Below are 495,986 nucleotides of genomic sequence, written 5' to 3'. Positions count from 1 at the left end.
AAATTACGCCGATAACTTTTGTAATAATAAACAGTTCACTTACTTTTTCCACCTATCTCGTTTACATTTGACTACCGCTTATCGCTGAGACATTGTAAACTCGGTTTAGTCTTCGCGATCAAGTGCAGTGTAAGTATCTCATACTGCCTTAGCCAACACGTTCTTAACTTCCAGTTAATGTGAATGGAAAAATTTCTACTTTTAGAAAGGCGGCGCCGATATTTTTTTCATTCAGGTAAAGTTTGCATTTATTCAGCAATTTGAAAGCACAGATCAGAAATCTGAGGTCACTTTTATGCAGATTGTGGTTCTCTAACTCGCAATACAGACTACTCTGATAACACTGTCTCAGGCGTCATTAATAAGAAATAGTGTGTTAATAATTCTAAATTCACAGGCTAGCGATTGTTATACAATCTAGCCAACATTCAGCACGCGAGAACTTTGGCTATAGTGGGGGATCTGCATTGAGTATTTCCTGATAAGAAACAGTTTGTAAAAACAGTATAATTGACGAAAACAACTTACACCTTAATAGCAACAATACATGTATTACAACCGAAACAATTGACACAACTGTGAGTTCAAAATAGTGTAGCCGCACTGGCTGCTATCATTATTCATGAAGGCAGTGTGATAGCTGCTCTCACACCGTACAGTCCGGTACCTGGTACTCTCAAAAGTAGAGCAGTGTCGCAAGATATACGTCCAGACGCCAATGTCCTGTATCACCATCACTGGCGTGCACAGCCTAATGGAAGTTTCAAATAGCCGCACACAGGAACTTTGGTGACTTAGGATCCCATGCAACATCCTTGCCCATACGTGGCGGGAGGGGTTCGTCATAAGCGCGTGTCCATACGCTCGTTCTACATCTCAGTTGTTGAGCCGGCCGCCGTTGTGAAACTAGCTGGCATCCTCGACGAGTTTCTTCCACGTGCTGACGTCCTCGGCGAGCTCGCTCCGCTTGTTGCAGTTAGTACTGAACGCCTTCCTATCGCGATTGGCTGAGTCTTTAAAGCGCAATGCGGATCTTCCAGGCGATATCTCTTGCACCTGCTGTCTCACTAAGTAATGTGGGTCGGGGAAGACGGGGGAGGTCCACACAGTGTCCTAGCGACCGCAGGCGACGTGCCTTGAGAGTGGCCGTTTTATTCGTTGGCTTTGCCATATTCCGAACCATTTCGTTTATCATATGGTCCCTCCACACTACACACTGAATATTTCGTAGGTGCTGCAGACGAAAGGCGTGGAGCTAGCGTTCTTTTTTTGCATATAGTTTCCAGGTCCCAACATCTATACTTGATAGTCTTTTGGTGGTCACTTAAGAAGTTTGTTGCCCACTCTTATGCGGGGCTTCCAGAAACTACTCGCAACTTTACCAGTTCTCGCTCCTGTTTCGTCGTCCTTCTCACAGTAGCGGCCAAGGTAGTAAAAATTTCAGACTGCATTCAACAAGTAGCCATGCAATATCGTGGTATACATATTCATCTACATTGATGCTCCGCAATTCACCTTGCTGTGTGGTGTGGAGGGTACCCTATACCACTAACAGTCCTTCCCTATCCTGTTCCAATCGCAAGCAGAACGAGGAAAAAGTGTGGCTATATGACTCAAAATAAGCTCTAATTTCTCGTATCTAATTTTGGTGGTCCTTAGGCGCAATGTGTGTTCGAAGCAGCAGAATCTTTCTTCAGTCAGCTTCAGATTTTCTCAGTAGTGTACCTCGAAAAGGATGTCACCTTCCCTCCAAGTATTCCCATTGGAGTTTCCGAAGCATCTCCGTAACACTTGCGTGTTGATATAATCTTCCAGCCACAAATCCAGCAGCCCGCCTCCGAATTTCTTAAGTGTCTTCCTTCAATCAAAAAATGGTTCAAATGGCTCTAAGCACTATGGGACTTAACATCTGAGGTCATCATCCCTTAGACTTAGAACTACTTCGATCTAAATAACCTAAAGACATCACACACATCCATGCCCGAGGCAGGATTCGAACCTGCGACAGTAGCAGCAGCGCGGTTCCGGACTGAAGCGCCTAGAACCGCTCGGCCACAGCGGCTGGCCTGCCTTCAATCCGACCTAGCACGGATTCCAAACACTCGAGTGGCAGTAAAGTACAGATCGCGCCAGCGTCCTATATGCGGTCTCCTTTGCAGATGAACGATACTTTCTTAAAATTCTCCCAACAAACCGAAGTCGACCAGTCGCCTTCACTCCCACGATACTTCCAAGTTAGTTCCATTTCATATCGCTTTGCAACGTTACGCTCGTATATTTGAACGTCGTGAATGTGTCTAGCAAGACACTACTAATGCTGTATCCGAACATTACGGGTTTGTTTTTTCCACTCATCCGCATTAACTTAAATTTTTCTACATTTAGAACTAGCTACCATTCATCACACCAACTAGAAATTTTGTCTGGGCCATCCTGTGTGCTCAGTCACTGAACTTCGACACCTTACCGTACACCACAGTATCATCAGCGAACACAGCAGATTGCTGCCCACACTGTCATATTTATGTATGTAGAGAATAATAGTGCTCCTTTCACACCTGCCTGGGGCACTTTTGTCTCTAATGAACAACATACTAGGTTCTATAACTCAAGTTGCCTTCGAGCCACTCATATGTGTGAAGCTATTCTTTCTTTAACAGCCTGCAAAGGAGCTCCGTGTCAAACGCTTTCTCGAGATGTAAAAACATGGAATGTCTTGAGCATAACAATGTTCTTCCCATTCATAGATGTGAATGGGAGTTGGCACGCAGCAGGAAATTTGTCCGTAAGCCTTTGAAAGTTGTTGAGTATGTGCTAGGAATGCTGGATCGTCAGCTAACAAAAATTTGCTTAAGTCTTCACGATAGCACTTGGATCAGAGTAGCAAGGTAATACGAAGTTTCCCGTCAACTTTCTTATATACACTCCTGGAAATGGAAAAAAGAACACATTGACACCGGTGTGTCAGACCCACCATACTTGCTCCGGACACTGCGAGAGGGCTGTACAAGCAATGATCACACGCACGGCACAGCGGACACACCAGGAACCGCGGTGTTGGCCGTCGAATGGCGCTAGCTGCGCAGCATTTGTGCACCGCCGCCGTCAGTGTCAGCCGGTTTGCCGTGGCATACGGAGCTCCATCGCAGTCTTTAACACTGGTAGCATGCCGCGACAGCGTGGACGTGAACCGTATGTGCAGTTGACGGACTTTGAGCGAGGGCGTATAGTGGGCATGCGGGAGGCCGGGTGGACGTACCGCCGAATTGCTCAACACGTGGGGCGTGAGGTCTCCACAGTACATCGATGTTGTCGCCAGTGGTCGGCGGAAGGTGCACGTGCCCGTCGACCTGGGACCGGACCGCAGCGACGCACGGATGCACGCCAAGACCGTAGGAGCCTACGCAGTGCCGTAGGGGACCGCACCGCCACTTCCCAGCAAATTAGGGACACTGTTGCTCCTGGGGTATCGGCGAGGACCATTCGCAACCGTCTCCATGAAGCTGGGCTACGGTCCCGCACACCGTTAGGCCGTCTTCCGCTCACGCCCCAACATCGTGCAGCCCGCCTCCAGTGGTGTCGCGACAGGCGTGAATGGAGGGACGAATGGAGACGTGTCGTCTTCAGCGATGAGAGTCGCTTCTGCCTTGGTGCCAATGATGGTCGTATGCGTGTTTGGCGCCGTGCAGGTGAGCGCCACAATCAGGACCGCATACGACCGAGGCACACAGGGCCAACACCCGGCATCGTGGTGTGGGGAGCGAACTCCTACACTGGCCGTACACCACTGGTGATCGTCGAGGGGACACTGAATAGTGCACGGTACCTCCAAACCGTCATCGAACCCATCGTTCTACCATTCCTAGACCGGCAAGGGAACTTGCTGTTCCAACAGGACAATGCACGTCCGCATGTATCCCGTGCCACCCAACGTGCTCTAGAAGGTGTAAGTCAACTACCCTGGCCAGCAAGATCTCCGGATCTGTCCCCCATTGAGCATGTTTGGGACTGGATGAAGCGTTGTCTCACGCGGTCTGCACGTCCAGCACGAACGCTGGTCCAACTGAGGCGCCAGGTGGAAATGGCATGGCAAGCCGTTCCACAGGACTACATCCAGCATCTCTACGATCGTCTCCATGGGAGAATAGCAGCCTGCATTGCTGCGAAAGGTGGATATACACTGTACTAGTGCCGACATTGTGCATGCTCTGTTGCCTGTGTCTATGTGCCTGTGGTTCTGTCAGTGTGATCATGTGATGTATCTGACCCCAGGAATGTGTCAATAAAGTTTCCCCTTCCTGGGACAATGAATTCACGGTGTTCTTATTTCAATTTCGAGGAGTGTACATTGTTTGTTCTTTTTCAAAGTCTTTTATTTGCTAACTATGCCTATTAGTAGTTAGTGACTTCAGTAGTTAGAATCTTTTGTTTAGTTGGCAGTATTGGCGTTCGCTGTATTGCAGTAGTTAGAATAACGAAGATTTTTGTGAGGTAAGTGATACATGAAAGGTATAGGTTAATGTTAGTCAGGGCCATTCTTTTGTAGGGATTATTGAAAGTCAGATTGCGTTGCGCTAAAAAATATTGTGTGTCAGTTTAGTGTTGATCAGAATAAGTAAAGAGAGTAATGTCTGAGTACGTTCAGTTTTGCTCTGCTGTTTGAAAAGCAAATAATGTAAGGGGTTTACCAGCACAGTAATTCATACATTTTTCTAAGGGGACGTTGCAGTAGTAAGTATAATTTGTAGAGAACCTTCTGGTTAAAATTTGATACTGTTGTGTTCAGAGTCATTTCGATTAAACAGGACGAATTGGGTTATCTTGACAACTGTCCTAACACTGTCATGTTATAACCTATGTAAATTCGTGTATTTCTTTGACAATAATTCTGAATTTTAAAAAATGTACAGCTAAACACCGTTGTGCTCTGTCATGGAATACGGGTCCACTCCTTACTCCAGTCATTTATTCTTTAGATGCACTCACAGGTTGTTCTTGCTCATGTCTAACGATAGAGAAAATGAGTGGAGTGTCAGAACCTTGTTCCATCAACACTGTTGTTCCTTTCTATTTCTCCATCAGTAAATCTAAAGGCACTCTGGGATGTGACTGAATGTTGTCATCAGCTCAACCTGAACGTCCACGCTGGCACGAAATAAAAAGTCAACTATTGCTCTCTACACGATGACAGTGTGTGTGCATACTCTGTATCTAAACACACACTTCAGTTACAGGGCACCACTAGAACATATATGTGGCAACACAGCTTAAAAACGTAAATGTAGTTAACACTTAATACAGAAAATGAATGTACTTAAATTTCGTAGTAGTTGGTCGCATGGCATTGGAGTCCTATACACAATGAAACTGACCGGAAGGATGCGTAATGGACATACCTAACAAAAGTGAGAGCGTTCAGTAGGCACAAAAATTTTTCAGATACTTTGGAACACAAGATATATACGAAACATTTCTGTGCAGCTTTGCAATCTTGTTTTGCCGCAGTGCTAAAAAAAAGTGCATTGTGTGTATTGTACATACGCCCTTTTGAGAAAATATCACTTTGACAATCACAGGAATTTTAAAAATTGTAATGAAATAAACAAACTTCCAGAAAAACATTTTCATTATTAGATCCATCATCATAATCATCATTTAAGACTGATCATGCCTTTCAGCGTTCAGTCTGGAGCATAGTCCCCCTTATAAAATTCCTCCATGATCCCCTATTCAGTGCTAACATTGGTGCGTCTTCTGATGTTAAGCCTATTGCTTCAAAATCATTCTTAACCGAATCCAGGTACCTCCTCCTTGGTCTACCTCGACTCCTCCTACTCTCTACTGCTAAACCCATGAGTCTCTTGGGTAACCTTGCTTCTCCCATGAGTGTAACATGACCCCACCATCTAAGCCTGTTCGCCCTGACTGCTACATCTATAGAGTTCATTCCCAGTTTTTCTTTGATTTCCTCATTGTGGACACCCTCCTGCCATTTCTCCCATCTACTAGTACCTGCAATCATCCTAGCTACTTTCATATCCGTAACCTCAACCTTATTGATAAGGTAACCTGAATCCACTCAGATTTCGCTCCCATACAACAAAGTTGGTCGAAAGATTGAACGTTGCACATATAACTTAGTCTTGGTACTGACTTCGTTCTTGTAGAAGAGAGTAGATCGTAGCTTAGCGCTCACTTCATTGGCTTTGCTACACCTCGCTTCCAGTTCTTTAACTATGTTGCCATCCTGTGAGAATATTCATCCTAAGTACTTGAAACTGTCCACCTGTCCACCTGTTCTAACTTCGTTCCTCCTATTTGGCACTCAATCCGCTTATATCTCTTTCCCACTGCCATTACTTTCGTTTTCGAGATGCTAATCTTCATACCATAGTCCTTACATTTCTGATCTAGCTCTGAAATATTACTTTGCAAACTTTCAATCGAATCTGCCATCACAGCTAAGTCATTCGCACATGCGAGACTGCTTATTTCATATAATATAGAATTAGGAAGTGAGCAAAATTGACAAGAATCTTCCTAAAAACATACGAAGTAACAACGGACAGCTTGTCTTCTTCTGTGTATGTTGTGGGCTACTTGAGAGGTGTCTCACAAAACTCACTGTATACTAGAAAAATGTGTTGTGCAAGTTTTTGGAGATCATTCCCTTTATTATTACTGGAGTATTGTCAGTGATGTATGCTTTCTCACGAGGTAGCCTCGGATGGACCTTTTAGCGACTGATAGCCATGATCGTCATTGGAGACGGAGCTGGCTCGTAGGCAGACATTGTCTCCTAGGAATGCGATACTCTATTGTCTCGGTCGATAATGGTTTCGGACACGGGTTTCCATCTATAGTGTATTTTTCTCCATGAAACCACTAAAATATCCAGTGTTTGTCGGTATGCAGGAGAAAAATAAACAGATAGAAACCTATTTCCGAAATAATCAACCAGGCAACAGAGCATCGCATCTGTAGAAGACAAGGCCTTTCTATGCAGCCGCTAGCACCATCTTCTCCACTGGCGATCGTCGCTATCAGTCGTGATCACCGAACAAGAAGCAACACTGCCAGACGTTCAGACTGCTGTCAGTCACCGTACAAATTCACGTTTGCCGCCAAAGGGGAAGCGTATTGGCAGGAGCCGGCGCCTGTAACTTCGATGCTCTGCAGCGTCGTTGGATGACCTTTCCGGACGCGGATTCATTTCATCAAGGCACCCTCCACAACGACTCGAAGTTCGTCGCACCATTTGTGGAACGCTCTGTTGTTATCTTTTATTATTAGATCACCAGTCTTCTGACTGAGGCGGCCCGCCAAGAACTCCTCTCTTGTGCCAACCTCTTCATCTCAGAGAAGCAGTTGCAACCTATGTTCTCAGTTATTTACTGTGAGCTGTGTAGCTGATTATACAATAATTCTCGGACTAGTCAGCTCGTGCAGTCTTCATAATTGTGTGGATGATATTTTCACGAAAGTCAGCTGGCATGTCTCCAGACTTACACATTCTACACACAAATGTGAATAGTCGTTTTGTTGCCACTTCTCTCAATGATTTTAGAAATTTTGATGGAATATTATGTATCCCTTATTTGATATTAGGTCCTCCAACGCTCTCTATGATCCTAATACTGGATCTCTTATCTCTCCTAAATCGACTCCTGTTTTTGTGTATCTTGAAGTTTTCCCGGCGTATTGATTGGTCCATCATATTTCGGGCTTGCAGCCGGATCACGTTGAAATCTTGGCACGATATTTCGGCTAACAAACATGCAGCCATCTTCAGGTGAGTACGAGACTGAAGATTACTGGTGCGCGTCGTTCTATATATACCGAAAATTGGCGCGGCGGCGCCTGCGCAGTGGAGACGGCTAATACCGCGCCCCCTATCTAATTTGGCGCGCTCTGCAGCAGAAGCGGGCCGCGCAAGCGTAGTGGTGTACCTACATTTGCGCTATCTGTCGTAAAGCGCCTTCGCGCAGCTGAGGCGCGGTAGCCGAAAGTAAAATCAATTTTCGTCAGCCGTCGCACTAGATGCAGACCCATGTCTCTGTGAAGCGATTAAAGAAATTACAGGATCCCATGCTTTATCCATCTGAAAGCCGCCGTCTCGATTAATAAGATCTTTTGCCAATCGTATCTCCACGGACTCCTTGATAATGGATTCCCAAAAAGATCTAGTTGTCGCTAAAATTTTTGTTCCACAATAATCCATGGAGTGTCCCGTCGAAATACAGTGTTCTGCTATGGCTGATTTGTTGGGCTGTAGTAGACGTGTGTGGCGCTCATGCTCCACGCATCTTTCCCGTACTGTGCGAGTAGTTTGGCCAATGTAGGATTTGCCACATTGACAAGGGATCTTATAAATACCCGCCTTCCTCAGACCCAGATCGTCCTTCACAGAGCCAAGCAAAGCCGATATTTTCGTAGGTGGCCACCCTGCACAAACCATGGGTTTGCTGCGTACTCTGGTGCACCGGGCACATGTGGTATCTGATAAGGACAGCCTTCCTAAAGAATTAGAACATTTGCAATCCGTCTTCAGGGAGAATGGATATTCCACACGCCAAATCCGCACAGCTGTAACAAAGAAGAAATGTAAAGAGAAACAAGAAGGAGAAGACAAAGAGGTGGTCAGGTCCAGGGCGTTTCTTCCGTATGTGGGTAACCTCTCCTCTAAAATAGGAAGGATTTTAAAGAAGCATTGTGTTAAAGTGATTTTCCGGCCACCTACGAAAATATCGGCTTTGCTTGGCTCTGTGAAGGACGATCTGGGTCTGAGGAAGGCGGGTATTTATAAGATCCCTTGTCAATGTGGCAAATCCTACATTGGCCAAACTACTCGCACAGTACGGGAAAGATGCGTGGAGCATGAGCGCCACACACGTCTACTACAGCCCAACAAATCAGCCATAGCAGAACACTGTATTTCGACGGGACACTCCATGGATTATTGTGGAACAAAAATTTTAGCGACAACTAGATCTTTTTGGGAATCCATTATCAAGGAGTCCGTGGAGATACGATTGGCAAAAGATCTTATTAATCGAGACGGCGGCTTTCAGATGGATAAAGCATGGGATCCTGTAATTTCTTTAATCGCTTCACAGAGACATGGGTCTGCATCTAGTGCGACGGCTGACGAAAATTGATTTTACTTTCGGCTACCGCGCCTCAGCTGCGCGAAGGCGCTTTACGACAGATAGCGCAAATGTAGGTACACCACTACGCTTGCGCGGCCCGCTTCTGCTGCAGAGCGCGCCAAATTAGATAGGGGGCGCGGTATTAGCCGTCTCCACTGCGCAGGCGCCGCCGCGCCAATTTTCGGTATATATAGAACGACGCGCACCAGTAATCTTCAGTCTCGTACTCACCTGAAGATGGCTGCATGTTTGTTAGCCGAAATATCGTGCCAAGATTTCAACGTGATCCGGCTGCAAGCCCGAAATATGATGGACTCCTGTTTTTCTTCGGTCACATCTAACAAATCTTCCCCCTTCTTAGAAGCCTTCAATGTACTCTTTCCACCTATCCGCTCTCACCTCTCCACTTAACAGCGGACTTCCCGCTGCACTCTCAATGTTACCGCCCTCGCTTTCTGAGTCACCGAATGTTGTATTGACTTTACTGTATCTTAGGTCTGTCCTTCCGACAATCATTTCTTTTTCGATGTCTCCACATTTTTCCTGCAGCCATTTCGTCTTAGCGTCCCTGCACTTCCTATTTATTTCATTCCTCAGCGACTTGTACTTCTGTATTCATGAATTTCCCTGAACATTTTTGTACTTCGTTCTTTCATCGATCAACTGAATTATTTCTTCTGTTATCCATGGTTTCTTCGCATTCAGCTTCCTTGTACCAATGTTTCTCTTTCCAAATTCTGCGATTGCCCTCTTTAGAGATGTTCATTCCTCTTCAACTGTACTGCCTAGTGAGCTATTCCATACTGCTATATCTATAGTATTAGAGAACTTCAAGCGTGTCTTGTCATCCCTTAGTACAGGGTAATTGTAACGAAAGCTGTAGTCTCAAAACGCTGTAGAAATAACACCACTGGTCAGAATGACGTCAAAGTGGAACGGAATATTATCGGAGAAGGGGAAAAACACACGGAGGAAGAAGAAATTTTCTGTGAAAATTGATCAATAGATGGTGCTCTTGAAACGCACTGCTAAACCCGCAGGACAGAACAGGTGGTTGGAATTGTGGAAAGGGGCCAAAATGAGCGGTTGTCAGTTACACTTGAACACACACAACTCTTCATCACTACTATATTGTGATCTGAGTCCATATCTGCTCCTGGATACGTCTTACAATACAGTATCTGATTTCGGAATCTCTGTCTGACCATGATGTAATCTAATTGAAATCTTCCCGTATCACCCGGCCTTTTACAAGTATACCTCCTCCTGTTGTGATTCTTCCACAGAGTATTCGCTATTACTAGCTGAAACTTGTTACAGAAATCTATTAGTCTTTCTCCTCTCCCATTCCTTGTCCCAAGCCCACATTCTCCTGTAACCTTTTCTTCTGCTCCTTCCCCTACAACCACATGACTATTAGTTTCCTCTCCTTTTATGTACTATATTACCCCCTTCAGTATTCTTCATATACTTTTCGATCTCATCATCTTCAGCTCGCGCTGTCGACATGTACACCTGAACTATCGTTGTCGGTGTTGATCTGCTGTCGATTCTGACAAGAACAACTCTAACACTGAACTGTTCACTGTAACACTCTTTCTGCCCTACCTTTCCATTCGTAACGGATTCTACACCCGTTATACCATTTTCGGCTTCTGTTGATACCCTATACTCATCTATCCAGAAATCCTTGTCTTCTTTTCATTTAGCTTCACTGACCCCTACTATATCTAGACTCAACTTTTGCATTTCCCTTTTCAGGTTTTCTAGTTTCCTTACCACATTCAAGCTTCTGACATTGCACGCCCCGACTCATAGAACGTTATCCTTTCGTTGGCCATTCAATATTTTTGTCTTGGTCACCTCTCCGCTGGCAGTCCCCTCCCGGAGATCCGAATGGGGGACTATTCCGGAATCTTTCCCCAATGGAGAGATCATCACGACACTTTTTCCAGTACAGGCCACATGTCCTGTGGATGCACTTCGCGTGTCTTTAATGCAGTGGTTTCCGTTGCCTGCTGCATCCTCATGCCCTTGATCATTGCTGATTCTTCCGCTTCTAGGGGTGGGGGAATCGGAACACCAAGACTTGTGTAACGTATACGAAAGTTAGTAGGGGTGTTTCTACATCTGGAAGACGATATCTCTTCAAATTTAGCGCCATTCACATACGTTTTTCTACTTCTGAAAGATGTCAATACAAAATTCATTCCATTTGCATAAGAGTGGTGCTAGTCCCGCCACAATGTGGATGCAAATCAGGTTTGCTTTAAATACAAGCTGTAACGGTCGTGCGCGTTAGTTGCCTTCGAAATTCCACGTGGTGAGATGATGTTAGTAAGGAAGGTCTTTAAGGCGACAAATACACCATTATTAACATTTCACTGAGTTTGGACGAGGTCGCGTAATACGGCTACGAGAAGTTGGACGTTCCTTATGCGATATTACAGAAAGACTTGGCAAGAATGTAGCCACTGTACATGGCTACTGGCTGCGGTGGTTACGACGATGTACGGTCGCAAGACGACCGGGCCCCCAACGACTACATAGCACTATTGAGAGGGAAGACAGCCGTCTTCAGCGTATGGCTCTGGCGCAACGAACTACATCTACAGCAGCAATTTGAGCTGCATCTGACACCGCAGTAAAACAACGATTACAAATCGGTTATTTCAAGAAAGAGCTCCGAGCCAAACGTCCTGTAGCATGCGTACCACTGACCCCAAGTCACCGCCTTTTGCGACTTCAGTTCTGTCAATCGAGATCTGACTGGAGGGCAGCATGAAGGTCGGTTGTGTTTCCTGATGATGAAAACTGCTTCTGCCTCGGTGCCAGTGATGGCTGTGTAGTGGTTACTAGGAGGTCACTTCAGGGCCTCCGTGGTACACACACTGGACCAACAACTGGAGATACGGTATGGGATGCGATTTCGTATAACAGCAGGAGCATTCTTGTAACTATCCCACGCACGCTGAATGCAAATTTCAACTTCAGTCTGGTGACTGGACCTGTTGTTCTGCCTTTCATGAACAGCATTCCATGGGCGTGTTTTTTTTCCAACAGGATAACGCTCGTCCACATACCGCTGTTGCAACCCAACATACTCCAGTGTCGGCCTGTTGCCTCGGCCTGCTCAATCACCAGACCTGTCTCCAATAGAGCTCATCGGACGACAACTCTAGCGCCATCCACAAATAGCATTAACTGTCCTTGTATTGCCCGACCAAGCGCAACAGGCATTGAACTTAATCCAACAAACGAACATGAGGCACCTGCACAGCAAAATGCATGCACGTTTACACGCTTGCATTTGACATTCTGGCGGTTACGCCGGTTATTAAAGTACCAGCATTTCACGTTTGCAGTGGCTTTCTCGCTCTTGAATTAAACTGTGACCTTGCAGTGTTAATCACTGAAATGTCACCTAAACAAACGTATTCCCCAAGTTTCACTACTGTACATTAATTATTTTTTTGGTTTTGGGATATTTTTCCGTCAGTTTATTTTATTGAGCAAGAAATTTTTTGTAGAAAATATTAGCCATTTGCCTGTGGCTTGAATAACATATGGTGATAAATTTCTTGCAATCGGAATACTCCCTATTGTGAAATCTTTCTCTTTAATTTCGTTACAATTTCCGAGAACTTTATACATGAGACGCATATCGGTAAGTTCTCCTATCGTGTTGTGCCGTATCAAGTCTCCATGAAGTCCTATGTTTTAAAAAACATTTACGGGTCGGCACTGAGCGTAAACAACTCTGATGCTTAAAACTTCCTGGAGGATTAAAACCGTGGGCCGGACCGAGACTCGAACTCGGGAACTTTGCAGGCAAGTGCTCTACCATCTGAGCTACCCAAGCACGACGCACGCTCCGTCCTCACAGCTTTACTTCTGCCAGTATCTCGTCTCCTACCTTCCAAACTTTGCAGAAGCTCTCCTGCGAACCTTGCAGAACTAGCACTCCTGAAGGAAAGGATATTGCGGGGACATGGCTTAGCCACAGCCTGGGGGATGTTTCCAGAATGAGATTTTCACTCTGCAGCGGAGTGTGCGCTAATATGAAACTTCCTGGCAATTAAAACTGTGGGCCGGACCGACACTCGAACTCGAGACCTTTGCCTTTCGCGGGCAAGTGCTCTACCATCTGAGCTACCCAAGCACGACTCACGCCCCGTCCTCACAGCTTTACTTCTTTACAGTTCTGCAAGGTTCGCAGGAGAGCTTCTGTAAAGTTCGGAAGGTAGGAGGCGAGATACTGGCAGAAGTAAAGCTGTAAGGACGGGGCGTGAGTCGTGCTTGGGTAGCTCAGATGGTAGCCGGCACGGTGACTCAGCGTGTCCGGTCAGAGGGTTAGCTGCCCTCTGTAATAAAAAAAAAACTGAGTTAATGGATCAACGACGAACTGAAACGGGTGTCTTGCGACGTCCGCACCGAACAGATGAAACGAACAAAAATGAGATTAAAAAAAAAAAAAAAATGGTAGAGCTCTTGCCCGCGAAAGCAAAGGTACCGATTTCGAGTCTCGGTCCGGCCCACAGTTTTAATTGCCAGGAAGTTTCATATGAGCGCACTCTCCGCTGCAGAGTGACAATCTCATTCTGCAACTCTGATGCTTGACAGATAGGTGCACAGAATATAGCAATGCCATTGACTGGTGTTGTGTACACGCGATCCTTGTCGCAACCCCACAAAAATAAGTGAAATTGCATGCTATCAGAAGAACGCAGGGGCCATGCGATGGGACGATGACGCCAGCGGTCTCTGAGAAAATTTCATTCAGCACTTCCCGCACGTTCGAATTCCAACGTAGGGGTGCATCATCATGCTGGAAGGTGATGGACGGCTGCAGCGGTGTAATTTGTGGCAGCAGGAATTGTTCGAGTATGTCCGGGTAAATATTTCCAGTTATTGTTTTCCCTACGAAGAAAACTGGCCCTATCACCATTGGGCCACACGAAACATTCGGGTTATCCTGGATGTGGTCAGGTGTGTTTCGTCAGCTTCCAGAACCTTCAGATCTTAATGTTGTGGCGGTTAATGCGTCTAGAAAGCGGGGGTTGCCTCAGGCCTTCTTTCAGGTAGTCGTTGTCAGTATCTGTGGAGGCGAGAATGGAACACACGAATATGCAGAGGACGATCGTTTGGCTGCGATGCGTGGGACCACTTGACCGGTGAACGCAAGAAGCTAACACTTTACGGGCAGTTTATTCTTGCTTCCTACAATTCGCGCATGTCGAACTGACTTCTGGAGGTTGTGCTGAAACGCAGGCAGCTTTAACTCTGTCAATATGTGCTTGAGACTCTGGGGTGCATCCACTTCGAGGAAGTGGATGCACATTTAAGTGCCTGGCAGAGGGTTCATCGAACCACCTTCACAATTCTCTATTATTCCAATCTCGTATAGCGGGCGGAAAGAATGAACACCTATATCTTTCCGTACGAGCTCTGATTTCCCTTATTTTATCGTTCCGCCCTATGTAGGTCAGTGTCAACAAAATATTTTCGCATTTGGAGGAGAAAGTTGGTTATTGGAATTTCGTGAGAAGATTCCGTCGCAACGAAAAACGCCTTTCTTTTAATAATCTCCAGCCCAAATCCTGTATCATTTCTGTGACACTCTCTCCCATATTTTTGACATGGCTTGTCTCTTTAAAGTTTCTGAACGGCCTCATTCATGATGGTTGTTCCCGGTGGTGCCCTTCCATACCGCCGCCGTTAATTTCGCAGTTCCATCGTCACCGATTTGGATGCTGCGTACCAGATGGACACCTTTCACATTCTCCTCGTCACCATTTTGACGGATTCCAAGTCAAATCTGCAATAAAGGACAAAGGAAACTTATTTGAGAGTCTCTTTACAATAAACCACGAGTCTCTACACCGATAGAATCCGAGGAAGATAAGCAACTCTGTTAGCTCAAAATTACAGACAGTAAAGACATGTGATACCTTTTTTAGTGACCCTCTCCACCTGCATTTAACTTGGAATAGCACAGAATATGGACTGAGAGTAAATCTCAGAAAAATGAAAGTAACGAGAAGTGGCAGAAATGAGAACAGCGAGACACTTAACACCAGAATCGAGGACGAGAAAGTAGACGAAGAAATTTTGCTACCTAGGTGGCAAACAGCAGACTAACGCTGGCGAAAAGAGCATTCCTGGCGAAGAGAAGGCTACTAGTATCAGACACAAGCCTTAACGTGAGGAAGAAATTTCGGAGAATGTAAGTTTCGAGCGCAACATTGTATCGTAGTGAAACGTAGACTTTGGGAAAACCGGAACAGAAGAGAATTGAAGTATTTGAGATGTGCTGCCACAGAACAATGTTGAATATTACGTCGACTGACAAGGAAAGGAATATACGGAAAACACTGACAAAAAAGAAGGGACAGGATGATAGGATGTGTTACATCAGGGAATAACTGCTGTGGTTCTTGAGGGAGGGGTAGTGGGTAAAAATGTAGAGGAAGAGAGACTGGAATACATTCAGGAAATAATTGAGGACGTAGGTTGCATTTACTACTCTGAGTTGGAGAGCTTGATACGGAGAAGAATTCGTGGTGGGTCACATCAGACCAGGCAGAATACTAAGGACATATATATATATATATATATATATATATATATATATATATATATATATATATATATATATATATATATATATATATATATATTTGTTGTGAACGAGCCTTAATTATTTTTTTTTGTTTGGTTGGTATGACATCTGTCAAAGGTATGTAGTATACATCAAGTCATGGAACAAATAACATCATACGTTTTCATCGTGTTAACAATGTCGAATTTTGTACCAGAAAGTGATGATTTGCGGAAAGCATTAATTTTTTGTTCTTATTTAAAAAAAAGTGCTGCAGAGTCGCATCGAATGCTTGTCGAGGCATATGGTGATCATGCTCTATCAGAAGAAACATGAAAAAGATGGTTTCAACGGTTCAGAAATAATGATTTTATGTAAGAAATGAAGAACGTGGAAGACCACCAAAAAAGTTCGAACACGCCGAATTGCAAGCAATATTGGATGAAGATGATACTTTGAGTCAGAAGCAAATGGCAGCAATGCTAAATGTTGCACAACAAACAATTTCTGACCGTTTCAAAGCTATGGGAAAGATCCAAAAGTGTGGGAAATTGGTGCCACATGAAGTGAATGAAAGACGGATGGAAAACCGAAAAACCATTTGTCAAATATTGCTTCAAAGACATGAAAGAAAATCAATTTTGCATCGAATTGTTACTGGCGATGAAAAATGGATTTATTTTAAGAATCCTAAACGGAAAAAATCATGGGTTAATCCGGGACAACCATCAACATCGACTGCAAAACCAGATCGATTCGGCAAGAAGACGATGTCTGTGTTTGGTGGGATCAGAAAGGTGTGGTGTATCATGAGCTTCTGAAACCCGGTGAAACTGTGAATGCTAATCGCTACAGACAACAAATGATCAATTTGAAATACGCATTGACAGAAAAAAAGACCAGAAGACATGGCAAAGTAATTTTTTTACACGACAATGCATCTGCACACAAAGCAAAACTGGTTCAGGATACAATCAAAACACTTGGCTGGGAGCTGCTACCCCACCCGCCGTATTCGCCAGACTTAGCCCCTTCCGACTACCATTTGTTTTCATCAATGGGACACGCATTGGCTGAGGAACACTTCGATTCCTACGAAGAAGTCGAAAATTGGGTGTCTGATTGGTTTGCTTCTAAAGACGAACATTTCTATTGGCGTGGTGTCCACAAATTGCCAGAAAGGTGGTCAAAATATATAGAAAGCGATGGTCAGTACTTTGAAGAAAATGTTTTACTTTTCAATTCAAAATTAGTGTTACATATTCACAAAAAACCGCTCATTTCATACCGGTACACCTGGTCAGTACATAAAATAGCCAATGTGTTCATGGATCACGCATCTTTCCCTGCACCCATGTTTGCCATAATCTTTGAAAAGATCAAGATCGTGCGGCGCAAAGTGATACTTGGGTACCATTGGCGGTGCCAGATGCTGTGGTGGGTGGATCAAGTGAAGCAACGTCCGATGGCGGCGGCCGTGCATAATTTCCACTCGTGATGGTCCGTCTCGTGGGTGGAAGCGATAGAAAGAGTTGCAGCGCCTGTTCATATGTGTGGGTGGTGTGAACCTTGGCCATCGGTTGCTTAAAAGTACATATGAAGCGTTCTGCTTCTCTGTTAGACTTGGAGTGAAACGGAGTACTTGTTGGATGACGAATGCCATTTCGTTCACAAAACTCTTCAAAATCACGTGAAGTGAACTGTGGTCCGTTGTCTGACACAAGTACTTCTGGAGAAACTTTTATGCAAAATATGGTGCTACATGATGTATTGTGAACTATAGGAACGGTAAACGGGAACTTGCCAAAAGTATCGACCACTATGAGCCAACGACTGTTCCAAAATGGGCCTGCAACGTCTATGCACGCTCGTTGCCATAGTGATTGAATCTTAGACCAAGCTTAGAGCGTCTGAGGCGGAACGGCTTCGTTTACAGCGCATGCGCGACACTGTGATGTCATCTGTTCAATGTGGGCGTTCATGCCCTGCCAAGTACAGTGCCGTCGTGCTAACTGTTTAGTGCGAACAGTGCCCCAATGTCCTCGGTGGAGCAACTGCAACACATCCTTTTGCAACACTTTGGAAATAAGCTCACACGATTGTCAGTAGTAGGGAGTTGGCGACGTCAGCACAATTTTGATACCAAATTGATATGCAAATTAATTAAATTGATCAGTTAATAACCCACCCCCACCACGTCCACCCCCGCCACTGGATGACGTCACGTGCTTTCTCAGCTGCGAGTGTGCCCCCTCCCCCTCCCCATTCCCCAACCTCCTCCCCCCAACCTATCCTATCGGCGGGAATTTCGAATTCCCCAACCCTGCAATTGGCGGAAAATTAAAATCGGCGTCCCCTATCTGGGATTTGAAGTCTGATCCTCCTGGGTGGAAAGCGTAAGTGTACACCCCTAACACAATTAAACCACCAGAGGTGCTTCTAAATGACAGGAAATTAAAAATGGTGGTGCCCTTTCCGGACTCGAACCCTAATTATAGTGGGTGCAAAGCCCACGTGCACCCCTAACACTTGGGAACTGTCCAAATGAGGGAATGTTAACTTAGTGTACTTTATTTATTTTGGTTGGGAAACTGACGCTGATATCGATATTAATTGCATTAATCACAAAGATTGGTCCTAATTACCCAACTATATATATAGCACTACAGAAGGACGGGATAAAAGCGCAATACAGCTCAAAAACCACACAACTGGTGTTATCCGACTGGGAGAAAATTTCGCAGTACCACTCGAAACTAGTGACAGACACACTCAAACTTGACCCTACACGTACAAGCTGGCAGGAAAAAGGCAGTGGTGAAAGGTACAACCTTTATTCTTTTTGGTGGGAAATATGTTCAACTGACAAGATGATGGTGTTGGACAGAGAGGAGTTTAAAAAGTGTATTACCTGTAACCATACAGTACCTATCACTGTTTTACGTCACTGTTCGTGACAGATGCCTACTCAGAACCCATCCTGCAGCCCCGGTAATCGAAGCCAACACACGCTACCACAACTGATGTAAAAAAATGCGTCACAGTTCCGATTACACTTCAAAATTGTCGTGAAAAAACCAGCACTCATAATGAACAGGTCATAATGCAGCACATGTACTGGTGAAAAATATATTCCTTACAATGGGACAGTAACAGTGTTGCATTCCATACGACTAATAGGTTGGAAACCCAACGATCTAACATTATAGCGTATTTTAAGTGCAGAACGTTGTAGCCTTAGAAGTGCATGTGTTTATGTTCTCTCTTACCTTCTTGGTAATGACCCCAGACACTAGAACAACACTTTAGAATTGCTAGCGCAGTTGAGTTACGTAAAACACAGTACACTCCGTCCATCAGGAGCTCCATCATGCATAAAAACCACCTGTTTCTTGTTCTTATCCGTGTGTTATATCATCACAACAGTTTCATATCTGCAGTACGCCGATAAGGGCTGCTAACCTCCTCGACATTCGCGCATCTGGAGTAATCTTGCGCTCTGGATTGGTGCGGGACAGTAGTTACAATCTCGGTTTGCACTGTTCCTACACGAAACGTGGAATGTAGCGCTCTACTTCTGGTCAGCTGCAGGGAGCGTTGGTCAAAGACAATGCGAGGAGATCTTCCGGTCTCTAACTTTATCCTAATAATGATAAAATACCCTGTAACTCCCATCCACATAGAGAAAGATCGATACTGTACAGTCATCTACTTACATTCGCGTTGGTACTCTCAAAGTAGTGGAGGGGCTATTTAGCGATGATACAGAAATTCGTAAGCATTCTGCCGCGTCATTGGTTGATGTTGAAATTACGATCAAATTGCTAAAATTGATCGCACTATCGACTATGATGCATACATCGACGGTGTCTTTTTTCCATCCCAACAATCCAGGTACGCTGTTGATTACCACATAATGCGATTACACCGTGGGATGTATAGTTTTCTGGGAAAGTCAATGGACAAAACATGTTAACGTCAGTTTAGAATCTGACACAGACGTCGAAGTAGTGGCGGAAAAAAAAAATGTATGGCAGTGTACTAAGCGTGTTATAGCAGAAAAAGCTGTGTACCATACAACCCAAACAACGAAACAGGGTCCCTTTCCTGTGACTGACAACATATTGGAGAAGGTTCTCGTACAGTACAAGCGATGAAACTTTACACTGGTCTTTGCAAGCGACGTCGCTCACTAACCACCTACTCCAATGAATAAATACCTGTATATTTAATAGGAACGCCACATATACTGGATGCTGGCACATAGACGGTATTCGTTTTCGGTTTATCGGAGGAGAGATGAGGTAAAAATCTATCGGATGAAATTAATGGAGCATTTATAGTTCATAATTTTTTTCTGCTGGGTGGGTGACAGATGTGAATGGATCCTGAGGGACACTGATCTGCTTCGATGTTGAGTCTTCCTAATTTTTCCCAGCAAGAGATGCCACAGTAACTGTTCGTACTGTCGTCATTTTGCAGGAGCAGGCTTCATTTGACACTGGCCTTACACATCGTATATGGGTGGTGGAGCTAGGACAACATGTTCCAACTTCCACCAAGTGGTCAAAACACACCCCTATAGTATTAACTCAGCTCATTCTGAAACTTCCTGGCAGATTAAAAGTGTGTGCCCGACCGAGACTCGAACTCGGGACCTTTGCCTTTCGCGGGCAAGTGCTCTACCAACTGAGCTACCGAAGAACGACTCACGCCCGGTACTCACAGCTTTACTTCTGCCAGTACCTCGTCTCCTACCTTCCAAACTTTACAGAAGCTCTCCTGCGAACCTTGCAGAACTAGCACTCCTGAAAGAAAGGATACAGCGGAGACAAGGCTTAGCCACAGCCTGTGGGATGTTTCCAGAATGAGATTTTCACTCTGCAGCGGAGTGTGCGCTGATATGAAACTTCCTGGCAGATTAAAACTGTGTGCCCGACCGAGACTCGAACTCGGGACCTTTGCCTTTCGCGGGCAAGTGCTCTACCAACTGAGCTACCGAAGCACGACTCACGCCCGGTACTCACAGCCTTACTTCTGCCAGTACCTCGTCTCCTACCTTCCAAACTTTACAGAAGCTCTCCTGCGAACCTTGCAGAACTAGCACTCCTGAAAGAAAGGATACAGCTCATTCTGTTTCTACACGGGTTGCAGAATGTAGTGGATATTGCTCTCTCCAACTTCTGGGTAAAATTCCTAAAATTGATTTCGCTATCAACTGCAGTGTATATATACAGTGGTATATCAATGGCGTCTTTCCAGTCCCGACTGTCCACTGGGTACACTGTTGATTACCACATAATGATTGACTGACACCACTCCGTTGAGATGGAGGGAACCTTGATGGAACACTGAATATCTGCTGCTTGTTGCTGTGGAACATGAGACTAAATGTAAAGATCATCACCTTAATACAGTTGTTTGGAAGTGTTCATTGCTACAGACCCGTCCTACTACCGTATGCTGCAATACCCTACACACGGTCATTATTTTTTTTTTCACCAATAAGATAACAGCACCTCTTTTTATTTGTGCTATCTCACGCGTGTTGTGAACAGCACCTTCCAGCGATGGTCAACACCGGAACAGTAATCACATTCATGACTGCAAAACGATGGAACAATGCTTTTCAGAACGGAGCACCGGGAGATCTGCCACCTTTTCCATGGGAAGATGAGATTAACTGTACCTTTGAATAGTTATTGGAAGCGCACTACAATACTGAAAACTCCTCCAGTTTCCAGATGTTGCGATGTCTTTCACATTTTTGTCAATGAGAAACATCGCATCTGTGATTTATTTCTACCAGCCTGTGGTATGGTTGCTGTATAGTTTATGAAATGCGATGTTCAGTTTTCTGTGAGAGTCAGAGGATCGAAATGTGTTAATGTCGGTTTAGCAGCAGTTGACAGTCTCTAAGACATGGTAGAAAAAACAAAGTGCATGGCGGTGTACACTGATTGGTATTAAACAGCTTATGAAGGAGTAATACAGGAAACCCTCTCATGTGATTGATAGTGTATTGGAGATGGTCATCCTACAGTACAAGTGATGAAACTTTACACCTGTCTGTGGAAGCGACTTCAGTCACGAACCACCTCCTCCAATGAACCAATACCTGTATATTTAATAGGATCGCCACATATGTTTGGGTCATAGACATGAATGCACCTCGAGAGACACAGATCTGCTTCGGACTACCTGTGTGTAGTTTGGAGATGTGTCGCAAAATCTTCGTCCTTCCTCCATGCCATGTATGATGTGCAGTCTTCCTGACTTTCCCAACAAAAAACACCACCACAACTGCTTGTACTATCTCTTCTAGTACCTCATGTTGTAGGGGGAAGCTCCCTTTGGCGCTAGCCTTACACACTGTAAACAGCTGGCGGAGCTATGACACCATGCTCCCATTTCTACCGAGTGGTCAAAACGCGCTCCTGGCGCATTAACTCAGCTCGTCCTGTTTCCCCACAGGATGCAGAAGGTCTTAGATATAGCGCTCTCCGACTTCCACCCAGGTCAGACTTAAATTGGGACGATTACATGGAATAAGATGCAGGAAGTGCGGGGCAGAGACTTAGGAGCACTTACGAGATGCAGAGGGACTGTCTGAAAACAGCGCTGGAGTTCTTGATCTATGGAATCCTGAGCAGAAAGTTTCGGAAAAAGAAAAAGGTAACTCGTTTCGAGATACGAGAGTGGCACGACTAAGATTCGCCAGTGACTGTAATCATTCAGATACGCAAATATGTGGTTGAATGGACAGACTTGATTCCAAATTTCATACAGCATTTCTGACAGCATTTCAGCCTGAAAGCGTGACACTATCAGCGACCGCGTGTGTCTGTAGACTCAAGACCGCTTTTTATGCAGGGTGATGGTTTCTTCTTCTTCTTCCGTATCCGGATGCACCAATTATATCTTCCCTTCCCAGTAATTAGCAACGTAGTTTGCTTTGTCATTGACTTTCAAAATATCATCTTTAGTGCATGTTATAGACATATCTGGGCAAATCAGTAGGTGGTCCAAGTCCTGTATTGCTCCGCATTCACACCTATCGCTATCACTGTAACCCCATTTAAATAGGTTTGATTTGCACCCAGTTACTCCAGTGCGCAGCCGGTTTAATGACCTCCAAGTTGTAAAAGGTAGTTAAAATCCTGCAGATCCCTCCTCAAGTAGTTCCATTGTGGAGTGTGGTGATATAGGTAATGTAGGGGTTATTATCGTGTTTTTTAACAGTGCGGTCCTTACGCAAAATGTATGTTGTAGGTTGTAGAATCCCTCTGTCGTCAGCTTCAGATGTCATTTCTCAATAGCGTTCCTTGAAAAGAACATCGTGTTCCCTCCATGGATTCTCAGTTCTCTTACTTGGCGAGTATAATCCGACTGCTGAAAAAAAAAAGCTACTCATCATACAAAGTGATTCTCATGATCAATTTAATTAATTAGCCTATCAAATTGATATCAATGATGTGCCGCCTGGCGGGTGGAAGAGTGGCTAGGGCACCAAGGAATGATTCTTGACAAGCCTTTCTTTTTTTTCTTCGTTGTGGCAATATCTTTTAGCGAAATTTCAATCTTCCACCTACATAGGGAGAAATAGGCTCTCACGATTTGTTTCGTAAATGGTACTATTAATGGTGCTATTAATACCCAAGATGAAAACTCATAGCTGTGGTTGCCCCACCTATAAGTTTTTCTACTATAACACACAATGGTTTGGGTCAAGGCTGTTATCTGTCGCACCTACATGGGATGAAAGCTGAGCAATCTCTGTAATGCAAAGAATATCTAAATGACATCGTAGACATCAACAATGCGATAATGGGCTGTTCGCGATGTGGAAGGCAACGGCACTAACTTATCAAGGGATTGGTAACAGCTTGAATTCCCCGAACTACGTCTGTTGCAGAATTAGCTCGCACTGCGGACTTCGTCAGTATTTCCCGGTTTCTGAAAGGCAAGGATATATTAATGTAACGTAGACACAAACGTAGAGGGCTGTCCATTACAGAGGGACTCCCATACTAAAGAACTGTCTGAGAAATTCTTGCCTAGTAATTAGAATCCAGGGTGAGATGTCTTATGAATAGCGTTGAACAATCAGTAGTTCCAGAGACATATACCAGTGAAGAACACTCTGGATCTCTTCAGATGTGGAGCTACTTGTCGGGTTGGTGTCCATGTTACATCATCATGTGTTCAAGATAACCAGAAGTGGCACACACGACGGATTGCCTACAGCGCCTGTGAACGTTTATTTCTCAATGTTATTGTGATTTTCCAAGCAACAAAATGAAATAACAGCTTTCAGTTTTACCAAGTTTTTTATGAGGTTTCAATTGTTTTAATGTAATTTAAAATGCTGTTTTGTGTATGTGGTTCTGAATAACAGTTTGTAACTAATTTCCTCGGCTAAATGATGATCGCCAAAGGCCAACAACTGAAATTAAAAAGAAAAGAAACCACTCGCCTCTGGTTTCTTAGATCAAAATTTTCCTTTTCCGTCGTTTGAGATACGCCAAGATACGTTGTATCTTCTCCTCGCGATTCCTACGGAAGCGACACATAGGGGCTTTTCGTATATTCCCAGATTTCTCACTAAAAGCTGGTCTCGAAACTTTTTATGTAGACTTTATCGGAACACTATGCGTCTGTCATCAGACGTTTTCCCGTTGAGTTTTCCAGCATCTCTGTGACAGTATCCCATGGTTCAAACAAATCTGAGATCATACTTGCTGATCTACTTTGTATACGTTCAGTATCCCCTGTTAGCACTATTGGAGAAATATTCTAGTATAGGTGGCACAAGTGTTTTGTAAACATTCTCCTTTGGAGACCTATCGCATTTCCCTAGTATTCTACAAATGAAATGGAATGTGCCACCTGCTTTAATCACGACTGACTATGTGATCGTTTCATTTCATATCCCTACAAACCGTTACATGCAGACTTTTCTATGAGTTGACTGATTTCAGTTGTGACCCGTTGATTTTAGTGGGTTTTTTTATGTACACAATTTTACATTTCTGAACATTTGAAGCAAGTTGCCAATTTTTGTATCTCTTTGAAATCTTATCAAGATCCGATTGAATATTTGTGTAACTTTTTTCAGATAGTACTTGATTACAGATATCTGCAAGGTCATTAATATGCAACATGAACAGCAAGCGCCCAAACTCACCTCCCTGAGACACACTTGAAGTTATCTCTGTTAGGCTGGTGCATAAGTGCGTAGTTATTTTTCCATAAGTTTAATAAACACAACTGATACCCATAACAGAGACTTTAGTCATAAATAATATATTCTCCTCCACTGCTTAAAATACTCTGCCAACGCTGGAGAAACTTTTCGATTACGCTACTCTGGAAATCACATGGTTTTGAGGCGATGAACTCGTCAAGCCATGCCCGGAGTACATTTCCATCCGTAAAGGAGGTTCATTGAAAGTTGTTCGATAGAGAGCAGAAAAGGTGAAAATCAGAGGGGGCAAGATCGGATGAGTAAGAAGGTGGGTGCAGAATGACTACCAACCCAGCTCCTGTGTAGTGTTTTTTGTCGGACTAGCAGAATGCGGGCAGGCGTTATCGTGGAGAAGCACCACTTCACACAGACTTCCTGGTCGTTGTTATTGTAATGCGTCTGCAATGCATCTCAGCTGTGAATGTCAGCAATGATGGTTAGACCTCGGAGAAGCAATTCAAAGTACACCCAACCGCCGCTGTTGCATCAGATGCTTAACATTATCTTTTGTGGATGAGCACAGGTCTTTGTACGGGGAGCTGCTGCTTTGTTTGAGCCCAGCCATTCCTTTCTTTTCCTTATCTACGAGGGCAGTTCAATAAGTAATGCAACACATTTTTTTTCTGAAACAGGGGTTGTTTTATTCAGCATTGAAATACACCAGGTTATTCCCCAATCTTTTAGCTACACAACACTGTTTTTCAACGTAATCTCCATTCAATGCTACGGCCTTACGCCACCTTGAAATGAGGGCCTGTATGCCTGCACGGTACCATTCCACTGGTCGATGTCGGAGCCAACGTCGTACTGAATCAATAACTTCTTCGTCATCCGCGTAGTGCCTCCCACGGATTGCGTCCTTCATTGGGCCAAACATATGGAAATCCGACAGTGCGAGATCGGGGCTGTAGGGTGCATGAGGAAGAACAGTCCACTGAAGTTTTGTGAGCTCCTCTCGGGTGCGAAGACTTGTGTGAGGTCTAGCGTTGTCATGAAGAAGGAGAAGTTCGTTCAGATTTTTGTGCCTACGAACACGCTGAAGTCGTTTCTTCAATTTCTGAAGAGTAGCACAATACACTTCAGAGTTGATCGTTTGACCATGGGGAAGGACATCGAACAGAATAACCCCTTCAGCGTCCCAGAAGACTGTAACCGTGACTTTACCGGCTGAGGGTATGGCTTTAAACTTTTTCTTGGTAGGGGAGTGGGTGTGGCGCCACTCCATTGATTGCCGTTTTGTTTCAGGTTCGAAGTGATGAACCCATGTTTCATCGCCTGTAGCAATCTTTGACAAGAAATTGTCACTCTCAGCCACATGACGAGCAAGCAATTCCGCACAGATGGTTCTCCTTTGCTCTTTATGGTGTTCGGTTAGACAACGAGGGACCCAGCGGGAACAAACCTTTGAATATCCCAACTGGTGAACAATTGTGACAGCACTACCAACAGAGATGTCAAGTTGAGCACTGAGTTGTTTGATGGTGATCCGTCGATCATCTCGAACGAGTGTGTTCGCACGCTCCACCATTGCAGGAGTCACAGCTGTGCACGGCCGGCCCGCACGCGGGAAATCAGACAGTCTTGCTTGACCTTGCGGCGATGATGACACACGCTTTGCCCAACGACTCCCCGTGCTTTTGTCCACTGCCAGATCACCGTAGACATTCTGCAAGCGCCTATGAATATCTGAGATGCCCTAGTTTTCCGCCAAAAGAAACTCGATCACTGCCCGTTGTTTGCAACGCACATCCGTTACAGACGCCATTTTAACAGCTCCGTACAGCGCTGCCACCTGTCGGAAGTCAATGAAACTATACGAGACGAAGCGGGAATGTTTGAAAATATTCCACAAGAAATTTCCGGTTTTTTCAACCAAAATTGGCCGAGAAAAAAAATGTGTTGCATTACTTATTGAACTGCCCTCGTAGTATAAAGACACCATTTCCCGCCGCTAGTAACAATACAGGATAGGAAAAGTCAGAGTTGTCCACAAGCCAATTGATGAGGAGCAAGCAAAGATGCACACTGATTTTTGTGATTTTGGTTTAGAGCATGAGGTATCCATACACCCGGTTTTTTAACCTCCTCCATTGTATGCAAGTGTCACATGATGGTGAAAAGATTACAGCGCATCGCATTTCCTAGTTCTCGAGTACTGTTGTAAGGTTCAATATTTGTGGTTTACTTATTCTAGAATTGAAGACAACTGTGTAAATTGAAATGACATGTTTAATCTCGCAATATTAGCTCAAAATAACAAGCTTTTACGCAGTTTTCAATGTGACAAAAAAAAATAATAAATATAACAGTTGTCAGGATAATACAACTCGTCAACATCAAAAAGTGAAATAATCCTAAACACAACAATATTAAGTATTAACTCTCAGAAGGTTAAAGTATCCTAAACATGACTATTGAAGTTTAACTAGAAGTTTCTTTACAAAATTGTTCCTACACTTACGCTATGATGTCCGTCAGTACTGCGACAATGGTCCAATTCCGGTTCAAAGTTCGGTACTATTTAAGATGACAATCAAGTCTACGGTGGACGGTTAGTTATGTGACAAATAGAGCAAAAGATTACCCAAGGTCGTTCGAGTTTACAGTGGACGCAAGCTGGTGAACCAACAAGTTTACGCCTCTGCACACGGTATTTACCTTAAGCTGCGATGAGGTGTCATCTGCTAGGCCGCTCTCTTCCGCTGGAATTCCTATAAAACTAATTACACCTTTGCTGAATTTTCCAGCAGAAACTTTCCCTATGTTTCTCGTTATGCGAGAGCAACTACTCATCCCTAGTCTTAGAATGTGGCGATAAACACGCGCATGGTTGGAGCAATTCAAATGGCTCTGAGCACTATAGGACTTAACATCTGAGGTCATCAGTCCCCTAGAACTTAGTTAGGTTTAAGTAAACCTAACTAACCTAAGGACATCCCACACTTCCATGCCTGAGGCAGGATTCGAACCTGCGACCGTAGCAGTCGCGCGGTTCCGGACTGAAGCGCCTATACCCGCTCGGCCACCGCGGCCGGTGTTGGAGCAGTGTTCATATTATAATGATCTCTCAGTTCTCGCAAGAACAATTAACTAATTCGCTGGTTCGTTCCTTCACAGTTGGAACTAAACGATGCTACAGCTAATTTCTAGCTGGTTATCAACCGTTGTGAATGCAGGGTTCACACAAATTACTCCTCTACGTCGCACAGAGCGTTAAGCGCTCCATTCTGCACCTGACGCCAGTTCAGAGAAGAGTCCACGAAAATTTCCGTCTTGTCTTACTCATAGCTGAACTGTCTCCCCATCTGGGTTCTTTAGTTCTTCACGTCACGGCTTTTTTCGACCAATAGGAGCGTTCCTCCTATTTTGTAGAAACTCTCTCTACCATTTGCATGGTCCCTACCATTAAACTGCGTCGAAACTCTGGCTCTTTTCTCCTTCCTAGTGCGTTTCCGCCAATCGGACGTTTTGTGCCCGTTCCAGACGCCTAAATGCGTACATTGACTTCTCACGTGTGTACCACTCGCTGGACACATGCGTCACTGGTCTTGTTTCGCATCCATTTGGAATTCCGAAATGCAGTTTTCTAAAAGCTTTCTTTCCTGTCCTCCCTCAGATGGGCCATATATTCGCTCTCCCTACCTGAGCCACCTGGTCCGTCGTTGAATTTCCGCCTGGGACACCCCTTTAAGTGATTTCTGTGGTACGCCCTGTAGTGCGGCCTTGTCTCTGCATCGCACCTATGAATTCCAAACTAAAACGTCTCTCTCTGTTTGTTTCACATTCCGCTCAAACATGCATTATAGGAATGGTGTGTTAATTACTGTCGTTTGACTGTCATCCCTTTTTGCGTTACATACTGCTAGGCAAATTTTCTCCTTACCGCTGAATTAAGTTAGGTGCCATATTCACCCTCCCATTGCGTTGTATAAAGCTCTCATGTAAGGTGTGAATCTGACCTTCATTTATTCTGCTACCTTACACAGTGACTTGGATCATTGTGGATTAATATGTTTAAACGATCTACATCAAAACCCGAACGCCTTCCTGAACATGGAGAGTCATTACTGTTGATACGAGGAAACCATTTTCTTACCGTCTTTGTCCAATGGCATATGTGGCGCAAATATTTCTGGTTGCCTCCGCTGTTGTTACCAGTCTACTGAATAGAAAAAGAAGAATATGTCGAAAATGTTCCAGTTTCTCTATTCTGCACTCCATTTTCTAGCGTCCACAGCTCCACTCAGTATCTCCACATGACAAAATGACAATCTGTAAAGTCAAATAGCAACCGTGAACAACAAATAAAAATTACAACAGATAAACAAACTCACAGCAATTAGAGTACGAACATGCATAACAAAAGCTCTACAAGCTTATGTACCAAGCACCTGCGATGGCCATGACCATGCAAGATAACAAGCTGCATCCTCCCTACCAAAAAATCTTCAATCCAGTTATAGATATAGCTTGATATGCCGTACTATCGTGCTTTTGATGACAGTCGTGGATGGGGTACTGAGTCAAATGCTAAATCTGCCTGACTGCTTTGATCCACAGCTTTCAGGATGTCGTGTGAGAAAGGGGTGAGTTTGATTTCACATGTTAGATCTGTTCGAAATCCATATTGGGTGGCATGGTGGAGATTATTCCGTTCTAGATACCTCATTAAATTTGAGCTCAGAATATGTTCTAAGATTCTACAACAAATGAATATGAAGGATATTGCACAGTAGCTCTGTGGGTCACTTCTGCTACTCTTCTTGTAGACAGGTGTGATCCATGCTTTCTTCTAAGTACTGGGTACGATTTTTTGTCCGATGGATCTACGGCAGATTATAGTTGGTTGATGGGCTAATTCAGTCGCAAATTCGGTATAGCATCTGATAGGGATTCCACCGGACCCTGAAGCCTTATTCAAATATGGCAATTTCAGCTGTTTCTCCGCACCACTGACGCTACTGTTATATCACCTATTTTTGATTTGTACAAGAATCTTGAGGCAATTTTCTTGGATTTTTTTAATGTAGAGGAATATTGGTAAAAAGATTTCAGCATTTCCGTTTTTGGTTTGTAACCCTCAATTTCAGTTCTTGTCTCATTCACGAGTGTCTGGACGCTACTTCACGATTAACGGTCTGTGGCTCAAATTTCAAGTCTTTTATTTTTTTTTATTTCATTCACAGCATATAATTTTCGACCTGTGACTAACTCATATACAAACTAAGGAAGATCGGAATTCAGTCATAAACTTGTTTTCCATTTGAAGCATAATGCATTTCGAGCCCTAAAGTTGCCTGGACATACGAACTTACATCACGCTTAGACATACACTGACGGAAATAAAATCACAACACCAAGAAATAATTAATGTAGAGTAATGAAATTTCTAGAATATGTTTTTCTAGGTAGCATATTTATGTGATTAACATTGAAAGATCACAGATTAATGTAATCGCGAGACAAGCCATTGCAAAATGTGAAATGGTGGCACGTTAATAGCCGGTGTAACCGCCAGAATGTTGAATGCAAGCACGCAAACGTGCATACATTGTGTTGTATATGTGCTGAATGTCACTTTGTGGGATGGAGTTCCATGTCTGTCGTACCTGGTCAGTCAATATAGGGACGGTTAATGCTGGTGTTGCATGAAGCTGGCGTTGTCGGCCATTGATCTACATCTACATCTACATTTATACTCCGCAAGCCACCCAACGGTGTGTGGCGGAGGGCACTTTACGTGCCACTGTCATTACCTCCCTTTCCTGTTCCAGTCGCGTATGTACGCGGGAAGAACGACTACCGGAAAGCCTCCATGCGCGCTCGAGTCTCTCTAATTTCACATTCGTGATCTCCTCGGGAGGTCTACGTAGGGGGAAGCAATATATTCGATACCTGATCCAGAAACGCATCCTCTCGAAACCTGGACAGCAAGCTACACCGCGATGCAGAGCGCCTCTCTTGCAGAGTCTGCCACTTGAGTTTACTAAACATCTCCGTAACGCTATCACGCTTACCAAATAACACTGTGACAAAACGCGCCGCTCTTCTTTGTATCTTCTCTATCTCCTCTGTCAACCCCACCTGGTACGGATCCCACAATGATAAGCAATACTCAAGTATAGGTCGAACGAGTGTTTTGTAAGCCACCTCCTTTGTTGATGGACTACATTTTCTAAGGACTCTCCCAATGAATCTCAACCTGGCACCCGCCTTACCAACAATTAATTTTATATGATCATTCCACTTCAAATCGTTCCGTACGCAAACTCCCAGATATATTACGGAAGTAACTGCTACCAGTGTTTGTTCCGCTATTATATAATCATACAATAAAGGATCCTTCTTTCTATGTATTCGCAATACACTACATTTGTCTATGCAGGTCGATGTACTACTGTGCTCCATTGGAGACAGAGCTGGTGATCGACCATATCAAGGCAACGTGTCAACAAATGTAGAGCCTGTTGGGTTTCAACAGTGGTATGAAGACGAACGTTATCCACTTTAAAACGCCCCTGAAGTGCTGTTCATGAATTGCACGTAACAGATCAAATCACCAGACCGACGTACAATTTTGCAATTAGGGTGCACGGGATAACAAGAGAACTCCTGATGTCATACAAAATCACACCTTAGACCTAACTCCCAGTGTTGGTCCAGTGTGTCCAGCACACACACAGGTTTATGCACGCCCTCAATAGGCTCACTTCTAACCAACACATGGCTGTTTCTGGCACCGAGGAAGACCTTGCTTTCATCAGAAAACACGACAGAGCTCTATTCAGCCCTGCAACGAACTCTCGCTTGACACCACTGGAGTCGCAAATGGCGGTGATTTGGGGTTCTGTGGAATGCACGCTACACAGGGCGTCTGGATCGGAGCTGTCCTTGAAGTCACTGATTTTTAACAATTCGTTGTGTCACTGTGATGCCAACTGCTGCTCAAATTGCTGCGCAGATTCAGTGCGGTGCGACAGAGCCATACGCCGAGCGTGATGGTTCGTTTATGTCGTACTACTCCTTCTTGGTGCTGTGCTGTTTTCCCGTCAGTCTATTATTCAGTTATTATTCTAACATGTTAGCAGTTTGTCATACTTGCAGTACAGATACTGCCACGCGGTATTAGCCGAGCGGTCTCAGGCGCTGCAGGCATGGACTGTGCGGCTGGTCCCGGCGGAGGTTCCAGTCCTCCCTCGGGCATGGGTGTGTGTGTTTGTCCTTAGGATAATTTAGGTTAAGTAGTGTGTAATCTTAGGGACTGATGACCTTAGCAGTTAAGTCCCTAAGGTTTCACACACATTAGTACAGATATTGCTGCTGTAAAAACTCAGATTTGAGTATTTATTTGTACTTTCCTTCACGAGTGAACAGTTTCAACACAACACCTGCATCGCGTGTTGAGACAGCCGAAGGTCCCTCAGAGATTATGCGGAAATCCGGACTCGGGAGACAGTTGCACGTCTGGCATTGGACTCTAAGGTCACCCGACATGCATACGTATTAGCACACTTGAACTCACAATAACACGTTCTCGGAACTGTCGTTACGGGATATACAGTTTGCTTTTTTACTGAAACATAAAGAACTTGCAAGTGTAAGAAAAACACGCAAAGTAGTTCAAAGTTTCTTTCCGTGCAAATGGCAAAGAAAACATGTAACTAATTACAGAAGAACAAACTTGACATAATGTCTGTGTGAAAGTACATGTAATAACATAGTTATGGAGGTAAAGTAGTTCTCCATTCGAATCTTCAGCTGGGAACTATGCGGTACTTTTGCTTTCCACAGGTTGGGACGTGGACATGCGGTGGCAGGAAGAACGGACCGCTGATCAGGTGACTATAGGGCTATCAAAACCAAATCAAATGGGGCTAATGCATGAGTATATAACATAATGAATAAGAAAATAGGGATGTGGGTGAACTACCATAATCAACATACTGAACTGGTTACCACAGCAAAAACAGACGCAAAGTACAATCCACTGTAGTATGACTTTAAAATATGACTATTAGCTCCGCAGATGATCAACAGATTGAAAAAATGTGTCATTAAGTAATAAGTCATTAAATATGTAATGGAAGACCAATATGTGGTACTGATGGAATGCAATTCTGGTGTAGCAAGAAAAGGCAGAATATTATAACAAGAGGGATGGGAGAAAATGATGACATGGGCAGACACCTGGTAGAATTTGGTACAGATCACACTTTAATATTTGCTGACACTTGCCTTAAGACGGTCGTATACATTTGCGGGATGATATGTGGACTCCGATAATAATTTGCTAGTTATGAAATGTAGATTAAAACTGAAGAAATTGTGAGAAGATAGAGACAAGGGTGAATCGAAACAGAGGTTTTTGAGTGTTTTAAAGGGAGAAATACGCAGCGACTGACTGAAAGAGGCGAAAGAAATACCACAGAAAATCAACGAATGACTTCGAGCGATACGAGAGTGAAGGGAGTAGAGAAACGAATGGGAAACAAGACAATCCGTGGATAATACATGAGATATTACATTTTACTGACTAAAGAGGCAAGACGCGGTAAAAATGCTTATATAACACGTGAGATATTAAATTTAAATCATGAAAGAGAAAATATAAAAACACGGCATCTGAAGTAAGTATAAGGAAAATCAGATCTCTAAAGCATCAGATATCAGATATAAGGAAGGCGTAAAATTACAAAGCACGGGTGGCTAGAGGATAAATGCAATGCTGTAGAACCACGTATCACTACAGGAAATTTTATATATTACTTCTGGAGAAGAGGGAAACAGTTAAATGAACCTCAAGAGCTCAGACACCAAACTAAGCAAAGAAGGGAACGCATGTAACGCGCTACGTCAACTACTACTGATCATTTAAAGTTTTGTAAAACATTAATGAAGTATACATTTTTCTTCTCCATCTGTTAACGTTGCTTACCTCGGATTATAACGACTTCGTGTGTACAGAACACGTCTGACGTATCCCGTCGTGCTGTTGAACCAGAGAAAGTTTATTTATGGAGTATTCTGTCAGACCAGAGAACAACGAGACAACGGTGCTTCGTACCAGAGATCCTACAGCAGACGTTTCAGGCAGGAAGCTGCGCACACTGCCGACTGTCAACTGTCATTCATTGCTTCGGGTAGTCAGTACGAGCTCCTATAGATTAATATTTTTAAAGTGCATTGCCTAGGTTCAAGTCAGTTTTCGATTTACCGTTCAACTGCTCTCCTTCAGTAACACTTCAAAGCAAAATTAAATTGCTGCTGTTAGGGCTATTTCTGCGTCATAACCTTACGTATTTTCCACGCAATAATGTGACTACACATAGCAGTCATGATGAGGACATCACTTCTCCATTACTTCGATAACTCGTGGTAATACAAATGCCATAATGTAACTAGCGATGTTTTGAAGATATTGGGGATAAGCCTGAGCAATTTTGCTCTGTTTATACAGTGAATCCACTTTATTTAAAGGTATTGCTTGTGAAACAATAGAGGCACTACAGTTGCCACCAACCTGAAGTCGAAACAGTTTACAGTTGCGTCATTTCAAGCTTTAACGCTAACATCAACTTTATTTCAATCAGGAATCATTCACTTATTTGTTGATTGCACTGCTCGATAGTTAAAGTTTTCCACCAGGGACATTCTGAATGCTAACATATCTAAGTTGAAAAGAATAATAAGCTAACACGCATCAAATTAACTAGCTTGGTGAAAGACGTAACCATATAACACAGTTCGACTCCCTATCCATCCACCCATCTTCAGGAGCAAATAGTAACCCAAAATTTCTTGTTGTCACAGCAGGTATTGCTAAATAATATTTGTGGCTGTTTTATCTGTCTATATGTCTCCCTCATATGTATTCATTTTATATGTGATTGAAGCGTGCTAGTGTTCTGTATCTGCGATCTTAGTCTTCCTTAGAGACAGACGCTATGACATACTAGCTGAGGGTAGAAACAGTCTAATTAGTGGTTCGATTAAATGGAAGGGTGTATGGCGCTTAACCCCAGCAGGTGGTTTTGGTGAAAATTTAGCTACATAAGTGTTACGTATAGTAAGGTACCTTCAAACTTCACAAGCTAAGGTGGGGGAAGGTATGTACTGCGTATTAACTTGCAGGACAAGCTGAAAATCATTATAGCACACCTAGTCGAATGAAAGTCCTTGCAACTATTCATCAACTGTCTTAACCGAACTGCAGTAATGAAGAGGAATCAGTCAAAGTAAAGAAGAAGAAGAAGAAGTTTGTACCGTTTTAGGTTAAAAGGTGGAAGGAATATATCAGAGGGCATTGCAAAGTATAGTATTATGCAGTGGCAGAAGAAATGGACGAAGATGAGATGAGAACTGAGTTGCAGTAATGCGAGAAGAATTTCTCAGGACACTGGAATATCTAAGTCGAAATAATGCACCTGGGATAGAAGACATTCACTTAGATTTACTAACGTACTTTGAAGACTGCACCTTTTCTTAATTTCAGTGCCTGTATCGTGGTAAACAGAAAAATAATAAAGGCAATGGGTGGTCGAAATGTCATCGTATCAGCGAGTATAGCGACTTCTGACGTAACTGTGTATGGTAAGCCAAGCAGATGTTTTCCTTTTCTCAACTACCTATTAACTAATAGAATATACGTGCCAAAGGGCGATCTTAACGTCTGAGGTAACAGACTCCCGTTCGGAAGTCCATTTTATGTCTCTCTGGGGAACTGAGGAAAAGCTATGTAGGAGAGAGCAAGCTTGCACGATGTAAACGATTTCGTGACGGACACCCTCGCACCGCTGCACCGATACACTGTTGCACAAGCCCGTTGTGAACATCCGGGTGGAAAAAACCCGCAGCAGTTCCTCCTTTCACACGGTTTTTTTCGGCGATTGCACCTAAGCCTTGCTTTATATCCATGACATAAGTCACGCAGGCGACGTATGTCCGACGTAACCAGTGGTGTCTTGTGGGGGCAGGACTGTTAATGGCTACCGTAGGCCGCAAACCAAATACCGAAGTCTTAAAAATAAGGTCGCCGTCATGGGGCGTCGATACGCCGTCTATCGACAGGTGGGGAACTCGACGCGTCACGTGTGACGTTCCACTGTCTGGTCGCGGAGCTAAGCAAGGAACGAGAACACATATACTGGTCTCGATGCCGAAATTTCAATTTTCGGTATCTCGTCACGCTTTTTGTGTCATCGGTTTTTCTACTGGTTTAATACTTCCCTTCACTTTTCCTATCTTCTGCTAATCTTTTCATCTCTACGGTACTGTTTCACCCAATATCCACCACAATTCGCTAAGCATTTCTTAGTCATCCTCTGTCCCTCCTATTATTCCCTGTAATTACCAAACGAACTATACCTCGATACCGTAGCATAATTCTCATTTATCCAACGCTTCATCTAATGCCTTGCATCAACTTCTGTTATGGTCATCAGTCGGAAGACTGCTTTGCTACAGTCCTCTACGCTACGTTCTGTCTCTCCACCTCTACAGAGCTATCGCAACTTAACGCCGTTTCTATCAGCTTACTGTAGGCAAGCCTTGGTCTCCCTGCATCTACATCTACATCTGTATAATTACTCTGCAAATCACAGTTAAGTGCCTGGCAGAGGGTTTGTCGAGCCACCTTCAAGCTATTTCCCTGCCGGTCCACTCTCGAATGGTGCGTGGGAAAAACGAGCACTTAAATCTTTCTGCGCGATCTCTGCTTTCTCTTATCTTATTATGATGATCGTTTCTCTCTACGTAGGTGGAGGCCCAACAAAATATTTTCGTAGCCAGAGGAGAAAGCTGGTGATTGAAATTTCACGAGAAGATCCTGCAGGATCGTTTGATTCTAATGACGGCCACACCAATTCACCTATAATGCCCATGGCACTGCCTCCCCTACTTCGCAGTAATAGAAATCCAGTTGACCTTCTCTGAATCTTTTCGATATCCTCTGTCCGTCCCATCTGATGGGGGTCCCACACCGCACAACAGTACTCCAGCAGAGGGTGGACGAGTGTCATGTAAGCAGTATCTTTAGTTGACTTCTTACAGTTTTTAAGTGTTCTGCCATTAAAACGCAGTTTTTGGTTTGCTTCCCCCACAACTTTATTTATATATTCGTAATTGTAATCCCTAATTATTTAGCTGAATTCACAGCCTTTAGATTTTTGTGATACATCGTGTAAGGAAATTTTGCGGATATCTTTTGGTATTCATGTGGATTTCATTACTTAGAGTCAATTATCACTCTTCCCACCATTCAGATATCTTGTCTAAATCATTTTGCAATTTGTTTTGATCATTTGATCACTTTACAATACGGTAAATGACAGAATCATCTGCAAACAATCTAAGACGACTGCTCAGATTGTCTCCTATTTTGTTTTTATGGATCAGGAACAGCAGAGGGCCTACAACGCTTCCTTGGGAACGCCAGATATTACATCTGTTTTACTCGATGACTTGCCATCAGTTACTACGAACTGTTACCTTTCTGAAGGAAATCACGAATACGATACTCCATAGTCACGCAATTTTATTAGAAGTCGCTTGTTATGAATAGTGTGAAAAGTCTTCTAGAAATCCACAAATATGGTATCAATTTGACATCCCCTGTCGATAGCGCTCATTGTTTCGTGATCATAAAGAGCTAGTTGTGTTTCAGATGAACTGAATCCATGTTGTCACGTCACGGACTGCGCGGTCCTTCCCGCCGGATGTTCGAGTCCTCCATCGGGCATGGGTGTGTGTGTTGCTCTTAGCATAAGCCAGTTTAAGTTAGATTAATTCTAGGGACCGATGACCTAAGCAGTTTGGTCCCTTAGAAATTCACACACCTTTCAACATTTGAATCTGTACTGTCTGTTTGTCAGTAAATCGTTTTCTTCGAGGTAATTCAATACTGCATAAATATGCAGTACAGGTTCGAAATCGACGTCAGTGATATGCGACCGTAATTCAGCGGGTTACTTCTGTTTCATTTCTTGGGTATTGATGTGATTTGTTCAGCTTTCCGGTTTTTAGGTACGGATATTTCGACGAGGAGCGGTTGTATAGGACTGTTAAGTATGAAGCTATTGTATCAGTATACTCCGAAAGAAACGTGACTAGTGTATGGCCCGGACCGAAGACATTAAGACATTAAGTGATTTGAGCTGCTTTGCTACACCGAGGATATCAACTTATAAGTTACTCATATTGACAGTTGTATATTTACTTCGTCTTCTTTAGTGAAGGAATTTTGGAAAATCGTGTTTAGTGACTCTGTTTTAGTGGCACCGTCACCAGTGACATCACCATGCTTATTGCGCAGTAAAGGTATAGACTGCGTCTTTCTGCTGGCCTTCTTTCACATGACAAGAATCTCTTTGGGAATTCTGCCAGATTTCGAGAAACAGTTTCGTTGTAAAGACTATTAAAAGCATCTCGCATTAAAGGTCGTGCAAAATTTCGAGCTTCTTTAAAACTTAGCCAATCTTTTTGCGTTCTTTTAAATTTGATATGCTTTCTTCATTGCTGTTGCAACAGTTTTATGACCGTTGGGTCTACCATGGTAGATCAGTAACATGTCTTATTCATTTATTCGTATATATATCCCTCATTTCCGTCGATACTATGTCTTTGAAATCAAACCACATCTGGTCTAAGATTACATAGTCAGATTGGAATTTATTTCTCCTCTCTCCCCCCCCCCCCTCCACCCGTCCCTTCTTGATACCTCTAGTTGTGTCCTTTCAGAATTCCTTCTTTTGTTTAAGTCTTGGCATACATTATTTGTTACACAATCCGATTCAGTTACACGTCTATTGATCAGCATTAATACGTGGCACTACATTTGAAATGCTTCTTTTCCCTTCTTGAATATGATCAATATTAAGTTGCATGTTCCTACATTTCTGCGGAAACTAAACCAATCTTCCTCGTGGTTTTTCCTGTTGTCTGTAAATACTTCCTGCAACTGTTTTGCAAATATTGAGTATCAAACTGACACTTCGACTTCTGCGGTCAGCTATTGGAATCAACAGCGTCGTGATGAGAGGTTGTAAGATAAGCGCCAACAAAAGTGAACAAGAGTGATGGGATATAATCGAATTAAATCAAGCGATGCTGCGGGGCCGAGGTTAGGAAATGAGACACTAAAAGTAGTAGATGAGTTTTGCTGTTTGGGCAGAAAAGTAAGTGATGATGGTACGTTGAGAGGATATGAAATGCATAGCAAGGAAATCTTTTCTGAAAAAGGTAAATTTGTTAACATAGAATATAAATTTAAATGTTAGGAACTCTTCAAATGGTTCAAATGACTCTGAGCATTATGGGACTTAACATATTAGGTCATCAGTCCCCTAGAACTTAGAACTACTTAAACCTAACTAACCTAAGGACATCACACACATCCATGCCCGAGGCAGGATTCGAACCTGCGACCGTAGCAGTCCCGTTAGGAACTCTGTTCTGAGGGTATGTTCTGCAGTGCAGCATTGTACAAAAGTGAAAAGTGGGTGACCAGACAAGAAGACAATAGAAGCTTTTGAAATTTGGTGCTCAAGCAAAATGCTGAAAATTTAGTGAATAGATCGTGTAAGAGAAGATACTGAATCCAATGGGGAGAAAAGAAATTTATGGATGAGACAGGAACTGGAAGTGAGGACAGCAAAGCAAGAGTAGAAACGCTTAACTTGTTTTCAAATAATGCTTTACAAAGGGAATTCCAGAAGAGTTGCACCAACTTAATCTTCGTACCACTGAAAAGATGAGTGAAATAAGTATCTGTGGTGTTGAGAAACAGCTGTAATTGAACAAAGCTCCAGAGTCCGAGTGAATCCCTGTCAGATTCTTTTCTGAATTTGCAGCTGATTTAGCCCCTCTGTTAACTACATCGTAGATCCCTCGAATAATAAATTGTGCCCAGTAATTGGAAGAAAGCATAGGTCACGCCGATTTAGAAGAAGGGTAATAGAAGTGATCCACAAAACAACCTATCAACATCTTTGACGTCGATTAGCTGCAGAATCTTAGAGTATATTACTAGCTCAAACATAATGAGTTATCTCGAACAGAAGAACCTCCTAAATGCCAGCCAGCTTGGATTCGGGAAACATCGATCACGTGAAACTCCACTCGCACTTTTCTCACACAGGGTACTGAAAGCTTCGGATCAAGGCAGTCAGGTAGATGCAATGTTTCTTGATTTCCGAAAAGTATTTGGTTCAGTACCACATCTACACTTTTTAACAAAAGTACGATTGTATGGGGTATCAAGCGAAATTTGTGACTGGAATGAGGATTATTTCGGTTGCCAGGAGCAGCAGTTACGTTGGATGGAGGGTCATCAACACATCTAGAAATAACTTCGAGTATGCCCCAGAGAAGTGTGTGGGACCCTTGTTGTTCACGTTGTGTATTGATGACCTATTAATAGTAAGCTCAGATTTTGTAAGGATGATGCAAGGTATATATAATGGAGGACTGTCTGGAAGGAGCTGCAAAAAAATTTTAGTCAGTTCTTGATAAGATTTTAAAGTTGTGCAAAGATTGGCAACTTGCTATAAGTCTTCAAACTGTAATATTGTGCACTTCACTAAAAAAGAAAAAACGCAGCATCCTATAACATCAACGAGGCACAAATGGAATCTGTTTACTCATACATTTACCTGGGTGTAACACTTTGTATGAATATGGAAATGGAATGAGCTCATCGGCTCAGTCGTGGTGTAGCAGGTGGTAGACTTCGGATTATTGCTAGCGTAATGGGGAATTGCAGTCAGTTTAAAAGGGAGATCGCTTACAGATCATTCATGGGACCCACCCAAGAATACTGCTGAAGTGTGTGGGACCCGTACCAAATAGAACTTACAAGGGATGTGAAACATATACAGAGAAGGTCAGCACGAATGGTCAAAGGTTTGTATGACCCGTAGAGGGAGACCAAGAGATGAATACACTAAACAGATTCAGAAGGATGTAGGTCGCAGTAGGTACTGGGAGATGAAAAACCTTGCACAGGATAGAGTAGCATGGACAGCTGCATCAAACCAGTGTCTGAACTGAGGACCACAACAACAACATGACCCGTGGGAGAGCGTCATGGAGATGTTGAAGAAACTGAAGTGGCAGACTCTTGAAGATAGTCGAAAACTATCCTGGTAGCTTCCAAAGTTTCAAGAACCGGCTTTAAAAGCAATACACTACAAACTCGGACATATCGTTCCCGTAGAGATGGTGAGGACAAGATTAGACTCAACTGAGGTGACTAAAGTCATGGGCTATCGATATGCACATACACAGATGGTGCTGGGAGTAGTATAGCGTACACAAGGTATAAAAGGGCAATGCATTGTCGGAGGTATCATTCAAATGCGTCAAGTGCTCCAGATGCAAAGAGGAAACACACAAACGTTAGCGTAAAAACACACAAAGAGGAAACACAGGAATAGTTAGAAAAACTTGGCGTGTACAAAAACCTACAGTAGGGGCTGTCCTTTTAGGAAAACAGCAGGTGTGGAGCTGCCATTTATTCTAAGGTGATTCATGTGGCAAGGTTTCTTATGTGAAACATCCTCGCAGATTAAAACTGTGTGCCGGACCGAGACTCGAACTCGGGACCTTTGCCTTTCGCGGGCAAGTGCTCTACCAACTGAGCTACCCAAGCACGACTCACGCCCCGTCCTCACAACTTTACTTCTGCCAGTACCTCGTCTCCTGCCTTCCAAACTTTACAGAAGCTCTCCTGCGAACTCTGCAGAACTAGCACTCCTGAAAGAAAGGATATTGCGGAGACGTGGCTTAGCCACAGACTGGGGGATGTTTCCAGAATATTTTCACTCTGCAGCGGAGTGTGCGCTGATATGAAACACAGTCTTAATCTGCCAGGAAATTCCATATCAGCGCACACTCCGCTGCAGAGTGAAAATCTCATTCTGGAAACATCCCCCAGTCTGTGGCTAAGCCACGTCTCCGCAATATCCTTTCTTTCAGGAGAGCTAGTACTGCAAGGTTCGCAGGAGAGCTTCTGTAAAGTTTGGAAGGTAGGAGACGAGGTACTGGCAGAAGTAAAGTTGTGAGGATGGGGCGTGAGTCGTGCTTGGGTAGCTCAGTTGGTAGAGCACTTGCCCGCGAAAGGCAAAGGTCCTGAGTTCGAGTCTCGGTCCGGCACACAGTCTTAATCTGCCAGCAAGTTTCATATCAGCGCACACTCCGCTGCAGAGTGAAAATCTCATTCAAGGTTTCTGAGGTGATTGTGGCCGCACGACGGGAATTAACAACTATGGACGCGGAATGGTATTTGAAGTTACACGCTTGGGACATTTCATTGCGGAAATCGTTAGGAAATTCAATACTCCGAGATCCACAGTGTGAAGAGAGTGCCGAGAATACGAAATTTCAGGCATTACCTCTCACCACGGACAAAGCAGTGGCCGATAACTTCACTTAACGACCGAAAGCAGCGGCATTTGCGCAGAGAAGCAACACTGCGTGAAATAACCGCAGAAATCAGTGTGGAACGTACGACGAACGTATCCCTTAGGACAGTGTGGCGAAATCTGGCGTTAATGGGCTATGGCAGCAGACGAGCGATTCTAGTGCCTTTGCTAACAGCACGACATCGCCTGCAGCGCCTCTCATGGGCTCGTGACCGTATTGACCGCACTCTGTACGACTGGAAAACCGGAGCCTGTCAGATGAGCCCCGATTTAAGCTGGTAAGAGGTGATGATAGGATTCGAGTGTGACGCACAAGCTATGGACAAGGCACTGCACAAGCTGGTGGTAGTTCCAAAATGGTGTGGGCTGTGATTACATGGAATGGACCATGTCCTCTGGTCCAGTTGAACCGATCATTGACTGAAAATGGCTATGTTCGGCTGCATTAATGGACTTGATGGACTTGATGTTGTCAACAATGATGTACACTACTGGCGATTAAAATTGCTACACCAAGAAGAAATGCAGATGATAAACGGGTATTCATCGGACAAATATATTATACTAGAACTGACATGTGGTTGCATTTTCACGCAATTTGGGCGCACATATCCTGAGAAGTCAGTACCCAGAACAACCACATCTGGCCGTAATAACGGCCTTGATACGCCTCGGTTCAAATGGTTCAAATGGCTCTGAGCACTATGGGAAGTAACATCTGAGGTCATCAGTCCCCGAGGCAGGATTCGAACCTGCGACCGTAGCAGTCTCGCGGTTCCGGACTGAAGCGCCTAGAACCATTCGGCCACCCAGGATACGCCGGGACATTGAGTCAAACAGAGCTTGGATGGCGTGCACAGGTACAGCTACCCATGTAGCTTCAACACAGTACCACAGTTCGTCGAAAGTAGTAACTGACGTATTGTGACGAGCCAGTTTCTCGGCCACCACTGATCAGACGTTTTCAATTGGTGTGAGATCTGGAGAATGTGCTGGCCAGGGCAGCAGTCGACCATTTTCTGTATCCAGAAAGGCCCGTACAGGACCTCCAACACGCGGTCATGCATTATCCTACTGAAATGGTTTCGCAGGGATAGAATGAATGGTAGAGCCACGGGTCGTAACACATCTGAAATGTAACGTGCACTGTTCAAAGTGCCGTCAATGCGAACAAGAGGTGACCGAGACGTGTAACCAATAGCACCCCATACCATCACGCCGGGTGATACGCCAGTATGGCGATGACGAATACACGCTTCCAATGTGCGTTCACCGCGATGTCGCCACACACGGATGCGACCATCATGATGCTGTAAACAGAACCTAGATTCATCCGAAGAAATGGCGTTTTGCCATTCGTGCACCCAGGTTCGTCGTTGAGTACACCATCGCAGGCGCTCCTGTTTGTGATGCAGCGTCAAGGGTAACCGCACGCATGGTCTCTGAGCTGATAGTCCATGCTGCTGCAAACGTCGTCGAACTGTTCGTGCAGATGATTGTTGTTTTTGCAAACGTCCCCATCTGTTGTCTCAGGGACCGAGACGTGGCTGCACGATCCGTTATAGCCATGCGGATGAGATGCTTGTCATCTCGACTGCTAATGATACGAGGCCGTTGGGATCCAGCACGGCGTTCCGTATTACCCTCCTGAACCCACCGATTCCATATTCTGCTAACAGTCATTTGATCTCAACCAACGCGAGCAGCAATGTCGCGATACGATAAACCGCAATCGCGATAGGCTACAATCCGAACTTTATCAAAGTCGGAAACGAGATGGTACGCATTTCTTCTCCTTACACGAAGCATCACAACAACGTTTCACCAGGCAACGCCGGTTAACTGCTCATTGTGTACGAGAAATCGATTGGAAACTTTCCTCATTTCAGCACGTTGTAGGTGTCGCCACCGGCACCAACCTTGTGTGAATACTCTGAAAAGCTAATCATTTACTTATCACAGCATCTTCTTCCTGTCGGTTAAATTTCGCGTCTGTAGCACGTCATCTTGGTGGTGTAGCAATTTTAACGGCCAGTAGTGCAATTCATATAGACGATAATGTGCCACGTCACCGGACAACAGTTATTCGCGAATGGATTGAAGAATATTCTGGACATCTCGAGCGAATGACTTGACCGCACAGATCGCTCGACATGAATCCCATGGGACATTTACGAGATTAATTCAGAGGTCAGTTCGTGCACAAAATCCTGCACCGACAATACTTGAGCAATTATGGACAGCTATTAACGCAGCATGGTTCAGTATGTCTCCAGGGGATTTGCTGGGTCAATGCCACGTCGAGTTGCTGCATTCATCCGGGAAAAAGGAGCTCCAGTATAATATTAAGAGGTATTCCGTTACTTTTGTCACCTCGGTGTAATTACAGTAAGCACAGAGAAATTTAAACCATCACTCTTCACTCGCTCCATGCGTGAATGGAACGAAAAATCCCTAATATCTGGTAGAGTGGGACGTGCCGTCTGCTGTACGCTTCACACCTGTTTGCAGAGTATAGATGTAGATGCAGTAAGCGTATGGCAGAACGTGGCCAAAAGAAGGGATTGTTCGACAGGATACATTTTGAAGAATCAAGGGATTGTGAGCAGCCGGCTGCTATGACCTAGCGGTTCTAGGCGCTTCAGTCCGGAACCGCGCTGCTGCTACGGTCGCAGGTTCGAGTCCTGCCTCGGGCATGGATGTGTGTGATGTTCTTAGGTTAGTTAGGTTTAAGTAGTTCTAGTTGATGACCTCATATGTTAAGTCCCATAGTGCTTAGGTCCATTTGAACCATTTGATTGTGAGCAAACTATTGGAGGGTAGTGGAGAGGAGAGACCAAGGGTTGAATGCAGTAACCAGGTTCAAACGGATTTAGATTACACTAATTACTCGAAGGTGAGGAGACTTCCACACTCCTCCAAACACCGTACGGTGTCTTGCGGAGCATGTATGTAGACTAGGGTGAAGAATCGTATCAGTCCAGTATTCGGACCGAGGAGCGCAATAACAACAACTCAAATATTCTTTTTATTATTCTTCATTTCACAGTTTATCAGTCCATTCTTCGATAGCATCAAATTTCAAATGATCTCACTTTCTTCGTCTCCAGATTCCCAATGGCCCACGTTCCAGTTCTACGCAGACTTACTTTTACAGAAATCTTTCCGCATTTCCAAAGAAGTATCTGATAGCAGCATAGTTCTTATGTTGAAGAAGCCTCCTTTACCAGTGCCAATCTCTTTCTCATTTTTTCCTCGCTTCGGTCATCGTCCTCAATCTTGCTTCCAAGATGGGAGAATTACTTTATAGATTTCATTACCTGTTTTCCTCAATCTGAATGTTAAGTAAGTCCTAATTCTCTTTTATGCTATTGATAGGCTTCACCTGTACGCCTTATTCTCTGCCAAGTATGGCATCTTATCATGTAAGTTTGTAATAAATAATTTAGTAAGAAGTATAATTTAGTCATAAGTAGAAGCCACAATCAGAGCGGGAATATTTTAAACTGGCATATAGACTGTTCTTACTTCTCAAGAAATTTCATAGAATACTCAGCACTAACTGCGTCGCTATCGTTGGCCAGATACTCGGGCTTGCCCCACTCTCGCAGCAGCCTTAAAACGGCTATCATTACTCAGAATTTACAGGTACGAAGACAGATATCTGTGCATAGTCTTAAGAAATAATACTTAAAGTTTAATGCAATTACTTTCTCTTCCTAAAACATACCGAACAAGGATGAGGAAATGGATTCGTATTAGACAGGACTGATGATCATATCCCCGTTGGGCCATACATCTTTAGGTTTCTCTAAATTCGTTTATATTGTTCCTTTGAAGAAAAAAGAAGATGTATATTTTCATTCACGTTGCAATAAGAGTCTGTGATATATTATTAAACAGTAATTTATTTGTCATTACTGGTTGTTCAAATCTGTGCACGAAGACTTCAACATCAAATTTCATATTGTGAATTTTATTTGCAGAATCAATACCTGGGATGTACTGCCGACTGGACAGGAACACACAAAACATATGAATGAGACGAGATAAGAGTATACTGAATGTTTCGTAATAGCAGTATGGAAACATCGTTAATTTTAATTGCAGAAAAGTTGACCAATAGCTTTTAGTGTTCATTTTGTGAAGTTTCTGTCGTTATTATCTATATTTCGAAGACTAGTTTTAAGTAGATCTCCACGCTGGTCTGTCTTGTGCAAGGCTTTTCACCTTTGCATAGCTAACGCAACTTGAATTCATCCAAACTTGGTTATTGAGGTCAAGTCTTGGTCTTTAAATTTACCTCCCTCCTCATCCACCCAACCCCTTCCTCCCACCCACCATATATACACACTTTGCTCCATCAACTATTTAACTACTTCTTGATGCCTCGTGATATCTCCCATCAACTAATCAGGCTCTGAGCACTATGGGACTCAACTGCTGAGGTCATTAGTCCCCTAGAACTTAGAACTAGTTAAACCTAACTAACCTAAGGACATCACAAACATCCATGCCCGAGGCAGGATTCGAACCTGCGACCGTAGCGGTCTTGCGGTTCCAGACTGCAGCGCCTTTAACCGCACGGCCACTTCGGCCGGCAACTAATCAGTTCTTTCATTCAAGTTGTGCGATATATTTCCCTCCACAATTTCCGGAGAAATGTAGGAACACGCAAGGCAACACTGGCCCTAAGACGTATTTTAGAAGATAGATTAAGGAAAGATAAAGCTAGGTTTGTAGCTTTTGTAGATTCGTAGAAAGCTTTCGATAATATCGACTGCAATACATTCTTTGACATTCTAAAGCTAGCAGCAGTAAAATACAACGAGCGGAAGGTATACACGACATGGATAGAAACAATACGGCAGTTATAAGAATAGAGGAGTATGAAAGGGGCGGTTGAGAAGAGAGTGAGAATGGGTTGTAGCCTATTCCCGAACTTATTCAATCTTACATTGAGCAGGAGTAAAGGAAACAAAAGACAAGTTTGGAGAAGTAATTAAAATTCATGGAGAAGAAGTAAAAATGTATAGGTTGGCCACTGTAATTTCTTCAGCGACAGCAAAGGACTGGGAAAAAAATCTGAACGAAATAGTATACTGAATGAAGAATAAGAAATTAACAATAGCAAAAGCAAAACAAAGGTAATGGAATGTAGCAGAATTAAATCTGGCGATGCTGAGGGTATTATATCACGAAACGAGACACTAAAAGTAATAGATGAGTTTTGTTATTTGGTCAGAAAAATACCCGAAGATGGCCGAATCAGAGACGATTTAAAATATAGACTCGCAATGGCAAGAAAGGAGTTTCTGAAGAAGAGAAATTTGTTAACATATATAGATTGAATTGTTAGAAACTCTTTTCTCAAGCTATTTGTCTGGAATATAACCTTGAATAGTAGTTCAACGTGGACGATAAACCGTTCAGACATGAAGAGAACAGAAACTTTTGAAATGTGGCGTTACAGAAAAGTGCTGGCGATTAGAAGGGTAGATCATGTAATTGCTGAGAAGGTACTGAAGACGACTGAGGAGACAAGAATTTTTTTGACATCGCTTGACTAAAAGAAGTGCTCGTTTGAGAGGACGCATTCTGAGACAGCAAGGGATCACTAATTTAGTATTGGGGGGAAGTGGGGGGACCGGGAGGGGGGGAGTCAAAATTGTAGTGGGAGACAAGAAGATGAATACGGTGAACAGGTTCAAAAGAATGTGGGTTGCCGTAGTTACTAGGAGATGAAGATGCTTGCACAGGATAGAGTTGGCTGGATAGCTGCAGCAAAACAGTCTTCAGACTGAAGACAACAACAACAACAACCTCCTCCTCATTAGTTATTCGATCCACCCATCTGATCTGGAACATAGTATAGACGTTTAGAAGTGTTGCACCGAAGAGGTTGTCGCGTAGCGCAGTTCGAAACAAAGCAATCTAACACTACGAGCGCCATAGGTGAACTACAAGAATATCGGACTCCATCATTTATAAAAGACGAGTTTTGTTGTGAACGGCAGAAAAAGTTTATACAAGGGCTTGACGCGTGTTTCAGTGCCGAAGTAAATTTCAATACCCGCAGTAAATAAACAGAATGGGTGTGTTTATGAAACATAAATGTTTGCCGTATATTTTTCTATAACCATATGAACGAATTTCTCGTTTCAGTATTGTGGACGTTTCAGCAGCAGATGGTATTTTATTTGAGGAACAATGAGCAGCAAATTCTTAATTCAACTTCGCCATCTTAGCATAACAAGCAGGGAAGATGTACAAGAAAGGGAACCTGCTCTCAATATGATAGCTACGACATCGGAAGAGGCAGGAAAAGATACCTGTATGTGTTAACACCAGAACAAAACGACAGCACGAGGTTACCATAACTCTCATATCCGTGTGTACCTGACTAAGTGAGTGATTAAGTTCAAAGCACAGAGACAGTTGATTCCTGTGTTAGATCATTACCTTTCAGGATTTATTAATTATCACTTGAGCTTGTTCTGCAATTATTTTCTGAGCCAGTGTTTCGTATTAAATGATAGGACGAGCTAGTCTTGTATTGAGCATGAAACATTCAGACGCACAGCATTAAATTTTGTCCGCAACATACACTGTAGAACGAATTTGCCTTGAAGCTTGTGAGAGCAAAATACAGGGGTATTTAATGTGTGACAAGTCTCTTAGGTCAGATTTGGAAAGATTTTTGTTGTGGGAAAGAAGGGGTAGTGACTGCTATATTTTACTTTTGGCACTGCATTTAGTCGTACTTCAAGTCTCTGTTTCATGCTGCGCCTGCATTTCTGAATGGATTTCTTAGTACACCAGTGTCACTGTTAATGTTCATCGAATTTTGAGCTACGTCATGAAGCAAATTAGCGATTTATGTGTTTGTCAGTTTTGTCAGTGTTTTTGTTCATTTTTTCTTTCTTATAAATATCAGGTGACGAAATTCAGAAATTCATTATGTTCGTTTCTTACACACTTCCTTCCTCCCTCCTCCCTCCCCCCCCCTCTCTCTCTCTCTCTTAAAAACAAAAAAAAAGCACTCAACCTGTCACAGTTGCTTTCATCGATGACTCATCCTTTATCCTAATACATCGACACTTCATCCTATCAATACATTCTTCAGTGCCGCGCGGGATAGCCGTGCGGCTAAGGAGCCTTGTCACGGCTCGCGCGGCTGCTTCCGTCGGAGGTTCGAGTCCTCCCTCGGGCATGGGTGTGTGTGTTATCCTTAATGTAAGTTAGTTTAAGTTAGATTAAGTAGTGTGAAAGCTTAGGGGCCGATGACCTCAGTAATTTGGTCCCATAGAATTTATCACAACTTTCCCACTTTCCATTCTTCAGTGAAATGTTTTAACCACACAGTGAAATACTCTTATGGATAAAATTATTTGATTTCCATTTCCCTGGATCACATTATTTATCCTCGTTTATTCGTATGGACACTAAAATATTAATCGCGCTTTCTACACATCTTACATACTACTATATACTTGTAGTAACTATTGCATCCACATAACAACACATTTTAATATAAATAATTTAGTACTCTCTCAGGTTTTCTCGGCGCTACTGATTACTAGTGTGTTTCCAGGTGTTCCGCCTAGTTGCTGTTTACATTTTATGCACAATGCTTTCGACGTCAGCACAGCCATCTTCTTCAGGTGCTACGAATTTTGCTGTGAACAGTACTCACTGCCTGGACCTCAACTAGACTGGTTGGAACACGCAGCAGTGTACTATTAATTTATAATAAATACAATATTTATAATAACCATAATGTTTGGAAATCAGCATAAAACGAGAGAAATTTCTCAGCCCTCTCATCTATCTGAAACACCTCATACCAGCATGATAATTAGAATCTTACGAGGGGCGTTGAATAGGTAATGCAATACATATTTTGCTCCGCCATTTTCGGTTAGAAAATGCGGAATTTATTGTGGAAAGTCATGGAAAGTTTCCGCTTCAGCCCCTATAATGTCTTGAATTTCCTATAAGTGGCAGCCCTGTACGTAGCCTTCAACATGGTTTCTGTAATGGAAGTGCATTCCAAGCAGAGAACTATCATTGAGTTTATTTTGGCGGGAAACCAGAGCATCGCAAATATTCGTAGGTGAATGTATAATGTCTACGGAAACCTGGCAGTGAACAGAAGCACCCTGAGTCGTTGGACGAGGCACCTGTCACCATGGCAGCAAGGTCGCGCAAAGCTGTCCTTCCTCATCCACCCTGCAGCCCGGATCTCGCACTTTCGAACTTCCATTTGTGTGACCCGACGAAAGATGCACTCCGCGGGAAGCAGCACTTGGACGACGGGGAAGTTTACTGACGCAGTAAGACGTTGGCTCCGATATCGACCAGTAGAGTGGTACCATGCGGGCGTACGGAACCTTCCAGTAAGGTGGAGTAAGATCGTCTCATTGAACGGAGATGATGTTGAAAAACAGAGTTTTGTAGCAAAAAGAATGGGAAATATTATGGTGCATGGAATGCTAAACAAAAGAAACCTGTTTTCAGAAGAAAAGTGTTGCATTACTTATTGGACGTCCATCATATCTTTGTGCACTTTGTACTTTGAGAAGTACTTGTTCTTCCTTTCACGAATTTCTCTCTGTACAGTGGGTTGCACTCACGGTAAAAATATTATCCTCTAACGGAACTTATCTGACAGCAAATATTTTAGTTGAATTTTCTCATGTTGAGAAATTAGAAGGAGCGATCTGATTTACTTGGCAAAAAAAATTGAAGAGGCAAGATCGCATAAATTCGTCCTTATTTTTGACAATCGGTCTCCACAGATGCAGTTGTCACCTTCTCATCTTCAAAAAACTATTTTGTAAAAACTCACAATGAACAGGTTTTGTAAGAAATTTTTTTTGCAGGTCAGAAGATGACAGTTACATCTGTTGAAACTGGTTGTCAAAAATAAAGACGAAAGCTTTTTACCAAACATTTTAGTAGCTGATTTAGTTCTACGTGATCATGTGCGCCTTCTAAGCGTTTTAAGGCTACCACTGCACGATAATTTAAATGCAACGTGTTCCACAATCCAAGTACAAGGTTGCCTTGCTACCCTTCTCTAATGAACACATATTCGACGGGGTTTGAAAGCTGACCTTCCTCCCCAAAACACTGAGCGTAACATAGGTACATTGGTTGAGAGGATTTGTACATAGAGTTTTTAACTGTGTACTAACTCTGGGGATTGATCGATGAAAGTATACGGAACAAAACAGGGCTAATGAACTTACGTCAGGAACTGCATGGTTCCATTCAGTCATACATTGTTACAGAGACTGCAATCTAATACGCGCTGTACCATGCAGCCGCAGTTACGGTATGTGTAGAAAATGGTTCCCATGGGCCTCAACGTATGCGCGTACGTACCTCAGGATGTTCTGTCTCACACATTCACATCAGCCAGATTGCATCAGAACAGTGTCAAAGGCAGCATGAATAAGCCGCTCCAAATCTGCAGTGCAAACACGATACTTTTAAGATGACGCGATAACCAGAAATCGCACCGGTTGAGATCCGGTGAACGGGCAGACGAGCCGGCCGACGTGGCCGTGCGGTTCTAGGCGCTGCAGTCTGGAACCGCGAGACCGCTCCGGTTGCAGGTTCGAATCCTGCCTCGGGCATGAATGTGTGTGATGTCCTTAGGTTAGTTAGGTTTAACTAGTTCTAAGTTCTAGGGGACTAATGACCTCAGAAGTTGAGTCCCATGGTGCTCAGAGCCCAACGGCCAGACGATGTAACTGGACCCCTTCGTCCGATCCATCGAACAGAGAAGACACGAGTGAGACGCGACCGGGCGTTAACGGCGAAGTGGGCTGGAGCACCATCATGTAGCAGCCACGTAACCTTTCGAATCATCAATGGCACTTCCTCCAGCAGGGGGGGGGGGGGGGGGCAAAGTCCCCTCAAGAATCGGTTCCAGCCTGTTAGGCGACGTGGAAGAAAGACTGGTTCGAAAATACCCTCCAATAATCCCGGTCCACACACTCCGGCTGCAGAAATGCTGGTGATTCGCTGCCACAATACCATGGGGATTCTGCATACCACCCCACAGATGCAGATATGAAAGTTGAAGTCTCGTAAAGGTGGCCTCATCTCTCCTTGTCAAACTTAAAAAGAAGGAATCGGTAGTTCATTATGTGTACAACGTAATTTCAGAATACAATTAGACCGTCTATCAAGTGTCATATTTCTTAAAAAACCGAGAATCGTGTTCTTTTATTTTTCGAAATATGGAAGACAAGTAAGTGTTCATTTCAGAGATGGAGTTTTACACTTGCCTAAGCCAAATTTCAAGGAAGGCACATCTCGAACTTCATCTCTCTATGCTTTTCCAATTCATTATAGTGCATATAATGTGCAATGGAAGGTTCTTCTATTGTCATTAAAATGATATGTTTAGAAAAACATCGTATACTCTGAATAAATGTTTATTAGCCTAATAAAAGTTACCACTAATTTTAAATCTCTTGTGATTTCTCTAAGTTCAAGTGGACAACTCTTTTGGTAATTTTATTGAAAAATATTTCTCGTTAAAGATGTTTAAACTTCGATTTTCACACGTAACTTGAATTGTTTGTGATAAATCTAAGACTGCTTTCAATTTTTTCACAATAAAAGTATAATTTTCATCGAAGTCTTCCAAACTAAAACTAGTTTCATACAGTTTCCTCTTCGTATCAACGTGCTAAAGTGAAGTATCTAAGTGACCCATTGGTGGACCAGAATGTTGCAGAACCCGTTTTTTACTCGAAACGTAAAATATATTTTTTCTTGTAATTTAAGTAGTTCTGTTGACTGATACTATAATGTTAATAGGTAATGAAATACACTAAGCTTAAATAAACAGTATTCTAGAATATGAAATTTCTGTTTGATTTTTGTTCAGCATCGTCGCAACTTTTGTATTCATACATGTATCGACACGTTTTAAAGTAGTCACTAATCGCTTACGATTAGTCGATTATGAAATAAGCTTGTATATCATGTATACCCCGAGCATCCTCCTATCCCATCTCCCCGTACATGTAGCGACAAACAAATGAATACTATTTTCGAAAAAGAGTTTCACGAACTGAGCAAGTCAGGAAGGCGTTGATGCACCTCTGACCCTTATGCAAGCACTTATTCGGCTAGGCATTGAATGATAGAGTTGTGGGATGTCTTCCTGAGGGGTCGTCAAAATCCCGAACTGTTTGACGGGCCCCATCGTTAATGCTCCAAACGTCTTCAGTTGTGGAGAGATCTGTCGACCTTGCTGGCCAAGGTGGGATTTGGCAAGCAAGAAGACAAGCAGTAGAAACACTCGCCTCGTGCGGACTGGCATTGTCTTCCTGAAATGTAAGTTCACGACGGCCTGCCATGAAGAGCAACAGAACGGGGCGTGGAATGTCATCAACGTACCGCTGTGCTATAAGGGTGCCGCTGATGACAACGGAAGGGGTCCTGCTATGGAATGGAATGGCACTCCGGAACGTGACTCGTGGTTGTCGGACCGTACAGCAGGCGATAGTCAGGTTGGTATCCCACCACTGTTCGGTGCGTTGGTTGGTTGCTTGGTTGGTTGGTTGGTTGGTTGGTTGGTTGGGGGAGGAGACCAGACAGCGAGGTCATCGGTCTCATCGTATTAGGGAAGGATGAGGAAGGAAGTCGGCCGTGACCTTTCAGATGTACCATCAGGCATTTGCCTGGAGCGATTTAGGGAAATCACGGAAAACCTAAATCAAGATTGCCGGACGCGGGATTGAACCGTCGTTCGGGGCGTCTCCAGATATGTCTTCGTTGGTGTTCTCTACTCCAGTCAATGAGAACTAAGGCGAAGGGCAAGACGTTGCCTGCCTGCACGTGATGAGAGTTTCTATTGCTTGTCTCCGTGCTTACCAAACTCCAACGTGTCCAGCAAGGTCGCCGGATCTCTCCCCAGTAGAGATTTCGAGCGTTATTGGCAGGGCATTCCAACGAGTACGGGATTTTGACGATCTAACGCGTCAGTTGGACAGTAGTTGATATGAAATCCCTCAGGAAACCCAGAAATTCTGTCAGTCAATGCCGACCTGAATAGCTGCTTGCATAAGGGCCAGAGGTGGACCAATGCTGAATTTGTAAAGCTCTTTCTCGTGTATAAATCATCAAACTTTTTCTAAAATTGTAGTCATTTGTCTGACTGTACATGTACATCGCATCTACCGGTTTCCGTCCAATTTGGATAATTCCTTCGTAGTGAGTCTTTTTTGTCTTAAAATGTATTTCCGGTAAATACTAATCCTGGGTATTTTACAACACTTCTGCAACAAAATAAAACTCTTTTTCTTTGTACATGCTAAAGTTCACATTTATACCTTACTAACTACGGCTGTAATAATTTTTAAATAAATTTTATATTTTCGGCAACACCCACTCATATACGACGGAAGCTGAGAAACACGGTCTAAAAATGTTATCAACAGTGATGGCGTCAATCAGTATAAACTATGTTCAAATTGTACGAGGTGGCTTGCCTGTTGTGTCAATACCATCACCAACCGTCTCGTATTTGTTGTTCAAAAATGGCTCTTAGTACTATGGGACTTAACATCTGAGGTCATCAGTCCCCTAGAACTTAGAACTACTTAAACCTAACTAACCTAAGCACATCACACACATCCATGCCCCACGCAGGATTCGAACCTGCGACCGTAGCGGTCGCGTGGTTCCAGACTGAAGCGCCTAGAACCGCTCTGCCACAGCGGCCGGCTATTTGTTGTTGGCAGAATGTATGGCCTTCCTAGGGAGGGAGGGGAGGCGGAGCATGACCCCACTCCCACTCTGGTCCGCGTTAGAGAGAAGAAACCCTCATACACGACACAACACAGTGCCACGCACTTCTCGGGGTATAGGTGGACACGGTGTCGATAATTGAAGTTGCAGTTTCGAAACAGAACCACTGCTCAGAATAACGTCAGAATTGAACAGCATATTGCTGACGAGGGATGAAACGTCATAGAACAGAAAAAAATTCGAAAACCTTACAAATTGATGGCGGTGTAGATGTCTTAACGTAAACATAGTCGATTGGCGACTCCATGTTGTCCTGTGCACCACGACCAGATAACAGGTTTACTTGAAAAAAAGAGACAGCATTGGTCGTATATTTTTTACTATTGCAAAATCGATTTTCTGTCACTGAGTGACCATCTTCAGTGCTAGAAGTTAAAAATTTTTTTCCACATTACGATCAGAGAGTACAACATAGAAAATCACAATTACATCTGCATATGAACATAACACTTGTTAGAAACAAACCTATATTGTATAACTTAAATTGGGATGCACTGTTGTCACTAAGCTTACGGCGATCACATAGACTGAGGTCGCTGTTTACCTGCACTTGTTCAGCGGACCTCGGTGTGACGGGGCTTGACACGCCCTCTATGTGACATGTGTCACGTGAAGACATAGTATTATTGATTTTGCGAATTATTAACACTAAATAACTCTTGTTCGCAAAACCAATAATACTATGTCTTCACGTGACACATGTCACATAGAGGGCGTGTCAAGCCCCGTCACACCGAGGTCTGCTGAACAAGTGCAGGTAAACAGCGACCTCAGTCTATGTGATCGCCGTAAGCTTAGTGACAACAGTGCATCCCAATTTAAGTTATACAATATAGGTTTGTTTCTAACAAGTGTTATGTTCATATGCAGATGTAATTGTGATTTTCTATGTTGTACTCTCTGATCGTAATGTGGAAAAAAATTTTTAACTTCTAGCACTGAAGATGGTCACTCAGTGACAGAAAATCGATTTTGCAATAGTAAAAAATATACGACCAATGCTGTCTCTTTTTTTCAAGTAAACATAGTCGGCTACAAATAATACATGAATCACAATACGACTGCTATGGTTTGAGTTTCATATTACATTATCCATACTGTTCAATGTGCACAAGTTAGGCAGTCAACAGTTACGGCACTGTTTATTAGGTAAGTCCGCCCCGATAGCTGAGTGGTCAGCGCGGCGGTCTCTCACGCCAAGGGGCCTGGGTTCGATTCACGGCTGGGTCGGAGATTTTCTCCGCTCAGGGACTGGTGTTGTCCTCATTATCATTTCATCAGCAGTAGAAGGCAATGGGAAACCACCACTGGAATCGCTTCCCTAGACGCTCATGCGGTGACCTCTCTGACGAGGCTTCATGACAAGACCTGCCGTAAGGCAGAACACGAAGATTTTTTTAAATAGGTAAGCCCATGTAACATGGCTGGATCATACCACATCAGCCAAAAACCACATAAAAATCAAAATGACATCGACTTCGACTTGTCCCGGGGCCAAAAACCACATAAAAACAAATGACATCGGTTTATAATTGTCGCGAGACTGGCACAAGAGATGTTCAATAAGCTGTCCACCTTTTCCTGCCGCAAATTCATATCGAGAAACAGCATGTTTCACGGCGAATCGGAGTATCTCGAGTGTCACATTCAGAATGCGTTGCGCAATTCGTGCCTTCAATCAACTACGTTCATAATTGAAGTATTGAACATAACATCTATCAGATAACGCCACATAAATCACACGGTTTAAGATCTGGTGGTCTGGACGGCCAGGCTGTGGGGAAATGAGAGTTGATAATTCTAGCATTTCCGAAAGGATTGTCCAGCATCCACTTCGCTGGCTGTGTAGTGTGAGAAGAGTGCCACCCTGCATAAAAACGATCCTACCCACACATCCGTGCTGTTGAAGGGTTGGAATTGCGTCGGTGTGCAGAAGACTCTCATGGTGTTTACCAATGTTGGTAAAGAACATGCGGGACTCATCTCCTCGAAAATATACGGTCCTACGGTACCCGATGCCGTCAACCCGCACCACACAGTCACCTTCCCAGAATGAAGTGGTACCGATCGATGTGCGTGCGGTTTTTCCGCTGCCCATATTCTGCAGTTCTGTGTATTGACATATCCTTGGAGATGGAAATTGCCTTCGCCTGTACACAGAATGTTCCACGCGCATTCATTGTCCACATCTACGAGAGCAAGAAATTCCAGACCGAACGTTTGCCTTCCTGGAGGTCAGCAAGAAACAACTCATAAATGTGGGTGATTTTGTATGGATAGAAGTGCACCATGTTTCGTAGGATTTTATGAACCATGGTAGGAGCCATGTCCAAATCTCGGGCAATTCCGCGTGCACAGCCTGTTTGCACACCCCTGCTCGACGCCTCCTGCAATGCCGTGGCCACATATTCGACAGACGTCCGATCAACTGCCTTCCTCCCTCTGCCACACTGCACTCCAAAAAACATGTCTTTTCGAATTTTGTAATCATTTTCGGCAGACCCTTGGCAAACATTGGACCAATGCCTTTTTTCACGCCGCTTAGTGTCCGGAACTTCTGCAGGGCTTCTGGCGCACAGTCACCTTTCCTGTAAAAGAGCTTTACGAGCAGCGCGCTATTCTTCATGGAGAAGGAAGGAGTATATACAGGATCTATACAAGGGCGATGTACTTGAGGGCAATATTATGTAAATGGAAGATGTGATTTGACAGAGCACTGAAAGACCTAAGTCGAAACAAGGGAGTAGACAACATTCCATTAGAACTACCGATAACCATGGGAGAGCCAGCCATAACAAAACTCTTCCATTAGGTGAGTAAGATGTATGAGACAAAGCGAAATACCCTCAGACTTCAAGAAGAATACAATAATTCCAATCCCAAAGAAAGCAGGATTTGACAGGTGTGAAAATTACCGAACTATCAGTTGAATAAGTCACGGTTGCAAGATACTAACACGAATTCTTTACAGACGAATCAAAATACTGGTAGAAGCCGAGCTTGGGGAACATCAGTTTGGAAATTTTGGAACACGAGAGGCAATTTTGACCCAACGACTTATCTTAGAAGATACGTTAAGGAAAGGCAACTTCGAGAAAACTTTTGACGATGTTGACTGGGATACTTTCTTTCAAATTCAGAATGTGGCAGGGGTAAAATACAGGAAGCGAAAGGCTATTTACAATGTGCACAGAAACCAAATGGCAGTATAAGAGTCGAGGGGCATGAAAGGGAAGCAGTGGTTGAGAAGGGAGTGAGACAGAGTTTTAATCCCCGATGTTATGGAATCTGTATATTGAGCTTTACACTGGTTCGACAGCTACCTCAAAAACAGAAGTCAACAAGTCATTTGTGGGTCGGAAAAGTCATCATGGAAAAACGTGCGCTCTGGAGTTCCCCAAGGCTCCGTCCTTGGTCCATTACTCTTCTCACTGTACATTAATGATATTTCTTCAGTGATTCACTCCTGCAACTACCATCTATATGCCGACGACATCCAACTGTACATAAGTGCAAGCCCCAAGAACATTGCTGACGCAGTAGCGAGTATGAACGCAGGTCTTTGCTCTGTTTCTCGATGGGCACAGAACCTAGGTCTGAAACTAAACCCCAAGAAATCCCAGGTCATAATTATATCTCATCCAAAGTTAATCAGTCGGTACTTTCACGAAACAGTCCCTCAAATACACCTCAATGGTACCCAACTACCATACCAAAAAACAGTAAAAGACCTTGGAATAATCTTGGATGAACACCTAAACTGGGAAGAACAAACAGTTACAGCTTGCCGGAAATCGCTATCCTCCCTACATGCAATTCAGAAATTTAGAAAAATATATCCAGCCCATGTTAAACAAAAATTAGTCCAAACACTAGTCTTGCCTAATCATTACTACTGTGATGTAGTTCAACAAGGCACAAATAGTGAAAATTCGAGACGCCTCGAGCTAGTGATGAACGCTTGCGTTAGATACGTATGCAATATACGGTTGTATGATCATATCAGTCCTTCATACTCCCAGCTAGGTTGGATACGCCCACATAAGGCACGCGATCTCCACACGATGTGCTTACTTCATCGATTTCTTAGCCACTGGTGCCCCCAATACTTATCTTCTCACATTAAACACCTATCATCATTCCACAACCGCAATACCAGATCGGATACGTCTAGCATCTTGGCTGTACCTTTACATAACACAAAATCTTTCTCCATGTCATTCTCCATCTCAGCCATACGACTATGGAACGCGCTCCCCTGTGATCTGCGTCTTATCCGGAACCACTCAACATTCAAGAGTGAACTCAAGACTTACATATTAGGGACGGTATAGCCACCATTGTTGGGCCCCTCTCATCTCTTTCTTTCTCCTCTCCATCATAACTTCGAATTTTACCATTCTATTTCTCTTCCTCTAACCTGTCTACCTCTTCTATATCTCTTTCACCCCATTCTATCGTCTTATGTCTCTGCTTGATGAGAATAACTCACAAGCTGCAAGAATATAACGAGAAAATTCCCAACTAGCAATAGGACTGACATTCATAAAATAAAAATATGTTTACTTTCATATACATAGTCATTATTATTATTATTATTACTATTATTATTATTCTTGATTGTTATAATTAATTTTTGATTGTTATAATTATCATTGTACTACGTTTATAATCTCTATTTTTTTTCTTAACATTAATACTGTATAACATGTAATATGTCCTTAATGTTCTGTAGAAACCGAAATTTGTTGAATCTGAGTATGCCTGGTTAGGTGTAAGAGAGGGCCTGAAGGCCCTAATCTTGCCAGGTAAAATAAATGCATAAATAAATAAATAAATAAAGGAAACAAAAGAAAAAATTGGAGGGGGAATTAAAATCCAAGCAGAAGAACTATAAACTTTGAGGTTCGCCGACGGCATTGCAATTCTGTCAGAGACAGCAAAGGACCTGCAAGAGCAGTTGACAGGAATGCACAGTGTCTTGAAAGGAGGATATATGATGAACATCAACAAAAGCAAAACGAGGATAATGGAATGTAGTCGAATTAAGTCGGGTGATGCTGAGGGAATTAGATTAGGAAATGAGACGCTTAAAGTAGTAAATCAGTTTTGCTATCTGGGAAGCAAATTAACGGATGATGGTCGAAGTAGAGAGAATATACAATGTAGACTGGCAATGGCAAGGAAAGCGTTTCTCAAGAAGAGAAATTTGTTAATATCGAGTATAGATTTAAGTGTCAGGAAGTCGTTTCTGAAAGTATTTGTATGGAGTGTAGCCATGTATGGAAGTCAAACATGGATGATAAATAGTTTGGACAAGAAGAGAATAGAAGATTTCGAAATGTGATGCTACAGAAGAATGCTGAAGATTAGATGGGTAGATCACATAACTAATGAGGAGGTATTGAGTAGAATTGAGGAGAAGAAGAGTTTGTGGCACAACTTGACAAGAAGAAGGGCCCGGTTGGTAGGACATATTCTGAGGCATCAAGGGATCACAAATTTAGCATTGGAGGGCAGTGTGGAGGGTAAAAATTGGACAAATATATTATACTAGAACTGACATGTGATTACATTTTCACGCAATTTGGGTGCATAGATCCTGAGAAATCAGTACCCAGAACAACCACCTCTGGCAGTAATGACGGCCTTGATACGCCTGGGCTTTGAGTCAAACAGAGCTTGGATGGCGTGTACAGGTACAGCTGCCCATGCAGCTTCAACACGATAACACAGTTCATCAAGAGTAGTGACTGGCGTATTGTGACGAGCCAGTTGCTCGGCCACCACTGATCAGACGTTTTCAATTAGTGAGAGATCTGCAGAATGTGCTGGCCAGGGCAGCAGTCGACCATTTTCTGTATCCAGAAAGGCCCGTACAGGACCTCCAACACGCGGTCATGCATTATCCTACTGAAATGGTTTCGCAGAGATAGAATGAAGGGTAGAGCCACGGGTCGTAACACATCTGAAATGTAACGTCCACTGTTCAAAGTGCCGTCAATGCGAACAAGAGGTGACCGAGACGTGTAACCAATGGCATCCCATACCATCACGCCGGGTGATACGACAGTATGGCGATGACGAATACACGCTTCCAATGTGCGTTCACCGCGATGTCGCCAAACACAGAACCTAGATTCATCCCAAAAAATGACGTTTTGCCATTCGTGCTCCCAGGTTCGTCGTTGAGTACACCATCGCAGGCGCTCCTGTTTGTGATGCAGCGTCAAGGGTAACCGCACGCATGGTCTCTGAGCTGATAGTCCATGCTGCTGCAAACGTCGTCGAACTGTTCGTGCAGATGATTGTTGTTTTGCAAACGTCCCCATCTGTTGTCTCAGGGACCGAGACGTGGCTGCACGATCCGTTATAGCCATGCGGATGAGATGCTTGTCATCTCGACTGCTAGTGATACGAGGCCGTTGTGATCCAGCACGGCGTTCCGTATTACCCTCGTAAACCCACCGATTCCATATTCTGCTAACAGTCATTTGATCTCAACCAACGCGAGCAGCAATGTCGCGATACGATAAACCGCAATCGCGATAGGCTGCAATCCGACCTTTATCAAAGTCGGAAACGTGATGGTACGCATTTCTCCTCCTTACACGAGGCATCACAACAACGTTTCACCAGGCAACGCCGTTCAACTGCTGTTTGTGTATGAGAAATCGGTTGGAAACGTTCCTCATGTCAGCACGTTGTAGGTGTCGCCACCGGCGCCAACCTTGTGTGAATGCTCTGAAAAGCTAATCATTTGCATATCACAGCGTCTTCTTGCTGTCGGTTAAATTTCGTGTCTGTAGCACGTCATCTTCTTGGTGTAGCAATTTTAATGGCCAGTAGTGTATTTGTATGGAGTGTAGCTATGTATGGAAGTGAAACATGGACGATAAAAAGTTTGGACAAGAAGAGGATAGAAACTTTCGAAATGTGGTGCTACAGAAGAATGCAAAAGTTTAGGTGGGTAGATCACGTTACTAATGAGGAGATACTGAGTATAATTGGTGAAAAGAGGAATTTGTTGCTCAACTCGACTAGAAGAAGGTTTAAATGGCTTTGAGCACTATGGGATTTAACAGCTGTGGTCATCAGTCCCCTAGAACTTAGAACTACTTAAACCTAACTAACCTAAGGACATCACACACATTCATGCCCGAGGCAGGATTCGAACCTGCGACCGTAGCAGTCGCGCGTCTAGAAGAAGGGATCGGTTGGCAGGACACGTTCTGAGGCATCAAGGGATCACCAATTTAGGATTGGAGGGAACCGTGGAGGGTAAAAATTGTAGAGGGAGACCAAGAGAGGAATACACTAAGCAGATTCAGAAGGATGTAGGTTATAGTAGTTACTCAGAGATGAAGTGGCTTGCACAGGATTACGTAGCATGGAGAACTGCATCAAGCCAGTCTGGACTGTGAGCCACAAAAATAACATTACGTTTCCCCTGTTCAAATTTCACGTCATTCTGAGCAGTGGTTGTCTTTCTACAGCGTCCTGGAACTTTAGTTATGGACTCCCTGTAGATGTGGGGCAGGTGGCCTTTCTTGTGATAGACGGAGCGTCACCCGCAGACAGGCGCTGCATCACCGCCGAGTCAACTCGAGGCTGCCGGCCGTGGGGCAAGGCCGGAGAGAGGAGCGCCGCCCACGCCGCCCACCGGCCAGCTGGCTCTGGGCCGCCTGCCCGCGTGGGCCCCGCCACCGCCAGTGGCCAGGTGGGGGCGGCGCGCGGCTACACAAACGGCCCTCGGCCAGGCGGCGCTCAGTCTCCGTGCGACGCGGGACGCTCTCACTTGCTGCTCTCCTCACCGGACCGCGAGGTGAGTCCAGCGCAGCCCAGCTCTGCAGTCTCCCACCGCTCTGAGAGTTCCCGGCAGTGCACGGCCGATCTGACGCCGTTCTGCGGGCACCCGCCTGCTTAGCCCAGGTCGCTAATTTAACGCCTGTGCCGCTCATCTCACGCCATCGGTATCGAGATAGAATCCTGAGGGTGGAACAAAACTTTCACAGCCAATATTTGCCCAGAAAGGTGAGCGCAGGTGGTGATAACATTCTTTGACCCGTTAAGGAGGGTCGTACGAAAAAAAGGTAGTGTAACTTTCACAGTGCACGAGACGACAAAACTACAGGGTGTCCAGAAAAGCACTCCCTGATTTCAAAATTATGTTGTTGTTGCTTGTTGTAGTCTTCAGTCCTGAGACTGGTTTGATGCAGCTCTCCATGCTACCCTGTCCTGTGCAAGCCTCTTCATCTCCCAGTACTTACTGCAACCCACATCCTTCTGAATCTGCTTAGTGTATTCATCTCTTGGTCTCCCTCTACGATTTTTACCCTCCACGCTGCCCTCCAATGCTAAATTGGTGATCCCTTGATGCCTCAGAACATGTCCTACTAACCGGTCCCTTCTTTTTGTCAAGTTGTGCCACATACTCCTCTTCTCCCCAATTCTATTCAATACTTCATCATTAGTTATATGATCTACCCATCTAATCTTCAGCATTCTTCTGTAGTACCACATTTCGAAAGCTTCTATTCTTTTCTTGTCCAAACTAGTTATCGTCCATGTTTCACTTCCATACATGGCTACGCTCCATACAAATACATTCAGAAACGACTTCCTGACACTTAAATCTATACTCGATATTAACAAATTTCTCTTCTTCACAAACGCTTTCCTTGCCATTGCCAGTCTACATTTTATATCTTCTGTACTTCGACCATCATCAGTTATTTTGCTTTACTAATTTAACTGTCTCATTTCCTAATTCGCCGAAGTGGCGTCAAATCGAAAGACCTGCACTAGGCGAACGGTCTACCCGACGGGAGGCCTTAGCCACACGGCATTTCACTTTTTCATTTCCTAATCTAATTCCCTCAGCATCACCCGACGTAATTCGACTACATTCCATTATCCTCGTTTTGCTTTTGCTGATGTTCATCTTATATCCTCCTTTCAAGACACTGTCCATTCCGTTCAACTGCTCTTCCAAGTCCTTTACTGTCTCTGATAGAATTACAATGTCATCGGCGAACCTCAAAGTTTTTATTTCTTCTCCATGGATTTTAATACCTACTCCGAATTTTTCTTTTGTTTCCTTTACTGCTTGCTCTATATACAGATTGAATAACATCGGGGAGACGCTACAACCCTGTCTCACTCCCTTCCCAACCACTGCTTCCCTTTCATGCCCCTCGACTCTTATAACTGTCATCTGGTTTCTGTTCAAAATTAAATATCTCGAAAATAAAGATCGATAGAGGAATGCAGTAAACGGTATGTTTATTGTGAAAGCTGTAAGAAGTTTATACAGCAGTTTGAAATAATAGTTACAAAAGCTGCTAACAGATGGCGCTGTAATCGCCATACCTAATGCGTGGTATAAATAGTCATCCAAAGCCCAGAGCGATCAGTTCCACTACTGAAACGTGAAAGGAGGTTGGCGTGCCGAAGGAAGAGATTAAAACCACGTACTCCATTGAACAACGCGTTTTTCTGGTGCTAGAGTACCACAGGTTAAAAGAGAGTCCTACGGCAACAAGGCGAAGTTTTCAAGCACGATTTAATGTTCCAAAAGCACCCGATGCGAAAACCATTCGTACGCTCATCGCAAAATTTCAACGAACAGGCAGCGTAACTGATGATCTAGTGGGGCATGTTGGCCGCAAGCAAACCGCAGTTTCTGGAATCATTCAGCGAAATCCAATGTCATCCGTCCTTAGAATTGCATCTGAGACTGGTTTGAAGCATTCCAGCACGCAGAAAATACTGAGAAAGAGCCTACACATGTTTCCATTCAAAATTCAAACGCACCAGGCCATACCCGTACGAGCTGTGCAACAAAGGGTTGCCGTTGCTAATCAGATGCTCACAATGATTGATAGTGAAGGATTTGATGTTGGCTGCATCTGGTTTACAGATGAAGCACACTTCCACCTGAATGGATACGTGAACAAGCAGAACTGGGAATTTTGGGGTTCCGAAAAGCCATATTGGTGTGAAGCGAAACCCCTGCATTCTCCTAAAGTTACTGTGTGGGTTGCGGTATGCAGCAGAGGCATTATTGGCCATTTTTTCATTCGAGAAACGGTCGCTGGTGCACGTTACGTTGCAATTTTGGAACAATTTGTGGCCACACAGCAAGCGTTAGAGGATCGACCAGGTACTGAATGATTTATGCAAGATGGAGCCCGACCACATCTGACCGAACAAGTGTTTCGCTTTCTTGAGGAATACTTCTGGAATCGAGTCATTGCTTTGGAATATTCCAAATTAACTGGTGCAGGCATGGATTGGCCTCCATGTTCGCCGGATTTGACTCCGTGTGACTTCTTTTGTGGGGCACAGTGAAAGACATGGTCTACCCGAAGCATCCCGCCACGCTGGACGAGCTTGAATCGGCGATGTCTGTGGCATGTGAATCCATTTCGGTTGAGACACTACGAAATGTGATGGCGAATTTCATTCTTCGTTTGCGCCACCTCTGTAGTGCCAATGGTGAACATTTTGAAAACGTTGTGATGTGATTGTTTGCAAAGATTGTTTTCATACGATTATTTCACTTATGTATGCTGATATGAGCTGTATAGCGTACAGCGCCATCTGTTAACAGCTTTAGTAACTATCATTTCAAACTGCTGTATAAACTTCTTACAGCTTTCACAATAAACATACCGTTCACTGCATTCCTCTATCGATCTTTGTTTTCGAGATATTTAATTTTGAAATCAGGGAGCCCTTTTCTGGACACCCAGTATATTTCACACATGTTGTCATGACAACATTGGTCGTATGGTGAGGTGACAAAAGTAATGAGATACCTCCTAATATCGTGTTGGAGTTCCTTTTGCCTGGCATACTGCAGTAATTCAACGTGGCATAGATTCTACAAGTCACTGGAAGCCTCAGCAGAAATACTGAGTCGTCCAGAATTGAGAAAGTTTTGCGGTGGTGCAGGATTTCGTGCACTAACTGACCTGTCGTTTATGTCCCATTTATGATCGATGGGTTTCATATCGGGTGACCTGATGGGCCAAATATTTCGTTCAAATTGTCCAGAATGTTCTTCAAACTAATAGCGAACGATTGTGATCCATTGACATGGGGCATTGTCATCCACAAAAGTTACGTCGTTGTTCTCTGCAAACGGTCTCCAAGTAGCCGAACATAATCATTTCCAGCCAATGATCGGTTCAAATGGACCACAGGACTCTGTCCATTCCACGTAAGCACAGCCTTGTTGACAACTTGGTTCTGCGCCACACTCGAACCTACGATAGCTCTCGCCATCTAGGTCGGGACTCATCTGCCCAGGCAACGGCTTTCCAGTCGTCTAGTGTGACCGATATGGTCACGTGCCCAGGAAAGGCACTGCAGGCGATGTCGAGCTGTTAGCAAAGGCACTCCCTTCGATCGTCTGCTACCATAGTCCATTAACACTAGTTTTCGCCACACTGATCTATCGATACGATCGGCGTACGTCACACATCGATTTCTGCGGTTATTTCACGCAGTGTTTCTTGTCTACTAGCACTAACAACTCTGCGCAAACGCCACTGCTCTCTATTGTCAAGTGAAGGCCGTCGGCCATTGCGTTGCCCCTGCTGAGAGGTAATCCCCGAAATGGATATTCTCGGCACACTCTTGACACCGGGGATCAAGGAATACGATCTCCGATTTCCGAAATGGAATTCCCATGCGTCTAAGTCCTCCTACCGTTCCGCGTTGAAAGACTGTTAATTATTGTCACGTGGCCATAATCACGTTGGAAAACTTTTCACTTGGATCGCCAATGCACTGCCCTTTGATACTACCGCCATCTGTATATGCGCATATCGTGATCCCGTGACTCATGTCATCTCAGTGTAATCTGGATTTTTTTCATTTTTTATCGAATAATATCATAAGGAAGGTGCTGGATGCTTTAAGAACACATACTATTAAATAAGGAACATTTTCTCAAAAGTTACTTTACTTATCACTTTTAAAATGTGGTAGATTATTTTTAGTTTTTAATTAAACAAATCAGAGTACCAGTTTTTTTTAAATATCTCTCTTAGAACTCTCGCAACAGTTTTTAAAATTTATGTGTGTGATGATAGTAAATTTTACTCCACAAAAATGTCTAAAAATTTGACGGTAATGCGCTTTGAATCATTTTATACGACTGGATATTGTGTTATAATATGTATGTAGAACTCTGGCAACATTTTTTTTTAATTTGTGTGTGTGATAATAGCAATTTTTATTCCACAAAAATTTCTAAAAATTTGACGGTAATGCGCTTTGAATCATTTTGTACGACTGGATGTTGTGTTATAATGGCTACAGAATCCGTAGCACATTTCATCTGTTCATCTGCAATGATTCAGCAGAAAATGTTTCTTATACACTGAAAAATCAAGGTTGCAGGAAAAACAGAAAAATTTATTAGCATTATTGCCAGAAACAAGTACCTTAATGTAGGCTATAACCATAACATCTGATCTATTTGGTCTCCATGTAGCTCCTTCTTTCTAGTCTGGTCCTTCTGGTGCGCCCTTTTGGCAATGTCCTTCACTGACATTTCATAAGTAACAGTACACTTATCATCAGTTTTCTTCAGTGACAGTGAAGCAATCTGCATCGAAGCCTAGTCTCATAAAGGTCGTGGCTCTTCCTCTGTTACCACCATTGAACACCTGACGAGCATCATATGACGAAATTTTAACATTAGCTGATGAGAAAAATGTTATCTTTGGGCGTCTCTTAAATGAGATTATTAAAACTTTCGTTCAGGATATGTGTTCCATCATGTGTGCATTTCTTTAATAAATCGTAATGGTTTCACAGCCTTCTGTATTCTACAGACGTCTTCTCTGTTGTCAGTAAGCCGGCCGCGGTGGTCTCGCGGTTCTAGGCGCGCAGTCCGGAACCGTGCGACTGCTACGGTCGCAGGTTCGAATCCTGCCTCGGGCATGGATGTGTGTGATGTCCTTAGGTTAGTTAGGTTTAAGTAGTTCTAAGTTCTAGGGGACTAATGACCACAGCAGTTGAGTCCCATAGTGCTCAGAGCCATTTGAACCATTTTTTTGTTGTCAGTAAATAATAAAATATCGCAAACAAGGACAGGGTCGTGTAGAAGAATGGACGTGGCACTGAGCTTTTATTGAAGCGAAATGGCTTTTACAACATTTGTAGCACTAATTAAACTCTGAAAATTCGAAAGAGCATTTCTACCATTCTATAGAACTAACTGGTGGCAAATAAAATTTCAATAGTTTTGACTAACTTTATATACGTATCCCCTTAAGACACGTCATATTCCTCTTCAAACTTCTACTAGACGTTTCGATCCTCCTGCTGGTTCAGATTGGCTCTGAGCACTATGGGACTTAACATCTGAGGTCATCAGTCCCCTAGACTTAGAACTACTTAAACCTAACTAACCTAAGGACATCACACACATCCATGCCCGGGGCAGGATCGAACCTGCGACCGTAGCAGCAGCGCGGTTCCGAACTGAAGCGCCTAGGACCGCTCGGCCACAACTGCCGACCCTCCTGCTGGGATTTTCTTCAGGATTTCACTGGTCTCCGTGGGTGGCTGGACGCTAACTAAAGACTTTTTTTGTATTTTATTGTTTCTTCATACCCCCCCCCCCCCCCCAATTCAGCCTATATGGGCGGGGCTGAGCTGTCAGGGGTACAAACATTCCGTTCTTCAGACAAGGGCTTTTTATAAATAAACAAAGATAAAACAAATATTATTATAAGCTGAGAAGTTTACAGATGGTTTTAAAAACGTTGTTAACGTTTACATAATACATCAAGACTCTCCATTTTCTATGTAGTCAATGTGAAAATAGAAGGAATAAAACATAACAAAAATATATACCTATAAAATCATCGCAGAAATGGTGACGTTCTTCTAAAAAAACAGCGTTGCACATTCACTTAAAAGCTGATTGAAGAAAAGGATTTGAGGGGGTGGCGGCGAGGGGAGGGGGGAGGGATGTTTCCTTAGGCGATGAAGGGTGTGGGTGTTGTGTCGATTCCCTAAGGTCTCGACACAATGAGTGGCTAGGTGCACGCGAAACTAACGCAGACGGGCGTAAATTCTGAAACAGGAGACTGGATGAAAAACTATAAAGAAAAGAAGAGAGATTGTCATCTACTTAACTTTTAATGATGTTCTTCTTGTTGAAATACATCTCTGGCATAGTAGTAAGCAATTAGCAATGATACACATGGCGCCTTGCTAGGTAGTAGCGATGGACTAGCTGAAGGCTATTTAATCTGTCTCTCGGCAATTGAGAGGAAGACGTGATACGTCTTGTCGCAAGCTATGTCGTCCGTACAACTGGGGCGAGGTCAAGTCCGTGTCTTGTGACCTGCCCTGTGGTGGCGCTACGTTTGCGAATACACAGTGGCGACACGCGGGTCCGACATGTACTACAGGACCGCGGCCGATTTAAGTTACCACCTAGCAAGTGTGGTGTCTAGCGGTGACACCACATTCCTCCCCCGCAAATCGGCGAACGGTCGTGAGATAAGGCTTCCGCCCGCCGTGGGGAGGACCCCATGTTGACGTATGCGATGAGGTGGGGAGCCTAACAACAGGCGAGGCTGTGCCACCCGCACCCGGCCATTCGGTCCGAGGGGAGCTAGGAAACGCCTGCAAACCTAGTCCAGGGTGCACGTCAACATGAGGTGTTTGCGCACGGAATGATATAAGAGGAGCCGCGGGGTCGACCTCCATGTGGTCGGAGCACCCGACGGGCGAAGACGACATCTGGTCCGGAGCGGGCAAGAGGTCCATGGCGGAGGACGGCTGGTCACGGGAAGCAAGCGGCGGCGCGTGACCCAGGGAGGCGCGAGGCGGCTGCAGCGAAGCGTCCGCTGCTGGCGGCGCCGGCGGCGGCTGCGGCGGCGCGACGCCATGAGGCAAAATGGAAGGCATCGTCGGTAACACCTGGGGATGAGGCGAGCCAGTAGATGGGTCCCCAGGGCGCTGACCTGACGGCTCCGACGCTGAAAGCAGACGGGGAGCGGCAGAACCCAGGCGACGACAGAGGCGCAGCTGATTGAGATGCCGACGCACCTCACCAGAGGCCCCCAAAACCAAATACATCGCGCGGCCGAGGCAGCGAAGAATGCGCCCTGCGAGCCAACGCTGTGAACCGCGATAGTTGCGATAATAGACAACGTCGCCAGGAGCAAAAGCAGGTCTCTGCCGCTGCACAGGAACCTGATGTGGCGGATGCAGCAAAGACATCAAAGTTCGATGAGGACGACCATGGAGCAATTCAGCCGGCGAGCGACTATCGCGGGGCTGAGAGCGATATGAGGACAAAAAGAGCAACAAAGCGTCCTCCCGAGAATGCGACTCTTTCAATTTCAACATCTGGGACTTGAAAGTCCGGACCAATCGTTCAGCGGCACCGTTTGACTGAGGCGAAAACGGCGCGGATGTCAGATGTTGAATACCATTGGCCTTGCAGAACGACTGAAATTCTGCGGACATGAATTGTGGGCCATTGTCGGAAACAATAGTCTGCGGAAGACCTTCAATGCAAAAGATAGCAGACAAGGCTTGGATGGTGGCAGAAGACGTCGTGGAAGACATCCGGACAACAAAAGGAAAATTACTGAAAGCATCGACCACAACCAACCATCGAGCATTCCAGAATGGACCAGCAAAATCGATGTGCAAGCGTTGCCAAGGGGAAGTGGCTTTCGGCCATGCAAAGAATTTCCGCGGCGGTGCGGATTGTTGTTCGGCACACGCCACGCAAGAGGAGCACATAGTCGTAATCGCAGCATCGATTCCGAACCAAGTACAGTGCTGCCGAGCAAGTTGTTTCGTTCGCACTATACCCCAATGTCCTTGGTGAAGAAGCTTTAAGACAGAGGACTGTAACGAACGTGGGACTACGACTCGAGACTGATCAGTATCGGAACGCAACAACAAAACACCACGTCGGACAAAAAGTCTCTCCTTGTGAGCAAAAAAAACGGCGAACCAAAGGATCCTCGATCCGTGACTTTGACAAGGGCCATTGCGTAGCAACAAAACGCAAAACAGTAGCAAGGACAGGGTCAGCAGCTGTGGCTGTAGCTACACGACGAAAATCAATCGGAAACGATGCGACCACGTCATCGGCTTCCGAATCAATGAACATGCAAGCAAGTTCGGAAGAATCGAATGCTTTATCCTCAGCAACAGGCAAACGGGACAACGCATCAGCGTTGCCGTGCTTAGCAGTGGACCGATACAAGATATCGTAGCGGTACTGCGAGAGAAAAAGAGACCAGCGAATGAATTTCTGCGCTGTACGTGGAGGTACAGGTTTGTTCGGATGAAAAAGCGATGTCAAAGGTTTGTGGTCCGTGATGATTGTAAAGTGACGACCATACAAGAAGTCATGGAACTTGGTAACACCAAACACTAGAGCTAAAGCTTCTTTCTCTATTTGTGAATAATTTCTTTGCGCAGATGAGAGCAATTTTGACGCAAAGGCAATAGGGCGATCATGCGAGCCATCCTTGTGCGCAAGCACAGCACCGATCCCGAAATCCGATGCATCTACCATCAACAAAAGGGGTTTTCGGGGATCGAATGGCGTAAGGCAAGTATTTGAAAGTAACGCCGATTTCAACTGGCGAAAGGCGCGTTCGCATTCCGTCGTCCAGACGAACGGAACACCTTTACGGCGTAAGCGATGAAGCGGAGCTGAAATGGAAGAAGCATTGCGCACAAATCGGTGATAATAATTTACCTTACCCAGCACACTCTGTAGCTGTTTTAAGTTCTGCGGTGACGGCAAGTCCTGAATGGCACGAAGGTGCTCTGGACTCGGATGTATTCCTTGGGCATTTATGACACGCCCCAGGTACGGTAAGTCACGAGCAAAAAACACACATTTGTCCTTCCTCAAGCGAAGACCATTCTGACGCAATACCCGAAATAATGTTCGGAGATTTTGCAAATGTTCTGCTTCTGTCTTTCCTGAGATCACAATATCGTCCAGATAGTTCGCAGCAGTAGGGACCGACGCACAAACAGTTTGTAAATATTGCTGAAACAAAGCAGGGGCGGATGCACACCCGAATGGCAGTCTTTTGAAGCGATACAAGCCAAGATGCGTGTTTACCACTAAGACGCGCTGGGAGTCTTCGTCCACAGGGATTTGCAAGTACGCATCTGCTAGGTCCAATTTTGAAAAATACGTTCCCGGGCACAGTTTGTCAAAAAGATCTTCCGGGCGGGGCAAAGGAAAAGTAGCAGTCACAAGTTGTGGATTCACAGTTGCCTTGAAGTCCACGCAAAGTCTCAATTTTCCGGAAGGTTTTGGCAAAATTACTAAGGGTGAGGCCCAGAGAGAAGCCTGCACACGTTCAATGACACCTTGAGATTCTAATTCGGCTAATGTTCTTGCGACCTCATCACGCAATGCGTGGGGAACATTGCGCGCTCTGAAAAATTTCGGTTGCGCGTTGTCTTTCAATTCCAAATGTGCTGCATAGTTCTTAGCGCAACCAAGGCCCGGTGCAAAAATGTCTGCAAATTCTTCACAAAGACTAGAAACACTGGCGGAAGGCACAGTCTGATTCACTGATAGGACCTGATTTACTATAGACAAATTAAACAATTGAAACAAATCTAAACCAAACAAGTTCACTGCACTAGAGGAACGAAGAACATAAAATGACACAAGTTTTGTCTGTCCCTTGTATGTTGCAAGAAGGCTGCACTGTCCTAACACAGGTATATGCTGTCCCGAGTAACTAGTTAACGTAACATTTGCGGCACGCAATGGCGGGGCGCCCAGTTGTTTGTACGTGTCGTGATTGAGCAATGAAACAGCAGCTCCGGTATCGAGCTGGAATGGGATCACTTTTCCTGCAAAGTCTAAGTCCACAAAAAGTTTATTGTCTTGTTGACGACAAGAGCGACTGTCTCGTGCAATTTGAACTGATACAGGTCCAGAAGCACTTGCAACTTCACGGGATTTCCGGCGACGTCGACGCACACTTTGGGTGGGACGAACACAGTCACTGTTAGCTCAAGTGTCACTGGACGGGTGGGAATGAACGACATGAATGTCCATGGGCGAAGGTCCACGAGCCTGATTGTCCTGGGTTCGATTCCGGCGCGAAGCAAAAGGCCTGGAATTATTGCGAGTGTCTGATCTAAGCTTTTTCTGGCAAACACTTTGGACATGTCCTTTCTTTTGACAGTAAAAGCAAATAGCTTGGCGTGACGGGCAATTTTCACGCGAATGTCTAGTTGCACACCGCGGGCAAGATTTCACTGCATTTGCTTGCTGACGCGGCGCACGTGGTTGCAAGCTAGGCGGCCGCAGCGAAGTCGGGCGCGAGGGCCGCTTAGCGTCCCGCGCAGCGGGCCCGGCGGGCCGATTAACGTGACACACTGCCGGCGAAGGTTCAAATGATGCCTGAGCAAAGTCAAGCGTGTCTTGCCTGTCCAATATGTCTATCACTTGTTGCAGGGAGGGATTAACGAGTTTCAAAATCTGTTCCCTTATGCGAACATCAGAAACGTTCTGTGCAATTGCCTCACGCACCATAGTATCTGAATATGGGAGGCCACATTCACAGGCAAACGCACAGTCTCTAGTAAGTCCTTGCAAAGTTGCAACCCACTCCCTATTAGTCTGACCGGCGGTACGTTTTGTACGAAAAAACGTATACCGTTTTGCAACAACATTAACTGTTTCTTTGAAATAGGCATCTAAAGCCGACAAAATTTCTTCGTAGGACAGAGTTGCTACGTCGCGTCGGGGAAACAATTTCACTATCACACGGTAGGTAGACACACCGACACAAGAAAGCAAAAACGGCTGCCGCTCTTTACCTTGAATTCCATAAGCAGTGAGGTGGAAGTTGAACTGATCGGCCCACTCAGTCCAGCTTTCGGTTGTGGCCTCAAAGGGCCTAAATGGCGGTGCGACAGCGTTGTGTGGCTGCGGTAGCGATGAAGCGGCGGGTGCCGCATCGGTTTGCAGCGCACGTTGACCCTGGACGAGCTGTCCAAGGGCTTCCAATAACGCCTGCGTCTGCTGATTCTGCAAGCGAAAAAATTCGGACAGTACATCTGGAGAATGCGGCGAAGCCATGACACAAGCAAATTAGAGCAAGTATAACACAAAGACTGCAACGTGGGCGCGGCACCACTCCTCGGCGCCAAAATATTGTTGTGTCGATTCCCTAAGGTCTCGACACAATGAGTGGCTAGGTGCACGCGAAACTAACGCAGACGGGCGTAAATTCTGAAACAGGAGACTGGATGAAAAACTATAAAGAAAAGAAGAGAGATTGTCATCTACTTAACTTTTAATGATGTTCTTCTTGTTGAAATACATCTCTGGCATAGTAGTAAGCAATTAGCAATGATACACATGGCGCCTTGCTAGGTAGTAGCGATGGACTAGCTGAAGGCTATTTAATCTGTCTCTCGGCAATTGAGAGGAAGACGTGATACGTCTTGTCGCAAGCTATGTCGTCCGTACAACTGGGGCGAGGTCAAGTCCGTGTCTTGTGACCTGCCCTGTGGTGGCGCTACGTTTGCGAATACACAGTGGCGACACGCGGGTCCGACATGTACTACAGGACCGCGGCCGATTTAAGTTACCACCTAGCAAGTGTGGTGTCTAGCGGTGACACCACAGTGGGTAGAAAAATGTAATGGTGCTTTCGGTAGGAAATTGTGAAGGTAGCTGTTGGGATGGACAGAAGGCGAAGTGGAGTCTTGGGGTTGAGCAGGGTGTGGTATGGAGAAGGGATAGAGAGAGATGGAGACAGGTGCGGAAGAATTATAATTGGTAGGTCACGGAAAGACAGCGCACCTCTTACTTACAAAAGGCTCTTTTCCCGCACTTTTTCGGAGAGGTGGAGTTACTGGGTAAAACTCTCCCGGCTGTTATTGGTGGACCATCTTTATCTGCTAAATACTGAAACCAGGAACTGCCAGGGGGAGTCCAAAATGTTGTTGTTGTGTCAGCTCCATTCTTTCCTGGTAGCTGTTCATTTTCCTCGCTCGCCGTGGCTGGGTGTTTACTTCCGCGATAGCGGGCAGCTACGAAGGCGGAAGCTTTTAGCAGTCACCTCTATTGAAATCTTTCTCATTCTTCGGTATTTCTACTGATTCGCGCCTTTCCTTCTACAAGAATCACTTTCTCTGACTAGCACGCGCCCTTACTTATAATTCATAATCCGGTCACGTCCTCCTTGGGGCTCCGCTACCGCTGATTTTGCCGTTTGTGATAAAAGTATGCCACGTTCGTGATCATTAACGCGTTCTCTGACTGCGCTTCCAGTTGCGCCACAACCACACGTCACTTCAATTCTCCCGTAGTGTGGGGGAGGTCAGGCACATCCTTAGTAGGCTGAAAGAAGTCTTGTATCTTGTGTTGTCTAAGAAACGCAGTCCTTAAACCATTGTTCCCTAGGGATATACCTATGCGGTCGGTAAGTCGGTTAGACGAGTCACAAACGTTAACCTTACGAACTGTGCAGGAGACTGTTCAAATGTGTGTGAAATCTTATTTGACTTACCTGCTAAGGTCATCAGTCCCTAAGCTTACACACTACTTAACCTAAATTATCCTAAGGACAAACACACACACCCATGCCCGAGGGAGGACTCGAACCTCCCCCGGCGCCTGAGACCGCTCGGTGCAAGCGACTAGGCGTTATTCTTGTCTGCATTGTTAATCAGCTTTATTATTACAACTTTGTTTACACGGCTTGTGCGTAGGTCATCATAGCCGTTAGCAATCAATGTTTCACTAAAGAAATCAGGCTATGATCGGAAACTCTTAACTAGCACCTATGCGAACGCACTCGAAGGCAAAATGTTCAGAACAGCTTGCTTCTGAGTGGCGTTGAGGCCTCCTATAAACTATGGGTCCTAGAGTACTGTCAGGCCTTCTGTAGATCAACAAAGGGACGCTAACCTCAGTCTCCACTTCCACGGAGAGTATGAAAGTCTTTAATACCTCCTTTAAAACATGCAGTATGCGGCTCCGCACGGTATAACTTGTTGTCCGTTCCTCCGCATTATGGCCACACTAGATACATTCACAGCAACACCAATTCTTCAAGATTTGGTCACAGTCTCATTGTCCCGTTCGATTGAGGTTGAATCACGATCATTCAAGACGGACAAGGTAAAACAGTAGGAGTTTCATCATTGGGTTTTGGGTTAGGTTGAAGTTCTGGTGTTGATGTCCAATCCATCGAACTTTCCACTTGTCGAGACGTCTACAACTTAAGTGACAGCCGCGTGGGGTAGACGCGCGGTATTAGGACGCCTTGCCACCCCGTCGGAGTTTCGAGTCCTCCCTCCCACATGGGGGTGTATGTTGTTCTTAGCGGAAGTTAGTTTAAGGTAGATTAAGTAGTGCGTAATCTTAGGGACCGATGATCTCAGCCGTTTGGTCCCGTAACATCTTACCACAAATTTACAATTTCACAAAGCCCTTTCCGACTAAACGACGGAATCTACTCTTCGGCAACTCCCAGCCGCCAATATACGACTACTTCATTACCGCATTACGGAGAAATTCAGCAGCTATAATTAACGTATATCACCATGACGGACTGTCTTCAGAATTGATTTACCATTATTTAACTGATACAGTGTGTTTCGACCACAGCTGCCGTCGTCAGCAGTATGTTAAAAGTTATTCCTTTCTTATGCAACTTATATTTAACAGACAATATTTTGAGACACATCTGAGACAAAAATAGTAGCATTTAGAAGATAAGTCAATTAATCAAAAAGGCCCGGGTGGAATCCCTATTCCGTTTTTCAGAGAGTACTCTTCCGCACTGCCCTTTACTTAATTTGCATTTATCACGAATCTCTCGCTCGCTTCAGAGTTCCAAGCGGCTGGAAGAAAAAAAAAAACATAGGTGTCTCCTGTATATACTTAGGGTGGACGAGCAAAATTACAAGCCAATATTCCTAACTTCGATTTGCTGCAGAATTATTTAACGTATACTAAGTTCGAACATAATAAATCTCCCTTAGACAGAGAATCATGTCTCCAGAAATCAGCATGGATTTAGAAAGTATCGCTCGTGCGAAACTCACATTGCCCTTGTCTCGCATGATTTTCTCCAACCGTGGATGAAGGACAGCAGACAGAGTCCATGTTCCTAGATTTCCGGAAAGCGTTTGACACATCGCCCCACTGCAGACCGTTAACGAAGATCCCAGCATACGGAATAGATTCTCAGATATGTAAGTGGCTCGCAGGCTTCTTAAGTAGTGCTGATAGAACTGAGTACGTTGTCCAGAACGGCGAATGCTCATCAGAGATACCGTCTGTAGCGCCCCAGCGAAGTCTGACAGAACCGATCTTTTCCTCTATATACATAAATTGTCTGACGGACACAGTGAGCATAAATCTGCGGCCTTTTGCTGATGACGTTGGGATTATGGCAAGATGTCGTCACCGAGTGACTACAGCAAGATGCAAGGTATTTAGCCGAAATTTGGTGTCATGAATAGCAGTTTGTTTCTAAACGAATAAAAATGTAAGTTGATGCAGACGATCTGGCAAAACGATTCTGGAATGTTCGAATACAGCATCAGTGTTGATCTGCTTGACAGTCACGTCGATTATACATCTAGGCGTAACGATGCAAAGTGATATGAACTGGAACGAGCACGTAAGCGCGGTATCAGGGGAGATAAATGGTCGACTTCGGTTCAGTGTTTCCTTTTGCGATTTTGGTTTTACCCTAGTTTCTTTCAGAATCACCCTCCCCCTAAAAAGTCGTAAAATCCCTAGATTTAGGGCGTATAACTACAAGGGGCGACCAAAAAGTTTCCGATCGACGGCGGTAAAGTCCAGAGTCGGTAAGCTAATCAGGCAAATTCGCCTAGAGCACTGAGGCAATCATCCGTCCAACGCACCACGTTCAATATAACTGTTTGGTAAAACATAGTGTCCTAACAGCCTACTACACATTCTCGTCGTACAGGAATCGTCGATCTTTCAAGGTCTTTGTTAAGGGATCGAAGGTATGATATTAGCATGGGAAGAGATCAGGACTATAGGGGAGTGCTCGAATGCTTCCCATTCGAGCTTCCCTGATCGATTTGCGTCATGTATCGAATCGCGACCAGAATGGAACTTGGCGCACCATTTCACTACGGGGATTTTCGATGGACATGCTGCACCATATACCTTCTTCGTTCTCCAGTGGATTTCTATCGGCGTTTGTCTTTCGGCAGTCAAGAAAAGAATAAAAGCACATTGAGCCTGCTTAGACGTATTCGGTAATAACGTCGCCATAATGTTTCGGCACTTACCGTACGCGCGGCGGAAGGACACGAATATCACATCAGACTCTTGCATACATATGTTTTTTATACATACACTATGTGATCAAAAGTATCCGGACACCTGACTGAAAATGACTAACAAGTTCGTGGCGCCCTCCATCGGTAATGCTGGAATTCAATACGGTGTTGGCCCACATGTAGCCTTGATGACAGCTTCCACTCTCGCAGGCATTCGCTCAATCAGGTGCTGGAAGGTTTCTTGGGGAATGGCAGCCCATTATTTACGGAGTGCTGCACTGAGGAGAGGTATCGATGTCGGTCGGTGAGGCCTCACGCGAAGTCGGCGTCCCGAAACATCCCAAAGGTGTTTATAGGATTAAGGTCAGGTCTCTGTCCAGGCCAGACCATTACAAGGATGTTATTGTCGTGTAACCATTCCGCCACAGGCCGTGCATTATGAACAGGTGCTCGATCGTGTTGAAAGATGCAGCGATGCCATCCCCGAATTGCTCTTCAACACTGGAGAGCAAGAAGGTGCTTAAAACATCAACGTAGGCCTGTGCTGTGGTAGTGCCACGCAAAACAACAAGGGGTGCAAGCCCCCTCCATGAAAAACACGAGTACACCATAACACCACAGCCTCCAAATTTTACTGTTAGCACTACACACGCTGGCAGATGACGTTCACTGGGCATTCGCCATAGCCACACCCTGCCATCGGATCGCCACATTGTGTACCGTGATTCGTCACTCCACACAACGTTTTTCCACTGTTCAGTCGTCCAATGTTACGCTCTTTACACCAAGCGAGGCGTCGTGTGGCATTTACCGGCGTCATGTGTGGCTTATGAGCAGCCGCTCGACCATGAAATCCAAGTTATCTCACGTCCCGCCTAACTGTCACAGTACTTGCAGTGGATCCTGTTGCAGTTTGGAATTTCTGTCTGTTGGTCAGGATAGATGTCTGTCTATTACACATTACGACCCTCTTCAACTGTCGGTGGTCTCTGTCAGTGAACATACGAGGTCGGCCCGTACGCTTTTGTGCTGGTACATGTTTCTTCACGTTTCCACTTCACTATCACATCGGAAAGAGCGGACCTAGGGATGTCGAGGAGTGTGGAAATCTCGCGTACAGACGTATGACACAAGTGACACCCAATCACCCGACCGCGTTCGAAGTCATTGAGTTCCGCAGAGCGCCCCATTCTGCTCTCTCACGATGTGTAATGACCACTGAAGTCGCTGATATGGAGTTCCTGGCAGTAAGTGGCAGTTTTGATCACATAGTGTACGCATCGGAGGCATTGCAGATACGTTATGGCAACGCCCTCGAACGGAAATTTTGTGGTCGCCCCTCATATAATAAAGAAAAACGTACTATTTCACGTATTTATAACATAAATTACCTATAGTAGATTTACAGGACGAGAAGCTGAAACAGTGCATCATTTTACACCTTTTAGCTACATTTATCATGTTCGCCCACTGCTTGAATATTACTCAGCAGTGTGGGATCCGGACCAGATAGGGATGATAGAAGAGAGAAGATCCAACGGAGAGCAGCGCGCTTCGTTACAGGATCATTTAGTAATCGCGAAAGCGTTACGGAGATGATAGATAAACTCCAGTGGAAGACTCTGCAGGAGAGACGCTCAGTAGCTCAGTACGGGCTTTTGTTGAAGTTTCCAGAACATACCTTTACCGAGGAGTGAAGCAGTATATTGCTCCCTCCTACGTATATCTCGCGAAGAGACCATGAGGATAAAATCAGAGAGAGCCCACACAGAGGCATACCGACAATCCTTCTTTCCACGAACAATACGAGACTGGAATAGAAGGGAGAACCGATAGAGGTACTCAAGGTACCCTCCGCCACACACCGTCAGGTGGCTTGCGGAGTATGGATGTAGATGCAGACTGTTGAGTTTCAAAAGTGAGCAATTGTTTGCTACTATTCCACAGTTTTTTCGTTGTTCCGTGTATTTCTTTTGTCTCATACTACATTTTTTAGAACGCCGAATAATCCTTGTGTTTCAGCATTTCAAGATGGAACTGCTAGTAAAAATGAAATGATCACTTCGAAGTTCTCGTAAATAAAATAGCCATGATGATCTTTTAACCATAGTACCTTATTCTAATAAATTTCAGCTGCATTTTTTTAAGTTCTTCATAACCTTCAACACGAAAATTCTTGGCTTTGATATTGATGTCTCCATTCATTCTTGCCCGCATCTCGTGGTCGTGCGGTAGCGTTCTCGCTTCCCACGCCCGGGTTCCCGGGTTCGATTCCCGGCGGGGTCAGGGATTTTCTCTGCCTCGTGATGGCTGGGTGTTGTGTGCTGTCCTTAGGTTAGTTAGGTTTAAGTAGTTCTAAGTTCTAGGGGACTTATGACCACAGCAGTTGAGTCCCATAGTGCTCAGAGCCATTTGAACCATTTGAACCATTCATTCTATTCTTTGTACGTTGCATTTTGTAGAAAATTAAATTGGATAAACACATATTTCACAGACTGTTTCTCCAGAGTTCATGCTACTTCGGGATCTATGTATCTCGAAATCGAACAGTTTCTCATCCAAGTCAAACACCTGATCTGCAGTAATATTTCCACATAAAATTCCCAGCAACGTGCATAAAAAGTTTTGTGTGGTGCTGAGCCACATCTATAGAGTAGTTTTTTGAAAGAATGCACAGCAGTTTGACAGTAAATTACTATGTTTCTCCTCTATACAATCCAAATTTCAGCTTTTACGCCGTTATCGTAGAATCCTTAAAGTTCTTAGACCATTAACACGCCATTAAACTTGTTCATTTCTTCTTCAGGACTTTTGTCTTTAAATCCTCCAGTATCGCATGTGCTTCCAATTCAACATACATTTGATCGTTTAGGTGAACTTCTGTCTTAGTGAAAGTTTCATGAGGCTATTTAAACCGGATCTAGGGCTCTGGAACTCTTGATTGACGAAATTGCACAGGAAGAAGTTTGGAACATATTGTGAGCTATCTCAGGTAATGTGTACAGTTTTGGTGATTTTGACTGAAAGAAGGTTTTAAAATCCTTGGTTGCAGAGAAGATGTAACTCATGAAGTATAATAACCCATCATTAAACGGTTTATTAAGACTGTTCGAGATAAAATCATTAGTATTAGAGAGGGCCTCAAAAACTACTTTCGTGAAAAATAATTTCAGAGCATAATATTGCTCTAGTATTCTGTCGATACAAGCTTTAAGTGACAACCATTCCATATTAGATGTAGCCGGCCGCTGTGGCCGAGCGGTTCTAGGCGATTCAGTCCGGAACCGCGCTGCAGATACGGTCGCAGGTTCGAATCCTGCCTCGGGCATGGATGTGTGTGATGTCCTTAGGTTTTTTAGGTTTAAGTAGTTCTACGTCTATGGGACTGGTGACCTCAGATGTTAAGTTCTATACTGTTTAGAGCCATTTGAACCATTTATTAGGTGCACAAAGTAATTTATGTTCAGCAATCTTCAGAAAACCTTGAAACTGTCTTAAAGATTCTTTTTCGTTTCGGTCTCATATGAAACTATGTAGGTATCTTATCCCACAAATCTTCTACATTTTTATGTCGTTTACAGGAGGGATTTGATGTCGGTCGGCAACAAGGTACGAATGGTTCAAATGGCTCTGAGCACTATGGGACTTAACATCTATGGTCATCAGTCCCCTAGAACTTAGAACTACTTAAACCTAACTAACCTAAGGACATCACATACACCCATGCCCGAGGCAGGATTCGAACCTGCGACCGTAGCGGTTGCGCAGTTCCAGACTGTAGCGCCTAGAAACGTCATCACGAGGTAGAGAAAATCCCTGACCCCGCTGGGAATCGAACCCGGGAACCCGGGCGCGGGAAACAAGGTACGGAATTTCTTTTTTTTAGTAAGGCCTGCATAGGTATGTGCTTTCCCATTTTAATGTTTGTTGTATCCGATGTGTATATGAAGACATGAAAATTGTTATTTCAGGTTCCGCAAATTCACCTTTTATTACTTGGAAGATGCCTTTTATCGCCCAATTTTTATATCGATCACATAAAAAAATCTACATTCCGCTTTTTTATCACTTTATTAAAGAATGCTGTAATGACTGCCAACCATTTTATCACAGACAGATCTGTTGCTTCGTTTATTACAATATTTAAAAAAGTCGTTCGTCACGTTACCAATAACTTCTTGTTTATATGTCGATTCTGTGACAGCATAAAATGTTCGTTGCTTTCCTAGATGCACATCTAAACATATCGATTCCGGAAACTAGTCCCGTATCAGTGCCACAAAATCATTGACAGGTTACATCAGACTGGCCAAAAGCAGTAATCACACCAATCTTTAAACATGGAAACAGAAAAGATTGTAACAACTACAGAGGTATCTCTTTAATCAGCGTTGTGGGTAAAATCTTCTCAGGTATTGTTGAAAGGAAAGTGCGAATATTAGTTGAGGACCAATTGGGTGAAAATCAGTGCGGGTTTAGGCCTCTTAGAGGTTGTCAGGACCAAATCTTTAGCTTGCGGCAAATAATGGAGAAGTGTTATGAGTGGAACAGGGAATTGTATCTATGCTTTATAGATCTAGAAAAGGCATATGACCGGGTTCCTAGGAGGAATTTATTGTCTGTTCTACGAGATTATGGAATAGGAGGCAATCTTTTGCAAGCAATTAAAGGTCTTTACATGGATAGTCAGGCAGCAGTTAGAGTTGACGGTAAATTGAGTTCATGGTTCAGAGTAATTTCAGAGGTAAGACAAGGCTGCAACCTACCTCCACTGTTGTTCATATTATTTATGGGTCATATGTTGAAAACAATAGACTGGCTGGGTGAGATTAAGATATGTGAACACAAAATAAGCAGTCTTGCATATGCGGATGACTTAGTTGTGATGGCAGATTCGATTGAAAGTTTGCAAAGTAATATTTCAGAGCTAGATCAGAAATGTAAGGACTATGGTATGAAGATTAGCATCTCAAAAACGAAAGTAATGTGAGTGGGAAAGAAATATAAACGGATTGAGTGCCAAATAGGAGGAACAAAGTTAGAACAGGTGGACGGTTTCAAGTACTTAGGATGCATATTCTCACAGGATGGCAACATAGTGAAAGAACTGGAAGCGAGGTGTAGCAAAGCTAATGCAGTGAGCGCTCAGCTACGATCTACTCTCTTCTGCAAGAAGGAAGTCAGTACCAAGACTAAGCTATCTGTGCACCGTTCAATCTTTCGACCAACTTTGTTGTATGGGAGCGAAAGCTAGGTGGATTCAGGTTACCTTATCAATAAGGTTGAGGTTACGGATATGAAAGTAGCTAGGATGATTGCAGGTACTAGTAGATGGGAACAATGGCAGGAGGATGTCCACAATGAGGAAATCAAAGAAAAACTGGGAATGAACTCTATAGATGTAGCAGTCAGGGCGAACAGGCATAGATGGTGGGGTCATGTTACACGCATGGGAGAAGCAAGGTTACCCAAGAGACTCATGGGTTCAGCAGTAGAGGGTAGGAGGAGTCGGGGCAGACCAAGGAGAAGGTACCTGGATTCGGTTAAGAATGATTTTGAAGTAACAGGTTTAACATGAGAAGAGGCACCAATGTTAGCAGTCAGGGCGAACAGGCATAGATGATGGGGTCATGTTACACGCATGGGAGAAGCAAGGTTACCCAAGAGACTCATGGGTTCAGCAGTAGAGGGTAGGAGGAGTCGGGGCAGACCAAGGAGAAGGTACCTGGATTCGGTTAAGAATGATTTTGAAGTAACAGGTTTAACATGAGAAGAGGCACCAATGTTAGCACTGAATAGGGGATCATGGAGGAATTTTATAAGGGGGCTATGCTCCAGACTGAACGCTGAAAGGCATAATCAGTCTTAAATGATGATGATGATGATGAATAAAATGGGCACGTATTGTTTTGCAAGAAAGCTGTGCATTTTACCTCTGTATCTAACACCTTAGCCGTATGAGACTGATTTTTGTTTTAAAAAGTTGACACGTTTCGACATTTTGCTATAAAACAGCCATCCGTTTAGAGTGTTGGACTTTTTTTTTGTCTCAGTAATTCAGACAGCCAAAACACAATATCACAATCACAGATTTTACGGTAAGCCTTTTCTCATCTTTGACATCTTTTCAGCCAAGTGTTAAAATCAGGATGCTCCAAACAAGAAATTTTAGATTTTTGCATTTTTTTTAGTTAGTGTTGATCCTGATGATGCTAAATCTTGATACGAAGAACGTGCTTGCTTCCAATTTCAGTTATAGTAGCACTCAAACGAATAATTAACAGACTGTTTTGTCGCTATAGTTCCGCGATGCAGAACGATAAACAAACCAGTTGTATAATACCCGCACGAGAAGATGGCCGGCTTCCCTATGAAACTGATTCATGTCAGAGTACCTCAAGTCGTCTACTTTTTTGTTCCATGGCAGTCAACGTCGACGACCTAACAGTTGTGGCACAACTAACTGCACGGTATTCCAACAGCCTTCTTTCCCTTTCCCTTCCCACAGATAAGCGCCACATTTGAAGATGAGAGTCTGTATGTCGAATTCGAGGTCTAGTGGCTAGCGTTGCTGCCGGTCAATCACGGGGTTCCGGTTTCGATTCTCGGCCGGGATGGGGATTTTCTCCACCCGCTGCTGGGTGTTTGAGTTTTCACCATTTTATAAATGATTCCGGGAAGTGGCGAGACTGGGCAATGAAAAGATTGTAAATTTGCGCGATCGCTGGTAACAGCGCAGTTGAGCGCACCACAAACGTAACAACAGTATCACAGTCTGTATAATCCGCATTCGTGAATTCATGTCACTTATGTAAGTTATTTTTCCACATAACAGCTTCGCATACCAGCCGACGGTTACGAGGCACGCATGGCTGTAAGTTGTCACCCAGGAAGACAAACACGAAAACATTTCCCCTCCCGCATCCCGACATCACTCAACGGTTTATCTGCTTTTCCTCTACACTTCACTCTCCCCTGAGTAATCGGTCAATAGCAGGTATAATGCGACTAAGCTCTGATGTCTTCCTTAGCAACGGTAATAGCACAACTAATATAGTAAGCTTAAATAAGACGGAACACATTCAAATGAATTTAGAGAACCCCTTTTAATAAACCGTTGGGGGCCATAGAGTAAAGTAATATAATGAGTGGTTGACTCACGTGAAGCCGTCGCACAACTGTTATTCAGGCAATATTGAGGATATCCAGCGCAGCTGTCAATCGTATGATAATTGCCACAACATGTTTCGGAACAACTTAACCCCATTTTCAAGTGCTAAAAACAAGGAAACCGGATAAAACAATCCTCCTTATACCGACAGATATATAAGGATTACAGACGTCCTGAGCTATAAACTGCACTACTGACCAAAGAAATTGCTACACCACGAAGATGACGTGCTACAGGCACGAAATTTAACGGACAGGAAGAAGATGCTGTGATATGCCAATGAGTAGCTATTCAGAGCATTCACACAAGGTTGGCGCCGGTGGCGACACCTACAACGTGCTGACATGAGGAAAGTTTCCAACCGATTTCTCATACACAAACAGCAGTTGACCGGCGTTGCCTGGTGAAACGTTGTTGTGATGCCTCGTGTAAGGAGGAGAAATGCGTACCATCACGTTTCAGACTTTGATAAAGGTCGGATTGTAGCCTATCGCGATTGCGGTTTATCGTATCGCGACAGTGCTGCTCGCGTTGGTCGACATCCAATGACTGTTAGCACAATATGGAATCGGTGGGTTCACGAGGGTAATACGGAACGCCGTGCTGGATCCCAACGGCCTCGTATCACTAGCAGTCGAGATGACAGGTATCTTATCCGCATGGCTGTAACGGATCGTGCAGCCACCTCTCGATCCCTGAATCAACAGATGGGGACGTTTGCAAGACAACAACCATCTGGACTAACACTTCGACGACGTTTCCAGCAGCACGGACTATCAACTCGGAGACCATGGCTGCGGTTAGCCTTGACGCGGCATCACAGACAGGAGCGCCTGCGATGGTGTTCTCAACGACGAACCTGGGTGCACGAATGGCAAAACGTCATTTTTTCGGATGTATCCAGGTTCTGTTTACAGCATCATGATGGTCAAATCCGTGTTTGGCGACATCGCGGTGAACGCACATTGGAAGCGTGTATTCGTCATCGCCAAAATGGCGTATCACTCGGCGTGGTGGTATGGGGTGCCATTGGTTGCACGTCTCGGTCACCTCTTGTTCGCATTGACGGCACTTCGCATTGACGGCACTTTGAACAGTGGACGTTACATTTCAGATGTGTTACGACCCGTGGCTCTACCCTCCATTCGAACCTTGCGAAACCCTACATTTCGGCAGGATAATACACGACCGCATGTTGCAGGTCCTGTACGGGCCTTTCTGGATACAGCAAATGTTCGACTGCTGTCCTGGCCAGCACATTCTCCAGATCTCTCACCAATTGAAAACGTATGGTCAATGGTCGCCGAGCAACTATCTCGTCACAATACGCCAGTCACCACTCTTGATGAACTGTGGTATCGTGTTGAAGCTGCATGGGCAGCTGTACCTGTACACGCTATCCAAGCTCTGTTTGACTCAATGCCCAGGCGTATCAAGGCCGTTAATACGGCGAGAGGTGGTTGTTCTGGGTACTGATACCTCAGGATCTATGCACCCAAATTGCGTGAAAATGTAATCACATGTCAGTTCTAGTATAATATATTTGTACAATGAATACCCGTTTATCATCTGCAATTCTTCTTGGTGTAGCAATTTCAATGGCCAGTAGTGGACCTTAGAAATTTTTTTATGCCATTAGGCTTTGACACAGTTTAAAAACGTGTGAAGCTTGTTTTTAAGTTGTGAAGAGGCCTAATGGCTTAAAAAAATTTTAGAGTTAGTTTATGACACACGACGTCTGTAATCCTTATATATCTGTCGGTATAAAGAGGACTGTTTTATCCGGTTTCCTTGTTGTCAGCACTTGAAAATGGGGTAAATTGTTCCGAAACACGTTGTGGCAGTAAACACGCGATGACGACTGGGCTGAATATGTTCAGTATTACAAAGAGTGGTGCATATTATAAATTGTAGGGTTACCATCTGAATTTCTATTTTACCCTAAATGTCTCTAAATCCCTGTCAAAATAAAACAGCCCTAAACCACACCTAATGTAAGACGTTTAGCCCTAAAAAAAGCCGAAATCCCTAAAAGTGGAAACACTGCTTCGGTCTGTTGGGAGGATTCTAGGAAAGTGTAGCTCATCTTTAAAGGAAGCGGCTTATACAGGGTGACCGGAAATTCCCGTTACAAACTTCTAGGAATTCTAGAGGGGATCGAATACATAATATTTTAAACAGGAACCGATTTTCAGAAACGTATCGTATCCGTTCTACAGACGGTTTCAGTTCAGAAGGTTAACTTATTCACTTCTGCTTTGGGAAAAGAATTAGGCGTGACGCAGTATAATTATTACGTAACAATTCGAAAGGAAACGTAAAGAAACATCCATTTATCACTTAAACACATGTGTATGCATTAATACTTAAACATTACGTTTTTACAATGTATCGAAACTAAAAAGAACCCAGTATACTGTACGTGCAGAACAGTACTGGTACATTACAGTAACGGCTAGCTATAGGGACCACCAGCATTGTTACCGACATTGTGCCTAAGAAGCATGTTCTGGTGCGCGCTCTCCATCCCACCTGGCGCCTCATCGGTTTCCAGTGCAGCGGCCAGAGCTCGTGCCAGCAGATCTTCCTCTGTCTCCACAGGAGTCTCGTCAACTAAACTTTGCAAGGCAGACGTGGACAGCAGATCCTGTCTACCCTATTGCACACCACGACAAGACGTGTACTTCTTAGATATCTGAATTGAAACCGTCAAAGAACGGATATGATACGTTTCCGGACATCGGTTCCTATTCAAAAATTCTGTATTCAGTCGCCTCTACAAGTCCTAGAAATTTGTAACGAGAATTTCCGCATACCCTATAGAACACTAGTGCGACCCATTCTTCAGTAATACTCGAATATTTCGAATTCCCATCAGGTCGGATTAAAGGAAGACTTCGCAGCAGTTCAGAGGAGTGCTTCTAGGTTTTGAAACGTCCCCTTAGAACATTTATACACAAGACTGTGCTTAAACTGACGCACAATATTTTTAGCGCAACGCAATCTGACTTTCAATAATCCCTACAAAAGAATGGCCCTGACTAACATTACATTTCACAAATCACTTACCTCACAAAAATCTTCGCTACTCAAGCTACTGCAATACAGCGAGCGCCACTACTGCCAGCTAAATAAAAGATTCAAAGTACTGAAGGCACTAACTACTGATAGGCATAGTTAGCAAATGAAAGATTTTGATAGAGAACAAACAATGTATTTACCTCAACATTCATAATATACACTCCTGGAAGGCCGGCCGCGGTGGTCTAGCGGTTCTAGGCGCGCAGTCCGGAACCGTGAGACTGCTACGGTCGCAGGTTCGAATCCTGCCTCGGGCATGGATGTGTGTGATGTCCTTAGGTTAGTTAGGTTTAAGTAGTTCTAAGTTCTAGGGGACTGATGACCACAGATGTTAAGTCCCATAGTGCTCATAGCCATTTGAACCATTTGAACCACTCCTGGAAATTGAAATAAGAACACCGTGAATTCATTGTCCCAGGAAGGGGAAACTTTATTGACACATTCCTGGGGTCAGATACATCACATGATCATACTGACATAACCACAGGCACATAGACACAGGCAACAGAGCATGCACAATGTCGGCACTAGTACAGTGTATATCCACCTTTCGCAGCAATGCAGGCTGCTATTCTCCCATGGAGACGATCGTAGAGATGCTGGATGTAGTCCTGTGGAACGGCTTGCCATGCCATTTCCACCTGGCGCCCCAGTTGGATCAGCGTTCGTGCTGGACGTGCAGACCGCGTGAAATGACGCTTGATTCAGTCCCAAACATGCTCAATGGGGGACAGATCCGGAGATCTTGCTGGCCAGGGTAGTTGACTTACACCTTCTAGAGCACGTTGGGTGGCACAGGATACATGCGGACGTGCATTGTCCTGTTGGAACAGCAAGTTCCCTTGCCGGTCTAAGAATGGTAGAACGATGGGTTCGATGACGGTTTGGATGTACCGTGCACTATTCAGTGTCCCCTCGACGATCACCAGTGGTGTACGGCCAGTGTAGGAGATCGCTCCCCACACCATGATGCCGGGTGTTGGCCCTGTGTGCCCCGGTCGTATGCAGTCCTGATTGTGGCGCTCACCTGCACGGCGCCAAACACGCATACGACCATCATTGGCACCAAGGCAGAAGCGACTCTCATCGCTGAAGACGACACGTCTCCATTCGTCCCTCCATTCACGCCTGTCGCGACACCACTGGAGGCGGGCTGCACGATGTTGGGGCGTGAGCGGAAGACGGCCTAACGGTGTGCGGGACCGTAGCCCAGCTTCATGGAGACGGTTGCGAATGGTCCTCGCCGATACCCCAGGAGCAACAGTGTCCCTAATTTGCTGGGAAGTGGCGGTGCGGTCCCCTACGGCACTGCGTAGGATCCTACGGTCTTGGCGTGCATCCGTGCGTCGCTGCGGTCCGGTCCCAGGTCGACGGGCACGTGCACCTTCCGCCGACCACTGGCGACAACATCGATGTACTGTGGAGACCTCACGCCCCACGTGTTGAGCAATTCGGCGGTACGTCCACCCGGCCTCCCACATGCCCACTATACGCCCTCGCTCAAAGTCCGTCAACTGCACATACGGTTCACGTCCACGCTGTCGCGGCATGCTACCAGTGTTAAAGACTGCGATGGAGCTCCGTATGCCACGGCAAACTGGCTGACACTGACGGCGGCGGTGCACAAATGCTGCGCAGCTAGCGCCATTCGACGGACAACACCGCGGTTCCTGGTGTGTCCGCTGTGCCGTGCGTGTGATCATTGCTTGTACAGCCCTCTCGCAGTGTCCGGAGCAATTATGGTGGGTCTGACACACCGGTGTCAATGTGTTCTTTTTTCCATTTCCAGGAGTGTATATATAGCAGTTCATGACAAATTTCAAAACTCCGCCATCTCTCTCACCACATCCACCACTGCTGGCGGCTCACCTCCAACTGCCAACGCTACGCGCTGTTCACAGCCAGCTGCCTAACACTACAATGGCGAGTATTACAACAATGCAAAGCAGCCACAGACTGCACACAGCACAGCCAGTGATTTTCATACAGAGGTGGCGTTACCAAAAAAAACCTAAACAGCCTACTTACAGTTTGTTACCGGTAGCTTCGACCAGTTACCTAGCATTCTAGAAATCTTCATAAACTCAAATGGCAATCCCTGCAGGGAAGAAGTATTTTTCGCGAAGGACTACTGAAAAAGTTAAGAGGACCGGCATTTGCGACTCATTGCAGAACGATGTTGCTGGTACCAACATATATTTAACGTGAAGGACCACGAAAGCAGTATAAGAGAAATTAGGGCACGTACGGAGCCATACAAAAAGTCGTTTTTCCCTCGTCCGATTTGCGAGTTGAACAGCAAAAGGAATGTCTAGTGACAGCCCTCCCCCATTCACCGTATAGTGGCTTTCTCAGTATGTACGTTGAAATAGATGTAGGTTAAAGGAGTAGTTAGTGGTTGGTAGATCCAGCAGCTTAATAGGAAAGCGTTTTCTCATTATTAAAAAATGATTCTACACGCAGATGCCGTTGCAGTGGTGCTCTGTCCCGCTGAAATTAAATTTGCTGCGCGTTATCGTCATTGTGGCAAAAAGTCAGATCTCCAACCACCTCAGGTACGTTATTCTTTATAACCGTATTTTCTGCCAACGAGAACGGGACTTAAATTTTTTTCCGAGACTCTGCAAAACACATGAAGCTCTTCCAGGCACTTAAATGTGATTTGCAGAGTATCCATGTAGATGTAGATATATACGTCTCTCTCGTGCTCGAATACTATATGTGACAGCTGTACTAATCATATTTTAAGTTGTGGCGGTTCACTTCTCCACTTAAATGGAACGTAGTCTCATCATTGAACCTAAAAGGCGAAAGGAATTTACATAATTGTATTTGTTATGCGATTACAAAACTTTGTGCTCGATATCTTATTCGCAATCGACTGTACTATTTATTAGAATTGTTTGCAAATTTCAAGTCGTTAAAAGCACTGGAAACGCAGTTGTTGTCAACATTAATAAAATGTCGATTTTTTTTATCTTTCACCTCCACGCCCACAATGAATTAACAAATTGCTACACGTTGCTGTTTATCACAATCAAGGCGGTCTTGCTGCAACTGAATTTTACACGTTTTGAAACAGAAACGTCGCAGCAAAACACGCCAGACGCAAGAAGAATGGCTGAGTCCCAGCTGGCACGGCGAGCAGACTTATGCGGACTGCGTGCAGAAAATTGTTGAATGCATACTACGTTCTGAATGCAAACTCGGGGATGATCTTTGGATTCCCCATAAAAAAGCAACCACTGTTGCACTTTCGAAGAACATCACACCTACATTCTTCCTGCTGAAACGCCTTTTGTTATTATGTTATCGCATGTTCCACTCGACGTACGTTGCGCAATGAACTGTCATTAGAAATGGAAAAACTTACTTTTATTTACAAAATATGAAGTGCAGTTATCATAAATAAAACTAAAAGTCGTTACACCTGTGCTCTGCAATGCGTACGTCCATAGTTTGTTAAGCACTTCGTTTAACTACTCCAGGCGATGAGTTTTTCCGTTTCGGTTGTTCTCGTGCAGCAGCTTTCTTCTTTAACAAGAGTATTACCAGGCTGTGTCCACTTTCGTATTCTAATAAAATGAATTAAACCTGTTTACAGTGTGAAAACGTGCATAAATTTATTCACATATTTTAAAAGCACATTACCCAGATTGCAAAGTTAAATCTCTTATAAAGTTATTGTAGTATTAATTTAACAACAACATTATTAAATGTGATTAACTTTTTATACCTGGGATTCACAGTCATGTAGAACTTAATAAAAGACATCATCCTTAAGCCAGTGACTGTAACACTTTCTTTATTTCACGAGTACAATTTCGGCCTTAGGCCATTATCAAGTGAAGATGTTATGGCAATTATGGATCATTTTAGGTTGACACGGCCTAATAGCCATAACATCTTCACTTGATAATGGCCTAAGGCCGAAACTGCAATCATGAAATAAAGAAAGTGTTACAGTCACTGGCGTAAATATGATGTCTTTTATAAAACTTATTACATGTAATATTTGTTGTTATCGTGTTTGTCACCGATCAGTTTGATGAGCCCACAGACTATAGATTTATTCGGTTATTTATTTGGTTATTTTTACAAGTCACATCTTTCAGACTCGCCCCCTGTGATAAGGGTGACCAACAGCAATTTTCTCCAGGTAGTTTGGTTGAAGCCGCTGCAGACTTTCTACAGTTTCGGTTACATGTCGCCTCTTCTCTACACCCACAAACAGCTTGCTAGGGTCGCCGTATGCCCGCTGTATGTTTTCATCGATATATGTACGAAGACTGGATAGAATTTCTCCGTACATTCAGAAATTATGTTTACGTGTAATCCCCTTCCCTCATCTACACCCACATTGCTAGGGATGATCCGTAGAATTTCTTACTAAGATAATGACTCGTATGTGCATCAAGTTTGGTTGGAATTGCTCCTTGGGTTCTGGATTAACTTTCGATGTACCTTTTAATTTAACAGTAAAGATGGCAGCACATGTAACTGCCAGATTGACAAGCACGAGTGATGAAACGTTCTGAACCGCCTATACCGTAACTTTGCGCAAGCAGTCGTACTGTTCATGATGCTTGAGGCTCGATCAGTTGTAAATTACTCTAGCTTGCGCAAGTATACCAATAAGTCCATGAACGAGCATATCTGACAATGTATACAGTTGTACATGCAAACGTCAAACTTCGTAGAGACACTATTCGAACGATGACAAACATACTACTTGCAAATTGTAGGAAAAGTTTATTCAATAATATAAAAGTTAATCTTGCTTCAGCAGCGTTAAATCGAAAACTTATCACGGTAAGGCAAACAGAGACTTTGTATACGTTGTAGTTTTAATAAAATAAAACGCAATCGATCCTGTTACGCTCGCCGGAGTGGCCGAGCGGTTCTAGGCGCTACAGTCTGGAACCGCGCGACCGCTACGGTCGCAGGTTCGAATCCTGCCTCGGCCATGGATGTATGTGATGTCCTTAAGTTAGTTAGGTTTAAGTAGTTCTAAGTTCTAGGGGACTGATGACCTCAGAAGATAAGTCGCATAGTGCTCAGAGCCATTTGATCCTGTTACAGACAGATACATCATTATTCTCTCAGAAACTGCTATCGGAGGGAACAGTTTGAAGGTATTCATTTATCTCGGAAAGGGAAATATGAAGTACATAAGTGACATCCCGTACTACAAGTGTTTATAGAAGCACTGTTAAGTGGGGCGTTCCCCAAGGGTCGGTGCTGGGGCCACTGCTGTTTCTTATTTATATAAATGATATGCCTTCTGGTATTACAGGTGATTCAAAAATATTTCTGTTTGCTGATGACACCAGCTTGGTAGTGAAGGATCTTGTGTGTAATATTGAAACAGTAACAAATAATGTAGTTCATGAAATAAGATCGTGGCTTGTGGAAAATAATTTGATGCTAAATCACAGTAAGACTCAGTTTTTACAGTCTCTAACTCACAATTCAACAAGAACCGATATTTTGATCAGACAGAATGGGCATATTATAAGCGAGACGGAACAGTTCAAGCTCCTAGGCGTTCGGATAGATAGTAAGCTGTTGTGGAAAGCCCATGTTCAGGATCTTGTTCAGAAACTAAACGCTGCTTTATTTACCACTAGAACAGTATCTGAAATAAGTGACAGTTCAACACGAAAAGTAGTCTCCTTGTAATTCTTCTGATTCAGAAAGGGTATTTTTGGCTCAAAAACGGGCTGCTCGAGCTATATGTGGTGTAAGTTCGAGAACCTCTTGTCGACCCCTATTCAATAGTCTGGGAATTCTGACATTGCCCTCACAGTATATATTTTCTTTAATGTGGTTTGTTGTTAGCAATATTAGCTTATTCCCAAGAGTTAGCAGCTTTCACTCAGTTAATACTAGGTAGAAATCAGATCTGCATGTGGAATGCACTTCCTTGACTCTTGTGCAGAAAGGAGTGCACTATTGTGCTGCATCCATTTTCAGTAAGCTACCACGAGAACTCAAAAATCTTAGCAGTAGCCCAAACGCTTTTAAGTCCAAACTGAAGAGTTTCCTCATGGCTCACTCCTTCTATTCTGTCGAGGAGCTCCTGTAAGAGTTGAAAAATTAAGCAAACTCCAGTGTTACATTGTTGATTTTCTTTATTTAAACTTACGAATTGTCGCCTGAATACGTTTCTTATGTTTCATTTTATCTGTTCCTACTATCGTGTTATAATTTCATTGTATTGACTCGTTCCATGACCATGGAGACTTCTCCTTAATTTGGTCCCAAGGAACAATAAATAAATAAATAAATAATAAAAATAAAAGTATTTATGTCTTCAAAGTCCCTTCAGCTTCCGAGATCGCAGTATTGCTGTCGGTCTTTCGTGTGGTGTGTTGTTATACCTTGTCTCGTGATTATAGCCTATTTTTTAATCAGTGGTGTTCGAGTGGAAGGCGCTTCAAATGTATTGATGAGGCCGGCCGAAGTTGAGTCCCATAGTGCTCAGAGCCATTTGAACCATTTTGTATTGATGAGCCAAAACATTACGACCACTCTAAGACAGAAAAAACGACGCACCACGGAGGAATTATCGCAATGGAAAGGAAATCGGAAGATTTGATGTACACGTACAGACAGACACATGACTGCAATTTCAGAGAAACTGGATAACTTATTCAAGAGAGAGATCATCACAAATTGAGCAGTCAGTAGCGCGTTTGTCCATCTCTGGCCTTATGCAAGCAGTTGTTCGGCTTAACACTGATTAATAGAGTTGTTGGATACCCTCCTGAGGGAGAGCGTGGCAAATTCTGTCCACCTGGTGCGTTAGATCGTCACTATCACTAGCTAGTTGCAGGGCCTTGCCCATAGTGCTCCAAACGTTCTCAGTTGGGGAGAGGTGTGGCGACCTTGCTGGAACTGATAGGATTTGGCAAGCATGATGAAAAGCAGTAGAAACTCTCGCCGTGTCCGGGCGGGATCTATCTTGGTGGTATGTAAGCCCAGGATGGCTTGCCATGAAGGGCAACAAAACTGGGAATAGAATATTTGACGTTCCACTGTGCTGTAGGGGCGCCGCAGATGAAAACCAAAGGGGCCCTGCTATAAAGAAACGGTGCCCCAAATTATCACCCCTGATTCTCGGGCCATGTGGTGGGCGATAGTCAGGGGCTGGTATCCCACTCCTGCCCAGGATGCCTCCAGACACAGCTTCGTTCTGGAATCTCATTGACTGGAGTAGAATTCTCTGCTCTTATGAATTCCACTTCGAACTGAGCCCGATGACCAGCGATGACGAGTCTGGAGACGCCCCAGACATTGATGGTATATCAACCCTACTGATGCCCGCCATACGGCCCTAAAACCAGGAGTGATTGTCTGCGATGCCATGTCATTCCGTAACAGGACCCCTTTGGTTGTCGTCCGCGGTACTTTCACAGCACAGCGCTGCACCGACGATATTCTACGCCCCGTTTTGTTGCCCTTCGTGACAAACCATCCTGGTCTTACATTTCAGCAAGATAATGCCCGCCCGCACACGGCCAGGGTTTCTAACGCTTTTCTTCGCCTTTGTCAAAAGCTACCTTGGCCAGGAATGTCTCCGAACCTCTCCCCAACTGTGAATGTCTGGAGCATTATGGACAGGATCCTTCAGCCATCTCGGGATTTCGACGCTATGAAGCGCCAACTGGACAGAATTTGGCACGATACCCCTCAGGAGGACATGCAACAACTCTATGAAGCAATGCCAAGCCGAAGAACTGCTTGCATTGGGACCGCGGGTGGACCAACGTGTTACTGACTTGCTCACTTTGTGAAGCTCTTTCTCTTGGATAAATGGCAATTTTTTTCTGAAATTGTGATAATTTGGTGGGGAATTATCATAATCCTTCCTGGAAACTAAAGCTCTGCCTCCCTCCTTCTTGTTTTTCTAGTTATAATTTTGGAACGTTTTGTACTGCATTTGATCGAGAAATTCCTTACTGGTTACAGTATACCACTCTTTGAACAGTCTGAATTCCGTACCAAAGTACTCCACTATCCATCACACCCTCCAGTTGGTTTGTACAGCGAAGAGTCAAGGAGACAGCAGCGAGTGTGAATTCTTTGACATAGAAAAGGCTTTTGGAGGGATCTGGCGCCGGCCGCTGTGGCCGAGCGGTTCTAGGCGCTTCAGTCCGGAACCGCACTGCTACTACGGTCGCAGGTTCGAATCCTGCCTTGGGCATGGATGTGTGTGATGACCTTAGGTTAGTTAGGTTTAAGTAATTCTAAGTCTAGGAGACTGATGACCTCAGATGTTAAGTCCCATAGTGCTTAGAGTCATTTGAACTATTTTTGAGGGATCTGGCATGGTGGCTGTGTATGTGAATTCGACTCCATAAGTTGACCAGCACATAAACACCAGATGGAGATTCGTGGACAGGACCATCGAGACTAGGTTAATTGGTAATATAATGGCGTAGGCTTCGGCGGCCAGAGTCAGTCGACATAAAAGTTTTATGGGTATGGTACAGCATCATAATGTATAAAACTACTGCTGCTGGAGAAAAACCAACGTTTCGACCACGGTTGCAGTGGACTTATTCTAGGTCTACTGGTGCGTTCTAGCTATGCAGTGTCCCTTATATTTTGTTGCTACTTTTCACTGCGTATGCCATTACGTCATAATTTAAGAAGATAGTTCGTTTCATTAGCCCCGAACTGCATTATGCGAATGGTTTTGAAAGCACAATAGGGGATTAGGTTTGATTAAATTTATGACAGGTTAACGATGCTTCGATTTACACTCACATTATTATAAGGATGATATGATGGGGGTTCCTGACAACTGTTGTTAGGGATTGTGTTTGTGATAAGTAATGGGGAGAATATTATATGGAAAAGAGGTATCTGCGTGGGAAGGAACTGATACATAAGATGTAAGATGTAGATTAGGAGATTAGTAGGCAAGAAAAGGTTGGGATGGGTAAAGGGACGAGGACATGCCAGGGATGAATACCTGGTATGGGAGGGCAGAGTAATAGCTTACCAATCATATCAATCTGTCTTCAACTCACAGAGGAGGATAATGTGAGAATGTGTGTGTTCTTCTTTATTAACCAGCCTTTACGTAAAGTTTCTTCTTTCCTTTTTTTTATTCACATCACAACGCAAATTCGGTCAAAACCAGTAGATCATTGTCGTCTGAGCTCTACATATTCGAAAGACAAACTATTGTTCGAGCACTTTTGGAATTGCACAGAATAGTCGCATATGTACACTTTTTGTGCTTGCAGTTACGTGTGTGTATACACTTTAAAGTTAAATTTCGTGGAAATTGGAGTATGTACTGCACTCGCTCAGCAATGCGATTTATCGGGTTTCCACGGTTCTGGGACCTACTTTGACAGTGCATAGTTCATCGGCAGTTAACATCAGCCGGCTGTCAGCCGCCTCTTCAAAAAAAGGTGCGGTCGTCGTGGAAACAGGCTTTCGGGCTTTCTTGCCCGAGAGGGAAAAGACGCCGCCGAGTGAAGTGTCGCGCTGCTCTTCCGCCAGAGGCGCTGGCGTCGTCTCACGGCGGGTTGTGTTGTGCGGGGTCCAGGCTTGGCGTTAGTCGTCGGCAAACAGCCGGTGAGAACGGAAGCTTGGTATACACGTCGGCTCGCAGAAGGGCGCGCGCGCCCGCGATCACCGATACGCGAGGCATCTCCGTGCTCGAACGAAGGACTCGCCGCTCTGTTTCTGGAGTCGTAAGAGGCACAGACGCGACACCGAGGTAAGCGGCGGATGTAGGATGGCGGCTGCCACAGAACTGATAGAACCTTATGATAAAAAAGAAAGCAATACAACTTTCAGTAAATCATCTGAAAAAAATACTAATGACAAAGCCATGTCAATATGAAGGTGAGATTATCTGCCACATAAAACAGCCGTTTCCGACTTTCAGTCGTCGTTGCCAGGTTTTTGGGAGCTCAATTTTTGTCGTTAAAATGATCGCGCTTCATTGTGTTGATCACCACGCTAGTAAGTCCTTAATAAACTATCTAAAGTGCAATGTATCTATATCGTTGAGTAGAGTAAAAGGTGATTATGTTGATACAAAATGTACTTGTTAATAACCAAACCATGTGAAATATCAGATGTTTTCCAGACTTTCTTTCTTAGGAGTATTATATTTCACGTTCAAATTGAAGACACGAGTGATGTTCACATTAAATTAGCACATGACACGACAACGCGACATGAAAATAAAACTGATTTTGCTCTCATAGCGTTTCAATGGAACATTTGATAGATGTTGACATCATTCAACTCAACTGCATGCATCGAATGGATTGTCACCAAATAAGTTTGTAGTGTCTATATTTCTATCAAATATTATGTTCAAATTTGTGGTAAAATCCGATATTCTTACTTGTTTTTGACAATAGATGGTTTGAATTATTTGTCGCCTAAAAATCACAAAAACTGTGGTCAAATACACCATAAGCAAATCTCTGGCGTTGTGAGAGAGGTGCTTTCTTTCTACCGGTCTCATTCATGTTTGATAATTTAGACAGGCTACTTCTTCGAACACACCTTCTGTCGGCGCGTTTTAAGATTTTCTCTGCTCTTTCTTACCTGCTGCTATTGAAATGGCAGCCTTTGAAACCTACACGTTTTTATGTGATTCACGGGCATACTCGTAATCTCGTTTTAGTTAAATTGTCCTAATCATCACTACACAAAACACAAGTTGTGGCTCAGTTCGCTGTGAAAATGACCTTGAAATTTAGTGAGGGGACTTCGGTGACAGGATTTTTTTTTTAAAGCATAACAATAACGTCCTTCGCAATAGTCGAACATGATCGACTCCACAGACTCATGCTATGCCATTCTTTTGGAAACATACTTCTTCTCAGTAGCCTTCGAGGGAAGATGTATACACATCTTAAGACTACTAGTAAACGCTGCTCTGAAACCGGTTTCTGGAATTTGCTATGCAAATTTTTGCGAAATTTTAGACATCTCTCTTCACGTGTCAAAATTTATACATTCTGCATCCAATGACAAAATATTGTGGCTATTCGCGCTACTCAGTTTCGTAAGCGCTCAATGGAGTAAAAAAATTCGTGTATAATATGCTATTCCTCTGTTTCAAATAACTATTTGTCTCTCTTGATGCACCAATTGTTTAGTACAATATTTGCAGAATATCTGATGGTTGGCTCTCGTTTCTTCTCTTGTCACCATGAGTAACTTCGTCTGTTATAGTAATGACGCAGCAGCAAAAAACATAGTTTTGCCTGATTTGCACATATAAATGTCTCTCATTGTGGTGATTTGCAGATGGAATTCGTAGTTTACTTGGTATATCTTTTCAGTGGTGTATATGGAATAACCTTCTCTACAGAAGGATACAATAAGAAATTATGAAAAGTTGATCATGTTGCAGAAACCTCTTCAGAAGCCTAACAATTCTAACACGTCTACAGTACAATTCCCCAACGGTATTTGTAGTGAACATTAAGAATGAAATTCACAACCACAACAAATACTAGAAGTATAAAGAATTTTTATCCAGATTGTTATTACTACTAGTCATTTTTTTATTATAAGTGTACTATACCGCCAACTGAAGTGGCTGCCTCTACACGATAATAAATTGCTTGACTGGTTCCAGATTTGTGGATGCTCTCCCTCATGATGGAAATTACGGAACATAACGCGTCAATGAAAGGAAGAAGCAGTCATGAAAATTGCAGACACGTGGCAGAACTTACGTATCATAAACAAGTCGGGTTTTCACTTGATAAGGAACGAAACGTTTTGAGAATCATTACGTCGAATGACACGCAGTTTGACAAATCAGTTGCAATTATGTCTTAATAATTAATATGTTGTTCCATCCATTTTCCACCCCCATTGTCTATGTAACACTCCTACACTGGAAGGCGCGAAGTGTACGCTGCAACATTCTACAATCTTCTCGTTCCAACAGCAGCTCATATATTATCAAATGACAACCAGTCCCCTAAGTGGAACTGACAGCTAGAGACAAAAACATGCCTAAAGACGACTCATAAAGGATCACTAGCTCACCGTTAGCCAGGGAATTCCGCTTCCCGTGACAGATGGGTCACTGCAGCGACCTGTTAAGTCAGTAGCCTTACCCACATACCAAGCCCACAAGTATTTTATACTGTAATTTGTTCTGTTTAAAAAATATTCCATCCAGTGTTACGCAGTCAAAAGAAAAGTTTTAGAAGCCGTAAGGAATGGGTTCAGAACAAATTAGTGCAAAGCTAGCGTCGGATCGAGCAGCTCATTTCTCCAGGCGGAGACATCATCCACAAATTTGGATTTAAATTGAAGAAAGGAAAAAAAATGTACCTACTTCTCAAAAGCAAGAAATAGGACACAAAGATATATCTGACATTTCAAAGAGGTACGAAGGCTATTCGGAAACCAAATCCGATCGGTCGCCAAATGGAAACCACAGTGAAAATCAAAAATGTTTTCTTTGCAACAGTTTGCTGCACCTTCCATCTACTTCTATACATTCTCGCCGCTCCGTCGTAGACTCTTGTCGTAGCTTTGTACCAACTTTTCAATATCTTCGTCTTAGAAGGCTGACGCCCGTGTTTTCCACCACTTCTCTACGCCGGTCTGCAGTTCGTCGTATGTGCCAAATTGTTGTCTTCGTAGCTAGCGGTTCGTGTGAGCAGAGGTGAACATCAGAGGGAGCCAAGCCCAGGCCATATGGTGGGTGATCAACCACTTTCCACCGGAAATGCTGCAGGGGTGTTCTCATTTCCCCTGCAGTGTGCGTCCGAGAATATTGTCTGGAAGAAAGAAACGCATGACGTATACGTTATTGGGGGTTGCATGAAATCAGGTAAAACCTTGCAGGGGCACCCATATTTGGCAGGAGGCACTATTTTCTAGGCATCTTTACGTACTCACAGTGTGCTCAGAACTGAAAAGAGCAACGTGACGCCTTCGACAGGAACACTAGAGACACTGCCTAACACATCTGTGCAAAGCTTCATCGGATTTTCACTGTCTTTTCCATTTCGCGACCTATCGGACCTCACTTTCCGAATAGCTGTCGCATTTAAATTCATAGAGTCAGCTTCCTCCTAACGTAATACTAGCAGTGTAAAACTATCGTACTATTGTGACGGTCATCTATATCTGGCTCGAAACAACCTCCGACTGATCGTTGGACTGTTAACGTCACGCTTTCCGTGATAATTAAGCAATTCGCACACTGTGTTGCGTGGTATTGACATGGGACGTGTCAACCCCTGCGAACTTCCGACACTACCTACTAGGTCATGATGTTAGAGCACATGTGTACCACTTTCAGAAAGTAAAGGCGCATGAACACCAGATTTCGTATCTTGTATGGAGTTTGTGCAGTGATTTGCGCATAAAAATTCTAACGTTGCTGCAGTGCGCACACAAACGTATTACTGACAGATAGACCTGCTCTAAATGTGTCCGTCATTTTAACAGTTTGAATATTTGGCTGTGAGAATCCAGATACACATGCTGTACATTTAGTTGCTTTCTGTGCGGTTTTGCAGCCTCAAAGAACCATAAAAGAGGTAACACCGTCTCTTCATGCACCTAGGCTCCTTTATTCTTAAGTTAATCTATTATTCAGTCATGAATAGATCAAATGGTTCAAATGGCTCTGAGCACTATGGGATTTCTGAGGTCATCAGTCCCCTAGTACTTGGAACTACTTAAACCTAACTAACCTACGGACATCACACACATCCACGCCCGAGGCAGGATTCGAACCTGCGACCGTAGCAGCAGCGCGGTTCCGGACTGAAGCGCCTAGAACCGCTCGGCCACTTCGGCCGGCCATGAATAATCATTTTTGACGTTTTCAAGTATCACATGCGAATACATGTGTCACCTTCATACGTCATGTTTCTAACACGTTTGCTCTGCTATTGAAAGGTTACATGCATGTCCCACAGGTACCACTTGAAAACCGCCACAATGGGAAAAACCAGCTAGTCGTGATTAAAGAATAAAATACTGAAGTATAAAGCAGCATATGTTGAAGAAGAAATTGTGTTATTCTTCACACGGAGTTACACGGGAACAAAATTTTGGGTCAACGTTTTGGCTGCAGTAGGTTGTTAATCGTCTTATAGGACCTGTGCATCTGCCAGATGCTAGGTCGAAGAGCACCTTTTGCTTGGCTTGCGGTTCCGCCTGATCCAACGCCCACGTCCGTCTTGGAGGGTGGCGGAGGTGGACCATTTACGCGTTTCACGAAATGAATTTCGCCTTACTCGACAAGAGATAGACACCTTAATTTTATCCATTGTCTGCAGTGTTTCTTCTGTCGCTGTATTACTTTTGTAATAAAAAAGAACAACCGCTTCAGCCACTAATTATGATTTTATTAAAATGAACGATGCATTTCGAGCCCTGGGGGCTCATCTTCAAGTGCTTTGACAGGCTACATCAACTTTACCTTTCGTTTAGTTCTGGGCCTGGTAAGATCACATTGTTGTGTTACAAAAAGCCACATTATGAAATATAAGTCTATAAAACTACGATAAGTCGAAAAGTAACTTACTGTTCGTAGTAGTAGGTGTATGGTTCTCGAGAATGTTTACGTACACATACACACTTTCTATTAAACAGCACATTTGCAGTAACATTTTGACACAGCATATTTTCGAACACAATTCAAAACAAGTCAAAGAGTTTCGACCGTGAAGATGTTGCATTTTTACATATACACAGATATTATTTACAAGGTGTTAAATTATTATTTACATAGATATCTTTAGTAATACAAATATTTTTGAGTACAGTAAATGTGCCTATATCTTATGAAATGGTTACATTATGAACTACTTGTATTTTTCCTACAGAATTGTTATTTTTCCCTACAGAAAAAGTATTTCATAATGTAACCATTCCATAAGATATAGGCACATTTACCACATTTACAAATATTTGTATTATTAAAGATATCTATGTAAATAATAATGTAGCAACTTGTAAATAATAATGTATTTGTAAAAATGCAGTGTCAAAATGTTTTTGAAAATGTGCTGTTGAATAGAAAGTGTGTATTTTTACATAAACATTTCCCAGAATCATACACCTACTACTAAAACCAGTAAGTTACTTTTCGACTTATCATAATTTTATAAACTTACATTTCATAAAGTGGCATTTTGTAATACAACAATGTGATCTTGCCAGGCCCCGAAGTAAACGAAATGTAAAGTTAATGTAGACTAACAAAGCACCTGAAGATGAGCCCCAGGGCTCGAAATGTATCGGCATTGTAATATTATCACGATTAGTGGCTGAGAGCGGTTGTTCTTTATTATTACGAGAGTTAGGTATTGTAGCGAATGTACCAATTATGTAATGAGGCTGGGAGCAGATGTTCACCTATTGCCCAAGGTATACGAGTATGTATGTAACAAAATGTAACTTCTGTAGTACTGTTACGATAACCTTACCGACGTCTCATGGACATGGTTGAAAGAAGGCGACCGTTCAAAAGAAATATTCTGTGTATGTACCTCTTACTTCCCACTGTTCGACTCTGAGGACCGGAACCATCACATACTTCGTGGCCTTTCTGTGTGTATGGAAAATTAATCGATATCAAGTTAATACTGAAAGAAATCGATAAGTTATGTAACATTTTTCACTCCACGCAAACGAGTGTTTATTCAGCTATCGCCATTTCTCAGTGGATCACAAACGAGAAGTCGGATGGAAATAAACCAATTGTAGCGCCATCAAATTATAAAGATTGCATGGATACGCTTCGTCTAAACAAAGCATGTAGGTTGTAAAACTCCACAAAATGTTGCAGTAGTGGACCAAACGATAAAGTTTCACAACTTGGCAAGCACTCTACTTCATCTGGGCTTAGATGGCATTGCTACAGTACTTGGCATGTACTGTGGCCTCCTAACTGGTCAATAATGTTGCTTGTCTTTTACACGATTTATATGGCCGGTATTTTCGTTTGAAATTTTAACTGCATGGATGTACTGTCTTTTAGTTTTAATGTCATCGAAAGACCTAGGTGTGTACTGGTTACAGTACATTTATTCATAACTATATGTTATTTTAGATCTCATTTTATTTTTTGTGTTCACTTACGTTTTACATACTTTGAGCGGTTTTTCAGAAAGCTTTTCTCATATTTCACGTATATTTATTGTTGACTCATCTTTTATGGTGCGCTGCATCCTCGCGGGTTACTTAGTGTCCCCGTGTGTGGTTGTTTCATGGCAGTACATGATATATGGATGCATTCCCATGTGAATGTTGTTCATCATGAACAGGTTCTTGTAAGTGTTTTTCGTGTGTTCTACGTATGTTATGATCTCTGGTGGGTCTTATATTTGGTCCTCTGACACGCCTTGGACATTCATTTTATGTATTTGATATAAGTATGCTCTTCAACTGTGCAAAACTCAGCATTTTATATTTTTACACGACACATAGGTCATGTTCCTTCCGTTTGCTTGTTTATGAGGTATGTCTCCTTCATACATTTATCACCTTCTATAGTTATTTTGTCTTTCAGTGAGTTATTTCAGGGTTTTGCAGATAATGTATATCCTACTGGATAATAAAAATCATGGAATAATTATTTAAGTTAAGAACTAATGTAATTGTACAATGGATTGAGTAGAAATTCGTTATGGTACACTTTAGTTAAATGAAAACGGATATATATGTTCGTTTTATCAGATGTTTAGTGTAAATTCACTTGTATTGTCCTTGATTCTCATTCTGTTTTTAATGTGTCTTTATGTTGCATGACTGATAACTTGATAACGTTATCGTTACTGTATTATGCATACAAGCCTGAAGATGGCGCACTGAAGCGCCGAAACTGGTAGCTACAAAATAAATAAAATCATAAGGACGGATGTAGGCATTTCATTTTCTCACAATATTTCTTATGTCCAAACAGGGTGCTTTCCCGTAAACCACATTCTTATCTTCTTCTTTTCTGAAATCGTCAAATGGTACTCTCCACGAATCCTACGTAATAAATGTATTTCCCTTTGTAGGCCATCTTCGCTCTCCGCCATCATTGTGGCGTTGCCGGATATTCAAACGGAAATGTCTGTTAATTTTAATTCACAGTTAAAAATTTCCTTCAGTTTTTCGAGTTGCATCATCTAACTGTTGAGAATTGTGGATCAAATGCTGCACATTTGTCTAATTTCTTTGTTTTTGGTCATATGCTGTGTTAGAGTATCATTTATATCTAAAATTACCGTCATGTATTTGCACAGTCTGTTTAAAACTTTTGTTCTGTATTTTGATATCCTCTTTTGCTCATAATTCTCCACAGTTTCTGTCAACATCATCAAATGCTGTAATAAAACAAGTACTAGATACTTTTCCCTATTATACTCTGTTTGTGGATTATTTGTTTAATTATAAATACTCCTGCCCCTCCCCCCTCAACCGATATGGCATTTGTTCTTTGCCTAATAAACTCTCAGATATAATTTTTAACCTCTTGTTTACTATTCTCACACATGTCTGAATGAAGCCGGTTACAGAGTAAAATTCTTTTCTGCCATTCTAATGCTGTTGGTGTAGTGTTTGTTCTGCATCGACAATAATATCAAAACGGTTCAAATGGCTCTGAGCACCATGGGGCTTAACATCTGAGGTCATCAGTCCCCTAGAACTTAGAACTACTTAAACCTAACTAACCTAAGGTCATCACACACATCCATGCCCGAGGCAGGATTCGAACCTGCGACCGTAGCAGCAGTGCGATTCCGGACTGAAGCGACTAGAACCGCTCGGCCACAGCGGCCGGCGAGAAGAATATCATTCATGTTGCTGCTTTACAGTTCATTGAATAGTTAGTTCAAATGGTTCAAATGGCTCTGAGCATTATGGGACTTAACTTCTGAGGTCATCAGTCCCTTAGAACTTAGAACTACTTGAACATAACTAACCTAAGGACATCACACACATCCATGCCCGAGGCAGGATTCCAACCTGCGACCGGTGCGGTCTCGCAGCTCCATACTGAAGCGCCTAGAACCGCTCGGCCACACTGGCCGGCTGAATAGTTAGTCCTATCTTGATTATTGTTGTAGCCTTCTTGTGTAATTTTACTCTCTTACGTCTGAATCGCCTTCTTCTTGTTCTTCTCCTTCTTCCTGTAGATACATGATAATGTTATTGACGCTGATAAGTTGTCTCCACCACCTGTTCGTTGTATTGATACATGTCATGGTCGTGGGTAGTTCAACGTCTGAATTACATCTTTTTGTGTGTCAGTTGACGCGATTCCTTTTTCTAGTCTTCTGCTTGTGTTGAGAATTTTGCATAGTGTTCTTGTGCCCATGAAATCCTCTTCCAGTTGTGGTCCGTAACTTTGATAATACGAGGGTCAGTCAAAAAGTAATGCCTCCTATTTTTTTTTCTACGTTTAATTGTCAGGAAATTTAAATGCAATTACATAGATTGAAAACCACAACATTGAGGATCATTTTGTCATTTTTCAATGTAATCTCCGCCCATCTCTACAGTTTTGGTCCATCTTTGAACAAGGGCATGTATCCCAGCACGGTAAAAATCACAGCTCTGCTTCCTAAGCCATTGACGCACGGATGTTTTGACGGCCTCCTCATCTTCAAAATGAATCCCACGATGAGCTTCTTTTAGTGGCCCGAACAGATGGAAGTCTGATGGTGCCAGGTCAGGGCTGTATGGGGGATGAGGCAAAACTTCCCATCCAATTTTGACAATCTCGTCAGAGGTGTGACGACTGGTGTGTGGTCTTGCATTGTCATGCAAAAGAAGAACATCTGCCATTGATTTTGTTGGGCGAACTCGCTGAAGACGTGCTTTAAGTTTTTTGAGGGTTGTGACGTATTGAACAGAATTTATTGTGCATCCCTGCTCCAAAAAATCAACCAGAATCACACCCTCTGTATCCCAGAAAACTGTTGCCATAACTTTCCCTGCCGATCGCACAGTTTTGAATTTTTTCTTCCTCGGCAAGCTTGTGTGACGCCACTCCATTGACTGCCTCTTTGATTCGGGTTCAAAAAAATGCACCCATGTTTCGTCCCCGGTCACAATTTTTTTCAGAAACTCATCTCCCTCCAAACGGAAGCGCTGCAAGTGTTGGGAGGCTATTGTTTTCCTTGCCTCTTTATTCTGATCGGTTAACATTCTTGGAACCCACCGTGCACAAACTTTTGAGTACCCCAATTGTTTAATAATCGTGATCACACTGCCTTTACTAAGAGAAATAATGCGACACACTTCATCTGCAGTCACCCGACGGTCACCACGAATGATGTCATCAACTTGCTGAATGTTGTGTGGAGTCACTGCACTCACCGGCCTGCCGCTCCGCTTTTCGTCAGTCAACGGTGTTTGCCCTTCAGCTTCCTTACAACGACGAACCCATCGTCTAACAGTGCTGACATCCACTGTCACAACACCATACACCTTCTTCAGTCTTTCATGAATGCGTATGGGCATTTCACCTTCTGCATTCAAGAATTCAATCACACAACGCTGTCTCAAACGAACATCGATGTCGGCCATCTTACAAACTTCTGCTGTGCTGCCACCTGTTGACACAGAAAGTTACTACTGCAGTGGATTGCAGAAGAAGGTTTGAGGAATGGCGCCAAATTCAAATTTTTCACTTAACTTAATTTCTTTAAGTAGAAAAAAAAAGGGAGGCATTACTTTTTGACCGACCCTCGTACATCTTCATATACACAACATTTTGTTGCAACTGAATTCGACCCTTTCATCCTGATTAGTTTCAGGCTTCCAACAGATGCGCCAAGAGACTTCATGTGTCTGTAGGTTAGTGGCCGTTAATCGATATTGTGAGTATCTGTCTCTCTATTCTTAGTACACTTACCGAATGTGTACCACGTGTCAGCCATATCGATGCTGCGTACTCTAGCGCTGATCTTTTAAACACTCCTTAAGCATATGGACTAGTGTTTCGAAGGGTGCCCCGTTTATTCTGCCTTTGGTTAGCCGAAGTAACACGAGTATTGTATTCCATTCGCTGACTGCGTTGTCTTTGTGCCATGCCCGTGGCACTATGCCCTTCATCGTTGTTCCTGGGTATTCACGCTGCTGGCAGCCCAGAGATTGACCTGTATGCTTTCCAGTACCTGTGATCTACTTGACCTTGTGATCTTATCGACGTGTAAAAATACCAGTTGACCTTCAAATACTTGCATGAGTCGTTTGAGCCGGCCGCGGTGGTCTAGCGGTTCTGGCGCTGCAGTCCGGAACCGCGGGACTGCTACGGTCGCAGGTTCGAATCCTGCCTCGGGCATGGGTGTGTGTGATGTCCTTAGGTTAGTTAGGTTTAAGTAGTTCTAAGTTCTAGGGGACTTATGACCTAAGATGTTGAGTCCCATAGTGCTCAGAGCCATTTGAACCATGAGTCGTTTGTTCAAAAATGGTTCAAATGGCTCTGAGCACTATGGGACTTAACTGCTGAGGTCATCAGTCTCCTAAAACTTAGAACTACTTAAACCTAACTAACCTAACGACATCACACACATCCATGCCCGAGGCAGGATTCGAACCTGCGACCGTAGCGGTGGCGCGGTTCCAGACTGTAGCGCCTAGAACCGCTCGGCCACCCCGGCCCGCACTCGTTTCTTCGTTCGATCAGTAAACCTACCGGGATGGTACCAAACAGGTACAAGTGGAAGGTGCAAAGTTTAGGGAAACCGACCGGGTAGCAGGATATGAGTTTCTCGGTACTACCAGCGGCAGCAACTGTGGTTTCACCCACCTGTTGGTGGTCGCAATTGGTGCACTTCCAACAAGCACCCAGCATCGGAAGACTGGGCTACAACAGCTTCGCACAGTGCCTAACTGTTAAGTCCGGCGCGCATCGTGACGTCATCAGTGGCGGCGGCCGCTCCCCAGGTGGTCCCTCAGCCAGAGTTGCTGACCTGCGGGCTGGTGCTCGTGGCCATCACGTGCGACCGGCCGCTAGCGAGGAAAGTCTGGCGTGCGCCGCGCTGTGGCACACTTTAGCAATCGCAGCCGTCTGTCTGTTTCTCCCTCTCTCTCCGTGCTTCCGTATTTGTGTCTCAGTTCCATTCCACCCGACCAGCTCGAAGCAACTGATCAGTGGCAGATATACAGTTCACTGCACTCTGCTGCATAAGTGGTGATAGTGAAAACGTTTCACCTGATGGGTAGACAAGAGGGTGATAACCGTGGAACGAAAAACAGGAAGATTAGCATTTAAAGCCACATCTATATCAACACTCCACAAGCCACCTGTCAATGGGGAAGGATACTTCTGGTATCACTTCCTAATTCCCCCATCCCCTTTCCTGTCCCATTTCCGAATCGGGACTAGGGGGAATGATAGTCGGTAAACCTCTGTATTAGTTCCAGTTCCTACATCTACATCTACGTCTACATCCATACTCCTCAAGCCACCCGACGGTGTGTGGCGGAGGGTACCTTGAGTACCTCTATCGATTCTCCCTTCTATTCCAGTCTCGTATTGTTCGTGGAAAGAAGGATTGTCGGTATGCCTCTGTGTGGGTTCTAATGTCTCTGATTTTATCCTTATGGTCTCTTCGCGAGATATACGTAGGAAGGAGCAATATACTGCTTGACTCCTCCGTGGAGGTATGTTCTCGAAACTTCAACTGATGTGTCGGCAGCTGGGCCAACACCTTGTAGATAGGGGTGGCTTAAAGGGCACGCGAGACTAACGCAGACGGGCGTGAAGTACTGGAACAGGATACGTAATTAATGCTATGAAGAAAAGAACGGAGCATCTCATATACTTATCTTTAATGTCTTCTTGTACAACTCTATGGTGAACACAAGTGAGACTCTAATTACAATCACTGTAAGGCTAATGGCGCCTTGCTAGTTCGTAGCCATTAACTTAGCTGAAGGCTATTCTGTCTCTCGGCTAATGAGAGAGAAAGGCTTCGTACGTCTAGTCGCTAGCTCTGTCGTCCGTACAACTGGGATGAGTTCGAGTCAGTCTCTCGAGACCTGCCTTGTGGTGGCGCTAGGTTTGCGATCACACAGTGGCGACACGCGGGTCCGACATGTACTACAGGACCGCGGCCGATTTAAGCTACCACCTAGCACGTGTGGTGTCTGGCTGTGACACCACATCAACAAAAGCCCGTACCGACCTACTGAGCGTCTCTCCTGCAGTCTTCCACTGGAGTTTACCTATCATCTTCGTAACGCTTTCGCGATTACTAAATGATCCTGTAACGAAGCGCGCTGCTCTCCGTTGGATCTTCTCTATCTCTTCTATCAACCCTATCTGGCACGGATCCCACACTGCTGAGCAGTATTCAAGCAGTGGGCGAACAAGCGTACTGTAACCTACTTCCTTTGTTTTCGGATTGCATTTCCTTAGGATTTTTCCAATGAATCTCAGTCTGGCATCTGCTTTACCGACGATCAACTTTATATGATCATTTCATTTTAAATCACTCCTAATGCCTACTCCCAGATAATTTATGGAATTAACTGCTCCCAGTTGCTGACCTGCTATATTGTAGCTAAATGATAAGGGATCTTTCTTTCTGTGTATTCGCAGCACATTACACTTGTCTACATTGAGATTCAATTGCCATTCCCTGCACCATGCTTCAATTCGCTGCAGATCCTCGTGCATTTCAGTACAATTTTCCATTGTTACAACCTCTCGATATACCACAGCATCATCCGCAAAAAGCCTCAGTGAACTTCCGATGTCATCGACAAGGTCATTTATGTATATTGTGAATAGCAACGGTCCTACGACACTCCCCTGCGGCACACCTGAAATCACTCTTACTTCGGAAGACTTCTCTCCATTGAGAATTACATGCTGCGTTCTGTTATCTAGGAACTCTTCAATCCAATCACACAATTGGTCTGATAGTCCATATGCTCTTACTTTGTTCATTAAACGACTGTGGGGAACTGTATCGAACGCCTTGCGGAAGTCAACAAACGCGGCATCTACCTGTGAACCCGTCTCGTGGACGAATAGCGCGAGCTGGGTTTCACACGATCGTCTTTTTCGAAACCTATGCTGATTCCTACAGAGTAGATTTCTAGTCTCCAGAAAGTCATTATACTCGAACATAATACGTGTTCCAAAATTCTACAACTGATAGACGTTAGAGATATAGGTCTGTAGTTCTGCACATCTCTTCGACGTCCCTTCTTGGAAACGGGGATGACCTGTGCCCTTTTCCAATCCTTTGGAACGCTACGCTCTTCTAGAGACCTACGGTACACCGCTGCAAGAAGGGGGGGCAAGTTGCTTCACGTACTCTGTGTAAAATCGAACTGGTATCACATCAGGTCTTGCGGCCTTTCCTCTTTTGAGCGATTTTAATTGTTTCTCTATCCCTCTGTCGTCTATTTCGATATCTACCATTTTGCAATCTGTGCGACAATCTAGAGAATGAACTACAGTGCAGGCTTCCTCTGTGAAACAGCTTTGGAAAAAGATTTTTAGTGTTTTGGCCTTTAGTCTGTCATCCTCTGTTTCAGTACCATTTTGGTCACAGAGTGTCTGGACATTTTGTTTTGATCCACCTACCGATTAGAGATAAGACCAAAATTTCTTAGGATTTTCTGCCAAGTCAGTACATAGAACTCGGATTTTCTCGTTGTGGTCATTTCTCGAGACTTATGTGAGAGGGAGCAGTATGTTGTCCGACTCTTCCCCTAACGTATTCCCTCGGAATCTCAGCGGCAAACAACTGCGACTCTCTTGTAGCGTCTGTCACCGGAATTTGTTGAGCATCTCCGTAAAGTGCTCGCGCCGACTAAACGACCCCCTTCCATGATACTTGCTTTTCGCAAAGCCTCGGCAGGCATCCTCAATTTGAAAACGGCGCCTGTGGAAATTTAATGAAAGACACCTACGACCGTTTGCATGAGCAAACATCACTACACAACATTTCTGCTTATTGGTTAACTTTAAGTTGAAAGTTTGAATAACTTACTTGGAATGGTAACGGAAATGTGGCGCTGCTGTAAGAAACCAAGTTACGAATTTTATATAACAACAAAATTTATTTAATAAAAATCATGAAGAATCCTCCTTGATCACTCACTTTACTTAACAGTACAAATACACTCCTGGAAATGGAAAAAAGAACCCATTGACACCGGTGTGTCAGACCCACCATACTTGCTCCGGACACTGCGAGAGGGCTGTACAAGCAATGATCACACGCACGGCACAGCGGACACACCAGGAACCGCGGTGTTGGCCGTCGAATGGCGCTAGCTGCGCAGCATTTGTGCACCGCCGCCGTCAGTGTCAGCCAGTTTGCCGTGGCATACGGAGCTCCATCGCAGTCTTTAACACTGGTAGCATGCCGCGACAGCGTGGACGTGAACCGTATGTGCAGTTGACGGACTTTGAGCGAGGGCGTATAGTGGGCATGCGGGAGGCCGGGTGGACGTACCGCCGAATTGCTCAACACGTGGGGCGTGAGGTCTCCACAGTACATCGATGTTGTCGCCAGTGGTCGGCGGAAGGTGCACGTGCCCGTCGACCTGGGACCGGACCGCAGCGACGCACGGATGCACGCCAAGACCGTAGGATCCTACGCAGTGCTGTAGGGGACCGCACCGCCACTTCCCAGCAAATTAGGGACACTGTTGCTCCTGGGGTATCGGCGAGGACCATTCGCAACCGTCTCCATGAAGCTGGGCTACGGTCCCGCACACCGTTAGGCCGTCTTCCGCTCACGCCCCAACATCGTGCAGCCCGCCTCCAGTGGTGTCGCGACAGGCGTGAATGGAGGGACGAATGGAGACGTGTCGTCTTCAGCGATGAGAGTCGCTTCTGCCTTGGTGCCAATGATGGTCGTATGCGTGTTTGGCGCCGTGCAGGTGAGCGCCACAATCAGGACTGCATACGACCGAGGGACACAGGGCCAACACCCGGCATCATGGTGTGGGGAGCGATCTCCTACACTGGCCGTACACCACTGGTGATCGTCGAGGGGACACTGAATAGTGCACGGTACATCCAAACCGTCATCGAACCCATCGTTCTACCATTCCTAGACCGGCAAGGGAACTTGCTGTTCCAACAGGACAATGCACGTCCGCATGTATCCCGTGCCACCCAACGTGCTCTAGAAGGTGTAAGTCAACTACCCTGGCCAGCAAGATCTCCGGATCTGTCCCCCATTGAGCATGTTTGGGACTGGATGAAGCGTCGTCTCACGCGGGCTGCACGTCCAGCACGAACGCTGGTCCAACTGAGGCGCCAGGTGGAAATGGCATGGCAAGCCGTTCCACAGGACTACATCCAGCATCTCTACGATCGTCTCCATGGGAGAACAGCAGCCTGCATTGCTGCGAAAGGTGGATATACACTGTACTAGTGCCGACATTGTGCATGCTCTGTTGCCTGTGTCTATGTGCCTGTGGTTCTGTCAGTGTGATCATGTGATGTATCTGACCCCAGGAATGTGTCAATAAAGTTTCCCCTTCCTGGGACAATGAATTCACGGTGTTCTTATTTCAATTTCCAGGAGTGTATATACTGGCCCATCATCAGTAATACAAAATAAAAACAGCAATTTTATCCAACATGACTCTCTCTCCTAACTAAGATGACTGTAGGAGCCACCACGCAGAGCGTCTATAGGCCTACTCACCAGAGTCTCAGCAGGCAATGCCTAACCGTCTCCCCTCGTCCGGGGTCCACACGCAGTGGCCGGAAGGGCTCAGAGAGTCTGCACAGCCGCTATTTGGCAACCTAACGGGATCTGCGAACGCTCGGGGAACTTATGTCTTTCTGGTCCAGTGCAGTCGAACTCTAGTTAATACAATGGTTGGCTAAACTGCAGCTCCACATTCACAGAACCCACAGCAGACAGCCCACGCATACGTCAGCAGACGACCCGCATTCACACTTGCAGACTATACTAAGAGTGATAATGTAACATAATTCCGATTAATAAATCTCGTATTGCTCTTCCCTGAGTGTCAGAAGGGCACCCAGCTGTGTTCTGAGTATAACACCATTGTGTCAAGCCATGTAGCGGATCACATGGAGCCGTTACACCATTCTTCGTTAGATCGTGTCGTATCTGGTAAGGATCCCATACTGAAGAGCAATACTCAGGAATCTGTCGAATAACTGATTTGTATACCACTTCTTTTGCAGATGAAGTACATTTCCTTAAGATTCTTTCTGCGTATCTCAGTGTACCATGTGCTTTTCCTACTATTTGTTTTAGTTAGTCTACATCTACGTCTACATCGTTGTTCTTGTCTTGGTCTTCATTCCACAGACTGGTTTGATGCAGCTCTCCCTGCTAGTCTATCCTGTGCAAGCTTCTTCATCTCCGAGTAACTACTGCAACCTACATCCTTCTGAATCCGCTTAGCGTATTCATCTCTTGGTCTCCCTCTACGATTTTTACCCTCCACTCTGTACCTCCAATACCAAATTGGTGATCCCACGATGCCTCAGAGCGTGTCCTCCCAACCGAACCCTTCTTTTAGTCAGGTTGTGCCAAAAATTCCTCTTCTCCCCAATTCTATTCACTTCCTCTGACCATTCAGTGAAACTGCACGAGAAAAACGTTATCATTACAAAATATCTCAATTGACTTTCAAGTATAATATCTTAAATGATTTCAGTAGATTTAGTAACAGCAGCAACATAAGCAGTGCGTCACGCTGTTCGTAACATAGGTTCAGAACGAGAAGTTATGCAGATACAGTTCAGCCCCGCAACAGGCGGGATAACCCGACGGACAGGGTAGGCGGTATAAACTCGCTATCGACGGGTTTGCTGGTGGGTGGATGGGGCAGGTCCCGTACAAGGTGAGCTGCAGCACACTAAGAACCAATCTTAGAAAACTAGTAACAGTGCACTGCTTTGCAAAGGGCGGCGCTATTTCATTATATTTCCATTTAACTGCCAAACAAATAAACCAACAAAAAAATCATGTGCTCAATCAACGAATATGGTGATAAGCAATAAAGTACTTGACAACTGGGTAGCCCTTTGATTACAGGAATGAAAAACCAATAAGACTTACGTGCTTCCTCCCCCCCCCCCAAATTAATTGCCATACTGTTACTTGTACTAATTATGTAGCAAGAACAGTCATTACACATTACTTTTAAATGGAAGAAAATTCAAACTCGCTGACTTCTGACATGTTCTACCGTAAAACACTAGGCAGTCGGGCAGCTCTTACTAATGTTAACTCCACTATTTCAAATAGCTAAGCAACCGAATCTCAGATGTCAAACTTTCTTTACCAGGCTGCCCATAACAACTACAGTGGAATAGTACATTCTTATTTTAGCAGAATTTACCATAGAAAATCACAGGGCGGGTCAACTAGCAACTCCATCAAAATGTTTAACAAATACCTAAGTAAAATACGTACAGTTAAAAGGAGCTCTCATTAAATTAGATTAACCCCACTGAAATGTCTTGCAAATGCTTAATTAAAATGATTACAGTGAAAGGCACTCTGATAAATTTAGACATTACTGTATTTAAAAGGAAGAACAACACACAGTTCAACCCTCAACATGGTCCACGGAAAGCCACTTCAAATATGACCAATTTAAACAGGCAGTTCTGATTAATGTACCTCCTCTATCACTGTAACACAAACAATGCAACATCCACACATTTCGCAAACAGTTGTGACTAACGTCTCTAAAAAAAAAAAAAAAAAAAAAAAAAAAAAAAAAAAAAAAAAAAAAAGTCGTGTGACGAGGGCCTACCGCTCGCCTGGTGCAAGTCTTTCGATTTGACGCCACTTCGGCGACTTGCGCGTCGGTGGGGATGAAATGATGATGATTAGGACAACATAACACCCAGTCCCTGAGCGGAGAAAATCTCCGACCCAGGGAATCTCTCCCGGGAATCGAACCCGGGCCCTTAGGATTGACAGTCTGTCATGCTGACCACTCAGCTGCCGGAGGCGGAGCTGCTTCCATTAAGATAAATATCAGTTCTTTCGGAGCGAATCCCGATAAACACAGTAGACCTTCCAGGAAGGAGAAACAACTTGTAGCACTACGGTTCTACCAAAACAAGGCGCAGAAACCACAGAAAGAGATCCACCAAAATATTTGATGTTGACACTCTAAATCTCCTCACGCTCGGCACAGGCAAATTTCCAGAGTTCCATCGCCACCACAGCCAACCTCTTCGAGGGATGGGGTCTGTGCTCTGCAAAAGCCATTTACTATCAGCTCCCGATAGCGGAGGTGAACCGGCCTCGCGCCACGAAAGTGCTCCTTCCAATTCGGCCCTCCAATTCTTACAGCCTTCATGTCGGTCAAAGCTCCTTGAGTGGAGAACCACCAAAGATCGTGATCCGCTACCGCGATCTAGCGATCGATTGATCGATGAGAACCAGCACGGCTTAGGAATAATAGGGTGCATTGGAATCCTGAGTAAAACCAACCTGCTTTCAGAAAAAAAAAAATGTGTTGCATTGCTTATTGAATACCCCTCGTAGATTTAACTCTCCTCCATTTCACACTATCTGTCTGGACATTTCGCAGGGACGTAATTCATTTATTGGAGGAAGGAAGGCAAAGTCGTTCTGGGTGTCTCGCATTTTTCCTGCTGGGCCACAAACGAGCTGGAACCAGTTAAACTCGACCTTCAGTACGTCCTTCATATCGGCCAGCACCGGGGTTCCATCTCCGCCGCTACGTCCCGCAGCGTGTGTGTTTGCTTCGCTTCTCCACGGAAGCGTGCAACAGGCAGCCTTCTGGCCGTCCCGGTGACGTCACAAACCAAGCGGCCTCCAGGGTCGGATGAGTGTATTACGCAATGAGCTGGTCACAATCTACCATGTGTTAGCGTCGGAGTAGGTAACGCGTACGTTAGGCGCTTAGGTACGAGCAGCCAAAGACCGACCGCAGCAATGGAAAACATTATACAATGAAGCGCCAAAGAAACTGGTATAGACATGCGTATTCAAATACAGAGATATGTAAACAGGCAGAATACGGCGCTGCGGTCGGCAACGCCTATGTGAAACAACAAGTGTCTTGCGCAGTTGTCAGATCGGTTATTGCTGCTACAATGTCAGGTTATAAAGATTTAAGCGAGTTTGAACGTGGTATTATAGTCGTCACACGACCGATGGGACACAGCATCTCCGAGGTAGCGATGTTCAAATGCGTGTGAAATCGTATGGGACTTAACTGCTAAGGTCATCAGTCCCAAAGCTTACACACTACTTAACCTAAATTATCCTAAGGACAAACACACACACCCTGCCCGAGGAAGGACTCGAACCTCCACCGGGACGAGCCGCACAGTCTATGACTGCAGCGCCTGAGACCGCTCGGCTAATCCCGCGCGGCAGGTAGCGATGACGTGGGAATTTTTCCGTACGAGCATTTCACTAGTGTTCCGTGAATATCAGGAATCCGATAAAACATCAAATTTCCAACAGCGCTGCGATCGGAAAAAGATCCTACAAGAACAGTACCAACGACGACTGAAGAGAATCGTTCAACGTGACAGAGGAGCAACCCTTCCGCAAATTGCTGCAGATTTCAATGCTGGGCCATCCACAAGTGTCAGCGTGCGAACCATTCAACGAAACATCATCGATATGGGCTTTCGGAGCCGAAGGCCCACTCGTGTACTCTTGATGACGGCACAACACACAGCTTTACGCCTCGCTTGAGCCCGTCAACACGGCATTAGATCGTTGATGACTGGTAACATGGTTCCTGGTCGGAGGAGTCTCGTTTCAAATTTTATCGAGCGGATGGACATGCACCGGTATGGAGATAACCTCATGAATCCATGGACCCTGCATGTCAGCAGGGAACTGCTCAAGCTGGTGGAGGCTCTGTAGTGGGCGTGTGCAGTTGGAGTGATATGGGAGCCCTGATGCGTCTAGATACGACTCTGACAGGTGACACGTACGTAAGCATCCTGTCTGATCATCTGCATCCATTCGTGGCCATTGTGCATTCCGACGGATTTGGGCAATTCCAGAAGGACAATGCGACGCCCTACACGCCCAGAATTGCTACATAGTGGCTCCAGGAACACTCTTCTGACTTTAAGCACTTCCGCTGGCCACCCAACTCTTCGGACTTGAACATTATTGAGCGTATCTGGAATGCCTTGCAACGTGCTGTTCAGAAGAGATCACACCCTTGTACTCTTACGGATTTATGGACAGTCCTACAGGGTTCATGGTATCTATTCCTTCCAACACTACTTCAGATATTAGTCGAATCCATGGCACGTCTTGCTGCGGCACTTCTGCGAGGTCGCGTTGGCCCTACACGATGTTAGGCAGGTGAACCAGTTTCTTTGGCTCTTCATTGTAACCGGGTACCCCTACCTAAAGTAGAATTGACAACTAGACATAATGAGCAGCGAAACCGCCACTATAAAAGAAGGCGGGGAGTATAGTGAAGTCAATAGAGAAGCTGTGACAGCAGACTGCGTCTTTCAGAAGCGCTCCTTGACTCTCGACGCGGAGTAGTCATTGGGCGTCAACTGAGTAACAAATCCATCAGGGACATTTCAACCCTACCAAAACTGCCGAAGTCCAGTGTTGGTGAGATGATTACGAAGGAAGAATCACGGCTAAACGAAGACAGATAGACCTTACGTACTGACGGTCAGGAACCATCAAGCATTACGGAGGGTGGTCGTGAAAAGTCGGATGAAATAAGCAGATGAAATAAGTCTTGATTTCCAAAGCGCTACCAGTGGTCCAGCAAGTGACTGTTCATGAGGAGTTGAAAAGCACGGACTGCAACGGTCGAGCTCCTCCTCATAAGCCACATATTTCTCTGGTCGGTATTGGCGACGCTTCAGGTTCTGTAAAGAGCCACGCCACTGGACAGTAGATGACAGGAAATGAGTGATTCGGTGTGATGCATCAACCCGCACCCTGTGGCAATCCGGTAGAACGACTTGGGTTTCACAAATGCCAGGAGAACATTACCTGTCAGCTTGTGTATCGCCAATAGTAAAGTGCGGAGAAGATGGTGTTATGGTATGGGAGTTGTTTTTCGTGGTTATGTGAAGAAGGATATCAAAACATTATACTGCATTGTATACTGGAACAGTTCAGAAGCGATGATTGTTTGTATTGGAATGACAATGCACCCTGTTGAAGCAGAACACGTGAGGTAGTGGTTGTTGTTGTTGTGGTCTTCAGTCCTGAGACTGGTTTGATGCAGCTCTCCATGCTACTCTATCCTGTGCAAGCTTCTTCATCTCCCAGTACCTACTGCAACCTACATCCTTCTGAATCTGCTTAGTGTATTGATCTCTTGGTCTCCCTCTACGATTTTTACCCTCCACGCTGCCCTCCGTTGCTAAATTTGTGATCCCTTGATGCCTCAAATCGTGTCCTACCAACCGATCCCTTCTTCTAGTCAAGTTGTGCCACAAACTTCTCTTCTCCCCAATCCTATTCAATACCTCCTCATTAGTTACGTGATCTACCCACCTTATCTTCAGCATTCTTCTGTAGCACCACATTTCGAAAGCTTCTATTCTCTTCTTGTCCAAACTGGTTATCGTCCATGTTTCACTTCCACACATGGCTACACTCCATACAAATACTTTCAGAAACGACTTCCTGACACTTAAATCTATACTCGATGTTAACAAATTTCTCTTCTTCAGAAACGATTTCCTTGCCATTGCCAGTCTGCATTTTATATCCTCTCTACTTCGACCATCATCAGTTATTTTACTCCCTAAATAGCAAAACTCCTTTACTACTTTAAGTGTCTCATTTCCGAATCTAATCTCCTCAGCATCACCCGATTTAATTTGACTACATTCCATTATCCTCGTTTTGCTTTTGTTGATGTTCATCTTATATCCTCCTTTCAAGACACTGTCCATTCCGTTCAACTGCTCTTCCAAGTCCTTTGCTGTCTCTGACAGAATTACAATGTCATCGGCGAACCTCAAAGTTTTTACTTCTTCTCCATGAATTTTAATACCTACTCCGAATTTTTCTTTTGTTTCCTTTACTGCTTGCTCAATATACAGATTGAATAACATCGGGGAGAGGCTACAACCCTGTCTCACTCCTTTCCCAACCACTGCTTCCCTTTCATGCCCCTCGACTCCTATAACTGCCACCTGGTTTCTGTACAAATTGTAAATAGCCTTTCGCTCCTTGTATTTTACCCCTGCCACCTTCAGAATTTGAAAGAGAGTATTCCAGTTAACGTTGTCAAAAGCTTTCTCTAAGGTAGTGGTATGTGAACAATAATATTTCAGAAATGGACTAGTCTGCTCGGAGTCCGGACTTGAACCTAATGCAACACCTCTGGGATGACACCAACGTGAAATTCGCTCCACACCCAGCGTCCATCTCTAGTTTCGGCTCTTAAGCAAGAGGGGCTGCCATTCCTCCACAGACATAAACATACCTCAATGAAAGAGTCACCAGCAAGCGTGAAGCCGTCGTAAATGGGAAGGATAGACACAGTAATAGGTGTCCGGCTACATTTGGTCAGACAGCGTATACTACAGGGAATGGAAAATCAAATACGTCTATTGCGCAGGAGAGCTTCTGTGAAGTTTGGAAAGTAGGAGACAAGGTACTGGCTGAAGTAAAGTTGTGACGACGAGGCGTGAGACGTGCTTGGGTAGCTCAGATGTTAGAGCACTTGCCCGCGAAAGGAAAAGGTCCCGAATTCGAGTCTCGGTCCGGCACACAGTTTTAATCTACCAGGAAGTTTCATATCAGCGCACACTCCGCTGCAGAGTGAAAATCTTACTCTGGAAACATCCCCAGGCTGTGGCTAAGCCATGTCTCCGCAATACCCTTTCTTCCGGGAGTGCTAGCTCTGCAAGGTTCGCAGGAGAGCTTCTGTGAAGTTTGGAAAGTAAGAGACGGGGTACTGGCGGAAGTAAAGCTGGAGGACGGGGCGTGCGTCGTGCTTGGGTAGCTCAGATGATAGAGTACTTATCCGCGTAAGGCAAAGGTCCCGAGTTCGAGTCCCGGTCCGGCACACAGTTTTAATCTGCCAGGAAGTTTCATATCAGCGCACACTCCGCTGCAGAGTGAAAATCTCATTCAGGATTTTGGTTGCTTTTTGGTTGCACTAGCCTTACCTATCAGCCTGCCTGCACGCGTCTCTAGGCCACAATAAAACATTCATAGATCACTTATGTTTCCATACACGATTTCCGATCACTCGATCGGTTCTCCTCGAAGGTAATGGGGTAGCACTACCAGGGGAACAGATTTGGTGGATGACTGTGGCTTACCCCTCAAAAAGCTAGAAGCTCCTGAGAGAAAATAATTTGATCAGAAGTATCCGGACAGCTTCTTGTGGGCACTAATATGGGGTGAGTCCACTCTTCGCGTCTATCGCGGCTTGAAGTCCGCTGGGGACACCTGCAAAGAGGTTTCTGAATGTCTGTGGACGAATGGTGGCCCATTCTTGCTCAGGAGCCGGAAGCAGAGATGCTAGTGAAGTCGATCGCTGGTGCCTGGAGCGGAATCGACTTTCTAACTCATCCCAAAAGTGTTCCATTGGGTTGGCTCTGAGCACTATGGGACTTAACATCTATGGTCATCAGTCCCCTAGAACTTAGAACTACTTAAACCTAACTAACCTAAGGACATCACACAACACCCAGTCATCACGAGGCTGAGAAAATCCCTGACCCCGCCGGGAATCGAACCCGGGAACCCGGGCGTGGGAAGCGAGAACGCTACCGCACGACCACGAGCTGCGGACTGTTCCATTGGGTTCAGGTCTGGACTCTGGACAGGTCAGTTTATTCCAGCAATGTTATTGTCAACAAACCACTGCCTCACAAATGCTGATTTATGAAAGAGTGATTGTCATTCAGATATAATGACCATCTCTGCAATGTTCGTCTACTTTGCGCAGCACACAATGCTGAAAAAGTGTTCGTATCCTTCCACATTAAGCTTTATTACGCACAATAAATGGGCCACAACCTGTTTTAGCAATTGCAACCTACGTCCTCTATTATTTCCTGGACGTATTCCAATCTCTGTCTTCCTCTACCGTTCTTAACCTCCACAGCTCCGCCTAGTACCATGGAAGTTACTTCCTGATATCGTAACAGATATCGCATCGTCCTCTCCCTTCTTCTTTTCAGTGTTTTCCATATATTCCTTTCCTCTCCGATTCTGCGCAGAACCTCCTCATTCTTTACCTTATTATTCCATCTAATTTCGAACGTTCGTCAGTAGCATCACAGCTCAAATGCTTCGATTCCCTCCATTTCCGGTTTTCCCACAGTCCATCTTTCAGTACCATATGATGCTGTGCTCCATACGTACATTTTCAGTTCTTCCTCAATTTAAGGCTCATGATCGATTCTAGTAGACTTCTCTAGGACAGGAATACCCTTTTCGCCAATGCTAGTCTGCTTTTTATGTCCCTCCTTGCTACTTCACGACCATCAAACATGATGTTAAGTTTCTCAGTCTCCTCATTTCTGCTACTTCTCATTAGTTTCGTATTTCTTCCATTTACTCTCAATCCATATTCCGGACTAACTAGACTGTTAGTTACATTCAGCAGATCCTATTACTTTTCTTCGTTTTCACTGAGTGTAGCATTGTCATTAGCGTATCTCAACATTGATGCTCTATCACATTGAATTTTAATTCCACTTTCTTTCATTTCCATAATTGCTTCTTCGATGTATAGACTGAACACTAGGTGAAAAAGACTGAATCCCTGTCTCACACTTTTTTTAATCTGATCACTTTGTTGTTGGTCTTCCTTTCTTAGTATTCTCTCTTAGCTCTTGTAGATACTGCATATTACCAGTCTCTTCCTATAGCTTACTCCTGTTTTCCTCAACTTTTCGAACATCTTGCACCATTTTACACTGTCGAGTGCCTTTTCCAGGTCGGCAAATCCTACGAAGGTGTCTTGATTGTTCTCCAGTCTTGCTTCTGTTATCAACGGTAACGTCTGGAGTGCCTCGCTGGAGGTCTTCCCTTTCCAAAAGCCAAGCTAATCGTCAACTAACACATACTAAGTTGAAATTTCCTGCCAGATTAAAACTGTGTGCCGGACCGAGACTCGAACTCGGGACCTTTGCCTTTCGCGGGCAAGTGCTCTATCAACTGAGCTACCGAAGCACGACTGCCCCGTGCTCATAGCTTTACTTCTGCCAGTACCTCGTCTCCTACTGGCGAGGTAGTGGCAGAAGTAAAGCTCTGAGGACGAGGCATGAGTAGTGCTTGGATAGCTCAGTGGTAGATCACTTTCCCACGAAAGGCAAAAGTCCCGAGTTCGAGTCTCGGTCCGGCACACAGTTTTAATCTGTCAGTAAGTTTCATATCAGCGCACACTCCGCTGCATAGTGAAAATCTCATTCTGGAAACATGTTAAGTTTCTTTTTCATTCTTCCGTATATTAGTCTTGTCAGCAACTTGGAAGTACGAGTTGTTAAGCGGCTCCGGAAAGGCTCAAAATCATGAAAAGTTCAATTTTTACTTTTTTGCGTTGTCTGAATCTGCAGACTATTACCTTTTAATAGATATATAATTTATTCAATTCAGAAGACTACAACTATTTTAAAATTTTTTTTGAAATGTGTTCTACATGGGCGTGACCCACTGTGGCGCTGTTAAACTGCTGTCAAATGGTGTTATTATTAACGTCCGTGTTCATCAGGTACATTTTAGTGATGTGAGATAAAGTATGTGTTGTGGCTAACCTGTGATGGTTCAATATATATCGCTGGTGTGATTGTCGATTGTTTCATGTTTATTTACTCTGTCGTTATCTCGAAAATATTCGTAATTAATTCTGTTTCTTGAGTCTCTGTTTTGTTGAAGTATAATAATGAGTAAAATTAAAGTTATTAGAAATCCTCTGAAGGCTTTTAAGAAAAGGAGAAATGTTGGAAAGCCAAAGGTATGTGTTATTACTGTAAACAATAAAGACGATGAAAATCCCCAACGTAGCTTGTGTCCCAAACAAGAAGACAGTTGGTGTAAATATAACAAAGGATTGCTAACTGGTGAAGTGTACACTCATAAGCATAGTCTGCCTCATGCAATAATGGAGGTGATAAAACCTATTTTCAGAGACTTAGCAGCACCTGAACTGTTGAAAAAGTATATTCACGGAAAAACTCAAAACCCCAATGAAAGTGTAAATAGTGTTATATGGTCGAGAATCCCCAAGACTGTATTTGTTGGAATAGAAACACTTCACGTTGGTGTGTATGATGCTGTTGCGACTTTCAATGATGGCAACATTGTAAGGTGCAAGGTATTTAGAAATATGGGAATGAAGATAGGTTCTAACATGGTACGACCGATGCTTGCTTTAGACAAGGAACGCCTTCGGGCTGCAGACAGGGCTGTAAAGAGTCTAGAAATACAAGCAAGAGTAAACAGGAGGAGGAACAAGTGGAAGCTGGAGGAGGAGTTTGCAGAGGATGAAGATAATCCATCCTATGGACCTGGAATGCACTAAAAAGTTAATCCAATCTTTGTCGATCGATTCCCAAAACTTTTATTTTCTCATACTAATTACATGTTTTCTAAGGATCTTCCAAACATATTTGTTTCAAACTTTCAGTAAATGTTACACAGTACCTTCTGCATAATTTAAAACAGCCTTTTTCCAAAAAACTGTATATTTTTGAATATATAAATAAGAAATTGCAAAAAAATGTGAATTTTCATTACAATTGAAAAAAATCATCTTTAATAACTGAACTAAAATTTTGTAAAATCCCTGTGTTAAGTTGTAGCCCATATTCCAATAAATAATCTGTAAAAAGTTCAACTTCCTACCTCAAATACTTTGTGAGGAAAGATGTAATTTATAAGCGTTATTTTAACATTGCAAGTATAGGGCGTTCCGGAGCCCCTTAAGCTGTTGGCGCGGAAATTCTCGCACTTGTCAGCTCTTGCACGTAAAACACCACGTCGTCCGTACGTCAGTTTTGGCACTACACCTGTATTGACGAATTCGCCTCTCGTAACATCTAGTGTCCAATTCCGCATCACATTGGGGTCTATATCTACATGTCTACATCTACATGATTACTCTGCAATTCACGTTTAAGTGCTTGGCAGAGGGTTCATCGAACCACAATCATACTATCTCTCTACCATTCCACTCCCGAACAGCGCGCGGGAAAAACGAAGACCTAAACCTTTCTGTTCGAGCTCTGACTTCTCTTATTTTATTTTGATGATCATTCCTACCTATGTAGGTTGGGCTCAACAAAATATTTTCGCATTCGGAAGAGAAAGTTGGTGACTGAAATTTCGTAAATAGATCTCGCCGCGACGAAGAACGTCTTTGCTTTAATGACTTCCATCCCAACTCGCGTATCATATCTGCCACACTCTCTCCCCTATTACGTGATAATACAAATCGAGTTGCCCTTTTTTGCACCCTTTCGATGTCCTCCGTCAATCCCACCTGGTAAGGATCCCAGACCGCGCAGCAATATTCTAACAGAGGACGAACGAGTGTAGTGTAAACTGTCTCTTTAGTGGACTTGTTGCATCTTCTAAGTGTCCTGCCAATGAAACGCAACCTTTGGCTCGCCTTCCCCACAATATTATCTATGTGGTCTTTCCAACTGAAGTTGTTCGTAATTTTAACACCCAGGTACTTAGATGAATTGACAGCCTTGAGAATTGTACTATTTATCGAGTAATCGAATTCCAACGGATTTCTTTTGGAACTCATGTGGATCACCTCACACTTTTCGTTATTTAGCGTCAACTGCCACCTGCCACACCACACAGCAATCTTTTTTAAATCGCTTTGCAACTGATACTGGTCTTCGGATGACCTTACTAGACGGTAAATTACAGCATCATCTGCGAACAACCTAAGAGAACTGCTCAGATTGTCACCCAGGTCATTTATATAGATCAGGAACAGCAGAGGTCCCAGGACGCTTCCCTGGGAACACTTAATCAATTTTACTCGATGATTTTCCGTCTGTTACTACGAACTGCGACCTTCCTGACAGGAAATCACGAATCCAGTCGCACAACTGAGACGATATCCCATAGGCCCGCAGCTTGATTAGAAGTCGCTTGTGAGGAACGGTGTCAAAAGCTTTCCGGAAATCTAGAAATACGGAATCAACTTGAGATCCCCTGTCGATAGCGCCCATTACTTCGTGCGAATAAAGAGCTAGGTGCATTGCACAAGATCGATGTTTTCTGAAACCATGCTGATTACGTATCAATAGGTCGTTCCCTTCGAGGTGATTCATAATGTTTGAATACAGTATATGCTCCAAAACCCTACTGCAAACCGACGTCAATGATATAGGTCTGTAGTTCGATGGATTACCCCTACTACCCTTCTTAAACACTGGTGCGACCTGCGCAATTTTCCAATCTGTAGGTACAGATCTATCGGTTAGCGAGCGGTTGTATATGATTGCTAAGTAGGGAGCTATTGTATCAGCGTAATCTGAAGGTATACAATCTGGACCTGAAGACTTGCACGTATCAAGCGATTTGAGTTGCTTCGCAACCCCTAAGGTATCTACTTCTAAGAAACTCATGCTAACTGCTGTTCGTGTTTCAAATTCTGTAATATTCCGTTCGTCTTCCCTGGTGAAGGAATTTCGGAAAACTGCGTTCAATAACTCCGCTTTAGCGGCACAGCAGTCGTCGGCAACAGTACCATCGGCACTGCGCAGCGAAGGTATTGATTGCGTCTTGCCGCTTGTGTAGTTTACATACGACCAGAATTTCTTCGGATTTTCTACCAAATTTCGAGACAATGTTTCGTTGTGGAACCTATTAAAGGCATCTCGTATTGAAGTCCGTGCCAAATTTCGCGCGTCTGTAAATTTTAGCCAATCTTCGGGATTTCGCGTTCTTCTGAACTTCGCATGCTTTCATGCTTTTTCCGTTGCCTCTGCAACAGCGTTCGGACCTGTTTTGTGTACCATGGGGGATCAGTTCCATCTCTTACCAGTTTATGAGGTATGAATCTCAATTGCTGTTGCTACAATATCTTTGAATTTGAGCCACATCTCGTCTACATTTGCATAGTCAGTTTGGAAGGAATGGAGAGTGTCTCTTAGGAAGGCTTCTAGTGACACTTTATCCGCTTTTTTAAATAAAATTATTTTGCGTTTGTTTCTGGCGGATTTGGAAGAAACGGTATTGAGCCTAGCTACAACGACCTTGTGATCACTAATCTCTGTATCAGTAATGATGCTCTCTATTAGCTCTGGATTGTTTGTGGCAAAGAGGTCAAGTGTGTTTTCGCAACCATTTACAATTCGCGTGGGTTCGTGGACTAACTGCTCTAAATAACTTTCGGAGAAAGCATTTAGGACAATCTCGGAAGATGTTTTCTGCCTACCACCGGTTCTGAACAAGTATTTTTGCCAACATATCGAGGGAAGGATGAAGTCCCCATCAACTATAACCGTATGAGTTATAGGGGTCTCTGGAGACTTTTAATCGTGTACTGTGTGGGAGCATTCCGACACCTTCGCCCAGCCCCACTGCCTGCCTCCTCCCGCGGCCCTCGGCTCCAGTGCACCGGCGCGCGCCTTCGCGCCATTAGCGTCCTCTGCTAGAACCGGCCGCAGCGTCCTGTTCAGCGACCTCCTGTCCCGTCCCGTGCAGAACACTTCTTGCACAGGCCGTGTCATACCGTCTGGGGAGACACTCGCAGCCGGCGGCCGACATTGTGTGCGCCTGTCAAACACCGCTGCCTCGTTACACGCTTGCAGCCACTTCCCAGAACGTCGCCCGGGCCCAACAGCCGTATTCCGCCTCGTCATGCGAAAGGTCGTTGTTTGCCGGTACGAGTACATATTTCACTTCTCTCGCGTCAGCGCGTTGCAAGATGTGAAACAAGAGGGCTGCGGTAATTTGCACAGAGTCTTCGTTGCAAGACACGAATCCATAGCCGAGGTCGCCAACGCACGCCTGTGCTCGACTCGGAGGTAAGCCGGTTCCAATCCAGTAATGATAATAACAATGAGCGTTTGGCATTGGTGGCCGGGAGACCCCTCGCGGGGCGAGGTTCGGCCGCCGCTCCACAAGTTCTTTAACGCCACTACGGCGACTTGAATGAGGATGAAATGATGGTCAAAGATACACAACATCCAGTCATCTCAAGGCAGAGAAAAATATCCCTGCCCCCGCCGGTAATCGAACCCGCGAAGCGAGAATGCTACCGCAAGACAACGAGCCGCGGACTCCAATCCAGTAGTTGGCCGTCAATGGCAGGAGAGGCGGTGACGTCAACTTCCGCTCCAGCAGTATTTGCACAAATGTTTTAAATTAAATTTCAAGTCTCCCGCAGTATCTCAAGAAGTGAGGAAACGTTGAAACGTCCCCTTGGAAAAATGTATGAATTACTTTGCTGGTCCCTTACATTATTTGATTTTCAAACAGCTGAACAGAACTGAACGTACTCAGACATTTCTCTCTTTACTTATTCTGATCAACACTAAACTGACACACAATATTTTTAGCGCAACACAATCTGACTTTCAAAAATCTTACAAAAGAATGGCCCTGACAAAAAATAACCTATACCTTTCATGAATCACTTACCTCACAACAATCTTCGTTACTAGAACTACTGCAATACAGCGAGCGCCAATACTGCCAGCTAAATAAAAGATTCTAACTACTGAAGGCCCTAACTACTGATAGGCATAGTCAGCAAATGAAAGATTTTGATAGAGAACAAACGATGTATTTACCTTAATAGTGTTCAAAAGTCAAAATATATATATATATATATATCAGTTCATGACAACCAGTCTTACAAATTTACTGTCTCTGATGGACACACAACCAGATCGTCCGCTCTCAAAACTCTGCCATCTCACTCCCCCCATCCACCACTGCTGGCGGCTCACCTCCAACTGCGCAACGCTACGCGCTGTTAACAGCCAACTGCCCAACACTACAATAGCGACTATTTCAACAATGCCCACCAGCCACAGACTGCACACAGCACAGCCAGTGATTTTCATACAGAGCGCTAAGTGACGTTACCAACATAAAAACCTAAACAGCCTACTTACAACGTGTGCTACTGTTTATGGTGCTCCGTCCGCCAGATGGGGACGAATAAGCTCGACACCCCCTTGGTGCTATTAGGGAGGAGCAGGGTGTGCGCCGGCACCGGGCATCACCCTCTCCCTCCCTTTCATCGATAACAATGGAAACCCTACACTTAGCGAGCAATCTTCACAGTCCTCCCTACGACAGTTACATACTTGACACTCCATAACAGGTCGGAGACAGACTTTCACTAGGACATTGCCGAGAACGACGATCCAAGATCCTCGCATCCGCTCTCTTAACATCATTTCCTGACAAGGGAAATTGCCCATCGCACCCCTCTTCGATTTAGTAGTAAGATGGCTCAGTGGGAAACCCGTCAAAAATTGAACACAGATCAAGCAAGAAAACAGGAAGGAGGTGTACTGGACTGTGAAAAAACAAGCAAAATAGAAACGCTGAACGGCCCGAGAACAAGATATGCAACATCGAGCGCGGTGCAAGACCTCGGCGTCATGGTTGTGTTCGACTGCAAAACGGGAGATCCGTGTTCAAATCTCCTTGGTGCCTCCTTTCTTTTCACAAAATTATGAACGTTGCATCCGGTCGCTGACGTGACTCTTCTACCTACAGGGTGTTTCAAAAATGACCGGTATATTTGAAACGGCAATAAAAACTAAACGAGCAGCGATAGGAATACACAGTTTGTTGCAATATGCTTGGGACAACAGTACATTTTCAGGCGGACAAACTTTCGAAATTACAGTAGTTACAATTTTCAACAACAGATGGCGCTGCAAGTGATGTGAAAGATATAGAAGACAACGCAGTCTGTGGGTGCGCCATTCTGTACGTCGTCTTTCTGCTGTAAGCGTGTGCTGTTCACAACGTGCAAGTGTGCTGTAGACAACATGGTTTAATCCTTAGAACAGAGGATTTTTCTGGTGTTGGAATTCCACCGCCTAGAACACAGTGTTGTTGCAACAAGACGAAGTTTTCAACGGAGGTTTAATGTAACCAAAGGACCGAAAAGCGATACAATAAAGGATCTGTTTGAAAAATTTCAACGGACTGGGAACGTGACGGATGAACGTGCTGGAAAGGTAGGGCGACCGCGTACGGCAACCACAGAGGGCAACGCGCAGCTAGTGCAGCAGGTGATCCAACAGCGACCTCGGGTTTCCGTTCGCCGTGTTGCAGCTGCGGTCCAAATGACACCAACGTCCACGTATCGTCTCATGCGCCAGAGTTTACACCTCTATCCATACAAAATTCAAACGCGGCAACCCCTCAGCGCCGCTACCATTGCTGCACGAGAGACATTCGCCAACGATATAGTGCACAGGATTGATGACGGCGATATGCATGTGGGCAGCATTTGGTTTACTGACGAAGCTTATTTTTACCTGGACGGCGTCGTCAATAAACAGAACTGGCGCATATGGGGAACCGAAAAGCCCCATGTTGCAGTCCCATCGTCCCTGCATCCTCAAAAAGTACTGGTCTGGGCCACCATTTCTTCCAAAGGAATCATTGGCCCATTTTTCAGATCCGAAACGATTACTGCATCACGCTATCTGGACATTCTTCGTGAATTTGTGGCGGTACAAACTGCCTTACACGACACTGCGAACACCTCGTGGTTTATGCAAGATGGTGCCCGGCCACATCGCAAGGCCGACGTCTTTAATTTCCTGAATGAATATTTCGATGATCGTGTGATTGCTTTGGGCTATCCGAAACATACAGGAGGCGGCGTGGATTGGCCTCCCTATTCGCCAGACATGAACCCCTGTGACTTCTTTCTGTGGGGACACTTGAAAGACCAGGTGTACCGCCAGAATCCAGAAACAATTGAACAGCTGAAGCAGTACATCTCATCTGCATGTGAAGCCATTCCGCCAGACACGTTGTCAAAGGTTTCGGGTAATTTCATTCAGAGACTACGCCATATTATTGCTACGCATGGTGGATATGTGGAAAATATCGTACTATAGAGTTTCCCAGACCGCAGCGCCATGTGTTGTTGAAAATTGTAACTACTGTAATTTCGAAAGTTTGTCCGCCTGAAAATGTACTGTTGTCCCAAGCATATTGCAACAAACGGTGTATTTCTATCGCTGCTCGTTTAGTTTTTATTGCCGTTTCAAATATACCGGTCATTTTTGAAACACCCTGTATGTAGTCTTGGCAACTGTCATACTGTACACTGGTTATAGAATGAAGGTGGCGTCCGGTCATTGACGCGCCTCTTCTTTTGTAGTCTTGGCAACGAGTCATGTGGTAAGAAATACACTGAAGCGCAAAAAAGAAACTGATATAGGCATGGTATTCAAACATAGAGATACGTAAACAGGCAGAATACTGCGCTGCGGTCAGCAACGCCTATATAAGACAAGTGCCTGGTGCAGTTCTTAGATCGCTACTGCTCCAACATGGCAGGTTATCAAGATTTAAGTGAGTTTGAACGTGGTGTTATTGTCGGTGCACGAGCGGTGAGACGCAGCATCTCCGAGGTAGCGATGAAGTGGGGATTTTCCCGTACGACCATTTCACGAGTGTACTGGGAATATCAGGAATCCGGTAAAACATCAAATCTCACTCATCGCTGCCGCCCGAAGAAGATCCTTAAAGAACGGGACCAACGACGATTGAAGAGAATCGTTCAACGTGACAGAAGTGCAACTCTTCCGCAAATTGCAGCAGATTTCAATGTTGGGCCATCATCAAGTGTCAGCGTGCGAACCATCATCGATAAGGCCTTCAGAGCCGAAGGCCCACCCGTGTACCCTTGATGACTGCACGGCACGAAGCTTTACGCCTTTCCTGGGCCCTTCAGGACCGACTTTGGACTTTGGGCATTTGATCTGCAAATTGTTCTATAGCATTAGCAGAATGATTACGAATGTACAAGAGAATCCAATATTTTTAAAATGTGTTCGAGTAAAACTAGGCCTACGATCAAAAGTGGGCTGAAGGAAACAGTAAGAACTGCATTTGTATTAATATAATGTAGATTAGCGGCTTAGTTACAACAGTAATAAGAGTCTCCTGTCTAAGTCCATGGATACTGAACAAAAGGTCGTAGGTTCGGTCCTTGCGTAGGGCATAATTATTTTTTTTTGTTTGTACATTACATTGTGTGGAACGAAGTACAATTTATTACTGTGAGCATCGTAAATATAAGTTTAAACCATACTGTACAGTCAATAACGTCAAACTTTTTACCCGTCACGATAACTTTGTACGGTGACACTCACAATTTTTCGTTTTATGTGCTAACAGTGGCAGTTTTAACTCTAAGATTTCTGTATTGTAATTAAATTACCATTAAACCGTCCTATTAGCTCTTCTGACTTTCTTTGCTGTTATAATTGATTGGAAACTAAGTAACATAAATGTAAAAAAGAGACACAGACAAAAGACCAGAAATGAATAAAAGTAACCGAATGGTTAACTCGAGTTCCTGCAACGTTTCCCATTGTGACCAATATTCTCCTTTTTGTTGAATCTACCCCTTCCGCAGGAATTCTGTTCAGTTCTCCTCCCTTTTCGCCTCGAAACGAAGAGCGAAAAGCGCAGCACTGAGGCATTATTCTACTTAAACTTCGAAGATACACAACACTTCCTATGCTTCACACTTAACGCTTGGGTCCACAACGGCTGCTAATGTCACGTGACGCGGTTTCAGCCGATCTTGAATTGCGGACGGCGGCAAACGCAGGAGAAAAGGATGGCCGTACTTTCCGTATACAGAGCTTTAATGAGGGTGGGACGCGTGTGACAGCCCCAGGAACTGTGACGGTGCCACTGTTCTTTGGGCATTTCTGTGCCGCTGTCGCGCTGACGAAGTAAATGTGTGATTCTTCTATCTTAAACCACTGCGAATATGTACTTCCACATAAGGGACAGATGTAGCTGATTCCAGTCACTGATAGTGCTCTGGAAGTACATCGCGTCTTTTTGTCTGTCTACATTAAATTTATTAATGTCATGAGTCAGCTGACAGTCTTTTCATCAAACGCTGATCGTCTACAATTCTTTTTACAGTTTACAAAAATTTCCTAACTGGCTGATCTCCCTGCATTCGGCTGTGCCTTAGAGCGCTAAAAAGCAGTATCCGGCAGGTCATTTATGCGTATCATGACATTAATGATCCAGTGACACATCCTTGAGGCATAACAGGCACCACTTATGCATCTGACCGGCCATTACGGTGGCCCATTGAGAACGACACAATGGGTTGTCAGGTACGTAGTCTTCAAACCAATCATAGCGTTGTTCCGATGTTCCTTAAGCATTTGTTTTGTTTTTGCACCTGTCGACGGTGCGGAACACTTTATTTATTTATCTATTTATTTATTTACACGTCTAGTTCCGGAGGACCAAATTGACGAGCAATTCTCCAAGGTCACGGAACGTGTCAGTACATGAAATTACAACATAAAAGTAATGACAGATAAAATAACATGCTTATGAACCCAAGAAAAGTCAGTCCATAAGTTTAAGTAAACGCAATCAACAATATAACATAAGAATCAGCTTAATTTTTCAAGGGAATCCTGAACGGAATAAAAGGATTGACCAATCAGGAAACTCTTCTGCTTCGATTTGAAAGCGCGTGGATTACTGCTGACATTTTTGAATTCTTGTGGGAGCTTATTGAAAAAGGATGCAGCAGTATACTGAGCACCTGTCCGCACAAGAGTTAAGGAAGTGCGATCCAAATGCATATTGCATTTCTGTCGACTATTAACTGAGTGAAACTACTAATTCTTGGGAATAAGCTGATAGCTGATACTGTTAACAAGAAACGACAGTAAAGAATATATATATATATATATATATATATATATATATATATATATAGAGGACAAATGTAAGGATGTAGAGGCTTATCTCACTAGGGGTAAGATAGATACTGCCTACAGGAAAATTAAAGAGACCTTTGGAGATAAGAGAACCACTTGTATGAACATCAAGAGCTCAGATGGAAACCCAGTTCTAAGCAAAGAAGGGAAAGCAGAAAGGTGGAAGGAGTATATAGAGGGTCTATACAAGGGCGATGTACTTGAGGACAATATTATGGAAATGGAAGAGGATGTAGATGAAGATGAAATGGGAGATACGATACTGCGTGAAGAGTTTGACAGAGCACTGAAAGACCTGAGTCGAAACAAGGCCCCCGGAGTAGACATCATTCCATCGGAACTACTGACGGCCTTGGGAGAGCAGTCCTGACAAAACTCTACCATCTGGTGAGCAAGATGTATGAAACAGGCGAAATACCCACAGACTTCAAGAAGAATATAATAACTCCAATCCCAAAGAAAGTAGGTGTTGACAGATGTGAGAATTACCGAACTATCAGTTTAATAAGCCGCAGCTGCAAAATACTAACACGAATTCTTTACAGACGAATGGAAAAACTAGTAGAAGCCGACCTCGGGGAAGATCAGTTTGGATTCCGTAGAAATACTGGAACACGTGAGGCAATACTGACCTTACGACTTATCTTAGAAGAAAGATTAAGGAAAGGCAAACCTACGTTTCTAGCATTTGTAGACTTAGAGAAAGCTTTTGACAATGTTGACTGGAATACTCTCTTTCGAATTCTGAAGGTGGCAGGGGTAAAATAAAGGGAGCGAAAGGCTAGTTACAATTTGTACAGAAACCAGATGGCAGTTATAAGAGTCGAAGGACATGAAAGGGAAGCAGTGGTTGGGAAGGGAGTAAGACAGGGTTGTAGCCTCTCCCCGATGTTATTCAATCTGTATATTGAGCAAGCAGTAAAGGAAACAAAAGAAAAATTCGGAGTAGGTATTAAAATCCATGGAGAAGAAATAAAAACTTTGAGGTTCGCCGATGACATTGTAATTCTGTCAGAGACAGCAAAGGACTTGGAAGAGCAGTTGAACGGAATGGATGGTGTCTTAAAGGGAGGATATAAGATGAACATCAACAAAAGCAAAACGAGGATAATGGAATGTAGTCGAATTAAGTCGGGTGATGTTGAGGGTATTAGATTAGGAAATGAGACACTTAAAGTAGTAAAGGAGTTTTGCTATTTAGGGAGCAAAATAACTGATGATGGTCGAAGTAGAGAGGATATAAAATGTAGACTGGCAATGGCAAGGAAAGCGTTTCTGAAGAAGAGAAATTTGTTAACTTCGAGTATAGATTTAAGTGTCAGGAAGTCATTTGTGAAAGTATTTGTATGGAGTGTAGCCATGTATGGAAGTGAAACATGGACGGTAAATAGTTTGGACAAGAAGAGAATAGAAGCTTTCGAAATGTGGTGCTACAGAAGAATGCTGAAGATTAGATGGGTAGATCACATAACTGAGCAGGAGGTACTGAATAGGATTGGGGAGAAGAGTTTGTGGCACAACTTGACCAGAAGAAGGGATCGGTTGGTAGGACATGTTCTGAGGCATCAAGGGATCACCAATTTAGTATTGGAGGGCAGCGTGGAGGGTAAAAATCGTAGGGGAAGACCAAGAGATGAATACACTAAGCAGATTCAGAAGGATGTAGGTTGCAGTAGGTACTGGGAGATGAAGAAGCTTGCACAGGATAGAGCATGGAGAGCTGCATCAAACCAGTCTCAGGACTGAAGACCACAACAACAACAACAACAACATATATATATTCAAAATACCCAGACTGATGAACAGGGGTCGACAAGAGGTTCGCGAAGTTACACCACTCTGAGCCAAAAAAATCCTTTTAGAATGGGAAGAGCTACCTCACAATATAATACCATCCGACATAAGCGAATGAAAATAAGCAAGGTAGGCTAATTTTCGTGTCGAACTATCACTTACTTCAGATACCGTTCGAATAGTAAAAATGGCAGCATTAAATCTTTGATCAAGATCCTGAATGTTGGCTTTCCACTACAGTTTACTGTCTATCTGAACACCTAGAATTCTGAACTGTTCAGTTTCGCTAAACATATGCCCATTCTCTTATCTAAGGCTTTCCGAAAGTCAAGGAAAACATCGTCTGCGTAGGTCCAGCTCTCCACAGCCTGTACACTGGGTGATGGTGATTGAACTCCAAACCCTGGTTGTCCAACACCCAGATCGCTGCACCTGCTGCAAGCAGGCCTCCTAACAGATTTCTTTGTAACTACGACGATCCTCATCATCCAGAAAAGAATATCACAACTCCGGTTTTCAGATGATATATTCTGGATCTTCCTGCGCCCACGCATGATACCTCGTCACTCACTATAAGTGCTCAACTTCCGACGTAGGTGTGAGAAAGAGCCGATTTCATGCAACTCCGCTCCTATCGCTTATAGGGTGTAACTTCATATATATTTTTTGTCGGTAACAGGTCAAGAAGAGTCATACTCCTGCAGTATTTCTTGTCTGATACGGTAGCATACTTAAACCGCGAATAGTGTCTAATTTTGACGATCCTGTTTGTCATGATTATCTTTCGGACGCAGTTTTGGAGGAAAATTTTTCTAGTTAGAGATGTTGTTGAATAGCAGGACACATCGCTTCAACGAAGGAGAGAATAGAAGATTAGGGCTGAAAGCACCATCGAAGACGAGTCATTAGGGAAGCAGCACGAGCTCGGATTGGGGAAAACCGCCGTGTCCCTTTCAAATAACAATCCCACCAATCACCTTCACCGGTTGGTGGAAATCAAAGAAAATGTGTACCTAGATTGTGGGACGGGATATAAATTGCAGTCTTCTGGAATGTGTATCCAGTACGTCAACCATGGCCACCCGGCTCGACCCTTGAGAAGGAAGCCACTTGCTTGACACTTTATTAGTATCTTAACTGCACGCGAAGACAATCACAGAGCGATGTGTCATAGCAGTCAAGGCGCTGGACAAGCGTTACAAAGGATAGCAACTGGAACCTGTCAGAGCATCCAGTTTTAAGCTTACCGTAATGTCACAAAAAAAAAAAAAAAAAAAAAACCTGAAATAGATGTCAAGGATGTGTAAGTCTGCAGGCTTTCGGGAGCACTGTGACTGAAGGTTCACGTCTTCTAGGTTGTTAGGTCACGTCATGCACCTCTTCAGTTTCTTCTTTACACTTAACGTTCTGGCCTCTCATGCGGTATATACTTCAGGATATTCTGGTGCCCCGATTAGCCGAAACTGGGGAAGGAATGTGACGCACTTTAAAAAGCTAGAAGATTTTATCTCCGATGCCAGAATAGTCCTTTTGAGACAATCGTGGTCAACTTTCTAGACTGTTGTTGTTGTGGTCTTCAGTCCTGAGACTGGTTTGATGCAGCTCTCCATGCTACTCTATCCTGTGCAAGCTTCTTCATCTCCCAGTACCTACTACAACCTACATCCTTCTGAATCTGCTTAGTGTATTGATCTCTTGGTCTCCCTCTACGATTTTTACCCTCCACGCTGCCCTCCAATGCTAAATTTGTGATCCCTTGATGCCTCAAAACATGTCCTATCAACCGATCCCTTCTTCTAGTCAAGTTGTGCCACAAACTTCTCTTCTCCCCAATCCTATTCAATACCTCCTCATTAGTTACGTGATCTACCCACCTTATCTTCAGCATTCTTCTGTGGCACCACATTTCGAAAGCTTCTATTCTCTTCTTGTCCAAACTGGTTATCGTCCATGTTTCACTTCCATACATGGCTACACTCCATACAAATACTTTCAGGAACGACTTCCTGACACTTAAATCTATACTCGATGTTAACAAATTTCTCTTCTTCAGAAACGATTTAAAGCTGCATGTCCTCGGGAAAAATCACGGCTGTAGTTTCCCCTTGCTTGCAGCCGTTCGCAGTACCAGCACAGCAAGGCCGTTTTGGTTAATGTTACAAGGCCAGATCAGTCAATCATCCAGACTGTTGCCCCTGCAACTACTGAAAAGGCTGCTGCCCCTCTTCAGGAACCACATGTTTGTCTGGCCTCTCAACAGATAACCCTCCGTTGTGGTTGCACCTGCGGTACGGCCATCTGTATCGCTGAGGCACGCAAGCCTCCCCACCAACGGCAAGGTCCATGGTTCATGGGGGAAGCACCCTTTCTAGACTACCCTTGCCAAAACCGCCTCCTTCCGTAGATAAGACGTAAGCACCTCTCACTGCCTGAGGACCTGCATTAAATTTTGGTTCTTTTTTTACCTGCGAGTGACTGGTGGAACGGCGTGCACTCAGCTTCGAGAAATTTGAGTTAGAAGTAGCGGTTCCAAAGTGTGGAAGAATGACAATGCCTATGAGAACTGTGTGCTGACACCATGACCCTTTATCATCCATCCAAATGACTCTGATGGTAACAAATGACCGTTCGGAAGTATGTCGCTATCTGCAAATGACTGCAGAGTAATTTTTTTTCATATCCTTCTCCAATTCCAGTTCGCGGTCCGCCTCCGCAGCTAAGAGTCAGCGCAAAGGACCCGTATTCGATTCTGGGTACTGTCAGGAATCTTTCCTTTGTGGCCGGCCGCGGTGGCCGTGCGGTTCTGGCGCTGCAGTCCGGAACCGCGGGACTGCTACGGTCGCAGGTTCGAATCCTTCCTCGGGCATGGGTGTGTGTGATGTCCTTAGGTTAGTTAGGTTTAAGTAGTTCTAAGTTCTAGGGGACTTATGACCTAAGATGTTGAGTCCCATAGTGCTAAGAGCCATTTGAACCATTTTTTTTTTTCCTTTGTGTAGGACTGGTAAGCAGTGCATTCACCCTCGTGATGCAAGTTGAGCTAATTGACAGAAAGAGGCCCCAAGTCACAAAATCTGACAACGGCTGGGGGAGCGATGTGCTGATCCCCTCTCTGTACGGCATCCAATGACGTCATTGGCGGAGGAAGACACGGTGGTCTGTCGGTACCGATGGGCTGTGGATGGAGTCTACATTTTTAATCCTAACTTGTGCTCCACGGCTCACGTCCTCGTCACGGTGAATCACAAACTTCCATCCAAAAACAACCAGCCTTTTGGGTCGCTCTCGTGACGGCGTTACAAACCTCTAACGGGACTACTGCTTCGGAGAACCCATTTTACAAGCAGTTGCCTCCCGCTGCATCTACGTCGTCTGAACAGGCATAAGTTTCTATAGCTTCAGCACTTCGGGTATCTAATCTTTTATCCTTGGACGTCTCTGACTTGTTGCAAGCAGAAACTATGATTCCTCCCAAACGACTCCTGCAGAGCAAACTAGCATTACTACGTTTTCTGTGCCGAGCACACTTTACACAAACTGTGATAGCGCGCGAGCTACTGGAAATGTTGCGGAGAAAGCAGCATAAGTCGCACCAGTGAGAGAAGCCAGCGTTCATTAACCTCCGAGCAGGCAGACGTTTTACCACTTTCGAGATCTCGGGAGTTCCCAGTACAGTGAGAAGCAGGTAGTTGTTGGCGGCAAGTGTGCAAATGTCAGGCGACACTCCACAGCACGAGCTTACTGGCTGTCCCGGCTGGCACTCCTGCCAACTGTCGCTGTCATTTGCATTTCTCCATATCGGCCAACTCGAATGTCAATGTCAAGAGTCACGCTCCGCTGTTCCGTAGGGCACAGGACTCTCGTGAGCTGCCAACTGTCTTTGTTTGTTTGGAGTTGTATCCGTGAAGGCTGTAGTGCTATTTAAGGTATCGCTTATAAATCATTAACGGAGACGGTCAAGCAATATCAGTGCTTCATTGTTAATGAGTTCTTAGCTTGGTCCCTATATCTGCATCTACGTATACTGCCTCACAAGAAAACTGAAGCACTCAGAAGACACGATCGGATGTGAGTGTACTGAAACTTCGTACACGTGCACACCATTGGCGGGTACATGTAAATGATTAAGAGTTGCAATTGTCTGTGACAGCTAGTACGGCGACAAGAGTGCCACGTTCGTGTTCAGATTTCTTACCAGACCTGGTGGGGTATCTAAGGGGCGTGAACTACGTCAGATGTTGAATGACTACTATGAGGGACACGGAGATGCCGCATACCTGTTTGAGACAGCGTTGTCAGCATGTGATAGAGTTTGAAAGGGCCTCATCGTGGGCATTCACGGGCAGAATCGTGCAATATCTACGTTTGCGGAAAGGTTCAGTAATTTCCCCGCTGGTAGAAGAGCCAAGGACTGTTGACACAGGCCATGTTTTCCGGTTATGTGGAGCTTCAGTACTGTTGTCAGCAACTTTCAGCCATGTGACTGTGTCGCAACATTGTTGTACGGTTGGGCAATATTGCTGATGGAACAGGCTGTTGCAGGTAATTGCCAACGTACTTCCGAGGTCTTCCCCGTAGGTAGGAGGATAATTCGTATGCCCGAACTATACAGGGTGTTACAAAAAGGTACGGCCAAACTTTAAGGAAACATTCCTCACACACAAATAAAGAAAAGATGTTATGTGGACATGTGTCCGGAAACGCTTAATTTCCATGTTAGAGCTCATTTTAGTTTCGTCAGTATGTACTGTACTTCCTCGATTCACCGCCATTTGGCCCAATTGAAGGAAGGTAATGTCGACTTCGGTGCTTCTGTTGACATGTGACTCACTGCTCTACAGTACTGGCATCAAGCACATCAGTACCTAGCAACAACAGGTTAGTGTTCATCACGAACGTGGTTTTGCAGTCAGTGCAATGTTTACAAATGCGGAGTTGGCAGGTGCCCATTTGATGTATGGATTAGCACGGGGCAATAGCCGTGGCGCGGTACGTTTGTATCGAGACAGATTTCCAGAACGAAGGTGTCCCGACAGGAAGACGTTCGAAGCAATTAATCGGCGTCTTAGGGAGCACGGAACATTCCAGCCTATGACTCGCGACTGGGGAAGACCTAGAACGACGAGGACACCTGCAATGAACGAGGCAATTCTTCGTGCAGTTGACGATAACCCAAATGTCAGCGTCAGAGAAGTTGCTGCTGTACAAGGTAACGTTGACCACGTCACTGTATGGAGAGTGCTACGCGAGAACCAGTTGTTTCCGTACCATGTACAGCGTGTGCAGGTACTATCAGCAGCTGATTGGCCTCCACGGGTACACTTCTGCGAATGGTTCATCCATCAATGTGTCAATCCTCATTTCAGTGCAAATGCTCTCTTTACGGATGAGGCTTCATTCCAACTTGATCAAATTGTAAATTTTCACAATCAATATGTGTGGGCTGACGAGAATCCGCACGCAATTGTGCAATCACGTCATAATCACAGATTTTCTGTGAACGTTTGGGCAGGCATTGTTGATGATGTCTTGATTGGGCCCCATGTTCTTCTACCTACGCTCAATGGAGTACGTTGTCATGATTTCATACGGGATACTCTACCTGTGCTGCCAGAACATGTGCCTTTACAAGTACGACACAACATGTGGTTCATGCACGATGGAGCTCCTGCACATTTCAGTCGAAGTGTTCGTACGCTTCTCAACAACAGATTCGGTGACCGATGGATTAGTAGAGGCGGACCAATTCCATGGCCTCCACGCTCTCCTAACCCTCTTGACTTTCATTTATGGGAGCATTTGAAAGCTCTTGTCTACGCAACCCATGTACCAAATGTAGAGACTCTTCGTGCTCGTATTGTGGACGGCTGTGATACAATACGCCATTCTCCAGGGCTGCATCAGCGCATCAGGGATTCCATGCGACGGAGGGTGGATGCATGTATCCTCGCTAACGGAGGACATTTTTAACATTTCCTGTAACAAAGTGAAGTCACACTGGTAGGTTCTTTTGCTGTGTGTTTCCATTCCATGATTAATGTGATTTGAAGAGAAGTAATAAAATGAGCTCTAAAATGGAAAGTAAGCGTTTCCGGACACATGTCCACATAACATATTTTCTTTCTCTGTGTGTGAGGAATGTTTCCTGAAAGTTTGGCCGTACCTTTTTGTAACACCCTGTATATGTCTCTGTCTCGTTTGTACAGCCTTGATTCCTCTTTCTCAAGCTGAGAGCGCTGCGGTGTCAAGTCATGTGCAACAATATTAATTTTGTTCACTTCGAAAAATGGCGCGCGTACGTAGAGATAGACTATGTGTTTGTTGCCTACAGGAATATAACAGTGTGCGTACGATACAACCATTAAAACCATGAATACGATACGGACCCCTACGACCGAAGCTATGGAACACAGAAAATAATACATTCAGAGCACACGGAATCCGTAAAAGAACATAATTGGTGCTACCGTCTTAGAAGAGTATCTGCAGTAATGAACCGTAGTTTTTTTCTTACTTGCGCTCTTGTGACGTATAAACTCCTTTGAAGCTTCATCACGTGTTACGTTTGTTTGCACGACCGTCTTCCGCAGCAGTTGCTATAATCAGTTATTATTAGTTATTTCCGTCTTAAGCTTACTGCAATTAAACAGTGCTTTACTACACATGCGTTTCGCATTTATTTTTTTGTCGCTTGTCTACATATTCTGAAAAAAAGGAGAAAGCAGTGGTGTGCAGGATATATAAACACAAGGCAGAAATACCAGCTACCGTAGACGACGCTTTCTATATAGAAGCGAAATACGTCTGGTGTAAAATGCTTTGTAACTGCAGTAAGCTTAAGACAGAGAAAACAGTTATAATTGCTTCATCACGTATGTTCATAGGCAGCAATTTGACAGGTTTTTTTAAATTGCAGTGCTTGTATAAATTAGGTTACTTGTCAGGGCCCATAAAGATGTATATTATCCCTTCCTTTCTGTGGTTATTAATTATTATTATTATTATTATTAAGTGAAACACAAGAAAGGGATAATATAAGGAATACGTACATATTGATTTGTAGGTGGCCAAAGATAAATATTAAATTATATTTCAAATGAGCGCAGACTGTACTTTACTCTCTATTTGTTCCGAGAGCTGACTTTCTTTCTCATTTAGCCAATCTTGGAATTTCTTTTCTACTTTCTGTGCTTGTTCGGTTAAATGCTGTTCTATGGTTTCTTTCTGTACGATTTCTAGATTTCCCATACGGTGAGTTACGCTACTTCGTCTTTCATAACTGTGTGTGCCGTTTGCAGCGTTTGCACATCTTGTGCTATGTTGCTGACTATGTTCGGTATAGGCTTTCTTTATTTCGTTTATTGCCAACTGTACCTTCTCATATTTATACTTTCCAGTAAAACCTTATATCTCTCTCCAGCTTTTTCTTTCCTTAATCTATCCTTTTCTTCTCTTTCTGCTACCTTAAACTATCTTTGTCTTATCTTTCTGCTTCCCTTAATCCATCTTTTTCTTCTCTTTCCTTTTCCCTTAATCTATCTCTTTCTTCTAATTCCCGGAGAAATTCCGCAAATGGATCTGGTATCGGTGAATATACTGGTGTCGTTGTTACTCCACTCCTTTGAACAAATTATTTCAAATACTTACGGCGAAGTGTAATACAGGCTAATTTCACTGACCTAGAATAAATCGTATCTTTGAAACTATGCACTTTTTGACGAAATAAAATTAGTGAAGCTTTGCACTTTAGTTAATTGAATAACTTGAAATGTTTCTTTCTGCTCCGGCTGTGGTGATATGTTACACTAAAAAGTAAATTTAAATACGCCGCGTAATGGTAACTGTTGCCAGTCAAAGATCACCACTGCTCGCTTCGCAGAGACTGAAAAAATGCTAAATAACTTATTGCGATTATTGATTCAGAAAATTGTTTGATTGGGTTCTTTAAGTAACAGAATGCATTCACTTTTTGTAAATATATTTCCACTAAGCACTGAATACACACTTGAATTGTTCGCTACGTACGAGAACAAATAGAACAAAAGCTACCGCTTTACAATAGCAAGCGTACCTTACATACAGCAGAAGAAATGATCAGACTCGAAGTGATGTTAAATATAAAAAAAAAAATGGTTCAAATGGTTCTGAGCACTATGGGACTCAACTGCTGAGGTCATTAGTCCCCTAGAACTTAGAACTAGTTAAACCTAAGTAACCTAATGACATCACAAACATCCATGCCCGAGGCAGGATTCGAACCTGCGACCGGAGCGGTCTCGCGGTTCCAGGCTGCAGCGCCTTTAACCGCACTGCCACTTCGGCCGGCTTTTAAATATCTTTTTTCTCTTATACATAATGACAAAGATAATAATGTTAGTTTCGAGAACGTTACGCACTACGATCTCATCTAACATAAATAATGTCTTTTTATTAGATTGCTATCGATGTAGTCTTTCTTTGAAGCTAATTTAATACATTTTCATAATTAATTTGTCGTTTATGTCCATATATTATTCAGAGTCCTTTTATTATATACTTCAAATATATCGGCTTGAATATTTCAAGAGAGACACTATAGCCGGTCGTAGAGGTATCGCTGTTATTAAATTAACAGTTCTCTCACTGCACTGATGAACCTCAGTAAAATATTAACATACATAACATTTATTAACATTAATTTATTAACATTAATAAATTCCTCCAGTCGTTCCACCAGACCGTGTAAACGACTTGTACCAAGAGGCTTAACGGTTAGAGGTGCTCTCTAAATAGGTGATTCGAACTTCTGTATGAATCATCACTAACCAAAAACTGAGGTGTTCTGTCATATCTCCGTTCACATTGATATCGTTCTCAGGTGCTTATTAGTAACCGGTATATTCAAAATCGTGTTTCACCATTCTGAAAAAAGGTGTGTTTCCGGTAGCAGTTCATGACTTAAAGTTTAGGAAGGAGATCCAATACTTACAAAAGAACACACCCAGAGAGACCGTTTCCTGTTTTTACTATTAACTTTTTTTTCTTGTGAAATACAAGTACAGCGGAACCGCACTAACTTCCCGTATCTCGCTTTCGTTGATTTTGCGGCCATAATGTCGCTGGTGTAAACACTGCCGGCTTGGAAATTTTTTGGCACTAACATCGCCAGGCAACGGTGGCCGGTAATGTTGCCGTACAAGTGGCTGCAGTTCGTGTGAGTGTGGTGTCACCTCACAACATTAAACTTAACTCCTCCCGAACACGCCATGAAGGCCCGACGGGACCGACCGGCCGCCGTGTCATCCTCAGCCCATAGGCGTCTTGGATCAGGATGAGGATGGGCACGTGGTCAGCACACCACTCTCCCGGCCGTATGTCAGTTTACGAGACCCGAACCGCTACTTCTCAGTCAAGTAGCTCCTCAGTTTACCTCACAAGGGCTGAGTGCATCCCGTTTGCCAACAGAGCTCGGCAGACCGTATGGTCACCCATCTAAGTGCTAGCCCAGCCCGACAGCGCCTAACTTCAGTGATCTGAAGGGAATCGGTGTTACCACTGCGTCAAGGCCGTTGGCACCGCATAGCATTACCGGGAGAATTTTGGGAGTGCGGGTAGACCGTGCCTCACTGTTTCTGGTGGGCGATACTCTTAGGCTTCAAGAAGGCCAGACGATCAGCTGTTACTGTATGTCCATCTTTTCAGAGATGGTTGCGGGACTCGGTGGCTCGATATAGGATATCAAATTAAACACCTTTCAACCGTCTTGTTTCCAAATTTATTTTATTTGGCTACCAGATTCGGCGATTTACTATGCCATCTTCAGGCCCCTGACCGACGTGTAGGAAGATTCCACCTTGGTCCAGATCAAAACAGGGGCCAGCAATACTGGCAGATAATGGTTGAAGTGATCGCTAGAGCAAGCTAAAATCTACTAATTCCAGTACTGCTGGTCTCTGTTTTCATCAGAACCGAGGTGGTATCTTCATACACGTCGGTCAGGGGCCTGAAGATGGCGTAGTAAATCGCCGAAACCAGTATCCAAATAAAATAAGTTTTGAAATTAGAAGGCTGAAAGGTGTTTAGTTTGATATCTTGATAAGCAGTTAGCTTCCAGGAATAGTGGGTGCAAATTTACCAGATTTCTGGTTGAGTGCAAATTTCACTGGGTGCAGGTCACATGTATCCGCCCGCAGCGGCCGAGGCGGCTGACAGGACGCGCGCTTGGGGAGGGTGGGGTTGGGATGGTAGGGGGGGGGGTGAAGGGGGGACGTAGCGCCGGTCTCCTCATTTCTGCGAGCGGCAGCCCGCTGTCGTATTCACACCGCAGCAGTGGATGTCGTGCGTCTTTGACAGAATTAGTCACGCCCGGGAAAGAACGCACCTGCGTTCTGTGTTCAGCGTACTCGCCCTGTCCTCGCCAGTTGACGAATATCAGCGCAGGGGTTTCTCCGAGAGACAGACCGTCCACGCAAATGGCATGTACCGTGCAACAACATCGCAATACAGGGTGTAACAAAAATGTAAGGCACAAATTGAAGGACACATTCCTCACACGTAGACGAAGAAATTATGTTGTATGAACGTGTCTGGAAGCGTTTTGTTTCTTTGTTACAACTCACTTTCTCCATCTCATTAACCAACTTCGTGGCGCGCTCCATTAGTGATGCTGGAATTCAATATGGTGGTTCAAATGGCTCTGAGCTCTATGGGACTTAACTTCTGAGGTCATCAGTCCGCTAGAACTTAGAACTACTTAAACCTAACTAACCTAAGGACATCACACACATCCATGCCCGAGGCAGGATTCGAACCTGCGTCCGTAGTGGTCGCGCGGCTCAGGACTGTAGCGCCTAGAACCGCTCGGCCATTCCGGCATGCCATTAACCAAGGCAAACACACACAAACAGAATGTAGCAGCACACTACATGCAACTGTTTCTCACAGGAGATGTTCAATGTGCCCTCCGTGGGCGTTGATACAAGCATCACCACGCCGTTGTAGTGAATCTCGGATGCGCTGATATATCCCCGGATTATTCCGTATAGTTTCGCAGCTTCCCATAATACGGGGACGGAGTCTCTGAATATCTTTTACTGGAGTTCTGTACCTGAGCTTTCAAATGCACCCGCAAATAAAACTCCAGTGGGTTTATGTCCGGAGAGTGTGGAGGCCAGGCAGTTGGTCCATCTCTGCATATCCATCTGTCACCGGGTCTGTTATTTAGAAGCCGATGGACGTTAACACAAAATTAGGACAGGCTCCATCGTGCATGAAGTACATGTTTTGCAGCACAGCTACAGGCCTTCTCCACAGATCATTCTCTACGAAATTATTATGACTTTGTCCTTTGAGCCTGGGTGGAAGAAAGTGAAGCCCTACCGAATAGTCAACAACAATGCCGGCCCAAACGGTGACGATTGAAGTCTGCCCGCCGGCTACAGTGACAGAGCGGTTCTAGGAGCTTCAGTCTGGAACCGCGCGACCGCTACGGTCGCAGATTCGAATCCTCCCTCGGGCATGGATGTGCGTGATGTCCTTAGGTTAATTAGGTTTAATTGTTTCTAAGTTCTAGGAGACTGATGACCTCAGATGTTAAGTCCCATAGTGCTCAGAGCCATTTGAATTTGAAGTCTGCCCATACATGCCGATTGTGAAAATTTACAAACTGATCTCGCTGAATCGGCGCCTCATCCGTGAAGAGCATCGCAGCTCTGAAATTAGGGTTGACATTTTGCTGAATAAACTATTCGCAGAAGAGTACCCGTGCAGGAAAATCAGCTGGTGATAGTGCCTGCACACGCTATAAATGGTACGGATACAACTGGTCCTCGTGTAACACTCACCAGACAGACGTGTGGTCAACGTTCAGTGTTTGTTACACTTGTACTGTCACTAGGGTCGTCGTCAGCTGTGTAAAGAACTGTCACCTCCCACAGGGGTGTCCTCGTCCTTCCATTCCCCGGTTGCGAGTATCGGGCTTAAATGCGACATGTCCCCTAGGTAGACGATCAGTGACTCCAAACGTTTTCCTGTCGGTGCTCCTTCGTCCTGGAAATCTCTCCCTGTGTAAACGCTGAGCGCGAGTCAGCTAATCCATCTCTTTATTTGTGCACATATGCCACTGCACGAGCCAACTCTGTGATTGACTCTAAGTAGCAAAGTGTATGCTTGCAACGGTCGTACTGATCGCCTCAACAGTTGATGTTACCTGTAAACAAGCAATGACGTACGTAGCATGGCCACAGAGACATTAAAACAAAACACTGGCGGTGCACAACGTAACCAGACGTCGCCATGAGTGTATGAGCCCCCTGATTCTAAAGCTCTGTTCTTGTTGGTTTCCCATGTTTAATGAGTTGGAGAAAATGAGCTGTAACATGAAAACAAAGCGTTTCCAGACACATGTTCATTTAACATAATTTCTTTGTCTACATGAAAGGAATGTGTCCTGCAGTTTAGCTGTACATTTTTGTTACACCCTCTGTTGTGAAGTACCGTAAACTAATAATAAAGTATCAGAACCTAACAAAAACGGGAACGTTAGGAAAAAAAATTGGAAATGTCAAGATGCGAACCACCGCCCCACCAATTAATTCTAATGAGGACAGTAACACTACTCATTACGCTAAACCAACATCACGCCCTTGGCATCTAATCATTTATATTACCCGTTGCTGGAAACCTTATTCGTAGATATGTTACTAATTTAAATTTAATTATAACAAATTGTACCAAGAACAATGCGTACGGGAGTCTTTCCGAACGTGCAGAGCAATATCTGGCATGTCAGATATTCTGAGCGTGCGCCTGAGCGTTGACCAATGAGATGGCACAACGCCACCTACGTCACAAGCACGCTGTCTCCCTTCGGTACAGAGTTGTGAGGCGCCATATTGGCATTCATTCCAAGCCTGTATGTACATATGCCGTTTCTGAGCACCAGCAAATTGAGAATCACTGGAAAACCCGTTGTTAACTGTGTGATTCGTTCCAATAAAATAATGAGAAATATCGTATTCGTGGCAAAAGAATTATTGTAACTTCAGTATTATGAGAGTAGGCTATTTGAAGGCAGCGACACACTGAAAATCCACCCAAACCGCATTGTTCTTGGTACAATTTGTTATAATTAAATTTCAATTAGTAACATATCTACGAATAAGGTTTTCAGCAACGGGTAATATAAATGATTAGATGCCCAGGGCGTGATGTTGGTTTAGCGTAATGAGTAGCGTTACTGTCCTCGTTAGAATTAATTGGTGTGGCGGTGGTTCTCATTTTGACATTTCCAATTTTTTTTCCTAACATTCGCGTTTTTATTAGGTTCTGATACTTTATTATTAGTTTAATATAAGTATATACTATAATATTTGATGTTATGTGAATATAAGTTCACCTTTTTTGAGGGGTGACTGTTCGATTGGCTTAATCTACAGGACAGCTTGCGTTACTTGTATAAAGATATTTTGCTCCTTTTTCTTTTACGCTTCGTAATTCACATGTTGCAAAGATTCTGCTACTGGGTAGGAACAGTGATCAAGTAAGACTGACCTTGGGGCTTTACTAAAATGTGGGAATGATGAAATAATGATCTTATGCGCAGAAGTATTCCAAATTTGTAACGCACTGTTTGTAATGGAACTTTAATAAGCCTGTGTCCTTATTGATTGGACATGGTACTTTCCTTTTCGTGGACTATGGAGGAAATGTGCGTTTTAATAGAGCTAACGTGGGAATTTGACGCGCGACCGTTGAGTAAACAGTGTGATTTACGAACTAGAAACATCCCTCAACTGCCGCTGGAGTGCGTTGCGATCGCGTATACCACGCTGGGACCCACGTACCGTATGCACGAGTCGCATCGTTCCTGAGCGTTCAGCAGCACGTTGAACTTGGCACGCTCAACGTTAACGTTCGACAGCACGGTCCGTGTGCCGATAGCTTAACGCACGGCTTTTTGGGCGGGAAGGAGCGCCTGGTCCCCGGCACGAATCCGCGCGGCGGACTTGTGTCACGGTCCGGTGAACCGGCCAGTCTGTGGATGGTTTTTAGGCGGTTTTCCATCTGCCTCGGCGAATGCGGGCCGGTTCCCCTTTTTCCGCCTCAGTTACACATGTCAGCGATTGCTCCGCAAACAAGTTCTCCACGTACGCGTACACCACCATTACTGTACCAGCCAAACATAGGGGTTACACTCGTCTGGTGTGAGATGTTCCCTGGGGGGTCCACCGGGGGCCGAACCGCACTGTAATCCTGGGTTCGGTATGGGGCGGCGGAGGGGTGAAGTGGACTGCAGCAGTCAAATGCTTCAAATGGCTCTGAGCACTATGGGACTTAACATCTATGGTCATCAGTCCCCTAGAACTTAGAACTACTTAAACCTAACTAACCTAAGGACATCACACAACACCCAGTCATCACGAGGCACTGCAGCAGTCGTCGTGGGGTTGTGGACCACTGCGGCTGCGGTGGGGACGGAGACTCCGTCGTTTCTAGGTCCCCGGTTAACATACAATACAACACCGTAACTAACGGGGCGCGTCCACACGTGAGTCTTTTGTCTAGTGCCGACGGGAGCTGACGTCTTGAGCATAAACACTGAGAAGGTAAACTTACGGAAAATTTTTCGCGGGAAGCCCTTTGACAGGCCGGAACTCGAAATCTTCGGGAGCAGCGATGTGCCACAGGGCGGCACTCGCAAGTTTCTGGAAGGATTGGGAGAGGTCGGCGTTTGGAATAATCCAGAAACGACGCCGAAACTTCCTGAACAAAGTCGTTAGGAGTTTTCGGACTGGCGAAATAAAGTACGCAGTGTCAGATTGGCCAAAGGCGTAGTTATGGCGGGTTCACGCCGCAAAGGAGCAGGAGAGCTAAATATCAGGCACTTTTTTGCCAGAAGCCATAGTAAACACGTTTCTTCGCCGGTAGTAACAGTAGACAGATTTCGTCGTCGGGAGGTGGAGACGCCACTTGGTCACAGAGGCTTAGAGAAGCTGTAAGTGTCGCAGCAATGCCGTACGAAATTCGTTCCGTATGATAGGCGCGTTGGTTCAGATTAAACAGTGACTGTGCGGTGATCTTCCGGCCAAGATTTCTTGTGTCCTATTTCCCTCAAATAGCTAATCCTCCGATACAGTTCTTATCAACATTTCACTTTCGCGATTAACAGTCACTTAACACGATATTCATCCGATCTGTTATATGAAAACTTTGTAAGTTCCTTACTATATGTTTCTGTACGAAATTTAGCCCAACTTTACCTCCCACTCTACAAAAGGTCTACGTATCACTAAAACGAAGTATCCACAGACTGTTATCCAACTTAAACTCGTATGCTAATCTTTGACTAAACAGAACCTAATCTGAATTGAACTGTAACTAGTCTGAATACAACTTGTCTTTATATTAAATGCGCAACTGAAGTGAAACAATTATCTGACCCTAATCAAAATTTCCAATTACCTCGGTCTTGAAGACAGTTTTGCAAATTTCTCGAAAGCACAACAGCAAACAGCAAGCAGGCAGCTGCGGAGCTAGATTTCTTTTTTTTAATAAAATATCCAAACAGTATTCAAACTGTTGCATACCAAATGGTGCAATGTAGTAATGTGTAATGCTAAACCTTCTTTAAACAGTGGGATAGTAAGAGTAACTATTCCGATGAAATGATATTCCAAGACAACGATATTAAAATAAAGTATGTATTCCAAAAATAATTGAGAAAAACTTGTTCTTGACACACAACATTGGTCTGAAAAATACTATGCTTAACAAAATGAACAATGATTTAGAAAGGTTATACTGTTAACAGAGAATTATTATAGAAACCAAACAGCTTAATCAGTTGATACGGTAATGCATGACTCATGGAAGTGGGGTGGTCTTTCTCGAGCTGTGAACAAACGAACAAAGTTAATTACAGAGTGACAGTTGTTGAACTGCATGAAATAAAATCGTCTTAACATCTGAACGGTTTGCGTTAGGGCGTTCAAACTGCATGGTTGGCAGCGAGGCATGATGGCAATTAGTATGAGCGGTATTGTTTGGTTTAAGAGACGAAGCCCACTTTCATTTGGATGGGTTCGTCAACAAGCATAATTGGCGTGTATATCGCGTATGCGATATCTGTATATTATAAAACAGTTGACGTCTAATTTTTTTACGTGATTACTTACAATTTTTCGAGTTTTTGGCTGGCATCGGCGTTTCCTCTCGTCTGGTGACATGCTGGAAGTCTCATTGTAACTTCGCTTAAGAAACATGAGCACATTTTTACGTTACGAACTGTTTCCTTCTCAATTTTTATGTTCTTTTCGCTAATTTATGTGGAGCACTATTATTCTTCTGTTACTAGCTGTACATATTGTACTGAAAAGTGTAATTTAAAGTCGTTACTACTATTTGGTCACTTTAAGTGTCTTTCTGTTTGGTTTATTTACGTGAATGTGCCAGTTTGTCGTACGTATTTGCCATCAAAAGTGTTACACAGCAATTGATATCTACCTACATTCTTATATACGAATATATCTTTTTCAGTTCTGGGGTGTATTTTTGGATAGAATTGTCAGTTGTGTATGCCCCGTCTTTTGAAAATGTTGGCGATTTTATCTACGACTTTGTGTTTGTATGACACTGTGTACCATTTTGTGTCTACCCTCCGGGGTACTAAGTGTTTGTGATTGTGATTGGTTCTGTTGTGTTACTGTGTGTAGTCTAGTGTTTCCTGTTTTTATTTTTGTTTTATTTTATTTTTTAGCTTTGTGTACTCTCTCTCTCTCTCTCTCTCTCTCACACACACACACACACACACACACACACACACACACGCGCGCTCTCAGATAAAGTGAACAGAAACGAACAGACGTTAGTTTTCAGTTTTCAGTATAAACTTCGTTAGGTAGGTAACATATACGTAACAAACCAAACAGATAGAAATTTAAAGTGAACACACATTAGTTACAACTGTGAATCACAGTTTTCGGTAAAGTATCGACAGCTAGTGACAGAAGAATAAGTGCTGCACGGAAATTTGCGAAAAGAACGAGAAAACGTGAGTAAAAAAGTTCGTAAAGTGAAAATGTGCTTATGGTTCGTTAAGTGGACCTATAGTACGGCTCGCAACATGTGACCAGATGAGACGAAACGCAGTTGTCAGCAAAAAACTCGAATAACTGTAGGTAATCACTTAAAATAAGATGTGAACTGTTTTACAGTCTACATGTATCGCATATCAAAGCAAAACCATATCATTCTACATTCCACTGGAGATGCCTTAAAGCAGGGATGCTCGACTGGGCGCGTCCGGCCATCCTGATTTAGGTTTTCCGTGATTTCCCTAAATCACTCCAGGCAAATGCTGGGATGGTTCCTCTGAAAGGGCACGGCCGACTTCCTTCCCCATCCTTCCCTAATCCGATGAGACCGATGACCACGCTGTCTGGTCTCCTTCCCCAAAACCAACCAACCAACCTCGACTGGTCGATCGCCATGGCTTTATGAGTCGATCTTGGAAAACCTTTTTTCGAAATATGTTTAAGTGGGCTGTTTTTGTAAATTATCAATTAGTTAAAAATAAGTGTCTTGCTTGGTATTTGTGGACGATAATACTGACAACGCTGTCTCCACCTCTTCCGTCTTCATCTGCATTTCACCGCCTTTAATGCTCGACCAAGCAACAATCTTTCCTCCTGCATGTGTTTGTGAAAAATAGGCGCAGCTAAACACAGGAAAACATGCCAATATGAAGATCTGCTACTGCACACCGACATTCGATGGCAGAGTAGAGTTATGGTTCTAAACACATTTAGAGGACTTCTGCCAGCGATAAAATCTTTTGTGTCTGAAAGACAGGAAGATTACTCAAACTGTATAATTTGAGCTGGTTGTTTGAATTGGCATTTGTAACTGGTATGACAGTTGAACTAAATGGGCTAAACAAGAAACTGCAAGGGAAAGAGCAAAATATCGTGACTTTTATGAGAAGTGTTTCATGCGAAAACTTGACCTTTTGAAATCACAGTTACAGAAACTAAATATGAAACACTTTCCTCAACTCTTTTCACATGTGTAATATCTCTAAAACTGAGCAGTAGAGTTATAACTTTTAATCAAAACCTTTTATGCATTTTGCGTGATTAAAACGGTAGATTTTAGGTACGATGTCATTTTGTGGTTAAACCTTTATGAATCAGTAGATCTCTAAATGCACTAAATAGCAAGTAATAAATCTGAAGCGTAAAAACGTTGAGCACCCTTGGTTTAAAATAAAAAGCGAAACGCATATGTAACAAATAAAATACATTGGAGGAAGAAAATCGAAAAACTCAATAGGTCTGGGGTTACCAGACATACACTATGTGATCAAAAGTATCCAAACGCCCCCAAAACATACTTTTTTCGTATTAGGTTCATTGTGCTGCCACGTACTGACATTTACTCCATATCAGCGACATCAGTAGTCATTAGACATCGTGAGAGAGCAGAACGGGGCACTCCACTGAACTCACGGACATTGGACGTGATCAGGTGATTGGGTATCTATCGTGTCATACGTCTGTACGCAATATTTCCACACTCCTAAACATCCCTAGCTCCACTGTTTCCAATGTAATAGTGAAGTGGAAACATGAAGGGACATGTACAGCACAAAAGCCTACAGGCCGACCTCGTCTGTTGACTGACAGAGACCGCCGACAGTTGAAGAGGGTCATAATGTGTAATAGGCAGACATCTATCCAGGCCAACAGACAGGAATTCCAAAAAATGGTTCAAATGGCTCTGAGCACTATGGGACTCAACTGCTGTGGTCATCAGTCCCCTAGAACTTAGAACTACTTAAACCTAACTAACCTAAGGACATCACACACATCCATGCCCGAGGCAGGATTCGAACCTGCGACCGTAGCAGTCGCACGGTTCCGGACTGCGCGCCTAGAACCGCGAGACCACCGCGGCCGGCGACAGGAATTCCAAGCTGCATCAGGATCCACTGAAAGTACTATGTCAGTTAGGCGGGAGGTAAGAAAACGTGGATTTCGTGGTCGAGCGGCTGCTCGTACGCCACACATCACGCCGGTGAATGGCAAACGACGCCTCGCTTGGTGTAAGGAGCGTAAACATTGGAGGATTGAACAGTGGAAAAGCGCTGTGTGGAGTGACGAATCACAGTACACAATGTGGCGATCCGATGGCAGGGTGTGGGTATGGCGAATGCCGGTAAACGTCATCTGGCAGCGTGTGTAGTGCCAACAGTAAAATTCGGAAGCGGTGGTGTTATGGTGTGGTCGCGTTTTTCATGGAGGGGTCTTGCACCCGTTGTTGTTTTGCGTGGCACTATCACAGCACAGACCTACATTGAAGTATTAAGTACCTCCTTGCTTCCCACTGTTGAAGAGCAATTCTGGGATGGCGATTGCATCTTTCAACATGATCGAGCATCTGTTCATAATGCACGGCCTTTGGCGGAGTGGTAATGGATTGGCGTGCATGGAGTCCTAACCTGAATCCTATAGAAGACCTTTGGGATGTTTTGGAACGCCGACTTCGTGCCAGGGCTCACCTACCGACATCGATACCTCTTCTCACTGCAGCATTCCGCGACGAATGGGCTGCCATTCCCCAAGAAACCTTCCAGCACTTGATTAAAACTATGCCTGTGAGAGTGGAAGCTGTCATCAAGGCTAAGGGTGGGCCAACAACATATTGAAGCCGACCGTGGTGGCCGAGCTGTTCTAGGCGCTACAGTCTGGAACCGCGCGACCGCTACGGTCGCAGGTTCGAATCCTGCCTCGGGCATGGATGTGTATGATGTCCTTAGGTTAGTTAGGTTTAAGTAGTTCTAAGTTCTAGGGGAGTGATGACCTCAGATGTTCAGTCCCTTAGTGCTCAGAGCTATTTGAATCACGATACTGAATTCCAGCATCACTGATGGAGCGCGCCATGAAGTTGTAAGTCATTTTCAGCCAGGTGTCCGGATACTTTTGATCACATGGTGTATCATTAGAGGAACTTTCATTCTAGTTTTGACCTGTACTACGTACTGAAGGAGTTCGGGTTCAAGCAAATTGTAACTAAAATAAGGAACCAGCGAGCACATATGAGACCCTGTACGGGCGGTGTAGCGGTCGTCACGCCAGCCCGCGCGAGACAAGCAGGCGACATGGTGTCCAACAAGCGCGGCTGCGGGGCCCCTACCTGCTGCCACCCGCCACCCGCTCCCGCCACCTGCTGGTCCCACGGCCTGCGCGTCCAGTCCGCTTCCTTATGAGGAGGCCGCGACAGGTGGCTGTCTGTGCCCGCCGACAGCGCGGGGGACAGGACACCCAGCAGCAGCAGCGGACACGCGGGCCCCAACACCCCATGCTCTACACAACACTACATCTACATACAAGGTGTTACAAAAAAGTAAGGCCAAACTTTCATGAAACATTCCTCACACACAAATAAAGAAAAGATGTTATGTGGACATGCGTCCGGAAACGCTTAATTTCCATGTTAGAGCTCATTTTAGTTTCGTCAGTATGTACTGTACTTCCTCGATTCACCGCCAGTTGGCCCAATTGAAGGAAGGTAATGTTGACTTCGGTGCTTGTGTTAACATTGCTCTACAGTACTAGCATCAAGCATATCAGTACGTAGCATCAACAGGTTAGTGTTCATCACGAACGTGGTTTTGCAGTCAGTGCAATGTTTACGAATGCGGAGTTGGCAGGTGCCCATTTGATGTATGGATTAGCACGGGGCAATAGCCGTGGCGCGGTACGTTTGTATCGAGACGGATTTCCAGAACGAAGGTGTCCCGGCAGGAAGACGTTCGAAGCAATTGATCGGCGTCTTAGGGTGCACGGAACATTCCAGCCTATGACTCGCGACTGGGGAAGACCTAGAACGACGAGGACACCTGCAATGGACGAGGCAATTCTTCGTGCAGTTGACGATAACCCTAATGTCATCGTCAGAGAAGTTGTTGCTGTACAAGGTAACGTTGACCACGTCACTGTATGGAGAGTGCTACGCGAGAACCAGTTGTTTCCGTGCCATGTACAGCGTGTGCAGGCGCTATCAGCAGCCGATTGGCCTCCACGGGTACGCTTCTGCGAATGGTTCATCCGACAATGTGTCAATCCTCATTTCAGTGCAAATGTTCTCTTTACGGATGAGGCTTCATTCCGACGTGATCAAACTGTAAATTTTCACAATCAACATGTGTGGGCTGACGAGAATCCGCACGCAATTGTGCAATCACGTCATCAACACAGATTTTCTGTGAACGTTTGGGCAGGCATTGTTGGTGATGTCTTGATTGGGCCCCATGTTCTTCCACCTACGCTCAATGGAGTACGTTGTCATGATTTCATACGGGATACTCTACCTGTGCTGCCAGAACATGTGCCTTTACAAGTACGACACAACATGTGGTTCATGCACGATGGAGCTCCTGCACATTTCAGTCGAAGTGTTCGTACGCTTCTCAACAACAGATTCGGTGACCGATGGATTGGTAGAGGCGGACCAATTCCATGGCTTCCACGCTCTCCTGACGTCAACCCTCTTGACTTTCATTTATGGGGGCATTTGAAAGCTCTTGTCTACGCTACCCCGGTACCAAATGTAGAGACTCCTCGTGCTCGTATTGTGGATGGCTGTGATACAATACGCCATTCTCCAGGGCTGCATCAGCGCATCGGGGATTCCATGTGACGGAGGGTGGATGCATGTAACCTCGCTAACGCAGGACATTTTGAACATTTCCTGTAACAAAGTGTTTGAAGTCACGCTGGTACATTCTGTTGCTGTGTGTTTCCATTCCATGATTAATGTGATTTGAAGAGAAGTAATAAAATGTGCTCTAACATGGAAATTAAGCGTTTCCGGACACATGTCCACATAACATTTCTTTCTTTGTGTGTGAGGAATGTTTCCTGAAAGTTTGGCCGTACCTTTTTGTAACACCCTGTATACATCTACATACATACTCCGCAATCCACCATACTGTGCGTGGCGGAGGGTACCTCGTACCACAACTAGCATCTTCTCTCCCTGTTCCACTCCCAAACAGAACGAGGGAAAAATGACTGCCTATATGCCTCTGTACGAGTCCTAATCCCTCTTATCTTATCTTTGTGGTATTTCCGCGAAATATAAGTTGGCGGCAGTAAAATTGTACTGCAGTCAGCCTCAAACGCTGGTTCTCTAAATTTCCTCAGTAGCGATTCACGAAAAGAACGCCTCCTTTCCTCCAGAGACTCCCACCCGAGTTCCTGAAGCATTTCCGTAACACTCGCGTGATGACCAAACCTACCAATAACAAATCTAGCAGCCCGCCTCTGAATTGCTTCTATGTCCTCCCTCAATCCGACCTGAAAGGGATCCCAAACGCTCGAGCAGTACTCAAGAATAGGTCGCACCAGCGTTCTATAAGCGGTCTCCTTTACAGATGAACCACATCTTCCCACAGTTCTATCAATGAACCGAAGATGACTATCCGCCTTCCCCACAACTGCCATTACATGCTTGTCCCACTTCATATCGGTCTGCAATGTTAAGCCCAAATATTTAATCGACGTGCCTGTGTCAAGCGCTACACTACTAATGGAGCATTCAAACATTACGGGATTCTTTTTTCTATTCATCTCCATTAATTTATATTTATCTATATTTAGAGTTAGCTGCCATTCTTTACACCAATAACAAATCCTATCCAAGTCATCTTGTATCCTCCTACAGTCACTCAACGACGACACCTTCCCGTACACCACAGCATCATCAGCAAACAGCCGCACATTGCTATCCACCCTATCCAAAAGATCATTTATGTAGATAGAAAACAACAGCGGACCTACCACACTTCCCTGGGGCACTCCAGGTGATACCCTCACCTCCGATGAACACTCACTGTCGAGGACAAAGTACTGGATTCTATTATTACTGTTACGTAATAAGTCTTTACGTACTTGGACGAAAGTAAACACATTGTCACTCCCAACTGAAGCAGCCGCAACTAAGTACGAAATACGCTACTGGCCCTTAAAATTGCTACACCAAGAAGAAATGCAGCTGATAAACGGGTATTCATTGGACAAATATATTACACTAGACTGACATGTGACTACATTTTCACGCAATTTGGGTGCATATATCCTGAGAAATCAGTACCCAGAACACCTATCCCTGGCCGTAATAACGGCCTTGAAACGCCTGGGCACTGCGTCAAACAGAGCTTGGATGCCGTATGAAGGTACAGCTGCCCACGCACCTTCAACACGATACCACAGTTCATCAAGAGTAGTTCAAATGGCTCTGAGCACTTTGGGACTTAACATCTGTGGTCATCAGTCCCCTAGAACTTAGAACTACTTAAACCTAACTAACCTAAGGACATCACACACATCCATGCCCGAGGCAGGATTCGAACCTGCGACCGTAGCCGTCACGCGGTTCCAAACTGAAGTGCCTAGAACCGCACGGCCACACCGGCGGGCATCAAGAGTAGTGACTAGCGTATTGTGACGAGCCAGTTGCTCGGCCACCATGGACCAGACGTTTTCAATTGATGAGAGATCTGGAGAATGTGCTGGCCAGGGCAGCAGTCGAACATTTTCTGTATCCAGAAAGGCCCGTACAGGACCTGCAACATGCGGTCGTGCATTATCCTGCTGAAATGTAGGGTTTCGCAGTAATCGAATGAGGGGTAGAGCCCCGGGTCGTAACACATCTCAAATGTAACGTCCACTGCTCAAAGTGCCGTCAATGCGAACAAGAGGTGACCGAGGCGTGTAACCAGTGGCACCCCATACCATCACGCCGGGTGATACGCCAGTATGGCGATGACGAATACATGTTTCCAATGTGCGTTCACCGCAATGTCGCCAAACACGGATGCGACCATGATGCTGCTGTAAACAGAACCTGGATTCATCCGAGAAAATGACATTTTGCCATTCGAGCACCCAGGTTCGGCGTTGAACACACCATCGCAGGCGCTCCTGTCTGTGACGCAGAGTCAAGGATAAGCGCAGCCATGATCTCCGAGCTGATAGACCATGCTGCTGCAAACGTCGTCGAACTGTTCGTGCAGACGGTTGTTGTCTTGCAAACGACCCCATCTGTTGACTCAGGGATCGAGACGTGGCTGCACGATCCGTTACAACCATGCGGAGAAGATGCCTGTCATCTCTACTGCTAGTGATACGAGGCCACTGGGATCCAGCACGGCGTTCTGTATTACTCTCCTGAACCCACAGGTTCCATATTCTGCTAACAGTCATTGGATCTCGACCAACGTGAGCAGCAATGTCACGCTTCGATAAACCGCAATCGCGATAGGCTACAATCCGACCTTTATCAAAGTCGGAAACGTTATGGTATGCATTCCTCCCCCTTACACGTGGCTTCACAACAACGTTTCACCAGGCAACGCCGGTCGACTGCTGTTTGTGTATGAGAAAACGGTTGGAAACTTTCCTCATGTCAGCACGTTGTAGGTGTCGCCACCGGCGCCAACCCTTTGTGAATGCTCTGAAACGCTAATCATTTACATATCACAGCATCTTCTTCCTGTCGGTTAAATTTCACGTCTGTAGCACGTCATCTTCGTGGTGTAGCAATTTTAATTGCCAGTAGTGTAAGTAACTGATGCCAAATTTGGCTGCACTGGTATATTCAGCTGAGTTCGCCACATTCATCCTATTTCATCTATTTGGGAAATTTTAAAAATTGAAAGCTAAAAATAAGAAACTGTGGACATTTGTTGCCCTCAATCTGTTTTAAGGGAATTTAGGACAAAGGATAAAAACTGTGGACTCTCTCCAGAAAATGGGGACATCTGGTCACCTTTAGTGACTCAAAGTATAACATAAATTTCCTTTGCTTAACGTCTAAGGTCACAAATTCTTTGTCACCACACCACCGGTTTCGTCTATAATAAGTATAGTAAAACAGATATGAAGGTGGTCTTTATAGACCGAAACCGGTAGTCTGACAACAAAAAATTGGTGACCATAGACGTGAAGTAAAGAAAATTTATTCTATATTCGGGTCACTGTTCAGTGTTGGGGGTGGTTGGGATGGAGGAGGTTATCAGAGAAACCAGTGGTACTAAAAAAGAGAGGGCGTCTTTCTTCAGTTGTGGCCTATGGCGGCAAACCACCTAGCAACGCTTTTGTAGACACTACACTACACTACAGACTCATCATCAGCCCACACTACAGGCTCATGAACAAGGCCACGAGCACATGCTTGCTAAGTGTATAGGTATACTAGACTACACACGAGGCTCTTCAAGCAGCCTAGAAGTATGTGCTCCCTGATCTAGGTGTACAACAACACAGCATTACACTACAGGCTGAGCAATCAGCCCACGAGCACATGCTCGCTTTTATAAGTGTATATCTGCACTACATTATACTCCAGGCTCATCAACCAGCCTAGATGCACATGCTCCCTGTCATAGGTCTATAACTGCACTACATTCCAAGCTCATCAACCAGACCATGAGCACAATGGTTCAAATGGCTCTCAGCACTATGGGACTTAACATCTATGGTCATCAGTCCCCTAGAACTTAGAACTACTTAAACCTAACTAACCTAAGGACAGCACACAACACCCAGCCCTCACGAGGCAGAGAAAATCCCTGACCCCGCCGGGAATCGAACCCGGGAACCCGGGCGTGGGAAGCGAGAACGCTACCGCACGACCACGAGATGCGGGCCCATGAGCACATGCTAACTTTCATAAGCTTATAGCTATACTACACTACAGGCTAGACTCTTCAACCAGCCTACAAGCACATGTTACCTGTTATAAGTCCGTAACTACACTACACTACACTACAGTCCAGGCTCATCAACCAGCTAATGAGGATATAGCATATAGCTAGACTACACTACGCTACGACCAGCCTACAAGCACGTGCTCCCTTTTTATATGTCTATAACTACACTAAACTAAGCTCCAGGGTTATCATCCAGCCGATGAGCACATGCTCGCTTTTATAAGCGTATAGCTATACTCCACTACTACACACCAGGCTCTTCAACCAGCCTATGAGCATGTGCTCTCTTTTACAGGTCTATACCTGCACTAAATTACAGTCCAGGTTCGTCAACGAGCCCTCCAGCGTTTGTTCGCTTTTATAGGATTATGGCTATACTACTCTACATTATTCATACGTAGAACTCCTACAGTACACTACAGAATGTAACTCATAGAAATAAGCAATGAGACGTACAGAAATTACACTTTTATTCAAAGACAGTGCCTGCACTGACGTCATCGCGATTTATGACGGCCCCATGGATTAAAAAAGGCGGGACATGATTCTTCACAGGGTGTGTGATCACTGCGGATGGTAATGCATGCTTTTCAACTTGCTTCCGTGCTGGCTGCAGGGTTGGTAAGTTCTTGTGGTAGAGGGTTCCAGTCCTCGATTAGCGCGGTAGACAATTGCAGGATGGTCAATGTTACTTGTAATCCGTCTTGATTGCATAAAATGTTTATTTGCATGACCGGTTTCGGTTCCTCTACTACCATCTTCAGATCTGCAATTTCGGTTACAGGAGTAACCCGTCCACACACAACGACCTTCACAGGTTTCTGTACACGACTGGGAGATCTCTGGCAACATACTCCGGCACTTCTATTCATTTCCACCAAATAGTTAAAATGTTACGTTACTTTACCTATCTCGTCCGTAGGTTTTGTGGAGCAGTTTATTTCAGATAACAGAGTGGAGAATTTTTTTCCTAGTGTTAACTCGAACGCATCCAGAAATGTGCTAATTTTAAATGCAAATATTTTGAGAGTTTATGGAACGATTTGTACAAAAAAAACTTTCAGATTTTTTTTGTAGAAGACAGTTAAGAGACGGCCCATGCACCGCCCACCACCATGTGTCGTGCAGCGTCGCGCCGATGCAACCAGACCCCGATTCGTCCCGCTGCGGCCGCAGTCAGCTGTTTATGAACTTGCGACACATCGCAAATACCCTGTCGGAGGCTTCCTGAGGTGTCCGCTTTGTAAGCGCGAATGCACGTTGCCAGCAGGCTAGGCGGCGAGCGGGTTTCTGCTGTCTAGTTACTCGTTCTGTGAGTCATCACCTCGTACTTACAGCAGTGATGTGCATGGAAGAGAGTAGTTTTCATTGTACCAGTTATTACGGCTTCTTCCCGTTCCATTCACGTACGGAGTGCGGAAATAACAAGTGTTTAAATGCCTCTGTGCGCGCTGTAATTAACCTAATCGTGTCCTCACTAACGTTAGAGGAGCGATATGTAGACTGTTGCAATAAATTTTTAGAGCAGTTGTTCCCAACCTGGAAACCCCTGAGGGGTAAAATGAGATTTTCTGTGGGGTAAACCATTTTCAAAAGATCATTACTGTTATCACAATTTTGAAAGACTCTAATATTCGTGAGTTATCACTTACCACTTTTTCACAATTAGCAGCATTAATGCGGTAAAAGTTATAGGTTCCTCACATACTCCACCCACTACATATATACGTTGTGCTTTGTCGCCGGCCGGAGTGGCCGTGCGGTTCTAGGCGCTACAGTCTGGAGCCGAGCGATCGCTACGGTCGCAGGTTAGAATCCTGCCTCAGGCATTGATGTGTGTGATGTCCTTAGGTTAGTTAGGTTTAGTTAGTTCTAAGTTCTAGGCGTCTGATGACCTCAGAAGTTAAGTCGCATAGTGCTCAGAGTCATTTTAACCATTTTTTTTTTTTTGTTCTTTGTCTCGTACATGGCTGGTGATAAATGTGAGACACACACGTAAGTAATGCTAAATATCTCAAGAAAATGTCTTCTCCGAGTTGTACATACAGAATGACAATTATTGAACTATATGAAATAAAATCGTGATAACTTCTGAACGGTTTGCGTTAGGACGTTCAAACTACACGGTTGGCCTAGCGGCACGATGGTAATTAGTATGTGCATGGTTTGGTATAGGCCACTTTCATTTGTATGGGTTCGTCGGTAAGCAAAATTGGAGCATTTGGGGGACTGTTTTGTATCCCGCCTGGATGGCGGCGCGTGGGTCTGCTCCTCTAAACTGAAGGATAGGCCGCATGTTGGAAGTGAGTCGGAGCAGGAAAAGGTTAAATGCTTCCGTACTGCTTTTGGGTTATAACTCTTTTACTTAGCTTTGCGTACAGATGAGCAAGTAGGTGCGAAGCCGATCATTCATCAAATCTAACAGCGGCTAGAAGTTGCAAAGGCAAAATCTGTAATGGCTCGCCCAATACGAAATAGAAACAGTGTTCTTTGGTCGTCTACTCTGAATCAAATGGGCAGAGTCTGGAGCGGCGCTCGTAGAGCTCCACACCGCCGCCTAGGGGGCGCTGTCGTCGGTATCTGTCGTAGTGCCAGCCTAACAAGGGAACCTCCCCATCGCACCCCCCTCAAATTTAATTATAAGTTGGCACAGTAGATAGATCTTGGGAAACTGAACACAGATCAATCGAGAAAACAGGAAGAAGTATTGTGGAACTATGAAAAAAATAAGCAAAATATACAAACTGAGTAGTCCATGCGCAAGATAGACAACATCAAGGATAGTGTAAGCTCAGGAGCGCCGTGGTCCCGTGGTTACTGTTAGCAGTTGCGAACGAGAGGTCCTTGGTTCTAGTCTTCTCTCGCGTGAAAAGTCTACTTTCTTTATTTTCGCAAATTTATGATCTGTCCGTTCGTTCATTGACGTCTCTGTTCACTGAAATAAGTTTAGTGTCTGTGTTTTGCGACCGCACCGCAAAACCGTGCGATTAGTAGACGAAAGGACGTGTCTCTCCAATGGGAACCGAAAACATTTGATCGCCAGGAAAACACGTCTGATATATTCTATATGACACTGGTGACGGCATGTGCGTCACATGACAGGAATATGTTGTCGACCCGCCTAACTTGTACACTTGGCGAATGGGTAAAAAGATTCTTCTACCTTGCCCGATTTAGGTTTTCTTGCGGATGTGATAATCACTCCCTAAAAAGTGATCGTATCGGACGGACGGACAGATAACAATTGTCTGAAAATAAAAAATTAAACTTTTCACTCGAGGGAGGACTTGAACCAAGGACCTCTCGTTCCGCAGCTGCTCACACTAACCACGGGACGACGGCGCTCCTGTTTTTACATTATCCCTGATGTTGCCTATCTTGCGCATGAAATACTCAGTTTGTATACTTTGCTTATTTTTTTCATAGTTCCACACAACTTCTTCCTGTTTTCAAGATTGATCTGTGTTCAGTTTTTCAAGGCCTGCCCACTGTGCCAACTTATAACTAAATCTGATCGGGGTGCAATGGGGAGGTTCCTTGTAAGAACTTGCACCTACGCCGTGGCATCGTAGCTATCGATACCACAGACTGAGAATCCGCATTTCACAATTGAGAAGTCTCTTGACCTTCAACGGGTGACTATTGTGCAGTGTCCAGTCACGGAATAATCGGTGCGATATTCCTTGATGGCACGGTACCGAATGGTACGTCAAGGTTTTAGAATATGATTTCATCCTCATTATCTAAAGCGACCCTGATTTTGACGAGTTGTGGTTCATGCAAGACGGACCTCTACCCCATCGAAGCACGATAGAATTTGATGTCCTGGGGGAGGACTTTGGGTACCGCACACAGGCGACTTCTTTTTGTGGGCTGTATTAAAGACAAGGTGTACAGCCATAAACCCAAAACCGCTGCTGACCTGAAAACAGTCATTCAGGAGGTCATCAACAGCATAGTTGTTCCGACACTCAGCGGGTCTTGCAGAATTTCGCTATTCGTCTACGCCACATCATCGCCAATGATAGCAGGCACATCGAACATGTTATAGCCTAAACCCGAATATCTGTAGCGACGTTCAAATGTTGAATAAAGTGTGTGCACGCCGTAGTTTGTAACTAATTTACGTTTTTTTCATACAGTTCAATAATTGTCACCCACTACTAACTGCAGTAGTCCAAAAATTGCCTAATTACTCGCTTAGAGACAGATAAATGAATTAATTGACAGCACGACACAGCAGCAACTACATAAGGGACAAATATATTATACTAGAACTGACACATGATTAAATTTTCACGCAATTTGGGTGCATATCTCCTGAGAAATCAGTACCCAGAACAACCACCTGTGGCCGTAATAATGGCCTTGATACGCCTGGGCATTGAGTCAAACAGAGCTTGAATGGCGTGTACAGGTACAGCTCCCCATGCAGCTGCTTTACCCAATGTTATTATTATTATTACAGTGGTTAGACACAAACCATTAACAGCCTTAAGTCATACAATTTCTGCCAGTTCAGAAGTAAGAAGTGCAGCAGTCAAGCGATTTACAAACAGTAAATGTAGTGCACACATCTGAATCTGTTTGATTCTAAATGGAGTTGCAGTGAGCAGGTCAAGCGAGTGCCGCGATAAAGAGGTAACACACTTCAAAAAATGGCTCTGAGCACTATGGGACTCAACTTCTGAGGTCATTAGTCCCCTAGAACTTAGAACTAGTTAAACCTAACTAACCTAAGGACATGAGACACATCCATGCCCGAGGCAGGATTCGAACCTGTGACCGTAGCGGTCTCGCGGTTCCAGACTGCAGCGCCAGAACCGCTCGGCCACCAGCGGGCGGCTGTCGGTTTAGTGTTAATCAGAATAATTAAAGAGAGAAATGTCTGAGTACGTTCAGTTTTGCTCAACTGTTTGAAAATCAAATAACGTAAGGTGTTTACCAGCACAGTAATTCATAAATTTTTCTAAGGGGAGGTTTCAAACTGGCTGAATATTTCTGCAGCTTCTTTCAGACTGCACTTCATTATAGGCAGCTGCATCGTCTGTACGAAGTCTGAGGTTCCTGTTAATATCGTCTAGGAGATCATTAACATATAACACGAACAGCAGCGGTCTCAGTACATTTCACTGGGGCACACCCGAAGTTACTTCTATATCTGTCGATGACACTCCATCCAAGATAACAAGCGGTGTCCTCCCGACCACAAATTCTCTGTCCAGTCACAGATTTCGCTTTGTACCTGTTATTCTTCTGTTCTGCCTGTTAGAGTTTGGAGAGGAACGTCTTAGCATAATTTACCAAACGCTGTACAGTTACTTAGCTGATAAAGTAAGTCATCTAAAGCATTTTATTTAAAATGACATTATACCGAACATAATTGCTTTTGTTTTTATTTTTTATTTTATTTTTATTTACACGTGGTCGTGCGGTAGCGTTCTCGCTTCCCACGCCCGGGTTCCCGGGTTCGATTCCCGGCGGGGTCAGGGATTTTCTCTGCCTCGTGATGACTGGGTGTTGTGTGCTGTCCTTAGGTTAGTTAGGTTTAAGTAGTTCTAAGTTCTAGTGGACTGATGACCATAGATGTTATTTCCCATAGTGCTCAGAGCCATTTTTTTTTATTTACATGTCAAGTTCCGTAGGACCAAATTGAGGAGCAAATCTCCAAGGTCATGGAACGTGTCAGTACATGAACTTGCAACATAAAATTAATAACAGATAAAAATAAATGTTCATGAACCTGAAAGAAAATCAGTCCATAAGTTTAAGCAAACGCTATCAGCAATACAATGAGAATCAGCTTAATTTTTCAAGGAACTCCTCGACAGAATAGAAGGAGTGACCCATGAGGAAAACCTTCAGTTTCGATTTGAAAGCGCGTGGATTACTGCTAAGATTTTTGAATTCGAGTGGCAGCGTATTGAAAATGGATACAGCAGTATACTGCACACCTTTTTGCACAAGAGTTAAGAAAGTCCGATCCAAATGGAGGTTTGATTTCTGCCGAGTATTAACCGAGTGAAAGCTGCTTATTGTTGGAAATAAACTAAGATTGGTAACAAGAAACGAGAATAAGGAATATACATATTGAGAGGCCAATGTCAAAATACCCAGACTCGTGAACAGAGGTCGACAAGAGGTTCGTGAACTCACACCACTTATTGCCCGAACCGCCCGTTTCTGAGCCAAAAATATCCTTCTAGAATGGGAAGAGTTACCCCAAAACATAATACCATACGACATAAGTGAATGAAAATAAGCAAAGTAGACTAATTTACGTGTCGAAGTATCACTCACTTTCGATACCGTTCCAATAGTGGAAATGGCAGTATTAAGTCTTTGAACAAGATCCTGAACGTGTGCTTTCCATGACAGCTTACTTTCTATCTGAACACCTAGGAATTTGAACTATTCAGTTTCACTAATCATATGCCCGTTCTGTGAAATTAAAACGTCAGGTTTTGTAGAATTGTGTGTTAGAAACTGTAAAAACTGAGTCTTACTGTGATTTAACGTTAGTTTATTCTCTACAAGCCATGAACTGAGGTCATGTACTGCACTACTTGAAACCGAGTCAATGTTGCACACAACATCCTTTACTACGAAGCTAGTGTCATCAGCAAACAGAAATATTTTAGAGTTACCCATAATACCAGAGGGCATATCCTTTATATAAATAAGGAACAGGAGCGGCCCCAACACTGATCCCTGGGGCACCCCCCACTTGACGGTACCCCACTCAGATCCCACATCACAGCCGCTATCAACATTGTGAATAATGACCTTTTGCTGCCTGTTGCTAAAGTAAGAGGTGAACCAATTGTGATCTACTCCCCTTATTCCGTAATGGTCCAACTTCTGGAGCAATATTGTGAGATCGACACAGTCAAATGTCTTTGTTAAAACAAATAATACGCCAAGCGTTCGAAACTTTTTGTTTAGCCCTTGCAGTACCTCACAGAGAAAAGAGAATATAGCATTTTCAGTTGTCAAACGACTTCTAAAGCCGAACTGTACATTTGATAGCAAATCGTGTGATATAAAATGATCAATTAACCTTACATACACAGCCTTTTCGATAACTTTTGGAAACACTGATGGCATAGAAATAGGTCTAAAATTATCTACATTATCCCTTTCTCCCTTTTTATAAAGCGGCTTTACTACTGAGTACTTTAATCGCTCAGGAAACTGACCATTCCTAAAGAAAAAATTACAAATATGGATAAATACAGGGCTAACATGTGCAGCACAGTACTTTAATATTCTACTAGACACTCCATCATAACCATGAGAGTCCTTAGTCTTCAGTGATTTAATTATTGACTCAATCTCCCTCTTGTCTGTATCACAGAGGAGTATTTCAGACGTCAATCTCGGAAAGGCATTTGCTAAGAAATTTGTATGATTTCCTGTAGAAACTAAATTTTTATTTAATTCACCAGCATTGCTCAGAAAATGGTTGTTAAATACTGTACATATATCTGATTTATCAGTAACAGAAATATTATTACTGCGAACTGACTTCATATCATCAACCTTGTGCTACTGACCAGACACTTCCTTCACAACTGACCATATGGCTTTAATTTTATCCTGTGAACTAGCTGTCGTAAACAATTTGTATTTGTGTAGTAATATTTCGCAGCAATCAGCGCGAAGATAACTGATGAAGCACAATGGCCGTTAACTATCGTAGTATGTGTCCTTTCAGACTGGTCCATACTGGCAAGAAGTTTTCTCCATGCTTGGGTACGCAAATCATTAGCATATCGGCGCAAAAGGCAACGTGGGTACGAGAAGTTGGTTGTGTTTGAGCAGACCGTGTTATGCCTCGCGTAATAAGGATAGACGTTTACCAGCACCAGTCGATATTCGATAGAGGCAGTATAATGGCCAGTCGGCACTGCGGTTTTGCTGCTCGCATTGTTTGGGATCCAGTGACTGTGATGCGAGTCCGGGATTGATGGGTACAGGAAGAGCCATGCGCTCCGCCGGCTAAATCTAAAAGGCTCCAAACGACTAGGGCCTCAAGAGGAAGACACATTGTTCACTTGACCGTGGTATGTCTTGACCAAGTAATGGGGTTATATGCGGCAAGGGAACTATCCACACGAGCAGTGTGACGTCATCTAGGGCATACCGGTCAGCACGTCACTGCGTACACTTACTCCTGACCAACCGAAGTGGCGCAGTGGTTAGCACACTGGACTCGTATTCGGATAGACGACGGTTCAAACCTGAGTCTGGGCGTACTGATTTAAGTTTTCCGTGACTTTTCCTCAGTCACTCCAGGCAAATGCCGGTATGGCTCAAAGTAGTTCAAATGGCTCTGAGCACTATTGGACTGAATATCTGAGGTCATCAGTCCCCTAGAACTTAGAGCTACTTAAACCTAACTAACCTAAGGACATCACACACATCCATGCCCGAGGCAGGATTCGAACCTGCGACCGTAGCAGTTGCGCAAATGCCGGGATGGTTCACTTGAAAGGGCAAGACCGACTTCATTCCCCATCCTTCCCAAATCCGGTGGGACTGATGACCTCGGTGGTTGGTTCCCTCCCCCAAACCAACTAACCAACTTACCCCTGTGTGGAAGCTCCGAGAACGAACGTTACCAGATTGCACTCGTCATAGTCATGTGGCATGGTGGTATGGTATGCCACGACACTCGTCTTTGGGTCGCACAGCCCGTAATTTGGACAGACACTTCTGACGTATTAAGTGCGGTGGCTGTGCCTTATCCTTCAAAAAGATCAAACAACCGCGAACTGTGCTGTCCTACTTCGATACAGAGTGTGTTCGGCTGCGTACTAGCATACGGTTGTAGACTAAAGACCTCAGTCACAGCACCATTCAAATCCTACGCGGACGCTGGATTCCAGTTACTTGGTGATTTTCTTACGTCGTGCATGGCTTTCTTCTTGTTATCTACATTCCTACAGCTGGATAACCTTCCGATGTATTTTGGCACTCTGCAGGAGTCTGAAAGGGAGCGTCCGTAACACTACCAGGTTCTTGGGATGCGGCATAATTGGGTCGATGGCTCACTCTTGTTGACAGTGGCTCGGAAAGCTACAGGAGTGTTAAGGAGATGGGCAAGGACGCGGTCTGAGATCAGCGCCGCGTCTGACGTGTCCGATTACAGCCGCCAGGTTAATTTACGAGCGCGTGACCTCATCGGCAGACTGGCAGTAGCGGGCTGATCGATAACCGGTCCATGCATATTCATCCCAGCCGGGTTTCGGGGGCGGAACACCAGGATGTGCTCCCACGGCGCGTCGTGACGGACGCTGGCCTCTGAGGACCCTCGATGCCCCCTGGGCAGGCAGCTGCGGTCACTGCTAAAAGCTGGCACCTGGCCACCGCCCACCTCCAACCGCGATCTGAGGTGGTCCCGCTCGACAGCTCACGACTTATTGTCGGCTCTGTAGCGTGAATACCTTCAGACTTGAAAGTCCAGGCACGGGGCTCTGGTCTGTTTCGAAGTCGACACCACTCGTTCCAAATCAATATTTTAAGGGCGTGAATTCTTATTTCGGCGAAAAAATGAACGTGATGAAAAATCTGATCGTTGATGCAACCGAAAGGTACCAAATGAATTGGTAGGAAACAGCTGTCTGCCCACAATATGCCCTCTTATCTTATTCTCATTATTCCTCCGAGATATGGCCAGAATATACGATTTTTTGTGGTCATAAACTACTGGCCATTAAAATTGCTACACCAAGAAGAAATGCAAATAATAAACGGGTATTCATTGGACAAATATATTATACCAGAACTCACATGTGACAACATTTTCACGCAATTTGGGTGCATTGATCCTGAGAAATCAGTACCCAGAACAACCACCTCTGGCCGTAATAACGGCCTTGATACGCCTGGGCATTGCGTCAAACAGAGCTTGGATGCCGTATACAGGTACAGCTGCCCATGCAGCTTCAACACGATACCACAGTTTATCAAGCGTAGTGTCTGGCGTATTGTGACGAGCCAGTTGCTCGGCCACCATTGACCAGACGTTTTCAACTGGTGAGAGATCTGGAGAATGTGCTGGCCAGGGTAGCAGTCGAACATTTTCTGTATCCAGAAAGGCCCGTACAGGACCTGCAACATGCGGTCGTGCATTATCCTGCTAAAATGTAGGGTATCGCAGGGATCGAATGAAGGTAGAGCCACAGGTCGTAACACATCTGAAATGTAACGTCCACTGTTCAAAGTGCTGTCAATGCTAACAAGAGGTGATCGAGACGTGTAGTCAATGGCACCCCATACCATCACGCCGGGTGATACGCCAGTATGGCGATGACGGATACACGCATCCAATGTGCGTTCACCGCGATGTCACAAAACACGGATGCGATCATCACGATGCTGTAAACAGAACCCGGGTTCATCCGAAAAAATGACGGTTTGCCATTCGTGCACCCAGGTTCGTCGTTGAGTACACCATCGCAGGCGCTCCTGTCTTTGATGCAGCGTCAAGGGTAACCGCAGTCATGGTCTCCCAGCTGATAGTCCATGATGCTGCAAACATCGTCGAACTGTTCGTGCAGATGGTTGATGTCCTGCAAACGTCCCCATCTGTTGACTCAGGGATCGAGACGTGGCTGCACAATCCGTTACAGCCATGCGGATAAGATGCCTGTCATCTCGACTGGTAGTGATACGAGGCCGTTGGCATCCAGCACGGCATTCCGTATTACCGTCCTGAACCCACCGATTCCATATTCTGCTAAAAGTCATTGGATATCGACCCACGCGAGCAGCAATGTCGCAATACAATAAACCCCAATCGCGATAGGCTACAATCCGACCTTTATCAAAGTCGGAAACGTGATGGTACGCATTTCTGCTCCTTACACGAGGCATCACAACAACGTTTCACCAGGCAACACCGGTCAACTGCTGTTTGTGTAAGAGAAATCGGTTTGAAACTTTCCTCATGTCAGTACGTTGTAGGTGTCGCCACCGGTGCCAACCTTGTGTAAATCGTCTGAAAAGCTAATCATTTGCATATCACAGCATCTTCTTCCTGTCAGTTAAATTTCGCGTCTGTAGCACGTCATCTTCGTGGTGTAGCAATTTTAATGGCCAGTAGTGTATAATTGTTGGCGAAGAACATGAAAGGGAAGCCATCTTTGAAGAAGGAGTGAGACGAGTCATTCAGTCTGCATACTGAGAAAGCAATAATGGAAACCATGGAAAAATTTGTAAAAGAAATTAAGGTTCAAGGAGAAGAAATAAAAACTTTAAGTTTGTTCGCGTGGACGTTTTCCGCAGCATTTAAAATCAATTATTTTTGGCTCTCCTTCTTAAGCCTACTGCAAGTAATTAAAGCATATTTTTCAACATTTTTGGTTGTTTTAGATTAAAAACTGTATTTTGTTTATTAAGTTGCGTTGCATTTGTACAAAAATGTAAACACTGCCAAGTGTTTTTGTGTAACGAAATTTATTTAGAAACCAACATCCGTTAAGAAAGAGGGAAGAAGCAGTGGTTTGCAGAATATGTGAGCAAAATGTAGAGACTTATGTGTCTATATTTTCAGAATGAGCACAAAAAATGCTTTGTAAATAAAAGCGAAACGCGTGCGGTTTAAAATTCTCTTTAATTAATTGCAGTAAGCTTAATACGGAGAAACCAATAATAATTCATAATTTAAAACTTTAAGGTTTGCCGATGATATTGTAATTCTATCAGAGACGGCAAAAGATTTTGAAAAAAAAACCTGTTAAACGGAATGGATAGTGTCTTGAAAAGAGATTGTAAAATTAACATCAACGAAAGTAAAGAAAGAGTGTAATCGAAAATCAGGCGATGCTAAAGAGATTAGATTAGGAAATGAGACGCTAAAAGTAGTAAACCGACAAAAACAATAAAAGCGTTTCTGAATTTGTTAACATCTAATATCAAGTTAAGAGTCAGGAAGTCTTTTGAAGGTGGTGTCTGGAAGTGAAACGTGAACGACATGCAGTTGAGGCAAGAAGAGAATATAAACTTTTGAAGCGTGGTGCTACGGAAGAATGCTTAAAATTAGATCGAGTAGTAAATGAGGAGGTGCTAAATCGAATTGGGGAAAGAAGAAATTTACAGGAAAATTTGAGCCTGAAACATCAAGGTATTGTAAGTGCGGTATGGAAGGAAGTGTGGGGAGTGAAAATTGTAGAGGAAGAACAAGGATTGAATACAGTAAACAATTTCAAATGGACGTAGGTTGCGGTAGTTATACAGATAAGCAGAATCTTTCAGTCTTCCAGAGGATGGACTAGCATAGAGGACTGCATCAAACCAGTCTTCAGTGTGAAGTCCACAACTACAACAAATTTTATTGTGTGCCTTCCTCCGCAGTTTTTGCTAGCTCCCGCTGGTACTACGGAAGTCACTCCATATAGCGCTTTCTTGGCGATTCTGTGGATAATCTTCTCGTTTCTTATCTTAACAGTTCGCTTAATTTTCAAAACTCCTTCGTAACGCACCTCAAACGCATTGATTCCTTCACTGTCCGGTCTATCTACATTTTCACGAGGTCAGTCCTCTTTTCTTCCAAAGATTCAAAACTTCGTATGGGTTATATTGATTTGTTACGACCCTTGCAGCACAGCTCTGGATTCTTTCATTCGTCTGCTATCATGCCTTCTTCATAGGAACTATAGACACTGGGGAGGTACTCTACAACTGTTCGCACCAGTTATCGTGTGTGCTTACCTTTCCTCACACATTGCGTTCTCAGAAACCTTCCAACATATCTAAGTCTTCCGTTCATCTTCCGCACTGTAGATTTTACGGGTTCTTTTTGTTTCAATTAGCTTCGTAATTTTTGAATATTTAAACAACATGACAAGCTCCAGAGGAATGTGCTCTTTCCATTTCGTATCTACATCTAACCATACTCCGCAAGCCATCTTATGGTGTGTGGCGAAGAATACTTCTGCTACCACTAACCGATCCCAGCTACCCTGTTCCACTCGCGAAGGGCCGGTGGGGAGAATGTTGCTAAACCTCTGTATTGACTCTTATTTCTCGAATTTTCTCGTCGCGATCATTACGCGATGTGTATAGGGGACAGAGTAATATGTTGTCCGAATCTTCCTGGAAGGTGCTGTCTTGAAATTTCAACAAGGAACCTCTCCGTGATGCACAACACCTCATTTGTGTCGTCTGCCAATGGTGTTTGTTGGGCATCTCTGCAAAGCTCTCGCACCGACTAAACGACCCCGTCACGAAACGCGCCGCTCTTCGTTTGGATCTTCTCCGTCTCTTCTATCAGTCCTGCCTGGAAAGTATCCCATACTGATGAAGAATGCTCAAGAGTAAAGCGCCTCCTTCTTGGATCAGTTACACTTCCTTAAGATTCTCTTTCTGAAATTCAGTCTGGCACCTGCTTTTCCTACTATTTGTTTTATGTGGTCATTCTACTTAAGATCGCTCTAGATAGATATTTTACGGTGGATACTGTTTCCAGCAGATTATCATCAATAGTGTAGTTGTACAGTAGTGGATTTCTTTTCCTATGGATTCACAGTGTGTTACATTTTCTTACTTCTAGGGTCACTTGCCGGAGACTGCACCATTTATCAGTCCTCTGCAGGTCATTCTGGAAATCGATACTGTCGTCTGGCGTTGCTATTTTCTTAAAGACAACCACATCATCTGCGAATAGTTTTAAAGACCATCCGACGCTTCCTACTAGTTCATTTATATACATCGTAACCAGTAACGAACCTTTCACACTTCCTTGGGATACTCCGGAAATTATCTCTACATCTCTTCCGTTAAGAGCGGTGTGTTGAGATCTGTCTCCGAGGAAGTCTTGAACCCAGTCGCAAATATGCTCCCATACTCGATAAGCTCGTAATTTATTTTTCATTAAACAGCAGTGTGGGGCGGCGCCAAATGCCTTCCTGAAGTCAAGGAACACGGCATCAACCTGAGCGCCGTCGTCTATGGCGCTGTGGATCTCATGGAGGAACAGAGCAAGCTGAGTTTCGCAAGATCTCTCTTTGCGGAATCCATGTTGATTTTTATAGAAGAGGTTTTCATTCTCCGAAAAGTCCGCCCCGGGTAGCTGAGTGGTCAGCGCGACAGAATGTCACTCCTAGGGGCCCGGGTTCGATTTCCGGCGGGGTCGGAGATTTTCTCCGCTCAGGGACTGGGTGTTGTGTTGTCCTAATCATCATCATTTCATCCTCACCGACGCGCAAGTCTCCGAAGTGGAGTCAAATCGAAAGACTTGCACCCGGCGAACGGCCTACCCGACGGGAGGCGCTAGTCACACGACATTCTCCAAAAAGTCGTAATTAGTGAGCATAAAATACGTTCCGCAGTTGTACAACAGTCTGATGTAAACGATCAAGGTCTATAATTCCGTGCATTTGTCCTACGGCCTTTTTCTAGTCTCTAGGTACCCTTCACTGCTCCAGCGATATTTTCAAAAATTCTTGCATCCATTTATTTTTATGGTTTTACTGATTTCAGGTCTGAGTTATCCATATTGTAGTATCAGGAAACTATGTCTTTGCGTTACAGTTTTACATTTCTAAATATCTGAAGCAAGTAGCCAGTCTTTGCACCACTGTGAAATCTTATCAAGGTCTGAGTGCATATTTGAGCACCTACTTTCAGCCATTACTTCATTACAGATAATTGAATTATTCGCAAACCGTCTGATGTTTTATTGGTATTGCCTTTCAAGTCATTAACATACATCATGAACAGTGCGGGGTACATCACACTTCCCTGGGGCACGCTTGAAGTCACTTCTAGTGCTGCCCCTTCCTTACTGAGGACAGGCTTTGAAGGAGGATGAGCTGAGATGCAAACGCCAGCAACACCGCAATAATCTCGACAATGCTGACGGTAGTAAAATCTGGTGGTTTAAGGCTTAGAGCCACCAGTATCAATGAATCACGACACGGAAGTCGTTCCACTAAAAACTGCTTCTCAGAAGCCACACATTTATCCAACCGTGTACACTGTAGAAAAATTTAGTTGTATCTGCCATTTGGCTCGTCTGAAATTATTTCTACATTGGTAGTCTCCAGACCACTGTTCAGTGCTGCTTACTCCACCTCTTCCCGCACCTCACACTAAGGAGGCACGAGGGGGAAAGGAAGAATGATGGTTTCAGCGTATCTGTTCCTCTAGTATTTGCGTGTTTGCCTTATGACCCTTAAACATAGTACACAGTTTTTGAACTCATCGCAAATAGCGGCTCCGGAAATTGCGTCCACGTGAGTCTTCATTCTTGAGATGTCTATCAGCTCATATAGTAATTACTTACTGAATAAGTATTTGTAGGATCGTATTGTTACTATATTACTGAACGGTGCCATGTTGTTTTTCCCGTCATAACCACTACGGTTGGCTAGGGAATCTTTCTTTTGCGACGGAGCCCTTCCATGAAACATTTCTCGGATAGCTGCCTTGTTAAAGTCAGATAAACACACAAGATTTCGGCGATAAACTCCATACTCGTCAGGGGCTGTGATTGTCGTAAACTGGCTAATCGAATGCAGGTTAGAAGGAGTGGTTCAGAGTGACTAATCGAATACAGGCTACAAAGAGTGGTTCAAAGACAGTCTCTGTCTCTCGCCAGTTACTAACTTATATTTGTTACAAGATAAATGTGAATAAGCCAGCACACCATTAGTGAGAACTGATAAATCATGCCCTTCCGCCCAATGTGTAGGGAAAAACAACCATCACAGAACAGAACTATGCGAAGTACAGAGCTGTTATAACAGTGAGAAAGCAGAGTGGAACCATACATACACTGAAGAGCCAAACAAACTTGTACACCTGACTAATATCGTGTAGGGAACCCTCGAGCACGCGGAAGCGCCGCAACACGAAGTGGCTTGCACTCGACTGTTGCCTGAAGTAGAGCTGGAGGGAAATGACACCATGAATTCTGCAGCGCTGCGCATAAACATGGGTTATCAGAGGCTCTGCAACAATCCGACGCCAGGGGTTCAATGACATCGATCGTCCTCCATAAAGTCCCCACTTGGCTCCATCTGATTGTCATCTGTTTCCAAAACATATAGAACACGTTCGAAGATTTCACTTTGATAGTGATGAAGCGGTCCACTCAGAGGTGATATTGTGGCATTTGCACGTTTCAAGGATGAAGGATGCTCGATACAATTTACAGCATGTGCATGATAGTTACCTAATATGTTATGCACATCAAATTGCACGCGACATAGGTTACAGTGGTTTCAAGAGAAGCAGTGAATGTTTGCGCAACTTCAAACGGTGCTGCAAAATTGCAAAACGTAAGGTAACGAAATTTCAAACAAAGCATCAACTTGACGATGCACAGCAAACTGCGAAATCCGTCCGAAAATTTGTAGATGAGATTAACAAACTTACTCCATCGTTCATTAAGGAAATTGTTTTCAACTCTGACCAATCGAGATGTGAAGAGGACAGACATATGAAAGGAACCCTGGAAATCAGAGGTACCAAGAGAGTTGTATCAAGATCAACTAACATCAAGTCCTTCACGCATTCGTAAGCAACTCTGCCTATTGTTAATCTAGATGGTGAATTGGCTGGAAAGTTATTTACTCTTTTGCGAGAGGTTGGAGCTACTCTGCCCCCTAAGATTCTTCCTCGTGTGCGTGATCTCACACCAATATGATTCTATATGCAATCTTTAAGCGTGGATACCTTACTGGACGTCCTGCCTGTTTGTAACGCTCAAGGAGTTCGCCTTCGATTTTGATGGTGCGAACCTCTGTGATCACTGTGGTGCGCCGTTTTTCATTTGGTGTTCATGCTGCAAGATAACAGTTTGTCTTGAACATTTCTTGATTAAGGACGATGTCTGTTTTGTGAAGTGTAATACATACATCCCATAGAAAATTGATCTCTGCACCTCCCGGAAACTCATTTTCGTCCCCATCCTGATAGAGATGGTGAGTCATAAACGGCTAATATTTTTCCTGTCATAACTGAACCGTCAATTAGGGCGATTCACAAACAACAACTTAAGTATACATGTTATTCCAAAAATGTTATCGTGGAAGTACGGGCCAGGAGGTGCTGGTGAAAGAACACACATTGATAAGGTTATCTTTTATTTTAAAAGGCTTTCTCAGTAATAAATTTTTAAGTCTGGCATTTCTTTAAAAAAATATTTCAATACAATTTCAAATAGCTTGACAATTTTCATTATGAAAAAGAGATTACTAGATATGACATTAACAACTTGCCAATAATGATATTTTAACTTGACACACACACACACACACATATATATATATATATATATATATATATATATATATATATATATATATATATATATATATATAAGACAATAGTAAAAAAAACTCTTTTAAAATAGCTCTATGTAAAGGATATTGCAAGGTTTGACGTTAACAATAAGAAGATTTTGAACTTGTTATTTCAATAAGGGAACAATTCCAAAAAAACTTTAAGTAGCTAGCTTGTACTAAGCAAAATAGTTGTCTCTCGCCAGTTACATAACTTATATTTGTTACAAGATAAATGTGAATAAGCCAGCACACAAACCTTCAAATTAAAGACAGTTCCCAAAAAAGTAAAATAAAAATGAAAATAAAATCCTTAGTTCGGTGAGGGAGTGACACGTGTAAAGGGGCCCAAATCACAATAGGCGGAATAGTTATTGGTGGTCTACAGGGCCACAGCAGATCAACCCAAAAACTTCCATTACAGGGCGCCACCTCCCCGAGTTACTCAGAACCAGCAGATGTAGCAAGGGCGGTGCCTGCACAGATTCCGAACCACAGAGACCCGCGACACCGACCCTAAATCAGCCAATCGAGGTGTGAATGAAAACGGCTCGACCAAGAAGCAATTACCACATTCCCGCGGACAGGCCAACGAAAACTGTGGTGGGACGACCCCAACAAAACAACTGCTGAAGAAACTCATACACTTCACTATAACTTGAAAACCTTCTCTTATAACTAACTCTGTTACATAAAAACAATACTCAACTTCTCAAACTCCACCGCAGCGCCGGGAACACGTCGCACTTCCAAATGCTCGTCAGAGCCAACCACTGCCAGTGGTTTCAACGGCCGATAAGAAGACATACGGTCCCACGCTCTGATCTCCTGCTTCTAAGCTTCATAAGCCACGTATATGCGGGTAAGGCAGACTTAGTCCGTGACTGCGAAAAGGTCGGGCAATGCACGTGGCGAGCAGTTGACGACCCCCGACAGCAGGGCCCCGCTCGCGCCACCACCTCTCTCGGCCACCGCCCAGTACGTACCCCTCGATCGTCACGCGACCGTACACTTGCTCCCCCTCCCGCCAGAGGGCCGTAGCGATCCAAACACTAGACGCAAAGCGAAAGCACTCCGCCTGGCGCGCTTTTCGAAGAGCCGGACACAACTACGGCTCAATAATTGCTAACACAACACTTTCAAATGAACCTAACTAAAAACCGAAATTCTGGCCTCGCACTCCAGGGATTCCTTGTGATATGAAGAGATTGGCGCATGAAGGAAATTCGTAACAGGCCGCGTCAAACCAGTCAGAAGATTGAAGAAACGGAAGGGTCTTTCCTATATGCCTAGAATTCCCAGCCACTCTAACAACCATACGCTATTGTAACAGTTTGCCACACATATCTACTTGCCGCGGGCTGTTTTCGATATGACGGCTTCGGTAGGCGGTCAGCCTTCAGTTGTACCTGCTAGCCAACAGTCACGCGCGCCGTCAAGAAAACTTACGGCGAAACTACCGCCGCATTGCACGGGCTTAACCTTACGCAGATGGGCCAGTCGGCGTGCGACCGCTTGTGAGTCTGTGCAGCGGACGACGGGAGGCTGAATGCGAGGCCGCTAGCTCGGCCCACGTCGCGCACGTCACACCGTCGTCAGTAGACGGACGGCCCGTCCCAACCTGACCTTGCCACGCCCACACTGCAGCCCGTGACGTGGGCGCCACACCGTCCAGCGCAGCAGGTGTCCGTCTGTACCGGACACCCTCAAGAGTCACCTGGCCTGCTGGATCCGCGCCTCGAGCTGTACTTCAGTAAACGCATACTACACTACTGGCCATTAAAATTAATACACCACGAAGATGACGTGCTACAGACGGGAAGAAGATGCTGTGATATGCAAATGATTAGCTTTTCAGAGCGTTCACACAAGGTTGGCGCCGGTGGCGACACCTACAACGTGCTGACATGAGGAAAGTTTCCAACCGATTTCTCATACACAAACAGCAGTTGACCGGCGTTGCCTGGTGAAACGTTGTTGTGATGCCTCGTGTAAGGAGGAGAAATGCGTACCATCACGTTTCCGACTTTGATAAAGGTCGGATTGTAGCCTATCGCGATTGCGGTTTATCGTTTCGCGACACTGGTACTCTCGTTGGTCGAGATCCAATGACTCTTAGCAGAATATGGAATCGGTGGGTTCAGGAGGCTAATACGGAACGCCGTGCTGGACCCCAACGGCCTCGTATCACTAGCAGTCGAGATGACAGGTATTTTATACGCATGGCTCTAACGAATCGTGCAGCCACGTCTCGATCCCTGAATCAACAGATGGGGACGTTTTCAGGACAACAACCATCTGCACGAACAGTTCGACGACGTTTGCAGCAGCATGGACTATCAGTTCGGAGACCATGGCTGCGGTTACCCTTGACGCTGCATCACAGACAGGAGCGCCTGCGATGGTGTACTCAACGACGAACCTGGATGCACGAATGGCAAAACGTCATTTTTTTTCAGATGAATCCAGGTTCTGTTTACAGCATCATGATGGTCCCATTCGTGTTTGGCGACATCGTGGTGAACGCACCAAACACTAGAAGACACTACTTTCAAAGATGATTTACGGTGGTGTGGAACCCCAGTGGAAATAAACTAACGTGATGACAGCGGTTTAGCTTTATAGCCGCAATAAGCCGAAGCAATTTGTGATATCACCGAATGTACTGCGTACGGTGCGTCGGCGTGCTGGTTCTCGTACACGTCTGCGTCGATGGAAGAACTCCAGCCAGAAAAATAAAAACTCTTTCAAACGCTAGGACGGCAGAAGGTGGTCCTCTGACTAATATACTCTAATACTCGAACTCCCAGCCGCAAGTACGGAGTTCAGATAACGTCTCAACGTAAGTATAGGCACAGGAAGTGCTCTCAATTATTGAACGCTGCGTACTCACCGACGACTTCCAAGGCGGAGGAGAAGTTCAGAATGGTATAGGTTCGCAACAGTACAGTGCCTAACTGTTCTAACTATAAACTCTCCTGAGAGTAAAGACAGCAAGTCCGTCTGTCCCAACAAAGCTGAAATCGAGCGGCCGTCACACACGGGCGCTCACAACGGAAGCCCTCGTCTCTGCACCGCTGGCTTCCCAGCAACGCTTGGCTCCCCACCCTCGTAATACCGAAACGAATTATACTCGCGAATCCACGGAGTATTCTCCCTCTCTACAGATTCTTCCGAAAGCCTAACAACCATATTTTAGTCTTTTGTCGTCCAGCGCGGAAAATTTGGGAGGAAAAACCCATACTCGTACAATGGTACGCTTCTGACAAAGGAACCTCCCCATCGCACCCCCCCTCAGATTTAGCTATAACTTGGCACAGTGGATAGGCCTTGATAAACTGAACACAGATCGATTGAGAAAACAGGAAGAAGTTGTGTGGAACTGTGAAAAAATAAGCAAAATATACAAACTGAGTAGTCCATGGGCCACATAGGCAACATCAAGGAGAACGTGAGCTCAGGAGCGCCGTTGTCCCGTGGTAGCGTGAGCAGCTGCAGAAGGAGAGGTCCTTGGTTCAAGTCTTCCCACGAGTGAAAATTTTACTTTCTTTATTTTTGCATAGTTATTATCTGTCCGTTCGTTCATTGACGTCTCTGTTCACTGTAATAAGTTTAGTGTCTGTGTCTGTGTTTTGCGACCGCATCGCAAAACCGTGCGATTAGTAGACGAAAGGACGTGCCTCTCCAATCGGAACCGAAAACATTTGATCGCAAGGTCATAGGTCAACCGATTCCTCCACAGGAAATCACATCTGATATATTCTATACGACACTGGTGACGGCATGTGCGTCACATGACAGGAATATGTTGTCGACCCACCTAACTTGTACATTTGGCGAATGGGTAAAAAGATTCTTCTACCTTGCCCGATTTAGGTTTTCTTGTGGATGTGATAATCACTCCCAAAAAAGTGATGAAAACATAAGAGTTTGTCACATAAACTGAAAATAAAAAATTAAAGTTTTCACCCGATGGAAGATTTGAACCAAGGACCTTTCGTTCCGCAGCTGCTCACGTTACCACGAGACCACGGCGCTCCTGCGGTCCCAGTGTCCTTGATGTTGCCTATCTTCCCATGAACTACTCAGTTTGTATATTTTGCTTATTTTTTCACAGTTCCACACAACTTCTTCCTGTTTTCTCGATTGATCTGTGTTCAGTTTTTCAAGGCCTATCCACTGTGCCAACTTATAACTAAATCTGAGGGGGGTGCGATGGGGAGGTTCCCTTGTGAGTAAAAATCCTTGGAAATAACCTAGCCTGCGTGGTTTCCGAGGTGCCGCTTCTTCGATCCTCTCACCTGCGTCCAAGATTTTCAGCGTTCGGAAGTTCAAAATGGTTCAAATGGCTCTGAGCACTATGGGACTTAACATCTCAGGTCATCAGTCCCCTAGAACGTAGAACTACTTAAACCTAACTAACCTAAGGACATCACGCACATCCATGCCCGAGGCAGGATTCGAACCTGCGACCGTCGCGGTCGCGCGGTTCCAGGCTGAAGCGCCTAGAACCGCTCGGCCACCAACGGCCGGCTTGTTCTGAAGTATTATCCGGTTATCATTCTGGCCTCTACTACAGTAGCGGCCGGCCGTCACCCTATTGTGCTCCAGAGCTCAGGTGCCATGACGTCTGTCTAGCTACTTCCTGTGTTTTAGCAGGACCAACAACTGTGCGGGCTTTCCACCCAGAGCTTGAGGTCTGCCGTTTCATCTTCAGTGGCGTTCTAACCTCTTTTAGTATAGGCAATCATTTATTACGCCGTTTTTATAATAAAGGCACTCCGTCACCTTTCATGTAATAAGCGTCAACAATTATTTAGAAGACGTATGTGACAATGTCAGTCTCCTTTATATATTCATATATATGATGTACAACCTGTCACATGATACGTAATTGTGTTTGTAGATCACAGCAAAGTATGTGGATGAGATCTTGTAAGGTGCGAAACTGTAGCCACCTTACACGGTAACTAAACCAAGATCACGCAGACCTCATGTACTGACAAACAGGAGCTGTCGAGCATTCCGGAAAGTGTCTGAAATCAGTTGAAGGGATGACTCGTGTGTTCCATTGTGCTAGGAGCTGTCCAGCTAGCGCAGTGACTGTCCGTAGGGAGTTACAAAGAGTGGGGTACAGTATATAAAACTAATGCTCCGCTTGTTATACCGGCGTACAGTTTACCTAGTGACAACAAGTTTTATTTCTGTCACAAGGCAGCCACGTTTAACACTACTGCGGTAGGAAATTTGCCGAATATGGCCTACATTTGCAGTAGATGTTACTCTCTGAGAGGAGTTTAGAAGTTTAACCGAGTCTGCCTAACGGAAAATTCTAATTTCGTAAGAGTAGCTATAGGCAGTTAGCAGAAAGAAAATAATTTTGCAAAAAGTAACAATAACAGATTACTGTTAATTGAAATAGTTATACGGTCGCCAACCTACTTAGGCATAATAATGTTAAAGCTTTATTGGTAAAGAATCAATTTTTACTAATTCAAAACGAACTTTCATTAAATACTGTTCTATGAAGTGCAATGAACACACCCAAATGGAGAAATTACACAGTGGTTAGCAACAGTTGAGACTTTAGCAGTTAAGCAGTCTCAAGATTTGCAAATGAGCCCTTTTAATTGTTTAGTTTAATCATTACTTCTGCCTTTAACTAATATAGCCTAAACTTGCTCTTCACGACCCACACAGACCAGATAGCATATGATAATAGTAAAGTACAAATAATACACACATTTAGTGTACAAAAGCAATAAGGAGACATAGTATACAAACTTTCTACCTTTGTTTCTCAGTAGTCACTTCAAGAATCATTAGCTAGAAACCTACTATCTGATTTATCCGTTTTATTATGATGGAAAAGAAATGTGGTCCCACAAACTATCCCTTTCATTGTAACAACAAAGCTATACACACTTTCAGAATTATGTAGCATTAAGGTAGAACTGGATAACTCTTTCAGTTGAGACCATTAATTATGTACTGCTTTAACACTCTATACCCTGGCAAAGCCTCTACAAAGTCAGAGATAATCTCCAGTAAACTTTTACTTCAGACAACCTCAAGACAAAGTATTTTGATAGCTCTTGTGAAGCGAGTATTTTTGAAAACAACTTTAAAGCAACAAACATTAAAACACTTTTCTTTTTAAAGTAATACTCTTTCCTAGACTGATATTCAAGTTCATTTTCTGAAGTTAAGTTTCGAAATACTCAAACATAAATAGTCTCTTTTATATGTATAAAAAAAAACCAAGTAAATTTTACCCTGCACATTAAGGGTACTGGCATAACTTTGCCACACACCAATAAAATGCACTGTAAAACTGTTAATGCTTTTTATGCAAAGGACACTCTCGGATTTCATCACTTACAGGAGAGGATTCTACAGGGTGTTTCAAAAATGACCGGTATATTTGAAACGGCAATAAAAACTAAACGAGCAGCGATAGAAACACACCGTTTGTTGCAATATGCTTGGGACAACAGTACATTTTCAGGCGGACAAACTTTCGAAATTACAGTAGTTACAATTTTCAACAACAGATGGCGCTGCAAGTGATGTGAAAGATATAGAAGACACCGCAGTCTGTGGGTGCGCCATTCTGTACGTCGTCTTTCTGCTGTAAGCGTGTGCTGTTCACAACGTGCAAGTGTGCTGTAGACAACATGGTTTATTCCTTAGAACAGAGGATTTTTCTGGTGTTGGAATTCCACCGCCTAGAACACAGTGTTGTTGCAACAAGACGAAGTTTTCAACGGAGGTTTAATGTAACCAAAGGACCGAAAAGCGACACAATAAAGGATCTGTTTGAAAAATTTCAACGGACTGGGAACGTGACGGATGAACGTGCTGGAAAGGTAGGGCGACCGCGTACGGCAACCACAGAGGGCTACGCGCAGCTAGTGCAGCAGGTGATCCAACAGCGACCTCGGGTTTCCGTTCGCCGTGTTGCAGCTGCGGTCCAAATGACGCCAACGTCCACGTATCGTCTCATGCGCCAGAGTTTACACCTCTATCCATACAAAATTCAAACGCGGCAACCCCTCAGCGCCGCTACCATTGCTGCACGAGAGACATTCGCTAACGATATAGTGCACAGGATTGATGACGGCGATATGCATGTGGGCAGCATTTGGTTTACTGACGAAGCTTATTTTTACCTGGACGGCGTCGTCAATAAACAGAACTGGCGCATATGGGGAACCGAAAAGCCCCATGTTGCAGTCCCATCGTCCCTGCATCCTCAAAAAGTACTGGTCTGGGCCGCCATTTCTTCCAAAGGAATCATTGGCCCATTTTTCAGATCCGAAACGATTACTACATCACGCTATCTGGACATTCTTCGTGAATTTGTTGCGGTACAAACTGCCTTAGACGACACTGCGAACACCTCGTGGTTTATGCAAGATGGTGCCCGGCCACATCGCACGGCCGACGTCTTTAATTTCCTGAATGAATATTTCGATGATCGTGTGATTGCTTTGGGCTATCCGAAACATACAGGAGGCGGCGTGGATTGGCCTCCCTATTCGCCAGACATGAACCCCTGTGACTTCTTCCTGTGGGGACACTTGAAAGACCAGGTGTACCGCCAGAATCCAGAAACAATTGAACAGCTGAAGCAGTACATCTCATCTGCATGTGAAGCCATTCCGCCAGACACGTTGTCAAAGGTTTCGGGTAATTTCATTCAGAGACTACGCCATATTCTTGCTACGCATGGTGGGTATGTGGAAAATATCGTACTATAGAGTTTCCCAGACCGCAGCGCTATCTGTTGTTGAAAATTGTAACTACTGTAATTTCGAAAGTTTGTCTGCCTGAAAATGTACTGTTGTCCCAAGCATATTGCAACAAACGGTGTATTTCTATCGCTGCTCGTTTAGTTTTTATTGCCGTTTCAAATATACCGGTCATTTTTGAAACACCGTGTACTGGGATAAGTGCAAAGACATCACATAGTAACCAATATACAGTTGACATTATGCGGAATTAATCAATACAAATTACTAACAATATTGATTGTGGTGTTACAAGTGGTCGAGCGGCTCCTTATAATCCACACAGTTCTATAGCCAATGCTAAGCGACACTTGTGGTCATGCAGAAACCGTCGACACTGGACGATGGATGATTGAAAACGAATGATCTGCAGTGATGAATCACGACATACCCTGCCAAAATACGGTGTAAGGGTTTTGGTTTGGTGAATGCCTGGAGTAATTTACCGGCCATCGTGTGCAGAGCCAGCACTGAAGTACGGAGGAAGTGGTGTTACGGTATGGCACAGTTCTTCGTGTTTAGGATGCCACCCCCTTGTTGAGCTTAAGAAAACGCTAAATCCGGCAGTATACGAACACATTTGACAGCGTTGCGTACTGCGTATAGTGGAGGAACAGTTCGGGGACGGTGACAGTATCAGCACGATCGTGCACCCTGGCATGAAGTAGCATCTATGAAGCTATGGAAGGAACTAACGTGCCCAGAGTCCCGACCCAGATCTGATAGAACTTCTCTGGGATAAATTAGAACGTCGACTTCGCTCCAGATCCCACCGCCTGTCAACACTACCTTATCTGTTTTCGGCTCCTGAGGACGGACGGTCCACCGTTCCCCGCAGACGTTTAGACAACTCACTGGTAGTGTCCCCAACAAAGGCGAAGGAGTGACACAACCCTTATTCATGAGCCCTAAACGAGACGGCAAAATGAAAGGAAACTGTTAAGGGGCTCCGGAACGCCCTATACTTGCAATGTTAAAATAACGCTTATAAATTACATCTTTCCTCACAAAGTATTTGAGGTAGAAAGTTGAATTTTTTACAGATTATTTATTGGAATATGGGCTACAACTTAACACAGGGATTTTACAAAATTTTAGTTCAGTTATTAAAGATGATTTTTTTTTCAATTGTAATGAAAATTCACAACATTTTTTTGCAATGTTTTATTTATATATTCAAAAATATACAGTTTTTTGGAAAAAGGCTGTGTTAAATTATGCAGAAGGTACTGTGTAACATTTACTGAAAGTTTGAAACAAATATGTTTGGAAGATCCTTAGAAAACATGTAATTAGTATGAGAAAATAAAAGTTTTGGGAATTGCGCGACAAAGATTGGATTAACTTTTCAGTGCATTCCAGGTCCATAGAATGGATTATCTTCATCCTCTGCAAACTCCTCCTCCAGCTTCCTCTTGTTCCTCCTCCTGTTTACTCTTGCTTGTATTTCTAGACTCTTTACAGCCCTGTCTGCAGCCCGAAGGCGTTCCTTGTCTAAAGCAAGCATCGCTCGTACCATGTTAGAACCTATCTTCATTCCCATATTTCTAAATACCATCATTGTAAGTCGCAACAGCATCATACACACCAAAGTGAAGTGTTTCTATTCCAACAAATACAGTCTTGGGGATTCTCGACCATATAACACTATTTACACTTTCATTGGGGTTTTGAGTTTTTCCGTGAATACACTTTTTCAACAGTTCAGGTGCTGCTAAGTCTCTGAAAATAGGTTTTATCACCTCCATTATTGCATGAGGCAGACTATGCTTATGAGTGTACACTTCACCAGTTAGCAATCCTTTGTTATATTTACACCAACTGTCTTCTTCTTTGGGACACAAGCTATGTGGGGATTTTCATCGTCTTTATTGTTTACCTTTGGCTTTCCAACATTTCTCCTTTTCTTAAAAGCCTTCAGAGGATTTCTAATAACTTTACTTTTACTCATTATTATACTTCAACAAAACAGAGACTCAAGAAACAGAATTAATTACGAATATTTTCGAGATAACGACAGAGTAAATAAAAATGAAACAATCGACAATCACACCAGCGATATATATTGAACCATCACAGGTTAGCCACAACACATACTTTATCTCACATCACTAAAATGTACCTGATGAACACGGACGTTAATAATAACACCATTTGACAGCAGTTTAACAGCGCCACAGTAGGTCACGCCCATGTAGAACACATTTCAAAAAAAATTTAAAAATAGTTGTAGTCTTCGGAATTGAATAAATTATATATCTATTAAAAGGTAATAGTCTGCAGATTCAGAAAACGCAAAAAAAGTAAAAATTGAACTTTTCATGATTTTGAGCCTTTCCGGAGCCCCTTAAGAAGGAGGAGACCGACGCAAGGTTGTGAAGCCAAGAGAAGAAAAAAAAACAAGGCTAGACGTCCGGATGCTTTTGATTCGGTAGTTTCTACCCTGGCCTGTATTCTGACACCGGCAGCATACAGGGTGGGGCCGGCCGAAGTGGCCGAGCGGTTCTAGGCGCTACAGTCTGGAACCGTGCGACCGCTACGGTCGCAGGTTCGAATCCTGCCCCGGGCATGGATGTGTGTGATGTCCTTAGGTTAGTTAGGTTTAAGTAGTTCTAAGTTCTAGGGGACTGATGTCCTCAGTCCCGTAGTGCTCAGATCCATTTTGAACCATACAGGAAGGTCCATTGATAGTGACCGGGCCGAATATCTCACGAAATAAGCGTCAAACGAAAAAACTACAAAGAACGAAAATCGTCTAGTTTGAAGGGGGAAACCAGATGGCGTTATGGTTGGCCCGCTAGATGGCGCTGCCATAGGTCAAACGGATATCAACTGCGTTTTTTAAAAATACGAACCCCCATTTTTATTACATAAACGTGTAGTACGTAAAGAAATATGAATGTTTTAGTTGGACCACTTTTTTCGCTTTGTGATAGATGGCGCTGTAATAGTCACAAACGTGTAATTGCGCGGTATCACGTAACACTCCGCCCGTGCGGACGGTATTTGCTTCGTGATACATTACCTGTGTTAAAATGGAGCGTTTACCAATTGCGGAAAAGGTCGATATCGTGTTGATGTATGGCTATTGTGATCAAAATGCCCAACGGGCGTGTGCTATGTATGCTGCTCGGTATCCTGGACGACATCATCAAAGTGTCCGCACCGTTCACCGGATAGTTACGTTATTTAAGGAAACAGAAAGTGTTCAGCTACATGTGAAACGTCAACCACGACCTGCAACAAATGATGATCCCCAAGTAGGTGTTTCAGTTGCTGTCGCGGCTAATCCGCACATCAGTAGCAGACAAATTACGCGATAATCGGGAATCTCAAAAACTTCGGCGTTGAGAATGCTACATCAACATCGTTTGCACCCGTACCATATTTCTATGCACCAGGAATTGCATGGCGACGACTTTGAACGTCGTATACAGTTCTGCCACTGGGCACAAGAGAAATTACGGGACGATGACAGATTTTTTGCACGCGTTCTATTTAGCGACGAAGCGTCATTCACAAACAGCGGTAACGTGAACCGGCATAATATGCGCTACTGGGCAACGGAAAATCCACGATGGCTGCGACAAGTGGAACATCAGCGCATTGTCAATGCATGTGTGAACATTACGGAAGGTGAACTACTGGCTGTTGAGAGGAATGTCGTTACACGTATTGTCAAATGCATTGAGGCTGACGGACATCATTTTGAGCATTTATTGCATTAATGTGGTATTTACAAAAAATGGTTCAAATGGTTCTGAGCACTATGGGACTTAACATCTGTGGTCATCAGTCCCCTAGAACTTAGAACTACTTAAACCTAACTAACCTAAGGACATCACACACATCCATGCCCGAGGCAGGATTCGAACCTGCGACCGTAGCAGTCGCGCGGTTCCGGACTGCGCGCCTAGAACCGCTAGACCACTGCGGCCGGCGGTATTTACAGGTAATCACGCTGTATCAGCATGCGTTCTCGGAAATGATAAGTTGACTAAGGCACATGTATCACATTGGAACAACCGAAATAAAATGTTCAAACGTACCTACGTTCTGTATTTTAATTTAAAAAACCTAACTGTTACCAACTGTTCGTCTAAAATTGTGAGACATATGTTTGCGACGGTTCACAGCGCCATCTATCACGATGCGAAAAAAGTGGTCCAACTGAAACGTTCATATTTATTTAGGTACTACACGAATATGTAATAAAAATGGGGGTTCGTATTTTTAAAAAACGCAGTTAATATCCGTTTGACCTATGGCAGCGCCATCTAGCGGGCCAACCATAGCGCTATCTGGTTTCCTCCTTCAAGATAAACAAGTTTCGTTCTTCGTAGTTTTTTCGTTTGACCCTTATTTTGTGAGATATTTGGCCCGGTCACGATCAATGGACCACCCTGTATATTCCACGGTCTCTAGTGAAGAAAAAATAAAAAAGATAAGGTTGGAGAAAAATGCAAACATGGGGGGAAAATCTGGTATAGCAGTTTCCCCATTGCGCGATACGCCGCGATTCTGATATTGTCTGCAGCATGATGTGAGACTGTGATACGCTCCTGTGATATGGAAAGCCGGCCGGTGTGGCCGTGCGGTTCTAGGCGCTTCAATCTGGAACCGCGTGACCGCTACGGTCGCAGGTTCGAATCCTGCCTCGGGCATGGATGTGTGTGATGTCCTTAGGTTAGTTAGGTTTAAGTAGTTCTAAGTTCTAGGGGACTGATGACCACAGATGTTAAGTCCCATAGTGCTCAGAGCCATTTGAACCATTTTGTGATATGGAAAAATTGTAATCTTGGCAGAGACTTCTGAATGAAGCTTGTCTACTTTGATCTCTGTGGGGTCTTGCCCACTCGTCTCTTATAGGGTGCCTAAAGGAAGCTGCTTTCGCGGATAGCTATACAACAATTCAAGCAAATCACATTAATGGTTTTTATTTCAATAAAGTAGTTTGACAGTACTTAACTTCGGTTGACAATAGTGTCGTATGCGATGGGCGACATGCAAATAATAAATGCCTTTCGCTATATACAGGGTTATTACAAATGATTGAAGCGATTTTACAGCTCTACAATAACTTTATTATTTGAGATATTTTCACAATGCTTTGCACACACATACAAAAACTCAAAAAGTTTTTTTAGGCATTCACAAATGTTCGATATGTGCCCCTTTAGTGATTCGGCAGACATCAAGCCGATAATCAAGTTCCTCCCACACTCGGCGCAGCATGTCCCCATCAATGAGTTCGAAAGCATCGTTGATGCGAGCTCGCAGTTCTGGCACGTTTCTTGGTAGAGGAGGTTTAAACACTGAATCTTTCACATAACCCCACAGAAAGAAATCGCATGGGGTTAAGTCGGGAGAGCGTGTAGGCCATGACATGAATTGCTGTTCATGATCTCCACCACGACCGATCCATCGGTTTTCCAATCTCCTGTTTAAGAAATGCCGAACATCATGATGGAAGTGCGGTGGAGCATCATCCTGTTGAAAGATGAAGTCGGCGCTGTCGGTCTCCAGTTGTGGCATGAGCCAATTTTCCAGCATTTCCAGATACACGTGTCCTGTAACGTTTTTTTCGCAGAAGAAAAAGGGGCCATAAACTTTAAACCGTGAGATTGCACAAAACACGTTAACTTTTGGTGAATTGCGAATTTGCTGCACGAATGCGTGAGGATTCTCTACCGCCCAGATTCGCACATTGTGTCTGTTCACTTCACCATTAAGAAAAAATGTTGCTTCATCACTGAAAACAAGTTTCGCACTGAACGTATGCTCTTCCATGAGCTGTTGCAACCGCGCCGAAAATTCAAAGCGTTTGACTTTGTCATCGGGTGTCAGGGCTTGTAGCAATTTTAAATGGTAAGGCTTCTGCTTTAGCGTTTTCCGTAAGATTTTCCAAACCGTCGGCTGTGGTACGTTTAGCTCCCTGCTTGCTTTATTCGTCGACTTCCGCGGGCTACGCGTGAAACTTGCCCGCACGCGTTCAACCGTTTCTTCGCTCACTGCAGGCCGACCCGTTGATTTCCCCTTACAGAGGCATCCAGAAGCTTTAAACTGCGCATACCATCGCCGAATGGAGTTATCAGTTGGTGGATCTTTGTTGAACTTCGTCCTGAAGTGTCGTTGCACTGTTATGACTGACTGATGTGAGTGCATTTCAAGCACGACATACGCTTTCTCGGCTCCTGTCGCCATTTTGTCTCACTGCGCTCTCGAGCGCTCTGGCGACAGAAACCTGAAGTGCGGCTTCAGCCGAACAAAACTTTATGTGTTTTTCTACGTATCTGTAGTGTGTCGTGACCTTATGTCTATGAATGGAGCTACAGTGAATTTATGAAATCGCTTCAATCATTTGTAATAGCCCTGTACAATGTGGTTTCTATTCCGGGTCTTCTAGGTCCGTCTTCTACTGTCCCGCCGAGGCTGGCAGGAACGACGCTAAAATTCTCTTCCTGTAGAGCCCACTCCTGTCGTGATGACGTCCTAGTCAGCGTGCTATTGGCTGACGTCGTCTCACAGCCCTTTCTTCACCTCCGTGCCGGCGCTTATCTTTACGCCGGAACGATCTCTTTTTCTGTGCAGAAACGCTACCTGAATAAATATGTTCTGAGAAGACTGTAACGCAATCTGCCTACTCTTATAGCGTGCGCATTCACTATAAGATTGTGAATATAATTCTATACTACACCCACCTCTCGGTTACTAGCGCACCGCCTATGTCTGAAAGGTACTTAAGTGGCCTTGACTTCATAACCACATATGAAAATAAACCACCATCTTGTGATATCGCGAGAAGGATGGGCGGAGGGGGGATATAAAGAAAGTATCCCAGAATCTCAGGCCTTTAGATGTAGAGTAAATATATTTGAGCCTCTGAATAATAACTGATTTGAATGACAATGTGGCGTGACGCACATATAAGGTATTTGTAAGTAAAAAAAAATATGTATTGCACAACACAAATCAGCCCAACCACTCGATACTCGTGTTCACGTCTAACAACGGATGACCTTAGGATTATGAAAGCTAATCTTGAAAGGCATGGTTGGTTTCAAACCGTACAGGTGCTGCCAAATAAATACTGACCCACCAGCGTTACCCTTATCTAGCACTGCCCAAACATATTCTGCATGGAGTATGCCCGGAGCCTAGTTCACACCGAACACTCTCCTACGTGTTGCAAAGTCTTGATTCTTTGGCGAGGCGACGAAGGTGGCCCAAACACTACACAAAACATAAGTAGCAATTAGTACGACGACGTGAACACCTTTCAACTGGAGCGAAAATTCGTGGCTACGAACACTTTATATTGGATGGAGAATTATCTATCGAACAAATATTTTCCGTGCCCCAGAGAAGTGTAACAAGACTATTGTTATTCATGTTATACGTTAATGACTTGGCACATAGAATTATTGACTATCTGACACATAAAATTATTGACTTAGACGTATTACTAACACTGCTATTACCTGTGCTTTATTCGTTTCTCGGCCGAAAATAAGTGTTACTTATTCCCTTTTTTATAAGTCTTCACGCTGAATCAGGAGCTGTCATTCCCGTTTGTGGATAGATGCTACCTTGTGGTAACACAATATACTTACAGATGTGTACGCTACGGTCGCAGGTTCGAATCCTGCCTCGGGCATGGATGTTTTTGATGTCCTTAGGTTAGTTAGGTTTAACTAGTTCTAAGTTCTAGGGGACTAATGACCTCAGCAGTTGAGTCCCATAGTGCTCAGAGCCATTTGAACCATTTGAACAGATGTGTAATAAATGAATCCTCGCATCTTGTGCGTGTGGACTAGAATGCTGCTAAGTTGTCTGCTCCCAGTATCATATTTCGTTGTCTCAAAAGCCCTCATTGATTTCATGCTGCTGTTATCTATATACGTTCCTGTGCTTGTATTCCGTAGGTTATACATCAAACTGGACCACTGGTGTACAATATTATAGCAGCTACACAGGAAGAATGAACTATAACGCCTTCAATCACCAAAATATTCGTATTTCATCGAAGCATACGTGCGTTTCGAATCTTGTGCGTCCATCATCAGGTGCAAGTAGTTTAATACATTATTTTCGTCTGCTCTTGAGCGAGGTGATACGAAATGTACACTCGAAAAGAATAGTTTTAACGCTTACTGTCAGCAAATCGTTCCATAATTGCATGTCACATTACTCAAGACGGACATTTGTTGGCATGGTTAAAACACTTCACGGACGCGGTGCAACATAAGACGGCCAAAGATGCAGCTTACTGGTCTCCGTATAACACTTTAATCGCTGCGCCATCTCGCTGAGTTATAGGGCGCACATTTTCAAAATCGCATACGTGAAGTGCCAGGGTGGACTTTTTGTAAAACATGTTTTTGTGCAATGTAATACAGCAGTTGTCTATGACATACATTTTTTAAAGTTTTTTCACTGCAACATTTAAACATGTTTAACATCTTTGCATTGCTGTGTCTATCTCTTATGCTACGGATGATGTGCCGAATGATAAAAACCGCAAAACTACCATGTTTTTTAAGTCAAAACATACATACATACGTTTTGGTTATAAATGTACAGTGGGATGAAGAAAAAGCTACGAAGTGTTAACAATTGTCTTTTTAATATCTTATTTATATATCAAAGTAATTCACTGGTTTAGACTACTAGTTTATTTACTGATACTTAAAACATTTAAAAAATGGCTCTGAGCACTATTAGGGACTTAACTGCTGAGGTCATCAGTCCCCTAGAACTTAGAACTACTTAAGCCTAACTACCCTAAGAACATCACACACATCCATGCCCGAGGTAGGATTCGAACCTGCGACCGTAGCGGTCGCGCGGTTCCAGACTGTAGCGCCTATAACCGCTCGGCCACTCCGGCCGGCAAAAAACATTAAAATTAAGACATATAAGCCACTTATGTTTAGTTAATACACTCAATAAATCCTGGTGAAATATTAAATCAAAAACAAAAGTAAGATTTACAAACTTCATTCATTTGGTTTTCCTTCTATAATCGACATAAAACACATCAATAATTTTGCAGTCATCGTGCAACCAAAACTTAGAAGTTGCGCAACATAATCTTCTTTTTTTTTTTTTTTTTTTTTTTTTTCAAGGTATAATTCTCCACATTCCTTACACAAATCTAGGAATACCTTTTTGAATATTTTGTGTCGTCATCCGGGTCGTCGGGATCTGAAACGTTGTGCATACTAAGTCATTTGGACGAAAATACGATCGAAACAGAACTGTTTTTACTTGTGTAAAACTGTTATCTGATTTTTGTGGGAAGTATCCTTAACGAAAAAATGTGCGGCGTATGTACCGGATTTTATTGCGGCATGTATTTCGATCTTTGGGAGAGAGACGCCGCACCTTATAAAATTCATGGCTTTGATAGCCAAAGTGGCCGCACTAGAATCAAAACAGGCCCATTAAGGCTTACGAATACTCAAACATTTGGAAATACTTGACTATTTAGCACGCACTAATCGTGACGCTGAAACCTATTTTGAAAGGATATATACAGACTGGTATCAGTTAATGCTCCCGAGCTTACGTAAAACTTCCTCGATCTAAACGTAAACACTTTTAGTGTACCCTGGTGTTAACTGAGCATCTGCAGCGGCGATACACACACACACACACACACACAACCTGTCGATGTTTGCCGAAGTAAGAGTGGCGCGCATTCTGTACGTGATGCGACGCTCCTCCCGTCTTTGCCCTATTACTCCTGATTTTAAATTTTATAGCGGCACTTACGGCTCCAGGGTGAGCAGAATTGGCGCAGGCTGACGCATTCACGCAATTACGGAGAATAGTTTACGTTACGCAAACACGTAGGCGAGAAACAGGCTGTCGCAAAGGTCGGGAAAAATCCCGAGTACGTGATGGTGTGCACAGCTGTAGCCTATAAATCTTCAAGTAGGTCAGCCGGCAGCTCTTTGTCGTGGGACGTATGTTGCCGTTAACTGCTCTCCACGGCCATTGTCTGCGCCTGGAGTCGAACCGCGCCTGGACAGACGCCAGGGTACAGCGGAACGGTGTTCTTGAAAGCGATTCCGGGAACGCGGGGCCCCGAGGTGAAAGCCGGGCGGCTGCGAAAGGCGGCTCGTGCGCTCCGTGTCTGTTATGTACCCCAGTGACTGCGGCACTCGCCGAGAAAGTAGGTTCGCCGAAGGGAGGGGAGAGCGACAGCAAAGTCTGCCTCTGCAGCTGCACTCTGCGAGTCACTCTGAAACGCCCGGCAGACGGCTTGTTATTCTGCCGTATTCTTGTATTCAACAGTGATTCATACTCTGCGTTAAGCCTCAGTATCTAGACTGTCAGAGACAGCAAAGGACTTGGAAGAGCAGTTGAACGGAATGGACAGGGTCTTGAAAGGAGAACATAAGATGAACATCAACAAAAGCAAAACAAGGATAATGAAACGTAGTCGAATTAAGTCGGGTGATGCTCAGGGAATTAGATTAGGAAATCAGACACTTAAAGTAGTAAAGGAGTTTTGCTATTTGGGGAGCAAAATAACTGATGATGGTCGAAGTAGAGAGGATATCAAATGTAGACTGCCAATGGCAAGGAAAGAGTTTCTGAACAAGAGAAATTTTTTAACATCGAGTATAGATTTAAGTGTCAGGAAGTCGTTTCTGAAAGTATTTGTATGGTGTGTAGCCATGTATGGAAGTGAAACGTGGACGATAAATAGGGGCTACTGAACAGAATTTGGGAGAAGAGAAATTTGTGGCACAGCTTGACTAGAAGAAGGGATCGGTGGGGTAGGACATGTTTTGAGGCATCAAGGGATCACCAATTTAGTATTGGAGGGCAGCGTGAAGGGTAAAAACTCTAGAGGCAGACCAAGAGATGAATACACTAAGCAGATTCATAAGGTTGTAGTTTGCAGTAGGTACTGGGAGATTAAGAAGCTTGCACAGGATAGAGTAGCATGGAGAGCCGCATCAAACCAGTCTCAGGACTGAAGACCACAACAACAACAAGATCTACACTGACCTGACAAAAGTCATGGGATACATCATAATATCATGTCGGACCTCTTTTTGCCCGCCGTAGTGCAGCAACTCGACGTGGCATGGACTCAACAAGTCTTTGGAAATCCGCTGCAGAAATATTGAGCCAAGCAGCCTTTATACTCGTAGATGTCCATAGCTGCGAAAGTGTTACCGGTGCAGGATTTCGAACACGAAATAGCCTCTCGATTATGTCCCAGATGTGTTCGACGGCATTCGGATCGGACGATCTGGATGGCCAAGCAAAACGCTCGAACTGTCTAGAATGTTCTTCAAACCAATCGCAAGCAATTATGGTCTGCTGACGTAACGCAACATTGTTTGGGAACATGAAGTTCATGAATGTCTACAAATGGTCCCTAAGTACCCGAACATAACAATTTCCAATCAATGATCAATTCAATGTAAAGACACAGCGCGCCATTATGGAGCCACCACCAGCTTGCACAGTGCCTTCTTGGCAACTCTGGTCTAGTATATTCTATATAAAGACAGTCCACGTCATTGTGGATTCACCACCAGCTTGCACAGTTGACAACTTTGGTTCATGATTTCGAGGGGTCTGCGCCACTCTCGAACCCTACCATCAGCTCTTACCAAGTGAAATCTGGACTCTTCTGACCAAGCAACGGTCTTCCACTCGTCTAGGTTCCAACCGATATAGTCACAAGAGACGCTGCAGACCATTTGGTTCTGTTACAAAGGGTCATGCGTCGGTCGTCTGCTGCCATAGCCCAGTAATTCCAAATTCCACCGCACTGTCATCCTAATCCTAAGAAATTTTGGTCTTATGTCAAAGTGGTAGGTGGATCAAAACAAAGTGTCCAGACACTCTGTGACCAAAATGGTACAGAAACAGAGGATGACAGACTAAAGGCCGAAATACTAAATGTCTTTTTCCAAAGCTGTTTCACAGAGGAAGACTGCACTGTAGTTCCTTCTCTAAATTGTCGAACAGTTGACAAAATGGTAGATATCGAAATAGACGACAGAGGGATAGAGAAACAATTAAAATCGCTCAAAAGAGGAAAGGCCGCTGGACCTGGTGGGATACCAGTTCGATTTTACACAGAGTACGCGAAGGAACTTGCCCCCCTTCCTGCAGCGGTGTACCGTAGGTCTCTAGAAGAGCGTAGTGTTCCAAAGGACTGGAAAGGGGCACAGGTCATCCCCGTTTTCAAGAAGGGACGGCGAACAGATGTGCAGAACTACAGACCTATATCTCTAACGTCGATCAGTTGTAGAATTTTGGAACACGTATTATGTTCGAGTATAATGACTTTTCTGGAGACTAGAAATCTACTCTGTAGGAATCAGCATGGGTTTCGAAAAAAACGATCGTGTGAAACCCAGCTCGGGCTATTCGTCCACGCGACTCAGAGGGCCATAGACACGGGTTCCCAGGTAGATGCCGTGTTTCTTGACTTCCGCAAGGCGTTCGATACAGTTGCCCACAGTCGTTTGATGAACAAAGTAAGAGCATATGGACTATCAGACCAATTGTGTGATTGGATTGAAGAGTTCCTAGATAACAGAACGCAGCATGTCTTCTCAATGGAGAGAAGTCTTCCGAAGTAACAGTGATTTCAGGTGTGCCGCAGGGGAGTGTAGCAGGACCGTTGCTATTCACAATATACATAAATGACCTAGTGGATAACATCGGAAGTTCACTGAGGCTTTCTGCGGATGATGCTGTAGTATATCGAGAGGTTGTAACACTGGAAAATTGTACTGAAATGCAGGAGGATCTGCAACGAATTGACGCTTGGTGCAGGGAATGGCATTTGAATCTCAATGTAGACAAGTGTAATGTGCAGCGAATACGTAGAAAGAAAGATCCCTTATCATTTAGCTGCAATATAGCAGGTCAGCAACTGGAAGCAGTTAATTCCATAAATTATCTGGGAGGACGCATTAGGAGTGATTTAAAATGGAATGATGATATAAAGTTGATCGTCGGTAACGCAGATGCCAGACTGAGATTCATTGGAAGAATCCTAAGGAAATGCAATCCGAAAACAAAAGAAGTAAGTTACAGTACACTTGTTCGCCCACTGCTTGAGTACTGCTCACCAGTCTGGGATCCGTACCAGATAGGGTTGATAGAAGAGGTAGAGAAGATCCAACGGAGAGCAGCGGACTTCGTTACAGGATCGTTTAGTAATCGCGAAAGCGTTACGGAGATAACAGATAAACTCCAGTGGAAGACTCTGCAGGATAGACGCTCAGTACCGTGGTACGGGCTTTTGTTGAAGTTTGGAGAACATACCTTCACCGAGGAGTTAAGCAGTATGTTGCTCCCTCCTACGTGTATCTCGCGAAGAGAGCATGAGGATCAAATCAGAGAGATTAGAGCCCACACAGAGGCATACCGACAATCATTCTTTCCACGAACAATACGAGACTGGAATAGAAGGGAGAACCGATAAAGGTATTCAAGGTACCCTCCGCCACACACCGTCAGGTGGCTTGCGGAGTATGAATGTAGATGTAGATGTAGATGTAGAATGTCCTAACGAGTAAGTTCGTCGTACGTCCCACATTAATTTCTGCGATTGTTTCGCGCAGTATTACTTGTCTGTTAACACTGACACCTCTACGCAAACGCCGCTGCTCTCGGTTGTTAAATGAAGGCCGTCGGCCACTGAGTTGTCCGAGGTGAGAGGTAATGCCTGAAATCTGGTATTCTCGTCAGATTCTTGATACCATGGATCTCGGAAAATTGAATTCCCTAACGATATCCGAAACGAAATGTCCCATGTCCCTTGTGTCTAGCTCCAACTAGCTTTCCGCATCAAAGTCCGTTAATTTTCTTTATGCGGTCATAATTACGTCAGACACCTTTTCACACGAATTAACTGACCACAAATGACAGCCCCGTCCAGGCAGTGCCCTTTCATACATTTTGTACGCGATACTGTCGCCATCTGTACGTGTGAATGTAGCTCTCGCAAGGCTTTTGTCATCTCAGTGTATGTGTAGTTTAAGATACTGCGGTCAGCATGTAATAAGAATTCCTCGCGGCTCCGCATGCAGAGGGTGCAGTGGTTGCGCCCTCAGACGGAGTTCTGCGCTTAACCACACGCGAGCGGCCATGTATTAACACTTGACTGTAATCACTCGAGAGAAGGGTCCCCAGACCCGGCGCATGTGTCCCTCCCCGTCCCCCTCCCCTATAGCTCTCTGGAGAAGAAAAGAAAAGTATATTGTATTCAGGTGTTTTCGGTATTACGTAGGTTTTTTAAAAGGCTCGGAAATGGAACGTTTTTATGGCTACTCAGAAGTCACCATTCATCTTCCAAAATATTAAAATTACTCGACACCTCCAGATCATGAGACCCAGAAAATATTAGATACAGGCTCCCTGGTAGATGCTATTTTCCTTGACTTCCGGAAGGCGTTCGAAACAGATCCACACTGTCGTCGCCTGATAAACAAAGTAAGAGCATACGGAATATCAGACCAGCTGTGTGGCTGGATTGAAGAGTTTTTAGCAAACAGAACACAGCATGTTGTTCTCAATGGAGAGACGTCTACAGACGTTAAAATAACCTCTGGCGTGCCACAGGGGAGTGTTATGAGACCATTGCTTTTCACAAATATATAAATGATCTATTAGATAGTGTCGGAAGTTCTATGCGGCTTTTCGCTGATGATGCTGTAGTATACAGAGAAGTTGCAGCATTAGAAAATTGCAGCGAAATGCAGGAAGATCTGCAGCGGATAGGCACTTGGTGCAGGGAGTGGCAACTGACCATTAACATACACAAATATAATGTATTGCGAATACATAGAAAGAAGGATCCTTCATTGTATGATTATATGTTAGCGGAACAAACATTGGTAGCAGTTACTTCTGTAAAATATCTGGGAGTATGCGTGCGGAGCGATTTGAAGTGGAATGATCATATAAAATTAATTGTTGGTAAGGCGGGTACCAGGCTGAGATTCATTGGGAGAGTCATTAGAAAATGTAGTCCATCAACAAAGGAGGTGGCTTACAAAACACTCGTTCGACCTATACTTTAGTATTGCTCATCAGTGTGGGATCCGTACCAGATCGGGTTGACGGAGGAGAGAGAGAGAAGATCGAAAGAAGAGAGGCGCGTTTCGTCACAAGGTTATTTGGTAGGCGTGATAGCGTTACTGAGATGTTTAGCAAACTCAAGTGGCAGACTCTGCAAGAGAGGCGCTCTGCATCGCGGTGTAGCTAGCTGTTCAGGTTTCGAGAGGGTGCGTTTCTGGATGAGGTATTGAATATATTGCTTCCCCCTACTTTTACCTTCCGAGGAGATCACGAACGTAAAATTTAAAGAGATTCGAGCGCGCACGGAGGCTTTCCGGCAGTCGTTCTTCCCGCGAACTATACGCGACTGGAACAGAAAAAGGAGGTAATGACAGTGGCTCGTAAAGTGCCCTCCGCCACACACCGTTGGGTGACTTGCGGAGTGTAAATGTAGATGTAGATGTAGATTTAGCCTCTCCCCGCCCACCTCCCCACATACACCCTGAGCCTCTTTTTTGAACAGTTCGAATTCCGCGCGAACGCTCCCTCATTCATCAGTCCCCACCCTTAGCAGAGTGCATCTGTACAGCTAAGAATCAAGGACACAGCACTAGTCGTGCCGCCCTTGGTACCGAAAAGGCTTTTGACCACATCTGGCATAATCACCATAATGAAAGGAACACTCAGACAAATTAAAATATACCGAGGTGTTCAAATGCTGTTAAAATTAATTGAGAGTCCAATTTGCCGCGTTAGATGTTTTATTCTAGTCGCTCAGACACTGGAAAAACCGGTTTCATACCATGCAGGTACATCCTCAGATGTATTTATGCGTAAAAAAGTTTTTTGCAGAACTTTATCAGAACCGTACTACTGACTAAGTTCGGAATTCTTAATACTAAAAATTAAAATCATGGCATGCGAGCTATGTCCGAACGCTATTGCAAAAGCAACGAAAAAAGAATGCGAGTTTGAAAAGCACGCAAAATCTACGAGATCGGAGATGTTTCGTAGGAGCTCGAAATTTAGTGCGGACTTCAGAGTGACACAGTTTCTACAACGTCGAGATGTAACGGGATACTACAAGTATTTTTAGCATATAGAATTTTCTAACGCATAATTGTATTATTTGCGAAAAGGCTGAGGTTGCAATTACGAGGGTCGTTCAATAAATAATGCAACACGTTCTGTTTTTGAAAGCTGGTTGGTGTTATTCAGCTTTCCAGTACACCATATTATTCGCCACTCTTTTGGCTACAGAACCCGTTTCTTAACATAATCTCCGTTCAATACGACGGCCTTACGCCATCTTACTCGGAGGGCCCGTACGCCCGATGGTACTACTAGTCGACGTCGCAGCCAACTTCTTGCTGCATCAATTACCGCCCCTTCCACCCCCCCCCCCCCCCCAAAGCAGCCACGTACTGCTTCCCGCGGACTGCATCCCTCACTGAGCCAAATAAATGGAAGTCTCAAGGTGTGATGTCCGGGCTGTAGGGTGGATGAGGCAAAACACTGCAACGAAGTTTTGAGAGTTTCCCTCGGGTTCGCAGACTCGTGAGAGACGTTGCGTTGTTCATGGGGACGGAGAAATTATTTGTATTTTCGTGGCGACGATCACGCTGAAGTCGTTTCTTCAGTTTCCGGAGGGTAGCACAGCTGTGTGCGGCGTGCCGGCACGCTGGAGCTCTGACGGGTTCGCGCGGCCCTACTGGGATGATGACAGACGCCTCGCTAAATTACTGTTCACACATATTAAAATCGAAGAGGCTAACGACTCTTCGATTTTAATATGTATAAATTAGTTTAAGTCACAGACTTCTTTACGTAACTAGCACGTTTTCTATCTCTCACAGTCCTCTCAGAAGATGGCCCAAGTGTAGGCCAAAACCTGTTATTTTAATTAAGTACCATCGCGATCTAGACCGTTTTTTCACTGATTTTATGTAGATTAAAAGATCGCTGCTTCCCGAAAATTTTACCAAAAATGTTCACCGTAAACTGAATGTTGTTTTTTTTTTGTGCCATAGCCCGGCGGAAAGCTTATGGGCCTTTCTTCTCGGTGAAGCAAATGGTTCAAATCAGTCCCCTAGAACTTAGAACTACTTAAACCTAACTAACCTAAGGACATCACACACATCCATGCCCGAGGCAGGATTCGAACTTGCGACCGCAGCGGTCGCGCGGTTCCAGACTGAAGCGCCTAAAACCGCTAGGCCACGCCGGCCGGCTCGGTGAAGCAACTGCAACTGGTGTTTCTTATTTTGATGCGGTAGAACTATGACTCTCTCCTCAGCTGGAAAAATCATTTGCCAGCATGATGGTGCGCCATCTCACTGCCGTAACTCAATTTAAAAAATGGGTGTGAATTCCGAAGGGACCAGTCCCTAGACTCGCACACTACTTAAACTAACTCGAGGCACGACTCGAACCTCCGGCGGGAGGGCAGCGCAATCCGGGGCATGGCGCCTCTAACCACGTGGTCACTCCGCGTAGCGTAACTCAATACACGACTGGTTAAACGACGTTCTAACCGACCGCTGCACTGACCACAAGGGGCCGCGTGACGGAGCGTGTTTTGCATGACCTCCACGTCCACGTACAATCTGACGCCATGCGACTTTCACCCTTGGTGGTTCATAAAACATCATGTGTATGCGTCTCCGCTACCAGCCGATCTACCAGACTTCAGACAAAAGCATTTTGCAAGAAGTACTGCACACACTGGTCAAGGTATGGGAAGAGCTCGCCTATCGATTCGATGTGTGACGAATGGTGGTCACGTTGTACACTTGTAAGAAAAAAATGTGTGGTAAGGTCTTATGGGACCAAACTGCAAAGGTCATCGGTCCCTAAGCCTATATACTACTGTATGTAACTTAAACTAATTTACACTATGAGCAACACACACACCCATGCCCGAGGGAGGACTCGAACCTCCGACGGGGGCTACCGCACGGACCATGACAAAGCGTCTTAAACGGCGCGGCTACCCAGCGCTGCATAATGAAACTTCCTGGGAGATTAAAACTATGTGCCAGACCGAGACTCGAACTCGGGACACTTGTAAGAACACTGTTTGAGTTGCTCTTTCATTTCATGCATTATTTATAACTAGCTTAGCCCCCGCTGCTTCGTTTTCGTAGTCAGTATGGTTTGTACAGTTTTTTTTGTTTTTTTTTCTTTAATCAAATTTTTATGTTGTTCTAAACTTTTCACGCTAATTAACGCCATAGAAGCATGTTCTTTTCCGAATGTAGTTCTGTCCAAAATACGATTCTGGTAGCTGGAGCACAAGATTTTAGTTAATCATGCCTTTTGCATTATTTCATAGAAACTTTCATCTTCTGACAAATTTCTTTATCTCCAAGCGAGAAATGAAATACCAATTGTCATAGATTTATCTTTAGAAATATTTTTAATATAAAGACATATTTTAGTAAAAATTTGCATCCCTTATTTAACCCCCTTAGGGACTCAAATTCCAAAACCAGTGATTTTTTTTTCTATTTGCAACAGAGAAGGCAAATACAAATTTTCATAGATTTTGCCTTGAAAATCCTTTCGTGATGAAATAATTTCATAACACTCCCTTAGGGGGGCTGAATTAAAAAAAATATCTGCAACAAGTATTTTATATCTAACCAACAAATCAAATACCAAATTTCATAGAGGTAACTTTACAAATGCGTTAGTAGTTCTTTAATAATGATTTATTTTCAAAAAATACTTTTACCCACTATTTCACCCGCTTCGTGGCTGAATTTGCAAAAATGCTGGAACATGTATTTTTTTTTAATTGGTAAACCAAATATCAGTCTTTGTAGTTTTAGCTTCAAAACTTTCTTAATAGTGAAATTTTCAAAAAGCCTTTCATCCTATTATTTCTCCCCTTATTGAGTGGAAGTTCGAACAACCCCTTCTCAAATTATGCCAGCAGTATAATATCCACACCCTCTCCAAATTTCAAATTTCTATCCTTAACGGGCTGGGCGATGAAGAGTCAGTGAATAAATCTTGCCCAGTTTCACCCTCTTAGGGGTTGTTTCCGAAAACAGCGATATGCATTTTTTTTTACTTTCTAACAGAGGAACTAATAGAAATTTTCGTAGATTTATCTTTAAAAATGCTTGCGTTATTAAATATTTCCATAAAAACTTTCATCCCCTATCTAACCCCCTTAGGGGTCGAATTTCAAAAAATTCTGAAACACGTATTTCTTTGTTTCTGACGGAGAAACCACATACCAATATTCACGGCTGTACCTTTAAAAATATTTTCTTAGTTCTTTAGTAATGATTTATTTTTAAATGAAATCCCCCCATAGGGGTTAAATTTTCAAAAATGTTGAAACATGCATTTCTTTGTTTCTTATCGAAAAATCAAATATCAGTAGGTTTATTTTCACAATTGCCTTAATAGCGACATATTTCCGACACTCCTTTCACCTCTTATTTCACACTTTTAAGGTTGTAACTTCGAAAAATCCCTTCTTAAACGATGCCTACAGTGTGAGATCAACACGCTCTGCCAATTTCATCTTTCTGTCCTTAGCGGCTTTGGCTGGGCTACAGTGAGTCGGTCAGGACATTGTCTTTTATACGTATGCAGAGTGTTTTCGTAAGAGCGTGCAAAAATTTGACAGGACATAGAAGATGCCCCAGTGAACAATTTGATGTAGTGGAACCTGGAGCCGGAAAAGCAAGCTTAAGGAAATAATAGGAGTAAAATCACATTATTGTGTACATTTTTAATTACATTAGTTAACTGCAAATACCATCATGAATACAATGAACGTATCATTTGTAATGTAAGACCTTAACTTTTCCCTGCGAATTGAATGTTCAAATAACTTACGGGTTTGCTGCCGGGTGACGTCGTCGAACACCGCCGATATTTCGACAGGAGCACACCCTGCCATTCTCAAGGCACAAATACAAGGAAGAAGAAATGTGCAAGGAAATTTAATACCTCGGTTCACAGAGAAGAAACAAGGAAGACACCACACACAGAACAAGTGTCAACACAAACAAAGATAACCAACATCAGAAATGTCGATAGTTACTAATAATCAACAGGTGAGATAGCACTAATTCTGTCCCTCTGTGCCCGCATCTCGTGGTCGTGCGGTAGCGTTCTCGCTTCCCACGCCCGCGTTCCCGGGTTCGATTCCCGGCGGGGTCAGGGATTTTCTCTGCCTCGTGATGGCTGGGTGTTGTGTGCTGTCCTTAGGTTAGTTAGGTTTAAGTAGTTCTAAGTTCTAAGGGACTTATGGCCACAGCAGTTGAGTCCCATAGTGCTCAGAGCCATTTGAACCATTTGTCCCTCTGTTTTTTGATGAGTGACAGAGCCGGACTCCAAGCATCATTTAAACGAAATCCACCATCTCTGTTAATAAGGTTGCTTGATAGTTTCATTTCAACAGCTTCCTTAATAACACTATCCCAATATGCATTCTGGAAACTATCCCAATAGCTGGACGTGCAAGCCAGAATCTCCGTGTTGTTGTATTCCATAGGATGACTGGTGTCAAGGCAATGTTCTGCAATAGCGGATTTGCTCGGCTTTTATAAGCGTGTGTGACGCTTATGTTCAATACACCGGTCTTCCACAGTCCTGATTGTCTGACCAATATATGACATGCCACAACTGCAAGGAATACGATAGACCCCAGCCTTACGCAAACCAAGATCATCTTTTACGGACGCCAACAGGGCCTTAATCATAGAAGGTGCATGCCTTCCCTTCCCTTCCTTGACGTGTTGGTCAAAAGGAAGACTGATGGTACGTTGGGACATTGTTTATAGGAAGCCTACCCACACTGACTTGTATCTGCGAGCTGATAGTTGTCACCATCCATCTCAGCATGAAGGAGTACTTCGCACCTTGGTTCACAGGGCCCACGTTATCTCAGACCCTGAAAGTTTGGCAGCTGAGCTATCACATCTCGAAGTCACCTTTCGTCAGAATGGTTATAGTGAGAGGCAGATCAAACGTGCGTTGCGCCATCAGCCTTCTGTGCAACGGGTGAGTGACGATAGTAACGAAGTGGCACCTAAGTCTACGGCCTTTTTGCCTTACGCAGGAAGCATTTCCAACAACATTGGCCGTATTTTGCGGAAATATGATGTGAAATGTGTTTTTCGACCACCTTCTATGATTAAGGCCCTGTTGGCGTCCGTAAAAGATGATCTTGGTTTGCGTAAGGCTGGGGTCTATCGTATTCATTGCAGTTGTGGCATGTCATATATTGGTCAGACAATCAGGACTGTGGAAGACCGGTGTACTGAACATAAGCGTCACACACGCTTACAACAGCCGAGCAAATCCGCTATTGCAGAACATTGCCTTGACACCAGTCATCCTATGGAATACAACAACACGGAGATTCTGGCTTGCACGTCCAGCTATTGGGATACTTTCCAGAATGCATATTGGGATAGTGTTATTAAGGAAGCTGTTGAAATGAAACCATCAAGCAACCTTATTAACAGAGATGGTGGATTTCGTTTAAATACCGCTTGGAATCCGGCTCTGTCTCTCATCAAAAAACAGAGGGACAGAATTAGTGCTACCTCACCTGCTGATTATTAGTAACTATCGATATTTCTGATGTTGGTTATCTTTGTTTGTGTTCACACTTGTTCTGTGTGTGGTGTCTTCCTTGTTTCTCCTCTGTGAACCGAGGTATTAAATTCCCTTGCACATTGCTTCCTCCTTGCATTTGTGCCTTGTGAATGGCAGGGTGTGCTCCTGTCGAAATATCGGCGGTGTTCGACGACGTCACCCGGCAGCAAACCCGTAAGTTATTTTAACATTTGTGATGTATCTTACAAAATATGCTGCAACTGACTGCCATCAACCTCAACGCAATCATGACATCGGAGAACAAGATTTTGACGCACCCTGACAAATATCGCTAGTGCGTTTCAAATCACATCACAGGCAGCTGTAATTCTGGCAACTAATTCCATCTCCCCATCCACTGGGGTCTCACACACAAGTGACTTCAGGTATCCCCATAGGAAATAATCAAGGGGATTCAAGTGAGGTGACCTCACAGGCCATGGAATAGGAGCTCCTCTTCCAGTCCAGCGACGAGGAAATACTGTCATGACACTGCTCCGTCGCTTTGTCCTGTACGTCTCTGAATAGCACTGAGTAATGAATGGGTCTGTCGCTGATTCATTGCACGTTATGCCATGGATGTAATTACGATACAGCAGAGCCATCTTATGGACAAGAAATTAAACGAACCTGCATCATTATTTCCTGCAGGGAATAGAGAACGTACACGTAATAAACAGCTCGTCACCTGCAAACTTGAACGCTTGTTAGTTGTAAGTAAGATGGAAATGCCGGCACGTTAGCTCAGCGTGTTCGGTCAGAGGGTTAGCTACCGTCTGTAATAAAAAAACTTAGTGAATGGATCAACTAAGAACCTAAACGGGTGTCTTCGGACGTCCGCCCCGAACAAATTCAACGAACAATATAGAACAAAATGAGACCAAAAAAAAAGTGGTCAGCGCGACAGAATGTCAATCCTAAGGGCCCGGGTTCGATTCCCGGGTGGGTCGGAGATATTCTCCGCTCAGGGACAGGGTGTTGTGTTGTCCTAAGCGTCATCATTTCATCCCCATCGACGCGCAAGTCGCCGAAGTGGCGTCAAATCTAAAGAATTCCACCCAACGAACGGTCTACCCGACGGGAGGCCCTAGTCACATGACATTTACATTTAGTTTATTTCCATATCTCGTTAAGCTGTCTCCTCCGAATCCAGGTTCCGTGTCTCAAATTGTTGAGTGGAGTATTCTCTATGTTCTGTTATGTTTTTGCACCCTCTTACGGAAAAACCCTATGGATTTTAAGGTGAATGTAATAAATGATACAAAGCCTTAAAAAAACTTACAGGCCTATTCATTTTGAAACATTGTGTAATACTTAAAATGTCTCCGATCCTACTAACACGTCTGAGAACCTATTCCTTATGTTCGGATCTTAGTTAACAGTGGTCAGTGTGCCAGTCTGTCAAACGCTTGCCGGAAATCTGGGAATACGGAATCTGCGATGTTGGCCATCATCCGTGGCTTGCTAGAAACCAGTGCCAGGAAAGGGTAATGTGTAAAAATATGGCATTTCAGTCTTTTAATCGCTATTTTTTATTTTCAATGACCGGCTTCAGGCTAGCTGCCCATCTTCAGATCTGTTAGACGAAGTTAAAAATATAATTAACAAGAGACATACAGTTAGTGATAGAAATATCTCAGTTTACAAAAAGAAATTTTGGAACGTATTAAATGCCAACATACCATATATTGCAGTTACAGAGTAACTTGTCACTACAGAATTATCGGTTCTCTGTCATAACTAAAGTAAATTTTAATCTGTTAAAACCTTATATCGCAGTTTGGACGCGGCGGAAGAGGACTTGGCGTGGCGTTGTCTACGTTCTGACGTAGGAAAATCCTCTCCACCACCAATTACAAGCCTGCCGGTGTGGCCGATCGGTTCTAGGCGCTACAGTCTGGAACCGCGCGACCGCTACGGTCGCAGGTTCGAATCCTGCCTCGGGCATGGATGTGTGTGATGTCCTTAGGTTAGTTAGGTTTAAGTAGTTCTAAGTTCTAGGGGACTGATGATCTTAGAAATTAAGTCCCATAGTGCTCAGAGCCATTTTGAACCTATCAAAACAAAGAAGAGGAAACGCACAAAAAAAAAAATGGCTCTGAGCACTATGGGACTCAACTGCTGTGGTTATCAGTCCCCTAGAACTTAGAACTACTTTAACCTAAGGACATCACACACATCCATGCCCGAGGCAGGATTCGAACCTGCGACCGTAGCAGTCGCACGGTTCCGGACTGCGCGCCTAGAACCGCGAGACCACCGCGGCCGGCAGGAAACGCACATTTTCGAAAGAATATCCATATCTTAATTATATTTTTAAGTTTCTTTATAAAGAAATTTTAAATTAGTGTAAATTATTTCGGTTCATGGTCCTCTCAAAAAAGATCATTCATATGTTATTACTTTAAAAATTGTTTTATTAAAAAGTATATTCGTCATTAATATGTACGGTGAAATAATAACATATGCACAGTTCTTAAAGGTAGAGGGCACTTTTTACTGTTACCAATCAGGTTTCTCTAAAACTGCGATATAAGGTTTTAACAGATTAAAATTTACTTTAGTTACGAAGAAAACCGATAGTTCTGTAGTGACAAGTTACTCTGCAACTGCAATATATGGTATGTTGGCATTTAATACTTTCCAAAATTTCTTTTTGTAAACTAAGATGTTTCTATCACTAACTGTATCTCGCTTACTAATTATATTTTTAACTTTGTCTAACAGATTTGAAGATGAGCAGCTAGCCTGCAACCGGTCATTGAAAACAAAAAAAACTGATCGAAAGACTGAAATGCCATATTTTTATTTAATGAACGATCGCGGAAATCCCATTAAGACAAGTCTGAGGGTATTTCGCCTGTCTCACACATCTTGCTCACCAGATGGTAGAGTTTTGTTAAGACTGACTCTCCCAAGGTTGTCAGTAGTTCTAATGGAATGTTGTCTACTCCCCGGGCCTTGTTTCGACTTAGGTCTTTCAGTGCTCTATGAAACTCTTTACGCAGTATCATATCCCCCATTTCATCTTCATCTGCATCCTCTTCCCTTTCTATAACTTTGCCCTCAAGTACATCACCCTTGTATGGACCCTCTATATACTCCTTCCACCTTTCTGCTTTCCCTTCTTTTCTTAGAACTGGGTTTCCATCTGAGCTCTTAATATTCATACAAGTTTTGCACTTCCTGTCGATCTCATTTTTTAGTCGTTTGTATTCCATTTTTCCTGCTTCATTTACTGCATTACTTAGAACTACTTAAACCTTACTTAGAACTACTTAAACCTAACTAACCTAAGGACATCACACACATCCAAGCCCGAGGCAGGATTCAAACCTGCGACCGTAGCGGTCGCGCGCTTCCACACTGAAGCGTCTAGAACCGCTCGGCCACCCCGGCCGGCTGTTCACTGTTGTTCTCATCGGGACTCTGGGCAGGACAGTCCATTTCAGGAATTTTATCGTCCACAAACTATTGTCTCGCACATGCTGTTTTATGACAGGGTGCACTTTTAAGCTGATAAATCGTTCTCTCCGAACTGTATCTCTGCCATGCGCAGCACTCAGGGCTGTAAAATTTTTCACACCCTTACGCATTTTTTCTCCTTTCATCAATTACATTCAATATTTCTTCTGTCACCCAAGGATTTCTGCTAGCCCTTGTCTTTTTACCTACTTAATCCTCTGCGACGTTCACTACTTCGTCCCTCAAAGCTACCCATTCTTCTTCTACTGTATTTGTTGCCCCCATTCTTGTCAATTGTTCCCTTATGCTCTCCCTGAAACTTCGTACAACCACTGGTTTAGTCTGTTTATCCAGGTCCCATCTCCTTAAGTTCCCACCTTTTTGCAGTTTCTTCAGTTTTAATCTACAGTTCATAACCAATCGATTGTGGTCAGAGTCCACATCTGCCCCTGGAAATGTCCTACAATTTAAAACCTGGTTCCTAAATCTCTGTCTTAGCATTATATAATCTATCTGAAACCTGTCAGCATCTGCAGGTACCTTCCATGTAGACAACCTTCTTTTATGATCCTTGAACCAAGTGTTAGCTATGATTAAGATGTGCTCTGTGAAAAATTCTATCGGGCGGCTTCCTCTTTCATTTCTTACCCCGAATCCATATTCACCTACTACGTTTCCTTCTCTTCCTTTTCCTACTGTCGAGTTCCAGTCACCCATGACTATTAAATTTTCGTCTCCCTTCACTATCTTAATAATTTCTTTTATCTCATCATACATTTCTTCAATTTCTTCATCATCTCCAGAGCTAGTTGGCATATAGACTTGTACTACTGTAGTAGGCATGTGCTTTGTGTCTACCTTGGCCACAATAATGCTTTCTCTATGTTGTTTGTAGTAGCTTACCCAAACTCCTATTTTTTTTATTCATTATTAAACCTACTCCTGCATTACCCCTATTTGATTTTGTTTTGTAACCCTGTATTCACCTGACCAAAAGACGTGTTCCTCCTGCCACCGAACTTCACTAACTCCCACTATATCTAACTTTAACCTGTCCATTTTAAAATTTTTTAACCTACCTGTCCGATTAAGGGATCTGACCTTCCACACTCCGATCCGTAGAACGCCAGTTTTCTTTCTCCTGATAACGACGTCCTCCTGAGTAGTCCCCGCCCGGAGATCCGAATGGGAGACTATTTTACCTCCGGAATATTTTACCCAAGAGGACGCAATCATCATTTATCCATACAGTTACGTTTTGATAAAAAGGGTTATGTGTGCTTCGCACGGGCGGTGCTTTCTGAATCTGTCCTGTTTATGGACAGAAGCTTTTCTCTCTCGAGCAGCGATGCCGGGTCAGATGAGGTCAGAGTGGGGCGTGAGAGTGCTGTCGCCCGCTAGGGCACAACACGCCAGGCCACGCCCGCTGACGACGCGGCGTGCGGTCTCGGGTTCAATGCCGGCTCACGGTCGGCCCCCCGCCTGCTGCGCAGCGCCTGCACCTCGCCTCTGCTTCTCGCCTCTGCGTGAGTCTCTGCTCCCCCACTGCTTGAACGGATGGCCCAGCCGTGATGTTGGGAGGCAGCCTGCCGTATCTACGGCCCTCCGGATCTCATTAATGTTCTGAGTCAGCTTTCACGAAATGTTGCTTTGCTGAACTCGCGGTTGATACTTAAAATTTAACGCAAAGAAGTGTGGGTCGGTTGTCAGAACAGTAAAAAAAAAAAGGGTAGACTAAGCCGAGGATCCGTTACATTGTTTTGCTCGGCAAGCACATTATCTGATCAGACGTAGCCGGACGCATATTGGTGGCTGTTAGCATGGGGTCTGTGTCCACCCTTAGCCATTATAAAGGCTTCACCTCGGGTGGGAACACTTTCATTGAGGTGTCTAAATGTCTCTTTCTCAAAAGCCGAAGCCAGAGAATGTAGTCACATTGGGTGGTCTGGGGCGAAGTAGGAGCTGTAACTTATCCCTAAAGGTGTTCATTGTTAAAAAAAAAAAAATGGTTCAAATGGCTCTGAGCACTATGGGACTTAACTTCTGAGGTCATCAGTCCTCTAGAACTTAGAACTACTTAAACCTAACTAACCTAAGGACATCACACACATCCAAGCCCGAGGCAGGATTCGAACCTGCGACCGTAGCGGTCGCGCGGTTCCACAATGAAGCGTCTAGAACCGCTCGGTCACCCCGGCCGGCTGTTCACTGTTGATCTCATCGGGACTCTGGGCAGGACAGTCCATTTCAGGAATTTTATCGTCCACAAACTATTGTCTCGCACATGCTGTTTTATGACAGGGTGCACTTTTAAGCTGATAAATTGTTCTCTCCGAACTGTATCTCTGCCGTGCGCAGCATTCAGGGCTGTAAAATTTTTCTCACCCTTACGCATTTAACGTTCTCTTCACCCCAATCAGGAGACCAAACCCTAATCACGCGAAACATTGTAACAGTACAGCCAAATGCCTCGTGTATTTTTAAGCCAGTCGATTCCTCGAGTTTATAACAACTATTTGTAAATATATGGATTAATGAATTTTGTCAGCGGTTATTTATGAAAATCTACTGTATTTTGATAGGATACATAAGAATTCTTCATGTCAAATCATTCTAGTAAACACGCTAGCCGTTGCAGGGAAGATTATATTGTACAAAGCACAGAGAATAACTTTCATGTAACATGTCTACATCTACATCTACGTGTTTACTCTGCTATTCACAATAAATTGCCTGGCAGAGGGTTCAATGAACCACCTTCATGCTGTCACTCTACCGTTCCACTCTCGAACGGCACGCGGGAAAAACGAGCACTTAAATTTTTCCATGCGAGCCCTGATTTCTCTTATTTTATCGTGATGATTATTTCTCCCTATGTAGGTGGGTGCCAACAGAATGTTTTCGCAATCGGAGGAGAAAACTGGTGGTTGAAATTTCATGAGAAGATCCAGTCGCAACGAAAAACGCGTTTGTTTTAATGATTGCCACTCCAATTCACGTATCATGTCTGTGACACTATCTCCCCTATTTCGTGATAATACAAAACGAGCTGCCCTTCTTTGTACTTTTTCGATGTCATCCGTCAGTCCCACCTGATGCGGATCCCATACCGCACAGCAATACTCCAGAATAGGGCGGACAAGCGTGGTGTAAGCAGTCTCTTTAGTAGACCTGTTGCACCTTCTAAGTGTTCTGCCAATCAGTCGCAGTCTTTGGTTTGCTCTACCCACAATATTATCTATGTGATCTTTCCAATTTAGGTTATTTGTAACTGTAATCCCTAAGTAATTAGTTGAATTTACAGCCCTCAGATTTGTGTGACTTATCGCGTAATCGAAATTTAGCGGATTTCTTTTAGTACTCATGTGAATAACTTCGCACTTTTCTTTATTCAGGGTCAATTGCCACTTTTTGCGCCATACAGATATCTTATTTAAATCATTTTGCAAGTCGTTTTGATCATCGGATGACTTTACAAGACGGTAAATGAGAGCATCATCTGCAAACAATCTATGACGGCTACTCAGATTGCTTCCTACGTCGTTAATATAGATCAGGAACAATAGAGGGCCTATAACACTTCCTTGGGGAACGCCGGATATTATTTCTGTTTTACTCGATGACTTTCCGTCTATTATTACGAACTGTGACCTTTCTGACAGGAAATCACGAATCCAGTCGCACAACTGAGGCGATACCCCGTAGGGACGCAGTTTGATTAGAAGACGCTTGTGAGGAACGGTGTCGAAAGCCTTCTGGAAATCTAAAAATATAGAATCAATATGACATCCCCTGTCGATAGCACTCATTACCTCATGAGTATAAAGAGCTAGTTATGTTTCCCAAGAACGATATTTTCTGAATCCCTGCTGACTATATGTCAATAAATCGTTTTCTTTGAGGTACTTCATAATGTTCGAATACAGTATATGTCCTAAAACCCTACTGTAAATCGACGTTAGTGATATAGGCCTGTAATTCAGCGGATTACTCCTACTTCCCTTTTTGGTATTGGTCTGACTTGAGCAATTGTCTGGTGCGCGCAGTCATAGAGGTGAAGATAGAGAAGTAATTGCAAAGCATCTGTGGTGTTGAACAGTCGTACGTGTTGACGCACAAATGCTGAAGTGTTTGCGTGCAAAATGTTGTAATATTCGTATACGGCTAGACAAATTATAATTGGGCGAGTAAGTATGTGGGTACGGCATATGGTCGCAAGATGATTTTGGAGGTAATGAAGAATACTGTGTGGCCCAAAGTGATTCAAGCAGCTCGCTAATCAAGAAGAGCCTGTTGCCAATAATGGTAATCATAATAAACACTATTTCGCAGCCACAAGCAGCGCGTGGCAAAGTAAGAACTAGCCACGATTCTGTAGTTGTGTAACAGGCGTGCCAGCCTCTTATCAACTTTTACGAATATTATAGTGTGTTTAGTCAAAGAATCTTTTCGAGAGAAGGTTCATTGAGCCGAGTCGTTAACCATCAACAGGGTCCTATCCTTCCACTATAAATTCTGAGAAAGTCACAAGCGAAATAAATAGTCAAAAGAAGCCAAATCTAAATTTACAGTTCATTTTCAATCGAGTAATTATTGTAATAAAAGGCAGTATTAACTGTAGTGGTTCAGACAGTATTGCACCGTTGCTGTAAACAATCAGATTAAATTACAAATAATTTTAAAAAATTTCGGATTCATGACTAAAGCATGCTGCCGGCCGTTGTGACCTAGCGGTTCTAGGCGCTTCAGTCCGGAACCGCGCTGCTGCTACGGTCGCAGGTTCGAATTCTGCCTCGGGCATGGATGTGTGTGACGTCCTTAGGTTAGTTAGGTTTAAGTAGTTCTGAGTCTAGGGGACTGATGACCTCAGATGTTAAGTCCCATAGTGGTTAGAGCCATTTGAACCATTTGAACTAAAGCATGCTGGCTTTTTTGAAGTCAAAGTAGTTTTAGAAGTTAATGTTGTATAGTGTAAATGATGTTACGTGCATACATTTAGGTACAGTTATTCCTGAAAACAGTTGTTAAGAAAGAAAGTTTTTTTACTGCAGCAACCTGAAAGTAATCAGTTATAAAGTAATAAGTCAAGAATAATGATCAGTTTTTGTCGCGATGTAGCGTCTTATCAGACAGACTGCACTGTCTTGAGTTACGTAACACAGTACAGTTTCCATAAAAAGTTGCTAGTCATTGCTTATATCGGCGATCATTATGATAACTAACATCATTCCATTCGATGCCTTACTTCGAAGCCGGCCGCTGTGGCCGATCGGCTCTAGGCGCTTCAGTCTGGCACCGCGCAACCGCTACGGTCGCTGGTTCGAACCCTGCCTCGGGCATGGATGTGTGTGATGTCCTTAGGTTAGTTAGGTTTAAGTAGTTGTAAGTTCTAGAGTACTGATGACCTCAGTCCCATAGTGCTCAGAGCCATTTGAACCATTTTTCCACTAACATCAGAACATTACGTACACGTGTCACAATTAAACCTAACAGTTCCATCGGACTGCCACAGGGTCATAGCGTGATTCATTAATCCAAATTAGTCAATTCCAGTGATTCGCTGTCCAGTGCCGTCGTTCTTTATAGCACCGCTAACGTCGCTTAGTACTGACAACAGAAATGTGTGGCTTATGAACAGCTGCTCGATCATGGTACCACACTCCTTTTTTTTTTACTCCCTATCTACAGTCACCGCTGAACTCATGCGATTTTTTTGCATCTACGCTCCGTAATTCTCGACGATCGTTGTCCGTAAGAACATAATGTCCGCCTGGTCTTGGCTATTCGTTCGCTTTTGCACTTCGCAATCACACCACCAACCGTCGACTTGGAGAGCATTGGAAGGGCTGAAATCCTGATGGATATATAACATCCACTGATTAGCCCACGTTCAAAGGCACTGAGATCTCCTGACGTGCCAATCTACTGTTACTGTGTAACCTTCCTCTTACTAATCGGCCTATCCTGCTTGCGATATAAAATATGACCGTGGATCGCGTGTATGCCAAATGGATTTTTTCCAGTTGTATAGCCGGCCGTGGTGGCCGAGCGGTTCTAGCGCTACAGTTTGGAACCGCGCGACCGCTACGCTCGCAGGTTCGAATCCTGCCTCGGGCATGGGTGTGTGTGATGTCTTTAGGTTAGCTAGGTTTAAGTAGTTCTAAGTTCTAGGGGACTGATGGCCTCAGAAGTTAAGCCCCATAGTGTTCAGAGCCATTTGAACCATCTAATTGTATAAGGCTATCTTTCCCGAAGAAGTGATACCTATAAGTAGGAGGAAAGTGTACAACCGACCCTTTTGATGGAAAGCCTACTAAAAGTAAAAGTAAGTAAACCGAACAGGGTTATAATTTGGAAAATGAAAGTTATTTTGTGCATTCACTCACGAACAACACTGGACAGAAAGGCGTAACTCTGATCATGAATCCAAAAGTTACACTAATGAACAAAAAGGCAGTAATTAACGGTCGCCAGCCCACTAGGGCAATTTACATCCAAATTCCTGTACAAGAAGATGGGAAAGAAAAACATGTATTATTAAACACTGACATGGCAATTAAAGGTTGCCATGTTTTGTTTTTATTTTTGACACTAATTTTAAGTGAGTATGTAATGATAAAGAAAACTGAGAAGTCACTCTTACGTTATGTTTGGCATAAAATTTTGAAAAAGGCAATCGAGTAATTATTTGAAAATATGCAATTAAACTGTATGTTGGTACTGAACTTCTTTACGTGAACAATGACTTTCAATGACCTCAGCATAACGTCATCAAAGAAATTTAGAAAAAAAGCAAGCACTTTTTACTTTGCCGTTACTTATTTTTCAGCTTGGATTTCATGTTATTTTCTGAACAACTGAACCTTTTTTACTGACTTGAACAGAATTAAATACTAGAATACGTACCAAACCAAACAGCCAAGTGCTCCAAGCTATAATAAAATAAACAAAACTTCCGCTCTCTTAATTTGTGCATTTCTTTAGATTTGGATTTTTTCCAGTGATTGATTCTCAAACTTAGAAATGAAATTGCTTTACTTTAGTCATATACTGAAGCCTCTGTTGTACAACAGTTAATTGAAAGTAGACTGAGGCAAAAATTCTTAAAAGAGAAATTATTCATTAATAAACTGCCTGTAATTATTCAGTCTGTTTCTTATGACACTCAGTTAGCATATTAGAAAAAAAAAAGGAACAAGGATCCGGCTTGCTAACAATGTCTGGGGGCAATGAGGACACTATCGCCCTGAGTTTAACTGATTATTATTTAAATAAATCGTATCAATCAAATCACATTGAGTTGTGCTGCTGGGTTAGCCGTTAATACTTTCTACCAATGAAAAGTCTTACTTCAGTGCTGTGCATATAACGAAACTCGCAGCCTACGACGAAACTGTGTTGCTGGAATTGCTGCTGTTGTTGTTGAAGACGGTAGCATATTGTGGAGCCACGGCTAATTGTAGGAAAGGGCAATAGTAATTAATACAGCCTCTTGCGCCCGTCCACTGTCCGTATTCCTGCTCTAGACATCTGGCTGGCGCGCGTAGGGCAATAGTAATTAATACAGCCTCTTACGCCCGTCCACTGTACGTATTCCTGCTCTAGACATCTGGCTGGCGCGCGTACATGATGCCTAAACTCGTACACTCTACTGCGAGAGCGTTAACACCACACTTCAGCACACTACAAGCGCTGGAACCCGTCTCCCGCTCTCTCCTGAGCACAAGCACTGCTATTATCGTTGCTAGTCGATGCAAATAACAGTTCCTTTGCTTTTTCCCAGACCTTATAAGTTTCACAGTAAAACACAGATAAATACAATGAAACGTCAACAGACTTCTACCTAAATGTACACATACAGTGAAGCAATGTGCTTACTTATTAAAAGAAAGCATTTAAGTTACAGATATTTACATACCATTCCAAAAAAAGTTATAAATAGGTAGCAGGTGCCATGCATTCGCTGTCACAACTGCTTCTCTACTGACCACACAATACTAACCGCTTTCTTTGATACTGGGGTTGTGCCTCTCATGACATCTAGCGTTGAATTCCGCATTACACAGATACTTTCGGTCAGATAATGTGCTACTCTAGCGCCTATTACAGAACACTACTGAATTTTATTGATTGGATTGTCGCAAATCAGGTAACTCTTCTTTCGATTAGACTAACGTCCGTCTCCACGTGTGTCACAACATTAGCGCATTTAGCTCCGATTCCACGAAAACGCGCTCGTACGTGCAGCGACCGTGCAACACGTACAGCTGCGAACGACAGCGCTTCTGCAGTGAGCTTTCGCCTGCAATTTGATCTGTTATCTCTCCGGTTACCAGGGGCAACGGCGCCGGAGACCGAAAGGCGGCAGTTATTTACCTCCAGTCTCAGTCTTTTTCCTTACCTTCGTGAGTGCAACACCTGTTGTACTTGAGTTTTGCAGAGCTCTTGCGACAGATTCTGTGGCGTAACAAATGTGTCTGGCCTTAAGGAGATGACACCGTGGCTCAGGTCGAATTAAATCGATTTTCGGTTTTCATTATATTTCGATATATTAAGGTTTTATTCAAGTACTCTGAAAAGGATGTTGCAGAAAAAAAAATTTTTCGAGCATTTAAAGAGCATTTTCCTACCACGTGTTTATGTGCCACGCCCACTTTTCTGTTACCCACTTGTCTGCATATATTTTAGATCTTTATATCCCCTCCATTGCACTTTAGGGATTTTTTTTTTTTTACTCCCGAGTGTGTTGGCTATCATTGGAATGCAACGGTCGGTATTCTTTTGTTTCTTCTGTTTGACCGGGCAGGGTCGGTTAACTAAAACTTAAATAGAAAACTTGCAGGTATACTATGGGCAAGCAATTAGGAGAAATAAAGAAAATCTGGAGGCAATGAAGAGAGATGTTTGGGCCATATTCTTTCATAAGTCCTCTACAGATGATAAGCCATGTCATCGATTCTGTCCATCAGGAGAAAATTCGTGGTGCAAATACAATAGGTCTCAGGCAACTGGAGAATCTTATTCTCATCAGCATTCTCTTTCTGCTGCTGTTACTACAGCAATTAAACCTATTTTCAGAGCCTTGGCTCATCCTGACATTGTAAGGAAATGTCTGCATGGGCAGACACAGAACCCAAATGAACGTTTCAACAGCATAATTTGGAACCGCCTTCCTAAAACTGTATTTATAGGCATGCATACAATGAAACTAGGAGGTCAGTGTGCTGTTATTACTTTCAGTTGTGGTAATATTGGAAAGTGTTGGGTACTGAAAAAGCTGGGAATTAATCCTGGTGAAAATATGATCACTGGGCTGAAAGAAACATTGCGATAAAATGAGGATAGCCGACGGGTCTGCATTTAATATGGCCAAGAAAGCAAGACAAACGTCCAGGAAGGCGAAAAACAAGCTGGAAGACCTGCTAGATGCCAAAGAAGGGCCATTATATGCAGCAGGACAGTTTTAATTAACTGTAAGTAACAAATTTCAAAAGTTTTTTCTTTAAAGTCAATTTCCGGCAAACTAAAATTTTCAGTATATCAGAAACTATCACAGATAAATGAATGAAATTTTCAGAGACTCTGCATAAGATAAAAAGCCGTCTTTGGTATTACATTCATTAATATTCCCCCGTTAGGAAGTTCACAAAAAATATTTTCTGCAGAAAAATATTTAATATTTTTGTTAATAAATTTAAAAACCTATTTCTTAAAAACTGTAAAATAGATAAAGTAGATTTTAGCACAGTTGACTATATTAGCATCATGTAACATACAGTAAAAATATTAAGGTCCTGCATCAAATAGTTTTTTTTTCAGAAATGGGTCAAATACTTACCTACATTAACATGGGTTAGATAGCCAGGGTGTGGTCCCCTTAAAGGTATTTCAGTTTTCTCTGCGTTATTGTGCTTGTAACAATACTTGCTGACCTCGGATTTGATACTTGTTCATGTAGAAGAGTTTCCTTCTCGAATCAGGCTTAACACGTCTATAAGACTCATACGAAGGTCTGTCCGTCTAAAGGCAGAGTTCAAAAAATAAATGATGGTATTTCATGAGGTTCTGTTTTGGCACTGTTGAGCAGTTTCAGCCATCAAATCGGAGTCACATTGTTGACCTGCAGAAGAGCTAAATGGCGCTCTGATTCTTTTCACTGATGAGCGTAGGTTTCGTCTCAACGCGAGTGACGGACGTACCGTTTGTGGCGTACCCCTGGTGAACTGCCCATTCAAGAGGCCCATGACACACAGGACTGATCACAGACTTCAAGGTGTGAGAGGGCCAACAGGGGCAATTCGCGGCCACATCTGGTGTTCCTGCAGGGTAAAGCAACCAGAGCCCGCTACCCTGCACAAGCTATTGTCCCCGCGCTACTGCCATTTATTCGACACGAAAGTGACGCGCATTTCCAGCAGGGCAATGCACGCTGACATACGGCTGCTGCGATGCGACGTCCTCTTCGTGGTGTACAGCAAATGTCCTGAGCAACAAGAGCACCAGGTCTACATCTACATCTACATTTATACTCCGCATGCCACCCAACGGTGTGTGGCGGAGGGCACTTTACGTGCCACTGTCATTACCTCCCTTTCCTGTTCCAGTCGCGTATGGTTCGCGGGAAGAACGACCGCCGGAAAGCCTCCGTGCGCGCTCGAATCTCTCTAATTTTACATTCGTGATGTCCTCGGGAGGTATAAGTAGGGGGAAGCAATATATTCGATGCCTCATCCAGAAACGCACCCTCTCGAAACCTGGACAGCAAGCTACATCGCGATGCAGAGCGCCTCTCTTGCAAAGTTTGCCACTTGAGTTTGCTAAACATCTCCGTAACGCTATCACGCTTGTCAAATAACCCTGTGACGAAACGCGCCGTTCTTCTTTGGATCTTCTCTATCTCCTCTGTCAACCCGACCTGGTACGCATCCCACACTGATGAGCAATACTCAAGTATAGGTCGAACTAGTGTTTTGTAAGCCACCTCCTTTGTTGATGGACTACATTTTCTAATGACTCTCCCAATGAATCTCAACCTGGGACCCGCCTTACCATCAATTAATTTTATATGATCATTCCTCTTCAAATCGTTCCATACGCATACTCCCAGATATTTTACAGAAGTAACTGCTACCCGTGTTTGTTCCGCTATCATATAATCATACAATAAAGGATCCTTCTTTCTATGTATTCGCAATACATTACATTTGTCTATGTTAAGGGTCAGTTGCCACTCCCTGCACCAAGCGCCTATCCGCTGCAGATCTTCCTGCATTTCGCTGCAATTTTCTAATGCTCAACTTCTCTGTATACTACAGCATCATCAGCGAAAAGCCGCATGGAACTTCCGACACTATCTACTAGGTCATTTATATATTTTGTGAAAAGCAATGGCCCCATAACACTCCCCTGTGGCACGCCAGAGGTTACTTTAACGTCTGTAGACGTCTCTCCATAGAGAACAACATGTTGTGTTCTGTTTGCTAAAAACTCTTCAATCAGGCGACAGTGCGGAACTGTATCGAACGCCTTCCGGAAGTCAAGGAAAATGGCATCTACCTGGAAGCCTGTATCTAATATTTTCTGGGTCTCATGAACAAATAAAGCGAGTTGGGTCTCACAGGATCACTGTTTCCGGAATCCATGTTGATTCCGATAGATTCTGGGTTTCCAGAAATGACATGATACGCGAGCAAAAAACATGTTCTAAAATTCTACAGCAGGTCTCTCGCAAACTGAACAGGCGTGGGACATGACGAAGCGGGAACTTACTCGTTCTCTGAGGCCTGCAAGAAAAACTGCCGAATTGCAACAAAAGGTGCAAGATGATTGGGACAGTCTATCGCGGGATGCCATTAGGCGCCTTCATGATCTTTGGCACGCGTAAACATACGCCTGCGTTACTCGCGACTGTCTGGGCACGCTTCACTGTGTAGTGCGTGTTTCATTTGATATGAATTTATCGTACTCTCCTACACTGACGAACTGCCTGTCACGTCACTTGTCAGTATCATGGCCCTGTAATTAATGGTGATGCATTTTTTTTCCGGTAGTGTGTAAACACTTTAGCTTATTATTGTAGTCAAGCTTTGGTCTCCCTCGCCAGCTTTTACGTCTAAAGCTCCTTCCATTACCAAACTGATCACTCATGGACACCTCAGGACGTGTTCCACCCACCGACCCTCATCTTTCAGCAAAGGTACATTTCTTTTCTCCCGAATTCGGTTCAGTATCTCTACGTCAAGTCTCCGATCTACTCACCTTCTGTAGCATCTCATTTCGAAAGTTATTCTCACCTGACAGTGTCGGCTGATGAGCGATCAGTCAATTCAATGTAAAGAAAGCTTCTGATATGTAGTTTTTTTGCCTTGTGTGTGTATGTGTATGTGTGTGTGTGTGTGTGTGTGTGTGTGTGTGTGTGTAATGGATTACTAATTTCGACAGGACTAAGCTCCCATCTTCAGATCCACAGAGTACAGGCCATGAAATCTTGCTGTGCTGTGCTGTGCGAGTGCGTTTCAATGGTACGAAAAGAAACGTCTGGTTTATCGCATGGCGTGATTTCAGAACCTGTGCTGTATCGATCTTAAGATGGCAGCTTAGTCCCGTCGAAATTAGTAATACAGCGTACAGAAACGCGTTCAACGAAATAAAAAGTTTCTTATCAGAAGCTTTCTTTACATTATTCTCGTACTGTCTTATTGTCTGAAATGCACGTTTTACCTACCTGTAAGGCTACACTCCGGACAAGTAACTCCACAAATGGCTTCATCACATATAAATTAATGTTCAGTGTTAACAAATTTCTTTTTTTCTGAAATGGTTTTCTTGTCAGACTGCTTTTTTTATCGTCTCAGTTATTCTGATGCCCCAATATCAAGCAAATCTCATACACTGCTTTTAGTACGATATTGTCATGCCTGTGTTGTTAGGAAGTATGGTGGGATATTCTTTCGAACATGTGTAGACTCTGAACGTACACTGCATCATCCTTCTTAACACAACACTTCAATTAAAATATCCTCCCCACCCCCCTCCCTAACCCGCACGAGCGCAGGTTGTGTGGCATGAACGACATTTGGAAGTTTGGGTCTTGTCGTGAGTCATTCACGGATAGCCAAAAATGCCGGCACCGTAGCTCAGCGTGTTCGGTGAGAGGGCTGCGTGCTCTCAGTAATAATAATAAAAAAAAAATTAAAAGTTAAAAAAAAACTTAGTCAAGGCATCAACGATCAACTTCAACGGATGTGTTGTGACGTCCGCCCACACCAAACGCAACGAACTATATCGAACAAAATGAAAAAAAAAAGCGGTTAATGCGACCAATCGCGTAAAAGTGGAAATCAGGGTTCGAGTCCCAATCCGGCACAAATTTTTACTGTCGTCATTCCATTATACAGCTGATGGTTGTCCGCATTGTCAACTACGAATAGATTTAATGTATTATTTTTAGTATCGAAGTTTCTAATGTAATACCCTCACTATCACCTCTCTCAATTCGACTTCATTCTATTACCCTTTTTTTTACACACCAGACTCTCATTGGGAGGACGACGGTTCAGACCCGCTTCCGACTATCCGGACTTGTGTTTACCGTGAGTTCCCTAAATCACTCTAGCCAAATTTCCTTTGCAAGGGCGCAGCTGATTTCCTCCCCCATCCTTGAAAAATTCCTAGCTTGGACTCCGTGTCTAATGACTTCGATCTCGGTCAGACATTAAACCCTAATCTTCCTTCCTTCTTCATTTCCTTGTTTTACTTTTGTCACTATTCGTATAACCTTAGACACTGTTCATTCCATTCAACTGACCCACAACGAACTGTCCATGTTTCATATGCCTGGAACCACGTCAAGAAAGTTTGGATATTCTGATGACTGGGTACTAACAACAAGGCGTAAACATATTGAAGTTATGGAGTCCGTACTGACCAATGATCTATCACCGAATAGTGAATATTTCCTCAAATGGAGATTGCAGTCAAATGCCGCTAAGACCTCAACATTTCACGCAAACAACAAGATCGCCAACAAAGAAACCACTGTCCACCTTAAAGGAAGATTACTCAGACATAACAGAAACACAAAATATCTAGGAGCAAAACTCGATTGAAGGCTCACTTCCACGCAACATCTAATAAGAACAGCTTCAAAAATAATAACTCGAAATAAGGTCCTCCAGAAACTCTGTGGCAGTTGCATCAACACTCTGTACTTCATCTCTGGGATTGGATTACTGTGTTGCACAGTACTGGTCACCGGCCTGGCTGAGTAGCGCTCCCTCAAAAGATGCTGATACACAGCCATGCGTCTCATAAACGGTACCATCAGACCCACGCCTACTTTCTGGCTACCCGTAGTTAGCAACATACCACCTTCATCTGTAAGGTGGGAAAGTGTACTTGTACGGGATTTAAAAAGAAAAAAAAACACAGAAAAATCCTAACTACTTCATTGTTCACGCAGGCGATCCAAGCATCAGCAAAGGTAGGCTTCGCTCTCGTGACCCACCCCCAGGAAACCACAAAAATGTTAGTTGGAAACGCTTTAATGCTTACGGCTGCTGGAAACACACATGGTAGATTGATGCTACGATAGAACAACTTAAGATGCCATGCATACCGACCAAGCCACCTGGCTTTGAATTGCCACACAAGATTTGTTCGATTCTTAACCGAGTAAGAATGAACAATGGAAGGTGTACCGACTCTTTGCACAAGTGGAAGAAAATAACTTCATCAAGCTGTGAGTGTGGCGCTGAAAAGAAGACTGTTCGCCACGCAATTCCAATAATATCCTCTGAGAGCCTTCCCTGGTGACACAACAAGAGTTCTTAGTGAAAACGGAGGGATCAATATTTGTGGCCAGGATATAAATTTCTAGTTTGAGGTAATTGCAATATGATTTTTTTGTGATGTAGCCATACGCTAATTTATGCGCTAACTACAAAAATGGATGTACTTATGTTTGAATGTACGTTTACGTGTACGTATGTATGTTCCACAAAAATGGCTCAAATGGCTCTCAGCACTATGGGACTTAACATATGAGGTCATCAGTCACCTAGAACTTAGAACTACTTTAACTAACCTAAGGACATCACACACATCCATGCCCGAGGCAGGATTCGAACCTGCGACCGTAGCAGTCGCGCGGTTCCGGACAGAAGCGCCTAGAACCGCTCTGTCACCGCGGCCGGCCTGTATGTTCGACCATCTCCTCAGAACCCACTGGATCAATTTCAACCAAAATTGGTAAACCTTTTAACACGTATGACCTACTGTCTGGAAAAAATCGCTGTGGGAAAAAGAACCAACCATCTATCAAAGGGGTGGGAATCGGAGTTAAAAAGCCCACGACGTGAGAATGCCGATATTTTAGCCATCCATTATATGAGAATAAGAACACTCAGAGACGTACAACAAACCTTACACATAATTTCAGACTTTTACGAAACTTCTTCCCGCTGGCGACCCTTATAAAATAATGAAAGGAATAAAGTTTATCGCTTACTACATTTTCGCTGTTCATGCAGTAGAAATGTCACATGAAGCATGACTCTTTAATTTATCGTTTCTTTAGTACAAACTGTCTTCGTGACAGTAGCCAATATAACACTGGATGTACCTGCAAAATTACTATATATCATTGTGCAGCACATAGATCAGGAGCTATGACGTCATAAACATTGAGCTGCATGCAAATGAAACTGAAGGTGAAATTCACTATACATACAGGTGAAATATGTATAAAAATACATATTAAATATGTTAAATGTGATTAAATACAGGGTGTTACAAAAAGGTACGGCCAAACTTTCAGGAAACATTCCTCACACACAAAGAAAGAAAATATGTTATGTGGACATGTGTCCGGAAACGCTTACTTTCCATGTTAGAGCTCATTTTATTACTTCTCTTCAAATCACAATAATCATGGAATGGAAACACACAGCAACAGAACGTACCAGCGTGACTTCAAACACTTTGTTACAGGAAATGCTCAAAATGTCCTCCGTTAGCGAGGATACATGCATCCACCCTTCGTCGCATGGAATCCCTGATGCGCTGATGCAGCCCTGCAGAATGGCGTATTGTATCACAGCCGTCCACAATACGAGCACGAAGAGTCTATACATTTGGTACCGGGGTTGCGTAGACAAAAGCTTTCAAGTGCCCCCATAAATGAAAGTCAAGAGGGTTGGGGTCAGGAGAGCGTGGAGGCGATGGAATTGGTCCGCCTCTACCAATCCATCGGTCACCGAGTCTGTTGTTGAGAAGCGTACGAACACTTCGACTGAAAAGTGCAGGAGCTCCATCGTGCATGAACCACATGTTGTGTCGTACTTGTAAAGGCACATGTTCTAACAGCACAGTTAAGAGTATCCCGTACAAAATCATGATAACGTGCTCCATTGAGCGTAGGTGGAAGAACATGGGGCCCAATCAAGACATCACCAATAATGCCTGCCCAAATGTTCACAGAAAATCTGTGTTGATGACATGATTGCACAATTGCGTGCGGATTCTCGTCAGCCCACACATGTTGATTGTGAAAATTTACAATTTGATCACGTTGGGATGAAGCCTCATCCGTAAAGAGAACATTTGCACTGAAATGAGGATTGACACATTGTTGGATGAACCATTCGCAGAAGTGTACCCGTGGAGGCCAATCAGCTGCTGATAGTGCCTGCACACGCTGTACATGGAACGGAAACAACTGGTTCTCCCGTAGCACTCTTCATACAGTGACGTGGTCAACGTTACCTTGTACAGCAGCAACTTCTCTGACGCTGACATTAGGGTTATCGTCAACTGCACGAAGAATTGCCTCGTCCATTGCAGGTGTCCTCGTCGTTCTAGATCTTCCCCGGTCGCGAGTCATAGGCTGGAATGTTCCGTGCTCCCTAAGACGCCGATCAATTGCTTCGGACGTCTTCCTGTCGGGACACCTTCGTTTTGGAAATCTGTCTCGATACAAACGTAGCGCACCACGGCTATTGCTCCGTGCTAATCCATACATCAAATGGGCATCTGCCAACTCCGCATTTGTAAACATTGCACTGACTGCAAAACCACGTTCGTGATGAACACTAACTTGTTGATGCTACGTACTGATGTGCTTGATACTAGTACTGTAGAGCAATGTCAACACAAGCACCGAAGTCAACATTACCTTCCTTCAATTGGGCCAACTGGCGGTGAATCGAGGAAGTACAGTACATACTGACGAAACTAAAATGAGCTCTAACATGGAAATTAAGCGTTTCCGGACACATATCCACATAACATCTTTCCTTTATTTATATGTGAAGAATGTTTCCTGAAAGTTTGGCCGTACCTTTTTGTAACACCCTGTATATGTGACATTTGCGTATGTAGGCAAAGTCACATTTTAAACCCGTGGAACGATTTCAATCAAATTTGGTACTCTTATTAATTACTATCTAGAAAGACATACTGTAAAGGTAAAAACCACCAGTCTTCTATTGGGGTGAGTGTGAAATAGGTACAGGAAGGAGGAGGAAGAGATGGAGAGAAATAGGGAAGGGGGGGGGGAATAGACATAGAGAGGGGAGAGGAGGAGATGAACAGAGAAAGAAAGAGGGCGAAATGGAGAGACACAAGGGAACGAAGAGATAGGCAGAGAGAAGGAAAGGAGAAGATAAACAGGCAGAGGGGATGAGGAAATGGACAGAGGGAGGGGTGGAGATTGGCAGAGAGAGAGGAAAAGATGGATACAGAAAGGGAAGGGGAGGTTATAGACAGGGAAAAGGAGAAGATGGACAGAGGAGGGGGGGGGGGGGAGGCAGAGACTGACAAAGAGAGGAGGAGGGTTGGGGTGGGTTGTTTGGGGGAAGAGACCAAACTACGAGGTCATCGGTTTCATCGGATTAGGGAAGGACGGGGAAGGAAGTCGGCTGTGCCCTTCTAAAGGAACCATCCCGGCATTTGCCTGAAGCGATTTAGGGAAGTCACGGAAAACCTAAATCAGGGTGGCCGGACGCGGGATTGAACCGTCGTCCTCCCGAATGCGAGTCCAGTGTGCTAACCACTGCGCCACCTCGCTCAGTGGATGGGAAGGAGAATATGGATTTAGAGGGGTGTAAGGAGATTTACAGAGGGGGAAGGATCAGAGAGTCAGGGGGAGGAGGAGAAGATTGACAAAGAGATGGGGGAGAACGATGCGGACAGAGTGGGGCGGGGCAAAAGGAAATGGGCAGAATTGTGGGTTTAGGAGGTGATCAGGCAGAGCAATGAAAAAGTGGGACAGAGAGAGGGAGAGGAGGAGATGGATAATAGTACAGTGCAGTAAATACAGGGTGGCGCAGGGGAACGGGAAATTTTGAACGTTACAGTTGGCAGCACTGTAGCGCCGGCAGATGTTCGAAACTTTGCACAACTGATGTGAACGCATTGCCATTTAGTAATCATGGAGAATTGGACTGGTGCGGAACGTGCAGTAGCAGTGAGAGCATTTTACAAAAATGGTGATAGTGCGACTGCCGCGTAGAGAACATTTCGACAGCATTACCAGATTGGACGTCATGGACGTGTCCCATCTGCGCATGCGATTACAACGTGGGTGCGTAATTTTGAAGAAACAGGATTTGCCTTGAAAAAGAAACCTCCAGGTGGCATTCCAACGGTACGTACCCCAGAGAACATTGCAGCTGCTAGAGCAGCAATCGAGAGAAGTCCCCGCCACTCCGTTCGACAGCATGCATCTTCGCTAGGGATTAAGCGTCGAAGCTTACAAAGAATACTGCACGAATTAGACTTCCATCCCTATAAGTTGCAGATTGTGCAACACTTACATGAAATAGACCCAGCGTCACGTATGGAGTTTAGTAGGCAGATATTGGCTAAAATCAACGAGGACGCGAATTTCCTTGGTAACTTATGGATATCAGACGAAGCCCATTTCCACCTGAACGGATTCGTGAACAAACAGAATTTTCGTTGTTGGGCACAGGACAATCCTTGTGAGTTTCACCAGCGACCGCTACATAGCGCCAAGGTCACAATATGGTGTGCTGTATCATGTCATGGTGTTATCGGCCCTTATTTTTTTGAACGTGAGGATGGTAGTGCAGTGACAGTAACATCCGCTCGATATGTTGAAATGCTTTAAACATTCTTTACACCGAGACTGTACGAGCTTAATCTCAACGTCGAAAACATGTGTCTTCAGCAGGACGGAGCCACGTCACACACTGCTCGACAATCGATGGCAGCAGTTCGTCAATTGTTTGGAAGACGCATTATTTCACGTAACGGTGACATTGCATGGCCTGCGAGATCCCCTGATCTTAGTGTGTGCGACTTCTTCCTGTGGGGATATCTTAAAAGCAAGGTGTACCGTACACGTCCTGCAACAATCCATGAACTGAAGGAGAACATTGAAAACGAAACCACTGCCATTCCCCAAGATTTGCCGCACCGCACATTCCAGAGTTTTCATAACGGGCTGTTAGAGTGTGAACGCCGAATGGGAGCACATCTTTCCGATGTCATCTTTAAAAAGTAAAGAGACACTTTTGGACATTTTGATTGTAAAGACATACTGAATAATGGCATACTGAATACATTCACTTTCGTTAATAAATTACTAGTTTTATGAATTTATTCATGGAAATGACGTTATTTCGAAATTTCCCGTTTCCCTGCGCCACCCTGTACGAGTGCATACCCAGGCAACGCTGCGTACTAAGTAGTAAATACACTGATCCTCCAAATTCAGACAGGATTACTATGTCATCTTTTATTTCTGCTCTCTGTACAATTTGAATACTTGCGAATTAGTTGTACAGGTGTACCAGTATGTTTTATGACCTAATTTAACATCTGAGTTCTAGTGACTATTGCAAACAGCTTGTGAGCTGCATCGGTGGCTCGCTGAACTCAGCCAAAATTGATGGAAGACGGCGCGTGAGTCAGTGACCGGACGCCCTCGCACGACTGATCCGCAGAACGTTTCGACGCGTGAGACATCGTCAGGGCGAGCAGTGGGCACTGCTGCGAGACGGCGCGCCACGGGCTGGCAGCGGCCTCGCCGTGCCGCTGTAATTAGAGGGGAAACCGAGGTGGACGCCGCGCAAAAAGCCTTTCTCGGGAAAATGAGAGGCCGGCGTTTCACGCGAAAAGAAGCCGCTCTGTGCTCCGGAGGCGGTGGCCAGCCGCCTCTGTCCCAGCCCCCGGGGGCAGAGCTCACGTGCTGTCGTAGTCTGTCTGCGCCACTGCAACGCAGACGTCTAACGCGGCGTCGCCAGCTGGTCACGTCTGCAACGGGCAAGCCACTGAGTCGTTGAGTCACTAGGTGCACGCTATACCGGGTGTTCAAAAGCTCAGTGTCGTTATTTGCCTAAAACTATGGTCCAGGCACTTAACTACGGTGTCAGTCTTGATTTACATTACTAGTATAGCAGTACCATTTCAAGCTCAGATAACAATCTTATCCCATCCAGTACCAGGTTACACACCTGGCCGACTTATGTTCAAGGTCACCCCCACTCCCTTCCCGCCCTCTTTGGGATTCACCAGAATTGATCAAGGTCACCGAGGGAAGACCACCAAGGGAAAACCCCTCGCTACCTGTCTCAGCCGATGGGAGTACAATTGCATAAGGCTAGTGGGCAGGGATGAAGGGGGGGGGGTTCCCCTGGGTGGTCTGATCTTGGTTAAATGGCCAGTTGTTCCATGGGGACAGGAAGGGGGGGTGGGGGGCAGAGGTGTGGTGCTGACCTTGAGTATGTGTCAGCCAAATGTGTAGGTTGGCACTGGAAGTGTGACCTGACTCTGTATCTGATTGGATCATTATCTAAACTTGAAATGTTACTAAAAAAAATGGTTCAAATTGATCTGAGCACTATGGGACTTAACATCTGAGGTCATCAGTCCCCTAGAACTTAGAACTATTTAAACCTAACTAACCTAAGGACATCACCCATCCATGCCCGAGGCAGGATTCGAACCTGCGACCATAGTGGTCACGCGGTTCCAAACTGAAGCGCCTAGAACTGCACGGCCATTCCGGCCGGCGAAATGTTACTGCTATATTATTTATATTGTTGTGTAGACCTGTGCAACAGTTCTTTGCATTTCTTTTTCGCTGCAGTTGGGAGTCTGATGAGAGCTACACTTTTACCAAATTACTAAATCGGCGTACTTGGGTAACATTAATCGTTGAACTTTCTCGAGTAGTGTGCATGATTTAGATTTTGTTGCAAACTTGTGTGTCTCCAGAAACAAGCATTTCGATAAAGCTGTATACTATTCTTATTTTTCATTATTTAGCAGTCATCTGTGAAAAATATTTTTAATAAACTTTTATTGTATGATATTTTATTAAAAACTAGGATGCAACTATGGTCCAAAACACTTGAAATTAAAATAGCCCTTTTTAATACAAACTACAGATTATACTACACTAAATAATGAACAAACAACATCAAAAGAGAATAAGTGGAAGACCATCTCGTCCTTAAACCACAGGTACAATGGACTTAGGTTTAAAGGGGAAAATGTGAAAAAATCTGAGTCAGAGGGAAGTGTTTAAAATGTAAGATTTTGTCATTGTCACATGTGAGGGCGAAGTCTGGCCAGATGGAGTCATTAAAGTTTGCAGAACTAAGGCAAGACTGAGTTACATGGCAAGAAGTGGGGAAATATCAATTTGGCCTAAAGATAAGGATCTTCCTATTTACAAAGGCTGTTATGTAATTTACCAAATTCAACCCCCCAGTTAAGCTGTCCAATAAAAGAGAATCATATTCCATAAAAGAACGTTAAGTCATAAGTGGCAATTGAACAATTCTGTTACTTATTTCCTTATTTATCGGTATATATATTTCATAAATTGCAAAATAAATGTGTGCAATAATATTTTCCTTTCATACTCCTATAAATCTATATAAGAACCATAACTGTAAGCCACCATAATATATATGAGGTGCACCATAGCTAGGAACATCGCCACCTAATTATGGTCCAATTTTTAATAGTTAATATCTGCTTGGATAATGCTTGAAATTAAAAACTGAGAGCCGGCCGGTGTGGCCGAGTGATTCTAGGCGCTACGGTCGGAGGTTCGAATCTTGCCACGGGCATGGATGTGTGTGATGTCCTTAGGTTAGTTAGGTTTAAGTAGTTCTAAGTTCTAGGGGACTGATGACCTCATATGTTAAGTCCCATAGTGCTCAGAGGCATTTGAACCATTTTAAAAATTGAGACAATCAATATTCCTTTCGCTTCATTGAAGACCTGAAAAAAGAAGAAGTAATCTGAATATCAGATACACATGCTCTTGAGAGAAAATTAAAGAAAGTGAGAAAATTGTACGATGTAAACTGTGGACAGACTGATCGGTGATCTCTATTCGTGGTGTTGTCAAGAGAATTCGAAAGTGCATTGCAGTCAGATGTGCATTTTATGAAAGTCAACTTTGAACTTAATCATGTGCCTATAACACCTTATGTGAGTATTTGTTTGCTTTCCATTCTAACGGATGTATCACTGAAACCAATGAAAACTGGACACATATATTATGTGAAATGTTTTATTCGAATTAGTCTGTGCTATTACTGGGAGTAGGAGTTGTCATTCACATCTTTTCTGGTCTTTTCGGCACATATTTCTGTGTCCGACAGAGTACTCTCAGATTAGTCTAGTGCGATATTTCGTTTAACGATATTGTGCTAACAGGGGCAACAAAGAGAGACGAATAATCAGAATTCCAGCAACGACTGAGTACCGCTGTTGCATGCGTTAGCAGAAAGACAACAACACGGCGCATGCCTGCATACGAGTTTGGGAAAGTCGGACAAACGAAAAGTGGAGACCGATGTTTACCGATCTTTCAATATCTGCTATTGTTATCGACTGCTCGATATTAGCCACGCTGCCGGAGAGCTAATGTAGATGCGTACTGTTATCACGTTTAAGACGTTTTGGTAAAAAGTCGCTTCTGCTGGTCTGCGCCACGCCATCTATCCGTTACCGCCAAGTAGTATCGCCCACTCAGTCGCTGCTACAACACTGGCTGTTTTTCTGCGACTGTTAACGGACAGTGTCAAAACACATACCACAGTACACTAATTTTGGACCGTTCTCTCGAGAACACATTTTTTACTAACGAGAAACAAATCGATTTTTTTCGTCAAAGCTGGGCGCAGCATGAGACGTGCTATTAGTTCCGCCTGAATCGGTCTAGACATTGCAGAAACAGCAACGCACTTCTCTGCCCTATCTCCACCGAAAATGCGCCTGACGACTCTTAGGAGGGGTACCCGCTATATATCGATTCTTATCGACAAATATAGAAGTCTATGATCACAATAACGAGCCATGAACTACCAACGCGATGATAGCTTTATTTTCACAAGTCCGTCTTTTTCACACAGATTTTTTACACTTTATTATTGGTTTCGGCACACTGCTACCCTCAGATCTGTTACAAAGACAAATACTGTGTAAGCGACAGGTTCAATAAGTTAACGCTAAATCTAACAAGTCTTGGTGATACATAAAATATAAAATTATAGAATGTTTATAGCCACGTATAGCAACCATACATAAGATTAAAAAATTGTGATGTAAATCATCGTCAAGTTAAACATGTGTGTACGTGGTATGTGCTGGTAATACTCAGATTACGCCTGGTATTTATACAAGAGACTAATGCCAGCAGAGGGCACTTTAGCCAGAATTCATATTAAACCAGTGTCGCCAATGTGATGATCAAATTGCAGCATGCACAGTCATTAGTTAAAAATTTTTTAATTACTTCCCGTAGCCAAACGAGTGTCTGACAATAAAACGTAACTGATGTGAAATTGGATTCATACTTAAAATACCGTAAAAAGTACAAATACTAATTTAATACAGCCACTAGCCTGACTGGGTAAAACACACAACCGGCATAAGGTTAAAAAAATTTTTTTTTAATTTGACTAATGACAGTGCATGCCACAATTTAATCATCACATTGGCGACACTGGTTTAATTTGAACTCTGGCTAAAGTGCCCTCTGCTGGCATTAGTCTCTTGTATAAATACCACACGCAGTCTGAGTATTACCAGCACATACCATGTACGCACGTGTTTAACTTGACGATGATTTATATCAGAATATTTTAATCCTATGTACGGCTGCTATACGTGGCTATAAACATTTTATAATTTTATATTTTATGCATCACCAAGACTTGTTAGATTTATCGTTAACTTGTTTAACCTGTCTGAGGATGACAATATGCCGAAACCGGTAATAAAGTGTAAGAAATCTGTGTGATCAAGACGGACTTGTGAAAATAAAGTGCCAAAAATGATTGCGGACTCATTTACAGACTTTATGTCTTCAATTAATAAGCAGTGATAGTTGTTGATTTTATTGCTAGTCCTTCCTCACCCACGCTTCAGAGTCCACGGAGGTTGGAAGCAGGGGTGCGCTCATAGAGTATATTTGTTTATTTGAGAAGTTAGTAGGTGCTGAGCATTTAGTGAAGCGGACCAATGGAGTATTCAATTTAATCTTGAGTTTCATCAAGCGGACTTGTTGTGGTGGATCGATTGTCATGGTTCTCACAGAAGTGAAATCTTGGGACCTCAAGTGCAGTTGTCGTCGAATGCTGTGGGCCCAGACTTCGTACTGATGGACGATGATGCTCAAATTCATAGAGCACGGGTGGTTCATGTTTTCTTGGAAACGAAAGATATTGCACGCATAGCGTGGCCTACTCCCTCTCCCGGTTTGAATCTCATAGACCACGTCTGGGATGCCCTATGGGGACAGGTTGCATCACGTCAGCATTCACCAATCACTCTCCTGGACTTGCGAGCGGCTCTAAAGAATAAGCATTATTGCCTCAACACGAGATTGATAACATCATTCATAGCATGGCCCGTCATTGTGAAGTCTGTATTGCTGTCACATACTGGGCACATTAATCAGCTGTCGGAATGTGCGAGCAAATGGATTAAGTTGGAAAAAATGAAGAACATTTTTGTACACCGTTATGCATGTTGCCGTTGTTAACATTGTGTATTTTTTACACTGTTTCTACCGTTGTATTGTTTCGACGCAAAATAAACGCCACTTTGCAAAATTTACGTTTGTTGCTTTAATTTTGGATACCTGTGTATGTTTCTCACCGCACTTACAACAGTAATACGTGGAGTAAAGTGACCGAAACTAACAGCATATTAATGATCAAGACGTTGAGGGGGGGGGGGGGGGGGGGTGATGTTACGATGGCCTTTGTTAACGCTGAATAATCTTATTCGTGGCGCATCTTTTAAAATCCCTCTACTATACAGTTCTCAGCTGCTAGAAGTCTAAAGACTTTGGGCCAGTGGTGTATTTCCTGGTTCCTACCAATCTTCGCGATCAGACTTCCTCGTAGTATGGTAGTAGTAACCATCGGGAAGGGCAGTACTTCGGTTAGCTGCACTGCGTTGTTTTCCAATTATACGTGTTAGAATGAGCTTGAAAAGGATTAAATAACTTCCTCTTCCACAAAGACTGCTTTATTCCTAGATCAGTTTATTATTTCATCACAGCGGGATTGTCCACAAGCTCAGGCAAGGTCTTTTGAGGATGCAGAACTCAGCAGAAAGAAGCTGTTGCTGATGTATTGCGGACAATAGCGACGAACTTGGAAAAGAGTGCTCACCCTAGAACATAGAGCATGTGTTTGATTTCTCTAGTGGTTTCAGTCCAAGCAGGAGTTGGAAGTTCGTCCTCCTTAATCGCTGTCCCCAAAACCACAGCGTATGCGCTAGGCAGAATTTCCTTCTTCCGCCCACTGCTCTTCGTCTAACACGAAGGAAAAGCGCGCGTGCTGTACATCGTTTGAGTATTGTAGACAACTAATCTCGAAATATTTATTCTTGCTGACTGGCTTCTGTTAAACCATCTTCGAACCAAAGACGGTATCGATGAAGGCGAACCTTTTACTAGGCTGTCAGCTGTGAAAAATAAAGCACTTGCCAACAAGTTGTCTATCTTCCGCATCCAACTTATTAGATACTTTGTTTATTTTACACCGGCATCCGGTTCCAAGTATACTGTACTACTTCATCACTGTTGCTATCACGCGATGGGCGTTTTGTTCTGGAGATGTTTAACCGAAACTTGTCCCCAAGAAAAAATTCTGAAAAGCGACCTGCAGCGTTTATAGATCAATTTCAGATCAATCAATGAAGTTGGAATTCCATGCCATACCAGGATTCGGCTCTAGATGCATGTCTTTTTTCAGGCAGTGTCCGTCCAATTGAGCCATCTTCTCTCGCCTCGCGAACTGATTAAAAGTTTCTCTTTAGGACTAGCCCTTCCACAGTCTTTTCAGTTCCAACATAGACTCTAGCACGACGCTAGGGAAATTTTTGATTACTTGAACAGATCTGTTTCTTTTATCGTTTGCAACAGTCTATCGACTTATGGCAACGTCTGACGTAACGCTTATTCTATGCAGATTCTTTAATAAGAGTTAACCACATGACTCGATTTTCATTGCCTTCTGACATTGAAAGCGATCAGTTCTAGGCCCATGTTCCTATGTAAAAGCCGACCGGAGTGGCCGAGCGGTTCTAGGCGCTGCAGTCTGGAACCGCGCTGCTACTACGGTCGCAGGTTCGAATCTTGCCTCGGCCATGGTTGTGTGTGATGTCCTTAGGTTAGTTAGGTTTAAGTAGTTCTAAGTTCTAAGGGACTGATGACCTCAGATGTAAAGTCCCATGGTACTCAGAGCCAAAATCCTATGTAAAAGTTTATGCACGAAGCTCTCTCTACAGCCTCTGTAAATGCATAGTTATTTCACGTCCGATATACTCTAATGACTCTACCACCGACAAGACCTTAAACTTTAATCTTCGTTCTTTAATATTTCAGGGGGTAACAAAAAGGCTCGCCGGCCGGTGTGGCCGTGCGGTTCTAAGCGCTTCAGTTTGGAACCGCGTGACCGCTACGATCGCAGGTTCGAATCCTGCCTCGGGCATGGATGTGTGTGATGTCCTTGGGTTAGTTAGGTTTAAGTAGTTCTAAGTTCTAGGGGACTGATGACCTCAGCAGTTAAGTCCCATAGTGCTCAGAGCCATTTGAACCATTTTGAACAAAAAGGCTCGGTGACATTTTCAAGACATATACTTCACAAATAGGAGAAGAAAATATGGATAAGAGTTTGCAAACGCTTTCTTTTCGTTAGAACTAAACGTAATTTTCTGCAGTAGTATAAGAATGATGGCAAAAACACAGGAAGATAACGTACCCGTATGCCACATGAAACACTTTCTTGCGTGAAATGTTCAGAATATCCTCTTTTAGCACTGATACATGCATTGCACAGAATTCCGTATGCACTGAAGTATCCCTGGAATATTACGTGTGGCTTCATAGTTCCTGCAATACGCAGACGGTGACACTCTGTATCTTGTACTGGGGTTCTACTGGTATATAGAACAGCTCATATGGTGCCACAAATAAAAGTCTTGTGGGTTTAGGTCCGGAGACCCCAGAGGACAAGGATTTGGTTCAGATCCTCGTCTGCATCTGTCAATAAATTTGTTATTTAGAAGCAATGTAGAAGTAACGCTTTCAGGATAATGCATGGAGTACGTGCCTCTTCTTACTAATAAAGGCGTCACCTTGTACCAAATCAGGTGAGTATTTTCTAAGAAATCACCGTACGTTCGTCTGTTGAATATGTGTGTAACTACGAAAGATTGTAGAAAAGTTTCCAAGTCCACATCCATGCAACACTTTCCTTCTTCTTCTGTATGTAATGGAACATTTTCTTACTCCCTGTGTGTAATGGCTCGTTCGATGACAACACGTTGTGGTGGAACAACATGTTAAAGATTAACAATGGTGTTGTGGCGCAAATATGAATATGTAAACACGTTTCAGAAAGGTATCTGAGATGCAATGTAAAATTTTGCAAGGTAGTTTGACTACCATAGTTGCACTGGTACTATAAATTTGAGAAATAAAACGAAAAGGAATAGGAACAAAAGTGGCACTAATAATCGATGTATAAATTGAGATAACTGCACCTTTAAAGTACACATTAAACTGAAACGATTGTGAACATAGCTCCAAACGCTGTGTTATTACTATAAGGATATCTTGGCAACTTGTAAAAACTAAAAAGCTGCTTATTACTGGGATTACTCAACGCAAGGAGAGTGGTGGCATTCGTGGGAAACTCTACTTTCAGACGACATAACTGTTGCAAAAACGATTGTCTGCAGAGATTTGGTAACATGAAGAATTATAAAGTCTCACGTTCCTCGGAAACAGGCTAATGAAACTGTGAACACACTTTGCCTCGCTCTGAGCCTCTTCTTTGTTCGGAGTCAGGATGTACACCAATCGTCCTGTATAGAACAAAGAAGACAGATTGTTAGTGCAATGGCGTCTAGGTCTGTTTCCCGCTACAGACCGATGCGCACGTTTAGCAAGCATTGCCGAGCAGAGGAAATCAGCATTCCTCTGCATATCAAGCCATGTTTTACGGAATATGACGTCACTAGCCGCGCCGTGATGTTGTTAGTAATTCACCACTGCTGCAGCTCTTGCAACGCCTGATGCTGCTGCTTCCTCTCCAGACATCGCAGCCCATCCAGGTAAAGAACTGAACGTCGCGAGTTTGATTCTCCACAAGAGAATCCTTGCTGCGCCCCTGTTGCTCTTTCCAATCACTTACAAATATTTCCACCTTGGTTATTAATCTGACAGTGTGTCAAAGCGTGTTCTTCATGTCAGTAGTAGGCTAGGGCCAGAGAAGCAATGCTTGTTGTGATCACTGCCTTCGTTGCTATAGGTACAGATCCTGTTTTAAATTATAGATTAAAATTACTGTTAACCATTCCCGTGAATCCTTATAACGCCATACCTGTTTTGTTCAGTAAACAGTGCTGTATCTTGTCAGAGTTTCCGTTTTCGTATAAATTTCATTGTTTACTGAATAATGCAACTGTTTTTTTCCACATGCCTGGTTTCTTATTATGTTAGTTTATTGAACCCACTATCCTGGTGTTCCGTTATTTTCTGCTATGCAACTAGTCCACCCATGTTAATATTCGGGAAGAAAATCCCTTTGCCTGCAAGTACGTGATGGATCCGACTTCCGGTAGCTATCAGTTTTAGCAGACAACCACAGTACCACCCGACGTAGTACATAGGCAACAATAGCGTCATTCATTCAAGCAATGCCGATTCAACAAACACATAAATAAAGTTGTTACTGCAAAGAAATTTACAAAAATTCTGCAAAAAATGTTCCAAAATGCTTTAACCTTTTTCCCCAAAATGAATGAAAATTCTTTCAGGCCGCATTAGGTGTTTAGAGGTTCCTTAATTGGGCAACACATTCTGTTTCACGCCATTGTAGGTGGATGTGTAGGTGATTTTTCACTACATAGGGCTAGAGAAAATCTACGATGTCCCAACATCCAAGGGGTAAACCGATTAATTGCGTAACCTCTTAAATGGTTGATCGTCCAATGGCTAAACATTTAACCATGCAGCGTAAGGTGAACGTCGGGGGCGTCAAAACTCATGCTCCAATAAGAAACTAAACCTTTGTTATAATAGACTCAGGGTCTGAAAAATTGACTCCTTATGTGTCCTATGTGTCCTTATGTGTCCTTGACTCCTTATGTGTCCTACAATTGTCCTAAAACGCAGTTCCCTTTAAAAGAAGAGTGCAATTAGCATATACAAGTTTTTTGTCAGGAAGATAAAACCATAATTCATGTAGAACACCAATAAAACTGTGCTAAGACAATGATGGTTCAAATGGCTCTGAGCACTGTGGGACTTAACGTCTGAGGTCATAAGACCCCTGGAACTTAGAACTACTCAAACCTAACTAACCTAAGGACATCACACACATCCATGCCCGAGGCAGGATTCGAACCTGCGACCGTAGCGGTCGCGCGGTTCCAGACTGAAGCCCCTAGAACCGCTCGTCCATAACGACCGGCCAAGGCAGTGATGAAAAAGCTATGATAGTTTAAAATGGTCATCGAGGCATAGGTTCTTGCCCCTGCTATTCTGCATTTACCTCGTACTCCGCAAGCTACCAATTGGTGTGTGGCGGCCGCAAGCTACTTAATGGTGTGTGGCGGAGGGTTCTATTTGTACCACTAGCTGAACCCTCCAACCCTGTACCACTCGCTAATAGCGCATGGGAAGAATGATTGTCGATAAGCCTCTGTATTGGCTCTAATTTCTCGAATTTTCTCCTCGTGGTCATTACACAAGACCTAAGGGCGGGGGGGGGGGGAGGGGGGGAATTAGTACGTTGTCCGACTCTGCCTCGAAAGTGCCCTCTCTCGGAATTTCATCTCTCTGTGATGCACAACGCCTCTCTTGTAACGTCTGCCAAAGGAGTTTGTTGACCGTCTCAGGAACGCTCTCGCGCTGGCTAAACGATCCCGTGACGGAACGCGCCGCTCCTCGTTGGATCTTATCTATCTCTTCATCAGTCGTTAGTTGTGTCCATGATACGGATCCCAGATAGATGAACAATACTCAAGAAACGGTCGAACAAGCGCCTTATAAGGCACTTCCTTCATGGATGAACTACAATTCCTTAAAATTCTTCCTGTGAATCTGACTCTCGCATCTGCTTTTCCCACTATTTGGTTTATGTGGTCATTCTTCTTAATATCGTTAAGGATAGTTATTCCTAGAGTCCATTTTGTATGAAAACCATTAGAGTGGGCTGTTGTGCCATTAGTACTAGAGGTACTAACACGAACTAGATGACCACCTTAAACTAGCAACGTTTCTTCATCACTGTCTTAAGCACAGTTTTATTGGTATTATACATGAACTATGGGTTTATCAGATGTTCAAATGTGCGTGAATTCCTAAGGGACCAAACTGCTGTGGTAATCGGTCCCTAGACTTACCCACTACGTAAACCAAAACTAACTTATGCTAAGAACAACACCCACACCCACGCCCGAGGGAGGACTCGAACCTTCGGCGGGAGAAGCCGCGCAATCCGTGACAAGGCGCCTGAAACCGCGCGGCCACTCCGCGCAGCTATGGGTTTGTCTTCTTGGCAGAGATCTTGCATGTGCTCACTACAGTCCTCTGTTAATGGGAACTGAATTTTAGGACTACGTTTAATAAGGAGTCAAAATTTCAGACCTTGAGTTAACACTGCATTGGTTTTTTTTTTGTTACAGCATGAGTTTTGACACGTGCAAGGTTCACCTTACGGTGTATAATTACGAGTGTAGCCATTAGACATCAGCATTTTGACAAGGTACACAACTAATCGGTTTACAACTTTAATGTTGGGACAGCGTACATTTTGCATATGTCTGAAAGAAAAGACACACACACACACACACACACACACACACACACACACACACACCGGATTCGATCCAGGGCCAGTGCGCCTACCCCAATCCTGGAACGAATCCGCCGGGCAGATTAACAACGAGGGCCGGTGTGCCGGCCAGCCAAGATTTGGTTTTCAGGCGGTTTTCCACATCCCATTAGGTGAATACCGTGTTGGTCCCCAGGTCCCGCCTCAGTCACACGCCTCGCAGACATTTGAAAACGTTTGCGCTATTTCATGGCTTACACTTGACGCAGACAGCTGGGGTACACTAATTACATCCTGGGAGGTACAGGGTGGCACAGGAACGGTGTCCGGCCACTCTCTGACACTAACATCGCTAAATCCATAGTAACAAGGCCAGCCGCGCATTGAAGTGGGACAAAGGCCCACGAAAATGATTATACATATATATTAAGGCGAAGATGCCTGTGATCCCTACAGTGCAGATGGACACCAAGCTCAATCTCTTATGGGAATCAGCGAGATGTCGCAAGTAACGGAAAATAGGGGCACTGCATCAGTAATGTGTGGTACAAGTTGAGAACTTGGGTCTGACGGGAGATGTGCTGTGGCAGTCTGTGCAGTCGTGGTGGCCCCTGTCTCCAGATGGCGTAGTGGTCAGCATAGATGCCTAGTAAGTACGAGACTCTTATTTGAATCCTTGTCTGGCACAAATGTTCAGCTTGCCCCATTGATATTAATTAATGACCACTGGCAGCTAATGTTTTTAATTCCTTCGTATGAGACACCACATATATGTATCGTACATTTTCTCTAGCCTTATGAGGCGAAAAATTATCCCCTGAAGATACACATATAACAATCTGAAACTGATGTGTTGCCTAACAGAGGAACCCCTAAACAGCTAATGCGGCCTAGAACAATTTTCATTCATTAAAAAGAATTGAAGAATTTTTAAGACCTTTTGGAGAATTTTTGAAATTATCTTTATAGTAACAACGTATAATCTAAGCTGTGGCTGCCTGACTACAAAATAATGTGTCGTAAATAAAGACTGTTAATAAGACGCACTGATTTTTGAAATACCTCTAACTGAACTTGTCCAGAACGCGTGCATTCCCTATTCGCAGATCTTTACCGAGGTAAAACATAGCCCTCGTCGTTTGGGAGCTCCCGCTCCGCTCTAAGTATAGATTCTGATATGATAAATGACACGGTCAGGAGAGGTAAGGCTGTTAGTGTCGGATGATGAGCAATGAAAATGCGTGCAGGGTGCAGAAGGGGGAGTAACGTACGGCGGCAGTGATGGAGTGCGTGCACGCGTCTGCTGCGGTTGCCCCCGGCGACAGGATGACAGATTGTCGGCGTCTCTGGACCCCCTTCCTTCTCCCTTCACTCCAGCCTACAGAAAGGTGTATGAGAGGTAGCATGGGAGAGGAACGCACTCCCAGGGCCCAGAAAACTCACGTAATGTCTGCACTGTTTGCTGAGACCGAAGAAAAATGTGTGGCAAAGTGAAGGGCGTTTCATTTTCCCCATCAATGGAATGAGTATTACCACCATTAATTGACACTGCCGTTCTGAATAAAATCATCCACAAAATATCTATTACTGTACGATGCATTATGCATCTCAAGCCCTATCGGTTCATCTTCAGCTACACTTTACAATCTTTACAACGGCATTTCGTCATTTTTGTACGCCCATTTGACTGTATGGCTTTTGTTCAAGTACAACCCAGGTTTCGGCCTTTTATGCCATTTTCAAATGATTGAGTTTATGTCATTAACATATATTGCAGGATATCAAGCTCAAAATTGGCCATAAATTAAGAAAAATATTGCCTCCCACGAAATGCCAGATGCAAAATCATTATTGTGCAAAAAGATCAGTAAATAATAGTGGGAGAACGTCATATTTAGTAAAAACAAAGTAAACCTATAAAAGGCCGAAACCTGGCTCATAATTAAATAAACAAATACAGCAAAATGGTGGTGTGTTCATTTAAAAATTATTGTATGACAGTTGCTCAGCAACATGAAAAACTGCTACAAATATATTTTTTATTTACTACCTGCGACATAACTCATTGTTCACTAACTGTGAATATTTTCAGCGATGTGTTTGCGAATTTTCACTCACACAACACTTACAACATGTAAATATTTTTTCGTTAGTGGATGACATGAAATGGAAACAGTAGTTAGGCAGTAGCCTATCCCCTCGTTATCCAATCTGTACACTGAGGGAACAGTAAACGAAACCAGGGGAAAACTTAGAAAAGTAAATGAATATGAGAACTTCCTTGGGTTTGATACAGCGTCATATTGTAAATAATTAACCCTGATAAAACTAACGTGTCAGCCACTATTACAGTGGCCTTCTTCTCGGTCTAGTGGTGTATTTCGTTGTCCAGGGTCCATTATATTTTATAACTGGTTCACTAAGCATGACATTACGTCACTATTTTAAAACCGTTGACACAGTTTGATCTTTAAGATTATGAAACGTGACGCACGCTGTAAGAGGCAACAGACAACGGCAGATCCCCGTCGTTCCATTCACTACAGGAAAATAATTATGGTGAAAAACTGAATGAATATTTCACCAATAATGTTCTGAAGAGGAAACAAAAATATTGGAATAAAATGTATTCCATTTGCAGAGGTTTTTCTGTATTTTCTGAAAAATGTGACATCTGCTCTAATACAACGTAATCTGATAGAAAAATGAGCCTGTACGTACCACTGTTCCTGAAAACAAATGTTGACCATATAGAGAAGGTTAAAAAATTTAGATATCTTGGGGGCAAGAAAATGAGGCTATAGAAAAAAGGGTGCATAAAACGGTGTAACTAAAGACCTTCCCAATGCAAAATTCCCGCCTAAAAATGCAAAAATAAAGCATTACAATCACACTAATCAACCAAGAATGTTTATATGCAAGCCAATGTCTAGAATTACTTTATAATCCAGATTAATTTGAAGTACTAGAAAGGCGTAGGAAAATATCAGGCCCGCGAAAAACTGTGGAAGGTTGGAAACTGCGAAGCTATGATGAAATTTATCGAAACATAAAAAACATATCTGCAGTAATGTCAAAAATAGTACTGATATTTTTTGAACGTTTGTATCGAATGCTGGAGAGTTGGTTAATCAAAAAGATCTTCAGATATTTGTGGGATAAAAAGTCGTGTTGTATCCATGAAGTGATAAAGGTTATAGAAAAAGATAACGTAAAAGTTGAAGAAACAGCTGACAGAGTAGTGTTTAGGGAAAACGTATTGAATACGAATGGAGGGATTCCAAAGTATGAAACTAAAAACGAATTGATCTAGTCAAAAGGCGAGAAGAAAAAATTCGTAGTGAACAGATGAAAGAGCTCTGGAAGAAACGGACAGAACAACGATTACTGAACTGAAACTGGCACGTGGTCCTTAGTTGGTCCATCCACGGAAAAAAAAAAGATTTACATTTCTTCCTCCACAAGAGACCAACGATATCAACAATTTGTAAATTGTGACGATATTTCATGCTCTGAATTACAGTGACGACATAATATAATGGGCCCTGGACATCAAAAAACCGGTACACTTACGAGGAAACCACTGTACCCGTCACCGAAACGTTTACGCGGTACTCTACCATGTAAATTCTCATGTTAGCTGACTAGCCACAGACGCTTACGCAATTATATTAGAACGGTAAGTTGGGGTGGAAGAATACAAACTTTGTGGTTTAACGATGACGTAATTCTGCCATAGCAGATAAAGAACTCTGAAGATCAATTGAACGCAATGGATGGCGTCTTGGAAATTGGTTATACAACGAACAACAACAAAAGCGAAACAAGGATAATAAATTTTGTCGAATAAAATCAGGCGATACTGAGGGAGATTAGGAAACGAGACACTAAAAGTAGTGAACGAGTTTTGGTATACTGGCAGCAAAATTACGAACTATAGTCGAAGTAGAGACAATAAAAAATGCAGGTTGGCAACACCAAAAATGCGTTCTTGAAAATGGTTCAAATGGCTCTGAGCACTATGGGACTTAACTTCTAATGTCATCAGTCCCCTAGAACTTAGAACTACTTAAACCTAACTAACCTAAGGACATCACACACATCCATGCCCGAGGCAGGATTCGAACATGCGACTGTAGCGGTCGCGCAGTTCTAGACTGTAGTGCCTAGAACCGCTCGTCCACCCCGGCCGGCCGTTCTTGAAAAAGAAATTTCCGAACATCAAGTACAGATTTAAAGTTCAATGTTTATAAGTCTTACCTCAAGGCATTTAGAGTGTGGCCTTGTCTGGAAGTGAAAGGTGGATCGCAAACAGTTCAAAAACAGAGAGCGAAAGCTTTTGAGATGTGGTGCTCCTGCGGAATGCTCGAAATGATCGGATAACTACAACAGTAGAATATGGACTGATAGGGTTCAGTCGCACAGGCAAAAACGAAAGTTACTTGAATTTCGTGTTTGCTCGCCTTCTTTACAGTAAGGTATTGAAATGAATAGGAGAGAAAAGAAATCTATGACACAACTTGACTGAAAGAAGGGCTAGGTTCACTGGACATACTCAAGCGTTTACGAGTAGGTAATTTGGTAATGGAAGAAAGTTTAGGGTGATAATTATAGAGGAACAGTAACTAAGTTCAAATGGATGTAGGGTATAGCACCCTTTCTTTTGCTTAGGTGTTAAATGCGGAGGGAATTAAAAATTGACGGTACAGCCTCCAATGACTCCAGAGTAAAAACCGTCAGTACGTGCCTTAATTCTTGCCGTTTCCTGTCACAGAAGAAAAAAAGTAAATGTAAAAACGCAGAGTTTTAAACATGGCTGCTTGGTTCAGTGATCGTTTATAAATGAAATTTGAACTAAATAAGCCCTCGGCACAATTTTTAGTTTTTTTGACCCGGTTTCAACACGTGTAAGAATGTCTTCATCGTAATTTAATATTTAAAGTGGCCTATAACATAATTACAAATTTATGGGAAAAGAAAATTTTTTTGTATCAAAGTGTTAAGTACTAACTAACACTACAAGAAAGAGTACTTACATGTCACGTATAAAATAAATAACAAGACAGAAGGGCTTTAGTCACAAATTTTTATTAAAAAGAATACGTGAAATGCTAGCCACTGTGGGCTGCTCATACCTATAAAGCCACAGGTAGTAACTTCAACTTTAAATGTAAAAATTTCGACAGTAGTAGTGACAAGGCGAATGAGATGATAACGAGTCTCGCAGAGCAAGTTGTGTAGATTTTGCAATGCTGTTCTTGTAGCGTGAATATTTCCGTTCTAGTGAAGAATCAAAGTTCTATTTTTTATGTCAACACAGAGTTTCTTCATTATAGATTTTGGTGCATTCATCCTGCATCGACAATACGAAAATTTTAAATCGGTAATTTTGATGCATTCATCCTCTAGGGTATAGTTCTACACAGCGTTTGTTGTTTTGCCAGATTACAAGAAACGGTAAGGAAAAAGGACGGAAGATGAAGGGTCAACGTCCTGTCGACATCTTGCTCATTAGAGACGAGCACAAGCTGGGAATGCTTCAGGACTGGGTAAGGAAATCGGCCGTGCCATTTCGAAGCAACCATCTCAGAATTTGCTTAGTATGATTTAGAAAAATCGCGTAAAACCTAAATCAGGATGGTCGTACGGGGGTTTGAACAGTTGTCCAGTGTGCTAACCAACATGCCAACCTGATTCGTTCAAGAAACGGTACCTGCAGTTCGTTACTACAGTCTCATTACTTTTTCCGATACAATCACGGCTTCGACATGGATTTTAAAGCCTAATAAGCATGCTACCATTCTGCAGAGCGGCAATAATGATACTGCATTGTTCCGCTTTCGTCTCGGCCTTTTACTCAAGACGGAGATGACTTTTTTCTCTTTTTTTTTCTTCGAAGTAGCTCGTAAAGTCACACTTGCTGGCAACGTGCCTTTTTTTATTCCATGAACTCCTGGAAAACCCGCTCCTTGACATTTCTATAGCCCTGGCTCCAGTAAATACTCCGATCAGTCTTCTGGCTGACTGGTTTGGTGTAGCAGGCCACAGCTTCCTGTGTCAGTCTCGGAGTATCCCATGTACCAAATGCCCTCAAATGACTGTTGCCTTACAATTTTTGTTCCGCACGGCTTCGTCAAGTACCATAGAAAATATCCATGATTTATGTACGATGGTCAGCCTGAAAGTAATTTTTTTATCAACCAACAACAATGATGGAAATGCGAAACTTTAGGTATGTATTATTTGACATTTCCAGAATGCGAACAAATTTTCCGTTTCCTCTGATTGGTAGCGAAACTTGTGCAATGTTTCAAAATGGCGTCTCTAAGTGATGTACGTTACAAGCAACTTGTTAGGAGTATTCACAAAAGTTTTTATGCAGTTTATGGAGCATCTGCAGTCGACAGAAGTACGGTTAGTCGCTGGGCAAAGAGGATGAAGCCATTACGAGAAGGCGGTTCGGCAGAGCTCCAAGATCTGCAGCGTTTGGGGAGGCCATCCACGCCTGTCAGATCTGAATCCGCAGCGGTTAGCACACTGGACTCGCATTCGGAAGGACGACGGTTCAATCCTGCGTCCGACCATCCAGATTTAGGTTTCCGTGATTTCCCTAAACAGCTCCAGGCGACTGTCGGACGCTTCCTTTGAAAGGGTACTGCCGACTTCCTTCCCCATCTTTGATCAATGCGACCTTGTGCTCCGTCTCTGACGACCTCAATGTCGACGGGACGTTAAATTTAATCTTCCTTCCTTCCTCTTCCGCCTGACTCGTCGATGTGATGCAAAGAGGCAACACTATTAATTCTGAAGCAAACGTGAACACATTAACCAAACTCAAGAAGCACTTCCAGTGACTTCGGCGCCATAACAACCCATGTTATTGATTGATTCAACACGATAACGCTGGTCCTCACACAAGTTTGAGGACTTCAGGACACACCACTGAAAATGTCCGACAGTTTTACCGCATCCACGTTGCAGCCCTGACCTTGCTTCCTCAGACTGAAGGATGTTACTCGTGGAAGACATTTTGAGGATGACCAAGAGGTTATCCACACAGTGAAGAAGTGGCTTCGTGACCATAACAAGGAGCAGTACCGACAGGGCACACACGCCCTGGTATCCCGCTGGAGGAAGGCCACAAAACGGGGAAGGACATTACGTAGAAAATGTGGAGTGTAGAAGAAACATTGTTCTTTCTTTTGTGTTCGTTTCACTGTGTTCAACAAATGATCGTTGAAGAAAAAAATGTCGTGCATTACTTTCTGGGATACACTCGTAATTTAACAAGTCATCACCTCGGTCCCAACTCGGCCGAGAGCTCTTCGGCCGTTGTTCAGAAAACGGACACCGAATTGCATTCGACGAGATATCTGTTGTAAACGAACTAATGTTTTATGAGACAGCGTCATGAAAGAAGCGATATCGATAAAAACTTGTGACAACACCCTTAATAAAGTCGTCGGCCTGTAGCTAAGCACAGATGGAACCTGTCCACCGGAAGTGTGAAGCAGTCGCAGCGAGTGCGCAACGAAAACATTGCCACAGCTTGAGTGAGTACGAGGCCAATGAGGTATTCGAGTCTTGAAACGAACTTGTGACGTCACACTTGTAGGAACGTCTGCCACACTTACGGAACGCTCGGGTCCCTGCATGGGTCCACACATTTAATTGAAAAGGTACCTTTTGAATACATTATGGGAGCGGTAGCGATCAATGTCTTATAAATATTAACTATTAATTCAGTAGTGATTCTCCAATCTGCTTAGTGTATTCATCTCTTGGTCTCACTTTATGATTTTCATCCTCCACGCTGCCCTCCAATGCTAAATTTGTGATCCCCTGATGCCTCATAACATGTCCTACCAACCGATCCCTTCTTCTAGTCAAGTTGTGCCACAAACTTCTCTTCTCCCCAAACCTATTCAACACCCCCTCATTAGTTATGTGATCTACCCATCTAATCTTCAGCATTCTTCTGTAGCACCACATTTCAAAAGCTTCTATTCTCTTCTTGTCCAAACTATTTATCGTCCATGTTTCCCTTCCATACATGGCTACACTCCATACAAATACTTTCAGAAACGGCTTCCTGACACTTAAATCTATACTCAATGTTAACAAATTTCTCTTCTTCAGAAACGCTTTCCTTACCATTGCCAGTCTACATTTTATATCCTCTTTACTTAGACCATCATCAGTTATTTTGCTCCCCAAATAGCAAAACTCCTTTACTATTTTAAGTGTCTCATTTCCTAATCTAATTCCCTCAGCATCACCTGACTTAATCGACTACATTCCATTATCCTCGTTTTGTTTTTGTTGATGTTCATTTACATCCTCCTTTCAAGACACTGTCCATTCCGTTCAACTGCTCTTCCAAGTCCTTTGCTGTCTCTAACAGAATTACAATGTCGTCGGCGAACCTAAACGTTTTTATTTCTTCTCCGAATTTTTCTTTTGTTTCCTTCACTGCTTGCTCAATATACAGATTGAATAACATCGGGGAGAGGCTACAACCCTGTCTCACTCCCTTCCCAACCACTGCTTCCCTTTCATGTCCCTCGACTCTTATAACTGCCATCTGGTTTCTGTACAAATTGTAACTAGCCTTTCGCTCCCTTTATTTTACCCCTGCCACCTTCAGAATTTGAAAGAGAGTATTCCAGTCAACATTGTCAAAAGCTTTCTCTAAGTCTACAAATGCTAGAAACGTAGGTTTGCCTTTCCTTAATCTAGCTTCTAAGGTAAGTCGTAGGGTCAGTATTGCCTCACGTGTTCCAGTGTTTCTACGGAATCCAAACTGATCTTCCCCGAGGTCGGCTTCTACTAGTTTTTCCATTCGTCTGTAAAGAATTCTCGTTAGTATTTTGCAGCCGTGACTTATTAAACTGATAGTTCGGTAATTTTCATATCTGTCAACACCTGCTTTCTTTGGGATTGGAATTATTATATTCTTCTTGAAGTCAGAGGGTATTTCGTCTGTCTCATACATCTTGCTCACCAGACGGTAGAGTTTTGTCAGGACTGGCTCTCCCAAGGCTGTCAGTAATTCTAATGGAATGTTGTCTACTCCCGGGGTCTTGTTTCGACTCAAGTCTTTCAGTGCTCTGTCAAACTCTTCACGCAGTATCATATCTCCCATTTCATCTTCATCTACATCCTCTTCCATTTCCTTAATATTGGTCCTCAAGTAGATCGCCCTTGTATAGACACTCTATATACTTCTTCCACCTTTCTGCTTTCCCTTCTTTGTTTAGAGCTGGATTTCCATCTGAACTCTTGATATTCATACAAGTGGTTTTCTTTTCTCCAAAGGTCTCATTAATTTTCCTGTAGGCAGGATCTATTTTACCGCTAGTGAGATAAGCCTCTACATCCTTACATTTCTCCCTGCTTAGCCATTTTGCACTTCCTGTCGATCTCATTTTTGAGGCGTCTGTATTCCTTTTTGCTTGCTTCATTTACTGCATTTTTATATTTTCTCCTTTCATCAATTAAATTCAATATATCTTCTGTCACACAAGGATTTCTATTAGCCCTCGTCTTTTTACCTGCTTGATCCTCTGCTGCCTTCACTATTTCATCCCTCAAAGCTACCCATTCTTCTTCTAGTGTATTTCTTTCCCCCATTCCTGTCAATTTTTCCCTTATGCTCTGCTTGAAACTCTGTACAACCTCTAGTTCTATCAGTTTATCCAGGTCCCATCTCCTTAAATTCCCACCTTCTTGCAGTTACTTCAGTTATAATTTACAGTTCATAACCAATAGATTGTAGTCAGAGTCCACATCTGCCCCTGGAAATGTCTTACAATTTAAAACCTGGTTCCTAAATCTCTGTCTTACCATTATATAATCTATCTGAAACCTGTCTGTATCTCCAGGCTTCTTCCATGTATACAACCTTCTTTTATGACTGGCCGGCCGAAGTGGCCGTGCGGTTAAAGGCGCTGTAGTCTGGAACCGCGAGACCGCTACGGTCGCAGGTTCGAATCCTGCCTCGTGCATGGATGTTTGTGGTGTCCTTAGGTTAGTTAGGTTTAACTAGTTCTAAGTTCTAGGGGACTAATGACCTCAGAAGTTGAGTCCCATAGTGCTCAGAGCCATTTGAACCATTTTTTTTCTTTTATGACTCTTGAACCAAGTGTTAGCTATGACTAAGTTGTGCTCTGTGCAAAATTCTACAAGGCGGCTTCCTCTTTCATTTCTTCCCCGCAATCCATATTCACCTACTATGTTTCCTTCTCTCCCTTTTCCAACTACCGAATTCCAGTCACCCATGACTATTAAATTTTCGTCTCCCTTCACTATCTGAGTAATTTCTCTTACTTCATCATAAATTTCTTGAATTTCTTCGTCATCTGCAGAGCTGCTTGGCATACAAACTTGTACTACTGTAGTAGGAGTGGGCTTCGTGTCTATCTTTGGTCACAATAATGCGTTCACTATGCTGTTTGTAGTAGCTTACCCGCACCCCTATTTTTTATTTATTATTAAACCTACTCCTGCATTACCCCTCTTTGATTTTGTATTTATAACCCTGTATTCGCCTGACCAAAAGTCTTGTTCCTCCTGCTACCGAACTTCACTAATTCCCACTAAATCTAACTTTAACCTATCCATTTCCCTTTTTAAATTTTCTAACCTACCTGCCCGATTAAGGGATCTGACATTCCACACTCCGATCCGTAGAACGCCAGTTTTCTTTCTCCTGATAACGACGTCCTCTTTAGTAGTCCCCGCCCGGAGATCGCAATGGTGGACTATTTCACCTCCGGAATATTTTACCCAAGAGGACGCCATCATCATTTAACCATACAGTAAAGCTGCATGCCCTCGGGAAAAATTACGGCTGTAGTTTCCCCTTGCTTTCAGCCGTTCGCAGTACCAGCACAGCAAGGCCGTTTTGGTTATTGTTACAAGGCCAGATCAGTCAATCATCCAGACTGTTGCCCTTGCAACTACTGAAAAGGCTGCTGCCCCTCTTCAGGAACCACATGTTTTTCTGGCCTCTCAACAGATACCCCTCCGTTGTGGTTGCACCTACGGTAGGGCTACCTGTATCGCTGAGGCACGCAAGCCTCCCCACCAACGGGAAGGACCATGGTTTATTGGGGGGGGGGGGAGGTTCTAAATCTTATGCGCGCTCTATTCTGACGTCACACTCGCGTCCAGAGACAGCGCTCCTATACAGGGTGTTACAAAAAGGTACGGCCAAACTTTCAGGAAACATTCCTCACACACAAATAAAGTAAAGATGTTATGTGGAAATGTGTCCGGAAACGCTTAATTTCCATGTTAGAGCTCATTTTAGTTTCGTCAGTATGTACTGTACGTCCTCGATTCACCGCCAGTTGGGTGGGCTGACGAGAATCCGCACGCAATTGTGCAATCACGTCATCAACACAGATTTTCTGGGAACGTTGGGCAGGCATTGTTGGTGATGTCTTGACTGGGCCCCATGTTCTTCCACCTACGCTCAATGGAGCACGTTATCATGATTTCATACGGGATACTCTACCTGTGCTGCTAGAACATGTGCCTTTACAAGTACGACACAACATGTGGTTCATGCACGATGGAGCTCCTGCACATTTCAGTCGAAGTGTTCGTACGCTTCTCAACAGATTCGGTGACCGATGGATTGGTAGAGGCGGACCAATTCCATGGCCTCCACGCTCTCCTGACCTCAACCCTCTTTCATTTAAGGGGGCATTTGAAAGCTCTTGTCTACGCAACCCCGGTACCAAATGTAGAGACTCTTCGTGCTCGTATTGTGGACGGCTGTGATACAATACGCCATTCTCCAAGGCTGCATCAGCGCATCAGGGATTCCATGAGACGGAGGGTGGATGCATGTATCCTCGCTAACGGAGGATATTTTGAACATTTCCTGTAACAAAGAGTTTGAAGTCACGCTGGTACGTTCTGTTGCTGTGTGTTTCCATTCCATGATTAATGTGATTTGAAGAGAATTAATAAAATGAGCTGTAACATGGAAAGTAAGCGTTTCCGGACACGTGTCCACATAACATCTTTTCTTTCTTTGTGTGTGAGGAGTGTTTCCTGAAAGTTTGGCAGTACCTTTTTGTAACACCCTGTATAAGTTTTTGCTCTCTGCCAACGATATTGCTTTGCGTAACTTTCCCTAACGGCATTAACCCACAAAAATCACATCAGTTATAATACATATTGTATTTCTAATTAGAACATAGTCCGCAGCTCATGGTCTTGCGGTAGCGTTCTCGCTTCCCGTGCACGGGGTCCCGGGTTCGATTCCCGGTGGGGTCGGGGATTTTCCCTGCCTCGAGGTGAGTGGGTGTTGTGTCGTCTTCATCATCCCCATTACGGTCGGAGGAAGGCAAAGGCTAACCACCTCCGCTAGTACCTTGCCTAGTCAGCGGTGCGGGTCTCCCGCATCGTCCCCTATACTTCTCGGGGTATGGGACTTCATCATCTTCAATTAAAACATAGTATCTAAAGGTTTACAGAATAAAACGAGTACAGCATATCTGCAAGAAATGTAACCGGTAAAATTTAGATAGCTCATCTGCATTATAGTGTCACACTTTGGTCGACATGGGAACATGTTGGGATCGCCTGCTGCGGAGCCGCACGTTGAACAATGTGCGCTAAAAGAAATGCTCCGCAACACTAGCGCTTGCGCCAGCATTTTACTCTAACATCAGATCTACACAGCTCATCGTCTATCCCGCATTACAGAGTGGACAAGGCTCCGACCTCCACGTTAAATGACGAGACGTGGACATCCAACATCTTGCCTACTCTGTCTCGCCGTCCTTCAACAGATGCTCAAGGCAGCAGCAGGTGAAACGCCGCCTAGCTTTGCAGTTTCCCGAGTCGCTCGTTCCCACTCGCCGGGTCGTAACAGTCTGCCCATTGCCAGTTTATTTCCGCATTTGCGGCACGTAGCGTCAATACGTCTCTGCTCTGCTTATATACTCTCCTTACCAAGTCACGTAATCACAGCGTCACTAGGTGGTACTGAATCTGGCGGTGGTCATGACGTGACATCGAGAAAACTAGGTTAGCTGAACAGGGTACCTTCAAGGTGGTGTTTACGCTCGAGATGCAGGGAGGGGAGGGGGGAGGAGGAGGATGTGGGGGATGCGGGTGTAACATCGGACATTCCATTACTCTTACTACTGGAGTGCTTTCACATGGAACACGCTTGTATGTGACACCGAATAAAAAACAAAAAAACAAAAACAAAAAAAAGAAAAGGAGGACTAGGTGCGAGTATGTCTCGCGCCCTGAGGATTCCGTACAAACCTGGGTATACAGACAGTTCATCAGTTCCGGAGCTTGAGAATATCGACCGTTTTTGCCTGCTTTTAACACTGATGGCTCAAATGGCTCTGAGTACTATGGACCTTAACATCTGAGGTCCCCTAGAACTTAGAACTACTTAAACCTAACTAACCTAAGGACATCACTCACATCCATGCCCGATGCATGATTCGAACCTGCGACCGTAGCGGTCGTGCGGTTCCAGACTGAAGCTCCTAGAACCACTCGGCCACACCGGCCGGCTCGACACTGATATTGGCAAAACATCGGTCCCAGGAATTACAAGATTTTCGAGCATGTTTTAATATCAATAACATCAATCAGTTGTAAAGTCGTGCAGGAGACAGGCGACCATTCATCTACGTCTATATAACACTTCGCAAGCCACCTAATGATGTGTGGCGGAGGGTACTTTTTTTACCACTTAGCCCTCCAACCCCTTCCACTAGCGAATAAGGCGTGGGAAGAATGATTGTCGGTAAGCCTCTGCATTGGCTCTAAGTTATCGAGTTTTCTCCTCATGGTCATTACGCGAGACGTACGTGAGGGGGAGGGGGGAAGTAATATGTTCTCCGACTGTTCCTGTAAAGTGCTCTTTCGAAATTTCAGTAGTAAATCTCTCCGTGATGCACAACGCATTAGTTCTCCATTCAGGCCGACTGGATCGCAATGGTAAAAGTCAAACATCAGGCACAGAATGACTGTTTTGCTCGTATGACGCGTTTCGGAATTTATCCATCATAGGATATACAGGAGCTATGGCTGTACGTACATACGGTGTTTCTAGACTAGTCTGTGAATGTGTGTTTCACATATATGTTGAAACGCCATATCTAAGTGCAGCAATCAGGGAGGACGCTATAAGTTTTGATGAGTGAGTTTGCGACTATCAAAATATATGATATAAATGACCGTACCTTTTGACTGCATTGACTTAGAAGCTAACGTTTATTACACCGCCAAGGGACCAAAGAACATAGTGAGATAAATTTCAGCTTGATACGTCTACCCGTTCCTGAGAAAAAAAGGTCTTAAGAGACGGACGGACATACAGTCTGGTAACAAATGACAAAATATTTTTTTCGTGTGATACATTTACAAACTTAACAGTTTTCAGCGTTTTTCCTTCGGTTGCGCTGTGAAATATTGCTTCAGCCAAGTTTCATGTTTCTAGTCCAACGGGAAGTACTCTATATGTTCTGATGAGTGAATTTGCGAGTATCAAAATATACAACATAAGTGGCCGTGTCTCTTGACTGCGTAGACTTAGAAACTTCAATGTTTTACACCGCCAAGGGACCTTAGAACTTATTATGTGATATAAATTTAAATGTGGAACCTCTACCTGTTTCTGAGCAAAAGGGCAAAAGGGTTTTAATAGTGGGATAGACAGACGGACAACAATATGATTCTGTAACGGTTCCTTTTTCACCGACTGAGGTACGGAAGGGACTAAAAATCACTCGCGGACGATAACGCCGACTGGCTTTGTTATGTTTTCAGTTTCCTCGTCTGTCAAAGTATCTCTTCTCCAGTAGTCACGGCACACTTTTTTGAAGTGATACGCGGCCTTTTTTGGTCCTCTAATATCACAACAGTAGAAGCTTAGATCTAAAAAGCAAAAGCAAACTGACTGCGTAATCTAGTGGTTAGATTATGAATTAAACACACAATACTGGTGTGATATTCTACAATATTTATTTGCACGAACCGGTCTTAGGCTGTTACGCCATTATCAGGTACGAAGACAAATATGTGGTGCGGTGAAATGTCGTTGGATCAAAGATTTTAAACTAGTTCATGTACAGAGTATCTCCATTTCCAGAGATGAAAGATGTTAATGCGGTCAGCGTTTTTGGCGAGTAACGCCGAGGCGGCCACGTCAGATTTTTCCCTGGTGGGAAGGTTTGGTAGAGACCCACTCATCCTAGTGGCGCCAACCACAAAGCTGCTTGATGCACAAGTCGCCGAAGTAACGTTACGTTAAATGCCTAGCACGAAGATAGGCGGCATATGGCTTTTATTTATTAGAAGAAAAAGCGTAAGCTGTTATTTTTCAGGTTAGAGAACGGGGTTCTTAACGTATTAAGACTGCGGATCTTATTCTTTGTAAAATTCCAGAGCAGTTCTATAGGATTTAGGTCTAGATGGTATGGTGGCAGTAGGAGGGGATTTTTTTTCGAAGTTTTGTCATGCAATAAAGAGGAGAAGGTTGGTGCTTCTTAATTAGGCCTGAATCTGTCTTTGTCTCTAACAAGGGAACCTCCCCATCGCACCCCCCTCAGATTTACTTATAAGTTGGCACAGTGGATAGGCCTTGAAAAACTGAACACAGATCAATCGAGAAAACAGGAAGAAATTGTGTGGAACTATGAAAAAAATAAGCAAAATATACAAACCTAGTAGTCCATGTGCAAGATAAGTAACATCAAGGATAAATTGAACTTAAGAGTGCCGTGGTCCCGTGGTTAGCGTGAGCAGCTGCGGAACGAGAGGTCCTAGGTTCAAGTCCCCCTTCGAGCGAAGAGTTTAATTTTTTATTTTCAGACAATTATCAAAGTTCAGGCACTCACACATAATCAACTCCGCTCTCCAAAATTCCAGGACATTTTCAGATTTGCTTGGACGTAGGCAGGATTTGACGGTCTACACACGGAAAAATTTGAAACATATGTTTTGACAGAGCACAGGGGAAAGTGAGCGACCGCGAAACTGTTGGATTCATTTGTTGTAGTTTATGTGACAAACTCTTTACGTTTTCATCACTTTTTTGGGAGTAATTATCACATCCACAAGAAAACCTAAATCGGGCAACGTAGAAGAATGTTTTTACCCATTCGCCAAGTGTACAAGTTAGGTGGGTCGACAACATATTCCTGTCATGTAACGCACATGCAGTGACCAGTGTCGTATAGAATATATCAGACGTGTTTTCCTGTGGAGGAATCGGTTGACCTATGACCTTGCGATCAAATGTTTTCGGTTTCCATTGGAGAGGCACGTCCTTTCGTCTACTAATCGCACGGTTTTGCGGTGCGGTAGCAAAACACAGACACTAAACTTATTACAGTGAACAGAGACATCAATGAACGAATGGACAAATCATAACTTTGCCAAAATAAAGAAAAACTTTTCGCTGGAAGGGAGACTTGAACCAAGGACTTCTGGTTCCGCAGTTGCTCACGCTAACCACGGGACCACGACGCTCCTGAGCTGATATTATCCTTGATGTTGCCTATCTTCGCATGGACTACTCAGTTTGTATATTTTGCTTATTTTTTCATAGTTCCACACAACTTCTTCCTGTTTTCTCGATTGATCTGTGTTCAGTTTTTCAAGGCCTATCCACTGTGCCAACTTATAACTAAATCTGAGGGGGGTGCGATGGGGAGGTTCCCTTGTAAGTATTTTTTTATTTTTTCTGTCTATTTTCTTTTATGGTTAACATTCACAGTAACGAAACAATTCCTGGCACCGTTATATGGCAATACTGTTCACACACTGTTAATTTGCAATATTTATTCAGCGCGTAGAGTGTATAAATCCACGTTTCGTCTAAATATATCCCGGCCACTTTAGTTCTGAAGACTTCTTTTGTTTGTAAAAGTATTTTCTCTCGTTCAGTCTAGCACCTTTTGCCGGAAAGGTTTTGTCAGATTTCTTTTGCTGTCCTGGAAGTTCATTTGTGTGTGACAGTAACTGCGAAGCTTTTGCAAAAAAATAGTGTTTCCTTTCATTAGTCATGATATTGCAGAAACTGTTCCTTCTATGCCAAACAACGTAATGAAATCAGATGATAAGTCTTCCACAATTATGGGCCAGTTATGCTGTACTATAAATCGTATAGAATCGTGCAGGCCTTTGCTATGAACGCTAATGAATCACACTACACACTCACTACAATTTACATACAATTATTGCTCACAATACAGTCAGATATCACTCTTCAGCATCAGAACGCTATTCGGACTCCACAGCGATTAAATAATTCCAGCAATTCAAAGTCACAAAACGACAGTTTATTCTTTCCCGTACAGCCAATTCACGACGAAATCCCCAAGAATCATTTATCTGCGCCCTTTTCCTCACAGATGAGTTGTATAAGAGCTCTCGTACAGTTTAATGCTGACCGAAAATCGAAACTGCCCAACATGACTTTACTTCCGGCACCTATGCTAATATTTTGAAAATTAGCACACCATATCTTTACCGCCACGCCTTTCGTTGCAAGTTCAGCACCTTCGCTGATGCACGCCGTGAACTTCGAGTTAATACACGGTCAAATAACCTATCTCCCACCTGATCCAAGCCGTTCCCCGTTCATAATGTTTTAACTACTCATACCCTCAAAACCAATGAGGAACTAATGAGAACGAATAAACGAACTGCGTTATTAGCAGTTTGAACAGTTTCAAACTATCATGATGTGCCGTCATGATTTCAGATAGCGGCCAGCTGCAGCTTCCAATAACATCTTTGTCGCTCAGAGTGCTGGTTGGCTGGAACATTCGCCACCAAGAATTACCGTCGCCCTTTCCACCCATCGAGCTGTTCTACAACACTATATACACAACCTATAAACATAACAAAATATTTTAAAACTAACTAAACTCCGTCCGAACAGGCCTTGGAAGGCCCCGCGGTACCGACCGGCCGCCGTGTCATCCTCAGCCCACAGGCGTCACTGGGTGCGGATATGGAGGGGCATGTGGTCAACGCACCGCTCTCCCGGCCGTATGTCAGTTTACACGCGGATTCACTGAGTGCACCCCGCTTGCCAAAAGCGCATGGCAGACCGGATGGTCACCCATCCAAGTCTAGCCCAGCCCGACAGCGCTTAACTTCGGTGATCTGACAGGAATCCGTGTTACCAATGCGGCAAGGCCGTTGGCTAACAAAACTGGGAAAAAGTCTATTCCTAAATCGATCAGTAAATTGTTTCCTTGATGAGTTGATGCGACAGGTTTTCCCGTAACGTCTACCACAGAATTGGGGCACGTTACAGGTGCTACAGAAGAACACTAAAGATTAGCTGTGTAAATCGCCTAAGTAATCAGGAGATACAGAACTGTGGAGAAAACAAATCTTGGCGTTAATTTGACTAAAAGAGGCAATCGGCTTATAGGATACATTTTGAGACGTCAGGAATCGTCACTTTAGTATTGGCGGGAAGTGTAGCTGGGGGAGAGCTAAACGTTACAGAGGGGCACCGAGAGACGAGAACAGAAACCAGGCTCAGACGAATGCGTGTTGCAGTAGTTATTCGAAGACGAGGAGGAGGACGACGACAGAGTAGCATGGAAAGCTGCATGAAACCAATCTTCGGACTTAATACCACAATAACAACAGTAGGTTGTCGCGGCTATCCCGAAGGTATTTTCCACGATCTCTTTTCGTGATGACTTTCTATAGTCGCACTGCAAGGTAACGAAGTGCGCCACTTTGAATTGTAAAGCGACTTTACCCACTTACGCTCTCGCTACGGCCAGTTAACACAGTTAGCCTCCAGAGTAATACATAAGGCAGTGAATATGAATATTGAAACCTTCCCGTCTCCTCTATATCTCTTTTGTTACGCAACCTTCCCTTCTACAATAACCTATGAAACCTTCCCTTAGGATTTCTACCTCTTGCTTAATAATAACAAATGAATTCTTCCCTTTGAAATTAATTCTCTTTCTCAATAATAATAAGTGCAATCTTCGCATACAAATTTAAATGCTGCTTATTAAAAGTAATTTGCTGATTATTTCGACGAAACATAGAATGTGCCGTCGTCGTGGCCCTCAGTCGTTACCTGCAATAACCCAAAACTGGTCCTTACCTTTTTTACTGTTACTGGATCGCCATCTGACTGCTACATCGAACTGCGACGTGAATATATTTGCTCTGTTTTACTATACTCTATTAGCTGCTGGTGGGCTGTCATAATAAGTGGCAGTATTTATTACCAAAGCTGACGTTATTTTTTTAGCAAAGCTGACGTCATTCTTTAATTAATTTGACTGAAGTTACGTAATTCATAGTTAAACTTTTTCTTGACAACAATAAAATTTTGCAAAGTTTTACGTTGACGGTTTCTTGGGGATGGATTATAATCAGTAATGCAATATTGCTGGCAAAAATTAATTATATTCTGAAAACAATTCTTCAAATATTTACTGTTGGTAATGAAATGATTTTACAAATGTTCAAATGGGACTTACTTTTTACAATAATCTTACTACTAGCATTGCGCAAACATACCTTCAGTAGTCTTGAGTTTCTCAAAAAAAAAAAAAAAAAATTCAATAATATTGGTTCCTCTTATGATAGTAGTTAGCTGATGTCTCTGTACATCCGTTTATAATCTCCTGTAAATCACAGCTGGTGGCTGGCAGGCACACCGCTCCTCTCAACCTCTCGCTTCAGACCTGTTACCGAGTCGCTTCACATTAGTGATGGGGAGCTCGTGAATGAGTCGTTCAAATGAACGCTTCACTCCAGTGATGTGTGAACTAACCACTCAATTTCAATGAACTGGTACTTCAAACTCTTCACAGATAGCACACTCCACACTTTTTTCTAGTTCACTCACTCTCTCCCCCTCTCCCACTACATCGGCGCTACGTCACTCTTTCTCCCTTCACGTCAGTCCTCCCTCTACTGCCTGTCGAGGAATCGCGCGGTGTTTGTGGGGAACGACAGGTTTACGAGGGGATGGAGAGGTGAGGGGCGAGGAGAATGTAGCGTCAGCTGCTTCCTACAGTGCTGACATCATTACCCGTGACTATTTGTGCAGTTAAACTTCGCGTCTACGGGTAGCCTACCGTTGGCAGCGCTTGCAGACAAATTAATATTAAAGATACAAACAAAGAGGCTGGCTGTGTGAGCACGCACAGCCAACATGAAAATAAGAGGTTTGTTAATAACACTGAAAGAGGGATTTTACGTGAAATCGTACCAGTGACTACAGGTGACAGTTTACGTTTTGAATCTGGAGGGTTATTACTCCCAACAAAAATAAAATCTACAGGAAAACTTCTGAATAATTACTTAACGTAGGTAAATAGACTTTGTGACAGTGGTAAACATACTCATTCTATTTTGGATTAAGTTTTAAAAGGAACATAAAAGTGGACTGCAATTCGTTGGTAGCGCTAGTTTTCAGTCCATGAATACAACAAATAATGTTTAATTTGGCAGATAAAGACTTTTTTGGGCGCTTCATGAGAAAATGTCGAGCAAGATTAAATGTAATACCTTCTTTATATGTGACAGGCTCCTCTGTTTATCTTTCCTTTGTCCCCCTCGACCATGCTCTATTTAAGTTAACTCAGACGCTGTAAGAGCGTAAAACGTTGCGTGCACGTTACTGCATAGTTCGGCCATCTGTTGGTAAAATTATGAAGTATTACGAAGCTTTATTGTACGAGCGAGGCGAAGCGAGCGCAGCCGTGGCTGAGCGGCGAACTGGGCAACTTCGCCAGGCTTCCGTACTTCATGAACGAACTACTTCATTTGAATGCTTCACGGCAAAGAGTGAAATGAATGAAGTAGTTCACGGGAATGAACGAGTTCGACCCATCTCTACTTCACATCTCGCTTACTACTGACTTCCTACGAACGCTATAGTGCGCTCTCTCCCGCAACAATGCTTTCTGGTGCAGACAATCCCTGCTACCATTACAAAATGTATCAATGCGCGGTCTTTCCCGCTCTTTTCTTAAAATGTATCCATACGCGGTCTCTCCCGCCCTTTTTAAAATTATATCAATGCGCGGTCTCTCCCGCCAACAATACTTTGGTGCAGACATTCCCTGCTACCACAATTATTTCCAAAATGACAAATATTAATTATTCCTACTTAATCCTATTAATATAATATAAACATCTTACATAAATTGTGGTTTGGCAATAGACAATAGAAATATACACATCTTACAATATTTAGGTGGTGTCCACAGAAACATTGTTCTGTCGTGAGCTGTGCGAATATCTCCCTTTAACCTCAGGCTTACCCCACGACTACTGGGTCAGCACTTTGAAATGGCGCCCCATATCAATTTTTCGGTAAACTGATTTCCCATTTCTTTATTGTTGATCACGTAAATATTCCAGCATCATTTCTGACCTCACATGTAAACAGGACAGAGAAAATCGGATGTCGAAATTCGGTTTCCGCCTTCCGAAAGCTGTGTTGTATGTAGGCGTGGTGAACCTGAGCCCGTCATGCACGCCCCAGCATATGAACCATAACGACACGGCGCAGTTAAGTGACTGTCACGCGGAAATGTCTTCTGGGAAGCCGGCAGTTTCCGCGAACCTGTGAGCCCGCTGGGGCGGCGCGCGCCTTAATGGATTAAACGGCGCGTCATCTGGCGACGCGCCCATTACGGCCCCCGTTAATTACGTCTCGCATTGTCTGCTGCGTGCTCGTTACCCGCGCGAGGTAACCGGGCCAGGACAGCCTAGACGGCCACTTTGTCTCCGGCGGAATTCCCTTTCTCCCCGAGTCCTTGCAGCGCTGCGTGAAAACTTGCAGCTAAACAGCTGTTCTTCCAGGTCGGTTCCACACGGCTGACAGGCCAGGCGAAAGCGGGTTTTGCAAACCAAGGTGTGTAACAAAAACATACCGACGCTCACCATCTGATCAAATGTATCTCGACACCTTCGGTTGCCATTAAGATGGAGCGAGCCCACCCTCGGCATGCCAGCTTGAACTCTGCAGAGGGCACTTTTAATGAGGGGCCTTAATGTCTGTGGAGGAATGGCGGCCCCTTCTTGCTCAAGAACCGAAACCACCGTAGTCGTCGCAGTGCCTTTTCCTTCCGACATGCATACATGTCCGTAGAAACTATGCACCGTATTTCTGAGCAACACAGGCCCTGGAATATCGTATCGAAACCAAGGAAGTTAGTGATGCTGGACTCTGTAATCTCGAGCAAAGTAGACTATCTCTCATCCCAAACGCAATCCATTGCTTTCACTTCAGGTTGGGGCTCTGGGCAAGCTAGTCCATTTGAGGGATGTTGTTGCCCATTACCATTGCCTCACACGTGCAAGTCTATGACAGGGTGCATGTTTCCATGTGCGAAGGAACTTTTCAACATACTTCTGAACAACACAGGAATTCCAATATCCAATCGAAAGAGAGAAGTTAGTGATATTGGACGCTGGGGTCCCGGACGAAGTCAAACATCTGTTGTTGTTGTTGTTGTTGTTGTTGTTGTGGTCTCCAGTCCAGAGACTGGTTTGATGCATCTCTCCATGCTACTCTATCCTGTGCAAGTTTCGTCATCTCCCAGTACCTACTGCAATCTACATCTTTCCGAATCTGTTTAGTGTATTCATCTCTTGGACTCCCTCTACGATTTTTACTCTCCACGCTGCTCTCCAATACTAAATTGGTGATCCCTTGATGCCACAGAACATGTCCTACCAACCGATCCCTTCTTCTAGTCAAGCTGTACCACAAATTTCTCTTCTCCCCAATTCTATTGAATACCTCCTCATTAGTTATGTGATCTACCCATCTAATCTTCAGCATTCTTCTGTAGCACCAAATTTCGAAAGCTTCTGTTTTCTTCTTGTCCAAACTATTTGTCGTCCATGTTTCACTTCCATACATGGCTAGCCGGCCGGAATGGCCGTGCGGTTCTAGGCGCTACAGTCTGGAGCCGAGCGACCGCTACGGTCGCAGGTTCGAATCCTGCCTCGGGCATGGATGTGTGTGTTGTCCTTAGGTTAGTTAGGTTTAATTAGTTCTAAGTTCTAGGCGAATGATGACCTCAGAAGTTAAGTCGCATAGTGCTCAGAGCCATTTGAACCATTTGAACCATACATGGCTACACTCCATACAAATACTTTTCAGAAACGACTCTGTGACACTAAAATCTATACTCGATGTTAACAAATTTCTCTTCTTCAGAAACGCTCTCCTTGCCATTGCCAGTCTACATTTTATATTCTCTCCACTTCTACCATCATCAGTTATTTTGCTTCCCAGATAGCAAAACCCATCTACTATTTTGCCTCATTTCCTAATCTAATTCCCTCAGCATCACCTGATTTAATTCGACTACATTCCATTATCCTCGTTTTGCTTTTGTTGATGTTCATCTTATATCCTCTTTTCAAGACACTGTCCATTCCGTTCAACTGCTCCTCCAAGTCCTTTGCTGTCTCTGACAGAATTACAATGTCATCGGCAAACCTCAAAGTTTTTATTTCTTCTCCACAGATTTTAATTGCTACTGCAAATTTTTCTTTTGTTTCCTTTAATGCTTGCTCAATATAAAGCTTGAATAACATTAGGGATTACAACCCTGTCTCACTCCTTTCCCAATCACTGCTTCCCTTTCATGCTCCTGGACTCTTAGAAGTGCCATCTGGTTTCTGTACAAATTGTAAATAGCCTTTCGCTCCCTGTATTTGACGCCTGCCACCTACAGAATTTGAAAGAGGATATTCCAGTCAACATTGCCGAAAGCTTTCTCTAAGTCTACAGATGCTAGAAAAGTAGGTTTGCCTTTCCTTAATCATCTTCTGAGATAAATCGTAGGGTCAGTATTGCCACACGTGTTCCAACATTTCGTCGGAATCCAAACTTCCCCAAGGTCGGCTTCTACCAATTTTTCCATTCGCCTGTAAAGAATTCGTGTTAGTATTTTGCAGCCATGTCTTATTAACTCATTCCAAACGTGACTCAATTTATTTATGTTGGGACTTTCGGCCAGCCAGTCCATTTCAGAGATGTTGTTGCCCACAACCATTCCCTCACAGATGCAACTTTATGAGAGGGTGCATGCATGCATGCATGTCCGAAGGGTCTTTGCATCGTATTTTTGAACAAGCGAAGTCAACAGATGGCAGCACACGTCACATTTACAAAACAAGTGGATGCAGTATGGTAGTTTGTAAGCCAGCCTTTCAAAATGCAGTCAAGAATCAAAGACTATTTGTTCGTGTATTCGGTGTATAACTTACGCAACAGAACACCAGAACTGAATCAAGAAAGCTGAAAGTGATTCTTACCTGTTTGACTTCGGAAACACATGGTTTCTTCAAACGACTTTTCCGAGGTGTTTATGATATCTTCAAAAATGGTTCAAATGGCTCTGAGCACTATGGGACTTAACTTCTCAGGTCATCAGTCCCCTAGAACTATTTAAACCTAACTAACCTAAGGACATCACATACATCCATGCCCGAGGCAGGATTCGAACCTCCGACCGTAGCGGTCGCGCGGTTCCAGACTGTAGCGCCTATGATATCTTTCTGAACACAACTACGTCAGTGGCGAACTGATCAGTTTAGTCAACATGATAAAGAGGCTTTGTCATCTTTCCATTCTACAGCTGAATTGCAAATTCATTTTATGAGTTTTCCCAACTGTCAGGAACACAAGCTGCGCTCTCTTTGGGACTGCGCACTCTTTGGTACATTTACCTTAATGTCATAAGCGAATCTTAAAACTGATATTCTTTCACCTTCAAATTTAATCCCATTATTGAACTGTTTCTTTTGTTTCCGTCATTGCTTCTTCGATGTATAGATTGAACAGTAGGGGTGGAAGATTACATCTCTGTCGTATACCTTCTTTTATTCGAGAACTTCGTTCTTGGTCTTCCATTCCTAATTTTGTTCTTGTTTTTTGCACATATTGCATATTACTCGTCTGTCCGTATAGCTTGAACCAGTTTGCTGAGAATTTCGACAATATGTACCTTTTTATAGCGTCGAACACTTTTTTCTATGTGAGCAGATCCTTTATACGTCTCTAGATTTTTCTTAAGTCGTACTTCCATTATCAAACGCAACATCTAACCCTTCCTCTCTGGTGCCTATATCTTCTTGCGAAACGAATCATCACCCAAGTGATCATCAATTTTCATTCCCATTGTTCTGTGTGTTACTTTTGTAAGCAACTTCGTTGCATGAACGTTAAGCTGGTTTCACGGTAGGTCTCATACTTAAATCTAAATTTTCTGACGGTGTTTCCAAACTCATAGAGTCTACAGACCAACTTGGATAGTCGTTTGGTTGCGACTTCCCAAAGATTTTAGAAATTGCGGAGGTGTATTGATTCGACGGCAGTAGAGTTGGACTCACTCGTCCAGACGTCAACGCCCTCCACAAGGCCTCCACAACAAAACGACACGAGTCAGACGATAATTTATGCGCCCCCGCAGAAGAAGTGGTCCCAAAACAATGACAAGCGAGGAATTCCTTCCGAGGGAGGGAGCGGGGGCAGCAGTTGGGTCCTCCGAACTTTTCGGCAGAAACCTCGGGACGAAATCGTGGAAAAAACGAGGGTCAGCGCACGCTTTATGGTGACAGGTCGATGGAAGAAGAAGAATAGTGGCTGGACTCCAACTGGATGAAGGCCTCTGACCGTTAAGCCGTCGTCGCTGCTCTCTGACTATTTGCAACAATCACGGATTTATCAACCGTTACCATTAAAATTATCGAACTATCAGTTTAAGAATCCACGGCTGCAAAATACTAACGTGAATTCTTTGCAGACGAATGGAAAAAACGGTAGAAGCCGACCTCGGGGAAGATCATTTTGGATTCCGTAGAAATGTTGGAACACGTGAGGCAATACTGACCCTACGACTTATCTTAAAAGATAGATTAAGGAAAGGCAAACCTACGTTTCTACCATTTGTAGACTTAGAGAAAGCTTTTGACAAAGTTGACTGGAATATTCTCTTTCAAATTCTGAAGGTGGCAGGGGTAAAATACAGGTAGCGAAAGGCTATTTACAATTTGTACAGAAACCAGATGGCAGTTATAAGAGTCGAGGGGCATCAAAGGGAAGCAGTGGTTGGGAAGGGGGTGAGACAGGGTTGTAGCCTATCCCCGATGTTATTCAATCTGTATATTGAGCAAGCAGTGAAGGAAACAAAAGAAAAATTCGGAGTAGGTATTAAAATCCATGGAGAAGAAATAAAAACTTTGAGGTTCGCCAATGACATTGTAATTCTGTCAGAGACAGCAACTGACCTGTAAGAGTAGTTGAACGGAACGGACAGTGTCTTGAAAGGAAGATATAAGATGACCATCAACAAAAGCAAAATGACGATTATGGAATGCAGACGAATTAAACTGGGTGATGCTGAGGGAATTAGATTAGGAAATGAGACACTTTAAGTAGTAAAGGAGTTTTGCTATTTGGAGAGCAAAATAACTGATGATGGTCGAAGCAGAGAGGATATAAAATGTAGACTGGCAATGGCAAGCAAAGCGTCTCTGGAGAAGAGAAATTTGTTAACATCGAGTATAGATTTAAGTGTCACGAAGTCGTTTCTGAAAGTATTTGTATGGAGTGTGGCCATGTATGGAAGTGAAACATGGACGATAAATAGTTTGGACAAGAAGAAAATAGAAGCGCTCGAAATGTGGTGCTACTGAAGACTGCTGAAGATTAGATGGGAAGATCACATAACTAATGAGAAGGTATTGAATAGAATTGGGGAGAAGAGAAATTTGTGGCACAACTTGACTAGAAGAAGGGATCGGTTGGTAGGACATGTTCTGAGGCATCAAGGGTTCATCAATTTAGTATTGGAGGGCAGCGTGGAATGTAAGAATCGTAGAGGGAGACCAAGAGATGAATACACTAAGCACATTCAGAAGGATGTTGATTGCAGTAGGTACTGGGAGACGACGAAGCTTGCACAGTATAGAGTAGCATGGAGAACTGCATCAAACCAGTCTCTGGACTGAAGACCACAACAACAACAACCATTAAACTCTGGATAGGAAAAACGCCAGCAGTGAGAATTACAAGGATGTCTTCTTTTCAAAATAACTCTCTCGTCTTTAGTAATTCTGGGAAACATCGGAAACCTTAAATAGTATTGCCGGACTGAGATAAGAACTGACGTCCTCCCGAACGTGAATCCAGTGTCTAACCACTGAACTGCGTCGCTCGGTATCTAAAAGAATATGAGACGAGGACAAATACATTGGCATCAATATTATACAGTTCCTTGCACTCGTATTGCGCATTTTGGTGGGAAAAATGTTTCCCTTTCAGCTCGACGCATAAATTCATTCGTTTTCACAATAAAACCCATGCTGCAGTAAATCTTGAATCATCGTTCTAGGATAAATCATGTCCAGCAGACTTGTATGAAACTTCAACTTCAAACCTGCATGTAAATTAACTACAGCGTAAATACTATCTACGGATACCCAACAGCCATACATTCAACCTTAGAACCATCACATACATAAATATAACAAATCACCTGGAAGTATTTGCGAGCTGAAAACGAATACCTCCAAATACGGTGTTAGATAATTCAACATAATACACCAAGATTTGCCGATGTTCTTGTCTGTATAACTCCTTTTTTAGGGCTCCCTCCCTCAATCGGTGAAAAAGCAAACTTACACAACCACTTTGTCGTCCTTCTGAACCTATCTGTCTGACTGTTAAAAACGCCATTTATCAGGAACGTGTGGACGTATCAAATTCACATTTGTGTTATATATTAAGGTCTACGGTCCCTTGTGGTGCAGAAAATTGAAACTTCTCAGTCAACGCTCTCAAAAGTTAGCGCTATTTATGTTCCATATTTTGAAACTCGCCAACTCACACTTGAAAAGCTATAGCGAACTTCCCGTTGACATGTTGTTTCGGTCTTCAGTCCAGAGACTGATTTTATGCAGCTCTCCATGCTACACTATCGTGTGCAAGCTTCTTCTATCCTGTGCAAGCTTCTTCTATCCTGTGCAAGCTTCTTCATCTCCGAGTAACTACTGCGACATACATCCTTCTGAATCTGTTTAGTGTATTCATGCCTTGGTCACCCTCTATGATTTTTACCCTCCACACTGCCTTCCAAAGCTAAATTTGTGATCCCTTGATGCCTCAGAACGTGTCCTACCAACCGATCCCTTCTTCTAGTCAAGTTGTGCCACAAACTCCTCTTCTCCCCAATTCTATTCAATACCTTCTCATTAGTTATGTGATCTTCCCATCTAATCTTCAGCATTCTTCTGTAGCACCGCATTTCGAAAGCTTCTATTCTCTTCTTGTCTTAACTATTTATCGTCCATCTTTCATTTCCTTGCATGGCTACGCTCCATACAAATGCTTTCAGAAAAGACTTCCTGACACTGAAATCTTTACTCAAAGTTAACAAACTTCACTTCTTCAGAAACTCTTTCATTTCCATTGCCAGTCTACATTTTGCATCTTCTCTACGTCGACCATCATCAGTTATTTTGCTCCCCAAATAGCAATACCCATCGACTACTTTAAGTGTCTCATTTCCTAATCAAATTCCCTCAGCATCACCTGATTTAATTTGTCTACATTCCATTATCCTCGTTTTGCTTTTGTTGATGTTCATCTTCTATCCTCCTTTCATGACACTATCCATACGGTTCGCCTGCTCTTCCAAGTCCTTTGCTCTGTCTGACAGAATTACAATGTCAATGACAAAACTCTAAGTTTCTATTTCTTCTCCATTGATTTTAATTCCTACTCCAAATTATTCTTTTGTTTCATTTACTGCATGCTCAATATACAGATTGAATAACGTCGGAGATAGGATAGAACCCTATCTCACTCCCTTCCCAAACACTGCCTCCATTTCATGCCCCACGACCCTTATAACTGCCATCTGGTTTCTGTACAAATTGTAAAAAGCCTTCCGCTCCCCGTATTTGACGCCTGCCACCCTCAGAATTTGAAAGAGAGTATTCGAGTCAACATTGTCAATAGCTTTCTTTAAGCCTACAAGTGGTAGAAAAGTAGGTTTTTCTTTCCTTAATCTATCTTCTAAGATAAGTCGTAGGGTCAGTGTTGCCTCACGTGTTCCACCATTTCTCCGGAATCCAAACTGATCTTCCCCGAGGTCGGCTTCTACCCTTTTTTCTATCAGAATTCGTGTTAGTATTTTGCAGCCGTTACTTATTAAACTGGTAGTTCGATAATTTTCACACCTGTCAACACTTTCTTTCTTTGGGATTGGAATTACTATATTCTTCTTGAAATCTGAGGGTATTTCGCCTGGCTCATACATCTCGCTCACCCGTTGACCTATAATCATGAAATTTGGCAAGAAGTAAGATTCCACTGCAAAAGTAAGGGGAAAGAATCGAAAACTGTTAATTCGTTATTATATAACATGGGAAAAATATTTTTTGTCATCAATTATCCAACTGTCTATCTGTATTTCTGTTAAGACCCCTTTTTCTCTCGAAAGCGTATATTTTGCCTGTATCGGTATCAGTAACAGGCAAAAATCTCGATTGCGAGGATGGTTGACCTATCTGTATACATAATTACGTTTTTTACAGAATCCTCGGTGCCAGATTTTATTTGTTTTAAAAAGAAAGAAGCGTGTCAGAAAATACTCGCTATGCTGATTATTGTTAACTGCTTGACAGTCCGAGAACCTTACCAGGTACGTTCAAACAAAAGTGGCGTGTTCCGACACAGGTTAGCTTAGTAAACGTGTGGATGTTACCCATAGACGCTGTTCAAACTCTAATGGTCATTTCTGCAAGAAAGCGTTATGTACCATGGAGAGGTTTAGTCCCAAAATACTGCGTCCCATCATAAGAAGTCATCCCTCATTCAGCCAACGACATTGTCAAACAGGGCGGAGGAGCTGATAGGGGTTAAGGGCATTCTCTTTCCCTTGGAGTGGGAAACTGTCCCCAAAGACGAAGAATCAGCAATGATCAACGGCATTAGGATGGAGAAGGCAAATGAAACCACTCTAGTAAGGGCCATGATGTGTATCCATAGGACATGTGGCCTGTAACTGAAAACGTATTATGATGATTTATCAACTGGAAAAGAGGATCTTCGGAAGGGACTGCCAAGGGGTGAGGTGACCATGAGCAAAAGATCGAATAACCAACGAAAGAATAACATTCTACGAGTCGGGGCGTTTAATGTCAGAAGTTTGAACGTGATAGAGAAGCTAGAAAATCTGAAAAGGGAAATGCTATGGCTTAACCTAGATATAGTGAGATCAGTGAAGTGAACTGGACGGAAGACAAGTATTTCCTCGTCAGACGAGACAACATAAAATGGTATAATGCGAGTAGGATTCGTTATGAATAGGAAGGTAGAGCATAGAGTGATAAGGTTGCAGTTATATTACGTAATGGTCAGCAGAGATTCCGAAATCAGATACTGGATTATAAGCCGTACCCAGGAAAAGATATAGACACTATAGTAACGATAAAAATTAGGCTGAAGTTTAAGAGACTAATTAGGAAGAATCAGTGCGCACAGAGGTCGGATACGAAGTGCTAAGGAACGAATAGATACCTTTGAAGTTCTCTGAGGCTGTAGAACTGCAATAAAGAATAGTTCAGTGGGCAGTACAGTTGAAGAAGAATAGACATCTTTAAAGAGAGCAATCACAGAAGTTGGAAAGAAAACCTTTGGTACAAGGAAGGTAACTGCGAAGAAACCATGGATAACAGATGAAACACTTCATCTGATAGAAGAAAAAAGGAAGTACAAAAATGTTCAGGGAAATTCAGGAATACAGAAATACAAGTTACTTTCGAATGAAATGAACGGAAGTGCAGGGAAGCTAAGGCGAAATGGCTGAATGAAAAATGTGAAAAAATCGACAAAGAAATTATTATCGAAAGGACGGATTCAGCCTACAGAAGAGTCAGAACAACCTTCGGTGAAATTAAAAGCAAGGGTGTTAACATTAAGAGTGCAATGAGAATCCCACTGCTAAATTGACAGGAGAGAGCGGATAGATGGAAACAGTGCGCTGAAGGCCTCCATGAGAGGGAAGACTTGGCTGATGACGTGTTTAGAACAGGAAACAGGAGAAATCCAGTATTACAATCATAATTTAAAAGAGCTCTTGAAGACTTAAGATCAAATAAGGCAGAGGGGGTAGATAACATTTCATTTGAATTTCTAAAATTATTGGGGGAAGTGGCAATAAAACGATTACTCACGTTCGTGTGTAGAATGCATGAGACTGGCCATACACAATCAGACTTTCGGAAAAACATCACCCACGCAATTCCCAAAGCAAGAGCCGACAAGTGCGTAAATTATAGCGCAATCATCTTAACAGCTCTTGCATCCAAGATGGTGACAGGAAGAACGCGAAAGACAATTGAGGATCTGGCAGATGACGGCCGGTGTCGCTTTAGGAGAGGTAAAGGCACCAGCGAGACGGTTCTGGCATTACGGTTGTTAATGGAAGCAAGACTAAAGGAAAATCACGAGACCTTCATTGGATTTGTAGATTTGGAAAAAGCGTTCGACACTGTAAAATGGTGCAAGATTTTCGAAATTCTGAGAAAAATAGGGGTAAGCTACAGGGAAGGACGGCTACTATACAACATGTACAACAGCGAAGAGGTAACAGTAAGAGTGCAAGACCAAGAACGTAGTAGATTAAAAAGTGTGTCACACAGGGATATATTCATTCGCCCCTGCTGTTCAATCTATACATCGAAGAAGCAATGACGGAAATAAAAGAAAGTTTCAAGAGTGGGATTAAGTTTCAAGGTGAAACGACATCAGTGATGAAGAAGAAATGCAGGATCTGTTGAATGGAATGAACAGTCTAATGAGTGCAGAATATGAACTGAGAATAAATCAAAGAAAGATCAAAGTAATGAGAAGTGGCAGAAATAAGAACATCGGGAAGAGCGAGAAATTTAACTTTACACTTGGGGATCACGAAGTTAATGAATTCTGCTACCTATACAGCAAACTAACCTATGAAGGGCGGAGCAAGAATAAAAAGCAGACAAGGTCTGGCGAAAAAGGCATCCCTGGTCAGGAGAAGTCTGCTGGTATCAAAAAAAGGTCGTAAGTTGAAGAGAAAATATCTGAGAATATATATTTGGTACACATCGTTGTGTGGTAGTGAGGTATGGACTGTGGGAAAACCATAAAAGAAGAGAGTGGAAGCATTTCAGGTATGGTGTTACAGATGAATGTTGAAAATTAGATGAACTGATAAGGAAAAGAATGAGGAGGTTCTCCGTAGAATCGGCAAGGAAAGAAACATATGGACAAACAGGCAAGAAGAAGGAACAGAATGATAGGCCATCTGTTAAGGCATCAGGGGATAACTTTTCAGAAGAGGGGGCTGTAGAGGGCAAGAACTGTAGTTTGGAGTACTTTCAGCAAATAATTAAGGACATGGGGAGCAGTTGCTACTCTGAGATGAAAAGGTTCGCACATGAGAGGAATTCATGGCCGACGGAATCAAATCATTCAGAGAAATAAAAATCAGTTCCTCCTACTTTTATAGCACCAAATGAATACTCCGTTACGCATCATAGGTATATAGTTGTGGATATATGTGTAGATTGCTGATTTCAGAGCTTGTCCGTGAATTTTGCTTCCACACAGCAGATAAAGTTGTAAATATTTGATTGCTTCCCGAAGTGTTAGCAGCTGGTGGTCTTGTGCTTAGCGTTGCGGACCGTCGATCACGGGGCCTAGGGTTCGATTCCCAGCACGATTGTGGATATTCTTCGCTCAGGACTTGGTGCGTGTGCTCTCATCATTATTATCGATGCACAAATCGCCGAAATTGTGTCAAATACACTCCTGGAAATGGAAAAAAGAACACATTGACACCGGCGTGTCAGACCCACCATACTTGCTCCGGACACTGCGAGAGGGCTGTACAAGCAATGATCACACGCACGGCACAGCGGACACACCAGGACCCGCGGTGTTGGCCGTCGAATGGCGCTAGCTGCGCAGCATTTGTGCACCGCCGCCGTCAGTGTCAGCCAGTTTGCCGTGGCATACGGAGCTCCATCGCAGTCTTTAACACTGGTAGCATGCCGCGACAGCGTGGACGTGAACCGTATGTGCAGTTGACGGACTTTGAGCGAGAGCGTATAGTGGGCATGCGGGAGGCCGGGTGGACGTACCGCCGAATTGCTCAACACGTTGGGCGTGAGGTCTCCACAGTACATCGATGTTGTCACCAGTGGTCGGCGGAAGGTGCACGTGCCCGTCGACCTGGGACCGGACCGCAGCGACGCACGGATGCACGCCAAGACCGTAGGATCCTACGCAGTGCCGTAGGGGACCGCACCGCCACTTCCCAGCAAATTAGGGACACTGTTGCTCCTGGGGTATCGGCGAGGACCATTCGCAACCGTCTCCATGAAGCTGGGCTACAGTCCCGCACACCGTTAGGCCGTCTTCCGCTCACGCCCCAACATCGTGCAGCCCGCCTCCAGTGGTGTCGCGACAGGCGTGAATGGAGGGACGAATGGAGACGTGTCGTCTTCAGCGATGAGAGTCGCTTCTGCCTTGGTGCCAATGATGGTCGTATGCGTGTTTGGCGCCGTGCAGGTGAGCGCCACAATCAGGACTGCATACGACCGAGGCACACAGGGCCAACACCCGGCATCATGGTGTGGGGAGCGATCTCCTACACTGGCCGTACACCACTGGTGATCGTCGAGGGGACACTGAATAGTGCACGGTACATCCAAACCGTCATCGAACCCATCGTTCTACCATTCCTAGACCGGCAAGGGAACTTGCTGTTCCAACAGGACAATGCACGTCCGCATGTATCCCGTGCCACCCAACGTGCTCTAGAAGGTGTAAGTCAACTACCCTGTCCAGCAAGATCTCCGGATCTGTCCCGCATTGAGCATGTTTGGGACTGGATGAAGCGTCGTCTCACGCGGTCTGCACGTCCAGCACGAACGCTGGTCCAACTGAGGCGCCAGGTGGAAATGGCATGGCAAGCCGTTCCACAGGACTACATCCAGCATCTCTACGATCGTCTCCATGGGAGAATAGCAGCCTGCATTGCTGCGAAAGGTGGATATACACTGTACTAGTGCCGACATTGTGCATGCTCTGTTGCCTGTGTCTATGTGCCTGTGGTTCTGTCAGTGTGACCATGTGATGTATCTGACCCCAGGAATGTGTCAATAAAGTTTCCCCTTCCTGGGACAATGAATTCACGGTGTTCTTATTTCAATTTCTAGGAGTGTATAAAGGCAGCCAAATTTCCCAGAAGGGGACCCTGACCAAACATGCCATACGCCCTCTTTAGTTTCGAATTATCCGATGTGACGTACTCTGAAGAGCGAGGTGCCAAGGCGAAGTTGGTACCTCGCAACGAATTCCATACGCCACCGGGTCAGCATGCTTACTTAAACCGTCGAGCGCAGAACCGTTCACCATCAGTCTGCAAACATCGCAGAAGAAGGCAGTTCGTCTCAAAACAGGGAATAGTGCGATGGTTGTATTAGACAGAACTCTGCATAACTATCGTCAGTCGTACTTTGAGAGAAGAGAGAATTATCTTGTTCTATATTGAGAGTGTACAAGATCTCCCGCTATTTTATTGCTAACAGTTTCAAAAAAGGTCACAATTTGGTTAATAGGGGAATTCCGTACTAGCTAGATATACAAATGAACAAGTGCACATTGTTGTGCTTTTTGGTTAAGATGAGTAGAAAAGTTATTTCGTGGATTATAACTATATTTATTACGTATGAAAGGTTGTTATGAAGCACGATCTCTCGTGGATGTTCTATTTATTTGCCTGCTGTATTCCTCATGGAATCCGTGAGGACACGAGAACTCTAACGCAGCGCTTGACGTCATCGCAGGTACAGCAAAGAAACTGCATCGTCGTGCCCGGCTCTAAGAAATATCAAAGACTCTGACATCATCTAAAACTTGCACCGCAAATATTGTGTAAATACAAAGTTCTATCGATGTGCGGTTTTCACAGAGTGGACCGCTAGTTGGGGCTCGTATTGACAGTCAATCGACAACTTGTAATAATACTTAGAAAGTGTATTTTTTGTGCAAGCATATTTTGCAGCATTTTTATTGGAACAAGGCCGATTGACATTAACAAGCTAAAAGGAGGGTACATTAGAATGTCAGTGCCGTTTGATGCAGGATACTAGAGCATGTCATTTACGAGATATCGTATTTTGAAAGGTTCGTAGCATCCACTAAATAACAGTAAAAGTGCATACGCTGCTTATGTGGATTCTGATATGAACGAGACAATTGACTATAATAGGTTGTGTAGCGGCAATATACGCTTCCGACGTGATATGGAACGCCTCCTGCACGCGTGCTAGCGTTTCAGCGTAGGTTGCAGTAATACGTCCTCGCATATCGTCGGGTGTAGTTGGTATGTCATAGCGTCTTTCAGCTTTCCCCAACGGAAAAAAGTCTACAGGCGTCAAATCCGGTGAATGGGTCGGCCATGAGATAGGTCGTCTGCGTCCGAACCAACGATTTGGAAATGATTCGTGTACTGTGTGCTGAAGAGCCATCATGCTGGTACCACAGGTTCCTCCTGGTCAGCAGAGGAACGTCTTGTAGCATCCATGGAAGATGGTCCGTTAGCAGGCTGCGATACTTGTGTGCGTTCAGTGTTCCGTCTATGAAAAACAGGCCCTTGAGCTGATGATTCGTTAAACAAAATACATGACACATCTTCAGAATCTTGTCTTTATGCCCATGTTCGGAAATTAACACGAGTCTCATAATCGTTTCCACGCAGCCCTTGTTGAAGGGAGATGTGGTAGGGATGGTATCTACACTACTGGCCATTAACATTGCTGCAAAAAGAAGAAATGCAGGTGATAAACGGGTATTCATTTAACAGATATATTATACTAGAACTGTCATGTGATTACATTTTCACGCAATTTGGGTGCATAGATCCTGAGAAATCAGTACCCACAACAATCACCTCTGGCCATAATAATGGCCTTGATACGCCTGGGCATTGAGTCAAATAGAGTTTGGATGGCGTGTACAGGTACAACTGCCCATGCAGCTGCAACACGACACCACAGTTCATCGGTCGCTATTGACCAGACGTTTTCAATTAGTGAGAGATCTGGAGAATGTGCTGGCCAGGGCAGCAGTCGAACATTTTCTGTATCCAGAAAGGCCCGTACAGGACCTGCAACATGCGATCGTGCATTATCCTGCTGAAATGTAGGGTTTCGCATGGATCAAATGGCTGTGAGCACTATGGGACTTAACTTCTGAGGTCATCAGTCCCCTAGAACTAAGAACTACTTAAACCTAACTAACCTAGGGAAATCACACACTTCCATGCCTGAGACAGGATTCGAACCTGCGACCGTAGCGGTCGCGCGGTTCCTGACTGTAGCGCCTAGAACCGCTCGGCCACTCCGACCGGCTCGCATGGATCGAATGAAGGGTAGAGCCACGGGTCGTAACACATCTGAAATGTAACGTCCACTGTTCAAAGTGTCGTCAATGCGAACAAGAGCTGACCGAGACGTTTAACCAATGGCACCCCATACCATCACGCCGGGTGATACGCCAGTATGGCGATGACGAATACACGCTTCCAATGTGCGTTCACCGCGATGTCGCCAAACACGGATGTGACCATGATGATGCTGTAAACAGAACCTGGATTCATCCGAAAAAATGACGTTTCGCCATTCGTGCACCCAGATTCGTCGTTGAGTGCACCATCGCAAGCGCTCCTGTCTGTGAAGCAGCGTCAAGGGTAACCGCAGCCACGGTCTCCGAGCTGATACTCCATTCTGCTACAAACGTCGTCGAACTGTTGGTGCAGAAGGTTGTTGTCTTGCAAACGTCCCCATCTGTTGACTCGGGGATCGAGACGTGGCTGCACGATCCATTACAGCCATGCGGATAAGATGCCTGTCATCTCGACTGCTAGTGATACGAGGCCGTTGGGATACAGCACTGCGTTCCGTATTACCCTCCTGAACCCACTAAATCCATATTCTGCTAACAGTCATTGGATCTCGACCAACGCGAGCAGCAATGTCGCGATACGATAGACCGCAATCGCGATAGGCTACAATCTGACCTTTATCAAAGTCGGAAACGTGATGGTACGCATTTCTCCTCCTTACACGAGGAATCACAACAACGTATCACCAGCCCAACGCCGTTCAACTGCTGTTTGTGTATGAGAAATCGGTAAAACGTTCCTCATGTCAGCACGTTGTAGGTGTCGCCACCGGCGCCAACCTTGAGCGAATGCTCTGAAAAGCTAATCATTTACATATCACAGCATCTTCTTCCTGTCGGTTACATTTCGCGTCTGTAGCACGTCATCTTCGTGGTGTAGCAATTTTAATGGCCAGTAGTGTATGTCGATGGAGAATGTGTAGAAACAGTTGCCTGACTCATGCCACTTCCTCGTGTGATTGCGCGGGAGCTACCGTGCGGATCAACTACAAGAGCAGTAAGAACATTAATTTCCCCCTCTTCTGTCGTCACTTGCTTGTTTTTGTAGCGTTGTCTAGGTGTTACACTACAACTTTCACGTAACTGGTAGAAGAGGTTAATAAATAACTGCCGAGATGGTTGACGTCTATTTGGATATCTCGCCGTATACACCGTTCAACAACGAACTGCATTCTTCTTAAACTCTCCAACACGATTAACATGTGGCTTGTTCGGCAGTGGTAAATCCCATCGTCCAATCGCAACCGGCTGCTTGAACTGCCACACACTAACTGAGTAGCAAGTCGAAGTGGATTCAAGAAACACACAAGCACACACTAAGCAAACATAACAACATCGTGCCTATCAACCACGCGGGTGGTGTAGTATCAACTCGGCTTCCTCCGGGAGTAAAGCTAAGAACCCAATATTGTACCGACGAGTGTTATTTCGTCCTTGGTGGCCGAGCAGTTCTAGGCGCTTCAGTCCGGAACCGCGCTACTGCTACGGTCGTAGGTTCGAATCCTGCCTTGGGTATGGATGTGTGTGATGTCCCTAGGTTAGTTAGGTTTAAGTAGTTCTAAGTTCTAGGGGACTGATGACCTCAGATGTTAAGCCCCATAGTGCTCAGAGCCATTTGAACCATTTGATTTCGTCCGATATAATATCCACCATCTCTGAAACTGATGTTAATATAACCCTTATTATACGAGGGGCGTTTGAGAAGTCCGTGTAAAAATAAAAACTACTTACTTGTTTGGGGTAAACCTTTTTTTATTTTTCGACAGTCTCCTTCTAGTCTAATTTGTTGATCCATTCCGAATAATAGGAATTGTCCAAGTCTGCAAAATAGCTATTAGTTGCTGCAATCACCTCCTCGTTTGAATAAAATCTTTGTCCTGCCAGCCATTTCTTCAAATTGGGGAACAAATAGTAGTCCGAGGGAGCCAAGTCTGGAGAATAGGGGGGATGTGAAACGAGATGGAATCCTATTTCCGTTAATTTTGCGACCACAACTACTGATATGTGTGCTGGTGCATTGTCGTGGTGGAAAATGACTTTTTTGCGTCCAGTCGCCGGGGTTTTTCTTGCAGCTCGGTTTTCAAAAGGTCCAATAACGATGAACAATATGCAACTGTAATTGTTTTACCCTTTTCCAGATAGTCGATGAAGATTATCCCTTTCGAATCCCAAAAGACAGTCGCCATAACCTTTCCGGCCGAAGGAACGGTCTTCGCCTTTTTTGGTGCAGATTCTCCCTTGGTAACCCATTGTCTAGATTGTTGTTTGGTCTCAGGAGTATAGTAATGTATCCATGTTTCATCCACAGTGACTAAACGACGCTTAAGATCCTGCGGATTCTTCCTGAACAGCTGCAAACCATCCTTGCACCACTTCACACATTCCGATTTTGGCCAAGCGTGAGCAATCGCGGAACCCATCTTGCGGATGGCTTTCTCATGTCCAAATGTTTATGCAAAATATTATGTACCCATTCATTCGAGATGCCCACAGCACTAGCAATGTCACGCACCTTAACTGTTCTGTCATCCATCGCCATATCATGGATTATATCAATGATTTATGGAGTCGTAACCTCCACAGGGCGTCCACAACGTTCAGCATCACTTGTGCCCATATGGCCACTCCGAAAATTTAGAAATCACTTATAAACTGTTCTAATCGAAGGTGCAGAGTCACTGTAATATTTATCAAGATTCTCTTTAGTCTCCTGAGGCGTTTTGGCTTTCATAAAGTAATGTTTAATCACCACACGAAATTTTTTTGTCTGTTTTTTGGCAATCACTCGACTTCCTTGATTCACATGAATGCCAAGCACAAAGAAATTGACCAATATGGTTGAAACTTGGTGTGCGTTCTTTCCAAAGATGCTACTAACTAAACATGACCTCGATACGCGCCGGTGGTGCCATCTCTCGTACTTGGCACAGACTTTTCAAACGCCCTGCCTATCAACAAGCTCGACTGCATATTTCTTGTTGTGCACATACATTAACGTAGTCCACCGAATCATGATGAAAACTCCTTGTCTCTGATTAGACCTGATACGGGTTCAATGACCTCGTGGAATTTTAGTCCAACAACTGGAAAGGAATTAATATTTTTCTATAATACAGCTATTGCCACAAGATATTCTCTTTGTCTCTCCCGCTCGTTTTAGTAACCATTGATCAACTTTTCAAAATTGTTTGACTCGATTTCGAATTATGAAAAATAAGTGTGTTATCCACCCAAAAACATTTTTCCCCTGCTAATTAGTTTATCACGTAGCCTCATAAGCATGATTCTATTACACAGAGTGTCAGCGCACAAAATATCTAGGAGCAACAATGTGTGCGATATGAAATGGTTCATTTACTGCTAAATCATGTGACAGTCTTCGATTTGTTGTTCGCAAACTGCGAATATGAGAACCTGCGAAAAATACGCTTCCAGAACATTTGAATGGCTTACACTGAAATACCGCTCAAGTGTTTGGGGTCCGTATCAGGCGTAACTAGACAACTGAAAGCGGGCATCGAAATTATGCAGAGAAGAGTTGGGCACATGGCAGCAGACTTGTTTGGATCGCGTTAGAGGGTAATGAAAATGATAAAAAAAACGTAGCCGACAGTCGCACGAGGAGGAACGTTTAATAATATGCGTAGATCTGTTTGGTTCAAATGGTTCAAATGACTCTGAGCACTGTGGGACTTAACTTCTGAGGTCATCAGTCCCCTAGGACGTAGAACTACTTAAACCTAACTAATCTAAGGACATCACACACATCCATGCCCGAGGCAGGATTCGAACCTGCGACCGTAGCGGTCGCGCGGCTCCAGACTGTAGCGCCTAGAACCGCTCGGCCGGCGATCTGTTTGGGAAAGGTCCAAAAAAGCGGTATATATGAACGTTCTCCAATCCCCTGCGAAGTTGAATATATGGTACACTCTGCATTCTTTCCGGTCAAAAACTGGTGACACAAATTTATTCTTACCACCACGAATCGAACTGGTAGAGGCGTACACCAGCAACTTTTGTTAGATAGATGTGTTTTATCCGCATATTTCTCTAGAAAACCTGACACTCCTTGTACAGTGGCCTTATACTTGTTTTTTAATACCAGACAAATTCTCATTGCAGCTATGCCCAGCGGCACAAGTCCAGTGGCATATGCCTGGCCATTATTTTCAAGGCAGTCGGAATTAGAACGCCGCCGAACTGAGCCTTATCCACGTGCATCTCCCGGCAGAGAAAGCGAGTATTGAGCTGTCAGCTGCGGTATGATGGATCTCTCCCATCGTGCTCGGCTGTAATTTCTAGCAGCAATAGTGTACATCGTGATGAAGCGAAGAAGTTCAACGGAGATTGCATCCTTGTCTGCAACCAATTACCAATACTGACTCATAGCTTTTCTTCTGTTTCACCTACCTCTCACATATGTCGTGAGGTACGGCTTCCCATTCTTACTCCTTCTGTCTCACTTACTTCTTCCTCCAGGGGTAGGCTATTAGACCATTCCGATCTCAGTTTTCCTACTATCGCTTCTTGGATCGGCCATCGTGTCTTCTTCTGGTAGGATGGTACCTAAGGACGAGCTTCGGAATCCTGTCATCCTACATTAAAATATGTTTTTCCCAGTTTCTCTTACTTTGGGTACTTACGTTATTAAATGCGAACATATTTAAATGTTGCTCTATCCTTTTTTTTAGGGTATGTCGTTTCACTGATCCGAGGAACCGCATTGCAGACGAATTTATTTTGTTTCGATGATTTTCTTCGTTCATTCACATCTCGCTTCCAAACACCATTGTTTCTACAGCCCCCCTGCAACATTTTAGTTGAGTCTCTTGCCTGAGCTTACTTTTCAATGTTCGCCGAATTTTCCTACAGCTTTATTCAATTCCATGAAGCTTTTTATTAACTGCGTAGTTAAGTCACAACCAAAATAAGTGAAGCTTGAAGCTTTAATTGTTTGATTGCCAGTTATCATCTTGGCCCTAATTACATATTTTCCGTGCCATTTGACAACTTTTGTTGTTGTCCTAGATATCTGCAAATTGTAACTTTTACAAAAGATATTTAGTATATGTATCAACAAATTTTATAAATATATTTGCAGACATTATTCCTCAATTTCTATTTCAATCATGTCTGTCATGTAGATAAAGGAAATCCGCCTTTGCACCATTCAGTTGCTATGTATGCGTATATATAGTATGCAATCAGGTGGCTTTAAAGAATTTTGTCAAAATTTCCACTGCCAGTTACATTAATAAAACTTGGATACTAAAAACAAGTTTTCCTATTATCTTTTAATAATAAGTTCACTCTTAGAGTGCAAACATTTTTCTATAGTTAAAATGTTGCATTTTGCACATCCCACACATCATTTTTAGTCTGTTTATAACTTTGGTCAATATGAAATCAATGATATCGTTGTATCTTTGCTTAATGATAATTTCTGAGTTGTAACAGAAACATCAAGTGTATAGTACATGTATAAAGCTCAATACTGGCATAAAGAATATTATGAAGTGTGTCATAGTAATTTATTAACAGTATGTTTGCTATTTTAAATTCAACGACATATACAGGACATCGACCTGGAAAACCACACGAATGACAACAAAACAAATCGCGGTCTACTGGAACTTATGTACGAGCACACAAATATTTCACATTATATCTAAATAAATGCAAGCACTTTAGCGTGTTTGTGCTAATGAAAGAGCTTATAAAGTGTCACCAAATATTCAAATAATCTTGTGTAGTGCAGGAGCAGACGATATGCTGTCGATCAGAGCTTCAAAGTAACTAAAATATTGGATATCTGAAGATGGACATGGTAGCCCAAAACCGGGTATGGCACTAAAATAAAACATTTAAAAGCTGTTTATGGCTGATTGCCTTTCACCAACTACCATTAACGGCCGAGGAGTTCACAAGATCCAACATGTGTAAAATAACATTGAAATAGTATTTGTTTCGTTTGATGCAACCAAAATGACATCGTGCAAGAAATGTAATGTGGCTGTGGACTGAAACATAAAAATTCCATTACGAAACCACGTGTTTGCCTTAGCACACACACGAACAAACTATTCTGTACATCGGCCTATACGAGTGACACTCTCACCACAGTCGCTATTACATACAACGGAGCTGTGCAGTGAATGTGGTTTAGTAATTAATAAGTAGAATTTTGTTGCAGTTTGTTCTTTGTTTGTTTTAAGGCGTGGGTTTCTCTCATGTACTGCCACGAAACATTAGTGAAAGTAAAGGCAGTCTTTAAAATGAGCATAAACAGTCTGAAACCTTCAGATCTCCGAAGATGGTCAAAAACTGGCCGAAACCGGTAACCACAAAAATGAAGGTTTCTTGCTGTCGAGACTGTTTTAAAGTACTCATTTTAAAGTACTAAAAAAACCGCTGTCTTCCACAGGGATTTTCTCAAAAATTACTGAAGGCAATTTCATTTGTAAACACACATCATTCAGTAGCGTTGGAGGAAGCGAACACGGAAGCTAACGTTCCACAGGGCTGTAACTGCGTCCAACGCTCGAGTTGCCTCATGGGCAAAATAATGAGGAAGAAAGCAAGCAAAGAATACCGCGCGCTCAAGAACGCAAGGCTGCCTTCCCAGAAGTTGAGATCCGATGCAGATGTGGGGAAACTGCGCATTTGCATGTGCGTTATCTCTGCTCGGATTAGTACAAAAGCGCTTATGTAACCGAAACAGGGAAGTTCCAGAGTAGATTCCACGGCGGAAGTTGTTTTCATTGGAGGTTGAACTAGTGAAAAAACTCGTTATAGCCGCTGTTCTGCATAGTTATGTAGAGAATAGTTCCGTATCTCTTCCTCATAAAAGTGGTGACGGTACTACTATAGTAAAGTTCGGTCTTTTCTCTGCAGCTTCGCCTGCGTATGTTTTCGGCACATATATTGCACAGATCTCTTCCTCCTCCTTCTCTCGGTCCATCTTCTGTTTCCCTCAGTGCCCATCTCCTACTTTCCGTCCCTCTATCTTCTCCTTTCCCCAGTCCATCTGTAACTCTCTTCCCCTTTCGACCATCTCTTCCCCTCTCAGCCTGTCTTCTCGTCAATCCAACCTCTCTGTCCATCTACTTCTCGCCCCCCCCCCCCACCTCTCTGGCTATCACCTTCTGCCCCTCTCTCTGGCCATCTCTTGCTCTCCACTTCTCTGCCCGTATCCTCCTGCTTCCCTCTCTGCCCAACTCTTCCTGGGCCCTCTAAGTCTGTTCATCCCTTCCTTACCGTCTCCTCACTCTGTCCATCCTTTCCTGTCACCCTATATTCCTAACTGTCCCCTCCTGCCCCCCCCTCCCTCTCTCTTCATCCTATCCTGTATAATCTCAACCATCTCCCAGTGATACTGTCAGAATGTGTAGCCACTGCAAAACAGATCGATAAAGCAGGCCAGTACTACTCCCCCAATGTGTCTACTGACATGTAGGCTGCCCTGAAAAGCCACCCATTGTGGAGGGTAGCCTACATGTCAGGTCTGGAAGATAGTTTCATGTCTCTGACATGCAGGCTGCTCTGAGAAACAGGTTGATAAGGTTCAAATGGTTCAAATGGCTCTGAGCACTATGGGACTTAACATCTGAGGTCATCAGTCCCCTAGAACTTAGAAGTACTTAAACCTAACTAACCTAAGGACATCACACACATCCATACCCGAGGCAGGATTCGAACCTCCGACCGTAGCAGCAGCTCGGTTCCGGACTGAAGCACCTAGAACCGCTCGGCCACAACGTCCGGTCCGGAAGAATAATAGGGAAATGCAATCAGTATACAAAGAATGTTGCATACAAAACATTCATGTCACCAATCATGGAATATTACTGTGTCGAAACCATATCAAATAGAATCGACAGGTGATCATGAACGAATACAAAGAAGGGCAGCACGAATGTACATAGATGTCTTGAACTATGGAAGAACTTCATGGAGACGCTGAAAAAATTAAGCTGTCTTGGAAGACAAGTAATATAAAATACGAGCAAGAACCAAGTGGGAACGATAAGAATGTAACCAAGAAGTACTGTAATCGAACAGGGTGTACAGTAAGATCAGGGTGCTGTTCAGTCCACACGGTGAGGAAGCAATGGCTGAAAAAAATGAAAAGTTCAGGGGAGTGATTAAAATTCATGGTGACACCAACGACAAAATTCGCTGATGACAATGATATCATCAGTGAAAGTGAGGAAGAACTGAAGGACCTGGTAAATGGAATGAACAGCCTAATGTGGACAAATTATGAATTGAGAGTAAAACGAAGAAAGACGAAAGTAATGAGGAGTAGCAGAAATGAGATTTAGCGATAAACCCAGCTTCAAAACTGCTGAGGTCGAAGTAGGCGAAGTGAAGGAATTCTGTTGCCTTGGTAGGAAAATAACACAGGACGGGACAAGGATATAAAAAATGGAATAGCACTGGCAAAGAGCGCATTCCTGGCCAGAAATAGTCTACTGATATCAAACGCAGACATTAATTTGATGATGGTGTTTGGTTTGTGGGGCGCTCAACTGCACGGTCATCAGCGCCCGTACAAAGTCCCAATTTTTTTATAGTGCAATTTTTTTTCACAGTCCAATCTAGCCCCTGTCACTAATGATGAGGATGATGATGAAATGATGAGGACAACACAAACACCCAGTCCCCGGGCAGAGAGAATCCCCAAACCGGCCGGGAATCTAACCCGGGACCCCGTGATCTAGAGGTGGCAACACTAGTCACTAAACCATGAGCTGCGGACGCCTTAATTTGAAAGAGATATTTCTGAGAATATGCGTTTGGAGCATAGCATTGTGTGGCATTGAAACATGGGCTGTGGGAAAACCAGCAAAGAAGAGAACTCAAGCGTTTGAGATGTCGTACTCTAGAAGAATGTTGAAACTTAAGTGTACTGATAAAATAAGGAATGTGGAGATACTTTGTAGAATCGGCGAGGAGACGAAGATATTGAAGGAACATGGTGACAGGATATGTGGCAAAACGTCAAGGAATAACTTCCTTGGTATTTGAGAGAACGGTAGAAGGTAAAAATTCTAGGAAAAGGTGGATATTGGAATATATCCAACAAATAATTGAGGATGTAGGCTGCAAGTACTATTCTGTGGTGAAAATGATGGCGTAAGAGAGGAATTCGTGGGCTACGTCGAACGAGTCAGAAAATTTACGACCGCCCCCATTTAATACAGTACTGTGTCCCGTGCGGTTATCTTAAGTAGCTCTTATAGTATTTCGTTTTCTAATAAGGCGAAACATATAGCACTATTTAGAGACACAGGAGTTATCGTCCATCCCAGAAGGGTCGAGGAGGGGAGAGGAGAGGGGGGGGGGGGGCGGGGGCAGCAGAGTAAAATACGCAATTTTTTCCTCTCCTGTTATATTACAGAACTTCAGAAGAAGGCTCTGGGATGCTAAACTTGTCATTTTGGCCCTTTGTTTCTCAATCTGCTCTATCATGTTAAACGACGACAACTGGTCAATAAATAAACGCATGAGAGTCTCCACTTAGTCCAATAAAATGGTTCCTTTCGCGAGTAAACCAAGTCAAAATGATCAAAGGGACATGAATAATCTAGTTTTGAGCTACACATATTAAAAATTCAACCACACAATAGAAGATACGGAATAACATACAATGATACGGATCAACACACAATTGTTAATAAACTACAAACAAAACAAGAAGACTGCAAACAGTGTATCGATGTTGCTGAACAACAGTCATACAATAATTTTTAAATGAACACACCGCCATTTGACTGTGTTATTGTGTATTAAATTACGACCTAGGTTTCGGCCTTTTATGCCATTTTCAAGCGATTGAGTGGAAGTCATTAAAATATATTGCAGGACATCAAGCTCAAAATTGCCCATAAATTATGAAAAATATTGGAATTTCGTGGCGAGCCAGTATTTTTCTTAATTTATGGTCAATTTTGGGCTTGATGTCCTGCAATATATGTAATGACTTCCACTCAATCGCTTGAAAATGGTATAAAAGGCCGAAACCTAGATCGTAATTATGTACAGTCAAATGGCGGTGTGTTCATTTAAAAACCAAGAAGACTGGTTGAATGATTATATTAATTCCTATTTTAAAAACGTGTATCTTCGTTTGTTGAATGTAATTATACGTTTGGAAACTGTTCTATGAAAAACATGTTGTGATTAAGATTTATCTTGATCTGTAACTCTCGTATCGTCATGTCTGCAAAGCATGCTGCCAAATATTGATTCTCTAAAGACTTCTGAGAAGTAATATACGTTCTATGCATTATCCTTTGCTTCATAAATGGTTCACACATTGGAGTCTAACGTTCTTGAAATGGCACATGGCACGTCTAATATGCGTATTACATAAGCACTTCACAGGAATAAAAACGAGATGCGACGTAAGCAAGTGAACGATCCGATCTTCAGAAACATCAGTCACACGAAAAAAATAAGATTTGAGTGTGAGACTAAATGACAATAATACAATGTGACCTGTCGTCAACAAACTCGGATTCTTAATGGACTCGCAACACATCGCTGAGGTCACGGCACCATGGTTGCTGTGCTTCGTTTTTCCTCGTGACCATTGTGGCAGAAACCTGATTTCGGTTGCGTAAAAGTCTCGTGAGAGTAAAGTTTCGCAACACTTTCCAGCATAGGAAGAACGTTCTGCACGTTGCACGACGTCAGACAATGCACTGGCTCGCAACTGCGGTCATTGTTCTACGAACAGCTCGGAATGATAGCACCATCTTCCTCTAATCGACAAAGGTTAATGGTTCGACAGCAAGGGAACGAGTTTCTGCGATCAGGTCGTATAAATGGTCACCGAAGCCTCCGTGACATGAATGCTCCTGTACCCTCTTTGGTGGCGTTCGCATGTGCTCCCAAGGCAGAAGACGATACTTTTGCTTTGATCTAGGGTCAGGATCAACATTAAGTACGATGTACGGATCACTTGTAAGTTTTTAGCGTTAGGCGTGTTTCTACATCCGAAGCATGATGTCTACTCAGCCAGTCGAATAAGAGAAGAAGACGCAAATCAGGTTAGCTTTAAATACATGCTGTAACGCGTGAGCGTTAATTACCTTTGAGACTGAACGTGGCGAGTTGATGTTAGTCAGGAATGCCATTAAGGTGACGAAGACATTCTCAGCACCTCGCTGAGATTAAACTAAGTTGTGTAATAGGGCTACGAGAAGTTGGATGTTTCTTCTGCGGTATTGCAGAAAGACTTGGCAGGAATGTAGCCACTGTACGAGATTACTGGCAGTGATGTTCACGAGAGTGTACGGTTGCAAGAAGACTCGCCTTGGACGGTCTCGTGGTACTATCGAGAGAAAGACCATCGTATTCGGCGTATGGCTCTGGTGCATCATACTGCATCTGCAGCAGCAATTTAAGCAGCAGTTGGTACCACAGTGACACAACGGTTATACTTGGCCATCATCATTTGTTGCAGGTCGTGGTTGAGTTTTCACATGTGGCTGAATACTTCCTGTTTCCTTAAATAACGTAACTATCCGGCGAACGGTCCGGACACTTGGATGATGTCGTCCAGGATACCGAGCAGCATACTTAGCACACGCCCGTTGGGCATTTTGATCACAATAGCCATACATCAACACGATATCGACCTTTTCCGCAATTGGTAAACGGTCCATTTTAACACGGGTAATGTAACACGAAGCAAATACCGTCCGCACTGGCGGAATGTTACGTGATACCACGTACTTATACGTTTGTGACTATTACAGCGCCATCTGTCACAAAGCGAAAAAAGTGGTACAAATAAAACATTCAGATTTCTTTACGTACTACACGAATATGTAATAAAAAATGGGGGTTCCCATTTTAAAAAACGCAGTTGATATCCGTTTGACCTATGGCAGCGCCATCTAGCGGGTCAACAGTAGCGCCATCTGGTTTCCCCCTTCAAGCTAGACAAGTTTCGTTCCGTGTAGTTTTTTCGTTTGACGCTTATTTCGTGAGATATTTGGCCCTATCACTATCATTGGACCACCCTGTGTATCGGTTATTTCAAGGACAGCTCCGAGGCAGATGCCCTTTAGCGTGCATACCACTGACTCCTAAAGTCCGCCATTTGCCACTTCTGTTGTGTCAAGCGAGAACCCACTGGAGAGTAGGGTGGAGGTCTGTTGCGTGACGAAAGCTGGTTCTGCTTCGGTGCCAGTGATGGCCGTTTGTTGGTTAGAAAGAAGCCAACTGAGGGCCAGCAACCGACATGTCCGTGTGCTCGGCACACTGGACCTACACCTGGAGTTATGGTCTGGGGTGCGATTCCGTAAGGTAGCAGGAGCACTCTCGTGTTACCCTATGCACCCTGACAGCAAATGTGTACGTCAGTCTGGTGTTTCGACTTCTTGTGCTGCCATTCATGAACTGCATTCCAGGAGGTGTTTTCCAGCACGATAAGGGGAATGCCACTGTTAAGTGCAGAGGAGAGAGCGGATAGATGGAAAGAATACATTGAAAGCCTTTATGAGAGATTGAAGATTTTTCTGATGTGATAGAAGAAGAAACAGGAGTCGGTTTAGAAGTGATAGGTGATCCAGTATTAGAACCAGAATTTAAAAGAGCTTTGATGAACTTAAGATCAAATAAGGTAGAACGGATAGCTAACATTCCATCAGAATGTTGTACAGTGTGTCGACATACTACCTTATGTAGCGCTTTAATCACTAAAATATCTTACCTACAGAAATATATTTCCAAAATTTCATTACACTACATTAATTATTTTTTGTTGTTGCGACTTCTTTCCCGTCAGTGTATATTCACTTTGAAGATATTAATAAATAAAAGAAGACAATTTAATAATGACCATACAAAGATTTTATCGATATTGTCAAGGTATTTGAGTGATTAAACAGGTAAAAACTATGGTCAGCATTAGAAGAAAACGGAACCCCGCGTCACTTGAAATGGGCGATATAAAGCTTGTATAGTGAAACGATATTTGTAATACAGAGAACAAAATAATTAAGACTAGCACTATAACTAACCAAGGAATTAAAAGAGGTTCTGTCCTCCCCCAACTTTATTCAGTTTATATATAAATGACATGAAAAAGAATGTGCCGACCGGAGTGGCCGAGCGGTTCTAGGCGCTACAGTCTGGAACCGCGCGACCACTACGGTGGCAGGTTCGAATCCTGCCTCGGGCATGGATGTGTGCGATGTCCTTAGGTTAGTTAGGTTTAAGTAGTTCTAAGTTCTAGGGGACTGATGACCTCAGAAGTTAAGTCCCGTAGTGCTCAGAGCCATTTGAACCATTTTTTTGAAAAAGAGTGGAATGAGGAAACAAAAAATAACAAAGGAATACAACTGGACAAGAACCATTATATCAAAACGTTAATGTATGCTGAAGACCATGTTATAAGATCAACTTCAGAAAAAGAATTGTATAGAAATATTTTTAAATTAAACCGAACTGGTGAAAATTATACAATAACAGAGAATCCAAAAGTAATGGCATTGCGAGGAAAACAACAGTGCGACCAAGAATAGTGATTAAAGCAAAATATCTAGCAAGTAATTTCTTTAAGTAACTGGATTGCGATATTGCTTTTGATCGTGATAAAGATTTCAGTATGTCTGTGGAACAATAAAAAAAAAGTCATACAAAAAGACAATTAAAAGAATGCAGCTGAAATTCAGCCAAACTTTAGCTGTTCCATTAATATTGTCGAATCTAACGCTTGCGTAGCAAAGAGGGAATACATAAATCGATTATGGCGTCAGAAATGAAATTCCTCAGATCAGTTAAAAGATGTAAACTATGGCATGCATTAAGAAACGAAGATATTAGAAGTGAGCTTAAAATATTTGCAACTATAGAAAAAAATCGATACAAATAAGCAGAAATGGAGGAACATGTAAACAGAATGCAACGAGGCAGACATCCTAAAAAAAAGTGTTGCAGTAAATACCCAGAGGGGTAAGGGACACAGGTCGGTTCAGAAAGCAATGGAGCTAAGAAGCTGAAGTCGCAACAGGTTCCTGGAGCCTAATCGACGAATTTAGGTGATGACGACGATGATGTGATGACGATGATGATGATGAAAGGGAAACTATCGACAACAATTCATTTTACGCACTATTCGCGAAGGAAACGTGGAAAGGGGAAAATGATTGTGGTACCATAGGTGGTTTCCAGAGTTTAGATGGAGATTCAGATGTAGAATTAACGGCAGCCCGCACGAGCCTCTTACCTAACGTCAGCCTTGGGGACCCGGCACGCCGGTTTGGCGCCGCCTGCACTGGGCGCACAGCCAGTTGCTCGCATAACAGCCGGGCCGCCCTGCTGACTCACTGTACGGGGAATCCCCATTAGCTCTGCTGTGGGAGATCCGAAAAACAGAACGCGGGGGACTCGGGAACTCCAGTGATTTGGGCTAGAGTGGATCGAGAGTACAACCTAGACAATTGTTCCAGATAGGAGAGGACGGAAGCTGAGGATTCGAAAACCTTCGTTTCTTAGCTATGTGACCGCCTCCACCTATACTTCTTCTTCTCACTTTCAAGGATTAGGCTAATAGCCCGTCCCGAACTAACAAATAAAATCATTTCCATCTTTTTCCGAGACATTCCAATATCACTTTTCCCATGTGGTTTGATTTTCGTGATCTTCTGGCGAATTGTGTGACCTGGCATTTATTCTATAACCTGGCATTTTCATAACGTTTTGTATCCAAGTCTCACCATACTTTCGAAGTTTTCCATTCATGTATAAAATATTTAATTGTATTCTAATATCTTCATTCCTAATTATGTCTCTTCTTGTGCTGCCCTTCGCGCTCCTCAGGAACCGCATCTCTGCTGTCTGAACTGTATTTCGCTGTTTGTTTATCGTAACTCAGCTTTCGCTGCCGTACGATAAGACAGTGGCGCCTTACTTTACAGGCTGGTCTCTTTATCTGCTTTACGGACCAATATTCTGCTAATGGTACCACAGACAACCCGAAATTCGTGTATTTTTTTTATCAGTTCCGAGTCCAAATGTTTTACGCCACAGGTAAAGTAAGAGATTCGAGAGACTTATTCTAAAACTAAATTATCTAACGCAATTTTTGATGTGACTGGATATTTTCCTCGGAACGTCAATACTTTCGTCTGATTAGTAGAAACTTTCAAACGGTATTACTTGCATAGTCCTTTCAGCTGCTATACTGGTCTATGGACGCCTTCTTCATTCCATTAAATAATGGCGATTATCATTTGCAAACAGAAATAAATCCAGCTACTCATCATTCACAACCTTCATTCCTTTGCTTACTTTACATTTCTATTTGAAAAAAATGAGGTCAATGAAAATGTTAAAAAAGAGTGGGTGACAGTCCACATATTACGAGTATACCCAAGTTAATAACTTTTTCTTCAAGGTACATATACACTGAATAACCAAAGAAACTGGTACACCTGCCTAATGTCGTGTAGGGCCCCCTCGAACACGCAGAAATGCCGCAACACGACGTGTCCTGAATTTGACTACTGTCTGAGGTAGTTCGGGAGTAAACTGACACCATGAATCCTGCAGGGCTGTCCATAAATCCGTAAGATTAAGAGTGGGTGAAATCTCTTCTGGACAGCACATTGCAAGGCATCCCAGATATGCTCAGTAATGTTCACGTCTGGGTGTGTGGTGGCCAGAGGAAGTGAATAAACTCAGAGCAGTGTTCCTAGAGCCACTCGGTAGCAATTACGGACGTGTGGGGTGTCGCATTGCCCTGCTGGAATTGTGCAAGTCTGTCGGAATGCACAATGAACATGAATGGATACAGGTGATCAGACAGGATGCTTAAATACGTGTCACCTGTCAGAGTCGTATCTAGAGTATCAGGGACCCATATCACTCCAACTGCACACGCCACGCATCATTACAGAGCCTCCACCAGCTTGAACAGTCTCCTGCTGGCATGCAGGGTCCACGGATTCATGACGTTGTCTCCATACTCGTACACGTCCATCCGCTCGATACAGTTTGAAACGAGACACGTCCCATCAGGCAACATGATTCCAGTCACCAACAGTCCAATGTCGATGTTGACGGGCCCAGAACAGGCGTAAAGCTTTCCGTCGAGCAGTCATCAAGGGTACACGAGAGGGCCTTCGGCACCGAAAGCCTATATCGATGATGTTTTGGTGGATGGTTCTCACGCTGACATTTGCTGCTGGCTGCAGCAATTTACGAAAGGGTTGCACTTCTGTTCCGTTGAATGATTCTTTTCAGTCGTTGTTGGTCCCGTTCTCGGGGGACTTTTTCCAGCCGCAGCTATGTCGGAAATTTGATGTTTTATCGTATTCCTGATTCACGGTACACTCGTGAAATAGTCGTACGGGAAAATGCCCACTTAATCTCTACTTCGGACATGCTGTATCTCATCGTTCGTGCGCCGACTGTAACACCACATTCAGACTCACTTAAATCTTCATAACTTGCCATTGTAGCAGCAGTAACCGATCTAACAACTGCGCCAGACAATTGTTGTCTTATATAGTCGTTGCCGATCGCAGTTCCGTCTTCTGCCTGTTTACATATCTCTATATTTGAGTATGCATGCTTATACCAGTTTCTTTGGCGCTTCAGTGTCTATTTTATGAGGACTTTTCACTACCTTTGTTAGGTGATAAGGATATCTACACTCAGATATTACCTTCCATAGGTTATCACCCTGTATATTATCTATAGTTCAGAAGCCATGGTGGGGCGTGTATCGCTCTGAGGGCGTTGGGCACCTTTCTCGTTGTACCTTTCCTTATTCCTTTCACAGATGGCAGGTGGGAAGAAAAATTGTCGTAACCCTCTGTATTGGTCAGAATTTCTCTGATTTTAAAGTCATAGCACCTGGACAAGAAGCACATTGGAGGAATTTGTATGTTTCTTGACTCATTTCGCTACGCTGTCTCACCCTGTTTCTCTCGTTATTTCGTGAGTAAAGTCCCCTGCGATGCAAATATCTCTCGTAAAATCTCTCACTCCGCTTGGTTGAGCGTTTGCCTAATACTCTCACACTGGTTAAGTATATTGGTGTCGAATAGAGCAAGTCTTCCTTGAACACTCCCGAAAACTGTCGGTCTGAACTTCGACCAACACACTCAGAAAAAAACTGTATGCTTTCGCTTACTTTCACATTTTTATTTTGTCTAATGAATATCGTTGTCGTTACCAAGTTCCATCATCAGGCAACCCTGCGATCAAACGGTCACAGTATCTAGTTGAAATAATTTTTCAAGAAACATTTACAATACATTTTCTCTGTGATAGCTAACTGAGGTAGACAAAGCGCAACATTGAAATATTGGCATGGCAGACCCTTACGTCCGCCGAGCAGTCATCAATCATGCTTACCCAAGTAGGTGTGTCATACAGTAAAAGTTCACTTCTCTAATAATCACCGTGCCACACTCCCACGATTCAAACAGAAAAAAAAATGGTTCAAATGGCTCTGAGCACTATGGGACTTAACATCTGAGGTCATCAGTCCCCTAGAACTTAGAACTACTGAAACCTAACTAACCTAAGGACATCACACACATCCATGCCCGAGGCAGGATTCGAACCTGCGACCGTAGCGGTCGCGCGGTTCCAGACTGTAGCGCCTAGAACCGCTCGGTCACCCCGGGTGGCGATTCAAACAGACTTGTGACTATTCGTGCTGCTTTCCTTTCTACTTGTATTGTTCAATGTGCCCTGTTACTTCTATTTCGTACGGGTTCCATAAATTTCCTCGCATGAGTTTCATGCCATCTTCTTTGTAGACTAACTGAATTTACCCGGTTTTCTACCAACGAACTACAGTGCGCCTCCTGAATTACCTACGACTAACCCTTTGTGATCGTTCCATTTCATACCCCTACAAATTGTTACATCCAGGTATTTGAATGAGCTGACAGATTGCGGCTGTGACTCACTAATATTGTAATCATAAAAAACTAAGTTGTTTTCATTTTGTGAAGTACAAAACTTTACATTTATGGACATTTAAAGCGAACTGCGAGTCTTTACAAATATTTGAAATCTTATCAAAATCGAACTAAATGCGAGGGGAATTCTAGAAGGGACTTTTGGAATTTCTCGCCGTAGGGTATGGTTGGGGAGCAAAATAACTGATGATGGTCGAAGTAGAGAGGATATAAAATGTAGACTGGCAATGGCAAGGAAAGCGTCTCTGAAGAAGAGAAATTTTTTAACATCGGGTATAGATTTAAGTGTCAGGAAGTCATTTCTGAAAGTATTTGTATGGAGTGTAGCCATGTATGGAAGTGAAACATGGACGATAAATAGTTTGGACAAGAAGAGAATAGAAGCTTTCGAAATGTGGTGCTACAGAAGAATGCTGAAGATTAGATGGGTAGATCATATAACTAATGAGGAAGTATTGAACAGGATTGGTGAGAAGAGAAGTTTGTGGCACAACTTGACCAGAAGAAGGGATCGGTTGGTAGGACATGCTCTGAGGCATCAAGGGATCACCAATTTAGTATTGGAGGGCAGCGTGGAGGGTAAAAATCGTAGAGGGAGACCAAGAGATGAATACACTAGGCAGATTCAGAAGGATGTAGGTTGCAGTAGGTACTGGGAGATGAAAAAGCTTGCACAGGATAGAGTAGCATGGAGAGCTGCATCAAACCAGTCTCAGGACTGAAGACCACAACAACAACAACAACAACAACAACAACAACAAGGGTATGGTAACACTTATAGTGTCCAGGGCTGAAGCATTGTCATCTGCAACCACTCCTTTCAACGTGTCACTCTTATTCCCGCGTTAATCGTTCTATTGTAGCAGAATGTGAAACATGGCAGCTCTATTGTCGACCTGCACCAAGGAGCAAATGAGGGCAATGATTCGCTTTATATTTGCGGAAGGTGTTAAACATGCGGAAATTATTCTTCGAATGCAAGGGCAGTATGATGATAGCTGTTTGTTGCGAAACAAGATCTACGAATGGATAGAGCTCTCATGTGACGAAGAAATATCAGCAGTCACCGACTTCAACAGCTGAGGACAATTTGGAAGTCGTTGAAGGTATGGTGATGGAAAACAGACGAATCACAGTGGATGAACTTGCCAGTACTTTACATATCAGTCAGATTCAGCATGTTCCAGGCTAAATTTTCGGAAAGTGTGTGCAAGGTGGCTACCGAAAGAACTGTCAGCCCAGCATAAAGCGGATTTTTACAGCAAATCGTTACTGTAGACGAAACATGGGTGCATCATCATGAACTGGAAAATAAGACTGCGAGCATGGTTTGAAAACACCCATCATCACCAGAAGCTAAGAAACTTAAAGTCACCCATCAGCTGATAAAATTATGCTAACACATCTCTGCGACATGGGAGGTGTGGTAGACGTTTATTTCACCCCGAGAGCAGAACTGTGAACAGTGATAACTACTGTTATGGGTTGTTAACTAAACTGAAACCTGCAATCAGATACAAAAGTCGCGAAAAACTGCGGAAATTTATCTTGCAAGATAAGGCTTGCCAACATTCTGCCAAATGGACGGCCGAAACAGCGAAGGATTCGAATTGCTGGGACACCTGCCTTACAGTCCAGACCTGGCTCCAGGCGATTTCCGTATGTTTTTACTGTTGAAAGAAGCGCTCAGGGGAAGAAGATTTCCAACCGATGTAGAAGTCATTGATGCGGTGCAAAATTGGTTACAGGTGCAACCAGAAACCTTTTTTCCCGACGGAATCAAAAAACTTGTGAAACGCTGCATGGAAGCTAAATAGAAAAATAACGTATGTTTCAGTTTTCTGTCATTAGAATAAATATTCCTTTTCGCAAAAGTCCCTTGACTTTTTGACTTCCCCTCGTATTTGTGTAGTCTCTTCAGAAAATACTTCAGTATAGATAGTTGCATCATCTATGAAATGTCTAATGTTGCTATCGATATTGTCTGCAAGTCATTAATTTACACTATGAACAGCAAGAGCCCCGACACACATCCTGGGGCACACCTGAAATTACTTCTACGCCTGTCGATGAGTCCATCCAATATAACATATTATGTCCTCTCTCCTCAAGAAATCTTCAATAGAGTCAAAAATTTCGCTTTATACCGCGCTGCGATCTCACTTTTGTAAATGAGCGAAGGTGTGGCCCCGGTTAAATGTTTTTCGGAAGTATAGAATCACTACACCTGTCTGATCGCTTTGATCCATGGCGTCCAGGAAGTCATGCGAGAAAAGAACGAGCTGGCCCTGCCGTGACCGGTGTTGGGGAATCCATGCTGATTGTCAAGGAGGACGCCACTCCGAGATTTGAATATGTTCTAAGATTTTTCAATTTATGGATATCAAGGATACTGGAAGGTAGTTTTTTGAAACATTTTTGCTGCTTTTCTTGTAGATGGGTGAGACATGTGATTTCTCCGAACCATTGGGCACAGTTACTTGTTCGAGGGGCCTCATTATGCTATGGTTGAAATAGGGCTAACTCAAACGCAAGTCCGTTATAGGACCTAAAAGGTTCCATCGGGTGCTGAAGTTTAACGATTTGAGGGTCACTGACACTATTATCTATTTCACACATACTCGCAGTGGAACGACAATGAGATTGGGCCAATACCCCAGGGTTTTCAATTGCAAAGGAATATTTAATAACAGAGATATTGACATCCTCAATTTTACTTTCTGTTTCGTCCATGAGTGTCTGGACACTAACTTGTTGTTGTTGTGGTTTTCAGTCCTGAGACTGGTTTGATGTAGCTCTCCATGCTACTCTATCCTGTGCAAGCTTCTTCATCTCCCAGTACCTACTGCAACCTACATCCTTCTGAATCTGCTTAGTGTATTGATCTCTTGGTCTCCCTCTACGATTTTTACCCTCCACGCTGCCCTCCAATGCTAAATTTGTGATCCCTTGATGCCTCAAAACATGTCCTACCAACCGATCCCTTCTTCTAGTCAACTTGTGCCACAAACTTCTCTTCTCCCCAAGCCTATTCAATACCTCCTCATTAGTTACATGATCTACCAACCTTATCTTCAGCATTCTTCTGTAGCACCACATTTCGAAAGCTTCTATTCTCTTCTTGTCCAAACTGTTTATCGTCCATGTTTCACTTCCATACATGGCTACACTCCATACAAATACTTTCAGAAACGACTTCTTGACACTTAAATCTATACTCGATGTTAACAAATTTCTCTTCTTCAGAAACGATTTCCTTGCCATTGCCAGTCTACATTTTATATCCTCTCTACTTCGACCATCATCAGTTATTTTACTCCCTAAATAGCAAAACTCCTTTACTACTTTAAGTGTCTCATTTCCTAATCTAATCCCCTCAGCATCACCCGATTTAATTTGACTACATTCCATTACCCTCGTTTTGCTTTTGTTGATGTTCATCCTATATCCTCCTTTCAAGACACTGTCCATTCCGTTCAACTGCTCTTCCAAGTCCTTTGCTGTCTCTGACAGAATTACAATGTCATCGGCGAACCTCAAAGTTTTTACTTCTTCTCCATGAATTTTAATACCTACTCCGAATTTTTCTTTTGTTTCCTTTACTGCTTGCTCAATATACAGATTGAATAACATCGGGTAGAGGCTACAACCCTGTCTCACTCCTTTCCCAACCACTGCTTCCCTTTCATGTCCCTCGACTCTTATAACTGCCATCTGGTTTCTGTACAAATTGTAAATAGCCTTTCGCTCCCTGTATTTTACCCCTGCCACCTTCAGAATTTGAAAGAGAGTATTCCAGTTAACGTTGTCAAAAGCTTTCTCTAAGTCTACAAATGCTAGAAACGTAGGTTTGCCTTTTCTTAATCTTTCTTCTAAGATAAGTCGTAAGGTTAGTATTGCCTCACGTGTTCCAACATTTCTACGGAATCCAAACTGATCTTCCCCGAGGTCCGCTTCTACCAGTTTTTCCATTCGTCTGTAAAGAATTCGCGTTAGTATTTTGCAGCTGTGACTTATTAAACTGATAGTTCGGTAATTTTCACATCTGTCAACACCTGCTTTCTTTCGTATTGGAATTATTATATTCTTCTTGAAGTCTGTGGGTATTTCGCCTGTCTCATACATCTTGCTCACCAGATGGTAGAGTTTTGTCATGACTGGCTCTCCCAAGGCCATCAGTAGTTCTAATGGAATGTTGTCTACTCCCGGGGCCTTGTTTCGACTCAGGTCTTTCAGTGCTCTGTCAAATTCTTCACGCAGTATCTTATCTCCCATTTCATCTTCATCTACATCCTCTTCCATTTCCATAATATTGTCCTCAAGTACATCGCCCTTGTATAAACCCTCTATATACTCCTTCCACCTTTCTGCCTTCCCTTCTTTGCTTAGAACTGGGTTGCCATCTGAGCTCTTGATATTCATGCAAGTGGTTCTCTTTCTCCAAAGTTCTAATTTTCCTGTAGGCAGTATCTATCTTACCCCTAGTGAGATAGGCCTCTACATCCTTACATTTGTCCTCTAGCCATCCCTGCTTAGCCATTTTGCACTTTCTGTCGATCTCATTTTTGAGACGTTTGTATTCCCTTTTGCCTGCTTCATTTACTGCATTTTTATATTTTCTCCTTTCATCAATTAAATTCAATATTTCTTCTGTTACCCAAGGATTTCTATTAGCCCTCGTCTTTTTACCTACTTGATCCTCTGCTGCCTTCACTACTTCATCCCTCAGAGCTACCCATTCTTCTTCTACTGTATTTCTTTCCCCCATTCCTGTCAATTGTTCCCTTATGCTCTCCCTGAAACTCTCTACAACCTCTGGTTCTTTCAGTTTATCCAGGTCCCATCTCCTTAAATTCCCACCTTTTTGCAGTTTCTTCAGTTTCAATCTGCAGTTCATAACCAATAGATTGTGGTCAGAATCCACATCTGCCCCTGGAAATGTCTTACAATTTAAAACCTGGTTCCTAAATCTCTGTCTTACCATTATATAATCTATCTGATACCTATTATTATCTCCAGCATTCTTCCGGGTATATAACCTTCTTTTATGATTCTTGAACCAAGTGTTAGCTATGATTAAGTTATGCTCTGTGCAAAATTCTACAAGGCGGCTTCCTCTTTCATTTCTTCCCCCCAATCCATATTCACCTACTATGTTTCCTTCTCTCCCTTTTCCTACTGACGAATTCCAGTCACCCATGACTATTAAATTTTCGTCTCCCTTCACTACCTGAATAATTTCTTTTATCTCGTCATACATTTCATCAATTTCTTCATCATCTGCAGAGCTAGTTGGCATATAAACTTGTACTACTGTAGTAGGCATGGGCTTTGTGTCTATCTTGGCCACAATAATGCGTTCACTATGCTGTTTGTAGTAGCTAACCCGCACTCCTATTTTTTTATTCATTATTAAACCTACTCCTGCATTACCCCTATTTGATTTTGTATTTATAACCCTGTAATCACCTGACCAAAAGTCTTGTTCCTCCTGCCACCGAACATCACTAATTCCCACTATATCTAACTTTAACCTATCCGTTTCCCTTTTTAAATTTTCTAACCTACCTGCCCGATTAAGGGATCTGACATTCCACGCTCCGATCCGTAGAATGCCAGTTTTCTTTCTCCTGATAACGACGTCCTCTTGAGTAGTCCCCGCCCGGAGATCCGAATTGGGGACTATTTTACCTCCGGAATATTTTACCCAAGAGGACGCCATCATCATTTAATCATACAGTAAAGCTGCATGTCCTCGGGAAAAATTACGGCTGTAGTTTCCCCTTGCTTTCAGCCGTTCGCAGTACCAGCACAGCAAGGCCGTTTTGGTTAGTGTTACAAGGCCAGATCAGTCAATCATCCAGACTGTTGCCCCTGCAACTACTGAAAAGGCTACTGCCCCTCTTCAGGAACCACATGTTTGTCTGGCCTCTCAACAGATACCCCTCCTTTGTGGTTGCACCTACGGTACGGCCATCTGTACCGCTGAGGCACGCAAACCTCCCCACCAACGGCAAGGTCCATGGTTCATGGGGGAAGGACACTAACTTAGGTGCCACAAACAGCTTTTAATTACAACCAGAATTTCCTCGGGATTTGCCGAGAGCTTTCGATAATGTTCTGATATGGCAGTGGTTGAAACCTTCACACATTGCCGTCTTAAAAGCAATAAAAAAAAAACGTTGCATTCAGCATCTCTCTATCCATAGCCCTATGTTTAGTTATATATCATTTAAGAACTAATTGCAGAGACAACGTTTTTTCTGACAAAGAGATAAATAGGGCAATACATTGTCACAGATCTAGAGCATCTACTGGAAAGGAACCAACTCACTCGTAAAAACAGATGAAGATCGCATCAGCAGTTTTCTATCCCGCCTGGATAGGCGGCGCGTGGATCTGCTCCTGTGAACTGCTTCTGCAAAATAGGCAGAGATTGAAGGACGCGAGTGGGAGCAGGAATAGGTGAAGTACTTCGGTACTGTTCGTAAATTTAAAGCACCTTTACTATAGGAAAAATATGAATACATAAATTGTAACTTAACTTTGGCTGAGATGAGCACGTAGGTGCGAAGCCGTACATCAATCAAAGCTAACATCGACTAGAAGTTACTAAGACAAAATCTGTAGTGGCTCGCCCACTATGCAATAGAAACAATCTTGGTAGGTCGTCTGCTCGTGATCAAAATGGGATGAACCTGGAGAGGCGCTCGTAGAGCTGCACAGAGCCGGCTAGAGGGCGCTGTCGTCGGCGAAGATCTTCCGCTCTCGTAGTGCCAACCTAAGAACTTGCACCTACGCCGTGGCGTCGCAGCTATCGATAACACAAGCAGAATACTAAGAAGGTGCTGTACTGACACATTTTATAAATCAACAACAACGGTGCTTGAATATTTGAACACTGCAGAGGACACACGCCCCGCCGCTTGCCACAGCAAGAGCATACAAACTCTCTTGCACATGCTGTCGAGCATAGACAAAAAAAGTAAAGTCTGCGGCGTTAAACCCCTGTACGAGCTTTTGGGCTGGCTGCAGGTATACTGCAGCCTTTCGTTCGCCACGGCACGTTAAGTTGTTCAGGTATTCACCAACCCGAAATCCTTACAGCCAATAGCCACAGGGTGTAGCGTGATTTATCCCTCCAAAGCATTCGTCTAGCGTGGCTTAAGACTGGCAACGGAAAGCTGTGACTTTGAGAAGCTGCTCCACCATTGTACCCCATTTTTTAACTCCCCACGCAGATTAGTTGTGGTATCTGCGCTGCTGGGAGCACTTTGAAACTGTCGAGTAATTCCTTTCACCTGGTTATACGATATTTTTTACAAACGCTCTCCGCAACGCTAGGCGGTCACGGTTCATCATCACATGAGGCGTGCCTGGTCTCCAATTGTTCCTTCGCGTTTACACTTCACAGTTGCATCACTAACAGTCGGCTTGGTCAACTTTAGAATTGTTGAAATGCTCCTGAAATATTTGTTATCTAGCTACACTACTGGCCATTAAAATTGCTACACCAAGAAGAAATGCAGATGATAAACGGGGATTCATTGGACAAATATATTATACTAGAACTGACATGTGATTACATTTTCACGCAATTTGGGTGCATTGATCCTGAGAAATCAGAACCCAGAACAACCACCACTGGCCGTAATAATGGCCTTGATACGCCTCGTCATTGAGTCAATCAGAGCTAGGATGGCGTGTACAGGTACAGCTGCCCATGCAGCTTCAATACGATATCACAGTTCACCAAGAGTAGTGACTGGCGTATTGTGGCGAGCCGGTTGCTCGGCCACCATTGACCAGACTTTTCAATTGGTGAGAGATCTGGAGAATGTGCTGGTCACGGCAGCAGTCGAACATTTTCTGTATCCAGAAAGGCCCGTACAGGGCTGCAACATGTGGTCGTGCATTATCCTGCTGAAATTTAGGGTTTCGCAGGGATCGAATGAAGGGTAGAGGCACGGGTCATAACACATCTGAAATGTAACGTCAACTGTTCAAAGTGTCGTCAATGCTAACAAGAGGTGACCGAGACGTGTAACCAATGGCACCCGACCATTATGATGCTGTAAACAGAACCTGGATTCATCCGAAAACATGACGTTTTGCCACTCGTGCACCCAGGTACGTCGTTGAGAACACCATCGCAGGCGCTCCTATCTGCGATGCACCGTCAAATGTAACCGCAGCCATGGTCTCCGAGCTGATAGTCCATGCTGCTGCAAACGTCGTCGAACTGTTCGTGCAGATGGTTGTTGTCTTGAAAACGTCCCCATCTGTTGACTCAGGGATCGAGACGTGGCTGCACGATCCGTTACAGCCATGCGGATAAGATGCCTGTCATCTCGACTGCTGGTGATACGAGGCCGTTGGGATCCAGCACGGCGTTCCGAATTACCCTCCTGAACCCACCGATTCCATATTCTGCTAACAGTTATTGGATCTAGACCAACCCGAACAGCAGTGTCGCGATACGATAAGACCTCCAGTCCAAAAACTTTCGCTACGGTCGCAGGTTCGAATCCTGCCTCGGGCATGGGTGTGTGTGATGTCCTTAGGTTAGTTAGGTTTAAGTAGCTCTAAGTTCTAGGGGACTGATGACCTCAGAAGTTAAGTCCCATAGTGCTCAGAGCCATTTGAACTATTTGAACCAAAAACTTTCAGGGATTAGGCCCTTCGGTCTGTTCCGGCCTCATTCTATCTTTGCCTTGATCTTCCTGCGTCCCTACGGCCAGGAGGTCAGTGTGGCAGTGCCACTTTCGGAATCCTTGTACTCCGTTCTTTCGAAATGCTCTTCTCACTTACTTCTGCATTCGTCCACTTTATCCCATACTGCAACTATTTGTATCTGATTCCGTATATCCTGATTTCTTAGGTCATCAACGTGTTTGTGTCCCAGCACTGCCCTAAGGAATTTCATTTCTGTGGTTTCTGTCTTAGGTCCACATTTCACTGCCATACAGAATAACCGGCACTACCATCATCTTGTATAGCTTGGGCTGTGTTTCAGTTGTCAGTGTTGCCTAGTATCTTCCCAATTTATTGATTATGTCTCTATCGTAATCATACAAGACATCACAGCCTAGATAATTAAAATGTTGAACTTGTTCTGAAATTTTGCCATCTAAAATACTCTTTGCTCTCATTGGGTGTTTGCTCTGGAATGCTATGGTTACTGATTTTGAAATAGCCGTGTTAAAAAGCGAGCGAGGTGGCGCAGTGGTTAGCACACTGGACTCGCATTCGGGAGGACGACGGTTCAATCACTCTTCCGGTCATCCTGATTTAGGTTTTCCATGATTTCCCTAAATCGCTTCAGACAATTGCCGGGATGGTTCCTTTGAAAGGGCACGCCTGATTTCCTTATCCATCCTTTCCTAACCCGATGGGATCAATGACTTCGCTGTTTGGTACCCTTCCCCAAATCAACAACAACAACATTTTAAAATTATATTCGTTACAAATATTATGTAATAATCACTAATTCATCAGCTTATGCTAGCACATAAATTGGTTCTTCGTAACTTAATTCCAGGTGATGCCTGATCGTTCCATCTGTGTAGGATAACGTCCAAACAAATGTTAAGAATCGTAAGTGGTAATACACAGCCTTGTCTTACTTCCTGATTAATGACTATATTTCCCTCACTGAAGTTGGACATATTGAGTCTGAAACAGGGGCCACTATATAAACTTTTTATACACCTTATTGTGCGTTGAAAGTGTGGCGTCGATAGTTACGATGCCACAACGCTCTAGTAAGTTGGCACTACGAGAGAAGACTAACTACGGCGACCACAGGGCCCTCAGGCCAATGCTGTGGAGCTCAGCGAGTGCCGTCTTGATTTCGGCCCATTTCATCAAGAGCAGACGGCCTGGAAATATCGCTTCTACTGCCGAGTGGGCTAGCTTGCTATTGAGACTTTGTATTAGTTAGGTCCAGTTAAAGTTTTGACAGGAACGAGTATTTGTTAGTTTTGAGATTATGCAGAACAGTCATCCTAACTTAACAGGATTAGACACGGACTACGGCTTCACACCTACGTGCTCATCCTAGCCGAAGTTATTTGTGCATTTGATATTTACTTGTGTTTTTGACTCTATTAAAAGTGTCAAAGTTACCTGCAGTACCGAAGTGCTTCACCTCTCCTGCTCCTCCTCGCTTCCTTCACTCTCGGCCTATATTACAGAAGCATTCTTTAGATCTACAAATACCATAGCTGTTTCATAGTGAATACATTGTCACCGGCCGGAGTGGCCGTGCGGTTCTAGGCGCTACTGTCTGGAGCCGAGCGACCGCTACATCGCAGGTTCGAATCCTGCCTCGGGCATGGATGTGTGTGATGTCCTTAGGTTAGTTAGGTTTAATTAGTTCTAAGTTCTATGCGACTGATGACATCAGAAGTTAAGTCGCATAGTGCTCAGAGCCATTTGAACCAACCAATACATTGTCAACACAAGCTCTCCCTTTTGGAAAATCATTCTGTTCTCCTTGCAAGTGTGATTCCGTTGTTCGTTTATTTAATATACCAGCGTAAAGTTTATGGGGTGAATTTAACTTACTTATAGCTCTGTAGTTTGTGGGTTTATCTCGTTCCCTTTTCTTAAACACAGAAGAGGCAGCGGCCGTTAACCATTTATCGGGGATCCTCATTGTACGCCAGCAGGTGTTTGATAGACGAAGAAGGCCAAGTCCGAGTAAGAGACCTTCATTCTTGGTTAGTTCTATATTTATATCATCTGGTCCCGGTGACTTTTCATTCTTTTGTTTTTTTATTACTACCCCTAACTCTGCTAAAGGAAGCAAGTTAACATTTTTTACTAATTCTTGAGTCCTGTTATTAGGATTAATAGAAATGTCTGACTCAGAGTTAAACCAAACACTTTTATAATGTTCAATTCACTCATCATGTGTCATCACATCTATTCGTGCGTTCCCTATTTTTTTTTATTCAGATTCTTTCATAATCTATAGGCGAAGTCTTGTATCTGATATAAATCATGTTCCATATCACTTAAGATTTTTTTTTCCCAACTGTCTCTGTGTTTTGTTCTTGTTAGAGATTTTGCTGCATTTCTGGCAGCTACACAGTGTGTTCGGAAATTTCCGTTACACACTTCTAGGTCTTGTAGAGGAGAGTGAGTAGGTAATATTTTGAATTGGAACCCGTGTCCGGGAACTTACGTGTTCGTGGAACAGCTATTTGAAAACATGTTGGCGATCCAGCCACTTTTACAGGTAACTGATTAAAATGGTTCAAATGGCTCTGAGCACTATGGGACTTAACTTCTGAGGTCATCAGTCCCCTAGAACTTAAAAATACTTAAACCTAACCTAAAGACATCACACACATCCATGCCCGAGGCAGGATTCGAACCTGCAACCGTAGCGGTCACGCGGTTCCAGACTATAGCGCCTAGAACCGCTCGGCCACTCCGGCCGCCAGGTAACTGATAAGACGTGAGCCAGTACGTCACTTGTTTCACAGTGCCACTCATTAATAGCCAAGGAAATTGCTCGTGCATTTGTTGACGTGGTCTCTTCAACGTGACGCAGTAAGGCCTCTAGCAATTCGGGTGTGCGGCGTCTTCTTGGAGAACCACAGTCACGTCTGCTGACGGTGGAGGCACCCTTTCTCGAAGCCTTTGCGTAATTTTGGCGGGAATGATATGCTATGGTGTCGGACGTTGTGGGAAACGATCTTGACAAAGGGGACGAGTAGCACTTCCATTACCGCGAGCTTCGCCATTCAGAAGGATCGTGTCGGTGTATTCTACAATCGTGTACTCAGCCATGTTGCTCTGACACTCACAGACACGAGAAGGAGGCTGTAACCAGATTAGATTACATTAAATTAGATTAGTACTTGTTCCATAGATCATGAATACGACACTTCGTAATGATGTGGAACGTGTCAGGTTAATAAAAGGTGTCTATACAAGATATTACATTACACAAAATATTACGTCACACTTAATATTTTTATTTTTTTGTGGGGGTTGGGGAAATTACCCACTTACTACACTCCTGGAAATTGAAATAAGAACACCGTGAATTCATTGTCCCAGGAAGGGGAAACTTTATTGACACATTCCTGGGGTCAGATACATCACATGATCACACTGACAGAACCACAGGCACATAGACACAGGCAACAGAGCATGCACAATGTCGGCACTAGTACAGTGTATATCCACCTTTCGCAGCAATGCAGGCTGCTATTCTCCCATGGAGACGATCGTAGAGATGCTGGATGTAGTCCTGTGGAACGGCTTGCCATGCCATTTCCACCTGGCGCCTCAGTTGGACCAGCGTTCGTGCTGGACGTGCAGACCGCGTGAGACGACGCTTCATCCAGTCCCAAACATGCTCAATGGGGGACAGATCCGGAGATCTTGCTGGCCAGGGTAGTTGACTTACACCTTCTAGAGCACGTTGGGTGGCACGGGATACATGCGGACGTGCATTGTCCTGTTGGAACAGCAAGTTCCCTTGCCGGTCTAGGAATGGTAGAACGATGGGTTCGATGACGGTTTGGATGTACCGTGCACTATTCAGTGTCCCCTCGACGATCACCAGTGGTGTACGGCCAGTGTAGGAGATCGCTCCCCACACCATGATGCCGGGTGTTGGCCCTGTGTGCCTCGGTCGTATGCAGTCCTGATTGTGGCGCTCACCTGCACGGCGCCAAACACGCATACGACCATCATTGGCACCAAGGCAGAAGCGACTCTCATCGCTGAAGACGACACGTCTCCATTCGTCCCTCCATTCACGCCTGTCGCGACACCACTGGGGGCGGGCTGCACGATGTTGGGGCGTGAGCGGAAGACGGCCTAACGGTGTGCGGGACCGTAGCCCAGCTTCATGGAGACGGTTGCGAATGGTCCTCGCCGATACCCCAGGAGCAACAGTGTCCCTAATTTGCTGGGAAGTGGCGGTGCGGTCCCCTACGGCACTGCGTAGGATCCTACGGTCTTGGCGTGCATCCGTGCGTCGCTGCGGTCCGGTCCCAGGTCGACGGGCACGTGCACCTTCCGCCGACCACTGGCGACAACATCGATGTACTGTGGAGACCTCACGCCCCACGTGTTGAGCAATTCGGCGGTACGTCCACCCGGCCTCCCGCATGCCCACTATACGCCCTCGCTCAAAGTCCGTCAACTGCACATACGGTTCACGTCCACGCTGTCGCGGCATGCTACCAGTGCTAAAGACTGCGATGGAGCTCCGTATGCCACGGCAAACTGGCTGACACTGACGGCGGCGGTGCACAAATGCTGCGCAGCTAGCGCCATTCGACCGCCGACACCGCGGTTCCTGGTGTGTCCGCTGTGCCGTGCGTGTGATCATTGCTTGTACAGCCCTCTCGCAGTGTCCGGAGCAAGTATGGTGGGTCTGACACACCGGTGTCAATGTGTTCTTTTTTCCATTTCCAGGAGTGTATATCCAAAAATTCGTCTAATGAGTAGAAGGAGTTGCCATTGAGAAATTCTTTTAATTTCCATTTAAATGCTATATGCCTATCTGTCAGACTTTAGGTAAGTGACCAGACTTTAGGTAAGTCACCAAAGACTTTTGTGGCAGCATAATTTACCCCCTTCTGAGCCAAAGTTAGATTTAACCTTGAGTAGTAAAGATCATCCTTTCTCCTAGTGTTGTAGCCATGTACACTGCTATTACTTTTGAATGCGTTCGGATTGTTAATAACAAATTTCATAAGTGAATATATATATATATATATATATATATATATATATATATATATATATATATATATATATATATATATATATATATTGTGAGGCTACAGTGAAGATCTCTTGCTCTTTAAATAAGTGTTTGCAGGATGATCTAGGATGAGCTCCAGCAATTATTCTGATTACACGGTTTTGTGCAATGAACACTCTTTTACTCAATGTTGAGTTACCCCAGAATATGATGCCATACGAAAGCGGAAAATGTAAATAGGCGTGGTAAGCTAATTTACTCAGATGTATATCGATAAAATTTGCAATGACCCTAATAGCATAAGTAGCTGAACTCAAACGTTTCAGCAGATCCTCAGTGTGTTTTTTCCAGTTCAATCCCTCATCAATGCATACACCTAGAAATTTTGAATATTCTGCCTTAGCTACCGATTTCTGATCGAAGTCTATATTTATTCATGGTGTCATTCCATTTACTGTGTGGAACTGTATATACTATGTTTTGTCAAAGTTTAGTCAGAGAAGTTGTCAGAGACGTGGGAGAGACGTCAGATGACGAAGCAACCACCGTCCTCCATGACTGCCCCGCTGCATACCTACGTAGCAAACACGTCTTCAAACGGCTGTTGGACGGACATGAGTTCCTATTCAAATTATTATGTAATCACTCCCCTCTACAAGTCGTAGACGTTTGTAATGAGGATTTACGAACACCGCGTATAATGTCATGTAGCTTGATTCGTTTGTAGCTATAGGTAGACTTCATACTATGCGCTATCTGCTTATTCCTGGGGGGCGTTTTCTATTTCGTCGTTCCATATTCTTGAACCTTTCCTTCGTTCCCAGGTGCTCTGTTTGCCCAGCACTCCATCTGCTGCTCTTTCCTTACAGTTGGTTATCCCCTACCATTCTTCGTTAATAGCCTTCTTTGTTTCATTTTCTACCAAATATCTGTTTAATATTTCTTGATAGAAGTCTGATATTGATTTGACAGTGTGATGTCTGTGCTCTACAGTTCTGAATTACACTAGTGGGCATTAAACTTGCTACACCAAGAAGAAATGCAGATGAGAAACGGGTATTCATTGGACAAATATATTATACTGGAACTGATATGTGATTACGTTTTCACGCAGTTTGGGTACATAGATCCTGAGAAATCAGTACCCAGAACAACCACCTCTGGCCGTAATAATGAACTTCATACGCCTGGCCATTGAGTCAAACAGAGCTTGGATGGCGTGTACAGGTACAGCTGCCCATTCAGCTTCAACACGATACCACAGTTAATCAAGAGTACTGACTGGCGTATTGTGACGAGCCACCATTGACCAGACGTTTTCAATCGGTGAGAGATCTGGAGAATGTGCTGGCCAGGGCAGCAGTCCAACATTTTCTGTATCCAGAAAGGCCCGTAGAGGACCTAAAACATGCGGTCGTGCATTATCATGCTGAAATGTAGGGTTTCGCAGGGATCGAATGAAGGGTAGAGCCACGGGTCGTAACACGTCTGAAATGTAACGTCCACTGTTCAAAGTGCCGTCGATGCGAACAAGAGGTGACCGAGACGTGTAACCAATGGCACCCCATACCATCACGCCGGGTGGTAGGCCAGTATGGCGATAAGGAATACACGCTTCCAATGTGCGCTCACCGCGGTGGTCGCCAAACACGGATGCGATTATCATGACGCTGTAAATAGAACCTGGGTTCATCCGAAAAAATGACGTTTTGCCATTCGTGCACCCAGGTTCGTCGTTGAGTACACCATCGCACGCGCTCCTGTCTGTGATGCAGCGTCAAGGGTAACCGCAGCCACGGTCTCCGAGTCGATAGTCCATGCTGCTGCAAACGCCGTCGAACTGTTCGTGCAGATGGTTGTTGTTTTGCAAACGTCCCCATCTGTTGACTCAGGGATCGAGACGTGGCTGCACGATCCGTTACAGCCATGCGGATAAGATGCCTGCAATCTCGACTGCTAGTGATACGTGGCCGTTGAGATCCAGCACTGCGTTCCGTATTACCCTCGTGAACCCACCGATTCCATATTCTGCTAAAAGTCATTGGATCTCGACCAACGCGAGCAGCAATGTCGCGATACGATAAACCGCAATTGCCATAGGCTACAATCCTTTATCAGAGTCGGAAACGTGATGGTACACATTTCTCCTCCTTACATGAGGCATCACAACAACGTTTCACTGCTGTTTGTGTATGAGAAATCGGTTGGGAACTTTCCTCATGGCAGCACGTTGTAGGTGTCGCCACCGGCGCCAACCTTGTGTGAATGCTCTGAAAATCTAATAATTTCCGTATCACAGCATCTTCTTCCTGTCGGTTAAATTTCGCGTCTTCGTGGTTTTTTTTTTTTTTTTTTTTTTTTTTTTTTTTGAGCGCAAAACTGCTGTGGTCATTAGCGCCCGATCTTCGTGGTGTAGCAATTTTAATGGCCAGTAGTGTATGTAGGATAGCGTGTATCCTCTTGATCTAATTACTGGTCTCTCCAGTGGCGAAGCATAGAAAGTGTCTCAGTTGCCTGAGCCTTGCCGTGTATAGAGGCCCAGCTAGCTCACTTTGGTCTGTCAGCTGTTGACTGGCCCAGGGCGGCCGCCGGGTGATGTTTGCAGAGCGGTGCGTGCGCCCGAGGCGGCGGCGGCGGCGTGGCGGGGCAGAGCCCGCGGCGTGGCGGAAGCTGCGCTGCTTGTGATGCCGGTCAGCGCCGGAAGCGAAGCCGCGGCCTCCGCCGCCGCCTCTGCTTCTGCCTCCGGCACGCCACGCACTGAGCCGCAGTCGCCGGCACACGCACACGCACCCGCCACGCACCTGCGTGCCGTTCGAGGCCGCGCGCCGCCGCCGCAGCATCAGTCAAAACGTCACCGCCGGCCGAGGCGCGCGTGTCTGCTGCTACGTCCACATCTGCTCGGCTGCCCATTACACGACGGGCGTTCAAAAGTAATGTAACACACTTTTTCCCGAAAGCAGGTTCGCTTTATTCAGGACTCCAATACAACACATTATTCCCCACGCCTTTCGCTACAAAACCCTGTTTTTCAACATAAACCGAACAGCTGGTGAATTCATAACTCCGAACCACTTCTACGGGCCAAGGGATATTAAAATTTCCGTTCAATTAGACGGCCTTACGCCTCCTTACTATGATGGCCTGTACGCCCGCGTGGCACCACTCTACTGGTCGACGGCGGAGCCAAAGTTTTGCTGTCTCGATGACTCACCATCGTCCATGTACTGCTTCTAGCATCTAGATCCATCGAGCCAAACTGATGGAACGTGTGAGATTCGCGCTGTAGAGAGGATGAGGAAGGACAGTCCATTCCAATGAAATTTTGTGGCTCCTCTCTAGTGCGCAGACTTTCGTGAGGCGTTGCATTGCCACAGAGAAAAAAAAATGGTTTAAACGGCTCTGAGCACTATGTGACTTAACTTCTGAGGTCATCAGTCCCCTACAACTTAGCACTACTTAAACCTAACTAACCTAAGGACATCACACACATCCATGCCCGAGGCAGGATTCGAACCAGCGACCGTAGTGGTCGCGCGGTTCCAGACTGTAGCGCCTAGAACCGCTCGGCCACACCGGGCGGCTGTCACGGAGAAGTTCGTATGCATTTTTGTTACGACGAAAACGCTGAAGTCATTTCTTCAATTTCCTCATGGTAGCACAATACATATCCCAGTTTATCGTTGCACCATGAGGGAGGACCTCTAACACAACAGCCCCTCCAGAGTCCCAGAAGACTGTCATCATGACTTTACCGGTAGAGGGTGCGGCTTTGAACTTTTTTTTTTCACCGGAGAGGTGGTGTGACACCAGTCCATGAACTGCCCTTTTGTTTCCAGCCCGGAGTGATGACGTTCGACAAGAAATTGTTACGATCTACATCTACATCTGCATCCATACTCCGCGAGCCACCTGACGGTGTGTGGCGGAGGGTACCTTGAGTACCTCTATTGGTTCTCCCTTCTATTCCAGTCTTGTATTGTTCGTGGAAAGAAGGATTGTCGGTATGCCTCTGTGTGGGCTCTAATCTCTCTGATTTTATCCTCATGGTCTCTTCGCGAGATATACGTTCAAAAATGGTTCAAATGGCTCTGAGCACTATGGGACTCAACTGCTGTGGTCATTAGTCCCCTAGAAATTAGAACTACTTAAACCTAACTAACCTAAGGACATCACACACACCCATGCCCGAGGCAGGATTCGAACCTGCGACCGTAGCAGCAGCGCGGCTCCGGACTGGAGCGCCTAGAACCGCACGGCCACCGCGGCCGGCGCGAGATATACGTGGGAGGGACCAATATACTGCTTGACTCCTCGGTGACGGTATGTTCTCGAAACTTCAACAAAAGCCCGTACCGACGTACTGAGCGTCTCTCCTGCAGAGTCTTCCACTGGAGTGTATCTAGTGTATCTATCATCTCCGTAACGCTTTCGCGATTACTAAATGATCCTGTAACGAAGCGCGCTGCTCTCCATTGGATCTTCCCTATCACTTCTATCAACCCTATCTGGTACTGATCCCACACTGCCGAGCAGTATTCAAGCAGTGGGCGAACAAGCGTACTGTAACCTACTTCCTTTGTTTTCGGATTGCATTTCCTTAGGATTCTTCCAGTGAATCTCAGTCTGGCATCTTCTTTACCGACCATCAACTTTATATGATCATTCCATTTTAAATCACTCCTAATGTGTACTCCCAGATAATTTATGGAATTAAGTGCTTCCAGTTGCTGAGCTGCTATACGAGGTGTGGCTAGAAAAAAACCGGACTAGTACTGGTGAAACAATAAAACGAATGCAATAAGGCTGAAAGTCGCGTGGCCTGTCACGTGACTCTCGCTCCGCCTACTGCTCGAGTTTCATCTGCCTCCTGCACTCAGTCTGCCCGTGGCGTCTGTTTTAAGTAGTTGACGTTTTGTCTGTGCGTCGGAAAATGTTGAGTGTACAGAGAGAACAGCGTGTTAACATCAAATTTTGTTTCAAACTAGGAAAATCTGCAAGTGAAACGTTTGTAATGTTACAACAAGTGTACGGCGATGATTGTTTATCGCGAACACAAGTGTTTGAGTGGTTTAAACGATTTAAAGATGGCCGCGAAGACACCAGTGATGACACTCGCACTGGCAGACCATTGTCAGCAAAAACTGATGCAAACATTGAAAAAATCGGTAAACTTGTTCGACACTTTCCTTGTCAACTCCTGTTAACTCAGACACTGCTCTGATTGTTAAACGGCGATCTTGTCGAACAAGTTTACCGATTTTTTCAATGTTTGCATCAGTTTTTGCTGACAATGGTCTGCCAGTGCGTGTGTCATCACTGGTGTCTTCGCGGCCATCTTTAAATCGTTTAAACCACTCAAACACTTGTGTTCGCGATAAACAATCATCGCCGTACACTTGTTGTAACATTACAAACGTTTCACTTGCAGATTTTCCTAGTTTGAAACAAAATTTGATGTTAACACGCTGTTCTTTCTGTACACTCAACATTTTCCGACGCACAGACAAAACGTCAACTACTTAAAACAGACGCCACGGACAGACTGAGTGCAGGAGGCAGATGAAACTCGAGCAGTAGGCGGAGCGAGAGTCACGTGACAGGCCACGCGACTTTCAGCCTTATTGCATTCGTTTTATTGTTTCACCAGTACTAGTCCGGTTTTTTTTCTAGCCACACCTCGTATTGTAGCTAAATCCGCATGGATTGTACTTCGTTGCGCTTTATGGTTTTCTGTTAGCCGGCGAGGAATCCAGTGGCAACACAGCTTTGACTACCACAACTGGTAGACGAGTGAGTGTGTCAACACTACCAACAGAGACGTGGAGTTACCCAGAGAGGTGTTTGATTGTCGTCCGTCGGTCACCTCGAATGAGGTCCGCAGCTCGTGGTCTAGTGACTAGCGTTGCTGCCTCTGAATCACGGTGTCCCGGGTTGGTTTCCCGGCCAGGTTGAGTACTTTCTCTGCTCGGGGACTGGGTATTTGTGTTGTCCTCATCATTTCATCGTCATTCATGACAGTGGTTAGACTGGACTGTGTAAAGATTCGCACTTCGTACGGGCGCTGATGACCGCGCAGTTTAGCGCCCCAGACACAAACTATCATCATCACCTCGACTGAGTGTGTCCGCACGTTCGACCACTGAGACCACGGAGATCGGACATGTTTGGGTGACCTTGCTGGGAGGATGAAGGACACCTCGCCCAGCGACCCAGCGTGTTTTTGTTCACTGAAAGATATCAGTAAACATTCTGCAAGCGCCTGCAAATGTCTGTGTTGCTCTGGTTTTCGCCACAAGAACGTCAATTGCAGCACTCTACTTGGAAAGCACTCCCATTACAGGCGCCATTTTGAAGGCTACTTATAGCGCTGCCACCTATGGCACTTCATGAAACATAGTGGCTCAAGCGGGAATATTCCACGATGTCCCATAGTAAATTCCGCATTTCTTAACGTAGAAGATAAAGTGTTACCTTACTTATTGATAGCTCCTCGTAAAAGGGCAACATCAGGAAGGATTACGAGTAACGTGCAGAGTTGAAAGTGAGGAGCTGGGAGTTGAAGCTGGCAGCCCAAGAAAATATTTATTCCAAAGAAAAAAAAAATTGTTTTATTTTTTTAAGCCAGTAGTTCACCAAAACACTGAAAACTGCACGAATTGCCATAAGGCTCAGAAAACTAACTGGTGTTTCATTGTACGAGGGTCACTCCAAAAGAAATGCACACTACTTTTTTTTTTTAAATCCATCTTTTATTCTACATGTTTGAAAGTTTTACAGTGTGTAGATACATCCTTTAGGAACAATATTTTCATTTCTCCACACAATTTCCATCCCTCTCAACTGCCTTACGCCATCTTGTAACCAGTGCCTGTACACCCGCACGATAAAATTCTGGACCAACCTGTTGGAGCCACTGTTTGACAGCGTGCACAAGGGAGTCTCTGGTGAAAATGATGGAGCCATGTTTCATCACCTGTCACAATTCTTCCAAGAAATTCATCTCCGCCATTCTCGTACTGTTCCAAAAGTTTGTTGCATACCGTTTTTCTTGTTTCTTTGTGAGCTACTGTCAACATCCTGGGAACCCACCTGGCACAAACACTTTTTAACGCCAACGCTTTCAGTATTCTGCAAACACTTCCTTCCCCTATCCCAACGTAGCGTGACAATTCCTTCACTGTGATGCGTCTGTCAGCAGTCACCAATTCGTTAACTCTCTGCACGTTGTCTGGAGTGTGTGCAGTACGAGGCCTGCCGCTGCGAGGACAATCCTCAATATTGCCGTGCCCGCTTTCATCAAGTAACCTGCTTGCCCACCGACCAATTGTACTGCAGTCGATAGCAGCATCTCCACACACATTTTTCAACATCTTGTGGATGTATCCCACTGTCTCGTTTTCACAGCACAGGAATTCTATGACAGCATGTTGCTTCTGACGAACGTCAAGTGTAGCAGCCATCTTGAAGACATGCCGTGACGACGCCACTCACGGGGACAGGTTGAACTAAGCTTTGCCGGCCGTTGTGGCCAAGCGGTTCTAGGCGCTTCAGTCTGGAACCGCGCGACCGCTACGGTCGCAGGTTCGAATCCTGCCTCGGGCATGGATGTGTGTGATGTCCTTAGGGTAGTTAGGTTTAAGTAGTTCTAAGTTCTATGGGACTGATGACCTTAGATGTTAAGTCCCATAGTGCTCAGAGCCATATGAACCATTTGAACTAAGTTTGAAAACAAGCGGGAAGGATGTATCTACACAATGTAAAACTTTCACACGTGCAGAATGAAAATTGTATTTTTACAAAAATAGTGTGTTCTTTTGGAATGACCCTCGTAACTGCAACATACCAAAGGTAATTTTTATTAAACATGGAAATGAACAGAAGATACACAATAATTAAAATATGAAAACAGACTAATGCAGATTACGCACACCGCCTGTAAAATCAAAAATAACCTTCAGAGCTCTGAGGAAACATTAATGAAAATCTGATAAGAGGAAGTGAATGAGCCATTCACATTTTAGATATTTTTTACGAACTTTTTCAAAAATTTTGGTAAACAGATATTTGTGTACCAATCGGCAGGGACGGTACGTCTGTCTTCAAATGCAACAGAAACAGTATAGCCCGTTTTCGAAAAATATAGTACCAAACATCTTCTTATGCGCACTGCGAATTAGACAGACTTGTTTATGCTTACGTTATGTTCGAAAGACTCATTGAGTCGATTGCCTTTTCTTTCCAGGATCAGAACATTGAATGCAAGATTCGTCACCAGTAACGATATTCCAAACCGAATTTGAAATCCTAGTTAGAATTTTTTCAGAGCTTTTCTGCACCAATCAAACGGTTGTCGTTTTTGATCGCGGGTTTTCTCACGTCTAACTGCTGTTATGAAAGTTTTGGACTCATAACAATACCACATGTCGCCCGAAAAAATTCTTAAGATGTCCGTCGATCTTCTTCACGCACTGCTCGAACGATATTTTCATCAGTAACAGCACTTCTACAGCGTTCTTCAGTAAATTCGTCGCTATGAAAAAACCAAACTCTTTTGAATTATAAAGTTTTGCTTCAGAAAAGGTTTCTTCGCCAAATGCATTTTGAAATGTGCCCTGCCAACTCAACACTCCCTGCCTCGTGTGATACTGGCCTTTGGTGACACCTAGTGGTCAATTTCCTATTATATGTGGGGTCTACGGACACTTTAGATCAGATAGGGTGTTTCACAATTCACGTTACACACTTCTAGAAGCTGTAGAGGGGACTTAGTATATCAGGTTTTACATAGGGAACCATGTCCGGAAACGTCATTCACCGACGCTGCAGAGCATCGAAACGACAGGCGCCAGCGCCTGTAAATATATGTGTATAAAGAGTGATTCTGTTATGGTGTTACAGATTTTCAAGGATGATGGAGAAAGATAAATGCACCAATTTGAGGTAAGGGTTGATTTTTCCACAACGAAACTCTGTCTCGGAATCTGGCAGAAAATCCAAAGAGATTCTGGTCATACATAAAGCACACCAGTGGCATGACGCAACCAAATACCTCCACTGCACGACAACAACGGTGAAGTCATGACAATGCCACTAAAGCAGAGTTATTAAACACAGTTTTCCGAAACTCCTCCACCAAAGAAGACGAAGTGAATATTCCTGCATTCCAATCGAGTACAACTGCCAAGATGAGAAACATAAGTAGATATCCTCGGTGTAGAAAAGTAGCTTAAATCACTTAATAAAGCCAAGGCCTCCGGTCCAGATTGTATACCGGTCAGGTTCCTCTCAGTGTATGCTGATACAATAGCTCCACATTTAGCAATTATAGACAACCGCTCGCTCACAGATAGATCCGTACCTAAAGACTGGAAAATTGCTCAAGTCACACCAATACCCAAAAAGGGAAGTAGGAGTAATCCGCTGAATTACAGGCCCATATCACTAACGTCGATTTGCAGTAGGGTTTTAGTACATATACTGTATTCGAACATATTAAGTACCTCGAAGAAAACGATTTATTGACACATAGCACTGATTCAGAAAATATCGTTCTTGCGAAACACTACTAGCTCTTTATACTCATCAAGTAATGAGTGCTATCGACAGGGAATGTCAAAAATGACCAAAACGAATTGCAAAATGATTTAGATAAGATACCTGTATGGTGCGAAAATTGGCAATTGACCCTGAATAAGGAAAAGTGTGAAGTTATTCAAATGAGTACTAAAATAAATCCACTAAATTTCGATTACGCGACAAGTCACACAAATCTGAAGGCCGTAAATTCAATAAGTACTTAGGGATTACAATTGCAAATAACCTAAATTGGAACAATCACATAGATAATGTTATGGGTAGAGCAAACCAAAAGTAGCGATTCACTGGCAGAACACTTAGAAGGTGCAACAGGTCTATTAAAGAGACTGCTTACACCACGCTTGTCCGTCCTATTCTAGAGTATTGCTGTGCGGTGTGGGATCCGCATCAGGTGGAACTGACACGCATGATATCGAAAAAGTTTAAAGGAGGGCAACTCGTTTTGTATCATCGCGAAATAGGGAAGATAGTGCCACAGGCATGATACGTAAATTGGAGTGGTAATCATTTTAAAAAAAGGTGTTTTTCGTTGCGACAGGATCTTCTCAGGAAATTTCAATCGCCAGTTTTTTCCTCTGATTGCGAAAACACTCTGTTGGATCCCAACTACATAGGGAGAAATGGTCATCAGCATAAGTGCTAAGAATGTAGGGTAGGCAACTTTAGAGGTGGTAGTATAGACCAAGACGTGGGGTCTATAATGAATACCTGATGGGCTATGCCCACTTGTTCGTCTTTGCTAGTGTGAAACACATCTCGTCTATTGAACAAGTGGCCATAGCTCCTGAAGCATGCATTTTATAACCCATGTTTACTAGACTTTTTTTCCTTGTTTTGGTCCGTACCACCACCTCTGAAAGTTGCCTACCCTACGGTCTTAGCAACAACAGCACCGGTACACGTATTTCACTGTCAGATATATTAGAACGATTTTAGCTTATAAGTTTCGACTTGTTCGTTTCCGATTCAGCGACCCTTACATCTGACTGATACATTTATCCTTCTCCATCATCCTAGAAAGTTTGTGATATAATCACGGAAACACCCTGTATATACACACATTTACAGGTGACGGCGCCTATGACTTTGACGCTCGGTGGCACCGTTGGATGGCGTTGTCGGACGTGAGTTCCTACGTAAAACTTGATCTACTAAGAGCCTTCTACGCCCTCTAGAAGTGTATAACGTGAATTGTGAATCATTGTGTGTTTATCTGGCCAGGTACATCCGAAGATGAGGCGAGAAGTGTAGAAATCGGTGATGTTAAAGTAAAATCAAAGATGATTTAAATGCATTCAGAGGCAATTTCATTCTTACTTTTAAGAGAAGGATATCTTTGCTATTAAGACACGAACCATAGGGTTATCTCTTTTTTTTTAAGATCCAGATGTAAAAGCTATAAGGTAAGCGTCATAGAGATACTTCAATCTGTTTACCATCCATACTGAGCACTTAGCAAGCTGGAGCTGCGGTTAGCACACCGGATTCGTATTCAGGATGTGCGGAGTTCAGTTCGCCATATAACCATCCCGGCTAAGGCATTTTTTGGTTCCCTTACTTACTAAAGGAGGATGCCCGAATAATTCGTTTGACAAGGACACCTATTTTTGTCACGTCATTCTGATTTTCTGCTCCTTCTCGTCGATAGCTGTCCATAAATCCCTAACGGTTCCTCCGTCTTTCAGACTATACATCACATACATATAAACGATAGTCGTGCATTTACAACAGCTCCCAATAATGCCCTCCTTTCAAAGTCAATAACCTGCCACGATTCTCACTGAACGATCAGCATCAGTAGCAAATGGACGAGTCTTTTGTGAGTGGATCGTAAATGCTGAATCATGGTATCCACATCTGCTGATGAATACGTATACCATATGTGCTTCGTCTACGTGTTGTTTGTTACTTTCCGGCATCAGCCATGCACGACGTTGACTATATTTATCGCCTATGTAAATATTGATGTTACACTACTTCCTTTCCCGGAATTCTCTGGGAAAGACCACTTGAACAATAGTACCGCTCGGTATCTTTCAAAGCTCACAAATTCTCGGAAAGGCAGTTGACTGCCTGGAGGTGTTACACAATCGAAAATGCTGGCTGGCGAAGTTCCAGCCGCAGCTTGGCATTCATGCAGCGCGCTTATGTTGGACACACGAGAAATCTCACGCTAAGCAGGTGAACCGTATTAGCTGCAATTCAAACACGGGGTTAATATGACTCATAATAAATAAGAGTTAAACATAACAGGTAAAAGTTTAATCATAATTGTCATGTTTCTAGCCAAGTAGACACTGTCTCACCATGAACTGCATCTACGTGTATATTTCGCGCGCCTCCTGTGTGTATGGGGCAAGATACCACCACCACCACACTCCCCCTGCCCGTTCGGATCGTAAACGGTGTTTCGAAAGGACGACTGTCTACAAACGTCCTTATGACCTCTAATTTATGACTTTTTTTCCCAAGTGGTCGTTTCGTGAGACTTACCTGGGATGAAGCAATATGTTTCCCGAGTCAGAAAGTACGGTCTCTGAATTTCAGTAGTAAACCTCTCCGTGATTCACAACTCCCCTCATGTAATGTTTGCCACGGGAGTTTCATTAGTGTATCCGTTACGCTCCCATGCTTACTACAAAATCCCTTCAGGTACCGTGCCGCTGTTCGGTGGTTCTTCTTTATCTCTTTTATTAATCCAGCCCGATGAGCAGTCATCACTAATCGGTTGACTGAGTGTTTCATAATGCACAGTTTTCTTGGATGAATTACGCTTTCTTAAGTTTATCCCGACGAATCTCAGCGTGCTGTCTGTTTTCCATACTGTTTCGCGAGATCATGATTAGATTAGATGTACTTTTCTTTCCAATTGATCCACAGTGAGGAGATCTCCTGGGATGTCTAACACGTCAGAAAACAAGAATTCACAGTAAATATTCACAAAATAAGAACAGATACTCTAATGAACCTTCCACAGGTCCCAAATGAAATTGCCCTTGTAGGTGTGGAATTGGTAAAAAAAAAATTAGGCATCTTTACATTTAAAAAGACGTAAAACCTGTCAGCAATTATTAAATGTTCAATACAGTTAGTGCATATGATAATTATTAGGCTATTGTAGCCACACAACTTCAAATAAAAAACATAACATTTTACAGCACTTATTTACAATGATCGCATTACCGAAAAAAATTTGTAAAGGAGTCAAGTTGTACGTAATATTCATTTTATGTGATACTATTACTAACACATACCAATCAGTCGGTTCCGCTAAGAAATTCATCAGTGGAGCAGATGGAGACGGCCACCCAAACTGAACTTTATTATTCCAAATGGTTCAAATGGCTCTGAGCACTATGGGACTTAACATCTGTGGTCATCAGTCCCCTAGAACTTAGAACTACTTAAACCTAACTAACCTAAGGACATCACACACATCCATGCCCGAGGCAGGATTCGAACCTGCGACCGTAGCAGTCGCGCGGTTCCGGACTGAGCGCCTAGAACCGCTAGACCACCGCGGCCGGCGAACTTTGTTATTAGTTAAACTTCTTATGGCTACTGGAATGTTATTTAAGATGTGTATTATTGAATGGTGGACACCTTTCTCAACCACAGTAAGTGACTTTAAATCTGTGTAGAAGTTATTCATTCTAATTACGTCGCTCCAAGAGGTTACTCGTACGTATGTTAACAGTAGTTACTGTTTCTAGCTTTCTACCATAGCTGTCTCTGACGCTCTTTTAGGTGTCGGTCAGATTTTGTTTCTCAACAACTGTTTCACTTCACTTAACTCTGGGCCGGCCGCGGTGGTCTAGCGGTTCTAGGCGCTCAGTCCGGAACCGCGTGACTGCTACGGTCGCAGGTTCGAATCCTGCCTCGGGCATGGATGTGTGTGATGTCCTTAGGTTAGTTAGGTTTAAGTAGTTCTAAGTTCTTGGGGACTGATGACCTCCGATGTTAAGTCCCATAGTGCTCAGAGCCATTTGAACCCCCCGCCACTTAACTCTGTGATTAAGCTCTCTTTTATTTCGTAGCAGCACACGACTATTGAACATAGCGGGTCTTTCCATACATCACAACCTCTCTCGGCACATACTGGAGTAAGACTTTTGACTCTTTTTCATTAACTTTTTGAAATTGGAGCTAATCGAGTTATCGACGCCTGCGTGTTCAACCTGCATGTCAGTCTTCCGCGTTCATTTAAAGGGCACAGCTTAGCCTAATTAACAGTCACAGAGATGATGTATAGGTACTAAGAAGCATTTCTCTTTACCTCGTTGTAACTTGCACTCCTTACATGACGTTTCAACAGGAAAGGACGTCCGAAGGGTGCGCTAAACAACGCGTTACGTGCAAGTGAACCGAGTATAATATCCCTATAAATAATTCCTATACATTTGAAGATAAATTAGAAACAGATTAAAAACGTAATAGATAGGAAACAACTATACACTCCCTTCTTTCATCTCATATTTCACATCCTCAAGTTCTCGTATCTACACTAATATTGTTACTTTAATCGGACTCACTGCTTCTAAAAAAACTAATACCATTGCAATTAAAAAGATGTACTTCCGAAGACCTCGTTCCTTTGTCACAAATGATTGTCGCAAATGGCGAAGTTTAAAGTCTCTCTCTTTTCGTATCAATTGCTCTCTTTCTTATATACACTCCTGGAAATTGAAATAAGAACACCGTGAATTCATTGTCCCAGGAAGGGGAAACTTTATTGACACATTCCTGGGGTCAGATACATCACATGATCACACTGACAGAACCACAGGCACATAGACACAGGCAACAGAGCATGCACAATGTCGGCACTAGTACAGTGTATATCCACCTTTCGCAGCAATGCAGGCTGCTATTCTCCCATGGAGACGATCGTAGAGATGCTGGATGTAGTCCTGTGGAACGGCTTGCCATGCCATTTCCACCTGGCGCCTCAGTTGGACCAGCGTTCGTGCTGGACGTGCAGACCGCGTGAGACGACGCTTCATCCAGTCCCAAACATGCTCAATGGGGGACAGATCCGGAGATCTTGCTGGACAGGGTAGTTGACTTACACCTTCTAGAGCACGTTGGGTGGCACGGGATACATGCGGACGTGCATTGTCCTGTTGGAACAGCAAGTTCCCTTGCCGGTCTAGGAATGGTAGAACGATGGGTTCGATGACGGTTTGGATGTACCGTGCACTATTCAGTGTCCCCTCGACGATCACCGGTGGTGTACGGCCAGTGTAGGAGATCGCTCCCCACACCATGATGCCGGGTGTTGGCCCTGTGTGCCTCGGTCGTATGCAGTCCTGATTGTGGCGCTCACCTGCACGGCGCCAAACACGCATACGACCATCATTGGCACCAAGGCAGAAGCGACTCCCATCGCTGAAGACGACACGTCTCCATTCGTCCCTCCATTCACGCCTGTCGCGACACCACTGGAGGCGGGCTGCACGATGTTGGGGCGTGAGCGGAAGACGGCCTAACGGTGTGCGGGACCGTAGCCCAGCTTCATGGAGACGGTTGCGAATGGTCCTCGCCGATACGCCAGGAGCAACAGTGTCCCTAATTTGCTGGGAAGTGGCGGTGCGGTCCCCTACGGCACTGCGTAGGATCCTACGGTCTTGGCGTGCATCCGTGCGTCGCTGCGGTCCGGTCCCAGGTCGACGGGCACGTGCACCTTCCGCCGACCACTGGCGACAACATCGATGTACTGTGGAGACCTCACGCCCCACGTGTTGAGCAATTCGGCGGTACGTCCACCCGGCCTCCCGCATGCCCACTATACGCCCTCGCTCAAAGTCCGTCAACTGCACATACGGTTCACGTCCACGCTGTCGCGGCATGCTACCAGTGTTAAAGACTGCGATGGAGCTCCGTATGCCACGGCAAACTGGCTGACACTGACGGCGGAGGTGCACAAATGCTGCGCAGTTAGCGCCATTCGACGGCCAACACCGCGGTTCCTGGTGTGTCCGCTGTGCCGTGCGTGTGATCATTGCTTGTACAGCCCTCTCGCAGTGTCCGGAGCAAGTATGGTGGGTCTGACACACCGGTGTCAATGTGTTCTTTTTTCCATTTCCAGGAGTGTAGATTTCGTGTGCTTCACTCTATCATCTGAATCAACATTTATGTTCTGTTATTTGTAAAATATTTTGACACATGTGCATGACGTAAAAATAGAAAACATATGAAAATGGATCTCAAGGGTCTGACTATTACATCTATGATCCTAAATATAATTATTTGTGAATTATGGCGGTACAGGTATTTATTTTCCTTTGAAACTTGTTATTAAACTCTATCATATTTTTCTCATAATTTCGTTCATAAAACTCCGATGATACATGTTTAACTTATATACATGGTGTCCAAAAAGTTCCACTATCGTTTCTAAAACTCATTACAGGTAAAGTACTGGATGGCTACAAGTGCAGCTATTCGTGGAGGACCAGAGTAGACGGCAAATATCGTATGGCAGCGAAACCTGGTAGATATGCTAATGCATTAATGCGGAACGGATTTACTCTCGAAAGAAATTAGTTCTAATTTTGGCCACCAGGTGGAAACCTGGCGCTCTACAGTATCTTGTCCACGTCTCTGGTGCTCACAGTGAACAAATCGTTTAAGCGGCAGCTAATAATAAAATCAACATTATGCTCTTTTACTTGTTTACCTTTTCTGTCCACGTTCCGTTCGCAATCCACTGCATGTGGAAACATTTCTTTACGAAAAAATTCACATGCGTAATCACAACCGCAGGAAACTTTTTTTTCTTTAAATTGGAGGTTAACGGTTTCGATCTGTTTTCGACGATCTTCAGACCTACCACCATGATGGTACACGGTGGTGGTAAACTGAGCAGACGCTACGACTTCACGAACGCTAATTTGAGCAGTTAACGTTCGTGAAGTCGTAGCGTCTGCTCAGTTTACCACCACCGTGTACCATCATGGTGGTAGGTCTGAAGACGGTCTAAAACAAACCGAAACCGGTAACCTCCCATAAAAAAAAGAAGTTTGACTGTGTACGTACATTTTTAAGAAATAAAAAGAATCACCTTTCTTCTCCAAGAGAAGAGAAATGTTCTCAAAAATTACCGATTTCTGTACGCCTTTCTTACATTCACAGCGCCAGGTTTGCACCTGGTTGCCAAAGTTGAAACTAATTCTTTCCCAGTGCAAATCTGTCCCGCATGAACACCTTAGAACATCTACCAAATTTCGCTGTCATGCGATAATTACAGCTAACAGTGGACCTTTTCGAGTAACTGCATTTCAATTATAACCATCCGACATGACAGAATAGGCCGGCCGCGGTGGTCTAGCGGTTCTAGGCGCTCAGTCCGGAGCCGCGGGACTGCTACGGTCGCAGGTTCGAATCCTGCCTCGGGCATGGATGTGTGTGATGTCCTTAGGTTAGTTAGGTTTAAGTAGTTCTAAGTTCTAGGGGACTGATGACCTCAGATGTTAAGTCCCATAGTGTTCAGAGCCATTTTTTTTTGACAGAATATCGTGGTTTGTTATAAAAGGTTTCGCATGTCTCAAAGCTTTTTTTTTTTTTTGTGCTATGCCAGAACTTCAAGGTTTGGTCAACTCGTCGCTTGTACAACATCAAGGCGATATTCAAGTTCTAGCCTTGTTCGGGTCTGCTTTGCAGCATCAACAGTTCTGATTGATTCACAGGGTCGTGTACAAAATAGCAAAAATGTCATTGACTGGTGTTGCATGCATAACCCTACAAAAAAGAACCTAATGGCGTGACATCAAGATAGAGAGCAAGGTCCGTGCGATAGGACATCCGAGGAAATGTGTCGTTCAGCACATCCCACACGTTAAAACTGTAATGTGGGGTGCACCATCAAGCATACTATCTGTCAATATATACCTGAGATGCAGGTGGACGTCCTCTTTGAGGAAGATTCTTCGATACTGTCTGTCTCTTTAAAGGTTTTCATCACCTTAATATGACTCGTTGTTGCCGCTGGTGCCCTCTCATACTGACTTCGACAATTCCGCAGTACCGTTGTCACCAGATTTTAATTCTGCATACCAGATGATATATTGCGCGCTCCCCTGGTCGTCATTTCGGTGCACTCTTAGTCAAATCTGTAGCAAGGACAAAGAAAAAAAAGGAACTTTCAAATTCCTCTGTCTGTAATAATTTCCAAGTTACGGTTTTTTGAAATGATAGCAGAGCTTTATGAACACCTTATATTTGCTGGAGATGACCAACGTTGATATTTCTCTAAGAACTATCGAAGACATCTACACACTTAGGCCTGACCGAGTTGGGAGCAGTAGAATGCAAAGAAAGATTAATACGGCGACATCATTAGAATCGAAAGACAAGCTCGCATAGGAGAAGGATGGAAAACAAAATTGGCCGTGTCCTCTTAGATGCATTCGCTTTTATCATTTGGGGGGAACCGCAGAAAACGAAGTAGATAGTGAAACGGAGGTTTGGATCGTAACTGCCCAGAAGGAAACGCCTACGCCATAAAGCAACCTGGGTGCCAGCAAAGTGTGCAGGGTTAGTCTTGTTACAGTCTGTGCGACGTGTCTTCGGATTCCCAGTAACCTTTTCGCCTTGTGGTCGGTCTCAAGACACGAAGTAGGAACTTGTAATGCTGTATCTATTTTTAGGTTGGTGATAAAGAGGAAAAGGCGCTGTTATTCGAACCAGAAGCGAACGACAGCGGTGCGGTTGATGACACTTCCTCTTAAGTAATGACATCTTCCTGGAAATCCCTCCAGCCACGACATTATGCGTTCCCTTGTGGATTCTGAAAGATCCCTGCCGAGTGTAGCTGTAAGGACGGACAAACGATCCGACCGTGTACCTTTAGCAGTTTCCTTCTAGAGATTTTTGTCAGTGAAGCTGGGCGCTAAGTGAAACGAGTTTGTAGTCACTGCTGCTGTACCTCTATGAAAAGCAGTCCTGAAAGAAACAAAAAGGAACTTCCAAAACACACATAATTCCGCTCCCCCAAAATTCTGCCACTCTCGCCAAATACTTGGACACCAGATACTCTCACTTCCACATCAGTTGGAGCCTTTACCATACCAACTCTCTTCATTCCCGCTGAACACATTCCTACATCCTAGGTTATCAACAAAACTCGACTCCACAACTTTATTTTTCCCCTCCAATTTCCAATCCTTATACGCTGCCGCGCCTATGTCGACAAATTCCAACAACCTTGCGTCTACACCCTCTACGTATCCTTTCCCAGTGCAGCTTCAACAGACTTCCTCTCCCAGTCCACAAAACCCCACCCTGGTTTTTACCCATCTTACCTCACTGTCCCAGTGCACATCAGGGTACACTCGGCTTTCACAGGCCTGTGTAGTCTTTAATATTACAAGGAAAACATTTTATCTCACGTGAAGGGAGCGAAATACTTTGGAGTCCGCCGATCTTTCTGGATATTGGACCAGCATAAGATACATACGCGGTTCTTGGCTTCTCTTCCCTTGTCTTAGTCGCAACCTCTTTCTCAGACATTCTTGATTTTGATTGCATCGCCCGTTCAATTTGAGGACCTGAGTACCCATTCCTTCGAAACACTTTTCCTAGGTGCTGTAATTCGATGACGAGCTCTTCCTGTCTGAAAGTGTCCGAGTTCTTTAGCACCAAATTTCTTTGCGACAAAATGTGACGGCTAGAGGCACGGACATAGAGGGCAGTGCCCTAGAAAGGATATGACAGGAACGATAACTCGCAGCATAAAAGTCTAGTAACTATTGGCGTAAAATGCATACCAATTTTCTACGAACTCTTCAGATTTCTTCTACGTTGGACGCGAGTGTTCGTATGAGAGGAAGAGGTTGTTACAGGAGAGGAATTAGTGGCGGGTCCCATCAATTAACCGCCCCCCCCCCAAAAAAAAAGCATTTGGTCTAAACATAATAAATTTCTCATCTTGATGTATCATACATACCGGTTCAGTCCAAAAATTCGACACTGGGTTAATAAAAAAAGAGAGAAGACGGCGATTTTAAATCATCAGTGGCCTACATAAACTCTCCTCTCCTACAACGCACAGAACGTCTATACAACGACGTGAAACTGTCAAACAAGTCCTTCTTTGGGATGTTGTCTTACTCTCGACCACACTAGCTGAATGTCGGTTGTGTCGTCAAACCATTCCCTTCATGTCAATTCGTCTACCTTGCCGTTTTTGATAACAGGATACACTGAATGGAACGAACAGTCTACTGTGTACAGAATATGGATTGAGAGTAACGCGAAGAAAGACGAAAGTAGTGAGAAGTAGCAGTAATGAGAACAGCGAGAAAATTAACATCAAAATTGACGAAGACCAAGCAGACGAAGTAAAGGAACTCTGTTACCTAGGAACCAAAGTAACCCATGATAGACGGAGGTAGGAGGACAAAAATGGTTCAAATGGCTCTGAGCACTATGGGACTTAACATCTGAGGTCATCAGTCCCCTAGAACTTAGAACTACTTAAATCTAACTAACCTAAGGACATCATACACATCCATGCCCGAGGCAGGATTCGAACCCGCGACCGTAGCAGCAGCGTAGTTCCGGACTGAAGCGCCCAAAAACCGCCCGGCCACCGCGGCCGACGTAGGAGGACATAAAAAGAAGAGTAACACTGGCGAAAAGGGTATTAATGGCCAAGAGAAGTCTACTAGTATCAAACATAGGTCTTAATTTGAGCAAGAAATTTCTAAGAATACGTTTGGGGCACAGCATTCTATGGTGGTGAAACTTGGACTGTGGGATAACGGGAACAGACGAGAATCGAAGAACTTGAGATGTGGTGCTACAGACGAATGTTGAAAATTACATGGAGTGATAAGGTAAGAAATGAGGAGATTCTCCGCAGAATCGGCGAGGAAACGAATATACGGGAAACAAGAAGAAGAGATAGGATGACCGGACGTTTATTAAGACATCAAGGTTTAGCCTCTGTGGTACTAGAGGGAGCTGTAGAGGGTAAAAACTGCAGAGGAAGACAGAGAAATGAATACATCCAGCAACTAATTGAGGATGTAAGTTGAAAGTACTACACTGAGATGAAGAGGTTGGCACAGGGCAGGAATTGGTGGCAAGCCGCATCAGACCAGTCAGAAGACTGAGTAGTCAAGAAAAGTAAAATAAAATAAATAACTAAATAAAAATTTGTAACAGGACGTATTGTTACCCCTGATGACTATTTCCGGGAAATAACTTTTCGTGTTTTGCATTTGAATCAAGCTGGACCAGACGTCCGCGCGTCTTTGTTTTCGTTCGGGAGTCAAGGTGTGCGAGTTAAACGTTGCACGCATCTTTGTCTCCTTCGAAACATTTTGAAGGATGTCTTGAATACATGATTTAGAGACGATTTGTGATGCAACAAAACTGACAGAACTCGACCGCACGTCCACTACTTAACATCGTCTGTTCACAATTGATTGGCCGGATGCACATGTGTTGTTTACGTTTGTTAGTTCAAGTTGCCACCGTAGTTACTGCACTGACGTCGCTTATACGCCAGGAATACAATCAGTCTCGGAACTGTTTGGAAGGGCGGAGTAGATGCCAAGATAAGGTCTCCCCTTAATTATCTCAAATTCAGTAAAGCACTATATTGATATGATAAAAGTATTACAGTAGCGATGCACGTATACAGATGTCGGTAGTATTGCGTACACAAAGTGTAAAATGGCAGTGCTTTAGTGGAGCTGTCATTTGTAGTCAGGTGATTCACGTGAAAATGTGTCCGGCGTGATTGTCGTCGCACTACGGGAATTAACAGACTTGGAACGCGGTATGGTAGTTGGAGGCAGACGCATGGGACATTCCATTCCAGAAATCGTTAGGGAGTTTAATATTCCGAGACTCAGATTGTCAAGAGTGTGCCGAAAATACCAAATTTCAGGCATTACCTCTCACCACGGACAACGCAGTTGCCGATAGCCTTCACTTAACGACCGAGAGCAGCGGCATTTCCTTAGAGTTGTCTGTGCTGACAGACTAGTAAAACTGAGTGAAATAACCACAGACGTTAGGACATTGTGGCGAAATTTGGCGTTAATGAGCTATGGCAGCAGACGACCTACACGAGTGGCTTTGTTAATCGCAGCCTGCGGCACCTCTCTGGGCCCCTTGACCTATCAGTTGGACCCTAGACGGCTGGAAAACCGTGGCCTCGTCAGATGAGCCACGTTTAGGTTTGGTAAGAGCTGATGAAGGGTTCGAGTGCGGCGAAGACTCCACGAAGCCATGGACCCAAGTTGTGAACAACGCACAATGCAGGCTGATGGTAGTTCCATAATGGCGTGGGCTGTGTTTACCTGGAATGGGCTGGGTCCTTTGGTGCCACTGAATCAATCATTGAAAGGAGATCATTATTTTCGGCCACTTGGAGACCATTTTCAGCGATTCTTGGATTTCATGTTTGCATGTCACTTGGTCACAATTCTTCATGATTGGTTTGGAGAACATTCTTGACAGTTCGAGCGCTTGATTTGGCCACCCACGTCATCCGACATGAATCTCTTCCAACATTTTTGGGACCTAATCGAGAGGTTAATTCGCGCACAAAATTCAGCATCTGCAACACTTTCGCAATTACGGACGGCTGTAGACGCAGCATGGCTCAGTATTTTTGCAGAGTATTTTTGTCGAGTCCACGGCATGTCGAGTTGTTGCACTGCGCCGGGCAAAAGGAGGTCAGACACGATATTATAAGCTATCCCATGACTCTTCTCACTTCAGTGCACGACATGCAGGACGCGGAGGGGATGAAGTTTCCCTTTCCTTCCGCCATATAAGAGACCAATAATATCGATGTTTTTAAAATTGTGACAAAGTATCATGCTCAGTAGAGCAGTCATGAGAGTATGTAAGTGATTCTGGACAACAACATAAACCAGTAGACCCTGAAGGAGCCCACTGTAACAGTGGCTGAAACGTTTGTTTCATCACTGATAGTTGTTTACCGTACGACATGGTACAGAACATGTATGTGAACTTTTTATCTTACTTGAAGGGAAATACACTGGATGCCATGTTTCCATTGTAGTCTGCCGATCTTTCCGGAAATTCGGCGAAGACAAAATGGGTAAGCTATTCTTGGCTTCTGTTCCTCTGTCTCAATCTCTTTCTCGGGCCTTCTTGTTCTTCACTGCACCGCCCATTCAATTTGACAATCTGTCTACCATACCTTCGGAACACTATTCTTAGGTGGTGTCATTCTGCAGAGAGACTCTACTTGTCTGAAACTGTCCAGAGTCTTTAGCACCGAGTTTCTTTGAGACAGATGGTGATGATTCGAGGGCCACAGGTAGAAGCCAGTGTGCGTGGGTATTCTATACACACTGGATCCCCGGATCCATCCGTTCTCTTCGAAAGTAAGACTTCCAGGAAAGATCTACTGTGCCACCTCCTTCTCGAATACCACGTGAATATTATGTTACTATTGATAGAGTTGCCATATTCCAGGAACGCTTCAAGTTTTCCGACACTGAGTGCAAGTGTTTGAGACGGAGAGGTTGCTACAGGACAGGAATTCGTGATGGGCAGCATCAGTTACCCGAAAACAGGGACAGCCTTTGGTTTAAAAATAATGTTTTTTTCGTCTTGATGTACCACACACTGAAGACATACAGTGATGAACGAAAGCGATGGTCTACATCTACATCTACATCCTGCAAACCACCATGGGGTGCATGGCAGAGGGTAAGTCTCATTGCACCAGTTTTTTACCAGCTGTTAGGGTTTCTTCCCGTTCCATTCACGTATGAGCGTGGGAACAATGATTGTTTGAATGCCTCTGTGCGTGCAGTAGTTATCCTGATATTATCCTCACGATCCCCGTGTGAGCGATACGTAGAGGGTTGTAGTATGTCCCTAGAGTAATCGTTTGAAGCCAGTTCTTGAAACCACGTCAATAGAATTTCTCTGGATAGTTTACGTCTGTCTTCAGGAGTCTGCCATTTCAGTTTCTTCAGTATCTCTGCGACACTCTCCCATGGATTAAACAAACCTATGACCATTCGTGCTACGCTTCTCCGTATACGTTCAGTATTCCCAGTTAGTCCTATCTGGAATGCGTCCCACACACTTGAGCAATATTCTAGGATGGTACGCACGAGTGATCTGTAAGCAACCTCTTTTGCAGAATGATTGAACTTCTCCAGCATTCCACCAATAAACCAAGACTACTGCTTTACCCACTCCTGAACCTATGTGATCATTCCATTTCATATCCCTACAAAGTGTTACACCCAGGTATTCGTACGAGTCGGTAGATTCTAACAGTGCCCCACTGATAATATAGTCATAGGATACTACGTTTTTTCGTTTTGTGAAGCGCAAAATTTTACATTTCTGAACGTTTAGAGCACTTTGCCAATCTCTGCACCATGTTGAAATCTTTTTAAGATCTGACTGAATATTTAATCAGCTTCTCTTAGATAGTAGTTCATTATAGACAACTGCATCATATGCAGAAAGACAGATTTTACTATTAATATTGTCTGTGAGGTCATTAATATACGACATGAACGTTAAGGATCCCAACACACTTCCGTGGGGCACACCCGAAGTTAGTTCTACATCTGACGACGGCTCTCCGTCCAAGATAACTTGCTGTCTCCTCCCTACCAAAAATTCCTCAGTCCAGTCAAAAATTTCACTTGATACGCCATATGATCGCACTTCGACAATAAGCGCAGGTGCGTTACTGAGGCAAATGATTTTCGGAAATGGAGAAACATTGCATCTATATAGATGTCTCGATCCAAAGCTTTAAGTATGTCATGTGAGAAAAGTCGGAGTTGGGTTTCACACGACCGATGTTTTCAAAAACCACTGTACTTGGCACTGAGGAGGTGATGCTGTTCAAGATCTACATCTACATATACATACATACTCAGCAATCCACCATACGGTGCGTGGCGGAGGGTACCTCGTACCACAACTAGCATCTTCTCTCCCTGTTCCACTCCCAAACAGAACGAGGGAAAAATCTCTATATGCCTCTAATCTCTCTTATCTTATCTTTGTGGTCTTTCCGCGAAATATAAGTTGGCGGCAGTAAAATTGTACTGCAGTCAGCCTCAAATGCTGATTCTCTAAATTTCCTCAGTAGCGATTCACGAAAAGGCCTCCTTTCCTCTAGAGACTCCCACCCGAGTTCCTGAAGCATTTCCGTAACACTCGGGTGATCATCAAACCTACCAGTAACAAATCTAGCAGCCCGCCTCTGAATTGCTTCTATGTCCTCCCTCAATTCGACCTGATAGGGATCCCGAACGCTCGAGCAGTACTCAAGAATAGGTCGTATTGGCGTTTTATAAGCGGTCTCCTTTACAGATGAACCACATCATCCCAAAATTCTACCAATGAACCGAAGACGACTATCCGCCTTCCCCACAACTACCATTATATGCTTGTCCCACTTCATATCGCTCTGCAGTGTTACGCCCAAATACTTAATCGACGTGACTGTGTCAAGCGTTACACTACTAATGGAGTATTGAAACATTACAGGATTCTTTTTCCTATTCATCTGCATCAATTTACATTTATTCCTTGTCAACTCCTGTTAACTCAGACACTGCTCTGATTGTTAAACGGCGATCTTGTCGAAAAAGTTTACCGATTTTTTCAATGTTTGCATCAGTTTTTGCTGACAATGGTCTGCCAGTGCGAGTGTCATCACTGGTGTCTTCGCGGCCATCTTTAAATCGTTTAAACCACTCAAACACTTGTGTTCGCGATAAACAATCATCGCCGTACACTTGTTGTAACATTACAAACGTTTCACTTGCAGATTTTCCTAGTTTGAAACAAAATTTGATGTTAACACGCTGTTCTTTCTGTACACTCAACATTTTCCGACGCACAGACAAAACGTCAACTACTTAAAACAGACGCCACGGGCAGACTGAGTGCAGGAGGCAGATGAAACTCGAGCAGTAGGCGGAGCGAGAGTCACGTGACAGGCCACGCGACTTTCAGCCTTATTGCATTCGTTTTATTGTTTCACCAGTACTAGTCCGGTTTTTTTCTAGCCACACCTCATATGCACTAACTTCTGCTACCCTTCTTATAGACGGGTGTGACCTGCGCCTTTTTCCGAGAGCTGGGCACGTTTCTTTTGTTCGAGGGTTCTATGATAGATTGTAGTGAAAAGAGGGGCTAACTCAGCCGCAAATTCAGTATAGAATCTGACAGAGACCCCATCGGGGGCCAGTTTTAGCGATTTCAGCTGTTTCTCAAAAAATGAGTTGTAGAAATGAGTGCAACACTCGGCTTGGCTGCAGAGCGCTGTACTGTGCTGCTGCTGTTGCCGCTACCTCGCTGACCGTGTCGTCCCCACCTTGCAGATGCTGTGGACACACGTGGTGCTGCTGTCGGCGGCGTGCAGCGTGCTGGCCACGCCCCTGGCACGCGCCTACTCGTACGACAAGGTGCTGTCGCTGTCGCTGCTCTTCTACGAGGCGCAGCGGTCGGGCCGGCTGCCGGCCGACAACCGCATCAGCTGGAGGGGCGACAGCGCGCTCGAGGACAGCGGGCAGCGCGGAGAGGACCTATCCGGCGGCTACTACGACGGTGAGTCAGCTCACTGGTCCCATGCAGTCGTTCTCATATACGCTATAGGCATGCGTATTCAAATACAGAGATTTGTAAACAGACACAATACGGCGCTGAGGTCGGCAACGCCTATGTAAAACGATAAGTGTCTGGCGCACTTGCTCGATCGGTTACCGCTGCTACAATGGCATGTTATCAAGATTTAAGTGATGAAAGTTGTAGGCCTCGTGGTCTCCTGACCTTCAGTGCTTACATATTCCTCCCTCACAATCGTGTTCCGCACATCAAGACGCTTCATTCGAACCCAAACTCGATAAGATAAAGTCAGTGTTGTATGAATTCATGTAAACGATATGCAATTCACAAGTGAGCGCACCTTGGTTGAAATACTCGAGGCTGGCGTGCACACATACATTCCAGACACGACGGTCACAGAGGCTTTTAGTTGGGGAGAGAGGCCGCACAATGGGGCGCCAGGCCCTTCAGAGGACGAGCCAGCCCGTGTCGGCCGGTGACCGCCCATAGCGGACAGCGTGGGCCCGAGTGAAAAGGGGGAACGACCCCGTGTTCGGCTTAAAAGCAAATTCCGCTACACTGTGTGGAAGCGGCCAGCCTACGCATTCTTTACACGTAGCACGCAGTTTCAGAGATTTTCACAGGGAGATAGCAAAACGCCAAACGCCAATGCTACAGATTTCCAGATTGGTCGCCTTAAACGAAACGTCATTCTCCCGTTTTAGAAGAGCAATGCTGATTGGCAGACGATATTTCTGAGGCCTTGAGCTGAAGGAATAGCGGAAGAGACCGAAAGATATACCCCTTCACGTCTGGCGTGGGGAGGCGCCGTTCCGTTGTCGCTCTTGGAGCGAGAACACGTAACGAGAGCGTGCGCGCTCGTACGTGGACTCGAAAAAAGAGTGAGGAACAAGTCTCTCCTCAGTACTTCACTGGGAGAGTACCTCTGTCGAGAGCGAATCAGAGGGCGACTCTATATTGAGTCCTTTCGATTAATCGTTGTTCACTGTGTTGGCCGCCACACTTATTGTGCGGTGTGAATGGACAGAATTATATTTAAACACCTGCGAGCGAATTTTGAGTGGCACCGCGGTGGACTGGTTGTCTGACGGGTGTACCACGCCAGTAGTTAGACTAGGGGCGAATAGGAATCCTTGACTTCATCAAGGCATAGGGAGAGTTTGATTGGCGAAGGTCAATCCAGATAGGAGTTATCTTCTTTGTCTGCAGCGAGCGGCGCAGACAGCAGTCATCACAACTTACGGTATTGTGTGCTACAGCTATTGTGAGCCCCATATTTCCTCCACAACAGTACACTTCACTGCATTTCACACGCGACAGCCTCAACCGTACCAAGCAACATTCTAAAGGATAATTATTCAAGTTGAGCAGGCGTGCCTCTCAGCCATTCTGCCAAGTCAATAACAATCTTAAACTCTGTATAGAAATTTCATCAACGAATCCTATCTTTGAAAGGTAACTTCACATTCCAAAAAGAACCAGGATATAACTTGTTCAATTCATAAGTAAAAGTGCCATTGTGATTTCGCAGAATTTTTGCAAAATAAGTAATAACTTTCGTTAGTTCCATGTTTTTCTTACACTAACTAGCACTACTCCAATACCCAAATATCCCACTAGTTACGTAAGAAATTTTGTGAATTTTTGTGTCATTTCCTTACAGCGGACGACTCCAGAAGATATTTATTGCTGAAAGTTTTTCAGGCATTTCTCTTTAGAACGTTAGGAGCGTCTGTCTGACTTCTGTAGTAGTGTTGGGGTGGGAATTGCATCTTGCAGGAGCCACAGGGTAAAGGAGGGTACATCTCAGATTAATCCGTTGCGCAGAATAACAGAATAATAGATCAACCCCACACCTCAGAAAGTCTCTTCGGGTTTGCTGCCGGATCCTAAAATCAACTGGACTCGATATTTCGGCGATCCAACTGGTCGCCATCTTCAGGAATATGCTGCTTCTGCTGATGAGTCCCGCTGAGAACTGACGCCAGGCTGCAAATCGACGTCCTATAAAGGCCACCGTTCAGTACACAGCGTATGCGCGGCCCATCACCGTTGCTGCCCTCCAAGACAGGGATGTGGCGCCGCCCTTAGTGGAACACTGCTGGCAACGACATGTCGCACTCAGGGCCGCACCGAAGAACGTTCAATTTTGATGCGAAATAATACAGGATTCCACGTTTTGCTAAGAGGAAACCCCTTGTCTCTGTTGATCAAATTATCAGCCAACCTCGAAGAAAACGGTCTATTGACACACAGTAAACTCGGGTTTAGAAAGCATCGTTCCTGTGAAACAGAACTAGCTCTTCATAAAGTGGTTGGTTCAAATGGCTCTGAGCACTATGGGACTTAACTTCTGAGCTCATCAGTCCCCTAGAACTTAGAACTAATTAAGCCTAACTAACCTAAGGACATCACACACATCCATGATCGAGGCAGGATTCGAACCTGCGACCGTAACGGTCGCGCGGTTCCAGACTGTAGCGCCTATAACCGCTCGACCACTCCGGCCGGCCTCACATAAAGTGTTGAGTGATATTGACAAGGGATTTCAGATCAATTCCTTATTTCTGGATTTCCGGAAGAAAATGGTTCAAATGGCTCTGAGCACTATGGGACTCAACTGCTGTGGTCATTAGTCCCCTAGAACTTAGAACTACTTAAACCTAACTAACCTAAGGACAGCACACACATCCATGCCCGAGGCAGGATTCGAACCTGCGACCGTAGCAGTCGCACGGTTCCTGACTGCGCGCCTAGAACCGCGAGACCACCGCGGCCGGCGATTTCCGGAAGGCTTGTAGTGAAATTGCGTGCTTATGGAATATCGTCTCAGTTATATGACTGGATTTGTGGTTTCCTTTCAGAGAGGTCACAGTTCTTAGTAATTGACGGAAAGCCATCGAGCGAAACAGAAGTGATTTCTGGCGTTCCCAAAGGTAGTGGTATAGGCCCTTTGCTGTTCCTGATCCATATAAACGATTTGCGAGACAATCTGAGCAGCCGCCTTAGGTTGTTTGCGGATGACGCTGTCGTTTATCGACTAATAAAGTCATTAGAAGATCAAAACAAATTGCAAAACAATTTAGAAAAGATATCTGAATAGTGCGAAAATTGGCAGTTGACCCTAAATAACGAAAAGTGTGAGGTGATCCACACGAGTGCTAAAAGGAATTCGTTAACTTTGGTTACATGATAAATTTGTCTAATCCAAAAGCCGTAAGTTAAACTACATACCTAGGAATTACAATTACAAATAACTTAAATTGGAAGGAACACAGAAAATGTTATGGGGAAGGCTAACCAAAGTCTGTGTTTCATTGGCAGGACACTTAGAAAATGTAACAGACCTACTAAGGAGACTGCTTGTCCGTCCTCTTTTAGAATACTGCTGCGCGGTGTGGGATCCTTACCAGATAGGACTGACGGAGTGCATCGAAAAAGTTCCAAGAAGGGTAGCACGTTTTGTATTATCGCGAAATGTGGGAGAGAGGTCACTGAAATGATACAGGATTTGGGCTGGACAGCCGGCCGGAGTGGCCGTGCGGTTCTAGGCGCTACAGTCTGGAACCGAGCGACCGCTACGGTCGCAGGTTCGAATCCTGCCTCGGGCATGGACGTGTTTGATGTCCTTAGGTTAGTTAGGTTTAATTAGTTCTAAGTTCTAGGAGAATGCTGACCTCAGAAGTTGTCCCATAGTGCTCAGAGCCATTTGAACCAGTTTTGCAGACTATCCACGTAGATGTACATGTAGATGTTCGTTTTAGTGTGTTATCTGTAAAAAAAAAGAACAGACCGAATGTCGCACATAAATTGGTATGAATGAAACAAATAATATTTTAACATAATTTCTAATGTTTTAGTAATAACTAAGTATCATGCTATTTAAGGGAGGAAAAATCTACATAGAATAACTACATTAAAGAAAGACATCACAGTAACTAAAAAAAAGGAAAAGTGTTCATACTACCATTCGGCCATCCGGAATCCAGAAGGCTCGCACTAGTGATCTACACTGGTGTCCAAAATTAAAGCAACAACCACTATTTCCCTGTCCTGTGTCTAATTCACATGTCTGTACGATAGTGTTCCGCACGGAAGATGGCGTTCCGGTCCACAGACAACCACGCCAACGATGACGTCAGAGCACAAAGCAAATGGGGTAGTGCTTCCCGGGTAGTCTCAAGCCATAATCGCTGTGTGCACAGTCACAGACGGTGCAGTATGGCACAGAGGAGACGCCTACCAGACTCTCTGCGGTGGAGGGCCATAGGAAGAATGGAATCAAGACACTCGCATACTGATGTGGCCAGATGGCTTAATGAGAATCGTTCTGTTGTTTCTCGGATGTGGAGACAGATAACAGAGACCGAAACTGTTCCCGAAGACCAGGGCAGGGCCGACCACGAGTGACATCAGAAAGAGAGGACCGTTATTTGGCAGTAAGGACACGACGGTACCGCCTTAGTACTTCACAGCAACTGGTATCTGACATCGCAGCATCCACTGGACGCGTTGTGTCGAGGCAAACGGTGTGCAGAAGGCTTCGGCAGAGCGCCATTTATTGTCAGAGACATGCCTCTAACGTGTCTTCACAGAAAGGAATGTCTACAGTGGTATCGTCAATATGTCACCTGGACTGTCGAAAGTGGATCAATGCTTTTTTCATAGATGAGTCTTGATTTGGTCTGGAGAGTCATTTCCGACGGATTCGCACCTGGAGGGAACGTAGAACACGATTTCGAGACCCAAACACTGTGGAAAGAGACCGGTATCGGGGAAAATCCCTAATGTTGTGGGCAGGGATTATCTTGACCTCCCGAACACCTCTTCATGAAACTGTATGGGTAAATTGGCAAGGTTTAACTCCTGTCAGGTATTGTGAGGAGATCTTGGGACCTCACGTGCGGTTGTTGCGAGGTGCTGTGGACCCGGATTTCGTATTGAGGACGATAATTCTCGACCTCATAGAGCATGGGTGGTTGATTTATTCTTCTAAATGGAAGATACTGTACATGTAGCATGGCCTGCTCACTCTCCCGACTTGAATCCCACAGAGCATGTGTGGGATCCACTAGGGAGACAGGTTTGCATCTCGTCAGCATCCACAAACCACTCTCCAAGATTTGCGAGTATCTCTGCGGGAAGAATGGGCGTTATTGCCTCAATATGAGATTGGGGACATCATTCACAGCGTGCCGCCTTGCTGTCAGGCTCGTATTGCTGCCACAGCTGGTCATATCCCATGCTGAGCGCATTAACCAGTTTTCGGAACGTGTGTGTAAATCCGTTAAGTTGGTAAAAGCTAAGAACATTTTTTCCCACCGTTATACATGTTGCAGTTGTTAACATTATGTATTCTTTACATTGATTCCATATTACTATAACCTGTATATACTATTTTATGGAAAGATAAACGCAACCCTTCCAAACTTTCGGTTGTTGCTTTAATTTTGGACACCAATTATTACACTATGCGTCATTGGTAGATCACAAGTTTTGTAATTTATAATTCTAGACTACACTATTACCATACTACACTGCACTGCACAACACTACCCCACTGTACTTGGTATTAGAACCAACCTGGATCTCTCATTTGTCTGGATGGTTGCCCCGGGGGCGCTGAGGTGCAACTCAGGATTGACAGGGCTATGCTGTTTGCCAAACAAGGTGTAGAGATTGGGAGATGGCTGACAGAGTCTCGGGAAGTCCTTCCGGGTCCTTCCCGAGGCCCGTCTCCTTTACTGCTTCCAGAAGGTGGTTGTAAGTGGATGTTCTGCCGTGGCGCGTCGCGTTATCATGATGTAAGGCCTCTTATTGGTTGTCTCTCGGCCATGTAGGCTTCAGTTCACAACCTGATACCTTAGCTGTGAGCGAGTTCAGCTTATGCCACAGTTCCTCATACCTTTTTTATGTTATGGACTGTTGAATTTTCAAATGCGTCCCTGTCCTGGTCTGTAACATCATGTCTAACAGCACACTCCCAGACGGTACGATCCGGGGTATAGGTTGCTCCACATTCACAAGTGTCTGTGATGAGCTATCGTATTGTTTAGGCGCTTCAGTCCGGAACCACGCTGCTGCTACGGTCGCAGGTTCGAATCCTGCCTCGGTCATGGATGTGTGTGATGTCCTTAGGTTAGTTAGGTTTGCGTAGTTCTAAATCTAGGGGAACGATGACCTCAGATGTCAAGTCCCATAGTGCTTAGAGCCATTTGAGCCGTATTTTTTAGTATGTAGGTGGGATACGGACCACGTCCCGATAGGCAATTTATAGCTCCCTTGGTCAGAACGAAGTATGTCATTCTCGTTCTTTCTTTTATCTGTATGTTGGGGAAGACCTGGTAGGTTCTCCTCCCTGTTTCTGCCTGTCCCAGATTTCTTGCCATTCTCTATCAAAGCATGCTTTTGCTTACTTATTCGATACGGCTCTTGTGCTCGGTACCTCCTTTACCTCATCGTATTCGCGCTTTTTGAGCCAATATTGTGCACCTCTCCTTACTGCTAGGTCTAGAGGTAGCAAGCCTAATATCACCAGCAGCGCTTCAGTCTGTGTTGTTCTATACGAGTGGGCCCGTCCTAACGTTGCCATACAGTCCAACATCAGGCCGCTATCACACCCGTGCTCCATAAATGTTGATAGTGCACGATCCGATCAGCCGGCTAAACCGAGAGCCACAAAGACTCCCCTTTCAAACTCTGTCAGGTGCTGATAACATTGTCTCACACGACAACGCAACTTATTTGTGTCCTACACAACGATCCCTCAACGTGTGACACCGTTCACCGCGCTTATGTAACAGGGATGGGCAAAACTGACCGGTTAAAGCCGAAACGGGTATTTTAGTTCTAAATAAGCGATATTTTTTGTATTAGTTTGGTTTCGGTTATAACAGAGGTTTTTTCATAGGAGACGAAACCAGTCTACGCAGCAGCTATCTCCATCTTCTCCACTGGCGATCGTGGCAATCATTCTCGATTACTGAATAGCAAACAACATTACGAGACTTTCCACCTAATGTCAGGCAATTCACAAAATCAGGTTTGCTGCCGAAGTGGTAACCTAGAGGCAGCCCTGTAACTTCAACTCTCTGTAGCGTCTTTGGATGATGTTTCCGGACACAGCTTCCTAACCTCTATTTGTTCCACAAGGTACTCTATACAACCCCTCACAACTTTTCGTAATATTTCTGGCGTACCCTGTGCATGCAGGGTGTTTCAAAGTCTTAGCGACATACGTCTATGGGAGATAGGTCGCGTCATGGGGAACAGGTTTTGCCACAGATGAAATGGCCTCTGACGCCTCGTGGCGATGCTAAGTGTCTTATGCCCCACGTGACAGGCGGTAGGTAAAGCTTCCAAAACATATTTCTGCTCTTAAACACTCACTCTTAAGGTCTTCTTGTTCAGAAGCAGTCTATCTATCTACTGGGCTATGTAGTATGCAGATGGAGCACACCTGGTTAGTAGACCTCGCTAACAGTTATTCGACAAGGCACTGGTTGGCGGCCTATGGCCTCCCGTCGGGTAGACCGTTCGGCGGGTGCAAGTCTTTCGATTTGAAGCCACTTCGGCACTTGCGCGTCGATGGGGATGATATGATGATGGTTAGGAGAACACAGCACCCAGTCACTGAGCACAGAAAATCTCCGACCAAGCCGGGAATCGAACCCGGGCTCTTGGCATTGACATTCTGTTGCGCTGACCACTCAGCTACCGGGGGCGGACATTGACGGAGCTGATGCAAGCAGTTATTCGGCTGGGGACTGATTGACGGAACTGTTGGATGTCCTCCTGAGACATGTCATTAGATTCTTTCCAATTGGCACGTTAGATCGTGAAAATTCCGAGCTAGATGGAGGCCCTGACCATAGCCCTGCAAACTTTCTCAACTATGGAGAGATCCGGGACCTTGCTAGCCAAGGTAGGGTTTTTGTGAGCACGAAGACAATCAGTGCAAACTCTTGCCGCATCCAGACGTGCATTACCTTGCTGAAATATAAGTTCAGGATGGCTTGCCATAAAGGGAAACGAAACGGGGCGGAGAATCTCGTCGAGATACCACTCTCTGTGCTGTGAGGTGTCGCAGATGACAACCAAAGGGATCCTGCTACGAAAAGATTCCTAGTTGTCGGGCCCTATGTCGGGCGACATTCTGGTTGGTATCCCACTGCTGTCCGAGACTTTTCCAGACTCGTTTTCGCTGGTTATCGGGTCTCACTTCGAAGCGGCATTCGTCACTGAAGACAATTCTTCTGCAGTCAGTGAGGTTCCTGACCGAGTAGCCTTTGGATGACTATGGTGAGAGGTTATGCAATATACACTGCTGGCCACCGTAAATGCAACACCCTGAAGGAAGCATCCGAATCAAGTGAAATTTACACCATGGGTTTGCAGCGATGAGATATGCAACTGATTAGAATTTCAGCGCAGACGCACATCACGCGCGCCTGTGGCGCCACCTCATACCGCCATTTAAGGCTTGGCGATTTCGACGAGTGTACGTTCGGCACGTGTGTTTACCTTGTGGTTGTTTCACAAGACGATCAGTTATGCCTCGTAGACAACAGCGAACATCTTTTGAACAAGTATCCGAGTTCGACAGAGGAAGGATAGTGGCTTACCGAGATTGTGGATTATCATACAGAGAAATCGCTAGTCGTGTTGGACGAAACCAAACAACTGTAATGCGGATATGTGACCGTTGGATGCAGGAGGGTACGACGGACCGACGTGGTCGATCGCATTCACCTCGGTGCCCCACTGCACGTGCTGATAGGCAAATTGTGCGCATGGCAGTGACGGATCGCTCAGTGACATCCCGAACCATAGCACAGCACATTGCGTCTGTAACGCATCATCCAGTGTCTGCGCGTACCATTCGACGCCGTTTACAGCAGAGTGGTCTGTCCGCAAGACGTCCATTGCTTCGTCTACCGTTGACGCAGAACCACAGACGTCTCCGTCGCCAATGGTGTGATGACAGACGGATGTGGACGGCAGAATGGAATGACGTTGTCTTTACTGACGAGGCACGCTTCTGTCTGCAGCACCACGATGGTCGGATTCGAGTGTGGAGACACCGTGGAGAGTGGATGCTGGACAGCTGCATTATGCACCGCCACACTGGTCTTGCACCGGGTATTATGGTATGGGGCGGTATTGGATATTACTCTCGCACGCCTCTAGTACGCATTGCCGGTACTTTAAATAGCCGGCGCTACATATCCGAGGTGCTGGAGCCAGTTGTCCTTCCTTACCTTCAGGGCTCGGCCACAGCCATATTTCAACAGGATAATGCGCGACCACACGTGGCACGCATTGTCCAAAGGTTCTTCGTCAATAACCAGATTGAATTGCTTCCCTGGCCGGCTCGCTCTGCGGATCTTTCGCCGATAGAAAACATGTGGTCCATGGTTGCTCAACGAGTGACCCAGATTACATCCCCAGCTGCCACACCAGATGATCTTTGGCAACGTATGGAAGCTGCTTGGGCTGCTGTACCCCAGGAACACATCCAACGTCTCTTTGACTCAATGCCGAGACGTGTGGCAGCGGTGATCTCCAACAATGGCGGCTACTCTGGCTACTGATTCTGGCAGGAACCACATGTCACAGACGTCTGTAAACGTAATCATTTGATACTTGGTCAACATGTTATCTACAAAATAAATCTTGTTGTGCTGCCTCTTGTCTTTCTTGGTGTTGCATTTACGGTGGCCAGCAGTGTAGTTTCGGGTGTGTAAGTTGTACGTATGGATGGTTATGAAGATGAAAGGGATAGGTAGAAACCACACGCGCCACACCTTCTCTGTTCCTCTTGTGAAGCACCGGATGGACTGCCAAAGGTCTATTGATAAAATGCGTGCAGTAAGAACGCATTCGGCACACTGTACTATCGGTTATGTGGTAAATATGTACACGTAAACGATCGAAATAACATCATCAGTGTCACATACCTCCATTCCGCGGGACGTCACATAGAAATATGACACATAACACAGCGTAATGGCGGATATCCTGTTGATGGAAAGAGCAGCGACCTCTGACTCCTTGAGAGACGAAAACTGGAGGTGCACATTCCTTTCACCAACAGGATTCGTACCGATAATATCATCATTTGAGCGCAGCACAAACTTCTGTTATGGAAGACACAGAAATGGGTAACAACCCTGGCTTTGCCAAGCAACTGAAAGAGTTGAAAACAAAGAAGTCGCAAGATCTGGTAGGAATCTCAGTTCGCCTTTGCCGAGAGTACTCTTCGCCACTGGGTTCTTACTGATTTTGCATCGATCACGAATCCCTCGGGCAGCGCAAAGACTGTTCTGTGCGCATTCGCGCCAAAACGGTTACAAGTAAGTCAAAGATTATGACAGTCCCACAGAAATGAATACACACAAGAACTATATCACTGTGATACATCGATACATCGGAGTACCTATACATTAATAAAACCAAATGTGAATATTGACACAAACATATGTCTGTTACTTAGCAGAAAAGTAGTACGATATTACTGGTATCGAGAACTGGGGTTGGAGTGCCGTAATGGTCACGTAAATAAAGAACCATTGCAACCTACACATGAAGCTATGCTCTGGGGTGCAATTTTGTGTGACAGCAGGGCCCTCTCGTGGTTATTACACGCATCCTGGCTGCAAATTTGTACGTCAACCTGGTGACTCGGCTGTTGCCGTGCCATTCAGGAAAAGCACTCCAGGGGGTGTTTTCCAGCAGGTTAACGCTCGACCAAATACCGCTGTTGTAACCCAAAATCCTCTACAGACTGTAGATATGTTGCCTCGGCCTGCTTGATCACCAGATCTGCCTCCAATCGAGCACTTGGGGGACCTCTTTGGACGACACCTCCAGCGTCATCCACAAACAGCATTAACCGTCCCTGTATTGGCCGACTAAGTGCGACAGACATGGAACGTCACCCCGAAAACTGACAGCCGGGACCTGTACAACACAATGCAGGAAAGGGAATGACTAGGAGTGATACAATGTGTGTGTGTGTGGTGTGTGGTTTGAGGTTTTCGGGCGCTAAACAGCGTGGTCATCAGCGCCCAAACGCATTGAAACAGTAACACATGCGGTGAAGGGACGAAGAAGGACAGCGAACAAGGAGAACGACTAAAGGACACGAACAGAAATCGAAGTGAAACAAGTAGGTAATCGTGACTGGCGGGCCTCTTACCTAAAACCTGGGTGAGCCAGTCACCCAGCAGCACATTAAAATCCTCTCCCTAAAATCCGAGGCAACAAATTGGACAGGACACAAAACCGTAAGACCTTAACCACATTCGTTGCGTCGTCTTGCAAAATAGAGGGCTAATCCGGTGGCAAGGAAACCGTCGCCCTCTGGTCAGAGAATAAAGGACAGTCAAGTAAAATGTGGCGGACAGTAATCTGGACGCCACAAGCCCTACAGATTGGGGGGTCCTGCCGCCGGAGTAAAAAACCATGCGTTAAGGGACTGTGCCCGATGCGGAGGCGAGTGAGGAGAACCTCATCCCGCCTGCATGACTGGTGGGACGTACGCCATGGCCGCGTGGTGGCCTTGACCAGACGCAGCTTATTTTCACCGACTGCCAGCCACTCCTCTTCCCATTGAAGCATAACACGAAAACGCCAAAAGGGAGGTAACAGCATGGAGGGGGACGGCACATTCAACAACGTGAGGGAGGGAACATGCATCTTTGGCAGCCACACCCGCCAGTTCGTTTCCCCTAATACCCACGTACTCCGGCACCCAGCAGAAAGAAACCTCCTTCCCCTGCCGTTGCAGGTGGAGTAGGGCATCGTGGATGTTCTGGACGACCGTATCCGCTGGGTACAAGTGTTGCATGGTCTGAAGGGCACTCAGGGAGTCAGAACAGATGAGAACCTTAAGACTGGGAACACATCTCATCTGCTCCAATGCCCGCAAGATCGCAAACAATTCGGCATCAAAGATGGTAAACGCCGCAGGAAGCCGTAACTTGACGACTCGATCAGGGAAAACAACAGCACAACCAACAGAGTCCCCCTGTTTAGAGCCATCCGTAAATACTGGTACATGGTCGAGATGCTGGTTTAAAACGTCGTAAAATAAGGAGGTAAAACAAACGCAGGAGTGCAGTTCGTCCGGTACTCTGACAAGTCTAAAAGGACGCTGGGCCTCTGGAGCAACCAGGGAGGCAGGCGGGTAAAACCCTGGAGTTGGGGTTCCACACGCTCCACACCAAGGGACTCAAGCAAATGCTTGGCACGAATCCCAAATGGTCTCGTTGCCCTGGATACCCTCCGTCATACACCGTATGGTGGTATGCGGAGTATGTACGTAGACGGCGATGTAAATGTAGAACTTGAGGGCCGAGTGCTGACGCACTAGAATTTGACGGTGACTTCGTATGCGGAAGAACGTGCCGCTTTGTGATTCATCGGGCGAAAGTGATTTCCGGAACGTCCCATGACAAGTATGATTTGGTCGCGAATCGCAGGAAGGTGCGAGAGTCTGTTGACCGACTGGGGAGGTGAGCTTCCCAGCAGCCAGCTAACGATCTGCGCCGAGTGTCCTCGGAGGCGGGCGACGGTCGGCGGCGTCGGAACAATGCTTCTTGCATTCTTCCGCAGTCCTGCCGCGGCCGCAGGACAGTAATTATCGCCGCCGGAGCGCTCGCATGCTGATGAGGCGCGAGGGCACGCACCGGCCGCAGCGCGTTCCACGCATACCTTCCCACGCAACGCGGCGGAGGGCGGCCAACGCGGTGACAGCCCGCCTGCGATGACGTGTCCGTGACGTCTCGCTGCCCGCTCTGGGCGTCTAGCGCGGCGCAGTATTATTCGCGTGTACGGGGTGCGTTCAAAACGCAACGCCAAATTCTGTAATTCCGTGTCATGTGTGAGTGAAATACGCGCGGTTTTTTCGTCGTAGGGTTGTTAAAGACACCATAAAAGTACCGGGTGATCATACTTAAGCTGCAGCTACTCACAGAGGTCCAGCGTAATTATCATACGGCAGCGAAGCTTGTTAGATGCTCTAAAACGTTAATGTGGAACCGCTTTACGCTCTCCAGGTGCAAATCTGTGAAAGTAAGAAAGACATAAAGAAATGTTTTCATCTTGTTGTTGTTGTGGTCTTCAGTCCTGAGACTGGTTTGACAACAGCTCTCCATGCTACTCTATCCTGTGCAAGCTTCTTCATCTCCCAGTACCTACTGCAACCTACATCCTTCTGAATCTGCTTATTGTATTCATCTCTTGGTCTCCCTCTACGATTTTTACCCTCCACACTGCCCTCCAATGCTGAATTGGTGATCCCTTGATGCCTCATAACATGTCCTACCAACCGATCCCTTCTTCTAGTGAAGTTTTGCCACAAACTCCTCTTCTCACCAATCCTATTCAATACCTCCTCATTAGTTATGTGATCTACCCATCTAATCTTCAGCATTCTTCTGTAGCACCACATTTCAAAAGCTTCTATTCTCTTCTTGTCCAAACTATTGATCGTCCATGTTTCACTTCCATACATGGCTACACTCCATACAAATACTTTCAGAAAGACTTCCTGACACTTAAATCTATACTCGATGTTAACAAATTCCTCTTCTTCAGAAACACTTTCCTTGCCATTGCCAGTCTACATTTTATATCCTCTCTGCTTCGACCATCATCAGTTATTTTGCTCTCCAAACAGCAAAACTCCTTTACTACTTTAAGTGTCTTATTTCCTAATCTAATTCTCTCAGCATCACCAGACTTAATTCGACTACATTCCATTATCCTCGTTTTGCTTTTGTTGATGTTCATCTTATATCCTCCTCTCAAGACACTGTCCATTCCGTTCAACTGCTCTTCCAAGTCCTTTGCTGTCTCTGACAGAATTACAATGTCATCGGCAATCCTCAAAGCTTTTATTTCTTCTCCATGAATTTTAATACATACTCCGAATTTTTCTTTTGTTTCCTTTACTGCTTGCTCAATATACAGATTGAATAACATCGGGGAGAGGCTACAACCCTGTCTCACTTCCTTTCGCTCCTTGTATTTTACCCCTGCCACGTTCAGAATTTGAAAGAGAGTATTCCAGTCAATATTGTCAAAGGTTTAATGTTTTCATATACAAATGGAAACGGTCGTATGGCATTGTTGGCCGCCGTATTGCAAGTCCTTTTTAGGTGACGCCACGTCGGCGACTTGCGAGTCAATGACGACACACGACACCTAGTCCCCTGCCGGGAATCGAACCCGGGCCCCCTGCGTGGTAGGCGGTAACGCTACCGTTACGCTACGGAGGCGGACTTTCATATACAGTGGAATAGGAACAGGATGCCGGCAGAAAAACGCAAACAATTGAGAAAAACACAAAGTTGGTTTCATTATTAGCCCCAGCCTACACAATATTTGTTCACTATGAGCACTGGAGACGTCGACGAATGCTGCACAGCGCCAGATTTGCACCTTGTGGCCAAAATTGGAACTAATTTTTTTCTAGACTAAATTGGTTCCACAAATCTACCAGGTTTCACTGCCATACGGTAATTAAAACCCACACTAGACCTCTGTGAGTAGTTGCACTTTAATTGTAACCACCCAGTATCTGAACAGTCTTACCCACATCAGATACTATTTAGTGTGTTATCAATAGTCAAAAAAGGTTGAATAACTTTTGATACTATTGGTAATTATTTATCTATAAATAGATATAATATAGATTCTACTTATTTACCTACATATTAAAAAATCATTATACAGGGTGTTTCAGAAAGAATATACGTATTACAAAGTTTTATTTTGTCCAAACTGGCAGATTAAAACTGCGTGCCGGACCGAGACTCGAACTCGGGGCCTTTGCCTATCGCGGGCGAGTGCTCTACCATCTGAGCTATCCAAGCACGACTCACGACACGTCCTCACAGCTTTAATTCCACCAGTACCTCGTCTCCTACTTTCCAAACGTCACAGAAGCTCTCCTGCAGACCTTGCAGAACTAGCACACCTGGAATAAAGGATATTGCGGAGACATGGCTTAGCCACAGTCTCGGGGATGTTTCCAGAATCAGATTTTCACTCTGCAGCGGAGTGTGCGCTGATATGAAACTTTCTGGCAGATTAAAACTGTGTGCCGGACCGAGACTCGAACTCGGGACCTTTGCCTTTTGCGGGCAAGTGCTCTACCATCACACAGCACACAGTTTTAATCTGCCAGGAAGTTTCATAACAGCGCACACTTCGCTGCAGAATGAAAATCTCATTCTGGAAACATCCCCCAGGCTGTGGCTAAGCCATGTCTCCGTAATATCCTTTCTTCCAGGAGTGCTAGTTCTGCAAGGTCTGCAGGAGAGCTTCTGTGAAGTTTGGAAGTTAGGAGACGATGTACTGGCGGAATTAAAGCTGTGAGGAGGGGTCGTGAGTCGTGCTTGGGTAGCTCAGATGGTAGAGCACTTTCCCGCAAAAGGCAAAGGTTCCGAGTTCGAGTCTCGGTCCGGCACACAGTTTTAATCTGCCAGGAAGTTTCATATCAGCACACACTCCGCTGCAGAGTGAAGATCTAATTATCGATCGCTGCTCCTCAGCTCGGCTATTGGAGAAACGAAAACAGTCAGGTTCATATTAATAGCCGTTAGATGTCATTTGTCTTCTGTTTTGCTTGGTAACTGTCATATGTTTAAAATGGCTACCCCACAGCAGAGATCATTTTGTGTTCTCGAGTTTGCGAGGTGCAATCCCGTGATTACAGTGCAGAGACGTTTTAGATTGTGGAAGCAAATTGATCCTCCGAATGGGTGGAACATTCGCAGGTGGTACCGACAGTTTCTAGACGGAGGATGTGTATGTAAACGATAGAGTCCTGGACGCCCTCGTGTTCCTGAAGAAAATGTTGCTCGAATTCAAACTGCTTTCCAACGTAGTCCTTCAAAATCAACTCGTCGTGCCAGGCGGGATTGCAACTACCTACGACAACAATTTGGCGTGTTTTGAGATGTCGGTTGGTTATGAAGCCGTACAAGTTACAGTTGTTACAAAGTCTGCGTCCTGATGACAAACGCAAACGTGTGGCATTTTATAACGAGATTCTTGGTGCTATTGACGATGATAACACTTTCGCACAACGCATCGTGTTCAGTGATGAAGCGACTTTCCATGTTAGTGATCAGGTAAACAAACACAGTGTTCGAATTTGGGGCCTGCAGCATCCACATGCAGCCACTGAACATGTACGAGATTCGCCCAAAGTCAATTTGTTTCGTGCGATATCCCAGTGATCTGTTTACCGCCCATTCTTCTATGATGAAAGACGGTTAACGGTCAGCAGTATCTCACTATGTTACAAAACTGGTTATTTCCGAGGCTGCACGAAGACAACTTCATTTTTCAACAAGACGGCACATCCCCTCACTGGAGTCACCAAGTGCGTGAATATCTGAATGAAACTACAGAACCGTTGGATTGGTCGTCAAGGAGCTGGCGACTTAGCACGTCTCAGCTGGGCTCCACGGTCACTGGATATGACATCCTCTGACTTCTTCCTGTGGGGTTTCTTTAACGACAACGTTTATGTACCACCACTCCCACAGACCCTGGAAGAGTCGAAGAACCGGATCTGTACTACCATAACATCAGTGACGAAGGACATGCTTGCCCGAGTATGGGAGGAATTTGAGTATCGATGTGATATTGTTCGTGTCTCTGATGGAGGACATATTGAACACCTGCAATCTAAACTTGAGAGGTTCGTAAATATGTGTGTAAAGTTTCGTATGTCTTAAAAGTTTAATAAATATGTGCATTCTAAATAAGCATATTCTTTTTGAAACACCCTGTATATCCACTATCTGATCATAAGCGTGCTGACACCTGCTAGTGCACATTAATATGAGATGTGTCTACCTTCGCCTTTAAATCGCCTTGAACTCTGCTGGGCACACTTTCAGTGAGGTGTCTGAATGTCTGTGGAGCAGTGGCAGCCCATGTTTCCTCAAGAGCCGAAACCAGAGACGGTAGTGATGCTGGACTCTGGTGTCTGGAGTAAAGTCGATGTTCTAACTCGTCCGAAAGGTGTTGCTTTCGGTTCGCATCAGGACTCTGTCTGGGCCAATCGATTTCAGAAATACTGTTGTCCACAAACCATTCCTTCATAGATGCTGATTTATGACATGGTGCATTGTCATGCTGATAAAAACAGTCTCGGAATTGTTCACTTACTTTTCACAATACACAATGCTGTAAGATATGTTCATATCCTTCCAGATTTTGCACTTTATTAAGTAGAACAAGGGATCACACCCCAAACACGAGAAACATCCCCATAACATAAAACAAAACTTCACTGTAACTTCTCCGTACTTCACTGTGGGTACTACACATGGTGGCAGGTAACGTTCTCCAGGCCTTAGGCAAAACAAAACCCTTCCATCGGATTGCCACACTCCAAATAACTGTCCAGTTGCATCACTATTTACATCACCGAAAGCGTCAGTTAGCACTGATTACAGAAATGTGAGATTTATGAGGAACTGAAACTTCCTAGCAGATTAAAACTGTGCCGGACCGAGACTCGAGTTCGGGACCTTTGCCTTTTGCGGGCAAGTGCTCTACCAACTGAGCTACCCAAGCACGACTCACGTCCCCTCCTCACAGCTTTACTTCTGCCAGTACCTCGTCTCCTACCTTCCAAACTCAGTTGTTACAGCACTTGCCCGCGAAAGGCAAAGGTCCCGAGCTCGAGTCTCGGTCCGGCACACAGTTTTAATCTGCCAGGAAGTTTCATATCAGCGCACACTCCGCTGCAGAGTGAAAACCTCATTATGAGGAGCTGCTCGTCCATTTTACTGCTTTCGTCTTACTCCAGAGCCACAGTATTGATCTAGCTGGGCTGCTGGTGGCACTTTGAAACTCACGAGTGATTCTTTTCATTGATTTCATGCGATATTTTACAGCCACCCTTCGCAATGCCTGACGGTCCCCGTGGGTCAGTATATGACGTCTGCCTGGTCTCGGTATAACTATGCTTGGTCCTTCACATTTCCACATCACAATCACACCACCAACAGTCAACTCGGAGAGCTGTACACGTGTTAAAATGTTCCTGATGAATTTGTTACTCGTATGACAACCAATAACCGGTCCACATTCGAAGTGACTGAGCTATGCTGACCGGCGCATGCTGCTGTTGCTGCATCTCAGCTGGCAACGCAATACTCCCAGCCTTCATTTACGCTGGTGAGTCCACCTCCCGTAACACCTGGTGGTCAATTCTGGATTACATAGGGAGGGGTGTCCGTATACTTTCCATCTCATAGTGAATGTATACATGTTTACATGTAAGTATGTACACTGAACAGCCCCAACATTACGGCCGGCCGGTGTGGCCGAGCGGTACTAGGCGCTTCAGTCCGGACCCGCGCGACCGCTACAGTCGCAGGTTCAAATCCTACCTCGGGCATGGATGTGTGTGATGTCCTTAGGTTAGTTAGGTTTGTTCCAAGTTCTAGGGGACTGAGGACCTCAGATGTTAAGTCCCATAGTGCTCATAGCCATTTGAACCATTTTGAACACTGAACTAGTATTTGTTCGTTTGATGCAACCAAAATGACATCGTGCAAGAAACATAATGTGGCTGTGGACTGAAACATAAAAATTTCAGTACGAAACCACATGTTTAGCTTAGCACACGCACGAACAAACACGGGTTCCTGTCAGATCACCGAAGTTAAGCGCTGTCAGGTTGGGCTGGACTAGGATGGGTGACCATCCGGTCTGCCATGCGCTATTGGCAAGCGGGGTGCACTCAGTGACTCCGGCCGGCCGGTGTGGCCGAGCGGATCTAGGCGCTTCAGTCTGGAACCGCGCGAACGCCACGGTCGCAGGCTCGAATCCTGCCTCGGGCATGGATGTGTGTGATGTCCTTAGGTTAGTTAGGTTTAAGTAGTTCTAAGTTCTAGGGGACTGATGACCTCAGATGTTAAGTCCCATAGTGCTCATAGCCATTTGAACCATTTTGAACACTGAACTAGTATTTGTTCGTTTGATGCAACCAAAATGACATCGTGCAAGAAACATAATGTGGCTGTGGACTGAAACATAAAAATTTCAGTACGAAACCACATGTTTAGCTTAGTACACGCACGAACAAACACGGGTTCCTGTCAGATCACCGAAGTTAAGCGCTGTCGTGTTGGGCTAGACTAGGATGGGTGACCATCCGGTCTGCCATGTGCTATTGGCAAGCGGGGTGCACTCAGTGACTGCGGCCGGCCGGTGTGGCCGAGCGGATCTAGGCGCTTCAGTCTGGAACCGCGCGAACGCTACGGTCGCAGGTTCGAATCCTGCCTCGGACATGGATGTGTGTGATGTCCTTAGGTTAGTTAGGTTTAAGTAGTTCTAAGTTCTAGGGGACTGATGACCTCAGATGTTAAGTCCCATAGTGCTCATAGCCATTTGAACCATTTTGAACACTGAACTAGTATTTGTTCGTTTGATGCAACCAAAATGACATCGTGCAAGAAACGTAATGTGGCTGTGGACTGAAACATAAAAATTTCAGTACGAAACCACATGTTTAGCTTAGTACACGCACGAACAAACACGGGTTCCTGTCAGATCACCGAAGTTAAGCGCTGTCGGGTTGGGCTAGACTAGGATGGGTGACCATCCGGTCTGCCATGCGCTATTGGCAAGCGGGGTGCACTCAGTGACTCCGGCCGGCCGGTATGGCCGAGCGGATCTAGGCGCTTCAGTCTAGAACCGCGCGAACGCTACGGTCGCAGGTTCGAATCCTGCCTCGGGCATGGATGTGTGTGATGTCCTTAGGTTAGTTAGGTTTAAGTTGTTCCAAGTTCTAGGGGACTGATGACCTCAGATGTTAAGTCCCATAGTGCTCATAGCCATTTGAACCATTTTGAACACTGAACTAGTATTTGTTCGTTTGATGCAACCAAAATGACATCGTGCAAGAAACATAATGTGGCTGTGGACTGAAACATAAAAATTTCAGTACGAAACCACATGTTTAGCTTAGTACACGCACGAACAAACACGGGTTCCTGTCAGATCACCGAAGTTAAGCGCTGTCGGGTTGGGCTAGACTAGGATGGGTGACCATCCGGTCTGCCATGCGCTATTGGCAAGCGGGGTGCACTCAGTGACTCCGGCCGGCCGGTGTGGCCGAGCGGATCTAGGCGCTTCAGTCTGGAACCGCGCGAACGCTACGGTCGCAGGTTCGAATCCTGCCTCGGGCATGGATGTGTGTGATGTCCTTAGGTTACTTAGGTTTAAGTAGTTCTAAGTTCTAGGGGACTGATGACCTCAGATGTTAAGTCCCATAGTGCTCAGAGCCATTTGAACCATTTTTTGAGCCAAACTTTACGACCGCCGCCCCCCCCCCCCCCCCCCCCCGTGGCGTTGGAGGCCTTCTGGTGGGGTTGCGGGCACGTGACGTACTAACAAAAGTATGGAGTGGAGCAGACACGGACGCGGTTATCACCCTAGCACCCTCTCATTCAGTATGACAACGCCAGATCGCACTCGAGCGCTGCGATATTTGCAACAGTCCGTCACTGTCATCGACCATCCTCCATACAGTCGCGAATTGGCCCCATCCCATTTCCATTTCTTTCCAAAACTTAAAAAACACATTCGATGACTTCATTACGATAGTGATGAAGCGGTGCAAGCAGAGGTGAGGTTGTGGCTCCGTCAACGAAGTCAAATATTCTGTAGTGACGGTTTCAAAAAAGTGGTCCTTCGTTGGGAGAAAAAAAAATGGTTCAAATGGCTCTGAGCACTATGGGACTTAACTGCTGTGGTCATCAGTCCCCTAGAACTTAGAACTACTTAAACCTAACTAACCTAAGGACATCACACACATCCATGCCCGAGGCAGGATTCGAACCTGCGACCGTAGCGGTCGTGCGGTTCCAGACTGTAGTGCCTTTAACCGCTCGGCCACTCCGGCCGGCTCGTTGGGAGAAATGTGTTCTCCACTAGGGTGGCTTTGTAGACAAACAGGTACACGTATATTAAGAATAAAGATGTAGAATGTTAATTATGTTTGTTTTATTTAAAAAAACCCTATCAGATCATAATCCCACTACAACCGAAAGCTGCATACTATTGTTCCACTGCCAAATTTCTCCTCACCAACTGCATCCAATTCATTACTCATTTCACATTTACACACCTCATCTCACTCCTAAAGCATCCTCTCCAATACCAAAAACCTGCCCTCTCATCCCACCTTGTACTGTCAGAAGCTTCCACCGTCAGCATCTCCATAGAACAGGAAGAACTCACTTAAGAACCTTCAACATCGCAGCACGTCAGCAGTCGTTGGTTAATATATTAAAAAAAAACTAAAAACCCGCCTCGATTGCGAAAAAGCACCTAGTTTTAAGTGTTACCCCAGGTTTCGTCGTAGATAACTACACCTTCTTCAGAACAACAATAAAACCCACAAGTGCCTAAGAAGACCTTTGTCAATGATTAAAAGAACACCATAGTTATACATTTATAAACGAAAAAGAAAAGGAAAACACAAACAGTACATATGTACAAAGTCAAAACCACTACTTAACTTAATGGTGTACGCTCCACCTCACACCGGCCCATGTTCGATGGGCCATGACCCGCCATAAACTGCAGCTATGGTCCCTCACTTACACGCCTGACCCGCTACCTATACACATGCGCAAGACTAGGGAAGTTACTTGAATGCGCATGCGCATACGAATACGAGAAAGTTTATACATGGGTCGTGGCTAAATAGCCCATATATTCCCAACCGTGGATCAACGTACATCAAAAAATGGACTGGATAGAACAAGAGACGAGCTAAATGGGAGATGAAACCTAAAAATAACCGCACACGGTTTCTTATGCTAGTAAAGAAACTTATATATGAAGCTAACTATGACAACAGGATGAACTCTTCAAAACTATACCTAAAGCCAGTAGTTAGCCTGGGGGGGGGGGGGGGGGGGGGCTGAGGGGACGTAATCTAAAGATGTCGTGGTAACAAAGATATAGGGATAAAAGGTGAGGTGTTCAACGGGCTAAAATCACCTTCATCGTAAAAGGAAAATGAGGATAAAAAGAAAGAAGATGAACAGCTTGACCACCCGCGCTCGCCAATCAGCGCACGCATGTGAAAATCCCCAGATCATCAGATTTACAAGTATGAAGAACAAAGTAAAGGCGCGAAACCTTCGAAGAATTTTCTATATCTTAGTAGGAGTTGGTCGTTAAGGATATTGTCTTTAGCATGTTGCAGATGCTTAAAGATCTGCATTTTTCCCAAAACATCCAGTTTTAAGCCCTTAACCTCGGCATGGAGTAACTCGATATTAACTGGAGCGCTCGGCGCATGAGCCGTTCGCACACGGTGTTCCGCATAAGTAGAGCCCTTAGTACCGTCACCGCTTCTAGTAGGAATATGCTCTTTATACCTGGGATCCAGAGCTCGTCCCGTTTGCCCGATGTAAAATTTTGGACAATACCCGCTTGTAATTTTGTATACTCCTGATTGGGAAAGTTTATCGCTCTTACTCTGCAAGGAGTGAATTAAATTCCTATGTAAACTATTATTAGTAGAATAGGCGACTCTGTAATTATGGGCTCTGAGTAAACGCCCCAATTTGTAACTTATATTGCCTATCTAAGGGATAGATATCGTTGCCACTTGTTTGTCATCTAACGCATCCCCTAGGGTGGAAGACGTAGTATTATTTTTATTTATTTTCTTGTTATACATCTGTCTTACCAACTGAGGCCTATAGCCATTATTTATAACAATATTCTCAAGTGTGACCAGTTCTGAAGCAGGTGTAGTTATCTACGCCGAAACCTGGGTTAACACTTAACACTAGGTGCTTTAAAGAAGGCTTAACAGTGGCAACTTTGTCGCTGCCAGACCGCCCTCTGTTAAGCTCCGATTGATTGCCAAATTGAAACCACAGTGAACATCAGAAATGTTTTACTTGTAACAATTAGCTACACCTTTCAGCTACTTCTCTACGTAGTCGCCGTTCTAACTTAGACTTTTGTCATAGCGTTGTACCATCTTTTCAATAGCCTCATCATAGAAGGCAGCCGCCAGTGCTTTCCGCCAATTCTCCACGCTGGCCTACACCTCGTTGTCTGTGTCAAAATGTTGTCTTCAAAGACAGCGGTTCATGTGACCAGAGATGAAACTCAGGGGGAGACAATTGCGGACTGTATTGTGGGTAATCTCACATTTCCATTTGAAAACGATGCAGGAGCATCTTCATTGCCCCTGCAGAATGCGGCTGAGAATTGTCTTGAAGAAGAAACAGCACGACAGTTATGTAATGTTAGCTGCATAGCTTCAGGCGAAATTTCTCACCAGGCCCTCGTACTTGGCGGCAGACACTATTTTCTAGACATCTTTACACTCACTGCGAGCTCAGAAATGAGAAGAGCGACGTGATGCTAACTGGGGTTATACTAGAGACACTACCCAACACATCTGTGCAAAGCTTTATCGGATTTTCATAGTCGTTTCCATTTCGCGACCGATCGGAGCTTACTTTCTGAACGCCCCTCGTAAATGATGAGTCAAATATATGTATATACAATGAAGAGCCGAAACGGTACATCTGCCTAATACATTGTAGGGCTCCCGCGAGAACGCAGAAGTGTCTCAACACGACGTGGCATAGACTCGACTAATGTCTGAAGTAGCGCTGGAGGAAATTGACACCATGAATCCTGCAGGACTGGCCCATAAATCCGTAAGAGTGCGACGGGTCGGAGATCTCTTCTGAACAGCACGTTGCAAGGCATCCCAGATATGCTGAATAATATCCACATCTGGGGAGTTTGGTGGCCATCGGAAGTGTGTAAGCTCATAAGAGCGTTCCTGGAGTCACTATGTAGTAATTCTGGACGTGTGGTGGGTCGCATTGTCCTGCTGCAATTGCCCAAGTCCGTCGGAATGCATAACGGGCATGAATGGATGCAGGTGAGCAGACAGGATGCTTACGTATGTGTCACCTAGACGTATCATGGGTCCCATATCACTCCAACTGCACACGCCCCACCGCCCCACATCATTACAGAGCCTCTACCTCTTTGAACAGTCCCCTGCTGACATGCAGAGTATATGGATTCATGAGGTTGTCTCGGGACTGCTACGGTCGCAGGTTCGAATCCTGCCTCGGGCATGGGTGTGTGTGATGTCCTTAGGTTAGTTAGGTTTAAGTAGTTCTAAGTTCTAGGGGACTTATGACCTACGATGTTGAGTCCGATAGTGCTCAGAGCCATTTGAACCATGAGGTTGTCTCCATACCCGTACACATTCATCCGCTCGATACAATTTGGAACGAGACCCGTCCCAACAGGAAACATGTCTCCAGTCATCTACAGTCCAGCGTCGGTGTTGACGGGCCCAGGCAAGGCGTAAAGCTTTGTATCGTGCAGTTATCAAGCGTACACGAGCAGTCATCAAGCGTACATGAGTGGGCCTTCGGTTCCGAAAGTCCATATCGATGATGTTTCGTTAAATGGCATGCACGCTGACACTTGTTGATGGCCCAGCACTGAAATCTGCAGCAATTTGTAGAAGTGTTGCACTTCTCTCACGTTTACGATTCTCTTCAGTTGTCGTTGGTCCCGTACCTGCAGGATCTTTTTCCGGCCGCTGCGATGTCGGAGATTTGATGTTTTACCGGATTCCTTATATTCACGGAACACTCGTGAAATGGTCGTACAGGAAAATCCCCACTTCGTCTCTACCTTGGAGATTCTGTGTCCCATCGCTCGTGCGCTGGCTGTAACACCGCGTCCAAACTCACTTAAATCTTGATAACCTGCCATTGTAGCAGCAGTAACCATTCTTACAATTGCGCCAGACACTTGTTGTCTTACATAGGCGTTGCCGACCGGAGCGTCGTATTCTGCCTGTTTACATATCTCTGTATTTGAATACGGATGTCTATACCAGTTTCTTTGGCGCTTCAGTGTATTTTAGTCACTAAAATTAGGAATTAAGTAAACAAAAAAATTGAGGTTCGTATTCAATAAATCTGGCAGCTGTCTTCAATAAAGCGTTCTTATAGCTGTTCATGTCACATATTCTGTAAGTTTTCTTACCATGCACCTATGGTGCCACCTTTTCCGTACACCTTCAGTACATGATCAGCCTAAACCATATGTATAAGCCGCGCGGGATTAACCGAGAGGTCAAAGGCGCTGCAGTCATGGACTGAGCGGCTGGTCTCGGCGGAGGTTCGAGTCCTCCCTCGGGCTTGGGTGTGTGTGATTATCCTTAGGATAATTTAGGTTAAGTAGTGTGTAAACTTAGGGACTGATGACCTCAGCAGTTAAGTCCCATAAGATTTCACACACATTTGAACATATGTATAATGTTACCATCTTTAATCGTAGTTTTGAGACATCTTTCACATATATCGTCAACAAGAGACGTACCGCCACATATGATTTTAGAAATAGTGCGTAATTGTATCTCACGACACATGAACGGGTTTTGATGCAATTAACTCGAAATTAGTGTTTAAATTTTACATGAAATTTTTGGGCCTAAGTTTTCGAGGAGCATTTATCTGAGAAACGTGATTGTACTCTGACATAGGAAATACCGTAAATCAGCTAATGTTCATAAAAATAAGTAAATAAACGTACAAACTGCACGAACTTTGCGCTTAGCTGGTATCGTATCGTCTTTTCCACTAGTTTGCCAAAGATGTATAGTGTAAACACATATAATCTCATAAAAACGGCTTAAAATGTGGAGAACAACAAAGCACGTATTCCATACGCCACGGCTAACTACCATCCCTGTTATTGCGATCTCGTGGTCGTGCGGTAGCGTTCTCGCTTCCCACGCCCGGGTTCCCGGGTTCGATTCCCGGCGGGGTCAGGGATTTTCTCTGCCTCGTGATGGCTGGGTGTTGTGTAATGTCCTTAGGTTAGTTAGGTTTAAGTAGTTCTAAGTTCTAGGGGACTGATGACCATAGATGTTAAGTCCCATAGTGCTCAGAGCCATTTGAACCATTTTTGTTATTGCGATGTATGTCTGGAAACGAAACAAACTTATCGTCTCGTAATGTTAATGATGAACCGTCATTAATATACACGAGAGAAGTAAGGGCCCTAAGACTGAACCTTGTGGAACACCACATGTAATTAGTACCCTGTCGGATAAAGACAGAGAACTTTTGTTCGGTCTCGCACACTGCAATAAATTTCGTCGCTTGTGCTTCCCCCCTCTACACACACACACACACACACACACACACACCTCACTTCGACAGCGCACTGTGCAGGTAGACGTGTGAGCGGCGGTGAGCGTAATGTATTGGCAAGTGGTGAGCGCGGCACTCGTCATGGTGCGGCTGACTGGACATGAGCGGCGACACGGGACACCTCTGGACACAACACAGAGGCGGCGGGTCTCGCAAAAAGCCGGGCAGCGAGCGGCCCGACCGGTCGCCGCCGCCCCGCTGCCATGCTGCGGACACGCGCGCTCCGCCACCGACACGGCCGCTGCCAGACCCGTCTCCATCACAGGCGGCCAGCAACCCGACAGCTGCTGACGGGAAGGCGTCCCGGGCCGAGTGACTCGAGAGCGCGGGCAAAAACTTGCCGAATAAACGTCCCTGGGACTGGGCAACAGAGACACGGCACTGCAAAGGCAGGCCCTGTCGTTGTCCCACAAGGATGTGTGTCGGGACCAGTGCCACTTACTGCTGCAACGGTGATACCCTGCACCGTCTGATTAAAAGTTTCCGGACTCCTATTACTGGACCTCCTTACACATGGCTCTAACAAAAATTTGGGTAACAGAACGATTCCCCGAACATTGGACCACAGCTATCATCCACCTATTACACAAAAAGAAAGATAAGAGCAACCCAGACAACTACAGAGGAATATCTCTCCTAGATTGCACATACAAAATTCTATCCAAGATCCTATATGAAAGAATCAAGGAGCAATTAGAACAGGACTTAGGGGAATATCAGGGAGATTTCAGACCATGCAGAAGCTGTGCAGAGCAGATAATTAGTTTAAAATTGATTATGGCATACTACAAGAAACGGAACAAACCTCTGGCAATAACATTTGTAGATTTTAAGAAGGCATATGACTGATGTGATGTTTAAAGCTTTCCCGGCGTACTGATTGTTCCATAAAAACACGGGAGAACTGCCGGATATCAGTAACTTCCTGCCACGATATTTCGGCGCAGAGTCTTCTGGCCATCTTCAGGTGAATGCCACTGTAGTAGTACTGGCGAGTACGCGCTGAGCTCCGCTATTTAAAGCCTTCTGAGGTGACATTGCGCATGCGCCGCTCAGTGCGCGCGTTCATAACGGCTCCGTGCGCTGCGCCTCGCGCCCTCCACTGTGAAAGCCTGGCGTATCGGTGTCAGGTCGATTTCCATCTTTATGCAGATAACTACGTCGACTACGAAGTTTCTCTATAACAGGATTCCAAGCAGAGTTCAGCTGATAACCGCTATCTCGATTGATGAGAGTCTCGTTGTCAGACAATCTTATTTCCACAGCTTCATTGATAATCGAGCTCCAAAAGTTGGATGTATGGGCTAAAATTTTTGTGTCGTTGTAATTCATGGAATGGTCTGTGGAAATACAATGTTCGGCGATTGCGGACTTGGTGGGTTGGAGAAGGCGAGTATGCCGTTGGTGTTCCACAATGCGTTCCTGCACAGTTCGTGTTGTTTGCCCTATATATGATTTGCCGCATTCACACGGAATTTTGTAAACACCTGGTTTACGCAGGCCCAGGTCGTCTTTAACGGATCCCACTAGTGATGAAATTTTGGAAGGAGGGCGAAAGATGACTCTCACTTGATACTTTCTCAATATTCTCCCTATCTGTGAAGAAATATTCCCAATAAATGGTAGATAAACAGTCGACCTGAAGGCCTCTTCCTCTTCCTTGTTCCGTCGTTTGTAGGTCTTCATCACTCTGTTCACTTGCCTAGGTGAAAAGCCATTCTTCAAAAATACTTTTTGCAGGTGTTCCAGTTCCGCTTGAAGACTGTCGGCGTCAGAGATAGTATGGGCACGGTGGACCAAGGTTTTGAGAACGCCCATTGTTTGTGCTGGATGGTGGCAACTAGTAGCTTGTAGATACAGGTCTGTATGAGTGGGCTTTCTGTACACCGAGTGACCAAGTGTGCCATCACTCTTCCGTCTCACCAAGACGTCTAAAAATGGCAGACAACCATCTCTCTCTATCTCCATGGTAAACTTTATGTTTTCATGTATGGAGTTCATGTGACGTAAAAATTCTTGGAGACGGTCCAGACCATGAGGCCACACTATAAAAGTGTCGTCAACGTACCGCCAAAATACTGTCGGTTTAAAAGTGGCAGAGTCGAGTGCTCTCGCCTCAAAATCCTCCATAAAAAGATTGGCTACCAGGGGAGACAAAGGACTCCCCATGGCGACACCATCAGATTGTTCGTAAAATTCGTTGTTAAATATAAAATATGTAGAGGAGAGAGTGTGCTCAAACAACGCTGTAATGTCTGCACCAAACATATTGCCAATGAGGTGTAGTGAGTCCACCAAAGGCACCTTTGTGAACAGTGAAACCACATCAAAACTGACCAATAAATCACTACTTTGCAGTTGTAGTGACTGAAGTCGACTGATAAAATCACCAGAATTCTTTATGTGATGTGCACACTTGCCTATCATTGGTTTGAGCAAAGATGCCAAGAATTTTGCTAGGTCGTAGGTGGCTGCTCCAATGTTACTCACAATTGGACGTAATGGCACATTTTCCTTGTGGATCTTAGGCAGTCCATATAGCCTAGGTGGAACTGAACTGTTTGGTTTCAGTCTCTTGATGACCTCCTTCGGTAGAGAACTATTTGATAAAAGTTCTGCTGTTTTTCGCACTACTCGACTCGTGGGATCCTTATCGATTTTGCGATACGTTGAATCACATAATAAAACATTGATTTTATTAATATAGTCATCCCTTGGTATGAGGACAGTAGCGTTTCCTTTGTCAGATTTTAAGACTACTGTATCCACATCTGCTCGTAAGTTACGGAGGGCTATCCTCTCCCTGGGCGAGATGTTATTCTTCATTGGTGCACCCCTGGTCAATACACGGCAAGACTCTCGACGAACTTCCTCCGCTTCATCTGTATCAAGACGGCGTACAGCTTCTTCGATGGCACTGATGAAATCCACTAGTGGCGGTGAAACAGGTGTGGGAGCAAAATTCAGTCCTTTTGCTAGCACAGACACAGTCGCGTCATCTAAAGTTTTCTCTGTCAAATTAATAACAGATCGTCGAGTTGGAACTTCCTGCTGCATCTGTTTAGAAAGTCTGTCAATCTTGGCAGTTTGTCTCGTCACAGCTTTATCATGGCTCCAGTTTGCTTTAGCCCATGTCACACCATCCACCCAGTCCCACGACAGAGAAGATAGTCTTGCTGCCAATTCCAAATGTATGTGGAACATGTCCTTTGACACAGAATCCAATTCACGCCGAGTAAAACGAATCCTTTCTCTCACCAAAGCCATACTTGCTTTACGTTTGATATTGTTTGCAGTAGTGGTATTTATGAAATGCACAATTTTGGCAAACGTTGGAATAATGCCCTTGTCTCTGCAACTTAATAAGAATATCAACGAGCTCAGCAGCCTCGCTCTTCTTTCACGTAACTTGTCGAATCTTCGAATACATTCCATCACTTTCTCCCCGTAGAGTTGCTTGATGTGATGTTTAAAGCTTTCCCGGCGTACTGATTGTTCCATAAAAACACGGGAGAACTGCCGGATATCAGTAACTTCCTGCCACGATATTTCGGCGCAGAGTCTTCTGGCCATCTTCAGGTGAATGCCACTGTAGTAGTACTGGCGAGTACGCGCTGAGCTCCGCTATTTAAAGCCTTCTGAGGTGACATTGCGCATGCGCCGCTCAGTGCGCGCGTTCATAACGGCTCCGTGCGCTGCGCCTCGCGCCCTCCACTGTGAAAGCCTGGCGTATCGGTGTCAGGTCGATTTCCATCTTTATGCAGATAACTACGTCGACTACGAAGTTTCTCTATAACAGGATTCCAAGCAGAGTTCAGCTGATAACCGCTATCTCGATTGATGAGAGTCTCGTTGTCAGACAATCTTATTTCCACAGCTTCATTGATAATCGAGCTCCAAAAGTTGGATGTATGGGCTAAAATTTTTGTGTCGTTGTAATTCATGGAATGGTCTGTGGAAATACAATGTTCGGCGATTGCGGACTTGGTGGGTTGGAGAAGGCGAGTATGCCGTTGGTGTTCCACAATGCGTTCCTGCACAGTTCGTGTTGTTTGCCCTATATATGATTTGCCGCATTCACACGGAATTTTGTAAACACCTGGTTTACGCAGGCCCAGGTCGTCTTTAACGGATCCCACTAGTGATGAAATTTTGGAAGGAGGGCAAAAGATGACTCTCACTTGATACTTTCTCAATATTCTCCCTATCTGTGAAGAAATATTCCCAATAAATGGTAGATAAACAGTCGACCTGAAGGCCTCTTCCTCTTCCTTGTTCCGTCGTTTGTAGGTCTTCATCACTCTGTTCACTTGCCTAGGTGAAAAGCCATTCTTCAAAAATACTTTTTGCAGGTGTTCCAGTTCCGCTTGAAGACTGTCGGCGTCAGAGATAGTATGGGCACGGTGGACCAAGGTTTTGCAGATGCAGCAGGAAGTTCCAACTCGACGATCTGTTATTAATTTGACAGAGAAAACTTTAGATGACGCGACTGTGTCTGTGCTAGCAAAAGGACTGAATTTTGCTCCCACACCTGTTTCACCGCCACTAGTGGATTTCATCAGTGCCATCGAAGAAGCTGTACGCCGTCTTGATACAGATGAAGCGGAGGAAGTTCGTCGAGAGTCTTGTCGTGTATTGACCAGGGGTGCACCAATGAAGAATAACATCTCGCCCAGGGAGAGGATAGCCCTCCGTAACTTACGAGCAGATGTGGATACAGTAGTCTTAAAATCTGACAAAGGAAACGCTACTGTCCTCATACCAAGGGATGACTATATTAATAAAATCAATGTTTTATTATGTGATTCAACGTATCGCAAAATCGATAAGGATCCCACGAGTCGAGTAGTGCGAAAAACAGCAGAACTTTTATCAAATAGTTCTCTACCGAAGGAGGTCATCAAGAGACTGAAACCAAACAGTTCAGTTCCACCTAGGCTATATGGACTGCCTAAGATCCACAAGGAAAATGTGCCATTACGTCCAATTGTGAGTAACATTGGAGCAGCCACCTACGACCTAGCAAAATTCTTGGCATCTTTGCTCAAACCAATGATAGGCAAGTGTGCACATCACATAAAGAATTCTGGTGATTTTATCAGTCGACTTCAGTCACTACAACTGCAAAGTAGTGATTTATTGGTCAGTTTTGATGTGGTTTCACTGTTCACAAAGGTGCCTTTGGTGGACTCACTACACCTCATTGGCAATATGTTTGGTGCAGACATTACAGCGTTGTTTGAGCACACTCTCTCCTCTACATATTTTATATTTAACAACGAATTTTACGAACAATCTGATGGTGTCGCCATGGGGAGTCCTTTGTCTCCCCTGGTAGCCAATCTTTTTATGGAGGATTTTGAGGCGAGAGCACTCGACTCTGCCACTTTTAAACCGACAGTATTTTGGCGGTACGTTGACGACACTTTTATAGTGTGGCCTCATGGTCTGGACCGTCTCCAAGAATTTTTACGTCACATGAACTCCATACATGAAAACATAAAGTTTACCATGGAGATAGAGAGAGATGGTTGTCTGCCATTTTTAGACGTCTTGGTGAGACGGAAGAGTGATGGCACACTTGGTCACTCGGTGTACAGAAAGCCCACTCATACAGACCTGTATCTACAAGCTACTAGTTGCCACCATCCAGCACAAACAATGGGCGTTCTCAAAACCTTGGTCCACCGTGCCCATACTATCTCTGACGCCGACAGTCTTCAAGCGGAACTGGAACACCTGCAAAAAGTATTTTTGAAGAATGGCTTTTCACCTAGGCAAGTGAACAGAGTGATGAAGACCTACAAACGACGGAACAAGGAAGAGGAAGAGGCCTTCAGGTCGACTGTTTATCTACCATTTATTGGGAATATTTCTTCACAGATAGGGAGAATATTGAGAAAGTATCAAGTGAGAGTCATCTTTCGCCCTCCTTCCAAAATTTCATCACTAGTGGGATCCGTTAAAGACGACCTGGGCCTGCGTAAACCAGGTGTTTACAAAATTCCGTGTGAATGCGGCAAATCATATATAGGGCAAACAACACGAACTGTGCAGGAACGCATTGTGGAACACCAACGGCATACTCGCCTTCTCCAACCCACCAAGTCCGCAATCGCCGAACATTGTATTTCCACAGACCATTCCATGAATTACAACGACACAAAAATTTTAGCCCATACATCCAACTTTTGGAGCTCGATTATCAATGAAGCTGTGGAAATAAGATTGTCTGACAACGAGACTCTCATCAATCGAGATAGCGGTTATCAGCTGAACTCTGCTTGGAATCCTGTTATAGAGAAACTTCGTAGTCGACGTAGTTATCTGCATAAAGATGGAAATCGACCTGACACCGATACGCCAGGCTTTCACAGTGGAGGGCGCGAGGCGCAGCGCACGGAGCCGTTATGAACGCGCGCACTGAGCGGCGCATGCGCAATGTCACCTCAGAAGGCTTTAAATAGCGGAGCTCAGCGCGTACTCGCCAGTACTACTACAGTGGCATTCACCTGAAGATGGCCAGAAGACTCTGCGCCGAAATATCGTGGCAGGAAGTTACTGATATCCGGCAGTTCTCCCGTGTTTTTATGGAACAGGCATATGACTGTCTCCACAGACCTACAGCATCAAAAATTTTAAGAAATCTAGGACTCCATCCAAAACTAATTAAAATAATACAACTCACTCTAACCAACACCAAATCAAAAGTGAAGTTTAGAGGAGAAATTTCGGAACCATTCCTCATAAAAACAGGTTTAAGACAAGGTGACTGCCTATCACCATTACGGTTCAACTGTGCACTGGAATACATAATGAGAGAATGATACAAGGACAATCCAAAGATGATAAGAATTGGAAGTGCAAAAGATGATATTAGCTTAAACTGCTTGGGACTCGCTGATGATCTTGCTCTCCTATCCAACACTGTTCAAGAAGCCAGGCAACAAGTGAAATCACTACAAGAAATAGCAGAGAAAGTAGGCCTTAGAATATCATTAAAAAAACGGAGATTATGCTAACTGATCCACCACTTGCAAGCAAAATTACAATAGGAGAAAAGGAAATCAAAATTGTTGATAAATTTAAATATTTAGGCGAAACAATAACATACAATCTAAATGAGAAGCCATCATGGCAGAATAGAATAAAAAACTGAACTACGCAAATTACATTACCAAAACTACATACAACAAAAAAAGCCTATCTATAGATGCAAAATTAAAACACTATAAAACAGTTACACAACCAGAAATAACATATGCAGCTGAAACTACTTCAAAACAACTAATACAGCAGAATTTGACAGAATACTAAAAATAGAAAGAAGAATAATTAGGACATGTATAAATAAACAGTATAAAATAAATGGACATTGGAGAATAGCATCAAATGGAACAGTATATAAAAAAATAGAACCATTCATGAGCACGATCAGAAAGAAACGCATCTCATTCTTTGGACATCTGATGAGAACTCCAGAAAACAGAATTAGTAAAAAAATAATACAAAAATTTCGGAATAGCAAGAGCGACATTAAATGGATCACAGAAATTAAGGAAGATTTAAAAGAACTCCAAATTACAGTAGATGACCTAAAAAAACAAGACAGAGAAAACCAAAATACTGCAAGACCCGCAAACCAGACTGCAAACGAAAATCAATAAAAGGAGTACAGGAAGAGTGGTCTCAGATGAAGAAAGAAAGAAAATATCTGAAAGAATGAAGAAATATTGGGCAGACAGAAGAGCAAAACACCTTTCATACAAGAATAGGCTCTAATAATTATATTATCTAAATATCATATTAATTTATTGTTGAGCCAAATTGTATCCCTGTGTAACAACTTGTTTACAACTTTGTATTTTTGACTAGAGTGGTCCAATGAAGGCCATAAAATAAATAATAAAAAACTGGACATTAATAGACAGTGCGTTCAACCCTTCGCCTTTACAACGACTTATGCTCTGTTTGAGACACTTTCAGTGAAGTATCTGAATGCCTGTGGAGGAATGGCAGCCTTTCCTTCCCCGAGAGCCGAAACCAGAAAATATAATGATGTAGCATGCTGTGGTCTGGAGCGAAGTCGATCTTATAACTCATCCCAAAGGTATTCCATTGGGTTCAGGTTGAGACTCTGAGCAGACCAGTCCATTTCAGGAATGTTTTTCACAAACCATTGCTTCACAGATGCTGCTTCATGACAGTGAGCATTGCATGCTTATAAAAACAATCATCGCCTTCCAGTTGGCCGGCCGGTGTGGCCGAGCGGTTGTAAGCGTTTCAGTCTGGAACCGCGCGACCGCTACGGTCGCAGTTTCGAATCCTGCCTCGGGCATGGATGTGTGTGATGTCCTTAGGTTAGTTAGATTTAAGTAGTTCTAAGTTCTAGGGGACTGCTGACCTTAGATGTTAAGTCCCATAGTGCTCAGAGCCATTTGAAACATTTGAGCCTTCCAGTTGCTCCCCCTATTGTATGCAGAACACAAAGCTGTAAAACATATTCTTCACATCCTTCCAAATTTAGCATTTTCTTAGACGCTATAAGGAGACTGTATCTTCACCTCCATAACACCACCTCGTCCATACTCAGCTGTTGGCACTACATATGGTGCCAGGTATCGTTCTTCAGGTGTTCACCCAACCCAAATCCTTCCATTGGATTGGCACATGGTATTTCTAGATTTCCGGAAAGCGTTTGACACGGTGCCCCATTGCAGGCTGTTAACGAAGGTAGGAGCATAAGAAATGAGTTCACAGATATGTGAGTGGCTCGAAGACATTTTAAGTAATAGGAGCCAGTATGTTGTGCTCGACGGCGAGTGTTCATCAGAGACAATTGTATCGTCAGGAGTGCCCCAGGGAAGCGTGATACGAGAACTGTTGTTCTCTATACGTAAAAGATTTAGCGGACAGGATGGGCAGCAACCTGAGATTGTTTCCTGATGATGCCGTGGTGTACGGTAAGGTGTCGAAGCTGAGTGGCTATAGTAAGATACAAGACGGCTCATACAAAATTTCCAGTTGGTCTGATGAATGGCAGCTAGCCCTAAATATGGAAAAATTAAGTTAATGTTCGGGTATAATGTGTCATTTTTGATACAGTCAAGTCGTTTAAATATCTGGGCGTAACGGTGCAAAGCTTTATGAGATAGAACGAGCATGTGAGAACTGTAGCAGGGAAGGCGAATGGTCCATTTCGGTTTATTGGGAAAATTTTAGGAAGGAGTGGTTCGCCTGTAAAGATGCCGCATATAAGACGTTAGTGTGACCTATTCTTGAGAACTGCTCGAGTGTTTCGGATCCGCAGCCAGTCGAATTGAAGGAAGACATCGAAAGAATTCAGAAGCGTGCTGCTAGATTTGTTACCCGCACGTTCGAGCAACACGTGTTACGGAGATGCTACAGGAACTCATATGGGAATCCCTGGAGCGAAGGCAACGTTCTTTTCGAGAAACACTATTGAGAAAATTTAGAGAACCGGCAGTCGAAGCTGACTGCCGAAGGATTCTACTGCCACCAACATACAGGGTGATTATAATTAAACTTAAACTTTCAAAACGCTGCAGGAATAACACTACTGGTCATAATGGCGTCAAATTGAAACGGAATATTTTCGGAGAAGGGGGAAAACGTATGACAGAAGAATAAATGGTTAGAAATTGTAGCAATAGATGGCGCTGGAAGCATCATAATTTAATAGTGTTCGACTACAAATGACAAATGAATCATACAACAATGCCTAAGGTGTACGTTTGCCGCTAAACAAACTGTACTACTCAGTGTGTACGGGTGTACAGGTGAGATACTGTTAGTTACGTACGCCCATCCACCACGGCAAGTTCATATCACATTGGATGGGAAAAATCGGTTTTCAATTGTGCTGAGGCCAAGAACGACATAAATAGCATCACTCACATCGGTTCTTAATTGTCCTGAGGCCAGAAACCGCATAAAAACATCAATGAGAATCAAATCGGATTATCAGTTTCCTTGTGACTGGCGCAAAACATGTTCAGTATGCTGTCCACCATTTTCTGCAACAAGTTTAAATCGAAATACAGCATGTTCTACAACTGATCGAAGTGTTTCCGGGGTCACGTTCAGAATGTGTTGCACAATGCGTGTCTTCAATGCAGCTAAATTTGCAGTCGGAACACTGAACACAACATCTTTCATATGGCCCCACAGCCAGAAGTGACACGGATTAATATCAGGTGATCGGGACGGCCAAGCTGTAAGGAAATGGCGGCTGATAGTTCTAGCATTTCCTAAGTGGCGCTTCACCAGATGCTTAACTGGATTTGCAATGTGCGGAGGTGCGCCATTTTGCATAAAAATGATCCCATCCACACACACGCTGTTCGAGAGCTGGAATGACGTGGTTGCGCTAAAGACACTCATAGCGCTTACCAGTGATGGTACAGGTAACATGACCGGAAGCTCCTGTCTCTTCGAAAAAATATGGCCCTATGATAAATTATGCCGTAAACCCGCACCACACAGTGATCTTTTCAAGATGAAGTGGTACTGGTTGATTTGCATATGGATTTTCCGTTGCCCATATTCGACAGTTCTGTGTATTGACATATCCTGTCGGATGGAAATGGACTTCGTCTTTCCACAAAATCTTCCACGGCCAATCACTGTCCACTTCCAAGCGAGCAAGAAATTCTGAAGCAAAGATTTCTCTTGCTGCCAGGTCAACAGGAAGCAACTCGTGCACATGGGTAATTTTCAATGGATAGTAAAAAAGGATGTTTCGTAGGATTTTACGCACCGTGCTCACGGATATGTCCAATGTTCAGGCAATTCCCCGTGCACTACACGTTTGCACACCACTACTCGTCTCTTCTGCATCGCTGTGGCCACTGCTTCCACTGACGTCGAATACATTTGTTTCCTCCCTCTACCAAGTTGCACAGCAAAAGAACCCGTCTTTTCGAATTTCCGATTCATTTTCTCCAGACCCACGGCAGTCATCGGACTAACGCCGTTTTTAAAAATCATTCAGTGTCCGGAACTTCTGCAGAGCGACGTGTGCCCAGTCATCATTCTTGTAGTACAGCTTTACAAGCAGAGCGCGATCCTGCAATGAGACAGTCATGACGAACGTTGCAGACGCGAAAGGGGGAAAAGACGTGTATCTGGCGTGTTTATACCAACTTCAATGGATCGTGCACATGACAGGTGTTTTCATTTACGTATTCTGACACATACAGTGCCATCTACTGATCAATTTTCAAGCTATTTTTTTTCTTCTGTCATACGTTTTCCCCCTTCTCCGATAATATTCCGTTGCAATTTGACGTCATTCTGACCATTGGTGTTATTTCTATATCGTGTTGAAAGTTTAACTTTAATTACAGTCACCTTTGTGCGTAAGAACCCAGGAGAAACGAGAAATTAGAGCTCACATGGAGGCACACAGACAGACGGTTTACCCTCGACCTATTTCCGAGTGGAACGGGAAACGGGACGGCTAGTTGTGGTACGGGGTACCCTCCGCCACATGCCGTACGGTGGCTTGCGGATTATCTGTGTCGACGCAGGTAGCGTGACTCGTCACTCCAAATCACTCGGTTACAGTCACCCACTGTGCAGTGGCGTCGCCGTTTACGACAGTCTCAAGCGACGCTTAGCATTTACAACAGTAATGGCTTATTTTCACTCGTCGCCGCTGATTCCAATGCAGTGGATATCATTAGTTCCTACCCTCTCCTTTCCTTTCTCTCCCCCTCCCCCTTTACATTTAATTTACATAATATGTACACAGCTGCGGATTCCGGGTGGTGTCTGTTCTTTCGGGTATGTCCGAAGGAACAGACACCAGTTTTGATCCAGCAGCCATTATGAATTAATAAACAAGGGAATTACAGACGTTGGCTGCGAGCGCGCGTTGATTGGAATGAATGTGGAAAGCTGAAAATTTGTGCCGGACCAGGATTCGAACCCAGGTTTCCTACTTTCTAGGCACATCGTCTGACCACTAAGCCATCCAGACACAGTGGTCCTTGCACTCCACAGACTACTTTCGGACTCCCCCTGTCAGACCGAACTTCTCAACTTACCGACACACTACTAAAGTAGTGCCCCTTGCCCATCTCTGTAACAAACACCACACGAACACACACACACACACATATATATATAGGGTGTTACAAAAAGGTACGGCCAAACTTTCAGGAAACACTCCTCACACAAAAATAAAGAAAAGATGTTTTGTGGACATGCGTCCAGAAACGCTTGATTTCCATGTTAGAGCTCATTGTAGTTTCTTCCACCTACGCTCAATGGAGCACGTTATCATGATTTCATACGGGATACTCTACCTGTGCTGCTAGAACATGTGCCTTTACAAGTACGATACAATATGTGGTTCATGCACGATGGAGCTCCTGCACTTTTCAGTCGAAGTGTTCGTACGCTTCTCAACAACAGATTCGGTGACCGATGATTGGTAGAGGCGGAACAATTCCACGGCCTCCACGCTCTCCTGGCCTCAACCCTCTTGACTTTCATTTATGAGGGCATTTGAAAGCTCTTGTCTACGCAACCCCGGTACCAAATGTAGAGACTCTTCGTGCTCGTATTGTGGACGGCTGTGATACAATACCCCATTCTCCAGGGCTGCATCAGCGCATCAGGGATTCCATGCGACGGAGGGTGGATGCATGTATCCTCGCTAACGGAGGACATTTTGAACATTTCCTGCAACAAAGTGTTTGAAGTCACTCTGGTACGTTCTGTTGCTGTGTGTTTCCATTCCATGATTAATGTGATTTGAAGAGAAGTAATAAAATGAGCTCTAACATGGAAAGTAAGCGTTCCCGGACGCATGTCCACATAACATATTTTCTTTCTTTGTGTGTGAGGAATGTTTCCTGGAAGTTTGGCCGAACCTTTTTGTAACACCCTGTATATATCGGCCAATGATCCCTTCAGTGCAGATGCAGACAAGATTCTGAGCCCGGTCCGGCAGAAATTTTCAACTTACCTCCTCGATTTCAATCAATGCTCTCAATGCCCCCTCGCAGCCAAGGTCTGTATTTCCTTTGTGTATTAATTCAAAATGGTTCAAATGGCTCTAAGCACTATGGAACTTAACATCTGAGGTCATCAGTCCCCTAGAACTTAAAACTACTTAAACCTAACTAACCTAAGGACATCACACACATCCATGCCCGAGGCAGGATTCGAACCTCTGACCGTAGCAGCAGTGCGGTTCCGGACTGAAGCGCCTAGAACCGTTCGGCTACAGCGGCCGGCTTTGTGTATAAATAAATCTTATAAGTACAGCGTACCGTAGTGGGTCACGTCGGGAGTAAAGTACTGCAGAAAGTAGTTCCGAAGGTTGACGTCCCAGTATGTGCTAAATATATATTTTACATTCTAGCGTATCACGTTCTGGGACTTTCTTATGAATGTAATGCAAGTAAGTTCTGCAATATTCAATGTTATTTATATTTCCATCTGATTAGAAAACGAAGAGGAAAATAAATATTTGGCTGTTTACTTCTGAATATGTGGCGATTTCCTAGTGTGTGGTTAGGGAGGAACCTGAGAGTACAACTCAAATTGCTGCCAGTGAAACGAGCATCAGTGACGTGTATATTCTCGGTCGCCAAAAGCATTAACCTGTTTGAGCAAAGGAGGGGAGAGCAGGCTTCGCACATTTGCAAGGTGAGGTGCTTCTTACGTCACTTCCGTTTAGAGCAGATGCGTATCGTAGGTGTAAATTCTTGTATGTTTACAAAGCCTCCACTATCCCACACGTCTCGGTGCTAACGGCACGGCAGCAGTCCACTCCAGTGTGAGTACCCAGCAGCTCCATGGGTGCCGTGTGCCATTTGCACGACAAAGGCAAGTGCCAAGGAGATGTGAAAGGCGCCATACGTTATCTCTCCATACCACTGTAGTGTGCGCGGTACAGTTTTGGCTGCTGCTAGACAAGTAAAAAATTGGCATATATACAGGGTGAGTCACCTAACATTACCGCTGGATATATTTCGTAAACCACATCAAATACTGACGAATCGATTCCACAGACCGAACGTGAGGAGAGGGGCTAGTGTAATTGGTTAATACAAACCATACAAAAATGCACGGAAGTATGTTTTTTAACACAAACCTACGTTTTTTTAAATGGAACCCCGTTAGTTTTGTTAGCACATCTGAACATATAAACAAATACGTAATCAGTGCCGTTTGTTGCATTGTAAAATGTTAATTACATCCGGAGATATTGTAACCTAAAGTTGACGCTTGAGTACCACTCCTCCGCTGTTCGATCATGTGTATCGGAGAGCACCTAATTACATAGGGTTCCAAAGGGAACGGTGATGGACCTTAGGTACAGAAGAGACTGGAACAGCACATTACGTCCACATGCTAACACCTTTTTATGGGTTTTTTCACTGACGCACATGTACATTACCATGAGGGGCGAGGTACGCGTACACACGTGGTTTCCGTTTTCAATTACGGATTGGAATAGAGTGTGTCCCGACATGTCAGGCCAATAGATGTTCAATGTGGTGGCCATCATTTGCTGCACGCAATTGCAATCTCTGGCGTAATGAATGTCGTACACGCCGCAGTAAATCTGGTGTAATGTCGCCGCAGGCTGCCACAATACGTTGTTTCATATCCTCTGGGGTTGTAGGCACATCACGGTACACATTCTCCTTTAACGTACCCCACAGAAAGAAGTCCAGAGGTGTAAGATCAGGAGAACGGGCTGGCCAATTTATGCGTCCTCCACGTCCTATGAAACGCCTGTCGAACATCCTGTCAAGGGTCAGCCTAGTGTTAATTGCGGAATGTGCAGGTGCACCATCACGCTGATACCACATACGTCGACGCGTTTCCAGTGGGACATTTTCGAGTAACGTTGGCAGATCATTCTGTAGAAACGCGATGTATGTTGCAGCTGTTTGGGCCTCTGCAATGAAGTGAGGACAAATGAGGTGGTCGCCAATGATTCCGCACCATACATTCACAGTCCACGGTCGCTGTCGCTCTACCTGTCTGAGCCAGCGAGGATTGTCCGCGGACCAGTAATGCATGTTCCGTAGATTCACTGCCCCGTGGTTTGTGAAACCCGCTTCATCAGTAAACAGGTAGAACTGCAACGCATTCTCTATTAATACCCATTGACAGAATTGCACTCGATGATTAATGTCATCACCATGTAATTGCTGATGTAGCGACACATGAAACGGGTGAAAGCGGTGACGATGCAGTATGCGCATGACACTACTTTGACTCAGTTCACCGGCTCTCGCAATGTCCCGTGTACTCATGTGTGGGTTCATGGCAACAGCAGCTAACACACCAACTGCACCCGCTTCTCCTGTGACGGGCCTGTTACGGACCCGTTTGCGTGCTACGACCATACCTGTTGCATACAGTTGGCGGTAGATGTTTTGCAATGTGCGGCACGTTGGATGCTCTCTGTCCGGGTACCGTTCTGCGTACACCCTGCAGGCTTCAGCTGCATTTCGTCGACACTCGCCATAGATGAGTATCATCTCCGCCTTTTCAGAGTTCAAATACACCATAGTCACAGTTCCTACAACACTACACTATCACAGACGTCTGGTCACACGGTGTACTACAGTTGGTCTGGGTGCGGAGACGAATGCAGAATAACAATAGCAGCAAGCGCTACATGCGGACACTGCGACAGCAAGACCAAACCACAACAGTGCACTACAGCCACACTCGTAAACACGGTCGTCATCGTAAACATGTCCCTACAGATGCTGCTCGCCGACCGTGGCCCGTGTTTGTTACAACAGGCAACTGAACGTCGGAGGTTTCAAGCGTCAACTTTAGGTTACAATATCTCCGGATGTAATTAACATTTTACAATGCAACAAACGGCACTGATTACGTATGTGTTTATATATTCAGATGTGTTAACAAAACTAACGGGGTTCCATTTAAAAAACGCAGGTTTGTGTTAAAAAACATACTTCCGTGCATTTTTGTATGGCTTGTATTAAACAATTACACTAGCCCCTCTCCTCACGTTCGGTCTGTGGAATCGGTTCGTGAGTATTTGATGTGGTTTACGAAATATATCCAGCGGTAACGTTAGGTGACTCACCCTGTATATACAGGGTGGTCCATTGATCCTACCGAACGAGGTGGCGCAGTGGTTAGCACACTGGACTCGCATTCGCGAGGACGACGGTTCAATCCCGCGTCCGGCCATCCTGATTTAGGTTTTCCGCGATTTCCCTAAATCGCTCCAGGCGAATGCCGGGATGGTTCCTTTGAAAGGGCACGGCCGACATCCTTCCCTAACGCGATGACCTCGCTGTCTGGTCTCCTCCCCCAAACAACCCAAACCCCAACCCAGTGATCGTGACCGGGAAAAATATCTCACGAAATAAGCATCAAACGAAAAAACTATAGAGAACGAAACTTGTCTAGCTTGAAGGGGGAAACCAGATGGCGCTATGGTTGGCCCGCTATATGGCACTGCCATAGGTCAAACGGATATCAGCTGCGTTTTCTTAAATAGGAACCCCCATTTTATTACATATTCGTGTAGTACGTAAAGGAATATGAATGTTTTAGTTGGACCACTTTTTTCGCTTTGTGATAGATGGCGCTGTAATAGTCACAAACATCTGGTTCACAATTTTAGACGAACAGTTGGTAACAGGTAGGTTTTTTAAATTAAAATAAAGAATGTAGGTACGTTTGAACATTTTATTTCGGTTGTTCCCATGTGATACATGTTGTAACCTCCCCTTAGAAAAATTTATGAATTAGTGTCCTGATAAATCCCTTACGCTATTTGATTTTCAAACAGCTGAGCACAACTGAACGTACTCAGACATTTCTCTCTCTTTACTTATTCTGATCATCACTAAACTGACACACAATATTTTTAGCGCAACGCAATCTGACTTTCCATAATCTCTACAAAAGAATGGCCCTGACTAACAATAACCCATACCTTTCATGAATCACTTACCTCACAAAAATCTTCGTTATTCGAACTACTGCAATACAGCGAGCGTCAATACTGCCAGGTAAATAAAAGATTCTAACTACTGAAGTCACTAACTACTGATAGGCATAGTTAGCAAATGAATGATTTTGATAGAGAACAAACAATGTATTTACCTTAATATTGTTCAAAAGTCATTATATATATATATATATATATATATATATATATATATATATATATATCAGTCGATGACATCCAGTCTTAAAAATTTACTGTCTCTGTTGGACACACGTCCAGATCAACCGCTCTCAAAACTCTGCCATCTCTCTCCCCACATCCACCACTGCTGGCGGCTCACCTCGAACTGCGCAACGCTACGCGCTGTTCACATCCAACTGCCCAACACTACAATAGCGAATATTACAACAATGCCAACCAGCCACAGACTGCACACAGCACAGCCAGTGATTTTCATACAGAGCGCTACGTGGTGTTACCAATACAAAAACCTAAACAGCCTACTTACAATGTACCTTTGTGAACTTATCATTTCTGAGAACGCATGCTGTTACAGCGTGACTACCTGTAAATACCACATTAATGCAATAAATGCTCAAAATGATGTCCGTCAACCTCAATGCATTTGGCAATACGTGTAACGACATTTCTCTCAACATCGAGTAGTTCGCCTTCCGTAATGTTCGCACATGCATTGACAATGCGCTGATGCATGTTGTCAAGCGTTGTCGGTGGATCACGATAGCAAATATCGTTCAACTTTCCCCACAGAAAAAAATCCGGGGACGTCAGATCCGGTGAACGTGCGGGCCATGGTATGGTGCTTCGACGACCGATCCACCTGTCATGAAATACGCTATTCAATACCGCTTCAACCGCAAGCGAGCTATCTGCCGGAAATCCATCATGTTGGAAGTACATCGCCATTCTGCCATGCAGTGAAACATCTTGTAGTAACATCGGTAGAACATTACGTAGGAAATCAGCATACATTGCACCATTTAGATTGCCATCGATAAAATGGGGGCCAATTGTCCTGCCTCCCATAATGCCGCACCATACATTAACCCGCCAAGGTCGCTGATGTTCCACTTGTCGCAGCCATCGTGGAATTTCCGTTGCCCAGTAGTGCATATTATGCCGGTTTACGTTACCGCTGTTGGTGAATGACACTTCGTCGCTAAATAGAACGCGTGCAAAAAATCTGTCATCGTCCCGTAATTTCTCTTTTGCCTAGTGGCAGAACTGTACACGACGTTCAAGGTCGTCGCCATGCAACTCCTGGTGCATAGAAATATGGTACGGGTGCAATCGATGTTGATGTAGCATTCCCAACATCGACGTTTTTGAGATTCCCGATTCTCGCGCAATTTGTCTGCTACTGATGTGCGGATTAGTCGCGACAGCAGCTAAAACACCTACTTGGGCATCATCATTTGTTGCAGGTCGTGGTTGACGTTTCACATGTGGCTGAACACTTCCTGTTTCCTTAAATAACGTAACTATCCGGCGAACGGTCCGGACACTTGGATGACGTCGTCCAGGATACCGAGCAGCATACACAGCACACGCCTGTTGGGCATTTTGATCATAATAGGCATACATCAACAAGATATCGACCTTTTCCGCACTTGGTAAGCGGTCCATTTTAACACGGGTAATGTATCACGAAGCAAATACCGTCCGCACTGGCGAAATGTTACGTGATACCACGTACTTATACGTTTGTGACTATTACAGCGCCATCTATCACAAAGCGAAAAAAGTGGTCCAACTAAAAAATTCATATTTCTTTACATAATACACGAATATCTAATAAAACATGGGGGTTCTTATTTACAAAAACCCAATTAATATCCGTTTGACCTATGGCTGCGCCATCTAACGGGCCAACCATAGTGCCATCTAGTTTCCCCCTTTAAGCTAGACGAGTTTCGCTCTTTGTAGTTTTTTCGTTTGACGCTTATTTCATATATAGTTTTGGCTGCTGCTAAACGAGTAAGAAATTTGTTTAGTTGGGCCCGCAGCCCGAAACACTTCGTAATATGACATTTTAGACAGAACATTCCAAGTTAGCTACTAATGCTTTTATTATATTTCGGCTGTATTGCCTATGTCATACTATGGTATTATGTTGTGAGCACTGGCTTCGTCCAGGATAAAGCCTCTACGTATACCAGCTGCAATGCAAGGCCTACTACATGTGCTCTTTCAGCCAGATTGGTGTCCGTCTCGTTCCGTTCGTTTCGCAGGCCGTGTTCACTGAAACTCTGAGAAGAGGCCTATACAAGTTGCTACAAGCTGAAACAGTTAGACCCAAGTTTTTTAATGAAATGTTGTTATTCCTCCATACTACTCCTTTGTCTTGGCTAGTGACAGACGGACCTTCTCGACTTACAGGTCAGGTTACTCTCCAAAAAAGAAAGAAAGAAAGAAAGAAAGAAAAATAGCAACGCCAGTGGGAATTCCGCTGTCGCCACCGCAATAACAAACAAAGGTAGTTACATGCATGGCAGATTAAGTTGATCTTTCTCCTTTAAAATGAGGCACTGTAGACACGTTACACTTCGCGAGAGCGCAGATTTTAAACTGCGAAGGTTAACTCCAGCGGTGCCGGTAAATTAGGATGGAAAAACCGGCCTCTACTGACTCAGCAGCTAAAACCGTATCTCTCCTTCCCTACTCCTACAACACCTTATTCACCAAAAATGAGAGAAGAGAGAGAACAGCTACTACTATATCGGGAAGCAGGATTTACCGCCAGCGACGGTGGAGACACGTTTTTGGTTCTGGGTTTTCGAAAAAGAACTTGGCGGTAGGGACAGGAGTAGTTCACCAGAACTACACTCCTGGAAATGGAAAAAAGAACACATTGACACCGGTGTGTCAGACCCACCATACTTGCTCCGGACACTGCGAGAGGGCTGTACAAGCAATGATCACACGCACGGCACAGCGGACACACCAGGAACCGCGGTGTTGGCCGTCGAATGGCGCTAGCTGCGCAGCATTTGTGCACCGCCGCCGTCAGTGTCAGCCAGTTTGCCGTGGCATACGGAGCTCCATCGCAGTCTTTAACACTGATAGCATGCCGCGACAGCGTGGACGTGAACCGTATGTGCAGTTGATGGACTTTGAGCGAGGGCGTATAGTGGGCATGCGGGAGGCCGGGTGGACGTACCGCCGAATTGCTCAACACGTGGGGCGTGAGGTCTCCACAGTACATCGATGTTGTCGCCAGTGGTCGGCGGAAGGTGCACGTGCCCGTCGACCTGGGACCGGACCGCAGCGACGCACGGATGCACGCCAAGACCGTAGGATCCTACGCAGTGCCGTAGGGGACCGCACCGCCACTTCCCAGCAAATTAGGGACACTGTTGCTCCTGGGGTATCGGCGAGAACCATTCGCAACCGTCTCCATGAAGCTGGGCTACGGTCCCGCACACCGTTAGGCCGTCTTCCGCTCACGCCCCAACATCGTGCAGCCCGCCTCCAGTGGTGTCGCGACAGGCGTGAATGGAGGGACGAATGGAGACGTGTCGTCTTCAGCGATGAGAGTCGCTTCTGCCTTGGTGCCAATGATGGTCGTATGCGTGTTTGGCGCCGTGCAGGTGAGCGCCACAATCACGACTGCATACGACCGAGCCACACAGGGCCAACACCCGGCATCATGGTGTGGGGAGCGATCTCCTACACTGGCCGTACACCACTGGTGATCGTCGAGGGGACACTGAATAGTGCACGGTACATCCAAACCGTCATCGAACCCATCGTTCTACCATTCCTAGACCGGCAAGGGAACTTGCTGTTCCAACAGGACAATGCACGTCCGCATGTATCCCGTGCCACCCAACGTGCTCTAGAAGGTGTAAGTCAGCTACCCTGGCCAGCAAGATCTCCGGATCTGTCCCCCATTGAGCATGTTTGGGACTGGATGAAGCGTCGTCTCACGCGGTCTGCACGTCCAGCACGAACGCTGGTCCAACTGAGGCGCCAGGTGGAAATGGCATGGCAAGCCGTTCCACAGGACTACATCCAGCATCTCTACGATCGTCTCCATGGGAGAATAGCAGCCTGCATTGCTGCGAAAGGTGGATATACACTGTACTAGTGCCGACATTGTGCATGCTCTGTTGCCTGTGTCTATGTGCCTGTGGTTCTGTCAGTGTGATCATGTGATGTATCTGACCCCAGGAATGTGTCAATAAAGTTTCCCCTTCCTGGGACAATGAATTCACGGTGTTCTTATTTCAATTTCCAGGAGTGTATATACCTGTGCGTGGCCGTTTTTACCAGGAAGCGGCAGCAGCCGAGTGGGTAGCGTTCAAGCCCCTTGATAGCTGAATCGAGTCCCGTTCGTCAGTTTTTTTTATTTTTAACACAGTCATTTACATTACAATTGATATAATGGGAAAAATACGTGTAATCGGATTAACTGTTATTAAATTTACAATGTTATTTGGCAGTCTACAAATTTTTATTATCACAAATAATATGATATTCATAACTATCGACTAGCAAACGACCAAACGCATAAAGTTATACTGAAAATGTATGAAGAAACCCTCATACCTGGAAGGAGCCCGAAACTACTTGTTACCTCCAAGTTTTGACCTGCACAGACGGCTTTCGAAAGATGTACAATTAATCGTCGCTTTCGACTTTACGAGTACAAAGGCAGGATGGTATTTTTCGTAAAAACACGGAAAAAATAAAGTTAAACGGCACCAGCTGCATTGAATAAATGCTGTTTCCGCATACGCAAGGTCTTTTGAGGTTTTCCGTGGAAAAACAAACCTCGTTAACATTTTCAAAAACCTCTCTTTCAGCCGTTAATTTGGAAGCAAACCATGCATAACGCAGTATTTCCTCAAATATCGGCGCTGATAATTGATCATGCAGTATCGAGTGTATTTTAATAGCGTCTTCACGAGAAGCAATTTCTCGTTCTTTTTAGATTAAATACGAACAATTTTGAAGACACGGACAAGCATACATTTTCAGTATCACTTAATGCTTTGTTCGTTTACTAGACGATAGTTATGAATATTATATTATTTGTGATAATAAAAATTTGTAGACTGACAAATAACATTGTAAATTTAATAAAAGTTCATCCGATTACACGTAAGTTTCCCATTATATCAATTTTAATGTAAATAGTAAAGAAAATGACTGTGTTAGAAATAAAAAAAACTGACGAACGGGACTCGATCCAGCGATCAAGGGGCTTGAACGCTACCCACTTAGCTGCCGAAGCTTCCTGGTAAAAACGGCCACGCACCGGTATATATTTGACGACCGAAATTATCTTGCGATTTTCCCAATAACGCTTGAGAAGTACGCGCTACTGCTTACACATTTTGTTGTCCTAATGGAGTACTACGAGTGTACGAAGTTCGAAGTAAATACGCTTTCCGAACGTCGTAGCCTCCCCTTGTAAGTCGCTAACTCACATATAACGATGCGGATGACCTTTCCAAGGCAGAACAGTTTATACCACACACTGTATTTATTATATTTTATGTACATAGGAAACATTCCTACAAGTTCGTTCACATCACATTAGCATTCACACGATTCCACATCTCCACTCAAGTTAGCCGTTGCTTTCTGGTTCGGTCAGGCTGCTTAAAATATAGGGTTACCACAGATGATTCATTCGTTTCCAAAGCTCTATCTTTTCGAAAGTGTTCCATGTACAGATATGTTTGATGCAAGAACAGAACCGTAAACTCACCTAATTTGCATTGTGCCCACCAGTTGCCGTTACGGGCGCAGTGCTTTGGCAAAGTAGCGACGAAGAAAGAAAAGAGTTTTTGTGTGTTGGAATGTAGGAGATGTTTGTGCGTCACAACAGTGCAGTATTCATTCAGAAGGAATTACAGAAAAGAACCGCAGTGTGAACAGAGCATTATGCGTTGTCATCGACAATTTATGGACACGCATGCGTCTCCGAAGGAATAGGCACTGCGGAGACTACAGTCGTTATGAAATGCACGGTAAGGCGACCGCTCGCCATAAGCGGGAAATCCGGGTTCGAGTCCCACTCCGGCACAAATTTTCACTGCCGGCTTTCCATTATACAGGGTGATCAGAAATTCCCATTACAAACTTCTAGGACATGTAGAGGGTGGCGAGTACAGAAAATTTTGAATAGGAACCCATGTCCGGAATCGAATCGTATCGTTTTCGTTCTACGACAGTTTCAATTCAGATGTGTACCTCGTCAACGTCTGCTTAGGGCAGGAGAAACGTCTCACAGTTCCCGAATGAAATTTTCACTCTGCAGCGGAGTGTGCGCTGATATGAAACTTTCTGGCAGTTTAAAACTGAGTGCGGACCGAGACTCGAACTCGGGACCTTTGCCTTTCACGGGCAAGTTCTCTACCAACTGAGCTACCCAAGCACGACTCACGCCCCGTCCTCACAGCTTTACTTCTGCCAGTACCTCGTCTCCTACCTTCCAAACTTTACAGAAGCTCTCCTGCGAACCTTGCAGAACTAACACTCCTGGAAGAAAGGATCCCCCAGGCTGTGGCTAAGCCATGTCTCCGCAATATCCTTTCTTCCAGGAGTGTAAGTTCTGCAAGGTTCGCGGGAGAGCTTCTGTAAAGTTTGGAAGGTAGGAGACGAGGTACTGGCAGAAGTAAAGCTGTGAGGACGGGGCGTGAGTCGTGCTTGGGTAGCTCAGTTATTAGAGCACTTGGCCGCGAAAGGCAAAGGTCCCGAGTTCGAGTCTCGGTCCGGCACTCAGTTTTAATCTGCCAGAAAGTTTCGTCTCAGAGTTCCCTGTCCTAGTATGCAACAGGGTGTACACTATGACGTGTACTACGTCAAACGATCCCCAGATGTCACTTATTGTCTGCTTTGCTGTGAGACAGAGGCAATACCTGTGCATCACCGATAGAGGAAACATGGTGCAGTACACGTTTGCGGAATACACAGACATGCTCCTTCTGTATGGCGAAGCTGGAGTTAACGGAAGAGCTGCTAGTCGGCTGTATCACGAACGTTTTCCACACCGGCACACTCCATCGCACAAACTCCATAATTGGAAGAAGGTGTACTGCGTCGCATTGAAGATAGCCCGTCAACGAGTTCGCGGACAACTGCGCATGCAATGGTTGTTAGTCACAGTACCGTCTTGGACGTCCTGCATGAGCTACAATTACATCCGTACCACTTACAAAGGGTACACGCTATGGGTCCAGCAGACTTTCCCCAACGCGTCGCCTTCTGCACACGGCTCCTGCACCGTTGCATCGACGCGCCTGTTTCCACGTCGAGTTTTCTTCAAAGAAGAATGTTGGTTCACAAGAGGTTGTGTTCTGAATGCTCGAAATAGCCATGTCTGGGCGGACGAAAACCCTCATGCCAAGCGTGTTTAGGGATTTCAAGACAGGTTTGGATTTACGTGTGGGCAGGTATTCTGGACGGTCATGTGATTGGACCGTACCTCCTTCCATCCAAGATCACGGGTCCTGCGTACTTAGACTTCCTACGACACGTAATGGCAACGTTCTTGGAAGCTGTGCCATTAACTGTCCGTCAGGAAATGTGGTTTCAGCATCATGGAGCAGCACCTCACTTTTCACTGGCTGTCCGGAGACATCTCAACAGACGGTATGGTGAAAGATGGATAGGCCGTGGTGGTCCAACCGCGTGGCCGCCACGATCGCCGGATTTAACCCCTATGGACTGCTTCTTGTGCGGTCGTACGAAGAGCCTAATTTATGAGACACCTGTAGAGACGGAGGAAGATCTGCTGGCACAAGTTCTGGCCGCTGCACAAGACATCGAAGAGACACCAGGTGGGATGGAGAGAGAGTACCAGAAAATGCTTCGGAGGTACAATGCGTGTAACAACGTTGGTGGTCGCCACATCGAGCCGCTGTTGTAATGCATCTGTACGTTGCGGCTGGTGCCGTAGATGTTGGGTTCTTGTTGTCGACTAATGTAAACCATAAGGTGTAAGTTGCAATGCAAATACTTAAGTAATAACGCAACGAGTCAGTATTCTTTTGAAATGGATTGCAACAATTGTACTGAGCCACGCCTAAGTACATTCGTCACGTGGGTGTGGATGAGATAATCATCTGCATTGAAACTGTCGTAGAACGGAAACGATACGTTTCCACGACATGGGTTCCTATTCAAAATGTTATGTACTCACTACCCTCTACATGTCGTAGAAGTTTGTAACGGGAGTTTCCGACCACCCTGTACAGCCGATCGTTGTCAATATTCGCAACTGTCATTGCATTTAATGCGTCTAGGGACACTGGTTCTCTCTGTAAATAGAAAAGTACCTCTCGAGAAAGTGTGCCAGTTGAAACTGGAGAGGTCGAGGGACAGTTTCGTTCGCCGTCCAACAAAATCAACGGTCCGCGCAAGCCTCTAACTTGGAACACCGCAGCAAGCTTTCCGCAATATTTTGTTTCGACAGTTACAGCTCAAGCCGTACCATCTGCAGCTCGTGCCACAGTTAAAATTGGAGATCATGACTGCCGCCTTCAGTTTTGCATCATATTGCAGCAAGCGAGGCCTACGAGAAAGACAGGCCGCGGTGCGTACGTCACGAAAAGGTAGGCCGGCGCTCGCTCGCTCGCAGACAAAATGCGTTTCTACACCTGTTAACTCGTAACTGGCTTTGTACGTGCAAAAGAGCATTGCATCTTCTGCTGGAATCTGCTATTATGAAGTCTGACTGATTACTAGTCGTACAACAAAATTTAAGATCAATTCGCGACATAAACGATATAACGACTTTTTTTATAGCATTTAGTCTCTTCTTCGTAAGAGTCTTCATTTCATACAAGATATGGTGCCTTATGCAACTGTATGATTTTAATTTCATTGTACCTCAGTACAGCGGTAACAAATTATTAGTAGGCCTATATGGACTTCGCCGGCTGCTGTGGCCTTGCGGTTCTAGGCGCTTCAGTCCGGAACCGCGTGACTGCTACGGTCGCAGGTTCGAATCCTGCCTCGGGCATGGATGTGTGTGATGTCCTTAGGTTATTATGAAGTCTGACTGATTACTAGTCGTACAACAAAATTTAAGATCAATTCGCGACATAAACGATATAACGACTTTTTTTATAGCATTTAGTCTCTTCTTCGTAACAGTCTTCATTTCATACAAGATATGGTGCCTTATGCAACTGTATGATTTTAATTTCATTGTACCCCAGTACAGCGGTAACAAATTATTAGTAGGCCTATATGGACTTCGCCGGCTGCGGTGGCCTTGCGGTTCTAAGCGCTTCAGTCCAGAACCGCGTGACTGCTACGGTCGCAGGTTCGAATCCTGCCTCGGGCATGGATGTGTGTGCTGTCCTTAGGTTAGTTAGGTTTAAGTAGTTCTAAGTTCTAGGGGGCTGATGACCTCAGATGTTAAGTCCCCCAGTGCTGAGAGCCATTTGAACCGATATAGACTTCCTATCGTTATGAGGCTACTAAACAATACAACTCCGTAATAGTGGATTCCAGTAGAAGATGCAATTCTCGTTTGTAAATACACACCCAGTTACGAGCTAGCAGGTGTAGAAACGCAGTTTGTTTGCTGAGATGAGCGAGCGAGCTTGGCCTACTTTCGTGACGTACGCACCGCTCCCTGTCTTTCTCGTAGGTCTCGGCAGGAAGCATTTGAGGATGAACATTTCGCTGAGCGACGAAGCAACCTTCCCTGTATCTTGAAGGATTAATCTCTGCAATCCGAGAGTGTAAGGCACTTAAAATCGTCATGAAACTGCGGCAAGTGAACGAGATTTGCCGAATGTTCGTGTTTTCTGTTTCACAGTTGTAGCTGTATGGGCCGTTTTACTTCTGTGAAAAGGCCATGCGGCCGTGATGGCCGAGCGATTCTAGGCGCTTCAGTCCGGAACCGCGCGACTGATACGGTCGCAGGTTCGAATCCTGCCTCGGGCATGGATGTGTGTGATGTCCTTAGGTTAGTTAGGTTTAAGTAGTTCTAAGTTCTTGGGGACTGATGACCTCAGATGTTAAGTCCCATAGTGTTCAGAACCATTTGAACCATTTTTTGAAAAGGCTGTGACGGGTGCTTCTTAGCTTCATATGGTGCATTTGTGGTTATTTCCTCAACTGGCTGCCGATTCCGAGAATTGCGTCTTCCAGCAGGACCCCCTCATTAGAGCATTGACGTTTGTCGCTTCCTAAAAGACGAACTTCCGCATCGCTGGATTGGGCGTTGTGTTGAAGTAACTCTGTTCCCTGTGGTCCTCCAGGTCGCCTGAGATAACGCCTTGCGACATTTTCTTTGCGGAGGTACATTAAGGACCGTGTTTACGTACCTCACCGCCAAGAACACCGCAACAGTTCGGAGAAAGCATCAGTGGCGCTATGATCACCACTGACACGATGTTGCTACATAAAGTATGGAACGAACTTGAATGCCGCTTGGACATCTGTCATGTGACCGTAGGGGCAATCTTAGAACATTTGTGGAGTGCAAAATGCAAACGTGTTGAGTTTACGGTTTTGTCCATGCACAGACCACATTTGTATGTGTAATACTTCGGAAAATACAGTAGTCTTTTATTCATACCAAACTGCTACGAACCAACAATAATTAATGTCCGCCCCTACTTTCCGCACGCCGACTCGTGATTGCGCGCACCATGTCCGCCTGTGATGGAATTCTGCAGTCTCCCTCCGACCAACTTCTGAGCGCCAATCCGGCTGGTGTCAAAATTGTTACGCCTGTACACGGATGATACGACATCCCCACGCCACATATGGGCTTCGGTGAGGCAGAGAAGAATAAAGGTAAGATTCGATACGCAGGAATTGTATCGATACCTGTTGTCCATAGCCGTACATGCATGCACAGTTTCTGCTTGCAGAATAGTTATGTTACCCTTGCTACTTGAATATATTACTGGCTATAAAATTTACGTCGTTCCTGCTCGTCCGACACAAGGAAACTGAAGGTTGTGAAAGCGTAGCTTTGGGACAATTTCTAGTGACAGTGGCATTGTCACACTTGCTTAGTAACTTAGTACCGTTTCTACTGACACTACCGTTGCCACACTCGCTAAATGAATATATTACACGCTATATAATTAACATGTTACTATACTTTCAAATACAAGGACACTGACAGATGTTAGAACTGAATTGCGAACATCGTGACAGTGGGTTACATGACCACTACATCAAAATAACCACTGTACAGGTATTTCACATGCGAGAATGCTTCTAAAATAAGTAAGTATTTAATCTGTATAGTGGGTCAAAATGCGAGGGTAAGTCAATTATTATCTGCAATTTCTATATATATATTGGTAGTACTGTCGTTTTACATTGAAGACGCATGCTTTGTTTATTTGCTGTTATATCTTTGCAATTTTCGAGCTAGGTTAGTTTCGTTATCGCTGTCGTGCTGTTTTTCATGGCTGCTCCGCACCAAAGAAGAGCAACCTTCGTGATCCGTTTTTTGTGGTCGGAAGGCGTATCAGGGGCAGAAATTCATCGAAGACTTTCTGTACAGTACGGGAACAGTGCTTCACCACAACGGATGTCTACGAATGAATTCAAAAATTCCGAAATGGACGCACAGGTGTTACGCACGATGAAGGAGCTGGATGACCGTTTACCGCCAGAAATGAAGAAACCATTGAGCGCTCACATGAAATGATTCTCTTAGACAGATGATTAACTATTGACGAAGTGGCACCTCGTCTGCAAATTAGTCACGGTTCTGCCTACGAAATCATCCGCAACGGACTTGGGTTTCATAAAGTTTGTGCAAGATGGATCCCAAAACAACTCACACAGTTGCATACACAAACGCTCTTGGACATCAGCAAAAAAAATTTGGATCGCTATGGTAACGAAGGGGACAACTTTTCAGACAGGATCATTACTGGTGACGAAACATGGATCCATCATTTAGAGCCGGAAAGTCAAAACGGCAGAGTATGGAGTGGAAACATCCAAATTCGCCGTCCAAGATAAAGTTCAAGGCCCAACCATCCGCAGGAAAACTGATGCTTACGGTTTTTTGGACGCACAAGGTCCAGTACTGAAACATTATGGGGAAAGGTGCACAACAATAAACAGTATACGTTACAGTAAAATGCTTACTGCCAGGCTAACGCCTGAAATTCGAATCAAACACTGGGGATTACTGTCAAAAGCTGTTGTGTTGTTGCACGACAATGTCCCTCCGCATACTGCTGCCCACATTGCTGAAACGCTCCAGAAACTCCAATCTCAAGTACTGGATCATCCTCCATATGGTCCCGATCTTGCCCCTTCTGACTATCACTTGTTTGGTCCACTCAAACAGGCATTAAGAGGCCATCGATTTGCCTCGGACAAAGCAGTGAAAGAAGCGGTGCATTCCTGGCTCGGAGCTCAACCGAGAACCTACTTTTATGATGGGAACAGGAAGCTTGTACAACGATGGAGCAAGTGCGTTGAAACGCAAGGAGACTATGTCGAAAAATAATGTTCTTGTAAGTTTCCTGTTTGATTACAATAAAACTTTATAGCTACTTTGCGGATAATAATTGACTTGACCTCGTATTAATGCTTACTACACTCTGAAAACACACATGGTTCAGGTAATTTCTGCTTCTCTTTTTCTGTCATTGTTTTCTGTGATCAACTATATATGCAAGTAAGCTACGCCTTCCTCGTGACGTATAAAGACAGCGAGTGATGCTGCAATCTCTGATGTACTAAATATGGCAGCTCCTCCTTTTCAAGGACGTTTTAAGTCCCAAGTGGCACAGTCAGCACCTGGGCGCCAAGGCTGGGAGAGTCGCTAGGGACGCGTAAATGCAAGATTTGTGTACAGTGTACATCGCAATTCATAGCGAAAACTGACAGATGACAAATATGAAAGTGCTCGGGGGCACTGTGGAAAAGGTGTTTAAGGTGGCGCGGGGGAAAGGAGTGGGAGGGGGGGGGGCGGCAGGGCTGTGGCTTATAAGGGTGTGAACAGTGATCACTGTGAAGAACACGCACATGCAGCGTACTCGTGTGAGACAGCGTTATCTGCTTCTAACTGGGATTGAAAGGAGTCTCATTATGGGTCTCCATTTGCTCGACTGGACAGATTTCTGAGGCACTCGCATCTGACAGCGGTCCTGAGGTCATCAGGCCCCTAGACGTAGAACTACTTAAACCTCACTGACCTAAGGACATCACACACATCCATGCCCGAGGCAGGATTCGAACCTCTGACCGTAGCAGCAGTGCGGTTCCGGACTGAAGCGCCTAGAACCTCTCGGCCACAGCGGCCGGCGTTCCACTGGGCAGCATATTGGGTTAGCAAGTAGGAGGTCGAGAGTTCTATTCCGGGTCCAGGCGTAATTGTTTTTATTGTAAGAAAATGAAACGCTTACAGCTGTCCTTACGATATCATTTATTGTGTAGCTACCAGTTTCGGCGCTTTGATGCACCATCTTTAGGCCCTAGTTGACGTTGAAGGGATTATCATGATCCATATACACGATGCATCAGTGGCCAACATAACCGGTTACGCAGACTACCTGTAACAGTGATGTCGTCTCTCCAACCATCAACTGTAAGTTGACAGTTGATGGGTCGGAGAGAACATACGAGTAGTTCAAACTACGGGTGTCTTCTATCATATCTGGTGGCAACTGCTCACAATTTTTCTTGTATTTGGACCATTTATGTGTAAACGCGAGTCATCATGATACATGAAGCAAATGTGAAACACGTTTAGAAAGTATTTCAGCTCTAAAGATTAGATTTTTGCGTAGTTGCTGGTTCTGCCTGTCCTGATTGTTACTCAGTTCTTATATTCCACAGAGCCAGCCGCTTGAGTGACGACTAACCAAGAGCTTCCGCTAATGGAGAATGACTCAGTGTCTGTTAGGTGCCGTGTTAAAAATGAGAAATCTCGCTGGCAACCTTGAATAACAGACAGGAGTGGCATGGATTTTTTGTTAACACCCGGGTTGTGGCTTGCCTTTCTCACGTACCACGCGCGTAGCCGTTATAGCTGAGTTGTCTGAACTGGACCCACGATTAAAATTCAGCTTCGTGGCTAAAACATACATCCGTTCTTCAGCATAAAGGGTCTTTATTAGACAACTAAATCAAATCGTATCTGAATAAAGATTTTTATTTTTTTGTAATAAAGCACGTATTTGAATGCCTTTAGGACTGCCCTCTGGACATCTACAGCAGACCGCGAGTACTGTACATAGTACGTAATAGCTGTGTAGTTGTTATATTTCCAATTACAATATAAAATTTCTTACGCAGAGAAACAAAACAAAAGGGAGAAAATGAAGAAAAATTTAAAGAAAGTTAAACTGCAAAGTCACATATCATTACACAGGTACATGTGAATACAGCGCGTTCCCCTCCAACATCAGATACTGCTTTACCTAACTATGTAGTTAATCAAGCAGGTCCATCAATTTCTCATCCGACTCCAAAGGTTTCCAGCAAATTCTTTCCTCCTGCCAAAGCTATCTCCAGCAGTATGTTCAAGTCTGTAACTTTCCAGAGCAATCTTTTTCAAAAACAGTTCCAACTGCATAACCTGTAGAAAACTCTTACGTGAAATCCTTCAGCTTGTCATTTCTGTACGCTTCATGTGAATATCTGGGTTATTATTATTTTTATTATTACGCACTGCTCTCATAGCATGCATATAATTATGGTTTTCTGTTATATTATTATTATTATTATTATTATTATTATTATTATTATTATTGTTGTTATTCTCGGTTATTCAATTGTAGCAGAACATGTGAACTTGAGCCAGTCACAGCTTCATTTCGTTTTCTTCCCCAAACTTCTTCATTAATTCTCTGCGATTTTTCTTCCTTTGGTCTGTCCACTTTTCCCCGGTTGTTTCTTTCGTTGAGACTTGTTCAAGTTTCTTGTTTTTGATGTTACATCTGAATTGATTTCCGTCCGCGATTCCTTCTCCTGAAATTTTCGATGGTTGCAAGTATTCTTGTGTTTCTTTCATCCAACATGTCTTTAATTTGTTTCCATTAATGATGTTAAAAATGTTATTAGTTTGTTTTCGTCCATCCTACATAGGTGTCCATAGAACTGTAGGATCTTATCCTGAATTTATCTATGATGTCTGTGTCTCCGTTAAGTCCCTTTGTAGGTCGTCTGATCCAAGTTCCGTCTCGGACAACAGCACCATAGATTTTTCTAAGAACTTTTCGTTCTTGTTTCTCTATATAATGAATTTTTGTCGTCACTCTAATTACTGTGGTTTCTGCACCGTAAAAGTGGAGGTGTTAAAGTGATTCCATGTCAGTCTGTAAGCATTTTGCAGTTTGAATATTCGTTCTGTGTAGGAGATTGTCTTCAGTCCCTTGGGTTCGATAGTTTCTCCTAAGTACTTGAAGTGAATGAGCTGTGAGATATTTCCGTACTGTTTTTTCAGTGGGAGTTTTCCTGTTGATTTGGTGTCCATTTACCGAGTCTTTTCATAGAAATTTTGGACTCCCGCTTTACAGGAGATTTCATGCAGCTTATGTAGTGCTACACTGCTGGGAAAAAAATAGTGCACCTGAATAGACGACGTCGATTTTGATCCGATGACGGCATATGCTTCCTGAGGGATAGTACACTATCGGCCATTAAAATTGCTACACCAAGAAGATGACGTGCAACAGACGCGAAATTTAACCGACAGGAAGAAGATGCTGTGATATGCAAATGATTAGCTTTTCAGAGCATTCACACAAGGTTGGCGCAGGTGGCGACACCTACAACGTACTGACATGAGGAAAGTTTCCAACCGATTTCTCATACACAAACAGCAGTTGAACGGCGTTGCCTGGTGAAACATTGTTGTGATGCCTCGTGTAAGGAGGAGAAGTGCGTACCATCACGTTTCTGGCTTTGATAAAGGTCGGATTGTAGCCTATCGCGATTGCGGTTTATCGTATCGCGACACTGCGGCTCGCGTTGGTCGAGATCCAATGACTGTTAGCAGAATATGGAATCGGTGGGTTCAGGAGGGTAATACGGAACGCCGTGCTGGATCCCAACGGCCTCGTATCACTAGCAGTCGAGATGACAGTATTTTATACGCATGGCTGTAACGGATCGTGCAGCCACGTCTCGATCCCTGAGTCAACAGATGGGGACGTTTGCAAGACAACAACCATCTGCACGAACAGTTAGACGACGTTTGCTGCAGCATGGACTATCAGCTCGGAGACCGTGGCTGCGGTTACCCTTGACGCTGCATCACAGACAGGAGCGTCTGCGATGGTGTACTCAACGACGAACCTGGGTGCACGAATGGGAAAACGTCAGCGGTTCTAGGCGCTACAGTCTGGAACCGCACGACCGCTACGGTAGCAGGTTCGAATCCTGCCCCGGGCATGGATGTGTGTGATGTCCTTAGGTTGGTTAGGTTTAAGTAGTTCTAAGTTCTAGGGGGCTGATGACCTCAGATGTTAAGTCCCATAATGCTCAGAGCCACTTGAATTTGAACCAACCCGATAAAAACAGGTTTTGTTATGTTTCCCAAACAACATAAAAAAATCGGGACGTATCAAAAGGCATGGACTTCGGTTAAGAACAAGGACTCTGATTTGTGGAACTTGGAATGCACAGGGGTTAGCAGGTAAATTGAGAATATATTTAAAGAAATGGAAGTACTGAAAATGGATATGCTGGTAGTGACAGAAGTGAAAATGAAAGGATCTGGACAGCAACTAATTAGAGACTTTATTGGGTATTGGAGTGGAGTGAAAATAACTGAAAGAGCAAAATCAGGAATAGCAGTTCTTATCAAAAGAAAACGGAAACAAGAAATAATTAATTGGGAAGAAGTGAATGCAAGCATAATAAGTGCAACAATAAGAATTAATGGAACAAAACTGGAATTAATTGGGGAGTATGGCCTTATGCTCCTGACGAGAAAAGAGGGTTTTCTTACAAGAAGCGATGACGAATGTCCAGATGGACGTGAATTGTTAATAATGGGGGACTTAAATAGACGAATTAGAAAAAGACGAAATGATGAGACGTTGTAGGACCGTGGGGAGAGAATGTAGACAGCGGTAATGGAAGGAGGCCGATTAATTTCTGTAAGGTTCAGAAGTGTACTGTTATGAATGGGCAGTTCCAGCACAAAGAAATACCTAAGTACACCTGGACCAGTCCATCAAGGGACCTAAAATCAGTTATAGACTATGTAATTGTGCATAGACGACGGGTAATTAAGGTGCAAGATGTAATGATAGAATGGAGCGTGGCTCCAATCATTTTATAATCATTTCAGAAATTATTTTTTTGATTAAGACCGAGATGTAACATAAGGAGAAAGAGGAGAATTCTGGACACATAACTATGGAGGATCCGAAGTATAGGATACATTTGTTACAAGAAGAAAGCGTGAAAAGTTTGTCTCGGCAAATTTTAAATCTAAGACTTTATGCAGTGGAGGAGCACTGGAGTGGTAATGAGCTATACAGTTTCCTGAAATAGTCAATTAAGGAAGCGGCGGAGGGGGCTTTAGGACGGGAAAGGGAGAGAAGAGTAAGAACTGAATGGATGACCACGGAGTTGTTGGAGGTGGTTAAGGAAAGAAGAAACTATATCATACATGATTAAGTTCTGGGAGTGAAGGGAACTGGAATAGGTACAAGGTATATAAAAAGATAGCTAAGAAATAAACAACAAAGTGTAAGGAAGGGAAATGGCAAAGAGTAGGCGAGAAAATGGAGCATTCGCTTTGATACAGGAGATCGGCAGAGGCATGGAGAATGACAAGGAAGATGAAAATGGCCAGCAGTCTCGCACCCACAATACAGCCTAAATCAGTGAAAAAAGCACTCTGAAGAACTTCCGGTAGAAAAAAGAATAGACCACGTGATAGAAGTCTACAGCAAAAGCAAAACATCAAGTAAGATAGAACCTATACTAGAGGAAGAGGTGAAAGGTATGCTAAAAAGGCAAGAAATGGAAAGGCAAGGGACAGGGAAGAGTTGTGACGGAATTATGGAAATAAGCGTTCCCTCAGACGGTGAGAGTTATACTAAATTGTTCATTGAGATTACGGAGGGAGAGGAAATACCAAAAGAGTGGTGTGTATGACACATGGGCGCTATCTACAAAAAAGAAAACAAGAAGCGCCCAAATAATTGTAGGGGAATTAGTGTAATGGCTTTTGGCGCTGTTTTGAAAACCGGTTGGAGAATGAGATTGAGGGATAGATGCGAGAAGAACACACAGATTTTACAATTGGACGATATTGTATGGATTAGACAAGTAAGTGAGAAGGCGTATTCAAAGGGACAGGAAATACCTTACTATTTGTGAATTTAGAAATGAAATGAGCGTACGGCAACGTTGGCCGGGAGTCCCCATCGAGGGAAGTTCAGTCGCCAAGTGCAAGTCTTATTTCATTCGACGCCACATTGGGCGACTTGCGCGCCCATGATGAGGATGAAATGATGACGACAACACAACACCCAGTTCTCGAGCGGGAATCGAACCCGTGCCCGCTTGCATGGGAGGCGAGCACGTTACCACCGAACTAAACAGGTGGACAGTGAATTCAGAAAAAGCGTATGATTGTGTACCCATCAATGGGCTATGGGAAGCGATGGAATATATAGGTGTAGAGGCACAACAGATATCCCTAATTCAAAGAATACGCCACCAATCGCATGCAGCAGTTAAAAGTAGGGAGAAAGTTGAATGAGACATACCAAACATCGAAAGGACTTGGACAAGACTGCAGTATGTCTCCGACCCTGTTTAAAATATATGTGCAGTATACTGTATATTGGAACGGTGGACTCCATTCCAAAATGGTACTAGCCGGCCGAAGTGGCCGTGCGGTTAAAGGCGCTGCAGTCTGGAACCGCGAGACCGCTACGGTCGCAGGTTCGAATCCTGCCTCGGGCATGGATGTTTGTGATGTCCTTAGGTTAGTTAGGTTTAACTAGTTCTAAGTTATAGGGGACTAATGACCTCAGCAGTTGAGTCCCATAGTGCTCAGAGCCATTTTGAACCAAAATGGTACTATCTATGCGTAATTATTTGCCAATGATAAGGTACTGATAGCACAAACTAGAGAGGACGCAAAATTCACAACAAAAAAGATAATGGAAGCATTTGAACGAGGCAGGCTTAGAATAAATTGAGCAAAACAGAATATCTAGTAGTAGGGGGAGACGGCAGAAAACAGTACCGCCGCAAGGGACTATTAAAGCTTTAAAGGAGTTTAAATACTTAGGGAAGCTGTGAAGCAGATGTGGAGCGCAGGATCCAAAAGGCAAGAGGAGCAATTAAAATGCTACCTGGAGTTCTGTGAAGCAGGGCAGTATCAAAAGAAACAAAGAAGATTTTGCTAACAGTGGTGGAAAGTACACTAACATAGGATGCAGAAAGATGAGCCCTGGGGGAGCGGCAGAGAAGCAGAGTACAGGCACTAGAAGTGGATGGAATAAGGAGGGCAGCCAAGATATCCAGGACAGAGCGGAGAAGAAATAAGGAAATCAGATAATGAAAACGGAACAACCGGTTGTGTTGTGCAAAGACCTGAGAATAGAGCTCTCCAATGGCATGGCCAAGTACGTCGAATGGAGCAAAGACGAAGACCAAAAGCAATCCTGGAGTGGTCGCCTCCAGGGAGGAGGAAGAGTGGACGGCCGATAGTAAAACGGAGAACGGGAGTGATAGGGATGTTGAGGAAGAGAGATCTGAAAGAGGAAGACTGCCATAATTGTGAAAGCTGGCGAATGGGAATATAGGACAACCGCTGAAGCGTGGAGAAGCCCTTAAAGGTAAGTAAGTAAGACCACGGGCACGCACACCTCTTCCTCTCCAGCCACAGCAACGACGTGCATGGCTTTCAACTATGAAAGCAGATTCTGCCTGCACGCAAGTTACGGTCGTTTGTGTGTACGAAGTACTCGTAGGCTTGATGAGCGCTATCTCGTGAAGTGCATTCATCCAAGACTCACTGGCCCCACCTAGGCCTTATGGCCCAGGAAGCGAAAGCCACAATTCTCGTTCACCTTTGGTGTGTTCCTGGGGGGGGGGGGGGGGGGACTGAGAACGGACACTAACCAGCGCTCGGTACTTGGTACGTGAAGAACATTGTTACACCCGTTCCTTTTCCGGTGTTGCAACAGGAAGGTGATGTGCTGTTCCAACATGATAATGCTCGCCCACACACTTCCCGTGAAACTCAACGTGCTCTGCAAGCCGTCTGGCACTGGCAACTTCCCTGGTCACACGATCTGCTGACTCGACTCCAGTCGAGTACGTGTGGGATATGATGGGATAAGAAGTGACTTGTCCGACTCGTCAGCCAACAGATCTCACAGAAATATGTGAACAGGTCGAGCAGACGAGGCATAACGTATCCCAGGGCATTATCTGCCTTCTGTACGATCGACTGGATGCCGTAGTCAGCGACTGCATTGCCACCCTTGGAGGCTACACTACGTGCTACTAATGTGGGTGTTTTAGTACGGGTCGATACCTGGTACTGTACCTCAGAACCGCATGTTCCATTGATCTGTAAATGTTATCATTTCATTTATTCCATATGCACTGTCGCAACAATCTCGAGTTAATTGCAAACCTCTGAAAGGGTGTACAATTTTTTTTTTTTTTGCTGGCAATGAAGTTTGGCTTCGTCGTTGTTGTTTTTCAAATATTTTAATATTTTGAAGGATCAGCCTCAGTTGCGCAAATTTTCTGGTCTTTACCAAGTTTCGGCTAAATTAATCTAGCCATCTTCAGAAGCATAAAATTACTATAACATGCCAGAGTAAGGCACAGTCAACATTAAAATTAAAACCTAAAGTGCCATGGTACCATGTCGAATTAAAACTACTTAACTGAAGTCCAGCCCCGCTGCCAACCGACCGCGTGGCGAAGAGATGCCGGGACTGGACTTCAGTTAAGTAGTTTTAATTCGACATGGTACCACGGCACTATAGATTTTAATTTTAATGTTGACTGTGCCTTACTCTGGCATGTTATAGTAATTTTATGCTTCTGAAGATGGCTAGATTAATTTAGCCGAATCCTGGGAAAAACCAGAAAATTTGCGCAACTGAGGCTGATCCTTCAAAATATTAGTATTTCACAGTTGCTGACGGGGCTGCAATATGCTAAAAATTCTTAGATTTCTACTGCCGAGGTGACTGTTTTTCCTTTCTCTTTTCCAATTCGGATAACTTCGATGTGCTTTTCTCTCGTATCATTTTTGAGTACGATGCTCAACAAGAGTGGCGATAATTCTTCTCATTGTCGGACTCGTGTGTGAATTTCGAAGAAGTCTGAGATTTTCTCCAATGAATTCCACATTTGAGGTGGTTCCTGATAAAATATCCTGGGTAATGGCTCTCTTCTTTCTGTCGATCCCAAATTCTCTTGGCTGTTAAGTAACATTTGTTTGTCAACAGAATCGTCAGCATCCATGGAATGTAGATCTGTATCATTGTGGCATCGTCTGACGAATCACAGTTACTATTATTATTATTGTTTTTACTTTGTACTACTCATATGCTGTGCATATAATACTGATTACTGTATCTGGGGTGGCTCGTTGTCTCAACAGTACAGACAGCCGTCCAGCCACATCGGAGGAGGCACCTATGGAGAGGCCAGGCTAACATATTGTCCCTGAAGAGGAGCAGCAGCCTTTTCAGTAGCAGCAAGGGTAACAAACTGACTGGTCTGGCCTTTAACATTGACCAGCATGGTGCTGCAAACGGTTGGATGCAAGGGGAAGCTACAACAGCTCAACTGTATATTTAATTACGATGGCTTCCTCTTGGGTAAAATATTTCGCACGTAAAGACGTCCCCCCTTCGGATCTCTCATTGTGAAGTATTCAGGAGCCTTTTATAATCAGAAATCAATTGTGATTATGCTGACTGGAGTGCACTGAAATTCTAAAGGTTGCAGGGATAAAACACAGGGAGCGAAATGTTATCTACAATTTTTACAGAAACCAGACTGTAGTTATAAGAATCGAAGGACAAGACGGAGGTGGTCGTTGAGGGGCGAGTGACACCGGGTTGTAACGTATCCCCCACTTTGTTCCGTCTGTACACTGGACAAGCAGTAAAGGAAACTAAGAAAAATTTGGAAAGCGGAATAAAGTTCAGGAATGACGAAAAAAGCTTCGCCTTCGCATTAAACCGCTTGAGTTCATGCCTGGATGATTCTTCTGAGACCAGGGGCGGTTCTAGAAGTTGGTCAAAGGGGGGGGGGCTATTTGCGGAGGGGGGGAGGGAGGGGGTTTGCGGGAATGGAATATCGCTTAACAAAAGGAGAGGGGAGTTGGGGTACTCCACCGATAAATTGGTAAAATGTGTTATTTAAAGTAGTTTTCTGTAACTGTTTTGGAGTTTAGGGTAAAAACGTGTCTACAGAATGTGTGTACCCAGGAAAATAATACGATTTGACCCAGATGTCCGGCGATTTCGAAGTTTTTGTCTGGGCTCAGCAATTTAAGTGTTGGTAGGCATACCCCGAATATTTAGCTTTCTTCATTATTGTAGTGGTACTCGTACATTACTATACATCCAGTATATATTAATAAATAATAAGAGCCGATTTTAAGTTAAATGATATTTATTGGTTTAGCTTCTCATATTATACCGCTCTTATTCTTTTGTTAAAATGTGTTTGAAATACATTGCAGCATATATTGCTACATAATTATTAAAAAATGATTGAACCTGTTGAAGTAATATATTCGCTGATTTCTGAAGCCATTTTATCCAGTGTAATATGATACTCCATTGGTGGGGGGGGGGCTATAGCACCCTTAGCCCCCCCCCCCCTCCCTTGCCACCGATCCTGTCTGAGACGTCTGATTTTATACCTCATCTTTCCGGATCTATGCTTGTATCCCGTACACAGTGTATTTCAAAAATAGAGGCTGTAATCTCGGGCATGTATACCCTATATGCAGACAATAATTTTTTTTAAAAAAAGCCTTCTTGGACTCGAAATATCAGTTGAATGGAATGGACACGCCATTTAATCTAGGGCACAGCACCAACGCCAACAAAAGTCAAATAAGGGTAATGGAATGCACCCGAATTCTGTCAAGTGATGGAGGTGGTTCAAATGGTTCAAATGGCTCTGAGCACTATGGGACTCAACTGCTGAGGTCATTAGTCCCCTAGAACTTAGAACTAGTTAAACCTAACTAACCTAAGGACATCACAAACATCTATGCCCGAGGCAGGATTCGAACCTGCGACCGTAGCGGTCTTGCGGTTCCAGACTGCAGCGTGATGGAGGTGAAATTAGTTTATAAGGACTACTTTTTTAGTGCATAAATTTTGCGATTAGGGCAGCAAAATAGCTCATAATGGTCGATATAGAAAGGATGTAAATCCGAGATTACAATAACAAAAATGTGCGTCTGAAAACGGGGAATATTGTTACGTTTTACATAAATTTAAGTGCTTGGGAGTATTTTCTGAAGCTATTTTCCTGGTTTTTAGCCTTACACTGTGCTACTGAAAAATTATGAAGATTAGATGGGTAAATCGAGTAACTAACATAATAAGTAATCTAACTGGGGAGAAAAGAGCATAATGTTACAATTTGATTACAAAAAGAGATCAGCTAGTAAGACACATCCAGATGCATCAAAGAACAGTCCATGAAGCTTGCGTACCTGTGGAAGATAAAAACATTTGGAGATGGGACAAAGGTTTAAGTCCAATAAACAAGTCCAAGTGGATGTAGATTGCGGTAGTCATGCAGAAGTGATGAGGCAGGCATGCGATGGACTATTGTGGAGAGCTTCACCAGTCATACATCTATGGTAAACCTGGTACACAGTTCAAGTTTCCACCATCAGTCTGCACTGCAGTCTCCAAAGAAGCTAATGTGCTGCTCCTGTACTTTGCGTATTGTAATGTTAACTCACCAACTGGATTCATTTGGATGAGACAGGCCTGAACATCTTGTAAGGTGAAAGTAATGCTCAAATAAATAAGTCAAATAAATAGAAACCAAAGCCGAACAATCAGGTGATATGCTGAAGATCCAATTCAGAAATGCAAGCTACTCTTCACAGCCTCCATAGCCATACAAGTACCGTCACTGATTTCAGTGTGGAAGGTTGATCCAGGTTCTATTCCAGATACCTTCTATGATTTTTCTGAGTAGGGAGGATTGATTGGGGTCCACCACCCTCGTGAGGTCAGATGAAGAGCTGATAGAATAAAGAGCCAGCGGCATCATCTGGATTCATCCACTGGCTACAACGGCTTGGGGGGTTGGCGGCATGCTGATCACATGTCCCGTGATCATACACTCCTGGAAATGGAAAAAAGAACACATTGACACCGGTGTGTCAGACCCACCATACTTGCTCCGGACACTGCGAGAGGGCTGTACAAGCAATGATCACACGCACGGCACAGCGGACGCACCAGGAACCGCGGTGTTGGCCGTCGAATGGCGCTAGCTGCGCAGCATTTGTGCACCGCCGCCGTCAGTGTCAGCCAGTTTGCCGTGGCATACGGAGCTCCATCGCAGTCTTTAACGCTGCTAGCATGCCGCGACAGCGTGGACGTGAACCGTATGTGCAGTTGACGGACTTTGAGCGAGGGCGTATAGTGGGCATGCGGGAGGCCGGGTGGACGTACCGCCGAATTGCTCAACACGTGGGGCGTGAGGTCTCCACAGTACATCGATGTTGTCGCCAGTGGTCGGCGGAAGGTGCACGTGCCCGTAGACCTGGGACCGGACCGCAGCGACGCACGGATGCACGCCAAGACCGTAGGATCCTACGCAGTGCCGTAGGGGACCGCACCGCCACTTCCCAGCAAATTAGGGACACTGTTGCTCCTGGGGTATCGGCGAGGACCATTCGCAACCGTCTCCATGAAGCTGGGCTACGGTCCCGCACACCGTTAGGCCGTCTTCCGCTCACGGCCCAACATCGTGCAGCCCGCCTCCAGTGGTGTCGCGACAGGCGTGAATGGAGGGACGAATGGAGACGTGTCGTCTTCAGCGATGAGAGTCGCTTCTGCCTTGGTGCCAATGATGGTCGTATGCGTGTTTGGCGCCGTGCAGGTGAGCGCCACAATCAGGACTGCATACGACCGAGGCACACAGGGCCAACACCCGGCATCATGGTGTGGGGAGCGATCTCCTACACTGGCCGTACACCACTGGTGATCGTCGAGGGGACACTGAATAGTGCACGGTACATCCAAACCGTCATCGAAACCATCGTTCTACCATTCCTAGACCGGCAAGGGAACTTGCTGTTCCAACAGGACAATGCACGTCCGCTTGTATCCCGTGCCACCCAACGTGCTCTAGAAGGTGTAAGTCAACTACCCTGGCCAGCAAGATCTCCGGATCTGTCCCCCATTGAGCATGTTTGGGACTGGATGAAGCGTCGTCTCACGCGGTCTGCACGTCCAGCACGAACGCTGGTCCAACTGAGGCGCCAGGTGGAAATGGCATGGCAAGCCGTTCCACAGGACTACATCCAGCATCTCTACGATCGTCTCCATGGGAGAATAGCAGCCTGCATTGCTGCGAAAGGTGGATATACACTGTACTAGTGCCGACATTGCGCATGCTCTGTCGCCTGTGTCTATGTGCCTGTGGTTCTGTCAGTGTGATCATGTGATGTATCTGACCCCAGGAATGTGTCAATAAAGTTTCCCCTTCCTGGGACAATGAATTCACGGTGTTCTTATTTCAATTTCCAGGAGTGTATATCGCTGGCCTTGTAGGCAGCAGTCGGCGAGTCAGAACAGGCCTACGGCCTTATCCGTGTGTGACGTTTACAAGCTGTTCTCCGTCGCGTCATTTCGCCGTATAGTCTTGCAAACTGAAGCTGTGAATTCGGCTGTGAGACGCGCTCCGATAGTTGTGCTGGTACACAGTTTTCTGTGAACATTAAGTTCTGGGTTCGAGTCCCAATCTGGCATACAGGTTTATTCCGCTAGGTGAGTTGTAAATGCTGATTTCGCTGTAGCCACGAAACACGCATATTACGTAGGGACTTCAAAAAGTAAGTTACATATGGCGTCCTATACTAATCCCAATTGAAATATCAATCTTTTCTGCTTTCGTCTGAAGGTGAATTTCTGTTTCTGCTGCAGCTGGCGACTTCGTCAAGTTCGGGTTCACAATGGCCAGCACGACAACCCTGTTGGCGTGGGGACTGCTCTCCTACAAGGAAGCGTACAAGTCGGCGGGTGAGTAGCAACAGAGCAACCTGCCTGATTACGTGGCTGGATATTCCTCTTGCACGAGCAAAAGTTATGTCCACCGTTGCAGAGCCGTTGTGCTGCATATTCATTGCTTCCAAACAATTTTAAAACAAAAACAAGGCTTTTTTTAAATATTGCACATAGTACACAGAGTCTTTGAGTAAAAATCAGGACATGATAATTTTCATTCGTATAAACATACCACTTATTTATTTGGACAAAACAGAAGATGAATGACGTTATTAGGTGATAAAATTCTTTCGGGTTTCCAGCTGCGCTAAATGGTTTCAAACCCATGAGCTTTTAGCCGAGTCCGGTACACTAATGTTTGCATACTTGGCGAGCAAATAAGATCTTATACATGCGGCATTACATGCACCGAAACGTGTAGCCGGTGCTAAACAGGCTCTCACCTTCCACTTCCCACACTCAGATCCAAATACCATATGCCGAAACTCTTCGTTTGGCTCTCATAGTTGGGAGCAAGTGCTTCGTCTGTATTCCGTCACAATACTAATGCTATTGAAATAATGCAAAGAAAAGAATTTGAATTTTGTTTATGACCACTTACTGTCGAGTAGTAGAATATTGTCAAATGATCTTTCACTAAACCCAAAGAAATTCTGGCCTTAAGTAAAGGCTGTTAGCGATGCCAAAGTTACTGTCCAGTCACTCACGAATGAGACAGGAAATGAAACTGAAGGTAACAAAGCAAAAGTTGAACTACTTAACTTCGTTTTCAAATGTTCCTTTACAAAACAAAATCTACAAGAACTGTTCCAATTTAATTCTCATATCGCTGAAAAGATGAGTGAAATAAGTATTCAGTTGCTTTGAGAAACAGCTGAAATCGTTGAAACTTAATAAAGCTCCAGGGCCCTATGGAATCCCTATCAGAGTCTATACTGAAATTGTGAATGAGTTAGCCCCTCTCCTAACTAAAATCCGTCGTAGATCCATCGAACAAAAAGTCTTGCCCAGTACTTGTAAGAAAGCATAGATCACACCTGTCTACAAGAAGGGTGGTAGAAGTGATCCACAATGAAAACATATTCAAACATAATGAAGTATCTCGAAAAGAATCACCTCCTCCATTTAAACCAGCCTCGATTCCGAGAACATCGATCATGTGAAACCCAACTCACATTTTTCTCACATGACATACTGAAAGCGTCGGATCAAGGCAGTCAGGTACGTGCAGTATTCCTTGATTTCCGTAAAGCGTCTGACTGAGTACCACATTTACGGTTATTGGAGAAAGTACGATCGCGTGAGTTATACTGTGAAATTTGTGACTGGATTGAAAGTAATTTGGTAGGGAGGATGCAGCATGTTATCTTGGATGGGGAGTCATGTCAGTTGTAGAAGTAACTTCGACTGTGCCCCAGAGATGTATGTTGGGACCGTTGCTGTTCATGTTCTACATTAATGACCTCGCGGACAGTAGTAATATTAACCTCAGACGTTTTGCAGAAACAATAGGTATCTATAATGAAGTACTATCTCAAAGAACCTGCACAAATAATCAGTACGCTCTTGTTAAGATTTCAAAGTAATGCAAAGACTGGCAACTTCCTTTAAAAGTTCAGAAATGTAAAACTGTGCACCTCACATGACGAAGAAACCTAGTATCCTATGAATATAATCAGTCACATTTGGAATATGCAAACTCATACAAATTCATGTGTGTAAGACTTTGAGAGATATTAAATGGAATGATCACACAGGCTCAGTCGTGGGTAGAGCACGTAGACTTCAGTTTATTGGTAGAATAATGACGAAACGCAATCAATCTACAAAGGGGTTGCTCACAAATCCCTCATGCAACTCATTCTAGAGTACTGCTCTGAAAATGTGTGGGACACAAACAAAATCGACTAAAAGGGGGGTAATGAACGCAGCACAAATAGTCACAGGTTTGTTTGTCACTTGGTAGAGTGTCACAGAGACGCTGAAGAAAGGGAACTGGCATACTTTGGAAGACAGAAACTATCTCGAGATAGATAACTTACAAAGTTTCAAGAACTGGCTTTAAATGATGACTCAAGGAATATACTGCAACCCAATACGTATCGATGCATTTAAATTATCATTCTTCCAGCACTCCATACCTGAATGGAACGGGAAGAAACCCTGGTAACTGGTATAGTGGTCGGTACCCTCTACCACGCAGAGTACATACATAGACGTAGATGTAGATGAGCGTTGCTATGATGCCTGTCAATCAAATCAGAATTCAGACACAAAAGAATGTTAATGAACGAAACTTTTCTATACGTCACCCATCACTTACGTCATATCAGTTAAAATTAACCTTTCTAACTATTGAGTGAGGTATGGGAGCGAACGCTATGGCTCCCAGAGCCAGTAACGTTACACAACACAGCGATCTAATTGTAAACTATATTGTGCAGGAGCTTCTTGACTACACACCATAGTTAAACGTTTATGAATACCTGCTATTTTTGACTCCTGCCTTCCAAAAAATCACGCTGTCCATCTTTTGTCCGTTATTATCGCCTTCCATCTTGTCCATGGTTTTTTTTCTACTTAAAAACAAACAAGCTCCACTCTCATTCCACAATACACAGTGTTCACAACTGCCATCTAGCGACTGTGTAGTATACTTCCGTCCCCAACAATATCGCTGCGAGAACAGTATCTCTGGACCTTGGGCAGTGTGTTCTGGGATGCCAAGTGTTTGAAGTTGTATCTGTCCGTATAATGTGTGTAAATAAATATTATGTATGTGAATCGATAACGTCGACAGTCATTACACATCATGAACATCGTGTTCGTTACCAAAATCCAACATTGGTGACACCGAGTTTTTTGGAAACCGGGTCGCAAAATTTTCGTGCGACACGTTGCTCCACCTACACCCGACGTGAGAATCCCAACACCTTGCCGAAGTGGATGCTGCACACAACGACGGTCAGCTACCTAGTCAATGACATAAGTGTTGCGAGTGTTTAGCTAACGACTTTTCACCGCTACAAGACGGAATCTGCCATACTTCGCCGGCCAGTGTGGCCGAGCGGTTCTAGGCGCTTCAGTCGGGAACCGCGCGACCGCTACGGTCGCAGGTTCGAAACCTGCCTCGAGCATGGATGTGTATGATGGCCTTAGGTTAGTTAGGTTTAAGTAGTTCTAAGTTCTTGGGGACTGATGACCTCAGATGTTAAGTCCCATAGTGCTCAGAGCCATTTTTTGCAATACTTCTTTATTTAATACTGACAAATGCCAACTGCGACAGCTTTGCGTCACGTTCGTCGGCCACCTAATCGACGCAACAGGCATACTGCCCACAGAGAACAAAATTGAGAAGATTACTAACTGGTCCCCTCCCACAAATTACCAAGAACTACGTAAATTTCTCTGCGATGTCAATTTCTACCGACATGCAGCTGAAACTGTACTTTCCATCAAAGAAGCTCTATGGGGAAAAAATACTTCGGGGAAGAAGAAGCTAATATGGACAGTCGAGATGCAAACTGCATTCGACAACATTAAAGCTCAACTGCCCCACACCGTCACACTGGCTCTACCTTCACTGGATGCTCATCTTATCATTCCACCAGACGCGAGCGACCTTGCGACAGGCGCTGTATTACAGCAGAAAGTGCCAGGAATGACATAACCTGGTCGACTTTTGACAGCGATCTACTAGCCATATACGAAGTGGTGCGCCACTTCCGCGGCGATATTGAAGGCAGACCATGTACTATCTCTACAGACCATCGACCATTAGCTGACGCAGTAAAGAATCCGTTTGACAGCGCCACACCATGCATGTTTAAGCATTTGGACCACATGTCACAGTTCAGAACAGACGTTCGCCACGTGCACGTAGTGGACAATATGGTTGCGGACTCCTGTCCTGCCGGTCAGTGTGGCCAAGCGGTTCTAGGCGCTTCAGTCCGGAACCGCGCGACCGCTACGGTCGCAGGTTCGAATCCTGTCTCGGGCATGGATGTGTGTGATGTCTTTAGTTTAGTTAGGTTTAAGTAGTTCTACGTTCTAGGGGACTGATGACCTCAGAAGTTAAGTCCCATAGTGCTCAGAGCCATTTGAACCATTTGACTCCTGTCCCGGTTAGCGGCCGTGACCACTCAAATGGATTTCGATAACCTCGCACAGGCAACAGATACGAACCTGGAACGATTCTTGTCAGGCGGCGACACGGGATTATAACTGCGATAATGCACAGTGCCCAGAACCAACAAATTAGTCTGGTGCGTCGTGTCAACGGGGAGGAAACGACCTTTCGTCACTGACAACTATAGCCGAACATTATTCGACTTGTTCCATAACTTAGGTCACCTCGGAGTGCGCCCCACGACGAAACTAGTTTCTGATCGTTATGTGTGACCGAATATGAAGAGGGGTGGTGCCAGTTGGACACGAGCGTGCATTTCTTGCCAGAGGGCGAAGACAGGACGACACAACCAGCCGCCGTTAGGGACCTTCCCTGTCCCGAAGGGCCGATTTGCCACGCACATATAGATTCAGTGGGGCCACTACCTGAGTCTAACGGATTTCGTTGTATCCTGTCGGTCATCGACCGAACGACTCGATGGGTGGAGGCCGCTCAGCTCAGAGACATATCAGCGGAGACAGTGGCGAGATCGTTCATCAACTTGCGGATGGCGAAATTTGGCAGCCCTGAGTCGCTAACATCCGATCAGGGCAGATAATTCGAATCGACCGTGTTTACGGAACTGTGCCGCGTCTGCGGCTGCCACCGATTCCATGCCACAGCCAACCATACACAGTCAAACGGCCTAGTGGAACAGTGGCACCTCACGCTGAAAACGGTGTACCATGATAACGAATGGTCAGAGGCCCTACCCTAGGTACTGCTGGGTATCAGAACTTCCCACAAAGAGGACCTCGACGCCTCGCTAGCGGAGATCCTCTATGGCGAAGCGATTAGCCTCCCGGCGGAATTTGTCATACAGACAACGGACGAAGACAACAAGGACCTCCCACACTTCGTACGACGGGTCAGAGAACTGATACACAGCATCAGAGTCCCACCACCGTCGCAGCACGCAACACCCGCTGTATCTGTGCACGGAAACCTACACACTTGCACTCACGCAATGCTACGCACAGACACCGTCAAGGTAGCGCTCCATCCGGCGTACAGTGGACCTTATAAAGTACTAAGACGGAGGACCCAACAGATTCGAAATCATGCTAGCCAGCAAACCCACTACTGTGTCTGTCAATAGACTGAAGTGAGAATGAACTTTTACGGAGACTCTGGGGAAGAGTACCACCCCTTTAACATCACAACACGACACAACCCCCTTTTCTGTCATAGTCGATGTCAAGCACTACTTTCCAGAAGATATCACAGTGACTCTACACGACACGTAATACTGGTATCTGCCATGTACGAAAAAGGTAAGCAACAGCACTGTGTCGCGATCATTGTATCACTCCACACCGATACCACAGTCAGTCGATACAGCTGCACTGTTATCTACAGTATCCAGGGATGGCATCCTACATGTGTCAGCCCCAGACCAAAACACAGAAAACTGGACACAGGTTCGGCCTACACCCCCACCACAGAATCACGTACAACCACCTGCGGACGACCTAACGATGGCACCTCCGGTACCACGTACTCAGCCAGTACCGACGTCACGAACAGGCAGACCGCTGCACCGACCAAGACATTTAGATGAGTACGAGCTGGACAGCATCTCCAGAGACGACCTGCACCACACCTCAACACAGTTTCTGCACACCAAGACTTTGGGGGAGAAGGGGGAGGGGTGGGGGGAGAGCCCTGTGGGGGCTCAAACTCTATGGACTTCAGTCCCCATGAATATCGCTGCAAAACAATATCTTAGGATCTTGGCCATTGTGGTCTGGGATGCCAAGTGTTTAAGTTGTATCTGTCAGTATAATGTGTATAAATAAATATTGCGTATGTGAATCGGTAACGTTGACAGTCGTTACACATCATGAATATCGTGTTCGTTACCCAAATCCTACAAGTTCATCGTCCTACAAGAGGAAGTGCCCATAGTTTGAGTGGTATCCGTAATTTTTTAATTGTATCTGCTGAAAATATTTCCCACTAAATTTCTGATCTTTACAGACAAGGTCTATCAAAAGCATATCATGGCAATCCCAAAACACTCAACAAGTTGCATCCCAACTACAACTGTGTTTTCGCTCATTTTTCCACTGCTTTGCCTATTGTGTGGCCTCTGGGATCATTACCCACTCAATGAACAAGCGCCTTTTTTGTTCATAAGTAATCAGACGAGGTACCAACCGGATGGAGACTTCGCCTGATCCACATTATGGTGAGTGGTGCTTACCATTGACCTATAACTCTGGTGTAAGTTCGCCACCATCATCTCTACAAAAAGGCGAAAAAGTTCCACTTTCGGGGTCTCCAGCTGCGTGGCAGCTTCTGGAACAAGCGGCTACTTCTGGTTGTCTTCAACATCCATTTGACTACATTAGACACTTTTACGCCATTTAACCACAGTGTTAGACATTGTGAAATTACGTACTCACCTGCAAGCTCAACATGAACTTTCCTGGTGATTTGTTGTTGTTGTGGTCTTCAGTCCAGAAACTGGTTTGATGTAGCTCTCCTTGCTACTCTTATCTTGTGCAAGCTTATTCACGTCCGAGTAACTACTGCAACCTACATCCTTCTGAATCTGCTTAGTGTATTCACTCTTGGTCTCCCTCTACGATTTTTACCCTCCACGCTTCCCTCCAGTACTAAATTGGTGATCCCTTGATGCCTCAGAACGAGTCCTACCAATCGATCCCTTCCTGTAGTCAAGTTTTGCCACAAACTCCTCTTCTCCCCAATTCTATTCAATACCTCCTCATTAGTTATGTGATCTACTCATCTAATCTTCAGCATTCTTCTGTAGCACCACATTTCGAAAGCTTCTATTCTCTTCTTGTCTAAACTACTTATCGTACATGTATCACTTCCATACATGGCTATACTCCATACAAATACTTTCAGAAATGACTTCCTGACACTTAAATCTATACTCGATGTTAACAAATTTCTTTTCTTCAGAAACGCTTTCCTTGTCATTGCCAGTCTACATTTTATATCCTCTCTACTTCGATCATCATCAGTTATTTTGCTCCCCAAATAGCAAAACGCCTTTACTACTTTAAGTGTCTCATTCCTAATCTAATACCCTCAGCATAACCCGACTTAATTCGACTACATTCCATTATCCTCGTTTTGCTTTTGTTGATGTTCATCTTATATCCTCCTTTCAAGACACTATCCATTCCGTTCAACTGCTCTTCCAAGTCCTTTGCTGTCTCTGACAGAATTACTATGTCATCGGCGAACCTCAAAGTTTTTATTTCTTCTCCATGGATTTTAATACCTACTCCGAATTTTTCTTTTGTTTCCTTTACTGCTTGCTCAATATACAGATTGAATAGCATCGGGGAGAGGCTACAACCCTGTCTCACACCCTTCCCAACCACTGTTTTCCTTTCTTGTCCCTCGTCTCTTATAACTGCCATCTGGTTTCTGTACAAATTGTAAATACCCTTCCGCTCTCTGTATTTTACCCCTGACACCTTCAGAATTTGAAAGAGAGTATTCCAGTCAACATCGTCAAAAGCTTTCTCTAAGTCTACAAATGCTAGAAACGTAGGTTTGCCTTTCCTTAATCTTTCTTCTAAGATAAGTCGTAGGGTCAGTATTGCCTCACGTGTTCCAACATTTCTACGGAATCCAAATTGATCTTCCCCGAGGTCGGCTTCTACCACTTTCTCCATTCGTCTGTAAAGAATTCACGTTAGTATTTTGCAGAAGGTCCCTAGCAAGCGGAAAAAAGGGCAAGTCATTCCCCTTTCGAGAAAGGCCGTAGGACAGATGCACGTAATTATAGGCCTATATCGTTGACGTCAGTTATAAGATTCCAGCGTCATGAAAGGGAAGCAGTGGTTGGGAAGGGAGTGAGACAGTTTTGTAGCCAATCTCCATTGTTATTCAATATGTATATTGAGCAAGCATTAAAGGAAACAAAAGAAAAATTTGTAGTAGGGATTAAAATCCATGGGGAAGAAATAAAAACTTTGAGGTTTGCCGACGACATTGTAATTCTGTCTGAGACAGCAAAGGACTTGGAAGTGCAGTTGAACGGAATGGATAGTGTCTTGAAAGGAGGATATAATATGAACATCAACAAAAGCAAAACGAGGATAATGGAATGTAGTCGAATTAAGTCGGGTGATGCTGAGGGAATTAGATTAGGAAATGAGACACTTAAAGTAGTAGATAAGTTTGGCTATTTGGGGAGCAAAACAACTGATGATGGCTGAAGCAGAGAGGATATAAAATTTAGACTGGCAATGGCAAGGAAAGCGTTTCTGAAGAAGAGAAATCAGTTAACATAGAGTATAGATTTAAGTGTCAGGAAGTCATTTCTGAAAGTATTTGTATGGAGTATAGCCATGTATGGAAGTGAAACATGTACGATAAGTAGTTTGGACAAGAAGAGAATAGAAGCTTTCGAAATGTGGTGCCACAGAAGAATGCTGAAGATTAGATGGGTAGATAACATAACTAATGAGGAGGTATTGAATAGAATTGGGGAGAAGAGGAGTTTGTGGCAAAACTTGACTACAAGAAGGGACTCGTTCTGAGGCATCAAGGGATCACCAATTTAGTATTGGAGGGAACCGTGGAGGGTAAAAATCGTAGAGGGAGACCAAGAGATGAATACACTAAGCAGATTCAGAAGGATGTATGCTGCAGTAGGTACTCGGACGTGAATAAGCTTGCACAGGATAGAGTAGCAAGGAGAGCTGCATCAAACCAGTCTCTGGACTGAAGACCACCACAACAACAACAACAACAACATCGTTGACGTCAATTTGTTGTAGAATTATGGAACATGTTTTATGTTAAAAAATTATGACGTTTGTGGAACACGAAAATCTCCTCTATAAAAATTAACATGCATTCCGCAAACAGAGATGTTGCGAAATTCAGCTCGCCCTGTTCCTCCGTGAGATTCATAGCGCTGCAGACAACGGCACTCAGGATGATGCTGTGCTCCTTTACTTGAGGGGGTGTTTGACACCGTCTCGCACTGCCGGTTACTGAAAAAAATACGAGCTTATCGAGTATCAAACCAGTTCTGCGACTGGATTCAAGACTCCCTTGCGGCTAGAACTCAGCACGTCGCCCTTAATGGGACAAAACCGACAGATATAAAGGTACCTTCAGGAGTACCCCATTAAAGTGTGACAGGACCGTTACTGTTTACAACGCACATAAAACATAAAGTAGAAAACGTCGGAAGCTCTTTAAGACCGTTCGCAGATGATGCAATTGTCTATAGGAAAACAGCACACCCGACGAGAGTAGAGATTTGCAGAACGACCTGCAGAGGACTCATGAATGGTGCAGGCTCTGGCAGGCGACCCTGAATGTGAATAAGTGTGAAGTATTGCGCATACATTGGAAAAGAAACCACTACTGTACGGCTAAATTATTGATGACAAGCTGTTGGAAACAGTATCTACAGTAAAATATCAGGAAGTAGTTCTCCAGCGAGACCTTAAGTGGTATGACCAACACAAAGCAAATACAAAAAAATTGCTCTGAGCACTATGGAACTTAACATCTGTTGTCATCAGTCCCCTAGAACTTAGAACTACTTAAACCTAACTAACCTAAGGACATCACACACATCCATGCCCGAGGCAGGATTCGAACCTGCGACCGTAGCGGTCACGCGCTTCCAGACTAAAGCGCCTAGAACCGCACGGCAAAACAAATACAGTATAACCTCGTCAGCGAGACGAACTCGCGGTTAACGCGAAAAAAATATTGGTCCCACCAGGAATACATTAGTTCTTATGGTATGTTTTACCGGTTAACACGAATTTAGGTTAAGGCGAATTACGAACTCTGTTTCAGTTCCTAGCGTAATTAAATTTCACTGTAACACAAACTTCTGACCTTAGAGTATTCTAAAGCGTAATTTGTTTCCGAAATGAATGTAGGAAATGTAGCTACAAAGCTAATTATACTTATTGTTGACTCGTTTTTAACGTATTGTAGGTCGGTAGTCGCGATTATCACCTGAACAATCAGCGTATGCTGTACATTGCAAGACATTCAATAATGTGTGCAGCAGCATTTAGAAATGTACTCAGTGCCTGATATGACAGGTGTTCTGTTAGTCGTAGCCGTATCGAGATGGAATACTGAATAAAAACTACAGTTACAACCGGTACCGTAGCGTGCGAAAATGGCAAAGAGGAAACAGACAGCTCTAAATGTACAGTTCTTAAGATTCTAGATGAAGTGGACCGCGGTACCAAGAAAACAGCAGTTGCAGAGCAGTTTGGAATACCTAAATCTACTTTATCTACGATTATTAAAAATCGAGAAAAAATTATTAATGCTGTGGCATCAGGTTCTGGAAACAAATCTAAACGACTTCGTATCGCCAAGTATGAAGACATCGAGACGTTACTGCTAGAATGGTTCAATCACATGCGTGCATAAACATACCTTTAATTGCCCTCGTGATTCAGTCAAAAGCGAATGATATTGCTAATGATATGGGCATCGAAGACTTCCGTTATTCTGCTGGTTGGTTGTATCGGTTCCAAAGGAGACATTCAATTTTATCTCTACAAATTTCTGGTGAAGCAAATAAAGTTGATGAAGAAAGTGCGAACAGCTGGTTGCATGAATTCAACCGAGTGAGGGAAAAGTATGCCTCGTGTGATGTGTTTAACATGAATGAAACTGGATTTTTCTACAACCTTTTTCCAAATCACACCCTGGGGATAAAAGGTGGTGTCACGGTGGAGCACGAAGCAAACAACGTGTGACTGTTGTACTGTGTTGTAATGCTGGCGGCAGTGAGAAGTTTCGTCCCTGGGTTATCGGTAAATCCGAGAAACCACGTTGTTTTAAAAAACATAAATATGGACACTTTACCTTGCATCTACTCTCACCACTAGAAAGCTTGGATCGATGGCACATCATCTCGCAAGTGGCTTCTTCGTTTCAACAGTCGAATGATTGTTCAAAATAGACATGTTCTTCTTACATTGGACAGATGTACTGGCCATAACGTTCATGATCTGAACCTATCCAACATAAAGGTTCAGTTTTTTCCACTCAACACCACAAGCCGCTTTCAGCCTTTGGACCAAGGCATAATCTCTCTCATAAAGAGAGCTTATCGTAAGCGACTTGTAAGAGCTGCAATTCGTGCTGCTGAAAACAACAGTGCTACTCCAAACTGGAATCTGCTTGACGCAATAAAAGCCATCGCAGCAGCCTGGAACTCACAAGGGAACCTCCCCATCGCACCCCCCTCAGATTTAGTTATAAGTTGGCACAGTGGATAGACCTTGAAAAACTGAACACAGATCAATCGAGAAAATAGGAAGAAGTTGTGTGGAACTATGAAAAAAATAATCAAAATATACAAACTGAGTAGTCCATGAGAAGATAGGCAACATCAAGAAGGATAACGTGAGCTCAGGAGCGCCGTGGTCCCGTGGTTAGCGTGAGCAGCTGCGGAACGAAAGGTCCTTGGTTCAAGTCTTCCCTCGAGTGAAAAGTTTTAATTTTTTATTTTCAGACAATTATTATCTGTCCGTCCGTCCGTCCGATGCGATCACTTTTTTGGGAGTGATTATCACATCGACAAGAAAACCTAAATCGGGCAAGGTAGAAGAATCCTTTTACCCATTCGCCAAGTGTACAAGTTAGGTGGGTCGACAACATATTCCTGTCATGTGACGCACATGCCGTTACCAGTGTCGTGTAGAATATATCAGACGTGTTTTCCTGTGGAGAAATCGGTTGACCTATGACCTTGCGATCAAATGTTTTCGGTTCCCATTGGAGAGGCACGTCCTTTCGTCTACCAATCGCACGGTTTTGCGGTGCGGTCGCAAAACACAGACACTAAACTTATTACAGTGGACAGAGACGTCAATGAACGAACGGACAGATCATAACTTTGCGAAAATAAAGTAAAATTTTCACTCGGGGGAAGACTTGAACCAAGGACCTCTTATTTCGCAGCTGTTCACGCTAACCACGGGACCACTGCACTCTGGATCTAACATTGTCCTTGTATTGCTTATGTTGCACATGGACTACTCAGTTTGTATATTTTGCTTTTTTTTTCATAGTTCCACACAACTTCTTCCTGTTTTCTCGATTGATCTGTGTTCAGTTTTTCAAGGCCTATCCACTGTGCCAACTTATAACTAAATCTGAGGGGGGTGCGATGGGGAGGTTTCCTTGTCAGTATCGCCACATCGTGTAGGGAAGTGCTTTAATAGAGCTTGGAGAAATAGCAACAAATGGTTCAAATGGCTCTAAGCACTGTGGGACTTAACATCTGAGGTCATCAGTCCCCTAGACTTAGAACTACTTAAACCTAACTAACCTAAGGACATCACACCCTTCAATGCCCTTAGGCAGGATTCGAACCTGCGACCGTAGCAGCACATAGCAACACTGACGATGTCCACAAGTTAGCAGATGCCACTTATCCTGATGAATGGACAGTTCTGCAGGACGTTGTGAACCCTGGGATTAGTTTCGAAGAATTCATCAGTGTAGACGAAGATGTTTCCGTATGTGCTTCTGTGGAATTGGATGTGCCAAAAGCTGTGAACGAGGTGCAAGAAGGGCCATCAGAAGAAAGTGAAGAGGAAGAGAATATAGATACCATTCCATCTACCCGTCAGGAGATGTTTACAGCCTTGGACTGTTTATAATGGTTCGATTCAACATCCGACGTCACTGCTGGGTTTACGGACGCTATCACTACAGTTGGTTGTGAAATTACAAAATACTATCGTTCCCATGAACGTCAGCGAACCATGACGGAATTTTTTCCAAGAAAGTAACGTACATAATTTGTGAGTACTTGGACGTTACAATCACTTTATAGTGTTATAAGTCTACAATAACGTGATTGATAGTGTAGTGTATTACACATTAGTTGTACTGCTGTACATGTATACTTATTAAAATCTGTGGTTTTCACTTAAAACGAATTGTTTTAACACGAACTCCTGATTTTTCGGTCCCTTCGGATTCGTGTTAACGAAGTTTTACTGTAATACGAAAAGTAGACCCCAGCCTGAGATTTGTAGAACGAATCTGAAGGCGATATAACTCATCCACGAAGGAAGAGGCTTATAAGGCGCTTGTTTGATTGATTCTTTAGTATTGTTCATCAGTCTGGGATCCTTACCAGGTAGGACCGATAGAAGAGTTACAGAATATCAAACGAAGAGTGGTGCGTTTCGTCACGGTAACGTTTACTTGGCGCGGGAGCGTTACAGAGGTGCACAACAAACTCCAGTGGCCGAAGTGAAAAGAGAGGCGTTTGCATCACGGGGACGTTTACTACCAAAATTTATAGAGAACACTTTCCGGGTAGAGTCAGGTAACACATTATTTTCTCCTAGATATATCCCGCTTAAAGACCACAACGAGAAAATTCGAGAAATAAGAGCTAAAACAGAGGCTTACCGACAATCATTCTTCCCACGTGCCATTTCCGAGTGGAATGGGGAAGGGGGTTCAGTTAGCGGTACGAGAAGTACCCTCTACCACACACCGTTAGGTGATTTCGGAGTATAATCCAGATATAAACGTACATTTGACCATACCTATCTGCCAGTTGCAGCAACAGGTATAGCACAAATAAGAGATCCGCTCAGCCCTTTGTTTACACGACTGACAGGGCTGATCATGGCACTACAAAACCGCCACAAACTTCATACAACCGTGCATTATTGCTGCTGTTATTACCTCCAAGTCACCTTTAATACTGTTCTCGGTAAGCTGCTAGTCAGAGTGTTTCCTGCTGCTCCTAATATAAGTACTCTACATTCTTCATCAGAATCTCTGCAGAAACCCCTGTGTTCCCCATCACCTGCCTGAGCTTGACTGTAGGTTTCACAGTACTTGTGATCTGGTCTTCCAAAAAAATGGTTCAGATGGCTCTGAGCACTATGGGACTTAATTTCTGAGGTCATCAGTCCCCTAGAACTTGGAACTACTTAAACCTAACTAACCTAAGGACATCACATACATCCATGCCCAAGGCAGGATTCGAACCTGTTGACCGTAGCGGTCGCGCGGTTCCAGACTGTAGCGCCTAGAACCGCTCGACCACCCCGGCCGGCGATCTGGTATTCCGCCCCTAGTTTTTCCTGTAGCCTTTGGCCAACATCCCTCCTATGATTGCTGCCTAGCAGCAGCACTCACTCTTTCTTCTTACTTGATTTTTCTGCCAACCTAGCCTTAAAGTTGTTCCTATGAATCTGTTGCACTCTACTTTGTACAAAAACAAGGAAACAGGTCAAACTATTTCCAAACCGCAGTTGGAAATGTGATTTCTGAGGTTTTCTCCTTACTTGTCACCTTTCCCCAGTTGCCATTGTCTCTTTCTCCCTTCAACCCATCTAATTCAACATTAGCCATTCATAATTCTTCCTGAAGGACACAAATCCGTGGAAGAGCCTTATCTGATACTTTACTTGCCTCCCTGCTACAATCCTCCCAATCAAATACCAACTCACGGTCCTGGCATGTTTCTCCAGTACTAACTACCCTCTAGCAACATCCTTGAAACTACCTGGAAGATTAAAACTGTGTGCCGGACTGAGACACGAACTCAGGACCTTTGCCTTTTGCGGGCAAGTGAGCTACCATTTGAGCTACCCAAGCACGAGTCACACCCGGTCCTCACAGCTTTCCTTTTGCCAGTACTTCATCTCCTACCTTCCAAACTTCACAGAAGCTCTCCTGCGAACCTTGCAGAACTAGCACTCCTGGATGAAATGATATGTGGAGACATGGCTTAGCCACAGCCTGGGGGATGCTTCCAGAATGAGATTTTCACTCTGCAGCGGAGTGTGCGCTGATATGAAACTTCCTGGCAGGTTAAAACTGTGTGCAGGACCGAGACTCCAACTCGGGACCTTTGCCTTTCGCGGGCAAGTGCTCTACCATCTTTTTTTTCTTTTTTTGACCACTTTTTTTTCTTTTTTTCTTTTTTTTTCTTTTTTTTTAATTTTATTTTGGAGTGGTAGTGGACAGGTGGGGGCTCGGGGTCCCCCTCACCACCACCGAGCCTGTGGTGCTTAGGGAAATGGGAGACACAGGAATCAACAGTAGTGGAAGGCGTTGTTGGTATTTATTTATTTGCATGTGTTTTATAATATTCACTATTATGATGAAATTATGTGAACACATCGGCGAAAGAGAAAAGAAATATAAATTCTGGTTACAGAAAAAGAAAAGAAAAAGGAAAAGCAAAAAGAAATAAAATCCGTGCAAACTGCGACGCGCTCTCCCATCCGCGGAGGTCAGAAGTAGAATCGATCGTAGCCGATTTAAACTCAGACACCGCCGGGGGAGGAGGGGTAGGTGCCCTCTGAGCCAGGCACCCCCCCCCCCCCCAACTCAGTGGAGGTCTAACAAAGACCGCTCGAAGATAGTTAGCAAATAATGTTCGGTAATGAAGAGGCATACAAAAATTACGTTGCTCCTGGAGCAAAGTATTAAAAATGGAAAGATAAGCCAGGCAGCAATCTTGCAAATAAAAAATGGCTCACGCTAAATTGGAAGGAAGAGTAGAGGAGCTGGAGAAAGAGAACACCCGGGTGAGACAACAGCAACAACAACCGAGCAAGACCTGGGCGGCGGTGGCTGCACAAGCCCCCACCAGACAAAATAACACGAAAGAGGCAATAGACAGGGTGACAAAGAAACAGGAGACGGCAGTCTTTCTTAGGACCTTGCCTGGAAAAGATACGAGCGTCAAAAGGATCCAGGAACTTCTGACCACCACAATTGACCCTGTAAAAGATAAAATAAAAATAAAACGTGTCAAACCAAGCCGCAACTCGATTGTAGAAGTTGCGTCTGAAGAAGATAAAAACAAACTTCTTGAAAATCCTAAACTGAACGCAGTTGTAAAATGCGAACCCCCAAAAAAGAGGAACTCCTTGGTCATATTGTATGATGTTCCTACAGTAATGCCGGCCGCGGTGGTCTCGCGGTTCTAGGCGCTCAGTCCGGAACTGCGAGACTGCTACGGTCGCAGGTTCGAATCCTGCCTCGGGCATGGATGTGTGTGATGTCCTTAGGTTAGTTATGTTTAAGTAGTTCTAAGTTCTAGGGGACTGATGACCACAGATGTTAAGTCCCATAGTGCTCAGAGCCATTTGAACCAACCTACAGTAATGACAAATGAGGAACTGTATGAGGCAATCAGAAAGCAAAACTTTGTGGACATGAATGAAAATAAATTTCATAACAGCTTTAAACTAAGATTCAAGACGGGTCCTCGGGACCGTGATGTCGTACATCACGTTGCCGAGGTCTCCGCAACAATGTGGAGAAAAATGACAGTACTGGGCAGACTATACGTGGGATTCCACGCTATAAATACTAGAGATTACATCGTGGTACCTCGTTGTCATAATTGCAGCGACTTGGACCACATACTGAGGCACTGCACCAGGAGGCCGGCCTGCTCCAAATGCGGTGATAACGGACACACCCGGAAAGATTGCAAGGCCACAGGTGTCTGCATCCCTTGCAAGAATCGTGGCAAGAAGTCTTGTGGAGCCACAGGACGAAACTGCCCTACCTACAGGATGCTCGAACAAAGATTGATATCGTGAATCGACTATGGCTGAAAACGGCATACCATGCAGGATACCAAAGCATAAATCCCCGAGCAAAAGGAGGAGGGATGCTATGAGAGCAAGTAGATTCAGGAATTTCCTGAAGTCGCTCATCAGCGCCGACGTACCAACAATCGACAAATCCATACAAACAGAGTCCCCCACCAGGGACACTGGCATTCAAACCGAGCTCACCTCAGCGGTCAGAGCACCCTCCTCCCAATGCCGGGTCACGCTGCCGATTAAAAATCCACAACGGCAAGAGCATCCTGTGGTAGCGACAGATAAAGCTGCAAAACCCGTCCAAGAATGCACGATAACGAGCTCCACCGCCAACTCCGTCACCAAAGTGGTCAGGTTGCCACCCGTGGACCCAGTGAGGGTGTACCCAAATCTGGAGTACACCATGCAACTAGCTAGACTGGAGCAGCCGACTACCCTGACCACTGCCTTACGTCATGTGGTCCGAGTAGGACATGAGTACGGACGAAGGGTAACCTTCTCGGTGATGGAGGCTGTGGACAGAATACAATTTAAGTCGGTGAATCTCCCCACTGACTTCGGAGCACTACGGGACCTACTCAAAAAAGTGTTTGAAAGACGAGGAGAAAAATTTGACCTGGATGACATTTACCATCAATCAGTGATAGCAAACGGACAACTGGCATATGACTGGAATAAAACCTGGCCACATGACCACATACATACTTACTTTCCATGACGACCAGAATAAAAATCGGACAACTCAATACCCATAACAGTCGACTAGTAATGCAGGAGCTCCGAAAGGAAGTGGTGGAGAAGAGACTGGACATACTCTGTTTACAGGAGCCGTACTCTCTGGCTGGAAAAGTTGCGTTCACTGCCGCAACATGGCAAACTGTTAGCAGTGGGGACATCCCCAGAGCGGCCATACTGATAACAAACTCTGCACTGCGTGCAACACCTTTGTCACAGTTCTCCAATAGTCACTGCAACGTCGTGGAGATACAATCTCCTGCTGGAATTGTTATCATCATTAACAAGTACTTTCAGTACGGAGATAGAATTGAACAACACATAGATCATCTAGTAAGTGTGGCCACGGCGTTGCAAGGACGCAAAATCATTATAACTGCTGACATAAACGCCAAATCCCCCCTATGGTACAGTGGCACAAGGGATGAAAATGGTGCCAAAGCTGAAGAAATGATAATGGCTCTTCAACTAGTGGTGGCAAACAGACCAGGTAATCCCCCCACCTACGTGGCTGGAGGAGGACAGGGCACCAACATTGACGTGACGTTGGTCACGCCAAACGCAGTGAATATACTCCAAGAGTGGAGAGTGGAAGACAATGCCACCACTAGCGATCACAATCTTATCACCTTTATTGTTGGAGACAGAGAGTGCCGCTGGGCCATGGGGTGGGAGGTGCAAATGAACTTTAGCAAAGCAGACTGGGAACGCCTAGCCAGAGAGTGCGACATTCCTCCATTACCAGAAGGAGACGAACGACAGGACTTTAACGTGGACGACAGAGCCGAGGGGCTGGTACGCGCAATAACAAGGGCGATTAAGGCGGCCGTACCAACCAGGAGGAGAGCAGTGGCGGCCACACCGGCACCATGGTCCGCCGAACTACAAGAACTACGTCAGTCTGTCAGGAGACTGAGGAAGCACTACCAGCGCAGTGTCGTCTGGTAGGAAAAGCAAAGATGGCTGCAGTTATACCGGGAGGCAAAAGACAATTTTCAAAAGGAATTACAAAAGACCAGAATAACTAGTTGGGAAAATTTTGTAACCAATCAGCTGGCCCTCGATCCTTGGGGTGTGCCATATAAATTGGTAAGGGAGAAGATTCGCTCCCCAACAATGATATCAACGCTCAGGCACGGGGACGGGATGACGGAAACCTGGCAGGAAACTGCCGAGGTCCTCCTCCGGTCGCTGTTGCCTGACGATGACAGAAATGACGACACCGAAGAGCAGCGCCAATTGCGAGATGAAGACCTTCATAGGTATGCAAATGACGTGGCGGTCCTCCCCTTCTCTGAGGAGGAAGTTGCTGCTCTTATCAAGTCTGTAAAGAAAGGAAAAGCCCCCGGGCCAGACGGCATTGTGGCAGAGGTGGTGCAGTTCTTAGCCCCAACGCATGCCTCAGGCAAGGCAAATTTCCAAAAATATGGAAAACTGCAAATGTGGTGATTATTAAGAAAGGCCCCGAGAAGGACCCTGCAGAGGCCAAATCCTACAGGCCCATCTGCCTGCTGGACGGCTTTGGCAAACTTCTTGAAAAGTTATTAGCGGACAGACTGACTGCTCACCGCATGTTGCACGGTGTGAGCGGCAGGCAATTCGGTTTCAGGCCGGGGCGATCGGCATCTGATGCAATCGCCCTGGCGGCCGAGGTCTGTGGCTCAGCCCCGTGTAAGTATGTTGTTGGCATCATGGTGGATATCAGTGGCGCCTTTGACAACCTGTGGTGGCCTTCGCTCTTCTCCTGTCTTCGGGAGAAGGAGTGCCCAGGGCTGCTATATGGGTGTTTGAGGAGCTATTGTGAAGATCGGGAGGTATGGCTATCATCCCCTAGCGGGAAAGTCCGGAAAACTATCACCAAGGGTTGCCCCCAGGGCTCCGTGTTGGGTCCCCTTTTTTGGGACATCCACATGGAGCCTCTTCTGGATAGCCTGCAACAGAGCGAAGATGTGCTAGAGGTGATAGCCTACGCCGACGACCTCCTCCTGCTGGTTGGCGGCCGAAGTCGCCGAGGACATAGAACCAAAAATTGAGGGAGCAATAAACAAACTGCAACTATGGTGCCGCAGGACCAAAATGACTATCTCACCGACCAAGTCGACTTACCTATTACTTAAAGGACTGTTAATAAGAAACCCGACTGTGAGAATTGACGGTATGCCCGTTCTTCGGAGACGAGAAACGCGCTGCTTGGGAATCATCATCGATGAAAGGTGGAATTTTGCAAAGCACATAGAAACTGTAACCCAGAAAGCACTACAATTACTAAATAATCTGATTTCCATAGGACATAAGAGATTCCACCTTCCGCCTCATTTAATCAAACTTTACCATAACAGTATACTGACGTCAATAGTGGGTTACGGCTCGGGAGTCTGGGCTCACAGGCTCACGAGGGTGGTGCCTGCTGTGACGGTGAGGAGAGTACAAAGGAACATGATATTAAGGTCCGTGGGAGCATACAGAACATCTCCAGGAGGAGCCCTGTTAATCACAATGGGGCTCTGTCCCCTAGATATAAAGATTAGGGAACAGGCTGCATGGTACTGGGCCAAAAAGGGTGTTATCACCAAGGCAGAGGAAATTATGGAGGCACCAGTCAGGGAAAAGAGGGAGATTAGGGACAGGGGGGTAGATCTATGGCAGGAAATATGGGAGTCGGATGAAACTGGTAGAAGAACCTTTCAGTTCCTACCAGATGTAAAGGACAGACTGAAAATGAAGTACTTCGAGCCAACTCGGGGATTGTTCCACTTTCTCACCGGTCATGGCCCCTATCCGACTTATCCTTGTCGGTTTGGGAAAAGGGAGACACCCGCGTGCGACTGTGGCGCACTGGAGGGTACTCCCGACCATGTGGTTTACGAGTGCCCCCTTTTCGATGATGTAGCCGGGACATTGAGACGACAACTACCAAGTACAAATACCTATGACCTTTTAAGACGGGAAGAGACATTTCAGAGACTGAATTCGCTAGCAAACGAGGTATCACAAAAAGTTTTGAAAACTTTTCTGAGAGACCTTCATGCCTAGTTAAATAGACAACACCGATTGCGACCACTGCCCCAATCCCGTACCGCCTGTTCGTGGATAGGTCGACTTCACGGTTGGAATCCGCCACGACCAGGACCAGGGGGACTGGGGCGATCCCGAATGGAGAAAACGCACCGATTATGACATAGAATAGGAAGTAGATTTAGTTAATTAGAATAGGATAGTAAGTTAGGAACCTGCAGCGATAAGTTATCCCTTGCCTGCCCTGCGCCAGGGACTTGCTCATAGGGATTAGCTCTATGAGCAAGGCATCCAAGTAGGTTTATATTATTAACACTGGCGCAATTGTAACGCTGCAGGCAGTTAGTATTAACCTTTTGTAGTAACTAGAAATTATGCTAGCTAGTAAACTAAGAAGTAGTCTGCCTAGTAGAAATTGTAGAACTGTCTGTAGTCAAGAAAAAATGTAGAAGCTGCCATTGTAAATCTATAAATATAGGACCCACTAATCATTAAGGTGGTGGGTCATTATTGTATAATTATTATGTAATGAAATAAAGAATTTAAAATAATAATAATAATGTTCGGTAACGTGGCGTGTTTTCGAGAGCTGCATGAGCTGTTCGTAAATAGGTCCAGAAGACGAGGCGGGATTTAGGTCCCTCATGAAAGAGATAAGCGACCGCCCACCCTTTGACCCACGTAATAGCGTGACATTTGGCGGCGGGAAAATGTCTGTTCTCCGGGTATAGAAACATTCGAGGTTCGATTGCGTCTGGTGGCACCGGGAGATAGCAGGCAATGATTTGCTGCACGAAGCGCCATACATCTTGCGATGAGGCGCATGTCAGACGGTGTTCTCAGTGTCCAGTTGCTGGCAAAGGAGACAAAGAGGGGATTCTGACAAGCCAATGTTGTGCAGTCGCTGCTTCGTGGCAAATTTCCTGTTGACTATGTGATACCACAGTGCCCGGACGTTCGTAGGGAGGAAGGGCTGGTGGACGGTAGTCCACACTATGGGCCACTGGATGGAGAGATGTTTGGTCTCCATCACATTCCAGGGAACACAGCGCAGCAGCAGGCTGTAAAAATCCTTAGTCCTGGGTGGGCGCGTATCTGGGAGACTGGTATGTATGTAACTGTAGTCGACGAAAAAGGTCGAAATATAGGACAAATGAGGCACCATCTACGCTACCCAAGCACGAGTCACGCCCCGTCCTCACAGCTCACCTTTTGCCGGTACCTCGTCTCCTACCTTCCAAACTTTACAGAAGCTCTCCTGCGAACCTTGCAGAACTAGCACTCCTGGAAGAAAGGATACTGTGGAGATATGGCTTAGCCACAGCCTGGGGGATGTTTCCTGAATGAGATTTTCATTCTGCAGCGAATTGTGCGCTGATATGAAACTTCACGGTAGATTAAAATTGTGTCCCGGACCAAGACTCGAACTCGGGACCTTTGCCTTTCACTGGCAAGTGCTCTACCATCTGAGCTACCCAAGCACGATCCACGCCCTGTCCTCACTGGCAGAATGAAAGCTGTGAGGACGGGGCGTGAATCGTGCTTGGGTAGCTCAGATGGTAGAGCACTTGCCCGTGAAAGGCAAAGGTCCCGAGTTCGAGTCTCGGTCCGGCACACAGTTTTAATCTTCCAGGAAGTTTCATATCAGTGCACACTCTGCTGCAGAGTGAAAATCTCGTTCTAGCAACATCCTTATTTGACACACCTGACTCTACTTCTACAGTAAACCGAAAAACGCTAACACACGTTTCAGATTCAGTAAAGTAACAACCACGTATCTTCTGATGAGTTCCACAAATAACTTCTAAGCGGCAGGCACACATAACACAAGAATGTAAAAACCACAAGGGTATTCACTGAATGTAAGTTTCAGATCGTAGAAGATCTGAATTGAATTAAAAACACAAAGCATAATATTTTTTAACAAAAATCTTAAACAGACACTATCAGGAATTAATATCCGAACAACATGTAATGACTAGACAGTGGATGGATGTTAACACTAACATGTAAATATCCCACAGACATTCACTAAAACTAAAACTAAGCAAGCACAGCATTTTATAACAACAATATGAAACAGACATCATCTTAAAATTATTAAAAGCATTAAAATGTATCCAGAACAACACGTGGCATTCTACGGGTGTTGGTGCTGATGTCAGAGCCACTACGTAACACCACCTGCTCAACATTGACTGGTTGGATGTACATTTGTTGTTTACAGTCGTTAGTTCAAGCTGCCACCGTTATTGCCGCACTGACATCGCTTACACACCAGGAATAAAATCAGTCTCAGAACTTTTTGGACAGATGGTGTACCTGTATGTGATGGTACCACACCTCGACGCTATAAAACATCTCCACTGAATTGAAAGACCAGGCTTCCCAAAATGTGAATGTGGAGAGAATGAAGACGTTAACCACGTGACACTTGTGTGTCAGCGAGACAAATAAGCGATGAATTCCCTACTCCTACAGCTTAGCAGTGGAAGAATGGATCATTCCGTTTGAAAAATGCCAAATTTCCTTGAGTTGGTTCTGAAACTGCGACAGTACCTAGCCCTCCCACAACATGGAGATGAGACTTCAAGGAAACATCAGTTTATTTAGTTGCAGGATATAGAGGGTGTAACTGAATTCCCCTTACAGGCAATGAGGACTTGTAGTGGGGACCAAGATGTTTATGTTTAGCATAGGAACTCGTGTCCAGACAAATATAATTTCCCTGCTACACGTAAAATATCACAACACACACTCAAATCTGTCACATTTTCAGTGCCACTGACTAGGGTATTACATACGTCATTCAGCGATCGCCTGGGTAGCGAGAGTAAGCGGGCTCTGACACACTTTTGATATCAGATTAATACAGTAATTAATTGAAATGATCAATTAAAGTATCCTCTCCCCTTAACCTACTGTTTCTGGGGTTCATAAACCACATAGCAGAACAGTAGGGTAAGGAGAGGGGGAAGGGTGGTTTAATTGATAAATTTAATTAATTATCATATCAATTCGATATCAAAAGTGTGCCGGAACCCGCTTTGCCCCACTTCTCACCTGATGACACGTGCCCATTACAGGTTTGCTTGCATGCCATTCAGCTGAGTTTGTGATCTGCCATGAGAGGTTTGTATCTGCAATTGTGCTTGTGGTCTTTGTTCATATTGTACTACTGTATCCACCCAAATACGTTTTTACATGCTGTTGAGTTCATTGTCTTTTTTCATCCTATGCTACTGTACAGTAGTAATCATTCACTACAGTACGCCATGCAAGGATGACTGTTTAAACCAACATCCTGAAATCGCTTCAGGCAAATTCTGGGGTAGTCCCTTTGAAAGGGCATGGTCGATTTTCTTCCCCATCCTTCCTTAATCCAAGCTTGTGCTCCATCTCTAATGACATCTCGATAGGACGTTAAAGACTGATCTCCTCCTCACTACAGTACAGAATCCAAGCTACATTCCATTTTTAGTGCAGTGCTGTTGACCACAGTACGCTACACATTGTTATTATATGACGAAGCTTGGTGCAATGGTAGGGCTGTTCGTCAATTCTATGTGAAGCATTTTCCACATCATCAGACACCTTCACACTCCCTCTTTGCTACGGTGTAGAAGTGGGCCTTAGAGACAAGGACATTCACCACCAGCAGGGCTGGTTGTGGTACTCCATGATGGCACTGAACATAGACTTTAAAGAGGCTGTACTCCATGCAGTGGAAGAGGATTGACAACAAGTACCAGAAACATAGCAGTTAGACTGAAAGTGGATCACCAAACTGTCTGGAGTGTTTTGTTCAAATGGCATCTACACCTGTACTATCCCCAGAAGGTACAGGCAAGGTAGACACAGGAGTTTGCATCTTTTGACCAATTCTGCAGGTAGTTCTTGCATTATTGTGTGGAAAAACCAGACTTCCCATGGTGGATCCTTTTCATGAATGAAGCCAAGTTCACCAGGGAAGGTGGAAAACCTTGACAACAGTCATGGTGGGCTAATGAAAACCCACGTGCTGTGTACCCCCACGGATTCCTGGAACAACATGGTCTGAACATTTGGGCATAGTTTCTGGCTGGATGTATGAATTGCCCCTACCTTGTTCCACCATATTTCATTGGTAGTGCATATCTGCAGTTTGTTGATGGCATACTGCATGAGCTCTTGGAAGATGCATCATGTGTGCACAACATATGGTTCCAGCATGATGTTGCACCACCTCATTTTACACATGTTGTCCAACATCATTTGGACCAACGATTTGGGCAATAGTGTATATGTCATTGTGGCCTGATTGCTTGGCTAGCATGTTCTTCTGACTTGAACCTGCTAGACTACTACCTGTGAGGTCACATGAAATCCTAGATTTACGAGACTCCTGTGGCATTCGGAGAAGATCTACTGGCGCGGGTTATGGCTGTAGCGGATACTGGAGCATCTTGGAACATGATACATAGATACCGTATTTGTGTTGACTTCGGTGGCCATCACACTGAGCCCTACTTATATGTGGACCCAGATGACGAACAACAGGAGACAGAGAGCAATGTGTGTTGTGGTATTTTGTGTGTATCAGGGAAATGCTACATTTCAGGACATGAATTCCTATGCTAAACTTAACCGTCTTGGTCCCAAATACAAGTCATGAAAGTCTGCAAGGGAATTTAGTTACACCTTGTATAAACAATGCTGTATGCTTTTAAAATTCTTATGACATTTTTAAGCATTTTTTCGCATGGTCTTAATTGTAGCCATTGATGGGCAATCTCCTGGGAGTTAAATTTTTTTCAGCACTTACAGTACATCGAAAATTCGTCATGTAATTCGATTTTTTCCCTCAGGTCAGTTGCAGTATGCAGTGGACGCAGTGAAGTGGGCGACAGACTACTTCATAAAGTGCCACGTGGCTCCCACGGAGCTGTACGGTCAGGTTGGCGATTTCGACCTCGACCACAAGTACTGGGGTCGCCCAGAGGAGCTCAACATGTCGCGGCCCGCCTTCAAGATTGACGCCCAGCACCCAGGTTTGTCACATTCCGTAGCTGCAGGAACACACTATCATGTTTAATTCTCTATTTACTGGTATCAACGTAATTCAGTGCAGGAATCTTCCTACGTTTGGTGAAGAGTATGCCTTGCACCCTTCGTACGATTGTTATGTATATCCTTCATGCGTATTAGAAAATTATTCTTTCAACAATGCCATGTCAAATTTCGTCCGTTACCCTTTCGGAGCTTCGCGAGAGAACTAGTGCTTCGCCTGTAAAGGACTTGAACACACATGCACACTAAACAACAAAATGATGCACTGTCTTGCTGGTACTAAACCATCCCATCTCGGTCATTTCATTGATCTAAAGAATTAAAAACTTTTCAAGCATATACAGCTACACAATACCAGTGATAGTTTTTTCCACGAAGAACAAATGTCTACACTTCCAATATGCTAAAGGCACAAAACGTATTAACTTTTGGGGAGTCACAAAGGTGTTCCAGGGTTGCATGTGTATTTTCGCTGCCCATATTCTGCATAACTGTTGAATCATCGCTTAAGAGTAACGCACCAGTTAAATAGCCATTTTGACTGTGCACTACGCTGGCGCTCCTGGTGGCGGAATGGAGTACCGACACCCAATGTGAATCAAACTTGAGATTGTTTGCTACAAAACAACACAACTGCCGATTCTGTAAGTTATCTCAATAAATTTCTGTATCATTCCAAAGTTGTAAAGTCCTTTTTGACTCGCTCTGTGTAATGTTTCCTCAACCCATGATGTTTCGTTTCCTCGTCCTCTTTTGGATGCTTCACTGTTTTGTCAGGCATCTACATCTACATCCATACTCCGCAATCCACCTGACGGTGTGTGGCGGAGGGTACTTTGAGTACCTCTATCCGTTCTCCCTTCTATTCCAGTCTCGTATTGTTCGTGGAAAGAAAGATTGTCGGTAAGCCTCTGTGTGGGCTCTAATCTCCCTGATTTTATCCTCATTGTCTCTTCGCGATATATGCGTTGGAGGGAGCAATAAACTGCTTGACTCCTAGGTGAAGGTATGTTCTCGAAACTTCAACAAAAGCCCGTACCGAGCAACTGAGCGTCTCTCTTGCAGAGTCTTCCACTGGGTTTTATCTTTCATCTCCGTAATGCTTTCGCGATTATTAAATGATCCTGTAACGAAGCGCCCTGCTCTCCATTGGATCTTCTCTATTTCTTCTATCAACCCTATCTGGTATGGATCCCACACCGGTAAGCAGTATTCAAGCAGTGGGCGAACAAGTGTACTGTAACCTACTTCCTTTGTTTTCGGATTGAATTTCCTTAGGATTCTTCCAATGAATCTCAGTCTGGGATCTGCTTTACCGACGATTAATTTTATATGGTCTTTCTTTCTATGTATTTGCAGCACATTACACTTGTCTACATTGAGATTCAGTTGCCATTCCCTGCACCATGCGTCAATTCCTTGCAGATCCTTCTGCATTTCAGTACAATTTTCCATTGTTACAACCTCTCGATATACTACAGCATCATCCGCAAAAAGCCTCTGTGAACTTCCGATGTTATCCACGAGGTCATTTATGTATACTGTGAATAGCAACGGTCCTACGACGCTCCCCTGCGGCACACCTGAAATCACTCTTACTTCGGAAGACTTCTCTCCATTGAGAATGACATGCTGCGTTCTGTTATCTAGGAAATCTTCAATCGAATCACACAATTGGTCTGATAGTCCGAATGCTCTTACTTTGTTCATTAAACGACCGTGCGGAACTGTATCAAACGCCTTGCGGAAGTCAAGAATCTGGCAATGTATCTGTCGTCCAGAAACTACAGGTGTTACTTTAAAAACGGAAAGCAACGCTTTGTAGCTACGAACTGACGTCTATCTGGTGTTCACAAAAAGCGCCAACGTTCCCAGAATGACTATGGTTGCATAACTATTCCAGACATTGCTTAGACTTCATACCAAATCTTACCATGGGTAGGTTTCCTTTGGTGTGTCTGTCGATCTCTAGTCTCTTACACCAGAGTGCCTAGGTGAGCCTGTCTTCTAGATTCGCCTTCTCAAAAATGGTTGAAATGGCTCTGAGCACTATGGGACTTAACATCTTAGTTCATCAGTCCCCTAGAACTTAGAACTACTTAAACCTAACTAACCTAAGGACATCACACACATCCATGCCCGAGGCAGGATTCGAACCCGCGACCGTAGCGGTCGATCGGTTCCAGACTGAAGCGCCTACAACCGCTCGGCCACACCGGCCGGCTTGCCTTCTCATTGCAGTTTCACCCAACACCATTAGCCATGAAGATATTATTCTTCCTGTGGCCAGGGCACATCTGCTGTCCATAGCAGGTTTCCCCTTGGCCTTTAACCCAAGAATGATGGAAACTGAATTAAATGTTCCGATTAAGATCCCTGTAAGTCATGGTCGGCCAGACATTCTGCACGCATGCAGATCTGCTGCACATGCGCAACTTCCTGGTCACCAGATGTATAAACAGGGAAACGGAACTGTCACCGCTCACTTTGTTTATGTCTCTAAGTACAGATGTCTCCACTTTACTTTACCACACTAGCTGGGATGCACTGTACCTGGGACACTCTCTAGCTGTTTTCACAGTGTGCAGTGCAATCTATGGAAGATATCGTGTTATTCTTCAAATGGTTCAAATGGCTCTGAGCACTATGGGACTAAACATCTGTGGTCATCAGTCCCCTAGAACTACTTAAACCTAACTAACCCTAGGACATCACACACATCCATGCCCGAGGCAGGATTCGAACCTGCGACCGTAGCACGTGTTATTCTATCGCTCTATCAACAAACGCCACGTTTCTAAAATAAAACATAAAAACAATTGGTGCATAAATATGCCAGATTGGTTTTATGCCCACGTTACGCACCTAAATACCCTTCATGGCAAGGGTCTCATACATGTCTCTCAACAATTAAACGATAATTTGTAAGCATGTAAGTATACCTTGAACAACCGGTTTAATGCCATCTTTTCAAGATGACAATGTTCACCTATGTAACATGGAGCAGGCTGAGGCACAGTTAGTAAATAACAATTTTAAATAACAAAAAAGAAAGAAATTCAATACACGCTCATCATTGGCGACGAGAAACGATGAAGTTAATGTCAGGCACAAAAGCATAGTACATTGATAAACGCTATCAGTTGCGAAGATTTTCGTCATTAATATTCGATCGAAACCTTGATGTATTCATTGTCCTTATGGAGAAAAATCTTTCATGCACATAAGTAGATCTGAACATGGTCATAACTGCCACAGCTTCGTGATGGAGGCGTGGAAATTCTTTCTGTGAAAGTTCTCATAGAATTCTTTTCTACATCGTATTGCAAAAAACTTGTACTTCAGTTGTGTATTTCACTGCAGGTCGAACTGTTCCATCTGTAGACGCTTCGGAGCAAGCGGCCGTGTAAAGCGACGAATGATAGGTGACACACTTGTAACGTCTACAAATTGTGCTCATAATTGCTGCTTAATTTTTACAATTATTGATATGTACTCTTTAAATCTAGCACTTTCGTGGAGCAAACCGAGGGCAGGGAAATGTGCAGTGTTTCCAGACAGTAGTTGGCTCTACCAAAAAGCAAGCTTCCTTTCAAAAGCATTTAGTTTTTCCAACATGTCAGAAATTAAGTTATGTTCATGTGTGACGCAATCTCTAGGAGATATGCAAGGTCCGATATTCAGCAAGCGTCATCTAATTTTGGTTCACTCTTTCCCTTCTTATGTGAGAAATGTGCTACGGCCAAACGTAAATAAAAAAAATCTTTTCAGGATTTTACCTCGACTGAACCAGTGTACTTCGATATAGTAAGGAGTGGCGCCGTCCTCCTCTGTAATTCCTCCGAGAACTGTTGAAATTGGCGATGAGTAAGCTAATGTGTTTTCACGCACAACAATTTCCATGGCGTTTTCTAAAGTTACTGATTTTGCACAAAGCGCCTCTTGAATTCCGTACAACGTCTCTTCTGTGCATCCTGGCTTTTCGCACATCAGTGCTACGAGTCCTCTATGATGACCTCGCATTGCCGGTGCTCCATCTGTGGTCTCTGAGATTAACCGATTCCAATCGCTTGCACGACAGCTTAGAGTAAGTCTGCACCTGTCGTAGTCACCTGTCCAAGATGCCCTCTGTTACACGCAGAGCGCTATCACACCTCGTATGTATATCACTACCTGAGCTGTATCTGGAAGATCTGTTGCTTCATTCACCGCGACAGAGAAGGTAAAAAAGTCCTTAGCCTCATTTGTTGACTCCTGTGCACATCGCCAGCCATAACACTTAAAAGTTGCACTACTGTTTGTTCGGAAAGGCCGATTTCTTGAAACCTACTAATGTTCGTAGGACACAAGTTCTGCAGCATCAGTGAGACAGTCTTTTACAAACTCCCTTTCACAAAACGGTTTCCCAAATCTTGCTATTCTTGTGGCAGTTTTCAAAGTTGCTCGCAGTGCAGATGTATTGTGGTTGTCGTTCTGTAAAATCGAAAACATTACGTTTTACAGTAAAATAGATACGAATGTAACACACGAAACGACGATTGCAAGAGGTATCAATTATTATGACATATTAAAAATCTGTTGGTGTGCCTCATCCACTTTCTTAGGCGCACTTAATGTGGCTGGCTGTTCTTGACTGTCCGGTACACTACACTCGTCTTTTCGAAATGAGTTGTAGTGACTTTCAATCGTGAATTTACGCAGGCCGCCTATTATTCGCTGGCACAGCAAACACTGTGAGTTTTCAGTTACTGCTGTAAAGAAGAACTGCATTCCCAGCCGTGTTTAAATGACTAAGAACATAGATCTCCCGTTCTTTGCTTTTTTGCAGTTCTCGTCATTTCTCAGTATGCCTCTCGTAGCGCTACAGTCGCCCGATGGAAGTAAGACTGGGTGTACTTCGGTCCTCCCGGTACGCAGAGCTAGGTAGCGCAGTAGTTAGCAGACCGGACCCGCATTTGGGAGGACGGCTGTTCAAATCCGCGTCCGGCCATCTAGATTTACATTACTGGCCATTAAAATTGCTACACCAAGAAGAAATGCAGATGATAAACGGGTATTCATTGGACAAATATATTATACTAGAACTGACATGTGATTACATTTTCACGCAATTTGGGTGTGTAGATCCTGAGAAAGCAGTACCCAGAACCACCACCTCTGGCCGTAATAACGACCTCGATACGCCTGGGCATTGCGTCAAACAGAGCTTGGATGGCGTATACAGGTACAGCTGCCCAGACAGCTTCAACACGATACCACAGTTCATCGAGAGCAGTGACTGGCGTATTGTGACAAGCCAGTTGTTTGGCCACCATTGACCAGACGTTTACAGTTAGTGAGAGATCTGGAGAATGTGGTGGCCACGGCAGCAATCGAACATTTTCTGTATCCAGAAAGGCCCGTATAGGACCTGCAACATGCGGTCGTGCATTATCCTGCTGAAATGTAGGGTTTCGCAGGGATCGAATGAAGGGTAGAGCCACGGGTGGTAACACATCTGAAATGTAACGTCCACTGTTCAAAATGCCGTCAATGCGAACAAGAGCTGACCGAGACGTGTAACCAATGGCACCCCATACCATCACGCCAGGTGATACGCCAGTATGGCGATGACGAATACACGCTTCAAACGTGTGTTCACCACGATGTCGCCAAACACGGATGCGACCATCATGATGCTGTAAACAGAACCTGGATTCATCCGAAAAAAAAAGACGTTTTGCCATTCGTGCACCCAGGTTCGTCGTCGAGTACACCATCGCACGCGCTCCTGTCTGATGCAGCGTCAAGGGTAACCGCAGCCATGGTCTCCGAGCTGATAGTCCATGCTGCTGCAAACGTCGTCGAACTGTTCGTGCAGACGGTTGTTGTCTTGCAAACGTCCCCATCTGTTGACTCAGGGATCGAGACGTGGCTGCACGATCCGTTACAGTCATGCGGAAAGGTTACTATCATCTTTACTGCTAGTGATACGAGGCCGTTGGGATCCTGCACGGCGTTCAGTATTACCCTCCTAAACCCACCGATTCCATATTCTGTTAACAGTCATTGGATCTCGACCAACGCGAGCAGCAATGCCGCGATACGATAAACCGCAATCGTGATAGGCTACAATCCGACGTTTATCAAAGTCGGAAACATGATGGTACGCATTTCTCCTCCTTACACGAGGCATCACAACAACGTTTCACCAGGCAACGCCGTTCAACTGCTGTTTGTGTATGAGAAATCGGTTGGAAACTCTCCTCATGTCAGCACGTTGCGCCGGCCTCAGTGGCCGTGCGGTTCTAAACGCTGCAGTCCGGAACCGCGGGACTGCTACGGTCGCAGGTTCGAATTCTGCTTCGGGCATGGATGTGTGTGATGACCTTAGGTTAGTTAGGTTTAAGTAGTTCTAAGTTCTAGGGGACTGATGACCTAAGATGTTAAGTCCCATAGTGCTCATAGCCATTTTTTCAGCACGTTGTAGGTGTCGCCACCGGCGAATGAACTGAAAAGCTAATCATTTGCATATGACAGCATCTTCATCCAGTCGGTCAAATTTCGCGTCTGTAGCACGTCGTCTTCGTGGTGTAGCAATTTTAATGGTCAGTATTGTAAGTTTCCCGTGATTTCCCTAAGTAACTTAAGGCAAATGTGGGGGTGGTTCCTTTGAAAGTGCTCAGCTGATTTCCTTCTCCATCCATACCTAATCCAAGCTTGTGCTCTGTCTCTCTAATCACCTCGCTGTCGACGGGACGTTAAACACTAGTCTCCTCCTCCTCCGGGTACCACGAAAACGAGGAAGCGGAACCGCCGCCACTCATTTGGTGTACATGTCTAGTCACATAAATGTCGCTGTTCCAATTTGCCTGCTCCAAAACCGACACCCATCGGGTAACAATCAAACACTTGTGAATATGTCCCGCGCGCGAGCAAACACCATGCACCAGGCATTTCCACCAGGGAGAATTCTCGTTCGCTGTTGCGCTTTTGCTGATGTTTGCTTCACTGTAAATCGTCTTTAGATACCCGAACATTGTGTGTAGTTCTAATCTTGCTCACCACGGCACACAGTGTTTGACTCGTGTGGACATTGTGTTGACAGGTTCCGACCTGGCAGGGGAGACAGCAGCAGCCCTGGCAGCAGCTTCGCTAGTGTTCCGAGGGGACAACCCAGAGTACGCGGACCTGTGCCTACGTCATGCACGTGAGCTGTACCACTTCGCAAACCAGCACCGCGGTCTCTACCACGAGAGCATTCGTGGTGCCGAACCCTACTACGAGTAAGTGATATTTGCGAATGGAACAGGATAATACAGTGGAAATGGTAGTGGCACCAGAAGTGATATTGAGTACGCTTCTACCAAACTTCTTGGCATATACGAAATTAACCTGGCAGAGTCACATAGACAACATATCTCGAAAGCTTTCGCGAGTTATCTATCTAATGAAAAAATTACGCACCTGTGTCTCTGAGAGCCTGCTGATTAATTCCTATTATGCATTCTTTCATTGCCATATTAGCTATGGTATTCTTCTATGGGGTAATTCTCCATGGTCCAGAAAAATTTTTATTCGGCAGAAGAAAGCCATCAGGAGCATCTCTGGGATTACCAAAAATAACATATCATGTAGGTCATACTTCAAAGAATTACAGATAATGACAGTCCCTTCTCTTTTTATATACAGCTGCCTTTTGCACATAAAAGAAAACTTTAAGTTACAACCTTAGGCAGTCCGTCCATAATCATAACACTCGTCAAACATTTAAGATAGACATACCAACAGCCGGCCGCGGTGGTCTCGCGGTTCTAGGCGCGCAGTCCGGAACCGTGCGACTGCTACGGTCGCAGGTTCGAATCCTGCCTCGGGCATGGATGTGTGTGATGTCCTTAGGTTAGTTAGGTTTAAGTATTCTAAGTTCTAGGGGACTGATGACTACAGCAGTTGAGTCCCATAGTGCTCAGAGCCATTTGAACCATTTTTTGAACATACCAACAACTCGACTCAAGAAAACACAAGACAGTTATGAATACATGGGAATAAGGCTTTTCAACACATTACCTGTGCAGGCACATTGTGTCTCTCTTAATATATTTAAAAGTAAGACTAAAAAATGGCTGAAAGACAAAGCTTTTACAGTGTTAAAGAATTTGAAAACTCTTCAAAAATAGACCTCACGTACGAAACAACTTGCAACTCTGTTTGTACCTCTTCCTAAGCTTTTTTCATCTCTGTAGTTCCACATTTAACTGTTAAACATGTGGAGAAATCCTTATGTGAAATGTATTCTTTTATTATGCACATTCTTTAAAATGCACACTTTAGTTATGTGGATATCTTTATGTGTCAAATGTATTCCTTTATTATGTATGTTCTTTTAAAATGTATACTTTAGCTTTGTTTGATACCTCACAATAGTTATATTTCTTAATATGTAAATTGTACATTACTCACGACGACATCAATTGCATGTATATGCTTAAAGATGGACCTTCCCTTGCGGCTTGTAAATGTAGATGTTTGCTTCCAAAAATCAAAATTAACGATCCTATCCAAATCTTAGTCACAACATGTGGAAGTTGAAACATACAGGAGGCTGTGATTCTTGAAATTTTCCCCGCATAGAGAATGTTCCATGAAGTTTCACGATTGCAGCTGGATGACATTGACGGTATCAACCACCAGTCATTCAACCACCTTCAGCTGAGTGTTTTGCAGGGGAGATTGCTAGTTCACACCGTTCATCATGTGGTGCGGAGATCATGCGCAAAGTCAGCCACTACATGAGCGATCTCCTTCAATTTTTGCGCACTCCTCGAACACTGATCTGTCTATGGGGACATGCATTATATTGATACTATATGCGTACTATCTGTCAGAATGCAGGCTCGTGGAGTTAAAAGTCAGATGTCAAGTTTACAAAATTAACTTTAGCTAGATGTGTCGTTAGTCATAAAAGGTATTCTCTTCGAACAAAGTAAAGAAATCATCAGGTCCTACGCCTTATCCAGTTGAAAGCTGCTATCACAATCAATAAGATCTTCCACCAAACGTATGAGGCGGGCCCAAAAGTAACCAGAATCGTAATGCTGCACATCGTGTACTTCTAGTAGCAGGTTGCGCCGCCAGAGAGTTGTAGTAGGAGCTCTGCTGAATCATTCTGCCACGCAGCGTCACCCAACAGTGAGAAGTGTGGTTTCTTTGGCAGTTCTTTGAGTGTACGTACAGTGCAGACGTGACACGAGGAAGTGGTTAGTTCTTACGAACAATGTGCGGCAGTGAAGTTTTGTTTCTTGCTTGGCAAGAACGCAGCAGAAACTGTTGCGATGATTCAGACAGCCTACAAAGACCATGCTCTTAGTAAAACGCAAGTGTACAAATGGTTTCCTCGGTTTAAAAAGGGAGAAATTGTGGTTGAAGATCAGCCCCGTTCCGGTCGACCTTCAACTGCTCGAAACGAAGACAACATCGACAAAATTCATGATCTCATCGGTGAAGATCGACGCAGGACAATCGACCAACTCGAGAACTTGTCCGGGTTGTCCTGGAGCTCAATTCAGCGGATCTTGACCTTCGATTTGGGCATGCAGAGAGCGGCAGCAAAATTCGTGCCGAAGCTTCTTACCGGAGATCAAAGGGATCGTCGTGTTCAAGCCTGTCTCAAAATGAAAGACATGTTTAAAGATGATCCACATTTTTTCAACACAATAATTACAGGTGATGAGTCATAGTGCTATGGGTACGATCCAGAAAGTAAACAGCAATCATCACGATGGAAGTCAACTGGCTCACCACAACCAAGAAAAGCTCGACAAGTAAAATCGAATGTGAAAATGGTGTTGATCTGTTTTTTTGACATCGAAGGGATCGTACACTCTGAATTTGTTCCTGAAAACCAGACAGTAAACCAACAATTCTATTTGGAGGTTATGAAATGGCTTCGCAGAAGTTTGTTGCGAAAACGTCCGGCTTTGTGGGATTCTCACGTGTGGTTCCTGCATCACAACAATGCTCCCGCGCACACAGCTCTCAGCGTTCACCGGTTTTTGGCCTTAACGAAGATGAGTACCTTGAGCCACGCACCCTATTCGCCGGATTTAGCACCCTCGGACTTCTTCCTATTCCTGAGGATGAAAATAGACTTGAGAGGGAAGCGTTTTGCGGATGTGGAAGACGTAAAATGCAATGTCATGAAAGTGCTAGCAGGTATCAAAGAGGACAAATTTAAAAGGTGCTTTGAACGCTGGAATGAACATTTGGACAAATGTATTAATGCTAATGGAGAGTACTTCGAAGGAGATTAAGGTTGTATTTGAAAACAATAAAGTATAAGCTTTCTAGAAAGAAATTCCAGTTATTTTTGGGTCCCCCCTCATATTTCCATTGATTCCTTAATAATAGAGTTCCAGAAGGATCTTGTTGAGACCAAGATTTCCATGGCAGAATAATTCTCCGAATGTCCTGTGGAGATACACTCCTGGAAATTGAAATAAGAACACCGTGAATTCATTGTCCCAGGAAGGGGAAACTTTATTGACACATTCCTGGGGTCAGATACATCACATGATCACACTGACAGAACCACAGGCACATAGACACAGGCAACAGAGCATGCACAATGTCGGCACTAGTACAGTGTATATCCACCTTTCGCAGCAATGCAGGCTGCTATTCTCCCATGGAGACGATCGTAGAGATGCTGGATGTAGTCCTGTGGAACGGCTTGCCATGCCATTTCCACCTGGCGCCTCAGTTGGACCAGCGTTCGTGCTGGACGTGCAGACCGCGTGAGACGACGCTTCATCCAGTCCCAAACATGCTCAATGTGGGACAGATCCGGAGATCTTGCTGGCCAGGGTAGTTGACTTACACCTTCTAGAGCACGTTGGGTGGCACGGGATACATGCGGACGTGCATTGTCCTGTTGGAACAGCAAGTTCCCTTGCCGGTCTAGGAATGGTAGAACGATGGGTTCGATGACGGTTTGGATGTACCGTGCACTATTCAGTGTCCCCGCGACGATCACCAGTGGTGTACGGCCAGTGTAGGAGATCGCTCCCCACACCATGATGCCGGGTGTTGGCCCTGTGTGCCTCGGTCGTATGCAGTCCTGATTGTGGCGCTCACCTGCACGGCGCCAAACACGCATACGACCATCATTGGCACCAAGGCAGAAGCGACTCTCATCGCTGAAGACGACACGTCTCCATTCGTCCCTCCATTCACGCCTGTCGCGACACCACTGGAGGCGGGCTGCACGATGTTGGGGCGTGAGCGGAAGACGGCCTAACGGTGTGCGGGACCGTAGCCCAGCTTCATGGAGACGGTTGGAATGGTCCTCGCCGATACCCCAGGAGCAACAGTGTCCCTAATTTGCTGGGAAGTGGCGGTGCGGTCCCCTACGGCACTGCGTAGGAACCTACGGTCTTGGCGTGCATCCGTGCGTCGCTGCGGTCCGGTCCCAAGTCGACGGGCACATGCACCTTCCGCCGACCACTGGCGACAACATCGATGTACTGTGGAGACCTCACGCCCCCGTGTTGAGCAATTCGGCGGTACGTCCACCCGGCCTCCCGCATGCCCACTATACGCCCTCTCTCAAAGTCCATCAACTGCACATACGGTTCACGTCCACGCTGTCGCGGCATGCTACCAGTGTTAAAGACTGCGATGGAGCTCCGTATGCCACGGCAAACTGGCTGACACTGACGGCGGCGGTGCACAAATGCTGCGCAGCTAGCGCCATTCGACGGCCAACACCGCGGTTCCTGGTGTGTCCGCTGTGCCGTGCGTGTGATCATTGCTTGTACAGCCCTCTCGCAGTGTCCGGAGCAAGTATGGTGGGTCTGACACACCGGTGTCAATGTGTTCTTTTTTCCATTTCCAGGAGTGTATAATGCTTGGCTATGGCTGACTTAGTGGGCTGCAAAAGGTGTCTGTGGCCATCATGTTCAATGCACATTTCATGCTCTGTGCACATTGTCTAACCAATGTAGGCTTACTGGCACAGTATTCTGTAGCTTCCAGCCCTCCTTAATCCCAGATCATCCTTTGGACGCACGGATTTGTAGTGGCATCAATAGTGCTGGGTACATCGATACTGCTGGGGTGAGGGGAGGTCAGAAGTAGACTTGTCAGATTGGCTGGTATGACTCCCTCTAGCCAGACAAGTGGTTTCTCAAGTGGGAGAAGAAGAAAATCCAGTCACACTCAAATTGGAAGCAGTTCATTTATTTCTCCAGCTCAGCATACATCAGAGATCCAATACCCAAGTTCATCAGGTGGGGGTGGGCGTCGAACCCACAGTCCTCGACGGCAGTGCACAGTCAGCATCACAGTCACAGATTGTCAAAAGTGCAGCAGGATTTGGAATGTAGGTAAACATTCTGTGCAGCTGATGTGGGTCAGTGTTGTCCATGCAGACTTGCTTATGAACTATAATAAATCTTATGAATAATTCACATTTGCTGTTTTGTAGCACATGTAGATGGAAGCAAGTGTGCCACATAAAATTAATTTTTTCTAGAATGGACAGTCTAAAGAAAAATTCAGTGCACTACCTACATTTCATATGCAGCAATGTGTGACCTCATGTGAATCAAATGTAACTCCTACTTTTCATTGCAGACTACTCAAATTTTGTATGGTGGGTTACTTAGTTTAGAAGTATCTCAGTAGCTGTGATCATGAATGAAAAGATAGGAACTTCAATATAGTCTGTAATATGAGGCTATAAGTAATGAGAGAGTCAAATTTTTTCACTGCATATTTTCTGTAACATTGAGAAAGAAAACAGAGCAGTCAGCATGCACGTGACAAGCTGCTGGTGTTACTACTGCTGCACGAACTGGATGGTTAACCGGCATTCTCTGTATCTGCATCTGCAGGTGAATACAACTAGGCTGGACAGTGCAGTGAGTCAGCACACAGGCTACCAGATTTCTTTGTGTTCTCACACTTAAGGTCTAGCAGCCACTTCATTTTTCTGGCTTGCCATTTGGCAGCTTGCAGAGAGAGCAGTATCATCCAGGGAGCGAAATCTGGGCCCTAACAAGCAGTGTCTGGCAATGGTAGTTGCTGAGCAGGTCAGTTACTGGAAGGCTCAAAGTTAGACCCTCAGCCCATCGAAGCTGATGTCGGAACGTACAGCTTGTGGTTCCACAGAATGATGGACGTTGGTGATTGCACCAGCAGACAGTGGTAGACTGACAATGTTTTCCCCGCACATGCAGTTGTTGCCCACTCCACGGCTTTTGCTGACGCAATGTCTTTCACCAGCTTGGTGGCCAGAATATCTACTTGACAGAATCAGGTCTGTTGACAGGCAGGTGCCATAGATGACATGCAGTTCCCCTGTTGCAATGCTGTGGGAGTGTCCTGGATTCTAGTAACTCTGGTTTCCGATCAGGTGGTTCCGCCAATGTACTGAGGCCATCTGTGATGGTCTGTGAAGTGCCAGCTGATTACTACAACCAGTGCAGTTACAGCAGCAGTGATTTACACTGTTCAGCCCCACCAAATCTGTTGCATTGCTTGTTTATCAGCTTTAGGAATATTGGCATGTGTCTTGATAACTTTCTTACCTACATGAAAAGCTCGGTGTCCTCTAGAACATCTTGTGATTTATCCCAGATGTAGTTGAGATAGCTCATTTACTGTTGGAGGAATGTAATCAGTTTTGTAGGGAAGATGTAATTTTGAAATCGTCATGTGTATTTGCATTTTCTTTCATTTCGCCATGACATATACGAGGGGGGACCCAAAAGAAACCGGATCATTGTCATAAAAAATTTATTGATGAACCTTTTTACAAAATTACTTCAGTCACCTTCAAAATACTCTCCATTACAGATGATGCACTTGTCAAGTCTCTTTTCCCACTGTTGGAAGCATGTTTGGAACTCTTCAAGTTTGATATTGTCCAGTGCCCTTTGCAATGCTGTTTTTACCACCTCCACATCATCATAATGCTCCCTTTTTAGCATTTTTTTCATTCGTGGAAATAGGAAAAAGTCGCACAGGGCTAGGTCCAGCGAATACGGAGCGTGGGGAACGACAGACCACCTCTGAGATGCCAAATAGTGGGTCACTCGTAAGGCCGTGGGTGCTGGAGTGTTGTCGGGATGCAGAAACCAGTCACCTGATTGCCAAAGTTCTGGGTGTTTCCTCCTCACATCCTCTCGCAGACGCCTTAAAACATCCAAGTAAAAGTGCTGGTTAACAGTCTGGCCAGGGGGTACGAATTCCCGATGCACAATTCCACGAACATAAAAAAAGACAATGATCATCGTCTTCGCATTTGACCTCACTTGCCTTGCTGTTTTTGGTCTGGGAGAGTTGGGAGTCCTCCACTGGCTTGACGCTTGCTTGGTTTCTGGGTCATACCCATAACACCAACTCTCATCCCCTGTAATGACTTTGTGCAAGAAGTTTGGATCACATGCAGTCTCTGTTATCAAGTCCTGACACACATTCATGCAGATGGTATTTTGCTTCTGTGTGAGAAGGTGCAGAAAAAATTTAGCAGCAACACGTCTCATGTGCAAATCCTCACTCAAAATCTGCTGGCATGAGCTCCAACTGATTCCTCTCTCTGCTGAAATTTGGTTGATCGTTTGGCGACGATCCTCGTTGATCTTTTAGCGGACCTTTTGAATGTTCTCCTCACTTCGCGATGTTGCAGGGCATCCAGAACGAGCTTGGTCTTCAACACACATCTCACCACTATTAAAGCGCCCAAATCACTCGAAAACCTGTGTGCAGGTCATAGTGTCCTCCTGGAAAGTTTCCTGAAGCATTTGGTGTGTCTCCGTTGCTGTTTTTTTTTAAGCAGGAAACAAAATTTCACACACACTCTCTGTCCTTTTAAAGTTACCATAACGACTTCGCAGAGGTAACCCGCCAACAGTCAGAGAAACACGATACCACACTTGCACATTCAGCTCTACACTGACGCCGTCTGCACAGTTGTTTCATGAAGGTCTCTACTAACACCATCCAGCGTGAGAACCCTGCGCTACGTCTATGAGTGGCAGCGCCCTCGGAGTCCGGTTCCTTTTGTGTCCCCCCTCGTACATATATAAAATTGTTCTTGATGCCACATCTTTGTGTTTATTAGTTTACACAGCTGTGTGGGCACTCTCAAATAGATGGAGATTGTTGTTGAGAGATGAAGCAGGCCTATACCATTGCACCCATGTAAATTTCATATGTGCTACATAAATAGTAGTTTTCCACTCATGCCTTTACAATTAGCCACAGCTGTTATGCCTAAGTCAACATCAAACATATTTTATTCCAAGTGGACTGAAATGTCACTCATTGAATGTTATGTACACACAGGTGCGCGCGCGCGCGCACGCGCCCACACACACACACACACACACACACACACACACACACACACACACACACACACACACACACACACACACACACACACACATATGCAGACACAGACACACACACACACACACACACACACACACACACACACACACACACACACACACACACACTCAAAACCATTTTACACTAAATTTTAATATTTTGTTAGGAAAACTGACAACATTCTCCCAAAAATGAATTAAAATAGTCCCAGTGCACCACATCTGACCACAGTTTTCATGGTGTTTCCCTCAGTTATCAAGTTAATGATCCTCCCACAGTTCCCAATTGAGATTCCCTCCGCTCAGTTCCCAGACTGACATTTGGTTGAAAATAACTGCAATTCTTTAATGGTCTGCATCTCAAAGAGCCACATTTGTTTCATTCTTTAAGTATACACACTTTCTGTACATAATTTAATCCCTGCAACCAGTAAATTATTAAATTTCATGCAACTACTGAATTGAAGAGTAGTTCTAATTTTAGTATCGGTACAGAATTGCTGCAGTATCTGTAGGGAGATAGCCAATTGCTACACAACCACACCACTTGGTAAAAGTTAAACTAACACTTTCATCCAGAATGGAGATCTGTGCTTAGGTAACTACATGTTGGCTACATAGCTGAAATAGCATCAGGTGTGTATCAGTCACCCGCATTTATGGTACTTTACATTTAGGTGATCACTTATTCCTCAACCACAGTAAGGACACCTGTAGTGTGTATTGCAAGAGATTTGTAGCAGTTTTGTAAGCCACAATTTTCTTTTGTCAGATGGGTTTACTTCATCAATGAGTGGCTCCAATACAGAACTGTTAACCGAATAATTAAAAACAAATATTTCACAGCTTGAATATTTTTCTACCTTGCATGTTCCATATGAATCAACATAAAACCCATGCACTCAGTTTACTGAACATAGATGCATAATTAAACATTATAAAAAGGTTTATGAAGATTGGCATTCACCCTTCACCAACGCAAATTTACTGAGGCGCTTCTGCTATAAGTTATACTTGCATAATTTTTTCCTCGCCACATGTAGTCAAGCAGCTTATCATCTAGCAAGGTGAAATTGTCACCAAAATATTCATAGAGCAGTGAGATTGCCCTTAACATTCAAGAGAGGACTTTGGTGGCCTCCATGTAATACCACCCCCAGAACAACACTCCACGTTCACCTTGTTGCAAGTGTGGGACACATTGTTGGAGGCATTCGGTGTTACTGGGCTGTCTCCAAATACATTGTCTGTGATTATCAGGGTTCAAACAAATTCGAGTTTTGTTGTTCATAATCAAGACCTAAAGCCAATCATGGGGTGTCTGTTCTGCATGATTTTTTGCCTCTCTAATGGAGTACACAGTGTTGGAGTACACAGTGTTGTGGTGTACAACATGATGCTTGCTGTGGTCATCAGGGATGGAGATCCACATTGTGCAATCATCTCCTAACAGTTTGATGCAATACATTACTCCTGTAGCCTTTTTGAATGACTAATTCAGTTCCAAAGCACTCACCCTACAGCTCCTTTGATTCAAAAGTCTTAGATATCGATCATCCTGTGCACTTGTCAAAGGCCTGTCGCCTGTGTGGTGTAAGTCCTCAACACTACATGTTAATTGGAACCAATCCCATGCCTGCACCACATCAGTTTGGTTCTGGTGCACACTTTGGGCAACTTCCATGGTTAACAAACCTTCTGCACATTCTGTGATGTGGACCTGATGATTGGTCACAACTGTCCTTTGTGAGATGATGGATGTTCACTGTGCTGTTCCACGGATGTCTCTTAATGCGTCCTTACTGGTGCTTTACTTTCAACTGAAATGCTGCAGTCTGTTCAAGTAAGGCATTCTACCCATAGCAAATGCCCATGATAACAAAGTGTATACAAACAACATCAGAGATGACCTACCGATCACTACAGGAACAGTCATGACATGTCAGGGTGATGTGATACTTTTGTTATTGTGTGTATGCATTCATAAAATGTGATCACATCCATACAGAGAAATCTGTATACAAATTAATCTTTGTTACTAAAGAGCTAAACTGTGACCTGGTACCAGTTGCAGGTTGCCTTTTCGGTGGTTTCCAATCATGACAAAAATTTGATTTTCCTTATTTCACACAATTATTGACCAAATAAAAAAAATTAAAATGCTGCCATAACCTGCACATTAATAGATATAATCTTACTTTACTTGTTGCATTAAATCTTTAAACTGTGTATTTGTCTTGAGCCAGTGTAACTCAGCATGTGGATTACCCAGATTATATTCATCCACTATTTGAGAATGAAAGAACTTCTAATAAATAATTTCAAACCTTTTCTGAACTTTCTCTACCCACCACAAATTAATGAAAGGAAAAAGATAATTACTACATTTTCACTGTTCATGCAGTAAAACTTCAGCCGCAGGCATAAGTTTTTATTTTATTACTTCTTTACCACTAATTCTGTTCACAACCCATTTTACAGACATTATCCACAAATGGTGCTGAATTTACCTACAAAATGATATTACTGTATGACACACAGTCCAGGAGTTATCACATTACAAACATTGAAATGCATGAAAAATTACAATATTTTCAATCATAAAGGATTTTCCTGTTTAACATCAAATATTTAACTCATCATCTCATTTATAAACTAATCAGATGTTTGAAACTGTTTTATACACATATGTTTGATTCTTTTAAGAATCTCAAGCAGGAGATGGATTACTGTTAAGTAAATGAGTGAATACCATGAAACAATATCGTGTATGAATTTTATATATCTGTAAATTTTATCTCTTTGTTATCCTCACTCACCTACTATCTCATTCACCTACTATGTGCTTAAATATTTTCGTATTATGTTCCCTACATTACTCCTTTATGCAGAATATTGCTTTCAGACTGTTAAGTGTAGCAATTTCTTTTATTACTGCTACATGCAAGTTCATAAATTCTGCATCATTTAATGAGTGACATAAATTTTAAATAAACACAATGCACACAAAGAATTATTTGAAATATAATTGTTGTTCAGGTCCACCGACTATGGTGATGAACTGACGTGGGCTGCAGCATGGCTGTACAAGGCAACAAATGAATCACAGTTTTTGGATGAAGCTGAGCACCACTATATGAAATTCAGATTGAAAGAAAGGCCAAATGAATTTTTTTACAATAAGAAGGTTGCTGGTGTTCAGGTAAGAATTTATTTAATTTATTGTACTACCTCCATACCAGATGCCAAATCACAGTAAACAGATATTGTCCGCAAAAATACACACACAAAGAGAATGATGCAAACATTTCAATTATTTATTTAAGTCCAGAATTTCCAAATATATGCTACAATATTTCAGCATAGATTTGAAACTAAACATTTGTTATGTAGAAACATACTAAAATAACTGATTGGAAACATACTAGAAGAACTGATTGTCTTAGGAACATAGGGCAAACATTAATGTGGGATATAAGCTGAATTAAACAAACGTAAAGATAATATTAGTCTTAGAAGAGTTAAGAAAGTAACTATGAAGGTAGTCATTATAGTTTCAAGTTTCCTGTGCAACAACTTGCAGACGTAATCTGTGTTTCATTTGCAATAAGAGAAGTTATTGTTTCACATAAAAAGATACATATAGTTATTTGTTGCCTTCATTCTCATAATGATGGAGTCTATACAAGCAGTATTATTGTAGTACTCCTTTTCGGCTTACAAATGACATCATTCAGTTAACAGGGATTTAAGGTGTTAACTGTTCACCTTGTTGCATATTTTTTCTTAAGTTAAACAAACTTATAAAAGGACACAAAATATCATCCTTAAAAAATTGAGGGGTTAGAGTTAACAGAAAAAGGAGTATTTGTGAAGTATTTTATCCTTCTGCTACCTTACATTCTAGATTTAGTTTTTCTGTATCCCAACTGAAAGTAAATATCACGTGTATCTAACTCGACTACAAGTAATGCACATCTCAATCTTTTAATCCTTCACATGGCTTAAATTCCTCACTAGTGGCTTCTATCAAAGCATAGCAGAACAACTTTTTGATTTTGTTTGTTTTTGTAAAGTGCCTGTGACATATTTTAGAAGATTGCAATGAGTAACCTGTTACGATAACGTAAATTCCAGGATGGAAACAATAAACAAAAATAATAAAATGAGAACACCCATACCACATTTCTGTACGATAAGTAATCTATATGGTACTTTCCTAACTCTATGATATTTGATATATGATATATGTGTATGCATATCTGTTTCAGTCAGCAAAAAGACAAAAATGCCATACTTGAGAGTACTCTTGTGGTTAGCAATGTGGTCTTCAGTTGGAAGGTATTTCCACAGGATAAACTAGTACAGAGAGCTGTATTTGAGACTTGGTCTTCCTCTATAATTTTTACCTGCAACACTCCCCTCCATAACCAAACTGGCTATTCCTTGATGCCTCAGGGTGTTCTATCAACTACTCAAGTCAAGTTATACAATAAATTTCTTTTCTATCCACTTGATACATTATATCTACATTAGTTGTCTGATCTACTAATCTAATCTTCAGCATTTTTCTGTAGCACAACATTTCAAAAGCTTCTTTTCTCTTCTTGTCTGTATGGCTTACTGTCCACATTTCACTTCATATAAGGCTACATCCCATACAAATATTTTCAGAAGAATACATCCTAAAATATAAGGAACTGGGTATACATCCTGATCTTCTTCTCCTTCCCTCTCTGTCCATCTCCCTCTGCCCCCTTTCTGTCCACCTCTTCCTCCCCATCTCTTCCTCTGCGCATCTTGTCCTTACTGAGTGAGGAAGCAAAGCGGTTAGCAAACTGGACTCATATTTGGGAGGACGACGGTTCAAACTCGTGTCTGGTCATCCAGAGTTAGGTTTTCCATGATTTCCCTAAATCACCTAAGGCAGTTGCAAGGATGGCACCTTTGACAGGGCATGTATGATTTCCTTCTTAATCCTTACCTAATCCAAGCTCATGCTCCATTTCTAATAACACTGTTGTCGACGGGACATTAAACACTAATCTTGTCCTCCGTCTTGTCCTTTCCCCCTCTCTATGTCCATTTCCACCACCTCTCTCTTTGTCCACCTCTTCTTCATCCCCCTCTCTCACACTGAGCCTCATTTAATGTTATTGCAAACAAAATCTTAATTGGGAATTGAAGAAGTTTAAAGTGAGTGGGTAAATTTGTTGGGACCATTGGTATGTGGGGTATACAGGGGATAAAAGAGAACTCTATAGGTGCTGGTTCTGTAGGATAATAGGGTCAGTGAGAGCATTTCATGTAGTTTTAATATGTGAATGGGTAGAATTGCAAAGTTATGGAAAAATCAGATCCTGTGATATTATTATAGTCATCAGCTGGTAAGCCATAAATATAACTTTGTCTATCAAACCATGTGTGACAAATGTGGTGGTTGTCATAGAATTTTGAAAGAGGGGGTGTTCTGTGTAGACTGTAAGTTATGGTTTCGTTGGGGTGAATGTAGCAGTGAGGAAATGAGGGTAGAAAATATGGCTCTTCTGTGGCAGTGTAGGTTATGTAAAAAGGACAGAAAAATCACAGAAAAGGAGGCAAAAATTTGTGCCCTTAAGGCTGGATTAGAAAATGCAAACTGTGAATTATCTAGGTTAAGGGAGGAAAAAGAGACTGGGAATTGGGAAAAGGTAGCAAGCAAAGGGCGAAAAAGGCAAACAGTTAAAAAAAAACTCCAGAAATTCAATTAGTAAATCAGTTTGGCTTGCTATCTGCAGTGGAGGAAGGACCTCATCCAGATGTAGTTGAAAGTAGGTTGAAGCAGAACTTGAGCTTAAAGAAAAAAGACAGGTTGGGATCAAACCAGAATAGGAAAAGAAGAATTCTGCTTATAGGCAGTAGTCATGGGAGGGGTGTGGGCCAGCAGCTTCAGGATAAATTAGATGCAGGGTACCAGGTCACAAGTTTTGTGAAACCATGTGCTAGCCTTAGCCAGGTGACAGAAAACTTAGGTCAGCTATGCAGGGACTTTGAGAAGGAAGATCAGGTAATTATAGTTGGGGGAGCAGGAAACAGCCTGGCTATGAATCCAACATACAGTATTAAGAGTGACCTGGACAAAATAGGAGCAGAAACTGAGCACGCAAATGTGAGGTTTGTGGAGGTCTTTCAGCACCATGATCAGCCCTGGGTAAACACTGCTGTAAGTCATGTTAACACTGAGCTGAACAGGATGCTCCAGACACCGGCAAAATCTCAGTACTGTTCCAGTAAATGCTATTGGTAGGTGGGGATACACTACACATGGCCTGCACCTGAATAGGATGGGGAAAAATAAGTTAGCTTCTTTATTAGCAGAAACTGTAAGGGGGTTCACAGTTGCACAAAGGGTGGTCCCTGTGGTTAGTGGGTCCAGGCAGACAGGTTTTTTAGGTTAAAGCCAAAGTCAAGACAGATAACAATCAAGATAAATAGAATAAAAGAAACTTCACGTATAGTTAATAGGGGTAAAGCTGAGGGCAGTATCAGCATACTTCATCAAAATATTAGCGGAATAAAAAATAAAGTAGATGAGCTATTAGTGTGTTTAGATGATCTCAAAAATAAGAATGAGATTGATATACTCAGTGTGTCTGAACAACATGTAACTGTGGGCATGGGTAGTGTCAGTATAAGTGGGTATAATTTAGCATCTTACACTTGTAAATCTAGGATGGATAAAGGAGGAGTTGCCATTTTCATAAAACAAGGGCATCAATGCCAAACTATAGAAGTAAGCAAATTTTGTGTTGATCAGTACTTTGAGGTTTGTGCACGTGAGCTTCAGCTAGATAATGTAGTATTGATATTAGCAACAGCGTACAGGTCCCCATTAGGAGACAGGGAGCTGTTCATATAAAAGTTTGACTCCCTATTATGTATTATGCTGTCTGTCAGACAAAAAGAAGACGTTATTAATCTGTGGTGATTTAAATGTAAACTTTCTAAGTAATTCTGATAGGAAAAGTGAACTAGAAGTGTTATTAACAACATATTACAGAATCAGTGATCAAATTCCCTATATGTATAGCTCAGGACAGTAACACACTAATAGGTAATGTATTTGTGTGGAAAGAGGATGTAAAACAAACACGTGCTTTCCCTATGGTAAATGGATTATCAGACCATGATGCACAACTGATTAACTTACAAAACCTAAAAGGGTGTATAGTTCAGAAACCATTAAGTAAAAGTGTGAGGTCCCTCAACCTGGTATCTATACAGCACTTCAGAGAAAGCTTAAGAAATGTTAATTGGGGAGATGTATATAATGAGCTAATTGGTAATGATAAGTGCAACATATTTCTTGATAAATTTATATCCCTCTTCGAACATTGTTTCCCAAAGAAAATTACTAAGTGTAACACTACACACTTTTCAAAGAAACCTTCGATTACTACAGGTATTAAAGTGTCTTCAGAAAGAAAAAGAAAACTGTATGAGACACCAAGAACTAGTAAAGATCCAGAAGTAGTTTTTTATGATAAAAATTATTGTAACATACTGAGAAAAGTTGTAAGGAAATCAAGAAATATGTATGTTAGAGAAGAAATTAACAACTCTGGCAATAAAATCAAATCAATATGGAATTTTGTTAGAAGGGAGACAGGAAAAGTAACCACTGGGTAGGTAGTATTACTGTTAAAGAGAACAAGACCATCCTGACCAACAGTGCATAAGTAGCTAATGTATTTAACAACCATTTCTTAACTGTAGGAGAAAAAATTGGTGAGAACAGTTCAAAAGAAAAAGCTAGGCAGTACATGGAAGAGTCTGTTTTGAAAAAAATTAGTCAAATTAAGTTTCACCTAACAACCTCTTGTGAAATAAGTAAAATTATTAAATCTCTGAAAAATAAATGTTCTGTTGGAGTCGATGACATCTCTAATAAGATATTAAAACAATGTACAGCAATTACAGCTGACGTTCTGAGACAAATATGTAATGCATCACTAACTCAATGTATTTTCCCCCACAGGTTAAAATATGCCATTGTCAGGCCTCTCTACAAAAAGGGGGACACCAAAGATATCAATAATTATTGGCCATTTCCTTGCTTACAGCATTCTTAACAATCTTCGAGAAAATAATGCACTCAAGAGTGGTTAGCCATCTCAACAGTAATGGGATACTTAATAAATCACAATTCAGATTTCAAAAATGCTGTTCCACTGAGACAGCTATATACATTTTCAATGTCCACATAATAGAGTCTTTAAATAGTAAAATTTCACCAATAATAATTTTCTGTGACTTGTCCAAGCATTTGATTGTGTGAACCAATTCTATGGTATAAATGGAATAGCATATGAGTGGTTGAAGTCATACCTACAGAACAGGAAGCAAAAAGTTTCCTAAGATGGGTCAAGTGATTTAAATAAGCTTGCCACTTCATCTAACTGGGGTGAAATTACATTAGATGTTCCACAGGGTTCAATCATGGGTCCCCTTCTGTTCTTGATATATGTGAATGACCTCCCTTCCTATCTGAAACAGGAAGCTGAACTGACACTGTTTGCTGATGATACAAGCATCCTTATTAATTCAGTAAAAGAAACTCCAATTGAAAATGATACAAATAAGGTCTTTGGAAAAGTCATTAATTGGTTTTCTGCAAATGGGCTTGCTCTAAACTTTGAAAAAACACAGTATATCCAATTTTCTGCTGGAAAAAGTACAGTTCCTTCAATAAATATAACACTTCAACAGAAGTCAGTAGACAGGGTAGAGCATACTAAGTTTTTGGGTGTACATATAGATGAGAATCTTAATTGTAAAATTCATATTTTGGATCTCCTAAAGCGACTAGGTTCACCAACTTTTGCGATCAGAATAATTGCCAATTCTGAGGATATAGAAATTAGTAAGCTAACATATTTTGCATACTTTCACTCTCTCATGTCATATGGAATAATATTTTGGGGTAACTCAACATTTAGACAAAAAGTATTCACTGCTCAAAAGAAAGTGGTTAGAATAATGCGTGGGGTTCATAGTCGCACATCTTGGAGGCATCTTTTCAAATGACTGGGAATTCTTACAACAGCCTCACAATATATCTACACACTAATGACGGTTTGGATGTACCGTGCACTATTCAGTGTCCCCTCGACGATCACCAGTGGTGTACGGCCAGTGTAGGAGATCGCTCCCCACACCATGATGCCGGGTGTTGGCCCTGTGTGCCTCGATCGTATGCAGTTCTGATTGTGGCGCTCACCTGCACGGCGCCAAACACGCATACGACCATCATTGGCACCAAGGCAGAAGCGACTCTCATCGCTGAAGACGACACGTCTCCATTCGTCCCTCCATTCACGCCTGTCGCGACACCACTGGAGGCGGGCTGCGCGATGTTGGGGCGTGAGCGGAAGACGGCCTAACGGTGTGTGGGACCGTAGCCCAGCTTCATGGAGACGGTTGCGAATGGTCCTCGCCGATACCCCAGGAGCAACAGTGTCCCTAATTTGCTGGGAAGTGGCGGTGCGGTCCCCTACGGCACTGCGTAGGATCCTACGGTCTTGGCGTGCATCCGTGCGTCGCTGCGGTCCGGTCCCAGGTCTACGGGCACGTGCACCTTCCGCCGACCACTGGCGACAACATCGATGTACTGTGGAGACCTCACGCCCCACGTGTTGAGCAATTCGGCAGTACGTCCACCCGGCCTCCCGCATGCCCACTATACGCCCTCGCTCAAAGTCCGTCAACTGCACATACGGTTCACGTCCACGCTGTCGCGGCATGCTACCAGTGTTATAGACTGCGATGGAGCTCCGTATGCCACAGCAAACTGGCTGACACTGACGGCGGCGGTGCACAAATGCTGCGCAGCTAGCGCCATTCGACGGCCAACACCGCGGTTCCTGGTGTGTCCGCTGTGCCGTGCGTGTGATCATTGCTTGTACAGCCCTCTCGCAGTGTCCGGAGCAAGTATGGTGGGTCTGACACACCGGTGTCAATGTGTTCTTTTTTCCATTTCCAGGAGAGTATTATATATAAGGGGAAAGAATATATGTGGGAGAAACAATTTTCCTAATGGTTTAAATGCTCTGCTGTTGTAATTAAAACTGTCTGTGTTGAAAAAAACTAAACTGCACACTTTCACAGTGCAGAACAACATTTTCTTTCTTGCAGTCAGTTTTAATAGAAAAGCTGTACATTGTGGTTTGAAAAAAAATATATAGACTGTGCCCATTTGAATGTTTGACAAAATATTATGCAAAAATTTGAAGTAAATGGGTCAAGAACTTTTTGAGATTTTTGCTAACAACATTTCCCTAATATACACTCATGCTCATAAATTAAAGATAATGCTGATACATGGTGAAACAATGCTCTGGTGGGCAGTTTGTGGGTTTAAATCACCTCAGGGCATGACCATGTGATGCATTTGACCTGCGGTCGTCGCATGATGGAGCTGGCAGCGGTCCACATACGCAGAGGTGTGTTGGTGCATGTTGGAGTATGGTGCAGTGAGTAAGTGTGCAGACATTTTCAGATGTGCTAATGGTGACTGTGTGTTGAAAATGGCTCAAAGAACACACATTGATGATGTTATGAGGAGTAGAATACTAGGGTGACTGGAGGCTGGAGAAACACAGCAGGTCGTAGCACGGGCCCTCCATGTGCCACAAAGTGTGATCTCAAGATTACAGCAATGATTCCAGCAGACAGGAAATGTGTCCAGGTGCTACAGTACAGGATGTCCACAGTGTACAACACCACAAAAAGACCAATATCTCACCATCAGTGCCCACAGATGGCCACGGAACACTGCAGGTGGCCTTGCTCAGGACCTTACCGCAGCCACTGGAACAGTTGTCTCCAGACACACAGTCTACAGATAACTGAACAGACATGGTTATTCACCCATAGACCTGCAAGGCGCATTCCACTGACCCTGGTGACAGGAGAGCCCGTAAAGCCTGGTGTCAAGAACACAGTACATGGTCATTGGAAGAGTGGTCCCAGGTTATATTCACGAACGAGTCCAGGTATAGTCTGAACAGTGATTCTCACCAGGTTTTCATGTGGCATGAACCAGGGATCAGATACCAACCCCTTAATGTCCTTGAAAGGGACCTGTATGGAGGTCGTGGTTTGATGGTGTGGGATGGGATTATGATTGGTGCACGTACACCCCTGCTTGTCTTTGACAGACGAACTGTAACAGGTCAGGTGTATAGGGACGTCATTTTGTACCAGTATGTCTGCCTTTTCAGGGATGCAGTGGGTCCCACCTTTCTCCTAATGGATGATAACAACACATGGCCCCGCCAAGCTGCCATTGTGAAGGAGTACCTTGAAACAGAAGATATCGGGCAAATTGAGTGGCCTGCCTGTTCTCCAATTCTATAACCCCATCGAGCAAGTCTGGGATGCTCTCAGTCGATATATTGCTGCACGTCTTCAAACCCCTAACACAGTTCAGGGGCTTCGACAGGCACTGGTGCAAGAATGGGAGGCTATACCCCAGCAGCTGCTTGACCACCTGATCCAGAGTATGCCAACCTGTTGTGCGGTCTGTGTACGTGTGCATGGTGATCATTTCCCATATTGATGTCAGGGTACATGCACGGGAAACAGTGGCATTTTGTAGCACATGTGTTTCTGGATGGTTTTCTCAACTTATCACCAGTACTGAGGACTTACAGACTGTGTTGTGTGTGTTCCCTATGTGCCTACGCTATTAGTGCCAGTTTTGTGTAGTGCCATGTTGTGTGGCACCACATTCTGCAGTTATCCTTAATTTATGAGCTTGAGTGTATACATTACATATACACATTTATATTCTATAGATACGGGGCAATCAAAATGTTTTCGTTTGAAGACCATACAGTCCAGAACTGTATGCTAATCAGGCAAAATCATTATGGAGATACCCATTTGCTAGAATACTGTGTCCTGCTGCTTGGAGAAGTCTGTAACTGCTTGTTGCACATTCTCATCTGACAGGAATTGTTGATCATTCTAGATCTTTCTTAAGGGACCCAAGGTATGTTGATCACATGGAGAGAGATTGAGTTCATAGGATGGGTGCTGGAGCGCTTCCTACTTGGGTTGGCATAACTTCTGCATTATGGCATTTGTGATGTGTGGATGTGTGATATTGTGAAACAACAGCACCCCCTGGTGCATCATTCCACAGTGGTGCTTTTCAACAGACATGCTGCTCCATAAACATTCTTCATTCTCTGATGAATGCCTACTGATGTTTGTTCTTTAGCAGTCGAGAAAAGAATAACAGCACATTGGTCCTGTTTGGTCACACTTACTAATAGCATCATCATAGTTGACGCGTCCACATTTACCCTACACATGTCGGAAAGATACAAATGTCACACCAATCCCTCGCTTACACATCAGTGCTAAATACCTGCATCGTTTCACACTAAATTACATATATGCTGGAGCAACATTCTCAGATTGAAACTTTCTGATTGTCTCTTATTTATTAAAAAAATATGTAGCCTATGTCCGACTAGACATTTATTAGAGTATTGTGTAAAAATTAGAAGTGAATTGTTCAAGAACTTTCTGAGATTTTTGCTAACAATGTTTCCTCTTAACACAATATGCATATATTTACATATTATAAAAAGTATATAGCCTGTATCAGTCCAGATGTTTCAGATAATTATTGTTTCAATGTTAACTACCTCATATACCATCTTCTCTCCACTGTTTTGCTCAAACCATTCAACTGTCACCAAAATTTTAAGAGGCAGGGACTTTAGTGCAGTTAGTCTGTAGTGAGAAACAGCAATAAGTTTAAAAGTAAGTGACCAACTTATTACATGAATTTTGTCTTATTTATCTACAGGTTGTTTTGTGTACAGGGATAACAGAGCTTTAATGCGCAAAGTAACATAAATTTTGCTTTTTTTCTCTCTAAGCTTTTTAATTATGAGTTACATCTGTTATTTTCTTTTCAGGTTCTGATGGCACAGCTCACCAAACAAAAAGAGTATGTGGAAGCTGCACAAGCATTCTGTGATTTTACTGTTGACCACCAAAAGAGAACACCTAAAGGACTGGTGTACATTGATAAGTTTGGAACGCTCTGCCATGCAGCGAATGTTGCATTTGTTTGTTTACAGGTACTGAATTATCACTTTACTGAAGATAGTCTGCATTAGTCCAAACTTAACTAAAAATTCAAAAAAGTTGTGCCTGATTTATGGAATTTTGATATTACTTCATGAATAAACTAGCAACCTAAATGTATTGGCAGTATATGAAAATGAGACTGTTTCCCTCCTCCAAAGACAGAGAGACAGAGTTATATACATTAGTTCCTGATGTATGAAATAATTCATTGCGTAAATCATCTACACTATTACAGCATGAAGCGTGCACAACAATATTCTCCCCCCCCCCCCCCCCCCCCTTCCATTCAGTGAAATACAAAGTGCACTGAAGCAAATCTTTAGTTATAAGCTTTCCATTACAGTTTTATCTCAGAGGTAACATTTCTCTTTATTAGCTTGCACAGCACATCTACATACATATCCATGCTCTGCAAACTGCTGCTAAGTACATAGCAGAGGGTCCTTCTCATAACATCAGCTGAGAAACTACAACACTAGACTTCACTTGTGATCTGCCTTTATGAATTACACCAACCAAATTTAAGCACTGATGTGAAAGGGTGCTAATTGTATCAAAGGGAAAATTTACTTGAGAAAACTATAAAGTTACAATGAGGAAGGATGATTAGCCTTTACTTAACTCTAAGTAGCACTGATGGACATACAAAGGAGAGAAAAAATGTAACAAATTTGTCCTAGCTTTTGGAACTATTCGTTTCTTCCTCAGAGAGAAAAGAGAAATAAGTCAAAAAAGGTTAGAATGGAGAGGAACATCCTTCAGACTCCCGGTTAAGAGGAACTCATCTGTAAGGAGGAGGAAGTACAAAGATCAATATTTGCTAATACATTTTTTGTTCATTGATACTCATTTGCTACACTTGTCCACTCACTTTCTGTAGCACTACAAGATGAATTTTATTTTCAAGTGTTATGGTATTAAACTACTACATGCACACTCTAATAAGATACTTGGTGAAGTGGCTAATGGGAGTAGCAGATTTGATACAAATCAAATGACACTGAATAGTGTTGATTATTTAATGATCACTGTTAATGTGAGCTACTGGACAACGTGATGTTTAGTGCATCTTGCAATGCTACTGCTGCCAATGATGACAAAAATTAACTCTAAATTTTAGTTGTAAATTGTAGTCTTTTGATTAAACTTATGAGATTTATTGCAGGTGGTAGAAGTTTTAGAGCAGGAAACAAAACATTAATTTTATATACTTACTTTGATGAATTGAGAGTTACGATGATTGTTGATCATAATAGTACATCTTTCTTGTTTTTCCTAGGCTCACTTTTTTGGACTATTTTATATTCATACATGAATATGCAGTTCATATTTTAGAAATAATTTTCTCACAAACATGTTTCATAATTGTCTTCATTTTTTGGTAATTTTCACTTTCAACATCTGAACAACTCTTTGGAAGCATCCTAACAACCACTGAACTGCTTACTTCACAAGTGTCAGATAATTTCACGGAATGCCAATTGCAACTAACAGCTTGGGCTCAACACTAGGCATGTATAGAATTTTGACAATATGAACCTTTTCTAATACTGTTGTAATAATGACCACTTGCAATTTACAATAGGTAGATATTTTGTACAAACATATTCACGTATGGCAATCTACATAGCAGAAACTAAAAACTGATTTCAAACAAACTGTCTCTTAAAAATCAACACCTTTGTATGTTACATTTTATAAAATTAATATTGTTAACAATTACTGTAGGAATATACACATTTCATTCAAAAGAAATTGTTGCTTTAGTTCACTACAGTAGTGGTGACTCTAATGCTAAAGCTTTATCATTTTACACAGAAAACACTGTTCTAATATCTACTGAAGACTAGTACTCTTTGTGCCATTATACAATTATTAGTGTAAATTAATAGTTAACACTTACCTACACACACACACACACACACACACACACACACACACACACACACTGATGGAAAAAATCACATCATCAAAAACTAATTAATTTAGAGTAATGACATTTCAGGAATACATTTGTGTAGGTAACATATTTAAGTGATTGTGTTGCAAGATCACAGGTTAATTTAACCACAAGATAAGCCATTGCAAATGTTAAATTTTGGCACATTAATAACTGTTGTAACTGCCAGAATATTAAATGCAAGCATGCAAACATGCATGTGTTGTGATGTATAGGTGCTGGATGTCAGTTGTGGGCTGTACTTCCATGCCCACTGCACTTAGTTGACCAATACAGGGTTGGTTAATAGTGTTTGTGGCTGACATTGGAGTTTTTGTCCAATGAGATCCCATAAGTGCTCAGTTGGAGGCAGGTCTGTTGGTCTAGCAGGCCAAGGCAACATGTCGACACTCTTATAGCATATTGGGTTACAAGAGTGGTATGTTGCAAAGTGTTCTCCTATTGGAAAATACCCACTGGAATGCTGTTCATGAATGGCAGCACAACAGGTCAAATCACCAGATTGACATACAGATGTGCAGTCAGAATGCATGGGATAACCACAAGAGTGCTCATGCTATCATACATAATCACACCCCAGAAACTCCAGGTGTAGGCCCAGTGTGTTTAGCACAGAGACAGCTTGGTTGCAGGTCCTTAACTGGCCTCATTCTAACCAACACACAGCCATCACTGGCACTGGGGCAGAACCAGCTTTCATCAGACAACACATCAGACCTCCTCCGTGCTCTCCAATGAGCTCTTGCCTGACAGCACTTAAGTCACAAATGGCAGTGGGTGGGGGTCAGTGGACTGCACACTACAGGGTGTTTGGCTTAGAGCTGTCCTTGGAGTAACTGATCTTTAACAGATAGTTGTGCCACTGAATAAAAATCTCTCGGTGTACATGCCACGTCAATTCTGGATAAAACTCCAAGCTTTCGACCACTACCTCCATGGTCGTCGTCAGGGCTAAAACTGACTGTCGTGAACTAACGAGGTTCCCACTTTTATATGCCAAGGACGGCTTCTGATTGGCTGGAATACGTCATAGCAACAGCGATATGGCGCGTAGTGAAGTGGTGCCCTCTACTTCCATAGATGTAGTTTCTATCCTGCGTTGCTTGCAGCGCCATCCCTTGAATCAGGAGGTAAAGTGCGGGAAGTTTTTCTCTGCGATTTTTCTTTATCCAGTGCACTCTTCCAAGTGTTGCTAAGTGCATAGCCGTTGTCTCTGTTAAAGTTATTATCGCTGAGTCTAATTTCGACTGCTTCCCGGATCACAGAGTCCCAGTAATTCGATGCGTGGGCTATTACTCTGGTTTCTTCAAATAAAATCTTATGCTTGTTAAGCAGGCTATGTTCAGCCACCGCTGATTTTTCCAAATACCTGTATTTCAGGTGGCGCTGGTGCTCGATGCAGCGGTCGGCAACGGTTCTTACAGACTGGCCCACGTAATTCTTGCTGCATTCACAAGGAATAGTATAGATTCCCGGCACTCTTAAGCCGAGACTATCTTTGACTGATCTCAACATTTCCTTAATTTTCCTAGGTGGTCGGAAAACTGGTTTTATTCCTTGTCTCTTCAGGACTCTGGCTATCTTGCTCGTTGTAGCACCGCAAAAAGGAAGCCGCGCTATGTGTTGGTCCTCTTCTTGTATATGGCTGGCATCATGTCTAACTTTCTTGGACAATACTGATTTAATTTCACCGGCAGAATAACCATTCCTCTTGAAAACAGTCGTCAAATGGCTAATCTCAGGAATGAGGTGGTCCTTGTCGGAAATAGTCCTGGCTCTGTGTACTAAAGTATTCAGCATAGCTCTCTTCTGAGACGGATGATGGAAGCTATGGCTATGCAGATATAAGTCTGTATGGGTTGGCTTCCTGTACACAGAATGGCCCAGTTGTCCATCCGGCTTTCGCTCTACCAACACATCTAAAAAAGGTAACTTCCCTTCCTTCTCTACCTCCAATGTAAATTTTATGTTTGGATGTACACCATTTAAATGTTCGACGAACTGCTGCAGCGTGTCACTGCCGTGTGGCCAGATTAAAAAAGTATCGTCGACGTATCTGTAGAAGCATGATGGGTGGAGGTGAGCACTGTTCAACGCTCGTTCTTCAAAGTCCTCCATGAAAAAATTCGCTATAGCTGGTAACAGCGGCGAACCCATAGCTGTTCCATCCATCATTTCATAATAATTTCCACTGTATAAAAAGTAAGTGGACGTCAAGGTATGCCGGAACAACTTCAAAATTTCTGAGGAAAAATGAGCAGCCAACAGTTGTAATGTGTCATCCACAGGTACTTTGGTGAACAGAGAAACCACGTCGAGGCTGACCATGATATCACTTGGGCCTATCTTCATCTGTTTTATGATATCAACAAACATTTTTGAATTCTTAATATGATGTGGGCAGTGACCAACTACTTGTACTTTAGTACACAGAGCCAGGACTATTTCAGACAAGGACCACCTCATTCCCGAGATTAGCCATTTGACGACTGTTTTCAAGAGGAATGGTTATTCTGTCGGTGAAATTAAATCAGTATTGTCCAAGAAAGTTAGACACGATGCCAGCCATATACAAGAAGAGGACCAACACATAGCGCGGCTTCCTTTTTGTGGTGCTACAACGAGCAAGATAGCCAGAGTCCTGAAGAGACAAGGAATAAAACCAGGAAATGTTGAGATCAGTCAAAGATAGTCTCGGCTTGAGAGTGCCGGGAATTTATACTATTCCTTGTGAATGCGGCAAGAATTACGTGGGCCAGTCTGTAAGAACCGTTGCCGACCGCTGCATCGAGCACCAGCGCCACCTGAAATACAGGTATTTGGAAAAATCAGCGGTGGCTGAACATAGCCTGCTTAACAAGCATAAGATTTTATTTGAAGAAACCAGAGTAATAGCCCACGCATCGAATTACTGGGACTCTGTGATCTGGGAAGCAGTCGAAATTAGACTCAGCGATAATAACTTTAAGAGAGACAATGGCTATGCACTTAGCAACACTTGGAAGAGTGCACTGGATAAAGAAAAATCGCAGAGAAAAACTTCCCGCACTTTACCTCCTGATTCAAGGGATGGCGCTGCAAGCAACGCAGGATAGAAACTACATCTATGGAAGTAGAGGGCACCACTTCACTATGCGCCATATCGCTGTTGCTATGACGTATTCCAGCCAATCAGAAGCCGTCCTTGGCATATAAAAGTGGGAACCTCGCTAGTTCACGACAGTCAGTTTTAGCCCTGATGACGACCATGGAGGTAGTGGTCAAAAGCTTGGAGTTTTATCCAGAATTGACGTGGCATGTACACCGAGAGATTTTTATTCAAGAAATACGTCGCGAAAGACTTCGTAGCCATATTAGTTTCCTCTACGGGGAGGATATAGCGCGCAGCGTTCGTCACCTGGAGAAGCTGCGCCTGAAACAGTCTCAGTTGCTGAGCAATCTGGCTTTTTTACAACGCTGTCATGACAAGGAGGTAGTACCAAAGTTTGCAGTCGTCAAACACCACATCAGAACCGCTGCAGTAAACAGAATTTTACGAAAGACCAGCCATGCTATTGTGAAAGAGAGGATACGTCATACCAGGTATGAACTAGACATGAACGCTCGGCTGTTATTTAGTTGCCATTTACTTCTGGCTGGAGTCCTCTCACCATTGGACTGGGAATGGGTGGATATGACTTTGGCGGCACATCAACGAGCCAATTTAAGCAGGACTACGGCGAAACAGGCCGATAAATTTGAGCGGCTTAACCGTGATCAAGGAACTACTGGGTCCAACGGCATTCACCGCACTGTTATCAACTTCTCTGACAAGGAACTTGATGAAGCTACCATCTCAGCTCTCAGTAAAGGATTGAACTTTGCCCCAGCTCCACGTAAGTTACCGGTGGTTGAGATTATTAGTGGAGTGGAACAAGCAGTTCGTCATCTTCCTCAAGAAGCAGCGGATGATGTAAGGCTTGCTACTAGCCGGATTTTAGCGACATCTAAGCCGCCTAAGTCAAACATCAGCAGAGAGGAGAGACAAGGACTGAAATTGTTGCAGAAAGATAAAGATCTAGTTGTTCTACCTGCTGACAAGGGGAACACCACGGTAATCCTCAATGCTACAGATTACCACAAGAAAGTTGGATTATTACTGGAGGATAGCACATACCGGATTCTCAGACGGGATCCTACATCGGCACTCAGCAGGAAGACAAGGGAGCTACTAAAAACCTCTGGCCTCTCCGACGAACTGGTGAAGAACTTACGGCCGAGAGCACCTAGGCCACCAAGACTGTACGGTTTGCAAAAGGTTCATAAGGAGAACGTACCGTTGAGACCGATTGTTAGCGCTATTGGCTCTCCTACGTACAGGCTTGCAAAACACTTAACTAAATTGTTGGCGCCTATAGTTGGTCACTGCCCACATCATATTAAGAATTCAAAAATGTTTGTTGATATCATAAAACAGATGAAGATAGGCGCAAGTGATATCATGGTCAGCCTCGACGTGGTTTCTCTGTTCACCAAAGTACCTGTGGATGACACCTTACAACTGTTGGCTGCTCATTTTTCCTCAGAAATTTTGAAGTTGTTCCGGCATACCTTGACGTCCACTTACTTTTTATACAGTGGAAATTATTATGAAATGATGGATGGAACAGCTATGGGTTCGCCGCTGTCACCAGCTATAGCGAATTTTTTCATGGAGGACTTTGAAGAACGAGCGTTGAACAGTGCTCACCTCCGCCCATCATGCTTCTACAGATACGTCGACGATACTTTTTTAATCTGGCCACACGGCAGTGACACGCTGCAGCAGTTCGTCAAACATTTAAATGGTGTACATCCAAACATAAAATTTACATTGGAGGTAGAGAAGGAAGGGAAGTTACCTTTTTTAGATGTGTTGGTAGAGCGAAAGCCGGATGGATGACTGGGCCATTCTGTGTACAGGAAGCCAACCCATACAGACTTATATCTGCATAGCCATAGCTTCCATCATCCGTCTCAGAAGAGAGCTATGCTGAATACTTTAGTACACAGAGCCAGGACTATTTCCGACATGGACCACCTCATTCCCGAGATTAGCCATTTGACGACTGTTTTCAAGAGGAATGGTTATTCTGCTGGTGAAATTAAATCAGTATTGTCCAAGAAAGTTAGACACGATGCCAGCCATATACAAGAAGAGGACCAACACATAGCGCGGCTTCCTTTTTGCGGTGCTACAACGAGCAAGATAGCCAGAGTCCTGAAGAGACAAGGAATAAAACCAGTTTTCCGACCACCTAGGAAAATTAAGGAAATGTTGAGATCAGTCAAAGATAGTCTCGGCTTAAGAGTGCCGGGAATCTATACTATTCCTTGTGAATGCAGCAAGAATTACGTGGGCCAGTCTGTAAGAACCGTTGCCGACCGCTGCATCGAGCACCAGCGCCACCTGAAATACAGGTATTTGGAAAAATTAGCGGTGGCTGAACATAGCCTGCTTAACAAGCATAAGATTTTATGTGAAGAAACCAGAGTAATAGCCCACGCATCGAATTACTGGGACTCTGTGATCCGGGAAGCAGTCGAAATTAGACTCAGCGATAATAACTTTAACAGAGACAACGGCTATGCACTTAGCAACACTTGGAAGAGTGCACTGGATAAAGAAAACTCGCAGAGAAAAACTTCCCGCACTTTACCTCCTGTTTCTAGGGATGGCGCTGCAAGCAACGCAGGATAGAAACTACATCTATGGAAGTAGAGGGCACCACTTCACTACGCGCCATATCGCTGTTGCTATGACGTATTCCAGCCAATCAGAAGCCGTCCTTGGCATATAAAAGTGGGATCCTCGCTAGTTCACGACAGTCAGTTTTAGCCCTGACGACGACCATGGAGGTAGTGGTCGAAAGCTTGGAGTTTTATCCAGAATTGACGCGGCATGTACACCGAGAGATTTTTATTCAAGAAATACGTCGCGAAAGACTTCGTAGCCATATTAGTTGTGTCACTGTTGTGCGAACTGCTGTTCACATTGCTGCTGTAGATGCAGTACAATGCGTTGGATCTATATGCCAAACATAATGGTCTTCCCTCTCGGTAATGAAACATGGCCATCTGGATCCCAACTTATGTGGCCATCTGGAGCCCGGTCTTCTTGCAACCATACATTTCCGTGACCATCATTACAAGCATTCAGTACAGTGGCTACATTCCTGCCAGGTCTTTCTCAGCATTGCAGAAGGAACATCCAACTTCTAGTAGCTGTGTTACACAGCCTTTATCAAACTGAGTTAAGTATTGATAATGGCATCTTTGTCCCCTAACATCGACTCACAACACTCAGTCTCAAAGACAAAGGCAAATAAATGCTCACAAACATTACAGTGTGTATTTAAAACAAACCTGATTTGCATCCTGATAGTGGCACTACTAGCATGACTCTTATGGAACAGGAGTGAAATTTGGTTAGGCATCAACTTTCAGATGTTGAAAATTATCATCTGTATCCTGTAGTTAGAAAGTTTCCATTTGTTGGTCATTAAGTCCAAGAGAGGTACACCAATCAGACAAAATTACCATGAGCATTGAGTCAATCATCCCACTGATGCACCAACTTGAAGATACCCATTTGGTAAAACACGATGTCCTGCTGTGAGAAGTGGTCCATAACTGCCTGCTGCACATCCTCATCTGACATGAAGTGTTGACCCTCAAGGCCTTCTTAAGGGACCAAAGGCATAATAATCATGTGAGGAAAGATGAGGACTATATGGTGGGTGCTTGAGTGTCTCCCACTTGAGTTGGCCTAACTTCTGATTTACAGTATTTGTGATATGGGAATTTGCATTATCATGAAACAGCAGACTCCTTGTTGCAGTTCTCCTGGATGTTGATTTTTGACAGACACGCTGCACTACACACATTCTTCCTTCTCTGATGGATGTCTACTGGTGTTTGTTCTTCAGCAGCCAAGGAAAGAATAACAGTATGTTGGTCCTGTTTGGACACATTTGGTAATAGCATCACCATAGTCTATGTTTTCACACTTATCTCATGCACATCGGAAAGACACACCAATCCCTTGACTACATATCAGTGTTTATATATCTGCATTATAGTTATGCTAAGCTATGCTGCAGAAATACCCTCAAACAGAAATTTTTTGATCAGCCCTTATACAGCTACAAAAACAAAAGTCACGTGAAGAGTTGATGATCATTGAAATGTATAACTGAATTTGACGTCTTCTCTGTAGATATCTTCAGTGCATTAAACACTCTCTTATCTGATAGCTAAACTTCATACTGAGGGGAAAGCACTCAATATCAGTCAGTGCATTTCAATTTCCATCAATTCAGCTAATTCCATCAACCACCTCGCCAAGAGCCCCCTTATAGCGTGCATATAGCTATAATTTTAAGGGAAATTGATAGCAGTAATCATATTAAACATAAAAGAGTTGGGATATGTGCTGTGTTCCACAAGTGAAGACATCTGTAACAAAAAAATTTGGCCTAGGGTAAATTATATCATCACAAAATACCCTCCGCCATACCTCAGTTAGAGGCCGTTGCTGCTGACATGAAAACTGTAAATCATCGTTCATTTCCTATAAAAGCCTACTTCATGATTTGGTGCCGATTCATGGACAATGATATCCTAGTAAATATGAGAATGTAGTTTGGATATCACTGCTTGCCAAATGGAGGAAGAATATATTTTGGTACAACTTACGGACAAACTGAAAAAGTCATTTGTTACAGGTCCTTATCAGGCAGCCTCAGTTTAAATGTTTCATGAGATATTTGCTCCATGGATAAAAATAAAGATATAAAGATAATTCAAAGAATTACTTTTTCTCATAACAGAAAGGGTGACTTTTGTCCGGACATTTTCAAAATACTTTACTGGAAGCCATTATCAGGAGTACATGTGTCTTAAGCCTGGATATGTAAAGTCTCTTAACTGAAACAGATCTCTCTGATGTAAGTTTTTGTAAGATAGTTGAAAGTTCTGAGAAAATAAAGTTACAGTATGTTGTTTTTGATGACTGACTAAAAGCTCAGTGAAAAATCCAGGATGGAGTATAACAATATTATGAAAAGGAAAGTTGCTACTCACCATTCGCCATATAGCGGAGATACTGAGTCGCAGATAGGCACAACAAAAAGCCTGTCACAAATAAATAAAGCTTTTGGCCATTAATGCCTTCATCAACAATAGACGTAGACACACACACACACACACACACACACACACACACACACACACACACACACACACACACACACACACACACACACACGTGCAAACTCACACAAATGAATGCAGTCTCAGGCAATTGAAAACACACTGCGAGCAGCAGCACCAGTGCATGATGGGAGTGGCAATTGGGTGGGGGTAAGGAGGAGGCTAGGGTTGGGGAGGGGAAGGGATAGTATGGTGGGGGTGGCAGACAGTGAAGTGCTGCCTGAAGTAGTGAAAAAGGAGAGAAGTAAAAAGACTGAGTGTGATGGTGGAATGATGGCTGGGTAGTGCTGGAATGGGAACAGGGAAGGAGCTGGATGGGTGAGAACAGTGACTAACGAAGGTTGAGGACAGGAAGGCTATGGGAATGTATGATTTATTGCAGAGAGAGTTTCCACCTGTGCATTTCAGAAAAGCTAGTGTTGGTGGGACGGATCCATATGGCGCAGGCTGTGAATCAGCCATTGAAATGAAGGATGTCACATTTGGCAGCGTGTTCAGCAACAGGGTGGTCCACTTGTTTCTTGGCCACAGACTGTTGGTGGCCATTCATCCAGACAGACAACTTGTTGATTGTCATGCCCACATAGAAAGCAGCACAGTGGTTGCAGCTTAAGTTATAGATCACATGGCTGGTTTCACAGGTAGCCATGCCTTTGATGGGTTAGGTGATATTCATAACCAGACTGGAGTAGGTAATGGTGGGAAGATATATGGGACAGGTCTTGCATCTAGGTCTATTACAGGGGTATGAGCCAAGGGTAAGGCCTTGGGAACAGAGGTTGCGTAAGGATGAACGAATATATTGTGTAGGTTCAGTGGACAGTGGAATACCACTGTAGGATGGGTGGGAAGGAGAGTGGGCAGGACACTTCTCATTTCAGGGCATGATGAAAGGTAGTTGAAACCCAGGTGGAGAATGTAATTCAGTTGCTCTAGTCCTGGTTGGTACCAAGTTACAAGGAGAATGCTCTTAGTGGCAGGATGGCGGGACTCTGGGAGGTGGTGGGAAACTGGAAAGATAAGACACGGAAATTTTTTTTTGTATGGTTGGGAAGATAATTACGGTCTGTGAAGGCTCCAATGAGACTTCCCGTATATTTCAAGAGGGACCCCTATCCACTGCAGATGTGACAACTACGGGTGGTTATGCTGTACAGAAGGGACATCCAGGTATGAAATGGGTGGCAGCTGTCGAAGTGGAAGTATTGCTAGTGGTTAGTAGGTTTGATATGGAAGGAGGTACTGATGTAGCTATCTTTGAGGGGGAGTTCAACATCTAAGAAGGTTGTTTGTTGGGTTGAGTTGGACCAGGTGAAACAAATGGGGGAGAAGTAATTGAGGTTCTGGAGGAATGTGAGTAAGGTGTCCTCAACATCGATCCTGATCGCAAAGATTTCATCAATGAATCTGAACCAGGTGAGGGGTTTAGGATTCTGGGCTTTTAGAAGGGATTCCTCTAGATAGCCCATGAATAGATTGGCATATGGTGGTACCATGTGGGAACCCATAGCTGTACCCTGGATTTGTTTGTAAGTAATGCCTTCAAATGAAAAGTAATTGTGGGTGAGAATAAAGTTGGTCAAGGTGACTAGGAAGGAGATAGTTGGTTTGGAATCTGTTGGGCGTTGGGAAAGGTAGTGTTCAATAGCAGTGAGGCCATGGGCATCAAGAATGTTAGTGTAAAGGGAGGTGGCATCAATAGTGACAAGCAGGGTACTGTGTGGTAAAGGAACAGGATCTGTGGAGAGTCGGTGGAGGAAATGGTTGGTATCTTTTGTATAGGAGGGTAGGTTCCAGGTAATAGGTTGAAGGTGTTGGTCTCTGAGAGCAGAGATTCTCTCAGTGGGGGCACAGTAACCAGCCACAATGGGGTATCCTGGGTGGTTATGTTTATGGACTGTAGGAAGCATGTAGAAGGTAGGAGAGTGTGGAGTGCTAGGGGTGAGTAGAGAGATGGACTCCGGGGAGAGGTTCTGGGATGGACCTAAGAATTTGAGTAGTGAATGGAGATCCTGCTGGATTTCTGGAATAGGGTCACTGTGGCAAGGTTATTAGGTGGAAGTATCTGACAGCTGGTGAAGTCATTCTGCCAGGTAATCCTTGTGGTTCAAAACAACAGTGGTGGAGCCTTTGTCTACAGGCAGGATTATAAGGTCAGGATGAGTTTTTAGATGGTGGACTGTAGTTACTCTGTGGATGTAAGGTTAGTTTTACATGTTGAAGGATTTTGGGAATGATAGTAAGGCATGGTTGGAAGTTAAGAAATTCTGGAAAGTTAACAGGGGGTGATTCAGGGGCAGTGGGGTGGATCATGGTTTGATGTAGGAGTGACTGAATTAGGCAGGGTTCAGTATTGGTCTTTGGTTGAGTCTGATTGGTAGGGTTGCTGGGGGAAAAGTGTTTCCACTGTAGGGGCTGGGAGAAGCAGAAAAGATCTTTAGCAAGTCCTGTGTGATTGAATTTGGGAGTGGGGCAAAAGGTGAGGCCTTTGGAAAGGACTGATATCACTGTGGTGCTAAGGCTTCTGGACGAAAAGTTCATGACTGTGTTACAGGTCTGTTTAGGTTCTGTATTCTGTGTGGTGGTGGGAGGAAGTTTTGGAAGGGGGGTTAAGTGTAGTAGGTCTGTGAGATAGGATATGTCAGCTATGAGGGGACACGGGCAAGTTTGGAGATTGTTACAGAGGTACTCCAAGGCGGGAGTAGGAAGCGAACAGGATGGATAGCTTTTTGAGGTGGCGTTGTGCATGTTGCTCAATTTCCAGCAGGGCAAGAGTTTCGTTGTGTGTTATGGGTTCCAGAAATTTGGGATTGCATAGCATTAGAATTTTACAGATGGAGAGAAAGTACTGTAAGGAGGTTGGGCTTGGTTCATATGGTTTTGCAGGGCTATGTTGGTGAAGGCTAAGGATTGGCAGAATCTGAACAGGTGGAGGTCTTTGTGGAAGGAGGGGTGACAGCCAGAGGTGGGTAATTTGATGGTAAGGCCATTTGGGGAGATTCCATGAGCCAAGCAACAATGCGGGAACAGTATGTGAGACTGGTATTTGGTTATGGATAAGAAAACTTCTCTGTCATTTCGATCATTTCAATGACTGCTTCACAGCCTTTGCCATATGGGTCCTTCCCACCAACACCAGCTTTTCAGAATAGTGCAGGTGGGAACTCTCCCTGTAATACATACTACATTCATGTAGCTCTCCTGGCCTCAACCTTCGTTAGTCACTGTCCTCACCCATCTAGCCCCTTCCCTGTTCACTACACACCCGTCATTCTACCATCACATTCAGCCTTTTTACTTCTCTCCTTTTCCGCTACTCCCCCCCCCCCCCCCCCCTCCGTTCTCCATCAACCCCCCTGTCTGTCCTCCATCTAACCTGCATCGCTTCACTGTCTGCCACCCCTACCATACTATTCCCCCCCCTCCCCTCCCCAGCCTCCTCATTACTCCCACCAAGTCACCACTCCCGTCAGGCACTGGTGCTGATTCTTGCAGTGTGGTTTCAGTGGCCTGAGACTGCAGTTGTTTGTGTGAGTTATTTGAGCTCTCTCTCTCTCTCTCTCTCTCTCTCTCTCTCTCTCTCTCTGTGTGTGTGTGTGTGTGTGTGTGTGTGTGTGTATGTGTGTGTGTGTGTGTGTGTGTGTGTGTGTGTGTGTGTCTATTGTTGACAAAGTCCTTAATGGCTGAAAGCTTTATTTATTTGTGACAGTCTTTTTGTTGTGCCTATATGTGACTCAGCATCTCTGCTATATGGTGAGTAGCAACTTTTCTTTTCATAATATTATTAAAAGCTCAATGTGAACTTTTACTTGGGCACAGGGCTCAGTAAGGAATCTTTTGAAGGTATCTGAAACATATCCATTTTGTTGTGGCATTTTAATCATGACATTGTGTTTCCACATGCGGTAACTGGGTTTTTGGTGACTTTCTGTAGTAAGTAACTATTATCTCTATAAATCACTTTCTGTAATATGTGTAGCACACCTACCTCATGGAGATATTTATCTGTCCGAAATGAGAAACAGTCACCTTAAAAAATGATTTTCTGAATTTTTATTGAAATTTTAGGAGAAAGCATCGTATTTTTATAAATGAACAGCAGATTTCCTCCTACTATGACACATATTTACACATAAATCATTCATAAGTAATTATTTATAATAATAGGTATCATGAATAACTTATGTAGAAAAAATGAAACATTCCTTTTGTCCATGCCTTGAAGCCTCCATGGCATTCATGAAGTCACACTCGCAGCCACAACCAGAATCAATTTCCTGATTACGATGTGTGGTGTGCAAGATAAATTAAATGCTGTATTATGCACAGATTTAATTGTAAACAGTTATTGGGGTACCAGGATTAATTCTCCTCTCAGCTACATGATCAAATCAGTCTAATACGTCTGTGAGCTGGGGTCAAATTTCTATCAGTTAATCCCAGCCAAGTCCATCACATTTACTCAACACCACCTCCAATTAGCTAATAACTCTGCACTCTGCTTTGAGCCCTCTTTTTAGTGAACAAGTCCACACTCACTAATATGCACAACTTGCTGAGAGGAAAGCCACATAGGCACATCCCGGAAAAGAGATGTTAAAAAATGAGAAGTTTGCTGAACAAAAAATACATAATTGTGCATAAATTAGTATTTCTTATTTACATGACACATGTGTGCTAATACAACAGTTCACAGTTAACAGTAAGGGTTAGTATTAATCTTGTCAGTGTCAAAGTGGCACAATATGAAGATACTTTTTCATCCTGATAGATACAGGCCATGGAGCCTGAAGAAGTGACAGTCAGATGCACAGAGAGTTTTACTCCTGACAACATAGTACAGCGTAATTAGTTATTGAACATGTCTCTTAGTTTTTCCACATCGTCTTATTTCAAGATTTTTTTAAATTTTTTTTTTTACAACCTCTCTTCCAATTTTTTGCACTCTCATACTGTTTCCTTTGCTGACTACTAGTTGCAGTTCCCAGAAGACACCACCGCATGGGTAGCCATGTGGTCTGAGGCACCTTGCCATGGGTAGCGCAGCTCCCCCCTGTTGAAGGTTTGAGTCCTCACTTGGGCAAGCATATGTGTGTTGTCCTTAGCGTAAGTTAGATTCAGTAGTGTGTAAGCCTAGGGACTGATGACTTCAGCAGTTTTCTTCCGTAGGAACTTACCACAAATTTCATTTTCCAGAAGACCTGGTGCAGTGCCTTACAGGGGCACAAAAAAAAAAAAAAACCGTATCAACTGAAGTTGGAAGAATGTGAATGATTTTTCGGCCAAAATTCACTTGTTTGGGTGACTAATAATTTTAGCCCAGCATACAGTCCATTGCAGCCTGGCATTTTTTTTCCCAATCATGCTGTAATGTCTTCACTGTGCTGACTTTTGTTTTGTGTGTGTAACCCCACATCTTATGCCTGCTTTTGTACAGAAAAGCAGATGATATACCAAACTCATGGCTGCCTGTTAATGAAGTCAGGCTCAGTTGGCTGTGAGGAAATGCTGTCAGTGCCAGATATTTTCAGTTATTTTTTATGCAAAAATTTCAATATTTGATACTGTCTTCTTAAGGCTTCACTTAACACCCATTTTTCTTGTTCAGTTTCTGATTTAGTTACTCTGGGAGACCTTTATACCATCTTTTATCAGTGGTTGGTGAATATTTACTATGTTGTAATTTTTTTAGATTATGTAAGTAAATTTTTACTGCATGAAAATAATTACCATGACTAAAATTTAAATGCATTTTGTCTGTCACTTCCTATATACCTTGTGAGAGAACTTTTGGAAGTCATGTCCAGAAATCATATTTAGAAACATCAGTGGCAATGAAAATTTGAATCATACCTGGAGGTGTGATCAGACAGCATGATGGTTAACAAGGCTGTATGCAATTTTCAATTGACACCACATATTCATTAAACACAGTCTTATGGTAATGGTTAAATCGTTGTGCACAGTTATGAGAAGATCTTATATGTAGTGATTTTATTCGCAGCCAGTTTCAGCTTATTGTGTCACAGAAGCAAGAAATGAATAAAGTGCTTGAAATTCCATGGTTTTCTCTGTATAACATTAAATTACTTTTACAGGCATCAGAAGCAGGTTTAGGAGGCAAGAAATATGTGGATTTTGCTCGACGCCAAATCAACTACATGTTGGGAGATAGTGGGCGAAGTTTTGTTGTTGGCTACGGAGACAATCCGCCAAAACAACCATATCATGCTGCCAGGTCAGTATCAAGTTTTTAAGTGAAAATTGTTTTGCCCTGTAGAAGTTAAGACATCTGGCCATCAGTAGCTTCTAACCATTAATTCTTATTGTAAGATAAGTCTATGTGAAACTTGTTACTGCAGTACGAAAATAAATAAATAAATAAAAATAAAATAAAAGAAAGAAAGAAATTGATGGAGGAAAGTTAAACCCCCCAACTCTGTTTCAATAAATACCAAATGATGTACAGAATCTTTTGACCTCTTACATAACTTCTCATAAATCATTCTTAGTAAAACCAATATTAGCACTGCAAAAATTAGGATTTATGCTTCCCCTTAAGTTTTCTTTCTGAAAGACAAAAATTTCTCATCTTTAACTCTAAATTCTGTCTGAAAATGTTTGTATCGCTTCATGCTATACAGTGCGCAGTACCAACACGTACAAAAACACCATGCATGACAGTGTGATTTTTTAGGGAGTTATATCTCGGGTTCTACTGATCACTTAGATAAGGGGTCAAGTATTTTGGATAGTACTTAGTGTAGCAGCCATTTGTAAACCTAATGGAAGAACAATCACACCATAACTATCCCACAATACAGGGTCAAAATTTAAACATTACACACTTCCTCCAGCCCAGGAAAATTGCGGAAATTCATTGGTTCTTTCGCCTAAGGTGTGGTCTAGGGTGAGTCTTAGGTGGCCGCAGGCAGTTCCCAAGGAAATCACTAAATCTGGGTTTTAGCAATTTTTTTTGCACTATGAGTTACTATTATCTAAATAAATAACTGTAGCAAATGGCTCAGATTTTAACTATATATTCCTTAGAAATTTACCTAGGAACACCATTTTCCCATTTTGAAAATCTTTATTCTGTTATCAAATACACCTGAAAAAATCATGATTTTTGTGTACCAAAAGTACCAATGTGGACATGGCCACTTCTATAATTTCTGTTCGTGACAAATCCTTGAAATGTTTACCATAAGTTCATAAGATGATGTTCTTCGGGAACCTTGAAACTTTTTTCAATACCATTATCCATTAGCAAGATAGAGTTCCAAAATTACCAAACTTATGCATGTAATATCTCATCTGAAGAATAAACTTAATTTTAACTGACATAGGGAACATATGGCAAGGGTTCTGCAGTTTTTACAAGGTTCTGATCAGCAAACTGTGTTTTAAGTCAGCATTTTCTCACCAGTAATACTGAATAATGAGCACTTCACACCTATACAGGGTGTCTTGATCTGGAAACTAAAATGCAGTTAACCATTTTAAAGCACATTTTTAATTATGGCTGATGTCTGTGTAAAATTTACTTGCATTTTAGATATGACCACAACTGTAATAATGGATGTAGATGAGCCAGTCATTGCATGAAATTTTCACCGCATGCTAATATTTTATCATACTTCTAGCAGATAGTCAAATATCAAACAATGGAATATCCAGGATGGAATGTAACAATATGAGAAAAGGAAAGTTACTACTCACCATATAGCAGAGATGCTGAGGCATGATAGGCACAATAAAAAGATTCACACAATCATAGCTTTCGGCCATTAAGGCCTTTGTCAGCAGTAGACACACATACACATACGCACTCACACACTCACACACTCGCGCAAGCACAAATTGCACACACATCTGCAGTCTCAGAGAGCTGAAACTACACTGCAATCAGCAGCACCAGTGCATGATGGGAGTGGCAACTGGGTGTGGGTAAAGAGGAGGCTAGGGCGGGAAGGGGGAGGGATAGTATGGTGGGAGTGGTGGACAGTGAAGTCTTGCAGTTTAGATGGAGGGTTGGAGAGGAGGTGCGGAGGGGGGAGGGGGTAAGTAGCGGAAAGGAGAGAAATAAATATAAAAGAAATTAAAAGACTGGTTGTGGCGGTGAAATGACGGCTGTGTAGTGCTGGAATGGGAACAGGGAGGGGCTTGGATGGGTGAGGACAGTGACTAACGAAGGTTGAGGCCAGGAGGATTACGGGAACGTAGGATGTATTGCAGGGAAAGTTCCTACCTGCACAATTCAGAAAAGCTGGTGTTGGTGGGAAGGATTCACATGGCACAGTCCGTCAAGCAGTCATTGAGACGAGGGGTATCATGTTTGGCAGCGTGTTCAGCTACAGGGTGGTCCACTTGATTTTTGGCCACAGTTTGTCGGTTGCCATTCATGTGGACAGACAACTTGTTGGTTGCCATGCCTACATGCAGCACAGTGGTTGCAGCTTAGCTTGTAGATCACATGACTGGTTTCACAGGTAGCCCTGCCTTTGATGTGATAGGTAATGTTAGTGACCAGACTGGAGTAGGTAGGAGGATGTATGGGACAGGTCTTGCATCTAGGTCTATTACAGGGGTGTGAGCCATGAGGTAAGGGTTGGGAGCAGGGGGTTGTGTAAGGATGGACGAGTACATTGTGTAGGTTCGGTGGCTGGAGGAATACCACGGTAGGAGGGGTGGGAAGGATAGTGGGTAGGACATTTCTCATTTCAGGGCATGAAGAGAGGTAGTTGAAACCCTGGCGGAGAATGTAATTCAGTTGCTCCAATCCCAGATGGTACTGAGTTACGAGGGGAATGCTGCTCTGTGGCCAGACTGTGGGACTTGGGAGGTGGTGGGAGACTGGAAAGATAAGGCATGGGAGATTTGTTTTTGTACAACGACGTGAGGATAATTACGGTCAGTGAAGGCTTCAGTGAGACCCTCAGTATATTTAGAGAGGGACTGCTCATCACTGCAGATGTGACAACCACGGGTGGCTAGGCTGTACGGAAGGGACTTCTTGGTATGAAACGGGTGGCAGCTGTCGAAGTGGAGGTATTGCTCGTGGTTAGTAGGTTTGATATGGACAGAGGTACTGATGTAGCCATCTCTGAGGTGGAGGTCAATATCAAGGAAGGTGGCTTGTTGGGTTGAGTGGGACCAGGTGAAACAAATGGGGGAGAAGTTGTCGATGTTCTGGAGGAACGTGAATAAGGTGTCCTTACCTTCAATCCAGATAGCAAAGATGTCATCAATGAATCTGAACCAGGTGAGGGGTTTAGGATTCTGGGTTTTTAGGAAGGATTCCTCCAGATGGCCCATGAATAGGTTAGCATAAGATGGTGCCATGTGGGTGCCCATAGCCATACTGTGGATTTGTTTGTAGGTAATGCCTTCAAAGGAGAAGTAATTGTGGGTGAGGATGTAGTTGGTCATGGAGACTAGGAAGGAGGTTGTTGTTTTGGAATCCATAGGGCGTCTGGAAATATAGTGTTCAATAGCAGTAAGGCCGTGGCCATTAGGAGTGTTAGTGTACAGGGAGGCAGCATCAATAGTGATGAGCAGGGCACCGCGTGGTAAAGGGTGAGGAACTGTGGAGAGTCGGTCGAGGAAATGGTTGGTATCTTTTATATAGGAGGATAGGTTCTGGATAATAGGTTGAAGGTGTTGCTCTACAAGAGCAGAGATTATCTCAGTGGGGGCACAGTAACCGGCCACAATGGGGCATCCTGGGTGGTTATGTTTATGGACTTTAGGAAGCATGTAGAAGGTGGGAGTGCGAGGAGTAGTAGGGGTAAGTAGAGAGATGGACTCTGGGGAGAGGTTCTCGGATGGGCCTAAGGCTTTGAGTAGTGACTGGAGATCCTGCTGGATTGCTGGAATGGGATCACTGTGGCACAGTTTGAAGGTGGAAGTGTCTGACAGCTGACAGAGTCCCTCTGCTACGTAATCCTCATGGTTCAAAACTATGGTGGTGGAGCCTTTGTCTGCAAGAGGATTATAAGATTGGTATCAGTTTTTAGATGGTGGACTGCAGTTCTTTCTGCGGATGTAAGATTAGTATGCATGTTGAGGGATTTGGGGTATGATGGTGAGGCAAGTTTCGAGGATAAGAAATTCTGGAAAGTTAACAGGGGGTGGTTTGGAGGCAGTGGGGGTGGATCACGGTTGGATGGAGGAGTGAACTGAGTTAGGCAAGGTTCAATGTTGGTCTTTGGTTGAGTCTTATTGGTCGGGTTGGTGGCAAAAAAGTGTTTCCACTGTAGGGACCGGGAGAAGGAGAGAAGGTCTTTAACTAGTCCTGCATGGTTGAATTTGGGATTGGGGCAAAAGGTGAGGCCTTTGGAAAGGACTGATATTTCTGTGGGACTAAGGCTTCTGGAGAAAAGGTTCATGACTATGTCGCGGGTCTGTTTAGGATTTGAGTTCTGTGTGGTGGTGGGAGGGAGTTTCGGGGGGTGGGGTAAGTGTAGTAGGTCTGCGAGACAAGGTGTGTCAGCTGTGAGGGGGTGTAGGGGTGATTTGGAGGTTGTTGTAGAAGTGGTGGACAGTGGTAATCCGAGGTGGGAGTAGAAAGTGAGCAGGATGGAGAGCTTTTTGAGGTGGCGTTGTGCATGTTGCTCAAGTTTCTGCAGGGCAAGAGTTTCAGTGCGTGTTATGGGTTCCAGGAATCTGGGATTAAATAGCAGGAGAATTTTGTGGATGGAGAGAAGGTACTGCAAGGAGGATTGGGCTTGGTTGATATGGTTTTTCAGGACTACATTGGTGAGGGCTAAGGATTGACAGAATCTGAACAGGAAGGAGTTGTGGCAAGCAGAGATGGGTAATTTGATGGTAAGGCCATTAGGGGGGATTTCATGAGCCAAGCAACAACACAGGAACAGTATGTGTGACTGGGATCTGGTTAGAGATAAGGAAACTCGTCTGTATTGACGCAGATGGAAGGAGCAAGGATCCATGGTGGTGCAAAAATGCGAAAAAATACGTAAGAAAGTAGAATTACTAGAATGCAGTTATTTATGATAATCCAAAAAAAAAACGTAAATAAAAATTTAGTATTTCAAATCTGACCAATCAAATCTGATCGTGACTTTGCATAGAGCTTTACCTCACTCAGGTGATCCTGTCTCAAAATAAATTCATTAAAGTACAGCCTAAATTCAGGTACTGTGAGTGCAGAAAGAAAAAAGAAAAAAAAACATTTGGCTAACAAATGTTTCAGAATAATGCATTAATCATCAATAAAAATTTAGTTAACACCATTTAACATTTGTAAGCAAACAGATTACAACAGACAGCATTTGACTCACAAGGGAACCTCCCCATCGCACCCCCCTCAGATTTAGTTATAAGTTGGCACAGTGGATAGGCCTTGAAAAACTGAACGCAGATCAATCGAGAAAACAGGAAGAAGTTGTGTGGAACTATGAAAAAAAATAAGCAAAATATACAAACTGAGTAGCCCACGCGCAAGATAGGCAACATCAAGGATACTGTAAACTCAGGAGCTCTGGGGTCCCGTGGTTAGCGTGAGCAGCTGCGGAACGCGAGGTCCCTGGTTCAAGTCTTCTCTCAAGTGAAAAGTTTAAATTTTTATTTTCTGACAATTATTATCTGTCTGTCCGATGCGAGGTAACTGCGCCGTAGTATGGGGACGCTACACCTAAACAAACATCGAAACACACGACGTCAGTCGACTACAGCGCACGGACGAGAGAGTATTCCTGCTAACGAGGCTCTCTGGCAAGCAGTTGACTGTTCGCTACTTTGGACGAGAGTGCATTAAATACATGAGATGTATTCCGTGGGCAATATGAATCCAGCAAATATAGATCGCGACGTCAATAACACGGTCAATGAATATTTTCCGAACTGTAAGGAATCACAAGCTTTTGCGGTGTGGTCGCAAAACAGACTTTAAACTTATTACAGTGAACAGAGACGTCAATGAACGAACGGACACATCATAACTTTGCGAAAATAAAGAAAGTAAACTTTTCACTTGAGGGAGGACTTCAACCAAGGACCTCCCGTTCCGCAGCTGCTCACACTAACCATGGGACCACGCCGCTCCTGAGCTTACACTGTCCTTGTGTTGCCTATCTTGCGCATGGACTACTCAGTTTGTATATTTTGCTTTTTTTTCATAGTTCCACACAACTTCTTCCTGTTTTCTCGCTTGACCTGTGTTTAGTTTTTCAAGGCCTAGCCACTGTGCCAACTTATAACTAAATCTGAGGGGGGTGCGATGGGGAGGTTCCCTTGTCAGTACCACACCTATGCTTATTGTTAAAAGTATGATCATATAGGGAATCAAGTGAAATTTGTGACTGGATTGAGGACTTTTTAGAAGAGAGGACACAGCATATTATCTCAGATGGAGACTCATCATCAGATGCAGAAGAAACTTTGTGTGTGCCCCAGCTAATGTGTTGGGATACTTGCTGTTGATGCTGTATATTAATGACCTGTCAGAAAATGTTAATACCACACTTTTTGCAGACGATGCAGTTGTCTATAATGAAGTAATATCTGAAATGAGCTGCATAAATATTCAGTGAGATCTTGATAAGATTTCAAAGTGGTGCAGAGAGTGGCAACTTGCTTTAAATGTTCAAAAATGTAAAACTGTGCACTACACAAAATGAAAACATGTGGTCTCCTATGGCTATAACATCAATGAGTCACTGTTGGAATTGTCCATCTCAAACAAATACCCAGGTTACAACTTGATAGGGATATGAAATGAAATGATCACATAAGCTCAGTCATGGGTAAAGCAGGTGGCAGACTTCACAGTGGGTTGCAACCTGTGGATGTAGCTGTAGATCAGCTATAGAAACAATGTGAAATATAAGCTTTACAATCAGTGGAATATTTTTATAACTCTTCTAAAGACATAGCGATTCTTTCATTAAAGAGACAAATAGCCAAGCATGGGCTTAGTAGTAGTGCTAGTAGTAGTAGTAGTCATTTATTCATCCAGCGACAATGTGCATTGTATGGATTTTGTCGAAGAACATGGTATAACAAAAATAAGATAAGGGTGTACAGTTTCCTACATAATACAATGGTTCATTGTACCTATCACAATATTTTTGAGCAATACAACTTTGATTACTGTAATAATATAAAAGTGTGAGAAGGATCTTTTGCATGAAATACATTACAAGTAAATAATTGATTTAACAATTTTGTTCAGGGCCTTTTACATTAAATACATTACAAGTAAATAGTTGATTTAACACTTTTGTTCAGAAAAATTAACACTGAGGCTGTGGCAAGCATTTGATTTATGGTACTATTAACATGTAGTAAATGAATGTAGTTACTTGCTACAAAGTTACTGCAGATATTCATTTATGCTATAATAGCAGTTGGTCATTAAGAATTTAAATATTGCTTCCTTGAATGTAGACAATGTTTTTATTTATTTTAGCTGAGTTTGAAGTTTGTTGTACAAAATAGTACCCTGAATGTTGGTTTGTTTTTGTGTTAAAGCCTTGTTTACTCTTTTTATGTGGATGTCATTGCACAATCTTGTATTGTACAAGTGAAGATCACAGATAGTTTTATAATTATCAATGTGCATTTTTATATTACAACACTTTTTTATCTAGAGGCATGATAAGGGTAGATTATTTAGGTGTTGAAATAACTATTTGGAAAGTAGAATGCAAATCTCGGCCAAGAAAGAGTACACTAACATATGTAGCTTGATTTTAAGTTGTAATAACTCAGGCTAGTTCTATAAAAGTAGGTATAAACAGAACTGAAACAACAGCACCCACATGGCTTACACTAAAACAGCAAAACAACAGTTATTAAAAGTGAACTTACATTAATGCTGAGTACAAAATAAATTACATAAAACCAGCACATATAATATTCATAAAATACCAACAGGGCTCAAACCCAATAGACAGTAACTAGTCAATCCACCCAAAAAAAACAGTGGCATAAAAAAAATTAGCAGTGTAAGTTAGCCATGATGGAACGAAGTAACTCTTTGAATAAACTTGGAATTGTCTCAAAACGAAAACAATATAACACATATAGTTTAAAGAACCCAATTGCAGTGTAAACAGCTCTGAGTAACTGTTCATACAATCTGCACACTAAGGTGCAAACCAAGTAAGTCAAACAAGCACTAATTCGACAACTCACTAGTCATACTTTGCCCTTGATTTTTGTACACTGTAATTTGGTAGGACAGAGTATCATGCACCCACTTGAAGTCATAGTCATATTCATCTTCATAGAATACTCATCACATTCATGTGCCAGATGACTGACAGCACTTGTCCTTGGATGGCCATCCTGCAGTTATCAGTGGTAAATTACTCAGGGTGAGCTATGGTCACAGTATCATTAAGTTGGTACGGTGAAGGGCATGCATGCCCCCAGGTGGGATGTGAAGGAATTGGTTGCTTAGCTACACAGGCAGACAGTGATGCTTTTAAGTACATATCGAAGCACCACATAGGGCATTATTGTCATCAACCAACTTTATAATGCAAACGTGTGAAGGAAATGATTTAGTGATATGTTGTTGTCACATTTCCCCCACACAGTTCTATGAGGTAACACTCTGTTCACAACTGCTCAACTTATTCCTTTCCAAAATAATAATTAATACAGAGTCTGAAATTTTCATACTGAGCTCAACTCAAAGGTGATTGCAATGAGAGGGTAAGAATTGGGAGAGCCAAGTATCTCATGCCATGATGGCAACATACTTTTCATACTGCACAACTAAAATGCAAATGTTGCCACTCACCATAGATAACAAAAACTGGCAGCAGTGAGAGAAGTCATGAAGTGTGTCGCAATCTACCTACAGCTACCAAGCTAGACTAGGGGGCTTGAGCTCACTGTGAAGTTTAAAGACTGTAACAAAATTCATGAATTACTCATGTTGTGTGCTTTTGACATAATTCATGTGAAACAATACCAATAAAATGTGATATGTGAGTCTAGGTTTTAATTATCACTGTAACTAGAGCCTGCAAAATTTTTATTTGGCAGTACATGGAATAATAGGATACACAATATTTTATCAACTTTGGTATGTATGAATTTAAATATTCATGACAATTATTGTACACATTATAATTAAAGGTAAATGTTTCTTATGTTTTCCTTAATCTAAGAAAATTCTGCAATTGTGAATGGCTTTGTTACATGTTGGAAGTTAATACATAGCATTAAATAAGTCAAGTCAAATAATAATTAATGCAGATGATATCAATGGTGCTCTGCCACTGATGAATCATAAATTAGCTTTTCAGATGCAACATGTTTCATGTTCAACAAATTTATAAGTTCTGCACAAGTTGTACTTAATTATTTCAAATGACATGGTAGAACCCAGAGAAAAATGAAAATTGTTGTCTAGAAAGACTATTCTATTTCTGTTGTTCACAGCTCATGTCCAGACTTACCTGCGCCCTGTGACTGGGAAGCCTTCCGAAGCAAAGAGCCCAACCCGCAAGTGTTGTATGGCGCACTTGTCAGTGGCCCAGATGAGAATGACTTCTTTGAGGACAAGCGTGAAGAATATGTTTACACTGAAGTGACTCTGGACTACAATGCTGGCTTCCAGTCAGCTGTGGCTGGTCTTCTCCAGGATGAACTGAGATCTCTTAAAGTGCAGTGAATGATACAAATACTCATGGTGTCTTAAAAAACATGATTTCTGACAGTGTTACTATTACTCCCTCAGTGATTATGCTGAACCAACTTAAAACTTCTTGTAGTTTTATGGGAGTAAAAATGAGATATGAGGCACTATAAGAACTTTGCTAACAGGAACTCCATTTCAAAATAATTACAATGTGTCAAATCAAAGGACTATTTCTTTTTGCCCACAAACAATAAAATGTTTATGTTGGACTCATATATTTCTTAACACCCCAAAACTAAAAAAAAATATGTTACTGTGATTGGTAGGTGTAATTTTCACATTTTCTCCATGTAGAAAACAGTCCACAGTTTGATGTAGACCTATAAAATTGTCCACTTGCGAGTGCAATTTGTGCCAAATTAATCTGTGATGGTAGATAAATGTTGTAAACCAGACCAGTAATAAAACTTAATATCATCATTTAAAGTAGTTCTCTAGTATCAGAGGAATGCTTCATGAAGATTTATGATAGGAAAATGTGAATTCCTATCCTGGTATCAGAAACGAAGAAAAGCTGACACAGTGCTGGCAATAAAAGCAGAGATCTAGCCCTTATTTCCACCTAAAAACACAATCTGCATTTGCTATGGTACACTTAATTACTGCACTGTAACATTAGGGACAACATGTCTGTTTTATGGTCTGAAAGTATTGTATAGTTTTCTTATTTTTCTCAATGAACCAAGTAATGATAGCCTTATATTTCCATGCATTCATGTGAGATGTAAGGTGTGTATCATACAAGATTATACTTCATGGTAAGTTTTTAACTCTCAATGGTTTAAAAATTCATATCCATCCTTATCCAACACACACTCGATGCTATATGTCTTCCTTCTATACCTACACTAGCAAATAAATGTAATTTGAAAAGTATTTATTAAAGAGTTGAAGCTGGACAATCAAATTAAACAGAAATGAAGTAGTAGAAAGTAAAAAATATTTACAAAAATAGCCTAACAAAATAAGTCAGAAGCTCAGAAACTTGTGCCACACTTTGGAACATACATGTCATTGTTCTGCAATTTTTGTAAAATATTTGTTTTATTATTATTATTATTACTATTATCTGTATGTGTGCCAAATAAATTATTTAAATACGTTTGAACTTGTAAATTGCCTTTTAATGATAAAATCAGAAGACTATTGAATTTATACCTAAAATTGACCACTTTTAAGAGAGAAGTGCATAAAAGTAGTAATTGTGACTATAAATAATGTTTCTCTTCTGGAGTCTCATAAGAGTATATTTTCTGAGAATGTAATTATGCTGACGGTGCTTTCAAAAGTAGTAAATTCTAAAATATAGACTGGAATGAATATATATTGTGTCTCTTTGTTTAAGTTTATATGATGTAAAAGGAACTTTCTTTGTTAGTTTATGTAATTATCTGTGATATAATATTAAAGATTAAAGTAATACATGTCACAAGATTATGCCTTTCAGATTGCTTTATTTCAGCTTCTGATTAATTCCATACCTGTACAGCCAGTTTTATACACTGCACATATATTACAGAAAAATCTGTAAATGTTTTGGATAGTTAACCACTTACTCCTAAATTAATTAAAAAAATGAAGAAAGCATTCATATTGTTTATATCATTTATATCAGTTTTAGATTTGATGACATATCTGAAACAGTTGAATAATATAAGCAACATTGTGATATATTTTTCAGAACAGTACACTGGCTTAAACGGAGAAAAATAGTGCACTGATATAAGAATTTTAAGTGACTCTTAATTCCTAGTATGAAAACTTTTCACAAAGCTTATTAAATATAGGTGATAATTTATTTGTGAAAATGATATACATGCTTCTGAAAATGTTACTACAGTCAAGAACTCACATAAAAAATCTGGAACTTATTTGATATGTGATTAATATAAATACGTACAATTAATTAGTATAACCACACTGTCAGCACAAATTACAGATTTTAATATCTTACCAAGAAGTTCATTCAACTGCATAAATGGAACAGTGAGTCAGGCAGAAACTGTATGTTTCTGAGATACTACCATTCAGGATGTACTGATCCAAATTCAAAGTTAATTGCTACTGTCTACCCATCATTAATACACCACATTGTAAACATCCATACGTCATACAAGTATATGAAGTGCTATTCAGAATTTCTGGAGAAAACCTAAACCCTGATTCCTGTGTTCATTCATAGTGTTATACCCTTTGTCTTATGTGCAGTGGGATTACAGTAACTGTGTAATATCGTATGTATCTCTTCAGTGAAGTAAAATTCATCCCCAGAATTTCTCTTTCATAGATAAAATGGAAATCACAAAAAAGAAAGAAAGTCAATAGGAATAGTGAATAGGAGACAGTATTACTGTTGATTCTTTGATAGGAAATATCTCACACGCAGAAAGGTGGTAGCAGACATGTTATCGTAATTAAGTGATTTGACTTTGTTTCTTTAAACCTCTGAATGTATGTACCATAAATATTTCCTTTTATCTCCTCAAAATGTTGCTGTACAGTCCTCTGACCAGATGGAACAAATTTCTTCTGGAAGGTTTCATTAAAAGACAAAATTAAGGGGAAAAAAACTTCATCGCAGGGTATATGGTATCTTCCACCATAAATATAAGTGGTTTGCTTCACTTCCATAGCCATACACCTAACGTTTATCAACTGTTGTCTGCAGTTCAACACCACTCTACTGCCTCACTAATAATCATACAAAATATGTGGAATGAATTTTAGTGCAATTTGCTTTGTGTACAGTTCATCTGTTGTGAGGCATTAAGATATACTGTCAGACTGTCAGTTTACTAACTTGGTTGTACTGCTGCAGTTCCTCAACAACATAGAAATCTTGAAGTCTCTTCCTCTGAAACTGGTTGGATTTGTATCTTAATAGCTTTATGAGTGATGCAACATTGTTGAAACAGACTTGAAATATTTCCCATTTGTTAATTCCAAAACACACACTAACATGCAAATTAAGTTGACACTCACAGTGGCTGATGGGAGCAACCATAAATGGGAAATGCCTGTATATAAACCCTAGCAGCCATGATGCCAAGTGTCAACTTTGTTTGCATGTATAGTATTTATGATCAGTTTCTTTGATTAACCTTGTTTATAGCTCACACAACACAGGTTTTCCACTGCACTTAATAAACTTCAACAGCAACAAAATATTCGGTACCCAATTCTGTAGTGAATTCCATGCCCATGCCTCTAAGTGAGTTCCTCAAGTTTTAATAACACATTTGATATGTAGATGTTGCCATGACGGCAATTAAAAATGGACTGCCCAGAGAAGTACACAAAGATATTTACACTGACTTATTTTGTCACTCAGATATTTGCATTTTGATGACTAAATGTATACTTTGACACTGAGATGTTGATAGGACAACTGCAAACAATACCAAATCATGGGCTGACAAAGTTGTTGACTGAATGACTACCAAGTATAGACTGTTGTTTTATTGTTTAGTGGCTCTATTTATAGACAAGTGTACTGGTATAGATATTTGTTGAAATTGCTTATTAGCTTTCAGTTTATGACAGAAAAAAGATCAATATTATTGGTGATGAAATCACAGTGAGGCAAGTGATACTCTGGTTTAGCTACATGTTACATAACTCTAAAATTAACAAAACTATATGAACTGTTTGTTAATACCATATAAACTCATGTAGGAATTTACAAGGCTTCTTGTAATTTTATAGGTTATTAATTTTCCTCATTTGCTTAATTTCTGAACTAACACATTATCCTCATAATCAAAGGTATTTTTTATATCACAAAAATTAGGCAACAAAATTATGGCATTAATTCTTGTCATGAAACATGGTTAAAGATCAAAATAGCAAAAATATCTTCTGGAGATGGAAAACTTCCATTACAAATAAGATAGTAGTTACATAACAGCTTTTCTGAAAAAGTAAAATATTTGCTTGAAAAAGAGAATTAAGGCTCTCAAATGAGCTATGGCATTTTGCAAATAATCATTCATTAGCCACCTACATTTTTACAAGTGCATGGTTTTTGAACATCATAAATTACAGATTAAACAATTGAAACTCGAGGTAGGAATATCAACAACGTAGGAAAAGACAGATTCCTACTTACTGTAAAGAAAACATGTCAAGTTGCAGACAAGCCCAATTAAAAGACACTTAAATAAAGCTTTCGGTCACAGCCTTCATCAGTAGAAGAGAGAAACAGATCATTCACACACACAAGGAAGCACACCTCTTGCACACATGACTGCCAACTCCAGCATCTTGGGCCAGAATTCAGCTATAACATGGGATGGAAGCAATAACCTGGAGGGGGTAGGTAGGGGGAAGGGATAGTAGTGTATGGGTGGGGAGAGAGACAAATGCTGTCTGCTGGAGAGTACAGGGACTAGAATGCCAACTCGTGCAGCACCAGGAGATTGTGGGGCAGGGGGGTGGGAAAAAAAGGAGCAAAAAAAGAGAGGATCAGAGGAAGATGGGCAGATGTGTTGGCACAGGACTGCTAATAAACAGGGTGGGAGATGAGAATGGGGAGGAGATCATAGGACAGAGGGAGTGGAAACTGTTGGGTGGAGGGTGTGTGGATGGTATTTTACTACTGGTTGAGACTGGAATAATTATGAGAGTAGAGAATGTGTTGTAAGGATAACTTCCAACTGCATAGTTCGGAAAAGTTGGTTGTGGAGGGAAGGATGCAGATGCCTCAGGTAGTGAGGCAGCCACTGAAATGGAGTGTGCATTTTCAGCTGCATGTTGTGCAAAAGGGTGGTCTACTTTGCTCTTGGCCACAGTTTGGAGGTGGCTTTCATCCTGGTGGACAGCTGGTTGGTAGTCATATCCATATAAAAAGCTATGCAATGATTGTGGCTGAGCTGGTCAGTGATATAGCTGCTTTTACAGGTGGCCCGGCCCCTGATGAGGCAGGTGAAGCCTATGACAGTACTGGAAGAGGAAGTGCTGGATGGGTGGAATGGACATGTTTTGCACCTGGGTCTTCCACAGAGACATGATCCTTGTAGCAAGGGGTTGGGATTGGGAGTGTCATAGGAATGGACTAGGATGTTGTGGTGGTTGTGTGGGTGATGGAACACCAATTTAGGAGGGGTGGGAAGTATCTCAGGTAGAATGTCCCTCATTTCAGGGCATGATGATAATAATAAAAGCCCTGGTGAAGGATGTAGTTCTCTTGTCCCAGTCCAGGACGGTATTGGGTGATGAAGGGGACACTCCTTTATGGCTGGTTCTAGAGGGAGGTGTGAGGACTGGGGGTGTGAGGGGAAATGGCACCACGAGATATCTGTTTGCGGTCTAGGGTTGGAACACACTGCCTGTCTGTGAAGGCCTTGGTGAGATCCTCAGCATACCGAGCAAGGGAATTTTTGTCACTGCAGATACACTGTTACCGGCTGGCCAGGCTGTATGTGAGTGGTTTTTTTTATTTTTTTTTATTTTTTTTTTAAAGGGATAACTGGTGTCAAAATGCAGGTACTTTTGGTGGTTGGTGGGTTTAATGTGGACAGAGATGCAGATGGAGTCATTAAAGAGGAGGAGGCTGACATCTAGAAAGGTGGCATGATGGGTTGAGGAGGACCATGCAAAGTGAATGGGAGAGGTGGTGTTGAGGTTGTGAAGAAACAAAGATACGGTATCTTGCCCCGAGTGCAGATCATGAAGATATCATCACTGAACCTGAATCAGACTAAGGTTGGAATAGGAGGGTGCATGCGGGCTGTGTCACAGATTTGTTTATATACCTGCCCTTCAAATAAGGAGTATCTGTGCATTAGGATAAACTTAGTAAGGAGTTTGAGGAATGAGGTAGTGGGCTAGAGGCTGATGGACATTGGGAGAGGTAGAGTTCAATAGCGGTTAGACCATAGGCATGAGGGATGTTGGTGTATAGAGAGATGGCATCAACAGTGACGAGTAGGGATCCAGTAGGTAAAGAAGTTTGGGTGGTGGAGAGTCGATGAAGGAAATGTTTGGTGTTCTTGATGTGGGAGGCTAGATGTGGGTGATTGGTTGGAAGTGTTGGTCAATAAGGGCCAAAATTCTTTCAGTGGGGGTATAATAACCAGCTACAATGGGGTGTCCAGGGAGCATGTGGAAACTGAGTATGCGGATGTCATAGGGATGATGAGAGGAATTGATTCAGTGGAGATGTTCTGGAAATGGCCTAAGGCTTTAAACTGGGATCAGATGTTGTGTTGGACTTCTGGAGACACCTTCTGCCAGGTAGTCACTACAATTATTGACAACAATGGTGGAACTTTTGTCTGCAGGTATGATGATTAGGTCAGGATTTGTTTTGAGATTGTGTATGACTGTTCTTTTTTCTGCTGAAAGATGGTGTTCTGAGGAAGGGACCTGGGGATGGATGGTGAGGCTAAGCTGGAGGTAAGGAATTCCTTGAAGGTGACCAGCAAGTGGTTAGGTGGGAGGGAGAGGGGAAGTATCACAGTTGGATGGTGGTATGAACTGGGAGAGGGAGGGTTCATTGTTGGAATTTGTGTGGTTTTGGTTGGAGGAATTGGTGGCAATGACATGCTTCCATTGCAGGGATTGCGAGAAGGAGAGTGGGTCTTTGACATGTTTAGCATGGTTAAACTTGGATAGAGGTTGGCTATAGGTGAGGCCTTTGGATAGGACTGAAACTTCTGTGGTGCTGAGGGTTTTGGTGGATAGGTTAACAACAGTGATATGGGAATGTTTTGGCACATGGATTTGGTGGAGAGTTGATAGCGAGTTTTGGGGGATGTGGCAAGTTGAAAACGCCAGGTAGACAGGGTTTCGCTCCTATGAGGGGTGGACAAGGAGGATCACTGTGGATACAATAGGGGTTGGATAGTGGTGCCCCAAGGTGGCAGTAGGATGTCAGCAGGTTGGGTAACTTAAGTAGGTGGTGTCTGGAATGCTCCTCCAGGTGCTGGAGAGTTCAATTTCAGAGACATGATGTATGGAGTTGGAATTGCAGAGTAGTAGTATCTTGATAGGGGAGTAGAGGTGGTTCTGGAATGCCTGTACCATGGAGATGTGTTTTTGCAGTACCAGGTTGGTGAGAGTCAGGGATTGGTGGAATCTGAAAAGGTGTAGGTCATTGTGAAAGGAGGGGTGGGATCCAGAAAAAAGAATCTTTACAGTTAGGCTGTCTGGGGGATTCAGTAGTTTAAGCAGCATTTGAGAAACAGGATATGGGACTGGGTTTTAGCCAGGGAAAGGTATTGAGCCATGTGGCTCGATCAGTGATATTCCTGCTGCTGGTATGGGTCATCTTACCGGTGGTGTTCACAGAGCGTGCGGTGGCACCACCTACCGGGCCGATCGGGGAGTGAGGGGTAAGCTATAGCAAGTAGCGAGGATTTTGCTTTGGGACGCTGAGCAGTAACATTGTTTACCAAGTCTGGCGGACACTACAGGTGCCATGTGAGGCAGCAAGTAGAGCACATCTAAAAGGGGCTGTTTGCCCAGGTGACAGCGCCGTAGGAAATATCGCCAGCATGGAAGCAGTTACATTACTGGGAAGCCGTTGGTGTATTTCCCTTGCTACATGTCTCCTGGTACCGGGATCTGTGGCAGCTGGTTTCGTCGAACAAGCAAGAGGGTAAGGGCCTTGCTTGTGCTGTAAATTGGGGCTGGAATCGACTACTGGGTTCTGTGCTGTTGACTTCATTTTCTTGGCTGGCCATTGCTACTCCTACTGAGACTGTCCTCAAATGTGTTTAATTTCAACTTGCTTAGTATGCAATATTCTAGTGAGAGCTGTATGTGATGTTATGAGTAACATTTACTAGTTCCTAGAGTGCTGATACATTCTGTTTGTAGATTGCTACTGTCAGTGTTTAGCTGTCATTGAAAACAGTTTGGCTGGTCCTTGTCTAAGTGCCGCCTGGTTATTGCATTTATGTCACACAACAGAGTTAAGCTGGGCAATTGCTATAGATATACATGGATAAAATTTTCCCTGGATATATTTTGCTGTGAATTGTAATAACATTACTGTTACATTTCTATCCGCAGTAATAGTATCTCAGAGAGACATGTGTCTAATTCTAAATGTGTAGTTTCATAAATTCTTATGAGTTACTGAGAGGCCAGTTGTTATTTTTCTATCTGCAGTAATAGTATGCCTGAGAGACATGTGTCTAATTCTAAATGTGTAGTTTCATAAATTCTTATGAGTTACTGAGAGGCCAGTTGTTATTGTGTGTGTTGAAACTGATTCTATTAATGAAGCTACAAGAATTCCTTCAATGACAGTATGTGGATATTGTAATTAATTCTGATTTAATCACAAACTTAAGTGTGGCTATTTGCTGTAAGTCAC

General features: G+C 43.9%; 1 protein-coding gene across 1 annotated transcript; it reads left to right on the top strand.

Annotated features, from left to right (window-relative positions):
* Window positions 1-98,417: 98,417 nt before the first annotated feature.
* On the top strand, window positions 98,418-489,012 carry LOC126203699 (endoglucanase E-4-like). Its single transcript, XM_049938068.1, has 9 exons — window positions 98,418-98,567; window positions 338,014-338,239; window positions 407,632-407,727; window positions 433,065-433,247; window positions 440,354-440,531; window positions 451,680-451,842; window positions 461,615-461,779; window positions 478,080-478,219; window positions 487,405-489,012. The coding sequence occupies exons 2-9, from the start codon at window positions 338,014-338,016 to the stop codon at window positions 487,634-487,636; spliced, it is 1,383 nt and encodes a 460-aa protein (XP_049794025.1). The 5' UTR covers window positions 98,418-98,567; the 3' UTR covers window positions 487,637-489,012.
* Window positions 489,013-495,986: the final 6,974 nt, after the last annotated feature.

Source organism: Schistocerca nitens, chromosome 9 (genome assembly GCF_023898315.1).
Source record: "Schistocerca nitens isolate TAMUIC-IGC-003100 chromosome 9, iqSchNite1.1, whole genome shotgun sequence".
Classification (NCBI taxonomy): Eukaryota; Metazoa; Arthropoda; class Insecta; order Orthoptera; family Acrididae; genus Schistocerca; species Schistocerca nitens.
This window is presented reverse-complemented; position numbering and strand designations above follow the sequence as displayed.

What these genes read in the sequence shown, in the direction of transcription:
- LOC126203699 (XM_049938068.1), top strand. Translation starts at nt 338,014, where the DNA reads ATGCTGTGGACACACGTGGTGCTGCTGTCGGCGGCGTGCAGCGTGCTG. An exon ending in AGAAGGTTGCTGGTGTTCAG is followed by an intron (nt 451,843 to 461,614) that starts GTAAGAATTTAT and finishes TTTTCTTTTCAG; the next exon opens with GTTCTGATGGCACAGCTCAC. An exon ending in CAACCATATCATGCTGCCAG is followed by an intron (nt 478,220 to 487,404) that starts GTCAGTATCAAG and finishes TGTTGTTCACAG; the next exon opens with CTCATGTCCAGACTTACCTG.